Source organism: Thalassophryne amazonica, chromosome 6 (assembly GCF_902500255.1).
Source record: "Thalassophryne amazonica chromosome 6, fThaAma1.1, whole genome shotgun sequence".
NCBI lineage: Eukaryota > Metazoa > Chordata > Actinopteri > Batrachoidiformes > Batrachoididae > Thalassophryne > Thalassophryne amazonica.
This window is the reverse complement of record NC_047108.1, coordinates 101,570,985-102,095,531: the sequence shown is the minus strand read 5'-3', so window position 1 is coordinate 102,095,531 and position 524,547 is coordinate 101,570,985. Positions and strand designations below refer to the sequence as shown.

The 524,547-nt window shown below is 42.6% G+C and overlaps 7 protein-coding genes, 3 long non-coding RNA genes, 1 other non-coding gene and 1 pseudogene across 13 annotated transcripts; 7 read left to right on the top strand and 5 right to left on the bottom strand.

Moving 5' to 3' along the window:
- Window positions 1-6,771: 6,771 nt before the first annotated feature.
- On the bottom strand, window positions 6,772-51,554 carry sypb (synaptophysin b). Its single transcript, XM_034172991.1, has 7 exons — window positions 51,410-51,554; window positions 47,063-47,128; window positions 13,812-13,936; window positions 11,151-11,349; window positions 10,861-11,052; window positions 10,459-10,771; window positions 6,772-8,755 (listed from the first exon to the last, which is right to left on the bottom strand). The coding sequence occupies exons 1-6, from the start codon at window positions 51,425-51,427 to the stop codon at window positions 10,490-10,492; spliced, it is 882 nt and encodes a 293-aa protein (XP_034028882.1). The 5' UTR covers window positions 51,428-51,554; the 3' UTR covers window positions 6,772-8,755; window positions 10,459-10,489.
- Window positions 51,555-56,325: 4,771 nt separating this feature from the next.
- LOC117511696 lies at window positions 56,326-56,559 on the top strand. The gene is made up of 2 exons (XR_004561044.1): window positions 56,326-56,434; window positions 56,477-56,559. It is a non-coding gene; the product is annotated as an uncharacterized LOC117511696 (long non-coding RNA).
- Window positions 56,560-72,471: 15,912 nt separating this feature from the next.
- Window positions 72,472-131,424, bottom strand: cacna1fa (calcium channel, voltage-dependent, L type, alpha 1F subunit a). Its single transcript, XM_034172990.1, has 47 exons — window positions 131,198-131,424; window positions 124,469-124,658; window positions 124,260-124,365; window positions 109,254-109,393; window positions 108,995-109,140; window positions 108,762-108,914; window positions 107,926-108,122; window positions 107,721-107,824; window positions 107,488-107,630; window positions 105,521-105,586; window positions 105,383-105,449; window positions 105,266-105,292; window positions 103,237-103,397; window positions 102,904-103,129; window positions 101,986-102,193; window positions 101,775-101,895; window positions 101,610-101,682; window positions 101,460-101,520; window positions 97,882-97,939; window positions 97,695-97,791; window positions 97,419-97,548; window positions 97,182-97,241; window positions 96,991-97,097; window positions 95,595-95,682; window positions 94,792-94,899; window positions 94,651-94,703; window positions 94,415-94,561; window positions 94,127-94,328; window positions 93,878-94,036; window positions 93,529-93,639; window positions 93,353-93,436; window positions 93,064-93,084; window positions 86,439-86,573; window positions 86,277-86,342; window positions 86,096-86,187; window positions 84,990-85,149; window positions 82,111-82,238; window positions 81,933-82,029; window positions 77,259-77,361; window positions 77,055-77,156; window positions 76,772-76,896; window positions 76,340-76,686; window positions 75,226-75,378; window positions 74,063-74,457; window positions 73,686-73,798; window positions 73,265-73,594; window positions 72,472-72,677 (listed from the first exon to the last, which is right to left on the bottom strand). The coding sequence occupies exons 1-47, from the start codon at window positions 131,214-131,216 to the stop codon at window positions 72,480-72,482; spliced, it is 6,177 nt and encodes a 2,058-aa protein (XP_034028881.1). The 5' UTR covers window positions 131,217-131,424; the 3' UTR covers window positions 72,472-72,479.
- Window positions 131,425-132,925: 1,501 nt separating this feature from the next.
- Window positions 132,926-148,261, bottom strand: timm17b (translocase of inner mitochondrial membrane 17 homolog B (yeast)). Its single transcript, XM_034172989.1, has 6 exons — window positions 148,163-148,261; window positions 145,624-145,723; window positions 145,483-145,546; window positions 142,325-142,453; window positions 142,094-142,204; window positions 132,926-133,888 (listed from the first exon to the last, which is right to left on the bottom strand). Exons 1-6 carry the CDS (start codon window positions 148,186-148,188, stop codon window positions 133,806-133,808), a joined length of 513 nt encoding a protein of 170 aa, XP_034028880.1. The 5' UTR covers window positions 148,189-148,261; the 3' UTR covers window positions 132,926-133,805.
- A 1,190-nt stretch (window positions 148,262-149,451) lies between these two features.
- trnal-caa lies at window positions 149,452-149,561 on the top strand. Its single transcript has 2 exons — window positions 149,452-149,489; window positions 149,516-149,561. It is a non-coding gene; the product is annotated as a tRNA-Leu (tRNA).
- A 146-nt stretch (window positions 149,562-149,707) lies between these two features.
- Window positions 149,708-159,913, top strand: pqbp1 (polyglutamine binding protein 1). Its single transcript, XM_034172988.1, is given in 8 exon segments — window positions 149,708-149,780; window positions 157,007-157,076; window positions 157,175-157,210; window positions 157,213-157,285; window positions 158,728-158,828; window positions 159,006-159,209; window positions 159,321-159,378; window positions 159,489-159,913. Coding segments are annotated over 7 exon segments (690 nt in total). The 5' UTR covers window positions 149,708-149,780; window positions 157,007-157,009; the 3' UTR covers window positions 159,640-159,913.
- Window positions 159,914-160,094: 181 nt separating this feature from the next.
- On the bottom strand, window positions 160,095-182,759 carry gpkow (G patch domain and KOW motifs). Its single transcript, XM_034171521.1, has 12 exons — window positions 182,695-182,759; window positions 182,587-182,601; window positions 174,054-174,223; window positions 173,780-173,925; window positions 171,625-171,731; window positions 171,124-171,328; window positions 170,849-170,981; window positions 170,518-170,692; window positions 169,960-170,080; window positions 169,101-169,170; window positions 161,879-161,964; window positions 160,095-160,246 (listed from the first exon to the last, which is right to left on the bottom strand). Exons 1-12 carry the CDS (start codon window positions 182,757-182,759, stop codon window positions 160,118-160,120), a joined length of 1,422 nt encoding a protein of 473 aa, XP_034027412.1. The 3' UTR covers window positions 160,095-160,117.
- Window positions 182,760-187,666: 4,907 nt separating this feature from the next.
- On the top strand, window positions 187,667-310,115 carry LOC117512773 (membrane-associated guanylate kinase, WW and PDZ domain-containing protein 1). The gene is given in 21 exon segments (XM_034172987.1): window positions 187,667-187,847; window positions 226,189-226,475; window positions 232,121-232,240; window positions 247,343-247,462; window positions 252,661-252,701; window positions 252,704-252,769; window positions 252,772-252,813; window positions 254,078-254,088; window positions 260,494-260,703; window positions 260,850-260,920; window positions 266,527-266,688; window positions 272,926-273,448; window positions 273,671-274,229; window positions 274,364-274,427; window positions 274,515-274,928; window positions 292,374-292,574; window positions 292,654-292,730; window positions 292,799-292,945; window positions 303,980-304,118; window positions 304,472-304,579; window positions 304,909-310,115. Coding segments are annotated over 21 exon segments (3,645 nt in total). The 5' UTR covers window positions 187,667-187,764; the 3' UTR covers window positions 305,109-310,115.
- An 8,039-nt stretch (window positions 310,116-318,154) lies between these two features.
- LOC117512769 (IQ motif and SEC7 domain-containing protein 2-like) lies at window positions 318,155-461,617 on the top strand. 3 transcript variants are annotated; one of them, XM_034172984.1, is made up of 15 exons: window positions 318,155-319,590; window positions 409,977-410,150; window positions 443,345-443,636; window positions 445,616-445,933; window positions 447,253-448,307; window positions 451,129-451,290; window positions 451,772-451,894; window positions 452,028-452,194; window positions 454,011-454,150; window positions 455,102-455,227; window positions 455,337-455,436; window positions 455,536-455,697; window positions 458,503-458,697; window positions 458,922-458,971; window positions 459,270-461,617. In XM_034172984.1, exons 1-15 carry the CDS (start codon window positions 319,169-319,171, stop codon window positions 460,623-460,625), a joined length of 4,842 nt encoding a protein of 1,613 aa, XP_034028875.1. In that variant the 5' UTR covers window positions 318,155-319,168; the 3' UTR covers window positions 460,626-461,617. The 3 variants fall into 3 exon arrangements, with proteins under 3 accessions (XP_034028875.1, XP_034028876.1, XP_034028877.1); XM_034172985.1 differs by lacking the exon at window positions 409,977-410,150 and having other exon boundaries at window positions 318,157-319,590; XM_034172986.1 differs by lacking the exons at window positions 318,155-319,590; window positions 409,977-410,150 and adding an exon at window positions 442,949-443,199.
- LOC117512771 lies at window positions 337,709-365,152 on the top strand. The gene is made up of 3 exons (XR_004561379.1): window positions 337,709-337,826; window positions 356,111-356,117; window positions 365,140-365,152. It is a non-coding gene; the product is annotated as an uncharacterized LOC117512771 (long non-coding RNA).
- On the bottom strand, window positions 395,064-410,339 carry LOC117512772. The gene is made up of 3 exons (XR_004561380.1): window positions 410,212-410,339; window positions 395,503-395,510; window positions 395,064-395,073 (listed from the first exon to the last, which is right to left on the bottom strand). It is a non-coding gene; the product is annotated as an uncharacterized LOC117512772 (long non-coding RNA).
- Window positions 461,618-485,259: 23,642 nt separating the features above from the next.
- On the top strand, window positions 485,260-495,087 carry LOC117511503 (annotated as a pseudogene).
- Window positions 495,088-524,547: the final 29,460 nt, after the last annotated feature.

The window sequence follows — 524,547 nt, the reverse complement described above, 5'->3', positions numbered from 1 at the left end:
AGGGTTCAATAAAGAATTCCACAGGGGTTGGTCCCTTTTGCTTTTGTCATTGGCAGGCCAAGTGAACTTAATTAAAATGGCCATCCTTCCAAAATTCTTATATCTTTTTCAACATGTTCCTATACCTCTCTCTAAATCTTTCTTTGACAGGCTGGATAAACAGATATTCCAGTTCTTATGGAATGGAAAGCCAGCTAGAATACGTAAATCTATTATGTTTTTGCCCAAAGCTGAAGGTGGCCTTGCAGTTCCTGATTTCAGAAAATATTATTGGGCTGCTAACATTCAGGAAATGTTATATTGGATGTTAAAGGATGTAGATACACTGCCGATTTGGGTGCAAATAGAGAAAGCGTCTAGTCATTATTTACTGTCCTCTGTACTGTGTTCCCAGCTTCCCCTTTCACTAACTGTTGTCAAGGATAATCTCATTGTTAAACAGACCCTTGCCATTTGGAGACAATTCAGAAAGAACTTCGGTTTGAATTGTCCTTCTACTCTAACCCCTATATTTGGAAATTGTAACTTTATTCCTTCTGTTACAGATGTGGTCTTCAGAATTTGGTATAATAGGGACCTTTGTAAAGTTAAAGATCTTTATAGGGCCAATGTCTTTTCTTCTTTTGCCGATCTCTCAGTCAAATATCAACTGCCAAACTCTCACTTTTTTCGTTTTCTTCAAATAAGGGACTTCGTCAAAAAAGAATTCCCCCACTACCCAAACAGACCTCCTGAAACCTGTTTGGATAATATTTTAGGGGTAAATTCTCAACGGAAAGGCTGCATCTCAGTTTTATTTCATATGATTGACGAAATTATGCCAAGGTCATTCACTTCAACCAAAAGGGCATGGGAGGGGGAAATGAACCTGACTTTATCTGAACAACAATGGGAATCAGCTTTGAAATTGATACACTCATCCTCAATCTGTGCACGCCATTCATTGTTCCAATGTAAAGTTTTTATAGAGTACACTACACAAATACCAAATTGTCTCGGATTTATCAGTCGGTCATTGACAAATGTAATAGATGTGGGCAGTCACCAGCTAACCACACTCACATGTTTTGGGCTTGTCCCAAATTAACCATTTTTTGGACTAATATTTTCGACACACTCAGCCAGGCGTACGGTCACACTCTTTGTCCTAACCCGGTGTCTGCCATATTTGGTGTGTCACTTGATGCCAATATTCCGAGCCCCCTGAAACGGGCCCTGTCTTTCACTACCTTGTTGGCACAGAGATTGATCCTATTTAAATGGAAACTTTCTGACCCTCCTTCACACAACCACTGGTTGAGGGATGTACTTTTAAATTTAAAATTGGAAAAGATTAGATTCTCATTCAAGGGCTCCCTCAATAAATTCAAAAAAACTTGGTTTTCATTTATATCACTGGTGGATTCATTAATAATAACTCCAGAGGTGAATATTGTATAAAATTTTGATTGTTAGACTGGTGATACATAATTTTGTGTTTCACCTCCAATTCCTATTTTCAATTTTTTTAAATTCACAATAACTAATATAAATACTTTAACTGCACTGGTCACCCCCTTTATATGTGTATGTTGTGTGTATGTGTGTCTCTGTGTATCTTTATGTTGCACATGCAGGGACTGGTTCTCTGCTGTGTCTTTGTGTCTGGACCTGTTGGGCTTTGTGGGTGGATGGGTGGGTGGGTATGGGGTGTGGGTTTTGACATGCCTTTCATTATTGCAATTTGTTTCTTTTTACAATTGTCAGCATGGTATGTCATATTGTTGAAAGTTCAATAAAGAAAGTTGGATTAAAATTTAAAAAATGCTCCAGTCATGTTGAAAACTATACCACATTATTTGTCTGATCATAATGATTCCAAGAAGGTATAGTTTGGACTATCTATGACTGAATTCCATGGAGTTATTGGGTAAAAACAACAAAAATGGTGACAGGTGAGTTTCAGTTTGTACAGAGGTCAAAAGTTAAAGTTGCTCCAATTTTGGTAAAAAAAAATTATGCAAATTATTGGTGGAGGTAATAGCATTTTAAAAAGGAATAGTTTGCACCATCTGTCGTGCTTAGTTATGGGGTAACATATGTCGTACGTCATACCTCAATGGACGTCGACCTTGTTTGACCTTTATTTTGGAGACTAAGCATTCAACACAGTCAAAACTATTCCATTTATTAATCCTTTTATTTCAACCAATAATTTGCATCACCCTATGACTTCTGGGATAGACTCCAGCTGCCCACCCCCCAATCCTTAAATGGAGTAAGTGGTTGAAGGTCTGTGTGTGTATTTTATTTATACACTGCCAAGTCACAATAAAGCTGCCTCAGTGCACTTCACATGAGTAAGGTCTAGCCAACCCCCCATGAGCAAGCACACAGGCAACAGTGGTAAGGAAAACTCCCGCTGATGATGTTGAGGAAGAAACCTCAAGCAGACCAGACTCAGAGGGGTGACCCACTGCTTTGGCTATTATAACATTTGCAAGGTTTTACAAAGATATACCAATCTGAAGAAACAGGAAACAGAAAAAAACAAAATAGCAGCAAAAACAAAGTGCGTTATAGAGGTGCGCATACAGTCACTGGCACCACAGGCAAAGCATCATGAGATAAGTCCGGTGCCCTGAGGTGCCGGGCCAGTGTCCATCCATCGCTTCATCAGTTTCACTTAGTAAAGCTGTCTTCGTGGAATAGTACTTTCCAAAAGCAGACTGCAGTGGCTCAGAGGTCACCCTCAGCAAGGTAGTTCACAGGCCGTTGCATCAGCTTTAGCCAGGACATCTCTTGATCAGTCTAGCACCCTTGATGTCTCATTAGTGCCTCAGATAGAGAGAAAAAGAGCAGAACCAGAAGGCCGGAAATAACTGCACCTAAGATATGGGTTCCCCAACAGCAAATCAACAGGGAAGCAGCGAGAATACAAAGGTGATCACCGGCAGCTAGCCCTGAGCTTCACTAACAGAGCCAGAATTTAGATGAAGTGAGGCTGAGACCTGTTCCATTGCTCATAAGATTAATTAAAAGGAGAGTAAGCATCATTCTATACTACACTGGTATGCTAGCCCAACTTGGTTTCACAGCAAGTCATGATTCAGCAGCACGAAATATACATTAATCGCTTGGTTCGTGATATTGTGAGGAAAAGCGCCTCATTTTCGTTACAGCAGCACAAATTCATTCTAATTCATACCGTGATGGCTGCACGAAATTAAAAGTGAAGTGGGGGGGTCGAGGGTGGTTATGGTTAGGGTTGGGGGTGTTATGTGTCGACGCGGGTTGAGGAGCGGACCTGCGCCTGACAGAACCCAGCGCTAAAAATAATCAGAAAGCGGTTCCAAAACAAAACAATTTATTTTTTACCCTCTTTGGTGCATAACAATGTGTACAAATTAAACAGCGTCTTTCTGGTGGAGTGACTGTTGGCACGCTCTCCAGCGCCCGTAAGGATCTAAGCCCGGCGCTCCTGGACCCACTATCATCGCCAAACACCCCCCAGGTGGACACGACAAACTGACTCTCTGTGAAGCAAAGAAGAGGTGAGGTAAGTCAGCAGCTACAACAATATCTTTCAAAAGACACATGCTATCAGCAACACATTCAGGTCTGTATCTTTTTAACTTTATGCAAATGAGCAGCTTCTCACAACAGGTGGAGGATCACTTATCCGCACGCCACAGCAGTGAGAAGCAAGCTGCACAATTCTCATCTCAATTCAAGTATACTGTGTAACAAAACACCAAGTTACTATCAACAATTAGTCAAACACTTAATCACCTTTGATGTGTGCTGACAGCATGTGTCCTCACCCTTCCCTGCTTCACGGGCTCAATGTGTCAAACCCAGGCACGGTCCTCAGCGTCTCACAAACGAACATCACAAGGTCGAGTTCCCGGCAGTTCTGCTTGAATCACACATGACTTAAATGCAGAACGCCATCCAATTATCTGCTTCAGCTGAAAGTCTTTAAGGTTGCATGTGAGCACCGGTCACAGGTGCTACACATGATGTTGATGAGGGTGAGGACTCTTCAGCCAGCACCTTCTCCACAGACAAATCAGTTTCCATGCCACCTGAAGAGCAAAGAAAAGAAAAGAACACCAAAATATCCAGCCACACCCCCCAACACACAACAGGGGGTAGGAGTAGGGTTAGGTTATGGTTGAGATCAGGGTTGGGGGTGGGAGTAGGGTCAATAATGGTGAGTTAAAAAAGACCCCATCACGAAAATTTGACTCATTTCGTGACGGGAGCACGAAAAAAAAAAAAACGTGAGACTGGGCTGGCTAGCCATGCAAGAGGGAGAATAGATACATCTTTAGTCTGTACTTGAATGTTTCTACGGAATCTGTTTTATCTCTGCAGGGAGATCATTCCACAAAATAGGTGCATGATAAGAGAAGGCTCTTTGACCTGCAAACTTTTTATTCACCTTAGGGACACAAAGTAGTCTTGTGCCCTGAGAATGCACAGCCCAGGCCAGTACATAGGGTGTAATTAGGTCCGCTAAGTAGGGAAGCGCTAGTCTCTGAATAATTTTATAGGTAATAACAGAACCTTAAAATCAGACCTGAGAGAGAGAGGAAGCCAGGGAAGGGAGGCTAAAATCAGTGTAATGTGGTCAACCTTTCTTCTTCTTGTCAAAATTCTGGCAGCAGTATTTTGAACCAATTGGAGACCCCTAATGCTGGACTGTGGTAAGTCCAGTCTAGAAGAAACAAATGTGTGGATCAGAGTCTCTGCATCAGCCATAGACAGGATAGGATGTATCTTTGCTATGTTAAGAAGGTGGAAGAAAGCAGTCCTCGCAATATCTCTGTGTAGGTCAAAGGACAGTGTGGGATCAAAAATCACCCCAAGGTTTCTAACCTTGTCAGAGTGATGTATGACGCATGAACCTAGGTTAAATTGTAAATGAACTGCATTTATATAGCGCTTTTCCATCTGCATCAGACGCTCAAAGCGCTTTACAATTATGCCTCACATTCACCCCGATGTCAGGCTGCTGCCATACAAGGCACTCACTACACACCAGGAGCAATAGGGGATTAAAGACCTTGCGCAAGGGCCCTTATGTCGCACTTATGTCAATGTCTCGCTGGACCATGAACCGTCAATTCACCCTTGTTCCAATTTCAAAGTAAGAAATTGCTAGACATCCAGCTTTTCACTGAAGCAAGATAATCCTTTAAAGTCTTGTTGTATATGAGATTATCAGCACTTATCGGCATGTACAACTGAGTGTCATCAGCGTAGCAATGAAAAGTAATCCCATAGTGCCACAGTATATGCCAAAGGGGTGCTATATAAAGGGGGGAAAAGCAGGCAGACCCTGTGGAACCCCGTATTTCATGGCATCAAGGTTGGAGGTAATGTTATTGTACAAGATGCAGTGAGAGCAACTGGTTAGGTATAATGTCAGCCATGCAAAGACATTCCCAGTAATCCAAAAATGATTAATCTGCTGTGGCGACCTTTCCAACAGTGTAGAAGATCCATCCATCCATTTTCTTCTGCTTTATCCAGAGTCGGGTCGCGGGGGCAGCAGCTCAAGCAAAGCCGCCCAGACCTCCCGATCCACACACACCTCCCCCAGCTCTTCCGGGGGAACCCCGAGGCGTTCCCAAGCCAGCCGAGAGACGTAGTCCCTCCAACATTTCCTGGGTCTTCCCCCGGGCCTCCTCCCAATGGGACATGCCTGGAACACCTCTCCAGGGAAGCGTCCAGGGGGATCCGGAAAAGATGCCCGAGCCACTTCAGCTGGCTCCTTTCAACGTGGAGGAGCAGCGGCTTGACTCTGAGCTCCTACCGAGTGACAGAGCTCCTCACCCTATCTCTAAGGGAGCACCCAGCCACCCTGCGGAGGAAACATCTCGGCCGCTTGTACTCGCAATCTCGTTCTTTCGGTCATGAGCCAAATCTCATGACCATAGGTGAGGGTCGGAATGTAGATTGATCGGTAAATTTGTCCCCTTGCTCAGCTCTCTCTTCACCACGACGGTCCAATACAGCGACCGCATCACTGCAGATGCTGCACCGATCCGTCTGTCAATCTCATGGTCCATCCGTCCCTCACTTGTGAACAAGACCCAGAGATACTTAAACTCCTCCACTTGAGGCAAGGACACTCCACCGACCTGAAGAGGGCAAAGCACCTTTTTCCGGTCGATGTAGAAGATTGAAAGAAAAAGCAATGACAGAAATGTTGCAGATAAACAACCCTATATATTCCAGTCTTCACACTAATAGTCTACAACTCCAAGTCAGAAAAAGTTGGGATGGTATGGAGAATACAAAAAAAAAAAAAACCTGCAGCAATCTTTACACTTACTTTGACTTCTTCTTTGCAGGCACCACAAACCAAAGATAATATTTCATGTTTTCTGTTGTCATCTTCATTTAATTCCTGAATTTACTGCAGCACATTCTAACAAACAAAAAAAAAGTTGGGATGGGGCAGTATATGGCTAGAAATATGGTAAAATGAATGAATGAAAAATAATCTTATTTCAAACAGGTAGCACTAATGACACTTTATTGCATTTACAGGTGCTGTCAACAGATGATTGTAATGATAAACAACAATGAAGTGCAGATCAGAATGAGATACAGACTGCTTTAGCGAGCCAGTGATGGTCAGCACACGATCATTCACTGAAACAGAACCACACAAAGACTTTTCTACCATTTTCACTATATTAGTAAAGTACTCAAGCTCTTTAAAAATGCAATAGTGATTGGTGATGAATTTGCAAGACAAGAAGTACACAATTTAACTGTCAATAGAATAAGTTCAAGTTTATTTCATTTTGTTTCACATGGATTCCATATAATAAGAATACATCAGAATTCTGGAGATTTTTCGATTCTTTTTTTTTTAATCTGACTTATCATTATCATAAATACTAATATGAATACATCATACACAATAAACACAGCACTATCCAAAGGCGTAGAGAGTATCACAAGACATCATTCACCACTAACAACAGAGTATATTTCATTTCAGCATATTTATAAGAGCTACAGTGGAAGAGAGAAAAAAAACAAGGGCAGGGAGGGGAGCACTTTTACACTGCCTGAATGAAACAACCTTGATTGTTTTTTGTTTGTTTTTTATTTATTTTATTTGGATTTTTAAAAAAGTGAATCTGCAATTTGGTGACGGCCCAGTGTACAGCTGATGACCAATTACTAACACCGGCAGAGGCAGTTATCACGCATTCTGATATCCATGTGGAGGATGTGCAGGACCGTAGTTTTCCGGAAAGAAATGATTATTGCACCACTGTGCTTGTGCTTCGTGTAGAGTATAGCAGAGCTCCTGTACGTGCTGTGCAGCAACCACTCTAAGGAATCAAACGTATCACTGGGCAGTCAAGCACTTTTCCTGCAGCCTGTCAAATTTAAGGGTTGTGTTAGAATATAAGGAGTACGATGCATGCACTAAGTGTAATCGTCTTCAGAAAGAGAAGCAAAAAAAAAAGGATTTGAAGATGCAGGAGAATTATAAGTGGAGGCATAGTCACGACCTAGCCAAGGTCTTCAATACACTTTGTTCTTACGTACTTACAGTTCATATTAATGTGTATTTCACAGATTACAATGCAATAATAAACACCGGTTAAAAAACTATATGACTCTCTTACAACTGTCTGGACCACATAAAAGGCAATCAAAACGAGACGAGTATCACCCACAAAAATTAGTTTGATGCCATCACATAAATCCCAACAAATAAACAAACACATAGCTAAACTGTTGTTCACTGCTCCGAGTCACAATTGTCATACTGGTAGCACACTACAGCAGTTTGTGAAACAGCACAATAAGTATGAGATGGTATCATGCTCATTAATTATCTTAACGCTATGCAGTTTGGACCTTATACGTCAGGATTTAAAATATTCTTTGTATTACAAGAATTTCCAAACAGTGATGTGTATTGGCGGAAAATACGTAGACAAAACAAAAATCGAATTAGGAATCAGACCACACTGCTATCACCTATTCACTGCTACAACTAGAAATACTCTATACATGGAGAATTATTTTCCTTTCGACCTTCTCATGATCACAACTATTCACTCTTTCATATTCTTTATGTTGATTAAACAAAACAGCATGATGAGGGAATTAAAAAATAGATGTCTATAGATTTTGAGATAAATAAATAAAATCCTCAATTTAAGAGAAGGAAATCAAAGGGCAAGGGCTAAATTATGTGAGCTCCTAAACAGGACCACAGTAAATGCAACTGAATAATTCTGCACTTAGCATTTGTTGTATAACAATGAATATGGAGTGCACAATTATTCAACTGTGTATATATAATAATATATATCAGCATGTTGATATTTACACAGCACAGACAAATACATTCTCCCAAGTTAAATATTACTACAATTTTCTTTTTCCATAAATGTAAGTCTTTTCCGTTACAAGATTTCTCTTAAATGTTCGTCAATGAATGTTTTGGTTTTGTATTCAAGTTTTTCTCGTATCACCAAACAGACAATCCTCTGTTGTCTTCTACAGTTAAATACGTCACGAGAATAAACATCATGTTACACCAAGGATTCCCCCCCCCCCCCTTTTTTTTTTAACCCAAAGATGTTCCCTCCCCGGGCCTCAACAAGTGTCGGTCCTCCGTGCGTCCCTCCCTCCGTAGGTCGACTCACAGGTACACAAACAGACAAACAGAGGAGTGTGGAAATGCAGACGGCGGAGGAGAGCCACACCCCAAAATCACAAGGTCACCCTGGACACGGGAAATACAGAAGCAAGAATGTGAAATTACATAAATTACAAGTTAAATGGACAAACAACTAGCGCACAACATTAACTAGCTAGCTATATAGCTGTAGGTATCTGTCTTTATCATAGACTGTACAGTAATACTGGATAAACCCGCCGTGATGTCACACACTGGTTGAGGTGGCTCTAGATGTCGCATCATGGCAGTGTCTGAGTCACTATCCTTGACTCCTTGTGTCACGATTTGATCAGTACCCCCGTCTGATTGGTCTCCCTGCCTTCACTGCGCATGCGTCATTTCGGAGCCTCAGCCACGATTAACCGATTATCGCCTCGTTTCTGCTTAAAACTGCACTCCAGTCATCATTTATCTCAGCAAAAGATATTTGAAGCTTTTGTACAACAATCATTTCCACATAAATTCTGAATTAATTCATAATAAAAGACGGGGGGGAGCAGACTGTGACACCGGAGCGTCTGAGTCTGACTCTCTGCACCCAAACTGATCAAAAGGAATAATGTGATTATTAACCATCAGATGACAAAGTAAAACCTCTTAAATCATTCTGAACTGCAGTTTTAAGCAGAAACAAAGCGATAATCAGTTAATCGTTGCTGACACTCCGAAATGACTCATGCACAGTGAAGGCGGGGGGACCGATCAGATGGGGGACCGCTCAGACCGCGAAATCAGCAAACCCATACATAGGTAAAGCAGTGGAGCATGGGCAAGACCGGTGTGACCTGTGTGGAACAAATGCCCATAGCTAAGGCTAACAAGCTAAATAAGTTGGGTTTGTGTTTCTTTAATGCATATAATTGTAAACTGGAGTTAGCCTGCATGTGGATATTAAAAACTATGACCGGCATATTGCCAACATGACCGAGGTATTGATAATTACTGTCTTCCTGTCACTGACAAGGGTGCTAAGGGTGCTAGCATACAAATGATATAATACAAAAATTTAACTCAACATAAATACTGAAGCACCGACTTCTTAAAGGGCCCATTAGTACAATTAACTGTGCAGCAAGCCACATTATCTCACATATTGATAATAAAATACCCAGAAAGGAAAAACACAGTTGCGTCAGCAGCTAGCAGCCATTGTTAGTGGCTCTTGCTAGTGAATGGACTGAGCACACTAACTGTCATTCACTGTGACCACACCCTAATTATTCGTAACTTTATGGCTTCAAATAGCTTAGACTTCTTATATTAGTTGTGTATTCAGTTGAACATGTTGACATAGAGCTCATTAAGGACTGAGCTGGTTTTAGAGTTCAGAGGGTTCAGAAACAGCATTTGGCAGGGATGTTTATATTTTTTGGTCCACCACCTCTGCCCATAAGGTGCTGTAAGGTAAGGTTAAAAAATATAAAGCAGCAAATACAGGCACTTTTAAAAATCCAGACATGTTAAAACAATGAATTAAACAAAAATCCAGTTCAGAAAGTTCTGATTCTATCAGTGTAATGGGGGTGGGAAAAGATGCTCTGATTATATGAGGTCCAAATATAACAGATCATTAAACCTGAGATGACATGGAGGTACAGGAGGTTATGGATAACTTCAATGTTTGAGTATTTTTCTGATCTGATGTGCAACATCATTCAAGAAAACAAAAATGGGTCAGAGACAGAGCCATGCCGGGTTTGGTAAATATATATACTGATTAGCACTGTGACCCACGTGTTTGTACTCACCATCCTGCAGCTGTGGTTTGAATGAATAGGTTCACATTTGATTAGAGTAGGAGGTGGGCTGCTGGTTATAGCCCTGGCTGTATCCTCCATCCTCATTGTATCCGCCCTGCTGGCCGTATTCGGGCTGGTACCCTCCCTGGGAGGCGGCGTAGGGGTCCTGCTGGTCGTAACCTCCCTGACCAAAGGAATCAGGGGCCGGCTGCTTTTCCTGCGATGGGACGTACGTTCCGGCAAAGGCAGCCATCCACCCAGTCTCCTTGAATACAAACCACAGGTTTCCTATCCACAGGATCAGGTTGATGAAGCCAAAAGCCTGCAGATCAGAAGGGTGTGCGGACGTCAGCAGTGTGGCAGCAAGTCGTCTCCTTACAGTTAATTCAATACAAAGCATCCAAGACCTACCACAGAGGTGTTGAGGCCAGACACCTTGGGTTCATAGATCTCACGGCAGCGGTTCTCTGGCACATCACAGGCTGAGATGAGAGTGATCACCGTCTCTGGATCAGTGGCTGTTTTCACATCTGACAACCCCTTAGCCCAAGCGCACGAAGAAACCAGCCACATGAAGGCAAATACTGCCGTCACTACGAAGTCCTGCAGATCAGCAAAACAACACCATCATTTTCATGTTTACCAAATATTAACTGTAATTAAGTGCATTTAAAAAGGAAAAAAGATCTGCACAAACTCACAATCTGGGCTCCCTTATTGTTCTCACGGTACTTCTCCAGGATGAAGCAGTACACGGCGAGGGCTGCCATGGAGTAGAGAAATGAAAAGACACCGATAGTGACGAAGAACTCGGCTGAGGAGGAGTAGTCTCCAACCAGGAACAGACGCTCGGGGTTTCCTCCCTTACAGGTCGGTGCATCAAAGTAAATCTGATGGAGCCTGAGAAGATGTGCATGACCAAGTGGTCGCATTACTACTGGAAATACTGTGACATGCATGTCAATACACATTACAACAAATTAGTCCTGCAACATATTTGAATTGTGGCAAAAAAAAAAAAAAAAAATTTTATCATCTCTAAGAAACAAATGCAGAATGTTTTACCAACAGACCAAAATATCAGTGTTTTATTGCAAAGAGGATTCTTTATTAAACTGTTTACTATGTAAATTATTAAGTATATTTACTTCAAGATATATGATCCAACATGCAACAAAACAACTACAAAAAAATCCTACATAAAATTAAATGAATAGATAAAGTGATTAAAGGGGTTGTGTTGTGAATTTTTAACTACCATTTATAGTTCAATATAATCTGGCTTCATTGTAAACATCCTCAAAGTCCCACATTTCTGCACCTGTTTATGTAAAAACTACACTTTATAATACAAATTGAGGCTTGCAACAGCTCATTTTAGATTTCTGTGACATATGTTACAAAATTCCATATCTAAACTCCTGTTTGGTCTAAGACACAGAGCATGGTCAGCAGGAGGTGTTTTCCATTTAAAGCAAGAGGTACAGGAGCAAGTGTGTTCTTAGAGAACAAACAAATTGATTAATTGAAAACAAATAAACTGATGTTTTAAAATGCACGACCTCAGTGTCAGAGAGGTATTTTTATTATTCCACACCCACTGACCAATATTAGCTTTTAAAAAAGGTCTGTAACACAATACTTTAAGTTTAGCTTCAGTAAAGAGGTGTACTTAAATCAAATCAAATCAAATCAATTTTATTTATATAGCGCCAAAACACAACAAACAGTTGCCCCAAGGCGCTTTATATTGTAAGGCAAGGCCATACAATAATTACGGAAAAAACCCCAACGGTAAAAACGACCCCCTGTGAGCAAGCACTTGGCAACAGTGGGAAGGAAAAATTCCCTTCTAACAGGAAGAAACCTCCAGCAGAACCAGGCTCAGGGAGGGGCAGTCTTCTGCTGGGACTGGTTGGGGCTGAGGGAGAGAACCAGGAAAAAGACATGCTGTGGAGGGGACTTACTTCCAGGCCACAGACACAAAGCTTCACATTTTTGTAATAATATTAGTCATTTTTACCCAAGGCCATCAAATATGGCCATCAGGTATTGCAAAGGCTTTTCATCCGTCCATCTGTATGTGCTCAGTTATTACTGCCAGAGTTTTCAAATTCACAGGGAGCATTCTTGGGATACAGACCTTGGACAAGTTCAAAGATGGCTTACCTTGATATATATTAAGAAGTATTTTAAAAGGTTAAAAAGTCACATTCTGTTTCAATCTGTTCAGTTTTGTTTTTGAGTCGCAGGTGTGACAGCCAGTCAGAGTAGAGATGCACCGTAATGTCAGTAGTCTCTCCAAAATCGCTTTGTTTTGTGTGTTTATATACATGTTTCTCATATATTATCTAAAAGCTAGCGAGAAATAAACACTTATAAAACTGAAAGCACTGTTTTTTGGAACCTAATAACACCTCTGAACTTATTTACAAGAGATTTTGCGGCTGTTATGATGGTGAGAATCACAGGCTGGTAGCTAGCTGTAAAACTATGTTTCATTTGTGTGTAAATATATCCTCTTTGTCATATATTATGTAAAGGCTAGTGAGAAATAAACACTTCTAAAACTGAAAATGCTGTTTTTGTAACCTGATAACATCCCTAGAGTCATTTACAAGACATTTTGCAGAGGCTAGCGTGCATGCTAACTTTCGCTAACTCAAAGCTAACTTTCTATTGACTTAAATTTGTCTGATTAACACCTGCAAATGCACAGAGGGTGAGTTACAAATATTCTTTGATTTGCACAACTTCCGTCTTAAAACGTAAGTATATTGTTTATGATTGATTGATTGATTGATTGACAGAGGGGCTTTATTAAACATGTACAAACTGTACATAAGACAATAGGATCTTAATAATTAATTAGACAACCGCAAATTCTATAGAACATAATGCTCATACGGTCGAGGGTATTTTAGCATTGCGTTATTTTTAAAGGATTATTTGTTATTAAATATGTTACACATCCTGAAGGATCTGTAGGACACTACAGTTGCATGAACCAACCTTTAAAAAGCTCATTTTAAAACTGGATTTTTAATTTAATTATTTGCAGGTAGCTTCCTTGTGTTAACATTAACATTAACAGATAATATTTCAATCAGCCAGCTCACAGGAATGTCTGCCTCAGTCTGCGCATGTGATATCTTAAAATGTCCAGGATGTAGTTTTACTGAATTTTGTGGACAGATGGTCCTTGGATCAAGGAAGAGTTCATTAAATTTTGAAGGCTGTTGTTTTCAGGCTTCACCAACACCTTAGTGATTTAATCAGACACTATGGACTACAGCGGCGTGCTTTAGCCGTTCAGTCTACAGTAAACACAGGTGACATTAGTGACCAGAGTTAATACTGACCTGAACGGATATACAAACTCTACCTCTATGCCTAGGTCACTCTCCGACCGGTTTTTACACTCCACACTCATCTTGAACATGCCCGAGTAACTGCCACATGTCGAGAAGGCGAAGATTGCAAAGATCTACAGGAGAAACAGGAAAGAAAAGGCAGAGTGAAACAAAAGAGAAACTGTTCAAGACTCCTCCAGTGGCCTCTGGCTTCTCACATATCAACACGATTTAAAGTAAAATGGTAAATGGTAAATGGACTGCATTTATATAGCGCTTTTCCATCTGCATCAGACGCTCAAAGCACTTTACAATTATGCCTCACATTCACCCCGATGTCAGGGTGCTGCCGTACAAGGCGCTCACTACACACCGCGAGCAATAGGGGATTAAAGACCTTGCCCAAGGCCCCTTAGTGATTTTTCCAGTCAGGTGGGGATTTGAACCCAGGATCTTCTGGTCTCAAGCCCAACACCTTAACCACTAGACCATCACCTCCCAAAGTAAAAAAAAGTTTTGGTTTTTTTTTCCTTCATGCATGAGGACACACTGTGTAGTCAACAATTGACACACTAGTGTTACTTGCAGTTCACACAGACAGCGACAGTTTCTCCATCCGCATTGTCTCCAGTACCTCCTTCAATCTGGTGATCATCTGAAAATTTATTTTACAATTTAGTGATTTGGTTTCATGAAATCCCACAATGGCTTAAAACAGACAAACAAACAGAGTACAAGAAAATGTTTTCACCTAACTTTTTGAAACAATAATCCAAAGTATGAGGATATTCTGTTGGTTTAATGACTATTTAAAACCAGTTAAAGAGAGATAAAGTGGGTTGGCCTGCAAAATAATAATAATAATACATTTAAAAAAAATGCATTATGGTATTGTAATATTCTCCATGTTTGAAACTTTAAAATATAATTTGTGATGGTTTCCACTTCTTTTATACTTTTGCATTTTCAGATCTTTGGAGCTTCAGGTCTTCTGGCCTTCAAAGTTCAGAAATCAAAGGAAATGTTACAGGAAGTGACACATTTTAAATATGGGCAATTCCATGTCATGGCTGTTACCATAGACATTATAAACATTGACACGTTCATGGACTGCCGCTGCCTATTGAAGCTGACGTATCAGCGCGGCCGCCATCTTGGATGTGTCCCCCAGTGTATTTATTTGTACTGCGGAAGGTGTATCCCAAACTACAATAATCCATAACTCCCAGAATTTTTACCTGATTTTCCCATGGTTTAGTTTGTTAGAAACAGCAGAGTTTCAGTTACGATACAGGATGCTGTCACACATTAAAAATATGTACTTTCATGCAGAAAGGCTTTGTCTTATGCTCTTTAACAAAGACATATGCTATGGCATATAGATAAATGTATAAATGACTTAATTTTCATTTGAATTTATTTCTCTCTGTCTCTCTCTCTCTCACACAAACACACACAGAACATCACTTATTACTAATTTCCTCTGCTTCGCTCACCAGGTTTTGTTACAAAGGTGAACATTTTTTTCAAGGACAGGAAAAGCAAGCAATATAATCCCAGGTCATTCCAGGGTCTTAAACTACCTTGTTAGGCTTGCAACTGGGGCTGGAGAGCTAAAACCCTTGAAAAAGAACTGTTTTGCACAAAAGCGCGTAACAAGTGGATAGAAATGCGTACAAATGCACTCTTCCTTTTGCCACATTAACAAAAATTCGCTTAAGAGTTGCGATACTAGTTGGATGGAAACACAGCTAATGAGAGAGAGTACCAGTTCCTGCTGTAATAATGTTACACATAAGTACTATTTATTACCATGACATTATATTACAAATGGTAAAATAACCAAAATTATCATTCAATCTCATTTATGAAAGGTAATCCCATGCAATCTGCTTTCTATACTGCACCGGTTATTGCAAACATAAGCAGCACAAAATATCGGCATATTTGCTCACTCTCCATTGACTCTGGTTGACTCTGGTGCCAGCCTAGCACTGGTACCACAGTCTCTTATACAAAGAGACTGGTAGCGTGTTTTTGAAAACATGGTTGTCATTGGTCCATCTGATACGTCGGCCGCTATTGGCTATCACGCCACGCTCTGTGATTGGCAGTGGCGTAACAGCCAAAAATGTAAATTGGTTCTCCTCCAGAGACTGTGCTACGTTGTAAACAAAGGCTGCAGCCAATCAGAGAGCGGCGTGTCTCAGCCAATCAGCAAAATATCCGAATCCTGACTAAATGTCACATGCTCAAATAACCCGATACCAACTCCTTTGCATTGGCTGGAGGAGTGGAACCAACTTAGTGCCAGCCTATTGTGAAGAGACCCATCCAATATGGCGGCGATGCTGGATTACGTTGCAGCAAGTCATGAGACGTCTACGTATATAATGTCTATGGCTGTTACCACTTTCAAAGGTCCTGCTGTGTTCTAGTCAAATAATAAAATAATTACATAAAATAAAGACATATAGAACTATGAATGCTGGGAAACAATTTCTAACCTGGTTTCAATGTGTAATTCAAACAAATCAAATAAAGTGAGATTAGTATGTTTTGCCGCTGGTACTAACATGTTTAAAATGAGTGAATAAATAAGCTAGCATCTGGTTTAAACCAGTTTCAACACATCTGAAGCAGTTCAAACCAGCCTGTCTTTGGCATACAAGAATCGAAACATGGTTCATAGTCAGTATAACACAAAAGAATCAAAACTTGACAGACTTGAGAATCTTGAACAAGTAATATTTTTATCTTATTGTAGGGTTATTTCTGGCACCGTTATGTTGCAGCAGTGGATACAGCTCAGCGTTGTTCTTCATCTTCCAAATGGCAAACTCTCTCATACAGCAGATTAGATAAATCAGACTATTTATACCACACCCTCCCCGCACAGCAGACCAGATCCTATTGGAGGGAAAATCCAACTATTAATCTGACGTTCTACCATCTGTCACCAAATACTGACGTACAAGCTGTTGCAAAGCAAAAGAACAGACTTCACAGCCACGCCCTCACGTGTGACCTGTAGAATGCCCACTGACCACACAACGCCACCTTCTTATACACTCGTTTCACATTCACAACAACACATATGAGAGTCACGGGGTCTTTTACTGGATTTATCTTTCAAAGATATTTCACTCATCCATCTCCGTCTCTTTTAGGGTTTTTGTTGTTGTTGTTGTTTCTAATGTCCAACATCATCTCCACACTGCTGCTGTCTAAAATGAGGAATTCCTAGAAATTCCGTCCCTTCAGCTGCTCCCTTGTTTTCACTTGGCGTCACCACAGCAGATCCAAGGTGATTGATTTAGCACAAGTTTTACGCTGAATGCCCTTCCCGATGCTACTCCACATTATATGGAGAAATGTGGCTGGGGTGGGGTTTGATTTGAGAATCTTCTGGACTTAAACCAAGCCCACTAACCACTTGGCCACCACACCTAATTTATTTGCAAGAATCCCCCGCAAAGTCCCTCTATTAAATAAGAAACATGTGCAGAAGAGGTTACAATTTGCCAAAGAACACATCAACTGGCCTAAAGAGAAATGGAGGAATATTTTGTGGACTGATGAGATTAAAATTGTTGTTTGTGGGTCCAAAGGCCGCAGACAGTTTGTGAGAGGACCCCCAAACTCTGAATTCAAGCCACAGCTCACAGTGAAGACAGTGAAGCATGGTGGTGCAAGCATCATGATATGGGCATGTTTCTCCTACTACGGTGTTGGGCCTATATATCGCATACCAGGTATCATGGATCAGTTTGGATATGTCAACATACTTGAAGAGGTCATGTTGCCTTATGCTGAAGAGGACATGCCCTTGAAATGGGTGTTTCAACAAGACAATGACCCCAAGCACACTAGTAAATGAGCAAAATCTTGGTTCCAAACCAACAAAATTAATGCCTCGCAGATGTGAAGAAATCATGAAAAACTGTGGTTATACAACTAAATACTAGTTTAGTGATTCACAGGATTGCTAAAAAAAAGCAGTTTGAACATAACAGTTTTGAGTTTGTAGCGTCAACAGCAGATGCTACTATTATTGTGAACACCCCCTTTTCTACTTTTTTTTACTAATAGTCCAGTTTCATAGCCTTAAGAGTGTGCATATCATGAATGCTTGGTCTTGTTGGATTTGTGAGAATCTACTGAATCTACTGGTACCCTGTTTCCCATGTAACAATAAGAAATATACTCAAAACCTGGATTAATCTTTTTAGTCACATAGCACTACTATTATTCTGAAGACTACTGTATGAGGTAGTATTTAAAAGTATAGATTCTGCATTTACAATTATTACCCAAGGCCATCAAATATTCTCCTCAGGTATTGTGAAGACTTTACGTCCATCTGACCGTCTGTCTGTGCTCACTATAAGTCCAGTCCTATTCCTGCCAGTCTTCACATTCACAGGGAACATTCTTGGGACACACTCCTTGCACAAGTTCAAAGATGGCTAACCTTGATTTATTTTAAGACGTATTTTAAGAGGTTAAAATGTCACATTCTGTTTCAATCTGTTCCATTATTGTTTTATTGTTTTATATTTTATTTATTTACTTATCTGAGTGGCAGAATTGACAGCCAATCAAAGTGGAGTGGCACCGTGACATCAGTGGCAGGTCTCTCTAAAAACGCTTCATATATTATCAGTTATCAAGTTGTTCACCAATGAATATGGCTTTATACACACTGAAGAAAACCATACACCCTGAGGCCGAAGAAATAAGCACTTCTAAAACTGAAAATGCTGTTTTTGTAACCCGATAACACCTTTAGAGTGAAATTACATTTCGCGGACGTCAGCGTGCAGGCTAACTCAAAGCTAACTTCCGCTCTTCTCAAAAGCTCATAAAACGAAATATTGCTTGATTGATTGATAGAGGGGCTTTATTGAACATGTTCAAATTGTAAGTAAGACAATATTACATCATAATACAATATTAATGTAACTATATATATATATATATATATATACACACATACACACACACACACACACACAAATTAAACAACTGCAAATCATAAAGAAAAGAATGCTCCTATGGCCGAGGGTATTTTAGCATTGCATTGTATTTTACTAATTTAACCGATGGACATTTTAAGAGTGTTGCTATCCATCAGTGCTGTCAGCCACCTTAAATCTGATGTCAAAATTGAATAAAAACCAATAGTATACAAATAATGAATGTTTATGAGTTCAATGGTATGAATATTTCATGAGGTGAAAGCTGGAACATACCATTCAACGAGGCGAAGTATGTTCCAGCTTTCACAGAATTGAATATTTGTTCCATTGAAAGAATATAAAAACATTCATTCTTTGTTTTATATCACGGCTAAAATAGATCCTTGTCATTTGGTATTTTATTAATTTATAAACAACAGAAAAGAGACTTACCAGACTCACCAGTTCTCCTTTGCCTACAGAGGATGGAGTGGTTTCTTCTGAAAACAGCTCTCTTCTGTTTGCAGAGGGAAGTAGGAAACTTTTAACAGGTAGGTCTCAACTGCTTTTAAGTTTTAAAAATGTTTTTCACTGTTCAGCTTGGTTTACTACGTAATCGGTCTAAAAGCTATCGGTCGGCAATTCATCGGAAGATAATTAGTCCGATGATGGTTTTCAAAGTTATCTAAAAAGATAATCCGATAATGAAAACATTATCTTCGATAATTATCTGTTATCGGATTATCGGAAGTGTGCCCACCACTGTGTGTGTGTGTGTGTGTGTGTGTGTGTGTTACAAGAATTAGCAGCGTCAGTTAGCTCAATCAAATCATCATGTCGTTGTCCCGCGTCCACACACATCAACCGGGTCGGCGCTTGTGCACAAAAAAAGACTGTGTACATCTTCAGTGCAGCGAAAAAAAAATCACGTCAGAAATTAGTCCAGCTTTTCATTCTTTCTTCCTGCTAACAGCCTCCAGACAGTGCAGTGGAGTTGTTTTGTGTGTGCATGCACGCGTTGTGTGTGTGGGCGCTCTGTGCATGTGCATGCGTGTGTGTGTGTGTGCACGTGTGCAGAGTGCAATGGTACCAAACGTATGGAAACAAATTTGCACAAATTGCACTCTAAATGCAATGCAACACAAATGGGATGAATTAATCCATGTCATGTGACATACAAAGCACCAATCAAATGACAAGGATCTACTCAGTCATTATATAGTAGCCGATAATGAATTCAGATGGTGGGGGCCACCTTTAAGAGGTGCGTGGCGACAGATGAGTAGAAGGAGGAATGACTGAGGAGAAAAACCACAGCAGCCAGAAGGAGAACAGGAATGCTGGCACACTGAATGTCAGCTGCCATGGTAACACTGTTGCCAGTCTCACAGAGACGAAGCAGAGGATGGTACCCCACCCACCACCACCCCACCCCCTCCTGGTGTGCCCAATAGGTGTCAGCTTGTGTGAGTCTGAGGAGACACACACACACACACACACACACACACACACACACACACACACACACACACACACACACACACACACACACACACACACACACACACAGCCATGCAAACTATCCGTCTGCTGCATTTGTCACGCTGTGTCTCTTTATCTTTCTAACACCTAAAAACCAACCCACACACCTCATAGCACACAGCCGGCACCTTTAAATCTGACTACTTGTTATTACTGATGTACCTAGACAACACCATACTAACATTGTTTTTTTTTGGGGGGGGGGGGGGTTTGGGGGGGGTATTGTAATAGCTTAAATGAATGAATAAATAAACCAGATGAACTTACATGAAAAAAATCTACATTACCATGCACACGTCTTTTGGGTGGGTTAACAAAATCATAACAGCAATGAAAAACATCTGAACTTAACATAATTTATCATCAGAAATTCTACTGTAAGCATTAAAGACAAAAAACAAAAATATGCGATTACTTCCCTTTATTTTAAATCTGAATTCTTTTGAATAAAACTATCACGATGTTTTACATATAGGCGGCTTTAGGTTTTAACTTGATGGGGCTCCAGCACCCACCCCAAAGTATTTCAGCAGACCCAGCATATCCTCACCCAAAAATTAACAATAGCCTTTGAAAATTTTATGTGCAGAATCCACTTTGGTGACCCTTAACGGGGGGGGGGGGGGGGGGGGGGGGGGGGGTAGCCAAAAGATGAACAACAAGATGGAAAAGTAAGTAAATTCACACCACTCACAAAATGCAAGATGTATTTGTTTTTTGTTTGTTTGGGGTTTTTATTCACTTTGCCTTAGTTTCCAAGAATGATTAAAATACTAGGCTAAATAGTTTTTATTAAACAACTCCATTCAGGAACCAAAAAATGTTAATATATGAGCAACAGGAGGGTGATAGTCCAACACTTAGAAAGAGTGAATATCTTAAAGGTGAGCAGTGTCTATCTTCACTGTGTGGATTGTTGGTAGCTGTGGAGTTTTCTCTTCTTCTGCATGTATGTGTTTGCATATTTTTCTAAGTTAATTTCAATTCAATTTAATCAGCTTATAAAGCGCCAAATCACAACAAAAGCCGCCTCAAGGCGCCTCACACAGAACAGTTCAATATAAAATGTAAAATAAATAAGTAAATCTAATATATAAAATATAATAAATATAATAATTAAAAAATTCAAATACATAATTAAAAACAGAAGTAAAAGAATAAAACAGATAAAAAAGTAAAAGCTATTCAGAAGAAAGAGAATAAAAATAGGTTTTAAGTCTTGACTTAAAAATGTCCACGGACTCCGACTGCCTCACGGTTGCAGGAAGACTGTTCCACAGAGAGGGTGCACGATAAGAAAAAGCTCTTTGACCTGCTGAGTTCTTCTTCACCCTGGGAACACAGAGTAATCCCGCATCCTGAGACCACAAAACCCGGGAATTCGTAAGTTGCATTTGTGTCATGCGAAAAGAGTAGCTGCCATCATTTTTACATGACAGCTATTTTTCATTTTATCTGTTGTGTATTATGAGTAAGTGGTATAGAAAATAGATGGATGTTGTCTGTAATTATGTATAATGTTTATGGAAGTAGCAACATAAATGTAGTAGGTGCTTTAAATATGCTTTACAAGCAAGGTTGGGTAGGATTACAAGTAATCCAAATGTATGTACATACATACATGTAATCCACATGTATTCTTTCAAAGTAATCCTACCCAACCTTGTTTACAAGGAGTACTTGCATATTTACTAAAAAAATCGGGCTCCTCCACCCATCATTAAATAGTAACGCCCCATGTAGCCCCACAAAGAAAAAAACTCTACAGCCGCCACTGGTTTTACAAGAACACTGTGTTATTATGTAGTTTTTACTCTCTGTTCAGTGCCTTTGTGGAATCTTCCATTGGGCTCCAAACCTACAATGTAATCATGTTTTTATTTATCTGAAAACATCTGTTATTTATCATGTTTTTTAAGAATAAAATATTCTGAATTCTCATAAGACAGGTGGTGCCCAAGCGGTTCATGCACTTGTTTTCAGAGCAGATGGTTCAAGACCACTCCTGCCCATGGTCTGTGTAATGTGGAGCTGCATCAAGAAGGGCAACTGGCATAAAATAATGTGCCAAATCAACATGCATATCCATAATGGATCTGCTGTCACGACCCCAAGTGAAAAAGGGAGAAGCCGAAAGAATTTATTTTACACTGTGAAGTCTAACGTTGGGATTTACTTGAAAGAAGCTGGGAAACCACCTTACTTTATTCAAGCCAACTAGAAGTAAGATCTTCATTTAAAAGTTTACTTATTTGTGTAGGATTTAGTTGGTTTCTTAGTATAAATGGAGCATTTATAACCATCTGTTCATTACCTGTAAGAATGATTCTGCATGTTTTATGAGCTTAGAATGAACCCTGAACATCTACATGGGAGTGGGCCTCCTCATGGAGACCACCAAGTTGCACCATGAAGTTGATTCAAATGTCCAGAAGGAAAATACTTACTCAACCCTTCGCATTTTGCAGTGCAGCCAGAAGACTGGATAAAAGAAGATGAGTTAGGGGTTGCTCCCCTAAATACTGTTGACTGGTTACTCATGCATACATATCGTTTATCACAAGAAAAGGAAGCATGAAGCTTCCTTGTCAAAGAAGCAAAAATGTGAAGGGAAACAAAATAGTGACTAGTGACTGTATAATGCAATCTGCAACCTCGCCACTAGATGACACCAACTCCTACACACTGTAGCTTTGAAAAAAAGTGAGACAATCCATTGCCCAACTTTCATAAAGTACACAGGACGTTAGAATTGATAACATAGATAAAATTGTCTTTTAAAGTGTGTTTACACATAAGCAAGACGCGTTACGAATGTCATTTTTCTGTCATTCGTGACACATTCCTGACATTCTTAATGTGACTTAACGCATCTGAATATGTTTCTTAATAGTGCGTGTTGGTGCGTGATATTCTTGATATTTGTGGTTTTTGCCTGTCAAAAAATCTTCCACGAATGTCACACACCACCCTCATTTTGTCTCACGTCGTGGAGGTCGCAACTGAGCGTATTGATCCGTCTTGATGAGTATTGATCCTTAATAGAACGTGACAACGTTCGTAGTGGTTCCTGTGATGGTTCTTGGAGCCCAAACTGTCACGCATTATTACGAAGTGACACGGAAACTGTCGAGTTTTGACACGACTTGTAACGCGGTGTCACATTTCACTGTGCGCCACGGCGAATCAGTTTTCTGTCACGTGCGCTCCAAATGTCGTTCCACAGTTCCTGCTGAAGCTTCTCAGGACGCTCCTGCAGGTGTTCCACCTGCTGTTGTAACCGATGAGCGGGAGAACGAGTCTGAGCAACCAGAGGTGCGAGTGGAGACTCACGTTCTGCCAGACATCTCTGCACCTCCTCCAGTCTGGCGGAGGAAGAAGCGTGCGCACAATTAAACCCTGCTGCACCGCATTCAGTTTGATTGCTGACACCAAGTCGGCTAAAAGTCAAATTTCAGTGCTCTTCAGCGCGCTCCTGCAGGTGTTCCACCTGCTGCATGCGCCTGATGTTTGGGAAAATGCACGAGACGAGACCCGCATGAAGCCACACATCTGGCTCTGTCCTTCTCCTCCTCCTCCTCTCTGCGCCACTCCATGGCACAGAGCCCAACTACGCATGCAGTCACAAAGTTCTTCTGAAAAACTGGAGCGATCTGAATTCGGTTGGATGAATATGGGTGTGTGTGTGGAGCCAATTCACCTCGTTCACAACGTGACAGAACTTAACGATGCGCTGTTACGCGCAATAGCGCACGATAGCACGTAACAACACGGAACACTATTCTTGACCATGCGTAATGGTTCTTGATAGTTCTCCGGCAGCATGTGCCATTAATCGTAACGTGTGGTAACAGGTTGCAGCAGTTCCTGAGGACACCTGACGCCTCTGCCCCGAATAATCATATTCGTGATCAGCGGCCAAGAATGTGTACTTCGTGGCATTCGTGACTTGTCGTCGTTATGTGTAAACGCAGTATAACATTTGATTTATTGATTTTTTACACAAATCTTTCAAACTTCAACCTTTACTGACATGCTAATAAAAGCATCAAGAGATTCAGTTTTGTATAGTAAAACCTGCCCTCCAATGGTCTTATGTAACTGTAATTGTTTGTCAATGCAATTATCTGTCCATTTCCACAATTTGAGTCTTATTTCAGTCTTATTAAAGTATCACATAAAATAACAAGAGTAACAATTGGCTGCAGATAGTCACCCCCTAATTAGTTCCTCGTGCTTGATTATTGTAAAAACTGTGACATATGTATTTCTGCCCGCAACATCTTGATCTGATCAAAAGCAATTTCACGCAGATTAATAGGCATTAGTGAGATGATGTTCCACTTTTTTCTATTTTCATATTAGCACTGGGCCATTTTTAATCACTTTGTTTCTGTCAGTGGCAAATAATTGATTGAGAAATACCAGGATCCACCTGGATCTGACAGAGCCATGGTGACACACTTATGCAAATTATTTTTTAATATGTGCAAATGCGCACCACTCTATTCAAACCCCTCCCCTTTTCCTTCACAATGTGATCCAAAAATAAAAAATAAAAAATCACAATGACACAAAAACACACTTAAGCTCTATAAGCTTTCATACTCAGTGCCTGAACGGCAAAAAACCCAGAAGCTACAACAGAATCAACCACCTTTATTACACAGCTGGGAGTATAAGGACGAGAGCCAGGAGGGCCTTTCACCTCTGCAGAAACAAGCACTTGTGTGTGTTCGCATGCTATGAGTCAGGCAGCTGAAATTTTAATGCGGATGGAATTCACGCTCAACATGGCAGAGTTGTGCTGTCGGGGTCGAGGCATGAGGCTCGGCTCTGCATCAGCTTTATTTGGGAACGCAATGTCATCTAACATCTATCAAATCTAAGTTTTGTCAGCACTCTTCCCTAGAGAGAGAGAAAGAGAGAGAGGGAGGGGGGTGGTTGAGCTCTCATGCAAGATGCTGTTTATGGTATAAAATAAGGCGAGATGATTTGTTTCCACGGAACAATCTGGAAAAAAATAGAGGGGTGGCTCCTTCTAGAAACACTGTTGCTGGTTGTGCATGCCCATATTCATCCGCGAAGAGCAGCAGCTCCTCCTCTCCTCACGTAGAGGCTCATCTGATGGATGATTCATGGGCCCCGGCCTTCTAAGCTTGCCAGCTGATTGGATGTTGGCTTGCTGTAACCCAGGTAGACCATGAGGAGGAGCTGGGACACACACACAGCTCCAGGGAAGGACTTTGAAATCACGCCTCTGACCGCTCTGTGGCATATTTGCACAGCGTGTTCCACTGTTGGAGCTGCAGGTTTTCATCTGTTAAACCTAGGAGCAGAGGTGTAGCAAAGATTTATGCGGCCCAGGGACAGGTGGTGACAGCTGAAGACCACCAATGCCAAATGTTCTTTGGCAGGTTCTTTAAAAAATACGTAAAGTTGGATGTCTCTGACCTTTCTCACCCTGATTGTCAAGATCCTTTTTTTCCTCTTTGGATGACTTTGAAAAAACAATTCACGTGTTTATTTCCTGTCGGCTTGATTACTGTAATTCATTATTCACGAGTTTGATCGACATTAGTCATATATCTATAGCTTAGTTTTTAACAATCACACACGAAACTGAGACCAAGAGCCTGATCTTTTATCCAGCACAACACAAGTAGCAGTCCCAGTGTACAACCAACACAGTGGACATTTTCGCACTCAGTGCCCAAGTCTTGTAGATAGCTAGTAGAATTGTGCTCATCTTTTGTGCCCATGAGTGTGTTAGTTTTAAAATGATGAGGCAAAGGCCTGGTAGATTGCTCTTATGAGGATACAGAAAGCCTCTGCATCACTGATCACTAAAAACCTGGTCTAAAGCTGAGTATACACTCTAAAAAAGTGAAAGTGGGGCCATTTTTTTAATTACTGTAACTTGTTACACCTAAATGGATTATTCATTAATTCATTCATCTTCTACCGCTTAGTCCAATTAAGGGTCGCGGGGGGCTGGAGCCTATCCCAGCAGTCATAGGGCGCAAGGCGGAGTACACCCAGGATAGGACGCCAGTCTGTCGCAGGGCCACAAACAGACAAACAAACACAGGCATACCCACAAACACCTACGGAAAATTTTAAAGATTCCAATCCACCTAACCCGCATGTCTTTGGATGTGGGAGGAAACCGAAGCACCAGGAGGAAACCCACGCAAACACGGGGAGAACATGCAAACTCCACACAGAAAGGCCACGGGAATCGAATCCATGACCTTCTCGCTGTAAGGCAACAGTGCTATCCACTAATCCACCATGCTGCCCCCTAAATGGATTAGTTTCTCTTAAAATATATTCATGACTTAAGTATTCAACGATATTGTAAATATACTTTGATCTAAAGAAATATATTTAGATGTAACAAATTGCACTGTTGTTTTGAAAAGTTGATCCAAGTTTAATTTGTTTCAGTGTAGATCACAATATTCAGATGCATCTTACATAAGCAAGTTGATAACACACGTACACTGTGCTTATATACAGTTACACTGAATTGAAAAGAACCATTAAACAAAATCTAAGTAAACATACATCCATCTTCTGTACCCACTTACTCCAGGTAAGGGTCATGGGGAGCTGGAGCCTATCCAAGCAGACATAGGATGTGAGGCAGGGTGTACCCTGGAGATAATGCCAGTCTAATGCAGGGCCATATAAAAGTAAAAAAAAAAAAAAAAAAAAAAAAGGAAAAAGTCAAAGAAAACACAAAAAAAACCTTCAACTTTAGTGGTTTACTGCTTCACCTCAGGGAGCTTTGGTAGCCATTGCCCAACATCACACTCTGGCACACTGGTGAAGATTCATCAACTTAGAAGAAAACCTCTCATGTGAGCTGAAATACCAGTGCACCAGGTTCCTGGCACACTCTAGTTTTCAATGGAGATGAGAGATGACAGTCTGACTGGTTTATATCCAGTGGTGGGCACAGTTCCGCCTAATCCGCTAACCTCTAATTATCAAAGATAATGTTTTCATTATCAGATTAGCTTTTCAGATAACTTTGAAAACCATCATCGGACTAACTGTCTTCCAATAATTTTTAGACCACTAACGTATTTTTGCAGACGTGGCAAATGAAGCTGAATAGTTACAAACATCTGTGAAATCTGAAATTAGTTAAGTACCTACCTGTTAAATGTTTTATAGTAGATGCACAGTTCTATCCTCTGAGCTAGTTCTAGAAGAAACTGCTCTATCATCTGCAAGCAAAGGAGAACTGGTCACAAAAAAGAAAAAAGCTCATTTCTTTTGACCCCATAATGATACGCTGGCCATATCACCCAAGTCATCCAGAGGCATACAGTTTTACCTTATGGTTAAAATTTTAACCAAACTAATTTCGGACAAGTTATTTAAATTAACGTCACATCTGAAGTTATATATGATAAAGTAATGCACTAATTTTGAAGGTTTTAGTGTGGACATGCTGTGCCCAGGTGCAATATGGGTACCTCAGTACATTCACGACAGAAGAAATGCATTTGAGACGCTCTGATCAGGATCCACACGGACAACAGCATTAAACTCTTTGTATATTGTGCCTAAAACTCTCGTGAATATATTCTCTGGGTTTATGGATGTTGTTACTGTGTTTGTTTTATGTAAAAATGCCAGAAGAAGCTTAGCTTGCTCCTCCATTATTTTCAATTAGAATCATTGCAATCGATTCCTGTTTGCTATTAGAGTCCTGCTTATGTCAAACACTGTCTGCCATCTTTGTTCCAGAGTAATATATATACAAGATGTCTGAAATTCAGTTTGCGTCTATTAAATTCCACACATCTTAAATGTAGCAGACACGGATTATCTGGAATTTTGTTTTGGCACGTTTTCACAGTCTCTACTGCCATCTACTGGCCAATAGTGTTCATGACAGTCTATTTATTTTGACACCGGTTATATCAGACGGTTATCTAATTACAACTTGGCTTTTTGGGTTTTTGTTTTTTTTTGGAAAATGGCTTTTTTTTTACAAATAAAAAAATGGCATATTTTACAAAAGCACATTTATCTGTAAACACCAACACGACACACCTCACATTAACGTGTTGGTTTACATAGAATGAATGAGTCAACCAATCAGTGTTAGTGGAGGTACATTTTATCCATAATCCTTTGCCATCTGTCTGTGTTTGTTACAAAACTTCAGAATTAGTGCATTATTCAACATTAAAAGATATACATTTTAACTTTGTACAAATGACAGAATTGACATTAATGGAATTATTCTATCAGTATTAATTTTATTTATAAACCAAACCATAAGTCAGTACTACTTTATTTTCCAAGACCTCTGCCTCACGGCAATGCTGTTATTGAGTAGAGAGTTGAGCTTCACTGCTCCTCTCAACTATTTCACTGCTGTAAGTTATGTAGCAAACAGGAGCTTCCAGCAGTGGGCAGGGCTCTCAAAAGGCAGAAGTGCTGAATCATTGCTTGGGTCTGTAGTCGCCTTTGATGCTACCAGAAACAATTGTGGTTTTAAAACTCAAAATCAGCTTGTTAGTAGTTGCAAGTGTACCAGAGACAATACTGGAAGTTATCGGTTATCTGTAGCTTCCGATAAATTTTTGGTTGGTTTATCAGTTTAGCTGATTATCTATTATCAAAGCTAATTTTTTGGTTAGCTGTGGCCACCACTGTTTATATCATATCATGTAATATCAAGGATGTAAAACTGACACAGCTCTTTGATACAATAGTACTATAAGCTTATATACGTACCTTCATAACAGGTTGCATTTTATTCTCATTCTTTTTAATCTTTTTGATGTAATACTGAACACTGAGTGAGGCCTAAGGAGTAGAGTGATGACGAAAAAATAAACATAAATAAATCCTCCTAGGCCATCTAGAACCGAAGGGTGCCGCCATTTTGAATGAGGGCACTGCCATTTTGAATGGTGACATGTGCCATCCGCCTCATCTGCCATGAGGACCCGATCACGGCAACGTCACTTGTGGTTTGCTTCCGTGTTAGATCAGTCGCCGGCGTTGCTAAGCACATTGCTGAAACCTCACAGACGGAGTGCCCGGATGTGCAACTGAGTCCAAAGATCGAAAACGCATCTCGGATTTCAAAGTAAGATATTCCTTCTTTTGATACTTATAATATTCTTTTCTTTATGGATAATTTAAACCCCTCAATCTCAGACATGGTAAATATTATTTTACTTTTGTGTAAATACCATATCCACATTAGGAGCTGGAGAAATAGAAAACCATCCTTTGATTTATTTAGGGTCTGCTCTTTTCTCTGCCCTTGACCAAGGCAGGGTCTCTACATCTGCAGTTTATCCCTGGGCACCAGAATGTGGCTGCCCACTGCTCCTAGTGGTTGGATTGTATGTAACTGTAATTAGGATGGGTTAAATACAGAAGACAACTTTTGTTGTATGTATGTATATATGCATGTACAATGGCAATAAAGGCTCTATTCTATTTCATAAATTGTTGTGTGGGCCGCTGAAGAGGAGGTACTGCTGGCCCACTACCACCAGAGGGCGCCCTGCTTGGAGTGCGGGCTCCAAGCACGAGAGGGCGCCAGACCCAGAGGAAGTGACAGCTGTCACTCATTACTCCAGCTGTCACTCATCTACACCACCATATAAGCCGGACTGCAACTCCACCTCCCCGCCGAGAAATCGACTACCAGTACTAAGGTAATTACTCTGCTGAATTTAAACTGTGACTTACGTCTGATCTGTTTGCAGCCGTTGTCCTGTGGTGCCCTTTCAACTGGGTTGGCGGTCAGTGAGAGAAGCGACGTCTTCGCCTCTCACTCCATCCAGATAAGTGGTTACAGGAGCTGCTAGTGTGTTCCTAGGTTGGAGGTGGAGGTGCTTCCTCCCAACTGTGTTTGGACTGTTAATTACTGAGTGTGCGGACTCACACTCACACATCATCTTTCTGTTTTCTGCCAGCAGTACCAGGGTCGACAGCCGAAGACAGAGGCCACCTGGGGACTCGGGACTTGGCGGCTCCGGTGTTCTTCAGGCCATTGGTGGTGGAGGCCGTGTGGGACGCGGCTTCTCTCTCGTCGGGCGTCTTCTATCTTCGAGCCTGCCCACACGTCACCTGGTGTTTATTGACTGTGAACATTAAGACACGTTTCGTTGTGTAATATCACAACATTAAATTGTTACCTTTTGGCTTACTCATTGTCCGTTCATTTGCGCCCCCTGTTGTGGGTCCGTGTTACGACACCTTCCCAACATAAATAAGTTTAAAAATTTTTCTTACCTCTAAAAAAAATTAAAACCAGTAAGACTGCTAATAAAATCAGTGTTGATATTTCATTATTTTGATTTCTGGCCTGTGTTGTATATTTCTGTCCTTGCTCCAGTTTGCTGTCTGTTTACATTTGCATGATGTATACCTTTGGGAGGGGAAAAATCACTTCCCCCGGATCTTGATCTGGTTTTTTTTTTTGTTTGTTTGTTTGTTTGTTTGTTTGTTTGTTTGTTTGTTTTAAAGCTGTTCCTGAAATTGTTGTTTTTGCTGTGGTATGTTTATCTTCTGTAAGGTTTTTATGTAATTTTTTGTTTGTCTCAATAATAAAGAGTAGCAGTGCATAGTGCCAAAACTGGCCACTTAGCGCACCACTCAGATTTCTGTCGGCTGTCGTCTGCGACAACATCAAAACTGATTGTGAATCAGAAATATTCTTTAAATCAGAGGCAGAATATTCACATAAGTGTGAAAATAACATACAGAATTAAGATTATTTTATTCTAGGCCATGTTTCCTGCCAATTTATTTCTCTGAATCAAATTTATTTGACTCTTAAGGGCGGCAGATTTGGACAGGGGGGCGGCAGTAGTCTCCAATCTGACTTTCTCTCTTAATGGCGAGCGATTTCAATTAATAATAGATATAAGCCCTTTTCAAAGTACTCACTATCGGCCGAAATTTTGCCGATGGAACGCCGATAATTTCTCATAAACAGAACAGTTACTGAAATAATGTTTGTGTCGGCAATGTAAAATGTCCTTGCACCGTTTGTCCAGAGATGAAGCTCTGACTCCATTCAGCTGAGAGCTGCTTACACCCCTGCTTAAATGTCTTCATCACCGGCCCCATAGTTTGCCGTCACACTGCACTGATCGGCTGACAAAAGCATACAAGTAAGTTTATAAGGATCAATATCCTTATCCTGAACCTATATCTAAGTTGCAGCAACAAGAGGTACAAGATCAGATGTATTTCACAACTCTTTTTAAGGATATGTAATACTAATTTCACAAAAGTTTAATTCTTGATTGCATTTTTTGAACTTACTTGAAAATTCTTTTCTGTTATAAAGTTAATCAATATGAGGACAAAGCTTCAGCTTTTAGCTCATACCTTTTTTGCTAAGGGTCCAAAAAAGAACATTTTATTATTTAAAAAAAAATATCGGCTGATTTATCGGCTATCGGCAAATCAGCCAATTTATCAATTATCTGCATTTTTTTTCATCCAAGTATCGTTATCGACATCAGCCTCAAAAAATCCATATCGGTGGGGCTCTAATTAATAATACATTAATACAATGCAATGTTTGTATATGGTGCATCGTTTTTATTTTTTGCCTGATGTCAGGCAGTTTTCAGCATCTTTTACAGGACAGTGATAGTAGCTCACTTGGTAAAGTGTTGGGCTAACAATCAGTAAAGTGCAGGTATGCATCCTGTGGGTGGTGTGTTTCATTTTATTTATTTTTTTCTTCTTCTCCCCCACATAAGCAGCACAATGTGGTCCCACAGGTACTAGCTGGTGTTTATTTTTTATTTATTCCACATAAGCGGTGCAATGTGTTCCCACAGGTACCAGATGGTTTATTTTTTATTAATTCCACATAAGCAGCGCGATGTGCTGCACATGGCGCTGTGTTCCTGCACGAAAGACACCGGCGCGTGCACAATCTCTCGCACTGGGGTCGTGCATGCCTGCCAGTCAGCGCGATGTTTCGTAGTGCGTTAATTTCGAACTGTTTCGTGCTGATTCGCTGTAATCGACCAAACTTCGCACTATGTGTGCAGGGGGCCCTTAGAATGGGTTTAGTAATCACAGATAAATTTTCATCGTTGATAAGGACAGAATGTCTAATGGAACTACCCGACCACAGCTACTGTATTCTGCCACAGACTGGGAATGACAAAGACACTGGCATGAGTGAAGTCCACAACTATGTTGCAGCACAAGGAAGCCAGACAAGAGAGTCAGTTCATCGTCAGAATGGAATGAGGAAAGACCACAACTATGCAGAAGCACAAGGAACTCATACAAATCATTCCCACAGCAGCTTACTAAAAGCTAAGCATTCTAACAGAAATTCAAACCAACCAAGAATTGCAATTGTAGACATTCTGGGAGATTGAAACAGACTCGGTGCAAACAACACATTATGGAGGCACTGACCCAGAAGAGGTCCAGGAAAGCATAAGGAGAAGGAGGGTGGCGAAAAAGTTTTGGGATAGTCGGAGAGATGAAGAAAAAAAAGCAGACAGGAGTACAAGGAGATGCGGTGTAAGGCAAAAAGAGAAGTGGCAAAAGCGAAGGAAAGGGCATATTGTGAGCTGTACAAGAAGCTGAATAGTAAGGAAAGAGAAAAGGACTTGTATCGATTGGCCAGACAAAAGGACAGAGCTGGAAAGGATGTGCAGCAGGTTAGGGTGTTAAAAGATGCACATGGTAATGTGCTGACAAGTGAGGAGTGTGTGCTGAGGAGGTGGAGGGAATATTTTGAAGAGCTGATGAATGAAGAAAATGGGCGAGAGAAAAGGCTGGATGATATGGTGAGAGTAAATCAGGAAGTACAAGAGATTAGTAAGGAAGAAGTGAGGGCTGCTATGAAGAGGATGAAGAGTGGAAAAGCAGTTGGTCCAGATGACATTCCAGTGGAGGCATGGAAATGTCTAGGAGAGATGGCAGTAGAGTTTCTAACCAGATTGTTTAATAAAATCTTGGAAAGTGAGAGGATGCCTGAGGAGTGGAGACGAAGTGTGCTGGTTCCTATTTTCAAGAACAAGGGTGATGTGCAGAGCTGCAGTAACTACAGAGGCATAAAGTTGATCAGCCACAGCATGAAGTTATGGGAAAGAGTAGTAGAAGCTAGGCTTAGAAAACAGGTGATGATCTGTGAGCAGCAATATGGTTTCATGCTGAGAAAGAGCACTACAGATGCAATGTTTGTTTTGAGAATACTGTTGAAGTACAGAGAAGGCCAGAAAGAGTTACATTGTCTGTTTGTGGACTTAGAAAAAGCTTATGATAGGGTGCCAAGAGTAGAGCTGTGGTATTGTATGAGGAAGTCTGGAGTGGCAGAGAAGTACGTTAGGGTAGTGCAGGACATGTACAAGAATAGTGTGACAGCAGTGAGATGCGCAGTCGGAAAGATAGACTCATTCAAGGTGGAGGTAGGATTACACCAAGGATCAGCTCTGAGTCCTTTCTTGTTTGCAGTGGTGATGGACAGGTTGACGGATGAGCTCAGACAGGAGTCCCCATGGACTATGATGTTTGCAGATGACATTGTGATCTGTAGTGAGAGTAGAGGGCAAGTTGAGTCTAGTCTGGAGAGGTGGAGATATGCTTTGGAGAGAAGGGGGATGAAAGTCAGTAGAAGCAAGACTGAGTACATGTGTGTGAATGGGAGGGAGCCCAGTGGAATAGTGCAGTTACAAGGAGTAGAAGTGGTGAAAGTAGATGAGTTTAAATATTTGGGGACAACTGTTCAAAGTAATGTAGAGTGTGGTAGAGAGGTGAAGAAGAGAGTGCAGGCAGGGTGGAGTGTGTGGAGAAAGGTGGCAGGAGTGATTTGTGACCGAAGAATATCAGCAAGAGTGAAGGGGAAAGTTTACAAGACAGTAGTGAGACCAGCTATGTTGTACGGCTTAGAGACGATGGCAGTAACAAAAAAACAGGAGGCAGAGTTGGAGGTGGCAGAGCTGAAGATGTTGAGATTCTCTTTGGGAGTGACGAGAATGGACAAGATTAGGAATGAACAAATCAGAGGGACAGCTCAGGTGGGACGGTTTGGAGACAAAGTCAGAGAGGCGAAATTGAGATGGTTTGGACATGAGCAGAGGAGGAACCCAGGGTATATAGGGAAAAGGATGCTGAGAATGGAGCCACCAGGCAGGAGGAGAAGAGGGAGGCCAAAGAGGAGGTTTATAGATGTGCTGAGGGAGGACATGCAGGTGGTTGGTGTGACAGAGGAAGATACAGAAGACAGGGTGAGATGGAAACAATTGATCTGCTGTGGCAACACTTAACGGGAACAGCTGAAAGACAAAGAAGAAAGGTGTTGGATAAACAAACCAGTGATTAAAGAAAGGGAGTAGAAGTAAACAAAGAAAAAAGTCTACAGAAATGAGAGACATGAATGAACAGGTTGAAAAATATTGTTTTTAGAACAATTTGCAGAAAGCAAAGAGACTCCTAGTAGACACCTCCGATATAGAGAGTGAGGTAATCAGCAAGTTTAACTACCCAACAGGTGCCGATATACACGATATAAACATGTTTTGGCAGTGCTTATCAAGCAGTGCCAAAACAAGACAGGAAAAAAATTGCTTCTCACATTGGCTGAAAGAAGGTATAACATCCAGGCCAGTGATATCTGTTATACAGTGATGACTGGTGATGGAACAACTAAATACTGCAATGGCCTCAATCCAAGATATTGAGTTACTTCAGATATCATACGCATTTTCTTGTCACTTGTAATGAAAGACATCTATCAAGCAAACCATCTACACAAGATATCTGTCAATGATGCAAGAAAGATAAACACAGCATCAAGATGTTTTCCAAAGAAAACTTGATGGACCCTGGTACACTGGCAGAACTGCAAAACTTAATGATGACTAAGCAACAACTGATCCGTAGAATTGCTCCTACTTAAACATGGAGGCATTGGCGCTTTGAGCCACTGCATTACCTTTCCCCAAGAGGTAAACGAACCAGCCAAAATATTTCCAAAATTAGATTAGTGATCTTAGAGTGAGAAAGCTCGGGCGAGGCAATACAAGTAAAGAATTTACCATCTGAAGGCTGGCGAAAGCCTTGAGATGGCTTAAATTAAAGTGTCCTCCATACAATGATATTGAAATCAGTCAAGAGAGACTGAACAGTCTTCCCAAGAATGGAGAGGTACACAGTATCCATACCGTGGAAACAACTACTAATGAAAAGTCATCCAGTGAGAGACAAGAGAGGCCTGCCCATAGTCAAGTAGACCCGGGTGATGGAGAAACAACATCTGGTGTCCTTTTGCCTAAAGAGCACATAGATAGATATATGGGAACAGGTGGAGCATGTTGTTGAAAGTGTTGTCGGTGAAAAGCATGAGGAAGTTCCATGAAGCATGGGAAAGTTATAATTCCTTGGCCAATCAGAGGCAACATTCCGATCTCAGAATTTACTACAAACAATTTACCCTAGCTTTTCCATGCCTATTTCCTTATGGGACAATAGATTTTAGAATGAACTCTCCGAAGACCTGTGATTCTATGTCAGACTGGGCTGACCATTTGCTTTGGTATAAGGATGGCCAATTCGCCAAGCATAAATTGTTTAAATTTGTTGTACACAATATGCTAATGCATAAACGATGCATCGATCAAAGCTCTTTCATCATGAAGTAGCAACAACTTGAAGATCTCTAAGAGCTGATTCAAAGGGGTGACTCAAGCATTGCCAAAAAAGTGCTTTACTTTGGTGGCAATTTACGGTGAACCACCCAATATTTGTCAAGACGAGAGCAGGAACTGAAATCATTTGTGAAATAAATAAATGATGGAAATGGACTACTTGGCTTTTTCACAACTGGCAGCTGTGCAGAATACTATTTCAAACCATTGCATTGACTGTTTAGCAATGTATATCGAAGACTTCCAAGGTAGCCCACCAAACTTTGATAACAACAACCAACTTTTTATTGCATTGCAAGAGAACACACATATAGTAGGGTTAGGGTTAGGGTTATTGGGTAATTTGACATGAGAATTCAGTTATTTCAAAACTGTGATGGCGACTGTCTTCAATGATGTTGCCTATTGGTACTACTATGAGTTTGCTAAGAGCTGTGGAATGATATATTGGCATGGTCTATGCTGACGTAATGACAAAGATACACACAATCTATTGTACAAGGCTGTCAGACGTGAACTTGGCAAGACATATATGGCCAAAGAACTTGCTTCTTGGGCAGAACAAGCATTCAGGATGACAGTAATGCAACCAGCCAGCAAAGACAGAGACATAAAGTCAGGTAAAGACCTTTGGCCTCCCCCAGAAGGAACAGTAGAGTCTTGTGAAGATAACCCTCTATTAAAAGTGCAGCCGGATGTATCACACAGTCAAGAAAGTCTTAACGAGGACCATTTGCAATTGTGCAACAAAGTCTGTTTACATCGATGTTCTGCCTACTACTTACGGCAAAGGGGTGGAAGTAGGTTCAAACAGTACGGAATGGAGTTTGGCAATGAAGAATCTCCAGGAAAACAACTTAGAGAGGAATCAGCCCTAGTTCTTAATAAGAACAAATCATTAAGGCTAGAAATGCCTTTTGACCATTATGCACTTGTTCAACACTCAAAATTTCATTTACATGTCTGGTGTGCGAACGGGGACATCAGTCTTATCCTTAGTGGACCAGAAAACCCGTCTGTGCAAGAGATCATAGCAACAGAGAGCTATTTTTCTGGATACGCATGCAAGGGGAATGAATCCACAGGAGCTCTGGCAGACCTCTTCAAACATGTTGTAAATTCAGGAGATGACACCACTAGTGCAACTGCAAAACCTGTGGTTACAAGGCCTTTAATTAGGACAGTAAAACGCAATATATATCAGCAGTGGAAGCATCTTATGAGTTGTCAGCATCACCCTTGTATAGATGTAGCCATCAGTTTAAATCAGTCAGTTTAACTGTTCTTGAACGAACCGGCAAAACAGCCACCAAATCGACTCTTCTTGATCGTTATCTTACTCAGCCTCAGAACAATCAGTCCTCTTTTTACCAGTTTGCTCATCAGGCTATGTTCCTGTCATAGCCTGACATTTTTTCTAGAAATTAATGAGTGCCCAAAGTTTGTTAAAGCTGAACTTGAGCGCAGCAAGTGCAACAGTCTGGAATACCAGGTAAGACCACAATCCGAATACGACTGTCTTGAAGATGAGCAACGATCTTGCTGTGAACTTGTTCGACCAAATGCCATTTCTGATGACACTGCCAATGACTTCTGTTACGATGATGGGGGCCCTGATTTTGATTGGGCACAGCTCTCAATTAACTTTCCTAGCAATTATGGGAAAGCTTGGGCTGATAAAACCTTGCATGAAGCTACTGATGTTAATACACAAACCCTCGCTGTTCCTGATGTTGAAATTGAAAGAATCAAAGATTTGCTTTCACACTGGCCATGGACACACTAAAGAAGTTTAAAGCAAAAGAGTCATCATTCAAACCATTGAGGCTAATCATGAGTGGAGCCGGTGGCTCTGGAAAGTCATATCTAACCAACTGCCTTGTTTATTATTCATTTTTACAAATGAATACAGCTGTACAGGTTGTCTGTCTCACTGATAATAATGCAAAACTTATGTTTGGGATCACTATTCATCAGTTTCTAAAGCTCCCAACTGGACCTAGAGTCAAACGCGAATGATCTGTTTTGAGTGCTGAAAGCGGAGACCAATTGCCGCAAAACTGCAGAGATTTGTTGTGTATACTGCTCGATCAAAGGTCTATGGTTGGCTGTAATACTCTTGGATGGATGGAGTACAGATTAAGACAAGGAAAGAAAAATGAGGACACATGGGGTGGAATACCAGGAGTTTTCTCTGTGACGACATCCAATTACCTCCAGTTTGTGATTCGCCAGTATATGTCAGAAACTGTGCATCTTCAGCTGGTCTACATGGCACATTAATATGGAAGACTTTTGAACATGTAATTAAGCTTTTCCAGGTTGTTCAGCAAAGGGAAAACCAGCAGACTTTCAACACCGTGTTAAAATCCCTTTGCAGTTACTCAACCACAAGTGATCAAGCAAGATGGCTACAATATTACCAATGGCACAATCTTTGATAAAAGTATGGAGAAGGGCTACTAGCAAGGATCGACACTTTTGGCCTTTTCATATTCCCCACACATGATCTTGAATGGGGCCACAACAAACAATGAATACTGAAACAAAACCTGCAATATCCAATAGCCAAAGTAAAAGCCGAAAACCGAGGACTGTATGGTGCAACATCATGATCTGACAAAGCTGGTGGTCTTGCTAAAGGAGTATATTTATGCCGTGGAGCAAGGGTGTTGCTTACAGCAAATTTTGACTATAATATTAAATTCAAACTATACAATGGTGCTATTGGAGAAATAGTAAACATCATTTATGCCCCAGGGAAAACTCCAAAGGATTGCAAATATGATTGCCAATATGAGGTAGTCATGGTTAATTTCCCCAAGTGTTTTGGTCCAGCGTTCATCGTTGAATCACCAAATGTGATTCCTATCCATCCAGTTGACCATAGATTTGACTATGGGTGCAGTATACACTGACAAATATTTCTCTGATTGGGCTGAGTGTCACTATCTATAAATGCCAGCACCACACAATTGGTGAGGGAGAACTGAACAAATTCATCGCTATCAGTCCAGGCAGTAAGAGTTTTGAGTCAAAGTCCCCTGGAGCTTTGTATGTAGCCCTCTCAAGAGCTAAATCTGCAGGAGGCCAAAGGGAAGACCCTCAGTTCGCATTTCATGAAGATATGCTACATAATGAGGTTAGAATCTGCCACAGGGTGAACACACCCATGGTCCATGCTCGTGACAAAGAAACTGTGAGGCTGGCAACACTGGCTTATCAAATTAGATGTTGTGTGGGCCGCGGAAGAGGAGGTACTGCTGGCCCACAACCAAAGGGCGCCCTGCCTGAAGTGCGGGCTTCAGGCACGAGAGGGCGCTGCCGCCTCACAGGAACAGCCGGGGGTGACAGCTGTCACTCATCACTATGACAGCTGTCACCAATCACCAGGTCATCAACCACCCTACAAAAGCCGGACGACATCTCCACCGCATTGCTGAGATATCGTCTACCTTTAAGGTAATACCTCAGCTGTGATTGTGCCGTGCGCACATTACTTTTCTATTCTGTGATATTGTTTCAGGAGACTACTTACTGTTGTCATCTGGCGGAGTGTGGAGTGGTGACAAAGTGAAGGGCGTTCACTTGTCACACCGAACAGCAGAGACAACCGGAGTTGAACTGTGTTGTAGGTGGAGGTCTTGTTCCCACCTGGAAAGAAACACTTGCTGACTATTACTGGGTGTGTTTTCACACACTCATTACCTCTGTTCTTCTGCTTCCTGCCATCAGTACCAGATCCGACAGTCGGAGACGGTGACCACCTGGGGACTCAGGACTTGGCGGCTCCAGTATCCTTCGGGTTCGGTGGCAGCGGAAATCGTGTGGGATCCGGTTCTACTCGGGACGAACGTCTGCTATCCTCGAGCCTACCCACACATCACCTTGTATATTTTGATTGTGATCCAAATTCTATGTTTGTCTGTATTCTCGTTGTGCACATTTCACAACAGTAAAGTGTTGTATTTTTGGCTCATCTATTGTCCGTTCATTTACGCCCCCTGTTGTGGGTCCATGTCACTACACTTTCCCAACATGAGACAGAAGCACGCTCATCTATTAAGTGTTGATATCTTTGAATCTACAATAAACCTTATTCAGCAAATGCATGCTATCGAGGAATAAATGTTTCTGTGTTTTAAGGTGAATCAATGTAGCTCTTAACTAAATTCAAGAATAATTTCACTGTTAAAATCAGTATCTGATACCTGCACAATATCTATACTGAAATAAAAGTGAAATAAAAGTGGCTTTTAAATGTGTTTTGCTTTGTCTTATTGAATGATCAACCTACAGATACACTCAACAAAAATATAAATGCAACACTTTTGGTTTTGTTCCCATTTTGTATGAGATGAACTCAAAGATCTAAAACTTTTTCCACATACACAATATCACCATTTCCCTCAAATATTGTTCACAAACCAGTCTAAATATGTGATAGTGAGCACTTCTCCTTTGCTGCGCTAATCCATCCCACCTCACATGTGTGCCATATCAAGTTGCTGATTAGACACCATGATTAGTGCACAGGTGTGCCTTAGACTGCCCACAATAAAAGGCCACTCTGAAAGGTGCAGTTTTATCACACAGCACAATGCCACAGATGTCGCAAGATTTGAGGGAGCGTGCAATTGGCATGCTGACAGCAGGAATGTCAACCAGAGCTGTTGCTCGTGTATTGAATGTTCATTTCTCTACCATAAGCCGTCTCCAAAGGCATTTCAGAGAATTTGGCAGTACATCCAACCAGCCACACAACCGCAGACCACGTGTAACCACACCAGCCCAGGACCTCCACATCCAGCATGTTCACCTCCAAGATCGTCTGAGACCAGCCACTCGGACAGCTGCTGAAACAATCGGTTTGCATAACCAAAGAATTTCTGCACAAACTGTCAGAAACCGTCGCAGGGAAGCTCATCTGCATGCTTGTCGTCCTCATCGGGGTCTCGACCTGACTCCAGTTCGTCGTCGTAACCGACTTGAGTGGGCAAATGCTCACATTCGCTGGCGTTTGGCACGTTGGAGAGATGTTCTCTTCACGGATGAATCCCAGTTCACACTGTTCAGGGCAGATGGCAGACAGCGTGTGTGGCGTCGTGTGGGTGAGCGGTTTTCTGATGTCAATGTTGTGGATCGAGTGGCCCATGGTGGCGGTGGGTTTATGGTATGAGCAGGCGTCTGTTATGGACGAAAAACACAGGTGCATTTTATTGATGGCATTTTGAATGCACAGAGATACCGTGACGAGATCCTGAGGCCCATTGTTGTGCCATACATCCAAGAACATCACCTCATGTTGCAGCAGGATAATGCACAGCCCCATGTTGCAAGGATCTGTACACAATTCTTGGAAGCTGAAAATGTCCCAGTTCTTGCATGGCCGGCATACTCACCGGACATGTCACCCATTGAGCATGTTTGGGATGCTCTGGACCGGCGTATATGACAGCGTGTACCAGTTCCTGCCAATATCCAGCAACTTCGCACAGCCATTGAAGAGGAGTGGACCAACATTCCACAGGCCACAATTGACAACCTGATCAACTCTATGCGAAGGAGATGTGTTGCCCTGCATGAGGCAAATGGTGGTCACACCAGATACTGACTGGTATCTCCCCCAAATAAAACAAAACTGCACCTTTCAGAGTGGCCTTTTATTGTGGGCAGTCTAAGGCACACCTGTGCACTAATCATGGTGTCTAATCAGCATCTTGATATGGCACACCTGTGAGGTGGGATGGATTATCTCCGCAAAGGAGAAGTGCTCACTATCACAGATTTAGACTGGTTTATGAACAGTATTTGAGGGAAATGGTGATACTGTGTATGTGGAAAAAGTTTTAGATCTTTCAGTTCATCTCATACAAAATGGGAGCAAAACCAAAAGTGTTGCGTTTATATTTTTGTTGAGTGTAGTTTAATGCTGGATTTTGAATAACTTTCTCTTTTCTTTTTTAGGATGAGGGTCCTTGTGGTCACAGATTCTCAAGGGCGAGGTCTTAAGGAGGTAGTGAATACCTTCATCTCGAGACCTTCATACACCCAATCAATTTTGAACTATGTGTATCACATACAATCGACTCAACATATTTACATCAACCTATGTCGATGTTCGGTCCAAGGCTTTGCCTTAATTTTATTAGTCCCTCATTTGTAAATGTCTTAAGTCCTGATAAGTCAGATCATATGTATTTTTACTTGAAATGGAGTCCCGTGACTTGATCCTGGATCAGCGGTTGAAGATGAGTGTGAGTGGCAATGGAGTTTTTAACCAAATTGTTTAATAAAATCTTGGAAAGTGAGAGAATGTCTGAGGAATGTCTGATGTTCAGTACTGCAGTAGCTACAGAGGCATTGAGTTGATCAACCACAGTATGAAGTTATGGTAACAAGTAATGTAAAGGCTTAGAAAAAGGTGAAGATCTGCAAGGAGTAATATGGTTTAATGTTGAGAAGTAGCGCTGCAGATGTAATGCTTGCTCTGAGAATGCTGATGCAGAAGTACAGAGAAGGCCGGAAGGAGTTGCATTGTGTGTTTGTGAACCTAGAGGAAGTTTATGACAGGGTGCCAAGAGAAGAGCAGTGGTATTGCTGGAGGAAGTCTGGGGTGGCAAACAAGTATGTGAGGGTGATGCAGGATATGTACAAGGACAGTGTGATAGAAGTGAGATGTGCATTATGAATGACAAGTGGAGGTGGAATTGCCTTGAGCATTGTCTCTGCAGTGATGACGGACAGGTTCAAGGATGAGACCAGACAGGAGTCTCTATGGAATAGATGTTTGCAGATGACATTATGATCTGTTCTGAGAGCAGGGAGGTAGGTCTAGCCTAGAGAGGTGGAGATACACTCTGGAGAGAAAGGGAATGAAAATTAGAAGGAGTACATGTGTGTGAATGAGAAGGAGCATAGTCGAAAAGTGTGATTGCAAGGAGTAGAAGTGGTGAAAGTAGATTAGTTTAAATACCTGGAGTCAACTGTGCAAAGTAATGAGTGGAGAGTATGGTAAAAAGGTAAAGAGAGAGCGCAGCCAAGGTGTGGTAGGTGGAGAAAGGTGGAAGTAGTGGATTATAACAGAAGGATATCTGCCAGAATGAAAGGGAAAGTTTACTAGACTGTAGTGAGACAAGCTTTGTTATATAGCTTAGAGACTGTGGTGCAAACAAAAAGGCTGGAGGTGGCAGAGCTGAAAATGCTGCGATTTTTCTTGGGAGTGACGATGATGGACAGGATTAGGAATGAACATATCAGAGGGGCAGCGCAGGTAAAATGGTTTGGAGATTGAGATGGTTTGGACATGTGCAGTAACTAGGGTATATAGAGAGAAGGATGCTGAGGATGGAGGCCAAAGAGGTTTACGGATGTAGTGAGAGAGGATATGCAGGTGGCTCGTGTGACAGAGAAAGATGCAGAGGACAGAGTGAAACGGGAACAGATGATCAGCTGTTCCAACCCCTAACGGGAGCAGCCAAAAGAAGATGAACTGAGTTTTTGCAGTTGAAAGATGCAGAGGACAGAGTGAAACGGGAACAGATGATCAGCTGTTCCAACCGCTAACGGGAGCAGGTAAAAGAAGATGAAATTAGTTTTTGCATTAGTAGTAGGATTGTGACAATTATTCAACATTCTCTCTACTTGGAATTTTCTCTTTTTAATGCATTGATCACACAGCCCCAATAGGTGCCATCTGCAAAAATGACACAGCTGTGTTTCGGTCATTTTCTGAAAGTATGTCATTCAAGTGAATCATTTAATCTTGTTTAAACTATATAAACCTAATCCTTACAGATATGTTGCCGTGACAACTAATCCAGCAAGTGTTTCAAAGTAATGAGAATATGGGTTCATGCCAAATCATCAATAATTTAATCCACCTAACACTTCTCCATGACAAAAACAGAAAGGCTTTCTGAGACAACCAAAATGGGAGGTACAGTGCATCCGAAAAAGTATTTCCAGCACTTCACTTTTTCCACATTTTGTTATATTACAGGCTTATTCCATAATTGATTAAATTAGTTTTTTCCCTCAAAATTCTACACACAATTCCACATAATGACAATGTGGAAAAAGGTGGTTGTTTTTTGTTGTTTGTTTGTTTGTTTGTTTGTTTGTTTTTTCAAATTTATTAAAAATGAAAAAAGAAGAAATCACATGTACATAAATATTCACAGCCTTTGAAGTGAAGCTCAAAATTGATCTTAGGTGCATCCTGATCATCATCCTGATCATCCTTGAGATATTTCTGCAGCTTAACTGGAGTCCACCTGGGGTCATTTCAGTTGATTGGACACAAATTGGAAAGGCACACATCTGTCTACACCAGTGGTGTCCACATTCCAGAAAGTGCCAAGAGGGTGCAGGTTTTCTTTGCAACCAATGAATCCAGCAGGTGATTTCACTGATTAACATCACTTTGAACAGATGGAATGTCTTCATCAGTGAAACCACCTGGAGAAATCAGTGGTTGCAAAGGAAACCTGCAAACTCTTGGCTCTTTATGGAATGTCTTTGGACACCATTGGTCTATATATAAGGTCCCACAGTTGACAGTGCATGTCAGAGCAGAAACCAAGCATGAAGTCAAAGGAATTGTCTGTCTCAGACAGGATTGTCTCAAGGCACAAATCTGGGGAAGGGTACAGAAACATTTCTGCTGCTTTGAAGGTCCCAATGAGCACAGTGGCCTCCTTCATCTGTAAATTGAAGAGGTTTGTATCCACCAGGTCTCTTCTCACACAGTCAAGATATCAAATGAGTGGCTTCAGGACAACTCTGTGAATGTCCTTGAGTGGCCCAGCCAGAGCCCAGACCTGAATCTGACTGAACATCTCTGGAGAGATCTGAAAATGGCTGTGCAGCGACGCTCCCCATCCAACCTCTAATCATCATCTATCTCAGCAACAGATATCTGAAGCTTTTGTGCAACAATCATTTCCACATAAATTCAGCATTGTTTCATCATAAAAGACGGATGAAGCGATCACACGAGCTGCTAGCTGATGCATTCACTGAGCGTCAGTCATTTCAAAGTGTCACAGAGTTTTGCTGAGTTTCTGCTTAAAACGGCCTTGTTTCTGCTTAAATCTGACTTTAGAATGATTTAAGAGGTTCTACCTTGTCATCTTATGGTTAATAATCCCATTAATCCATTTGATCACTTTGGGTAAAGAGACTCAGATGTGCTGCTGTGGTCCAAAATGATGCATGCGCAGTGGAGGCAGGCGGACCAATTTTTAGGGGGGGACCGTTCGGTCTGTGACACCGGACTTAAATACATTATAACTATCATAACTATAACTTTGTAACTGTGGGGTTTACAAATTCGCAGCAGGGTAAAAAACAGAGACACAGAAGTCCAATTATCACTTAGCCAGGGACCCTGTAATTAGTAGCACTATTCCCGTCACCATGGAGCTGCAGCTGGACACACAACACCTGCATCCTCCACAGCGCTGAAGGAGGACAAACAGTGTGCACCATGACATCATTAATGCCTCACATTAGATTAATCAAATAGTTTACTTCATCAGATTCTGAAATCATAATGCTCTCTGGTGAGCCATTTGCTGCCACCATCTGTGCACAACAATCCGGACAAATAAACCATGCACAGGTTATGGCCGCTCGTTATTTCCTCTCACCTATCACAGTGCTACTACAGCAGAGACGCCACACGTCCTGCACAGACGTGACGGGACGGCAGCAAGAGGACACACAGGAATCACTGCCCCCACTGAAATGAATCATCCACTCAGGTCCATGAGGATTTGTATAGTGACACAAATTGTGCAGTTTTTCCTTTGTACACCATCAGAATGGAGATGAAAGGAAACAAATTACACTCAATCAAAAAACTATCACCCAAATTTCACAAAACTTCACTAAAAGGTTTATGAGAAAATCAGTGGATGGCAATTTTAAACCATGATGGGGGAGCATGGGGGCCTTTGTGTAAGTAGACATTTATTCAAGAAATCTATATGCAGAATTATAGAAAAAAGTACTATTTTTCAGCAATAAATTGAAAAAGCTGCAAATATCTATCTATCTATCTATCTATCTATCTATCTATAGATAGATAGATAGATAGATAGATAGATAGATAGATAGATAGATAGATAGATAGATAGATAGATAGATAGATAGATAGATAGATAGATAGATAGATAGATAGATAGATAGATAGATAGATAGATAGATAGATAGATAGATAGATAGATAGATAGATAGATAGATAGATAGATAGATAGATAGATAGATAGATAGATAGATAGATAGATAGATAGATAGATAGATAGATAGATAGATAGATAGATAGATAGATAGATAGATAGATAGATAGATAGATAGATAGATAGATATTTGGCCTTTTGTGGGCTTCTGGGAAGCCCTTAGAATGATTCAAGGACAGTGATTTTTTTTTTTTATTTGCCTTTAGTCAGCCTCCAAAAAAGTATATTTAAGTAAAATTACAGAAAAACTTATTGAGCAGTTTTCCTGCTATAAATCCAACATTGTGTTATTTATTTATTTATTATTTATTGCCCTTCTTTGGGGTCTTGGGGGCCCACAGGAATTGAATCAGAACGTCCAACCTATCAAGACCAGAACGTCCCCCAAGGACAGCCTGTACTGAATTTCACAAAAATTCATCACAGCGTTTTTGAGAAAATCATTGAATGGTGCACCGCACATTGACTGTGCTTTGCGCACCGCTTGAATTACAATGGCATTAGTCCAAGGTCCACAGGATTAATGCCAGTTCCAGTGAATCAATATTTCATTAATCATTTAAGAATTACAACCACTTTTACTCACAGTCCCTCCATAAGTAATTGGACAAATTATGTAATTATAATGATTATTATAAATACAAGCTATCACTATTATAGTCAGTTTAATTAAAACAAGTCAAGTGATAGACATGTGAACATTTCTAAGTCAGTGAATTCCCAAAGTGTGGGCCATGTCCCCCTGGTGGTCTGCCAAATCAAGAGGTAAGTGAGTTGTTTTCTATGTGCTGGATGAAGCTGCAATCAGTGTGAACAATGTTTAATGGAAGACTTACCCACTGTAGAACTTTTATAAATCCCAAAGGTTGTTTGACTACTGTGAACTGGCCTTGGGCCACCAACTGTCAAAAGAAAAATAAGACATCAGCACTGGACATTCTCAGTGCTGTCACCATGGAAACAAGTCACGATGATGAAGACGATGATGACAAATGTGTGTGTAGACCTGATGCATTCACTGCAGGCATCTACTATGAATCGTATCCATAATATGGCCTGAATTTATAGCTGATGTGTCCAATTGCACACATCAGCTATAATCCCCTCCATCACCTCATTTCAAAAAAGCCAAATTTTGATATTTTACAATTTCTTGCGTGTGATTTTTCTCCTATTTTATATTTGTTAAATTTTTGCAATTTTCATTTGGGGCTGATGTTAAACCATCATAAATGAACAGAATGGCTTAAATTAAGTTTAGTTTTTACTGATTTATACCAGGTATTATCTTATGTTAAGATGAACTGTTCTTAAACTTGTTAATGTTGGCTTTTATTTGGCTATACTGAATGTTAACTGAACTACAACAAATAGACTGGCTGCAAGTGTTTTTAATCCACTTTAAATATCATCAGTCACATTTTCATAGATTTTGCAGGGGTGGTGGCCAAGTGGTTAATGCGCTTGGTTTCAGTTCAGAAGGTTCCGGGTTCAAATCCCACCCCTGCCACATTTCTCCATGTAATGTGGAGTTGCGTCAGGAAGGGCATCCGGCGTAAAACTTGTGCCAATTCAAACATGCAGATCCACCTTGGATTTGCTGTGGCGACCCCAAGTGCAAACAAGGGAGCAGCCGAAGGGACTTACTTACATTTTCATAGATTTTAAAGTTATTTTAACCTGTTAAAGGCTAAACTGTTTTAAAGACTGTTTAAAGTGCTTTAAATTAGTTTACAACCAGTTTATAAAATAACTGTTTTTGAAGTGGGTTTTAAGCAGTTTGATTCTACATCAGGGAGTCTGAGCTTCTAAATGGATTTTAAACTATGAGATAAGTATATTCTTAATGGCTTTTAAGTAGTTATGAACACCACACTTAGACTGGCTAAACTTAATGATCTTTAAGTTTAAGTTTAATCTTTAAGTTTAAGTTAGTTTTAAACACTGTCATTGTTTTAACCCTCTGGGGTCCGAGGGCATTTTTTGGACAGTTCACTCGCCTGGCATAAATGTTTTATTATTGCTGTTAACAGCTCTCCCTGCATGCCACAATCAAGTTTTATGTCTCTTTTTTTCAGGACAACCTGTGCTTTCATAATATATATGCTTTTGTTGTGTTTTATAAGTGTAATAAAGGTTTACAATCAAAAATAAGGAAGTAAAAAGTAAAGCGGAAACATTTTTCCACACAAATTTATTCAAAACACAGCAAACTATAATAAACAACTGTTTTGACACTTTATAAAGGTAATTTGAAGTCTTGTGTGAAAGACTGTACAACAAAAAGATTCAAACAATAAACACAAATGCACATTTTGAACAATATATACAAAATGGTCTATGCATTTTTTTGTCTTCATGGTAAAAGCAACAGAGTTATCCAGTAACATTCACATGCAAACTAGTGGAGCAATCCTGATAGTTACACACTCTTTGTTTGAGCATGTGAGACTGTCATCAGAGGCTCTCTGTCTGCTCCGTGTACTTTCACTGATCGCTGTGCGTAATGGCGCAGGGCGCATTTGGAGCCCAATAGTATGTACTCATTGGAGCACCCAGGGGGTTATTCAAATGGGCCAACTACTAACATATCACTCCTGAAACGATCTTTGGCTTTTCACGTGAGGTGAATCTGCCTTACAATTGGACTTTGGAAAACCATGTGACGGTGAACCAATTCCGATTGGACACTCACATTGCGCACGACAGCTTCTATGAGGAGTACAAAGATGGCCGATGGCTGGCTCGAAAGTCTGTGGAGTTAACTTTTCAGCAAAACAAAAAGGAAGTTTCTATCTCATATCATTAAAAAGTTATTTATAATTTAGTAAAGCTTGGTTTAGCCGTCGTATACGACTGTGTCGGCCCCAGAGGGTTAACTCCAGAATAAACACGTTTAGCCGACATCAGCATCGCATAACCTCCCCTAGCAACCACTACTTCCAAACGCAACAACAATTTTTCGCTATGTAGTGAGGTCTGAAATTATTTTAAACAGGTTGTAAGCTCTTCTACACCAATATTTGACTTATATATATTAAGGTTATGGTTCTTTCAATGAATTTTGAGAACACTGAAACAGTTACTAGATTAATCTGATCTTTGCGAATGAAGTTACAAATGGGTTCTAAGCCAAATATCACCTGTTTTAAAACTGATTTTAGACCATTTTGATCAGGTTAAAATTGATATTTTTTAACTGGTTTTAAGCTACTCTTTGCCACTGCAATGCTTTTGACCTTTGAACTGTGTTTTAAAATCAAACTACCTATTTTTGAATTGTACCAAGTTACAGGTTTATAGTGCTATTAAGGTTCTTTTAAATAAGTTTCACAACAGTCTGAAATCAGTGTTTTTGAACTTGTTTTAAGATTGTTAAATATTTGGGATGCCTGAAATCCCAAATGCATTAGAATTGGTTTAAAAAATCTCTACAGTGTAAAAAAAAAAAAAAAGGATTTGCTGACTCAGTCAAATCATCTTGTTGCTTTGACTGAGTTCTGTTAATTTTGGTGTCCAGGGTTCATCAATGAAAAGTCGACACTCACACTGACACAAACAGTCGATGCAATGAGATGATGACTGACTCAAGCAAAATCAAAAAATCCTTTATTACAGTTCACTCTCACTCTAAGAAATGAAACACGGGGATTTAAAATGTAATTAATACTATTATTTTCAATATACTTGAAATTGTTCATTTTAGGGATTTAAGTAATAATGTTTCAATTGATTTAATTATTTTCAACTACAATATTGTTTTGCACTTAATTGACAATGTTATGTGGAAAAAGTTACCTTAACTTTATCAATTAAATTCAACGTTTTATTTCTTAGGGTGAAGGAAAACTGGTTTGAAATGGTTTTCCAATTTAAACTGGTGTTAACTGGTTTCCAAAAATCCCACTGAATGTGTATGAACTTTACACAGGTAATACAAAAATGTGTCTGAGGGATTTGGCCATGTGCTTTTTTATTGCATGTTTTTATTATAGATAAAGAATTAGCTTATTTAAATAATCACTTGATAAGAGAAAGATTGCTATATATTTGCAGTGTCAGCAAGTCTAGGTGTTGATTTCATACAATATGATGAATATTTATGGCCCTGCGACAGACTGGGGTCCTGTCCTCCTCACGCCCTATGACTGCTGGGATAGGCTCCAGCAACCCTCCCGCCCCCTTTCTCCGCCCCTGTGAGCCTTAATTGGAATAAGCAGTTGAACATGAGTGAGTGATGAATATTTAGAGAGAGAGAGAGAGAGAGAATAAGACAAAGCTGATTAACTCAGTGTCCTGCGCACCAGTATTTTGCATTGTTATTTGGAAGAAAATTCCGCAAATTCTCCCTAATTGTGAGACAAATGAAGGGAAAAAAATACAGTTGTGTGATTAAATATTTATTTATTCAGATGATTGTGTGGCCGCGGGCGGCCTGTCCGTCTGTGCGTAAATAAATATCAGCACAGCAATAATAACCAGCGCAGTTTTTCCAAAAAAAAAATCTACTTTAAGCAGATGACGCACACGCTGAACACATGCACATTTTAGAAATCCGTTTCCCTCTCAGGCTCCTTACTGATGAAGACCGTCTCGTGATCGGGGCCTAATGCGGGCGTCTGAAGGCACCAAAGGCCCCCCCCCAAAAAAACATCCGTTTGTTTATCTGTTTGTTTATTTGTTTGCGGATGCGGGCTGACTGGTATGTGCGCTGTCTCAATCTATTAGCGGGTGGCCCCGAGAGGAAAGCGTGCGCATCCTTGTGTCTGGATGCGGCTGCAGCGCGCGCGGACACCCCGCGCTGTTCTCGGCCGAGCAGCGCTCGGGCCGCGCTCCACCGCTTCCCACTGCAGCATCACCTCGGTGCAAAACTGCGCCAAACACACCAGCGCAATCTCCACACGCGTGCGTAAAATGACAATCCCTGTTCAACCAGATCGAAAACCAGCATAACAGACGCACATCTGCAGATGCGTGGGGGAGGGGGGGGAGGAGAAATCACTTACAAATCGTAATAATAATAATTAATAATCACCTTTCTTCCAGCGCGTGACTAAGAAAAACGAGTCAGACTAACCGAGCATCAGCTACCGAACACAACAGACGGTTTTTGTTTTTAGTTGTTTTTTTGTTTTTTGTTTTTTGTTTTGTTTTGTTTTGTTTTTTTGCGCTCGAAGCCTTACCTGGTTTACAACATTCATCTTGGCCGCTTATGCGCTGATAAGAGGATCACGGGGGCGGAGGGAGGGAGGCGACACATCCGGAACAGCCCGGAGGGAGGGAGACGAACAGGGGGAAGAGCCGGACTGCGTCACGACACCGGCCGAGCGTCGTGACGCGCCGAGCCGCGCGTCCAATCAGAGCGCAGCTTTTATTCTGGAGGAGCTGAGGCAGCCCCGGGTCAGAATCAGGAGAGCAGAGAGCTCGGCACACACACACATATATACACACAAAAAAAGGTCACGAACTGCTGCTGGTCTTAAATATACGATAAACGAGCTGATCTTTATTTTCCTGTTCTGCTTGTCTTAAAGCTGCAGTGTGTCAGGTTTACAGATGTTTATTAGCAGAGATGGAATATAAAATTTATGTCCACCTGTGTATTATTTCTTCTTCTTCTTCTTCTTCAGTTGAGTCAGAAGAAAAGATGCAGGTTGTCTAAATTAGTGAGTCGGGTAAAAAAGGAAAGAGAGGGGAAGGGGAGTTCTGAAGGGTTCTAATGGTTGGTGCACATTGGTGGTTAATCTTTGTATTATGTCTCTTCTTTCTTTTCTCTTTTTCTATGGACAGCCTTAGAATAGCCACACTCAACATTAATGGAGGCAGAGATCAGGAAAGACAGACAGCTGTAGTGGAGCTGATGAAACTTAAACATACTGATGTGCTCCTCCTACAGGAGACACGTAGTACTGCAGATAATGAGGCTGATTGGAGGGGGGCGTGGCCAGGCCCACTGTTCATGAGCCACAGCTCAAAGTCAAAGTCGGCTTTATTGTCAATTCTTCACATGTACTAGACATACAAGGAATCGAAATTTCGTTTCTCGCCTTCCCTCGGTGATGACAGGACAAGACATTTCGACAATAAGGACAAGTATTTAGTATTTACAGTGTAGTGTCTGAGGTAATAGTAAAAGTAAAAGTGGAGAGTGCAGTTTGCATACCATTCAGTATTTGTAGCAGCAGCAGATTTTTGTTAAGACACTGTGCAAGTGGTGTGATGGTGATGAAGTGAAAGTGCAGGACATTGTCATGGGCAACAGATATATATATATATATATATTAGCTTCTTGAAAGCCTGGGTGGAGCTGGGGGGGGGAGTTCAATAGTCTCACAACCTGGTGGATGAAGCTCTTTGTGAGTCTGGTGGTGCGGGACCGAAGGCTCCTGTACCTCTTCTCGGAGGACAGAGTGCTAAACAGGTTGTGTATGGGATGGCTTGCATCACCCACAATTGTGGTTGCTTTGCGGGTGAGGTGGGTGGTGTATACGAGGTCTGTCCAAAAAGTAACGGACCTTTTTATTTTTTCAAAAACTACACTCAACAAAAATATAAATGCAACACTTTTGGTTTTGCTCCCATTTTGTATGAGATGAACTCAAAGATCTAAAACTTTTTCCACATACACAATATCACCATTTCCCTCAAATATTGTTCACAAACCAGTCTAAATCTGTGATAGTGAGCACTTCTCCTTTGCTGAGATAATCCATCCCACCTCACAGGTGTGCCATATCAAGATGCTGATTAGACACCATGATTAGTGCACAGGTGTGCCTTAGACTGCCCACAATAAAAGGCCACTCTGAAAGGTGCAGTTTTATCACACAGCACAATGCCACAGATGTCGCAAGATTTGAGGGAGAGCGCAATTGGCATGCTGACAGCAGGAATGTCAACCAGAGCTGTTGCTCGTGTATTGAATGTTCATTTCTCTACAATAAGCTGTCTCCAAAGGCGTTTCAGAGAATTTGGCAGTACATCCAACCAGCCTCACAACCGCAGACCACGTGTAACCACACCAGCCCAGGACCTCCACATCCAGCATGTTCACCTCCAAGATCGTCTGAGACCAGCCACTCGGACAGCTGCTGAAACAATCGGTTTGCATAACCAAAGAATTTCTGCACAAACTGTCAGAAACCGTCTCAGGGAAGCTCATCTGCATGCTCGTCATCCTCATCGGGGTCTCGACCTGACTCCAGCTTGTCGTCGTTACCGACTTGAGTGGGCACATGCTCACATTCGCTGGCGTTTGGCATGTTGGAGAGGTGTTCTCTTCATGGATGAATCCCAGTTCACACTGTTCAGGGCAGATGGCAGACAGCGTGTGTGGCGTCGTGTGGGTGAGCGGCTTTCTGATGTCAATGTTGTGGATCGAGTGGCCCATGGTGGCGGTGGGGTTATGGTATGGGCAGGCGTCTGTTATGGACAAAGAACACAGGTGCATTTTATTGATTGCATTTTGAATGCACAGAGATACCGTGACGAGATCCTGAGGCCCATTGTTGTGCTAACATTGAAAGAACATCACCTCATGATGCAGCAGGATAATGCATGGCCCCATGTTGCAAGGATCTGTACACAATTCTTGGAAGCTGAAAATGTCCCAGTTCTTGCATGGCCGGCATACTCACCGGACATGTCACCCATTGAGCATGTTTGGGATGCTCTGGACTGGCGTATACGACAGCGTGTACCAGTTCCTGCCAATATCCAGCAACTTCGCACAGCCATTGAAGAGGAGTGGACCAACATTCCACAGGCCACAATTGACAACCTGATCAACTCTATGCGAAGGAGATGTGTTGCACTGCATGAGGCAAATGGTGGTCACACCAGATACTGACTGGTATCCCCCCAATGAAACAAAACTGCACCTTTCAGAGTGGCCTTTTATTGTGGGCAGTCTAAGGCACACCTGTGCACTAATCATGGTGTCTAATCAGCATCTTGGTATGGCACACCTGTGAGGTGGGATGGATTATCTCAGCAAAGGAGAAGTGCTCACTATTACAGATTTAGACTGGTTTGTGAACAATATTTGAGGGAAATGGTGATATTGTGTATGTGGAAAAAATTTTAGATCTTTGAGTTCATCTTATACAAAATGGGAGCAAAATCAAAAGTGTTGCGTTTATATTTTTGTTGAGTGTACATGGATTTGAATCACGTGTGATTGCATCAGCCAAGCTTGAACCTTCGTGCGCATGCGTGAGTTTTTTCACGCCTTTCGGTTGCATCATTTCCCTGTGGACAGGCTTTGAGTCAGCACTGGTCCACCCCCCTCGTCGGATTTTTATTGTCAGAGAAATGGCAGCGCGACTGCTGCTTTGCTCCATGAAATTTTTTTCAGAAACTGTTAGAGACAGCCAGTTGGAAACCATTTGAAAGATTCAGATGGCTTTCGGTGAAGATTCTGTCGGTGTCACACGGATTAAGGAGTGTTAAAACCTTTTTAAAGACGGCCCACAGCGGCGGAGGGCGCGCGGAGCACCGAGCGGCCATCGACAGGCTGGAACGACCAGATCATTTCCAAACTGAACGCTGTGTTGATCCAGGACATCGTGTGACTACCACAGAAATGGTTATGTTATGTTATGTTCTAAAAATAACCCGCGATAAGCGAAATCCGCAAAGTAGTCAGCCCTATTTTTTGCAATTATAGATGTTTTAAGGCTGTAAAACCCCTCACTACACACTTTATACACGTTTCTCAAACAGGCATTAACATTTTCTCACTTTTCTCTCCTGTGTAAACACTCTCTTTTTTCTTCTGGGCGAGAAGATTATAAACGGACACACGCAGAACTCTCCCTTCGCTCACTGCCTCCGGAGGTACAGATGCGGGACCCACAAAGAATCCAAGTCCTCTCTCGGTGGCCACGGAGCTCTGCGGCTGCGGTCAAAATCCACATCAAAACAGCGAGCGTAGTCTCTGGACCTGTTGCCAGATTTGATGCAGCTCTGCACAGCAGACAGGAGGGCGGTGTGAGTGGCCTGCTGCAGTGCTTACCGAGCCTGCAGACTCAGTAAGCGAATCGGAGGCAGTGAAAGCAATCGCGGTGATGCCGACCGGTGCCGAGACCGGCCCGCCTGATAAGGACGCAGAACACAATGTGCTGTTTTAAAAAAAGCATGCAAAATTTCACCAAAAAAAATCTGCGAAACTGCGAGGCCGCGAAAATGAACCGCATTATAGCAAGGGACCACTGTACTCACAAAAGTGAGAGGGAGTATGTGAAGCAGCTGGAGAGAGAGGTGGCAGCTCTGGAGGACGGAATGGTTAGAGGAACAGGGGGTAGCAGTGATTGGACACATAAGAAGGGGGCGTTGAGGCAGTTTATGAACGAAAGGGCAAAGAGGGCATTGGTGAGGACCAGGGTGACTAACATCACAAACATTGATGCACCAACAAAGTACTTCTTTAATTTAGAGAAAGGAACTCAAACACTGATTTTATGCACCTGAGACTTGCTAATGGGAGGTCACAGCCGACCCTTTATTTGAGACAGAGGGCATTAACTTCTACAATGATCTGTTTGGGGCCGGAGAGTGTGATGCAGATAGTCAGCGACAGATTCTGGATGGCCTTCCAGAGTTGGAGGAGTCTGAAACAGCCGCCCTGGATTTGCCCATTACTCTGGAGGCGATGACCACCGCCATACAGCAGCTCAGTGCTGGGCGGGCCCCGGGGATTGATGGGCTTCCACCAGATTTTTATAAGAATTTTTGGTCTTTGTTGGTATGCATAGGGTCTTCACTACAGCATTGCAGCTGGGACAGCTCCCTGGTAGCTGCTCTAGAGCAGTTTTGGCCCTTGTGCCAAAGAAAGGGGATTTAACAGATTTAAAGAACAGGAGGCCAGTTTCTTTGTTATGTGCCAATTACAAAATACTTGCTAAAGTACTTTCCAGTAGGTTGAAGAACTGTTTGGATTCAGTAAACCATTATACACAGACTTACTCTATTCCTGGTCGTTCAATCATGGACAATATTTTTCTAGTTTGGCATATTATTGGAGTAGGGTTAGGGTTAGGGTTAGGGTTGAAGGGCCTGGTGGTGGAACAGAATTTGGAGCCTATTCAGACATCAGTACATGCAGATGATATCACAGTGTGTACATCGTCACAGGAAGACCTGGACACTTTAGGACAAAAGTTGTCTTTGTACGAACGGGCCTCATCTGCACGTGTGAACTGGGTCAAGTGTGAGGGCTTCCTTCTCGGTCGGTGGGACCATCAGGCGAGGCCGACCCTTCCAGCAGGACTGCAATGGAGCACAGAGGGGCTTAAGTACCTGGGTGTGTACCTGGGGAGTGACCAATTCCAAATGAAAAACTGGGAGGGTCTTGCGGAAAAGGTGAGTGCCTGATTGTCTCATTTGACTTGGGTCCAGCCCCAGCTGTCCTACAGGGGGAGGACTCTGGTGGTTAACACCCTGGCTGCCTCCTGTCTGTGGCATCATTTCACCATTTTGCAGCCTCCGGACTCTGTGGTGGTGAATATACAGAGGAAGTTGGTGGATTTTTCCTGGGGTGGGTTTCACAGGCTAAAGGTGGCTGTGTTGCACTTGTCGGTGGACGAAGGTGGGCAGGCGCTGACAGACATCGCCAGTGGAGTGGTGGCTCTTCATTTACAGACTGTGCAGTGGCTGCTGTACGGCCCACAGCAGTTGTGGTCAGAGATGGCAGCCGTTCTGCTTCGCAGAGTTGGAGGACTTGGTTATTATAGACATTTGTTTCTGATGGACCTGACTGGTTTGGAGCTCGTGGGAACAACAAGCTTTTACCATTCTGTATTGAAAGCCTGGAGCTTGGTGTTGTCATTTTCACAAGAGGAGCCATATGGATGTGCAGGAGAAGAGCCACTTTTTCATAACCACGTAATTAGCATTGGCCTGTTGGAATCCCTCCAGCTGAAACAAGCTTTTGTAGCGGCAGGGCTGACCAGGCTGGCCGACCCGAGGGCAGAGGACAGTTGGAAAAGTGCTGCCCAGCTGTGTCAGGAGGCTAGGATTAGGTCTCAGTGAGTGATGGAATGGCTTTTGTGCAATGTTAGGAGCGGGCTCCCGCAACACTTCAGAGAAGCCTTGGAAATTTACAGACGCCATCTGTTGGTTCATCCTGTGCAATTTCCTTCACTGTCTGTGCAGGTTGCAGGACTGCAATCAGAGCCGACGGGAATACTGTCATCCTTCCCAATTTTGTCAGATATGGCTACAGTGGAAAAGAAAGACATATACATGATGGTCACGAAAGTCCACCACAGAGCCGAGTTGGCTGTCACTGTGGAGTCCGGGTGGTCGGGTGTGTTGGCCCCGGGGGCATCTCCTAAAGGCAGTTGGAGGTCCTTGTACTGCCCTCCTATTGAGAAATGCTGTGCTGATCTCCAGTGGAGGGTGGTGCATGGAGCCATGGCTACGAACAGACATGTGGCCCAGTTTGAGCCAGGCTCAAGCAGTCAGTACAACTTCTGCTCAGCAGAGGATACCCTGGAGCACCTGTGGCTGACCTGCCCTCGTCTGACATCCCTTTTTAATGCCCTGGGACTATGGTTTCAGAGACTTGGGTGAGACTTTACCGAAGACCTCTTTGTGCTTGGACTAAAATTTTCAGGAGCACAGCGTAGGAATATAGCAGTAACCAATTTCATCCTGGGACAGGCCAAGATGAGTATTTGGATAACAAGGAGGAACTGGAGAGCGGGCACAGGCTGCACAGACCCTGAACTCCTGTTGAAGAGATTGATAAGGGCACCTCAGGCTGGAGTTTGCATACAGCAAAATTTGTAGGGGAGCTGGAGGAGTTTGAGGCCGTGCGGACAATAGGGGGGGCACTCTGTGAACTGAGAGGGGGCAGCTGCTTATGGACTATTAGGATTTGTAGTTTTTAAAATGGTGTTTGTTGTGGTTGATTTTATATTATTGTCTTAACTAGTAATTGGTATAAAATAATTAATTAAATAAATGTATTTTTTTAAAAGTCTTCTTCTTCTTCCTCCTCCTCCTCCTCCTCCAGAGGACCTGCTGCAGCCTTCATCCACCTTCACATGGTTACAAGCCATCACCTCCTCCACCTGATCTGCTGTGGAGGAGTTCTTGTTTCACCAGTTAGGCCACAATGGAAACAAGCGTTTATGCTTTGTTGTGTTACCCAGTATATTTACTGTATGTACCCATGTTTATCTAATACTTTTTTATACTGTATTATTTTACACGTTTACATTTTATACGAATAAAAATCAATCAATCAATCAATGAGCAGAGCCCTGTTAACCATCAGGGTTCGGCCTTTGCAGCCGCAGGACATACAAGGTCCCCACTATATTTCACCCCAAAAAACAGTCCCCTATCCGTTACTCAGGTGTCACAACACAGATTTGGTGCATGCAGCAATAAATTGGTGTGTTTTCATGCAGGAAGCTGAAAATGAGCCCTTCATATCTACATGGGAGTGGGCCCCTTCATAGATGCTGCCATGTTGCAGCACCATGATGATACAGCAGCCCAAAAAGGATATCCTTACTCAGCCTTCCACATTTTGCAGTGAGCAGAAGACTGAAGAAAACAGAAGAGAAATCAGTGGATGCTCCCCTATACTCTATTTAACCGGTTGCTTTGCAGGCAGGCAAGTTTGATGAAGAAGTAAGTGCTATAGGCCCTTGAGTGGTGGTGCTTATCTCCAGACTTCTTAGTGCGAAGTAGATGAAAGTCTACAACATCTCCTGGATGGGACACCAGTCCGACACACAATACCTCTCCAGGCAAGGCAGATACCCATATACAGCTGGGTGGATTGAGACGCCTTGGAAACAGACAGAATCCAGGCCTACAGTGCATCTAGGAAGTATTCATAGTATTCAAAGTATTTGCAGCACCTCTCAAGCTCCATCGGGTTGGAAGTGAAGAACCTTCACAGAGTTGTCCTAAAGCCACTCCTTTGATATCTATGGCTGTGTGCTGAAATATGAACTGTCGCCCCAGTCTGAGGTCAAGAGCACTTTGAAGCAGGTTTTCATCCAGGATGTACATTGCTGCATTCATCTTTCCCTCAATCCTGACTAGTCTCTCAGCTCCTGCTGCTGAAAAACATCCCCACAGCATGATACTGCCACCACCATGCTTCACTGTAGGGATGGTGCCTGGTTTCCTCCAAACATGATGTTCACACCAAAGAGTTCAATATTTGTCTCATCAGAGAATTTTGTTTCTCATGGTCTGAGATTCCATCAGGTGTTTTCTAGTAAACTCCAGGTGGGTTGCCATGTGCCTTTTACTAAGGAGTGACTTCTGTCTGGTCACTACCATACAGGCCTGATTGGTGGATTGCTGCAGAGATGGTTGACTTCTGGAAGGTTCTCCTATCTTCACAGAGGAATGTTGGAGCTCTGACAGAATGACCATCAGGTTCTTGGTCACCTCCCAGACTAAAGCCCCAGTCACACGGAACTAACGAAGAACACCGAAGCCTAAACGAAACAAGAAATCTGGACTTACGTTGACTTTCAGACATCGTTTAACCATCGTCCAGCTTCGTTCCTGTAGCTGGCGCTTCATCAGAATCTTCAAACTGTTGAAAAATGTGAACAAATCACGACTTCACAATCAACAACTTTAATTCGTCCGTATTCTGTTTTGCTTTCTGTCTTGACGGTTCCTCATCATTTGCACAGTTCCCATACCGTCAGCATTCCGTTTGACTGACGTCCAACTTTGTCCAACCTCCCAAGTCCGACGTCTTTAGTAAAATCCAGTCCTCTAGTATTTTTAAACACTCAAAGAAATCCAGACTGTCTGCAACATTTGCATATTGCATCAGAAGATCTTAATACAATAAATATTTTATTCTTCTCTGTTCCACTCCACCATGAAGCTGTGTTAAGCCCCGTTTCTCACTGATGTGCCTCCCAGAAGCTCATGGTTTTGAAATTTTGGAATGGCTTTGGAAAACCTTAAATGGCACGGGAGTGTCTGTAATAAACCTGGGCACGTATGATTGTGCTGTGTCATTGTTTAAACTGGAAGATGGTCATCCTTCATCATGAGGGTAAGGATGACCCAGGTGCCACATTGCATGAGCCACCACAGGTTTAGACCTGGGCACCACTCTGCAGTGGATGACCCCTGACTGGACGCCCAAGTTTCACCTGGCTGTGGAACATGGATGGTTATTTTTGAATGATGGACATCGATCAGGTCTTTGGGAGGGTAGTTGCCATCCAGGACCAGGACCAGCGCATGCTCTCAGACTTGACTTGACTTGTTTTAAAGCTACAGAATTTACGATTTATTGGAATTTACTGGCAGAAATGGAATGTAGCATTCATAACCATCTATCTGTTCACTAGTGTGTGATCACCTGCAACAATGCAGCATTGTGTTATTCTAAGCTTAGAATAAGTCCTGTCAGTACCATATCAGTTCTGCATATGTTCGCATTGCAAACTATATGACGGCCATCCAGAACAGCTGAGTGTTTTATGACTATACAGTTTACAGCAAGTCTGTTTTCTTATTTTTTAAGAAATATTAAGACAAATTAGTACTAGCTATTGTTGATCCTGTCTGCAAATGGATAAAACAGATCTGGCAGGTGGTATGGACCTGGTTCTTAAAAGCCCTTCTATTTTAATTTTGATATTTACGGCCTACAGTTCCAAAAAAGAGGGGAAAAAAACTATCACAAAATATTACAATATTTCATGATTAATTTCAAAAATATTCCAGAAATGTCAAACTTTTTCAAAGCATGTTCTTTTATTCACTTAATATTTGATTTGGGCTCCTTTTGAAGGAATGACTGCATCAGTGCAGCATGGCATGGTGGTCATCAGCCTGTGGCACTGCTGAGGTGTGATGGAAGCCCGGGTTGTTTTGATAGCAGCCTTCAGCTCATCTGTATTGTTGGGTCCAGTGTCTCTTATCTGCCTCTTGACAGTAGTAGGCCTCCATCAGTCATGGTCGATTATGGTGTTGCGGCCTTGTTGTTGACTCCAGTGTGCTTAGTGCAGCTTCTGCTGTGGCTGGTCAGGCTGACATGAGACAGAAAAATTCTTCCGCACTTGACACATGAAAAGACCATTCCTGGGTGGATGGGTTCCTCATAGAACTCATCCTTTGCTTCAGGGGTTGCATACCGTGTGGGTGCATGACAAGGCAAGTTGGCTGGCTACTCAAGTGTAGTAATAGCATAGTCACCAAACCAGTTACTTGTAGTTTTGGCACTGTGTGCAGGTCCCAGGTCCTGCTGGAAAAGGAAATCAGCATGTGCATAAAGCTTGTTAGCAGCTGAAAGCATGAAGTGCTCTAAAATATCCTGGTAGATGACTGCGTTGACTCTGCAATTGATAGAGCACAGTGGACCAACACCAGCAGATCACATCACCCCAAATCTTCACTGAGTGTGGAAACTTCACACTGAACTTCAAGCATATTGGATTCTGTTCCTCTCCACCCTTCCTCCAGACTCTGGGGCCTTGATTTCCAAATGAACTGCAAAACTTACTTTCATCTGAAAAGAGGACTTTGGACCACTGAGCAATGGTCCAGTTATTTTTCTCTTGGGCCAGCTAAGACACTTGGGACTTTGGCTCTGATTTAGGAGTGGCTTGAGATGAGGAACACAACAATTGTAGCCCATTTCCTGGATGTGACTGTGTGTGGTGGCTCTTGATGCACTGAATCAGTCCACTCCTTGTGACACTCCCCAACTTCTTGAATTGGCATGCTTGCCAATCTTCTGAAGGCTGCAGCTATCCCTGTTGCTTGTGCATCTTTTCCTACCACACTTTTCCCTTCCAGTTAACTTTCCATAAATATGCTTTGATACAGAACTCTGCAAACAGCCAGCCCTTTCAGCTATGACCTTCTGTAGCTTACCCTCCTTGTGGAGGGTGTCCAGAAGTGGATGACTGTTAAGTCAGTACTCCTCCCCATGATTGTGGTTGTGTGTACTGAACCAGACAGAAAGATTCATGGTATTTATACTGCAGAAATAGTGATTTACTCAAAGTTAAAATAAATATTTTGATAAATTTTTTTCTTTTCTTTTTCGTTTGAGCTGGAGGCCGTAATTATCAAACAAAAAAATACTTAAACAGTTTTAGTTTCTATGTAATGAGTGAGTCTAATCTAAAATTTCATTTTCTGCTTGTTGGCCTCTACTGGTGGTTGGCTCTCACTGCAGTATTGTATCACTTCCTGTTCCGGAGCACAGTGGTGTTTTTCTGTATCAGTTAGCTGTTTAATCTGCGCAGTTAGATTGATCTAGTTATCTAGATTACGATTTGTTTCCCAGTATAATCTTTACGTGCCTTAACTAAAACACTCCTTCTGCTGAATCACCTCTAAATTATTTACACATTATTCACTTTGCGTGTTTTTAGGAATCCGCTAGCTTAGCGTAGCTACTAGCTCTTAGCCGATTTAGCATGGCGGCTTCTCCTGTCTCTCCCGCACTTTTCTGCTCTGGGTGTGAAATGTTTAGTTATTCCTCAGCCTCCTTTAGCAGTAACGGTACTTGTAATAAGTGTAGCTTATTCGTAGCTTTGGAGGCCAGGCTGGGCGAATTGGAGACTCGGCTCCGCACCGTGGAAAATTCTACAGCTAGCCAGGCCCCTGTAGTCGGTGCGGACCAAGGTAGCTTAGCCGCCGTTAGTTACCCCCTGGCAGATCCCGAGCAGCCGGGAAAGCAGGCCGACTGGGTGACTGTGAGGAGGAAGCGTAGCCCTAAACAGAAGCCCCGTGTACACCGCCAACCTGTTCACATCTCTAACCGTTTTTCCCCACTCGACGACACACCCGCCGAGGACCAAACTCTGGTTATTGCCGACTCTGTTTTGAGAAATGTGAAGTTAGCGACACCAGCAACCATAGTCAATTGTCTTCCGGGGGCCAGAGCAGGCGACATTGAAGGAAATTTGAAACTGCTGGCTAAGGCTAAGCGTAAATTTGGTAAGATTGTAATTCACGTCGGCAGTAATGACACTAAAGTTAACATTAAATCGGTGTGTAACTTTGCAAAAACAATGTCGGACTCTGTAGTTTTCTCTGGGCCCGGGAGTGACATGTTTAGCCGCATGTTCTCCTTGAATTGCTGGCTGTCTGAGTGGTGTCCAAAAAATGAGGTGGGCTTCATAGATAATTGGCAAAGCTTCTGGGGAAAACCTGGTCTTGTTAGGAGAGACGGCATCCATCCCACTTTGGATGGAGCAGCTCTCATTTCTAGAAATCTGGCCAATTTTCTTAAATCCTCCAAACCGTGACTATCCAGGGTTGGGACCAGGAAGCAGAGTTGTAGTCTTACACACCTCTCTGCAGCTTCTCTCCCCCTGCCATCCCCTCATTACCCCATCCCCGTAGAGACGGTGCCTGCTCCCAGACTACCAATAACCAGCAAAAATCTATTTAAGCATAAAAATTCAAAAAGAAAAAATAATATAGCACCTTCAACTGCACCACAGACTAAAACAGTTAAATGTGGTCTATTAAACATTAGGTCTCTCTCTTCTAAGTCCCTGTTGGTAAATGATATAATAATTGATCAACATATTGATTTATTCTGCCTTACAGAAACCTGGTTACAGCAGGATGAATATGTTAGTTTAAATGAGTCAACACCCCCGAGTCACACTAACTGTCAGAATGTTCGTAGCATGGGCCGGGGCGGAGGATTAGCAGCAATCTTCCATTCCAGCTTATTAATTAATCAAAAACCCAGACAGAGCTTTAATTCATTTGAAAGCTTGACTCTTAGTCTTGTCCATCCAAATTGGAAGTCCCAAAAACCAGTTTTATTTGTTATTATCTATCGTCCACCTGGTCGTTACTGTGAGTTTCTCTGTGAATTTTCAGACCTTTTGTCTGACTTGGTGCTTAGCTCAGATAAGATAATTATAGTGGGCGATTTTAACATCCACACAGATGCTGAGAATGACAGCCTCAACACTGCATTTAATCTATTATTAGACTCTATTGGCTTTGCTCAAAAAGTAAATGAGTCCACCCACCACTTTAATCATATCTTAGATCTTGTTCTGACTTATGGTATGGAAATAGAAGACTTAACAGTATTCCCTGAAAACTCCCTTCTGTCTGATCATTTCTTAATAACATTTACATTTACTCTGATGGACTACCCAGCAGTGGGGAATAAGTTTCACTACACTAGAAGTCTTTCAGAAAGCGCTGTAACTAGGTTTAAGGATATGATTCCTTCTTTATGTTCTCTAATGCCATATACCAACACAGTGCAGAGTAGCTACCTAAACTCTGTAAGTGAGATAGAGTATCTCGTCAATAGTTTTACATCCTCATTGAAGACAACTTTGGATGCTGTAGCTCCTCTAAAAAAGAGAGCTTTAAATCAGAAGTGCCTAACTCCGTGGTATAACTCACAAACTCGTAGCTTAAAGCAGATAACCCGTAAGTTGGAGAGGAAATGGCGTCTCACTAATTTAGAAGATCTTCACTTAGCCTGGAAAAAGAGTCTGTTGCTCTATAAAAAAGCCCTCCGTAAAGCTAGGACATCTTTCTACTCATCACTAATTGAAGAAAATAAGAACAACCCCAGGTTTCTTTTCAGCACTGTAGCCAGGCTGACAAAGAGTCAGAGCTCTATTGAGCTGAGTATTCCATTAACTTTAACTAGTAATGACTTCATGACTTTCTTTGCTAACAAAATTTTAACTATTAGAGAAAAAATTACTCATAACCATCCCAAAGACGTATCGTTATCTTTGGCTGCTTTCAGTGATGCCGGTATTTGGTTAGACTCTTTCTCTCCGATTGTTCTGTCTGAGTTATCTTCATTAGTTACTTCATCCAAACCATCAACATGTTTATTAGACCCCATTCCTACCAGGCTGCTCAAGGAAGCCCTACCATTATTTAATGCTTCAATCTTAAATATGATCAATCTATCTTTGTTAGTTGGCTATGTACCACAGGCCTTTAAGGTGGCAGTAATTAAACCATTACTTAAAAAGCCATCACTTGACCCAGCTATCTTAGCTAATTATAGGCCAATCTCCAACCTTCCTTTTCTCTCAAAAATTCTTGAAAGGGTAGTTGTAAAACAGCTAACTGATCATCTGCAGAGGAATGGTCTATTTGAAGAGTTTCAGTCAGGTTTTAGAATTCATCATAGTACAGAAACAGCATTAGTGAAGGTTACAAATGATCTTCTTATGGCCTCGGACAGTGGACTCATCTCTGTGCTTGTTCTGTTAGACCTCAGTGCTGCTTTTGATACTGTTGACCATAAAATTTTATTACAGAGATTAGAGCATGCCATAGGTATTAAAGGCACTGCACTGCGGTGGTTTGAATCATATTTGTCTAATAGATTACAATTTGTTCATGTAAATGGGGAATCTTCTTCACAGACTAAAGTTAATTATGGAGTTCCACAAGGTTCTGTGCTAGGACCAATTTTATTCACTTTATACATGCTTCCCTTAGGCAGTATTATTAGATGGTATTGCTTAAATTTTCATTGTTACGCAGATGATACCCAGCTTTATCTATCCATGAAGCCAGAGGACACACACCAATTAGCTAAACTGCAGGATTGTCTTACAGACATAAAGACATGGATGACCTCTAATTTCCTGCTTTTAAACTCAGATAAAACTGAAGTTATTGTACTTGGCCCCACAAATCTTAGAAACATGGTGTCTAACCAGATCCTTACTCTGGATGACATTACCCTGACCTCTAGTAATACTGTGAGAAATCTTGGAGTCATTTTTGATCAGGATATGTCATTCAAAGCGCATATTAAACAAATATGTAGGACTGCTTTTTTGCATTTACGCAATATCTCTAAAATCAGAAAGGTCTTGTCTCAGAGTGATGCTGAAAAACTAATTCATGCATTTATTTCCTCTAGGCTGGACTATTGTAATTCATTATTATCAGGTTGTCCTAAAAGTTCCCTAAAAAGCCTTCAGTTAATTCAAAATGCTGCAGCTAGAGTACTGACGGGGACTAGAAGGAGAGAGCATATCTCACCCATATTGGCCTCTCTTCATTGGCTTCCTGTTAATTCTAGAATAGAATTTAAAATTCTTCTTCTTACTTACAAGGTTTTGAATAATCAGGTCCCATCTCATCTTAGGGACCTCGTAGTACCATATCACCCCAATAGAGCGCTTCGCTCTCAGACTGCAGGCTTACTTGTAGTTCCTAGGGTTTGTAAGAGTAGAATGGGAGGCAGAGCCTTCAGCTTTCAGGCTCCTCTCCTGTGGAACCAGCTCCCAATTCAGATCAGGGAGACAGACACCCTCTCTACTTTTAAGATTAGGCTTAAAGCTTTCCTTTTTGCCAAAGCTTATAGTTAGGGCTGGATCAGGTGACCCTGAACCATCCCTTAGTTATGCTGCTATAGATGTAGACTGCCTGGGGGTTCCCATGATGCACTGTTTCTTTCTCTTTTTGCTCTGTATGCACCACTCTGCATTTAATCATTAGTGATCGATCTCTGCTCCCTCCACAGCATGTCTTTTTCCTGGTTCTCTCCCTCAGCCCCAACCAGTCCCAGCAGAAGACTGCCCCTCCCTGAGCCTGGTTCTGCTGGAGGTTTCTTCCTGTTAAAAGGGAGTTTTTCCTTCCCACTGTAGCCAAGTGCTTGCTCACAGGGGGTCGTTTTGACCGTTGGGGTTTTACATAATTATTGTATGGCCTTGCCTTACAATATAAAGCGCCTTGGGGCAACTGTTTGTTGTGATTTGGCGCTATATAAAAAAATTGATTGATTGATTGATTGAAATAACTGACAAAAATTTAACTTTTTCATGATATTCAGATTTTTGATATGTACCTGTAATTACTCAGTTTTTCTGCTTTTTGCATCACAGCAGGAAGGCTGAAGAAAAACGAAGTGTAATCAGTCGCTGTTCCAATATACACTGTCTACTGGTTGCTCGGAGAGGGGAACAAATCGAGAACCCTCATTTTTTTTTAAAATGAGAGATCATATATTTTGCTGATCACAAGAAGTGAAGGTAATCTGTCTGTGACCCCCACCACCCCCGACTGCATCGCCCTTAACGAAAATGAGGGGGTTTAGAAAATGGATGGATGGACAAGGGAAGGCAAATGAATCTTCATTCTCACCACTAGATGACACTAAATCCTTTATACTGAAGTTTTGACTGAGTCAGGATTTTCAGTGTTTAAAAATTTCCCACCTTCCCTCACTAGTCTCCTTCTTGTGCAGTCACAGTTTTTGAGAAATGTTGACAACAAACTGAAAAAACAAATGTCACTATCACAATACTTCAAGTATGAAGCTAACTGTAGGTATAGTTGCTTCTCAGTATAGTTCAGTGCTCTTTATGTGACCTCCAAGTAATGTGGAGTTACATCAGGAAGGGCATCCGGTGGAAAACTTGTGCCAAATCTGAGGTGGATCTGCTGTGGTGACCCCAAGTAAAACAAGGGAGCTTCCAAAGGGACTTAATATTCTTTATGTGACCTTTGACCTAGAAAAGCCTAGATTAGTGACAGCAACATGAGGTTAAGTTTCAATAGTGTTTGCAAGTATCAAAACACTCTTAATTGAGTCATTTGGAGAATTTTGGGGGGCTCAGTGGATGAATAAAAACAACCCAAATTCCAGTCAAGTTGGGACGTTGTGTAAAATGTAAATAAAAACAGAATACAATGATTTGTAATTCCTCTTCAACCTATATTCAATTGAATACACCACAAAGACAAGATATTTAATGTTCAAACTGATAAACTTTATTGTTTTTGTGCAAATATTTGCTCATTTTGAAATGGATGCCTGCAACACGTTTAAAAAAAGCTGGAACAGTGGTATGTTTACCACTGTGTTACATCACCTTTCCTTATAACACTCAGTAAGCGTTTGGGAACTGAGTGTTGTGTGCTGGGGTGTTTGGCTGGCTTGGTTTCTGTTTTTCCCACCAGGTGGTATGCAATCAGGACTGAGTGGCTGAGCATTAGGACCTCACCCTGAACACCTGAGGCTTGTTTTCACATGCAGGTCATCAGGACTCACAGCTGTGGTGTATTCTGTCTTAATCAGAGATTGCTGCACTTAAACCTTGAATGCACAGTGTGTGATTGCCAGAGACTCGACCTTGTGAGCAGACGTGTGAGATCGACGTCAGGAGAACAATCTCACCATTACGGACGCAGAGACCGCTCCAGGTTTGACGCCACAGTCTGTGAAGGAGGATTGGGTGAGGTCTCACGCTCTTCAGCACACTTCCTGAGGTAATTTGGTTTTGGTGACTTTTATGAAGTAATGACAGTGGATTTGGTGTCCCTCACACCTTGTGTTAGTGAGCTGTCACGTTATGCTAATTGTCTAATCAGCTTCTGCTGCAGTGGAGATTTGAACTGAGTTGTTCCGTGCCTGCAGGGTGAGAAGCTGATATATATTTAAGCCAGGAAGTGTTTGCTGATTGTGTGCACCCTTTTGAGCTGTGTCTCTCTGTGTGGAGTTGGACTCACCTCATGTTTTCTTTCTTCACAGACTCGGTTTGTCGCGGCCACCTGGGGGGTGTCGGCGGGGTCCCTGGGTCCGAACTGCTGTGGCTCCGGACCGTTTGCGCTGCTGAGAGCGCGCCGTGTTTTCACCTCACCAGACCGCGGACATTTTTGGTTGTTTATCACTGCACTCATTATGATTATTAAATTCTGTTATCTTTTGAACCGTGCTCTGCTTATTTCGTGCTGGGTCCTGTCAAACGCTGGGTCGGTGCTCCGACCGCGTCTGACACATAACACTGAGGACACTAATTGTTGAAGCTTTGTAGCTTTTGTAATTCTTTCCCATTCTTGCTTGACATATGACTTCCATTGTTCAACAGTCCGGGGTCTCCGTTGTCGTATTTTTGTTTCATAATGCACCACACATTTTCAATGGGCGACAGGTCTGGACTGCAGACAGGCCAGTCTAGTACCTGCACTCTTTTACTATAAAGCCACGCTGTTGTAACACGTGCAGAATGTGGCTTGACATTGTCTTGCTGAAATAAGCAGGGACGTCCCTGAAAAAGATGTTGCTTGGATGGCAGCATGTGTTGCTCCAAAACCTGGATGTACCATTCAGCATTGATGGTGCCATCACAGATGTGTAAGTTGCCCATGCCATGGGACTAACACACCCTCCATACCATCACAGATGCTGGCTTTTGAACTTTGCGCTGGTAACAATCTGGATGGTCTTTTTCCTCTTTTGTCCAGAGGACACGACGTCCATGATTTCCAAAAACAATTGGAAATGTGGACTCATCAGACCACAGCACACTTTTCCACTTTGCGTCTGTCCATATCAAATGAGCTTGGGCCCAGAGAAGGCGGCGGTGTTTCTGGATGTTGTTGATGTATGGCTTTTGCTTTGCATGGTAGAGTTTTAACTTGCACTTGTAGATGTAGCGATGAACTGTGTTAACTGACAGTGGTTTTCTGAAGTGTTCCTGAGCCAACGCGGTAAAATCCTTTACACACTGATGTTGGTTTTTAATGCAGTGCCGCCTGAGGGATCGAATGCCACGGGCATTCAGTGTTGGTTTTCTGCCTAGCTGCTTACGTGTAGAAAGTTCTCCAGATTCTCTGAATCTACGGATTATATTATGGACTATAGATGATGGAATCCCTGAATTCCTTGCAATTTAACTTTGAGAAACATTGTTCTTAAACTGTTGGACTTTTTTTTCATGCAGTTGTTCACAAAGTGGTGATCTCGCCCCATCTTTGCTTGTGAACGGCTGAGCCTTTTGGGGATGTTCCTTTTATACCCAATCATGACACTCACCTGTTTCCAATTAATCTGTTCACCTGTGGAATGTTCCAAACAGGTGTTCTTTAAGCATTCATCAACTTTTCCAGTTTTTTGTTGCCACTGTTGCAGCTTTTTTGAAATGTGTTGCAGGCATCTATTGCAAAATGAGCAAATATTTGCACAAAAACAAAAAAGTTTATCAGTTTGAACATTAAATATCTTGTCTTTGTGGTGTATTCAATTGAATATAGGTTGAAGAGGATTTGCAAATCATTGTATTCTGTTTTTATTTACATTTCAGACAACGTCCCAACTTCATTGGAATTGGGGTTGTATGACATTTCTCACTGACTTATGTCAGATGAGCTTGTTTTTGGCTGCTCGTGTGATGGCTGATTTGAGTCATTCACTCAGTCTATTCTTCTGTGGGCATTCAAAATCTATTCAGTCTTCTTTCTCTTCATCTCCCACGTCTACGTGGGGTTGACATTTCTGACACATTGTCTTTCAAGTCTTCCTTTGACACTATCCATCCACCTCAGCCGTCCTCTTGGCCTTCACTTTCATTGTCATCGCTCTGACTGATGTAACCATCCTCTCTTTACATCACGTCCAAACCACCTCATCCTACCCTCCTGCACTTCCTTACTTCTCCTACTCTATCCGTATCCCTGATTCTCCCATTTCTTTTTTTGTAAGTGGATTAGGGGGATAATAAGTTGGGCAACTATTAAGCCAGTTTCGAGTTTATCAGTGTGCATGCACACACACAGGTCACAGGTCAATGCATACAATCGAACTGCCGACGCTGGTAATAAGACCCTGTTTTTGAAGCAACACAATGGCTTAAAGAGCCAAAATAACTTACACTGTGGACAAAAACGGTATGTAAACAGTTCAAAAGTCAGTATTTTTATTCATTTATTTTTCGTGCATTTGTTTAACATTAATGGTTTATAAATACAATACAGCGATAAACTGTGGCTATTAATTCTGTGATTTACTGCTTTTAATAAAGATGATGACGGTGTTTGGGATTTTATTTTGCATTTATTTATTTTTTGTGCATTTGATTTGTGTTTGTGAACACAATACAAGTGAGCCGTAGCTCCATTAACAGTTTATAAATATAATATAGAGATAAACTGTGACTTCTAATACTGCAATTTACTGTTTTTGATAAAGATTATGACAGAGTATGGGGTTTTATTTTTATTAATTTATTTTTCTCATGTTTGCCTTGTTTTTGTGATCCTGGGAATGCACGGTTTGTATGACTTGACCTTTGAACTTACCCAGCAGCCCCTGACGCGTCAAAACGCGAAACTGGCTTATACAGTATATGTGGGGTTGATTCCCAGTCATGCCACCTGTCTGTGTCCTTGGACAAGACACTTCATCTGCATCATCTCAGTCCAACCAGCTGTAATTCGTACCAGCCTCAGCTGGGGAAGTGACCTTTGTTGGGCTGGCGTCCAGTCCAGTGGAAGTCATAGACTCTCATCTGCTTCAAGCTACAGTGGGATAAGCAGAAGCACGAATGGGTCACCCCTCTGAGCCTGGTCTGCTTGAGGTTTCTTCCTAAAAACACCAGGGGGAGTTTTTTCCTTACCACTGTCGCCTATGTGCTTGCTCAGGGGGATTGTGAGATTAGACCTTACCCATGTGAAGTGCTTTGGGGTGACTTTGTTGTGATTTGGGACTATATAAATCAGGGGTGGGCAACTTGTTCCAGAAAGGGCCAAGAGGGTGCAGGTTTTCTTTGCAGCCACTGACTCTCACCAGGAGCAGATGGAATCAGGTAATCAATGAAATCACCTGGTGGAGTCAGTGGCTGCAAAGAAAACCTGCACCCTCTTGGCTCTTTCTGGAACAAGTTGCCCACCCCTGATATAAATAAATTGAACTGAATTAATGGCCCACCTGTAAAACTCAACAATTCAACACCAAAACTCACATTAATTTCTCTTGTATCTTGACGGATATTCAATGTATTTAAATATTTCTCTGAACTGCTTAATGCTGTTTGACATTCATAAGTCAGTGGTTCTGCTCGGCGCTTTCAACAGGATCTGTGGGTATCACAGGTAGAAATGTTTCCTGTTACAGTTGTGATATCTGAGTACAGCATAAAATTAAATGTTATTAGCCTGTTATCATAGTGATAAAGCCAAAGTTTGCGCTCACAGTCGGTGAACTCTGCAGTCATTGCTAACATTCATGTGAATTTCTCCACTGTGAGATCAATAAAGTCTTATCTTAACACGTTACGTGTACCTGAGGTCAGGATGTTTTGGCATTCATTCATTCTTTTGTCATCTAATTGATAACATGATCATCATTTAAAAAAAAAAAACCTGATGCTTCATTCAGGTCCAGTCACAAATCTGCCTTGTTAAAAATGTTCTACTTAAAATCCAAGACAGAAAAAAAATGTGCATCCTGTAAAAGATGTTACTTTCTTTCTCCAACGCCAAAATGTTTGCATAAAGTCATCAGACACACTTTATTTCATCAGCCAGGTCCTCTTCAAAGAGCATGGCGGGCCGACTGGCACCCAGAGGGATAAGGTCAGTGGCAGCGCTTTCCATCTCATCCAGGCTCATGTTGCAGGCTTCGGCAATCTCCCGCTTGGCAAAGTTCACAAACTTTGGGTCCCGAGCGTAGACGCCGAGCCCCTCAGAGATCAAGATCTGACATGAACAAACACAAAGGAGAGGAACCCACATGGAATTATGCTTGGAGCCGTTCTTTTTCTGGCACTGTAATACAAGCAGCTGATGCTGCCTTTGGAAATGAATCCTTTCAACTACATGTAACGTCAAACTCACACTTTCCATGACAGCAGAGATGCCCGTGATTGGACACATGACCTTTGACATTTGGTGACCTCAAAAGGTCAAATTTATTTTGGCTGGCTAATGATACACCCATGGTTACTATTTAACACAAATAGAAAGTCATATAGCACCTTTCTAATGGGCACATGACCTTGAAAGGTCAAACTTAAGGTCATAACTGCTTTACTCAATCAATTTGTAGCAAATATGGAAAATCATGGTGGAAGGGTGTGTGTTAGTCAAGGATGAAGTGGTTCTGATTTGGACAGAACTGATCAGATATCAAGGACACTGGGTGTTGCCCTCTGAGTGCCCCTTCTTTTTCATTTGTGTTTTTATAATCAAAACAGCTTGTAAAATGCTGATGTCACCAGTTATCTTGCTGTAATCTGCACAGGGAGGTCTACTTTAAGGTTTTTTTATTTGACCTGTGGACTCACCGACTCCACCAGACTGTCTGCGCTACTTCTGTTTATGAAGCTGGGATGGACCGGAGGGATCCTCACACTAGAATAGGTCCTAGTCTGACCTGGGTACCAGCCGGATCGGCTTCCCATGGGGAGGCTGGCAGAACTGTTGCTCCATAGCGGCTGACTGGTGCCCGTGGCTTCGTCCACAAGGATCATAGGGGTGTAGATCAGTTTGCCTCTGCTCCCTGTGGGTGGGATTATTCCTGCAATAGGAGTGGTTCCGGGTGCTGCTGTGTTCGCCCAGGAGGAAGACGACATGGAGGACACGCTGCTGTGCCTGGAGTCCAAACTGTGCTGGATCTGTCACAGGAGAGTGACAGCATTTAAACACCAACTGAAACAAGATGTGGTTATAAAAAGCTAAATGTCGTGCGGGTGCACGCCGTCATACCTGTAGGCGGGATCTGGTTGGGGATGTGTTGCTGTAGTAATTCCCTGGGATGGGAAGGTTCTCAACAAGATTCTGGGACTTCAAAGAGTGGAAGTTAAAGGCTGGTTTTCGGCCTGAAACAGTGAGTAGGATGGTGCTGAGAAACTGGGCGTATAAAACAGCAACTTTATCAGAGGAGTTTTAACATTAGTAAGTTCCTGGCATCAACCCAGCCAACATCTTATCTGTGATTATTCTACAGCATATAGATAAGAGGCAAACAGCCTGTTGTGTCTCACTCAGGGAACTTCCACATCAATCCATCCCACTCTCATGATGCTACAATACGATCCCTTTAATACATACAAAAACATAAATAAACTTGCACAGTGTCTCACCTTTGGGTATTGCAGGGAGGAGGCGTCTCCTGACAAACTGCATGCCGCCGTTCTCGTTTCCATTGTAGCCATTCTCGGTGTAAGCGCTCACACTGCTTCCATTTTCATTGCATCCATTCAAGCTGTCAATCCCGTTGGTGTTGATGATACTGCCGTTTCCATTGTCAGCCGTGTCCGTGTATCCATTCTCACTGTATCCATTAGCGGTGTAGGCACAGGGGCTTGCAGCAGCGCTCCTGTCATTCGTGTCAGTCACACTGTAACCGTTGCTAATGAAGCCGCTGGTGTCCTGAGTGTCGTAGGGCACCTCCCCGATGCTGCTGCCTCTTTCCAGGTTCTGTCCGTTGTAGCCTGTCTCAGTCAGCACAGGAGAGACAGCTTCTGGATACACAAACCTGTAATAAAACAGATATATTAATTTGAAGTTAACATATTAGTTTGCTACCATGTGTGCAAAAATTAAAAAGTAAATTTGCTCCCCTAATGATTGATGATTCAATTTGACCTTGCTTGGGTAATTCTGGAACCTACCTTCATACCCACCTACATATGTGTGCCACATTTGGTGCAAACTGAAGTGAACTAAAATTTTGACCTTTGACCCTAATGACACAATGACCTTGTCCCCCATGAGTGACCTTTGACAAATATGACCTTGCACAACTGCAGAACCCACATCCATATGTGTGCTAAGTTTGGCTTAAATCAATGTCACACATTTAAATTTTGACCTTTGACCTCCATTACATTTAGCCTCATGATTGACTTTTCAAACACTTGACCTTACTTTAGCCATTTATGAAGCCACCTATATGTGTGCCAAATTTAGTGCAAATTGAAGTGTCAATCTTAAAGTTTGATTTTTGACCCCAATGACCTTGACCCCAATTAGTGGGCTTTTGGTAAATTTGGTGTCACTGGGGCATTTCTAGAAAACCTTCTCATGTGTTTATGCTAAGTTTAATGGAGAGCAAAATTGGGAGAGTGTCGTCAAAATTATGACCTTTGAACCCCAAGGACCTTGACTTTTGCCTAAACAAATACCTTGGTTGACCATCATCCACATATCAATCTTTGTGTAAACTGACTCAGGGAGGAGAAGAGGAAGAACCAGACTGACATATGTTGCTCAGATGATAATATTTGACTCGTTTGCTCCTCACCTGTCAACTGAAGCAACATTTGCAGCATCACCTTCACTGTTGGAAGTCTGCTTAGTCACAAGGGGTTCTTCAACAATGATCTCAATCTCACATGGTGCAGGAGGAGGAGGAGGAGGAGAAAGAGGAACAGGTACCTCGGTGACAGAGTCCGCCCTGTTTGTAGAGAAGGGTTGTACATAGGCAGGTTTAGGATTTATCTAATTATCAAAACAATAACCCTAAATAAATATTTTCTGCCCCCCCGGAAGCAAATTTTGATTTCTATTTCAAGTTTAGGACCAACAGCTTCATCAGGTAGTATCATAATCAGTTCATTAGTAAAACACTTCATCAAGCAATGTTCTCAGTGTGTGTGTGTGTGGGGGGGGGGGGGGGGTGTTCTGTGGATGTCCATCACGATGTAACAGCACACAGACCAGACCTAAAATTTTCACCAAGGTTTGTAAAAATTGGTTCAATAGAAAAGCGGCCTCTTCTCCAATTAACTTTTTAAATGGCCTGGTCAACTTAAAACTTAAACTTTGACCTTTGACTCCAAAAGATCTTGACCCCAGTGACTGATATTTGGTCAAGTTTGGTGGACATTGGAGTAGTGAGAGTGGTGGTGTTATCAATTTTGACCTTTGACCCTAATGACCTTGACCTTTACCCCCAAAAAACCCCTTTAAAGGAAATTCTGGGGATAACTATCATCCACGTGTCACATTTGGTGGAAACTGGCCAAACGACCTGGGAAGAACAGGGGAACAGACAGACAGACAGACGTACGGATAGATGGATGGACAGACAGACAGTCAGATGGACAGATGGATGGACAGGCAGACGGACTGACACACAGGCAGACAGACAGATGGATGGACAGACAGAACGACAGATAGACGTACGGATAGATGGATGGACAGACAGTCAGATGGACAGATGGATGGACGGACAGATGGATGTTCAGGCAGATGGACAGACACACAGACAGACGAATGGACAGACAGTCAGATGGACAGACAGACGGACGGACAGACAGACAGACAGACAGGTGGACAGACAGATGGACAGGCGGACAGACAGATGGACAGACAGACAGATGTATGATGCCAACATCATGTGAAATGGGACACACCTTGTGGGCAGCAGGTGGGACCTCACAGGCTGCTCTGTCACACTGGTGACTCTTGACAGCTGTGATCCTGGTCTCTGGTGCTCCAGCAGACCTGTCACCTGCTCTGTGACCACGCCCCCATTGGAGATCTTTGGCTCAGGTTCGATGAACACAGCAGTCTGCTGTATCAGTGTTTCTATACGTGGCATCGGCGTGCTGGAACGCGGGGTCGAGGCGGAGCTGCCATGCTGACTGTCACATAGCTCGTCCCCTGTCATCTCTCCATCCGCACCATCAACTTCCTCCAGGTCGCAAGCCATCGCCAGCCGCATCTCTGGAGCCAGATCCTGCAGCGTCCGGAGGCCTTGCTGAGAAAACAAACAGACAAATAAATATCATATGTGTTGTAAGTTGTTTTTAATAATAATAAATAACATTCATGTGGACACGCACCTGTAGAAAAGCTGCTTTGTCCTTTTTTTTAGATTTCCGCTCTCTCTCTTTTCTTTTGCGGAATTTTTTAAAATAGTCTTGAATCAAGAAGCTGGCGTAAAATTTCCCACAAGTCACCTCATCACCTGAGGGGGGAAAAAGGTCCAAAAATACAGTTTGACATGTGAGACGTATGTCAATCCAGAAAGTGGTTCTTTTCTGATACGGATACATCAGCACCTCAAGTAGCAAAAAAAGGTCACCCCCTTTTCTTCATTATGGCTAACAGGCCTATTTTGCCTACCTCTAGGGGGCGGTATGACTTCAGCGATAAGCTTGGGCTTTGTGCGCTTCCATAACTTCTTAATAATCAACTTCAGCTCTTCATTCTGCTGGTCGATTGGACCTGAGTGAGATGCATGTGACACATGAATTAAGATTCAAAAGTCCACTCAGTGAGATACAATCTACAAGAATTGTTGTGAAGTTGATGTGTGGAAGGTCCAACCTTCAGTTTTGATCTTGAGGGAGGTCCGCACAAGAGCAAACAGTGTAGCATTGAAGGTGACTGTCCCATCAGGGTGCAGGGGGACATTCATAGCAACCAGCCTCTGAGGACAACAGAATTAGGCAGGAGTGGCACGAGGCAGTAACAGCGTGTCTTTGTACTATGTACACTCAACAAAAATATAAACGCAACACTTTTGGTTTTGCTCCCATTTTGTATGAGATGAACTCAAAGATCTAAAACTTTTTCCACATACACAATATCACCATTTCCCTCAAATATTGTTCACAAACCAGTCTAAATCTGTGATAGTTAGCACTTTTCCTTTGCTGAGATAATCCAACCCACCTCACAGGTGTGCCATATCAAGATGCTGATTAGACACCATGATTAGTGCACAGGCGTGCCTTAGACTGCCCACAATAAAAGGCCACTGTAACTCTTTGAGCTTTATTAACTCCAGAATAGACACGTTTAGCCAAGACATCAGTATTGCATAACCTCCCCTAGCAACCACTACTTCCAAACGCAACACAGCAATCCCCTGTGAGTTTCTTTCCTGAGATTTGTAGATATAATTTTGTTGATAATGAATTTGGTGCTTGTGAGAAACATGCTGGGTAGCGTTGGTTTGTGTGTTTGTCTCATATGGTTTGAATCATATTTATCTAATAGATTACAATTTGTTCATGTAAATGGGGAATCTTCTTCACAGACTAAGGTTAATTATGGAGTTCCACAAGGTTCTGTGCTAGGACCAATTTTATTCACTTTATACATGCTTCCCTTAGGCAGTATTATTAGACAGCATTGCTTAAATTTTCATTGTTACGCAGATGATACCCAGCTTTATCTATCCATGAAGCCAGAGGACACACACCAATTAGCTAAACTGCAGGATTGTCTTACAGACAAAGACATGGATGACCTCTAATTTCCTGCTTTTAAACTCAGATAAAACTGAAGTTATTGTACTTGGCCCAACAAATCTTAGAAACATGGTGTCTAACCAGACCCTTACTCTGGACGGCATTACCCTGACCTCTAGTAATACTGTGAGAAATCTTGGAGTCATTTTTGATCAGGATATGTCATTCAATGCGCATATTAAACAAATATGTAGGACTGCTTTTTTGCATTTACGCAATATCTCTAAAATTAGAAAGGTCTTGTCTCAGAGTGATGCTGAAAAACTAATTCATGCATTTATTTCCTCTAGGCTGGACTATTGTAATTCATTATTATCAGGTTGTCCTAAAAGTTCCCTGAAAAGCCTTCAGTTAATTCAAAATGCTGCAGCTAGAGTACTAACGGGGACTAGAAGGAGAGAGCATATCTCACCCATATTGGCCTCTCTTCATTGGCTTCCTGTTAATTCTAGAATAGAATTTAAAATTCTTCTTCTTACTTATAAGGTTTTGAATAATCAGGTCCCATCTTATCTTAGGGACCTCATAGTACCATATCACCCCAATAGAGCGCTTCGCTCTCAGACTGCAGGCTTACTTGTAGTTCCTAGGGTTTGTAAGAGTAGAATGGGAGGCAGAGCCTTCAGCTTTCAGGCTCCTCTCCTGTGGAACCAGCTCCCAATTCGGATCAGGGAGACAGACACCCTCTCTACTTTTAAGATTAGGCTTAAAACTTTCCTTTTTGCTAAAGCTTATAGTTAGGGCTGGATCAGGTGACCCTGAACCATCCCTTAGTTATGCTGCTATAGACTTAGACTGCTGGGGGGTTCCCATGATGCACTGAGTGTTTCGTTCTCTTTTTGCTCTGTATGCACCACTCTGCATTTAATCATTAGTGATTGATCTCTGCTCCCCTCCACAGCATGTCTTTTTCCTGGTTCTCTCCCTCAGCCCCAACAAGTCCCAGCAGAAGACTGCCCCTCCCTGAGCCTGGTTCTGCTGGAGGTTTCTTCCTGTTAAAAGGGAGTTTTAACTTCCCACTGTCGCCAAGTGCTTGCTCGCAGGGGGTCGTTTTGACCGTTGGGGTTTTTCCGTAATTATTGTATGGCCTTGCCTTACAATATAAAGCGCCTTGGGGCAACTCTTTGTTGTGATTTGGCGCTATATAAATAAAATTGATTGATTGATTAGCCGACAGCAAGCAGAGACTGTATATACGAGACTCAAATACTGGATAAAACCTCTGTGACATCAGCCACAGGTTTTCTCAAGAGGACGGCAGCAGCCCCTGAGTATTTTACTGGGTGAAAAAAAAAACTCACTAAAAATGAGTAAAAATGGAATGACCTAGTTGCGTTTTCATGCATAGTCATGAAATTAATCCTATATATGTCCTGAGACCCAATGATGTCAGTGCTTATCACCATTTCTAATCCAATTACATTTTTTCCGAAAATCTGATTGGTTAATCGTGTGAGATTTCAGACCATAAAAATTCCCCCGTGGATGGTGGCAAAATATTAAAACTGTTTCATATTTGATGTGTTACTCTGCCCCCTGACCGCATTGGCGACAGAAACTAGTACTGCGACGAGGATGCCAAACTGCATGGATTTAATTGATTTAACTGGATTGATTGATGGATTTAATTCAATTAGGGATGGGTACCGAATTCTGTATTTTTTTTTTAGTACCGACCGAATTCCATCGGTACTACCGGGTATCTGTTCACAGAAAATCAAACGGTACCATGTTTCGGTACTTAAACGCACCATTAATGTTGAGAGAGTGGGAGAGTGGACAATTTTACATGCTGAACATGAACCAGCATGCACAGCGTAATGACATCAGAAGCGGCAGCCGCTAGTTCATAAACAAAGCAGCATGGCTGACTGAAAGCGCTCGAAAGTATGGCTGCACTTTTCTAAATGCAATTTATGGTCATTGCAATATTTGTGATGCAAAATGCATTCCAGTGGCGGAAATGCATCTAATCTGAGGAAGTACCTGGTTAAGCACAAGATATTTCTCAAAGCTGAAGAGAGCACAATTTTTGGCTGCCTGCGAGTCAGATCAGCTCCTGAATTCGGCACCGCTAGCGACTCGTCATCTGCAGGTAGCATCGCTGGAGAAGATACGCTTAGAACTGCTTCATCATCTTCTGCTGTAGATAAGAAATGCTAAAACGTAGTATTTAGATGGCATTAGCATGTGTGGAGCGGGCACGGCTCTTGCCCAAAAAAGTTGATATGCTTGTGTTCTTGAAAAAAAAACTGCACAAGGAATGACGAAACAGTACAGTAAATGTAGTTCATTGCAAAAAAGTTTGCTTCACTTTTATTTTTAGTTTGCTGCATTTTAATTTATAAAAAGTACACTTTTATTTATTTTAGTCCATCCCCTTTTGGTTTTAATTTGTGCATTTTAAAGAAAAACACTGCTTAGGTGTAGTTAAGAATTTCTATGTTCAAGAAATTTGTGGAACTATAGCCTTGTTACAAGACAAACAATTTCATGTTGTTTTGACATATTTGTTAAAGTTTATACTTTCAGAAATAAATCTGTTAAACTGTCATTTCTTTGATATTTTATTTCAAACACAACTCATAAAAGTACCGAAAATTGATACCATTACGTACTGGTATCGATTCCCAGGTACCGGGTATCGGTACCGCATCGGTTCAAATGTGAAAGGTACCCATCACTAAACACAATGCAGCTGATGAGATGAAGAAATCTGTGGGTCTGCTCACAGAATTTCCTGTTTTGCATGAAGACACGCTGCTGCAAAGGTAAGCTTTGATGAGCTGACCACACCCTTTCACAACGATTCGCCGACTGAATTACTTAAAGAAAAATAAACGGTGCAAACATTGGAACTGGATTAGAATGGGAATAACCCTGTTGTGTCTGATGATTTGTGGGCGTTAATGCTGGATTACAGTCGCAAATAGCTGTTTTACAGACTGAGCTAACGTGTCACCGGTTAAAGACAATTTGTGACTGTAAAATCCAGCATTAATGTCTGCAAATCATCAGACACAACAGGGTTATTCCCTAAATATACCACAATATGAAGTGGATGAGAGTGTTTGACTGTCCCTGGATGGGATACCAGAACATTGCAGGTAATTCATCCAGTCAAGGCTGCATCCTTTGAGCATGCTAAGTCAGATCTCAAAGCACACTGCACATTGCCACAAAACCACCACAAGTTCAACACTCTCCTTGTATACAGACACATTATTGATGGCTGAATCCAAGAAATTATTGAAAGCCTAGATTTTGGTCTTGATCAATGACAATAGTGAGCCTTGACATTGAACTCTTCAAATACCTTCTCAAGAGCTCTGACTTCCATCCATCCATGGTAAATGGACTGCATTTGTATATAGCGCTTTTTCATCAGGGTGCTGCCATGCAAGGTGGTCACTACACACTGGGAGCAACTTGGGGATTAAGGGCCCTTAGTGATTTTCTGGCCAGCCGGGGATTTGAACCGAGGTTTGAGCCACTGATCTCAAACCCACTGCTTAACCATTAGACTATCACCTCCTCCATCCATCCATCCATTCATCCATATTTGCGACCAAATCAAACTACAAAACCAGCTAATGTTAAAAAGTGAAGCCCCCCACCATGACCAGAATGAAGCATTTGACAGAAACAAACTAAACGGAGAACGATTTAAAATCACAACCCGGGTTTAAATGAGTGGTTAAGATGTACTGTAGACATCTTGAAGAGTGAAGTGAAAGAGCCTTACCTTACAAGCTACGCGATGTGGACAAAGCTTTCCAAACCCAAGAGGTGGCTGAATCCTGCGCAGCATTGTGACCACATCAATGTGCTTTATCCGACCTCTGCAACAAGCAAACATACATGGTCAAGAAAACAGTGAAAATGGAAAAAAGGGGCACAAACTGAAACAGAATGAGACTTACGTGGCTTCTGGATCATAGTCAGACCAAACTCTCTTAAACTCATCCAAGTGGTGAGTGCCAAGTACAGTCCAGTCTCGTGTCAGGTATTCAAAGTTGTCCATGATGACAGCAATGAACAAATTGATAATCTTAACAAAGAAACACAGCACATTTTGATTGTGTCTGCTGCATGATATTGATAACGGACTTAAAGGTGGAATACCTGGTGGAAGGGGGAATATTCTTTGGCAACACAACAGTCATATTCCACAGTATTCAAATAAATAAGGCACAGTTTAATATCACCAATATGAAAAAAGTCACCTTTTATGGGAAAAATAGACCACATAAGTAAAAACTGCAACAAGACAGTGTTTCCCAGCATGCAGTTTGATGCTAGTGGTGGCATCATGGAGTGGAATAAAAATGGAAGACCTTCAATTGTGACTAAAAGTACCAAAAATATGATGTAAAATGGAAACAGAAACAGAGCGACAGGCACAACGAATAAACCTCGGCCACCAGAGATTCCATTAAGAATAACTCCAGATAAAATGTGGACATAATTGACATCGAAATTTTGCTGGATATTTGCTGAACAGTCAAAATAAGTAAGTATGAATGTTAGTTGTAGTTACAACATTTTTACCCACAGAGCTAATGGGGAGACTGATGTTTTATCACAGATTTATTACCAGCATTTTTAAGATACAATGTTTACTAAACATTTATAAACATGTAATGAAAATTTAATAAAATGTTACTCTCCCCAATCATTAGTCAAGTGTGTAGACTAATGTTTTGTCATAATTTTATTAAAAATATTTTATGATTTATAAGCCAAGAATTCCAAGTTTCTACTTTCCGCCTAATGCAGCATGAACTTCGAACCTTGTGCATGAGCCTTCATGTCATCTGCAAAATATGATCTTTCTACTTACTTTAACTGCAATATTAGTAGGTGCAATTTTGTGATATGCCACAGAAATCAAGATCACTTGTAATTAGTAGATTTAAACATGAAGAAAGATTGATTTAAAATCCAATTCAAAATGAACAATTATTAGAAAGTTACACTCACAGAAATATTTAACCCTAACCTTTAAGATTTATGTAATTTTATTACATGACAAATTCTCATTTACTTTTTAGATAATTTTAATACAAACCTACCAAATAAACCTTACATGATGCATATTCATTACGGTAATAAATCCTATTTATTTGAAATGCATAATCCTCAGCTTTATGTATTTAGTATTAATAAAATATAATTACTCTAAATCAATAATAATGACAGTATTTATTTAAAATACATAAAGTATATTGTTGGAATTGCATAATAATTATGTTACCTATACAAGATAAATGGCATAGGTAACATAATTACTAAGTTTATTTGGTAGGTTTGTATTAAAATTATCTAAAAAAAGTAAATGGGAATTTGTCATGTAATAAAATTACATAAATCTTAAAAGTTAGTGTTAAATATTTCTGTGAGTGTAGGCTTAAAATGAACACTTCTTAAAATGTGCTTTTTCATGCTACTAAATTTTCATTAGTCATAACAAAATTATTAAAACTAAATATGCAATGTTAATTTATAATAAAAGTGACTCAAAAGTACGAAGACAAGCTTACATATTGAAAAATGTATTTAATTTTTTTCAGAATTTGAAAAGTACTGCATGACAAATGACTACATGCAGGCCAACCCACACATTTTTGAGAATGCAGGTGAAGCCCAGCGGCATACAAGGACGTGATCTATTTTAGCCTCGGGGGGGGGGGGGGGGGGGTCACAGTATGTTGATGCTAAAGGTCAAATCCCGCACACAAACGCAAATGTCAGTGGGGAAAAAACATTAGAGGAGCCCATGAGGAGACAGACCCAACACTGACACTGGAGCCTGTCATTGTAAATCTTACAAAATGTGTGAAGTACACATAAGTATTTTTGTGCCGTGTCACAATGGGCACATATCATACCTGTTCCCTCTAAGTCGTCTGCTGTTTTAAATAGGAGGGAATTTTCATAAACTTCTGTACTGTCCTGAGTGCAGCATTGTAAGTTGTGTGATTTAAAATTAGATACACCCTTGCATTCCTCAGAGTAACTTCTGAATATGTAATCTATGATTCTGAAAAACAAATTTAAATTTTGCCACGGAATTATGGTCCTATATGAGCCCTGAGGCCCACCGGAGGCCCATTGGATTCCATAACATGAAGTGGATGATATGACTCTCCCCGACTGGGAACCTTCCCCAGCCATGGCTGGTACCCATATAGAGCTAGTTGGAGGGTGGAATGGGACGATGTGGATGATGTGTCTTGTTCAAGGACACAGACAGGTAGCTTGAGCAGGAATCAAATCCAGGTGTATATATCAGGAGCCCAACTCCTTTTCCCACTTAGCCACCTGCTCTACAGAGTTATGTCAGGCCACTGAAATTCTTGAAGGAACACAAGGAGGAGGAGGAGAAGAAGAAGATTGCATAGCTGTAGTGGATGACTGGCATCCTGTCCGACATAGGTTATTTCCCCCAGCAAAGGCTGGTACCCATTTACAGCCAGATGGAGTGAGACAATGCAGATTTAGTGTCTTGAAATGTCACTTAAGGTAGGGTTTTTTTTTTAAATACCTTTACCTGATTTTTGACCATCCAAAGTAAAAGGTACGGTAGATTAACAGCCATCATGAATCTACATATAGATTGTCCAAGTTGCTGGGCTTTGCAGAATGTGGTCAACTTTTTACATTTCTGTTGCATTGCCATGTGCTTTCCTAATGCAACCTCATCCTACTTTCTTCTGACCTAAATCATATCTGACACACTATTTTCTGTGTTGTTACAATGAGATCAAAGAGGTCCAGAATACTCCAGTGTCTCACTCACCAGGTAAGCACAAAGCATGAAGAAGCTGATGAAGTAGATGTAGGACAAGTTGCTCCCACAGGTGAACTCTTCACCGTGCTCAGTGTCGGCTTCCGGGTCACAGCGTCTGCCAGGCAGCGCCGCCAACATGATCTCCTGCCACTGCTCTCCTGTAGCACACCTACACAGAGACAAGAGCAAAGCTGCACCTTTGTCTATTACCTGAACAGGTAATGATGAACTCGTTGGTCTTGTAGAAAAGCAGCTGCAGAAACTCGAGCAGGTGATGTGAAGCGTTACAGTGAACAGAATACTACAATGTTAGGGTTTAATTCAGAAATATGGCAGGAAATGAGAATGTTAAAACTTGAGGAACGACAAACATCAATGTTAAAAAAATGAGTTAAAAGTACCCCCGGGCAAGAATACAGGATGGGTTACAGCAATCTGACATTTGACCCCAATGACCTTGACCTTCACCCAAATGATTGACATCTGGATGACCTTCTTAGGACAATTCTGGAATCTCTCCAAATGTCTGTCACATTTTGTCTAAACAGGGTTGAAAATCAAATTCCTTGTACTTGATCTTTGCCAAAATTAAATCTTTAAGGGCAATTTTGGGGTCAGTTTTTATTGACATACCAAGTTTTTTTGAGAATCAGCAAAAGGACCTGGGAGGTGTCTGCCAAGAAACAGACAGACAGACATGACCTTGGAACCAGTGATTAACTTTTGGCAAAATTCAGCTTGGTAAACAATTTCAGAAAGTACCTCCATATGTGTGCCAAGTTTGGTGCAAATCAGAGAGAAAAATGCAACTTTTGACCTTGACCCTAATGACTGACCTCTAGCTGATTTGATCTTGCCTAGGCAATTCCAAAACCCACCTACATACTCGTATGTGTGGCGAGGACATCAGTGTGAAAAAATCAAAATGTTGATCTTTTATCCCAATGACAAAGGTCAATGTCAAATCCTTAAAGATCCCAATGACAAATCTTTAAAGATCAGTTCCGGGGCCACCCACCATCCATATATCAAATTTACTGGGAATACATCAATGGACCCAGGAGGAATAGGGGAACAGAGAGAAATGTTTCTCTATTTGTGGTATGATGTGTCACCTGAAGAGCACCAGAACGGCCATGAAGAAAGTCTGGAAGTTGCAGTTTCTGTTGATCTCTGTCATGTCATCTTTGGCTATTTTCCCAAAAGTCTAAATGGAGCAACCAGGTGGTCACTGGTGAGTACCTCTACTTAACAATGATTGAATTTTCCAAGAATGGATTATGTCCGCAGTCTTACCTGCATTCCAATGACGGCATAGATGAAGAAGATCATCGCAATGAGCAAACCAACATAAGGCAAAGCCTAAAAGTCAAGATTCCAGTCACCAAAAATCATAACTGATGTTGTATGTCTAATAACGGTATTATGTCAATTATTAAGACTTTTCACAGCACTAACCTGCAGGGACTTAACAAAGGTCCACAGGAGGGTTCGAATCCCCTCTCCTTTGCTGAGCAGTTTAACCAACCTCAAGACTCGGAATAAACGGAAGAATGTGATTGAAACTTTTCCACTTTCTCCTTTACCGCCGCCCTGCAGGGAGTAAATGTATATGATCACTAGACAAGTACAAATGAATTTGTCCAACACTAATTAATCATTCTGGACAAAATAATTAATATGTTAAATCACAGAGTCACACTGAATTTGAACATTATTAATTTCAGCAGTGATTAATATACACTCAACAAAAATGTAAATGCAACACTTTTGGTTTTGCTCCCATTTTGTATGAGATGAACTCAAAGATCTAAAACTTTTTCCACATACACAATATCACCATTTCCCTCAAATATTGTTCACAAACCAGTCTAAATCTGTGATAGTGAGCACTTCTCCTTTGCTGAGATAATCCATCCTACCTCACAGGTGTGCCATACCAAGATGCTGATTAGACACCATGATTAGTGCACAGGTGTGCCTTAGACTGTCCACAATAAAAAGGCCACTCTGAAAGCTGCAGTTTTATCACACAGCACAATGCCACAGATGTCGCAAGATTTGAGGGAGCGTGCAATTGGCATGCTGACAGCAGGAATGTCAACCAGAGCTGTTGCTCGTGTATTGAATGTTCATGTCTCTACCATAAGCCGTCTCCAAAGGCGTTTCAGAGAATTTGGTAGTACATCCAACCAGCCTCACAACCGCAGACCACGTGTAACCAGACCAGCCCAGGACCTCCACATCCAGCATGTTCACCTCCAAGATCGTCTGAGACCAGCCACTCGGACAGCTGCTGAAACAATCAGTTTGCATAACCAAAGAATTTCTGCACAAACTGTCAGAAACCGTCTCAGGGAAGCTCATCTGCATGCTCGTCGTCCTCATCGGGGTCTCGACCTGACTCCAGTTCGTCGTCGTAACCGACCTGAGTGGGCAAATGCTCACATTCGATGGCGTTTGGCACGTTGGAGAGGTGTTCTTCACGGATGATGCGAAGGAGATGTGTTGCACTGCATGAGGCAAATGGTGGTCACACCAGATACTGACTGGTATCCCCCCCAATAAAACAAAACTGCACCTTTCAGAGTGGCCTTTTATTGTGGACAGTCTAAGGCACACCTGTGCACTAATCATGGTGTCTAATCAGCATCTTGGTATGGCACACCTGTGAGGTGGGATGGATTATCTCAGCAAAGGAGAAGTGCTCACTATCACAGATTTCGACTGGTTTGTGAACAATATTTGAGGGAAATGGTGATATTGTGTATGTGGAAAAAGTTTTAGATCTTTGAGTTCATCTCATACAAAATGGGAGCAAAACCAAAAGTGTTGTGTTTATATTTTTGTTGAGTATACAACACATGGAAACGTGTGTCCTCTTGGTCTTTTCCAGCCACTGGAGTCCTTCAACATTGACACACCTGCACGCTGGATAACACACAACGAAGTACAAATACTTCGTTACTGTACTTAAGTACACTTTTTAGGTATCTATACTTTACTCCTTTACTTATTTTTCTGCCTACTTCTGACTTCTACTCATTACATTTTCACACAAGTATCTGTACTTTCTATTCCTTACATTTTTAAAACAAACAGCCTCGTTACTCTTGGCTTCAGTTTAATGTTTATATATATGTATATATTTCACGTCATGTGCGCCTGTAATCAAGTTTTCTGCAGCACGGCTTTGCTTTGAACCGTGAACCAGTCGAAGCAGTGGTTCGCAGATTGAATGCTTCGACCTATTGCTTCGTTTATTCTTTCTTTCTTTCGCTTAATTTTCCCCCGCTAAAATCCTAAAGAGCATACTTCTGTGAGTATTATTTACCTTTTCTACGTTAAACCGACCTGTTATGGTCTTCTGAAACAGTTGATAGATGTATTTTATAACTTAAAAACGGGAGCGACGCTAACGCGTTAGCATGTCTATGGCGTTTTCAATGTTAAAAGTTAGCATTAAGCAGTTGCAGCTCTCATCACGTTCGGGTGCATTTGTTTTCAAATTGTAATATTTCTTAAATTTATTTTTGTTTATATATCAATAATCTAATGATTATTATATATAATTTTAGAGAAAGAGGGAAAAAGAACCTGAATAGAAACACAACAGAAAATATAAAAGCAACTAACAATGAACATACATAAATAAATACATACATAAATAAGTGTTTCCTGTGAACACCTAGTGACTCTTACACCTCCACTTCATCCCTGTCTTATTTAATGATGGTCAAACCATATTTTCAATGTGTTAATTTCTTCAGTGATTTCCTCCAGAACTATCTGCCAAACTAGAAAACTGCTGCATCCTTGTAAGAGCAGAATACTACTGGAATGAATTTGAATAAGGAAAAGTTGTGTTGTTTTTTTTGTTGTTGTTGTTGTTGTTGTTTTTTTCCTTCACTAAATGGATGCTGCACTCACTCCAGTTTATTGTCTGGAATAGTCCCAGTTTGCATTTCAGAGCTTCTAGAATTGAAACATTTTTGTGCAGGTGGTGTTGGGGGGTAATTTTGGGTTTTGGGTCTTGGGCCACATGTAGAACGAATCAGATTTTAAATTAAGCTTTCAATTCATATAGTGGCATCTACCTTTTTTTTTTTTTTTTTTTTTTTAAAGGTTACTTTATACTTTTATACTTTAAGTAGGTTTTGGAGCACATACTTTTTCACTTTTACTTGAGTAAAGAGGTCAAGTTGATACTTCAACTTTTACCAGAGTGTTTTTAAACTGCAGTATCTATACTTCTACTTAAGTAACAAATGTGTGTACTTTTGACACCACTGTTCATCTAAGGCAAAGTCATTGCAGCAATAGCTAAGGGTAGTATCTCACTGGGCTGTGACAGCCTGTGAACAGCAACCGAAAGGAAATTTGCATAATTCAGCACGAGATTCATACCCAGTCACTGTCCCCTCGCCTCAGTTGCGGGACAGCGGTGCCCACATATCGCTTGATTTTAGAACAAACAAAAAAAATCACCTCAATGAACTCCTTCCCCAAATTGTCAGGCAGGCACCTCAAACCCTTCACTACGTCGTCTCTGCGGCTCAGAGCATGTGGAACTTGTGAGACAACTTGTGAGGGGTTGACACACACTTTTCCCTTTTATATGATTGGAGAGGAACAGCACTTCTGGAAGCGACTGAACATTCCAGCAGCCTCCAGCCACCCCGCTCTGCACACGGCTGGCTGGCACCCACATGACATGCACCGGCGTGAGCGAGCTGGATGCATCCAGACACAGACAAGCTGCACGGACCAGATTCATTGTATTTATTTATTGATATATTTATTTTTCCAAGGAAAGAAGTGGAAATTAAGTTTAATGCTCCTGCTCAGCGCACACCCACATGCATGCACGGGCTGGACGCGTCCTGTTCAGCCATGGACGACCTGCACAAACCATATTTATTGTTTATTTATTTATTATTCCGAGGACAGAAGTGGATTTAAGTTCAATGCTCCTGGTTGGTGCACACCTGCTGTGCACGGCGTGCTGGATGGACAATGTCAGCACTGTAACTTCATTTTTTTTAAGCAAAGACCGTGGAAGTGCTACTCGACTTTCGTGTGTGCACTCCGTGGCATGTCAGCGGCTCTCACACAGTATGTGTTGAGACTGCTCGAGACTTGCAGCTGTATGTTCACCGCCACTCCAGAAGGCATTCAGTGGCCAGATGGCTGCCATGCACTCACGTGTCAGGAGGACCAATTCAGTGAGATTCCACATGAGAAAGTCTTTTCGCACAATGTTTTGTGTCTCCAGTTCCTCTCCACCAGTCGTGTGTCAGAGAGATACAAGCCTAAGGATCCTCCAAACAGACCTAGTACCAAAGACATCCAGTTGTTGCCTTAGGTCACTGAGTAGCATCCAAGTCTCAAAACCATATAGGAAGCACCAGGACTGTAAAGACTTTTCCTGCAAAGATATCAGCACAACCAAACACTTGCGTCATGAGTCCATAAACTCTTCTCGCGTGTCTCTTGATCTCAAACGCCGAGGACCAGATACATGAACGTCACTGCTGAGATAACTGAATGTCTTTACAAGTTCAACACTTTCACCACAAACAGATACTGTTGTGTGGGCCGCTGAAGAGGAGGTACTGCTGGCCCACCACCACCAGAGGGCGCCCCGCCTGGAGTGCGGGCTCCAGGCACTGGAGGGCACTGCCGCTGAAGAGGAGCAGCCCAGGTGACAGCCGTCACCCATCACCTGAAACAGCTGACATCCATCAGCTGAGGGGTATATCAGCTGGACGGCATCTCCATCTCATTGCCGAGATATCGTTCTACCAGGAAGGTAACGCACTCAGCCAGTCATCATATTTCTGAGGACTAACCTGTTTTTGCTTGTGCTTAAGACAGCTGAAGACTGAACTTGATCCATATCGGATAAGTACCCTTCACTGCAATATTGTTTGTGACTAGAGGTGGAGGTGGTGTTTCCACCCTACGTGTTGCTGGGTGCAGCCGCACCCACATCTGACTGTTTCTGTTCCTCGCCAGCAGTACCGGATCCGACGAGCGGAGGCAGTGGCCACCTGGGAGTTCGGGACTTGGCGGCTCCAGTATTCCCGGGGTTCGGTGGCAGAGGAAATCGGGTGGTTCCGGTTCGACTCGGACGGACGTCTCCTATCGTCGAGCCTGCCCACACGTCACCAGTAGAATTGGTTTATTCTTACAATTGTGATCTGTTGTGTTTGTTGTGCGAATTCACAACAGTAAAACCTTGTTATTTGACTTCTTCATTGTCCGTTCATTTGCGCCCCCTGTTGTGGGTCCGTGTTCCTCACTTTCCCCAACAGATACACTTCTGATGTTCGAGTCCAGGAAGCCATTGAAAACCTGGATCTTGGTCTTTATCCAGGACAATCACAAACCCAGACAGTCCGATTCGCCACTAAGCTTCTCATCAGGGATTCGACAGAGGAGGACAATCTTTCATTAAGGCAATTAACTTGGTTCAAGTCCAGGCTTGACAGTATGATGTTAGTTCTCTATGTGGTTGGAGACCAGAGAGAGTCATAAAATATAAACTACTGCAAGCTATAGAAACTGGAGATAAATTCAGTCCCTTGTAGCCGGGAGAGGGTGTACTTACTTAACTGTCAGTTAATCAAAACACTGTCAGTGGGGTTTGTATTGGTGGGGGGATGGATCATTGTTACATTCCTAGATGGGTACAGCCTGTTACAGCCAAGGTCCTATTCCACTTGCACATAACCCCGTGCATTTGCTGTGGGTCCTAGGAGTGATAGTGAGGATGGTGTTATGTGCAGACGCAGGTTGAGGAGCGCAACCAGCGTCTGACTGAACACAGCGCTAAAATAACCAGAAAGCGGTTCCAAAAACAAAACAAATTTATTTTCCTTCTGTGCAATAACTGTGTACAACATAAATGTGCGGTTATCTGGTGAGGTGAAGGACGGCGCGCTCTCCAGCGCCCAAATGGATCGAAGCCCAACGCTTCTGGACCCAGACTCACCGCCGAACACCCCCCAGGTGGACACGACAAACTGACTCTGTGAAGGATGGAAAAGGTGAGGTAAGTCAACAGCTACAACAAATATCCTTCAAAGGCACACACTATCAGCAACACATTCAGGTCTGAATTTAAGTTTTATGTAAATGAGCAGCCTCTCACAACAGGTGGAGGATCATCATTCCGTACGCCACAGCAGTGAGAAGCGAGCTGCACAATTCTCATCAATGTTCAAATATACTACGTAACAAAATACCAAATTACTGTTAACACTTATTCAGACAATCATCACCTCTGATGTGTGCTGACAGCATGTGTCCCTCACCCGTCCTCCTTCACAGGCACGATGTGTCAAACCCAGGCGCGGTCCTCAGCGTCTCACAAACGAACGTCACAAGGTCGAGTTCCCGGCAATTCTGCTTGAACCACTCATGGCTTAAATGCAGAACGCCATCTCATTATCTGCTTCAGCTGAAAGTCTTTAAGTTTACACGTGAGCATCATCCACAGGTGCTGCGAGTCAGTAGGCCTGCATGTGAACATCCTCCACAGGTGCAGCTAATAATGCTGATGAGGGTGAAGGACTCTTCTGCCAGCACCTTCTCCACAGACAAAAACCAGTTTGCATACCACCTGGAGAGCAAAGAAAAGAAAACAACACAAAAACATCCAGCCAAACCCCCCAACACACAACAGATGGTGTGATAGAGGGAATGTTGTGACCTTGAATTTGACCTTTCAAAGTCATCCAAGGTCAAAGGACATGTGAGCAGAAGAATATTGCTGCGTGACTTCATATTAGTGTTTCACAATGGCCATGGGTGTACCTTTAACCGATTCCTAGGAATATCCATTATATAATATAAATATTATGACTTTGACATCTGACCTTGACTGATTTTTTTTTTCTTCCTCAAAATAAAATCCCTTTCTCTTTGGCTAACCCACAATCAGTCCACCACCTTATGGTCAAATTGGATGGATACATGACCAAAAACAACACCACCACATGTGCTACTGCTGCTCGTGGGTGAAATAAACATGAACTAGAGTCCACGTCTGGATTTGTGATATTTGTGGGTGTCTCACCTCACCATGGCTGCCTCCTCCCTGCAATGATTTTTTTTAATTGATCCATGACAGGAACAAACACCATGTAGGATGAAAGAGATTAAAAAGAATCAGTTCTATGGAATGTTACCGAATAATTAAAATAAACCACAAGCCAGTTAACGTCTCTGCACAGTTCATACTAAGAACAGGCATTGATTTGGCGTTTAAATTCTGATACCTTGAACTTTCAAGCCCATAAGAAATATCTTTTAAGAATGCCAAAAAAAATGCTATTGTTGATTTTATATAAAATAGAGTCACTTACACTGAACTCAGAGATGGCAATGTCTAAGACGCTCCCAACAACAATCAAAGCATCAAAGGAATTCCAGGGGTCAATGAAATAGTGCTGCAGAGGAAAGAATAAGAAATCAACATCTGTGAAAGTTGTCGCTCCCAGACAGCACAAAGTATCGATGTGTCACAAAGGTCAAAGCTCACATGTGCACGGAGAGCCAGCAACTTGATAATCATTTCTATAGTGAACACGATGGTGAAGATCAGGTTGAGGATATCCATGACCGACGTGAACAGTTTGGATTGTTCATAATGCTGAGGACAACAACAACAACAACGAAAGTTCACATCGCCACCTGCGTCCTGGGGTTCAACCTAGTTCCTAGCGGTTCAAACCGTAACCACAATGTGTAGACTGTGCTCTGCGTTTCTTATGCAACACAGTTCTGAGTTACTCTGCTAAGGTACTGCACTACTTGATAAGGGACGAGCGCTTCATATCGTGTACGGAGTGACTGGTTTTAGTATCGTGGAGAAGTTTGTGAAATGTTACCTGCACAGCCAGCGTGAGCGTGTTACCAAGAATCAGCACAAACATGATGTACTCAAACTGGCTGGAGTTGATAATCTTCCAGAATTTGAGCTGTGACGGGTTTTTGGGAATGTAAATCTTTATAGGCTGAGCTTTCAGTGCATAGTAAACACACTGGCGCTGAGAAAGACATGAAGAAGAGCAAGTGTTGTTGACATGTAAGCAACAGAACACATGCATTGACACTATCAACGCATATCAACAACTAACTTGATTTTTGTTGAGTTCACAGTTTTTGAATTCGGCCTCTCCCTGCTCTCGAAACGTGATGATGACAAAACCCACAAAAATGTTCATCATGAAGAAGGCGATGATGATGATGTAGATGATGAAAAAGATGGAGATTTCCACTCGGTAGTTGTAAATCGGCCCTCGGTTGATGGCGTTGGCATCCACAGCTCGATATAAAACCCTTTATGCACAAATGCACAAAGAACAGATTTCATGATCAAACACACAAATTCTCCAAATCACCCGCCTAAAAAAAGAGTGACTCACAGCGGCCAGCCTTCAAATGTTGACACGGTAAACAAAGTCAACATGCCCATCAGCACGTTGTCAAAATTAAAATCACTGTTTTGCCACACCCTCTCTTTCTGCACAGGGTGGCTTATGTCCCCGTCTTTATAGACCACAAAGGTTCCCCTAAAATCAAACAGACACACAAACAGCATGTTTCACACGTGAAATGATGAGGATTCTGCAGAAAACTGAATCTGAGGGGAATAACTGACTTGCACTCCTCTGGAGTATGTTTGGCTTCATCTGTGCAGCTGTAGAACCTGCCCTGTGAAGGGAAACATGGAAACCGATGAAACGCCGTGTTGCTCTTATTGCACCTGATTAAAGAGGAGGGAGAAAGCACAGGCACGTACCTTAAAGAGCTGCACTCCAATGCAGGCAAACATGAACTGAAGGAGCGTCGTGACGATCAAAATGTTGCCGATGGTGCGTATAGCCACAAACACACACTGCACCACATTCTGTGAACATAATCAACAATGAATACATTTAACAGCTGCGAAGCATGTTGGTCTTTGCACAAAATAAACAGCAAACACGTGCATTTAGTTACAGTGCACAAATCCCTACACTGAAACCCCAAACTACCCAAAGAGTCACATCAGGGCATGAATGACTCCAACCACCTTCACAAGCCGCAACCAAATCCATGAGTCACATCATGGAGCAAATGATCCCGACCAAGCCCACAAGTCACATCATGGAGCAAATTATCCCGACCAAGTCCACGAGTCACATCATAGAGCAAATTACCACAACCAAGTCCACAAGTCACATCATGGAGCACATGATCCCGACCAAGCCCACGAGTCACATCATTGAGCAAATGATCCCGACCAAGCCCATGAGTCACATCATGAAGCAAATGACCACAACCAAATCCACAAGTCACATCATGGAGCACATGGTCCTGACCAAGCCCACGAGTCACATCATTGAGCAAATGATCCCGACCAAGCCCACAAGTCACATCATGGAGCAAATGACCACAACCAAATCCACAAATTACATCATGGAGCACATGGTCCCGACCAAGTCCACGAGTCACATCATGGCATGACTGACCCTGAACTACTCCACACGCCACATCAATGGGGGGTAGAAAGAAAGAATGAAAGAAAGAAATAAAGAAAAAAGAAAGAAAGAAAACCTTTACCTTTAAGCCCTTGGCTCTGTTAATGGCTCTAAGAGGCCTGAGTACTCGAAGCACTCGAAGAATTTTCACCACAGATATCGCACTCGAGCTGCGAACAACAAGAAAATTTTACAGAAGTCAAAACTGATCATCAAATGAGAATGAAACACCACAGTACCACCAACAAACTTTCCCTCTTTTCATAGATCACAGCTACACACTGCTGGAATGTATAGTGAGGAAAATAAGTATTTGAACACCCTGACATAATCTAAAAAAAAAATCCGGAAATCACAATGTATGATTTTTTTAAATAATTTATTTGTATGTTATTGCTGCAAAGTATTTGAACACCTGTGAAAATCAATGTTAATATTTGGTATAGTAGCCTTTGTTTGCAATTACAGAGGTCAAACGCTTCCTGTAGTTTTTTACCAGGTTTTCACACACTGCAGCAGGGATTTTGGTCCACTCCTCCATACAGATCTTCTCCAAATCTTTCAGGTTTGGAGTTTCAGCTCCCTCCAAAGATTTTCTATTGAGTTCAGGTCTGGAGACTGGCCAGGCCACTCCAGGACCTTGAAATGCTTCTTACAGAGCCCCTCCTTAGTTGCCCTGGCTGTGTGTTTGGGGTCATTGTCATGCTGGAAGACCCAGCCATGACCCATCTTCAATGCTCTTACTGAGGGAAGGAGGTTGTTTGCCAAAATCTCGCAATACATGACCCCATCCAGCCTCCCTTCAATACAGTGCAGTCGTCCTGTCCCCTTTGTAGAGGAGTACCCCAGGAGTATGATGTTTCCACCCCCATGCTTCACGGTTGGGATGGTTTTCTTGGGGTTGTTCTCATCCTCTAAACATGGTAAGTGGAGTTGATTCCAAAAAGCTCTATTCTGGTCTCATCTGACCACATGACCTTCTCCCATGCCTCCTCTGGATCATCCAGATGGTCACTGTCCTTAGACAGCTCTTTGGTCTTGGCTATGGTGGACAGGATGGAGTGTGATTGATTGAGTGTGTGAACAGGTGTCTTTTATACAGGTAACAAGTTCAAACAGGTGCAATTAATACAGGTAAAGAGTGCAGAATAAGAGGGCTTCTTAAAGAAAAATTAACAGGTCTGTGTAAGCCAGAATTCTTGCTGGTTGGTAGGTGTTCAAATACTTATTTGCAGCAGTAACATACAAATAAATTATTTTAAAAAATCATACATTGTGATTTCCGGATTTTTTCTTTTTTTTTTTTTTTTTTTAGGTTATGTCTCACAGTGGACATGCACCTAAGATGAAAATTTCAGACCCCTCCATGATTTCTAAGTGGGAGAACTTGCAAAATCGCAGGGTGTTCAAATACTTATTTTCCTCAAGAAGCAAGCGGCAGCATGTGAGCGTGTGTGTGCGTGTGAGCATGTACTGACTGCAGAAAGAAGGACATGAGCGACACGCTGACAACCAGAAGGTCAAGAAGGTTGAAGGCATTCCTGCAAAAGGAGCCGGTGTGCAAGAAAGCTCCATAGACAGTCATCTAGAAATGTGAAAAAAATTAAAAATAAAAATAAAAGCTTTTTAAATAATAATGATCTTCAGCACATTCTTCAGCAGACATTACCTTCAGTATAATCTCCACTGTGAAAACTGAAGTAAATACATAATCAGCATAGCCAAGCACCTGGAAGAGCACAAATATGGGTGATATTTAGAATTAACATGAAATTTGGAAGAAAAAATGTGTTTGTTACCTCAGGAATGGATTTTTGTTGTTTTTTTAAATGGGGTTTTCTTTGTTTGTTTGTTTGTTTGTTTGTTTGTCTGCATCAGTTTGAGGTTTTAATGTGTTCGGGCTTACTATGTTCCTGAAGGAGTGGGATTTAATTGGATCCTCAGCAGCCAGAGAAATACTACTGAGGATGATGAAGATGAGGATGAAGTTGGTGAAGTAGTGGTGATGGATGAGGTTGTGGCAAGCGACTCGTAAACTGAAGATGGAGATGAAATCACACAGGAAACTGGATTACTTCAACATACACCAACGTATCGGCAGTGCTCACGATGTTTTTCTGAAATGATGGAGAGTGAAGAAGATTATTATAGATTAATTGGGCTAAGGATGCCCTGACATTACCAGTTCTTCTTTCCAAGAATGAAGAAGGAGCTTCCGTCTGGGATGGGGACGATCTTCTCTTTGGGTCCTGAGAATTCAGGCTTTAAAGGTGCAACTCCTACAGTAAACAAGAACCCAAGAGAGGGAAATTAAATCTGCACTATACGTCTGGTGGCATCCTGCTGGGGGCGCCGTGGATCACACTCACCCTCCAATCCCTCGATGGCCCTCAGCTCTTCGTTTTCCTGCCAGTCGTCTTCTTCGTTCTTCTCACAAAAAAAGTTGAAAATGAAGACAGATGCATATGATATTTTTTTTTCCTTTCGCACTCTCACATTCATAAAATAATCAACTGTTCTGTGCAAAAAGCTGCAGGATAAAAGTGTAACCTTTGCATTTTATTTTTCCATCAGTGGATCAACAGAAAATGAAATTTAAAATATCCAAATATTAAAACAACAATTTGATGTGATTTTAGTGTAAAAACCTGATAAAACACGGGCAGATTTCTATTTTTTTGTTTTTTTTGTTTTTTTTTGGTGAAAAGTGGCCACACATTGTACTGATATATATTTGTGGATAAATATTTGACATTTACCACCTTTTCTTTATTTTTATGTAATTGGCTATGAAGACAGTAATGGATATGGCCATCTGACATTTTACCCCAGTGATTTTGGCCTTTACACACATGACTGACCTCTGACTGAACTTTTGAACTTTCACCTCAATTGCCACCTACTGATCCTTGGAAAATTTGGCCTCGCCAATACTTCCAAGCCCCAAGTACATACAATACAGTGCAAATGTTTTAGGCACATTTCATGCATCATAAAAGCACAAAAAATTATGGAAGCCTGATAAATAGCACTATGTAACACAATTTTTGTTCCTGGCTTCTAAGTGTTATATTTCAACTGCTTATGTCTAAAGTCTATGGAAAAATGACTACATTCAGCACAAACTTTGATTTTATTTTATTTTTTTAACGTTCTAGAAAGTTCTAAAAGTTTCTTGAAATTTCTAGATAATTCTGGAAACTTCTAGAAAATTCTGGACAGTTCTAGCAGTTAAAGAATATTCTAGAAGACTACTCAGTAGTAGTGAAGGCGACTCGAGAATATTCTTGAAAACAGACAAATTTCAAAATATCATTGTCGTGATCACAGAAGCAAAGTTTCTGTGGAATAACAGCTATTTTCTATTTATTTAAGGCATAACAGGTTAGGAAAACACACTGTGTACCCAGGAACAAAACAAAAATAAAAATTTGTTACATAGTGTAGTCAGAAATAAATGAAATGTGTGATGAATTTCAACTTTAATGATAATCGATATGAAAATTGGGTTCCGTTTACTTGTGTTTTTTCGGTATATAAGTTGCACCAGAGTATAAGTTGCAGGACTTCAAAAGTGTTTTAAGGAAAACATGACTTAAAGTATGAGTAATTGTGTTTTACAACCATTTTAATATCGCATGATCATTTGCAACTGTGTTTGTGGAGTATTCTACTGATCAGTACACTTACAAAGAAATTATTATTATTATTAGCTTTATTATTATTATTGGCATTACTAGCCTTATTATTAGCATTATATTGTTATTATTATTATTATTATTATTATTAGCAGCAGCAGAGGTGGTGGCCAAGTAGTTAGTGCCCTTGGTTTCAGTGCAGAAGGTTCCTGGTTCAAAACTCACCCCTTTTTCAATTTAATGTGGAGTGGTGTCAGATATGGCATGTGGCGTAAAACGTGCCAATTCAACATGCAGATCCACCTTGGATTTGCTGTGGTGATCCCAAGTGCAAACAAGGGAGCGGCCGAAGAGATTTAACATTATTATTATTATGGAATAACAAATATAGCTCATACAACCCCTGGCAAAAATTATGGAATCACGGGCCTCGGAGGATGTTCATTCAGTTGTTTAATTTTGTAGAAAAAAAGCAGATCACACACATAACACAAAACTAAAGTCATTTCAAATGGCAACTTTCTGGCTTTAAGAAACACTATAAGAAATCAAGAAAAAAAGATTGTGGCAGTCAGTAACGGTTACTTTTTTAGACCAAGCAGAGGAAAAAAATATGGAATCACTGAATTCTGAGGAAACAATTATGGAATCACCCTGTAAATTTTCATTCCCAAAACTAACACCTGCATCATATCAGATCTGCTCATTAGTCTGCATCTAAAAAGGAGTGATCACACCTTGGAGAGCTGTTGCACCAAGTGGACTGACATGAATCATGGCTCCAACACAAGAGATGTCAGTTGAAACAAAGGAGAGGATTATCAAACTCTTAAAAGAGAGTAAATCATCATGCAATGTTGCAAAAGATGTTGGTTGTTCACAGTCAGCTGTGCCTAAACTCAGGACCAAATACAAAAAACATGGGAAGGTTGTTAAAGGCAAACATACTGGTAGACCAAGGAAGACATCAAAGCGTCAAGACAGAAAACTTAAAGCAATATGTCTCAAAAATCCAAAAATGCACAACAAAACAAATGAGGAACGAATGGGAGGAAACTGGAGTCAACATCTATGACTGAACTGTAAGAAACCGCCTAAAGGAAATGGGATTTACATACAGAAAAGCTAAACGAAAGCCATCATTAACACCTAAACAGAATAAACAAGGTTACAATGGGCTAAGGAAAAGCAATCATGGACTGTGGATGACTGGATGAAAGTGATATTCAGTGATGAATCTCAAATCTGCATTGGGCAAGGTGATGATGCTGGAACTTTTGTTTGGTGCTGTTCCAATGAGATTTATAAAGATGACTGCCTGAAGAGAACATCTAAATTTCCACAGTCATTGATGATATGGGGCTGCATGTCAGGTAAAGGCACTGGGGAGATGGCTGTCATTACATCATCAATAAATGCACAAGTTTACGTTGATATTTTGGACAATTGAAAGGATGTTTGGGGATGATGAAATCATTTTTCAAGATGATAATGCATCTTGCCAGCAAAAACTGTGAAAACGTTCCTTGCAAAAAGACACATAGGATCAATGTCATGGCATAGGGTCAATGTCAACGAGCAGATCTGATTTGATGCAGGTTTTAGTTTGGGGGATGGAAATTTACAGGGTGATTCCATAATTTATTCCTCAGAATTGAGTGATTCCATATTTTTTTCCTCTGCTTGGTCTAAAAAAGTAACCGTTACTGTCACAATCTTTTTTCTTGATTTCTTATAGTGTTTCTTAAAGCCAGAAAGTTGGCATTTGAAATGACTTTAGTTTTGTGTCATGTCTGTGATCTGCTTTTTTTCCACAAAATTAAACAACTGAATGAACATCCTCTGAGGCCGGTGATTCCATAATTTTTGCCAGGGGTTGTATATTCACTTTTGTTGGACTCTGAATTTGTGTTGAGATTTTTTTTTTTTTTTTTTTTTTTAAGGGAGGGGGGCATGAAACATTACTTTTATTATAACTCTGGATACCTAAACTTTTGCACAGCATTGTATATGTGTGGCATTTGGTGCAAATCAGGGTGGAAAAACTTCATTCTGACCTTTGACCTCAATGACCTTTGCCAAAACAAACCTCTTAGGGCAAATTTGGGGCCAACGTTCATGCACACAGAAGGTTTACTGGAAATTGGCCAAAATATGTTGGAGGAGCAGTGGAACACACACACACACACAAAGAAATTACACTCACGTTATAGTGTCACACTTTACAAACTTTACACATCCTTAAAGCTTGTGGACAGCACTGAAAATTTAATTTACATATGACGCCTGACAAGATAACAATCATCTACCGCGCCGTCCTCGTCTTCTTTCTCTTCATCATCATCCCACTCCTCCTCTTCCTTTTTCTCTCTGAAAAGAAAGGATTATAAAATAAGTGTAACAAATAAAAGGATGAGTCAGTTACTGCATGTGTCCCCTTTTTCTCTTTTCAAACATACTCGACTTTTTTCGTCGAGCCCCCGCCTGCCAAGTTGTCTACAGCGATAGCCAAGAAGACGTTCAGCAGGATGTCTTGTCACAAAGTGAAGGAAAGACATTTGTTTGTTGCATCATTAATGGTTAGACCTCAACCAAATACTGTTTCACATTCCAGAAGAGGATACAGTTACCGCAGACAAACAGAATGACAAAGTAAATGCACACAACCATGTTGGGGAATACCGGTCCTCCATAGGCCATAATGCCGTCGTACATCACAGCGTTCCAGTCCTCGCCCGTGAGGATCTGCACAGACCAACACAAGCAGACACCATGAATGACTCTGGCATGACCAGCCATCAATAACAGCGACCAGGACAGCGTTTTGTAAATCACCTGGAAACAAGTGAGCAGAGCCTGCGGAAAGGAGTCAAAAGTGCTTCTCTTCATCTGTGTGTCATCAAAGTTGAATTTGCCTCCAAACATTTGCATGCCCAGTAACGCGAAGATGATGAGGAAGAGGAAGAGCAGCAGCAGCAGGGAGCAGATGGCTTTCATGGAGTTCAGCAGCGAGTTCACCAGGTCCGACAAAGCGGCCCAGTGCCTGGACAAGATGAAATCAATCAGCAAAAGCACACACAGTCAAGAGCAATCACAGAATTCTGACATCTGCCAATCCGGATCCAGATCACCTCCAAATGCCCTGTGATGCAAATCTGGTGAGAATCTGTGAAGTCGTTTTGAAGTCATCCTTCAAAGCCTATATCAAGGGAAATCTTGCTTCAGAATGTGGATCGTCTCCAAAATTCAGTGGAGTCTTCCATGCCCTATGTTGAAATTTTCATCAAAATGCGTGCAATAGTTTTGACATAATCCTGCTAACAGTAATCCTTCAAAGCCTATATAAAGTGAAACCTGATACAGAATCTGGATCCGGATCACCTCCAAAATTTAATGGAGTCTTCTCTGCTCTAACAACTATCTGTGGTGAAAATTTCATCAAAATCCGTACAGTAGTTTTGATGTAATCTTGCTAAGAGACAGACAGACAAATAAATAAATGCAGATGATTTCATTATGTCCTTGGACGTAATAAGCTTTTAGGCCCAGGGGCGCCCCCTGATGGATGGTTGGTGGATGCTGGTTGGATGATGGAAATTAGGAGCAGGTGTGTTTGCCTCCTGCTGGACATGTCTGGAATTCATTCATTCATTTTCTACCATTCAAAAAAATAAATCAATGAATTTACTGGGAGGTACTAAACTGACTGATGGATGCGGCATGATATGTCTGTGAAGCACTGACACCACTGACCGAGTCATCTTGAAAATTCTGAGCAGTCGGATGCAGCGCAGCACAGAGATGCCGATGGGTGGGATGACGTCCAGCTCCACCAGCAGCGTCTCGAGGATGCCCCCGCACACCACAAAGCAATCGAAGCGGTTGAAGAGCGCCATGAAGTAGATCTGGAGGCCGAAGGCGTACATCTTCATCAACATCTCCAGAGTGAACAAAAGCAGCAGGATCTTATTGGCCCGCTCTGAGGGGAGCAAACGTAGAGAGAAACAGTGGTTGTTTCTTCTAGTGAGTGATGCACCTTCTAAATTATAACACACAGGAGGCGCTACAAAAGGGAACATTACTGACCTTGCATTTCGGTCAGCCACTTGGTTTGGCCGTAATGCTCAGAGGCACTGGCTGCTGTGTTGAGAAACACCAGCAGAAGCACCAGCCAGTAGAAGTTTGTGGTCTTCACGGCTACACGGCAGTTCTTCCTTAATGTGTGGTTGAGCTGGCACAACTGGTCACTGAAGAATGAATGCAAATAATATTTAGAATAAAGCTTACGAGGTGAAAGGAAATTCTGCAGGAGTTTGAGAGTGTGGTCTGAAATTTGAAACATCACTTCACTGATTTTTTTTTTTTATCTATATTTAATAACAGTGACAGCAGCAATAAAGCAGTTGTATACATTTCAAATGCATTTGATGTTTTTTTTTTAAATATATATAAAAAACAAAACAGACAACCCATTCAAGATGAAATAGTGGCTGGAGAACTAGAATACAATTTAATTATCGACAGGTCACCGGTGTGACCCCCCCAGGGCTCCCCAGATAAACCAGCAGGATCTAATAACTTTGTTTTGAAGAGGTTTGGAGAAACTGTGCATAGTGGAACTTGTCTCGGTTGAAGCACCGCTCACAGCTTCCTGGTAGAGGGACAGAAAGGGAATTTCAAACAAGAAAGTGAATAAAAGCGAAGTTCAAGTCTTCCATAAGCTGTAGCTGAAATTTCATGTTTTCTTTTTAAGAAAAATGCTTCTGTGTTCCACTCCGGCCATGAAGCTGTATGACTGGTGATGCAACAGACAAAAGATGCACGATGCCCAGTTGTTCCAATCACAGCAACAGACACCTATAAACCCTTTATAGTTGGTGGGTGTCTTGGTGGCTTCCCTCACTAGTCTACTTCTTGTAAAGTAACTGTGTGTTTGTTAAAAGACTACCTACTCCAGACTGATTTACCACTGATTGCCATTCTGTTTGTATTTATTCATGATTGATATAAATGAAGTCCAAGATGACTTCAGTGACTTGGAAATGATCATGTATTCATCCCCTGACTTGTCAAAAGAAAACTTGGCCATAAATGTGATAATTTAATCCTTACATTCAGAATTAGCAGTTTGTCCAATTACCTGTGGGTTTTCTAATGGAGGAAGGAATGTCCTATACAGGTTCTAAGCCCATTGTGGTTGATGCTTATCCTCTGATTTTGCATCCTGAAACGGATGTGTGTCTGTGACTTTGTGCCAGTCTGTCTCGGGTACCCATGTACAGTTGGAACAATGTAGATGAAGGCAGAGTGACTGGGAATTGAACCCAGGTCTCCATCAGTTCAAGTTAAAATACTTTAATTGGCCCCAAAACTCAAGGCAAGTAGGTATACAAATAAGTTGACAAAAACATCATCTACCCACACAAAGGCTGAGCTAAAATACTCACAATCAATCAAGTATGCAAGTGTGACACTTTAATAAGACTGAAAAAATATATATAATTAAGTTAAAATTGGAGTGAAGAGACTTCAATGAGGTAAACTGAAGATCTGTTGCACTGTTGTTCTCCAGACTGCTGGATTCTGGAATAAACCCAGAATTCCTCCTATGTGTTTTACAGGGTCCAAGCTGAATCCCATTTTTTATCGTGACAGCTGAAAAACATCACGGAGGACACGTGTGGGGTTATGAAAAATCCTACATGCCTTTTTAAGGACTTATAAAGGAATATAAGATATTAAAATTAATGCTGCATTAGAGATCTTTGTGTTTGCCCCAAAAAATTCAACCTGAGGTTATTGTTATTGAGCCCAACTCAGCTGAGCTACCTGCTCTGCAAACATGTTGATTTTGTCCTTATATTCAGAATGGCTCTACTGTGTCCAATTACTTTTGGAGGCTGATAACTGAGGGGCTGTGCATAAAAATACTTTTGTGATTAATGTAATGTTTTTTGTTAAACCCTTTGAGTTAAAGCAGAAAGTGTGGTGGTGTACAGAGAAACACAAAATAAAACCATCACTGTCCAAATACTTATGGACCTGATTGTAACAACACTGCTCCACAAGCAAAGGAATCACATGAAAGCTGCATCAAAATAAATGTAAATCTTACCAGAAGCTGTTGGCCATCATCTTGGTCCTGATAACACAAGGACACGAGACACAAAGAATCATGAAGCGATTTATATCACCGACTGGGCTAAATGGTGTTTTACGAATGCTGTCTTACATAAGAGATGCACAGAAGCCACTGTCATCATCGAGATACGCGATATCATCATCAGAATCTGACTCGGCTGAACACACCAACACTGCACGTTAGACAATATCAGACAAACGGAGCCACTAACGCTGAGCGTCGCCGTACCTCCATCCTCACTGTGTTTGTACCAGCCAAACTTCTTCATCATCTTCTTCTTGGCAATCGCAGCACCTTTGGAGAAGATGAGCAAATACAGTTCTATATAAAAAATATTAATGCAGAGGAGAGCTGTCTTGTCTGGAGCCTTCATACTCCTGGTAGGGTCTCCCTTGGCAAATTAGTCTCAGACAAGGGGTCAGACTAAGAATAGCTCACAAAAACTCCATGGAGGCAGAGGGAATGTGACCCGGCCCAGACGAAAGCAGGCCTGGGCGGAGAGCCCGTCAGTGAGTGCCCGGTGGCCGGGTTTGCCATGGAGCCCAGCCGTGCACAGCCTGAAGAGGCAACATGGACTCACCACCCACAGGGGAACTGCTGGGGTCGGATGTACTGTCCCATGGGTGGCAGTGAAAGTCAAGAGCCTCGACGGACCAGACCCGGGCAGCAGAAGCTAACTATGGGGGCATGGAATGTCTCCTCACTGTGAGGGAATGAGCCGGAGTTATGCGGGAGGTGGAGCGCTACCAGTTACATCTGGTGGGCTTCGCCTCCACGCACAGCCTTGGCTCCAGAACCACTCTCTTTCAAAGGGTTGGACCTTATTCTTCTCTGGAGTTGCCCAGGGTGTGAGGTGCTGGGCGGGTGGGGGATACTCACAAGCCCCCAGCTGAGTGCCGCTGCTAAGTGCTGTTCGGGTTTTTGGACTTCTGTGCCAGTCATGGACTGTCCATAGCAAACACCATGTTAGAACATAAGGATGCTCATAAGTGTATATGGTACCAGAGCACCCTAGGCCAAAGATCGATGATCGATTTTGTGATCATATCATCTGCTCTGAGGCCACATGTTCTGGAAGGGAGGGGCAGAGCTGACACCTGATCACTATCTGGTGGTGAGTTGGATCAGAGGGTGGGGGAGGTCTTTGGACAGAAATGATAAGCCCAAGCAGATAGCACAAGTGCTAAGGTGCTGCGGGTGTATGGGGTGGGGGGGTCCCTTCTCAGGGCCATCCAATTTCTGTACACACAAAGCCAGAGCTGTGTTCAGGTCCTCAAAAGTAAGTCAGACTCATTCCCGGTGGGGGTTGGTCTCTGCCAGCGCTGCGCCTTGTCACCGATCATGTTTGTGATATTCAAGGACAGGATATTGAGGCACAGTCAGAGGGAGGAGGGTCTTCAGTGAGGTGGGCTCAGGGTCTCATCACTGCTTTTTGCAGATCATGTGGTCCTGTTGGCATCATTGGCCTGTGACCTCCAATTCTCACTGGGTCGGGTCGCAGCCAAATGTGGAGCAGCTGGGATGAGGATTGGTACCTCTAAATCTAAAGCCATGGTGCTCAGCAGGAAACCGATGGACTGCCCACTCCGAGTAGGGAATGAGATCTTGCCACAAGTGAAGGAGTTCAAGTACCTTGGGGTCTTGTTCGGGAGTGAGGGGACAATGGAGCATGAGATTGGCCGGAGAATTTGCGCAGCAGGGGCGGTATTGCATTTACTTTACTGTACTGTTGTGACGAAAAGGGAGCTGAGCGAAAAGGTGAAGCTCTTGATCTACGACCAATCTTTGTTCCTACTCTCACCAATGGTCATGGGGGCTTGGTCATGACCAAAGAACTAGATTGCAGCCAAAATGGGTTTCCTCAGGAGGGTGACTGGTAGAGTCGCTGCTCCTTTGTGTTGAGAGGAGCCGGCTGAGGTGGTTCGGACATCTGGTAAGGATGCCCCCTGGGCGCCTCTCAAGGGAGGTATTCCAGGCATGTCCATCTGGGAGGGGCCCCACGTGGAGAGATTATATCTCCTCACTGGCCTGGGAACACCTCGGGATCCGTCAGTCAGTGGCGATAAATGTGGCCCAGGAAAGGGAAATTTTGGGTCCCTTATTGAAGCTGTTGACCCTGCGACTCGATCCCAGATAAGCAGTTGAAGATGAGATGTTTACATTTGATGGCCAATCAAAACGTGCAATCAACTAACGCTTGTTTCCTTCCTCGTCAACATCCTCGGCCTCGATGAGCCAGTCCATGTAGCCAATCATGTCCTCTTCCATCTGTTTGCTCTCCTGTGCCTTCTGCAGCTCTCCACGTGCCACAGCCTTTTCTCGCTCCTTGGAGAACTCTCTGTGCACAGACACATGCACGTGCACATGTGAGTAACACAGAAGGGTTAATTAGAAAGGCAAATGGAGACCACAAGCCAAGGGTACCCACCCGCTCAGCACACCCAACACGAGATTGATAATGAAAAAGGACCCAAAGATGACCAGAGACACAAAGTAAATCCAAGGAATCTCATAGCCAATGGCGTCATTCATCTGTGCGCAGGATTGGATAGAAAGAAAGAGCAGTTACTTCTTTTTTTATTAAGAATCAGAAATAAAGAAGATTGAGAATGATGTGAGGATGGTCTTAGTACCCAGTAGAGCACATCTGTCCAACCCTCCATGGTGATGCACTGGAAAACAGTCAGCATGGCAAAGAAAACATTGTCGAAGTTTGTGATGCCACCATTGGGGCCTTCCCACTTGCCCCTGCACTCTGTCCCGTTGCCAACACAGAAGCGTCCATTTCCAGCAAATGCACAAGGTGTTGGGTCATCCTCCATCATGAGACCTAAAGGAAGGAACAGTGGTTAGATTGCATTGTGTTTTATATGTCCCATGGACACTTGGGACCGTTTCCACTGTAGGAACTTGTAGGCCATTTTAAGGGCTCAGACACATTTGTACACGTCTCCACCAAAGGATCCGCCTCTGAAAGGTGCTTTCTGAACTTTGGCAGGCACAAAATAACTCACTGCTCCGGAGTAGATACTTCTTTTTGTTTTATTTGAAGATGGATGCTGCAGCGAACAGGATGTTGCAGTTGAAAGGTCCAGAGTCAGGTAAACAATTAATGGAATACAGACATTTTAAGTGTTTGCATTACCTAGAAATACATTATGTTTGCAATCTAGCGGGAAGCCAAATTTAGAAAGCATAAATTACTCCTGCTTTTAGTGCGCTATTTTTTGATGCTTATGATAGCTAAGAAAACTTTTGTATGTTGCCTTGCATCTAACGTTAAAGTTTACTTGCCAGCTATTAGATGCTTGCTGTCATTGCAAACCCAGTGTGTCGTCACCGCAGTAGAGACACAACGAGCGAGAAGGCCGATTACTGGGCCATTCCTGTAAAGTCTGGTGACATCTGGGATGTAGTTTGAGTTCCTGCAGTGGAAAGAGGGCTTTTGTAAAACATCCACTTTTGAGACCTGTGGCGGTGTAATAACACGTCTTGTGCATCCTGCCAATAAAAAGCTCCAGGCCGATGATCGCGTAGATAATGATGACAAACATGACCAGCATGCCGATGTGCAGGAGGGGGACCATAGCCTTCATGATGGAGTTCAACACAATCTGCAGACCTGACAGAGCAAACACACACTTATCAGCAATGCTCGTGGTGCAAAGTGAACGCAACAACAAACTGAAAGTAACAACGCACTCGGCACTCCAGACACGAGGCGAAGCGGTCTGAGCACCCTGAACGCTCTCAGAGCTTTGACATCCAATCCTCCAGGTTTTCCTGCAGCATGATGGGCCTCTCCTGGCTTATGGTCAGTCATCCCCTCTGCTATTACACTGAACAACCTGCATGCACACGGACACACACACACACACACACAGTCAGGAGCATCACTTTTTTCTACTTCTATTTGTGATTTCTCTATAGAAACATTGAGGATGCAAAGGACCCAGTATACCCAACAATGACGATAATGAAGTCAAGCAAGTTCCATCCGCTTCGTATGTAGGCGCTGGGGTGCATGACTAAACCGTAGGCCAAGATTTTAGTAAAGGTCTCAATGGTGAAGATGACAAGGAAGATGTATTCTACTTGTTCCTGTGAATGAGAAAAAGACGTACTGCATCACTCTTCAAATGCACCTCGCAGTGTTGTTTCTGAATGCCAGTGAGTGAGCCCGAGGGTTAAACAGTGAAAATCAAGCTTTTGCCAAAGTGAAACAAGAGTATTCAGACATCAAGGGGTACATGCATCATACATGAGTAACTGTTTTGGTTTGAAGCCCTTTTCAGAAACCTTCATTTTGTGGTTCATCACTGCTGCCACAAGGACGACGAGTCCAGGAGGAATGTGGGTTGATGAGAGCAGTCAGAAAAACAATCTAGCACTGACTGACATTAAGATACTCTGTGGGACTCAAAGCCATTATGCAAAAAATCATGTTGTGGTTAATCAGGGGTTTTTAAAGCAATCACTTTTTATTGTGCGATCATTCGCAATTGTTTTTGTGCTGCTTTTTTAGTTACCTCCAAAGGGGAAAGAGAATGTTGTCATGGCCATGTCTGCAAAATTGTCACAATGTAAAGAGCAATTAAAAAAAACAACTGGTGCATAAACTCAGTAGACTGTCATCTTGCAACACAGGTTATATCACAGTCACAGGTCAAAGATCTAGATCAAATCAGAGGTCATTGTTTGGAGCAGAGCTGCCCAAATCTTACCCTACATGTTTTCATGTCTATCTGATGATCTAATTCTGGTGTCTCTCACCTCGTCGTTGGCTGAGGACACCTGACAGAGTTAACTTGTTGTATGGCTGGGGGGCCTGGCTGCCTTTTTGTTTCTGTCTTTTGTTTTTCCTTCCAGGTGGTTTGCATTTGGAACTGAGTGGCTGTGTTGCTGAGTTTATCAGGACCTCACCCTGATCACCTGAGGCTGATCACCTGCGGCTCATCAGGACTCACAGCTGTGGTGCATCTGCATGGATTGGAACATGGTGGCATTTAAGACTGGAGTGCACAGTGTGTATTTGCCAGAGACTCGACCTTGTGACCAGACGGGTGAGATCGTCGTCTCGGAAGCCATCTCATCATCAGTGGATGCAGAGAACGTCCAGGCTTGATGCACGGTCTGTGAAAGAGGAGGGGGTGAGGTCTCACGCTCGTCAGCACACTTCCTGAGGTACGTTAGATTTTGTGACTAACATTTATACAGTCAGTAAATGTGGTGTCCCTCACACCTTTTTATATTGAGCTGTATGTTAGTCATGTATCGACTTCCACTGCAGTGGAGTTTTGTGAACTGGATGTTCCATGCCTGCAGGTTGGGAAGTTGATTAGTAATCAAGCCAGGAAGTGTTTGCTGTTTGTACACCTTTAAGTGTTCTCTCTGTGTGTAGAGTGTGGACTCACATAATGGTTCCTTCTTTCACAGACTCGGTTTGTTGCGGCCACCTGGGGGGTGTCGGCGGGGTCCTTGAGTCCGAACAGCTTCTGGCTCCGGACCGTTAGCGCTGCTGGGAGCGCACCACGCCAGACCGCACTTTGTTTTGTATTTTTATGTATTAAATTCAGTTAGCCTTTGTACCGTGCTCTGCTTATTTCATACTGGGTCCTTCAAACGCTGGTCGGTTCTCCGAGCTGCGTCCGACACATAACATAACTAGCTGTGAGTGGAGCAAAAAAAGTGAAAAAAAAAAAAACATGCATGGAAAGGTGTCCTCCGGGAGTAGATTTGGGCAGCCCTGGTCTACAGTCTGCAGCAATATCATTCAAACAGAAAAAGTAACTCAGTCAAACTTGGTGGATAAATATTGGAAAAACTGTTTGGTATTGACTTAAGAGGCCAGTACCAGAAGACCTGAGAGTCGTAAAGGGTCCAGAGGCCAAACACAAACACAGTAAATACATAGGATCAATCCCTTTGAGATTTACATGTTGTGAAAGTGTAGGAACATGGACCCACAACAGGGGGCGTAAAAGAACAGGCAATGGATAAGCCAAACAGTAACAATTTAATGTTGTAAATTGTGCACAACGGAATACAGACAGTTTGGGACTATAGTCAATTACACATTGGGTGACGTGTGGGCAGGCTTGAGGATAGGAGACGCCCGTCCAGAACCGAGCCAGATCCCACACGGCCCTCACCGCCAACGGATCTGAAGAACACCGGAGCAGCCAAGTCCTGGGTCCCCAGGTGGTCACCGTCTCCAGCTGTCAGACCTGGTACTGCTGGCAGAGAACAGATACAGCACAGGTGAGTGTGAGTACGCACACTCGGTAATCCCACAGTCTGTGATCTGTAAGGAGGGAGCACCTCCACCTCCAGTCACACACTCGTGCAGCTCCTGTCTAACCACTTATCTGGTTGGGGTGTGAAGCGAAGCCGTCGCTGATCACACCAAATGCCAATCCCACAGATAAGGCAACACCCACAGGAAAACGGCTGCAAAGAAGTTCAGACTATTAGTCAGTTTAAATTCAGCAGAGAAATTACCTCCAAGGTTGCTGATTTCTCGGCAGGGAGGTGGAGTTGCAGTCCGGCCTTTATGGTGGTGGTGATGTGGATGAGTGACAGCTGGTACTGATGACGAGTAACAGCTGTCACTCCCGGTTGCTATGACGCCCTCTCGTGCTTGAAGCCCGCACTTCAAGCAGGGCGCCATCTGGTGGTGGTGGGCCAGCAGTACCTCCTCTTCAGCGGCCCACACAACAGGACCCCCCCCTCAACGGGCGCCTCCTGGTGCCCGACCAGGCTTGTCCGAGTGCCGCCGGTAGAAGTCGGCCAGGAGGGCCGCGTCCAGGATGAAGCTCCTCTTCACCCAGGAGCGTTCTTCGGGTCCATACCCCTCCCAGTCCACCAAATACTGGAACCCCCGACCCTTCCGACGGACGTCCAGGAGCCGGCGCACGGTCCAAGCCGGCTCCCCGTCGATGATCCGGGCAGGAGGCGGCGCCGGTCCGGGGGTACAGAGGGGTGAAACGTGGTGAGGCTTGATACGTGACACATGGAAAACCGTATGTATCCGCAGTGAAGCTGGCAGACTGAGGATTTTGAGTATGGTGAAAGGTCCAATGTATCTGTCCTTTAACTTCGGGGATTCCACTTGCAGGGGAATGTCTTTTGTGGAAAGCCAAACCTCCTGCCCAGGCTGATACGTAGGGGCCGGGGCACGCCGGCGTTCTGCATGGTTCTTGGCCCTCGTCCGGGCTTTGAGCAGGGCAGAGAGGGTGGTACGCCACACCCGACAGCACCTCCTCAGATGGGCCTGGACCGAGGGCACCCCGACCTCTCTCTCCACTAGCGGGAACAATGGGGGCTGGTACCCCAAACACACCTCAAACGGGGAGAGGGCGGTAGCAGATGATACTTGGCTATTATGAGCGTACTCGATCCAGGCCAGATGGTCACTCCAGGCTGCCGGGTGCGCGGAGGTCACGCAGCGGAGGGCCTGCTCCAGTTCCTGATTCATCCGCTCTGCCTGCCCGTTCGTCTGGGGATGGTACCCCGGACGAGAGACTTACGGTGGCCCCCAGTTCCCTGCAGAAGCTCTTCCAGACCTGGGAGGAGAACTGAGGACCACGATCCGAGACAATGTCCGATGGAATCCCCATGCAGACGCACGACATGGTAGACCAGGAGGTCTGCAGTCTCCTGGTCCGTCGGGCGCTTCGGGAGGGCCACGAAGTGGGCCGCCTTGGAGAACCAGTCCACTATCGTGAGGATGGTAGTCATGCCCTGGGACGGCGGGAGGCCCGTGACAAAGTCCAGGCCGATGTGAGACCAGGGGCAATGAGGCACGGGCAGAGGCTGGAGGAGGCCTTGGGCCTTGTGGTAGTCGGCTTTGCCCCTGGCACAGGTGGTGCAGGCCTGGACATACTCCCGGACGTCGGCTTCCATAGACGCCCACCAGAAGCGCTGCCGGACCACTGCCACGGTCCTTCGCACCCCTGGATGACAGGAGAGCTTGGAACCGTGACAGAAGTCTAGGACCGCAGCCCTGGCCTCTGGTGGGATGTACAATTTGTCCTTCGGACCTGTCCCCGGGTCTGGGCTCCGTGTCAGGGCCTCCCGGACGGTCTTCTCCACGTCCCAGGTGAGGGTGGCCACAACAGTGGACTCGGGGATGATGGTTTCTGTCGGGTCTGACAGCTCGGTCTTGACCTCCTCTTCATGCACCCGGGACAGGGCGTCAGATCGTTGGTTTTTCGTCCCGGGGTGGTAGGTGATCCGAAAGTCAAAACGCCCGAAGAACAGTGACCAGCGGGCTTGCCTGGGCGGTCCGAATGTACTACAGGTTCCGATGGTCCGTGAAAACCGTAAATGGTACCGATGCTCCCTCCAACAGGTGTCTCCACTCCTCAAGAGCCTCCTTCACCGCAAGAAGTTCCCTGTTGCCGACGTCATAGTTCCTTTCGGCCGGGGTCAGCCTGTGGGAAAAGTAGGCACATGGATGGAGAACCTTGTCGGACTCCCCGCTCTGGGATAGCACGGCTCCTATCCCTGAGTCAGAGGCGTCCACTTCAACTACAAACTGGCGATTGGGATCGGGCTGCACCAGAACTGGTGCAGTCGAGAACCGGCGTTTCAACTCCCTAAACGCAGCTTCGCACCGATCCGACCAGGTGAAGGGGACTTTTGTGGAGGTCAGGGCTGTCAGGAGGCTAACTACCTGACTGTAGCCCTTGATGAACCTCCGATAGAAATTTGCAAAACCAAGGAACTGTTGCAGTTTCCTACGGTTTGTGGTTGGGGCCAATCTCTCACCGCCGCAACCTTGGCCGGATCAGGGGCGACGGAGTTGGAGGAGATTATGAACCCCAGGAAGGACAAAGAAGTGCGGTGGAACTCGCATTTCTCGCCCCTCACAAACAGCCGGTTCTCCAACAACCGCTGTAGGACCAGACGTACATGCTTGACATGGGTCTCAGGATCCGGAGAAAAAATGAGTATATCGTCTAGATATACGAAGACAAACCGAAGCAGGAAGTCCCGCAAGACGTCATTAACCAACGCTTGGAACGTCGCGGGCGCATTGGTGAGGCCGAACGGCATGACCAGGTACTCAAAGTGACCTAACGGGGTGTTAAATGCCGTCTTCCACTCGTCTCCCTCCCGGATCCAAACCAGGTGATAAGCATTCCTAAGATCCAATTTTGTGAAAATTTGGGCTCCATGCAAGGGCGTAAACACTGAATCCAACAGAGGTAACGGGTATCGGTTGCGAACCGTGATCTCGTTCAGCCCTCTGTAATCAATGCATGGATGGAGTCTGCCATCCTTCTTGCCCACAAAAAAGAAACCAGCACCCATCGGGGAGGTGGAGTTCCGGATCAACCCGGCAGCTAACGAGTCCCGGATGTAGGTCTCCATTGAGTCGCGTTCCGGACGTGAGAGGTTGTACAGCCTGCTGGACGGGTACTCAGCGCCCGGTATCAAATCAATGGCACAATCGTACGGACGGTGTGGGGGCAGCGTGAGTGCCAGATCCTTGCTGAAGACGTCAGCAAGGTCATGGTACTCGGCTGGCACCGCCGCCAGATTGGGGGGGGACTAAAACCTCCTCCTTAGCTGTCACACCGGGTGGAACCGAGGATCCTAAACACTCCCGGTGGCAGGTTTCGCTCCACTGAACCACAACCCCAGATGGCCAATCAATCCGGGGATTGTGTTTTAACACCCATGGAAAACCCAAAATCACTCGGGAGGTGTGTGCTCGGTTGAGCTGCAGAGAAAACACTCTCCACGGATCAGCCGCCTTTGTCTCTGATCTGATCGCTTTTTGGCCCTGCTCGTTTCCATAGCAACGTCAGCAGGGGGAGCTGTCGTCACGTGGAGAGCCCTGGCTGTGGAGCGTGGGGAAGTCGGCTCCCTTTTGGACCCGGGAGGAAGAGGGACGGCTTGTGCCTGACCACGCCCTTCGTCTCGCTCCCGTCAGTGTTCTGTTAATCGGTTGTCTAACCGTATAACCAGGTCAATAAGCCCGTCTAAATCCCGCGGCTCGTCCTTCGCCACCAGGTGCTCCTTAAGGACCAGAGACAGTCCGTTTACAAAGGCAGCACGGAGCGCAACAGCATTCCAGCCGGCTCACGCTGCCGCGATGCGGAAGTCGACTGCATACTTCGCTGCGCTCCGACACCCCTGTCTTATTGACAGCAGCACGCTTGAAGCGGTCTCGCCTCTATGAGGGTGGTCGAACACCTGTCGGAACTCCCTCACAAACTCAGTGTAAATCGTTAGGAGCCGTGAATTCTGCTCCCAGAGCGCCGTAGCCCAGGCGCGTGCCTCTCCTCGAAGCAAATTTATAACGTAAGCCACCCGGCTAGCGTCTGACGCGTACATGACGGGACGCTGTGAAAAGACGAGCGAGCACTGCATCAAGAAGTCCGCGCACGTCTCCACACAGCCTCCGTACGGCTCCGGGGGGCTTATGTATGCTTCAGGGGAAGGTGGGGGGGTCCGTTGAACGACCAGTGGAATGTCTGTCTCTGGCATTCGGTCAGCAGGAGGAGGTGCTGCAGCAGCGCCCTTAGCATGCACTTCCACCTGGGCGGTGAGAGCCTCCATCCTTCGATTGAGAACAATGCTCTGCTCGGTAACTAAGTCCAACCGAGCAGTAAAAGCGGTTAAGATGTGCTGCAGCTCACCTAACACGCCTCCTGCTGGCGCCTGTGCACCTCGCTCTTCCATTGGCCGTTCAAGCGATGGTTGACGCCCCTCGGGATCCATGACGCTGGCCGAGAAATCCTGTTGTGAAAGTGTAGGAACATGGACCCACAACAGGGGACGTAAAAGAACGGGCAATGGATAAGCCAAACAGTAACAATTTAATGTTGTAAATTGTGCACAACGGAATACAGACAATCAGTTTGGGACTATAGTCAATTACATGTTGGGTGACGTGTGGGCAGGCTTGAGGATAGGAGACGCCCGTCCAGAACCGAGCCGGATCCCACACGGCCCTCACCACCAACGGATCTGAAGAACACCGGAGCTGCCAAGTCCTGGGTCCCCAGGTGGTCACCGTCTCCAGCTGTCAGACCTGGTACTGCTGGCAGAGAACAGAAACAGCACAGGTGAGTGTGAGTACGCACACTTGGTAATCCCACAGTCTGTGTTCTGTAAGGAGGGAGCACCTCCACCTCCAGTCATACACTCGTGCAGCTCCTGTCTAACCACTTATCTGGTTGGGGTGTGAAGCGAAGCCGTCGCTGATCACACCAAACGCCAATCCCACAGATAAGGCAACACCCACAGCAAAACGGCTGCAAAGAAGTTCAGACTATTAGTCAGTTTAAATTCAGCAGAGAAATTACCTCCAAGGTTGCTGATTTCTCGGCGGGGAGGTGGAGTTGCAGTCCGGCCTTTATGGTGGTGGTGATGTGGATGAGTGACAGCTGGTGCTGATGACGAGTAACAGCTGTCACTCCAGGTTGCTATGACGCCCTCTCCTGCTTGAAGCCCGCACTTCAAGCAGGACGCCATCTGGTGGTGGTGGGCCAGCAGTACCTCCTCTTCAGCAGCCCACACAACATTACAAATCAATTAAAGGATCTTAAAAGCAATTGCAAAAGTAACAGGAAGCCAATGCAGAGACTTTAAACATGGTGTAATGTGAGCTCTCTTTCTGGTCCTCATCAACAGGCAGGCAGACGATATTTGTAATAACTGTAAATAAGCTCAATTTTTCTATGGGAGACCAGAAAGAAGAGCATTACAATAATCAATGCTGCAAGTAATACAACCATGAATTGATGTCTCTGGATTTGCCTGAAAGAGAAATGATGATATGACCTTGGCAATGTTCTTCAGAAATAAATAAAATGCTGCTTTAGTTAAATTTCAAATATGTGGTACAAAACAGATCTGTGTCAAAGATAATGCCTAGATTACTAACTTGTTAACATGGGCTTAATGCCAGCATTTTCAGTTTTGTAATGACTTTCTCTCCCTGAGTTTCAGGACCGAGAACATAGTCTTCAGTTTTGTCCTGTTTTGTCAGTTTTGTCAAAATCACAACACGGCTGCCTCAGTGCACTTCACACAAGTAAGGTCTAACCTTACTAACCCCTAGAGCAAGCACACAGGTGACAGTGGTAAGGACAGTGGCATTCACAAATGGCACTTAAAACTTTACTGTGCAAATAAAAGAAGCCTTATGTTAACCTTGTCTAGAAGTGACATGGGCTTCTGTGGGCTCAGAGGCACCTGGGTTGGAAATGCAGTGGAAATCTGTGTAGTGGTCAGACAAATTACACTGGTCAACACATTTTTTCTTGCATGGAGTTTTTAAAAATGGATTTTGGGTAATTTGGAGGCGCTGAATCTGAATCTGGTGTTAGCTTTTGCCAATCACATCATGTTTTTGAGATATGAAAACATATTTCTCATATCAAGCATTGAAGCAAAAGCTACAGTCTCACACCTCTTCAGTGCCATAACGATATTACAGCTGTTCCTCACATTTTGCGAACCTGGTTTAAAAACTATGCTTTTTGAATCCATCAATCAATCAGACCTTTTGAAGCTGCTTTTGTACATGATTAGTGGCATCAAACTCATGAGTGAATTAGCAATGTTTGCAGAATCCATCAAAACAGAACATGCAGATTGCAAAAAAACATGATGTGATACAGGAAATCTGAGCTCCGATTCGGTTTCAGCACCCCAAAATGACACCAAATCAGTTCTCAAAGTCCATGCAAGAAATTTTTGTTGTTGTTGTTGTTGTTGTTGACCAGTTCCAGATTTTTATTGGAAAAAATGGACGCAGAGTGCTCCATACCAAAGACAAAAAGGACCATCCAGACTGTTACCAGCAACAAGTCCAAAACCAAAACCCCTGGTCTGTCATGGTATGGGGCTGTGTCAGAGCCCTTGTCAAAGTTAATTCATACTTACATTAATGGAGAAAAGTATAGTGAGATTTTAGAGTAATATATGTTGGCTTCAAGATGACATAGTTTCGAAGGACGTCTATGCATTTTTGAACAAGGTAGTGCAAAACCACTTTTTGCAGACATTACAAAGGCATGTCTGCAGGAGAAGACGGTACGGATAATGGACTGGTCTTCCTGCATTCCTGACCTGTCCCCATTAGAGAATGTGGAGAATTTTGAAACAGAAAATGCAACGATAGAACAAAATAAAACCTGGTATCCTCAATGCCAAAACCTTTTTAAAGTGTTGTGAGAAGGAATCACAACATTACAAAGTGGTAAATGCTTTATTGTCCCAACTGTTTTTGGAAAGTCTTGAGGCCTTACGAGTATATGCAGGAATGGATGTATATTAACAAATGACAGGCTTTTTGTTTTTGCATTTCTATATCATCCCAACGTTTTCTGATTTGGTGTTGTAAATGTAGAGCTCAAGAAGGAATTAAAGTTAGAAAAATATTTGTTTTGGCAAACGTCATATGTGATTATAAAGTCTGTAATAACAGAATTGCAAAGATAACTAAGATGTGGAAGCAAACCAGAGTCTCTGTGATGGGAAATGTGTTGGTAATGAATCATTATTTATCATCTGCACTCATATTTCAAAATGATCATTTATCATCATTTTAGGAAACACCAACGTTTCAGGTTGTAGCTGTAAAAAGAAGAAGACGACTCAAGACAAAGACAGAGGCCGATAAGAAGGAACAAGACATGGTTGGAATTTTGTGTATCGTGATTATCCTTAAAAGATGGCATGAGGTCAAACCACAATGCCATTATGCCATTATTAATGCCATTACCATTTAACACAAAGCAGTTATCTGCTCAACATTTGTCACCTTCAGCAAATACGCATAATCGCTACATTTAAAGGTTTTCACATGAAAAGTGACATTTCTGACACTCACCATGTAAGTGTCAGGAACCTAAAATGACTCAAAGATCCAGCTGAAGAACTCTGACTCAGGAGATCCAGAAGTGAAGCTATAACAGTGCATTAAGAGTTAACTAATGTCTTTATTAATAATTTATTAATGGTGTTCATTTTAACTAAGACATACATTACCATTCATCAAGTCATTTGGCTGCTCCCATTTTTGCTTGATCGCCACAGCATATTAATTCATTGGTATTTAATGCTTATTACTGCATTAACTAATATAATCACCATCAATAAATCATTACTAAACACATTAGTTACCTCATAATTCACTATTAATTATTGTTTATTATTGCATTACCTAATGTGATCACCATTAGTAAATAATTGCTAAACACATTAGTTATCTCTTTATTCGTTGTTAGTTAATGCTTATTACTGCTTTAACTAATGTGATCACTTTCAATATATTATGAACACTATTAAGAAATCATCACTAAAGACAGTTGACTGTTAATTAACTATTATTTAATGTTGTGTGTTGGGGGGTTTGGCTGGATGTTTTTGTGTTGTTTTCTTTTCTTTGCTCTCGTGCAAACTGGTTTTTCTCTGTGGAGAAGGTGCTGGCAGAAGAGTCCTTCACCCTCATCAGTATGATTTGCAGCACCTGTGGATGATGCTCACGTGCAAACTTAAAGACTTTCAGCTGAAGCAGATAATGAGATGGCATTCTGCATTTAAGCCATGAGTGATTCAAGCAGAATTGCCGGGAACTCGACCTTGTGACGTTCGTTTGTGAGACGCTGAGGACCGCGCCAGGGTTTGACACATCGTGCCTGTGAAGGAGGACGGGTGAGGGACACATGCTGTCAGCACACATCAGAGGTGATTGATTGTCTGAATAACTGTTAATAGTAATTTGGCATTTTGTTACGCAGTATATTTGAACATTGATGAGAATTGTGCAGCTTGCTTCTCACGGCCGTGGCGTGCGGACTGATGATCCTCCACCTGTTGTGAGAGGCTGCTCATTTACATAAAGCTTAAATTCAGACCTGAATGTGTTGCTGATAGTGTGTGCCTTTGAAGGATATTAGTCGTAGCTGCTGACTTACCTCACCTTTTCTATCCTTCACAGAGTCAGTTTGTCGTGTCCACCTGGGGGGTGTTTGGCGGTGAACGTGAGTCCAGAAGCACCGGGCTTCGATCCCTTTGGGCGCTGGAGAGCGCGCCGTCCTTCACTCCACCAGACAAACGCGCTTTTATGTTTGTACACTGAGTATTGCACAAAAGGGGGAAAATAAACTTGTTTTGTTTTTTGGAACCGCTTTCTGGTTATTTAGCGCTGGGTTCAGTCAGACGCAGGTCCGCTCCTCAACCCGCGTCGGCACATAACAGTAGTTCCCGGCCATTCTAAAATGGACCCAGCGGCAGAAGCGGTTCCATTTGCCGAAGGAGTTCAAGAACACTTGCAGAAAATATGGGAGCAATTACAACATCTCGCAAACCAAATTAAACAAACAGATGCCCGCGTTATGGAGCTTGCAGCGCAAGCCGTTCTGCTTCCTGCTGGTCCAGCTGCGGCACCATCGATACCGGTGCAGATAACTCCGTCACCCAGAGATTCGGCTTCCGAACCGATTATTTGTCATCCGGAGCCTTATGCGGGAAACGTTGAAGCCTGTGCTCCGTTTTTGATGCAATGTTCTCTGGTTTTTGCTCATACCGTTGCCCAACGGTTGCTGAATCTCAGGCAGGGGAGGCGGAGTGCGGCGGATTATTCTGTGGATTTCCGAATTTTTTCTGCTCAGTCCGGTTGGAATGCCGCAGCTTTAAGAGGAGTGTTTGTGGATGGTTTAAACGATTCATTAAAAGACGAGCTAGCAGTCCGTGACGATCCAAAAGATTTAGATGAGCTAATATCTTTGGTTATTCGTCTAGATGATCGGATAAAGGAGCGTGGACGCGAGAGAGGGCGGACATCAGAGCGGGTCTTTTCGTTTCGGGGCTTTCCCCAACACAGATCTGGGCTGCCTCTTCTTCGCCCCACTGAGACTCCTCCGACAGGACCTCTGGCTCCTCTTGCGGATGAGTCCATGCAGCTCGGACGAGCTGAAGCAGCCATATTGCCCTGTCACATAAGCGTCAAGAAAAACAGCGATGACGTATCTCCAGGTGTTCTGGGACAGGCATACTAATGGACACAAAAAAAAAAAAAAATTATTTGGGCTGTTTTTGTTTTTTTGTAAGGGGTTATAAATTGTTTGGGGATTTGGAGGTGGTTCTGGTGGAGTGAACGACTGGCGGTTCGGAGCTCGGCTGGACTCAGCCAATCGTTAATTTTTATTATTTGAATTTAGGTATTTTCTGTTTGGGATTGGGTCATTTTGTTTTGTTGTTTTTTATTTCCCTGCTTCCCTAACCCCAACCTCACTCGCCCTAAGACCGTTCGTCTTGTGGGTTGTGGGGTGGTGCAGGTTGGTCACGCTGAGTGTTTCTCAGAAGACCTCTGCACCTAGGAGGGGGTTGTCAGGGGCGTTTCTTTGTGGGTTTGGTTAGGGCCCGGTTCCACTCCAGCCTCGGTGGGCCTTTGACCGTTCGTCATTGGTGTTACCGGGGTGTGGTGCAGCGGGAACATACCTCAGTTGGAGGGGTGGGCCGATCTGTTGCCGTTCGCCATTTCGGTAGTTCCGCCCCTCACGATAGGCTGGTGGTATGGTCGGGTAGGGGCACCGGACGTATTTCAGGTTTTCCGCTGTGCTTCGGGGTTGGGACCGGGTTAGTTTTTCCTGTTTCCTTCCCCGGCTTAGTAATTTTGTGCCGTTCACCAAAATTGAGCCGACGATGGGCTCTGGGAGTGATCTGGGGTCTTTCGGGGTGCTGGGGGAGGTAACAGGGTTTGTCGGTTGTTTTATTTGCCCCCGGGGTAGTTTAATGAAGTCCGCCGGGGGTTGGATTTTTGTGTTTTTTACTTTTCCTTCCAGGTTCCACCTCCAGGGTTGATGGGACGGTCCTCTGGGGGGGGGGGGGGGGGGGGATTGGCTTGTGGGGCCGACTAGCCAAGTGTGGCCGGGTCTGGGGTTCCTGGGTTGTGGGGAGGGTGCCTCCTGGGGTTGATGGTACGGTCCTCTGGGGGGGCGCTGTTGCTCCATGTGTACCTGGAGACCTCTGTGGGATTCCGGCTTTGGCTGTTTCTCCTGGAACTGGTGGTAAAGGTCTTCTGGGGGGTGTTGGGCTCTGCAAGTCGTTCTGGGGGGGTTGTTTCTTATTTTTCTTTGTGCATTTATGTTTGTATTGTGTTGTTGGGGCTGTGTTGGGTTTTTGCATTTGGGAGTTTTTCTTTTCTTCCCGGGGTTGGATGGGACGGTCCCCTGGGGAGGTTTTGGGTGGGTTTTGTGTTTTTCTTGTATGTTGGGTTGTATATGGGACTTTTTTGGGGTTTTGTTGATGCCAGCCGGCCTTCCAGCCGCGGTGCCCTGTCCTGCCGTCTGCTGTGGACCTTGGGAGCGTTACGCCGTCTGCTTGCTGTTATGGACCCCGGAGGGAGGTGCTGTTCTCGGTCCTGGTTTGTTCGGTCGCCGGGAGGCTTCCCGTTGATGGGGGGGTACTGTTGTGTGTTGGGGGGTTTGGCTGGATGTTTTTGTGTTGTTTTCTTTTCTTTGCTCTCCAGGTGGTATGCAAACTGGTTTTTGTCTGTGGAGAAGGTGCTGGCAGAAGAGTCCTTCACCCTCATCAGTATGATTTGCAGCACCTGTGGATGATGCTCACGTGCAAACTTAAAGACTTTCAGCTGAAGCAGATAATGAGATGGCATTCTGCATTTAAGCCATGAGTGATTCAAGCAGAATTGCCGGGAACTCGACCTTGTGACGTTCGTTTGTGAGACGCTGAGGACCGCGCCAGGGTTTGACACATCGTGCCTGTGAAGGAGGACGGGTGAGGGACACATGCTGTCAGCACACATCAGAGGTGATTGATTGTCTGAATAAGTGTTAATAGTAATTTGGTATTTTGTTACGCAGTATATTTGAACATTGATGAGAATTGTGCAGCTTGCTTCTCACGGCCGTGGCGTGCGGACTGATGATCCTCCACCTGTTGTGAGAAGCTGCTCATTTACATAAAGCTTAAATTCAGACCTGAATGTGTTGCTGATAGTGTGTGCCTTTGAAGGATATTAGTTGTAGCTGCTGACTTACCTCACCTTTTCTATCCTTCACAGAGTCGGTTTGTCGTGTCCACCTGGGGGGTGTTTGGCGGTGAACGTGAGTCCAGAAGCGCCGGGCTTCGATCCCTTTGGGAGCTGGAGAGTGCGCCGTCCTTCACTCCACCAGACAAACGCGCTTTTATGTTTGTACACTGAGTATTGCACAAAAGGGGGAAAATAAACTTGTTTTGTTTTTTGGAACTGCTTTCTGGTTATTTAGCGCAGGGTTCAGTCAGACGCAGGTCCGCTCCTCAACCCGCGTCGGCACATAACAATTTAATGCTTAATATTGCATTAATAAACATGATGACCATTAATAAATGATTACTAAATATAGTGATTCATTTTTATTAACTGTTAATTATTGTTACTGCATTCACTACCATGAACATCATTAATGAATGATTACTAAACATACTAGTTAAATCTTAATTAACTGTTAATGATTATTAATTCATGTATCTACTTTTACTGTAAAATGCTACCAGAAATGTACATATAAATATATAAATTGCTCATTTACATTTTTGCACTGTTTTTTTATTTAATTTTTTTAGTAGGCAATAGGTATTGGATTATAAATAACAAATTTACATGGTGATGTAATAAAGTTGTCATTTTAATTTAATAAATCACGAGAAGGGGTAGAAATGTACTTTCTGCTCCTTTTAAAGCATTGTTCCTTTGTTGACATTTTTTCTTTTTCGTTTTTGTTTTTTATTTGAAATTCATTCATTCATTCAATGTGCAGATATGATCAGTCCATTACTAACTAACATAGCCTCTCTCTCTCTCTCTCTCTCTCTCTCTCTCTCTCTCTCTCTCTCTCTCTCTCTCTCTCTCTCTGTCATGTGTGAGCGTAACTTTGCTAAATAAGAAAGCAACATTTTTACAGTTTTTAAGTAAAGCAGCAGCTTGCCGGTCCACACTCACGAGTTTGTGATTGGTGGCGTTGGAGTCATCATCTGGGTACGGTTTTGTGACTCCCATGGCCACACAGTTGGCAAAAATGGCAAGCAGAATGAAAATATCAAAGGGCTTGCAGGGTTACAGTTAAGGATGCTAATGGCCGTGTTGCAGACAGAAACAGTCTCATGGCATCTCGTATGCAGGTCTGATTTAAGGAAACGGTAAAAGGATATTTCCACTCCACGAGGGCCAGCGCTGCCATGCGGATGGGGTTGCTGAGGGTCAGGCAGCAGAGGGCTCGGGGGGCCCTGAGGGCAGACTTGTTTGCTTGCATGGCCTTCTTGGCCCCCCCTCCTCTTTTTCTGGAGGAACCCGTTGATCCGAGGGTGTCTGATTTTCCTCCATCGCCCCCGGGGGGAGCATCTGTCAGAAAACAGGACACACAGTCACGCCATTCTTTGAAACAGCATCCTGCATGTGAGCTTAATAAAGCATGTAAATACAGTTAGGCCCATAAATATTTGGACAGTGACACATTTATTTTATCCCTGTTCACCTTCACAATGGATTAGAAATGATGGAACATTCAAGATGTGCTTGTAGTGTTAACTTTGAAAAACTGTAGCTGTCCAAATACTTATGAACCTGACTGTATTACATGACCACTGTAATAATGGTCACTACTTTAACAATTATTACATTAGTGGATGGAACTGGCCTGTTTTTGCAAATGACTAATGAAATAAAGGTTACGATTGTAATAATTATTAATATAATGAAAATTCAGTAAGGTATGTCTTCTAGAATATATTCCTTTTCTAAGGTAGAACTCTACTAGTGTATACTAAGGTATATCTAAATATCTAAAAAAGGAAGAGTAGAATAGAGTAAAGTAGAGCCACTTAGGTGCCTGGTCTTTAGAACCAGGGATGGTAGGTTGAAAAGCTTTTTTATCCCATGGGAACTCTCCCTACCCACCCAAGCGGCTCAAGATTATGTATAATTGATTATGATTACGATTATGATTGATTATGTATAATTGATAATGATTATTATGAAATTTCATGATAATAGTGGTTGATGTCGCAGGTTGAAAACTTGTAGAATTTCAATCTACCAAAATGTAGGAACAGGCATTCTCAGAGAAACGTGCCGGTCATCTGGTCAGCTGAACGCATCGGTGCTCGGCGCCCACGTCATCAGAGCGCTGCAGCTTCTGGGAATTGTAGTCCTGATGTGATGACAGCGGTTCCTGACACTCTCCGGGCGCTGGATGGAAAACGTGGAGTGGATTTTAAGATACTCAGGCCTATTCAAAGATGTCAGTCTGTCAAACCGACAGAAGTCTCCAGTTTGGGTCTTATTAACATCAGATCTTTGTCCGCAAAATCCCTGTTGATTAACGATCTAATTATGGATCATCATTTGGACATGATTGGGTTATGTGAAACCTGGCTCAAACCCACAGCTGTTCTTCCTCTGAATGAGGCCTGCCCACCAGGGTACACATTCAGTCACATGTCTCGTTGTGTGAAGCAAGGCGGGGGTGTTGCTTTTATCTATAAATCCAAGTTTACCTTCTTGATTGTTGGGGGGCATAAATATAATTCGTTTGAGCATCTGACTCTCCGCTCTGCCCATGATGCTACATATTGTCAGGGTCAGAAGTATGGAAATCAGTCATGCCATGTTGTCACTGTTTATAGGCCTCCTGGCCCATATTCTGAATTTTTAGATGAATTTGGTGCATTCATCTCTAGCCTGTCAGCTAGTATGGACAACATTTTGATTATTGGTGATTTTAATATTCACATAAATAAGCCCTCTGATCCCCTTTGCAAGTCATTTATGGAACTTGTGGATGCGCTGGGATTCCAGCAATGTATTCAGGATTCAACACATACTAGTGGAAATACCCTTGATCTGGTACTCACACTTGGCCTTGCTGTCACAAACATTGACATTTTGCCTCTTGTCTCAGTGATCTCTGACCACTCATTTGTTAGGTGTGCATTTATGTTGCCGCACCTAGTGGATCGAAAGCCTTGTCTTTCTTTGCGGCGACGCATTACTCCTTCAATTATGATAGAACTCGAAGCCAGACTGCCTGAAATTTTGGCCTCGGGGTTAGAGAATATTCAATCAGTAGATAGTCTTGCGGATGGCTTGAACTCAGCGCTCAAGGCCACACTGGACAAGGCTGCGCCTCCTCTCTTGAGGACACGCCTTCCCAAGGCATACTCACCTTGGTTTAATGGTTACCTGCGTGACCTTAGGCAGAAGGCTCGAGGTTTTGAACGGAAATGGCGTAGTTCTAAGTTAGAGGTGTTCCATCTTGCATGGCGAGATGCTGTCTTGGATTATAAGCAGGCACTACTGGCTACAAAGCGTACCTATTATTCTGATTTGATTAATAAAAATAAGCATAATTCCAAGTTTTTGTTTGAAACTGTAGCACTTCTAATTCATGGACAGCCACCTGTTATTCACTCTCCTTTCTCAGCACAGGACTTCTTGGATTACTTCGAGAAGAAAATTGAGGATATTAGGTTGAGTATATCTCAGCAGGCTTTGGCCCAACCACTGCATATTGCTGTGGAGGTGGATGCGCCCACTGAGGTGGTATCCAGATTTACAGATTTTGATGGTATCTCGCTAGGCGCACTGCCGAAGCTCGTGACGTCTACTAAAAGCACAACCTGTTTAATTGATCCTATACCAACAAAACTGTTTAAGGACCTGTGGCCCATTCTTGGACCAACTGTGCTGGAAATTATAAATCTCTCATTAACTTCTGGATCTGTTCCTAAGTGTTTTAAGTCTGCAGTGATCAAACCATTACTTAAAAAATCTAATCTCGACCCTAGTGTATTGAAGAATTATAGACCGATATCAAATCTGTCATTTTCTTCTAAAATCCTGGAAAAAGTGGTCTTGCGACAGCTCGTGGACTACCTCACTGAGAATAATCTTTTTGAGCCACTGCAGTCTGCTTTTAGAAAATTTCACTCCACAGAGACAGCACTTACTAAAGTAGTGAATGACCTTTTGCGAGCAATGGACTCGGATATCACTACGGTCCTGGTGCTGCTGGATCTTAGTGCTGCATTTGACACTGTGGATTACCATATTCTACTCAATAGGCTGGAGAATCACTTTGGGATTACTGGAACTGCTCTTGCATGGTTGACGTCGTACCTGTCCAGTCGTTCCTACTGTGTATTGTGTAATGGAACCTCCTCCGATCATAGAGACATGAAGTTTGGGGTTCCTCAGGGATCCGTTTTGGGCCCATTGCTTTTTTCTCTTTATGTAGCACCCCTCGGGAATATACTGCGGCGTTTTGGGATTCCCTTTCATTGCTATGCTGATGACACTCAATTGTATATGCCAATAACTGCTGGTAATCTTACTCACATAAAATCCTTGGAAGATTGTCTTGCATCAGTAAGAAGTTGGATGTCTAGTAACTTCCTACTTTTAAATTCTGATAAGACTGAAGTTATGGTTTTTGGTCCAGCGAGATATCGGCATCAATTTGATCAGCTAGCATTTAGCTTAGGTCCGTGTGTTATACATCATACAGATAAAGTGAGGAACCTTGGAGTAATTTTTGATCCTGCGTTGTCCTTTGATCTCCACATTAGAGACATTACAAGGACTGCCTTCTTCCATTTGCAAAATATAGTGAGGATTCGTCCTATTCTGTCTATGGCTGATGCTGAGACTTTGATTCATGCGTTTGTCTCTTCTAGATTGGACTATTGTAATGCTCTATTCTCTGGCTTACTGCAGTCCAGGATCAGGGGTCTTCAATTGGTTCAGAATGCTGCTGCCAGACGTTTGACACGGAGCAGAAAGTTTGACCACATTACGCCAATCTTGGCGTCCCTGCACTGGCTTCCTGTTTCTGCAAGATCGGATTTTAAAGTACTGATTTTAGTTTATAAAATTGTTCATGGACTTGCACCTCCCTATCTGGCTGACTTGATAAGCCCCTATGTACCAGCTCGGGCCCTGCGTTCTCAGGGTGCAGGACTTCTGTGTGTTCCCAGGGTGAATAAAAAGTCTGCCAGTCACAGAGCTTTTTCCTATCATGCCCCAGCTCTGTGGAACGATCTGCCGGCACACATTCGGCAGTCGGACACTGTGGAGACCTTTAAATCACGTTTAAAGACTCATTTATTTTCCCTGTTTTATCATTAGTGTTATGATGTGTTTTTAATCTTGTATTCTTTTACTGCTGTCTTTCTTTTATGGTTGTTTTTATTGTGTTTTAAAATTTTAATTGTTTTTTATGTTGTGAAGCGCCTTGAGATGATTTTGTCATGAATTGGCGCTATATAAATTAATAAATTTGAATTTGAAACGTGCACCCCTGTAACCCCCCCACCCCTCCCAAAATCCTCGCTATCTATTTTATGTTAATTTCCCCAAATTTCCTGTATTGTCAGTTGTGTCAATAGCATGGCCCAAGCAGAGGGTCACCCCTTTGAGTCTGGTCTGCTTGAGGTTTCTTCCTCAAATCATCAGAAATGGTAAATAGTAAATGGACTGCATTTATAGAGCGCTTTTCCATCTGCATCAGACACGCAAAGGCCTTTACAATAATGCCTCACATTCACCCCGATGTCAGGGTGCTGCCATACAAGGTGCCCACTACACACCGGGAGCAACTAACAGGGGTGCCCAAGGTCGGTCCTCGAGCTCTACCTTCCTGACACTCTTAGTTGTCTCCCTGTTCCAACACACCTGAATCCAATGAAAGACTCATTAGCAGGCTTTTAATGAGCATTTCACTGGATTCAGGTGTGTTGGAACAGGGAGACAACTAAGAGTGTCAGGAAGGTAGAGCTCGAGAACCGAACTTGAGCACCCCTGAACTAGGGAATTAAGGACCTTGCCCAAGGGCCCTTAGTGATTTTCCAGTCAGGCTGGGATTTGAACCAAGGATCCTCTGGTCCAAAGCCCAATGTTTAACCACTAGACTCCTTGTAGATGGACCATCACCTCCACTAGAGGGAGGTGATGTACCAGAGGGAGTTTTTCCTTACCACTGTCAACTGTGTGCCTGCTCTTGGGGTTGGTAACGTTAGACCTTACTTGTGTGAAGCACCTTGAGGCAGCTTTGTTGTGATTTGGCACGATATAAATTAAATAAACTGAAATTGCAATTATGTGTTATAACATTAGTGTTAGTTATTCTAATAGTGACAACGTCAAGTAACCACTGTTGTAACAACAGACACTGTTGTAATAATTATCAACGGCCACTCATCTAACTACTTCACAAACAAAAGAATACACTGCTAAATCAAAGGTTTGACTGGTCGTGTACATACTCAACAGTCCATCCTAATTTCCAAGGTTTGCTTCATTTTTTTTTTTTATTGCATTAATGATGGGCATTACAATAGGGACTTCATCAAGAAACCACTGCTGTAATAACATGCACTTATGTAATAATTAGCAGGAGCCACTTGTCTCACTGTCTTTAAACCTTCATGTTCAAATTTCAATACTTAAGTTTTTTGTTCAAGTATTAAATATATGTTATTATTATTATTATTATTATTATTATTATTATTATTATCTGTGATAGACTGGCGTCCTATCCAGGGTGTACCCTGCCTCATGCCCTATGACTGCTGGGATGGCCTGCAACCCCCCACCCCACCCCCCACATCTTGTGACCCTTATTTGGAGTAAGTGGGTACAGAAAATGGATAGATTTTTAGATTTTTTTAAATGTTATTTTATTTATTGTTTTGCAATCCATCTTTACTTCATTACTTATATCAACAGTGACAGTTATTACAGTAGTATCACACTGAGCAACCACTATGGTCATAGCGTGCACTATTGTACTGCTATTCCAATAGTAACCTCATTGAGCAAACCACTATGGCAATAAACTGCACTATTCTAATAACTGTCACATTAGCGAGAGCTGGTACAACAGCTGGTTGATTGATGAGGTTACCCTCATCAATCAACCACATTGTAATAATTATTAGAGTGTAATTATTATATAGGGTGTTTTTAATTCAACAGTTGTATTCCTGTGGTCCACATCAATTCTAAGTCAGCTGTAAGACACCAAAATAACTGGATTATTGGATTATTGTAATTATTACAATATGTGTCTGTTACAACAAATGAAGTCACTATTGTTATAACTATGACTATTGTAATAAAAAATAAGCAACAATGGAATTAGAAGGGATTGCTAAATATTTTATTTAGAATAATAAGAATTCCTATTATATCTAACACATAACACAAAAATATAATTACTGCCATAATTATTGCTAAAGTAACTGTTGTTACAAGTGTGATTGGGAAAAACTAGCCTGTTTCAACACCAATGTAATAATTATGACAATACTGACCATTATTACAATTGACAGCTATTACAGTAGAGAGTTATTATAATAGCGGTTGCAACAATGCTGAGGTAACTTGCTGCTACTCTGTCAAACAAACATAAAACATATAATCCAAAGAAGAAAACTCTGGCCCTTGCAGCAGTTTTAGCTGCCCTCCCATCATGTGACAGTTCATGTTTTCATATCGAACACAGTTATGCGAGGATATGACATCTGGCTGTAGTAGCAGACAGGTACTCTATCCTGAAGGCCTCATAAGACCAGATGTGACCTACTTCTTTAGTGGCACTTAGCATAGCACTATAGGCTCCTGAACACCTGCTGATAAGCACTTTATCTCACTGAGGTAAAACGTACAAAGATGGAGCTCAAACATATATTATATAAGAAATAAACGGAATTATTATGGAAACAGGAACCATCAGCTGTCTGTTGTGCATTAATGATCATAAAAAAAACAGCAACAACAGCAATCACAAAAGGTTGACCCATTGATTCATGAGCACACGTTAGTTTTATATGACTCCTAAAAGAAATTCTAGTGTGAGCAGAAAAACCTGCAGCAGCTCCTACCTTTCTTAGCTCCATCCATGTCCACTTCAAGACCGAATCACTGCAGAAGAAACACCATCAACAATTCCTCAGCGGATCTGCAACACCTAATACATCACAGATATGAGTTTGGCCCAAAAAGAAAGCACAATCTAAGAGTGTTTTTAAAGGCCATCTGCAGCCTGGCAGCATTTCACATGCCAATGAGGCCGAGCTGCTGCAGACCTTCTCCTGCTCACCACCTGTATGTGCCCCAGAAATCTGATTACAGCCAACTTCTAGTAAATGATCATGATTAGAAAGCAAAAATGAATCAGTAAGTAAATGAAATTCAAAAAGTGCAAACGTCTTTGTCCATGCAGGCACATAGCGGTGAGGAACACAAAACAAAACCTGTCCTCAGTGATCATCCGTAAGGATTACAGGAGCTGAGCCGTTTAAAAGGATGACAGTGGAAATCTTTCAAGGAGGGGTGGAGATGAACTCGGGAGGAACCTGCTGCCCCTGGGGGACTTTGTTAAATTTACTTTGCAAAGTTAGAGCTAATAAGAAAGAATTTGGGGGGGTACAGATGGACTTTGATGAAGTACTTTACAGAACAAAGTGTGTAATTCAGCACCTTGGACAGAAGCCAGCAGGTGTAATAACAAGAAAGTGGCGACAGGGGGCGTGCGTGCATAGTGAATATAAAGAGTTTATTGCATAAATAATAAAGCAGGTGTCATGGAAGCACTTACTCATACTTGAACGACATGAATATAATCACACACTTTTTTTAATCTTTCAGAGATGTTCATCATTAAGATAAAAATGAAGGTTATTAATCCTGCAGGAGAAATTTCAATGTCGCAGCAGCTTAAAAACCAAAAGACAAATAACATCCAGGTAAAGGGATGAGTTCGGTCATGTGTAACACCTTGGGGTGACTTATGTTATGATTTGGCAATGTATAAATTAAATGAATTGAATGACTAAGTGTCATACAGAGTGCGGACAGAATCTCTGACTTCTCCCTTGTGAATTTGTTCTTCAGAGATGGGTTCTGGCTCCTGATCTGTTCCGTGCTTGCATGGACCGGATGTGCAGTAGATTTGTGAATGCGTCAACGTAGGTGCCTTTCTCAGTCAGGAAAACTTTGTGAATCTTGACCTCAACATGTGATGCTGTGATCTTTGTGGAACCGACAGATGCCCTGGTTCCAGCACTTGAGAAGCTGAGCGAGTAGTCTGAGCATCTGGACCTTGATGAAGACTTAAGATCTCAGCTTTCAGTGTGTACCTGCACTCAGCCATCAAACTCACATATCTCAGTAGTGACAAATCACATCTCTGTGACCACTGCCTTTGAGATCTACAGATACCTGGGAAGAACTTATGGAATTATGAGTCACTGGTCAAAGGTGTTTGGCGATGCTGTTAACTTTGTAGGTCAATGAGTCTTTCAGGTCACGGTGCTTCCTGTCTTACTTTATGACTGTAAGATAGTGACTGAAAAAGAAGTTCAAAAAGAAATGGATTAAGTTATTTCAAAAGTTCTCTTGATCAACCCTGCCCTTTTTATTTTAGGATCCTATCCCACAGGTCACACATATACACCAAATGAACGAATATTGAGATTTGTGATTTTAAATGCTAAAAAATTAACTGCATTATTTTGGAAAACAAAATAGTAGACCAAATGTTACCTGTTGGATTCAGCAGTTTACCTCTGGAAAAAATAACATGTATGCAGAGAGGGAAACCAAACTTGTTTGAGAAGATTTGGGGACCGTTTATTTGTGAAAGACCTGGATTTAACAGAAGCAGAAGACTGAGCACCAACTGTTGTAAACCTCTCACAGTGGCTTATATGACTCTATAACTGAGAGCTTTGTGATTGTTTTTTGTTTTGTGTGTTTGTTTGATTGTTGTTGTTTTTTTGAGTACAATTCTATTACATCTGATGTTCTGTCTATTTATGCATTTTCCAGATACTCCTGTAACTGATGCCATAGGGCGGAACTGGACTATTGCACCGCTATAATGTTCTTGTTCTTATGAAAAGGTGTTGAATTGTACTGGTGGTGTATCAGAGTAATATCTCTTAACAACAAAATCCAAAAACACTGTTCAAGAAAATAAAAACATGGAAAAACTGAAGTGCTGTGAATACTTTTTTTTTTCCAGTTCATTTTGTACAGTGTGAAATATGTCAACCCTTTCAGAACGCCACATTCCATTGCAAAACATTTCAGTGTAACTACATTTGTAACTTCCAACCATTAAAAAAAAAAAAAAATTCACAGTTTCTTCCATCTGGAGAGAATTATTTAATACTTTTTGTAGATTTCAATTGTATATATAATAATAAAATAAAAAGAGTCAGCAATTACACAACTGACAAAGATTATTATCAAGAATGGAGCAAACAGGTTTGTTCCCCGTTCACATACAAACACAAAGAAATAAATTACTAGAAGTGACAGCGATCGGCCCCTGAGGTATGAGCACATAGTGCAGCTACTTAACACCACTGTGGGGACCCAGAATTTCCACAGTCGTCCTGATAACTGCTGTGGTTTTGCTGATGTTCCACCTTCTCTGCAGTCTGACTCGCTGTGCCCGCAGCTGGGCTCAGTCCTGACCATCAGTTAGTGAAACTGTCCCCTCGCGTCCGACTGCTGAGCTCCGTTCTGTGGATGTAGCTGAGTGGGATCATCTGCAAAAGACATCGCTGGAGACGAGAAGAAGAGCGAGAGAAAGTGAAGTTCAAATCTCAGGTTTGTGTGTGTGTTATCTGATTCATAAATGTTAAAACAGCAAAGGAAGAAATATGTTTCTTTGTGGTTCTCACAGAACTTTATGTTATACTGCATATTGTCAATACAATGTCCAATTAAAGCTAACAGTGGGACTGTTAAGCATAAGAATTATGCACAAAATGAAAGAAGCATGAAACTTTCAGGATTTACTCTTGATGACATAAGCTTGATTTAAGATGTGGAGGCATTCACAGATTGACCCCTGAGGTCAGCTCGAGGTCATTGACCTCTAGGATATGAAATTTCTATGTATGAAATTAGAAATCGATGTGACTTGGGATCTAATTGTGGTGGAAATGGGAACAAAATGTGTATTTCCATGTTTCTGAGCATGACAAAATCGTTTCTGATGAGTCCAATTGCTACAGAGGTCAAACACTGTCACTCTTGGGGGTCAAAAGTCAAGGTTGCTTGAAAAGATCCCACATTTTGGTCAATCTAAATATATAATGTACAGCTTCTTTGTATTTTAGCAAACAATGCCATATTATGCATCACCCAAACTTAAAATATAATTTGTAAGAGAAAAATAACTGGTGCAACACAGAAATGCATACTGTAAGAAGAATGCTGCGCGCTGTAAGAAGAAGCCAAGATGTCAAGTTTTGAATCGATTAACGCAGGTACTACTACACGTTCACAAACTTTATCTTTTACTGATGAGCAAGGTGCTGAAATTGTTTTGCCTCACTCCTTATTTAAGGATACGTTTAAGTCTTCAGAGTCCAATATACTGTCCTTGTCTAAAGAATTAGAAGATCTGAAGAAGTCAGAATACAGATTTTTGTGGCATTCTATAACTCTTTGTCTGAATATTGGAGAGCCAAGCGCATTCCGCATGGTTTGCGCATCAACAAAACTTCGTCATTTGGTTTGAATGATGAACTCTTCATGTTGAAATGGGAGCAAATTTTAAATAAATGCTCTCTTGAACTGATGCTTATGATAATTGAAACTAAATCTGAACAAGAGAAACAGAAAATGGATGTGCTGCAGGTGGAAGAAGAAATGAAGAGTAAGGTGAATGCTGATGTGTTTGCTGAGGTTATAGAGAAATCCTCCATCTCCTTGTCGTCCTTTGTAAAAGATCTACAGGCATATAAGATAAGGAAGTATGAACAGGACACTAAAGACTATGTGGATGGATCAGTTTATGACTGGCATGGTAAAAAGAGAAAGTTTTTTATGAATAAACTCCCGCTCCTCCTCAAGACGTACAGGGACACGCCTCTTTCTATGGCGAGTGAGAGAGATTCTTCTGATGAGCTAAGCGACGTCGGAGGTCGTGGCGTTTCTCAATCCAGCTGTTCCTCTTTTTTGGATCAAGGTCCCACTTTGGAGGCACAGTCAGGCTTATTTTCCATACCATGCATCACATGCATCATACCATGCAGAGGTGAACATGCTCTACAAAAGTTCCCCACACACATTAGCTTGTCAGAAACCACTGTTGGCTATGTTGACGCTGTATTAATTGAAGGTGCTGCAGCTGCGCATATGCTCAAGCCAGGCACTGCTCAAACCTTTCAGGACTATGCTGACAGTGTTTTTATACCATACATAGTATCACAGTTGACAGGCACAAGACGCATTGACATTGTTTGGGATGTGTACTAAACAAATAGCCTAAAAGCCACGACAAGACAGGAGAGGAAAGGGAACTCGGAGAAGAGTGGAACCAGGCACTCTGATGCCAAAGAAGTGGAAAGATTTCTTGTCTGTGGAGGAAAACAAAACTGAGCTATTTCAATTTCTCTCTATTCAAGTGGTTAATACACCATTACATCTTGACAAAGAAGTGCATGCCACAAACAATAATACTGTCCTCTGTTCTCCTGGGGGTTGTGACGTGAGTCTGCTGTGTCCATGCACTCATGAGGAAGCTGATACTCGTCTCTTTCTTCATGTGGCGGATGCAGCCAACAAGGGAACCAAGAAAGTGACGGTGCGAACTGTTGATTCTGACATGGTCATCTTGGCAGTGGATGTCTTCAAGAAAGTCAGTCTGGAGGAAATGTGGATTGCCTTTGGAGTTGGTAGCAGTTTCTGTCATATAGGCGTTCACAAGGTGGTTGCTGCACTGGGTCCTTCCACTAATTCTACACTGCGAGCATTTCATTCTTTTACTGGCTGTGATACAACTTCTTCATTCTGTGGCCGTGGTAAAAAGACTGCCTGGGATACACAGCGTGTATATCCAGAGGTTACAGAAGCTTTCCATGAAATGTTGCAGATGCCTCAAGAGTTGAGTGATCTTTCCTTGTCTCAGCTTGCACGTTTTGTTGTACTGATTTATGACAGAACAAGTGCATGCTCAGAAGTCAATGAGGCAAGAAGGCATCTTTTCACCCAGAGGTCAAGATCACTCTAAAACATCCCCCCTACAAAAGATGCTTAAGACAACACATGTACCAAACTAACATATGGAACCTTGCCTTGGTTCCTCAACCACATTTGCCCAGTCCCTCAGACTGGGGATGGACTGACACCGATGTTGGTTGGCAGCCACTTTGGACAACCCTCCCTGAGGCTCCCAGGCTTGCCAAGTACTATGAACTTGTGCACTGTCGTTGCAAAAAGGGCTGTGGTGGGCACTGTAAATATAAAAAGGCAGCATTAAAATGCACAGCACTGTGCACATGTTCTGGTGACTGCAGTGACTAAACACTGTTCACTAGCTCTACCAGTTCGCCCTTATGACTGTTTGATGTGATGTAAGAGCGCGTCTTTGATTTGGTAGCTGGCCTTGGTCCTGGAATGATTGAAGCAGAGATCATAGAGACCGGTGTCCGCTTCCACCCCCTATGGATATAAAAGTAGAGCCACGAGTGAAATGGAGGAGTAGGGGGAGGGGAAGGGATAATTTGCAGCGCCAGGGCGCATGACATGAGGATGAGATGGCAGGTTTATATCTCCTGGAAGATGGGAGACAGGTGAGGTGATGGCTGTCAATCATCCTACGGGCTCCTCCCTAACTATGTTTAGAAAACAGTATTGATAATGGCACATGTTGTGGACACACCAAATTGTAAACCCTTCTTATGAGTTCAAGTCTGTTGTTTCTGACGTGTTGAGGTTACGCCTATATTTTTGTTGTATCCATGTTCATAGGTCTGTTCTTTCGCCTGGTTCATATAAATTCAGTAAGGTGTATCTTCTATTATAGATTCCAAATTTAAGGTACAACTCTACTAGTGTATACTATGGTACATCAAAATATCTAAAAATAAAAAATAAAAAAAAAAGAAGACAAAGAAGAGTAGAGCCACTTAGGTGCCCGGTCTTGAGAACCAGGGACGGTAGGTTTCAAACATGTATTAAACATGTAATTGTTTGATAAAACCCAAAGGAGCTGTACATTTTATATTGAGATAGACCAAAATGTGGTATCTTTTCAAGCGACCTTGACCTTTGACCCCTGAGAGTGACTGTTATTGACCTCTGTGGGTATTGGACATATCAGAAATTAGTTTTTCATGCCCAGAAACATGGAAATATACATTTAGTTTACATTTCCATCACTTTTAGATCCTAAGACACATCAATTTCTAATTTAATACATAGAAATTTTAGTGAGGGGACGATGGGGTGTGAGATTGGCAGGAGAATCGGCGCAGCAGGGGCGGTGTTGCATTCGCTCTACCGTACTGTTGTGACGAAAAGGGAGCTGAGCCAAAAGGCGAAGCTCTCGATTTACTGGTCAATCTTCATTCCAACTCTCACCTATGTTCATGAGTGTTGGGTCATGACTGAAAGAACTAGATCACGGGTACAAGCGGCCAAAATGGGCTTCCACAGGAGGGTGGATGGTGTCTTCCTTAGGGATAGGGTGAGAAGTTCGGTCATCCGTGGGGAGCTTGGAGTAGAGTCGCTGCTCCTTTGCTTTGAAATCTGGAAATTTGAAAGCTTTTGAAATCTTTCGGGCATCTGGTAAGGACACCTCCTGGCGCCTCCCACGGGAGGTGTTCCAGGCACGTCCATCTGGGAGGAGACCCCGGGGAAGACCCAGGACTTGGTGGAGAGATTATATCTCCACACTGGCCTGGGAACGCCTTCGGGATCCCCCAGTCAGAGGTGGTCAACGTGGCACGGGAAAGGGAAGTCTGGGGTCCCCTGCAGGAGCTGTTGCCCCAGCGACCCGAACATGGAAAAGCGGTTGAAGATGAGTGATGAGTGAGTGAGAAATTTCATATCCTACAGGTCAATGACCTCTAGCTGACCCCAGGGTTCAAACTGTGAACGCCCCTACACCTTAAATTAAAGCTTATGTCATCAAGAGCAAACCCTGAATGTTTCATACTTCTTTCCTTTTGTGCACAATTCTTATGATAATCAGAGCTTAACACCCCCACAATAATGTTGCTGCCTACTGGCTGCAAACTGTTCAATGGTTATGACCTCGAGTTTGAACTTGCAAATCACAAAAGGTTAAAGGTCACATAACCAATAGCAACATGACATAAGAATTGTTAATTAGTGTTTAACCAAAGGTGTATTTGGAACAAGTTGCTTAGACTACAAATTTTAAATATTCCCTATATACAGTCCATTTGGACAGCATTCACAGCGCTTCACTTTTTCTAAATTTGTTAGGTTAGTCTTATTCCAAAATGGAGTAAATTATTTTTTTCCCCTCAAAACTCTACTCACAACACTCCATAATGACAACATGAAAAAAGGTTATTTCAAATTTTTGCAAATTTAATAAAATAAAAAAAACTAAGAAATCACATGTACGTAAGTATTCACACCCTTTGCTCAATACTTTCTTTATTGGCAGCAATTACAGCCTCAAGTCTTCTTGAATATGATGCCACAAACTTGGTGCACCTATCTTGGGGCTGTTTAACCCATTCCTCTTTGCAGCACCTCTCAAGCTCCATCAGGTTGGATGTGGAGCGTCGGTGCACAGACATTTTCAGATCTCTCCCAACATGTTCAGTCGGAGTCAGGTCTGGACTCTGACTGAGCCACTCAAGCACATTCACAGAGTTGCCCTGAAGCCACTCCTTTGACATCTTGGCTGTGTGCTTAGGGTCAGTGTCCTGCTGAAAGATGAACAGACACCCAAGTCTGAGGTCAAGAATGCTCTAGAGCAGGTTTTCATCCAGGATGTCTGTACATTTCTGCATTCATCTTTCCCTCAATCCTGACTAGTCTCCCAGTTCCTGCTGCTGAAAAACATCCCCACAGCATGATGCTGCCACCACCATGCTTCACTGTAGGGATGGTGCCTGGTTCCCTCCAAACATGATGCCTGGCATTCACACCAAAGAGTTCAATCTCTGTCTCATCATGGTCTGAGAGTCCTTCAGGTGCCTTTTGGCAAACTCCAGGTGGGCTGCCATGTGCTTTTTACTAAGGAGTGGCTCCTGTCTGACCACTCTACCATAAAGGCCTGATTGGTGGATTGCTGCAGAGATGGCTGTCCTTCTGGAAGGTTCTTCTCTCTCCACAGAGGAATGCTGGAGCTCTGACAGAGTGACCATCAGGTTCTTGGTCACCGCCCTGAGTAAGGCCCTTCTCCCCGATCACTCAGTTTAAACGTGCGGCTAACTCCAGTAAGAGTCCTGGTGGATCCAAACTTCTTCCACTTACGAATGATGGAGGCTACTGTGCTCACCGAGACCTTCAAAGCAACAGAAATGTTTTTGTAGCCTTCCCCAAATTTGTACTTCGAGACAATTCCTTTGACTTCATGCTTGGTTTGTGCTCTAACATGCACTGTCAACTGTGGGACCTTACATGTAGACAGGTGTGTGTCTTTCCAAATCATGTCTAATCAACTGAATTTACAGCAGGTGGACTCCAATTAAGCTGTAGAAACATCTCAAGGATGATCAGTGGAAACATGATCAATCAATCAATCAATTTTTTTATATAGCGCCAAATCACAACAAACAGTTGCCCCAAGGCGCTTTATATTGTAAGGCAAGCCCATACAATAATTATGTAAAACCCCAACGGTCAAAACGACCCCCTGTGAGCAAGCACTTGGCTACAGTGGGAAGGAAAAACTCCCTTTTAACAGGAAGAAACCTCCAGCAGAACCAGGCTCAGGGAGGGGCAGTCTTCTGCTGGGACTGGTTGGGGCTGAGGGAGAGAACCAGGAAAAAGACATGCTGTGGAGGGGAGCAGAGATCGATCACTAATGATTAAATGCAGAGTGGTGCATACAGAGCAAAAAGAGAAAGAAACAGTGCATCATGGGAACCCCCCAGCAGTCTACGTCTATAGCAGCATAACTAAGGGATGGTTCAGGGTCACCTGATCCAGCCCTAACTATAAGCTTTAGCAAAAAGGAAAGTTTTAAGCCTAATCTTAAAGTAGAGAGGGTGTCTGTCTCCCTGATCTGAATTGGGAGCTGGTTCCACAGGAGAGGAGCCTGAAAGCTGAAGGCTCTGCCTCCCATTCTACTCTTACAAACCCTAGGAACTACAAGTAAGCCTGCAGTCTGAGAGCGAAGCGCTCTATTGGGGTGATATGGTACTATGAGGTCCCTAAGATAAGATGGGACCTGATTATTCAAAACCTTATAAGTAAGAAGAAGAATTTTAAATTCTATTCTAGAATTAACAGGAAGCCAATGAAGAGAGGCCAATATGGGTGAGATATGCTCTCTCCTTCTAGTCCCCGTCAGTACTCTAGCTGCAGCATTTTGAATTAACTGAAGGCTTTTTAGGGAACTTTTAGGACAACCTGATAATAATGAATTACAATAGTCCAGCCTAGAGGAAATAAATGCATGAATTAGTTTTTCAGCATCACTCTGAGACAAGACCTTTCTGATTTTAGAGATATTGCGTAAATGCAAAAAAGCAGTCCTACATATTTGTTTAATATGCGCTTTGAATGACATATCCTGATCAAAAATGACTCCAAGATTTCTCACAGTATTACTAGAGGTCAGGGTAATGCCATCCACAGTAAGGATCTGGTTAGACACCATGTTTCTAAGATTTGTGGGGCCAAGTACAATAACTTCAGTTTTATCTGAGTTTAAAAGCAGGAAATTAGAGGTCATCCATGTCTTTATGTCTGTAAGACAATCCTGCAGTTTACCTAATTGGTGTGTGTCCTCTGGCTTCATGGATAGATAAAGCTGGGTACCATCTGCGTAACAATGAAAATTTAAGCAATACCGTCTAATAATACTGCCTAAGGGAAGCATGTATAAAGTGAATAAAATTGGTCCTAGCACAGAACCTTGTGGAACTCCATAATTAACTTTAGTCTGTGAAGAAGATTCCCCATTTACATGAACAAATTGTAATCTATTAGACAAATATGATTCAAACCACCGCAGCGCAGTGCCTTTAATACCTATGGCACTGACCTCACTTCTAAGCTTCATGGCAAAGGCTTTGAATACTTATGTATGGGTGATTTCTCAGTTTTTTTTTAATATATAACTAAATTTGCAAACAAAAAAAAATCTCAAAAAACATTTTTCCACATTGTCATTATAGGGTATTATGTGTAGAATTTTGAGGGAAAAAAAAAAAAAGAATTTCATCCATTTTGGAATAAATTTTTACCATGACTGATTTTTCTCAAAATCCCTTTTTCCTTGACTGACCATCAAACATTGCAACTGTCTGGTCCAAATTGGATCAAAACTCTTCATATTATTTTGTGTACACATGGACAGACGGACACCCAAGACCAAAACCCAATACCCCGGCATACGCTACCACATGCATGCAGATATAACAAACTTAGTGTTAATTACTCAATAATTAAATAATTCCCAGAAAATTATGATCTTTGTTTTTGATTTATGTGTCTTTTAAGGCATTTAACAAGTGAAAATGTCATATATTCTTGGGCATATTATTCCAAGCATATAGTGTCGCCCCCTCCCCCTTTTTTTTATAGCTTTGTAAAATTTAAGTCTTTACTAGGAATTGTACTTGTGTTCTCCACAAAACTGAGATGGACATTTTTAAAATCATTTTGAATTTTAAATTTTAAATCATTGTGATGTGACATCAATGAGATTAGTTGAGGAAATGGTTGTGAAATGGTTTGATAATGAAACTATGAATTAATCTCCTCAATGAATGAATGAATGATCTAGTTGTACCTTTTTACATACAAAACTTGGATTCACTTACGGTTCTGGAACTGATGCGCTGTATATCTGGTTAACAGAATTCCAACACCTTCAATTAGAGCCAGTAAAATTCCCCCCATCATGGCAGAGCCCACCACAGTTAATGGCCCACCTGGGAACACACAACAATAAATCATTTATAAATTAATCATAATAGTCTGATGTGGAAGGTGACATCTTATGGTAAGACCATGTTTGAGGATATTTATTACCACATGGTATTTGTGCTTACTGCGTGCAGCCAGGATGGCTCCAGTCAATGCACCGCTTGTTATGGAGTTCCAAGGATCCTCTTTTCCTCTCAGACGAACTAAGCCACAGTCAATCATGGAAAAGAGTCCACCCCACACAGCAAAACTCCCTGCAAACCATCAAATACAAATGTGAGTTTTTACTGTTGACAGAGAAACTACAATCCTCCTCTTGTTGCGCACAATCATTCTGCCCCAGAAAAACAACAGTTTAATGGGAATCACTGTAGGCATAACATTGCCGTGACAGCCATACCCTTGATGAGTGTATGTAAACGTCCAACCTCACCTGTGCACAATAAATCATTACACAGTGTTTCCCCTCTAACATTCCGGGCCTGACAGCAGCCAGGCCAAAGACAAGCCGATCAGGTCAGAAATGTTTTTTAAATGATGCCAACAGAAAAATAACACCAAAGAAATAATGAAAAAAAATAAAGCCAAATATCCATTCATTTGGAAATAAATAATCATTTTGGTGCATCTGCAATGCTGAGGCTGTTCCAAAAGTGAGAGGAACAAGGAGTCACAGCAACGGTTTTTGTTTTTTGTTTTCCTGTTCTGCAGCACTGATTTTAGTTAGTCAAACTCCTGTTAATCCCTTTTCTCACAAATGTAACTTTGATGTTCCCTTGCAACGAAGGCCGCAAACTCAATGGGACTAACCTGGTTAAATAAAGGTTCAATAAATAAAAAAAGAATATGGTTAAAATATGATTGTGTTATGTGTTTGAGGATAAATGTTATACATCTCTAAAGTCCCATAATTCTCTGAGTGTTTTCACTGACATTCTCTTGCTGTAAACATAATTTTGGCCTGACACACCTTGATTGAGATCGCTGTGACATATGTCACAGATGTTTCTGTGAAGGCTCTCAGTTGACCAGGTGGTTTCCATAGTAGAGAAGCTTGAATCTTGGACTGAACTGGGTTGCTTGACGCGAGGATGTTTCGCTTCAAATCGCAGAAGCTTCCTCAGCTAAAATTCTTGCTCTGGTAGTCTGACTTCTGTCTTGACTCTTGTAGAGAAGAATAAACAGAAACCACAAAAGCTGGAGTTTTAAACCTAACCAGGAAGCTTCTGTGATTTGAAGAGAAACGTCCTCGCGTCAAGCAACCCAGTCCAGTCGAAGATTCAAGCTTCTCTACTATATGTCACAGATATTGATACATTTTATCTCACATTCTTAAAGGACCCCCCCTCCCCCAACCACCCCGCTCAATGGCCCATGACTGTATCTCTATTTCACAATTACAGGAAAAAGCTTACGCGCAAAGTGAAAATTGCTACATCACACAGCATTTCCACCATAAATAAAGTGATAAATATGTGAAAATATACACAAATAGTAGTGTTGCAATGAATCATGCTCTGTGTACATGATGTACCATTTTTGCAAATTTCATAGGGTACAGACTCTATTTTTATATAATAAAAGTGTGTAAACTGTTTTCAATAAAGGCAGCACAGTGGCTTTGTGGCACTGTTGCCTCACAGCAAGAAGGCTGTGGGTTAGAGTGCCTTAATTGAGAGAGTTCCGACATGACAAGTCGGAAAAAAAACAAAAAAAAAAAACAAAGTCACGTGACTCATGGTGCCATCTTGGGTTCAAAATAGCGATCGCTGTTAAGCTGTCTGCATGGAAATCCAGCTATTTTATTTATTTATTTATTCGCTGAAAATGACAGGTTGTGCGTTTGGATGCACAAATAGACACAGCAAGTGCTTCAAGATGTACATATTCCCTTCAGATCCGAACAGAAGAAAAAATGGGAAAATAAAGTCAGCCATGACTTTATTGGGGAGGTGATAATCTAGTAGGTTAAGTGATGGCCTTAGGCTTGAGACCAGAGAATCAGCGGTTCAAATCCCAGACTGACTGGGAAATCACTAAGTGCCCTTGGGCAAGGTCCTTAATCCCCTAGTTGGTCTCGCTGTGTAATGAGTACCTTGTATGGCAGCACCCTCACATCTGGGTGAATGTGAGGCATTATTGTAAAGTGCTTTGAGCGTCTGATGCAGATGGAAAAGCGCTATATAGATGCAGTCAATTCCATTTAGCCGTGTGGGATGGAAGCCGACATCATCGTCAAAGCTTTGCGAGGTAAATTTATTGTTCAGTCCCATGTACAGTAAAACTCACCTAAACTGTCATCGTATAAACCAGATATTCGCAGTCACTGGACAAAAAAAGTCCCAAAGTTTTTGTATTGTTTTCCATGTAATTAACACCGTATATAATGGATTTTGTACAATGGATTTTTCGCTCACATCAGATAAAATGTCCCGTTCGATTGGAATGTATTTCCTTTAAAACCCCCTCGCATGTGGGACCGGAGTCATTTCCGTGATTAAAAGACCGACCGTTTATTTTTTTCACACTGTGCTCAGACTCGGAGCCACAGCCTGACGTGCACATGTTAAATCAGATACAGCAGCTTTCACTCCTTCATCTCCCATCATATTTTAATAGTTTTTGCAGTGCGCATGCTGATTAAAAATGAATCAGAAAAGTCCACAACTGAAAAAGATGAACTTGCGCACCTTACCGTTGAATTGGAGGTGATGATTGTAGAAAGAAAAGCTTGTTGAAGGTCAAATTAGTCCATAATAAAGCATAATCCAGAGACGGAGATCTTTAAAACTGTCACGCACGTCAATGCATGACAGAGAGTTACAGAGCGCAGAAGCATAAATCAGGCTTTAAATTAATTTAATAAATCATCATAAATTGTAAATTTATGTAAATTTGATAGCTTAACTATTTTTCTATTTATTTTTGATAGCACCTATACCTGGATGTGTTGATGTATGTGGTTAAATGATTAAAACAAATGATGAAAACATAAAAGGTTCATTCAGTAGTTCAGCATAGCTGGAACCAAAATGGTGCCATGTTCTGCTTTGATGCCACTCTCTCAATTAAGGCACTCTACTGTGGGTCCCCCCCGTTCTCACCCCCAGGCTCTATACACCTCATGTTTTGAGGGTTTTTAATCAACAATTTCAACCAGGCCTGAAAAAAACAAAAAAATAAAAATTCTCAGGGAAACATTGTTATCTGCAATATGAACCCTTTAATTCCATGTGTCATAGCTACAGTAAAGGAAAGAAACAACAAAATAGTAACAGCTCACCTCCGATCTGCGGTGCTCTAATTCTTACAGCTTTCGCGCTCCCTTTCAGTCTGTGCCGGACACCCTGAAACATTGAAGAAATGCTGAATTCTAACTTTGAATTTGAAGGTCAGTGAGAGAACACTTGTGCAGTGAACATACTGCGGGGGCGTTACGAAAGCCTTTGACTGCCTGGAACACTCCTCCTCCAATTGCACCCATGGTAAAAGCACCACCACAGTCATCCACTATCCTCCAGGGACTGTAGTAGGTGAGTGTGAGAGCGGAATAAAGAAGAAGGGCAAGAAAATATAGAGATATAACAACAACAGAAGAGATGTAAATTCGGTTATAGGATACACCACTTCGGAACTCAAAAAGGACATACGCCTTGACCACAAATTAAAGATCCAACCTAAATGAATGAGTGGAGATACATGATTCCTCCAATCGCAGCCACAGAAACCTGTAGTATCATAGCTTCCCTCACTAGCCTCGTTCTTGCACAGTCACTCCATTTTGTCTAAAGAAACTTGCTGTGAACGTGATGATTTACTGTAAATTCAGCAGTGTGACAATAAATGTTAGGTGTACATTTTATGCCTGTGTTTTTATTTCACTATATGAAAGCACTTTTTTGTTGCTGTTCATTAATTTTGTACATTTTGATTAATGTTCAGATTATACAAAACTGGTTCATCACATTTACTCCTGAAAAACTAAATTCCATACTTATACTTCAGGGGTGCCAATAAATCTGACCAGGACTGCACATGTCCGTACTATTTTGTGTTTATATGAGCCATGTCCGTCCACACTGGTAACTGCCTACCTGTATCTGCCAGTTTTACAGTCAATATATTGGAAGCTAAGGTTAGGGTGAGTGTAGAGTTTGAGTCGACTTGATCGTATTAACAACCAATACCAGTTTATTGACTGCTCTCTGTCAGTCATAGCCAGAACAATAATCCTGTGCAATTTGCCTGGAAACTGGACGTGGTGAAAGAATAGCTAGAATGTAACAGAGGTTCTGAAGTGTACTGGACCCATTGAGCATATAGAACTGGATGAGCCAGAAGAACAGCAATCCAGGTAGGGATGTTTGACAAACTGAGCAGCTGTGGGAGAAGGCCTTGGTAAGAGAAGTGAGTGACCAAGAACTTGAGGTTCACACAAACTCTGGAAAAACTTCCTAAAGCAGTGGCACCAAAGACAGGTTTTCTTTGCAGCCACTGACTGCAGCAAGTGATTTCACTGATCAACATCACTTTGAGCAGATGGGACGAGTCAGTGAAATTACCTGCTGGAGTCAGTGGCTGCAAAGAAAACCTGTACCCTCTTGGTCCTTTCTGAAAAGTCTTTGTACATCACTGTCCTAAAGGATCAGGGTTTTATGTCAGAGTAGCCACAGAGAAAACTTTCCTCAGTCTAGTCAGGTCTGGTAGCATGTGTCGGTGCCTCACATCACTGATCCACCACAGTACGGAACTCCCTTGGGTCCTGGATGCCAACCGCCCACTCCAGCAGCCAACCCAGTCCATCCCCATCTTTAGAAAGTAGCCATCCATGTGCCACAGTCAGGTGAAAAATGGGCACTCCCTTTAGTTTTTCCAGTCACTGGGATCCTCAAAACACTCCATGTCTGCAGGATCATGGCCAGAAAAGCGTACCACATGACCACAGTGTCACAGCTGATGTTCTTGCACAAATGAAATTCATCATCTGAGTTTCCCAAATCACACCTCATTCTAGCAGTACCCAAGGATCTTCTGAAGAAACCTTGTACCAAAGACATCCATTAATCACCTTAGGTAACTGGTCAGCATCCTAGTCTCACAGCCATATGAATAATTGTTGTTATTATTTACTTTCCACTTATCCGGTGTCCAGTGGTTGTTTGGCAGAACATTTCTCTTCATTCTGTCAGTTGTTGCCATCATTTGGGGATGCATTTTGCCATTTCACACTGACTTTTATTACTATTTGTTTGAACATGGCATGGCCACTAATTGGATTTTTATCTCTGGAGCCAGAAGATCAATAAAGACACGACAAAAGCTCAAAGTAATGAATGCCGTCATTGTAATTGATCGTAATGGACTTTTGTTGTCTTGTAAAGACATCAGCATTGCCAAACACTTCTGTCCAACGTCGCCAAGTGTCAGTCGATTAAAAAGGTTGATGACCCAGAGATCTGGACGTGATCAGTGAACGTTTCTACAAGTTCAACACATTCAACAAATACACATGCACGTGACTTCTGATGGTCGAGTTCAGGAAGTCATTGAAAGCCTGGATCGTTGTCTTGTTCCAGAAAGTCTTTATGGAGATTTCAGAAAGAGTCTGGCCAACGTGATTAAAGTTTTGCGTCAATTTCTCTTTAATGTGATCTTAACATTCTAAAAACCAACAGATCTATTGGGTAAAAAGTTATATACGTGGAGCACAAGTATAAATTATAACCGATGATAACACAAAGTATAAAACATGTTCATTTTGAACGTGGTTTGCAGGCAAAGACGATTCGCTCAACTCACTGCCATTGAAAAAAATAGTGGATTTAAATAAAAAGCGGTTAAAGCCGCATGACAGCTTGTATTATTTTTCTTTCTCTGACCCTTCAGACGTGCTAACTCGAAGACTAACAACACACGGACAGGTTTGATACTATCTGAGACAAATATTTTAAAACAAATCTTACCAAGGTTCACGAACATATTCCTCCATGTTTGTTTTTGCAGAAGGAAGAAACAAGTGACGTCATCCTCTTCTTCTGTTTTGGTGGTAGTCAATATTCGCCTCGACGATGCCTTAGCGCCATCTACTGGATGCGTGTACCTTATGAGTGATGATTGATTACATCAAAAAGATGTCATGAAGTTATGTCATAATTGTCGGAGAAACATTACAAGGTATCTCTGAAACCAGCAGGGCTTCAATATCATTAATCATTAGTAAATAGTGGACTCATTACTCTACCTTGTGGAATTCTAACCTACCTACAGATTTATGCCTCCCCATTTTGCCTGGGCTCCTGTTCCCATTTTTCCTCGTTTCTAATAAATAACCTGTCCTTCCACATCAAATTGTAGACTTTCTTCACAGTATCATACTGTAATTTCAGCAACATTTTTCTGTCTGTTTCTTTCCTTGCTCCTCTCAGGTCCTTGGCCCAATTTCCACCAGACCTGGCATGTGGATGAAGGTCAACACCAGAATTGGCCTTAAATAACTGTTTTGCCAAAGGTCATGGTCATTTCAGTAAAGGGGTCAAAAAATTTATTTTTCACTCCAACAGCCACCCAACTTGGCATACATCTGTAGGCAGGTCCAAAATTGCCCAGACATGATCAAATTTATCAAAGACCCATTAATGAGGTTAAAGTCAGTGGGATCAATGGCCAAAATTTTTGTTTTCTCTCTGATTTGCATAAAAAATTGCCCACATTTTGGGTTCTGGAATTAGGCAGACAAAGGTCAGATTTGCTAAAGATCAATCACTGGGTTCAAGAACATCTGCCTGTGATTGTTGGCTGACTCCATCAGGCCCTTTTGTCGGATACAGAAGTCAGCTCGATGCAAACTCAGCACCATGTCTGAAGTGGGCCCAAGGCTAAGCCTACCCATACCCCTAGCCCAGCCCAAGTTCTACTGATACCCTTTAGCAGAGGTCTTCCAAATTTGGTATTTGATATGTCAGTAAAGTTAGGCCATGAAATTATCCAATTTGGACCATCAAACATGGTGCACATTTTCAGATTTGCCAAAGATCAGTCACTGGGTTCTATTCCTTCTGGGTACTTTTGCCAGATACAGAAGTTGGCCTGATGCAAACTCTGTACCAGGTTTGAACTGGACCCGGGGATAAACCTGCCCATACCCATAACCTGGGCCAAGTTCTGTTATTACTCTTTTGCCAATTTCTACCAAATTGCCTGTCTGATATAATATTGCATTTGAGATGTAATCTTTTCACGTTTTTGGTTGTCTGTCAGGATGGCCGAGTGGTCTAAGGCGCCAGACTCAAGGCAATACCTTCCATTCAAAATGGGTATTCTGGTCTCTGAATAGAGGCGTGGGTTCGAATCCCACTTCTGACAGTAATTTTGGACTACAGTTATACATAATATTAGCGTGGCTCGAGCGCAGACTCCAAATTTCGTTAATAGCGTTTAATGTTAAATGAAAACAACGACCAAAGGCTTCTCCGCTTTTTATTTCCCTTTGCCGTCGTTCAAACCGCGTGACGTCATCATTGCGCGCGACGTGTGATGTTTTGGGACGTGGTGTTGTTCTGCTAGCAGCGAACAAAAGGGTAAATATATTAAAATAGATAAATATTAAAGAATTTCCATTAGTTCACGTTTTAAGAACGTAACATTACTTAACATGCCGTACAGTTTGCCGGGTTTTGTTTGTTTTCCGAGGCGCACAGGAGCGGAGTTTGATTATTTCTCCCACGTACTTCTTTAATGTTTTCAGATATATATTTTCTACCTTCAGGAAGGTAACATGGACCATATTTTATACTGACTGGTGATAAAAAGCAAGCAAGTACTTGAATATTGCAAAAATATATATTTTTGGGGCATTACTTTTAAAGTTACAATTTAGGATAGAAGCATGTGCGTGTTTTCTTTACAGTATTTGAGCGATTGTGTAACGTTATTGTGTGTCATTATTTCAAATCCAAATTATATTTTATGACAAGCTGTTGCAATGTGAACAAAAGAAAATCTGGGGTATACCACCAGGCCAACGTCTTGTCCTCTTCATATTTTCTGACTATGGCCCTTGATGCTGCACCTCTCTTAATCATGAAACTCCAGGATACTACTCATAATCACAGCCATGCCAACATGACAAATTACCAATGTCTCATAAATTAGTTTATTGGTCTGGTTCAGTGCTGCAACATTTAAGCCTTGGTCCCACCGAATAATAATCCATGAATAATGAGCCACGCATGGGTGTGTCAGAGGTTATTTGAAGAATGGTCCACGTTTCAAGTTGTCACATATCCGCTACTAAGGCACCTCTGTGTACCTCACATGTGCCACGTATCAGCCTCTAGTGAGCCCCGTCCAGCCTTGAATGGCTCGTGTCCCTGCATATGATCCATGTAGCGCGACATTGGTGCACGTTTAGGCATGGGTTTGGTCCAAACCTCCAGCCCTTCCACAGTTGGTCCCTTTAAAGTGTGGGTTTTCAATTCACAGCATCCATTCAAGATGTCACATTTTTTTAAATGCACTCCAAAAAAGACGCTGCACTGAGTGAGTGTGCGCTCCCGCACCAGGAGATACAAATTCTAACAGGGATAACTACTGTGGCACAACACTGGCAGGTGTGTGTATCCATGCGCCAGGCTGCTGTTCATCAGTGTTCCAGAGACATTAAATGCAGCAGTTCTGTGTGTTCACCCAGCTCTCTGTGACCACAAAAAAGACACCAAAATGACGTGGCCGCTTTAATTATATAAACCCGCTGCCGCAACTGTGTGGATCGCTCCCCCCCCCCCCCCCCCCCCCCCCCCCCCCAAAATTACACATCCATAACCAGACCAGCTAGAGCTGAACCACGGGTTGCTGGATTCTTCTCGCTGGCTTTATTTCTTCCACGGCTTACGGTCATTTTGACACAGTGATCCAACTTTTAACTTTGTGTTTGTCTATTAATGTCTGCAAAATTGCTCTTTTGCAAACTGGCGTTTTGCTTAAATGCTCGTCTTGAGTGCCAGTCATTGCGTTTGTGCGTACACACAGTGGAGGTCATCTGATTTACTATGACAAGATGTTACTGTTACAGCTGTTTATAAAGGACTGAACATGCAACTGTTTTACCAAGCTATTAAAACATTACAAATACTTACCTTTTAAGCTGTTCCAAATACGTTCCTCATGGAGCAGGAGAGAGGAAAAAAAGGGTCCAGATGAAACAGTCCTCAGTGATTCCAGAAGTGATTAGAGGTGTTTTCAACTGCCAAGCTCTGACAGAAAATGATTAATCCGCTACAAAATAATTTTTTTTTATACAACATCCGGCACACAAAGCAGGTGGAATTGTAGTGTGCAGAGGACTGAGCCAAAATAGCCTGTCCGGCCCTCATAGCTGCCAGGTGCTCAGACAATGGGCTTTTAACAGCCTCGTCCTCACCACAAACATGCCTCAGAAATCCTTGTTTGTCCTCGTAGTAATCCGTACACAAACTGCCCCCATGCAACTCTGTTTTGAGAAATGTGAAGTTAGCGACACCAGCAACCATAGTCAATTGTCTTCCGGGGGCCAGAGCAGGCGACATTGAAGGAAATTTGAAACTGCTGGCTAAGGCTAAGCGTAAATTTGGTAAGATTGTAATTCACGTCGGCAGTAATGATACCCGGTTACGCCAATCGGAGGTCACTAAAATTAACATTAAATCGGTGTGTAACTTTGCAAAAACAATGTCGGACTCTGTAGTTTTCTCTGGGCCCCTCCCCAATCGGACCGGGAGTGACATGTTTAGCCGCATGTTCTCCTTGAATTGCTGGCTGTCTGAGTGGTGTCCAAAAAATGAGGTGGGCTTCATAGATAATTGGCAAAGCTTCTGGGGAAAACCTGGTCTTGTTAGGAGAGACGGCATCCATCCCACTTTGGATGGAGCAGCTCTCATTTCTAGAAATCTGGCCAATTTTCTTAAATCCTCCAAACCGTGACTATCCAGGGTTGGGACCAGGAAGCAGAGTTGTAGTCTTACACACCTCTCTGCAGCTTCTCTCCCCCTGCCATCCCCTCATTACCCCATCCCCGTAGAGACGGTGCCTGCTCCCAGACTACCAATAACCAGCAAAAATCTATTTAAGCATAAAAATTCAAAAAGAAAAAATAATATAGCACCTTCAACTGCACCACAGACTAAAACAGTTAAATGTGGTCTATTAAACATTAGGTCTCTCTCTTCTAAGTCCCTGTTGGTAAATGATATAATAATTGATCAACATATTGATTTATTCTGCCTAACAGAAACCTGGTTACAGCAGGATGAATATGTTAGTTTAAATGAGTCAACACCCCCGAGTCACACTTAACTGTCAGAATGCTCGTAGCACGGGCCGGGGCGGAGGATTAGCAGCAATCTTCCATTCCAGCTTATTAATTAATCAAAAACCCAGACAGAGCTTTAATTCATTTGAAAGCTTGTCTCTTAGTCTTGTCCATCCAAATTGGAAGTCCCAAAAACCAGTTTTATTTGTTATTATCTATCGTCCACCTGGTCGTTACTGTGAGTTTCTCTGTGAATTTTCAGACCTTTTGTCTGACTTAGTGCTTAGCTCAGATAAGATAATTATAGTGGGCGATTTTAACATCCACACAGATGCTGAGAATGACAGCCTCAACACTGCATTTAATCTATTATTAGACTCTATTGGCTTTGCTCAAAATGTAAATGAGTCCACCCACCACTTTAATCATATCTTAGATCTTGTTCTGACTTATGGTATGGAAATAGAAGACTTAACAGTATTCCCTGAAAACTCCCTTCTGTCTGATCATTTGTTAATAACATTTACATTTACTCTGATGGACTACCCAGCAGTGGGGAATACGTTTCATTACACTAGAAGTCTTTCAGAAAGCGCTGTAACTAGGTTTAAGGATATGATTCCTTCTTTATGTTCTCTAATGCCATATACCAACACAGTGCAGAGTAGCTACCTAACTCTGTAAGGGAGATAGAGTATCTCGTCAATAGTTTTACATCCTCATTGAAGACAACTTTGGATGCTGTAGCTCCTCTGAAAAAGAGAGCTTTAAATCAGAAGTGTCTGACTCCGTGGTATAACTCACAAACTCGTAGCTTAAAGCAGATAACCCGTAAGTTGGAGAGGAAATGGCGTCTCACTAATTTAGAAGATCTTCACTTAGCCTGGAAAAAGAGTCTGTTGCTCTATAAAAAAAGCCCTCCGTAAAGCTAGGACATCTTTCTACTCATCACTAATTGAAGAAAATAAGAACAACCCCAGGTTTCTTTTCAGCACTGTAGCCAGGCTGACAAAGAGTCAGAGCTCTATTGAGCTGAGTATTCCATTAACTTTAACTAGTAATGACTTCATGACTTTCTTTGCTAACAAATTTTAACTATTAGAGAAAAAATTACTCATAACCATCCCAAAGACGTATCGTTATCTTTGGCTGCTTTCAGTGATGCCGGTATTTGGTTAGACTCTTTCTCTCCGATTGTTCTGTCTGAGTTATTTTCATTAGTTACTTCATCCAAACCATCAACGTGTTTATTAGACCCCATTCCTACCAGGCTGCTCAAGGAAGCCCTACCATTATTTAATGCTTCGATCTTAAATATGATCAATCTATCTTTGTTAGTTGGCTATGTACCACAGGCTTTTAAGGTGGCAGTAATTAAACCATTACTTAAAAAGCCATCACTTGACCCAGCTATCTTAGCTAATTATAGGCCAATCTCCAACCTTCCTTTTCTCTCAAAAATTCTTGAAAGGGTAGTTGTAAAACAGCTAACTGATCATCTGCAGAGGAATGGTCTATTTGAAGAGTTTCAGTCAGGTTTTAGAATTCATCATAGTACAGAAACAGCATTAGTGAAGGTTACAAATGATCTTCTTATGGCCTCGGACAGTGGACTCATCTCTGTGCTTGTTCTGTTAGACCTCAGTGCTGCTTTTGATACTGTTGACCATAACATTTTATTACAGAGATTAGAGCATGCCATAGGTATTAAAGGCACTGCGCTGCGGTGGTTTGAATCATATTTGTCTAATAGATTACAATTTGTTCATGTAAATGGGGAATCTTTTTCACAGACTAAAGTTAATTATGGAGTTCCACAAGGTTCTGTGCTAGGACCAATTTTATTCACTTATACATGCTTCCCTTAGGCAGTATATTAGACGGTATTGCTTAAATTTTCATGTTACGCAGATGATACCCAGCTTTATCTATCCATGAAGCCAGAGGACACACACCAATTAGCTAAACTGCAGGATTGTCTTACAGACATAAAGACATGGATGACCTCTAATTTCCTGCTTTTAAACTCAGATAAAACTGAAGTTATTGTACTTGGCCCCACAAATCTTAGAAACATGGTGTCTAACCAGATCCTTACTCTGGATGGCATTACCCTGACCTCTAGTAATACTGTGAGAAATCTTGGAGTCATTTTTGATCAGGATATGTCATTCAAAGCGCATATTAAACAAATATGTAGGACCGCTTTTTTGCATTTACGCAATATCTCTAAAATCAGAAGGTCTTGTCTCAGAGTGATGCTGAAAAACTAATTCATGCATTATTTCCTCTAGGCTGGACTATTGTAATTCATTATTATCAGGTTGTCCTAAAAGTTCCCTAAAAGCCTTCAGTTAATTCAAAATGCTGCAGCTAGAGTACTGACGGGGACTAGAAGGAGAGAGCATATCTCACCCATATTGGCCTCTCTTCATTGGCTTCCTGTTAATTCTAGAATAGAATTTAAAATTCTTCTTCTTACTTATAAGGTTTTGAATAATCAGGTCCCATCTTATCTTAGGGACCTCGTAGTACCATATCACCCCAATAGAGCGCTTCGCTCTCAGACTGCAGGCTTACTTGTAGTTCCTAGGGTTTGTAAGAGTAGAATGGGAGGCAGAGCCTTCAGCTTTCAGGCTCCTCTCCTGTGGAACCAGCTCCCAATTCAGATCAGGGAGACAGACACCCTCTCTACTTTTAAGATTAGGCTTAAAACTTTCCTTTTTGCTAAAGCTTATAGTTAGGGCTGGATCAGGTGACCCTGAACCATCCCTTAGTTATGCTGCTATAGACGTAGACTGCTGGGGGGTTCCCATGATGCACTGTTTCTTTCTCTTTTTGCTCTGTATGCACCACTCTGCATTTAATCATTAGTGATCGATCTCTGCTCCCCTCCACAGCATGTCTTTTTCCTGGTTCTCTCCCTCAGCCCCAACCAGTCCCAGTAGAAGACTGCCCCTCCCTGAGCCTGGTTCTGCTGGAGGTTTCTTCCTGTTAAAAGGGAGTTTTTCCTTCCCACTGTAGCCAAGTGCTTGCTCACAGGGGGTCGTTTTGACCGTTGGGGTTTTACATAATTATTGTATGGCCTTGCCTTACAATATAAAGCGCCTTGGGGCAACTGTTTGTTGTGATTTGGCGCTATATAAAAAATTGATTGATTGATTGATTGATGTTGTTGCTAAATTTTGAACTTCTTGAAATTAGTGCCACGCTCAGAGATGAGCCTCGTTAGCCGAATATTCTGCCTCTAAGAGCCTCTTAGAGCCACTATTCGCCCACGATTGGTGAATACCTCCTCTCGTATCCCCCCCCAAAAAAATAAAACATGGTGCGTGGCTCATTATTCACTGTTCATTATTTAGTGGGACCAGAGCTTTAGGCTGCCTTCATGTTCTAGTTGGAAGGGTTCCGGGTCACCTCACCATTCTGCCAACTCACCTACTCCCAAGTCTTTTTTTTTTGTTGTTGTTTTAGCTCGTCCGATTTCTGCTCAAAAACACGACAACACGACATGCATAACCCAGGACAGTCAATGAATGAATAAAATGATGTTCACACAATGATAATTACATGATGTGTCATTTTTGGCGAGTAATTGAAGCGAGTGTTGCAACTTTGCGGTCGGCTGTAGTAACCAGTGAACTCGCCCAATCCTAGAGTATACAATGCATTTGATTACTCACATGAATTTCTTTCCCCATTACTTCTTTATGGCAAATGATCTAGCTTCTTGTGAGATTGCACAGAAAAATAGCATAGGACGAGATAAAAAAAAAAAAAGACAACTTGGGAGTGGGTAAGTTGTGAAAATGGTGAGTTCACTATGTACTGTTGGAAGATCCTACTTCCCCCTTGTGAAATCAGAGTTACGAGTATGTCATGTTCAAGTGCTTTGTGGTCAGTGAAAATACAGTGCAAGGGGAATTAGTGCAGCAGATAACAGAAAAAAAAATCCTTCAAATGTTGATGCAAGCACCAAATTTGGCACAAATACACTTTAGACATTACTCTTTTGAAAAGGCAAGGTGTCCACTTGAATTTTCAATAGGCAGCCAGGTAGGGGTCAATTGATGGATTACACAGGGGTCAAAATTTTACAATGCTCCAATCATATTAAAAACTATACCACATTATTTGCCTGAACATAAAGATTCCAAAAAGGTATAGTTTGGACCATCTATGACTGAATTCTATGGACTTATCGGGTAAAATAGTAAAAAATGGTAACAAGGTAAGTTTGTTTGTACAGGGGTCAAAGGTAAAGTTACTCCAATTTTGGTCAAAAGTGATGCAAATTATAATAATAGATTAATAAATGGAATAATTTTGACCATGTTGAATGTTTGGTGTGCACAATAAAGTCAGCCAATGTCAGCGTCTATTGGATTCAATGGCATGTAACATATGTTACCCTCTGGGACAATAGTGCATTTTTAAAGAAAGACTCAATAACTTTTAAAAGAATTCTGTGTATCTTGCTATAAACAAGTGCTATAAATAAGGTTTGTTAACACTGTGTTGCAGAATGCCTCTACCGCCAGCACTGCTGGCCCGATTGGCCAAGAGAGGAATTGTTAAACCATCAGAGCAAGGTCTTAAACCCTTTTTTCAGCAATATCCTGAAACTTATATATGTGTTCTGCAAATGTCTGTGATGTTTTTTTTTCTCCCTGTGGCAAATTATCTCTAGAAGCAGATGAGGAGATTATTGCTGAAGATTATGATGACAACCATGTGATTATGAAGCCACCAGAATTGAGGAATTTGCCCCAAACTGGTATAAAGTGTTTGACCCTGCTTGGTAAGTTTATTTAATTCATGCAAGTTGGTCGTTACACAAAAAACCTTTTTAAAAATACCATAAAGATATTTGTACTGGAATTATTTTAGGTAGGACTGCAACTAACCATTATTTTCTTTATTGATTAATCTAGTTTTTTGCTTCAAAATATTTTTCTAGAGGTACGGCAAATTTTAACCCAGATGTACACTTTTGGGCTGCCCTTTGTCACCGGTTCTGTTCATTATTTTTATGGACAGAATTTCTAGGCGCAGCCAGGGTGTAGAGGGGGTCTGGTTTGGGAACCACAGAATCTCGTCTCTGCTGTTTGCGAACGATGTGGTTCTGTTGGCTTCGTGAAATCAGGACCTTCAGCGTGCACTGGGGCAGTTTGCAGCCGAGTGTGAGGCGTCCGGGATGAAAATCAGCACCTCCAAATCCGAAGCCATGGTTCTCGACTGGAAAAAAGGTGCTTGCCCGCTTCAGGTCGGTGGAGTGTCCTTAGCCTCAAGTGGAGGAGTTTAAGTATCTCGGGGTCTTGTTCACGAGTGAGGGACGGATGAGCGTGAGACGATCGATAGACGGATCGGTGCAGCGTCTGCAATGATGCGGTCGCTGTATCGGACCGTCGTGGTGAAGAGAGAGCTGAGTAGGGGGCAAAGCTCTCGATTTACCGATCGATCTACGTTCCGATCCTCACCTATGGTCATGACCGAAAGAACGAGATCGCGGGTACAAGCGGCCGAGATGAGTTTCCTCCGCAGGGTGGCTGGGCACTCCCTTGGAGATAGGGTGAGGAGCTTGGTCACTCAGGAGGAGCTCGGAGTCGAGCCGCTGCTCCTCAACGTCGAAAGGAGTCAGTTGAGGTGGTTCGGGCATCTTTTCCGGATGCCCCCTGGACGCCTCGCTGGAGAGGTGTTCCGGGCACGTCCCATTGGGAGGAGGCCCCAGGGAAGACCCAGGACATGCTGGAAGGATTACATCTCTCGGCTGGCTTGGGAACGCCTTGGGGTTCCCCCGGAGGAGCTGGGGGAGGTGTATGTGGATCGGGAGGTCTGGGCGACCCGACTCCGGATAAAGCGGAAGAAAATGGATGGATGGATGTACACTTTTGAGTTAAGCTAGCTAAAAATGTCTTTCACAGTGTTAAATAAACTCGGGAGCACCAAAGTACCTGGTTTATCTTACAATATTTCTACTAAATTATATTTAAATAAGTTTATATTTTGCAAACAGAGGTAAAAAGATACATTTTATGCTGGAGACCATCACCTTAAATGTTTATTTGTAAAAGAAGTTGGTCTTTTGTGCATTTTATGTATCAACCCATATGGAAATAACGTGGGTTGGTATTCTGTAAATGCAGTTTATGCACGTGTGTGCATTGTTTTATTGTTTAAGAGTTTACAGATTATTACAAGAAAATTCCTGCAAGTTACACCTATATCCCCTTCTCATCGCAGTGGTCTTCCTTATTACTGGAATGTTGAGACTGATTTGGTGACCTGGCTCTCACCGAATGATCCGTCTGCAGTCATAACCAAAGCTGCCAAGAAGTTAAAGGGTAAGACAGTGGAAAACTTTGTATTTTTTTACATTACTAATTGTGGTCATGACTATCAAACATTTGTTATATACAATCAAACATGACTCAAATCTAATTCTAATGATTTATGTCATCTCAAAATTTAGCTTTTCAAAAATAACTGCAATGGTTTGTATTGACTTTATTATTTTTAAGCTGATGGAGAAGACAAAGGAGTGAGGCAATTTGAGAAGCCAGACAGAGAACGAGAACGGGACAGGGATCGGGAAAAAGAAAGGGATCGAGATCGGGATAGGGAGCGAGATAGAGACCGGGACAGGGAAAGAGACGAGGGAAGGGAAAGAGACAGACGAAAGCAGAGGAGAGAAGACAGCGCACCATACAGCAAGAGCAAAAGAGGTAATATTTACATGGAAAAACATTTTTCATTTCAAAGTGTAAACAAACTTGCACTGAATATGACCAACTGTGTGCTATGTCATGTCTGTTTTTTTTTTCCTCTCTCCCCAGGGAGAAAAGATGATGAAATGGACCCTATGGATCCAAGTGCTTATTCTGATGCTCCGAGGTATTAAAGTTCTGATTGCTAAAAGGGCCTGTCCCCCCCCCTCTCTTTTCAGGAACCAGAGTGTAAAATCAAAGCATGTTTTAAATTGTGACGTTCTTGGTAATTTTTAGGGGAAAATGGTCCAGTGGCTTGCCGAAGCGTAATGAAGCAAAGACGGGTGCAGATACCACGGCTGCAGGGCCTCTGTTTCAGCAGCGTCCGTACCCCAGTCCTGGAGCTGTGCTTCGAGCTAATGCAGCCAACCAACCACCCAAGGAGTGAGAGAAGTGCCCCCAGACAAACGCTCATTCAGCTGCATGTCTTCCTTTCACTCACTTCAAGTCTACACTTACAGACTGAAACCTACGGAGTTGTTGTTCTATAAATGTGTAGCTGTAAGAAGTGGAGGACTGAGTTTCTGTCACACCACTGCTTTGACATACATCGAAAAACATTTGGAACAGCTGTAAATATGTTTCTATGACTTAATCGAGATACTTGTAGTTACAATGACCATTCGACACAGTAACTAATAAATTTAAACAATACTGTGAAAGTCAATATTTGCATTTCTTTTAAGAAATGTTTGATCTTGTAATCACATCTGAACAAATTATTCATATGTCCTTGATTTTTATTACAAAAAAAAAATCAGAGTGCCATTAAACACTGGTCTAAAGAAGTACATTACAAAAAAAAAAAAAAAACAGCTAGACGGGATGGCAAGGGACACAATAGTGGGATAAATATCAGAGACCAATCAGTGGTCTCTGTCTCCAACATAGTGACAAATGGAGTCATAGTCCAGTGTGAAGACTTTCTTCTCATGCCGGCCTAGCTGGACCATTGCGCTGCACTGGTTCTTGTCCCGCTGGAGAATACGGCCCACCTTAACACACACATTTAAGTAATATTAGCAAGAAATACAGTGCATCTGAAAAATATTCACAGAACTTCACTTTTCCCACATTTTTATATTACAGCCTTATTTCAATTATTTTTTTCTCAAAAATTCTATGTGGAAAAAGTTGAGATTTTTGCAAATTTATTAAAAAACTAAGAAATAACACATACATAAATATTCACAGCCTTTGCCATGAAGCTCAAAATTGAGCTTCGGTGCATCCTGTTTCCACTGTTCATCCTTGAGATGTCTGTATAGCTTAATGCCCAATCAACTGAATTTACCCCAGGTGTCTTAATTGGACATGAACTGCAAAGGCACACACCTGTCTACATATAAGATCCCATAGCTAAAAGTGCACAACAGAGCACAAACAAAGCATGAAGTCAAAGGAACTGTCTGTAGAGACGGGATTGTCTTGAGGCACAAATCTGGGGAAGGGTACAGAAACATTTCTGCTGCTATGAAGGTCTCAGTGAGCACAGTGGCCTCCATCATCTGTAAATGGAAGAAGTTCGAATCCAGCGGAACTCTTCCTAGAGCTGGCTGCCCGTCTAAACAGAGATCATGGAGAAGGGCCTCAGTCAGGGAGGTGACCATGAACCTGATGGTCACTTTGTCCAGCTCCAACATTCCTCTGTGGAGAGAGGAGAACCTTCCAGAACAACAACCATCTCTGCAGCAATCCACCAATCAGGCCTATATGGTAGAGCAGCAAGATGGAAGCCACTCCTTAGTAAAAGACACATGGCAGCCCACCTGGAGTTTGCCAAAACACACACACCTGAAGGACTCTCAGACCATGAGAAACAAAATTCTCTTGTCTGATGAGACAAAGATTGAACTCCTTGGTGTGAATCCCAGGCATCATGTTTGGAGGAAACCAGGCTCCATCCCTACAGTGAAGCATGATGGTGGTAGCATCATGCTGTGGGGATGTTTTTCAGCAGCAGGAACTGGGAGAGTAGTCAGGATTGAGGGGAAGATGAATGCAGCAATGTACACAGACATCCTGAATGAAAACCTGCTCCAGAGTGCTCTTGACCTCAGACTGGAGTGACGGTTCATCTTTCAGCAGGACAATGACCCTAAGCTCACAGCCAAGATATCAAAGGAGTGGCTTCAGGATAACTCTGTGAATGTCCCTGAGTGTCCCAGCCAGAGCCCAGACCTAAATCTGACTGAACATCTCTGGAGAGATCTGAAAATGGCTGTGCAACGACACTCCCCATCCAACCTGATGGAGCTTGAGAGGTGTTACAAAGAGGAATGGGCAAAACTGCCCAAAGACTGGTGAGCTTGTGGCATCATATTCAAGAAGAGTTGAGGCTGTAATTGATATCAAAGGTGCATCAACAAAGTATTGGGCAAAGGCTGTGAATACTTATGTACATGTGATTAGTTTTTTTATTTTTAATAAATTTGCAAAAATAAAGAACTTTTTCCTGTTGTCATTATGGGGTGTTGTGAGCAGAATTTTGAGGGGAAAAATTAATTTACTCCATTTTGGAATAAGACAGTAACATAAAATGTGAAAAAAGTGAAGTGCTGTGAATACTTTCCGGATGCACCCTATCTATCCTATTCCTATCCTATGGTTCAAGCTGTTTTACTCACCTGTCCCCTGTGTTCACCCAGTACGACCATTATGACATCATATTCACTCTTTGGCACAATGGTTTCCAGCATATCCTGCTTCACATCTGAGAAAGCAGGAGCAAATTTTAAAAGAAATACTTGTGGCACATTTAGCTGAAGAAAAATTATTAGCAGCAAACACTTCACAGCCAATGTAGAGCAGAGTTCTGAGCCAAGCGCCAACAGCCTACTGATCCTCTGAAGTAAAGAGGCTCACTTCCCCTCGACTCCTCAACAAAAGGTCTCACAACAACAACAAATGTGTTGGGAATGAGACGCGTCTTCCTCACTCAAGTGCTTTGAATTTTCTTGTGCTAGTTATTGAGCAGACTCAAGCAATGAATGCATAGATAACGGGGAACAACTTTACATTCCGGAGATAGCGTGAATTGTCGGGTGTTGTATCATATTGCAGTGGGCACGTCTGACCAAGCAGTAAGTTTCAATAGTTCCAATTGAGGCACACCTGGAAGAAAAAAGCTGCAATTCCTTGAATGACCACTTGAGGCTTGCTTCAAAAGTGACCAGATTCTCACAGAAGCCCATGTTTAAATGTCCATTTTGCTCTCTATAGCTAGTTTCCCCCTCTGTTACAACTGTGCAGGGGTAATTATTTTATATATAACATCTTAGTTTAAGATGTTTCAAGCCATAATGTTATGTATAATTAGAGGTGTGTTCGCTTTGTGTATTATTGCTGAGCCCAGAACTGCGGTCACGCAGAAGCTGCTGGCTGTGGAGGACAGTCTTTATTGAACATTCATTCATTCATCTTCTACCGCTTAGTCCAATTAAGGGTCGCGGGGGGCTGGAGCCTATCCCAGCAGCCATAGAGTGCGAGGCGGGGTACACCCAGGACAGGACGCCAGTTTGTCGCAGGGCCACAAATAGACAAACAAACACACCCACACACACACCTACGGACAATTTAAAGATTCCAATCCACCTAACCCACGTCTTTGGATGTGGGAGGAAACCGGAACACCCGGAGGAAACCCACGCAAACACGGGGAGAACATGCAAACTCAACACAGAAAGGCCACGGGAATAGAACCCACGACCTTGTCGCTGTGAGGCAACAGTGCTAACCACTAAGTCACCTGTGCTGCCTTTATTGAACATTTTATTACAAATACCTGAAGTAATATGGCTTGTGTGGTTAATTTTCATGACGAATCATCTTAGGCCTTTGTGTGCCAGTATTTGTATCAAGTGAAATTACCATGATCTAATTTTGGATGCTTACAGTGTTAGCATTTTTAGCAGCTATCGGTAGCCTGATGACATTAGATCTAGTTAACCTTCAACTGCTGGGAAAAAAAGACTGTCATTTTTAATACCCACACCAAAGCGAGTAGTGACTCCTGTAAAGGCCCTAAGGTGCTGGTGCTCATCTCCAAATTCCATAGTCTCAAGCGGATGAGAGTCTGCAACTCCCCCCAGATGAGATGCCAGTCTGATGCAGTTTACTTCCTCAACCAAGGCCATTAACCATTTACAGTTGGTTGGACTGAGAATGTAGATTAAGTGTCTTGTCCAAAGACACTTAATCTACAGGTAGCATGAGCAGGATTTAAAGTCATACCTTTTATATATACACTGGCAGGCCAGCTCCTTATCCACTCAGCTACCTGCTCTACTAAAGCAAAGTTAGGAAAACAACTGGCAGTCCCCAAAAATATGATTTAATGAACACCTGAACAGAGGCTAGCCCATTAGCTTAGTGTGTCACTAATTCTTAAGATAATTATGTGTTCAGGCTTCACTGATTCCGCCCAAGTCATTCATGGTGTCGTTTACACTCCAACTCTTTATCTATGTTGGTTGTGATACAGGTACAGTAAATGCTACCAACATGGTGACACCCAGAGCAGCAATGTTTGGGCTTCAAAACAACTCCATAGAAAACCTATGGCTGACATCAGTCAGGGTTTGTACAGTATATATACAGTCTGTGTCTGACACAAATAATGTTGTTGCCCATTCAGCTGCTCCCATTTTGTTCGGGGTCGCCACAGCAGATACAACCAGAGCTGCACTGGCATTTGGCACGAGTTTTCAATCAGTCAATCAGCATTTATTTATAAGGGGCTTTACAGCACCAACTGGTGTCCAACGTGCTTAAAATTAAAAACACATTCATAAAAATAAAACACATATAGAATAAAATTTTAACAGCACATAAAAAAAATAAAAAAATGCCAGATGCCCTTCCTGATGCAACTCCAGTGTAACATGGAGAAACACACACAGCCTGGTGTTCCAAAGAGGTCTCCCATCCAAGTACTAACCAGGCCCTGCACTGCTGAGATCTGACGGGATCAGGCTGTGTGTCTGACACAAATAATAATTTTATATATATATATATATATATATATACATACACACACACACACACACATACATACACACAGTAGTGTGTGACAAAAAAGATTAATCCAGGTTTTGAGTATATTTCTTATTATTACATAGGAAACAAGGTACCAGTAGATTCAGTAGATTCTCACAAATCCAACAAGACCAAGCATTCATGATATGCACACACTTAAGACTATGAAATTGGGCTATTAGTAAAAAAAAAAAGTAGAAAAGGGGGTGTTCACAATAACAGTAGTGTGGCATTCAGTCAGTGAGTTCGTCAATTTTGTGGAACAAACAGGTGTGAATCAGGTGTCCCCTATTTAAGGATGAAGCAAGCACCTGTTGAACATGCTTTTCTCTTTGAAAGCCTGAGGAAAATGGGACGTTCAAGACATTGTTCAGAAGAACAGCGTAGTTTGATTAAAAAGTTGATTGGAGAGGGGAAAACTTATACGCAGGTGCAAAAAATTATAGGCTGTTCATCTACAATGATCTCCAATGCTTTAAAATGGACAAAAAACCAGAGACGCGTGGAAGAAAATGGAAAACAACCACTAAGAAGAATGACAAAGGCTCACAGATTGATCAGCTCCAGGATGATCAAAGACAGTCGGGAGTTACCTGTAAGTGCTGTGACAGTTAGAAGACACCTGTGTGAAGCTAATTTATTTGCAAGAATGCCACACAAAGTCCCTCTGTTAAATAAAAGACATGCAGAAGAGGTTACAATTTGCCAAAGAACACATCTACTGGCCTAAAGAGAAATGTAGGAATATTTTGTGGACTGATGAGAGTAAAATTGTTCTTTTTGGGTCCAAGGGCCGCAGACAGTTTGTGAGACGACCCCCAAACTCTGAATTCAAGCCACAGTTCACAGTGAAGACAGTGAAGCATGGTGGTGCAAGCATCATGATATGGGCATGTTTCTCCTACTATGGTGTTGGGTCTATATATCACATACCAGGTATTATGGATCAGTTTGGATATGTCAAAATACTTGAAGAGGTCATGTTGCCTTATGCTGAAGAGGACATGCCCTTGAAATGAGTGTTTCAACAAGACAATGACCCCAAGCACACTAGCAAACAAGCAAAATCTTGGTTCCAAACCAACAAAATTAATGCCTCGCAGATATGAAGAAATCATGAAAAACTGTGGTTATACAGTTGTACAAAAAAAACCTCATACAGTGTAGTGATTCACACGATTGCTAAAAAAGCAGTTTGAACATAATACTTTTGAGTTTGTAGCATCAACAGCAGATGCTACTATTATTGTGAACACCCCCTTTTCTACTTTTTTTTTTTACTAATAACCCAATTTCATAGCCTTAAGAGTGTGCATATCATGAATGCTTGGTCTTGTTGGATTTGTGAGAATCTACTGGTACCTTGTTTCCCATGTAACAATAAGAAATATACTCAAAAGCTGGATTAATCTTTCTAGTCACATAGCACTACTATTATTCTGAACACTACTGTGTGTGTATATATATATATATATATATATATATATATATATATATATATATATATATATATATACATACATACATACACACACACACAACCCCTGGCAATAATTATGGAATCACCGGCCTCAGAGGATGTTCATTCAGTTTAATTCTGTAGAAAAAAAGCAGATCAGAGACATGACACAAAACTAAAGTCATTTCAAATGGCAACTTTCTGGCTTTAAGTAACACTATAAGAAATCAGGAAAAAAAAATTGTGGCAGTCAGTAATGGTTACTTTTTTAGACCAAGCAGAGGGAAAAAAATATGGACTCACTCAATTCTGAGGAATAAATTATGGAATCACCCTGTAAATTTTCATCCCCAAAACTAACACCTGCATCAAATCAGATCTGCTCGTTAGTCTGCATCTAAAAAGGAGTGATCACACCTTGGAGAGCTGTTGCACCAAGTGGACTGACATGAATCATGGCTCCAACACGAGAGATGTTAATTGAAACAAAGGAGAGGATTATCAAACTCTTAAAAGAGGGTAAATCATCACGCAATGTTGCAAAAGATGTTGGTTGTTCACAGTCAGCTGTGTCTAAACTCTGGACCAAATACAAACAACATGGGAAGGTTGTTAAAGGCAAACATACTGGTAGACCAATGAAGACATCAAAGCGTCAAGACAGAAAACTTAAACCAATATGTCTCAAAAATCGAAAATGCACAACAAAACAAATGAGGAACGAATGGGAGGAAACTGGAGTCAACGTCTGTGACCGAACTGTAAGAAACCGCCTAAAGGAAATGAGATTTACATACAGAAAAGCTAAACGAAAGCCATCATTAACACCTAAACAGAAAAAACAAGGTTACAATGGGCTAAGGAAAAGCAATCGTGGACTGTGGATGACTGGATGAAAGTCATATTCAGTGATGAATCTCAAATCTGCATTGGGCAAGGTGATGATGCGGGAACTTTTGTTTGGTGCCGTTCCAATGAGATTTATAAAGATGACTGCCTGAAGAGAACATGTAAATTTCCACAGTCATTGATGATATGGGGCTGCATGTCAGGTAAAGGCACTGGGGAGATGGCTGTCATTACATCAATAAATGCACAAGTTTACGTTGATATTTTGGACACTTTTCTTATCCCATCAATTGAAAGGATGTTTGGGGATGATGAAATCATTTTTCAAGATAATAATGCATCTTGCCATAGAGCAAAAACTGTGAAAACATTCCTTGCAAAAAGACACATAGGGTCAATGTCATGGCCTGCAAACAGTCCGGATCTTAATCCAATTGAAAATCTTTGGTGGAAGTTGAAGAAAATGGTCCATGACAAGGCTCCAACCTGCAAAGCTGATCTGGCAACAGCAATCAGAGAAAGTTGGAGCCAGACTGATGAAGAGTACTATTTGTCACTCATTAAGTCCATGCCTCAGAGACTGCAAGCTGTTATAAAAGCCAGAGGTGGTTCAACAAAATACTAGTGATGTGTTGGAGCATTCTTTTGTTTTTCATGATTCCATAATTTTTTCCTCAGAATTGAGTGATTCCATATTTTTCCCCTCTGCTTGGTCTAAAAAAGTAACCGTTACTGACTGCCACAATTTTTTTTTCCTGATTTCTTATAGTGTTTCTTAAAGCCAGAAAGTTGCCATTTGAAATTACTTTACTTTTGTGTCATGTCTGTGATCTGCTTTTTTTCTACAAAATTAAACAACTGAATGAACATCCTCAGAGGCAGTGGAATTCTACAAAATCCTATAACCCAGATACTATGGGTCAGAGCTCAGTGGACATTTCATAAAAGAGCAGAAGGTGCCATCTTGTAACCTAACAATAGTTATGTGATTTTTTTTTTTCTCCCAATCACTGAAATGGTGTCAACAACAACAACAAAAAGACAGTATTTTGTCATTTCCACATCTGTGACTTCTTTCCCAGTCATAGAAAGCCCAGAAAGCAGGGATTAAAGTTCTCAGTCGTACAATGAATTTCCACCAATTGGGCTGCCAAAAGGCAGGTTTCACAGAGACACCGTTCTGACACAAAATGAAGGTTGGATACGAGATATGCGTGCCGCGTTAAGAACATTCAAAAATGTATTTTTAGAATAATATCTCCATTTTGTTTGTTTTTTCCTGCTCACAAGTCCCTGTTCTTCTGTGTGCTGTCTGCACTCTACAGGAGGGGGAGGAGGGCGGTCGGTCAGCCTGCTGTGTGTTTGACTGTCTCACAGTGCGATAACGACAGCTAGCAGAGCAGAGATTTACAAACATATTTTTAAATGTTTCTTTTCTTTGAAAGTCTGCTCTGAGTATCTCTGAGTGTCCTCGCTGTGGGTAAAATAAAAACACTCCAGACCCCCCCAATGCATTAACAAGAATTGTTCCTGCTCAGAGACTGCAAACCAAGGGTGAATCCAGATAGAAAGAGGGTGCTGTGGGGGGCAAAGTGCCCTCCACAACACTCCTTGATTAAAGGTCCACTTTTGAAGACATTTTTCATACTACTACTACTTATAATAATAATAATAATTTTAACAACTAAAATGTTTAAATCAGAATTTCTCTGAGCCTAGGTTTTACTACATTTTTGGACTAAGATTAATTGATGAGCCATATAAAAATAAGTTATATGCGTACATGCGCTCGATGACATGCTTATCAATATTTAAGTGCTCAGCATGCCAAACAAAAGGGTTCTGCTGGCGGCGGACTTAACCGTCCTGACCCGAAGCACTTGGTGGAAACTGGGCTGTCAGCATATGCTGGCTAAATCATCAAGATGTGACAGCTGCATAACTAATTCGACATATCCAACGTATTCTGCACATTTTTCATACTTTGGCATACGCTGGATAAATCGTCAAGGTGTGACAGGGCCTAAATCCTAGGGTGTGATTGCAAAAGGGTTTGTATAAAAAGGTACAGAAGGTCAACAGCTTCTGGTTAAGGCCGTGAAAAAAATTTCAGTCAGAATTATTTAACGTTGCTGGTATGCTGCCAAAATGACTGTCTACAGATCCTTTTTGTCTGATTGACTGCGTGCGGCAAGTGTGAATGAATTGAGACCCGCATAAATATTTGGCTGCTCAGATATTTTGTTGTAGCTTCTGTCTAAGTGAAAAGTAAAACACAATGCAGATCATTTTATTTTTGAAAACTGACCAGAGTGGTGCAGATAATCAGCTGAGTGGTCTGCAGTGGCTGTGGGCAGGCCAGCAGAATTTCTGCATTTGATTAATGATTGCGGTGCTTGAATCAACTCATATATGCTGAGACTGAGAAATTGCTCAAGCTTTGGCTCCCCCCCCCCCCCCCCCCCCAAAAAAAAAACCTCATACAGAGCATTAAGGTGACTCACCATCTAACAATCTTCCCTCCTCAGTTCGACACACACAGCTGTTTGCCGTCAGGATATCCTCTACACGCATCTGAAAGCAACCAATATTATACACAAACTAAAAATATTATTTAAACATTGTGTAGCCAAACGTGTGGCACAATATTTACATTGGCTTCTATTATAAACAGTTGTTTTTTGTCCATTCCCACGTCAGAAAAACATGATCAATTAAAAATAAAAATGATAACACCAATATCTACATTCTGAGGAAATGACTTGATGCTACCAAATGCAATCCGTATGTTTTGCTGCTTAGCAGTAAACTATTAATAAGCACAGGATGATGCTCAGGGAGCTTAAATAGGTAAGGGCGCAAAAAGGTGTTTTGAATAATCATGTAGTAACTTTATGGCATTTCGTCACTCAGCTGGGTGAGGGGAGAGATCCGTTTTCAAACGCGCTTCAATGAATTTCAAAAGTCGCTGTTAACCCTTACCAAAAAGTAGTATATGCAAGTATGTTTCAAGTATACTTCTAGTTTACTTTTTATATACTTATAAGTACTATTTTTTGGTAAGGGAAAACTGGGTGACATTCCCATTTATTTTTCTTTAATAATTGACAACATTTCTGGTTAAAATAGCAAGTGTCTATAACAAAAAAGTGAAAGCAGTAGCGGTAAAAATTGTGTGGCTTTCCCACACCCAAACTAATTAAAAGCCCGCATCACCTGTGCCTACTATTTAACCCACCTGGTGCACCTCTTTACCGCCACCTACTGTACTGTGCAAAATACAAAACAAAAATATAAAGTGACAAAGAAAAACCCCACAAATGGCTCCTACAAATCATATGACACTTAAAGAGACGTTAGTACCTTTGTGTTATAATATCTGCCTCCTTTGAAAGCTTTGTCAATGAAGCGTACTTTCAAATCTCTCTGAAGCCAGGAGGGGGCAGGAGGTACTCGTCTCGATTCTTTAAAATGAGGTTTTTCTCTGTACAGGAAACAAACATTTCTTAATCATTTATTGTGTGTACCAAATTATCTCAGCATGTTTCTATATTTTCACATTATTTGTCTTTTACAAATGCATAAGGTAATTCGAGCACAACAGGACAAGTGCTGGCGGGAACCAATCCAACAGTAGGTAGTGCCCCTCACTTTCTTAAAAAAAATCATCGTCATCAAGGCATGTCCATCAGTTTCTAATGTACTGACAAGTCATGAACATCCCTTCTCAAAAAAAAAAAACAAAACCCCTCACTAGGATCTGGATTTCTCCCTCTCATGACCACAATTTTGCACTGCCTTTTATAAAATTATAGTTTGACAAATTCAAACAAGCAAGACTGAATCAAAAACAACATCATTGTTGTAGATCATAAAATTTGAGCGATCCAGTCATTAATTAAACATGTACTGGAAAAGTACCTATCTTGCCTGGATTCTCTGTGTTTCCGCTTCCTGTCTTCTTTTCCTCCATCTCTTTCTGAAGACTTGTGTTTAGTCCTTTCATCACTGTTAGTCATCTCCTTGTCCCGTTTCTGTTGCTCCTTTTCTCGCTCTCTCTCCTTTTCCTTCTCTTTAAAAGCTTTACTGAGGCGACCTGGACAATGTAAAAAAATAAAATAAAATACATTACTTGTATGAAGAAGTCCCACACATACCCTAAACCCCAGATTCCACACTGTGAAGCAGATGAGTCTCCCTCCTAGAAATTTTCCCTGTGTGAAATTTTCTTTCCATTTCTACAGTTACTTACTGAGGTCTTTGCTGTTTTTCTCATATTCCTTGCGTGGGACCAGTTTAATAGCATACTGGCTGACCACCACAGTCTTTCCGCCAATAGCTAGCTTCACTATCACACGAGCATTGTCTGGATCAACACCTTCGATCTGCAGTACATGAATTAAAGTTAGAACAGGTTGTTACAAAGGTAAATAGTTATGGAATAGCTCTTCTGTGTCAGTAAATAATTGTAATTAAAAAAAAGTTTAACAGCCAAACATAAACACATGAGAATCCTTTGAAGCGTACCTTGCCATACAGATCTTTATGTGCTCCAGACTCAACCAGCACAAAGCCTCCAGGACCAAGCACTAGTTCCTCTTCCTTAACCTGCTCTTCGCCTGGTTTTGGGGGGCGTCGATGACGATTCGGTTCCAGGTCCTTGATTATCGAACGGTCAGCTCCAAGACCCAAACCTTTTGGACGAAGCTGACATTCAATTGGCTTCACATCCCTAAATCAAATTTGTAACAAAAACAACAATCAGTAAGCAAAAAGATGGATGAGTGTGGGGTCTAAGCGTGCTGAGGTTGATTTATTTTGTGCCAAATCTGCTTTTGTTTGAAAAACATTTATGTAATTTGTTCAGCTGCTCAAGAGTTACAATATGTTCTTTTTGGAAAAAGAAGAAATCCTGTTATTGCTCCTTATATTTTCTAGTTAATGCATAAAATTAAAATACCTGGAAAATATTAACAGTAGCAACATAAAAAGATGCTTTAAATTCCAACATCTCTGCGTGTTACTCACTGTTTCAAGGTGAGGCCAATGCCGTCCCCTGGCTTCCAGCCCATCCCCTTCAGCATGGCGAGCCCATAGGCCTCAACTGGAACATTTTCATAATCTGTCACTGTTGACTGACACACACACACATGCACACTGTTTGTTTCAGTATTCAGGGAGATGAAGATAATGTTGGAAAACCCCAAAACAAATAAAAACAAACTACAATACATATTTACAACATAAATGTGGACAAGCATTAATGACCTTGGTGGCCACCAGACTTGATGAAAAAACTGACAAGCTCATTGCAAGCTACATGGAACTCAATACTACCGCCTTTAAAAATGTACAGCATATAAAATTTATTCAGTACACACATTTCCATAAACAAGAGGCCAATGTCATTTCTGAATGACGAATACCACGCCTGTAGTACCACTACTTGTCAACAAACTTGGGACAAGGACTGCTAAACACTACATGTGGCTCTCAGTATAACAAGTGCAGTAAAACAGTACTACACATTACAAACTCCAGAAATACCTTAAAATAATTTAATACCTTTCTCAAACAAATTCAATAAAAACTGAGCATAGAATTCATTGCAGTCATGTACATGATACTGCATTAGGTTTATGTGGGTGTACCTAATGAATTGGCAAATTAGTGTGTGAATTTATGGAATTATATTGCTTCCCAACTTTTGCATACTTACTGGGTGTCATGTTGCTAGCATAACATGTTTGATTCACTAATGCTCACATGCAAGTCCTGGCAGGCAGAACACACTACCCTGCTCTTTTCAAGGTGTGTCCCCTCATTAATCAATTGTGGGTGGGGTTGTAATTTTGGACTGATTAAAGAATTGAAAAAAAAAAAAGTTAATACACTGCGTAACAGTGTGTGTGAAACCCTGGCGGTTTCCCACACTTATTCCACTTGACAGACATCCTTTTGTAGACTGAGATCTTAACAGCTATGTAGCAGCATTCAGCGGGCGGCAGACGAGCTACATGTAAGTTCATCTTTGGGATATTACCCATGAAAAACAAAGTTACCATCTGGGTTGATCTGGCTGCTCCCATTTTTGTGGTTGTCTTTTAATTTGGCGAGTCATAAATGATAGCATTTGTGCATGGTGGCACAACAGTAGTGCGCTTCACTTCTAACAAGGTCGTCTCAGGTTCAATGCCACCAATGAACCAATTTGCAAGTACAACTGGAGCTGCTTCAGGAAATGCATCTGGTATAAAATATGTGCCAAATCTTGAATCCCTGCAGGTTTTGCTGCAGAAATTCCAAACAAACAATGGCAGCAGCCAAAAGAGAAGATGATGATATAGCCTTTACAGAGTACATGCCTTTTCCAAAGCCTAGGATTATGGTGCTTATGCATTGCTTATATAGGATCCTTCCAACACGCACAAACTATCTGACAGAGAGAAGCAGTTTATGATGCTGGTGTTACTCAGCCTTTGGATCCGAGCTGATGGACTCAGCCACAGCAGCCATGATCACAGCAGAGGCCCTGCTCATCATCTCTGCTAAAGGCTGCCCTCTCTGGGAGCGTCCACTAACAGAATGCAACACATTAAATTGGGTACAGGGACACACTGAGCAATTTCTCCCTGACTCATACTGTGCCAGACACATCTACAGTGACTGAGTGCAGATGTGGAATGACAGAGATGACATATGTCAGGACACATGAAAAAACAACCAAAAAAGAAAAAGGAAAAGCAGAATAAGACTGGATTGGCTGTCTGCATGTCACTGGGGAGAAAGCTGATGCTTGTGTGCAACCTCAATCATTGGTGCACATGCCATAGACAGGAGTGCTGTTATAATCACCTTGCAATCAGCACTATCACACATACTCAAATTTCAATCCGAGTCAAAGCAAATTCTGTAGTGTCAGGTGTTTTCTTAAACTCAGACTAAACAGTGCCTGCAGTAGAAAGATCATTATCAGACACCACATGAATAAAAAAAGCACAAAAAAATGACCCAACACTACCAGAGCTGTTGCTAACACTTGGAAGCAATTCATAAAAGCTTCCACGAGAACAAATGAAAAGTTAAAAAAAAAAAATAATAAAATAAAAATTGAATAGCCCAGTGATATGCTTTTCTGTGGTGTAAATGCAGAATAGATTGTTTGTGACTGATCCAAACTTACAGATTCGGACCTTAAGTCCACTTTTATGCGGTCCCCATCCTCAAAGCCGTCAGGCACTTTATTTTGCATCAGTAGCGGGATGGTGAGGTTGAGATTGCTTTCTGATTGAGAGCCACTCTGCCACTGCTCAAGCTGTCTTCGAGAGTCTACGTACAGGAGATAGAAAAATTCAAGTGTCTGTGTGTGTGATCCAATGATGCGCTCCACATTCCTATCAAACATGGAGTACACTTACACAACTCCCACATACACACACACACACACACACACACACCTTCAATTAGCTCTTTGACAGCTTGAGACTCCACAGAGTCATCCTTTTGGGTGGACGGTGACGTTTTCGCTTCACTGCCCTCACTGTGGCTCGCTTGGTCTAATCTGCGCCAGCGATTCTTCTGAATCATTGGGATAATGAGCTCTTTTGACTTTTCAGATGGTTTTGCACTGCAGGGCAGAAACAAAATTAGTCAGTAAGCTACTGCAATGTAACCCATCTCAAATTATACTTTTTAACAGTGGCAAACAGAAGTGTGACAGTATATTAAACCTATATGAAAGCAGAGACTGAGGTTGCATAAAAACTCACAACTTCGATGCAAAAGAATAAAATAAAATAAAAAATGATTTCAACTCTGCCACTCAAATAAATAAATAAATAAAAAATAAAACAATAATGGAACAGATTGAAACAGAATGTGACATTTTAACCTCTTAAAATACCTCTTAAAATAAATCAAGGTTAGCCATCTTTGAACTTGTCCAAGGAGTGTGTTCCAAGAATGTTCAATGTGAATGTGAAGACTCTGGCACTAATAGGACTGGACTTATAGTGAGCACAGACAGATGGACGTAAAGTCTTCACAATACCTGAGGAGAATATTTTATGGCCTTGGGTAATAATTGTAAATGCAGAATCTATACTTTTAAATACTACCTCATACAGTAGTGTTCAGAATAATAGTAGTGCTATGTGACTAAAAAGATTAATCCAGGTTTTGAGTATATTTCTTATTGTTACATGGGAAACAAGGTACCAGTAGATTCAGTAGATTCTCACAAATCCAACAAGACCAAGCATTCACGATATGCACACTCTTAAGGCTATGAAATTGGGCTATTAGTAAAAAAAAAAAAAGTAGAAAAGGGGGTGTTCACAATAATAGTAGCATCTGCTGTTGACGCTACAAACTCAAAACTATTATGTTCAAACTGCTTTTTTAGCAATCCTGTGAATCACTAAACTAGTATTTCGGTGTATAACCACAGTTTTTCATGATTTCTTCACATCTGCGAGGCATTAATTTTGTTGGTTTGAAACCAAGATTTTGCTCGCTTACTAGTGTGCTTGGGGTCATTGTCTTGTTGAAACAGCCATTTCAAGGGCATGTCCTCTTCAGCATAAGGCAACATGACCTCTTCAAGTATTTTGACATATCCAAACTGATCCACGATGTCTGGTATGCGATATATAGGCCCAACACCATAGTAGGAGAAACATGCCCATATCATGATGCTTGCAACACCATGCTTCACTGACTTCACTGTGAACTGTAGCTTGAATTCAGAGTTTGGGGGTCGTCTCACAAACTGTCTGCGGCCCTTGGACCCAAAAACAACAATTTTACTCTCATCAGTCCACAAAATATTCCTCCATTTCTCTTTAGGCCAGTTGATGTGTTCTTTGGCAAATTGTAACCTCTTCTGCACGTCTTTTATTTAACAGAGGGACTTTGCGGGGGCCCGACCAGCGAGCGCCTGGTGGTCGGGCCTTAGCCCATGGGGCCCGGCCGGGCTCAGCCCGAAGGAGCAACGTGGGCCCGCCCTCCAGTGGGTTCACCACCTGCAGAGGGGGCCATGGGGGTCGGGTGCAGAGAGGATTGGGTGGCGGTCGAGGGCGGGTGGCCCGGCGGCCCGGTCCATGCTCACAGCCCCTGGCTGTTGGTACGTGGAATGTCACCTTGCTGGGGGGCAAGGAGCCTGAGCTTGTGCAGGAGGTTGAGAGATACTGACTAGAGATAGTCGGGCTCACCTCCACGCACAGCATGGGCTCTGGTACCCAACTCCTGGAGAGGGGCTGGACACTTCATTTTTCTGGCGTTGCCCACGGGGAGAGGCGGAGAGCTGGGGTTGCATTGCTTATTGCTCCCCAGCTCAGTCGCCATGTGTTGGAGTTCACTCCGGTGAACGAGAGGGTCGCGTCCCTACGCATTCGGGTTGGGGACAGGTCTCTCACCGTTGTCTCGGCCTACATGCCGAGCGGCAGTGCAGAGAACCCGACCCTCCTGGAGTCCCTGGGAGGGGTACTAGATAGCACTCCGATTGGGGACTCCACTGTTCTCCTGGGGGATTTCAACGCCCACATGGGCGGCGACAGTGAGACCTGGAGGGGGGTGATCGGGAAGCACGGCCTCCCCAATCTGAACCCGAGTGGTGTTCAGTTGTTGGACTTCTGTGCTAGTCACAGTTTGTCCATCACGAACACCATGTTCGAACACAAGGGTGTCCATAAGTGCACATGGCACCAGGACACCCTGAGCCGGAGGTCGATGATCGACTTTGTAGTCGTATCATCTGACCTTCGGCCACGTGTCTCGGACACTCGGGTAAAGAGAGGTGCAGAGCTGTCGACCGATCACCACCTGGTGGTGAGTTGGATCCGCTGGGAGGGGAGGAAGCCGGTCAGACCTGGCAGGCCCAAACGTATCGTAAGGGTCTGCTGGGAACGACTGGCGGAACCCTCTGTCAGAGAGGTCTTCAACTCCCACCTCCGAGAGAGCTTCTCCCAGATCCCGGGGGAGGTTGGAGACATGGAGTCCGAGTGGACCATGTTCTCCACCTCCATTGTTGATGCGGCTGCTCGTAGCTGTGGTCGCAAGGTCTCTGGTGCCTGTCGCGGTGGCAATCCCCGAACCCGGTGGTGGACACTGGAAGTAAGGGATGCCGTCAAGCTGAAGAAGGAGTCCTACTTATCTTTGTTGGTAGGTGGGACCCCAGAGGCAGCTGACAGGTACCGGCAGGCCAAGCGTGCCGCAGCCCGTGCGGTCGCAGAGGCAAAAACTTGGGTCTGGGAGGAGTTCGGGGAGGCTATGGAGGAGGACTATCGGTGGCCTCGAAGAGATTCTGACAAACCATCCGACGCCTCAGGAGGTGGAAGCAGCTCTCCACCGGCACTGTTTACGGTGCGGGTGGGGAGCTGTTGACCCTGACTGGGGATGTTGTTGGACGGTGGAAGGAGTACTTCGAGGATCTCCTCAATCCCATCGTCACATCTTCAATCAATCAATCAATCAATTTTTTTATATAGCGCCAAATCACAACAAACAGTTGCCCCAAGGCGCTTTATATTGTAAGGCAAGGCCATACAATAATTATGTAAAACCCCAACGGTCAAAACGACCCCCTGTGAGCAAGCACTTGGCTACAGTGGGAAGGAAAAACTCCCTTTTAACAGGAAGAAACCTCCAGCAGAACCAGGCTCAGGGAAGAGGAAGAGGAAGCAGAGACTGGGGACCCAGAGGCGGACTCATCCATTACCCAGGCAGAAGTCACCGAGGTGGTTAGAAAGCTCCTCGGTGGCAAGGCTCCTGGGGTGGATGAAATCTGTCCTGAGTACCTTAAGTCTCTGGATGTTGTGGAATTGTCTTGGCTGACACGCCTCTGCAACATCGTGTGGCGATCGGGGACAGTGTCTCTGAATTGGCAGACCGGGGTGGTGGTCCCTCTGTTTAAGAAGGGGGGGCCGGAGGGTGTGTTCCAACTATACGGGGATCACACTCCTCAGCCTCCCCGGTAGGTCTATTCCAGAGTCGAATGGAGAGGAGAATTCGACCGATGGTTGAACCTCGGATTCGGAGGAGCAGTGTGGTTTTCGTCCTGTTCGCAGCCACACTGGACCAGCTCTACAGCTCCATCGGGTGCTCGAGGGTTCATGGGAGTTCGCCCATCAAGTCCACATGTGTTTTGTGGATCTGGAGAAGGCGTTCGACCGTGTCCCTCGGGACACCCTGCGGGGAGTGCTCCAGGAGTGCGGGGTCCGGGGTCCTTTGCTAAGGGCTATCCGGTCCCTGTACGACCGCAGCAGGAGCTTGGTTTGCATTGCCGGTAGTAAGTCAAACCTGTTTCCAGTGCACGTTGGCCTCCGCCAGGGCTGCCCTTTGTCACCGGTTCTGTTCATTATTTTTATGGACAGAATTTCTAGGCGCAGCCAGGGTGTAGAGGGGGTCTGGTTTGGGAACCACAGAATCTCGTCTCTGCTGTTTGCGAACGATGTGGTTCTGTTGGCTTCGTGAAATCAGGACCTTCAGCGTGCACTGGGGCAGTTTGCAGCCGAGTGTGAGGCGTCCGGGATGAAAATCAGCACCTCCAATCCGAAGCCATGGTTCTCGACTGGAAAAAGGTGCTTTGCCCTCTTCAGGTCGGTGGAGTGTCCTTGCCTCAAGTGGAGGAGTTAGTATCTCGGGGTCTTGTTCACGAGTGAGGGACAGATGGAGCGTGAGATCGATAGACGGATCGGTGCAGCGTCTGCAGTGATGCGGTCGCTGTATCGGACGTCGTGGTGAAGAGAGAGCTGAGTAGGGGGGCAAAGCTCTCGATTTACCGATCGCTCTACCTTCCAATCCTCACCTATGGTCATGAGATTTGGCTCATGACCGAAAGAACGAGATGGGTACAAGCGGCCGAGATGAGTTTCCTCGCAGGGTGCTCCCTTAGAGATAGGGTGAGGAGTTCGGTCACTCGGGAGGAGCTCGGAGTCGAGCCGCTGCTCCTCCACATCGAAAGGAGTCAGTTGAGGTGGCTCGGGCATCTTTTCCGGATGCCCCCTGGACGCCTCGCTGGAGAGGTGTTCCGGGCACGTCCCATTGGGAGGAGGCCCCGGGGAAGACCCAGACATGCTGGAGGATTAATCTCTCGGCTGGCTTGGGAACGCCTTGGGGTTCCCCCGAAGGAGCTGGGGGAGGTGTGTGTGGATAGGGTCTGGGCTTTGCTTGAGCTGCTGCCCCCGCGACCCGACTCCGGATAAAGCGGAAGAAAATGGATGGATGGATGGACTTTGCGGGGATTCTTGCAAATAAATTAGGTTCACAGAGGCTTCTAACTGTCACAGCACTTACAGGTAACTCCAGACTGTCTTTGATCATCCTGGAGCTGATCAATGGTGAGCCTTTGCCATTCTGGTTATTCTTCTATCCATTTTGATGGTTGTTTTAAGTTTTCTTCCACGCGTCTGTTTTTTTTTTTTGTCCATTTTAAAGCATTGGAGATCATTGTAGATGAACAACCTATAATTTTTTGCACCTGCGTATAAGTTTCCCTCCCAATCAACTTTTTAATCAACTACGCTGTTCTTCTGAACAATGTCTTGAACGTCCCATTTTCCTCAGGCTTTCAAAGAGAAAAGCATGTTCAACAGGTGCTGCTTCATCCTTAAATAGGGGACACCTGATTCACACCTGTTTGTTCCACAAAATTGACGAACTCACTGACTGAATGCCACACTACTATTATTGTGAACACCCCTTTTCTACTTTTTTTTTTTACTAATAGCCCAATTTCATAGTCTTAAGGTGTGCATATCATGAATGCTTGATCTTGTTGGATTTGTGAGAATCTACTGGTACCTTGTTTCCCATGTAACAATAAGAAATATACTCAAACCTGGATTAATCTTTTTAGTCACATAGCACTACTATTATTCTGAACACTACTGTTATATATATATATATATATGGTGTCCCCAAAAAATATAAACATTTAAAACACTCAGTTTGACCCTTAAATGCTACAAACTTAATCACTTCTGTTTCTTTTTTACTTGCAGAAACCCTGAAGTTATGTTGATGCCAAGCATCGATGTATTGAAGGAAAACATCTGCCGAGAAATCCGAAACATTCCTCAGGACACTTTCCCCAAAGCGTTTGCAGGTCATAATTGGCCAACACGGGGCCTACATTGAACATGTTGTCTAAGAGACTGACAAAATGCAGAGCCAATATTGACATTGGTATGAAAAACTTCAACCTTTCAGCTTTCTATCCAGCCATAAATTTATTTCCGAGACATATGCTTTGACCATTTTCTTTGCTGATAAAATGTTGCATTTTTTTGGGGACACCCGAGACATATACAGTGAGGAAAATAAGTATTTGAACACCCTGCGATTTTGCTAGTTCTCCCAGTTAGAAATCATGGAGCGGTCTGAAATTTTCATCTTAGGTGCATGTCCACTGTGAGAGACATAATCTTAAAAAAATAAAAATAAAAAAATAAAAAAATCCGGAAATCACAATGTATGATTTTTTATAATTTATTTATATGTTACTGCTACAAATAAGTATTTATTCCCTACCAACCAGCAATAATTCTGGCTCAAACAGACCTGTTAATTTTTCTTTAAGAAGCCCTCTTATTCTGCACTCTTTACCTGTATTAATTGCACCTGTTTGAACTTGTTACCTGTATAAAAGACACCTGTTCACACACTCAATCATACTCCAACCTGTCCACCATAGCCAAGACCAAAGAGCTGTCTAAGGACCAGGGACAAAACTGTAGACCTGTACAAGGGTGGGATGGACTACAGGACAACAGGCAAGCAGCTTGGTAGAAGACAACAACTGTTATGATTATTTATTAGAAAGTGGAAGAAACACAAGACGACTGTCAATCTCCCTCGGATTCCATGCAAGATCTCACTCAATGACATGAAGAGAGCTGGGACCACAGTCACAAAGATTACATTAGTAACACATGATGCTGTCATGGTTTAAAATCCTGCAGGGCAGTAAGGTCCCCCTGCTCAAGCCAGCACATGTCCAGGCCCGTTTGAAGTTCACCAGTGACCATCTGGATGATCCAGAGGAGGCATGGGAGAAGATCATGTGGTCAGATGAGACCAGAATAGAGCTTTTTGGAATCAACTCCACTTACCATGTTTAGAGGATGAGAACAACCCCAAGAAAGCCATCCCAACCATGCAGCCTGGGGGTGGAAACATCATACTCTGGGGGTACTCTTCTGCAAAGGGGACAGGACGACTGCACCGTATTGAAGGGAGGATGGATGGGGTCATGTATCCTGTGATTTTGGCAATCAACCTCTTTCCCTCAGTAAGAGCATTGAAGATGGGTCGTGGCTGGGTCTTCCAGCATGACAATGACCCCAAACACACAGCCAGGGCAACTAAGGAGGGGCTCCTGGAGTGGCCTGGCCAGTGTCCAGACCTGAACTCAATAGAAAATCTTTGGAGGGAGCTGAAATTCCAAACCTGAAAGATTTGGAGAAGATCTGTATGGAGGAGTGGACCAAAATCCCTGCTGCAGTGTGTGCAAAGCTGGTGAAAAACTACAGGAAACGTTTGACCTCTGTAATTGCAAACAAAGGGTACTGTACCAAATATTAGCATTGATTTTCACAGGTGTTCAAATACTTATTTGCAGCAGTAACATACAAATAAATTATTAAAAAAAATCATACATTGTGACATTCCGGATTTTTTTTTTTAGATTATGTCTCTCACAGTGGACATGCACCTAAGATGAAAATTTTAGACCCCTCCATGATTTGTAAGTGGGGGAACGTGCAAGGTGTTCAAATACTTATTTTCCTCACTGTATGTATATATATATATTGGCTAGTCTTGTACCTTTAGTTATTGATTTTATTTATCCTTGTGCATATGTCAAAGTGGCTGTCCATATATGGACATATTGACAAAATTCTATCCATACCTAGCTGTGTAAATTATCCCATGGGTTTATGGGATATCCAGTGGCTTCACATTTCCATAAATACACCACAGTTTTCACTGCAGTTTTCTCACGATGCACAACGATTTTTGGCACACAACAGTTTCCAGTAAAGACGACAGCAATGGCAAGCACAGAGGGTGCCTGTTTGAGCGATTGGAGCGATTCTCCAAAAATAACTGGTCTGAAAAGAAGGAAAGTGGTTCATACAGGTATTTTGTGCTGCTCCATTGTGCAGCAACCAGGAACTGTTCTTCGCAGATCTCAGACGAAATCGATGCTCAGAATGTATCTGAGCTTATCTGGGCCTAAAGCAGCCCCCAGACCCCTTGCCTATGGGCTTCGGCCCTGTGGGCCTCGCACTTTGTCCTCCCCAATTTCTAGTTCTAAATTGTGCCCTTGTACAAGTGCAGGCTCATTCGTCCACTTTTTCCTCAACGATGTGTGACTTTTTCCCCTCTGTTCAGATATTGTAGTGTGCCGTGTGACCGGGCCTTAATGGGAGAGTTTGGATTATAGTTAGGGTATGAGTTTCATGCATGATACCTTCTATGACCTAGCATGTCTTTTTTTTTCTACTTCAAATATAAAATGCATATGACAATCAATATAACCATAGATAATCACAAATACTTTGAAATAAAAAAGGTTAAAATCATCAATTCAAAACATAATTTTGGACCGACGTAGGAAACAAAAATAAAAGGTACGTAGCCTCGTAATCATGTGACCTACATTGACCAGTTAAAAGTGCTAGGTACAAATAGAATTGCCACACTGCCCTCAGCTTCTGACTGACTGTGTTAGCAGTGGCGAGCAGTAGAGGATGTAGAATTGCTTATTATCAAAACAAAGCTTTATTGTGTTCATCAGTCTTTCATTGCTAAAATAAAAGTCAAGTCAAAGTAAATTTGCTCTTCTCGTTAATCATCAAAATACATTCATTAAGTAAGATTTTTATTTTCATTTTTTTGTAAGGAATACTGACTGTCCAGGGAAAGTTTCTATCTAACTAAACATTTAATCGCTACGCTAAGTATAGCATTAGCATGCTAACCAACCTTTTTAATTCCTCTCTTCGATTTCAGTCAAGTAGTCTTCGACATCTATCTTAGTCGCAGCGTCCTGTTAATGGTTTGAATTTTTTCACGGTTTTAACAAAACCGAACGACACAGAAGCCGTTTTGTTCTCTGCCTGCTGCTCAGCAGCTACAACTTCTCCCCACGACGCCATGACTGTTTGGAACCGGAGAGAATTCTGGGAATCGTAGTTTTAAGTTGACTGTCTTCGTCGCGAGTGCGCATGCTCATACCGGCCTTCATTTTTGTCTTTCCAAGTTAGTTTTTTTATGTTTAATTTCATTTCATTTTTTTTGCGTCTGTCACTTTATAATTCTTGTTCATCAGTTATCATGTGTATTTGTACATAGGGAGGCTTTAACAATAGTGTGTGTAGACCTCCGAACAGTGGAAAGCTCGCCTGTATGAATCAGAATCAGAATCAAATTTATTGCCAAGTAAATTCGCACATACAAGGAATTTGATCTGGTGTTATTGGTGCATAAAAACAAACAAGAAAAACACTTCTATAATAAGTCAAATTGAGTCTTAGTGTACAGGTGCAACTAAAAAAAATTACAACATAATGAAAAGTTCAATATTTTCAGTTATTTCTAAAAGTGAAAAACTTTACATATTCCAGACTGTTTAGATACAAACTAAAATGTTTCAATTACAACATATACCTCTGAAAATGAGAAAAAAAAGTGTCTGAAAATCTTTTTTTTTTTTTTTTTTGAAGGATTTATAATACAGAAATATTGAACTTCTGCAGAGTATGTTAATTTATACACTCAATATCTGTTTGAGGCTCTTTGTGTATGCTGCTGAAGGTAAAGGATTTAATGTGGGAAGTCAACTGAAAGCCCCCACCTGGTGGGGTTGGTAAGCTTATTTCTAGAAGGGCCCGCACTTCACATGCTTCTCCTTATGGTTTCCCCACCTCCCCAGTAACCCAGTTCAAAGGTCACACTACTGGAAACACTACAACAATCAGATCTTGAAGTGGAAGCCCAGGTTACTTGGATCGCGGCCTTCAGCTCCCCTGTACTGTTGGGTCTGGTGTCTGTTATCTTCCTCTTGACAAGATTCACATTTGTACTGACATGCTGTGGACCCCGTATGAGATCAGTCCACTGCATACGAGTTAAGGCAGGCAACACGACAAAGCTATTTGCAGAAGTTGGTGTTTTAGATGAATTAGTAAAATTTCACAGATAGGATGCTCACCAAATAGCGACACTGCATATGATGATTTGAAATCTGTACAGCTTGATGCTTTATAAGATGCTGTCATTTGCACTGAATAAAAAAAATCTTAATGTTGACAAAATATTAAAGGTGGTTTGACATGACGTTCAAAAACACTTAACAAATTGTAGACACAGTAACTTAATCTAATGAGAAAGAGATGAGACATGTTCTAATTAAAAAATGTTTAGTGAATAAAAAAAGCGAACATTTACACTTTGATCACATGGTAGAAACTGATGCAGTGCTTTGCCTCACTGTAAACTAGTCAAAGCTATGTTCCTACACAGCTTGTGGAGTTATGGCACATCTTTTTCCACATCATGTTGCATGCCAGGGTGGCTCCTCCATGTTAGATGTTGACCACAGAGTTACGTGGTGTTGATGTTGCTCTGTTGTCATAGCCTCAGAGAGTATTTTAGCCATTATCAAACAGAATACAAAGCTTTAGAATACTTTGTGAAGTGGATGTTTTATTAAGTCATAGTAGCAGACGGCACACCGGATTGTTTTCAGTGAAAGGACATATTTAATCCCCTGTTGGCTGAGAACACAGTAACGGCACAACGGCTGCGCTTTCCAACAAAAGTTAAAAGTCTTCAGATTTTACTGTGTGCCATAGTGACAAGATCAAACACTGTTTTATCTTTAACAATGAGGAAAAAACAGCAAGCAATGGCTTGCATTTATATAGCACTTTTCCATCTGAATCAGAAGCTCAAAGCGCTTTACAGTGATGCTTCACATTCACCCATATCAGGGGGCTGCTATGCAAGGCACTCTCTACACACCAGGAGCTACTTTGGGATTAAGGACTTTGCCCAAGGGTCCTTAGTGATTGTCTGGTCTGGCAAACGTTTGAACCACTGGTCTCTAACGCAATGCTTAACCACTACACCATCACCTCATTAAGAGGTGATGGTGTAGTGGTTAATCTTTTAATGAGGCAAATCTGACTTTTTAAAGCAACATCCAAACTAACGCTTCCGGTTTCAATATAACTGTGCAAAACACTGTTGTGCCTTTCAATTAAGTACATTGTTGTTGGTGACAGTTTTTGGGTATAATGAGCTCTATGATGGTTTTTGTACCATCAGCAGGTCTGGCGAGTTCTAGATGTGTGTTTCAAGGGAAAGAAATGGTGAGAATGCATCAACAACTGCAGAAAAGTTGGAACAGTTGATAGAGCCCTCATGTTCTAACAGACAAGCTTCAAGCTCAGAAACCAACAATTGCAAATGGGTACATTACCCGGTAATGCAACGCAGCGTGATGTCAACTCCACAAGCTCTATCTAAAAAAAAAAGATAAATATGACTTGTCCGTTAATAAGGTTTCTACATTAAATGATTATTAAACATACATTATTTACATTCATTAGTTGCTTATTTTTTCATGATGAGATAATTTACATCTTATTTTTGTAGAGATACATAATCAATCAATCAATCAATTTTTTTTATATAGCACCAAATCACAACAGTTGCCCCAAGGCGCCTTAGTTCATCATCGTTCTTCGTGGTAGCTTTCAGCCCCTTTTCCTTCAATAACTGTGAGTTCTAGAACTTTCCAGCACTTCTCAGACACCAAGCCACAAACTCTGTCCATCAGAAACAGACAATGTTTAATCTATTATCAATACAGCAGTCATTCCATTTGGACATTACTTACTTACACTGTACACTGTGTTAAAACGTGAATGAATCAAACATGTAGGGGAAAAAAACAGGAATTTTGTTTGTTAAAACCATACTTCCATGACGCCAGGTAAAACTGCTCTGTAGCAAATTACAATAAAGCAAGTAAGTCGTTGTAGTTAGTTACTTCCACCCCTGTTATTCACATACACACAAAATGTGCTGGGACTCTTCTTAGTCTTCTTACATTATTTCCTTTCCTAATTTCCTTAATCTTCTTATGTATTTTCCACTCATAGCTGCCATACCTCCTCTTAATTACCATAAATCACATTATTTATTTATTTATGTATTTATTACTAGTTTGGGAGATTCTGTGACATTCAGGCGTGACTTAAATACTGAAAAATCATGCATTTGTTGTGCATAGTGTATGTGCATGTACGTATGTATATGTATGTTGTATGTATGGATATAGTATAAATATATACATATGTGTGTATGTATAATATATTATATATATATATATATGTGTGTGTGTGTGGTGTGTGTGTGGTGTGTGTGTGTGTGTGTGTGTGTATGTATATATATATAAATATATATATATATATATATATAATATATATATATATATATATATATACATATTCTATTTCTACCCATTTCTTATGTCTTGTACTGTTACAAGTATTATTGCTTATCCTTGCACACGCTGTTTGATGAACATTTCCTCTTCTTGCACCCATCTTGTGGTTTTTTAAGAGCTGACATAACGTGAATTTCTCCTCTGTGAGATCAATAAAGTTTTATCTTATTTATTCATTATTAATTATAGTAACTATTTATATAGGTCTTTCCCAGAAATCAAACCACCAAACAAAATAAACCACCAGTAATGAAATAATAAATGCCAAAAACCAGAAGTGCAATACAACAATGCACAAACATCCCAAATTAATGAGCTAATCCCCCATCGATCAAAGATATGATTAAAATACAGGAAACGTCTTGCATTTAGGCTGCTGCATGCAGTTAGAAGATTTCCCGTGTTTAGCATCCCAGATTTAAAATGCAAGAAAAATGCTGTAGATGTTTAAAAATTTCCTGGGTGGGGGGATGTACCCAGACACTTAACCAAGTCACAAACCCCCCCCCCCCCACACACACAGACACACACACACACACACACACACACATACACACACACACACAGGGGTGCCAAAAAGGGGGAGAATAAGGAGAAGGATTCTATGGGCCTATGACTGACAGGGGTCCAGAGAGGACCCTAACAAAATTATAATACTGACAAAATAATATGGGGTGGCCCAGTGAGATTTCTTTTCATGAGGCCCAAAATCTCTGGCGGCGCCCCTGCACACACGTGAGGCTAGATCGACCCAAAGTGGCGCGCGTGAGAGTGTGGATCGACCCCTGCTGTCAGGCTGACTTACGAAATAAAACATTTTTCAACATTCCAAGCAGTAGAAGCCATAAAAGCAGTAGCTGTCATAACTGTGTGTAATGACGTAATTATACACAAGGTGGTGGAATTTTTTTTCTTCTTCAGATTTTAATGACGTCATCCCGCGCTGCTATCTGCTGATGCAGGTGAATACACGGAGAAGAAAAAAAAGGGGGGCGGGACTTTTAACTCTTTGTTCCCGCCCCTCCTTTCTCCTCAAGTTCTCGGGATAACCTTTTCACCTGGACTCTGTCTTCTTTACCGCTAAAGTGCCTTATTTTGCTCTGCTTCAGAACGCGAACCTCTGAGCAGTTTGTGCCGGACAGCATCTTCCTGTACGTCTAACCTAATCTAGGACAGTTACCGCGACCCTCGAAGGCACCGCGCCTGCGGTTCAATGACACCCGGACAAATCGCTGCTTTATCGCCGTTAGCCTTTAGCATAAAAGATGAGACGCTGTCGGTGAGTATTTCTGCTCCCCTGAGCTGTCGGACGAAGAAGGACGGATTTGTCTGAGGGAAACAACAGACATGAAGGTAAGTTTGTGCAAATTATTATCTAATTAAATGACTGTAAAAAGAGGCTTCATAAGTTCACAGAGCCCATTTTTGTGGCCTGAAGCGGTGCAGCAGCTGCTAAATTTAAAGAGCGACGGCGCTGTCCAATTGGCTTGATAATGTGCTTGTGCGCGTTCTCTCTCTCTCTCTCTCTCTCTCTCTCTCTCAAAGCATCCTCCACTAGTGCCCAAACATCCAGTCTGCCGTGCTCATCGTCTGTGACCGGCGCGTCCTGATTTCATACAGAATAAGTGCAGCTTCATTGAATAATTATGTACATAGACGCGTTCAAACGGATCCTCTTTGAGAGGCTGAACTGCTTGAAAAGAATGTGCGTGTGTCAGCGACAAGGCAGGTCAGTATTTTCTCTAAATATGAGAAGCGTGAGAATGTGTTGTGTGTATTGTGGGATGTTGCATGTGGGTTTGTGATGAGGGTGAACTTTACCTTCTGCACAGGGGCGTAACCAGAAGGAGTGTTGATGGGTGCCACATGCACCATCCAAGCTTGTACTCACAAAAATTTAATTGGGTTTCTCCTGGCTTTGGATTAAAAATGTAACTTTTGTGATATTTTCAAAGCAACTTTGGCTGGCCTCTCAGTATTGTGAACATTTGTTGGCACCTTTAGGGTTTTAAATCTTTAGGGTTTTGAATCTTACTTGAAACAAAACTCATATTTGAGAATTAATTATCAAGTTACAAACCATTTCATATATGTGTGTGTTTGTGTGTGTGTGTGTGTATATATATATATATATATATATATATATATATATATATATATATATATATATATAAATGAGGTGGGCTTCATAGATAATTGGCAAAGCTTCTGGGGAAAACCTGGTCTTGTTAGGAGAGACGGCATCCATCCCACTTTGGATGGAGCAGCTCTCATTTCTAGAAATCTGGCCAATTTTCTTAAATCCTCCAAACCGTGACTATCCAGGGTTGGGACCAGGAAGCAGAGTTGTAGTCTTACACACCTCTCTGCAGCTTCTCTCCCCCTGCCATCCCCTCATTACCCCATCCCCGTAGAGACGGGTGCTCCCAGACTACCAATAACCAGCAAAAATCTATTTAAGCATAAAAATTCAAAAGAAAAAAATAATATAGCACCTTCAACTGCACCACAGACTAAAACAGTTAAATGTGGTCTATTAAACATTAGGTCTCTCTCTTCTAAGTCCCTGTTGGTAAATGATATAATAATTGATCAACATATTGATTTATTCTGCCTAACAGAAACCTGGTTACAGCAGGATGAATATGTTAGTTTAAATGAGTCAACACCCCCGAGTCACACTAACTGTCAGAATGCTCGTAGCACGGGCCGGGGCGGAGGATTAGCAGCAATCTTCCATTCCAGCTTATTAATTAATCAAAAACCCAGACAGAGCTTTAATTCATTTGAAAGCCTGTCTCTTAGTCTTGTCCATCCAAATTGGAAGTCCCAAAAAACAGTTTTATTTGTTATTATCTATAATAACAAATGGTCGTTACTGTGAGTTTCTCTGTGAATTTTCAGACCTTTTGTCTGACTTAGTGCTTAGCTCAGATAAGATAATTATAGTGGGCGATTTTAACATCCACACAGATGCTGAGAATGACAGCCTCAACACTGCATTTAATCTATTATTAGACTCTATTGGCTTTGCTCAAAAAGTAAATGAGTCCACCCACCACTTTAATCATATCTTAGATCTTGTTCTGACTTATGGTATGGAAATAGAAGACTTAACAGTATTCCCTGAAAACTCCCTTCTGTCTGATCATTTCTTAATACTTACTCTGATGGACTACCCAGCAGTAGGGAATAAGTTTCATTACACTAGAAGTCTTTCAGAAAGCGCTGTAACTAGGTTTAAGGATATGATTCCTTCTTTATGTTCTCTAATGCCATATACCAACACAGTGCAGAGTAGTTACCTAAACTCTGTAAGGGAGATAGAGTATCTCGTCAATAGTTTTACATCCTCATTGAAGACAACTTTGGATGCTGTAGCTCCTCTGAAAAAGAGAGCTTTAAATCAGAAGTGTCTGACTCCGTGGTATAACTCACAAACTCGTAGCTTAAAGCAGATAACCCGTAAGTTGGAGAGGAAATGGCGTCTCACTAATTTAGAAGATCTTCACTTAGCCTGGAAAAAGAGTCTGTTGCTCTATAAAAAAGCCCTCCGTAAAGCTAGGACATCTTTCTACTCATCACTAATTGAAGAAATAAGAACAACCCCAGGTTTCTTTTCAGCACTGTAGCCAGGCTGACAAAGAGTCAGAGCTCTATTGAGCTGAGTATTCCATTAACTTTAACTAGTAATGACTTCATGACTTTCTTTGCTAACAAAATTTTAACTATTAGAGAAAAAATTACTCATAACCATCCCAAAGACGTATCGTTATCTTTGGCTGCTTTCAGTGATGCAGGTATTGGTTAGACTCTTTCCTCTCCGATTGTTCTGTCTGAGTTATTTGCATTAGTTACTTCATCCAAACCATCAACATGTTTATTAGAACCCCATTCCTACCAGGCTGCTCAAGGAAGCCCTACATTATTAATGCTTCGATCTTAAATATGATCAATCTATCTTTGTTAGTTGGCTATGTACCACAGGCTTTTAAGGTGGCATATTAAACCATTACTTAAAAAAGCCATCACTTGACCCAGCTATCGTAGCTAATTATAGGCCAATCTCCAACCTTCCTTTTCCTCTCAAAATTCTTGAAAGGGTAGTTGTAAAACAGCTAACTGATCATCTGCAGAGGAATGGTCTATTTGAAGAGTTTCAGTCAGGTTTTAGAATTCATCATAGTACAGAAACAGCATTAGTGAAGGTTACAAATCTTCTTATGGCCTCGGACAAGTGAACTCATCTCTGTGCTTGTTCTGTTAGACCTCAGTGCTGCTTTTGATACTGTTGACCATAAAATTTTATTACAGAGATTAGAGCATGCCATAGGTATTAAAGGCACTGCGCTGCGGTGGTTTGAATCATATTTGTCTAATAGATTACAATTTGTTCATGTAAATGGGGAATCTTCTTCACAGACTAAAGTTAATTATGGAGTTCCACAAGGTTCTGTGCTAGGACCAATTTATTCACTTTATACATGCTTCCCTTAGGCAGTATTATTAGACGGTATTGCTTAAATTTTCATTGTTACGCAGATGATACCCAGCTTTATCTATCCATGAAGCCAGAGGACACACACCAATTAGCTAAACTGCAGGATTGTCTTACAGACATAAAGACATGGATGACCTCTAATTTCCTGCTTTTAAACTCAGATAAACTGAAGTTATTGTACTTGGCCCCACAAATCTTAGAAACATGGTGTCTAACCAGATCCTTACTCTGGATGGCATTACCACTGACCTCTAGTAATACTGTGAGAAATCTTGGAGTCATTTTTGATCAGGATATGTCATTTAAAGCGCATATTAAACAATATGTAGGACTGCTTTTTTGCATTTACGCACTATCTTTAAATCAGAAAGGTCCTTGTCTCAGAGTGATGCTGAAAAACTAATTCATGCATTTATTTCCTCTAGGCTGGACTATTGTAATTCATTATTATCAGGTTGTCCTAAAAGTTCCCTAAAAAGCCTCAGTTAATTCAAAATGCTGCAGCTAGAGTACTGACGGGGACTAGAAGGAGAGAGCATATCTCACCCATATTGGCCTCTCTTCATTGCTTCCTGTTAATTCTAGAATAGAATTTAAAATTCTTCTTCTTACTTATAAGGTTTTGATAATCAGGTCCATCTTATCTTAGGGACCTCGTAGTAACCATATCACCCCAATAGAGCGCTTCGCTCTCAGACTGCAGGCTTACTTGTAGTTCCTAGGGTTTGTAAGAGTAGAATGGGAGGCAGAGCCTTCAGCTTTCAGGCTCCTCTCCTGTGGAACCAGCTCCCAATTCAGATCAGGGAGACAGACACCCTCTCTACTTTTAAGATTAGGCTTAAAAAACTTCCTTTTTGCTAAAGCTTATAGTTAGGGCTGGATCAGGTGACCCTGAACCATCCCTTAGTTATGCTGCTATAGACGTAGACTGCTGGGGGGTTCCTCATGATGCACTGTTTCTTTCTCTTTTTGCTCTGTATGCACCACTCTGCATTTAATCATTAGTGATCGATCTCTGCTCCCCTCCACAGCATGTCTTTTTCCTGGTTCTCTCCCTCAGCCCAACCAATCCCAGCAGAAGACTGCCCCTCCCTGAGCCTGGTTCTGCTGGAGGTTTCTTCCTGTTAAAAGGGAGTTTTTTCCTTCCCACTGTAGCCAAGTGCTTGCTCACAGGGGGTCGTTTTGACCGTTGGGGTTTTACATAATTATTGTATGGCCTTGCCTTACAATATAAAGCGCCTTGGGGCAACTGTTTGTTGTGATTTGGCGCTATATAAAAAATTGATTGATTGATATATATATATATATATATATATATATATATACGAGGTCTGTCAATAAAGTATAGGTCCTTTTTTATTTTTTTCAAAAATTATATGGATTTCATTCATATGTTTTTACGTCAGACTTGCTTGAACCCTCGTGCGCATGCGTGAGTTTTTCCACGCCTGTCGGTGACGTCATTCGCCTGTGAGCACTCCTTGTGGGAGGAGTCGTCCAGCCCCTCGCCGGGATTCCTTTGTCTGAGAAGTTGCTGAGAGACTGGCGCTCTGTTTGATCAAAATTTTTTCTAAACCTGTGAGGCACATCGAAGTGGACACGGTTCGAAAAATTAAGCTGGTTTTCGGTGAAACTTTTAACGGGTGATGAGAGATTTTGAGGTGATACTGTTGCTTTAAGGACTTACCACGGTGCGGGACGTCGTGCAGCGCTCCCAGGCGCCGTCGTCAGCCTGTTTCAAGCTGAAAACCTCCACATTTCAGGCTCTATTGATCCAGGACGTCGTGAGAGAACAGAGAAGTTTCAGAAGAAGTCGGTTTCAGCATTTTATCCGGATATTCCACTGTTAAAGGAGATTTTTTTAATGAAAGACGTGCGGGCGGATTGCAGCGTCTGTTCGCAGCCGCCGCGACGCTCTGCCACAGGAAAAACACTTCCGTTGGAAGCCTTAAGGACAAGTTGGAACATGTCCAGCTGTTAAACAATTTCTCATATACTCACTCCACTGAAAGCCATCAAAAGCCACCTGGATTTTGCAAATGGTTATCAACACGGAGGTGTTTTTCCTGTGCCGCCACACCGCGTCAGCTGCGTCCCGATGTGCGGACCCATCCGCACGTCTTTCATTAAAAAAATCTCCTTTAACAGTGGAATATCCAGATAAAATGCCGAAACTGACTTCTGCTGAAACTTCTCTGTTCTGTTCTGTGCCAACTTTCTCCAGTCACATCCACAGAAACCTGTAACACCTTCAGAGTTGTCATTCGTGTCCTGGTGGCTTCCCTCACTAGTTTCTGTCCTGCACTTTCAGTTGGTTTTTGGGAACTGCCTTCTCCAGACAGATTTAACATTGTGTACTGTTCAAGTTGTTGTTCTTAGTCATATTGATGCAAATTAAGTCTAAAACATATTCAGGGACTTGGAAATGTTCATGTATCCATCCCCTAGCTGTAAAAGTGATTATTTGTATTTTTAACCACCTATTTAGTTTGTCCAATTACATATGGTCTCCAAAAATGTGTATTAAAATGTCTAACTCCTAAATGGTTTATGCAATAGTTTTGTAAAACACTTTGAATTAAAGCTGAAAGTTGACACATAAACACACCTTGACTGTTCGTTTTAACTCCATTGTGATTTTGAGTCAAAGTTACAATAATTATGCAATTGTGCAAATACTTACGGACCTGACTGCTTGTACATGAAGTTGCAGGAAACATCATCCATAGTTTGAAAACCAAAACGTTTCATTTTGGTGGAGATCACCTGTAAGGTTTTTGAGAACTCAAGAAAAATAAGCACTCAGTAAAGCACATCCCTCTGCCAACGCTGGACAGTTAGGAACCTGTATAACTTATGGACAAAATAATGAATAAAGTCCTCACAAAATTCTGTCACACGTTTATCACATGGTGTGATATGTTTGATTTTTTTTTTTTCTTTTTACTCATTCTTTCATTGTCAGTTTGAAATTTTCTCAGTGTTTACAGTTAGCAATACAGTAACTGGAAAATCTGCTTCACAGAAAAGAGTCTGTCTGTCTCAAGATGTTGTCCCCCCCCCCCTTTTTTTTTTCCCCAGGTGTGTCCTTGCTCAATGTAGTGATCCTGTTTTAAAGTGATGGATGTGTGACCCTGAGTTAATACAGTGCATTGCTGTGGGATTGGAGAGTAGTCAAGGTTATGTGTTATTTAATTCGATGAGGAGAACCAGACTGTCTGTGCATGTTCTCGTGCACCGTCTTCATATGGTCTGTTTTTCATTTATGAGCCCAGGACTCATTTTGCACAAAGCAAAGCCTTTGGGCTTTATATTCTGTTTGTCCTCCTTTGGTTCCAATTTCCAGCCCAAGTTTGAGCTAAGTGGAAATGCATGTTGACATACAAGCGTGACTCTGCTTTCACCGGTAACGAGATGGGAGCATGAAGTGTGGAGCTTTTCTATCCTGTCATAGTAAAGCATGTCATCTGGGAGTTGTTGATTGGCTAATTATGTTTCTCCTGTGTCCTTTCCTATCATGAATATTCATGCTGCTGTTTTAATGTGCAGACAAAAGTGTGTGTGTGTGTGTGTGTGGTGTGTGTGTGTGTGGTGTGTGTGTGTGGTGTGTGTGTGTGTGGGTGTGTGTGTGTGTGTGCGCGCACATGCACATACTTTACCCTTCATAGGGCAGGCCTACTCTGGCTCATTCTCCCATCTGTGGTCCAAACCTTTGCTCCCAGCTACTGCATTTGGATTCTGCAGTTGTAGCCTGCTCTATTCTTAGATTTCTCCTCAACCGTAAGCGTGGCGTCTGATATGAAATTTCAACGACGACAACATCCTTTCCACTGTAACTAATGCTCATGTCTGTGCCAATGTTGCCTATTCATTTAGGCTAAGATTAGCTCAGGTTATGTTAAGTTGCTGCGTTCTGACTGATAAAGCCAATCGGTAAGCAGTCACTGCTCCTGTGTGGTGTTAGTTTCCACAGTGTCATATCTGAAATGTCAAGAAGTCAGTGAATCCTTGTATCTTTGAGTGAAGACCGAATTGGACAAGTGGGATCAATATCAGGTGGTGAGAGAGGCAGCAGTAGCAGGCGAGGGTCACCTTCATCCATCCCTACTGAATCAGCAGAATCTCTTTTAACTTCCCATGCACACACTCGACGGCCTGCTTAGGTTACCAAACTGCGACTCACAAAAACGCTCATTATAGTGAGCTGAGTCTCACTTCCACCTTCTTATGAATTATTTGTTGTTAGGATTCTTATGTGTTGATTCTGCTGGTTTGTCGTCTTTTCCTTGAAGCATCCGCTGCAGTTTATATCGCGTCATCTTTTCATTTGCTCCATATATGTATTTTTTTTTTCCTGCTTCTTTTCCTTGTCTCTCTTAGACATCATAATTGCACAGGAGCTGATCTGCTCTGGTTAATTAAACTGTTCTCACTTGCTGATGAGAGCCATCTCTTATCGGACTGAGGAGCGTAATTGCCATGGCAGATTTAGGAAGTGGACCTGTTGTCACGTTGTTAGTATTCAGTACTTATTATGCATTTGTGTGTGTTTTATTATATCACGTGACCTGGAATGCTGGTCGGCAAGAAAGATTTGCTCTGGTTCACACAGTGAGCAAATCAATAATTTCATTCTTTTTTTTTTTTTTTTTTTTTTTTTTTTTTCATGTTGAACCTTCCGCTTTGAAGGACACATGCTGGTTTCATGTTCAGTATATAGCTCCATGAATCAACATGGACAAACTGAGGGTATTTGGTTCTATAGATATCAGTCAAAGAAAGATGAGCTAAATGGTTAGCAGCAATGTCCTTACTTATAAAGGTAGGATGTTTAGACATTTCCACAGTAGTTCTCGTCTTACTTGTGCTTGCTTAGCATAAGTTAATGTAACTGAAACTGGAAGGGGGTGCATATTTCTCATGTTTTCACCTCAGGTGAGCCTACAGGATTTGGCTGTGTAGCTCCTGTGTGAACAGGGAAGGGACAGAGAGAACAGCCTATAGATACATGAATAACTTCTTCATATGCAATAATTTGTTCTTTCTCTACAGTATGTGTTACAGGTGACTGCTGCTTATTAATGAGTGACACATTATCATCAGCCTGTGTTTCTGTTTTGGTTCTCGGAATTTAGAATTTGATGCACTTGTCAGATTTCATTACTCCTGGCTTGCTTTTCAGCAGGATCTCTGTTTTTAGAAATTTAGATTTTTAAGTCTGGTTTGGGAATAGGGGATGTACGGGTCAATTTAGGTTCAGTTCCAAACTTAGATATGTGTTATTTGGTTGTCAGTTATGATATATTGACAAGTTCAGCCAGTTTTAAATAGTTTTGTAGTTTGTGGAAAAACAGGAATGTGTAAATTATCCAGGCAGTTTATATGGATCTTGCAGTGTAGTAAATGTTTTGCATCTTTAACTTTGCCATCTAAAATGTTCAGTGTATCTTTAAAATTTCAGTTCAATTTAATTAATTTATACAGAGCCAAAATCACAACATGTCACTCCAAGATGCTACAAATGAGTAAGGTCTAATATTTTCATGGGCTGAGCAAGCACATTGGAAACAATGGCAAGGATAAAGTCTTGTGGGTATTTTTGATGATTTTGATGAAATGGATGGAAATGCTTAAATTTTGGATGCTTAAATTAAGCGGGAAGGAGTTTCATAAAGAAGGCCATATTTATAACACATAAAGTAGATATCAATACCTTCAAAATGGATTTCAAAATAATTTATTTCGGGATAAATAAAGTTGATCTTATCTTAAATGCAGAGGACAAATTTAATTGTATGTATGTATGTACAATGGCAACAAAGGCCCTTCTTCTTCTTGAACTAATCGCCAAATTGCCAAAGTGATCGCTAATGTGATCGCCAGCATAAAAGTCCCATAGAATTTGATTGTGATGAATTACTTGGGTTGTTACTGACATTTGGTGAAAACCTCATGTCAATAGCACCTTTAGAAATATATTTACTGAACAAAAAATGGTGATGTGGTGATGTGTTCAATACTTTATCTACTGTAAAAATGGGATTAAACAGCTCCCCAAGTTGTCAGAAGTGGTCAACACTGAAGAAGTTGTGTGCTGGATCATGCCCAGAGTTGCAAAACGTTGCACCAAAAAAAAAAAAAAAAAAAATTCCAGGTAATGCTTTTTTTTTTTTTTTTTTTTTTTTAGGGAATATACTGTATGTTATGATCTGTTGTAGCTTAGCACCACGTTGTGTACAGTTACTATGGAAAATATTTCATCATGGCACTGGAATCAGAACTTTCTAATTTGGTCATTTCCTGATATAATGAAGAGAAAACCACTTTTATATATAATGCATGTATATTACTATACATGCTGTAAAATAAAAGCAGTATTATTTAAGATAAAATTGTACTTAATGATTACATTGTGTATGCACCTTACAGTTTAGATGCAAACCAGAGTCCTTTTTTAAGTGAGGAATTTAAAGGAAAATGCACTAAACAATGTACATCAACAGATGAGAATGTTACGTTCAAATTCTTGAATATGTATTTTTGCACACTGAAAGCTACCGAAGCAGCCTGTGTGAACAGTGCATGATGGCCTCAACTACAAATTTGTGGCTTTTGACTTTGGAGGGTTTTACATCTGAACTCTATTTTCAGCAGCTGTACATTGTCACTGTGTATATCAGAGATATAGTTTAGAGTTTTCGACTTAGAACCATTTAATCTTTTATTTCCAAATCTGCCCCTGCTGTCTGTTTTGTGCCGAGCACTTCCGTGGCCTAGATTTGAAAGAGAGTGAGAATCAGGGAGCTTTAGTACACCCCATGTTGGTCGCACAGTTTGGTACCAGTGTTTGGAGGGAGGGGTCAGGCCACAGATGCCATATAAGACTGAAAAGAGACGGCTGAGAGTGCTCTGTTTATTATACATCTTCTTTATGACTGTCTGCCGCTCTGTCAGTCGATTAGTTCAGCTAAATTTAAGATGACTGATTATTTAAGATGCTTTACCAAGCAGACATCTTAAAATACCCATGAGAGAAAGCTGCAAGATTAGCAGCATGTTTCAGTATCACTTAGAGTGAGGAGATGCCAAGAATGGAGCCACCAAGCAGGAGGCCACCAAGCAACCACAAATTTATTGTGGTTTACCAACATGAACTACAATAACATCATTTACAACCTCAAAATCTTGAACTCCCATGGTGCATTGCAGCACAATGTCCATTGTTTACTGGTTAGCTAAAATTTCTCAAAAAATATGTCTTATCAACTTTCTGTTTTCACAGCGTTCATTCTTGACCCAAAATACATAAGCATACCAAATGGTAAATGTCAGCTCTCCTCGGTTTTTGCGTGGTTGAAGCCGCACACAGAAGCCACACGCTGTTATAATATAGATATTAATCAGTAAATGAGGCATTCAAGTGGGTTATTAAGCATTTACCATTAGTTAATATGATGTGGTTTGATGATTATTTTAGCTTTGGATGTGCTGCATTATCCTTATTTCATCAGTGTCATCACTTATGCTGACTTTAATGTGAACTGTGCTAACCTTTAAAGAATCACAAATGTTTTTAGTCAATTATTCACTGCAAGGGACAATCAGATGAGATGGTTAGGCATGCCAGTCACATTCTAGCTGACAAAACACACAACCAGTCCATTAATGGTTTAGGGAGGTGATGGTCTAGTGGTTAAAGCCCCGTTTACACATAGACGGTAAGAGTTCCTGGAAGCGTCCCGGAAGAGTTTTTGGCCGTCTTAAGGATCAAACGCCGTTGTCAACGCCGGCACTAGGGGGCGTGGCTTAGTTCCGGCTTTACCGGGAATCGTCGGAAAAATTATTCAACATGTCAAATAATTCCGGGAGCGCTCCCGGAGAATTCGCATGACGATGGAGACACAACGGCGTTTGATACTTTTTAATCGCCGTGTCATCCTGCTCCTTCCTGTAGTGCCCCAGTTTACACCGCCGTAATTGGTGGCCGGCATTGTATCCCTAACCAACGGCATGTAAAACGGCGATAGAGCCCACATCAGCGTCCTCAAAGGCGTTTTAACCGGCGACAGAGGCAGACAAAACGGCGGCGTTAGCGGACAGTACGTCGTTCTAAACGCCACTTCCCGGTTAACGGCGTTCCAAACGGCCGATAGGCGGCGGTCAATATAAAAACGCTAGCGCGCTGCATGCAGGCCTCTCACTTGCAGTCAGCTCCAGATATTTTTGCAGAGAAGCTCCAGTATGCCTCCTAAAAGAAAATTGGCAGCGGCAAGGACTTACCAAGAGGTCTGGTTCAGAAGCAGAGGAGAGCCCTGTAGTGGAGACGAGCAACACGTTGAGGAGGGGAAAAGGAAAGGAGAATAAAAGGCTGAGAGATGAGCTCCCTCCCCCTGCAGTGACAGCTGCTTCAGCCTATTATACTCTGGGGGCGGTGCCTATATGCATAAGTTCCTGGAGTAACGCAGGATTTGCCTGGATAAATCCAGCGGTACACAGGGCATTATCGGCGGCAGCAGAACACCGCCGTTCTCACGCGTCTTAACCTGCGATTGTAAAGGATAGAACTGGGTATTAACCCCCGTTGCCTGACGTGCACCGGATGCTACGGCGTCAAAACGCTGCTTTATTCGGCGGATTTAGCGGCGTTTTATCCACGTATTTGCGGCTAGTACGGCGCTCAAATCACAGGAGAAATGCTCCGCCCCTTTCCACCGCAAAAACAGCCGGAACTACCGCGAACTTCAGTCTACGTACTGCCTGCCGACAAAACCGTCTATGTGTAACCTGGGCTTAAGCGTTGGGCTTAAGACCAGAGGAGTCTCTGTTCAAATCCCAGCCTGACCGAAAAATCACTAAGGGCTCTTGGGCAAGGTCCTTAATCCCCTAGTTGCTTCCGGTGTGTCGTATCTTGTATGGCAGCATCCTCACATCGGGGTGAATGTGAGGCATTATTTGTAAAGCGCTTTGAGCGTCTGCAGATGGAAAAGCGCAATATAAATGCAGTCCATTTATCAGTATTAATTCAAATTCACATTTGTGAAAGTCAACAATTCACTGCCATGAGTTCTCAGTAAGCATGCACAAAATACTAGAGAAGGTTACATAAATTCATAGAGCATTCTAGCTGAGTTAATTGAACAGGCTAATTTCATTATGGCGTGCCTCATTTAGAGTGGAAAGAGAATGTGGATGACACTGATGCACCCCACATGTTCATTTATTACTACATGTGGTCTCTAAAGTTTTGCCTGTTTTGAATTTATACCAGTCTTTGATTATGGAGTAATCATTAGATTTTATAGCAAGAATGCAAAATCGATGGATGGAAATGGCCTTTATTTTACATTTAACATCTAGCAATCTGTGACTATTTAGAGTCATTATGATATCCTGCTGTACGGCTGCTGCATGGACTCACACTGAGGGGATTCTTAATCCGATGAATATATTGGACGTGAAATGCTGCAGGGTACATGGGGTTAGGTAATAAGACAAACTTATTTTTATTTTTTCTTTACATGTTAGATGAAAACACAAGAAATACTTTGGTCATGTCGTGAGGCACCAAGCAGACCGACTACCGCCTGACTCCGAGAGGCACCAAAGAGTCCCTGGAGGTCGTATTAGAGACAGACCCTGACTAAACTGGTCCAAGGACATTTCCCAGTGGACAAGGATTACAGTCGGTCAGGCAGACAGCCTCAGGATCTGGATGCATTGTGTTCAGTTTGCCATAATTAGTTGGAGGTGGCTATGGACCGTTCCAATCTGTGATAAAGAAGTAAAGAAGCAGCATTTCACAATGCAACTTATTAAATAAGCACATCTGATCTCGGACGAATGGCACGCTGAGATCTCACACCTAAAATGAAGCTTGATTTGCAGCACAGACCATTGGACCATTTCATATTATGTTCACTGAATGGAATATGACATGTCTTTTTTCTTCTTCTTCTTCTTCAATTTGATGTTTTTGGACCTTGCTCAAGGCCACTAGCGCATGGGATGAGATTTAATAGTAATTCAAATCAGTCTCAGATCTGACATGCTAGCTACAGTACCCCCCCCCCCTTAGAGTAACTACATAACTTTCAAAGAGAAAGCTAATTTTGTCATCATGTAGTTTCAAATAATTTACTATGGTGTTGAATCCTTCAGTGCACTCTGGGATTACGTTAATTGTGCATATTGTCATCAGCAATCCCTTCTGTTGTGCACCGCATGTCTACTCAGCCACATCCCAGTAGTAATAATAATAATAAAATTTATATACACTTACATTAAGCAATCTTAAAGTGCTACAGTGCGGACTTAATTAAAAAAGAAACACAAAGCAAATGAATAAAAACAGTAGAAGGTGATGAGGTTTTTGTAACGCATTCCACCTCCCGTGTGATTTTGGGTTTTCCATGGATGGTAAAGCACATCCCCGGATAGATTGGCCGTCTGGGGTTGTGACGCAGTGGAGCGAAACCTGCCACCGGGAATGTTTAGGATCCTCGGTTCCACCCGGTGTGACAGCTAATGGGGAGGTCAAAGTTCCCCCCAATCTGACGGCGGTGCCTGAGGAGTACCACGATCTTGCTGACGTCTTCAGCAAAGATCTGGCACTCACTCTTCCCCCGCACCGACCGTACGATTGCGCCATCGATTTGATCCCGGGCGTTGAGTACCCGTCCAGCAGGCTGTACAACCTCTCTCGTCCAGAGCGCGAATCAATGGAGACCTACATCCGGGACTCTTTAGCTGCCGGGTTGATCCAGAACTCCACCTCCCCGATGGGTGCGGGTTTCTTTTTTGTGGGTAAGAAAGACGGCGGACTCCGTCCATGCATCGATTACAGAGGGCTGAACGAAATAACGGTTCGCAACCGATAACCGTTACCTCTGTTGGATTCGGTGTTCACGCCCCTGCATGGAGCCCAAATATTCACCAAATTGGATCTTAGGAATGCGTACCACCTGGTTCGGATCTGGAAGGGAGACGAGTGGAAGACGGCATTTAACACCCCGTTAGGTCACTTTGAGTACCTGGTCATGCCGTTCGGCCTCACCAATCCGCCCACGACGTTCCGGGCCTTGGTTAATGATGTTTTGCGGGACTTCCTGCATCGGTTTGTCTTTGTATATCTAGACGATATACTCATCTTTTCTCTGGATCCTGAGACCCATGTCAAGCATGTACGTCAGGTCCTACAGCGGTGTTGGAGAACCGGTTGTTTGTGAAGGGCGAGAAGTGCGAGTTCCACCGCTCTTCTTTGTCCTTCCTGGGGTTCATAATCTCCTCCAACTCCGTCGCCCCTGATCCGGCCAAGGTTGCGGCGGTGAGAGATTGGCCCAACCAACAAGCCGTAGGAACTGCAAACAGTTCCTCGGCTTGCAAATTTCTATCGGAGGTTCATCAAAGGCTACAGTCAGGTAGTTAGCCCCCTGACAGCCCTAACCTCCACTAAAGTCCCCTTCACCTGGTCGGATCGGTGCGAAGCCGCGTTTAGGGAGTTGAAACGCCGGTTCTCGACTGCACCAGTCCTGGTGCAGCCCGATCCAAATCGCCAGTTCATAGTCGAAGTGGATGCCTCTGACTCAGGGATAGGAGCCATGCTATCCCAGAGCGGGGAGTCCGACAAGGTTCTCCATCCTTGTGCCTATTTTTCCCGCAGGTGACCCCGGCTGAAAGGAACTATGACGTCGGCAATCGGGAACTTCTGGCGGTGAAAGAGGCTCTTGAGGAGTGGAGACACCTGTTGGGGGGAGCATCGGTACTGTTTACGGTTTTCACGGACCATCGGAACCTGGAGTACATCCGGACCGCCAAGCGTCTGAACCCCAGGCAAGCCCTCTGGTCACTGTTCTTCAGGCGTTTTGACTTCCAGATCACATACCGCCCCGGGACTAAGAATCAACGATCTGACGCCCTGTCCCGGGTGCACGAGGAGGAAGTCAAGGCTGAGTTGTCGGGCCCAATGGAAACCATCATCCCCAAGTCCCTGTCGTGGCCACCCTCACATGGGACGTGGAGAAGATCGTCCGGGAGGCCCTGGCGCGGAACCTGGACCCGGGGACCGGCCCGAAGGATAAACTGTACATCCCACCAGAGGCCAGAGCTGCGGTCTTGGACTTCTGTCACGGTTCCAAGCTCTCTTGCCACCCGGGGGTGCGAAGAACCGTGGCAGTGGTCCGGCAGCGCTTCTGGTGGGCGTCTATGGAAGCCGACGTCGGGACTACGTCCAGGCCTGTACCACCTGCGCCAGGGGCAAGGCGCACCATCATAAGACCCAAGGTCTCCTCCAGCCTTTACCCGTGCCTCATCGGCCCTGGTCCCACATCGGCGTGGACTTCGTCACGGGCCTCCCGCCATCCCAGGGCATGACCACCATCTTCACGATAGTGGACGGTTCTCCAAGGCGGCCTACTTTGTGGCCCCTCCCGAAGCTCCCGACGGCCAGGAGACTGCAGACCTCCTGGTCCACCACGTCATGCGTCTGCATGGGATTCCATCAGAATCATCTCGGATCGTGGTCCTCAGTTCTCCTCTCAAGTCTGGAGAAGTTTCTGCAGGGAACTGGGGGCCACCATGAGTCTCTCGTCTGGGTACCATCCCCAGACGAACAGACAGGCAGAGCGGGTGAACAGGATTTGGAGCAGGCCCTCCGCTGCGTGACCTCCGCGCACCCGACGGCCTAGAGCACCATCTGGCCTGGATCGAGTATGCCCACAATAGCCAAGTGTCATCGGCCACCGGCCTCTCCCCGTTTGAAGTGTGTTTGGGGTACCAGCCCCCATTGTTCCGCTCGTGGAGGGAGAGGTCGGGGTGCCCTCGGTCCAGGCCCACCTAAGGAAGTGCCGTCAGGTGTGGCGGTACCGCCCGTTCTGCCCTGCTCAAATCCCGGACGAGGGCCAAGACCCATGCAGACCGCTGGCGTTCCCCGGCCCCTGCATACGAGCCCGGGCAGGAGCTTTGGCTATCGACCAAGGACATCCCTCTTCAAGTGGAATCCCAAAAACTCAAGGACAGATTTATTGGACCATTCCCATCCTAAAAGTCCTCAGTCCGGCCGCAGTGAAGCTGAAGCTGCCAGCTTCACTGCGGATTCATCCTGTTTTCCATGTGTCACGTCTCAAGCCCTACCACACTTCACCACTCTGCACCCCGGACCTGCGCCACCTCCTGCCCGGATCATCGACGGGGAGCCGGCATGGACCGTGCGTCAGCTCCTGGATGTCTGTCGGAAGAGGGTTCCAGTACCTGGTGGACTGGGAGGGGTATGGACCTGAAGAATACTCCTGGGTTGAAGAGGAGCTTCATCCTGGATCCGGCCCTCCGACCGACTTCTACCGGCAGCATTCCGGACAAGCCTGGTCGGGCGCCAGGAGGCGCCCGTTGAGGGCGGGTGCTGTTGTGTGGGCCGCTGAAGAGGAGGGTACTGCTGGCCTACCACCACCAGAGGGCGCCCTGCTTGAAGTGCGGGCTTCAAGCACGAGAGGGCGTCGGAGCAACAGAGAGTGACAGCTGTCACTCATCAACAGCTAACACTCAGGTAACCTTCTGTGCTGTGCCTTACCGTGACTAAATATTGTTCTGTGTGCAGCCGTTGTTCCTGTGGATACAGTCTTCTGCTGGATTGGCGCATAGTGTGGGTTTGCAACGTCTTCGCCTCTCACTCCATCCAGAGAAGTGACTGACAGGAGCTGCACGGGTGTTCCTATTTTGGAGGTGGAGGTTCTCCCTCCCGGAGGAACTGAGTACTGAGAGATTACTGGGTGTGTATTCACACACCCACCATTAACTGTTTCTGTTTCTGCCAGCAGTACCAGGTCTGACAGCTGGAGATGGTGGCCACCTGGGGACGCAGGACTTGGCAGCTCCGGTGTTCTTCAGATCCGTTGGCGGTGGAAGCCGTGTGGGATCCGGCTCTTCTCTGGATAGACGTCTTCTATCCTCGAGCCTGCCCACACGTCACCTTTTGTACGATTGACCGTACTTCTCAACTGCAGTTGTCTGTATTCCGTTGTGCAATTCACAACATTAAATTGTTATTTTTGGCTTATCCATTGTCCGTTCATTTACGCCCCCTGTTGTGGGTCCGTGTCACTACACTTTCCCAACAGTCGGTTTCTTTTCTAATAGACCATGTGTGTGTGTGTATATATATATATATATATATATATATATTCTACCTCATTTTCTTATTTTATTGTATTGTTACAAGTATTATTATTATTGCTTATCTTTGCACACGCTGTTTGATGCACATTTTCTTCTACTCGCACTCATGTGTTATTGAGAGCTGAGTTGACGTAACATGTGAATTTCTCCACTGTGAGATCAGTAAAGTCTTGTCTTATCTTTAACAGTTAAGCCCTCGTCACACATAGCAAGAATGTGGAGGAACCATTCCAACACGGCAAATATTGCTATAATCCGACGCAGTCGGCAGGAAAAGAGGCGTGGTCAGCTGTGGTCCGAACGCATCTGGACTGCCTCGTGCACACCTGCAGGATGCAGCCCAAACATATTTTGGACAACAGTCAGATGACAGACTGCTGTCAGACGGCACCGACATTGGAGCTGTCACTCACCAACTCACTCACCCACGCAATCAAATCTCCGCTTATCCTCCACATTCCCAGTGCTGAACTGATCTCTCATCAGTGGTGGGCACAGATAATCAGATAACTGAAAAGTTATCTTTGATAAAGATAAACCAATAAACCACCCAAAAATATATCGGAAGTTACAGATAACCGATAAATTCCAGTATTGTCTCTGTATTTACAACCACTAATAAACTGAATTTAAGTTTTAACACCACGATTGCTTCTAGTAACATCAAAAGTGACAACAGACCCAAACAATGAGCCCGCACTTCTGTCTTTGAACATCCTGTCCCTTGCTAGAAGCTCTTGTTTACTACATGGCTTCCAGCACAGAAGCAAGCTGAGAGCAGCCACAAAGCCCAGCTCTCTACGAATCACAACGCTCCGGTCATCCGTAGGTCTTGGAAAATAAAGCCATGCTGACTTATGGTTTTGATTTATAAATACATTAATACAAATAGAATAACTCCATTAATGTGAATTCTGTCATTTGTACAGAGTTAAAATATAACATATATCTTTTAATGTTGAATAATGCACTAATTCTGAGGTTTTGTAACAAACGCAGACAGATCGCAAAGGATTCTGGTAAAATGTGCCTCTGCTAAACACTGATTGGTTCAGTCATTCATTATGTAAACTGACACGTTAATGTGACGCGTGTCGTGTGTTGTTATTTACAGATAAATGTGCTTTTGTAAAATATTCCATTTTTTTTTTTATTTGTAAAAACAGGCATTTTTACGGAGCCTTGGAAGTGTCATCGCAAAATGTTTTGCATATGGAGAGAATGTGTGCACATTTTATGATATTGTAAAACGTGCACACAATATTGTCTTGATACATAAATGTTGGCTATTCGCCCTATTGACGTTACAAATCCCACAAAACCTCAGAGAGTTCGCCTCACTACGAGATCTCAGTAACGTTGAGAACTACATTGACACGCTCTGATCGGGCTGCACTTTAACCGTCCACTGCACACAGACAACACCATTAACATCGCAACATAAAACTATTTTTATATTGTGCCTAAAACTCTTGTGAATATATTCTCTGGGTTTATAGACATTGTTATTGTGTTTATTTAATGTAAACATGGGAGAATCACAATCTCCATTATTTTCAGTGGGAGCTGCTGTGAGCTACAATCGCTTCCTGATCATGTCGTTCTGGAGGAAAGTGAAGTTTGCTCTTTAACGTCTTGATTATTGTTCTTTACAACACTGTTTGTCCTCTTTGTTTGAGACTAATATATATAATATGTCTGAAATTCGGTTTGCGTTTATTAAATTCCACCTAGATTAAATGTAACAGACACGGATTATTTGTTATAATTGTTTTAGCAAGTTTTCAGGGTATTAACTTGACGAAAAGCATAAAAAAATTACATTTTTGTAGTATAATATTAATTTACAACTATCATCGTGTTGATTCTGTATATGTTGTTGACTCCAGCGACTCTCTGGCACGCAAGGGATTATGGGATACGTCAATAGGGTGAATGAACACTACTGGCCAGTAGATGGCAGTAGAGATCTTGAAAACTTGCCAAAACAAAATTCCAGATAATCCGTGTCTGCTACATTTAAGATGCGTGTAATTTAATAAACGTAGACACAATAACAACGTCTATAAACCCAGAGAATATATTCACGAGAGTTTTAGGCACTAGAGTTTAATGCTGTTGTCTGTGGAGCCTGATCAGAGTGTCTGAAATGCATTTCTCATGTCGTGAACATACTGAGATTACCCTATCCTACCCATGATGCACTGCTGGGTACAGCATATATCCACACTAAAACCTTAAAAATTAGCACATTATTTTAAAACTAAAACATATATCTAATATTTTCACTTTTAAAACTTCAGACATGACATTAATTTAAATAACTTGTCCAACATTAGTTTGGTTAAAAGTTGAACCATAAGTTAAAAATGTATGCCTCTGGATGACTTGGGTGATATTGTCCGCGTATCAGTATGGGGTTAAGAGAAATTAGGTTTTTTGGGGGGGGGACCAGTTCTCCTTTGTCTACAGAGGATGGAGTGGTTTCTTTTTAAAGCAGCTTTTCTCTGTTATGCAGAGGGTAGAACTGCACATCAGCTATGAAACATTTAGCAGGTAGGCGCTCAACTGATTTTAAGTTTTATAAATATTTGTAGCTGTTCAGCTTTATTTACCACGTTATCGGTCTAACAATTATCGGACAAAAATTTATCGCAAGATAATTAGTCCGATAATGGTTTTTAAAGTTATCTAAAAAGATAATCTGATAATGAAAACATTATCTTCGATAATTATCGATTATCGGAACTGTGCCCACCACTGCCTGTCATCAGTGTGTGTCTCACATGACGGAGTATGGGCATGTATGTGCGTAGAACAGGTGATCTGAGTGATGAGTGTGTGTCCACTCAGCTGTGTGCATGTGTTCACAATGGCTGAGTGAGCCATGTGTGCCTGCGTGTGTAGAATAGGTGATCAAAGCAGTGTGCGAGTGTGTGTCCGAAATGTTTGCTCAGCCTGTGTGTATATGTGTTGATAAACGCTGTACTAGTCACTCCACATGCACACGTGGGGCACATATGCGCACAGGAGGTGTCCATCCAGAGAGCGCACAAACAGCCTGTCTCGATCGCCTGCTGTTAGTCCAGTGAAAAATCCCTTTAGGTGTTTGATCAGTATATACTTGCATTGCTAGATTGCTGGACTCTGTAACTGCTGTTGAACTGTGCTGGCAGTGCGCCAACTTCCCACATGTGCGCAACTTTCAGGTGCAGCCAGTGGACTTTCTCTTTTCTCTTTTTTTTAAACTCTTTTTTGTTGTCATTTTACTTAATACGTATCTTAACACAACTATAGTTGGATTATCATTGTGGGATGGCACTTCACATGGGATTTATTCATACCAACAGATGGATTATGTATTTGTCATCTGATTGACGTTGCCAGCACACAGCACACCTGGGTGAAAGGGACTTGACCAGCTGTCTGTGCTGCGCTGTGGAGCACGAGGTACCAGAGGTGAGTTACATGTTTATTTATGTCGTCATGGGCTGGGCAAACATTTCCACATCATACCTGCTACAGACTTAGGTGGTGGATGTGTAATAATACTTGCGTTACAACAGCGACATGCCATTCAGCTGCATTGCGTGGGGCTGCACCGAGCCTCTGACGCACACAGTCACTGCCACATACATTTTATTACATAACATTTCCTTCACCCTCCTTGGCCGGGGTCCAGTGATGGTGAACAAATGTGGCACAACATGTCGGCAGGCTTTGCTGTGACCGATCGATCTCAGAGCTCAATCAACCGCGATCAGATCATTTCAGATGCTGTTTTGACACTATCAGAATATGTAAATTGCGGTCAGATGGTTGTCAGATTACACATGGACCGCTGTCGGATAGGTGTCCCATCTCGACGGCACCTGGAGAGTTTTGAACATGTGCATCACACTCGGGGCTGCCAGCCGATTTTGACCAACTGTGTCGACTTCCACAGATGGCTGTCAGAAGGTTTAGAACTGAAATCCAACACTTCTTGGACGTGCGCCAATTCATAAATTCGACACCGCTCTGCCTGATTCTGGCTTTGTATGACGGGGGTATGGACTGTGATCTTGCAGAATTAATTTTTTTGAAACTGGGCAGGTTTCCTTTACCCTCCATATTCCGCAATTTGACGTAGTGAATTAGGGAATAACCCTGTTGTGTCTGATGATTTGCGGATCTTAATGCTGGATTTTATGGTCGCAAATTGAGTTTTTTCCGGCGATGTGTCCTCAAGGGGGTTATTCCATTCTAATCCAATTTCATCTTAGCACGGTTTGTTTTTCTGTAAGTAATTCGTTCGGCGAAGCTTACTGTAGCAAAAGCATCTTTTCTCTCGCTCTCAGCTAATAGCGCCATTACTGACATCTGTGTAACAACGCGGTCAGGGCGCAGAGTAATACATCAAATGTTAAGCAATCGAATATTTGGCCACCGTCAGTGCGATACTTTATGGTCTGAAATCCCACAAAATAAACCAATCAGATTTGTGGAACACATGTAATTGATTAGAATTACAAATATGCTTAATGAAAATGCACATATTTTGAAAAAACTCTCAAAGTTTTTACTTTCACATGAGGTGACTTTTAGATGATTCTAAAAGGCCTTTTTTCATAAAGAAGCCATGGAAACACTTTTATCGTAATTACAGGTTAAATGGTAAATAGACTGCATTTATGTAGCGCTTTTCCATCTGCATCAGATGCTCAAAGCGCTTTACAATTATGCCTCACATTCACCCCAATATCAGGGTGCTGCCATACAAGGCGCTCACTACACACTGGGAGCAATAGGGGATTAAAGACCTTGCCCAAGGGCCTTTAGTGATTTTCCAGTCAGGTGGGGATTTGAACCGAGGAGCTGCTAGTCTCAAGCCCAACACCTTAACCACTAGACCATCACCATCAGGTTGCACAATGTTGTCAAGCTTATAGGCACAAAGTGACTGGGCACAAATGCAGGACTCAAGGACACAGGTGTTGGAGTTTAAAAGGCTTTATCCAAAACTCAAAGGCTAAAGTACGGTACGTGGGCAGGTAGGCAGCGAGGCAGAGGTACAGGTGATCGACGGACAGAGGCAAGGTCATACAACAAGTGAAGGTCAAAATCCACAGCCTAATGGAGTACAGAGGCTGAGACAAAGGCACGGTCCAGAAAACGAGGCAGGGTCAAACACGGGCAGGCAATCAGGCAAAGACAAAATCAAGACTTGAATGAAGACAAGAAAGTACGACGAACTGGCGGAGACATGAGGGACACAGAGGACTTAATACATGGCAGATAATCACTGAGTAATGTCACAGAGGTATATGAGACAAAGATGGGAAATGACTGGTGAGAGAGTGCAGTGATGAATGGGCGAGACAAAGACACAACCAAAACAGGGCGTGGACGAACTAGATCAAAGATGAGGAAAGACGAGAGTGCAGTGACAAATGGGGGGTGACCTAAAACCTACAATGCACAAAATAACATACCTAAACAGAGATAGCAAAACCAAAGGTTAAATAAAACAGCCATACGAAAAGAACAAAGGAAACACTGAAAAGTGAACAACAAGATAACAAAGGCTGAACGGAAACTATAACGGCACTCAACACATGGCTAAAGAATGACTAAAAGAAAATAAATAATAAACAGAAAATAAAACTAGTGACTAAAGTATAACACACAGAAAAGAGATAATCAGAACGAAACTAAGACAAAACTTAACAAGTGACTAAATCAAACAACTGTTAAACAAAGGTCGGGACAGACAGTGGATCAAAGAAAGGGGACATAACCATAACAGGAACCATAACTGGGCAGAACCATGACAGATGTACACAAAGGGTCACATGACATTCTAAAAACATGATTATGGTATGTGTGGATGAAATAAGAGATGGAGAAGTTGTTAAACATTATAAGAGGTGATATGATGGCAGTATTGGATTTAAAGAAAATTTAGGGGGATTAACATATCTATCACCATGACTTTCGGAATAACAGGGCTCGCAAGAGCCGCGATAGAATGAGGGCGATCGTGAGATGACAAAACAGTGGCATTGAATCACTCAATGGAAATGCTGTCATTTCGCAGTTGTTTTTGTCGCAAGTATGAAAGTATCGCTAACAAATTTTTAATGGAAACCTCAGCCAGTGAAAATGGTGCTGAAATGGCACTGAAAGAGAATCCATGAGTCTTATTACATCTATTGCAGATTGTGATTAACTTGTTCTTCTGTCTGTGTGTTTGGAATGCTTTCATTTCTGATCACAGATTGCTACGTGTTATAGGACAACCCTGCCTGTGACCTCCCTTACAGTTTGCAACTCCTGTTCAGAGCAACGTGACAACGCAGAAGTTATTGTCCTTAAAATGTAGTCAGTTTTCCAATAGCTTAACAACATTTACAGCAGTCAACGTCGAACAGGTCAGAAAACAATCTATGAGCAGGTTTGACAAGGATGAGGACCGTCATCTCTGGAGACATCAGGAATATGATGAGTCACTGGACATGACGAGCACTGCTTTGACTAAATTTCTTGTTTTGTATGTTGTTACAAGGAACCTTAGAGGAGGCATGTGGGCAGCATAAATGTGAATGCATTTTGTTCCAGCGATGGGTAAAGAAATCATGTTTAATTTTAAGTGCTGTTTCTTATGGAGGCTGTTGCACTCTGGACTTCACAGTGATTGATAAATCTGTCAAGACAAATTGGTTTCGTGGCCTCATTGTTTTTTGTGAGCCCTTCTATTATTCACTTGTCTTAATTGATGTGTTTAGTTTACATCCTTTTTCCTGAAGGTCTTTCATGATGCTCACCGCCCAGTGTCGCATGCTATTCCCTGAAGTCCTCGATTTGTTGCTTGAAGTTGACTTAGAATTATTGAGCTACATTCCAGTGCTCATCTGAAACTCCGTGTGTGACTGTAATCAATTAACACCCTGAAGGTCCAACAACTGATTACTTATTTAAACATATTTCACTGATGAGCTGCCATGGTATCATGTCGTCACCTTTTTGCTCATTTCAGTAAACTATAACTTGACCTGTCTACAAGCTTTGCTGTATTTGTTTCAATCAGGAATTACTGTAGGTTCATTTAAATAAAGTTTAGGATTGTTGTGGTTAATAAAGAAAACAGTAAACACTCCTGGAATAATCCACAATGTTTATGTCTCCAAGGTATTTTTTCCCAAAGCTACTCTTTGTGGCGTAACTTTGAATACTGTACATAATAGTCTGGAGTATATGTTTTCTAAATGAAGGCATGTGATCAGGAATAAAAATAGCTGTGAAGACAAGGATGTGTATTTTCTCTCAACCAATTACTTAGGCTTAAATTTACGCTGAAGGTCTGTGGTTGCCAGACGGTGAGCTTGAGCATGTCGCCAGTGGGAAAGTTGGGGAAACAAGATCTGTACAGTCAGTGCTTTACTGACCTAAAGGTCAGCAATCTCAATAGGCCATTCTTTATGTAGGGTTGGATATCCTGTAATCTATATGTACTTCCTCTGTCATCTGGAGTTTTGTCATTTAAATAATTGTGAAGATAAAATTATTTTCTTAATTGGATAATACAGCTAGAAGAATTTTAGTCAAGAATGTTTTGCCAAGGGTCAAGATTGAAGATGGTCTGTTTCATTACACGTTTTCATCTTAAACACTAAAAATGTGCAGTAATTAATTTTTGAAGTACAATAAGATAATAGGAAACATGATGCTTATTTATTGGTTGTAATAATATTGATTGTAACACCAACTAGTATTGCCTGCTGGGCTGGATATTGTTCAGGCGTCCTTATGATGTTCACAATGGATTAAATTAAAATTTCTGGAAAAATATAGATGTTATCTGGTGTGTGATACTTTCAAATGGGTAAACTATTCATGAACTAATCTTTTGATAAGGATCCATTTTCAGTGTGACTGAGCTCTCTGTTTCGTGACACAAAAGTCATTTATGGTTTGTTGCATTTTCCATGTGATCCTTTACCATAGGATGTCACCTATGGATGGTTTAAATATCCACATGGACAGTTGTCACTATCTAAAATACTACAATTAGGGTAAGTTGTTGCCTAGCAACAGGCCATGTGTAAATAATAATATTGTCAGACCATGTATCATGTTCATAATTCACGTTATGTTCACTTTAAAAAAAAATGTAATTTATTAGTTGACAAGAAAACATTTCAATTATAAATACAGTGATATTTAGTACTTTGACTGTCATTGTCAATAAGCTGGAAATTTCTGTCAAAAGATGGCGTGCACAGAAAAATACATTGATACCGGCCATGCAGTCAAGAGGCTTCAAACATATGGATGAGAATTGCTGAGGTTAATAATCTGTATATCGTAAGTGTAATTACTGTGATTATAAATGTTATGAATAAATGTACTGAAGAGAAACAAATGGCATCTACGCAACAAGTATCATTGTTACCTTTTTATATTTTGAAATAAAAATCAAACTGCACAGATTGTTCTCAGCAGAGTACAATCATAAGACTAATAAACAAGAGCAATCAGAGATTTCTGACGTCCGCCAATCCGGCTCACCTCCAAAATGCAGTGGAATCTTCTATGCCCTAATATCTATCTGTGGTCCAAATGTGGTGAGAATCTGTGAAGTAATTTTGACGTAATCCATCAAAGCCTACATAAAGAGAAATCTTGATCCAGAATCCAGATTTGGATCCGGATCACCTCCAAAATTCAGTGCAGTCTTCCATTCCCTAATATCTATCTGTGGTGCAAATTTGGTGAGAATCCGTGAAGTAATTTTGAAGTAATTCTTCCAAACCTTTATAAAGAAAATCTTGATCCAGATTCTGGATCCAGATCACCTCCAAAATGTAATGGAGTCTTCCATTGCCTAATACATATCCATGATGAAGATTTGGCAACAATCCATAAAGTAGATTGACGTAATCTTTCAAAGCCTATATAAAGTGAAACTTGATCCAGAATCTGGATCAGGATTGCCTCCAAAAGTCTTTCCTGACCTGATATCTATCTGTGTTGAAAATTTTGTCAGAATCCATGCAGTAGTTTTGACATAATCCTGCTAAAAGTAATCCTTCAAACCCTAAATAAAGTGAAATTTGATCCAGAATCGGGATCCAGATCACCTCTAAAATTTAACATATGCTTCCATGACCTAATATGTATCTGTGCTGAAAAGTTTGTCAAAATGTGTGCAGTGGTTTTCACGTAATCCTGCTAACAGACAAATAAATAAACACCAATGATTTTATTACATCCTTGGTGGACATAATAATAAATAATATATGTCTATAACAGATGCAAAAAAAATCCAAAGGAGTGCCCTAGCTGGCTAACAACAGATACCGCTTACTTTCTCTTCAGAAGGAAACAAACAACCCCAAAAACTACAGGTCAATCACATGCCTCACTACAATGTACAAAATCCTAACATCAATCACAACAGTTAAAATCTACAAGCACATACTGAGGAAAATGATGCAATAAAGGGAGTGATGGTTACAAAGACCAAAGCTAAGAAAAAGATTCTCACAACTTTATGGGTCGACTACAAGAAATCATTTGACTCTGTGCCCTGCAGTTGGATAATAAAATGCCTAGAAATCTACAACACCTCACTCAACATGACAGCCTTTATTGGAACAGACATGATGAAATGGAAAGCAACCCTCAAAATCCATCACAATGAGGGAACTGTTAACATCCAGACAGATCAATATCAACAGCAGACTCTTCAAGGGAGACTCTCTGTCACCTCTTCTGCATTGCTCTTGCTCCACCAGCCTCTCTTCTGAACAACAGTGGCTATGGTTACAAGACAGGCAGTACAGTTATCAACCATCTGTTCCGCATGGATGACCTGAAAACCTTTGCCAGTGAGCAGAAAGGCCTACTCACCAACGTTTAAAGCCTTTAGGGATGACATCAAAAGGGAATTTGGCTTCTACAAATGTGCCAAAACTACTTTCAAAAGAGGCAGACTAACAAAGACTGAAAATATAGAGATTGATATAGATACCCCCGCTCAAGGACACATACAAATACCTTGTTGTGTATGATAATACAACATGTAACAGGTAATACAACATGTAAAGTTGAAAGAAATTTTTAAAAATGTACTACAGACAATATGAGTGGTGCTTAAATCAGAACTGAATGAAACCAACAGAATAGGTGCAGTTAGCATTGAAGTCCCAGATGTCACTTATACCTTCAGCTTCATCAACTGGAAAATAGAAAAACTAAAGAAACTAGGCCACAAAACAAGAAACTGCTGACAGCAGGAAAAAAATGCACCAAAGGAGCCTCTACATTGGCAGTATCTCAAAAGACTCAATAACAAAGATGTGGCTCAAGTCCAAACAAACCCATGACTAAAAACATCTGAAACTGAGGTGTTGATGATTGCTGCTCAAGACCAGTAGCTTTAAGACCAATTATTACCAGAACAAGATCTTGGAAAAACAGCACCAACCCAGTGTGCAATAATAAACAACAATGTCAAATACATCTTCTCTCTGGCTGCTCAGAACTGGCCAAACCACAACAAAACATCAGCATACTTCCACTTGGCACTATAACATCAAAGATAAATATCATGAACATGAGCAGCCAACTGTAACGGAAAACAATGATGCTGCTAGCTTTTGTCTAGTGCAGAGGTCAACTTCAATCAATCAACTTTTTTCTTATATAGCGCCAAATCACAACAAACAGTTGCCCCAAGGCGCTCCATATTGCAAGGCAAGGCCATACAATAATTATGAAAAACCCCAACGGTCAAAACGACCCCCTATGAGCAAGCACTTGGCAACAGTGGGAAGGAAAAACTCCCTTTTAACAGGAAGAAACCTCCAGCAGAACCAGGCTCAGGGAGGGGCAGTCTTCTGCTGAGACTGGTTGGGGCTGAGGGAAAAAACCAGGAAAAAGACATGCCGTGAAGGGGGGCAGAGATCGATCACTAATGATTAAATGCAGAGTGATGCATACGGAGCAAAAAGAGAAAGAAACAGTGCATCATGGGAACCCCCCCACAATCTACGTCTAAAGCAGCATAACCAAGGGATGGTCCAGGGTCACCCGATCCAGCCCTAACTATAAGCCTTAGCGAAAAGGAAAGTTTTAAGCCTAATCTTAAAGTAGAGAGGGTATCTGTCTCCCTGATCTGAATTGGGAGCTGGTTCCACAGGAGAGGAGCCTGAAAGCTGAAGGCTCTGCCTCCCATTCTACTCTTACAAACCCTAGGAACTACAAGTAAGCCTGCAGTCTGAGAAAGGTGCCCAACCTTTTTTGAACCAAGATCTACTTTTAAAGTTGAAAGTGAACCAAGGTCTACCAAGCCAGATTGAAAGCCATTAATGCCAGGTGTAGCTCTGGATTTGAGCTCAATGTCATTTTTCAGTATGATGATCTCATTCTCAGTAGCACAGCTATGCAGGTTGAAGAGTGCTGCCACTTTGGACGTCACACAAGCCACATATTTTCCCCAAATGGAAAACAAAGAAAACTGACAACAGCCTCAATGGAAGTAAAGTCAGTAAAGCACCTGTCAAATATTTACATACTGTTGCACTGCTAGCCAACTTTTCAATTCCTGGACTTTTGGGGCACGCAGAGAGGATTTAGCCGGGAACTTACCATTGTAGCTCTTTTTTCATTTTGAAATGCCGCTCAAAATTCCCTTTGTTCGGTAAAGCCACATTTGCATTGCAGATAAGACAGATGGATTTGTCATTCAAATAAATGAAAAAAATAATCCTCCTCCCACTCTGAATGAAATTAAGTTTTTGTTTTTTCTCCTCTGCATCCTCCACCATTCAGTGTTTCGTTGTTTCCCATAATGCCCCTGTCAGCCGCCTACACTTCCCAGAATACACCGCGGTGCCAACAGAGTTCCGCTGTGTCACAGTGCATGTAAACAATGGAAAAGCGACGATGTGGATGGCGACGATTCAGCGAGTTCATGGAGATGCGAGTTATGATGATGACACATTCTCAAGTTGAGAGGGTTATCTAGAGGAGATGTAGCACCTGTGATAAACTTCTGCTGTGCGTCGATGTTGTCTTGTTGTCCACGTTTCACGAGGTGTGTTTCCATTGTGGCCTAAACCGGAACTCTGCTGAAACGATCTCAAGCGTGAGTCACAGACCACCAGACGGTGCGAGATTTCACAACTGCGAAACACTGAATAGAAGAAGAAGAAAAACAGCCCTCTTCTTCTTCTTTGGTGTTTAACGGCTGCCAGCGTCGTTATTGGTGCATTGCTGCCACCTTCTGCATCAGTTCATTATAGCAGCACTGTCCATTACAGCACCAGTGTTATGCGATCGACTGGAACTCAGCCCGTGATTGACAGGTTGGGCACGCCAGGTCTAGTGGTTAAGTGTTGGGCTTCAAAGCAGAAGATCCTCAGTTCAAAACCCAGCCATACCAGAAAATCATTAAAGACCCTTGGGCAAGGTCTTTTAATCCCCTAATTGCTCCCAGTGTGCAGTGAGCACCTTGCATGGCAGCACCCTGACACTGGTTTGAGAGTGTCTGTGTGGATGGGTGAATCTAAGGGCATAATTGTAAAGAGCTTTGAACTTCTGATGCTGATGGAAAAGCGCTATATAAATGCAGTCCATTTACCATTTACTATAGTCTGGGACATGCCAGTCCAAACTGATAAAGAAATCAAGGACAATAGATCTGATATAAGTAGTGAAGGACAGGAATGAAAGAACTTTTCTATTCATCGATGGCTGCCCATACCAAAAGTAACACCTCCCTGAAAACTAAAGAAAAATTATCCAATAGAAGTTGAAAGACTGTGGAGTAAGAGGACTGTACACTGGAAAAGTGCTATGTAAATGCAGCCCATTTATAACAATACCACTCCAAATAAGTGCTCTGGAATAATACACCAACAAAAACCTTGTTAACATCGAGATACAAGAAGTCCAGGAGATTGTTCTCCTTGGAACTACTCACCGATTAAGGAGAACTCTATCCATCAAGTAGATTCATCATACCCTCGTAATAGTCCTAAATCCAAGGGATGAATGAGTGCACAGAGACAGATTAGGGCATTAAGGGAAAAAAACAATTAAAAAATAATACTAACAATAATGATGATATTGTGTGGGCCCTCAAACCACTGTCTCAAAGTGCATCAAAGTAAAGAAAAAACCTAGAAAATTATAAAGCTTATGTATTATACCAAATAAAAGATATATACCACTAACATATGTAAGTTCAAATTTACACCTGACAAATATGCTCCAGAGATAACATTGTTAAATGCAGAAAACCAAAAGCACAGATCATCAAAAACAACTTCATAATAACATGTCATCGTTCATAATCAAATAATGCTGGAAACACAAAACTGTTAGGAATCACACCAACAAAACACCACCGGCTAAATTATTGCAAATAATTCAGAATAGTTGTGTTTGAGGTTGTGCTTGGAAAGACACAAGTTTGGTTGTTTAATTGTGCTAATTAATTTTGAACAAAAGATGAAATAAAATCCATCTTTTTGATTTAGACACATGCCCATTAATATAGAACTTAAAATGACTGGCAGTGCTAATATTAGGCTATTACTAACACAGCTGTCAATGCAATGACGACGCTTTTACCTTGTCACATACACTGAAAAAAGTGAAACACAGTGCACTTCATTCAAAGTACTTATTTACATTGGTCTAGTGGAAAATTGTAGAAACTAAAAAAATTAGCTGTAACAAATTACATCAATTTTTTTAAATTGATCCAAAGTAGCATTTTTTTTCAGTGTAGAGTCCTCTTAATGTTGATGCAAAATGTGCTTTGTTTTAAGTGAACACAGTAAGATGACTGTGCAGTGCCGGTTTGCTGAAACAACAGCAGTGGAACAACAGCAAAACGGTGTTGGGTGGAGCGTTTGACGAGTCCAAGCTTCAGTCGACCTAACATGTTGGGCCTCATTAAACCCCTGTCTCATGCAGGAGGTCAAGATGTAACGCACATCTGCCTCTGAGAGGACAGCAACACATTCCAGATCTATCAGTGCTTTTTATTTTTAGCCTTTTAATCATTGGTACCATAATGCTGAGACGTTTGTGCGGAATCTAAAGATTTTTACAAAGAGATGATGGCTGATAGTGTTATTACTGGAGCTTGAAGCACATGGGGAAATACGTACCGTATAGGATGAGATGATGCTTTTGTTTTTCTTTTGTCTCGCATGCCCACATTTAATTCTTGCTGTATTATTGCGTTCTGCCAGTGAGAGGACGGCTGAGTGGCTCTTGGGAAGCAGGTCAACAATGTTGCCGCAGAAGGTTTCACAGCGGGGCATGGTGACACAAACATGCACTAGTTGTTTGATCTACTTTCTTCAAATCTGCATGACACCGCACAGCTTTAAATCAGCACAAATGTAAGCTGCCTAGTTTAGGAATGTCTGCACCGTTTTCCAACGACTGAGTCATGTTGCCTGAGCTGAAAAGTTCTGCAAGGTCAAATATGTTTGTTGTGTACCCAACCTCTGGCTGTGTTGTGCCTCTCGATCTCTGTCTGACCCCCATACTAACCCCTGTTCTGTCTTTTAAAAAATTAAAAACCAGATTATGAATCATGATGTCCAATTCTTTAACTTGTCCAAGTCCTGATGTAGTTGATAAAATTAAAATTAGCCACACATCTGGAAAAATGCACATTGATTCAGAGCTATTTTTAGCCGCCAAATCATTGTAGAGAAGCTTGAATCTTCGACTGGACTGGGTTGCTTGACACGAGGATGTTTCGCTTCTAATCGCAGAAGCTTCCTCAGCTAAAATTCTTGCTCTGGTAGTCTGACTTCTGTCTTGACTCTTGTAGAGAAGACTTCTTCTCTACAAGAAGAAGAAGAATTCTCTACTTCTGTCTTGACTGTTGCACCAAGCTTGTGGCATTATTCAGGAAGACTTTAGGCTGTAATTGCTGCCAAAGGTGCATCAAGAGTATTAAGCAAAGGGTGTGAATATTGCTTTTTTCATATTGTCATTATGAGGTGTTGTGAGTACAATTTTGAGGGGAAAAATGAATTTACTCCATTTTGGAATAAGGCTGTAACCAGTGATGCCGGTAACGTGTTACTCTAATCTGACCACTTTTTTTAGTAACGAGTAATCTAACGCGTTAATCTTTCCAAATCAGTAATCAGATTAAAGTTACTTCTCCATGTCACTGTGCTTTACTATTATTTTTCATTGTGGGTCGATAGCAGCATTAAACTTGGTCCGTGGGCAGGAGGTCGGGGTTCGACTGAACGTCCCACTTTAAGTGAGCTGTGACCTTTTCATCCGCGTTTTTTTGCAGCTGCTCGACTCGTCCTCACCTCTTAAAGCGCGGTGATCAGCACACCTGCACTGAGCTTTACAAAGACTTTTAGACTTTTTTCCCTCCTTTATTTAGAATTCTGAGCTGAGCCGCTTCGTATCGTCTCATTAAAAACAGCTGATCCTCCGCGACTCGTCAACAACTAACACTATTTTCCACTCAAATGCACCTAAACTCTCTTTCTGAGGACCACATGATGTGAAAACGCAATAAAACTTTCTTACCTGTAAATCTGGTCCTGTTTTCTGCATAAATAAATGTTATCCATTCTTTGTGCTCAAACGCCAAAGCAGGGGCGAATCCAGATGGAATGGGGGCGTGGGGCAAGGATGAGCCCCCCTCCCCCACAACACCCCTAGATTAAAGGTCCAGTTTTGAAGCCGTTTTTTACTACAACTACTAATACTGCTTAAAATAATAATAATTTCGACAAGTAAAATGTTTAGAGAATTTAAATGTTAGAAAAATGTTAGAATTTAATAGTTACATTTATAAACAATGTAGGTTTGAAATTGCAAGTTTTACTGTTACAGTGCTGTCAACAGTTAAATATGAGGTCAAGAAAGAGGTCTTTATTTTACTTTTTATAAAACAAGTATTTGTTTTCATTGAAGTCAAGAAAGGGTGACTATAAAGTGAGTTTTGGCAAAACAGGTATCATTGTCATGTTGACGTGGGTTGTTGTCGGCAGCTGGGGAAAGTAACTAAAAAAGTAACTAGTAATCTAACTTAGTTACTTTTACAATTGAGTAATCAGTAAAGTAACTAAGTTACTTTTTCAAGGAGTAATCAGTAATCAGTAATTGGATTACTTTTTCAAAGTAACTGTGGCAACACTGGCTGTAACATAACAAAATGTGAAAAAAGTGAAGCACCGTGAATACTTTCTGGATGCACTGTAATCCTGGTTGTTTAGCTTATCACGCTGAACAGCAGTCTCATTTGGACCCTGCGTGATATCGCGGGATTTAGACCACTTATGGGAATCAGCGCTCCCATTGTGCAATATATACACAGCATAACTTCACATGGAAAAATGGTGTACTGTTTTGTTTTCGGCTGCAATCATTGAAGCTGTCGTGAAACTTTTTTTTTTTCGGTTCCCAGTGGAGAAGGGAAGACAAGGCAGATGGGAGACGTGGTGTCGGTAAGTGTTAGCCTACACAGGTAACCACAGTAGCTCCGTTCTTTCGCCTGCAAAACCGTCTCAACATGTTTGTGCTCCTAGTCAAAAAACCGCAGCACATGCCCACTTTCCCACCGCATCATCACTTCTTCTTTGCATTTTCACTTTGTTTGCGTGTAACTTGCCCAAAAATCCAGAGAAAATGTGTTTTTTTCCCCCCGGAAGTAGAGAAATTAGGTCATATTTATCTATCTATCTATTTATCTATCTATCTATCAATCTATTTGTCTAATAGATTACAATTTGTTCATGTAAATGGGGAATCTTCTTCACAGACTAAAGTTAATTATGGAGTTCCACAAGGTTCTGTGCTAGGACCAATTTTATTCACTTTATACATGCTTCCCTTAGGCAGTATTATTAGACGGTATTGCTTAAATTTTCATTGTTATGCAGATGATACCCAGCTTTATCTATCCATGAAGCCAGAGGACACACACCAATTAGCTAAACTGCAGGATTGTCTTACAGACATAAAGACATGGATGACCTCTAATTTCCTGCTTTTAAACTCAGATAAAACTGAAGTTATTGTACTTGGCCCCACAAATCGTAGAAACATGGTGTCTAACCAGATCCTTACTGTGGATGGCATTACCCTGACCTCTAGTAATACTGTGAGAAATCTTGGAGTCATTTTTGATCAGGATATGTCATTCAAAGCGCATATTAAACAAATATGTAGGACTGCTTTTTTTGCATTTACGCAATATCTCTAAAATCAGAAAGGTCTTGTCTCAGAGTGATGCTGAAAAACTAATTCATGCATTTATTTCCTCTAGGCTGGACTATTGTAATTCATTATTATCAGGTTGTCCTAAAAGTTCCCTAAAAAGCCTTCCGTTAATTCAAAATGCTGCAGCTAGAGTACTGACGGGGACTAGAAGGAGAGAGCATATCTCACCCGTATTGGCCTCTCTTCATTGGCTTCCTGTTAATTCTAGAATAGAATTTAAAATTCTTCTTCTTACTTATAAGGTTTTGAATAATCAGGTCCCATCTTATCTTAGGGACCTCGTAGTACCATATCACCCCAATAGAGCGCTTCGCTCTCAGACTGCAGGCTTACTTGTAGTTCCTAGGGTTTGTAAGAGTAGAATGGGAGGCAGAGCCTTCAGCTTTCAGGCTCCTCTCCTGTGGAACCAGCTCCCAATTCAGATCAGGGAGACAGACACCCTCTCTACTTTTAAGATTAGGCTTAAAACTTTCCTTTTTGCTAAAGCTTATAGTTAGGGCTGGATCAGGTGACCCTGAACCATCCCTTAGTTATGCTGCTATAGACGTAGACTGCTGGGGGGTTCCCATGATGCACTGTTTCTTTCTCTTTTTGCTCTGTATGCACCACTCTGCATTTAATCATTAGTGATCGATCTCTGCTCCCCTCCACAGCATGTCTTTTCCTGGTTCTCTCCCTCAGCCCCAACCAGTCCCAGCAGAAGACTGCCCCTCCCTGAGCCTGGTTCTGCTGGAGGTTTCTTCCTGTTAAAAGGGAGTTTTCCTTCCCACTGTAGCCAAGTGCTTGCTCACAGGGGGTCGTTTTGACCGTTGGGGTTACATAATTATTGTATGGCCTTGCCTTACAATATAAAGCGCCTTGGGGCAACTGTTTGTTGTGATTTGGCGCTATATAAAAAACTTGATTGATTGATTGATTTGATATTTTACCCCTTTAGCGCCCACCCTCAGACTAGACTGCGGTGCCCAATTAAGCTGATGCCATTTGATTCTCGATGTGAAGTCATCCACTGCTTCTACTCACAAAAATGTACCCCATAGTATCAAGAGTATAATGACTCTGGCAAATATTTACCAAGCATTCTTTATTTTGAACAAATCAGAAAGAACAGAATGAAATATTAATGCAGCACAGTCACACTTAAAGTTTTTCTGTCCCCACTGTAAAGACAGAGCACTTAGATGATCAATGTTCTGTCAAGATAATTGATTCACACAGACTTCAGCTTGAGACAGAGGAGGGAGTCCAAACACTCATCATTACACAATCACAAAGATAAGTCTGTGTTTACAGTTTTCATCAGACCTCTGCATTAAAAGCATGCACAGGCATGTGAGGCATGTACATGTGATTTCTTAGGGCCTTTCAGACATAACACGATTGCAGCCGACTAGCACTGGCCACTTAGAAAATGTGGTGCCGTTCATGCTGTCAGCACAAAAATGGTGAGCAGATGATCACTTTCGAGCTGGTAGTGAAATTTGTCTGAGTGTGGCATTGCAAAAGCAACACACGTGGTGTGTGCATATGCCCCCCCCCACACACACACACACGTGGCGTGCAGGGGGAAAGCACATTTGAATGACATGGTGATTGTATTTACAGACATGATCACATGGGGGCCGGACAGCCACATCTGAGCGCACACAGCCGGGGTGCAGCGGCTTCACACAGTGCACGTCGACAGGCTGCTCCCTGTGCAACGGACCGTCAGATCATGCAGCAGGCGATCTGAATGTTACACGTGTCCGGCAGATCACGCGCGCCAAAGGACTATGACAATATGACAAGCCAACAGTGCCACAAATACGCCACTTTCACTCACGTATCACCAAAAATACGTTGTAACAAACGCCATTTTGTCAGTTATTACGGCACTTTTTTCTCTTTAAAAAAAAACAACAAACATTTATCTCGTTGTTGATTTTAGCCATTTTACACTCCTGTTATAAGACAATGATTGTAGCGCAGTGGTAAAGTTGCTGTCTGTTAATCTGAGCTTTTGTAAATTGCAGGTTCGAATCCTGTGTGTGGCATTTATTTTTTATTTAACCAGGGTTATTTAACCACAGGATTCTGTATTGTGTCCCCTTTTATTTATTATTTTTATCAGCCGAGTGATATTCACTAATTATACATCTGGTTTTTGTTTGATTTTTCTCCACATCAGCGGTGCAATGTGGTGCAACACGTTCCAGCTACTCGCACTGTGTTTGTGCACGCACACGATGGTTTGTGATTCTCCATTTCCTGTTTGGTTCACGGATTTTCTTCACGTTTCTGCGGCTTTCGTGTTATGTGTGAAGGGGCCCTTAGTTTTATTATTTTTAATAAATTTGCAAAAATAAAAAAAGACTTTTTCATGTTGTCATGGGGTGTTGTGAGTAGAATTTTGAGGGAAAATTAATTTACTCCATTTTGGAATAAGGCTATAGCTGACACTCTCTCATCATGCAGGTGATATTCCCCATTATAGTCTTCCTAAGTAATTGTTTTGTTTGATGCAAAGTTATTGCAGCAATACCAAGGATCCTCCAAAGACACCTAGTACCAAATAGAATTAGGGCAGACTTCCATTGCCGATTTTTATAAGCGATTATCTACAAAATCTGATGCCCATTTGGGGCCAGAAATTGGGTATAGTTGGTGGTAAAGTTAAAATGTAGAACACTGTGAGCAGTCGGGAAAGCTTTAAACATATTTTAAATAATTGTAATGTACGGAAACCCGTGATTAAACTGATTTAATTTATACAGATTGGGGGTACTCTCGAGAAAAGTAGGTGAAAGTGGACAATTGGGTACAGTGTCCGGTAATTGGGACCTACCGTTCTCTGAGCAGAAGCCTCCTTCTGATACAACCGGTTACATTTAGATGTAAGCAGAAACAAAATGGTGGGTAATTTGAATTGCCTACTTATTAAAAAAAACAATTAGGCAATGGGAGATTATTGATTACTGGTTAGCTTCAAAGCCATGTACTCATATATTAACATCTGTGGACAGGGTGCACTGACTTCAACCTTTTTTTTTTTCTGCAAAGTGTGTTGTAGAATTAAGCAGTTTGGGCCTCAGACACACCTCAACTTTGTGTTAACCAGTTCATGGTTAGGGAACACTCACTCCTTCTCTACGGTACAGTATATTTTCTCATAAATGTGCAACAATCAGCTTTTGGTCTCATCTTCACTTTTTTCGGTGACAGTTTTGTGTGTCAAGGTGCTGCTCTGATGCTGTTCGGACACATTGACTGCTCTCTCTGCATATCACAGCCTTGCAGAAAACTCAAACAAATCTGCAGATCACACACAGCAGCTGGATAGAAACATGTTTATACCTGGCTTTGGTTTAATTCTGCTCATGTTAGTGTGACCTTGAAGTCAGTTGCCCTGGCTTGGTAGTAGTGTTTTTGCGATCAATTTCAAGGTAAAATTTCAGGAAAATTTCTTGAAGGGTTTTTTTTTTTTGTCCTCAAACCTTGGCTCCAAAACAGACCTTACAAAAAAACCAAAACAATAATAACAAAAGCCTTGCTCGTGAACTGGTGTGATAGACAAATTAGAGGCACTTTTGGACCCTTTCCAATCTTTGGCTTATGTTTGGCCTGATCAACCAAATGTTTGGGATTTTCAATTCCTAAAATGACTCATGATTAATGGGGTTGTCAGTGTGTGATTGTAGTATGTAAGCAACAAGGCATTATATAAGTTTCTTTCTGTAAAAGCTGTTTGGTACACATCACTGTTAGATTCAGTGTTTCACTGTAGCTGCAGTTTGATTCTCTGCTCACACGTGTGCTGTCAGCAACTCGTGCATTTATCAAAGTAGACTTTTCCATGTGAGTAAGATGTGCTGCAACGTGCACCAGCTGCTAAGACCCGTGTTTACATGAAAACATAATGGCAGCATGGCGGAATATGTGGTTTTGGTAAACGGGGGGGGCAAGTCTGTCGTGCATAACACAGAGGCACTTCTATTTATTTTTTTATTGTTTTATTAAATATGCACTCATGTTGTGGTTGTTATTTTTAATAGACTACCAACAACTGGCATCTAAATTACAGGCTCTTACCGGAATTAGCTGTGGAACTGCCTCAAACCTCATGGACACTTTTATTTGTTTTTTCTCTCTCTAGCTCCTTTGCCATGTCTAAGGCGGCAGTGAAGAAGCTGCACTGGCATTCCAAGGTGCAGGACGGCTTTGTGCCCTCCCTAGGCTCCTCGGGGGAGCTAGGAATTGCGATCGGTGGAGGAGCAGATTATGGAGAATTTCCTTTTGTCACTTCGGCTCCTGGAGGTGGACTCACAGTGGGTGATATCATCTTAGAGATCGGGGAAACACCTGTCTTAGGAATGACATTAGGAGATGTCCAAGGGATCCTCACCTCCTGCCCCCACCCTGTCCGCATTAAAACTGTTTCACAGGTAAGACAATCGTGCTACATCACCATCTATCACAGCGTAATGGTGCAAAAGAATCAGTGCAAAGTCAAGGCAAAATGTGAATATGATGGATTGTTGAGCCTCTTTGTGCTAATGACATTTCAGTATTACACATTATCCATGATGAATTCAGTGTTTGATTCTCTCCATAGTGCTGAAGACAACTGAAATTGTTGCTCTTCATTTTGCATACCGGCTCCATCAGGAACACGATCTGTTACACCTATCTTCTGCTCTGATCTCGCTAATTAATGTTCCTCTGACTGTCAGCAGCAAAATTTTCACCATGCCACTATATATATATATATATATATATACCTTGCATGCCAGCACGCTGGCGTTTGTGTGTGTGGATGTGAGACATCTTTGTAAGCTCATTGAGTTTCTGATTCAGATGGAACCATTATAAAATGCAGTCCATTATTTATGTACATCTTGATCATCTGATTGTGGCATGATAAACCTTTTTGGGAACCTCTGTGTTTACATTTCAATATAAAAGTTTCAGCTCTTTATGTCTGTTTTTCAGTGTTTTTGAGCTAACCTCAAATCAAAGTTAGTTAATCAATATACATGGAATAAACCATAGCAGGATACATTTTGGGTCATTTGGTTCCAACAACCCATATGGACAGAGCCAGTGAAGATATCGGGTTCAAAAATCGCCAAAAATATTGACAAAAATGTCATAGCTTGAGAACCGCTGCACCTAGAGACTTGAAATTTGGCTCCAAATGTTGCTTGACCCCAAGTTTATATTCAACTTCTATAGTAACAATAAGCCTAGCTTGTGTTTTTTAAGAGTAATTGACAAAAAACCTAATTTCAGTACATATGTTAGGATCAATTGTAACAAACAAATCTATGTAGTTTTTATTTCAGGAACATCAGTTGAGTATAATCATCACATGTAAGAATGACATGGCCACAATGAACTAATTATAAGCAACAGAGTGGTTTTCTACGTCAACAGCACATATACAACACACGTGTTACTTGAAATTTTCAAACGCTCCGTCCATATGGGTTTTTGGAACCAAATGACCCAAAAATTATACTGTTATGGTTTTATTCCATGTATATTTCCATATTCAATGCAAAAATTTATAGATTTCAAAAATTTTTGAAATAACACCCCCTGCCTAATACAGACAAACACATTTACACACCTACGGCCAATTTAAAGATTCTAATTCACACTGATCTGCATGTCTTTGGAAATGGAGGAAGCTGGAGCACTTGGAAGGAAACCCATGTGAACACAGGGAGGACATGCAAACCAACAAAGAAACGCCAGGTGGGATGCGATTCCATGGCCTTTTTTCCGTGAGGCAGCAGTGCTAACCGTGCCGTCTGCAGTAGTGGTTACTACAGCTAAGTGTTTTGGCATCTCTTCAGTCTAGTGTTGTCACAGTTAACTTTTCAGTTAACATTTTAGCTGTATCACAGTTACCCTTTAGGTTATCAGCCTTCCCCACCGCTATAATTAACTGCCATGAAACTAGTTTGAATATGTCAATTAAATGGTCAATATGTGGATAGGAGAACAAAATTGCCTATGGAACTGACAAGAACGTGGCTGTAATTGACCAGGGGCCTTGACATTTAGAACAGGGGATTGAGATAACTGATGTCTTTACTGGCTAAGCACTATATAAATGCAGTCCATTTATCATCTGTCCAAGAAGTGCTATGCAAAGGGCGAATAGGACAGGGCCTAATACAGAACCCTGCATTAATCCATATTTTACCAGAGCAAGTTTCAAAATTTTGTTGTTATACAGGGCGCTTTGCGAATGGCCAGATAAATACGAGGTCTGTCCAAAAAGTAACGGACCTTTTTATTTTTTTCAAAAATTACATGGATTTGAATCACGTGTGATTGCGGACATCGACAGATCATCAGACCAGATCATTTCCAAACTGAACGCTGTGTTGATCCGGGACATTGTGTGACTACCACAGAAATGGCAAGAGAGCTGGACATAGCACTTTTGCGGCACATTCCACTGTTACAGGAGATTTTGTAATGAAAGACGTGCAGAGGATTTCGCGCGTCGGCACAGAGCCGCTCATGGCGTGCAACAAAAGAAACACCTCCGTGTTGGAAGTCTCACAGGACATGTTGTGGCATGTCCAGCTGTTACACAGTTTCTCGGATACTCACTCGACTGAAAAGCCATCCTAAAGCCATCTGAATCTCTCCGAATGGTTTCCAACCGGCCCACTACAGACACTTGACCTGACCTCCCACCTCATGAAGACCATGGAGTGGCTCGTCCTGTCCTATCTCTGCACCGTGGTGAGCGACATCCTGGACCCACTGCAGTTCGTCTACAGGCTCAACATCGGGGTAGACGACACTGTCATCTACCTGCTGCAGCGGGCGCTCACCCACCTGGAGACCGGCGGAAGCGCTGTGAGAGTCATGTTCTTTGATTTCTCCAGCGCTTTCAACAACATCAGACCAACACTGCTGTGGGGGAAGCTGGAGGACGCAGGAGTGGATGGACATCTCGCCGCCTGGACCATCGACTACCTCACTGACCACCCGCAGTACGTGCGGCTGCGCAGCTGTAAGTCTGAGGTGGTAAGGTGCAGCACCGGGGCCCCCCAGGGCACCGTCCTTTCGCCTTTCCTCTTCACCCTTTACACCTTGGACTTCACCTACAATATGGACAGCTGCCATCTCCAGAAGTTCTCTGATGACTCTGCCATTGTGGGTCGTGTGTCTGAGGGGAATGAGCTGGAGTACCGGTCAGTCGTCATGGACTTTGTGGACTGGTGTAAGCGCAACCACTTGTGTCTCAACACCAGTAAGGAAGGAGGAAACCATCACCTCACTCACCGGTGAACAGGGGGAGGACATAGAGACTGTGGACAGTTTTAAATATCTGTGTGTTCACCTCAACAACAAACTGGACTGGACTCATCATACTGACGCCCTGTACAAGAAAGGCCAGAGTCGCCTCCACCTCCTGAAGAGACTGAGATTCTTTGGAGTGAGGAGGCCTCTGCTTAAGACTTTCTATGTCTCTGTTGTAGCCTCTGCTCTCCTCTATGCTGTCGTCTGTTGGGCCCCGGGCAGCACAGAGCGGGAGAGAAAGAGACTGAACAAGCTGGTCAGGAAGTCCAGTTCTGTCCTGGGCTGTCCTCTGGACTCTTTGGAGAAGGTGGCTGAGAGGAGGGTGTTAGCCAAGTTCATATCCATCATGGACAACTCCTCTCACCCTCTGCACCGGACTGTAGTGAACCTGAGCAGCTCCTTCAGTGACAGACTGAGGCACCCTCAGTGCAAGAAGGAACGATACCGCAGGTCGTTCCTCCCTGCTGCTGTCAGACTGTACAATAACACTGTGAAATAACCACATGCAATAATCTGTCTACAAATCATGTGCTATTAACAACTGTTTATAAATTCCAGCACTAGTGTTCACCTTATCACATCTAAACCTTACTTCACATATTGTAATAAGATGCTCCTATTTTTAATTCCAATCACGTGTGTGTGTATATATATATATATATATATATATATATATATATATATATATACGAGGTCTGTCAATAAAGCAACGGTCCTTTTTATTTTTTTCAAAAACTATATGGATTTCATTCATATGTTTTTATGTCAGACATGCTTGAACCCTCGTGCGCATGCGTGAGTTTTTCCACGCCTGTCGGTGACGTATTCGCCTGTGAGCACTCCTTGTGGGAGGAGTCGTCCAGCCCCTCGTCGGAATTCCTTGTCTGAGAAGTTGCTGAGAGACTGGCGCGTTGTTTGATCAAAATTTTTTCTAAACCTGTGAGCACACATCGAAGTGGACCACGGTTCGAAAAATTAAGCTGGTTTTCAGTGAAAATTTTAACGGCTGATGAGAGATTTTGAGGTGATTCTGTCGCTTTAAGGACTTCCCACGGTGCGAGACGTCGCTCAGCGCTCTCAGCCGCCGTCGTCAGCCTGTTTCAAGCTGAAAACCTCCACATTTCAGGCTCTATTGATCCAGGACATCGTGAGAGAACAGAGAAGTTTCAGAAGAAGTCGGTTTCAGCATTTTATCCGGATATTCCACTGTTAAAGGAGATTTTTTTAATGAAAGACGTGCGGACGGGTCCGCGCGTCGGGACGCAGCCGACGCGGTGCGGCGGCACAGGAAAAACACCTCCGTGTTGATAACCATTTGTAAAATCCAGGCGGCTTTTGATGGCTTTCAGTGGAGTGAGTATATGAGAAATTGTTTAACAGCAGGACATGTTCCAACTTGTCCTTAAGGCTTCCAACAGAGATGTTTTTCCTGTGGCGGAGCATCGCGTCGGCTGCGTCCCGACGCGCGGACCCGTCCACACGTCTTTCATTATAAAAATCTCCTTTAACAGTGGAATATCCGGATAAAATGCTGAAACCGACTTCTTCTGAAACTTCTCTGTTCTCTCACGACGTCCTGGATCAATAGAGCCTGAAATATAGAGGTTTTCAGCTTGAACAGGCTGACGACAGCGGCTGAGAGCGCTGCACGACGTCTCGCACTATGGGAAGTCCTTAAAGCGACAGAATCACCTCAAAATCTCTCATCAGCCGTTAAAATTTTCACTGAAAACCAGCTTAATTTTTCGAACCGTGTCCACTTCGATGTGTCTCACAGGTTTAGAAAAAATTTTTATCAAACAACGCGCCAGTCTCTCAGCAACTTCTCAGACAAAGGAATTCCAACGAGGGGCTGGACGACTCCTCCCACAAGGAGTGCTCACAGGCGAATGACGTCACCGACAGGCGTGGAAAAACTCACGCATGCGCACGAGGGTTCAAGCATGTCTGACGTAAAAACATATGAATGAAATCCATATAGTTTTTGAAAAAAATAAAAAGGACCGTTACTTTATTGACAGCCCTCGTATATATATATATATATATATATATATATATATATATATACTCCTATTCCTTTAAAGCAGTAGCCATATGTGGTAGTCATATGCCTGTCTTAAATAAAATTATACCGCTGTGGATTTTTTCTTTTTTTTTTAAGCACAGCGAATTTGAGTTGCTGCTAGGCATAACCACTGTAGCAGACGGTGGAGGTGGGGGTGGGATTGGGGGGGGGGGGGGAGTTTCAGGGGCGTGGATGACTGGGCGTTATCCTGGAGGGTTAGTGCCGACAGAGTGGTCGTCTGTCAGAGTGACAGGATGGAGACGAGCTCAGCCCATCTATAACAGCAAGTGACCTGACATCAGAGACTGTAAAGCACTGGAGATGATATGAAGCAATTGGTGAGAGGTGCCAGAGTGCCAGCGACTGTCTCTGCCTCTCCTGGTGACACACTCTGGTGTTGTGTCTAGGACAGTTAACCTCAGTACGATTTTATTTATGCATGAGAGCTTTGGAATAACTCATTTAGTCCAGATGTATGTAATTAAGCATATCAAAACATACTGTATCTGTGAATGTCCTGCAAAATCAAACCTCTCAATAAGATTCTGTTAATGCAAGACACTGACGGTGTTTTTGATGGGTTTGATGGGTCAGTAATAAATCAAACAATACCACAAAGACTGGTTTTACATGGGGAGCTAATTTCTCCCTCCCTCTCCTCTCAACACCATCCTTGTTTTCTCTGACCTTCCCTCAGGCTCTACGTTGTGCAAAGATCTCAGGTTGTATCTGAGCAAGTGCTTCACACCAGATTCGGTCGACAGCCAGCTTCAGCAAGTTATCAGAGAGAACCTCTACCTCCGTGCCATACCTTGTGAGTTCTATATTTTGTGCCCTCATTGTATTGCTTTACATATTCAGTTATCCACAACCTGTTTCACACCTGTTAATCTTTTGCCCTGTCATTCTGAAAAAATTGGAAAATATTTACAACACTTCACTTTTTCCACATTTTATGTTGCAGCCGTATCCCAAAATGGATGAAATTCATTTTTTCCCCTCAAAATTCTACACAATACCCCATAACGACAATGTGAAAATATTTTTTTTGTTTGTTTCTTTTAAATTTTTGCAAATTTATGAATAATTAAAAAACAACAACACAACAACTAAGTCACCTGTACATAAGTATTCACAGCCATGAAGCTCAAAATTGAGTTCAGGTGCCTCCTGTATTCACTGAGCATTTGAGAGAGGTTTCTACAGCTTAACTGGAGTCCACCTGGGGTAAATTCAGTTGATTGGACATGATTTGGAAAGGCACACACCTGTCTACACACAAGGTCCCACAGTTGACAGTGCATGTCAGAGCACAAACCAAGCTTGAAGTCAAAGGAATTGTCTGTAGACATCCGAGACAGGATGGTCTCGAGGCTCAAATCTGAGGAAGGGTACACAAACATTTCTGCTGCTTTGAAGGTCCCAATGAGCACAATGGTCTCCATCATCCATGAATGGAAGAAGTTCAGATCCACCAGGACTCTTCCTAGAGCTGGCTGTCCATCTAAACCGAGTAATCAGGAGAGAAGAGAGTCAGAGAAGTTACTAATAGCCTGATGGTCACTCTGTCAGAGCTCCAGTATTCCTCTGTGGAGAGAGGAGAACCTTCCAGAAGGGCAACCATCTCCACAGCAATCCACCAATCAGACCTGTATGCTAGTGTGCCCAGACGGAAGCCACTCCTTTATAAAAGGCACATGGCAGCCCACCTGGAGTTTGCCAAATGGCACCTGAAGGACTCTCAGACCATTCGCTGTTTTAATGTTTCCCTAATTTTAACTATTAGAGAAAAAATTACTCATAACCATCCCAAAGACGTATCGTTATCTTTGGCTGCTTTCAGTGATGCCGGTATTTGGTTAGACTCTTTCTCTCCGATTGTTCTGTCTGTCTTTTTATGTTCTCTAATGCCATATACCAACACAGTGCAGAGTAGCTACCTAAACTCTGTAAGTGAGATAGAGTATCTCGTCAATAGTTTTACATCCTTATTGAAGACAACTTTGGATGCTGTAGCTCCTCTGAAAAAGAGAGCTTTAAATCAGAAGTGCCTGACTCCGTGGTATAACTCACAAACTCGCAGCTTAAAGCAGATAACCCGTAAGTTGGAGAGGAAATGGCGTCTCACTAATTTAGAAGATCTTCACTTAGCCTGGAAAAAGAGTCTGTTGCTCTATAAAAAAGCCCTCCGTAAAGCTAGGACATCTTACTACTCATCACTAATTGAAGAAAATAAGAACAACCCCAGGTTTCTTTTCAGCACTGTAGCCAGGCTGACAAAGAGTCAGAGCTCTATTGAGCCGAGTATTCCTTTAACTTTAACTAGTAATGACTTCATGACTTTCTTTGCTAATAAATTTTTAACTATTAGAGAAAAAATTACTCATAACCATCCCAATGACGTATCGTTATCTTTGGCTGCTTTCAGTGATGCCGGTATTTGGTTAGACTCTTTCTCTCAGATTGTTCTGTCTGAGTTATTTTCATTAGTTACTTCATCTAAACCATCAACATGTCCATTAGACCCCATTCCTACCAGGCTACTCAAGGAAGCCCTACCATTATTTAATGCTTCGATCTTAAATATGATCAATCTATCTTTATTAGTTGGCTATGTACCACAGGCTTTTAAGGTGGCAGTAATTAAACCATTACTTAAAAAGCCATCACTTGACCCAGCTATCTTAGCTAATTATAGGCCAATCTCCAACCTTCCTTTTCTCTCAAAAATTCTTGAAAGGGTAGTTGTAAAACAGCTAACTGATCATCTGCAGAGGAATGGTCTATTTGAAGAGTTTCAGTCAGGTTTTAGAATTCATCATAGTACAGAAACAGCATTAGTGAAGGTTACAAATGATCTTCTTATGGCCTCAGACAGTGGACTCATCTCTGTGCTTGTTCTGTTAGACCTCAGTGCTGTGTTGGGAAAGTGTAGGTACACAGACCCACAACAGGGGGCGCAAATGAACGGACAATGGAGGAAGTCAAATACAACACTTTACTGTTATGAAAGGGCACAACAAACACAACAGATTACAATAATAGACAAAAGGTCAAATCGCAACAGGTGTCGTGTGGGCAGGCTCGAAGATAGGAGACGTCTGTCCAAAGTAGAACCGGAACCACACGATTTCCTCCGCCACCAGACCCCGGGAATACTGGAGCCGCCAAGTCCCGAACTCCCAGGTGGCCACTGCCTCCGCGTGTCGGATCTGGTACTCTTGTTGGAAAAAGAGTCTGTTACACGATACACAAAAAGTCACAAAAGGTTACTGTCGAATAAATCTCACAGCCAGCTGAGAACGTTACCTTCCTGGTAAAGCGATATCTCGGCAAAGAGGTGGAGATGACGTCTTGCTGATATACTGATGCTGATCAGATGAGTGGTGACAGCTGTCATAGGTGATGAGTGTCAGCTGTCACCCCAGCTACTCCTGTTAGGCGGCAGCGCCCTCTGGTGCCTGGAGCCCGCACTCCAGGCAGGGTGCCCTCTGGTGGTGGTGGGCCAGCAGTACCTCCTCTTCAGCGGCCCACACAACATGCTGCTTTTGATACTGTTGACCATAAAATTTTATTACAGAGATTAGAGCATGCCATAGGTATTAAAGGCACTGCGCTGCGGTGGTTTGAATCATATTTATCTAATAGATTACAATTTGTTCATGTAAATGGGGAATCTTCTTCACAGACTAAGGTTAATCATGGAGTTCCACAAGGTTCTGTGCTAGGACCAATTTTATTCACTTTATACATGTTTCCCTTAGGCAGTATTATTAGACAGCATTGCTTAAATTTTCATTGTTACGCAGATGATACCCAGCTTTATCTATCCACGAAGCCATAGGACACACACCAATTAGCTAAACTGCAGGATTGTCTTACAGACATAAAGACATGGATGACCTCTAATTTCCTGCTTTTAAACTCAGATAAAACTGAAGTTATTGTACTTGGCCCCACAAATCTTAGAAACATGGTGTCTAACCAGATCCTTACTCTGGATGGCATTACCCTGATCTCTAGTAATACTGTGAGAAATCTTGGAGTCATTTTTGATCAGGATATGTCATTCAATGCGCATATTAAACAAATATGTAGGACTGCTTTTTTGCATTTGCGCAATATCTCTAAAATTAGAAAGGTCTTGTCTCAGAGTGATGCTGAAAAACTAATTCATGCATTTATTTCCTCTAGGCTGGACTACTGTAATTCATTATTATCAGGTTGTCCTAAAAGTTCCCTGAAAAGCCTTGAGTTAATTCAAAATGCTGCAGCTAGAGTACTGACAGGGACTGGAAGGAGAGAGCATATCTCACCCATATTGGCCTCTCTTCATTGGCTTCCTGTTAATTCTAGAATAGAATTTAAAATTCTTCTTCTTACTTATAAGGTTTTGAATAATCAGGTCCCATCTTATCTTAGGGACCTCATAGTACCATATCACCCCAATAGAGTGCTTCGCTCTCAGACTGCAGGCTTACTTGTAGTTCCTAGGGTTTGTAAGAGTAGAATGGGAGGCAGAGCCTTCAGCTTTCAGGCTCCTCTCCTGTGGAACCAGCTCCCAATTCAGATCAGGAAGACAGACACCCTCTCTACTTTTAAGATTAGGCTTAAAACTTTCCTTTTTGCTAAAGCTTGTAGTTAGGGCTGGATCAGGTGACCCTGAACCATCCCTTAGTAATGCTGCTATAGACGTAGACTGCTGGGGGGTTCCCATGATGCACTGAGTGTTTCTTTCTCTTTTTGCTCTGTATTCACCACTCTGCATTTAGTCATTAGTGATTGATCTCTGCTCCCCTCCACAGCATGTCTTTTTCCTGGTTCTCTCCCTCAGCCCCAACCAGTCCCTGCAGAAGACTGCCCCTCCCTGAGCCTGGTTCTGCTGGAGGTTTCTTCCTGTTAAAAGGGAGTTTTTCCTTCCCACTGTTGCCAAGTGCTTGCTCACGGGGGGTCATTTTGACCGTTGGGGTTTTTCCGTAATTATTGTATGGCCTTGTCTTACAATATAAAGCGCCTTGGGGCAACTGTTTGTTGTGATTTGGCGCTATATAAATAAAATTGATTTGATTTGATTTGATAATCCCCTGGTGGCCCCCTGTACTTCCCAGAATGCACCGCGGTGCCAGCAGAGTTCCCACATTTCAAAGCCGTGTAAACAATGGCTCATGAGGATGTGGATGGTGTTGATTCAGCAAGTTCCCAAACGACTATGATAATGACACGTTCTCTCAAGTTGAGAGGGTTATCTAGAAGAGGTGTAGCCCTGTAATGAACTTCTGCTGTGCCCTAATCTTGTCTTGTTGTCCATACTTCACGAGGTGTGTTTACATTGTGCTCTAAACTGGAACTCTGCTAAAACCAACCTCTTGCGTAAGTCATGGACTGCGAGACAGCGTGAGATTCACAACAGCGCAGAGAATTTTGTCTCTGGGCTGATGAGACAAAGAGGAAACCAGGCACCATCCGTACTGTGAAGCATGGTGGTGGCTGCATCATACTGTGGGGATGTTCTTCAGTGGCAGAAACTGGGAGACTAGTCAAGCTTGAGGGAAAGTTGAATGCAGCAATGTACCGTTAGGAATCATGAACTTGTGGTACAGAAGGTGGAGGACACAAATGCAGACCCGCAGGCAGAGTTGATGGAATAATCAAAAACACTTTATCTGGAGGCAAAGCAGTGGTTCGGTACACAAGTTGGCAGGCAGCAAAAGCGGAGGTACAAACAGGCGTGAGACAAAAGGCATGGTCAAAAAACGAGCAGGGTTCAGTAACATGGAGAGACTAAGTACTTGGGCTGAGGCAAAAGCAGATCCAAAAGACAAAGCAAGGTCAGGACACGACAAGGCAAAAACAGGACTAGACAAAAAGGCTGGGACGTAGATACAAATGATCTCAACGAACTGGCGAAGTGATGCTGAACTCAAAAGACTTAAATAAGGTAGATGGTAAATTAGAGGACGAGACACAGGTGTGCAGAAGGTACTAGAAGGGGGCGTGATCTGGGAAGACAAAGGCAAGTGCAAGAGAGTGGAGTAAGACAAAAGCAAAGTGAACTGGGACAAGATAATTAAGAGACAGAAAACCCAACGGTGTAAAATGTGACATGCTTGACAAACCATAATAAATGCGAACAAAACAAAGGGGAAAAACTAAGAACTAAGGTGGTGAGTCAAAGAGTGGAAAACCAGAAAACTAATGATAACTAAAACTAGAGAGGACCCGATACAGAAAAGTGAATACAGTAAACATGACAAAACAAACTATTGACTGAATAGGAAATAAATGATGAACAAAAACAAAATCAGAGACTACAGAATACAGGTAATGCAATGAATGACTAAACCACAAATAAATGATAAACAGAGAATTCAATTGGTAACAAAAGCATTACACAAAGTGAAGAAACGAACAGAACCAAACCAAGACTTAAATGACAACATATAATGATATGAAAATAAAACCGTAAAATCCTCAGCGGAAGCCTAGACCCAAATAGGGGGAAAACCCAGACATGAACCCCGGGCAGGGGCAGATCCTGACATGTACGCAGACATCCTGGATGAAAACCTGATCCAGAGCGCTTTTGGCCTCAGACTGAGGCGATGGTTCATCTTTAAGCAGGACAATGACCCTAAGCACACAGCCAAGATATCAGAGGAGTGGCTTCAGGACAACTCTGTGAATGTCCTTGAGTGGCCCAGCCAGAGCCCAGACCTGAATCTGATTGAACATCTTTGGAGAGATCTGAAAATGGCTGTGCACCAACGCCCACCATCCAACCTGATGGAGCTTGAGAGGTGCTGTAAAGAGGAATGGGCAAATCTGCCCAAAGATAGGTGCACCAAGCTTGTGACATTATATTCAAGATGATGTGAGGCTGTAATTGCTGCCAAAGGTGCATCAACAAAGTATTGAGCAAAGGCTGTGAATACTTACATACCTGTGATTTCTTAGTTTTTTTTATTTATAATAAATTTAAAAGAAAAAATTTTTTTCTTGTCATTATGGGATGTTGTGAGCAGAATTTTGAGGGGCAAAAAATGAATTTCATTCATTTTGGAATAACGCTGTAACATAACAAATGTGGAAAAAGTGAAGTGCTGTGAATACTCTTCGGATCCAGTGTAAATCAAATCAACACTAATATAGTGCTTCCCAAACATTTTAGGCACCTTTTCAGCAATGGATCATCTACATCAGTGGACGAATAAAAACTGCACATAAAATGATGAGGCTCTTAAAAAGGACCAATAAATAACAAATAAAAATGACACATAAGAAGACAATTAAAATTTTCAAATATTTTTAAAAGGTTTAGGTATGTTAATTGTGGCAGTGTGGTAACAGGGTCCTGGCTTCCAGGTGCATCAATGCCCAGTTTGTTAATGTGTGGAGTTTGCATGTTCTCCTGGTGAGCTTCTTCCCACCATCAAAAATGTGTACATTAGAATGATTCTCCTTGTTCGGAAAGGCTTCTGTTGTAAAATATGAGTCCCATACTGCAGAGATAGATGATCTGCCATGGCAACACTGAATGAAAGGGAGCAGCTGAAAGAAAAACAGGTATGTTCAGTGTGCCTTTCATTTTGGCACAGTGCTGTGTGTGTTAACCAGAAATTTACACCCATGCTGTTAACTTGGGTGTTCCTAGTGAAAGGTGTGTGATCACAATCTGAAGTTTATCTTTGCTGTTAGTCTTCCCTTCCAGTCCTCACCTTGTCCTCTGTGCTATAGAGCTCAGCAGTGCAATTCCCAAAGTAAAAATCCCATTTATATTATCCATAGGGATTTAGATTGCGGGATCAAAAGTTGTAACCATTCTAAATAGACTGTGTAATGATGATATGTGCTCTTGTAGAACACACAAATCTGTATAATTTGTTTGAACAAAAACAGGTTTTAATCACGATGTCCTCGAAATGAACTACAGTACCCACAATCCTAAATTGAAATGGCGACATCTACTGTACGTATGATTGGTGGACGTCATTGTTACCAGGTAAATATTTTTTAAATTGCACAAACCACAAGGTAACCAGCTATTTTGCTGCTTTGTACACTCAGTTAATATAACATGAGAAATGTTGCTGACGTGATCAGCTCAGTGGCTCTCCCTACAGAGCAGCACACTGAGTTCAAATCCAGCTCAGCAAGAGTTTGCAGAATTTTTTGGAATTTACCACCCCCCTGTGGGTGGCTGCAATTTACTGCTCACTAAACAATCATATTCACCACAGGAGACTTGGTGTGCGACTTGTGACCAGAAATACATTTGTGAGTGCATGATGAATCAGGTGACAGATGTTGCTGCTGTGAGGTAAACACAAACTGTGAGGGCAGTCAAGAACAAAGCACTGTACGAGAACTTTGCTATATTTTGCTATATTTTCGAGAAATTAAGCTGGTTTTCGGTGAAAAGAGCGGGATGTCACGCAGCGCTTCCAGGCACTGTCGTCGGCCTGTTTTGACCTGAAAACATCCTAATTTAAGGCTTAATTCACCCAGGACGTGGTGAGAGAACAGAGAAGATTCAGAACAGGCCGGCATGAGGACTTTATGCGGACATTCCACTGTTTAAGGACATTTTGTAATGAAAGACGTGCGCGCAAATTCGCGTGTGCGCCGCGACAGGAAAAACACCTCCGTGTTGAAAACCATTTGTAAAATTCAGGTGGCTTTTGATGGCTTTCAACAAGTGAGCAACTGAGAAATTGTTTAACAGCTTGGGCATGTTCCAACTTGCCCGTTAAGGTTTCCAACGGAGGTGTTTTTCCTGTCGCGACCCCCCGCAGTCGGGTCCGGCCCGACATGCGACTCTGCCCGCACGTTCTTTCATTACAAAATGTCCGTTAACAATGGAATGTCCGAATAAACTCCTCATGCCGACTTCTTCTGAAAGTTCTCTGTTCTCTGACGACTTACTGGGTCAACAGAGCCTGAAATGTGAAAGTTTTCAACTTGAAACAGCGAGACGCTGCCGCCTCGAAGCGCAGATCGCCGTCAGGCGCCATGGGCCGTCCTTACGGCGACACTACCAGACCAAAATCTCTCATCAGCCGTTAAAATTTTTACCGAAAATAAGGTAGGTGCCTTACAGTTTTTGAAAAAATTTTTATCAAACAAAGCAGCAGTCTCTGAGCCATTCCTAAACAATGAAAAAACGACGAGAGGGTGGGCCACTCCTCACTCAAAGACTGCCCACAGGCGAATGACGTAACCGACAGGCGTGAAAAAACTCTTGCATGCCCACGAGGGTTCAAGCATGTCTGATGTAATCACACGTGATTCAAATCCATATGGTTTTTGAAAAAAATAATAAGGTCCGTTACTTTTATCACAGACCTCGTATCTGCGTCCACATGAAAGCGCTGAAAACACTGTAGTACATATGCCAGGCCTGTATTTTGCGCTGTATCTTGTGTGCATGCACACGCCTGCATTTTTCTGTCATTCACTGGACTTTGTATGGCTGAAAAACAGATGACAGCCATGAAAAATACAAACAGATTTAATGGCGTTTAGTTGATGCTACAGGTCATCATCGTAACAGTAATCGGGGAGCAGATTACCACAGCCATCCTTTGTCTCTTCAGCTTTCTGCTCGTGAGGAAAAATCCCATTAATAATCCTCCACCAAGACACAAAAAAGTAAGGTACACTATTAACAGCAACAAAAGCTGTGGTTAGACTGGTGTGTTTACATAATTGTTTCAGAAACGTTCTGTATTGCTTGTGCACATGGAGATGCGAATCCAGTGTTTTCAGATTTACCCACTCTGGAACCCGTTTTCAAACAGTATCGGTTTTGGCCACCAGAAATGGTGGGGTCTGTGTGGAGAAAATGCCAATATGAATCCAAACATATGTGCATACGCCTAAACTCATTTCCGTGTGGATGAGGCCTAAGAGCTACAACAAAGGATAAAGTAATTATGTCCACAATCTTGTACCTTTTGTGTGTTTTTTCTTTCTTTAAAAAAAAATCCAAATGTTTTCATGGTCATCACTCATCCCATAGTTCTTTGGCTTGGTTCAAGACTTAAAATGCCTTATATAAGTACCTTTTTTAAAAGGTCAGCAGAGAAAATTGATTAAAATTTTTCTTCTGGGAAAAAAGTGGGTGGTCACTGTTGAGCTCTATTACTGTGTTTGGATTGTGGTAAAATTATGATGGTCAGTATGAATTATAGGGTTCTATTATCTGCTTTAGCTTACATGTACACAGATTGTTTAATGCCTTTGAATAAAATCATGCACAGCTAATGGCAGCAACTTGTGGTGCATGTGTTGCTGTCTTAATCCCCTGTGGGTTGACGTCACCGGATAAGGCTGGAGGCCCGTGGGCACACTTTTGGCAGACATGGCAGTTGAACAGGCTTTTCTGAGAGGATTGCTGTAGACCCGTAATTTTGTAGCCGACTTTGTTTTGTAGAGAATAGACAAAGTACTTTTTGTGTCTGTGGTCTTAAACTCAATGTGGCAGTGTGGAGTTGCAGCTAATCTCTTCTTTAGTCAAAGAAATAGGTCATGTGGGACAGTCTGTCACCATACCACACAAAATACTCACTGAGAGAAGAAGGCATGGGTCAAAACTCTGGATGGTGCAATAAAGATGCATCATACAGTGTAATCACATTATGGTAAAACTGTAGTAGTGTTCTCATTACAAGCAGCAGCACAGAAGGTGGTTAACTGTATAACTATCAGGGCTTTTATCCATTTTCTAACAATAATATTGTGGGACAGGTGGGCACAGAGCAAATCAGACTATTTGAAGGGTTGACACTTTGATATTCTATATAAATAAATCCCTGTTTTTTTATGGATTGGTTGTTAAACTTTGGAAACATCTTTCCATCCCTGAGAGTTTTCTTTGAGCAAAAGTGACATCAAAGCAGGCGGAGCCTTTGCCGTTTAATCCTCTGATCTGCTGGAGATGACACACTAAGGTGCTGCTGTTCCTCTGCACAAACAGACGCCAGCCTGATCCCACGACTGCTCAGCCACCATCGCACCCCATTTAAGACCACTTGTAACCATGGAGGGAATTTTTTCACCCCTTTTGTCTTTTTTTCCCCCTCGATGCAGCTGTGCTCTCCATAACAGGAACTTAAGCTGAAGAGTTTTCATCAGTGGCTCATTGTGGCCCCCTTCAGGACCAAACGTACGTTCCTTACTGCTTTTCGAGAATTTGCTTAGTTTGCTGTCATTTAGCCAGAGGAGCACAATTATTATTATTATTATTTTTTTTTTTTATATATTGTGAGTTTTAGGCTTCACTTTGTGCTTTTTTCCCTTCTTCTGAAACTGGCATTACAGCTTTGTGGTATTTAGAGAGCATCTCAGTCCTTGAATGCTTCTGATGAGATGGCGTCCTCTGATGTCAGAGCTGGCACTGATGCAAGAAATATCATTACAAAGGCTCAGGCAAAAGGGCAGTGAATAAAAATGGAAATGAATATCAGCATTAAGTAAATGCAGGCTAGTGTATCACTAATCTAGCAGGGGAATTAAATTAAAAGCAAAGGTCAGGTCTGTGTGTGGCATGGAGGACGGGCTGCCTGTGTGCACATCATGTGGCTGGCAGGACCCGTTCTGTTAAGGGGGGCAGATAAATGAGTTAACAAAGAATATGTTCACACCGTTTAAGAGTGCTATTTTATTTAACAGAGCCTGAAAACAGTCCGTTTCTGTCTCTTCATTATACCATTTAATTGTGTGTGCAGAGGAATTTACAAGTCACCTCAATTCTCTTGTTTGAATAATCTCAGTAGCCATTTGTACACGCGCCCTTGGATGATTCAAAGTCAATGTCATGGTTTCGAGGCTGCCTGCATCGCCGCCTCTTCCACAAAAGATTTTCTAATTGTCTTTGGAATGAGTCGCAGATAAGAAACATCATTATTCGGTCATTCTAATACGTGCCGCCACTCCGACTGTCTTTGGCCTTTTCAGCTGTTGTAAGAATGCATTGTGAGCACATTACATGCACAGATGTTGACAGGCTGCTCTCTGCGCTTTGATACAGAGTTTTGTGTAATTACCTCTTCAATCCTTATCTTCCATCTCCCCTGGGGATCAGTGTGTGGCACCTGCAGGGGCAGGCGGGAAGAAGAAGATGTCAATAATCCATCCTGTCCTCCTGCTGACATATCACATATATCTCCAAGGAGGGTGCATAGATAATGAATGCTGAATTCACACCACATCAGCTGTAGACATATTGACTATCCTCAGGGAAGGAGAAGAATTACACACGTCAGATGTCATCAAGAGATCTTTTAATTGGACAGCTTCTATTTTTTATTTTTTTGAAGTGCGAGAGTGTGAACGCTGAGTGCATGCACAAGCCTGCTGGGTATGGTCTGTAATAAGTTTTGCTTTGCACCTGCTTATTATTCTTTAAAGATTTAATGACAGCCAATCAGACGCCGGATGGTGTCTGCACTACAGTGCATCAACGCTTCATTTGTTCTTCAGACCAAAGATCACAGTATCAGCAAGTCTAAACATTGGAATGAGTGTTGTTGACAGATGGGGTTGTTTGCAGATCTCACAAACCGCTGATCCTCGCAGTACTCCAGAGTTTACAGAAAATTATGCCAAAAGCAAAGAGAACTCATGTGAGCAACAGGGTTGTGCATGAAAAGACGTCCTGTTAACCACAGGGGCCAGATGAAGTGAACAGAGCAGCAGAAATAACACAAACAACTCTGAGTGAAAACTGCTGTCACATTTCAGTGTGTGTGACTAAACTAACGTGGTCAGTGGAATGAACTTAATCAGAGGGACAGCACAGGTAGGATGGTTTGGAGACAAAGTCAGAGAGGTCATACTGAGATGGTTTGGACATGTGCAGAGGAGGGACCCAGGGTATATAGGGAGAAGGACTCTGAGGATGGAGCCACCAGGCAGGAGGAGAAGAAGGAGGCCAAAGAGGAGGTTTATGGATGTGCTGAGGGAGGACATGCAGGTGGTTGGCACAACAGAGGAAGATTCAGAGAGCAAGGTGAGATGGAAACTGATGACCTGCTGTGGCGCCCCCTAATGGGAGCAACCAAAAGAAGTAGTAGAAGAAGCAGCAGCTGTATTTGACACAGTTTGGTTTTGAATATTTTTGTAAATAAAATTTTCTTTCACGTTAGTGCAAACCTTTTCATCATGTTTTATGACTCCTGTCTAATAGACAAAAAAAAAAAAAAAAATGCATATTATTATTATGCTAGAACAGGCCACGACCACTGTAAAATTAATTCTGAGAGGCCTGTGTATGTGTGTCCACATGATGTATGCTCTGTTGTCCCGCATGTGTCATTGTGGCTGGCAGAGCTGCTTTGGGACAGCCGTGCATTAATCACTGGTTTTATGGGTATCTGGGTGTGACTCCCTCCAGCCAACGCCACACTGAGATCACATGTGCTCCTTTAGTAGCACACAGGCATTTGTCCTTAGTCTGGGCTCAGTGCAAGTTTTCCTCAGATGACTGTTGCTTTATCTCAAGGTCAGAATGAGTGTAAAATGTGCAAATTAAAATTGTTCCTCTCACTGTGCCCTAATGAGTATTTTATCTATAAAAAGTGAGTGTGCAATGGGATGTTTTTCGCTTCACATACAGAGGTCTGACGATCTTATCTTTGCGATTGTGTAATGAGTGTTTGGACTCCCTCCTCTGTCACAAGCTGAGGTCTGTGTGAATCAATTATCTTGACAGAACATTGATTATCTGAGTGCTCTGTCTTTACAGTGGGGACAGAAAAACTTTTAAATCTGACTGTGCCGTATTAATGTTTCATTTGCCAGTCATTATACTCTTGATACTATGGGGTACAGTTTTATGATTAGAAGTGGATGACTTCACATCAAGAAACAAATGGCATCAGCTTAAGTGGGCACCGCAGTCTCATTTGAGGGCGGGCGCTAAAGGGGTAAAATATAACGCATCTGATGTAATTTCTCTGCTTCCGGGGGAAAAAAAATTTTGGAGTTTTTGGGCAAATTACACGCAAACAAAGTGAAAATGCAAAGAAAAAGTGATGATGCGGTGGGAAAGTGGACGTGTTGCAGTTTGTTTATGACCAGGAGCACAAACATGTTGAGGCGGTTTTGCAGGCGAAAGAACGGAGCTACTCTGGTTAGCTGCGTGGGCTAACACTTACCGACACATCGTCTCCCATCTGCCTTGTCTTCCTTTCTCTACTGGGACCCGGAAAAAAAAAAAACCTTTTCGTGACTGTGTCAGTGATTGCAGCCGAAAACAAAACAGTACACCATTTTTCCATGTGAAGTTATGCTCGGTATATATTGCACAATTGGACCAAGTGGCCAAAATCTTGCGATATCACACAGGGCTCACACGAGACTGTGGTGACCTATTGTTCAGCGTGATTAGCTATTCAACCAGGATTACAGTGCATCCAGAAAGTATTCACAGCGCTTGACTTTTTCCACATTTTGTTATGTTACAGCCTTATTCCAAATTGGAGTAAATTCATTTTTCCCCTCAAAATTCTACTCACAACACCTCATAATGACAACATGAAAAATGTTTGAAATTTTTGCAAATTTATTAAAAATAAAAAACTAAGAAATCTAAGGTCAGTATTCACACTCTTTGGTCAATACTTTGTTGATGCACCTTTGGCAGCAAGTACAGCCACATGCCTTTTTGAATATGATGCCACAAGCTTGCTGCACATATCTCTGGTCAGTTTTGCCCATTCCTCTTTGCAGCACATCTTAAACTCCATCAAGCTGGATGGGGAGCATCGGTACACAGCCATTTTTAGATCTATCCACAGATGTTCAATCAGATTCAGGTCTGGGCTGACTGGGCCACTCAAGTACATTCACAGAGTTGTCCTGAAGCCACTCCTATGAGATCTTGGCTGTGTGTTGATGCCTGATATTCATGTAAAAGACTTCAATCTTTGTCTCATCACACCAGAAAATATTGTTTCTCATGGTCTGAGAGTCCTTCAGGTCCCTTTTTGTGAACTCCAGGTGGGCTGCCATGTGCATGGGCCGCTCTACCATACGGGCCTGACTGGTGGATTGATGCAGAGATGGTTGTCCTTCTGGAAGGGTTTCTTCTCTCCACAGAGGAATGCTGGAGCTCTGACAGAGTGACCATCAGGTTCTTCATCACCCTCCTCAGGCCCTTCACCCTGATCGTTCAGTTTAGACTGGTGGCCATCTCTAGGAAGAGTCCTGGTGGATCTGAACTTCTTCCATTTATGGATGATGGAGGCCACTGTGCTCATTGGGACCTTCAAAGGAGCAGTAATGTTTCTGTACCCTTCCCCAGATTTGTGCCTCAAGACAATCCTGTCTGAGGTCTGCAGGCAATTCCTTTGACTTCATGCTTGGTTTGTGCTCTGACTTGCACTGTCAACTGTGGCACCTTTTATGTAGACAGGCGTGTGTCTTTCCAAATCATGTCCAATCAACTGCATTTACTCCAGGTGGACTCCAGTTAAGTTGTAGAAGCATCTCAAGGGTGATCAGTGGAAACAAGATGCACCTGAGCTCAATTTTGAGCTTCATGGCAAAGGCTGTGAATACTTACGTACATGTGATTTCTTAGTTTTTTTGTTTGCTTGTTTGTTTTGTTTTTTATTTTAAAAAATTTGCAACAATCTTAAAAAAAAACCTTTTTCACATTGTCATTATGGGGTATTGTGTGTAGAATTTTGATGAGGAAAAAAATTAATTTCATCTATTCTGGAATAAGGCTGTAACAAAAAAAAGCTATGGAAAAAGTGTGAATACTTTCTGGATACACCGTACGCCTTCTGTTTGTTAGTTGTCCAGCCATTATATACTTGTGAAGCAAAGACCTTAACTGGTGACACAAAGGTATTTGTAGCACTTGTTGCCCTTTTATATAAGGGTGATGCTTTCTGTTGTCTTTTGTCAGGTACAACCCGACAGCCCAGACACGGAGAAATCTCAGGGGTTGATTATAAATTTGTCTCCAGTGAAGAATTCTTCTCCTTGGAAGAGTCAGGAGTGCTGCTTGAAAGCGGGAAATTCAAAGGTGAGGTTTGATTCGTTGTGCTGCCATGTAAATGCAGGCTGGTCCTGTACAACTCTGCACAATACTTCAGAATACTTTATTATTTTATTTATTTGCTTTAATTTTATCCTGCTTTCTTTCTCTGTAACTAAACACTTGATGCTTATTCCCATATCTGGTACAGAGGTGAAATTATGCATTATTTCAAACAAAGACATTGTATTATTTTTCGTTTATAAGGAGTTAAAACATTAATCTACTTTTTCATGATGAATGTTTAATTAAAAGGATGCATTTTTCCACCAAGGCCCAAAACAGTACATTGTACAATTGTGTTTTTAAGTTGTAAAATATTGTGGCTCAAAATGTAACAGTTTTGAAACCAGATATTATCCAGTTAATTCACCAGCTACTATGAAAATTGCATGACCTGCATACAGAAAAAAAGTGGGGGGTGGGGACAGGAATCACACATTGTGCACAATATTCCCTCTGCCCATCTATGTGCTGCTGTGGTCATTTTGCTGTTTGGACTCAAATTATTTGGAAAATAAAAATCTATATAGACTCCAATGGAGCACTTGATTACAAACTGAAGTGTTATCATGGTAGCTGTGAAAAAACAGTTCAGATTACTGTACTTGATCTTAGTAACACTGAGGTTGGAGAAAACATTTGTTTAAATTTCTCAGAAATTACATTTCTGTTTAATCCGATTTAACGTATTTCTGAAAAGACTTGAAATTCCTGTTTTGACCTTTGACTCTGAAGTATCACCTCGCTATATTTGTTCATTGTATTTTTGCATATATAAGATAAACATTAGAGAATATATAAAATCCAGTTGAATGGCTATGTTTTACCCAATACTGTACTTGTATCTTAGTAACCACTGAGGCTGGAGAAAACATTTAGGTTTAAATTTCTCAGAAATGACATTTCTATTTAATCCAGTTTAACATATTTCCGAAAAGACTCAAATTCCTGTTTGACCTTGACTCTGAAGTATCACCTTGCTGTACAGTGAGGAAAATAAGTATTTGAACACCCTGCGGTTTTGCAAGTTCTCCCACTTAGAAATCATGGAGGGGTCTGAAATTTTCATCTTAGGCACATGTCCACTGTGAGAGACATAATCTAAAAAAAAAAAAAAAAAATCCGTAAATCACAATGTATGATTTTTTTATTTATTTATTTGTATGCTACTGCGCAAATAAGTATTTGAACCCCTACCAACCAGCAAGAATTCTGGCTCACACAGACCTGTTAATTTTTCTTTAAGAAGCCCTCTTATTCTGCACTCTTTACCTGTATTAATTGCACCTGTTTGAACTTGTTACCTGTATAAAAGACACCTGTCACACACTCAATCAATCACAATCCAACCTGTCCCCTATAGCCAAGACCAAAGAGCTGTCTAAGGACACCAGGGACAAAACTGTAGACCTGCACAAGGCTGGGATGGACTACAGGACAACAGGCAAGCAGCTTGGTAGAAGACAACAACTGTTATGATTATTTATTAGAAAGTGGAAGAAACACAAGAAGACTGTCAATCTGTCTTGGTCTGGGATTCCATGCAAGATCTCACTTTGTGGGGTAAGGATGATTCTGAGAAAGCTCAGAACTACACAGGAGGACCTGGTCAATGACCTGAAGAGAGTTGGGACCACAGTCACAAATATTACATTAGAACACATGATGCTGTCATGGCTGAAAATCCTGCAATGGCAGCAAGGTTCCCCCTGCTCAAGCCGCACATGTCCAGGCCCATTTGAAGTTCACCAGTGACCATCTAGATGATCCAGAGGAGGCCATGGCAGAAGGTCATGTGGTCAGATGAGACCAGATAGAGCTTTTTGGAATCAACTCCACTTACCATGTTTAGAGGATGAGAAAACCCCAAGAAAACCATCCCAACCATGAAGCTGGGGTGGAACATCAATACCTCCGGGGGTGCTCTTCTGCAAATTGGACAGACGACCTGCACCGTATTGAAGGGAGGATAGATGGGGTCATGTATTGTGAGATTTGGCAACACAACCTCCTTCCCTCCGTAAGAGCATTGAAGATGGGTCATGGCTGGGTCTTCCAGCATGACAATGACCCCAAACACACAGCCAGGGCAACTAAGGAGGGGCTCCGTAAGAAGCATTCAAGGTCCCGGAGTGGCCTGGCTAGTCTCCAGACTGAACTGAATACAAAATCTTTGGAGGGAGCTGAAACTCCAAACCTGAAAGATCTAGAGAAGATCGTATGGAGGAATGGATCAAAATCCGTGCTGCAGTGTGTGAAAACCTTTTTTTAATTATGTCTCTCACAGTGGACATGCACCTAAGATGAAAATTTCAGATCCCTCCATGATTTCTAAGTGGGAGAACTTGCAAAATCACAGGGTGTTCAAATACTTATTTTCTTCACTGTATTTGCAGTTCATTGTATTTTTGCATATATAAGATAAACAGAGAATGTATAAAATCCAGTTGAATAACACTGTTTTAACCCACAGTGATGTAATACAGAAGGAAACTGGTTTTGCATGTTGGTTGTATTTGACACCAAAATAAAGACTTTAAAATCAGTCCAAAAATCTTCGAACATAGCAGGTGCTAGCTGCAGAACAACAAAACCCTGAAAATAAGGGTTAGATGCCTGGTCTGCCTGTTTAAAAATAAATAATTAATTGCTTATTCTGGCCCTTTATTTGGATCAAACCAGAAATATTCTTTTGTAGTCCAGGACAGGGGTGATCTTTCATATTCATAGCCTGTTTGTCAGGCCTATCTTGCAACAGTACAAAGTTCTTGTCACCACCCCTTTACTGGATTCAGTTGCATCTATTCCACCTTATCACTAAGTTTCATGAAAATCAAATAATTAGTTTTTGTGTAGTCCTGCTAACGAATAATAAATTAACAGATTTACGAGATTTACCTAGCAAAATACAAAATGTTTCTGGCTTTCTTTCAACAAACAAGTTCATGGTCTTGCCTTTGAGCCATCGGTCATTGTGACAACTAGATTCTACATGCTGGACTCTCCACTTCCATCTTTGCATGTGTGGCAATCTGTTTGTATGGCCTAAGCAGAATGTCACATCACTGAGTCTTGCCTGCATAAGGATTCTTCCTGTAATCAAGAAACACCTGAGAGTTTTTCCTGACCACTGTTGTCAGTATGCTTTCTCAGGGAGTGGGTAAGGTCAGGACTTACTATTGTGAAGATCTTGGGGCGACTTATGTTGTGATTTGGCACTGTATATTCATTCATTCATTCATCTTTGCCAGCTTGCACTCGGCTGAGACGGACGCATTTTTCTCTTCTCCCTCCCTCCTTATCTTTCCTGCTTCTGTGGCGTGTTGTCTGTGAGGCTGCAGCTTTGCTCTTCTGGAAAATGACAAAAATGGATCTGTTAAAGTGGTCTCTGAATGCAGTTGACACTATTTTTTCCACAAGACATTCGGGGGCAGAGGACCCGACCTGTCCTGCTGGGATGCATGTGATGGGTTACGTGATGGACTCATGGAGGAGATGGCAGGTCATGTGCCTTTACGCGCTTTCTGTGGAGGACGTCGAAGATGTGTATATATTTGGCTTGGTGGTGACCGGCTTTCTGCTGTGTGGAGCGGGCATGGCGCTGGTTTACCGGAAAATTAAGAAAGTGGAAGCAGCATTAATTGGGCCATCCAGGCTGCCCTACATGATTGATTCGATTGGGAAGGCAGTGGCTGCGCAGTCAGCGGGTGTTAACCGCACGCTGGAAAACATCTCGGGCAGGATTGCAGCTCTGGAAACCCGCTTTGACCGTCAGTAAAGACCACATCCTACGTTCAGATGTATTGAGAGCCACTCTGTTCTCAGAACTGTGGAATCTTTCAGACGTCTGCAAATCTGGATATTCATTTGGCTTCCCCAAACACAGCTGCACTTCAAGGCCGCTGTGATAAAAAAACCTCCTCAAGAAGATCAACACTTCAGCCTCGCTCCCTGGTCATCCCCCTCCCCTCAGCTTCTCCAGCTCAGACGTTGACTGTGGACAGTGGACTGCTCAGGGCTGAGCCCCTCCCCCTTCCAGGATTGTCGGACAAGGCCATTGACGGCGCCTAATAGGCTGCCTCCGGAGTGTTCTGATAAACTGGACCTTCAAATCTCGGTTGTCGTCCTGCGTCTTTGTTTGTCTGTGTGATTATTGTTTTTCTATGCTGATGGGGGTTTTTTTCCCTCATTGCTGCTGTGTAACGCAGCAGCTATGAGGGTTTTTTCTCTTTCTTCCCTCGTGTGTGCTTTTTATATGTGTTTATGTACTGGGCCGGCCTATGTGTGTTGTGTTATGTGTGTGTCGTTTGTTATGGGTTCGGTTTTGGTTTGCTCAGCCCTGCTGTTGACCAAGGCAGGGATGTACATCTGGAGCTGGTCCCCGGGCGCCTAATGGCGACTTCTGCTCCTAACTGGCAATTAGGATGGGTTAAATGCAGTAGACACATTTCATTGTGCAGGGAACATGTTCTTTCGTGCATATGACAATAAAATTCTTTTGAATCCTTGAATCCTTTGAATCTTCTACCACTTAGTCCAATTAAGGGTCACGGGGGGCTGGAGCCTATCCCAGCAGCCATAGAGCACGAGGCGGGGTACACCCAGGACAGGACGCCAATCTGTCGCACGGCCACAAACAGACAAACAAACACAGACACACCCACACACATACACCTACGGACAATTTAAAGATTCCAATCCACCTAACCCGCATGTCTTTGGATGTGGGAGGAAACCTGTGCACCCGGAGGAAACCCACGCAAACACGGGGAGAACATGCAAATTCCACACAGAACGGCCACGGGAATTGAACCCACGACCTTGTCGCTGTGAAGCAACAATGCTAATCACTAAGCCACCGTGCTGCCCACTGTATAAATAAATTCAATTGAATTAAATTTAATTTCTTCTCATGCAGCCTTAGCAGATAGAAGCTAGAATATAAAGTAGAACATATACCGTAGGTCACCTCAGGGCATATATCATGTTCATTCTTTGGTGATGCTGTATTGTGGAGAAAGTAAACCTGCCCTCTTGCCGAAGCATGTGTACTAATGGACTCAGTAACAGATATTTATGTGTTACTTACATTTACAAACCCTGGTAAACTCTTACGAAGACATTAATATAATTTACAGTTTGTTCAGCACATCTGACAGTGTACTCATGTTATCATCACTCAGGAATTACTAACGGCACACCACGGCCCATTCACAATCAGTGCGAGAGAGCCCCCCCATGACCTACCAGGAGCACCGCAACCTGCTCAGAAACTTCCGTGCACGCAGCAAAATCGCTCAGGCAACCTAGAGAAAGCAGCAGAAGAAGGCAGAACAGTGAGGACAGCTTAGGTTTGTCAGCAGTTATTTGTAATGCTGTGCTATTGTACAATCCCATTCAGAAAAAGTTGGACGTATTGAAAATGCCAATGTCACCACCCACCCCACCCCCCAGCAAGGATTCTTTTGATTTAATTTGACTTCTATTTCATTACAGACAGTATTCAACCAAGATATTTAATGTTTTGTGTGGTCAACCTCATTTCAATGTACAACCCCTGGCAAAAATTATGGAATCACCGGCCTCGGAGGATGTTCATTCAGTTGTTTAATTTTGTAGAAAAAAAGCAGATCACAGACATGACACAAAACTAAAGTCATGTTCAAAATGGCAGCTTTCTGGCTTTAAGAAACACTATAAGAAATCAGGAAAAAAATTGTGGCAGTCAGTAACGGTTACTTTTTATACAAGCAGAGGGAAAAATATGGAATCACTCTCAATTCTGAGGAAAAAATTATGAAATCATGAAAAACAAAAGAACGCACCAACACATCACTAGTATTTTGTTGCACCACCTCTGGCTTTTATAACAGCTTGCAGTCTCTGAGGCATGGACTTATTGAGTGACAAATCAATCAATTTCAATCAATTTTTTTATATAGCGCCAAATCACAACAAAACAGTTGCCCCAAGGCGCTTTATATTGTAAAGGCAAGGCCATACAATAATTATGTAAAACCCCAACGGTCAAAACGACCCCCTGTGAGCAAGCACTTGGCTACAGTGGGAAGGAAAAACTCCCTTTAACAGGAAGAAACCTCCAGCAGAACCAGGCTCAGGGAGGGGCAGTCTTCTGCTGGGACTGGTTGGGGCTGAGGGAGAGAACCAGGAAAAAGACATGCTGTGGAGGGGAGCAGAGATCGATCACTAATGATTAAATGCAGAGTGGTGCATACAGAGCAAAAAGAGAAAGAAACAGTGCATCATGGGAACCCCCCAGCAGTCTACGTCTATAGCAGCATAACTAAGGGATGGTTCAGGGTCACCTGATCCAGCCCTAACTATAAGCTTTAGCAAAAAGGAAAGTTTTAAGCCTAATCTTAAAAGTAGAGAGGGTGTCTGTCTCCCTGATCTGAATTGGGAGCTGGTTCCACAGGAGAGGAGCCTGAAAGCTGAAGGCTCTGCCTCCCATTCTACTCTTACAAACTCTAGGAACTACAAGTAAGCCTGCAGTCTGAGAGCGAAGCGCTCTATTGGGGTGATATGGTACTACGAGGTCCCTAAGATAAGATGGGACCTGATTATTCAAAACCTTATAAGTAAGAAGAAGAATTTTAAATTCTATTCTAGAATTAACAGGAAGCCAATGAAGAGAGGCCAATATGGGTGAGATATGCTCTCTCCTTCTAGTCCCCGTCAGTACTCTAGCTGCAGCATTTTGAATTAACTGAAGGCTTTTTAGGGAACTTTTAGGACAACCTGATAATAATGAATTACAATAGTCCAGCCTAGAGGAAATAAATGCATGAATTAGTTTTTCAGCATCACTCTGAGACAAGACCTTTCTGATTTTAGAGATATTGCGTAAATGCAAAAAAGCAGTCCTACATATTTGTTTAATATGCGCTTTGAATGACATATCCTGATCAAAAATGACTCCAAGATTTCTCACAGTATTACTAGAGGTCAGGGTAATGCCATCCACAGTAAGGATCTGGTTAGACACCATGTTTCTAAGATTTGTGGGACCAAGTACAATAACTTCAGTTTTATCTGAGTTTAAAAGCAGGAAATTAGAGGTCATCCATGTCTTTATGTCTGTAAGACAATCCTGCAGTTTAGCTAATTGGTGTGTGTCCTCTGGCTTCATGGATAGATAAAGCTGGGTATCATCTGCGTAACAATGAAAATTTAAGCAATACCGTTTAATAATACTGCCTAAGGGAAGCATGTATAAAGTGAATAAAATTGGTCCTAGCACAGAACCTTGTGGAACTCCATAATTAACTTTAGTCTGTGAAGAAGATTCCCCATTTACATCAACAAATTGTAATCTATTAGACAAATATGATTGAAACCACCGCAGCGCAGTGCCTTTAATACCTATGGCATGCTCTAATCTCTGTAATAAAATTTCAAAAGCAGCACTGAGGTCTAACAGAACAAGCACAGAGATGAGTCCACTGTCCGAGGCCATAAGAAGATAATTTGTAACCTTCACTAATGCTGTTTCTGTACTATGATGAATTCTAAAACCTGACTGAAACTCTTCAAATAGACCATTCCTCTGCAGATGATCAGTTAGCTGTTTTACAACTACCCTTTCAAGAATTTTTGAGAGAAAAGGAAGGTTGGAGATTGGCCTATAATTAGCTAAGATAGCTGGGTCAAGTGATGGCTTTTTAAGTAATGGTTTAATTACTGCCACCTTAAAAGCCTGTGGTACATAGCCAACTAACAAAGATAGATTGATCAAATTTAAGATCGAAGCATTAAATAATGGTAGGGCTTCCTTGAGCAGCCTGGTAGGAATGGGGTCTAATAAACATGTTGATGGTTTGGATGAAGTAACTAATGAAAATAACTCAGACAGAACAATCGGAGAGAAAGAGTCTAACCAAATACCGGCATCACTGAAAGCAGCCAAAGATAACGATACGTCTTTGGGATGGTTATGAGTAATTTTTTCTCTAATAGTTAAAATTTTGTTAGCAAAGAAAGTCATGAAGTCATTACTAGTTAAAGTTAATGGAATACTCAGCTCAATAGAGCTCTGACTCTTTGTCAGCCTGGCTACAGTGCTGAAAAGAAACCTGGGGTTGTTCTTATTTTCTTCAATTAGTGATGAGTAGTAAGATGTCCTAGCTTTACGGAGGGCTTTTTTATAGAGCAACAGACTCTTTTTCCAGGCTAAGTGAAGATCTTCTAAATTAGTGAGACGCCATTTCCTCTCCAACTTACGGGTTATCTGCTTTAAGCTACGAGTTTGTGAGTTATACCACGGAGTCAGACACTTCTGATTTAAAGCTCTCTTTTTCAGAGGAGCTACAGCATCCAAAGTTGTCTTCAATGAGGATGTAAAACTATTGACGAGATACTCTATCTCCCTTACAGAGTTTAGGTAGCTACTCTGCACTGTGTTGGTATATGGCATTAGAGAACATAAAGAAGGAATCATATCCTTAAACCTAGTTACAGCGCTTTCTGAAAGACTTCTAGTGTAATGAAACTTATTCCCCACTGCTGGGTAGTCCATCAGAGTAAATGTAAATGTTATTAAGAAATGATCAGACAGAAGGGAGTTTTCAGGGAATACTGTTAAGTCTTCTATTTCCATACCATAAGTCAGAACAAGATCTAAGATATGATTAAAGTGGTGGGTGGACTCATTTACTTTTTGAGCAAAGCCAATAGAGTCTAATAATAGATTAAATGCAGTGTTGAGGCTGTCATTCTCAGCATCTGTGTGGATGTTAAAATCGCCCACTATAATTATCTTATCTGAGCTAAGCACTAAGTCAGACAAAAGGTCTGAAAATTCACAGAGAAACTCACAGTAACGACCAGGTGGACGATAGATAATAACAAATAAAACTGGTTTTTGGGACTTCCAATTTGGATGGACAAGACTAAGAGACAAGCTTTCAAATGAATTAAAGCTCTGTCTGGGTTTTGATTAATTAATAAGCTGGAATGGAAGATTGCTGCTAATCCTCCGCCCCAGCCCGTGCTACGAGCATTCTGACAGTTAGTGTGACTCGGGGGTGTTGGCTCATTTAAACTAACATATTCATCCTGCTGTAACCAGGTTTCTGTAAGGCAGAATAAATCAATATGTTGATCAATTATTATATCATTTACTAACAGGGACTTAGGAGAGAGAGACCTAATGTTTAACAGACCACATTTAACTGTTTTAGTCTGTGGTGCAGTTGAAGGTGCTATATTATTTTTTCTTTTTGAATTTTTATGCTTAAATAGATTTTTGCTGGTTATTGGTAGTCTGGGAGCAGGCACCGTCTCTACGGGGATGGGGTAATGAGGGGATGGCAGGGGGAGAGAAGCTGCAGAGAGGTGTGTAAGACTACAACTCTGCTTCCTGGTCCCAACCCTGGATAGTCACGGTTTGGAGGATTTAAGAAAATTGGCCAGATTTCTAGAAATGAGAGCTGCTCCATCCAAAGTGGGATGGATGCCGTCTCTCCTAACAAGACCAGGTTTTCCCCAGAAGCTTTGCCAATTATCTATGAAGCCCACCTCATTTTTTGGACACCACTCAGACAGCCAGCAATTCAAGGAGAACATGCGGCTAAACATGTCACTCCCGGTCCGATTGGGGAGGGGCCCAGAGAAAACTACAGAGTCCGACATTGTTTTTGCAAAGTTACACACCGATTTAATGTTAATTTTAGTGACCTCCGATTGGCGTAACCGGGTGTCATTACTGCCGACGTGAATTACAATCTTACCAAATTTACGCTTAGCCTTAGCCAGCAGTTTCAAATTTCCTTCAATGTCGCCTGCTCTGGCCCCCGGAAGACAATTGACTATGGTTGCTGGTGTCGCTAACTTCACATTTCTCAAAACAGAGTCGCCAATAACCAGAGTTTGATCCTCGGCGGGTGTGTCGTCGAGTGGGGAAAAACGGTTAGAAATGTGAACGGGTTGGCGGTGTACACGGGGCTTCTGTTTAGGGCTACGCTTCCTCCTCACAGTCACCCAGTCGGCCTGCTTTCCCGGCTGCTCGGGATCTGCCAGGGGGTAACTAACGGCGGCTAAGCTACCTTGGTCCGCACCGACTACAGGGGCCTGGCTAGCTGTAGAATTTTCCACGGTGCGGAGCCGAGTCTCCAATTTGCCCAGCCTGGCCTCCAAAGCTACGAATAAGCTACACTTATTACAAGTACCATTACTGCTAAAGGAGGCCGAGGAATAACTAACATTTCACACCCAGAGCAGAAAAGTGCGGGAGAGACAGGAGAAGCCGCCATGCTAAATCGGCTAAGAGCTAGTAGCTACGCTAAGCTAGCGGATTCCTAAAAACACGCAAAGTGATAATGTGTAAATAATTTAGAGGTGATTCAGCAGAAGGAGTGCTTTAGTTAAGGCACGTAAAGATTACACTGGGAAACAAATCGTAATCTAGATAACTAGATCAATCTACTGCACAGATTAAACAGCTAACAGATACAGAAAAACACCGCTGTGCTCCGGAACAGGAAGTGATACAATACCGCAGTGAGAGCCAACCACCAGTAGAGCAAACAGTACTCTTCATCAATCTGGCTCCAACTTTCTCTGATTGCTGTTGCCAGATCAGCTTTGCAGATTGGAGCTTTGTCATGGACCATTTTCTTCAACTTCCACCAAAGATTTTCAATTGGATTAAGATCCAGACTATTTGCAGGCCATGACATTGACCCTATGTGTCTTTTTGCAAGGAATGTTTTCACAGTTTTTGCTCTGTGGCAAGATGCATTATCATCTTGAAAATGATTTCATCATCCCCAAACATCCTTTCAATTGATGGGATAAGAAAAGTGTCCAAAATATCAATGTAAACTTGTGCATTTATTGATGATGTAATGACAGCCATCTCCACAGTGCCTTTACCTGACATGTAGCCCCATATCATCAATGACTGTGGAAATTTACATGTTCTCTTCAGGCAGTCATCTTTATAAATCTCATTGGAACGGCACCAAACAAAAGTTCCAGCGTCATCACCTTGCCCAATGCAGATTCAAGATTCATCACTGAATATGACATTCATCCAGTCATCCACAGTCCACGATTGCTTTTCCTTAGCCCATTATAACCTTGTTTTTTTTCTCTTTAGGTGTTAATGATGGCTTTCGTTTAGCTTTTCTGTATGTAAATCCCATTTCCTTTAGGCGGTTTCTTACAGTTCGATCACAGACGTTGACTCCAGTTTCCTCCCATTCGTTCCTCATGTGTTTTGTTGTGCATTTTTGATTTTTGAGACATATTGCTTTAAGTTTTCTGTCTTGAACGCTTTGATGTCTTCCTTGGTCTACCAGTATGTTTGCCTTTAACAACCTTCCCATGTTGTTTTGTATTTAGTCCAGAGTTTAGACACAGCTGACTGTGAACAACCAACATCTTTTGCAACAGTGTGTGATGATTTACCCTCTTTAAGAGTTTGATAATCCTTTCCTTTGTTTCAATTGACATCTCTTGTGTTGGAGCAGGATTCATGTCAGTCCACTTGGTGCAACAGCTCTCCAAGGTGTGATCACTCCTTTTTAGATGCAGATTAACGAGCAGATCTGATTTGATGCAGGTGTTAGTTTTGGGGATGAAAATTTACAGGGTGATTCCATAATTTATTCCCTCTGCTTGGTCTAAAAAAGTAACCGTTACTGACTGCCACAATTTTTTTTCTTGATTTCTTATAGTGTTTCTTAAAGCCAGAAAGTTGCCATTTGAAATGACTTTAGTTTTGTGTCATGTCTGTGATCTGTTATTTTTTTTTATACAAAATTAAACAACTGAATGAACATCCTCTGAGGTCGGTGATTCCATAATTTTTGCTAGGGGTTGTATATACATCCATGCCTTCATTTCAGGCCTGCAACAACATTCCATACAAAAACAAGGGATGAGCCAATTCATTTTATGGATTAAATAATCACTTTCCCATCCAGTTTTCTTGAGACAAGTCAGGAGATGGAAATGTGAACATTTCTAAGTCACTGAATATGTCCTTTAACTTCATTTACATCAATCATTAACAAATAAAAATGGTATGCTTCTGTTATGTATGATAAATCTGTGTCAAGTAGGTTGTTCTAAAAAATTGAGTGACCATGCTGGAAGGAGACAGGTGAGGGAAGCCACCCAGATGATCTCTGAAAGAATTACAGGTTTATCCACATCTGGTAGGCAGAATTATGTTTCCGCAGGTATCACACTAAATGACCTATTGTGGCATTTCAAAGGAATGTGATTGGCAGATGATGTGACAGATGATTTATTGCAGCAGAAACCCAAAATCAGTTCATTCCATATTTTCATTTTCAGTGTATTAAAATAGACTGTATGAATTTTAAAACTGAAGAGCAAAGCTGTAAGTGAGGCTAGGATGTAGTCAGGTGGCTCATGTAGGAGGCAGGTAGTGTGTTAGGGTGAGTGTAGGCAGGAAGCCAGTATGGTGTAAGAGATGAGAGAGAGGTGAGCAGAGGAGGGTGTGAAACATATAAAACAGGCAGGGATCCAAACGGAGAGGTGCTCTTAAGTCATAGGTAGTACAAGCAGAAAGGATGGGCTGGATGGAGCGGGATGCAGGGTGAACGTGAGTAGACGTTTTGGAGTGCCGTCCAACACCCTGACCTCTGCTGACTCATCCTGTGAAGTGGTACTGTGGGGGCAGCTGACTTTTGCAGCTCTTCCTGTGTCCAGCAGGACTCAGGATGCCTGATGTCACGTCCAGCATCTTTCGTATTTATGCTGAAGCTCACACACGATGAACAGCTACAAGGACAGCTGGTGGGGGGGGGGGGGGGGTGGTGGTAAAAAAATGCTTATTGTCCTTTTTCTGGTGACACAGAATGCATGGTTACACACTCTGCCTCCTTAGAGGGCCACAATTGAGGCTGAGGTTGCTAACCTCATGCCACAACTTGCAACCTGTTACAGCTGCAGGACAAATTTTATCTCATGCAAATATATAACTTGTCCTTAATCATATTTCAATTTAATTTGTAGCTTCTCACTGCTGATATTACAGGAGGCTCAGCAGGTGTCAGCAGCAGGGTGTCACCTGGCTACCTGGTCACCGATCGGCCCCGGGCATCCAGTGGAGGGAATGGCACTGTGGTAGAGAACGGCGTCATAGGTGGCAGAAGTGGTGCCAGACTGCGAGGTGTGATGCCTGATCACTGGGAGCCGGTCTTCAGTGACACAGGAGAGACTTTGTATATTGAGTGAGTGTCTTCACCAAACCAATAGAAATCTGTTAAACACTAAGTCCATTAGAGCCGCTTTTAAAAAGATGCCATCACAACTGAAAGCAAAATAGCATCTATACATCACAAGTTCATTTTGCTTTTTTCTCTCGTGTCTCTTCAAGTCACAGCCCAAAAAGAACCAGCTGGCAGAGTCCAAGATTTTCAAGTAGGGAAACTATCTACAAAAATGAATGTAAGCCTCCCCCATTATCAAATTTATTATCTTCTTTCTTTTTGTTGCTGTTTCTTTTGTTGTTGATTTTTCTCTTTCTGTCACTTTTTCTCTTTCCCTCTCTAGCTTGCTTTCTTTAGCTTCATCCCTTCTTTGGCTTTCTTTGTCTCATTTTCTGTATCTCTTTCTCACTCTTTATTTCACTTTGTTGTTCTCTTTCCTTCATTTTCCCTGTGGTTCTCTTTTCATGTCTTTCTCAGTTCTCTATCTTTCGCTGGGTTTGGGTATGAACGGCATCACTGATACTACATATCTGATCATAAGCGACACAGCCAGCTTGTTGACAACCAGTGAGATGGAATGAGCTTTTAGTTGAACACAGACGTGTAAGCAATTAAGCCCTAAAGCTGCTGGCGAACAACCAGACTTACTGCCATCACATGGGCCACACGTGACTATGTGACAGCATATCTCCATCATTTTGGTTGTAGGATTCATGAGTAAAAGAGTAAAAGCACAAAGTCCTGGTCAGAATTATTGACTCCCTGATTTTCATACATGTAATTAAGAAAATCTTCAGGAATAAATGCAGATGAATAATTGAAAATGTCCAATGTTATTGAAGAAAAAACATGAATTTTCTGCACACTTAACTCGAAATAGATATTTAAAATATATTTTTAAAACCAAGCTTTGGTTTGAAGACCTTTATCAGGGCATTGCACATAAAGAAAAAACAGCTTGTTTTATATAATGTAGAAGTCTTTCTATGTAATCACCTAAAGAGGGTTACATTTGTATGAGGTCACCAGTGTCTACTTGGGAGTTGTAGTTCTCTAGGTACGCCAATTTGTATATCTCTAGGTACACAATTTTTGGTGATGCTGATATCTTTACAGCAGAACAAAGGTCAAAGTGTTTAGGATTCTGGTACGTCCTGTCTTACTGTATGGTTGTGAGACTTAGATGTGAAGGTTAGTATCTCACTTAGCTGCGACAGCATGTAATTGATATCCGCAAGGAAATTCGCACAGTTTCTTAGTTTGAGGCTCAGATCCTTCATGCATGCATGGACAGCGTGCTTGACATCACCGGTGTGGAAGATGAGGACAGCTCCAGCATTCCGGCTTTATTTTATTTGACTTAATTTTTTTTCGGAGCACTTCCAAAGGATCACTGAGCCCACACTCGCATCAAGCAGCACTTCAAGTGCTTCATGGTGCTTGGCCGGAGGGGGAGTGTGTAGTAATTTGTGGAGGAGAGGACAGTCACCAGCCAGGAGAATAATATTGACATGTAGCAGCTCCTGGACATCATTCTGCAAGTCTGTGAGTGGCTGCCTACCCTTTTCTTCTTCTTTAAAAAAAAAAAATTATATTAATTTTTATTTATTTATTTTATTACTACAGTATTTACAGTGCATTTTCTGGCTAAAGTTGGGTGAATTTTCACAGCCTCTTTCACATAACAATGTCATAGCCCATTCTGGGCACTGTATGCGCAAACGTGTCATAATTTTAACCATGCCAGTGGTGTTCAACATCCATGAGAGTGCCGCGTGGCATTTACGCACAAATCTTTGCACTTGCAAAGGCCACGCTCTTGGCTCCCGCACTAAATGTGTGCAGACTGCTTCAGATCTGTGGCTGTATTTTTGCCGCCTCTCCAGACAGCATTCAGCGGACAGTCAGCCGCCATGTGTGCATGTGTCGGGATGGTCAATTCAGTGAGATTCGCATGAAAATGTTGTTGCATTTTTGTCTGTTTTGGCGTGATTTTATGTCTCTACCTCCTCTCCACAAGTTGCGCCCCAGTGAGATACTGCCCTAACTAGCGACCAATGGTCACAATTGGATGTCTTTGATACAATGTCACGTTGGCGTATCCTTGGGTACTGCTGGAATGTCTTTATGTCAAAGAATCCCTTATTCAGGGAACTCAGATAAGTAGTATCACTTGCATTATGAGGGAACATCACCATACAGCACTGTGGCATGTTTCTCTGGGTGTGATCCAACACATTGGTCCTTTTTTTTTAAATAATACCATTTCTAATGCTCCCAGACAGCCCTTTTGTCTTTATTTTTGTGAAGACGAACCTGCAAGCAATCAGCCTCTTGTTATGCAGTAAAACTATATTTATTACTCTTTCAGAGCTTCACCAGGACTGGGTCGCAGGGATTTTGTACATTTTGAGTCTATTTTTAATTTTACTTTATAAAAGCATTTTTTGTTGTTTTTATGTTCTCTAATGCCACATACCAACACAGTGCAGAGTAGCTACCTAAACTCTGTAAGGGAGATAGAGTATCTCGTCAATAGTTTTACATCCTTATTGAAGACAACTTTGGATGCTGTAGCTCCTCTGAAAAAGAGAGCTTTAAATCAGAAGTGCCTGACTCCGTGGTATAACTCACAAACTCGCAGCTTAAAGCAGATAACCCGTAAGTTGGAGAGGAAATGGCGTCTCACTAATTTAGAAGATCTTCACTTAGCCTGGAAAAAGAGTCTGTTGCTCTATAAAAAAGCCCTCCGTAAAGCTAGGACATCTTACTACTCATCACTAATTGAAGAAAATAAGAACAACCCCAGGTTTCTTTTCAGCACTGTAGCCAGGCTGACAAAGAGTCAGAGCTCTATTGAGCCGAGTATTCCTTTAACTTTAACTAGTAATGACTTCATGACTTTCTTTGCTAATAAAATTTTAACTATTAGAGAAAAAATTACTCATAACCATCCCAAAGACGTATCGTTATCTTTGGCTGCTTTCAGTGATGCCGGTATTTGGTTAGACTCTTTCTCTCAGATTGTTCTGTCTGAGTTATTTTCATTAGTTACTTCATCCAAACCATCAACATGTCTATTAGACCCCATTCCTACCAGGCTGCTCAAGGAAGCCCTACCATTATTTAATGCTTCAATCTTAAATATGATCAATCTATCTTTATTAGTTGGCTATGTACCACAGGCTTTTAAGGTGGCAGTAATTAAACCATTATTTAAAAAGCCATCACTTGACCCAGCTATCTTAGCTAATTATAGGCCAATCTCCAACCTTCCTTTTCTCTCAAAAATTCTTGAAAGGGTAGTTGTAAAACAGCTAACTGATCATCTGCAGAGGAATGGTCTATTTGAAGAGTTTCAGTCAGGTTTTAGAATTCATCATAATACAGAAACAGCATTAGTGAAGGTTACAAATGATCTTCTTATGGCCTCAGACAGTGGACTCATCTCTGTGCTTGTTCTGTTAGACCTCAGTGCTGCTTTTGATACTGTTGACCATAAAATTTTATTACAGAGATTAGAGCATGCCATAGGTATTAAAGGCACTGCGCTGCGGTGGTTTGAATCATATTTATCTAATAGATTACAATTTGTTCATGTAAATGGGGAATCTTCTTCACAGACTAAGGTTAATTATGGAGTTCCACAAGGTTCTGTGCTAGGATCAATTTTATTCACTTTATACATGCTTCCCCTTAGGCAGTATTATTAGACGGCATTGCTTAAATTTTCATTGTTACGCAGATGATACCCAGCTTTATCTATCCATGAAGCCAGAGGACACACACCAATTAGCTAAACTGCAGGATTGTCTTACAGACATAAAGACATGGATGACCTCTAATTTCCTGCTTTTAAACTCAGATAAAACTGAAGTTATTGTACTTGGCCCCACAAATCTTAGAAACATGGTGTCTAACCAGATCCTTACTCTGGATGGCATTACCCTGACCTCTAGTAATACTGTGAGAAATCTTGGAGTCATTTTTGATCAGGATATGTCATTCAAAGCGCATATTAAACAAATATGTAGGACTGCTTTTTTGCATTTACGCAATATCTCTAAAATTAGAAAGGTCTTGTCTCAGAGTGATGCTGAAAAACTAATTCATGCATTTATTTCCTCTAGGCTGGACTATTGTAATTCATTTTTATCAGGTTGTCCTAAAAGTTCCCTGAAAAGCCTTGAGTTAATTCAAAATGCTGCACCTAGAGTACTAACGGGGACTAGAAGGAGAGAGCATATCTCACCCATATTGGCCTCTCTTCATTGGCTTCCTGTTAATTCTAGAATAGAATTTAAAATTCTTCTTCTTACTTATAAGGTTTTGAATAATCAGGTCCCATCTTATCTTAGGGACCTCATAGTACCATATCACCCCAATAGAGCGCTTCGCTCTCAGACTGCAGGCTTACTTGTAGTTCCTAGGGTTTGTAAGAGTAGAATGGGAGGCAGAGCCTTCAGCTTTCAGGCTCCTCTCCTGTGGAACCAGCTCCCACTTCGGATCAGGGAGACAGACACCCTCTCTACTTTTAAGATTAGGCTTAAAACTTTCCTTTTTGCTAAAGCTTATAGTTAGGGCTGGATCAGGTGACCCTGAACCATCCCTTAGTTATGCTGCTATAGACTTAGACTGCTGGGGGGTTCCCATGATGCACTGAGTGTTTCTTTCTCTTTTTGCTCTGTATGCACCACTCTGCATTTAATCATTAGTGATTGATCTCTGCTCCCCTCCACAGTATGTCTTTTTCCTGGTTCTCTCCCTCAGCCCCAACCAGTCCCAGCAGAAGACTGCCCCTCCCTGAGCCTGGTTCTGCTGGAGGTTTCTTCCTGTTAAAAGGGAGTTTTTCCTTCCCACTGTTGCCAAGTGCTTGCTCACAGGGGGTCGTTTTGACCATTGGGGTTTTTACGTAATTATTGTATGGCCTTGCCTTACAATATAAAGCACCTTGGGGCAACTGTTTGTTGTGATTTGGCGCTATATAAATAAAATTGATTGATTGATTGGTTAAATAACTCTGGACATTTGTAATCTAACCATCCAAAAATGGTTATTTTGCATTTATTTAGAAGGTATTTTTAATTATGTACTTGAAACTCAGGGGTGGCAATAATGTTGATCAGCACTGTTAAATCCATTTGTTGTTTATATAATATGGATGATTACAAACTGTATCCGGCCCATCTGTTATAAATCTGATTCCAATTTACCTTGGTAGGATGCAGTACACGCTTCTCACCAGTAGAAGGTGCTCTAATCATTATACATTTTAGAAGAATAAAATAAATTCAGGAAGGATCTGTCTGTGATTTTTTTTTTTTTTTCTTTTTTTTTACATTTATGCAGTTTGATGAATTTGAGGTTTTTGTAATAATTCCACAATGATTGCCATAAAAAAAAATCTAGCATCTGAAAAAAATGCTCATATTTAATCTGTGTAGTAACATTTAACACAGATTATTATTATTAATTTATTTATTTTAGTTATTTATTTATTTATTTATTTAGGGAAGTTTAAATAATACCTAGGTTCTACTTTTGAGTTTGGGCAAACTCATGGATTAGTCATCTTTATTGGATTCTAGTGTTAATATATTTCCAGAGCATTTTAAATGTCTGAATATTGAGTATTTTTCAGTAAGTATGATCAAGTGTTTAGTTTTCAGTCTTCAGATTTTCTGTCCCCTAAATCCTGAAATCCATAGATTTTGAACCGGCTTCATACAAAGACACAGAACTCACACTCGCTTTTTCATGGGCACGTTTGTGGTTTTCTTCGCTGACTTGAAACCTTTTTTGCCATCTCATCATCTTGTCCTGCTTTGTTTCTGTGGACATCAGGGTTCACTGAGGATCCAAGGGAGCTCAGAGGGTTTCCTGTCCACACCCACTTGACCAAGGGCTCCAGAGGGTTTGGGTTCAATATTGTTGGGGGCAGCAGGCCTCGAGAGTTCCTTCAGGTCTACAGTGTGACTTCAGACGGACCCTCGGGTCTGAAGACAGGTAATAATTGAGGGATTATAGCTGGTTGTTATTGTTGTTGTTATTATTATTATTATTATTATTATTATTATTATTATTATTGCTGAAGTACTTTTAAATTGTGACTTACTACTTCCAAGGCACATTGAGTGTGGCAGTAGCTGTTGAGGTAGTAATAGGTTAGCAGTTTCATGAAGGGAGTGTGTTTGAACAAGCGCACATTGTCTTACAACTAACAAGCATTATAGTTTGATTTGCAAGGGCAGCATTTTGCTGCCTCTGTAATAACCACCACCATTTTGAACATGTTTGTTACTTCCAACTTGCTGATGCATTTCCATTTTTGCTCTTTGACCTATGGGAAAGGAATATGATTAATTGTAAGTTTGATATTGTATCTTCTTGCAGTGTGTTTTTATGGCTGTTGATGCTGTTTTGATTACTCATAAGTACATATTTCCATGACCTTTTGTGGCCTGGAATAAAAACCATAAAACTGTGGGATGGATCCAGACAAAGTGATGAAGCCAGTCATTTTTCTGAGATTTTTAAATGTAACATGGCAGGTTTGAGGCAGGTTTTGCACAGGTGTGCACTGTTCTAATAGCTGATAGCATAAATGCTGCATACTGGCAACATGACAGATGAGTGGTGAAACCTTACAAAATCACAAACTGAATGTATTTAAACCTGCAGTAACTTTTAATAGCCTGTCTGTCAAGCTCTTATTCTGTCTTCAGCATTTGCTGTTATATATCTATCTGGCTTTATCTAATTTCCCGAAGGAAGACTGTATTATACTTGGGGCCCTATCTTGAAGGGATGCTGTCAGAGGATTTGGGCATGCCAATCAGATTGTCACCAGTTATTTCCTTTAATATGCATGGGAACCTGGTGCATTGCTGTTTATTGTGCAAATGCAAAAGTGAGTGATGAGAACACAAATTTGTGTTCACAGCAAACTAGTGCAGAATCAGCAGGCAGAAAAGACAAAGCTGGAAGTTATAGAGACAGCTATGGCCATTGGAATAACATCACTGGCATTCACTGCTATGTATGAAGATTATTTAATGTCTAAGGTGCAGCTGTTTCAGCTCACCTTTGAGATGGACCTTGCATGCAAATTTCTGAATGAATGGAATTACAAAGTCCACATGTCCACCCCATGATCCGCCATGCGTGTCCCTTTTTAAGGAAAGATAAAAACTGTTCATTTTGTCTCCATTTGTAAATTTGCAGTCATGTTGGTTTTGGCACTGATATTGGGAAATATTTATTCTTGTGTGTTAATGTTGGAATGTGTGAGTTTGTGTTTCGTAATGTGTTCTTATGTCAATGCAGGGGTTATGTCAAATCTAAGGGCCCCTTCACACATAACACGAAAGATGCAGAAACCGGAAGAAAATCTGTGAACCAAACACGAGATGGGGAACCACGACACATTCCACCTGCTGTCGTAAGGGACACACCAGCGACAGTTTCGTGCACGAACACAGTGCGAGTAGCTGGGATGCGTTGCACCACATCTCGCCCCTGTTGTGGGAAAAAATAAAAAAACAGCTGGAATGTGTTGCACCACATCACACCGCTGATGTGGAGAAAAAGAAGAAAAAAAATGCATGCCACCCGCGGAATTTGAGCCTGCAAAAGCTCTGATTAACAGACGGATGCTTTACCACTGCGCTACCATTGCTGGCCTATAGCAGGAGCATAAAATACCTAAAATCAACAAGGAGATAAACGTATTTAAAAAAGACAAATTAGACGAAGAGGAAGTCTTTAATTTTTGCCGTAATAACTGACAAATGGTGTTTGTTACGGTGTATTTTTGGTGATACGTGACTGAAAGTGACGTATTTGTCGCAGTGTTGGCTTGTAGTCATGCGGCACGTTGGCTGTGGGTCTGTGTTTTTAATGTGACACGTCATGTGCACTGAGCAGTCATTTCCAGCTGTCAGTGAGTCTCTGGCCAGCTGAAAGGCTGATCACTGTGCTGTGTGCGCTCTGACTGGCCGCTGCCCAGCTGTACATATCAACATGTCATGCAAGTGTGCTCCCCCCCCCCCGGGGGCGGCACTTGCATGATTGAATGGGCTCTTACAGGGCACTCTCTGTCTTTCGGCCGCTGGTGTGCGCAAATAGTTGTAGCGACAGGTGTACGAGGCGTTAGAGGCAGCTCCGATTTTTCACAACTGGCATGCAATTCCTCCTTTGTGCACTAGTCGGCTTCAGTTGTGTTATGTGTGAAGGGGACCTTAATGATGTGTTATGAACCGTTTTTGTTTCAAATCATGTTAAAAGTTGGGCCCCCTATGAAAACTGACCCCCCCCCCCCCCCCCCAAAATCCAGATGATACAAAATCTCAGGAAAACACTAGAAAACTGCACCTAACCACACCTTTTTTAATTTATATCAACATGCCCACATGCAAGTGCTCTTGCAGTTGTGGCTTTTTTTTAAACAAGTTTGGAGAATTAGTAACCGAGGTAGCTGTGCCTTATATTGCAAAGCAAATTGTCTATGAAAGATACTGCATTGAAGATGGCACTGACTAATGCGTGACAAGCTGCTCCTGTATACTGGATGAGATACTGAGATTCACACTCCGGAGCAGACAGTGGTGATTTGTACTATAAAGCTAGATGCAAACTTTAGCAAAACAAGAAGATCTGGATGAGAGAGACATTCTTGTGACCTACCTATATGGCATATGCACAGATGACATTGATCAGTTTCTATCTTATCTGTCTTTCTAACACTCATCACTTTGTCAGACACTCATTTAACCTCCAACACACTCTTAGTGTATAGGTCAAGGGCTGGATACAACCCACGTTCATGCTTCCTTTAGAATGACTCCCACAACGATGCTCCTCTGGCCTTATGTCCCTTCCACTTAGTTTATTGTGCATACATTGGGCCTCATTCACTGATAAGTCTCGAGAAATTTTCTTATTTTTTATGCAACATACAAGCATGCGCAAAATCACCATCAGATTCATGACGCGCATATCAACCAATTATGTTCTCACCACTGTGCGTATGTTTGTGAATCAGAATGATTTTAAACTGACAGGTGCCTGCACGAGCACTGCAATCTACATAGTGTCATGCCACCATTTCTCTTTACAATGACGTGTTTGGTGTTTAATGAACAGAGTGCTGTACAAAACAAAGGTGACAGACATTGGTTATGAAATGAGATGTTACTAAAAACAGAAGAATTACATAACGAATCACAGACCAAAATAACTGTAAACAGGAGGAGGGGAAGATAACATCATCATTGCATAGCAGTCATTGGAGGAGTGACTCAGAAAGCGATGATCTACCAAGAGCCTTCACACAGAGTTAATTTATTTCTATTTATTAAAATGATATTTGCTGTTCCTTGTGTATTCTGTAATAATGAGTGCAGTAAATCAGAACATATGCTATAAATGAAAATAGCATTGCTGCTTGCAAAAGTAAATTAATTAGGATAATCAGTATAATGGCCTTTAATATGCCCTCAGTTAATAAATTAAAGTCAACTACAGGTGTGCAGTGTAATGGCAGTATAAATGGTGGGAGTGACTGATCAGTTATAGGTCAGTAAAGAACCACTGTAAACTAAGTCAACGAACTCAACTGGTATAGTTGAAGATTTTAATGACAATAAATGATGAGGAAGAAAGGGCATCAGGTTCACGGTTATGTAACACATTAGGTCAATGCATTAGTGTATTCAATTATTTAATAATATTACGTTGCTAAATTAATGATTTAATTAATTACACTCAACAAAAATATAAACGCAACACTTTTGGTTTTGCTCCCATTTTGTATGAGATGAACTCAAAGATCTAAAACTTTTTCCACATACGCAATATCACCATTTCCCTCAAATACTGTTCACAAACCAGTCTAAATCTGTGATAGTGAGCACTTCTCCTTTGCTGAGATAATCCATCCTACCTCACAGGTGTGCCTTAGACTGTCCACAATAAAAGGCCACTCTGAAAGGTGCAGTTTTGATTTATTGGGGGGGATACCAGTCAGTATCTGGTGTGACCACCATTTGCCTCATGCAGTGCAACACATCTCCTTCGCATAGAGTTGATCAGGTTGTCAATTGTGGCCTGTGGAATGTTGGTCCACTCCTCTTCAGTGGCTGTGCGAAGTTGCTGGATATTGGCAGGAACTGGTACACACTGTCATATACGCCGGTCCAGAGCATCCCAAACATGCTCAATGGGTGACATGTCCGGTGAGTATGCCAGCCATGCAAGAACTGGGACATTTTCAGCTTCCAAGAATTGTGTACAGATCCTTGCAACATGGTGCCGTGCATTATCCTGCTGCAACATGAGGTGATGTTCTTGGATGTATGGCACAACAATGGGCCTCAGGATCTCGTCACGGTATCTCTGTGCATTCAAAATGCCATCAATAAAATGCACCTGTGTTCTTCGTCCATAACAGACGCCTGCCCATACCATAAACCCACCGCCACCATGGGCCACTCGATCCACAACATTGACATCAGAAAACCGCTCACCCACACGACGCCACACACACTGTCTGCCATCTGCCCTGAACAGTGTGAACCGGGATTAATCCGTGAAGAGAACACCTCTCCAACGTGCCAAACGCCAGCGAATGTGAGCATTTGCCCACTCAAGTCGGTTACGACGACGAACTGGAGTCAGGTCGAGACCCCGATGAGGACGACGAGCATGCAGATGAGCTTCCCTGAGACGGTTTCTGACAGTTTGTGCAGAAATTCTTTGGTTATGCAAACCGATTGTTTCAGCAGCTGTCCGAGTGGCTGGTCTCAGACGATCTTGGAGGTGAACATGCTGGAAAAGAGGTCCTGGGCTGGTGTGGTTACACGTGGTCTGCGGTTGTGTGGCTGGTTGGATGTACTGCCAAATTCTCTGAAATGCCTTTGGAGACGGCTTATGGTAGAGAAATGAACATTCAATACACGAGCAACAGCTCTGGTTGACATTCCTGCTGTCAGCATGCCAATTGCACGCTCCCTCAAATCTTGCGACATCTGTGGCATTGTGCTGTGTGATAAAACTGCACCTTTCAGAGTGGCCTTTTATTGTGGGCAGTCTAAGGCACACCTGTGCACTAATCATGGTGTCTAATCAGCATCTTGATATGGCACACCTGTGAGGTGGGATGGATTATCTCAGCAAAGGAGAAGTGCTCACTATCACAGATTTAGACTGGTTGGTGAACAATATTTGAGGGAAATGGTGATATTGTGTATGTGGAAAAAGTTTTAGATCTTTGAGTTCATCTCATACAAAATGGGAGCAAAACCAAAAGTGTTGCGTTTATATTTTTGTTGAGTGTAAATTCCTAATATTATTAATAAAGCCTTTCTGTGACATAAATCGAGTTTATTAACATAACGTATTTTGTGATAAAAGATGTCTTTTACCTATTTTCTAGGACAGCTGGGCTTTCATCATTTATGCACATGCATGGTTTGTGGAAGTTCTAAATTTGTTTAAAACTACCATCAAATTTAAGTAAGAACATATTGATTAATCTGAGATTTGTGTGTCAAATGTGCACAAGCTCAGTTTAAGCACAGGTTTGTGTGTGAATGAGGCCCAGTATGTCTACAGCCTGTCCATCCTGTCAGCCAACTCTCTCCCTTGACCAGTCATACTGCCAGCATTCAAAGCACTGAGTCTCACTTCTACTCTTCTAGCTTTCCTCCTCTCCTGCTACTTCTTGACATGTTCTCAACCTCTTCTTCTTCTTCTTCTTTGCTCAACAGTAGCCCAATTTCTGCCCGCACTCTGTTAGACAGAAGCATTGGTGGCTGTCATTGTTCACCCCAGCCTTGACTGATCTGGTCTGGAAATTGGATTTGTGATCTGCATGACTGATTTGACAAAATTTATGCTGGATGCCCTTCCTGGAGCAATTTTACTCATTTATCTGGGCTTGGGACTGACATGCCAAATGCACCGGCTGTACACCCCATGTGGCTGAGTTATATCTAGTTAATATGTGTTCTTTTTGTTTTTGAGGGATACGTTGGTTGGATTATTGCACACCCACACACAAAGCAATGTTTTATCTGCTGACTACACTTATCTGCAGACTTGATTCTGTAAATTTCCTCAGTAGTTAAGACTGCACAGACCAACACAACATTGCACAGTGTACAAAGGTTGACCTGCAGATGAGTTAAAATACCAAGTGTCATACAATGATGTCTGTATTTTCTTCCATTTGTATTTTTCTAGCGGACATTTTGGTGTACATCAATGACGTTTGTGTACTGGGAATGTCTCACAAAGAGGTTGTAGAGATGCTGCAGTCGGTGCCTGTGGGCCACGGTGTGGATGTTGAGGTTAGAAGGGGTTATCCCATGCTTTACGATCCCGACGGTTCTGCCAAACAGCCACAGCCAAACCTGGAGAGCAGGGACCACATCCTACTGCCAACTACCACCCAGCCTCAGTCTGTTCTCCATCTATCTCAGCTGCAAACACTCACTCCACAGAGCCAGCACTTTAACCTGAACGGGGTCCACAGTGATCAAAGCTACATGGAACCAGGAGTGATACTTGATGCAAACGGAAATGAAACGTCTTTGACTGCCAGACAGCCACCTGCATACAGACATTCTAGTACAAGTACAGCTGCGTCCTACTCTCCTGCTCGACCTGCTCGCACCCTGAGGAGTTTGGCCAGACTGCATTCACTTGATCCAACGCCGGCCAGTCAGAGCGACAGTGAAGTTGTTTCTGCCATTGGTTCACACAGGTAACAATGAGTGCCTTTAACATTGTATTACAGTTTCATTAGAAATTAAATAATTTAACATGGAACCAAAGTGGCTGCATTCATTACAATTAATTTGGGATTCCAGTGTAAGAGGCATTCAGATTCAAGCATTTCACATATGTTCTATACTTGAATTATCCTCTTTAGATAATAATTGTATCACAGATCTGATTTAAATGTCTGCATATTCTTTCTCATCAGGGCATCAATGGTCCGGAATCACAACAATAACTCCCTCTCTACGCCTCCTCATCTATTACGCTATGGGGCCTTCAAGTCCTCTGAGAGTGACCTGTCCACCTGCACTCTGCCCGGGTCCCGAATGCCCGTGCCTCAGTCCCCAAGGAGGCCTTTTTCCTCCCCCGGAGGCCCACATAGTGCACACTCCCGCCTCTTCAAACCACCTCAGACCTCCCACCTCAGACCTCCTCCCACTCCTGACAGCCCTCACCACCACATCGTCAGTAGTTTCCATGGTAACACCAGCCCCACTGCTCGCCCAAGTAGTGTATCCTCTCCTGGGGCACTGAGTGTGGGCAGTGGAGTTGGTGGTTTGAGTGGAGGGGAGCTGGTGCCCGTGGTCTTGGCCCAGAATGGAGGTGATGGAAGCCTTGGTTTCAGTGTGATGGCCGGTGGTCCAGGAGGCAGGATGACCATCATAAAACGAGTCTGGGACAGGAAGAAGTGCAACTCTTTGCAGCCAGGGGATGCTATTGTCAAAATCAATGGCGCTGATGTCCAGAGTCTTAGCTTTGCACAGGTACTGGAGGGAAGTGGGAAGGGAAATATGAAGGAGTAACCATAGTCAAACAAAAAAAAAACTAAAACATTTCACGTGACAATTGTCGATAAAACTTAATAACCTCTAATGACTCGTTCTGGGTGTGTTCTCAGATACAAACAGTAATCCAGCAACACACCAAACTGGGAGAAGTCATCTTATTGGTGTATAGGGGAGGTAAATTAATTTAACTCATCCTGACAACCAAAACAATACACTGCTGGATAAAATTAATCTTGCAATAATTTTGTTACCTGTTATCAGGCGTCTACCACTCAGCGGTCTCTCCTGGTGCAGTTCGGAGGCTTCCTCCACCTCTGATTCGACCCCCTCCTCCACCTGGTACCTCAGACATCTACTCTGCACACCCAGAAACACTGCCTGTGCCCTGTGCGTCAATCACTACGCCTCCTTCCCCAGCAACAACTCTATCCTCACTGATCCAGAGCACCAGTTTCTTGGAATCAGTACCAGTGACCCTAACCATGGAGCCCAAAGACTGGATGAACACAGGGCTGGAGGATGAGGTGAGCAATGGCATGGCTCTTGAGTCAGCTCAGGACAGGCGAAGTGGAGAGCAAACATGGCCGCTCAGAGGGTTTGACGTGGATCTGAGAAGAAAGCCAGGAGAGGGCTTTGGGTTCGTCATTGCGTCTCAAGATGTGGAGAATGGCAAAGGTGAGATCTGAAATCCTGTTGATATTTAGCATTTGAACATCATCATCATCATGTTAGATAGCAGCATTTGTTCTTCTGAGGCTCTCAGGAAGGACCAGTAGAACTTGACTGGTGTTAGAAAGCAATACTCAAGAATGTTTCTGGCTCAGTATGTTATACACTTGGTTACCTGCCCAAAAAAACCAGTTTCATTTGGAAGCTCTTGTGAACAGATGCACCATTAAGTAATTACAGATTAAAGAGTGGTCACCATGGCCACGTGCCAGAGAATGAGTCATGTTATATCATCTTCTAAAGTGTTTTTCCATTCCAAGTTGGCTTCAGGAAATAAGTTCTGGCATATGCAATTGGAGTTCTTTTTTTTAGGTGGGGGTGGGGGGGTGTCTGTGCACTCCCACTTGCCTTTACATTCTGTGTTCAGTGAATATTTTCTGTGTGCACTCATCCAAATTAAAGGTAAACTACAGAGTGCTCCGAGAGCACATACCATCAACATCTCACACATATCTCTTTAATTATTAGAGATTAATCTTAGAAGGATTATGCACAATCTACTAAACCGATTTTCTTGAAACTTGGTGAAAGGGTGGGGTATGGATCAAGGAAGAAACCATTAGCATTTGGCTCAGATCTGATTAAGAGGGCTGTTCAAGGATTTTTTTCACCGCTCTGATTAACATTGTGAGATAAGACATTTTTGTGAATTTCTGAAGCGATAGTTTGGATATTAGCGCTTGACAGGGGAGGTGGCCAAGGGGTTAGTGCACTTGGTCTCAGTGCGGAAAGTTCCCGGTTGAAATCCCACCCCTGCCACATTTTCTCCATGTAATGTGGAATTGTGTCAGGATGGACATCCGGTGTAAAACTTGTGCCAGATCAACATGCAGATCTACCTTGAATCTGCTGTGGTCACCCCGAGTGAAAACGAGGGAGCAGCCAAAGGGACTTACTTACTTTAGTTTTGATATTGGCACTCTGCATATGCCTGTTTTTTCCTCATAAAGATCTGTGTAGTTTTTACATATAGCCAATATAAATGCACCCCCTTAAAATTAATATATTGCTCCATAAAATAGGAATCTTTATGGAGATCTGCATCCAAATTAAACATTGTTGAAATCTTTTATAAAGTGAATACCTGATTTTATTTTATTTTTTTAATGAGGCTGTATGTATTCACTGTATTTCTGAACTATAAATTACACCTGTAATAAGTTGCATCTGTCAAAAAATGCATCATGAAGTGGGGAAAAAAATGTATAAATCCTACCAGAGAATAAGTTGCATTTATTTTTGCAACATATTTCACAAGAATGTCCGAGGATAGGGAAGTGTGGAATCAATGATGGAGCTAGACCTTTATCCTTGGGGTGGCCAGAGGGTGACCAAGGCTATTTCAGGGGGTCCACAGATTATGATTGTTAATTTGCTTCTCGAACAGTCAGTTGCAATCAGAGTCTCTCAATGTTGAAATATATTAAAGTAGCTAAATATTATGTGGATAGAAGATGAGATTTTTGTATGTAATGTGCAGTTTATTAGGGCCTCTTCACACATAGTACGAATAATTACAAATCAGGGTGAATCACGTGGAACAGCTCGTATGAGCGAACCATGGAAACTTCGAGCTGACGGGCAGGCGTGATTGATCCTGCTGCGGCGGTTTCGTGCATGCGACTCTGTTCTGCACGAGCGTGCACGAAACCGTCGCAGCGGGAACACAGTACAAGCAGCTGGGATGTGTTGCACCACATCGCATCACTGATGTGGAGAAAAATAAAATAAAAACCTGCTGTATAATCAGTGGCGGTCCTGGAGGCGGGCAGACCGGGCAGCCGCCTGGGGCGGCATCGCGGGGGGGAGTGGCACGATTGTGCGGAAAAAAAAAACGGGGTGGGGGTTGTCCTGACGGGGGGGTTCGTGGTTACATTACGCAGAGCGGCGCCCCATCGCCCCCCCACCCCCCACCCCCCCCGTCCCAAGGTGGGAAGCGCGCATCTGGCACCTGTGCAGAGTTAACAAAGAGGAACTACGCGGCTTTCACAGTGCGCACAAACACCTTTTGTTATCGTTTTTTTGTCGCCTGTTTGCGGCTCGGAGGTGCGCAGTACGCGCGCCATGCAGAGGTTTGGTGTTGGTAAAGTGAGATAAAAGAGAAGGAAGAGAGAAAAGGGGCGCAGCGTGATGCTCCGTGGCACGAGGAGGGACGAACGGACGCATCAAGAGGAGCGTGGATCCGGTGGGATGACCGATGAAGAGATGCCGACCGGGAGAGGAGCGCAGCGCGCTCCGTCTGAGCGCTCCTCGAACCTTCACACCTTCACACACACACACACACACACACACACACACACACACACACACACACACACACACACACACACACACACACACACACACACACACACACACAACCTTTCTCTCTCTCTCTCTCTCTCACACACACACACACACACACACACACACACACACACACACACACACACACACATTACCTTTCTCTCTCTCTCACACACACACACACACACACACACACACACACACACACACACATTACCTTTCTCTCACACACACACACACACACACACACACACACACACACACACACACACACACACACACACACACACACACACACATTACCTTTCTCTCACACACACACACACACACACACACACACACACACACACACACACACATTACCTTTCTCTCACACACACACACACACACACACACACACACACACACACACACACACACACACACATTACCCTTCTCTCTCTCTCTCACACACACACACACACATTACCTTTCTCTCTCTCTCACACACACACATTACCTTTCTCTCTCACACACACACACACACACACACACTTTGGAGACACAAAAGCTTTTTTCCGCTTGTGTGCTTTTGCTTCCGTTTTGTACTATGATCAAGGTGAAATGACAGTGAAAGTGTGTGTTTAGGTGTGTGTTCATGGTGTTTAGGTGTATAGTATTTGTTCATTGGGGGTTCGGTATGGACGGGTGGGTGTGCGTGTTTGGGGGTGGATTCGTCCGGCCAATAGTGGGCTGGCCAGAGGAAAAATGCCAGGGCCGAAATTTGTTCCCAGTCCGACCCTGAGGTGGATTCAGTTTAATTAGGGTGGTGCTGTAGTGCAGTTGTGCTTTCTTAAATACCTGTACTGGACATAGTTGTAATGTGAAGTCACTGAGTCTTTTGTTTTTTTATGTTCAAAAAACTTTATTGAAGTAATTATTGTTTATCTTTGTGTTTGTTATTGCAGTAGTCGTTTGTTTTGTTCTTGAAAATACACTGCATGCACAATTATTAGGCAAGTTGTATTTTTGAGGATTAATTTTATTATTGTACAACTGCAGTGCTCTTGGTCAGTCCAAAATGTTAACAAAACCTCAAGCCTGAACATTTAAGTAGTATAAGTAAAGTTTTGGCTTTTTTAAGAGAATATCTCTATGTGCACCATTATCAGGCAACTAAATGACAAACGAAGATTTTTCCATCTCACTTGTTTATTTTCACCTGTTAAAGTGAGAATAATAAACAAACTCAAAATTTACAAACAAACATATCTGAAATTTCAAAAAAAAAAAGAAAAAACCCTCAGTGACCAATATAGCCACCCTTCTGTTCAATAATAGTCACAAGCCTTCCATTCATGGAGTCTTTCAGTTTCTTGATCCTGTCCGAATCAGCTTTTTGTGCAGCCGCAACCACAGCCTCCCAGACACTGTTCAGAGAGGTGTACTGTTACCTTCACTGTAAATTTCCTTCTTCAGAAGGGCCCAAAAGTTCTCAATCGGGTGTAAGTCGGGTGGCGTACTGTAGTTGGACCCTTTCGGGTTGAAAATGGGCTCAAAATCAACTCTGACCTACTGCCAATTTTTAGAAGCAGTGGTGCAGAAGAAAGTCTGCATCTTTCAATAAGACTTTCATTTTCATGCAAGACAACGCTCCATCACATGCATCAAAGTACACCACTGCGTAGCTGGCCAGTAAAGGCCTTAAAGATGAAAAAATTATGACATGGCCCCCTTCTTCACCCGGTGCACGGGTGAATGGTGCACATAGAGATATTCTCTTAAAAAAGCCAAAACTTCACTTTTACTACTTAAATGTTCAGGCTTGAGGTTTTGTTAACATTTTGGACTGACCAAGAGCACTGCAGTTGTACAATAATAAAATTAATCCTCAAAAATACAACTTGCCTAATAATTGTACACGCAGTGTAGCTGTTGTGAGTTAATTTGTGGGATTGTGGGTGTTCTGGACGACATTAGTGTTTTTATGGGTGGTGGGGCGGAGGTGATGGCCATGTTAGTGTGTGCGGGGGGGGGGGGGGGGCACGCAGGGGGTTTCGCCCGGGGAGTAAATCACTCTAGGACCGCCACTGTGTATAATTAGTGAATGTCACTGGGTTGATATACAGTGGGGTACAAAAAATATTTAGTCAGCTCCTGATTGTGCAAGTTCTCCTACTTAGAAAGATGAGAGAGGTCTGTAATTTTCAACATAGGTACACTTCAATTATGAGAGACAAAATGAGAAAAAAATTCCAGGAAATCACATTGTAGAATTTTTAAAGAATTTATTTGTAAATTATGGTGGAAAATAAGCATTTGGTCACCCACAAACAAGCAAGATTTCTTGCTTTCACAGACCTGCAACTTCTTCTTTAAGAAGCTCTTCTTGTTGTGAAAGTGTTGGAACACGGACCCACAACAGGGGGCGCAAATGAACGGACAATGGAGGAGTCAAATAACACTGTTTTTACTGTTGTGAAACAGGCACAACAAACACAGCCGATTACAATATTGAAATTGAGTCCAATTACAACGGTGTTGTGTGGGCAGGCTCGACGATAGGAGACGTCTGTCCAAGTCGAACCGGAACCAACCCGATTTCCTCTGCCACCGAACCCCGGGAATACTGGAGCCGCCAAGTCCCGAACTCCCAGGTGGCCACTGCCTCCGCTCGTCGGATCCGGTACTGCTGGCAAGGAACAGAAACAGTCAGGTGTGGGTGCGGCTGCACCCAGCAACACGGAGGGTGGAGATTCCACCTCCACCTCTCGTCAACAACAATAAAGAAATGTAGGAAGGTGAGTACTTATCCAAGAGTTGTCCAGTAGTCAGCTATCCTACAAACAATCAACAAGAATTACAACTGTAATTAATAGCACGTTTGGGCGGAGATTGTTACCTCTTTGATAGGGCGATATCTCGGCAATGAGGTGGAGATGCCGTCCTGCTGATATACCTCCCTGTTGATTGGAATCAGCTGTCTCAGGTGATGGGTGACAGCTGTCACCCTGGCTGCTTCTGTGAGGCGGCAGCGCCCTCCGGTGCCTGGAGCCCGCACTCCAGGCAGGGCGCCCTCTGGTGGTGGTGGGCCAGCAGTACCTCCTCTTCAGCGGCCCACACAACACTTCTGTTCTCCACCTGTTACCTGTATTAATGGCATCTGTTGGAACTCGTTATCTGTATAAAAGACACCTATCCACAGCCTCAAACAGTCAGACTCCAAACTCAACCATGGCCAAAATCAAAGAGCTGTCAAAGAACACCAGGAAGAAAATTGTAGATGTGCACCAGGCTGGGAAGAGTGAATCTACAATAGTCAAGCAGGTTGGTGTGAATAAATCAACTGTGGCAGCAATTGTAAGAGAATGGAAGACATACAAGACCATTGATAATCTCCCTCAATCTGGGGCTCAACGCAAGATCTCATCCCATGGGGTCAAAATGATCATGAATGGTGACCAAAAATCCCAGAACTACACGGAGGGACCTGATGAATGACCTGCAGAGAGCTGGGGCCAAAGTAACAAAGGCTACACACTACACAGAGAGGGACTCAAATCCTGCAGTGTCAGGCGTGTCCCCCTGCTTAAGCCAGTACATGTCCAGGTCCGTCTGAAGTTTGCCAGAGAGCATGTGGATGATCCAGAAGAGGATTGGGAGAATATCATGTGGTCAGATGAAACCAAAATAGAACATTTTGGTAAAAACTCAACTCATCGTATTTGTAGGAAGAAGAATGCTGAGTTGCATTCCAAGAACACCATAGCTACTGTGAAGCATGGGGGTGGAAACATCATGCTTTGGGTCTGTTTTTCTGCAAAGGGGACAGGACGACTGATCCGTGTTAAGGGAAGAATGAACGGGGCCATGTATCAATAGATTTTAAGCCAAAACTTCCTTCCATCAGTGAGAGCATTGAAGAGGCAATGTGGCTGGGTCTTCCAGCATGACAGTGATCCCAAACACACCGCTCGGGCAACAAAAAAAAAGCATTTCAAGGTCCTGGAGAGGCCAAGCCAGTCTCCAGACCTCAACCCCATAGAAAATTTGTTGAGGGAGTTGAAAGTCCATGTTGCCCAGCGACAGCCCCAAAACATCACTGCTCTAGAGGAGATCTGCATGGAGGAATGGACCAAAAAACCAGCGACAGTGTGTGCAAACCTGGTGAAGACTTACAGGAAACATTTGACCTCTGTCATTGCCAACAAAGATTATATTACAAAGTATTGAGTTGAACTTTTGCCACCATAATTTACAAATAAATTCTTTAAAAATTCTACAGTGTGATTTCCTGTAGTTTTTTTTTTTCTCATTTTGTCTCTCATAGTTGAAGCGTACCTATGATGAAAATTACAGACCTCTCTCATCTTTCTAAGTAGCAGAACTTGCACAATCAGGGACTGACTAAATACTTTTTTACCCCACTGTAAATAATAAATAAAAGGGGACGCAATACAGAACCCCGTGGTTCAATAACCCTGGTTACTTAAAAAATAAATGCCACTCATGGGATTTTGAACCTGCAGTTTACAAAAGCTCTGATTACCAGGCGGAAACTTTACCACTGCACTACAATTACTGTCTTATAACAGGAGCGTAAAATGGCTAAAATCAACAAGGAGATAAACTTATTAAGACAAAAAAAAGAGCAAAAAGCACCGCGATAACTGACCAAACATCATTTGTTACGGCGTATTTCTGCTGATATGTGACTGAATGTGGTGTATTTGTTGCATTGTTGTCATGTCATATAATTTGCGGGACGCCACTCACAGGTCATGCGTATCAGGCCTGGCCGCGTGTGTGTTTGGCCCGACACACATGTCCTGTCAGACAGACATGACTTTCAGATTGCCTGCTGCGTGCCCACATGATCTGACGGTCCGTCTCAGCTGGAACAGCCTGTCAATGTGCACGCTCTCCAGCCTGTCACAAAAGCAATATGTTGTTATGCATTTCCATGTGAGGACAGCAAGCACAAACGCTCATGTCTGTCAAAACACAGTACATGTTCTGCAGCTGTGACGTCCAGGACCAAAGATGTCAACCACACCCCCGTCCATTCAGCCCACAGACCAAGGTGTCACTCTGTGATCAGATGAGAGGCACCTCGCCTGCGGTGGGTGGGGGGGCAAACCACACGCACCCCATGTATTGGGGAGAGCGGGGGGGATGCACGACACACAAAACATACACACACATGTTGTGGGGGTAGCCAACACTCTAGCATGCCACATGTGTAGTCGTGGAGGCACTTAGACAAATTTCACATCCAGCTCGAAAGTGATTGTCTGCTGACTGTTTTCATGCCAACAGCGCGACTGGCCACACATTTTCTAAGTGCCAAGCGAGCAGTGTTAGATGTTCATGTGTGTCACCTGAAATGTGGCCGACACCTGTCGTGAGAGGAATCGAATGGGCTCTCACAGGGCACACTCTGCCTTTCAGCCACTGGTGTGCGCAAATAGTTGTAGCAACAAGTGTACGAGGCGTTGGAAACAGCTCCGATTTTGCACGACTTGCATACATTTCCTGCTTCGTGCGCAGTTTGACCACATTCGTATTATGTCTGAAGGGGCCCTTAATAACAATGTACAAAATGTAAAACACAACAATTTTCAACAGCACTACCACCATGACACCATTTTGGCATGAATGAAAATGCGCACACACACACAAACACTCACGTAGCTACTCAGTCACAGTTACTCAGACACACATTCAGGCTGGTGGGCTGGGTTGTGCCTGACACTGACTCTCCTGACTGGTCCCAGGATGGGAGCTGCCAGGACTGCTCATGCCAGAGCTGAGTTCTGCCTGATTTGCTTGTCTTTCCAAAGAAGTCATATATCTTGTCCCACTGTGTTTTCATTCTCAACTGAGCCTGTAAAAAATTACACTAGTCTTGTTACTCCTAGAAACACTTACATTTATACAATGTTATTAAATCCCCACTTCCAACCTAAAAAATGTCAGGACAAATAGACCCCTGTAGATGTAAATTAATATTCAGACTTTTCACCTAATTGACAGTAGGGCTGCACGATATGGCCAAATTATCGTATCGCAATATTGAAGCCAAATATTATATCTCTATCAATACAATATGACAGTGATTTTACACAAAGTGCAGCAACAGTGAAAATTAAACATTCTTAAACAGAACAGTAATAATATCACACTAATTTTGCACTCATTATAAGGTTAGGATACAGTACCCTCCAAAAGTATTGGAACACTTGGTATTTCACACATTTTAATTAATTTACACCATTTCAGATACAACACATACATTAAAAAAATTCTAAATTATCTCAAACTGAAAGCAAATCTCTACAATTTTATATAAATTAATTAAAAATGTAAAAGCCAAGATGATGGGTTGCATAAGTAATTGAACGCTTTGGTATAATACCTGTAAATAATCGGTTTTATTGCCAGTTTTCTTCAGACAACTCAAGGAATGGATATATGAACATTTCCAAGTCACTGAATATGACTTTATTTACATCAGTTATGAAGAAATACAACATTTTCTTTCACCAAAACATCAGATCTAGGCTGACATCTCAGATGTACTTTCTGGCAAATTGTAGCTGAACTTTCAGTTCTTCTTTTTAAGAAAATCCTCCTCTACCCCGCTTCATCATGAAGCTGTATTTTATATTTTTAATTCATTTATGTCAACTTGTAGAGATTTGCTTTCAGTTTGAGTTTAAGGAAGATAATTTTAGTGAAAATGTGGCAAACTGACTTTTTGTGTAGCATTACACCACTATTTTTTGACATATAAGTTGCTTTGGAATATAAATTTGATAAAAATATGGTAATTTCTGAGAAACTGACAAAAACTTGCTAATTTGTTCTATCTTGCAAAAAAAAAAAAAAAAATAGAGAACCACACAAAGCGCAAACCTCTGCCACCACTAGTTTCCAGTTTCACTAAATTTTACATTAGCAAAATTTTAAAGGTCAAGCTCCTCTTAGAAATGGCTTTTCACAAGATAAATTATATGTGATCCAATGTCAAGAGTATGTATTTAGTTCAGGCACTTGAATCAGAGTTTTTTTCTTTTGTGGCGCTGTCAAGTTTTTATCTTTTTCAGATAATTTTCACAGAACATTGGTTATCTCTGCTATGCACAATTGTCATTGCTTTTTGGCACTTGGTTTCCAAGCGATAACCAAAAGATAGACAAAAAGGCATAAAATTGTAACCTCCATCCAATTTTGGTGGTGTAGGTAAAATACACAACAGAAAAATGAGAATGATTGAGACACTTTTGATTGAGATATAATGCAAAAGGAACATGAAAAACGGCTTTTAAATATTAATTTCAAATGTCCAAAAGATCCACAGTCCGAATCAGGTCCAGATCAGACTTTGTCAGGAGATAGTGAGTGCTAGTCTGCACCTCACTTTCAAATCTGAGAGTGATTGGAGCACGTTAGATTAAGATATAATGTAAAACATACATTACATGGGGTTTCAATGTTAAATTTAAATGGCCACAAAATCTGTAATCTGGTTCAGATCCAGATCAAACTTTGTCAGTTGATAAAGGATACCATCCTACATAATGCTCTCAAATATGAAAGACATTTGATCTTTTTTGACAGCGTTGTGAATTTTAGAATATACATGCAATGTTAAAGATAGGGATTTTTCCAATTTTCCATGATTTTTCCTGAATTTGACCTTTAACCTATGACCTTGAAAATTGAATCATTTCTTGCCTATCGGGATATGAATCTTCAGTAAACATTTCATAGCTATATATGAAAAATTGTAGGCTCCAGGATGAGGTGTTTGTGGGTTCACAAACAGACAAACAACAGGGGCGATAACATAACCTCCTCCAACTTTGTTGGCAGAGGTAAAAAAAAAAAAAACGGGATATGCTTGCTTAATTGGATCCATTGTAAACATTAATGGTTTCCCAAACCCCTCCTTTTCACTACGTTTCAAGAAAATCAGTTTTATAGTTTTTACATAATCTTGATAACACTCGAACACTGAAAACATTCCCTCCTGGCTGGAGGTAATGAACACCACAATTGACCACCTGGGAACATTTTTGTTATTTTAGTGGCCACGGTGAAGAATTCCGATTTTGTTTTTTGAAAAACTGTAAATTAAGAAGCCAGCACCACAAAGTCACCTCGGTCACAACACCATGCAGAGGTGGTTGTTTGAGTGCGGGTGCACACGCAGTGAGGGCAAATACTGCAGTGCTTCCACTATCGGTTTCACTTTAACTTGCGCTGATTTTATTATGACATATAACCCTATGTGTGTGCATGAATACGTGTGTGCACGCCCTGTGCATTGTGTGAGTGACTTGTCTGTGCGTGTTCCTTATATTCAGATTCTCATGCATGATGCCTGATAGCTTATTACAGTCTTGATGTCTTTGTGCCAGCTCGTGTCTCCAACAGAGAGTTTTTGTTCTGCACAGTCACAGCGTCTCGCTCGGGTTCTTTATCAGCTCAGACCTCCTGACAGGGCAGTTATTTTATGCTTTGTCTGAGGAGGGAGAACATCCTGCTTTGGTACCTTGTAGTGCGGCGCAGCGTCATTAAACTCTTCTTCCCTTAAAGTATCTCATGTTGGCTGGTCTGTTCTCCATTATGCCGAGGTAACGCATTTCCATGCACCTGTTTTTGCTGTAGAGAACCCCCCTCCACACACACACACCACACTATCAGATTGTCACTTCATTCACCTTTCCATTTTGCTTCTGTCCGCTCTCTTTTTGTTCATCTCGTCTCTCCTCTCAGTCACCCTCCCAAGAAGCACCCGCCCACTTCATCCCCCTTTTTCCTCCCCTCTCTCTCTTTTTCTTACCCTTTTGCTCTGCAGTAAGCATCCACTCTGCTTTTTTCAGAAGATTAAAACTCCCTCGCTCCCTCCGTCCCTCTGCCTCCCTGTCGCTCTCTCCCTTGCTGTCTGAATGCTGAAGAGAAATGCTCCACTAAACGATTACCTCACAGAGGAACTGCAGAGGGACAGCAAACCTGTGGGAGCTGCTGTGAAACTCAGCACCCCTAAGCTGCCCCGGACTCAATTTAGGAACTACTTTTCTTCTTCTTCTTCTTCTTTTTTATGCTAACAAAGAGCCATGCTGGAGAGACTGCAGTCTGCCCTGAAAACTATGAAGGAGTCCAAACGTAATTATTTGTCCAGTTTTTATTCCTCGGATGAGTTTGATGCAGCATCTCATGTTGAACCTGCTTTTAAATTATGTGTTCTGCTCTAAAGTTTGCTGTGTCCAATGTGTTTGGGTCTCCAGTTCGTTTTGACTTTGGAAAAAGAAGATTTAGATCTTCCTGACAATATGGGCAGTTAAAGTCACTGATGATTGCAGCTTCTGCAGAAGACATGATGTGAAGGTTTTGGAGTTTGAGAGTGATTATTAATCTGCACTACCAGTAAATTACTTAAGCTGTGTTTGCTTTGAATAAATGCTGCTGACGTGACCGTATCAACAGTGTGTCTGCTCTCCAGGCTCCGGTGTGTGCAGTAGGCACCTGCAGGCTGAATGCAGGGACGTCTGCACCAGCCGATGCAACTGGGCTTCAGGGTTGGGGGGGGCTGCTTCCCCTTCCCAAGCTGCGATCAGTGCAGCACGTCAGAGTCTGACTGACTGCTGGGTATAGCGCAGTGGGATTACCCCAGAGAGGGAACATGCAGAGCTGGAGGAAAAGCCACTCCAAAATAAAGTAGTCCATTTGGCCGCATTTGTGCGCTTTGTGCATGTGTGGTTGCAGCTGGGTACATCTGTCTTTATCCCTCTGTGTGTGTGTGTGTGTGTGTGTGTGTGTGTGTGTGTGTGTGTGTGTGTGTGTGTGTGTGTGTGTGTGTACACACGTGTTAGGCGATTGCTGCTGTACGACTGCTGTATTATGCTTGATAAGAAGACTAAATGTAAAGCTGCCTTAGCTTTGATTTGACCTGATTATGGTTTCTGCCTGGGTCACCCAGATTAGTCCCAGAGTGCAGATGTAACATTTTGTGACACGTTACTATTCCTAACGATATCTGTCTGTTAAACAAGCATTTCAGTGCATGCTGGGAAACTTTGCAAGTGATGGTTTTATTATTTTGACTAAAGTTGGGCTTTTGTGTCTCAGCTGAATGAGGTTTTGAAGGTGTTTGTGCGATCTGATGGGTTGCACAGAGACACTGACGGGACTCTGAAGGGGCCAGATGTCAACAAAGCACTATTTACTCAAGATTCAAGATTCATTTATTAATGACCACACAACAAGTTGGTGGAATTTGTTTCCAGTACAGCATGAAATGCTCACATCTCTGTGTCAACACACAACAAACAAACAATAAATAGACAGATACACATAGAAACATCAGTTAATGACTTGGTTTAGTGTCCGTACAGCTGTTGGAAAAAAGCTGTTTTTGAATCTGACTGATTTTGTTGGCAGGGACCTGTAACGTCTTCCAGAAGGCAACAGTGTGAACAGGTGATATGCAGGGTGTGAGGGGTCAGAGGTGATTTTTACTGCCCGTTGTGTGATGCATCTGTGGTACAGTGTGTCAATGGAAGGGAAGGTGAGGCCTGTGATTTTAGATGATTTGTCTATTATACGTTGTAGTTTTTTGCATGAATAGGAGTCCAGATTTCCACACCAGACGATTATGGATGAGGTGAGAATACTTTGAATGATGACGGTGTAAAACTGAAGCAGGATGTTGTGCCTGACTCTGAATTTTTTGAGTTGTCTGAGAAAAAAAAAAATCTTTTATTAGCTTTTTTGTACATTTGGTCCGAATGCAGTTTCCATTTGAGTGTGTTACTAATGTGTGTACCTAGGAATTTGAATGACTCAGTGAACGAGATGGGCTGAGTAGAAATGGAAATGGGGATTTTGTGAGAGGGTGAGCATGAGAAGTCGACTATGAGTTCCTGGGTTTTTGATGTGTTAAGCTGTAGGTTACTGTTTTGGCACAAAGTGACTGCTTGGGTGAACTGTTCATGGTAGTAATGTTTGTTATTGTTAGTGATGAGTCCAATTATTGTAGTGTCGTCTGCATATTTAAGAATGGAAACTGAACTATGGGTGGATGTGAGGGAGTTTGTGTAAATGGAGAAAAGCCAAAGGGAAAGTGATCCTGAACTGATCCCGAAAGAGGAAGTTCCAGCAGAGAGAGGCAAAACCTGCAAGAGCTTTTTTATTACTATTATTTAGTGCAGGAGATTAATGGAAGTGCATTTATCTTGAGGCTGCACAGGATTTTTCTCATCAGCCTTTGAAACTAATTTCACTTTTGATTCAATGAGAACAAGCGACATATGCAGAAAACAAACCGAATCAAGTTGATGATGTGTAAGACAAATTGTCTGTCCTCACATGGTGCTGAGCATTCATGTGGAGCTCTTTACGTTATCTGACATCAACAAGAATACACACACACAGCGCTAATTCATATGAGGTGCACATCTCACTGTGTGAAGACTAGATAGAGTTCATATATTTTTTTTTTCTGAGCGTTAAGATTTAATACTATGATTGGAATTCTGTCAGGTTGGGGATAGATGATATCGACTAGAGCTCTAGTGAGGCCCAACACTTCATTTGTCCTTAAATATGTCGACATGCCAGTGGTGGTGCTGTTTTACCAAACCACAGTATCATAGAAATGTATGGAAGACACCAATAATTTAAAAAAAGCTTATGTCTGCATGTGGACACAGAGGGGAGCACATTAGCGAACGTGTACAACCATAAAGGTTAAGAATTCTGTATATTCACAATTTCCATTAATTATTACCCCGTGCCCCCATCCTCTTACATTCAGTAGCTTTATTGGTATGAACACAGCAAATACAGCATGGCCTCACTTTCATAACTTGTTTAATTTTCATCAACCATAATATTTAAGATGAAAAAAGAATGTCAGTTTATTGAAGAGTAACATGTTCTGCATATTTCTTTTCATTTTTGTGCAAGTTAATGTGGAACAAATGAATAATTTATGCTACCGGTTTCCTCGTAATGTTTTCACATGTCTGTACACATGGAAAAAGGTAAAAACTGTGGTGCATGACTTTTTTTTGGCAAAATGACTAAAATTTTATAATGTTAAACAAATGAAGCGAAAATTTCTGATGTTGATGTGGATCTGTTTCATTGCATTGCTGGGACAAACATCATTGTTTAAGGTCATGGCTTTAAGTGGGATTAGTGAGGTTAACAGCAGTGGTGGGCACAGTTCCGCTAATCCGCTAACCACTAATTATCGAAGCTAATGTTTTCATTATCAGATTAGCTTTTTACATAACTTTGAAAAGCGTCATCGTACCAATTATTTTCTGATAAATTTTGGTCCAGTAATTTTAAGATCGCTAATATGTTTTTGCAGGTGAAGTGATTAAAGCATAAACAGTTAAAAACCATTGTTAAGTCTGATATCAAAGATTTTAGTGCTTACCTGTTAAAGGTTTTGTAGCAAAAAAAAACGCCTATCCTCTGTAAACAGAGGACAGCTGGTTTTAGGAGAAACCGCTCTGTCCTCTGCAGTCAGAGGAGAACTGGTCACAAAATAATTGCTCTTGACACCATACTAACTCACCAGCAATATCACCCAAGTCATCCAGAGGCATACAGTTTTAACTTATGGTTAAAAATTTTAACCAAACTAATTTTGGAGATGTTATTTAAATTAATGTCACTTCTGAAGTTTTATAAAGCAAAAATATCAGCTATATGTTTTAGTTTTAAAGTACTGCACTAATTTTGAAGGTTTTAGTGTGGACATGCTGTGTCCAGGTGCATTATGAGTAATCTCAATGCAGTCACGACAGGAGAAATGCATTTGCGACGCTCTGATCAGGCTACACACGGACAACAGCATTAAACTTTTTGTATATTGTGCCTAAAACTCTCATGAATATATTCTCTTTGTTTATAGACGTTGTTACTTGTTATTGTGTTTGTTTTAAATGTCAGAAGAAGCTCAGGTTGCTTCTCCAAAATTTTCCTGTTTGCTCTACGGTCTCTACTGCCATCTACTGGCCAGTAGTGTTCATGGCAGTATTGGCCCTAAGTATTGAGATATCCCATAAATTATAATTCTTTGCGCGCCTGAGAGTTGTTGCAGCCTCTTGCTGCAGCTAAAGAAAGAAAAATATACATTTTGGTTGTATAATGTTCATTTACAATTGTCATGGTTTCTGTTGTTTAAACCACAGAACTCTCTGGTGCAAATAATAAAAAAAAAAAAAACCCTGTACACAAAGGATTATGGGTAAGGGTCTGAGCGTCTGGGCACCAGTAGATGGCAGTGTTCTATGCATTTTGACCCCGATTACATCAGACGGTTCTCAAATCACCACTTAGTTTTGGCTTTTGCAAATGGCTTTTTTTTTTACATATAAATAAAATGGCATATTTTACAAAAGTACATTTAAACACCAACACACGTCACGTCACATTAACGTGTTGGTTTTTACATAGAATGAATGAGTCAACCAATTAGTGTTAGTGGAGGCTCATTTACCCATAATCCCTTTGGCATCTGTCTGTGTTTGTTACAAAACTTCAGAATTAGTGCATTATTTAAAATAAAAATTTGTTATATTTTAACTTTGTACAACTGACAGAATTAACATTAATGGAGTTATTCTATCCATATTAATTTTGTTCATAAAACAAAACCATAAATCAGCACTGCTTTATTTTCCAAGACCTCCACCTCACAGCAACACTGCTATTAAGTAGAGAGTTGAGCTTCACTATTCTTCCTCTTAACTGTGTCACTGCTACAAGCTGTGTAGTAAACAGGAACTTCCAGCAGAGGGCAGGGCACACAGAGACAGAAGTGCTGACTCATGGTTTGGGTCTGTAGTTGCCTTTAATGCTACCAGAAGCGATCGTGGTGTTAAAACTCAAAATCAGCTTGTTAGTAGTTGTAAATGTACCAGAGACAATACTGAAAGTTATCGGTTAGCTGTAGCTTCTGATAAATTTTTGGGTGGTTTATCGGTTTAGCTTTATAAAAGATAACTTTTCAGTTAGCTGATTATGTTATCGAAGCAAACTTTTTGGTTAGCTGTACCCACATGATTAAGGTCATGTGTTCAGTTCTTGGAAGGCCCGAGCATGAACATGCTGGTGTATAAGAATGTCAAGACCATTTTTTTGTGCAGTTTGACACAATGAGGATACAAATATATTGCAGGAAGTCTTCTGTTACAGTTTGTTCTTGAGGTGAAAGACAAATCTTTGGACAGGGAAGACGGAGGAGAAGAGGACGATGTTTCAAGGAGGCACTGGGGGGGGGGGGAGCACTTCCCTCAGATGTAATTTACACTGGAAATGCTGCCAAAAAGGACCCAAAGCTTAATTATAGCTTCTTTTAGACATTCTGGCACACACCCTAGTCAAATAAATCTTCCTGCTTTTAAATTAGACATTTGTCCTCATTTACTTCTCTCTGCCTTCAGGTAAACAGGAAGTGTTTATTTATTGTTATTATGTCCTCCAAGGACGTAATAAAATCATCAGAGGTTATTTATTTATTTGTCTGTCTCTCTGTTAGCAGGATTACATCAAAACTACTGCATGGATTTTGATGACATTTTCACCACAGATACATATTAGACTGTGAAGACTCCATTAAATTTTGGAGGTGATCCGGATCCAGATCTGGATTTTGGATCAAGATTTACTCTATATAGGCTTTGAAGGATAACGTCAAAACTATTTCACAGATTTGCACCAATTATCACCATGGAGACATATCACACCACGGACGGCTCCATTAAATTTTGGAGGTGATCTGGATCCGGATTCTGAATCAAGTTTCATTTTATAGGGTTTTAAAGGACTACGTCAAAACTACTTCATGTATTCTCACCAAATTTGCACCACATATACATATTAGCCAATGGAAGACTCCACTGAATTTTGGAAGTGATCTGGATCTGGATTGGTGGACATCAGAAATCTTTGATTGCTCTTGTTATTGTTATTATATTTATTTATTTTGGACAGATGTACTTCTCTCCTAAAGCTAAAGTAGTTTTCTACTAAAGTTTGGTCTTTTTCACTACTCAAGTAATTTTGGGATTTTATTTTTTATTTTTTTCTTCTCTTCAGCTGCATCTCTTCTTCCTCATCGGTTCGTGACCGTCCGTCGTGGCAGCCCAGCAGCCAAGAGTGGTCAGATCCGCCCCGGAGATCGATTAGAGGCAGTAGAGGGACGCTCGGTGACATCTCTGCCTCATCGCGAGCTTGCTCAGATACTCCGTCGAGCAGGAAATACTCTCCGCCTTACCATTGTTCCACGCCCGAGCACCTGTACGCATAAGTATCTAAACAACCACGTACACAAATGTGTGCCTGAAGATCATAATGTAACTTTAGTCATCTCTTCCAGATTCTTCAAGCCTTTCTGAATCCACTGATCATGACCTCGGGCACAGGAGCAGAAAAGGTCAGAGGTCACGCCCAAAGGTGAGTGCATCTGACGAACAGCTTGTGCATGCTGTTTTCCTCCACTTTAACCCACTTTCTTCTCTCAGCGTGATTCCAGGTATTACAGTGTAGACTTGGATCGTGGCCCTTCAGGGTTCGGATTTAGCCTACGAGGAGGAAGTGAATACAACATGGGCCTCTACGTCCTGGCGTTGATGGAGGGAGGTCCGGCCTCACGAAGCCAAAAAGTGCAGGTATGTTGGTGTTTTGATTTCACCATGACTGAGGTCTGCTGCAGTTTTCTAAATGGTCTACAAACCTGTTATATCGTTCTCCTTTCTGTGAGGCTCAGGCAGAGGTTAATGGGAGGGAAATAGTTTTTTCCCCACAAAATCTTGGCTTCTAAGCCTCTAAAAAGCCTGGTGATCTGTGTGTGGGATTTGTGTTAGCTAGTAGATGCCATTGCTGGTCAAGAATTTGTTCCCTTTAGGTTTTCACTTTTTTGTAGGTAGAGATTCATGCTCCTTTGCCATCTCTTGTCCTAAGTAATTATGTATGATCACAAAAATGAGGATTCTCATACTTGTTTGCCTGCGCTAGCAACCAGTAGACAGGGTATAAAGAAGCAGCAACAGGTGCCTCTTGGGTTTTTTTTTTTTTTTCATTCATTCGTCAGCCGATCTGTAATATGAAAGCCAGAGTGTGTATGTCCCATTTGGCTCCTGCTTCAGCATGGCGGTGTAACATGGCGGCCTCCAAGAGGAGTCAACTCCCACGGAGATATGAATGGATCCTTATCGTTCTAAACTCATGAAAACCCATAGACTGTGCTCACATACACCCCTAAATCCTGCACACTGTAGCTATAAAAATGTACCCTGGCCATGAATTACTGAACTTAGAATTTATAGAGGGTTGCAGAGCTCTTCCTGTCTGGTACATGTGCACATTGTCTATATAATATTTAAAACATGACCCATACAGATGTAGATAACACCGATTCACAAGAAAAAATTCCAAAGTATTGATATTAACTTTTAAATATAAAATGACATGCAACTGTTCTGTTGCATAATGTGAAAATATGGAGTAGTTTTTAAAAAATAGCAGACTTTGATGAAATCAAAAGCAAAGGACACAACAGTGAGCAAGCTGACAAAATACCCCCCCCCCCCCCCCCCCACACACACACACACGCACTGCCATACTAAGTATTGTATGGTTTTAAACCTCAGTGAATATTCTTTAATTAATTATTGAATTAACAAACTGTTCAGCCACATGTACATAAAATAGACAGATATCATGTATTTAAAGAAACGTGTCCACGTATCTCCCCTTGAAGACATAGGACTGGAAATACAACCCCTGGCAAAAATTATGGAATCACAGGCCTCGGAGGATGTTCATTCAGTTGTTTAATTTTGTAGAAAAAAAGCAGATCACAGACATGACACAAAACTAAAGTCATTTCAAATGGCAACTTTCTGGCTTTAAGAAACACTATAAGAAATAAAGAAAAAAATTGTGGCAGTCAGTAACGGTTACTTTTTGAGACCAAGCAGAGGGGAAAAAAATATGGAATCACTCAATTCTGAGGAAAAAATTATGGAATCACCCTGTAAATTTCATCCCCAAAACTAACACCTGCATCAAATCAGATCTGCTTGTTAGTCTGCATCTAAAAAAGGAGTGATCACACCTTGGAGAGCTGTTGCACCAAGTGGACTGACATGAATCATGGCTCCAACACGAGAGATGTCAATTGAAACAAAGGAGAGGATTATCAAACTTTTAAAAGAGGGTAAATCATTACGCAGTGTTGCAAGATGTTGGTTGTTCACAGTCAGCTGTGTCTAAACTCTGGACCAAATACAAACAACATGGGAAGGTTGTTAAAGGCAAACATACTGGTAGACCAAGGAAGACATCAAAGCGTCAAGACAGAAAACTTAAAGCAGTATGTCTCAAAAATCGAAAATGTACAACAAAACAAATGAGGAATGAATGGGAGGAAACTGGAGTCAACGTCTGTGACCGAACTGTAAGAAACCACCTAAAGGAAAAGGGATTTATATACAGAAAAGTTAAATGAAAGCCATCATTAACACCTAAACAGAAAAAAACAAGGTTACAATGGGCTAAGGAAAAGCAGTCGTGGACTGTGGATGACTGGATGAAAGTCATATTCAGTGATGAATCTCGAATCTGCGTTGGGAAAGGTGATGATGCTGGAACTTTTGTTTGGTGCCGTTCCAATGAGATTTATAAAGATGCCTGCCTGAAGAGAACATGTAAATTTCCACGGTCATTGATGATATGGGGCTGCATGTCAGGTAAAGGCACTGGGGAGATGGCTGTCATTACATCATCAATAAATGCACAAGTTTATGTTGATATTTTGGACACTTTTCTTATCCCATCAATTGAAAGGATGTTTGGGGATGATGAAATCATTTTTCAAGATGATAATGCATCTTGCCATAGAGCAAAAACTGTGAAAACATTCCTTGCAAAAAGACACATAGGGTCAATGTCATGGCCTGCAAATAGTCCGGATCTTAATCCAATGAAAATCTTTGGTGGAAGTTGAAGAAAAATGGTCCATGACAAAGCTCCAACTGTTGTGTGTTGGGGGGGGGGTTGGCTGGACAAGGTTGGGTTGTTTTGTGTTTATTTTCCTTCCCAGGTGATTTGGGGCTGTTCTCTGAGGAAATGTGCTGCAAGAAGAGTCTCTCTCCTCTGTTACGATGATTGGCTACACCGTGTTGCATTCTCGTGCGGCTCTCTATCAGGACAATCCACGACACCTGTGATGTTCACGTGCAGATCTGAGGACTTCCAGCTGGTACCAATGTAGTGATGAAGAACTACATTTAAACCAGCAGTGAGTTGGATAAGATTGCTGGAGAATACGACCTTGTGACGACCGTGTGGGGACGCTGAGGGCCATTTCAGAGTCTGACATCGCGCCTGTGAAGGAGGCGTTGTCAAACGTTGTCAGCACACGACAGAGGTGAATATTCTGAAAAGTTTATCCGTGAATGTAAATTGGCGTTTATACGCAGTCTATAAGTAATTATTGGTGGAAATTGTTTGGCGTGGCTCCGCACGGCAGTGGCGGTGCGATTAATGATCCTCCACTAGCTGTGAGCAGCAGCCTCTTGAACTAATGTTTGAAACCAGACCTAACAGTTGTAGCTGATAAGTTGCCTCTAAACAATATTTCGTAGTAATAAGTGTTGAATAATCTCATCTCTGTTCCTCCTTCGCAGAGTACAGTCTGGGAAAAAGGTACACCTGGGGGGGGGTTGTTGGCAGAACATCACTGAGTCCTGAACGGTCGGACTCCGACTGTTGAGACGCTGAGAGAGCGCGCCGCCTTTTCATCACCTCACCAGAACTCTAATTATTTAGTATTCATGTATAGCACAAAGGGAGAAAATAAGTGTTTCTTTTTGGAACTGCTTCTGATTATTTCACGCTGGGTTCAGTCAGATACTGGACCGCTCCTCAATCCGCGTCATATCCTTAACAGAATTCTCCGGCCAAACCAATATGGACCCAGTGGCAGAAGCAGTTCCATTTCAGGAGAAAGTCCAGAAGCACCTGGAGATGATTTGGGAGCAAGTGCAGCACCTTTCGATTCAAATTAAACAGACAGACGCCCGTGTTATGGAGCTTGTAGCTCAGGCTGTTCCGCTTCCTGTGGTTGCAGCTCCAGTTCCATCGAGCCTGATGCAGATAAATTCGCCGTCCGGAGATTCGGCTCCTGAACCGGTTATATGTCATCCGGAGCCCTATTCGGGAAATATGGAGGCTTGTGCGCCGTTTTTGATGCAGTGTTCTTTGGTTTTTGCTCAGCGACCGGCGTCTTTCTCCTCTGAGAGTAGCCGAGTCGCATATGTTGTTAATCTGTTGCGAGGTGACGCCCTGGCGTGGGTCACGGCGTTGTGGAGCAATAAATCATCACTGCTAGAATCCTTTGACGAATTTTCCCGTGAACTTCGTTTGGTTTTTGATCATCCGGTGAAAACAAATACTGTGGTTCAACGATTGCTGAACCTCCGACAGGGGCGACGAAGCGCAGCTGATTATTCTGTGGATTTTCTAATCTTTTCCGCTCAGTCTGGTTGGAATGCTGCTGCTTTGAGGGGGGTGTTTGTAGACGGGTTGAATGACTCCCTGAAAGATGAGCTAGCCGTCCTTGATGAACTGAAGGATTTAGATGAGTTAATATCCTTGGTTATTCGTCTAGACGATCGGATTAAGGAGCGTGGACGAGAGAGAGGGCGAGCGTCCGAGCGGGGTGTTTTGTCTCGGGGTTTTCCCCGACATAAGTCCGGACCGCCTCTTCTTCGTTCCTCTGAGACTCCTCCGACAGGACCTCTAGCTCCTCTAGTGGACGAGCCAATGCAACTTGGAAGGGTCAGAAGCCATATTGCCCCGGTCAAACGAGCGTCAGGAGACCGCATCATAATATGGCTCCAGGTGTTTTATGGACATTTTTGTGGGATATAAATGGGAGTTTTTGTAAACCAGGTTTTGTGTATAGCACTTGAAGTAGTTCTGGTGGGGTGAACAGGCTGGCTGGTCGGAGTTCGTTTGGACTCAGGTAAGCGTGTTTTTTTTATTGTTTATAGTTATTTAATTTTTGTTGGCGGAATGGGTCGTTTGTTGTTGGTTTTTATTTCCCTGTCCCCTAACCCCAGCCTCACACATCCTGGCCGTTCGTCTTTGGTGTTGTGGGGTGGTGCAGGTTGGTTGCTGGGCATTCCCATGAGGACCTCTGCACCTGGGGGGGTCCAGGGCTCTTTTCTTAGATTTAGTTGTTTCCCGGTTCCTCTCCAGCCTCAGCCAGCCTCTGACCTTTCGCCATTGGCATTGCTGAGGTGTCGGGCAGTGAGCGGTGGGGCCGATCAGTGCCGTACGCCTTTTCCGCTGCCCACCCCTCCCGGTAGGCTGGAGTATAGTCGGGGGGTCGACACCGGCCGTCTTGCCGGTTTTCCTCCGCCCTTGGGGGTGGAGCCGGGTTGCGTTTTTCCTATTGGCTTCTCCGGCTTAGTAGTCCTGTGCCGATTGCCACGATGTGTTTCCCGACGGACCTGGAGGGTCTTTCGGGGTGCTGGGGAGGTCAATGGGGCTTTCTGTAGTTTTTGTTTGCTCCTGGGGTGGTTTTTGGAAATCCCTGGGGGTTTGGGGTTTTTGTTTCCTCCTGTTTCCCCCCGGGGTTTGATGGGACGGTCCCTCTGGGGGGAGGTTGACTGTGGGGCCGAACGGCCGTGTTGGGCTGGGGTGGGGTTCCTTGGTTGTGGGGGTGTCTCCTGGGTTTGATGGACGGTCCTCTGGGGGACTTTAAGGCTCCCGTGTATGCCTGGGGATTCCTGGATGGCTCCTGCCGTGGTCGTTGCTCCTGGGGTTGACAACGATGTCCCCTGGGGGTAAGGTCGGGCTCCGCATGTTGGGGGAGGGCGTGTGTTTGTTTTTTTCCTTTGACCTGTGTTCTACTGTGTTGGGGGGGTTTTGTTGGGGTTTTTGGGTTTGTGTGTTTTTTGTTCCTCCCCAGGGTTTGATGGGACGGTCCTCTGGGGGGGGTGTTGGGTTGGGTATTGTGTTTTTCTTTTGTGTTTACCCCGATGTGCTTTCCTGGGTATGTTTGTGGTACTCTCTGGGGGGGATGCTGGGGTCTTTTTTTTTTGTTGTGTTTTGTTTTGTGTTTGGGGTTGTTTCGGGATGTTTTTTTTTGTTTTGATGCCGGCCAGCCTTTCTGCCGCATCTCCCGGCTTTGCTGCACTGCTGTGATCCTCTGCCCTCCTCCTGCTTTGGCCTTTGGTGTGTGGGGTGGTTTTTAGGTCTGGTTTTGTGCGGTCGCCGGGAGGCTCTCCCGTTGACGGGGGGGTACTGTTGTGTGTTGGAGGGGTTTGGCTGGACAGGTTGGGTTGTTTTGTGTTTATTTTCCTTCCAGGTGATTTGGGGCTGTTCTCTGAGGAAAATGTGCTGCAGAAGAGTCTCTCTCCTCTGTTACGATGATTGGCTGCACCTGTTGCATTCTCGTGCGGCTCTCTATCAGGACAATCCACGACACCTGTGATGTTCACGTGCAGATCTGAGGACTTCCAGCTGGTACCAATGTAGTGATGAAGAACTACATTTAAACCAGCAGTGAGTTGGTTGCCGGAGAATACGACCTTGTGATGACCGTGTGGGGACGCTGAGGGCCATTTCAGAGTCTGACATCGCGCCTGTGAAGGAGGACGAGGGTGAAGGCAAAACGTTGTCAGCACACGACAGAGGTGAATATTCTGAAAAGGTTTATCCGTGAATGTAAATTGGCATTTATACGCAGCTATAAGTAAGTATTGGTGGAAATTGTTTGGCGTGCTCCTCGCGGCAGTGGCGTGTGGATTAATGATCCTCCACTAGCGGTGAGCAGCAGCCTCTTTGAAACTAAGTTTGAAACCAGACCTAAACGGGTACTGATAAGTTTGCCTCTAAACAATATTTCGTAGTAATAAGTTTGAATATATCTCATCTCTGTTCCTCCTTCGCAGAGTACAGTCTGGGAAAAAAGTCACCTGGGTGGGGGGTTTGTTGGCGGAACTCCTGAGTCCTGAACGTTCGGACTCCGACTGTTGAGACGCTGAGAGAGCGCGCCGCCTTTTCACCTCACCAGAACTCTAATTATTTAGTATTTCATGTATAGCACAAAGGGAGAAAAAATAAATGTGTTTCTTTTTGGAACTGCTTCTGATTATTTCATGCTGGGTTCAGTCAGATACTGGACCGCTCCTCAATCCGCGTCTTATTCTTAACACCAACCTGCAAAGCTGATCTGGCAACAGCAATCAGAGAAAGTTGGAGCCAGATTGATGAAGAGTACTGTTTGTCACTCATTAAGTCCATGCCTCAGAGACTGCAAGCTGTTATAAAAGCCAGAGGTGGTGCAACAAAATACTAGTGATGTGTTGGTGCGTTCTTTTGTTTTTCATGATTCCATAATTTTTTTCCCCTCTGCTTGGTCTAAAAAAGTAACCGTTACTGACTGCCACAATTTTTTTTCCCTGATTTCTTATAGTGTTTCTTAAAGCCAGAAAATTGCCATTGAAATGACTTTAGTTTAGTGTCATGTCTGTGATCTGCTTTTTTTCTACAAAATTAAACAACTGAATGAACATCCTCTGAGGCCGGTGATTCCATAATTTTTGCCAGGGGTTGTACTTTTCCTTTGAGGAGTTGTGCTTCTAAATTCAAAAGAGTGTGTGTGTGTGTCTGTGTGTGTCTATATACGAGGTCTGTGAGAAAAGTAACAGACCTTATTATTTTTTTCAAAAACTATATGGATTTTGAATCACGTGTGATTACATCAGACATGCTTGAACCCTCGTGGGCATGCTAGAGTGTTTTTCATGCCTGTCGGTTACATCATTCGCCTGTGGGACGGTCTTTGAGTGAGGAGTGGCCCACCCTCTCGTCGATTTTTCATTGTTTAGGAATGGCTCAGAGACTGCTGCTTTGTTTGATAAAAATTTTTCAAAACCTGTAAGGCACAACTGAGTGGACACCATTCGATAAATTCAGCTGGTTTTGGTGAAAATTTTAACGGCTGATGAGAGATTTTGGAGTTTTACTGTCGCCGTAAGGACAGCCCACGGCGCCTGATGGCGATCTGCGCTTCGAGGCGGCGGCGTCTCGCTGTTTCAAGCTGAAAACTTCCTAATTTCAGCTCTGGGACCAAGACGTCGTGAGATAACAGAGAACTTTTAGAAGAATTCGGGATCAGGAGTTTATCCAGACATTCCACTGTTAAGGAGATTTTGTAATGAAAGAACGTGCGGGCGGATTCGCATGGTCGGGCCGGACCCGACCGCGGTGGGGTTGCCACAGGAAAAACACCTCCGTTGGAAACCTTAACGGACAAGTTGGAACATGCCCAAGCTGTTAAACAATTTCTCAGATACTCACTTGTTGAAAGCCATCAAAAGCCGCCTGAATTTTAACAAATGGTTTTCACACACGGAGGTGTTTTTCATGTCGCAGGCGCAGACGGATTTGCCACGTTGTCACGGATCCGACTTGGCAAATTCGTCCGCACGTTCTTTCATTACAAAATCTCCTTTAACAGAGGAATGTCCGGGTAAACTCCTGATGCCGTCTTCTTCTGAAACTTCTCTGTTCTCTGACGACGTCCTGGGTGAACAGAGCTTTAAATTAGGATGTTTTCAGCTTGAAACAGCCAGACGGACGCCACCTCCGACCGCGCCGATCCGCTTTGTGGGCTGTGCTTAAAGCGAAAGAAACTCCACACCGAAAGCCAGCTGAATTTCTCAAATAGTGTCCACACGGATATCCCTCACCGGTCCTGAAAAAATTTGATAAAGCAACGCGCGCCGTCTCCCTGCAGCTTCTCAGACAAAGAGATTCCGATGGGAGGGGAGTCCACACATCACTCAAAGCCTGCCCATAGGCGAATGACGTCACCGACAGGCATAACAAAACTCACGCATGCACACGAGGGTTCAAGTTTGTCTGACGTAAAAACATATGATTCAAATCCATTTATTTTTGGAAAAAAATAAAAAGGACCGCTTTTTTTTTTATCACAGACCTCGTATATATATATATATATATATATATATATATATATATATATATATATATATATATATATATATATAGTGCATGTAGTGATGAAAGGTTTCTAGGAATTTCCGGCTTGATGGATGTTGAGTGTACTGCTATTCAGTGGTGGGCACAGATAACCAAAAAATTGACTTCGATAACAGATAATCAATAACTTAAAATTTATCTTTGATAAAGATAAACCGATAAACCACACAAAATGTATCGGAAGTTACAGATAACCGATAAATTCCAATATTGTCTCTGGTACACTTGCAACTACTAACAAGCTGATTTTAAGTTTTAACACCACAATCACTTTTGGAAGCATCAAAAGCAACAACAGGCCCAAAAAAGAGTCAGTACTTCTGTCTTTGAGCGTCCTGCCCCCTGCTGGAAGCTCCTGTTTTTACTACATGGCTTCCAGCACAGATGCAAGCTGAGAGGAGCTATGAAGCTCAACTCTCTACTCAGTCATAATGCTTCCGTCAGGCAGAGGTCTTGGAAAATAAACCAGTGCTGAGTTATGGTTTGGTGTATAAATAAAATGAATACTGATAGAATATCTGTCAATTCTGTCATTTGTACAAAGTTAAAATATATATCTTTTAATGTCGAATGCACTAATTCTGAAGTTTTGTAACAAACAGACAGATCACAAAGGATTCTGGGTAAAATGTGCCTCGGCTAACACTGATTGGTTTACTCATACATTATGTAAACCAACATGTTAATGTGAGGTGTGTCGTGTGTTGGTGTTTACGGATAAATGTGCTTTTTTAAAATTTTTTTTTTTTTGTAAAAAAAAAAAAAAAGGCATTTTCAAAAAAAAAAGCCAACTTGTAATTAGATAACCATCTGATATAACCGGTGTCAAAAATAAATAATAGAACACTGCCATGATCTGCTGGTGCCAGACATTCAGTACTTAAATTGGGCATACACTGTACGAGTTTTGGCCCTTTTTCAGCTGATTTTTCATTCGTGCGAGAATGTTTTGGATTGCATTGAGTTTCAGGTTAATCGCGCATCCTGCATCGTTTATTATACATGGAGTAACAAGCTGTGTTTAACATCTTACGACCACCTCCTGATCGACGATCATATGGTCGAATGAAAATCAAGCCTGTTTGATATTCTGGTCGGCCGTCGTGACGCTACAAGCATCCCAGAGTTTTTGTAAATTAAGTTTGGGAAAAAAAGCTTCTGTTTATGTTTTGCTTCTGGAAACACAAGTCCGAAGTGTGGTTTTTGAACATACAATGTGTGTGAGAACATAAATCGGGCGCGCTGAACTTTTACACCGTATGGTTCTGTGGTACAGTTTGAGCTGGAACCAAGTACAGTGATTGAAAATATCAGCCCAGCTTCAGTTTGAATACTGCCATGAACACTACTGGCCAATAGATGGCAGTAGAGACCGTGAAAACTTGCCAAAACAAAATTCCAGATAATCTGTGTCTGCTGCATTTAAGATGCGTGGAATTTAACAAACGCAAACACAATAACAACGTCTATACACCCAGAGAATATATTCACAAGAGTTTTAGACACTAGATTTTAATGCTGTTGTCCGTGGAGCCTGATCAGTGTGTCTGAAATACATTTGTCCTGTCGTGAACGTACTGAGATTACCCTGTCCTACCCATAATGCACTGCTGGGCACAGCATGTCCACACTAAAACCTTAAAAATTAGCGCATTACTTACTAAAACATATATCTGATATTTTCACTTTAATAAAACTTCAGACGTGACAGGAATTTTAAATAACTTGTCCAAAATTATTTTGGTTAAAATTTGAACCATAAGTTAAAAATTTATGCCTCTGGATGACTTGGGTGATATTGCCTGTATCAGTATGGGGTTAAAAGAAATGAATTATTTTGTGTGTGTGACCAGTTTTCCTTTGCCTGCAGAGGATAGAGCGGTTTCTCCTAGAAGCAGCTCTCTTCTGTTTGCAGAGGGTAGAGCTACACATCTGCTATGAAACATATAATAGGTAGGTGCTCAACTGATTTTAAATTTTAAGAATGTTTGTAGCTGTTCAGCTTTGTTTACTATGTTAACGGTCTAAAAATGACCGGATGAAAATTCATTGGAAGATAATTTGTCCGATAATAGTTTTTAAAGTTATCTGAAAAGATAATCCAATAAGGAAAACATTATCTTCGATAATTATCAGTTATCGGGTTATCAGAACTGTGCCCACCACTGCTGCTATTTATACTGTACATTGCTAGCATGAAAGCATTTACTGATTCCACGTGCTAACTGTGGTTAAGTCATGCTGACTTAATGTCCACTATAAATGGCAGAACACTCCACATTTGGAAACACAGAAATTTGCAGCAGAAGACTTTGATTGCTGTATATAAGAGAAGTAGAAGAAAGCCTTTATTGGCAGCTTCTAAGCCTCTTGTGGCTGGATTGTAACACTCGGGGGCCAAGTCCAGGTGGACAGACACTGTGTGTGGGTTCCAGCAGTTGAAGGACCTTCTTAAGATTAAAGCAACTAACATCACAGCACACTGGAGCCTTCTGAAAACCAAGACAGAACCTGACCTGTAGCCATTTAATAATTAGTTTGAGTCCAGTATTGACTCGAGCTGAACACGGGTGTTGTGTTTGTGGATTATTTTGTGTTTGGGGCATGTTGTGCGGCTGCAGGTGAGCGATCAGCTGGTGGAGATTAACAGTGACAGCACAGCAGGGATGACCCACAGCCAAGCTGTGGAGCAGATCCGCCGCGGAGGTCACCGCATCCACCTGGTGCTCAAGAGAGGCAACGGCTACGTGCCTGACTACGGTAAGTCGAGGCAGGCGGCTGCAGAAAACATGCGTGCTCACAGTACAAATTAAAGTAAAAGATTGGGGGATGTCTTTTGCATATGATGTCTTGGTGTTTCCTTTCTGCTTTTTCTGCCGGATTGATTCTAACTTATTCTACTTTTTACTCTTTACCTTTCTTTTGGAGTGTTCCCCCCTTTTCCCCTGATCACATCTCTGTTTCTTCTTTTTTCCCCCTCATACCCAAATATACCCAAACCACATTTTCCCTGTGCCCACTTTAAACTCTTCTTCTTATGTTGTCTGCAACACTATCTGCTCTCCTCCTCATATTGTCTCCTTCCACCTCCTTCACATTTTTCTCTCTCTCAGTGGAGCTGTCCAGTTTGTCTCTCTGTATGACCAACTCGAAGCTAGGCGAGCCTTGCTTCTATGTGATTGGACGGACAGAAAATACGCGGTTGGTAATGGTTCCTGTTAGTTCTCCCATTTTCTGTCTCTCTACACTCTCATGCTCACTGTTGTCTTCACTTGTAGTGAAAAACACTTGTGGACTTCATCACTGTGACGATCAACAAGTTATTCCATAAAATTTGCAGCAGTCTGCTGAATTGTGAAGCATGTGGATGTCTAAAGGTTGCACTGAAATTAAACAAGCAGCTCTTGTTACACTGTCTGGCCTGTTGCACCTTCTTCACCTAATTACAGATTGCATAATGCTCCCTGCCTCTTCCTCCCTCTACCTGCATTTTCACTCTTTTCTCCTGCTCTCTCCATCCCCTCCCAACATCTGTGTCCAGGGCCGTGAGCACAGAATCCACATCCCCCTCCCTGCTGCGCCACCCCAAGGAGCAGGGTGTGGCTGCAGTTAGATTCCTACCAAGCAGAGGAGAAGAGCCAGGTCAGCAGACGAAAGGTAGGAAACAGGAGAGGAGCTGAAAGGAGGAGGAGGGCGAGAGCCGGCCACACACTGGGGAGAACGTTCGGAATTGCAAACCCCGGACTCTGAGTTCTGCGGGAGACAGAAGCAGGCGAGGAGAGGGGTCTCAGGTAGCCCGTTGAGAGGAGGAAAAAGAGAAAATCTCAGCAGTTTACCCAGAGACATCATCAGAAAGGATGTTGACGAACATCACGCAGACAGACGACAGAGCGAGAGGGAGGACGAGGGAGAAGGAGAAGAAAACAAACAAAGAGAGAAGGAGCAAAAGTGAGGAGAAGAGGAGGAGTACAAAGCCCGAGAAGGAGGAGGATGAACAGGCGGTGCAAGCTGTGGAGGAAGAAGTGTGAAGAAGTGGCAAAGGATGGCGGTGGAGGACGTGAGATAGAGGGAGAAGAAAAGAGAGAAGAGGAGGGAGAAGAAAAGAGAGAAAGGCGGGAGAAGAAGAGAGAGAAAGAAGAGGAAGCAGAAATGATCTTACCCATCCAATTCCCAACCCAAAGACTACCAAGACCAAAACAAGACTGGAGGAAGAGTATGCTGGAAATGGTGGGCATGGCAAGCAAAGTACAGGGAGTTACAGGAAGTGGAAGAGCCCAGAGAGTAAGGGAGTGTGGAGGAGGAGAGGACGTGGAATGAGGAGATAGGAGTAAAATGAGAGAGCTGGACAGAGAGGAGCGGGGATGAGGAGGAGGATAGACGACATGCGGGATATGACTGTCCCAGGAGACCTTTACCCAGCTTTGCTGCGACAGATTTGGCGGCTGATGCAGAGCGCTTCCACCTTCCTCACTTCCTACACCATCTTGTACCGCGGCTGGCCAATGACGAGTCTGACTCAGAAGAAAGCCAATCAGACGGAAGAATGTCTGCAGTCAGTATCTTCAGGCCTTTCTCTGGCCGATGGGCACGGGGCCGTGATGCTGCCGGGCCTTGGTGGAAACCCAACTGGCACCGGGTTGACTCAGGTTATAGATGAGCAGACTGCCCAGGAGGGGGGCGGGACCGGGGGAAGGAAGAAGGCTGTCTCTTGATTTGAAAGAAGAGCCGAATGGTTACTTATTGTGTTTCACACTGTTAGAGTTCAGCTATAACACTTTATTCTGGTCTGAAATCATATTCTTTGTGCCTTTTCACAGCTGACCTCAAGATGATGGTAGATGTTGATCTTACATTCATTCTCCTTTTTTTTTCTTTTTCCTCCCCGGATACATCTTTGCGCTTCCGTCTTTATTTTTGCAGCAGACTATTTTGGTCCTACTCACATTTCCCCACAAACACTGTACTGACCATTCACGTATACCTCAAGAAGATACCAAGCAATAATAATAAGAATAAGAAGAATGCAGCTGTCCCAGAACCAGGAGTTGGTCTGAGAGGAAACACGGGCGTATATTTGTACAGTAACCCTCGTTGTTCTTTTAAACGTGGACACTTGCCTTGACCTTTAGTGTTGTCCTTATACTGTATCTTATTAATTATGATGCAAATTCCTTTTTGACAAAGGTGTTAAAATCTATATTCTGTACATACTTGTGGAGAAATATATTGTAAATAAGACACCAACTGGAGCCAAGCCCTGAATTGTATTACTGTATTGTAATACGTAATTAAATCTATATATGCAGTATATCTATGTTACTTAAATCCTGTTCATCATGTGTGCTGAGGATCAAGTGGAAATTGGTATATAGCTTTGGATAAAATGTTAACACATATTGTAACTGAATGTTTTATGATACGCTGCTTGACTGTGGATTATGATGCTCTGTGTTGTACCCTTTTAACGAAGTTAGCATAAGATGCTATATTATAGTTGTGGGCAGATGTTTACCTACCTTGGGTGTTCTGGAATCAATACAGGGTCAAAAAATATGCACACAGCAGTTTCTTCCAGAATTCTGGTTGTCTGTTTGAGGAGTTCAGTTAATTATGTTGGCTTTTTCCCAGAACGGATCAAGCGCTAACCCTGCTAGTACGTTTTGCACCATTGGCACTCGCGGCTACACGTGGGGGTCCCACGTTGGTAAATTCCAATGTTGGCAGGTATGACACTCCAGTATGATAGTCAGGACTTTGGGAAGGCTATTCCAAAAACATATCCCTTCCACAACCAGCTTTGATGTGCGTTTGGGGTCACTGATATTGAGATATTTCAGGGGTCTCCTGTGACCTCACCTCCCCCTGCCTCTTATCCCACGCGTGTCCGTTGATTTGAAAAGGTATTAACCAGTCATTTAAATTTGAACACAATTAACGCCGAGGGCTAGTCCACCACTCAGATATTTACTGAACAGGATTTAAATGTCACAAATTTGACAGAATTTAAGTTTTACAAAATGAGTGAGATAAACAAAACATACCCAGAAGTTCTGAGGGTCCCAGGAGCTGCGAGTTTCCAACCAGCAATCTGGTGTCCCAGCAAGGAGGAACCCCCAACATTGGGCTGTCTTTGTATTTATACACCCTATGCTACTACAACGTTTTTCTGCTAATCTTGGGTGGTGTCTTTCATCTGGGTGGTCTTGATCCCTCCATTTCGTGGCATGCTAACTGAAAAGTCCTGCCCAACACTGCGAACTGAAAACTGTCAGCATATTTTCAGGGCCTCACCGAAACAGGGTCACATCACATTTACAAGACTTTTGAAAATGATTATATAAGTAACATATCTTCATGCCAGCTTGCTAAGAAACTAAACTATTTGAGCAAAAGCAAATCTTAGAACAAAAGCAAATGTAATCATAAACATAACATACCTTTAATTTGGCTAGACACAGTACACAATTCAACAGCATTCGAACATATAACCCCAGAGCATTTGAATATATAGATATCATGTAATTAACCTTAGCTATTGTTTAATAAGCATTGATAAATATTGATCACTATGACCATATGAGTAATATATTCTTCAGCACAAGCTCTAGTAATAAATGACGACTTCTAACATTAAGACTCACTCATGTAACAATATATTGTTAGCTCAATAAAAGATAAATAATATGATAATACTGAATGGGGAAAAAGCACAAAAGGTTAATGCTAGTTTGAGCACATTTAGGATATGTTCCTTCACTGACCTGTTGGAAAACCAGTTGTGTACAAATTTGGCTTTCTGAGGTCACCTCCTTCATTATTTCTGTCTATCTTGGGCAATGCACCAGTCCCACTGGTAGCAAAACCGCTCTAGACTGACATACTACCACTGCCATGATTATGTGATCGATTGACAAATTTAGTCGTACTTGCTGGTGTTGGTTTTTTTGCTTGGACAGACGATGACACTGGTGTCTCAGCAACTTCCAGTTCATGACATTCCTATTCTAAGTGGCTACACCTTCCAACAGGGGCGTATCTTGCTATCTTATTTATTATTTTATGTCTTTGTACAGCGCTTTGGTCAACTTTGTTGTTTTTAAATGTGCTCTATAAATAAATTGGATTGGATTAGGTGAAGGTGGGGGTGGTTTGATGTGGTTGGGGGGACCAATGTCATGCCCCCTTCCCACCAGGACAAATTTTTAAAATCCATAGCCTTTTCTGCATTCTAAGGCATTCTGGGGATCTAAATACAGACTCTCTCTGCAAGACTGTTACCATATTTTATCATGCCCTTGGTCAGCAGCAAGCTGATGTAGGGGGTGACAACCCCCCCCATGTCAGCCACTGCTCAGTAACTGTTTGAATCAATGATCTTGGAACATTATTGTTTAGAAATGGCTCCAAGAGACATTCCTGACTCGTAAATGTACAGTCCTCTTTCTCAGATCTGCACTGACCTTCTGGACTTTCCCATTGTGCTGTGTTGGTCTGTCCAATCAGGGCCGTCAAAAATGTTTATGCTGCCACAGAGATGCTACCACCTGTCATCGGTCTTGGTCAGAATCAGAATCAGAAGAAGTTTATTGCCATTGCCAGTGAACAGGATTCACAGACTAGGAATTTGCTTCGGTACAATGGTGCAACATTAAGAAGAGGAAGTGAAGAGGCCTTGGAATGGTCACTGTGTGGACCTCTCAGCACCACTGAAATGATAATCTAACTAGTTGTGGCTATAATTTTGACCCTGCGCTGATTTTGGAAAATCCAAATAATCAAGGCTTATGTACCAGGTTTCTTTCTTTAAAGATTGATGTGGTTGAGTCATTCTGCCCCCAAAGAAAAACACTTCAAAGGAATCATTGAAAGCCCATACTGTTGTGACCTTCATGTGCATAATGAGTGTATGTAAACTTCTGATCACAACCATATGCATTCAGTGTGCACTTTTTTAAAGTACTGTTAATATTGTGCATCTGGGCTCAGAACAAAACCAACTATTTAGATTCTAGAGAGTGCCGTGCCCATTGTGCTGCATCCAGTTGCCTTGGTAACACAACCACTTTATCTTAACCACTGATTTTTCTTACTGTGAAAATCCTTTCGCTTTGAGATCTTTACTACGAGATGTACGCAGGACCATTTGGTCTTCTCACTTAGGCCAGATAAAAGGCTTTTAATGTAAATCAATACAAAATAAATTAACTTGACAACAGAGATCAATGTTGCATCGAGGGGGGTGAGGTGTGTCTCCCCCCCCCCCCCCCATTTTTTTTAACACTGTTGTGGGAAAACTACCAACTGAGCTATCTGAAAGAATACTGTGAGATACGTATTATTTTTCTATGAAACTGTCTTTTTTGGAATAACTCAAATTTTCATATATTTTGCTTTTAATAAATCACACCACAGAATAATTTCCACATGATTTAAATGTTGAAGTTGTTTCTTGTTGCTTTATGACATAATTAAGAGACTGTTCTGGTCCACCAGCCCATAATTATCTAAAGGTTAATGCTCCAGGAGAAGACATTTGTTTGTGCTCTAATAATCAGAGGATTCAAATGAATTACTCGCCGTGCCCATTTATTCAGAATGCTACGTGATAGCGCAAGTGATCAAACATAAATATTCCACAGCAATGCCCATGACAGACTACATGTGGGACTTATTTCTAACATTTGATTTCATTTATAAATGAGATTATATGACTGAACTGTAATAACTTCTAATAAACTGCAAAATAAACTGTTAAAACATAAAGTCTTGGATATTGCTTTCTGATCAACAGTTTTCCTTCACTAATGGACAGTAGATGGCAGCATAATTATACAGTATTGAGTGCAGATTTAATTATTACTCTGCTGGAGACAGTAATCTGCACTGGTTCATTACAGGGAAGAATAAGGGGTAATATTTGCTTTTGTTTAGGATTATAAATTGGTTATAGAATATGCAGCGCCATATTTCACAGCTCAATCATTTGCAATGCGCTGTGCACTCTCTGTCTCACTCACTCATTCTCTCTCTCACACATATGCACGCCTAAAGTCTGTATAGCCACCAGATACTTTCAGAACCATCATGTTGTGTTTGTCTGTAGGAGCACTTAAGTTCCACTAAAAATATCATGTCTCTGAGGCTTGTCTCATTTCTTCCAAAGCCTCTTCCTTCTGTTCAGGCACAAAAACTGCACAGGATGTAGAGTCAGGAGGAGACAGACTTCAAATCAAGCTGGTAAACTCCATCTGTACATAACTATTCAACAAAGTGATCTGAAATTAATTCATTAGGTATTTATACCATAATGTTACTTAAGTGTTCTCTGTCATCTCTGTACAGGCACCAGCACACACACCATAAACCCTTCAAAGTAATAGCTTAATGGTCATGAAAGTGTGACAGAAAAATATGGAATAATTAGTGAAATATTTGATTGTATATTAAGGTGTATCAGGTCTGAACCCGATACACCTTTGCAGCTCTGTCTTGTTGACCAAGTTGAGATGTTAGGAAATGAATTCAAGAAAAAAAAAAAAAAACCCTAAGAAATCACATGTACATAAGTATTTACAGCCTTTGCCATGAAGCTCATAATTGAGCTCGGGCACATCTTGTTTCCACTGATAATTCTTAAGATGTTTCTACAGCTTAACTGGAGTCCACCTGGGGTAAATTCAGTTGATTGGACATGATTTGGAAAGACACACACCTGTCTGCATATAAGGTCCCACAGTTGACCGTGCATGTCAGAGCACAAACCAAGCATGAAGTCAGGAATTGTCTGTAGACCTCAGACAGGATCGTCTTGAGGCACAAATCTGGGGAAGGGTACAGAAACATTTCTGCTGCTTTGAAGGTCCCAATGAGCACAGTGGCCTCCGTGCCAGGCGTCATGTTGGAGGAAACCAGGCACCATCCCTGCAGTGAAGCGTGGTGCAGCATCATGCTGTTTTTTTTTTTTTTTTTTTTTTCAGCGGCAGGAACTGGGAGATTGAGGGCAAGATGAATGCAGCAATGTACAGAGACATCCCGGATGAAAATCTGCTCCAGAGCACACTTGACCTCAGAGTCAGCAGGACAATGACCCTAAGCACACAGTCATTCAGGCAAAACTGCCCAAAGATAGGTGTGCCAAGCTTTTGGCATCATATTCAAGAAGACTTGAGGCTCTAATTGCTGCCAAAGGTACATCGAAGTATTGAGCATAGGGTGTGAATACTTACTACTTGTACATGTGATTTCTTATTTTTTTGTTTTTAATAAATTTGCAAAAACAAAAGAAAAAACCTTTGTCATGTTATCATTATGGGGTGTTGTGAGTAGCATTTTGAAGGTAAAATGCATTTACTCCATTTTGGAATAAGGCTGTAACATAAAATGTGGAAAAAGTGAAGTGCTGTGAATACTTTCCTGATGGACCATATATGTGGCTCTGTAATAAACTGGTGTCCTGTCCAGGGTATGTGTGTGTGTGTATATATATATATATATATATATATATATATATATGTATATATATATATATATGTATATGTGTGTGTGGATCGGGAGGTCTGGCGGCTTTGCTTGAGCTGCTGCCCCCGCGACCCGACTCCGGATAAAGCGTAAGAAAATGGATATATATATATATATATATATATATCAATCAATTTTATTTATATAGCGCCAAATCACAACAAACAGTTGCCCCAAGGCGCTTTATATTGTAAGGCAAAAGCCATACAATAATTACAGAAAAACCCCAACAATTAAAACGACCCCCTATGAGCAAGCACTTGGCGACAGTGGGAAGGAAAAACTCCCTTTTAACAGGAAGAAACCTCCAGCAGAACCAGGCTCAGGGAGGAGCAGTCTTCTATTGTACTGCTCTTTTAAGACAACTGAGCCACAGAAACTCTGCTCTCTCACAAACTGTTTGGCCAAAATTACAGAATGGCTCACTGAGAACAGTCTGCAGTTAAATTCCAATAAGACTGAGACTCTGATTGTAGCACCAGATAGTGCTGTACCTGGAATTAAGCAGCATCTCGGTAGCCTAAGCTGCACGGTCAAAAGCAGCCTGCGTAACCTGGGTGTCATTTTGGATGGAGGGATGTCTCTGGAGCAGCACACAAATTATCTGGTTAAGAACTGTTTTTTCCAAATTCGAACATCTCTAAGCTCCGTAAGATGGTGACTTTAAAGAGCTTGAGATGATTGTTCATGCGTTCGTCTCATCGCGTTTGGATTATTGTAACAGTCTTTTCACCTGTCTGAATAAGAAGGAGTGGCCCGCCTGCAGGTTGTGCAAAATTCTGCGCGCCTGCTTACCCGCAACCCGAGGAGGGACCATATTACTCCTATCCTTAATACTTTGCATTGGTTGCCTGTCTCCTACAGGATTCATTACAGAATCCTGGTATTGACTTTTAGAGCTCTGCATGGACAGGCACCGGAGTACATCAGGGACCTGATCCGGCCTTATGCTTCCTCCAGGAGGCTCAAGTCGTTCAATCAGAACCTGTTGATGGTTCCTCGGACTCGTTTTAAAACTCGCGGGGACAGATCTTTTAAAGCGGTGGCGCCTAGCCTCTGGAATGAGCTTCCCTGTGCCCTTCGTTCTCTGGACGGTATAGATACTTTTAGAAGGCAACTAAAGACGCATTTTTTTAAGTTAGCTTTTTAGCCTAATATTGTATTTTATTGTTTTTATATGTTATTTTAGATTATTTTGTATGCCATGTGCAGCGCTTTGTGCCCCTGGTCTGTGAAAGGCGCTTTATAAATAAAGCTTACTTACTTACTTACTTCTGCTGGGACTGGTTGGGGCTGAGGGGAGACAATCAGGAAAAAGACATGCTGTGGAAGAGAGCAGAGATCAATCACTAATGATTAAAAGCAGAGTGGTGCATACAGAGCAAAAAGAGGTGAATAAAAGAAACACTGGGTGCATCATGGGAACCCCCCAGCAGTCTAAGTCTATAGCAGCATAACTAAGGGATGGTTCAGTGTCACCTGATCCAGCCCTAACTATAAGCTTTAGCAAAAAGGAAAGTTTTTAAGGCCTAATCTTAAAAGTAGAGAGGGTTGTCTGTCTCCCTGATCTGAATTGGGAGCTGGTTCCACAGGAGAGGAGCCTGAAAGCTGAAGGCTCTGCCTCCCATTCTACTCTTACAAACCCTAGGAACTACAAGTAAGCCTGCAGTCTGAGAGCGAAGTGCTCTATTGGGGTGATATGGTACTATGAGGTCCCTAAGATAAGATCAATCAATCAATCAATTTTTTTATATAGCGCCAAATCACAACAAACAGTTGCCCCAAGGCGCTTTATATTGTAAGGCAAGGCCATACAACAATTATGTAAAACCCCAATGGTCAAACGACCCCTGTGAGCAAGCACTTGGCTACAGTGGGAAGGAAAAACTCCCTTTTAACAGGAAGAAACCTCCAGCAGAACCAGGCTCAGGGAGGGGCAGTCTTCTGCTGGGACTGGTTGGGGCTGAGGGAGAGAACCAGGAAAAAGACATGCTGTGGAGGGGAGCAGAGATCGATCACTAATGATTAAATGCAGAGTGGTGCATACAGAGCAAAAGAGAAAGAAACAGTGCATCATGGGAACCCCCCAGCAGTCTGTCCTATAGCAGCATAACTAAGGGATGGTTTCAGGGTCACCTGATCCAGCCCTAACTATAAGCTTTAGCAAAAAGGAAAGTTTTAAGCCTAATCTTAAAAGTAGAGAGGGTGTCTGTCTCCCTGATCTGAATTGGGAGCTGGTTTCCACAGGAGAGGAGCCTGAAAGCTGAAGGCTCTGCCTCCCATTCTACTCTTACAAACCCTAGGAACTACAAAGTAAGCCTGCAGTCTGAGAGCGAAGCGCTCTATTGGGGTGATATGGTTACTACGAGGTCCCTAAGATAAGATGGGACCTGATTATTCAAACCTTATAAGTAAGAAGAAGAATTTTAAATTCTATTCTAGAATTACCAGGAAGCCAATGAAGAGAGGCCAATATGGGTGAGATATGCTCTCTCCTTCTAGTCCCCGTCAGTATTCTAGCTGCAGCATTTTGAATTAACTGAAGGCTTTTTAGGGAACTTTTAGGACAACCTGATAATAATGAATTACAATAGTCCAGCCTAGAGGAAATAAATGCATGAATTAGTTTTTCAGCATCACTCTGAGACAAGACCTTTCTGATTTAGAGATATTGCGTAAATGCAAAAAGCAGTCCTACATATTTGTTTAATATGCGCTTTGAATGACATATCCTGATCAAAAATGACTCCAAGATTTCTCACAGTATTACTAGAGGTCAGGGTAATGCCATCCAGAGTAAGGATCTGGTTAGACACCATGTTTCTAAGATTTGTGGGGCCAAGTACAATAACTTCAGTTTTATCTGAGTTTAAAAGCAGGAAATTAGAGGTCATCCATGTCTTTATGTCTGTAAGACAATCCTGCAGTTTAGCTAATTGGTGTGTGTCCTCTGGCTTCATGGATAGATAAAGCTGGGTATCATCTGCGTAACAATGAAAATTTAAGCAATACCGTCTAATAATACTGCCTAAGGGAAGCATGTATAAAGTGAATAAAACTGGTCCTAGCACAGAACCTTGTGGAACTCCATAATTAACTTTAGTCTGTGAAGAAGATTCCCCATTTACATGAACAAATTGTAATCTATTAGACAAATATGATTCAAACCACCGCAGCGCAGTGCCTTTAATACCTATGGCATGCTCTAATCTCTGTAATAAAATTTTATGGTCAACAGTATCAAAAGCAGCACTGAGGTCTAACAGAACAAGCACAGAGATGAGTCCACTGTCCGAGGCCATAAGAAGATCATTTGTAACCTTCACTAATGCTGTTTCTGTACTATGATGAATTCTAAAACCTGACTGAAACTCTTCAAATAGACCATTCCTCTGCAGATGATCAGTTAGCTGTTTTACAACTAACCTTTCAAGAATTTTTGAGAGAAAAGGAAGGTTGGAGATTGGCCTATAATTAGCTAAGATAGCTGGGTCAAGTGATGGCTTTTAAGTAATGGTTTAATTACTGCCACCTTAAAAGCCTGTGGTACATAGCCAACTAACAAAGATAGATTGATCATATTTAAGATCGAAGCATTAAATAATGGTAGGGCTTCCTTGAGCAGCCTGGTAGGAATGGGGTCTAATAACATGTTGATGGTTTGGATGAAGTAACTAATGAAAATAACTCAGACAGAACAATCGGAGAGAAAGAGTCTAACCAAATACCGGTATCACTGAAAGCAGCCAAAGATAACGATACGTCTTTGGGATGGTTATGAGTAATTTTTCTCTAATAGTTAAAATTTTGTTAGCAAAGAAAGTCATGAAGTCATTACTAGTTAAAGTTAATGGAATACTCAGCTCAATAGAGCTCTGACTCTTTGTCAGCCTGGCTACAGTGCTGAAAAGAAACCTGGGGTTGTTCTTATTTTCTTCAATTAGTGATGAGTAGAAAGATGTCCTAGCTTTACGGAGGGCTTTTTATAGAGCAACAGACTCTTTTTCCAGGCTAAGTGAAGATCTTCTAAATTAGTGAGACGCCATTTCCTCTCCAACTTACGGGTTATCTGCTTTAAGCTACGAGTTTGTGAGTTATACCACGGAGTCAGACACTTCTGATTTAAAGCTCTCTTTTTCAGAGGAGCTACAGCATCCAAAGTTGTCTTCAATGAGGATGTAAAACTATTGACGAGATACTCTATCTCCCTTACAGAGTTTAGGTAGCTACTCTGCACTGTGTTGGTATATGGCATTAGAGAACATAAAGAAGGAATCATATCCTTAAACCTAGTTACAGCGCTTTCTGAAAGACTTCTAGTGTAATGAAACTTATTCCCCACTGCTGGGTAGTCCATCAGAGTAAATGTAAATGTTATTAAGAAATGATCAGACAGAAGGGAGTTTTCAGGGAATACTGTTAAGTCTTCTATTTCCATACCATAAGTCAGAACAAGATCTAAGATATGATTAAAGTGGTGGGTGGACTCATTTACTTTTTGAGCAAAGCCAATAGAGTCTAATAATAGATTAAATGCAGTGTTGAGGCTGTCATTCTCAGCATCTGTGTGGATGTTAAAATCGCCCACTATAATTATCTTATCTGAGCTAAGCACTAAGTCAGATGGGACCTGATTATTCAAAACCTTATAAGTAAGAAGAAGAATTTTAAATTCTATTCTGGAATTAACAGGGAGCCAATGAAGAGAGGCCAATATGGCAATAAGCCTATACACACACACACACACACACACACACACACACACACACACCACACACACACACACACACACACACACACCCACACACACACACACACACACACACACACACCACACACACACACACACACACACACACACACACACACACACAGTGTGCATCTGGAGAGCATTCATCACAATACTCCACTTATTCCACATTTTATGTTACAACCTTATTCCAAAATGGAGAAAATACATTTTTTTTCCTCAAAATTCTACTCACAACACCCCATAATGACAATATGAAAAAGGTTTTTTTTCTAAGTCTTTCGAAATGATGCCACTGTGCTCATTGGGACCTTCAGGATGCACCTGAAATAAATTTTGAGCTTCATGGCAAATGCTAATACTTATGTACACAAGGTTTCCTGGTTTGTTTGTTTGTTTGTTTGTTTTTTGTAATAAATTTTCAAAAATTTCAACAACAAAAAACTTTTTTCACATTGTCATGTCTAGAATTTTGAGGTAAAAAATGAATTTCATCCTTTTTGGAATAAGGCTGTAACATAAAATGTGGAAAAGTGAAGCACTGTGAATACTTTCTGGATGCAGTGCATACATATATATATATATATATATATATAAACAATTATTAATATTAGTAAAATACAAAAGTAATTTGAAACTATATTTGTCCTTTTTGTTTTATTGATAGTGATTTTATTTTTAAAATTTTGCATTACAAACATTCTTTTTATTGTTATTAGTTTAAAAAAATATTGCATTTCAGACAGTTTATTATTGGAAGGAACTGCTGTAAGAAATAAAATTAAAACTAGTGTTTCAAACTTCACAGTTGTTACGGCAGTGAGCTCAGGGTTTGATCTTAATACAACTGATGAAAAGTATTTGAAAGTGAAGTGTTTTAATAGTAGCTGTGTGATAATATTTTGCGTTGCTGTATTATATTTGTTTGTTTTTTTATGTTATAGTCAGCTAAAATACCACATCAAACTAAATATTTTAACAGAAATATTTTGTTGAAAAAAATGTATTTTGTAAAAAAAAAAAAAAAATTACATTTTGCCATTCATATTAGACAAATTTAGTGTCATAAAACATTCAGACACTTTTTAATTGAAATTAGAAAAGGTGCTTTGTTTATAAATAAAACTATAAATAACACTTGCAGTATGTGATTATATAGGCAGAATTTTAGCTATATATTTTATCTTTCATTCTATGTAAATCTGGTGCAATCAACAGATGGTGCACAAGCTTAAATAATTAAGGTATAGTTTATACAATAATCACAACTGTCAGCAAATTAGCGGTGGTATTTGCTTCTTGTACAAAGTGATTTATTTATTCTATTTTTAAACCCTCGCGGAGACATCGTGGTGCTTTTTGCTAACGTTTTATTTTGAAAATCTCTTGCGGAAGATTGTGTAACATTAGTTTTACTTGACGCTGATGCGCTCGGGAGAACAAACCGGCATTTGTTGCAGCTGTGACGCGCAAACGGCGGAACGTCGTTTTGCGTGTGTTTGTGCGCCGCCGCAGAGACGCAGCGTTGCGTGCGTTCACACGCGGATTTACGGACGTCCTCAACACGATTCTGTAGCACGGGAACGGACCAAAACCGCTTCTATCAGACCACCCGGACCCGCGGCGAAAACGATGCCAAAGTAGTCCAGATCCTGCGTAAGATGTTGAGACTTTCCCACAGTCAATAATAGAGTTTTTTTTTTTTAAAGGTGTGAAGTTTTGGTTCCGGAGGATCTTTACGCACGGTGGACTTGGATTTATTGGAAGGAAAAAGACAGAAGCAGACTTTTGGGGTATAGGATGTAGGTCTGCGGGGGATTTTGCATCTGAAGAATGAGTTAGTAAAACAGCCCCGCTTACTTTTTGTGCGCTGAGGACGCATGAGGCCATTGGTTGAAGACACCATGACGGACTGTGGGGACGTTCTACGTGGGAGGGAGCACACTTTTCTTTCTGCGTTATGTAATGACTGACAGTGCCCGAAAATTGGAGGTAGACCGCAACCGACATCGCTCCCCCCGCCGCCCCCTTCTCTCCCCCCCCAACACCCCCACCTTCCCCCCTTTCTATGTCATTGTGTTTAAGTGTGATCCAAAAACTGATACCCTCCAGAAATGTATCAAAGGTCAACGTATTCGTTCCCCACCGAAACAGCTCGATAGAAGATTTGTGAAATCTCAAAGATTCATCACGATGTCTCGAATTGTGACACGTTCAGACAAAATGATGCCCACACCAGCAAATCACACAGTCAGCTGTGTTCTTATTACCTTCTCGGGCTTTAAGTCATTTGTGATCTTCTTGAATGGTTGCTAAGATGCTGAGCAGCTCGTTTTTGCCCTAACATTTGGGGACATGTAGTCGTTCTCTAACTCTAATCTTCTCTATAGCTTTCTGATCATCTGAAGTCCATAGTTAATCTTCAGCAGAGCCTTTGTTAGTCCTATCCTCCCCCCCACTCATCAGGGCTGGTGGGGGGGGTGGATCTTGGCCCCTCGGGGTCATAATCGTGGTGGTCTCTGCTGGTGGCAGGCCTCCCACAATGGAGACCAGCCCAGAAAGCCCAAACCGGGCGGTGGAGTACCTCCTTGAGCTCAACAACATCATCGAAAGTCAGGCCAAGCTCCTGGAGACGCAGCGCCGGCGCATCGAGGAGCTGGAGGGCCAGCTGGATCGGGTGAACCAGGAGAATCAGGACCTGAGGCAGGAACGCAGTCCGCGGACTGCTGGTTCAGACACTCCAGTGCAGAATCACAACCACAGCCACGGCGGCGATGGCAGCGGGAATGGAAGCACCCCGGCGGCTCAGGCGGGAGCCGCTCCAGCTCCAGGGCCCAGCAGGGAGAGGAGGACCCACACCAGGCTGACCCGAGGTCTCTCCTGCGGCTCCTCTACCACCGAGCGAGACCGGCTGGAACGCACCGACAGCACAGACACCAATGCCAGTTCCACCATACGGCGGAAGTAAGTTGTGTAACAGAGGCCTCCTGAGGGGGTCTGACCTTCAGGGGCCACCATGTGTCCATGCAGCTGCTTAAAAAGTGATGCTGGAATTTTTAAACACCTTAAGCCCACAGACAGACAGACAGGCTGTGTTGCCTTGCAGCCTTTCTAGTCGTCAAAGATAGTTCTCCCAGGAGATGGTCTAAGCCAAAGAAGAGATATTTAATGACTGCAGGAGGATTATGGGTAAATCTGCATGTTGGCAAACATTGGTTTTGCTTGTGGAGAGTTTGTGGAATAATTCCATTTTATGTGAAGTGGTTTTGAAATGCAGGCTGGAGACTTCAGGTGTTTTTAGGGCCAATGTGAAGCTTTTAGATGAAAGACGTCAGAGTGAACAATAACACTTTGTCGAAAGTGTTATTGTTCACTCTGAGCTGCAGGCTGCTCGGTCTCAAGGCCGACCTGAAGCCAGTGCTGCGAACGCGGCTTTGGCAGAGAAAGTGCATCTGTCCTTGCTTAATCACACGTGCACACAGGCACATGCACACACACACACACACATGCACACAGAGTTCTGGGAGCATTAAGCCATGTGAGTAGGCAGCAATTTAAGCGAAAAAGCACAGAGTGAACCATCGTGCTGCATTCTGCTCAGTGGGAAGCAGTGTTGCCAGATAGGAAATATGCAACTATCGTACCAAAACCTAAAAATTATCGTATTTTGGGAGAAATTATCGTACACAAACAAAACGCATACAACATAGCTATTTTAGCTCTTTTTTTTTTTTTTTAATTTCCAAAGAATTTTACGTCACATTTTTAAACAGTAATTCACAATATCCCTATAGTAATGAGGAACCTATGGCACAAAAAGAACGCAAATGCACAAGCAAATGCACTACCAGACTAGAAAGATTTTTTTTTTCTGTGAAGGGACACAAACGTGTTAATTACCAGACTAGCTGCTAGGCTCAAAAGTTGTGTGTGTGTGTAGTGATGGTGATGGGGTGGGCTAAGCTACGTATGTGCGCATGTGCAGCCAAAACAGTCTACATTACAGGTCAGTTGTCTCAGGCCCAGGGAGGGAGGTGCAGGGCTCAGAATTGGGAACTCATTACTTTGTATGGAGAGGGGGTGGGCTTTCAAATGACTTTGTTCCAGGCCGGCCAAAGCTAGCAGCAGCCCTGTGTGTGTTGTGGCTTTGATGCCGCCTGAGTGCAACGCCTGCGAAATGATTCTTGGGTGTCAGAGAGAGATGCGTGTTTGGGCAACCAACTGAAATTATCGTACATTTTGGATTTTTTTCCCATTATTGATCGTACATCGTACAGAGGGCAAAACTATCTTACAAATACGATAATTATTGTACATCTGGCAACACTGGTGGACATTTCTCTGCCCTCAACATGATGGTGCTCATTATTGGACACCATCTTCAAACACCCCCACTCTGATTATCAGTTATTGATTCAGTGATGAAACAAACTGCTTTTATTTTGAAAGCACCAAACACTTTGTATTTGGCTGTAACGGATTTTCTTCAAACCATTGCAAAAGTCCTCTGTGTGTAATGTTGATGGAGGTCACCAAATGTTGCACTCAAAACGGCCAAAATGTAAATCTTTGTCAGCTTGACATTTTAACTGCACTCATGACTACATTTTTTCAGTAATCTGATGAAAATTTATCATTTGAGGAGTATAAGATGCTGAAAGTCGGCCGTTGTATCCGTTTTTGTTGTTTTTCGAGGACTTTGTATCCAAAGAGCACTTAGTATTTAAAGTCCTGTTAAATGACAGCATTTTTAATATCGTTAGATGCTGTTTTTTTTTTTTCACTGATTTTAAACCAATTGGAAATTGTCTTAAATTGTCCTTAATTTGTTTTTGGATTATTTCATTGTATGCCAAACAAACAAAAAAAAAGGCTTAAATCTAGTTTACACGGTTTAAATATTTAGACAAAACACAGTAAATAGTTTGATGCTGGAGTTGCGTCAAAAAGGGCATCTGGCATGAACTTGTGCCAAATTCCAATGTGGATCTGACTGTATCCACTGTGGCGACCCCAAACAAAATGGGAGCAGGCGACAGGACAACAACGGTAAATGGTTTGGTTATAGGTCAGTAGGTCCTTAGAAATTGTGATGAGCATTTGTTTAAATGATGCTACAACACTATTAAATAAGTCCTGAATAGATTAATCATAAAACTAATGTTATGCAGTGTACATTCAGTGCATTCAGAGTGCCATCCCCAAACCTGGGTAAATAAAGAGTGAAGAAGCAGGAAGGGTGAGTGCTGTAGATTTTACACTGGGTGTGACATTTGGACAGAGGAAGGAAGACTAGGAGACTTGGTGGTGGAATGAAGATGTTCAGGAAAGTATAAGGAGAACAAGATTGTCAAAAAAGAATTGGGATAGTCTTAAGAGATGATGGAAGCAGACAGGAGTTCATGGAGATCCTGTGTAAGGTGAAAAGAGATGTAGCAAAGGCTAAGGAAAGGACATATAGTGAGTTTTAAATGAAAATAAGGAAGGAAGAAAAGGCCTTGTACTGATTGGGCAGACAGAGAGACTGAGCTAGAAAGGATGTGCAACAGGTTATGGGTGACGAACGATGCAAATGTAAATGTGCTGACAAGCAAGGAGGGTGTATTGTGAAGGTGGAGGGAGTATTTTGAGGAGCTGATGAATGCAGAAAATGAGAGAAGACTGCATAATGCGGAGAGGGTAAATCAGGAAGTGCAAAGGATTAGGAAGGATGTCGTGAGGACAGCTATGAAGAGGATTTAGTGTGGAAAGGCAGTTGGTCTAGATCAGTAGTGCTTAATCTTTTTACAATGAGGACCACCTTAGAAAATATTTGGTTTTCCAAGTACCATCATTACAACCATAATTAAAATAATTCAACTCAATTTGTTTATATAGTCCCATATCACACCATAGTTGCTACAAGGCACTTCACAAGGCTAAGGTCTAACTTTACCCACCCTCTGAGCAAGCACATTGGCAACAGTGGTGAGGAAAAAGTCCCCTGGAAGAATTAAAGTAAATGAAGAAACTTGGCTAGCATAGAGCGATTTGCACAGCTTGACTTGCCAACTGCATTGTGGGATCTTGGTTACAACACTGCAGCTCAAAATAGGTGAAAGCAGTATGGATTACTGTGATTTAGACCAGATTAAAATAAAGTTGACGGTTTCAAGCGTTTTTACATTTGTGACATCCAGGACTGTGTCCGGCAGTCAAGAAGAACTGATGTCTCTCATAAACATCGGTCCAGAATCTGCAGTGTGTTTTTACACAGGAGGAGGGCAGAGAAGTTGTCAAAATGACCGCATGTCTTTTCAAACAAGAGCGTGGATACCCGATCCAGGCATTGCTTCATTTTCTTTACTTAAGGCACCTTGACACTTTTGTTGTGCTAATGTGTCCTGTTTTGTCCTACTTGACGCCACGTTATATAAATTAATCATTTCGTAGCCGATGACGCATTTGCTCTCAGAATTTGGCTGATGAAACCATTCTCTCACCACTCCCAGAATCACAACGAAATTATCTACAGCTGCAGGTTGTCCCGTGTGCATCATGTGGTGGTGAACGCATTTGGAATCTGGTGTCAAAGGTAATTCATAATACCTACATCAGGGGTGGGCAATTTGTTCTAGAAAGGGCCAAGAGGGTGCAGGTTTTCTTTGCAGCCACTGACTTCACCAGTTGATTTCACTGATTAATATCACTTTGAGCAGATGGAATCAGTTAATCAGTGAAATCACCTGGTGGAGTCAGTGGCTGCAAAGAAAACCTGCACCCTCTTGGCCCTTTCTGGAACAAGTTGCCCACCCCTGATCTGCACTGTAATGGATTGGTAAAACCACTGTATTTTTATTCCTTCTTATGAGTTAGATAATGTATCTATAAAGTTATGTTTATTATAGATGTAACATCTCGTCATAATCTCTATTTCAAATTCAGATGCGCTACGCACAATGACACGCAGTGTTTTCAAATAGGTTGCACAATGTTCACAACTAGTTTGCGAAATTGTGTGCCAAAAGCTTTGAACATTTCAAAATTTTCTTTGTGCACTGGCATGCAACCGCACACAGTTTACCACAGCTTTACTCACTGGCACGCCAGATTGTGTGCCAGTTCGGAGATCAAATATGTGCAATTGTCAAGGGGCCTTTAAAGTAGCCAAGTCTGACTCCAATAAAACAATGCTTCATTTCACTTTGCTTATAGAGCCGAACCCAATTCTATTGAAGCATTACTTCATTTTGCTTCGCTTTCAGTAGAGAGCGGTGTCAGATCAGTTTTGTTTAAGCGTTGAATCCTTCATTATGAATAGTCTGCTCTGTTTTGTTGTATTGATTCAATGAAACTTTGTTGAGTTAGCCTTAACCTTATTTGAAATAAAGCAGGTGACTTAATTACACCATAAAAATGAGTTTGTTCGGTTGACTCAGCATATAGGGAGCTTGTGTACCACAGTTTGAGAACTACAGGTATAGATGTCATAACAGAAGAAGCTTGGAAATAATTATGAGAGATGGCAATGGAGTTTTTAACCAGATTGTTTGATTAAAATCTTGATCATGAAGTTATGGGAAAGAGTAGTGGAAGCTAGATTTAGAAAAAAGGTGAAGATCTGGCTGCAGTAATATGGTTTCATGCTGAGAAAGAGCACTGCAGATCCAACGTTTGCATTGAGAGTGCTGATGGAGAAGTATACACTGAAAAAAGAGAATGTTTGAACCAACTTAAAAAAGTGTTACAATTTGAAAAAACCTGAATGAATTAAGTTGTTTTAACTTGGGTTTGTAAGTTAGAGTTGATTTAACTTAAAAACTTAAGTTCAAAAAACTTAATTCATTCAGGTTTTTTACAAATTGTAACACTTTTAAAGTTGGTCCAAACATTCTCTTTTTTCAGTGTAGAGAAGGCCAGAAGGAGTTGCATTGTGTGTTTGTGGATTTAGAGAAAATTCATGACAGGATACCAAAATAATTGTGGTGGTATTGTATGAGGAAGTCTGGAGTGGCAGAGAACTATGTGAGGGTAGTGCAGGGTATGTACAAGGATAGTGTAATAACAGTGAGATGCACAGTCAGCATGACAAATGTTTGGAAGGCAGAGGTGGGATTACATCAAAGATCAAAGCGAGGCTCAGACAAGCGTAGCATATAAAGTGCCACATTTGATAAAGTGACACCCGCACAGCAGAACCATACCGTCCTCGTCTGGCTGTGACTCCGTTTGACCCTGAACTGGCCCATTAGCTCGGGTCAGGCACAGAACCTCTTATCTAATCACGGATCATCTACCAACCCTCATGTCTTCACCATCAGAACCCGTGACGGTCTAAATATGTTTGTGATCAGAGCGAGACAGAAGGAACATGTGAGAGAGGGGAAAGATGTAAAGCGGGAGGAAAGTGAGGGCTCAACCTTAATCAGCGTGCCTCAGTCTGAAAGAGAAAGGGTGGAACACTCACACTGATTTGCCATTTGTTAACAGGGTGTGAGAGAGAGAGAGAGAGAGAGAGAGAGAGAAGCAGTCATGTCTGACCTCTCTGTGCTACCTCCAAATTTTTATTTCAACTCACGTTTAGTCAGGGACACCAGCATGGGTACAGCTACGCGTGAGGGGTGTTGCCACAATGTGGCGGTGCACCTCTTATTACGCCAGAATAGCCCATAGCTACTCATAGGAGGATGGAGGGAAAGCGTTTTTAAGCTCGCTAGTTAGCGGCAATCTTTTGTTGCAACCCTGTGAGCACAAACACCTGCTCATATTTGTTAATTAAATCTGGCTCCACCCCCCTGATGTGTGCCTCTGCTTTTGGACAGCTGGCTGGCGACGCTCCAGCATTTATGGGAGGGGCTAAGCAACAATACATTTACATACAGCTACACGCCCATCGGCAGGAGGTGTTACACTATTGGTCGAGCTCGAAGTGTCTGAGCATGTGAGCAGGTACACTTGTAGTACTGTCAAGGATTTTAGGAGCACATCCAGAAACATCAAATGCATTTGACATGTATCTTATATGTAAAAGGACCAGTGTGTATGTATATATGTATGTATGTGTGTTCGTGAAAAACCTTAACATCGTCACAAGTCCAACAACAGGGGCATTGTAATACAGTGTTTATTTTATTGACTGCAATATGTGGAATACCTTGATTATGTACATTATTTGAGAATAACGTCACAAAAAACACTGAAATCACATACTTTAATAGGTGATGGTTTCTACTTTTGCATGACATGAATATGACACACTAATTCACTAATTCACGTAATTACGACCATTTAGCATTTCAAGGATGAAGATATACATCACTCTACCCGTAGGGTTTTGCTCTGCATGTGGTTGCATAATGTTTTGCAAAATCTTTGTGTATCATTTTTAGGTCTACGCTTCAGTGTCAAGTAGCTCCTTAGGTCATCAGCTACCTGTAGATCATTGAGTCATCTGCTACCTGTAGATCATTGAGTCATCTGCTACCTGTAGATCATTGAGTCATCTGCTACCTGTAGATCCTTAGATCATCTGCTACCTGTAGATCATTGAGTCATCTGCTACCTGTAGATCCTTAGATCATCTGCTACCTGTAGATCATTGAGTCATCTGCTACCTGTAGATCCTTAGATCATCTGCTACCTGTAGATCACTGTGTCATCAGCTACCTGTAGATCCTTAGATCATCTGCTACCTGTAGATCACTGTGTCATCTGCTACCTGTACTTCCTTAGATCATCTGCTACCTGTAGATCACTGTGTCATCTGCTACCTGTACTTCCTTAGATCATCTGCTACCTGTAGATCACTGTGTCATCTGCTACCTGTACTTCCTTAGATCATCTGCTACCTGTAGATCACTGTGTCATCTGCTACCTGGAAGATGTGAATCCTGCACTTAAGCTATATAGATAACATATACATTAACTTAAATTCACCATTTAAAAAATAATTTAGTAATTCAAGCAATCGACACCAGGGGCCTTGTTGTGCAAAAGTAAAGGCCATCATGCATGTAAGTACATCACTAAACAAGTTGGGCACCTTGGGCTGTGCGGTGCATTGTGGGATTGGGTAAAACGTAGTCTACCATGCAGTTAAGATGACTTCAGAAGGTGGAAAATTGATGTATTTAAACTTTTTGGTGAGAACCAATTTCTCCGTGTTCATCGGAAATACAAAGACAACTTATTGCATTATTGCATTAGGGGAGGTGATGGTCTAGTGGTTAAGGTGTTGGGCCTGAGTCCAGAAGATCATGGGTTCAAATCCCCGCCTGACTGGAAAATCACTAAGGGCCCTTGGGCAAGGCCTTTAATCCCCTATTGCTCCCGGTGTGTAGTATGGCAGCACCCTGACATCGGGGTGAATGTGAGGCATAATTGTAAAGCGCTTTGAGCATCTGATGCAGATGGAAAAATGCAGTCCATTTACTATTTACCATTAGCATACAGTGCGGATTTGATGGAATTGTTACAGCTGACACATTGAAACTGACGGATGGATGGACTGGAAAAAAATACCAGTGTAGAAATTTGCATGTATGCCGATGTCGCTGAATATTTGATGGAAATGACGAGAGAGCACTCTTAATGTGACTCCACAAGGACTACAAGGAAGGTACAGTTGCACTCAAAAGTTTACATACCCTGGCAGATTTTTTTTTTTTTTGGCCATTTTTCAGAGAATATGAATGATAAGCCATTTATTGTCACACAGCTGTGTTTACTCTTTTTAATTCATAATGACATCAGAAATGACCTAAATCACCCTGATCAAAAGTTTACATACCCCTGTTCTTAATATCGTGTGCTGCCCCCTTTAACATCAGTGACAGCTTGGAGTCTTTTGTGGTCGTTGAGGACGAGGCTCTCTGATGGTGAAGCTGCCAATGAATATGTCTTGGACTTTATTTACATCAATTACGAAGAATCATAAACAGTATGACACTTTATGGTAAATCTGCATGGAGTTGACAGTTTTCAAAAACTGAGTGACTGTGCAAGAAGGAGAAGAGTGAGGAAAGCCACCAAGACACCCAGAGAACTCAGAAGAAATGATAGGCTTATGTGGCTGTGATTGGAGAAATTATGCACAGTGCAAGCTTTGTATTTTATATCACGTTATACAGCTTCATGATGAAGTGGTATAGAAGAGGATTTTCTTAAAAAGAGGACCTGAAAGTTTAGCTACAAATGTCCAGAAAGTACATCTGAGGTACCAGCCTAGATTTGATGTGTTTTGGTGAACGAATATCCTTCTCTGTTCTACTTCACGATGAAGCTAAGAGTGGTGGTGCAAAATGCAAAATTTGCACTGTGCACAATTTCTCCACCACCATCTTTGTTTGTGGGTGTGTAAAAATATAAGCACCTGCTTGTGGACAAACGCAGAAAAGACAAAAAGCTCTACGTGCGTGTGTATAACTTCGATCACGGACAAAGTGGAGAGAGCTGACATTTGCTGTTTGGTATGTTTATGTACACTCAACAAAAATATAAACGCAACACTTTTGGTTTTGCTCCCATTTTGTATGAGATGAACTCAAAGATCTAAAACTTTTTCCACATACACAATATCACCATTTCCCTCAAATATTGTTCACAAACCAGTCTAAATCTGTGATAGTGAGCACTTCTCCTTTGCTGAGATAATCCATCCCACCTCACAGGTGTGCCATACCAAGATGCTGATTAAACACCATGATTAGTGCACAGGTGTGCCTTAGACTGCCCACAATAAAAGGCCACTCTGAAAGGTGCAGTTTTATCACACAGCACAATGCCACAGATGTCGCAAGATTTGAGGGAGCGTGCAATTGGCATGCTGACAGCAGGAATGTCAACCAGAGCTGTTGCTCGTGTATTGAATGTTCATTTCTCTACCATAAGCCGTCTCCAAAGGCGTTTCAGAGAATTTGGCAGTACATCCAACCAGCCTCACAACCGTAGACCACGTGTAACCACACCAGCCCAGGACCTCCACATCCAGCATGTTCACCTCCAAGATCGTCTGAGACCAGCCAGTCGGACAGCTGCTGAAACAATCAGTTTGCATAACCAAAGAATTTCTGCACAAACTGTCAGAAACTGTCTCAGGGAAGCTCATCTGCATGCTCGTCGTCCTCATCGGGGTCTCGACCTGACTCCAGTTCGTCGTCGTAACCGAATTGAGTGCGCAAATGCTCACATTCGCTGGTGTTCTCTTCATGGATCAATCAATCAATCAATTTTTTTATATAGCGCCAAATCACAACAAACAGTTGCCCCAAGGCGCTTTATATTGTAAGGCAAGGCCATACAATAATTATGTAAAACCCCAACGGTCAAAACGACCCCCTGTGAGCAAGCACTTGGCTACAGTGGGAAGGAAAAACTCCCTTTTAACAGGAAGAAACCTCCAGCAGAACCAGGCTCAGGGAGGGGCAGTCTTCTGCTGGGACTGGTTTGGGCTGAGGGAGAGAACCAGGAAAAAGACATGCTGTGGAGGGGAGCAGAGATCGATCACTAATGATTAAATGCAGAGTGGTGCATACAGAGCAAAAAGAGAAAGAAACAGTGCATCATGGGAACCCCCCAGCAGTCTACGTCTATAGCAGCATAACTAAGGGATGGTTCAGGGTCACCTGATCCAGCCGTAACTATAAGCTTTAGCAAAAAGGAAAGTTTTAAGCCTAATCTTAAAAGTAGAGAGGGTGTCTGTCTCCCTGATCTGAATTGGGAGCTGGTTCCACAGGAGAGGAGCCTGAAAGCTGAAGGCTCTGCCTCCCATTCTACTCTTACAAACCCTAGGAACTACAAGTAAGCCTGCAGTCTGAGAGCGAAGCGCTCTATTGGGGTGATATGGTACTACGAGGTCCCTAAGATAAGATGGGACCTGATTATTCAAAACCTTATAAGTAAGAAGAAGAATTTTAAATTCTATTCTAGAATTAACAGGAAGCCAATGAAGAGAGGCCAATATGGGTGAGATATGCTCTCTCCTTCTAGTCCCCGTCAGTACTCTAGCTGCAGCATTTTGAATTAACTGAAGGCTTTTTAGGGAACTTTTAGGACAACCTGATAATAATGAATTACAATAGTCCAGCCTAGAGGAAATAAATGCATGAATTAGTTTTTCAGCATCACTCTGAGACAAGACCTTTCTGATTTTAGAGATATTGTGTAAATGCAAAAAAGCAGTCCTACATATTTGTTTAATATGCGCTTTGAATGACATATCCTGATCAAAAATGACTCCAAGATTTCTCTGCCATCCAGAGTAAGGATCTGGTTAGACACCATGTTTCTAAGATTTGTGGGGCCAAGTACAATAACTTCAGTTTTATCTGAGTTTAAAAGCAGGAAATTAGAGGTAATCCATGTCTTTATGTCTGTAAGACAATCCTGCAGTTTAGCTAATTGGTGTGTGTCCTCTGGCTTCATGGATAGATAAAGCTAGGTATCATCTGCGTAACAATGAAAATTTAAGCAATACCGTCTAATAATACTACCATGTATAAAGTGAATAAAATTGGTCCTAGCCACAGAACCTTGTGGAACTCCATAATTAACTTTAGTCTGTGAAGAAGATTCCCCATTTACATGAACAAATTGTAATTTATTAGACAAATATGATTCAAACCACCGCAGCGCAGTGCCTTTAATACCTATGGCATGCTCTAATCTCTGTAATAAAATTTTATGGTCAACAGTATCAAAAGCAGCACTGAGGTCTAACAGAACAAGCACAGAGATGAGTCCACTGTTCGAGGCCATAAGAAGATCATTTGTAACCTTCACTAATGCTGTTTCTGTACTATGATGAATTCTAAACCCTGACTGAAACTCTTCAAATAGACCATTCCTCTGCAGATGATCAGTTAGCTGTCAGTGAGCCCGCAGACTCAGTAAGCGAATCAGAGGCAGTGAGAGCAATTGCCCGCCTGATAAGGATGCAGAACACAATGTGCTGTTAAAAAAAAAAGAAGCAGCAGCTTGCAAAATTGCACTAAAAAAAATCTGCAAAACTGCGAGGCCGTGAAAGGGAGTTATGTTCTAAAAATAACCCGCAATAGGCGAAATCCGCGAAGTAGTCAGCGTTATGTTCTAAAAATAACCCGCAATAGGCGAAATCCGCGAAGTAGTCAGCGTTATTTTTTACAATTATTATAGATGTTTTAAGGCTGTAAAACCCCTCACTACACAGTTTATACAGTTTTATAAAACAGGCATTAACATTTTCTCACTTTTCTCTCCTGTGCAAACACTCAAATTTCAAACCTTAGTAGAAAAAAAAAACATTTTCCTATAAATAATTATGATGGCTTTTAGAACTAACAAATTTAATTTTAACATTCAACCTATGAGGTTGGACACATAAGAAATTATTAATAGTGACTCACCAGTATTTTACAGTTCCTCTGACCGCGCCTCTTCGTCATGGCGCCACTCCGCTGTCCGGATTGGCTGATTACTCGGGTGGTATGAAAAATATTACCCGTCCACGAAAAGGGTGTATTGCTATTTATTCTTTAGTGTTTTATCCAATCATATTGGCATATCATTTATAGGTATATGATAATGATCGATATGAGCTTTTGACCAAAATCCCAGTATCAGAGCTATTTTTACTGATATGAAAACTTTTATTTTGCAAAATAATCAATGCAAAAAACTGCTGGAAATAGTGTCATTAATAGTTTGTCCACCAGACCAACATTGTTTACAGTGTTGTCATGTATGGCTAGGACCCCATCACCCCTTGGTCCCATTAGTTACAAGAGAAGTGACCAGCTGCCATTCATTTTCAGAATTTGTGTTTACACAGATGAGAAACAAGTGGTTGCTATGTCACCAGTTAGGTGGATCTAAAACGGATTAGAAGTCTTATACTGAGCGATGCAACAGGGTGACTGTCAGTCCGAATGAAGGCATAATAATGACAGCATGACATACTTTGGTTGGTTATAGTTATTTGTAATAAGATGTATGTATAAATGGTAAAACATCAAACCTCAATTCAGTTTCTTTCTCACAAGGATTTTATAAGGAAATGTTAGGAATCATTGACATTTTTTATGTGTATATCGGCAGATATACAGTGAGGAAAATAAGTATTTGAACACCATGCGATTTTGCAAGTTCTCCCATCATGGAGGGGTCTGAAATTTTCATCTTAGGTGCATGTCCACTGTGAGAGACATAATCTAAAAAAAAAAAAAAATCTGGAAATCACAATGTATGATTTTTTTTAAAAATAATTTATTTGTATGTTACTGCTGCAAATAAGTATTTGAACACCTGTGAAAATCAGTGTTAATATTTGGTACAGTGTAGCCTTTGTCAATTACAGAGGTAAAACGTTTCCTGTAGTTTTTCACCAGGTTTGCACACACTGCAGCAGGGATTTTGGTCCACTTCTCCATACAGATCTTCTCCAAATCTTTCAGGTTTGGAGTTTCAGCTCCCTCCAAAGATTTTCCATTGAGTTCAGGTCTGGAGACTGGCCAGGCCACTCCAGGACTTTGAAATGCTTCTTACGGAGCCCCTCCTTAGTTGCCCTGGCTGTGTTTGGGGTATTGTCATGCTGGAAGACCCAGCCATGACCCATCTTAAATGCTCTTACTGAGGGAAGGAGGTTGTTTTCCAAAATCTCACAATACCTGACCCCATCCATCCTCCCTTCAATACGGTGCAGTCGTCCTGTCCCCTTTGCAGAAGAGCACCCCCGGAGTATGATGTTTCCACCCCCATGCTTCACGGTTGGGATGGTTTTCTTGGGGTTGTTCTCATCCTCTAAACATGATAAGTGGAGTTGATTCCAAAAAGCTCTATTCTGGTCACATCTGACCACATGACCTTCTCCCATGCCTCCTCTGGATCATCCAGATGGTCACTGATGAACTTCAAACGGGCCTGGACATGTGCTGGCTTGAGCAGGGGGACCTTGCTGCCCTGCAGGATTTTAAACCATGACAGCATCATGTGTTACTAATGTAATCTTTGTGACTGTGGTCCCAGCTCTCTTCAGGTCATTGACCAGGTCCTCCTGTGTAGTTCTGAGCTTTCTCAGAATCATCCTTACCCCACAAAGTGAGATCTTGCATAGAATCCCAGACCGAGGGAGATTGACAGTCATCTTGTGTTTCTTCCACTTTCTAATAAATAATCATAACAGTTGTTGTCTTCTACCAAGCTGCTTGCCTGTAGTCCATCCCAGCCTTGTGCAGGTCTACAGTTTTGTCCCTGGTGTCCTTAGACAGCTCTTTGGTCTTGGCTGTGATGGACAGGTTGGAGTGTGATTGACTGAGTGTGTGAACAGGTGTCTTTTATACAGGTAACAAGTTCAAACAGGTGCAATAAGAGGGCTTCTTAAAGAAAATTAACAGGTCTGTGTGAGCCAGAATTCTTGCTGGTTGGTTGGTGTTCAAATACTTTTTTGCAGCAGTAACATACAAATAAATTATTAAAAAATCATACATTGTGATTTCCGGATTTTTTTTTTTTTTTAGATTATGTCTCTCACAGTGGACATGCACCTAAGATGAAAATTTCAGACCCCTCCATGATTTCTAAGTGGGAGAACTTGTAAAATCGCAGGGCGTTCCAATACTTATTTTCCTCACCGCAATATTGTAATTGCATCTGCCCCCAAAAATCCATTATGTAATCTCTAAATGTTTATATAATTTTGTATATGTATGTCGGTCAGTTTTTTTTTTTTTTTTAGTGAGTGAGAAGACGAGATAGATGATGCTCCTGGTAACTCAAATCCCAAGAGTTTATATTTGTCGTCATTAGTGGCATCATGATCTGAGAATGATAATCCACACCAGGTTGTTTAGGTGAGGATTTCATAAATACATGTTGACATCACAGCAGATGCTTTTTTTTTTATTTAAAATTTCCAAAGTGTGCAAAAGTGTAACTTTGGCAAATTCATGCTAATATGTGAAACAAGTAGAGAGACACAAATGAGCTTCATGAGACATTAATTAGTGTGACCAGAGTATAATTACTACTGGCCCAGGGGTGATCATTACTGCTGTGCATGTTTGGTGTCGTCTTCTTCTTCTTATTCTTCTTCTTCTTCTTTTTAAGGTTGTGTAGCCTTGTAGGCCATCTCCCGGGACGTCCATGATTAGACGTCTAATGTGACCCTGCCGTCTGTCACGTTTGGATGATGTGGCGGTTTGTCGCTGCAAGTGAGAGATGGCACCCTCCGTTGTGTGACACATGCAGACGGTGCAGCTGTGCTCACTGGATGCGAAAACGGGGGCAGCAGGAGGTCTCAGTGATGCACTAAGCAGAATTATATAATGTCAGAAAAACCCGGACCTGAGCTGTATTTCTCTGCCGCCGACCGTGTGAGCGTTCAGGAGCTCTAAAGAGCCCGCTGAAGCGGCTTTCATTCCCTTTTTCCTGCTCTTATCTCACACTATATGCCATCCACTCATCCATCTCCCTCTCCATGCAGGGCATTATGGGTATGTGCACGATACTCGTCAAATTGACATGAATTCAGTTTGGGAAATATGGAGAGCGTTAATGAGCTTTTGTTTCACATGAAGCTTAATTTGCTAATTTTGTGCAGCTTGACTAAATGACCCCCCCTCTAACCCCCTCTCTCTGTCTCTCTCTCTCACATACCCACGTTCTCTCCCCCTCACAGCTTCTGTTTCCCACTGCTGCAGATATGACTCAGACAAGCTGCAGAAATTACTTTTGTGCCATTCTCTTTTCCTTCCCCTATCAGTTTCTCCTTTCGCTGTCACCAATTGGCTCCACTGATGTTTCGTTCTTTGCACCAACACCGAGATGATCACGTGGCCGTTGTGACTTGTGTTGCTGAGCCTGACCAGCTCTAAACACACTTTGTGGATGAAACTCTGCAAAGCTGCAGCGGCTGCTTTCGGAACACTGCAGCTTTTTCTTCTTTCTGTTTCAGTACATCTCCTTCAATGCAGCGTTTTCTGCGCTGCTAATGATTTCTGATGATGCAGCCTTGCTTGACGCACGTTTTAAATGATGGATGTGTGTAGGAGGTAACTACGTGGGTGGTGTTTCTACCTCCCACTCTCTGTTACTGTGGCTTGGTACTGTATCTGCACGTACTGTATCATCTCGCTCTCTTTTTTTTGGTATCAGCCACGGCTTGAGCTCGGACACTTGTTACTCAGAATTTGTGAGGTCATACGCTCTCACATATAAAAAGAAAAGCGCTCAAATCCTCCATGGGACGCTACTCAGTGAGCTCGGCTTTCTCTGTAGTCATATTTATTGCAAACACCCAGAATTCCCAACGTTGTGTACAAACTCCACAAATGATCAATTTAAATGATAACACATTTAATCAGCTGAAGGATAAAGGCACCTTTTTTGACAGCCTCACTAATATTAAAGTATTGTTAGCAGTCAAGACCCTGAGTGCTTTATTCATCATTTACAATTGGTATCTATGAAAGAATGTGGAAAAAAAAATCTGTGGTGCCAGAAGTAGACCTCAAAATGAACTCGAGGAGTTTTTCCAAACCTGAAAATTGTATGGTGTTGTTATTAATGTGTTCTTGTATTTTATGATTACCTACAACGTACCTTTTGGCAGGGGTGCCGCCAGGGATTTTGGGCCCCATGAAGAGAAATCTTACTGGGCCACTACCCCCATATTATTTTGTCAGTATTATAATTGTGTTAGGGGCCTCTCTGGGCCCCTTTCAAGCAAGAGCCCCTAGAATCCTTCTTCTTATTCTCCCTTTTTGGCACCCCTGCCTTTCGGTGCTGCATCTGAAGTCCTGTGGACTCTGTACCGGACCCCTGTGGTGAAGAAAGAGCTGAGGCAGAAGGTGAGGCTCTCGAGTTACCAGCCCATTTACACTCCTATCCTCACCTGTGTGATATTTGAGTAGTGACTGAAAAGAATAAGATTTTAGATACAAGAGGTGGAAGTGAGGTTCCTTTATTGGGTGTCTGAGCTTAGCCTCAAGGAAAGTGTGAGAAGTTATAATATCCAAAGCCACTGAGGTGGGTCAGGCATCTGATGAGACCCCCTGGTCATGTCCATCTGGAGGTCTTCCAGGCTCATCCAAGGACAAACTGGAGGGATTATAATTCACAGATGGCCTGGTAACACCTTAGGATCCCCCAGGAAGTGTTTGAGGGCTAGGCAGGCATAGGAAAGTGTGGGAATGGCTGCTTAGTTTGAGGCCATCATGACCTGGACCCAGATAAGCGGCAGAAAATAAATAAATGAATGAATATCTTTCTGGTGATATTAAAATAGGAACTCTTTCCTGTGCCCTACATATGTGCTAAACAAAATGACAGGAGCTGACTTCCAAGATTGGTGCAAGGTTGATATAAACCAGTATATTGAAAAAACAAGTAAGTTTTGTATCGCTAACATAGACTAGGTCTGTGAGCATGCACTGGTGTTGTGCATTGCCGCATTCATTACACCATGTAACCACCCTCTAGGTCCTGGATAGCACCCACCCAGTACATCCCTACGTCTAGAATGTAAGCATCTATCTACTGCAGCCAGGTGAAACATGGGCATCTCCTTGACCTTATCCATCCACTGGCGTTTTCAACTCTGAGGCACTATACGTGCTGGATAGAAACCCATCACTTGGTCAAAATGCCATAGCTGATGTTCCCTCACAAAGAAAATGATGGTCCTCATCTCAGTCTCCCAAAGTATCTGTTTGTTTGACACAATGTCACTCCAGTGGTACCCAAGGATCTTCTGAAGAGACCTAACATTCCACTGGCACACCAGTGATTACTGGTACTGATGCTATATACACCACAGAAACGCCTTTGGTCCTGAATGGCCCCCGCCCAGGCAGACAACACATTCAGATCATAGATTGTTGGCATTATTTTGTTATTGTGAGCCTACAGTCAATGCAACTCCTGCTTGCAAAAATTGACCCAGAATGCAGTTCTTCATCAACATCCCATTTTTTTTCTCTGTCCCATTATTTACAATGTTTGATGTCACTGTTTCATTTTTACATGTCTGGGAGCAAGTTTATCTGATTTTGAGTGTGTGTCCATGAAGGCTTGGAGAAGAAGCTGTATTGGGTTAGTGAGCCAGCTGTGGTATGGACATGGGACTTTGAAACAGTTAGCACTGCTTACTATCTGACTGTGGCTGGACAAATGAAGGAATCAAAAGACACAAAGGTGATGATGGTAATCGGAGGTTTCATGGTTTCATGACCGTGATGTGGAATTTTGAAATATCGAAGCATATGTAGCCCTGTGAAGTCAGAGTTTCAAAGCTACAACCATATCCCGCTAATTTTACACCTCCTGAAATGGCACACAGCCGCCACGTAGAATGTTGTCCTGCTGTCCGACACCAGTCTGGCTTCATACGGCTTTGTATGTTTCAATGAACTTGCACGACTTTCTTTTAGGCACATGTAAAAATAAAACATAATTCCCAGGTGTTGCAAAAGAAAACTATCCACTGTGCAAGAGTGACTAGAAGGTCAGCTGTCTGACAAACTACACTGAATGTTGTGGCACAATGCATTCTGGGTCAATTTTGCCAATAGGGAGACTTTTATACCTTTTTGACCAATAAGTGAAGTCGCTATCTCAGCATGCACAATGAATCATGGGTACTCCCAAAGGTCATTCGTGATAAATTTGACCCGGAAGTGATAAGTCACCAATGTTTGATGGTAACGTAGAAAAGGTCAATGCAAAAAGCAGTGAAAAAGTTGATTTAGGACACGATTTTGGACAGGACAGATGAAATTCAGGGAAATGGATGGTACAGGGATGAGTTTGGAGGATTTTCAAAGATAGGGAGTGGGGAATTTAAAAGCATTTTTGAAAAAATGAGGATAAGAAAAAAGGAATTGGTGGCACAAGCGTTCATGAAATGAACATGGCAATCTGGATTCGGAACAAGTCGTCCATCAAAACGAGGCAGATTATGAATCACTACTTAGGACTAATGAAGGGGAAATGATACCAGACCCCATGAAGAATAACATCAAAAAGTAGACGGAGAAGGACGAGTGTGCCAATAAATGTTAGCATGTTTGTTCTAAAATCTGTTGTTACGATGTGTATAAAGAAACGTGGGCATTCATGTTACCTTTAAACAGCGGTATTTATGTCCATCAACAATAACAACTCCAAGAAAACAGTTCTAATATGCTACTATAACATATTACCAGTTCATTTCATGGGACAATACATGAAATTCATCAAAAAACAATGATGTAGGTTATGACTAACTGTCATTACAATTTATAGAATCATATACCTTGACACCAAAATTAAGTTTGTTCAACCAGTGATTCTTGAGATATGGGGTCATGTTTCTCAGAATAATGTGAACATGTTACAATACACTACACAGTTTGTTTAATAATGAATTACTTGTTTTATAATTTGTCCAGTTATTTGGTTAAGGGTCCTATCCCACTGGGCTGTGACCGCTTTCGAACAGCAAGTGCAAGATAATGCACTTGATTTTGCGGGACATTCACTCGGTGTCTCAGTTCCCTCACTTGAGTCTCAGGGCATCACACACATTGTGTCTGTATTTTGAACAGTTCAAAGTTGGCGAGTTGACAAAGGTCCTCACCACACAGTCCCACACATTCCCAGAAGCTTCTTGAGCACCAGGAAGTGCTCTGAATGTGGTCCCCGCAACTCGGAATGCACGAGAATCATTAGAGAATTCTGCAAGGGGTTGACAATAGGTAAAACAACATTGTGAGAGATTGGACACAAAAATGAGGATCTGACATTCCCTGTGGGAGACATTCACAAGCTGCCCTGGTAGCATGCCAAAATAGTGGAGATAATCAGAGAGAGACAGCACCTCTGGAAGAGGCTGAGGGAGTACAGCAGCTGCGGCTCAACTGCTTACCCGTGTGCACTCATGTTCAGCCGGCTGGACACACCTGTCCGTGACAGCTGGGATTATCTTTAATTTTTATATAGAGAACCACAGCAGGAGAATGCATGCACAGAGGTGGGCTTCAGCACAGTGGTGGATGAATACTGGTCATTCCTGAGAACCATTCCTGAGAAGCATGTGATCCATGCTCTTCCCAGCTCTTCCTGCTGGACATTACATATTTCATCCTGCGAGAAATCCTTCTATAAGTGGGTGAGTGCCCTGTTCAGTTTTCATTCTCTTTTATTTTTTCTCCTTTGTGGAGCCATGCTACGCTGTTATTATTTACATATTTATTATTATTTTATTATTAATTTAATTTTATTATTATTTACAGGGCTGTGCCTTACTGGGTACAGTCGGGAGAATTTCCACAGCCTCTATTCACGTAATAGCAGGATAACACCAACTGAGCACTTTGTGTTATCATTTCAATTGCAAGTGCCGTTAGACATCTGTGAGAGTGCCACATGGCATTCATGTGAAAATCAGCAGATCCTTACATCTGCGAAAGCCATGTTGCTTGGCATTCGAGCAGTACTCACGTCATATGTATGCAGACGTCTTGGTTGCGAGTCCATGCAGTATTCGGCTGACATTTGGCCGACATTCTGGCCACATGTGCTAACGTGTCGTTAGCACCAATTCAGTGAAAATTTGACTGCAATTTGTCACTCATTCGCATGTTTGGTCGCAAAGTTGCGTCTCCAACTGCTCTCCGACAGTCGCAGTCCAGTGGGATAGGAACCTAAGTGCATTAGTTTCGTCAGCTTGGTGAGTGGGTTGCACACACAGTACATGGTTTAAAGATATTTATCAAGAAACACTCTTGACATGAAATGTTGATGACACGCTTGTGTTATTCTGTACAACAAAGCGCACTCTTCCAGTCACATGTCCTTGCTTTGGTCATTCCAGCCTTCTGGCTGTACCTCTGCACTTAATTCGTCATCACCTTTGGTACGTGATGAGCGAACATCAGTTCAGTTTTTCTCTATTTCTGAAACATCAGTGCTGTGAAATATGTAGTTGCTGTGGAAACTGTAAAGATGTCCTCAAGGCACTTCTGATATTTCATTTCCATCTTCTTCCATCCAGCCCTACCTCCCTGCACCTTGCCAGCGCTGTGCATGTGTGGAGGAACGTCACGTAACCTCCTCCCATTTTCCTCTTGCTCCCCATCAACCCACAGTTTGGAGCAGCTTCATCTGATCTAAGTGGCAGCTGCGTGCAGATAACAGTGGTGTCCAAAGATCCGGAGTAAAGATTAGCACTGTAAAGTTGTTATTAGCCAGCAGTGCAGAGGATCAAGTGTGCAATAAGCCTGACGTCCAGTCATCAGCAGGTTAAATGTCCCTACATAGTCATCCTGGCAGTGTCCAACTCTGACAGGGAGGAAATTTAGACACAAGCGATTTGGATGTTTGGCATTTATCTCCACAGAGTATAAGATGATCATTTCCAGGTTTTCATCCTCCACTTGGATCTGGATCAAAATCCAGATTTTACCGTTTTACCTCCTTCAATGAGGTTATGTTTTTGCCCCAATCTGTTCTTTCTCATTTTTATATTTTTATTTCTGATTTGTTAAACATTGATTTTTCTAGCAGAGCTAAAACAAGCAATTTTAAACTTTTTTTTAATCCTGACAGACCATTTTAATAGAACTCACAATAATTAAGCTTAAATAAATTGACATTTAATTCATTTAAAAATACAATTTTAAAAATAAACCTGGAAGATAATGTAGGGGTAGGGTTTGTAAAAGGGGTGGAGCCACAACTTTTTTTTTTTAACATAGTAAAATAGAACATTTTAATCACCGCATCTCTGCAAAACTTTGGGCTTATTCTACAACATTTTACATTTTGAGGTGCATCTGTATAAAGGAGCATGGCCAGGAGAGATGAAATCTGCATTAAGTAAATTTTGGAGCTGGGAAGTTAAAACTTTAATTTTTATTTATTTATTACCTCTGTGCGTTCAGTACACAAAGTAATTAAAAACTGATGGCTGCCTCCAGGTTTGCCCTGTTACTTTGCTATTAATAGCAAACACTTGTCAGGTCACATGCCGTTCAAGTAGCAAACTGAAGAAAGAAAGAAGCGCAAAAAAAAGACAAAGATTTTATTTTCTCAGTGATTTTCTAACACATAGCGTAACATTACAAATTAATGTAAAAAAGTAAGTCCCTTCAGCTTCTCCCTTGTTTTTCACTCGGGGTCGCCACAGGAAAGCCGAAGTGGATCTGCATGTTTTATGTCGGATACCCTTCTTGACACAACTCCACATTACATGGAGATATGTGGCAGGGGTGGGATTTGAACCGGGAACCTTCCTCACTGAAACCAAGCACACTAACCACTTGGCCACTATCCCTGCACATTACAAAAATAATGTGCTTTCTTTAAAATAATCTTTAAAAATATTAATTTTAATCAAACATAATGTGGAGAATGTCAGATGTGTAAATCCAGGTTGAGAAATCTTTCCCGAGTTACAGAGTAAGAACTTTGACTTCTGGTGGCGTGTTCTTTGATCTCCTCCCCAAGTTGAAGATTGGCATTTCCATGTTCTTAGTTTCCTCAAGGTGCTTCATACACGTAAGGTCTAACCTTACCAACCCCCAGAGCAAACACACAGGTAATAGTGGTAAGGAAAAACTCCCTTTGATGATTTGAGGAAGAAACCTCAAGCAGACCAGACTCAAAGGGGTGACTCTCTGGTTGGGCCATGCTACAGACACAATTTACAAAACAAATATACAGGGAGTTCTTGCTGGTGCACAGGATGGGAGGCTTGCAGAAGAAGACAGTAGTTTTCATTAAATGCAGCGTATCATTGCAAGACATGTCAATTTATCAATGGAAATGTTCTCATCAAAGTTGCCAAAAAAGGTTGGTTCTGCACTGGAATAGGTTCTATTTTCATGTGGAGACACAAAAAAGAATAAATTTGAAAAATGTGTTTGAGGAAACTATCACAAGAACCTATTTTCACATATCTTTGTGAAGATTCTCACCTAGAATAGACGAAAAGCCAATGGACGTTTGGCAAGACTTTATTTTTTAAGTTGAGGTACGCAATTGTAGTCCACCAGGGGTAAACTGAGTTGATTGGACATGATTTAGAAAGGGACACAGCTGTCTACATGTAAGGTCCCATTCTTGGCACAAATCTGTGGAAGGGTACAGAAACATTTCTGCTGCTTTGAAAGGCTCCAATGAGCACAGTGGCCTCCATCATCCATAAAATGAAGAAGTTTGGATCCACCAGGACTCTTCCTAGAGCTGACTGCCCATCTAAACTGAGAGATCTGGCAGAAGGGCCTTAGTCAAGGAGGTGAAGAAGAATCCAGAGCTCCAGCATTCCTCTGTGGAGAGAGGAGAACCTTCCAGAAGGACATCCATCTCTGCAGCAATCTACCAGTCAGGCCTGTATGGTAGAGTGGCCAGACGGAAGCCACTCCTTAGTAAAAGGCACATGACAGCCCACCTGGAGTTTGGAAGGAAGAACAAAAAAAAAAAAAGAAGAGGAATCAGCCAGTGAGTTGACTGATGACATGAGTTGTCTATTGACAGGAGCCCCAATTTATGCTCCATTCACAGCCTTATAGGGAGAAACGATCAACAGTTATGATAAATCTGACTTCAGAAATCCAATCTACGTATCTGAATTGACCTAAGCACAAGTTTTCACATCTTAAATGTAAATAATGGCGAAGCAGTCAGCCAGAGAATTGACAGTGATTAGAAGCACAGAATATGCATTTTCCATTGACAGCGCAAGACAGCTGTAGCGCATCAACCTTCCAAGACACCGGGGCCGCGATCCGCTAGGGACAGACCTTTTGTACAGCTTGACCCTATCTAGTAAATCTGTGGTACATACAGATTAGTTCCAAAAATTGAGATTGGCATCTGACCCAAACCAAGTGAATACTGATATTTTGACCAATGAAATAACATTTTCAAATCAGTTTGAAATAAGGTGTGTATGTACTCACAGCCTCTTCATAAATGCTCGCTACTCAGCTAGATTGTTGATGTTAGCCAAATATGTTAGCTAGCTAGCTTGCTTAATAATGAGGATTAATAAACATAGTGCTCATATAAATGCATTTAATTAAAAACTTTCACATGTTCATTATTATTTTAGTATTATTTGAGTATTGAGAAAAAAACTGCTCATAAATTTCTTGCAGCAATCAAATCTACGCCAACAAGTCTTACTGCAGAGAATAGTGGATGACCAAACGCTGCTGCAGGTCACACTATTTTTAGAGCTCCCTCTACTGGATAATTCTTGTAAATAGCAATTAATAAAACATTGAGAAGTGGGTTACTGTGTTTTACTCTCATTAGTTACAGTTCGAAAACATGTATAATATAACCAATATTACATGTTTTAATGGTTTTACAAATATTTAATGACCTGGATGCTAGTCATATGTTATTATGTAGGTGCTAGCATGTTGTAAATAGTACTACTGCATTCCTCATCCTTGAATATGTAGGATTAGCCACCGAAATTAAGAGCCTTGATGGTCTAGAGCTTGAGCAACTGATAAAACAACAACCCATGGCAGCCATCTTGGAAAATGGCTGCTTCTGCGAGGCCCCTATAGCCAAAGATTATCTGGTTGGTATGGTCTGTGAGCCAAATTTCATGCTTTTATCGTCAAAGTCACAATTTCCTCAAATATTGCGCATATCTGCTCCACTATAAATGGATCCTTTTCATTTGATTGGTGAATTGTATGTCACGTGACAGTTGTTATTTGTTCTATTGAATGAGCGATGTCCTGTACCATGCAGTTTGGTTCTATTGACTGTGCATTTGTGACCTATACATTTTGTTGGGAAAGTGTAAGTACACGGACCCACAACAGGGGGCGCAAATGAACGGACAATGGAATAGGTCAAATAACAACACTTTACTGTTGCGAACGTGCACAACAAACACAACAGATTACACAATAGATCAAAGGTCAAATTACAAGGTGTCGTGTGGGCAGGCTCGAAGATAGGAGACGCCTGTCCAAAGCAGAACCGGAACCACACGATTTCCTCCGCCACCAGACCCCGGGAATACTGGAGCCGCCAAGTCCCGAACTCCCAGGTGACCGCTGCCTCCGCGTGTCGGACCTGGTACTGCTGGCGAGGAACAAAAACACAATTAAACGTGGGTGCGTCTGCACCCAGCAATCTGCACGGCAGGGAAGCTACCTCCACCTCTCGTTGGAGAAAAAGTCTGTTATCACTCACAAAAATCACAACAAAAAGGCTTTCTATCAAGCAGTCAGGCTGAGGATATTACCTTTCAGGTAGAACGATATCTCGGCAAAGAGGTGGAGATGACGTCTTGCTGATATACCGATGCAGATCAATCAATCAATCAACTTTTTTCTTCTATAGCGCCAATCACAACAAACAGTTGCCCCAAGGCGCTCCATATTGTAAGGCAAGGCCATACAATAATTATGAAAAACCCCAACGGTCAAAACGACCCCCTATGAGCAAGCACTTGGCAACAGTGGGAAGGAAAAACTCCCTTTTAACAGGAAGAAACCTCCAGCAGAACCAGGCTCAGGGAGGGGCAGTCTTCTGCTGAGACTGGTTGGGGCTGAGGGAAAAAAACAGGAAAAAGACATGCCGTGAAGGGGGGCAGAGATCGATCACTAATGATTAAATGCAGAGTGATGCATACGGAGCAAAAAGAGAAAGAAACAGTGCATCATGGGAACCCCCCCACAATCTACGTCTAAAGCAGCATAACCAAGGGATGGTCCAGGATCACCCGATCCAGCCCTAACTATAAGCCTTAGCGAAAAGGAAAGTTTTAAGCCTAATCTTAAAAGTAGAGAGGGTATCTGTCTCCCTGATCTGAATTGGGAGCTGGTTCCACAGGAGAGGAGCCTGAAAGCTGAAGGCTCTGCCTCCCATTCTACTCTTACAAACCCTAGGAACTACAAGTAAGCCCGCAGTCTGAGAGCGAAGCGCTCTAATGGGGTAATATGGTACTACGAGGTCCCTAAGATAAGATGGGACCTGATTATTCAAAACCTTATAAGTAAGAAGAAGAATTTTAAATTCTATTCTAGAATTAACAGGAAGCCAATGAAGAGAGGCCAACACGGGTGAGATATGCTCTCTCCTGCTAGTCCCCGTCAGTACTCTAGCTGCAGAATTCTGAACCAACTGAAGGCTTTTTAGGGAACTTTTAGGACAACCTGATAATAATGAATTACAATAGTCCAGCCTAGAGGAAATAAATGCATGAATTAGTTTTTCAGCATCACTCTGAGACAAGACCTTTCTGATTTTAGAGATATTGCGTAAATGCATGGATGAGTGGTGACAGCTGTCACAGGTGATGAGTGTCAGCTGTCACCCCGGCTGCTCCTGTGAGGCGGCAGCGCCCTCTGGTGCCTGGAGCCCGCACTCCAGGCAGGGTGCCCTCTGGTGGTGGTGGGCCAGCAGTACCTCCTCTTCAGCAGCCCACACAACAGGACCCCCCCCTCAACGGGCGCCTCCTGGCGCCCGACCAGGCTTGTCCGGGTGGCGGCGGTAGAAATCGGCCAGGAGGGCCGGGTCCAGAATGAAGCTCCTCTTCACCCAGGAGCGTTCTTCAGGTCCGTACCCCTCCCAGTCCACCAAATACTGGAAGCCCCGGCCCATCCTACGGACATCCAAAAGCCGGCGCACAGTCCAAGCCGGCTCGCCATCGATGATCCGGGCAGGAGGCGGTGCCGGACCCGGAGTACAGAGGGGTGAGGTGTGATGTGGTTTGATTCGGGACACGTGAAATACAGGATGGATCCGCAGTGACGCCGGCAGCTGAAGCCTCACTGCGGCTGGACTGATGACCTTCTGGATTTTGAAGGGACCGATGTAACGGTCCTGTAACTTGGGGGAGTCCACTTTGAGGGGGATGTCCTTTGTCGACAACCACACCTCCTGCCCTGGCCGATACGCAGGGGCCGGGGTCCGCCGACGGTCTGCATGGGCCTTTGACCTCATCCGGGCCCTCAGCAAGGCAGAACGGGCGGCACGCCACACCCGACGGCACTTCCGTAGGTGGGCCTGGACCGAGGGCACACCGACCTCTCCCTCAACCACTGGAAACAAAGGCGGTTGGTACCCCAGACATACCTCGAAAGGGGAGAGGCCGGTGGCTGACGACACCTGGCTGTTATGGGCATACTCGATCCAGGCCAGATGGGTACTCCAGGCCGCCGGGTGCGCGGCTGTCATGCAACGCAGGGCCTGCTCCATCTCCTGGTTGGCCCGTTCTGCTTGCCCATTGGTCTGGGGATGGTACCCGGATGAGAGACTCACCGTGGCCCCCAGTTCCCGGCAGAAGCTCCTCCAGACGTGCGAGGAGAACTGGGGACCGCGATCTGAGACAATGTCTGTTGGGATCCCATGCAGCCGGACGACGTGGTGAACCAGGAGGTCCGCTGTCTCCTGGGCCGTCGGGAGCTTCGGGAGGGCCACGAAGTGGGCCGCCTTGGAGAATCGGTCCACTATCGTGAGGATGGTGGTGTTGCCCTGGGACGGCGGGAGACCCGTGACAAAATCCAGGCCGATGTGGGACCAGGGGCGATGGGGCACGGGCAGCGGCTGGAGCAGACCCTAAGCCCTACGATGGTCAGCCTTGCCCCTGGCGCAGGTGGTGCAGGCCTGGATATAATCCCGGACGTCGGCCTCTAGGGACGCCCACCAGAAGCGCTGCCGGACAACTGCCACGGTTCTTCGCACCCCTGGATGACAGGAGAGCTTAGAGCCGTGACAGAAGTCCAGGACTGCAGCCCTAGCTTCTGGTGGGACGTAAAGTCTGTTCTTCGGCCCAGTTCCGGGGTCCGGGCTTCGTGCCAGGGCCTCCCGGACGGTTCTCTCTACGTCCCAGGTGAGGGTGGCCACGATAGTGGACTCCGGGATGATGGGTTCCGGTGGATCCGACAACTCCGTTTTGACTTCATCTTCATGTACCCGGGACAAGGCATCCGATCTCTGGTTCTTGGTCCCAGGACGGTAGGTGATCCGGAAGTCAAAACGGCCCGAAGAACAGTGACCAGCGGGCTTGCCTGGGATTCAGCCGCTTGGCGGTCCTGATATACTCCAGGTTCCGGTGGTCAGTGAAAACCGTGAATGGCACGGACGTTCCCTCCAACAGATGTCTCCACTCTTCAAGAGCCTCTTTCACCGCAAGGAGTTCTCGATTGCCGACGTCATAGTTCCGTTCGGCCGGGGTCAACCTGCGGGAAAAATAGGCACTTGGGTGAAGGACCTTATCGGTCTTCCCGCTCTGGGAAAGCACAGCTCCTATCCCTGAGTCCGAGGCGTCCACTTCAACCACTAACTGGCGACTAGGATCGGGCTGCACCAGAACGGGTGCAGACGAGAAGCGCCGTTTCAACTCCTTGAACGCGGCATCGCAACGATCCGACCAGGAGAAGGGAACTTTTGGTGAGGTCAGGGCTGTCAGGGGGCTAACTACCTGACTGTAGCCCTTAATGAACCTCCTGTAGAAATTAGCAAAGCCGAGGAACTGTTGCAGCTTCCTACGGCTAGTGGGTTGGGGCCAGTCTCTCACCGCCGCAACCTTGGCCGGATCAGGAGCGACGGAGTTGGGGGAGATGATAAACCCCAAGAAGGACAAATAGGTGCGGTGGAACTCACACTTCTCGCCCTTCACAAACAGCCGGTTCTCCAACAACCGCTGCAGGACCTGACGTACATGCCGGACATGAGTCTCAGGATCCGAAGAAAAGATGAGTATATCGTCTAGATATACGAAGACGAATCGGTGCAGGAAATCCCGCAAGACATCATTAACTAATGCTTGGAACGTCGCGGGGGCGTTGGTGAGGCCGAACGGCATGACCAGGTACTCAAAGTGACCTAATGGGGTGTTGAATGCCGTCTTCCATTCGTCTCCCTTCCGGATCCGAACCAGGTGATACGCATTTCTAAGATCCAGTTTAGTAAAGATTTTGGCTCCATGCAGGGGGGTGAACACGGAATCTAATAATGGCAACGGGTATCGGTTGCGAACCGTAATCTCATTCAGCCCCCTGTAATCAATACATGGACGAAGTCCGCCATCTTTCTTGCCCACAAAACAGAAGCCTACCCCCATCGGGGAGGTGGAGTTCCGGATCAGCCCGGCAGCTAATGAGTCTCGGATGTAGGTCTCCATTGATTCGCGCTCAGGTCGTGAGAGGTTGTACAGCCTGCTGGACGGGAACTCAGCGCCCGGAACCAAATCAATGGCACAATCGTACGGACGGTGCGGGGGAAGGGTGAGTGCCAGGTCCTTGCTGAAGACGTCAGCAAGATCGTGGTACTCAACCGGCACCGCCGTCAGATTGGGCGGGACTTTGACCTCCTCCTTAGCCTGGGAACCGGGAGGAACCGAGGATCCTAAACACACCCGATGGCAGGTTTCGCTCCACTGAACCACCACCCCAGACGGCCAATCGATCCGGGGATTGTGCTTTAACATCCATGGGATGCCCAAAATCACGCGGGAGGTGGCAGGAGTTACAAAAAACTCAATCTCCTCCCGGTGGTTTCCAGACACCACCAGAGTTACTGGTGGTGTCTTGTGTGTGAGAAAAGGGAGGAGGGTGCCATCTAGTGCCCGCACCTGCAATGGCGTAGGAAGCGCCACCAGAGGGAGCCCTACCTCCTTTGCCCATCTGCTGTCTAGCAGATTCCCTTCTGACCCCGTGTCCAGCAGTGCTCGGGCTTGAAGGGTTAAATCCCCGCTCAGGATTGTGACTGGGAGTCGTGTGGCAATTTGTGTGTGTCTCACTTGAATGTCTTGACCCCCCCTTAGCCCAGTCTCTAAGGGCGAGTGTTGACGTTTTGGCCGTTTGGGGCAGTCTCTCTGTGTGTGCTCGGTTGAGCTGCAGAGAAAACACTCTCCACGGATCAGCCTCCCCATTTTGGCCCTGTGCGTTTCCCTAACAACGTCAGCAGGGGGAGCTGTTGCCCCACAAAGCACTGCGGCTGTGGAGCGTGGGGAGGGTGGCCCCTTTTCAAACCCGGAAGGGAGAGGGGCGGCGCGTATCCGGTCACGTCCTTCGCCTCGCTCCCGACGGCGTTCCTCTAACGATTGTCTAATCGTATAACGAGATTAATAAGCCCGTCTAAATCCCGCGGTTCGGCCTTCGCCACAGGAGCTCCTTCAGGACCACCGACAGTCCGTTTACGAAGGCGGCGCGGAGGGCAGTGTTATTCCAGCCGGACCTCGCAGCCGCGATGCGGAAGTCGACTGCATAAGCAGCTGCGCTCCGGCGCCCCTGTCTCATTGACAGCAGCACGGCTGAAGCGGTCTCTCCTCTATTTGGGTGATCGAACACTGTTCTGAACTCCCTCACAAACCCATCATATGTCAGAAGGAGCCGTGAATTTTGCTCCCAAAGCGCTGTAGCCCAAGCGCGTGCCTTGCCGCGAAGCAGATTAATTACATAAGCTATCTTACTAGCATCAGTCGCGTACATGACGGGACGTTGTGCGAAGACGAGCGAACACTGCATAAGGAAGTCCGCGCACGTCTCCACCAACCTCCGTACGGCTCTGGAGGGCTTATGTATGCTTCAGGGGAAGGTGGGAGGGGTCGTTGAACGACCAGTGGAACGTCACTGTTACGCACGGGTCGACAGGAGGGAGAGCCGCAGCAGCGCCCTGAGGGCGCGCCTCCACCTGCACGGCGAGAGCCTCCACCCTGCGGTTAAGGAGGACGTTCTGCTCGGTCATTAAATCCAAACCGAGCCGTAAAAACGGTTGAGGATCCGCTGCAACTCACCGATCATTCCTCCTGCGGGCGCCTGTGCGCCCTGTTCTTCCATTGGCCGTTCAACAGCCGGTTGACGCCCATCGGGATCCATGACGTTGGCCGAGATATCCTGTTGGGAAAGTGTAAGTACACGGGACCCACAACAGGGGGCGCAAAATGAACGGACAATGGAATAGGTCAAATAACAACACTTTACTGTTGCGAACGTGCACAACAAACACAACAGATTACACAATAGATCAAAGGTCAATTACAAGGTGTCGTGTGGCAGGCTCGAAGATAGGGGAAGCCTGTCCAAGCAGAACCGGAACCACACGATTTCCTCCGCCCCCCGACCCCGGGAATACTGGAGCCGCCCAGTCCCGAACTCCCAGGTGGCCACTGCCTCCGCGTGTCGGACCTGGTACTGCTGGCGAGGAACAAAAACACAATTAAACGTGGGTGCGTCTGCACCCAGCAATCTGCACGGCAGGGAAGCTACCTCCACCTCTCGTTGGAGAAAAAGTCTGTTATCACTCACAAAAATCACAACAAAAAGGCTTTCTATCAAGCAGTCAGGCTGAGGATATTACCTTTCAGGTAGAACGATATCTCGGCAAAGAGGTGGAGATGACGTCTTGCTGATATACCGATGCAGATCAGATGAGTGGTGACAGCTGTCACAGGTGATGAGTGTCAGCTGTCACCCCGGCTGCTCCTGTGAGGCGGCAGCGCCCTCTGGTGCCTGGAGCCCGCACTCCAGGCAGGGTGCCCTCTGGTGGTGGTGGGCCAGCAGTACCTCCTCTTCAGCAGCCCACACAACACATTTTGCTCTACTGAATGACTCCATACCGCGGTGTTTGCAGGGACATCTTTAGTTACTATAGAAGCGCTGACAGATGAAGAATTAATGAAGTTGATGGATTCAAGAAAGCAGAATTATGTTTACACACATTGTTGAGCTGCACAGTTGCTCGCTGAGGTCAGCGGTGTGTCACTGGGTGGCCTGTGAGGCGGAGTCAACTGCTGGCTGAGGACAGTCCTCTCTGTGTCCCATTGCTTTTTTCATCTAATTCCAAACAGAAACACCTGTTTAATTTCAAGTAAAATATCAATGTGGATCTGTTTAGGTGTCACACAAAACAAATAATGAATGTTTGATTGATTAGAAATTCATGTACTTAAAAATGCAAAATGTAAAAGCACAATACTTTTAACAGTACATGTAAAATTCTGAGGATAATGCAACAAGTCGAAGACTTGCTCCCATTGTGGTACTCAAAAAAAACAACAAATAAAACAAGAATAAACCAAAACTTTGCATTCAATATTCTTTCATATTGTCCTTCACCAAAATATAGAATGGAGTGTTCCATTCAACTTGGTGAAAGAAAGATGGAATGTTCCATTGCACTTGTAACCATACATTATTTATATGCTAATGGACCATCTAAGATGTCTGTGCTCCAGTATTTCTGTTGAGTGAAATTTTTATTTTGATTTAATTTGTATGTTAGCCCCAAGTTAACACTAATTACCAGGTAGATCGACTGATTGTGGTTACTCAGCCAATGTGACAATCACAGTTTTAATACCCACACCAAAGATCCCCATTATGGAAACCACACCTAGTCCACAAAAAATGTGTTAATTAAACACCTGAACCAAAGTTAGGCTGTTAGCTTTGTTTCACTTGTTTTGGTAGCTGCAAGATGTGAGGTGTGTTCAGGCTCCATTCTTCCCACCCAGGTCTTGCCCACACTCGGAGTCCTTTTTGAGCTTCAAAACCACTCTTTTAAAAAGCGATGATGTCACAGCAGGTTTGTCCTCTGTGTGTGTGTGTGTGTGTGTGTGTGTGTGTGTGTGTGTGTGTGTGTGTGTGTGTGTGTGTGTGTGTGTATATATGTATGTGTGTGTGTATGTATATGTATGTATATGTATATATGTATATGTATGTATATGTATACTCAACAAAAATATAAATGCAACACTTTTGGTTTTGCTCCCATTTTGTATGAGATGAACTCAAAGATCTAAAACTTTTTCCACATACACAATATCACCATTTCCCTCAAATATTGTTCACAAACCAGTCAAAATCTGTGGTAGTGAGCACTTCTCCTTTGCTGAGATAATCCATCCCACCTCACAGGTGTGCCATATCAGGATGCTGATTAGACACCATGATTAGTGCACAGGTGTGCCTTAGACTACCCACAATAAAAGGCCACTCTGAAAGGTGCAGTTTTGTTTTATTGGGGGGGGATACCAGTCAGTATCTGGTGTGACCACCATTTGCCTCATGCAGTGCAACACATCTCCTTCGCATCATCCGTGAAGAGAACACCTCTCCAACGTGCCAAATGCCAGCGAATGTGAGCATTTGCCCACTCAAGTCGGTTACGACGACGAACTGGAGTCAGGTTGGGACCCCGATGAGGACGACGAGCATGCAGATGAGCTTCCCTGAGACGGTTTCTGACAGTTTGTGCAGAAATTCTTTGGTTATGCAAACCGATTGTTTCAGCAGCTGTCCGAGTGGCTGGTCTCAGACGATCTTGGAGGTGAACATACTGGATGTGGAGGTCCTGGGCTGGTGTGGTTACACGTGGTCTGCGGTTGTGAGGCTGGTTGGATGTACTGCCAAATTCTCTGAAATGACTTTGGAGACGGCTTATGGTAGAGACATGAACATTCAATACACAAGCAACAGCTCTGGTTGACATTCCTGCTGTCAGCATGCCAATTGCACGCTCCCTCAGATCTTGCGACATCTGTGGCATTGTGCTGTGTGATAAAACTGCACCTTTTAGAGTGGCCTTTTATGTGGGCAGTCTAAGGCACACCTGTGCACTAATCATGGTGTCTAATCAGCATCTTGATATGACACACCTGTGAGGTGGGATGGATTATCTCAGCAAAGGAGAAGTGCTCACTATCACAGATTTAGACTGGTTTGTGAACAATATTTGAGAGAAATGGTGATATTGTGCATGTGGAAAAAGTTTTAGATCTTTGAGTTCATCTCATACAAAATGGGAGCAAAATCAAAGTGTTGCGTTTATATTTTGTTGAGTGTATATATATGTAGTGTATGATATATAATGTTATATATGTATGTATGTATGTATGTATGTATATGTATGTGTGTATGTATATGTATGTATATATGTGTATGTATATGTGTGTATGTATATGTGTATATGTATGTGTATGTATTGCCCACAAAAAGGCCACTCTGAAAGACTCTAGGTGCAGTTTTATCACACAGCACAATGCCACAGATGTCGCAAGATTTGAGGGAGCGTGCAATTGGCATGCTGACAGCAGGAATGTCAACCAGAGCTGTTGCTCGTGTATTGAATGTTCATTTCTCTACCATAAGCCGTCTCCAAAGGCGTTTCAGAGAATTTGGCAGTACATCCAACCAGCCTCACAACCGTAGACCACGTGTAACCACACCAGCCCAGGACCTCCACATCCAGCATGTTCACCTCCAAGATCGTCTGAGACCAGCCATCGGACAGCTGCTGAAACAATCAGTTTGCATAACCAAAGAATTTCTGCACAAACTGTCAGAAACGTCTCAGGGAAGCTCATCTGCATGCTCGTCGTCCTCATCGGGGTCTCGACCTGACTCCAGTTCGTCGTCGTAACCGATTGAGTGGCAAATGCTCACATTCGCTGGTGTTCTCTTCATGGATCAATCAATCAATCAATTTTTTTATATAGCGCCAAATCACAACAAACAGTTGCCCCAAGGCGCTTTATATTGTAAGGCAAGGCCATACAATAATTATGTAAAACCCCAACGGTCAAAACGACCCCCTGTGAGCAAGCACTTGGCTACAGTGGGAAGGAAAAACTCCCTTTTAACAGGAAGAAACCTCCAGCAGAACCAGGCTCAGGGAGGGGCAGTCTTCTGCTGGGACTGGTTGGGGCTGAGGGAGAGAACCAGGAAAAAGACATGCTGTGGAGGGGAGCAGAGATCGATCACTAATGATTAAATGCAGAGTGGTGCATACAGAGCAAAAAGAGAAAGAAACAGTGCATCATGGGAACCCCCCAGCAGTCTACGTCTATAGCAGCATAACTAAGGGATGGTTCAGGGTCACCTGATCAGCCAGACGTAACTATAAGCTTTAGCAAAAAGGAAAGTTTTAAGCCTAATCTTAAAAGTAGAGAGGGTGTCTGTCTCCCTGATCTGAATTGGGAGCTGGTTCCACAGGAGAGGAGCCTGAAAGCTGAAGGCTCTGCCTCCCATTCTACTCTTACAAACCCTAGGAACTACAAGTAAGCCTGCAGTCTGAGAGCGAAGCGCTCTATTGGGGTGATATGGTACGAGGTCCCTAAGATAAGATGGGACCTGATTATTCAAAACCTTATAAGTAGAAGAAGAATTTTAAATTCTATTCTAGAATTAACAGGAAGCCAATGAAGAGAGGCCAATATGGGTGAGATATGCTCTCTCCTTCTAGTCCCCGTCAGTACTCTAGCTGCAGCATTTTGAATTAACTGAAGGCTTTTTAGGGAACTTTTAGGACAACCTGATAATAATGAATTACAATAGTCCAGCCTAGAGGAAATAAATGCATGAATTAGTTTTTCAGCATCACTCTGAGACAAGACCTTTCTGATTTTAGAGATATTGTGTAAATGCAAAAAAGCAGTCCTACATATTGTTTAATATGCGCTTTGAATGACATATCCTGATCAAAAATGACTCCAAGATTTCTCTGCCATCCAGAGTAAGGATCTGGTTAGACACCATGTTTCTAAGATTTGTGGGGCCAAGTACAATAACTTCAGTTTTATCTGAGTTTAAAAGCAGGAAATTAGAGGTAATCCATGTCTTTATGTCTGTAAGACAATCCTGCAGTTTAGCTAATTGGTGTGTGTCCTCTGGCTTCATGGATAGATAAAGCTAGGTATCATCTGCGTAACAATGAAAATTTAAGCAATACCGTCTAATAATACTACCATGTATAAAGTGAATAAAATTGGTCCTAGCACAGAACCTTGTGGAACTCCATAATTAACTTTAGTCTGTGAAGAAGATTCCCCATTTACATGAACAAATTGTAATTTATTAGACAAATATGATTCAAACCACCGCAGCGCAGTGCCTTTAATACCTATGGCATGCTCTAATCTCTGTAATAAAATTTTATGGTCAACAGTATCAAAAGCAGCACTGAGGTCTAACAGAACAAGCACAGAGATGAGTCCACTGTTCGAGGCCATAAGAAGATCATTTGTAACCTTCACTAATGCTGTTTCTGTACTATGATGAATTCTAAACCCTGACTGAAACTCTTCAAATAGACCATTCCTCTGCAGATGATCAGTTAGCTGTCAGTGAGCCCGCAGACTCAGTAAGCGAATCAGAGGCAGTGAGAGCAATTGCCCGCCTGATAAGGATGCAGAACACAATGTGCTGTTAAAAAAAAAGAAGCAGCAGCTTGCAAAATTGCACTAAAAAAATCTGCAAAACTGCGAGGCCGTGAAAGGGAGTTATGTTCTAAAAATAACCCGCAATAGGCGAAATCCGCGAAGTAGTCAGCGTTATGTTCTAAAAATAACCCGCAATAGGCGAAATCCGCGAAGTAGTCAGCGTTATTTTTTACAATTATTATAGATGTTTAAGGCTGTAAAACCCCTCACTACACAGTTTATACAGTTTTATAAAACAGGCATTAACATTTTCTCACTTTTCTCTCCTGTGCAAACACTCAAATTTCAAACCTTAGTAGAAAAAAAAAACATTTTCCTATAAATAATTATGATGGCTTTTAGAACTAACAAATTTAATTTTAACATTCAACCTATGAGGTTGGACACATAAGAAATTATTAATAGTGACTCACCAGTATTTACAGTTCCTCTGACCGCGCCTCTTCGTCATGGCGCCACTCCGCTGTCCGGATTGGCTGATTACTCGGGTGGTATGAAAAATATACCCGTCCACGAAAAGGGTGTATTGCTATTTATTCTTTAGTGTTTTATCCAATCATATTGGCATATCATTTATAGGTATATGATAATGATCGATATGAGCTTTTGACCAAAATCCCAGTATCAGAGCTATTTTTACTGATATGAAAATTTATTTTGCAAAATAATCAATGCAAAAAACTGCTGGAAATAGTGTCATTAATAGTTTGTCCACCAGACCAACATTGTTTACAGTGTTGTCATGTATGGCTAGGACCCCATCACCCCTTGGTCCCATTAGTTACAAGAGAAGTGACCAGCTGCCATTCATTTCAGAATTTGTGTTTACACAGATGAGAAACAAGTGGTTGCTATGTCACCAGTTAGGTGGATCTAAAACGGATTAGAAGTCTTATACTGAGCGATGCAACAGGGTGACTGTCAGTCCGAATGAAGGCATAATAATGACAGCATGACATACTTTGGTTGGTTATAGTTATTGTAATAAGATGTATGTATAAATGGTAAAACATCAAACCCCAATTCAGTTTCTTTCTCATAAGGATTTTATAAGGAAATGTTAGGAATCATTGACATTTTTTATGTGTATATCGGCAGATATACAGTGAGGAAAATAAGTATTTGAACACCATGCGATTTTGCAAGTTCTCCCATCATGGAGGGGTCTGAAATTTTCATCTTAGGTGCATGTCCACTGTGAGAGACATAATCTAAAAAAAAAAAAAAATCTGGAAATCACAATGTATGATTTTTTTTAAAAATTTATTTGTATGTTACTGCTGCAAATAAGTATTTGAACACCTGTGAAAATCAGTGTTAATATTTGGTACAGTGTAGCCTTTGTCAATTACAGAGGTAAAACGTTTCCTGTAGTTTTCACCAGGTTTGCACACACTGCAGCAGGGATTTTGGTCCACTTCTCCATACAGATCTTCTCCAAATCTTTCAGGTTTGGAGTTTCAGCTCCCTCCAAAGATTTTCCATTGAGTTCAGGTCTGGAGACTGGCCAGGCCACTCCAGGACTTTGAAATGCTTCTTACGGAGCCCCTCCTTAGTTGCCCTGGCTGTGTTTGGGGTATTGTCATGCTGGAAGACCCAGCCATGACCCATCTTAAATGCTCTTACTGAGGGAAGGAGGTTGTTTTCCAAAATCTCACAATACCTGACCCCATCCATCCTCCCTTCAATACGGTGCAGTCGTCCTGTCCCCTTTGCAGAAGAGCACCCCCGGAGTATGATGTTTCCACCCCCATGCTTCACGGTTGGGATGGTTTTCTTGGGGTTGTTCTCATCCTCTAAACATGATAAGTGGAGTTGATTCCAAAAAGCTCTATTCTGGTCTCATCTGACCACATGACCTTCTCCCATGCCTCCTCTGGATCATCCAGATGGTCACTGATGAACTTCAAACGGGCCTGGACATGTGCTGGCTTGAGCAGGGGGACCTTGCTGCCCTGCAGGATTTTAAACCATGACAGCATCATGTGTTACTAATGTAATCTTTGTGACTGTGGTCCCAGCTCTCTTCAGGTCATTGACCAGGTCCTCCTGTGTAGTTCTGAGCTTTCTCAGAATCATCCTTACCCCACAAAGTGAGATCTTGCATAGAATCCCAGACCGAGGGAGATTGACAGTCATCTTGTTTCTTCCACTTTCTAATAAATAATCATAACAGTTGTTGTCTTCTACCAAGCTGCTTGCCTGTAGTCCATCCCAGCCTTGTGCAGGTCTACAGTTTTGTCCCTGGTGTCCTTAGACAGCTCTTTGGTCTTGGCTGTGATGGACAGGTTGGAGTGTGATTGACTGAGTGTGTGAACAGGTGTCTTTATACAGGTAACAAGTTCAAACAGGTGCAATAAGAGGGCTTCTTAAAGAAAATTAACAGGTCTGTGTGAGCCAGAATTCTTGCTGGTTGGTTGGTGTTCAAATACTTTTTGCAGCAGTAACATACAAATAAATTATTAAAAAATCATACATTGTGATTTCCGGATTTTTTTTTTTTTTTAGATTATGTCTCTCACAGTGGACATGCACCTAAGATGAAAATTTCAGACCCCTCCATGATTTCTAAGTGGGAGAACTTGTAAAATCGCAGGGCGTTCCAATACTTATTTTCCTCACCGCAATATTGTAATTGCATCTGCCCCCAAAAATCCATTATGTAATCTCTAAATGTTTATATAATTTTGTATATGTATGTCGGTCAGTTTTTTTTTTTTTTTAGTGAGTGAGAAGACGAGATAGATGATGCTCCTGGTAACTCAAATCCCAAGAGTTTATATTTGTCGTCATTAGTGGCATCATGATCTGAGAATGATAATCCACACCAGGTTGTTTAGGTGAGGATTTCATAAATACATGTTGACATCACAGCAGATGCTTTTTTTTTTTATTTAAAATTTCCAAAGTGTGCAAAAGTGTAACTTTGGCAAATTCATGCTAATATGTGAAACAAGTAGAGAGACAAATGAGCTTCATGAGACATTAATTAGTGTGACCAGAGTATAATTACTACTGGCCCAGGGGTGATCATTACTGCTGTGCATGTTTGGTGTCGTCTTCTTCTTCTTATTCTCTTCTTCTTCTTTTTAAGGTTGTGTAGCCTTGTAGGCCATCTCCCGGGACGTCCATGATTAGACGTCTAATGTGACCCTGCCGTCTGTCACGTTTGGATGATGTGGCGGTTTGTCGCTGCAAGTGAGAGATGGCACCCTCCGTTGTGGACACATGCAGACGGTGCAGCTGTGCTCACTGGATGCGAAAACGGGGGCAGCAGGAGGTCTCAGTGATGCACTAAGCAGAATTATATAATGTCAGAAAAACCCGGACCTGAGCTGTATTTCTCTGCCGCCGACCGTGTGAGCGTTCAGGAGCTCTAAAGAGCCCGCTGAAGCGGCTTTCATTCCCTTTTTCCTGCTCTTATCTCACACTATATGCCATCCACTCATCCATCTCCCTCTCCATGCAGGGCATTATGGGTATGTGCACGATACTCGTCAAATTGACATGAATTCAGTTTGGGAAATATGGAGAGCGTTAATGAGCTTTTGTTTCACATGAAGCTTAATTTGCTAATTTTGTGCAGCTTGACTAAATGACCCCCCCTCTAACCCCCTCTCTCTGTCTCTCTCTCTCACATACCCACGTTCTCTCCCCTCACAGCTTCTGTTTCCCACTGCTGCAGATATGACTCAGACAAGCTGCAGAAATTACTTTTGTGCCATTCTTTTTCCTTCCCCTATCAGTTTCTCCTTTCGCTGTCACCAATTGGCTCCACTGATGTTTCGTTCTTTGCACCAACACCGAGATGATCACGTGGCCGTTGTGACTTGTGTTGCTGAGCCTGACCAGCTCTAAACACACTTTGTGGATGAAACTCTGCAAAGCTGCAGCGGCTGCTTTCGGAACACTGCAGCTTTTTTCTTTCTGTTTCAGTACATCTCCTTCAATGCAGCGTTTTCTGCGCTGCTAATGATTTCTGATGATGCAGCCTTGCTTGACGCACGTTTTAAATGATGGATGTGTGTAGGAGGTAACTACGTGGGTGGTGTTTCTACCTCCCACTCTCTGTTACTGTGGCTTGGTACTGTATCTGCACGTACTGTATCATCTCGCTCTCTTTTTTTTGGTATCAGCCACGGCTTGAGCTCGGACACTTGTTACTCAGAATTTGTGAGGTCATACGCTCTCACATATAAAAGAAAAGCGCTCAAATCCTCCATGGGACGCTACTCAGTGAGCTCGGCTTTCTCTGTAGTCATATTTATTGCAAACACCCAGAATTCCCAACGTTGTGTACAAACTCCACAAATGATCAATTTAAATGATAACACATTTAATCAGCTGAAGGATAAAGGCACCTTTTTTGACAGCCTCACTAATATTAAAGTATTGTTAGCAGTCAAGACCCTGAGTGCTTTATTCATCATTTACAATTGGTATCTATGAAAGAATGTGGAAAAAAAAATCTGTGGTGCCAGAAGTAGACCTCAAAATGAACTCGAGGAGTTTTTCCAAACCTGAAAATTGTATGGTGTTGTTATTAATGTGTTCTTGTATTTTATGATTACCTACAACGTACCTTTTGGCAGGGGTGCCGCCAGGGATTTTGGGCCCCATGAAGAGAAATCTTACTGGGCCACTACCCCCATATTATTTTGTCAGTATTATAATTGTGTTAGGGGCCTCTCTGGGCCCCTTTCAAGCAAGAGCCCCTCGAATCCTTCTTCTTATTCTCCTTTTTGGCACCCCTGCCTTTCGGTGCTGCATCTGAAGTCCTGTGGACTCTGTACCGGACCCCTGTGGTGAAGAAAGAGCTGAGGCAGAAGGTGAGGCTCTCGAGTTACCAGCCCATTTACACTCCTATCCTCACCTGTGTGATATTTGAGTAGTGACTGAAAAGAATAAGATTTTAGATACAAGAGGTGGAAGTGAGGTTCCTTTATTGGGTGTCTGAGCTTAGCCTCAAGGAAAGTGTGAGAAGTTATAATATCCAAAGCCACTGAGGTGGGTCAGGCATCTGATGAGACCCCCTGGTCATGTCCATCTGGAGGTCTTCCAGGCTCATCCAAGGACAAACTGGAGGGATTATAATTCACAGATGGCCTGGTAACACCTTAGGATCCCCCAGGAAGTGTTTGAGGGCTAGGCAGGCATAGGAAAGTGTGGGAATGGCTGCTTAGTTTGAGGCCATCATGACCTGGACCCAGATAAGCGGCGGCAGAAAATAATAAATGAATGAATATCTTTCTGGTGATATTAAAATAGGAACTCTTTCCTGTGCCCTACATATGTGCTAAACAAAATGACAGGAGCTGACTTCCAAGATTGGTGCAAGGTTGATATAAACCAGTATATTGAAAAAACAAGTAAGTTTTGTATCGCTAACATAGACTAGGTCTGTGAGCATGCACTGGTGTTGTGCATTGCCGCATTCATTACACCATGTAACCACCCTCTAGGTCCTGGATAGCACCCACCCAGTACATCCCTACGTCTAGAATGTAAGCATCTATCTACTGCAGCCAGGTGAAACATGGGCATCTCCTTGACCTTATCCATCCACTGGCGTTTTCAACTCTGAGGCACTATACGTGCTGGATAGAAACCCATCACTTGGTCAAAATGCCATAGCTGATGCCCTCACAAAGAAAATGATGGTCCTCATCTCAGTCTCCCAAAGTATCTGTTTGTTTGACACAAGTGTCACTCCAGTGGTACCAAGGATCTTCTGAAGAGACCTAACATTCCACTGGCACACCAGTGATTACTGTACTGATGCTATATACACCACAGAAACGCCTTGGGCATGAATGGCCCCCGCCCAGGCAGACAACACATTCAGATCATAGATTGTTGGCATTATTTTGTTATTGTGAGCCTACAGTCAATGCAACTCCTGCTTGCAAAATTGACCCAGAATGCAGTTCTTCATCAACATCCCATTTTTTTTCTCTGTCCCATTATTTACAATGTTTGATGTCACTGTTTCATTTTACATGTCTGGGAGCAAGTTTATCTGATTTTGAGTGTGTGTGCCATGAAGGCTTGGAGAAGAAGCTGTATTGGTTAGTGAGCCAGCTGTGGTATGGACATGGGACTTTGAAACAGTTAGCACTGCTTACTATCTGACTGTGGCTGGGACAAATGAAGGAATCAAAGACACAAAGGTGATGATGGTAATCGGAGGTTTTCATGGTTTCATGACCGGTGAGTGGAATTTTTGAATATCGAAGCATATGTAGCCCCTGTGAAGTCAGAGTTTCAAGCTAGCTACAACCATATCCCGCTAATTTTACACCTCCTGAAATGGCACACACAGCCGCCACGTAGAATGTTGTCCTGCTGTCCGACACAGTCTGGCTTCATACGGCTTTGTATGTTTCAATGAACTTGCACGACTTTCTTTTAGGCACATGTAAAAATAAAAACATAATTCCCAGGTGTTGCAAAAGAAAACTATCCACTGTGCAAGAGTGACTAGAAGGTCAGCTGTCTGACAAACTACACGAATGTTGTGGCACAATGCATTCTGGGTCAATTTTGCCAATAGGGAGACCCTTTTATACCTTTTGACCAATAAGTGAAGTCGCTCCTCAGCATGCACAATGAATCATGGGTACTCCAAAGGTCATCGTGATAAATTTGACCCGGAAGTGATAAGTCACCAATGTTTGATGGTAACGTAAAAGGTCAATGCAAAAAGCAGTGAAAAAGTTGATTTAGGACACGATTTTGGACAGGACAGATGAATTCAGGGAAATGGATGGTACAGGGATGAGTTTGGAGGATTTTCAAAGATAGGGAGTGGGGAATTATAAAAGCATTTTTGAAAAAATGAGGATAAGAAAAAAGGAATTGGTGGCACAAGCGTCATGAAATGACATGGCAATCTGGATTCGGAACAAGTCGTCCATCAAAACGAGGCAGATTATGAATCACTACTTAGGACTAATGAGGGGAAATGATACCAGACCCCATGAAGAATAACATCAAAAAGTAGACGGAGAAGGACGAGTGTGCCAATAAATGTTAGCATGTTTGTTCTAAAATCTGTTGTTACGATGTGTATAAAGAAACGTGGGCATTCATGTTACCTTTAAACAGCGGTATTTATGTCCATCAACAATAACAACTCCAAGAAAACAGTTCTAATATGCTACTATACATATTACCAGTTCATTTTCATGGGACAATACATGAAATTCATCAAAAACCAATGATGTAGGTTATGACTAAACTGTCAATTACAATTTATAGAATCATATACCTTGACACCAAAATTAAGTTTGTTCAACCAGTGATTCTTGAGATATGGGGTCATGTTTCTCAGAATAATGTGAACATGTTACAATACACTACACAGTTGTTTAATAATGAAATTACTTGTTTTATAATTTGTCCAGTTATTTGGTTAAGGGTCCTATCCCACTGGGCTGTGACCGCTTTCGAACAGCAAGTGCAAGATAATGCACTTGATTTTTGCGGGACATTCACTCGGTGTCTCAGTTCCCTCACTTGAGTCTCAGGGCATCACACACATTGTGTCTGTATTTTGAACAGTTCAAAGTTGGCGAGTTGACAAAGGTCCTCACCACACAGTCCCACACATTCCCAGAAGCTTCTTGAGCACCAGGAAGTGCTCTGAATGTGGTCCCCGCAACTCGGAATGCACGAGAATCATTAGAGAATTCTGCAAGGGGTTGACAATAGGTAAAACACATTGTGAGAGATTGGACACAAAAAATGAGGATCTGACATTCCCTGTGGGAGACATTCACAAGCTGCCCTGGTAGCATGCCAAATAGTGGAGATAATCATGAGAGAGACGCACCTCTGGAAGAGGCTGAGGGAGTACAGCAGCTGCGGCTCAACTGCTTACCCGTGTGCACTCATGTTCAGCCGGCTGGACACACCTGTCCGTGACAGCTGGGATATCTTTAATTTTTATATAGAGAACCACAGCAGGAGAATGCATGCACAGAGGTGGGCTTCAGCACAGTGGTGGATGAATACTGGTCATTCCTGAGAACCATTCCCTGAGAAGCATGTGATCCATGCTCTTCCCAGCTCTTCCTGCTGGACATTACATATTTCATCCTGCGAGAAATCCTCTATAAGTGGGTGAGTGCCCTGTTCAGTTTCATCTCTTTATTTTTTTCTCCTTTGTGGAGCCATGCTACGCTGTTATTATTTACATATTTATTATTATTTTATTATTATTTAATTTATTATTATTTACAGGGCTGTGCCTTACTGGGTACAGTCGGGAGAATTTCCACAGCCTCTATTCACGTAATAGCAGGATAACACCAACTGAGCACTTTGTGTTATCATTTCAATTGCAAGTGCCGTTAGACATCTGTGAGAGTGCCACATGGCATTCATGTGAAAATCAGCAGATCCTTACATCTGCGAAAGCCATGTTGCTTGGCATTCGAGCAGTACTCACGTCATATGTATGCAGACGTCTTGGTTGCGAGTCCATGCAGTATTCGGCTGACATTTGGCCGACATTCTGGCCACATGTGCTAACGTGTCGTTAGCACCAATTCAGTGAAAATTTGACTGCAATTTGTCACTCATTCGCCTGTTTGGTCGCAAAGTTGCGTCTCCAACTGCTCTCCGACAGTCGCAGTCCAGTGGGATAGGAACCTAAGTGCATTAGTTTCGTCAGCTTGGTGAGTGGGTTGCACACACAGTACATGGTTTAAAGATATTTATCAAGAAACACTCTTGACATGAAATGTTGATGACACGCTTGTGTTATTCTGTACAACAAAGCGCACTCTTCCAGTCACATGTCCTTGCTTTGGTCATTCCAGCCTTCTGGCTGTACCTCTGCACTTAATTCGTCATCACCTTTGGTACGTGATGAGCGAACATCAGTTCAGTTTTTCTCTATTTCTGAAACATCAGTGCTGTGAAATATGTAGTTGCTGTGGAACTGTTAAAGATGTCCTCAAGGCACTTCTGATATTTCATTTCCATCTTCTTCCATCCAGCCCTACCTCCCTGCACCTTGCCAGCGCTGTGCATGTGTGGAGGAACGTCACGTAACCTCCTCCCATTTTCCTCTTGCTCCCATCAACCCACAGTTTGGAGCAGCTTCATCTGATCTAAGTGGCAGCTGCGTGCAGATAACAGTGGTGTCCAAAGATCCGGAGTAAAGATTAGCACTGTAAAGTTGTTATTAGCCAGCAGTGCAGAGGATCAAGTGTGCAATAAGCCTGACGTCCAGTCATCAGCAGGTTTAATGTCCCTACATAGTCATCCTGGCAGTGTCCAACTCTGACAGGGAGGAAATTTAGACACAAGCGATTTGGATGTTTGGCATTTATCTCCACAGAGTATAAGATGATCATTTCCAGGTTTTCATCCTCCACTTGGATCTGGATCAAAATCCAGATTTTACCGTTTACCTCCTTCAATGAGGTTATGTTTTTGCCCCAATCTGTTCTTTCTCATTTTTATATTTTTATTTCTGATTTGTTAAACATTGATTTTTCTAGCAGAGCTAAAACAAGCAATTTTAAACTTTTTTTTAATCCTGACAGACCATTTTAATAGAACTCACAATAATTAAGCTTAAATAAATTGACATTTAATTCATTTAAAAATACAATTTTAAAAATAAACCTGGAAGATAATGTAGGGGTAGGGTTTGTAAAGGGGTGGAGCCACAACTTTTTTTTTTTAACATAGTAAAATAGAACATTTTAATCACCGCATCTCTGCAAAACTTGGGCTTATTCTACAACATTTACATTTTGAGGTGCAATCTGTATAAAGGAGCATGGCCAGGAGAGATGAAATCTGCATTAAGTAAATTTTGGCGCTGGGAAGTTAAAACTTTAATTTTTATTTATTTATTACCTCTGTGCGTTCAGTACACAAAGTAATTAAAAACTGATGGCTGCCTCCAGGTTTGCCCTGTTACTTTGCTATTAATAGCAAACACTTGTCAGGTCACATGCCGTTCAAGTAGCAAACTGAAGAAAGAAAGAAGCGCAAAAAAAGACAAAGATTTTATTTTCTCAGTGATTTTCTAACACATAGCGTAAACATTACAAATTAATGTAAAAAAGTAAGTCCCTTCAGCTTCTCCCTTGTTTTTCACTCGGGGTCGCCACAGGAAAGCCGAAGTGGATCTGCATGTTTTATGTCGGATACCCTTCTTGACACAACTCCACATTACATGGGGATATGTGGCAGGGGTGGGATTTGAACCGGGAACCTTCCTCACTGAAACCAAGCACACTACCACTTGGCCACTATCCCTGCACATTACAAAAATAATGTGCTTTCTTTAAAATAATCTTTAAAAATATTAATTTTAATCAAACATAATGTGGAGAATGTCAGATGTGTAAATCCAGGTTGAGAAATCTTTCCCGAGTTACAGAGTAAGAACTTTGACTTCTGGTGGCGTGTTCTTTGATCTCCTCCCCAAGTTGAAGATTGGCATTTCCATGTTCTTAGTTTCCTCAAGGTGCTTCATACACGTAAGGTCTAACCTTACCAACCCCCAGAGCAAACACACAGGTAATAGTGGTAAGGAAAAACTCCCTTTGATGATTTGAGGAAGAAACCTCAAGCAGACCAGACTCAAAGGGGTGACTCTCTGGTTGGGCCATGCTACAGACACAATTTACAAACAAATATACAGGGAGTTCTTGCTGGTGCACAGGATGGGAGGCTTGCAGAAGAAGACAGTAGTTTTCATTAAATGCAGCGTATCATTGCAAGACATGTCAATTTATCAATGGAAATGTTCTCATCAAAGTTGCCAAAAAAGGTTGGTTCTGCACTGGAATAGGTTCTATTTTCATGTGGAGACACAAAAAAGAATAAATTTGAAAAATGTGTTTGAGGAAACTATCACAAGAACCTATTTTCACATATCTTTGTGAAGATTCTCACCTAGAATAGACGAAAAGCCAATGGACGTTTGGCAAGACTTTATTTTTTAAGTTGAGGTACGCAATTGTAGTCCACCAGGGTAAACTGAGTTGATTGGACATGATTTAGAAAGGGACACAGCTGTCTACATGTAAGGTCCCATTCTTGGCACAAATCTGTGGAAGGGTACAGAAACATTTCTGCTGCTTTGAAAGGCTCCAATGAGCACAGTGGCCTCCATCATCCATAAAATGAAGAAGTTTGGATCCACCAGGACTCTTCCTAGAGCTGACTGCCCATCTAAACTGAGAGATCTGGCAGAAGGGCCTTAGTCAAGGAGGTGAAGAAGAATCCAGAGCTCCAGCATTCCTCTGTGGAGAGAGGAGAACCTTCCAGAAGGACATCCATCTCTGCAGCAATCTACCAGTCAGGCCTGTATGGTAGAGTGGCCAGACGGAAGCCACTCCTTAGTAAAAGGCACATGACAGCCCACCTGGAGTTTGGAAGGAAGAACAAAAAAAAAAAAAGAAGAGGAATCAGCCAGTGAGTTGACTGATGACATGAGTTGTCTATTGACAGGAGCCCCAATTTATGCTCCATTCACAGCCTTATAGGGAGAAACGATCAACAGTTATGATAAATCTGACTTCAGAATCCAATCTACGTATCTGAATTGACCTAAGCACAAGTTTTCACATCTTAAATGTAAATAATGGCGAAGCAGTCAGCCAGAGAATTGACAGTGATTAGAAGCACAGAATATGCATTTTCCATTGACAGCGCAAGACAGCTGTAGCGCATCAACCTTCCAAGACACCGGGGCCGCGATCCGCTAGGGACAGACCTTTTGTACAGCTTGACCCTATCTAGTAAATCTGTGGTACATACAGATTAGTTCCAAAAATTGAGATTGGCATCTGACCCAAACCAAGTGAATACTGATATTTTGACCAATGAAATAACATTTTCAAATCAGTTTGAAATAAGGTGTGTATGTACTCACAGCCTCTTCATAAATGCTCGCTACTCAGCTAGATTGTTGATGTTAGCCAAATATGTTAGCTAGCTAGCTTGCTTAATAATGAGGATTAATAAACATAGTGCTCATATAAATGCATTTAATTAAAAACTTTCACATGTTCATTATTATTTTAGTATTATTTGAGTATTGAGAAAAAAACTGCTCATAAATTTCTTGCAGCAATCAATCTACGCCAACAAGTCTTACTGCAGAGAATAGTGGATGACCAAACGCTGCTGCAGGTCACACTATTTTTAGAGCTCCCTCTACTGGATAATTCTTGTAAATAGCAATTAATAAAACATTGAGAAGTGGGTTACTGTGTTTTACTCTCATTAGTTACAGTTCGAAAACATGTATAATATAACCAATATTACATGTTTTAATGGTTTTACAAATATTTAATGACCTGGATGCTAGTCATATGTTATTATGTAGGTGCTAGCATGTTGTAAATAGTACTACTGCATTCCTCATCCTTGAATATGTAGGATTAGCCACCGAAATAAGAGCCTTGATGGTCTAGAGCTTGAGCAACTGATAAAACAACAACCCATGGCAGCCATCTTGGAAAATGGCTGCTTCTGCGAGGCCCCTATAGCCAAAGATTATCTGGTTGGTATGGTCTGTGAGCCAAATTTCATGCTTTTATCGTCAAAGTCACAATTTCCTCAAATATTGCGCATATCTGCTCCACTATAAATGGATCCTTTTCATTTGATTGGTGAATTGTATGTCACGTGACAGTTGTTATTTGTTCTATTGAATGAGCGATGTCCTGTACCATGCAGTTTGGTTCTATTGACTGTGCATTTGTGACCTATACATTTTGTTGGGAAAGTGTAAGTACACGGACCCACAACAGGGGGCGCAAATGAACGGACAATGGAATAGGTCAAATAACAACACTTTACTGTTGCGAACGTGCACAACAAACACAACAGATTACACAATAGATCAAAGGTCAAATTACAAGGTGTCGTGTGGGCAGGCTCGAAGATAGGAGACGCCTGTCCAAAGCAGAACCGGAACCACACGATTTCCTCCGCCACCAGACCCCGGGAATACTGGAGCCGCCAAGTCCCGAACTCCCAGGTGACCGCTGCCTCCGCGTGTCGGACCTGGTACTGCTGGCGAGGAACAAAAACACAATTAAACGTGGGTGCGTCTGCACCCAGCAATCTGCACGGCAGGGAAGCTACCTCCACCTCTCGTTGGAGAAAAAGTCTGTTATCACTCACAAAAATCACAACAAAAAGGCTTTCTATCAAGCAGTCAGGCTGAGGATATTACCTTTCAGGTAGAACGATATCTCGGCAAAGAGGTGGAGATGACGTCTTGCTGATATACCGATGCAGATCAATCAATCAATCAACTTTTTTCTTCTATAGCGCCAAATCACAACAAACAGTTGCCCCAAGGCGCTCCATATTGTAAGGCAAGGCCATACAATAATTATGAAAAACCCCAACGGTCAAAACGACCCCCTATGAGCAAGCACTTGGCAACAGTGGGAAGGAAAAACTCCCTTTTAACAGGAAGAAACCTCCAGCAGAACCAGGCTCAGGGAGGGGCAGTCTTCTGCTGAGACTGGTTGGGGCTGAGGGAAAAAAACAGGAAAAAGACATGCCGTGAAGGGGGGCAGAGATCGATCACTAATGATTAAATGCAGAGTGATGCATACGGAGCAAAAAGAGAAAGAAACAGTGCATCATGGGAACCCCCCCACAATCTACGTCTAAAGCAGCATAACCAAGGGATGGTCCAGGATCACCCGATCCAGCCCTAACTATAAGCCTTAGCGAAAAGGAAAGTTTTAAGCCTAATCTTAAAAGTAGAGAGGGTATCTGTCTCCCTGATCTGAATTGGGAGCTGGTTCCACAGGAGAGGAGCCTGAAAGCTGAAGGCTCTGCCTCCCATTCTACTCTTACAAACCCTAGGAACTACAAGTAAGCCCGCAGTCTGAGAGCGAAGCGCTCTAATGGGGTAATATGGTACTACGAGGTCCCTAAGATAAGATGGGACCTGATTATTCAAAACCTTATAAGTAAGAAGAAGAATTTTAAATTCTATTCTAGAATTAACAGGAAGCCAATGAAGAGAGGCCAACACGGGTGAGATATGCTCTCTCCTGCTAGTCCCCGTCAGTACTCTAGCTGCAGAATTCTGAACCAACTGAAGGCTTTTTAGGGAACTTTTAGGACAACCTGATAATAATGAATTACAATAGTCCAGCCTAGAGGAAATAAATGCATGAATTAGTTTTTCAGCATCACTCTGAGACAAGACCTTTCTGATTTTAGAGATATTGCGTAAATGCATGGATGAGTGGTGACAGCTGTCACAGGTGATGAGTGTCAGCTGTCACCCCGGCTGCTCCTGTGAGGCGGCAGCGCCCTCTGGTGCCTGGAGCCCGCACTCCAGGCAGGGTGCCCTCTGGTGGTGGTGGGCCAGCAGTACCTCCTCTTCAGCAGCCCACACAACAGGACCCCCCCCTCAACGGGCGCCTCCTGGCGCCCGACCAGGCTTGTCCGGGTGGCGGCGGTAGAAATCGGCCAGGAGGGCCGGGTCCAGAATGAAGCTCCTCTTCACCCAGGAGCGTTCTTCAGGTCCGTACCCCTCCCAGTCCACCAAATACTGGAAGCCCCGGCCCATCCTACGGACATCCAAAAGCCGGCGCACAGTCCAAGCCGGCTCGCCATCGATGATCCGGGCAGGAGGCGGTGCCGGACCCGGAGTACAGAGGGGTGAGGTGTGATGTGGTTTGATTCGGGACACGTGAAATACAGGATGGATCCGCAGTGACGCCGGCAGCTGAAGCCTCACTGCGGCTGGACTGATGACCTTCTGGATTTTGAAGGGACCGATGTAACGGTCCTGTAACTTGGGGGAGTCCACTTTGAGGGGGATGTCCTTTGTCGACAACCACACCTCCTGCCCTGGCCGATACGCAGGGGCCGGGGTCCGCCGACGGTCTGCATGGGCCTTTGACCTCATCCGGGCCCTCAGCAAGGCAGAACGGGCGGCACGCCACACCCGACGGCACTTCCGTAGGTGGGCCTGGACCGAGGGCACACCGACCTCTCCCTCAACCACTGGAAACAAAGGCGGTTGGTACCCCAGACATACCTCGAAAGGGGAGAGGCCGGTGGCTGACGACACCTGGCTGTTATGGGCATACTCGATCCAGGCCAGATGGGTACTCCAGGCCGCCGGGTGCGCGGCTGTCATGCAACGCAGGGCCTGCTCCATCTCCTGGTTGGCCCGTTCTGCTTGCCCATTGGTCTGGGGATGGTACCCGGATGAGAGACTCACCGTGGCCCCCAGTTCCCGGCAGAAGCTCCTCCAGACGTGCGAGGAGAACTGGGGACCGCGATCTGAGACAATGTCTGTTGGGATCCCATGCAGCCGGACGACGTGGTGAACCAGGAGGTCCGCTGTCTCCTGGGCCGTCGGGAGCTTCGGGAGGGCCACGAAGTGGGCCGCCTTGGAGAATCGGTCCACTATCGTGAGGATGGTGGTGTTGCCCTGGGACGGCGGGAGACCCGTGACAAAATCCAGGCCGATGTGGGACCAGGGGCGATGGGGCACGGGCAGCGGCTGGAGCAGACCCTAAGCCCTACGATGGTCAGCCTTGCCCCTGGCGCAGGTGGTGCAGGCCTGGATATAATCCCGGACGTCGGCCTCTAGGGACGCCCACCAGAAGCGCTGCCGGACAACTGCCACGGTTCTTCGCACCCCTGGATGACAGGAGAGCTTAGAGCCGTGACAGAAGTCCAGGACTGCAGCCCTAGCTTCTGGTGGGACGTAAAGTCTGTTCTTCGGCCCAGTTCCGGGGTCCGGGCTTCGTGCCAGGGCCTCCCGGACGGTTCTCTCTACGTCCCAGGTGAGGGTGGCCACGATAGTGGACTCCGGGATGATGGGTTCCGGTGGATCCGACAACTCCGTTTTGACTTCATCTTCATGTACCCGGGACAAGGCATCCGATCTCTGGTTCTTGGTCCCAGGACGGTAGGTGATCCGGAAGTCAAAACGGCCGAAGAACAGTGACCAGCGGGCTTGCCTGGGATTCAGCCGCTTGGCGGTCCTGATATACTCCAGGTTCCGGTGGTCAGTGAAAACCGTGAATGGCACGGACGTTCCCTCCAACAGATGTCTCCACTCTTCAAGAGCCTCTTTCACCGCAAGGAGTTCTCGATTGCCGACGTCATAGTTCCGTTCGGCCGGGGTCAACCTGCGGGAAAAATAGGCACTTGGGTGAAGGACCTTATCGGTCTTCCCGCTCTGGGAAAGCACAGCTCCTATCCCTGAGTCCGAGGCGTCCACTTCAACCACTAACTGGCGACTAGGATCGGGCTGCACCAGAACGGGTGCAGACGAGAAGCGCCGTTTCAACTCCTTGAACGCGGCATCGCAACGATCCGACCAGGAGAAGGGAACTTTTGGTGAGGTCAGGGCTGTCAGGGGGCTAACTACCTGACTGTAGCCCTTAATGAACCTCCTGTAGAAATTAGCAAAGCCGAGGAACTGTTGCAGCTTCCTACGGCTAGTGGGTTGGGGCCAGTCTCTCACCGCCGCAACCTTGGCCGGATCAGGAGCGACGGAGTTGGGGGAGATGATAAACCCCAAGAAGGACAAATAGGTGCGGTGGAACTCACACTTCTCGCCCTTCACAAACAGCCGGTTCTCCAACAACCGCTGCAGGACCTGACGTACATGCCGGACATGAGTCTCAGGATCCGAAGAAAAGATGAGTATATCGTCTAGATATACGAAGACGAATCGGTGCAGGAAATCCCGCAAGACATCATTAACTAATGCTTGGAACGTCGCGGGGGCGTTGGTGAGGCCGAACGGCATGACCAGGTACTCAAAGTGACCTAATGGGGTGTTGAATGCCGTCTTCCATTCGTCTCCCTTCCGGATCCGAACCAGGTGATACGCATTTCTAAGATCCAGTTTAGTAAAGATTTTGGCTCCATGCAGGGGGGTGAACACGGAATCTAATAATGGCAACGGGTATCGGTTGCGAACCGTAATCTCATTCAGCCCCCTGTAATCAATACATGGACGAAGTCCGCCATCTTTCTTGCCCACAAAACAGAAGCCTACCCCCATCGGGGAGGTGGAGTTCCGGATCAGCCCGGCAGCTAATGAGTCTCGGATGTAGGTCTCCATTGATTCGCGCTCAGGTCGTGAGAGGTTGTACAGCCTGCTGGACGGGAACTCAGCGCCCGGAACCAAATCAATGGCACAATCGTACGGACGGTGCGGGGGAAGGGTGAGTGCCAGGTCCTTGCTGAAGACGTCAGCAAGATCGTGGTACTCAACCGGCACCGCCGTCAGATTGGGCGGGACTTTGACCTCCTCCTTAGCCTGGGAACCGGGAGGAACCGAGGATCCTAAACACACCCGATGGCAGGTTTCGCTCCACTGAACCACCACCCCAGACGGCCAATCGATCCGGGGATTGTGCTTTAACATCCATGGGATGCCCAAAATCACGCGGGAGGTGGCAGGAGTTACAAAAAACTCAATCTCCTCCCGGTGGTTTCCAGACACCACCAGAGTTACTGGTGGTGTCTTGTGTGTGAGAAAAGGGAGGAGGGTGCCATCTAGTGCCCGCACCTGCAATGGCGTAGGAAGCGCCACCAGAGGGAGCCCTACCTCCTTTGCCCATCTGCTGTCTAGCAGATTCCCTTCTGACCCCGTGTCCAGCAGTGCTCGGGCTTGAAGGGTTAAATCCCCGCTCAGGATTGTGACTGGGAGTCGTGTGGCAATTTGTGTGTGTCTCACTTGAATGTCTTGACCCCCCCTTAGCCCAGTCTCTAAGGGCGAGTGTTGACGTTTTGGCCGTTTGGGGCAGTCTCTCTGTGTGTGCTCGGTTGAGCTGCAGAGAAAACACTCTCCACGGATCAGCCTCCCCATTTTGGCCCTGTGCGTTTCCCTAACAACGTCAGCAGGGGGAGCTGTTGCCCCACAAAGCACTGCGGCTGTGGAGCGTGGGGAGGGTGGCCCCTTTTCAAACCCGGAAGGGAGAGGGGCGGCGCGTATCCGGTCACGTCCTTCGCCTCGCTCCCGACGGCGTTCCTCTAACCGATTGTCTAATCGTATAACGAGATTAATAAGCCCGTCTAAATCCCGCGGTTCGTCCTTAGCCACCAGGAGCTCCTTCAGGACCAACGACAGTCCGTTTACGAAGGCGGCGCGGAGGGCAGTGTTATTCCAGCCGGACCTCGCAGCCGCGATGCGGAAGTCGACTGCATAAGCAGCTGCGCTCCGGCGCCCCTGTCTCATTGACAGCAGCACGGCTGAAGCGGTCTCTCCTCTATTTGGGTGATCGAACACTGTTCTGAACTCCCTCACAAACCCATCATATGTCAGAAGGAGCCGTGAATTTTGCTCCCAAAGCGCTGTAGCCCAAGCGCGTGCCTTGCCGCGAAGCAGATTAATTACATAAGCTATCTTACTAGCATCAGTCGCGTACATGACGGGACGTTGTGCGAAGACGAGCGAACACTGCATAAGGAAGTCCGCGCACGTCTCCACACAACCTCCGTACGGCTCTGGAGGGCTTATGTATGCTTCAGGGGAAGGTGGGAGGGGTCGTTGAACGACCAGTGGAACGTCACTGTTACGCACAGGGTCGACAGGAGGGAGAGCCGCAGCAGCGCCCTGAGGGCGCGCCTCCACCTGCACGGCGAGAGCCTCCACCCTGCGGTTAAGGAGGACGTTCTGCTCGGTCATTAAATCCAACCGAGCCGTAAAAACGGTGAGGATCCGCTGCAACTCACCGATCATTCCTCCTGCGGGCGCCTGTGCGCCCTGTTCTTCCATTGGCCGTTCAACAGCCGGTTGACGCCCCTCGGGATCCATGACGTTGGCCGAGATATCCTGTTGGGAAAGTGTAAGTACACGGACCCACAACAGGGGGCGCAAATGAACGGACAATGGAATAGGTCAAATAACAACACTTTACTGTTGCGAACGTGCACAACAAACACAACAGATTACACAATAGATCAAAGGTCAAATTACAAGGTGTCGTGTGGGCAGGCTCGAAGATAGGGGACGCCTGTCCAAAGCAGAACCGGAACCACACGATTTCCTCCGCCACCAGACCCCGGGAATACTGGAGCCGCCAAGTCCCGAACTCCCAGGTGGCCACTGCCTCCGCGTGTCGGACCTGGTACTGCTGGCGAGGAACAAAAACACAATTAAACGTGGGTGCGTCTGCACCCAGCAATCTGCACGGCAGGGAAGCTACCTCCACCTCTCGTTGGAGAAAAAGTCTGTTATCACTCACAAAAATCACAACAAAAAGGCTTTCTATCAAGCAGTCAGGCTGAGGATATTACCTTTCAGGTAGAACGATATCTCGGCAAAGAGGTGGAGATGACGTCTTGCTGATATACCGATGCAGATCAGATGAGTGGTGACAGCTGTCACAGGTGATGAGTGTCAGCTGTCACCCCGGCTGCTCCTGTGAGGCGGCAGCGCCCTCTGGTGCCTGGAGCCCGCACTCCAGGCAGGGTGCCCTCTGGTGGTGGTGGGCCAGCAGTACCTCCTCTTCAGCAGCCCACACAACACATTTTGCTCTACTGAATGACTCCATACCGCGGTGTTTGCAGGGACATCTTTAGTTACTATAGAAGCGCTGACAGATGAAGAATTAATGAAGTTGATGGATTCAAGAAAGCAGAATTATGTTTACACACATTGTTGAGCTGCACAGTTGCTCGCTGAGGTCAGCGGTGTGTCACTGGGTGGCCTGTGAGGCGGAGTCAACTGCTGGCTGAGGACAGTCCTCTCTGTGTCCCATTGCTTTTTTCATCTAATTCCAAACAGAAACACCTGTTTAATTTCAAGTAAAATATCAATGTGGATCTGTTTAGGTGTCACACAAAACAAATAATGAATGTTTGATTGATTAGAAATTCATGTACTTAAAAATGCAAAATGTAAAAGCACAATACTTTTAACAGTACATGTAAAATTCTGAGGATAATGCAACAAGTCGAAGACTTGCTCCCATTGTGGTACTCAAAAAAAACAACAAATAAAACAAGAATAAACCAAAACTTTGCATTCAATATTCTTTCATATTGTCCTTCACCAAAATATAGAATGGAGTGTTCCATTCAACTTGGTGAAAGAAAGATGGAATGTTCCATTGCACTTGTAACCATACATTATTTATATGCTAATGGACCATCTAAGATGTCTGTGCTCCAGTATTTCTGTTGAGTGAAATTTTTATTTTGATTTAATTTGTATGTTAGCCCCAAGTTAACACTAATTACCAGGTAGATCGACTGATTGTGGTTACTCAGCCAATGTGACAATCACAGTTTTAATACCCACACCAAAGATCCCCATTATGGAAACCAACACCTAGTCCACAAAAAATGTGTTAATTAAACACCTGAACCAAAGTTAGGCTGTTAGCTTTGTTTCACTTGTTTTGGTAGCTGCAAGATGTGAGGTGTGTTCAGGCTCCATTCTTCCCACCCAGGTCTTGCCCACACTCGGAGTCCTTTTTGAGCTTCAAAACCACTCTTTTAAAAAGCGATGATGTCACAGCAGGTTTGTCCTCTGTGTGTGTGTGTGTGTGTGTGTGTGTGTGTGTGTGTGTGTGTGTGTGTGTGTGTGTGTGTGTGTGTGTGTGTGTATATATGTATGTGTGTGTGTATGTATATGTATGTATATGTATATATATGTATATGTATGTATATGTATACTCAACAAAAATATAAATGCAACACTTTTGGTTTTGCTCCCATTTTGTATGAGATGAACTCAAAGATCTAAAACTTTTTCCACATACACAATATCACCATTTCCCTCAAATATTGTTCACAAACCAGTCAAAATCTGTGGTAGTGAGCACTTCTCCTTTGCTGAGATAATCCATCCCACCTCACAGGTGTGCCATATCAGGATGCTGATTAGACACCATGATTAGTGCACAGGTGTGCCTTAGACTACCCACAATAAAAGGCCACTCTGAAAGGTGCAGTTTTGTTTTATTGGGGGGGGATACCAGTCAGTATCTGGTGTGACCACCATTTGCCTCATGCAGTGCAACACATCTCCTTCGCATCATCCGTGAAGAGAACACCTCTCCAACGTGCCAAATGCCAGCGAATGTGAGCATTTGCCCACTCAAGTCGGTTACGACGACGAACTGGAGTCAGGTTGGGACCCCGATGAGGACGACGAGCATGCAGATGAGCTTCCCTGAGACGGTTTCTGACAGTTTGTGCAGAAATTCTTTGGTTATGCAAACCGATTGTTTCAGCAGCTGTCCGAGTGGCTGGTCTCAGACGATCTTGGAGGTGAACATACTGGATGTGGAGGTCCTGGGCTGGTGTGGTTACACGTGGTCTGCGGTTGTGAGGCTGGTTGGATGTACTGCCAAATTCTCTGAAATGACTTTGGAGACGGCTTATGGTAGAGACATGAACATTCAATACACAAGCAACAGCTCTGGTTGACATTCCTGCTGTCAGCATGCCAATTGCACGCTCCCTCAGATCTTGCGACATCTGTGGCATTGTGCTGTGTGATAAAACTGCACCTTTTAGAGTGGCCTTTTATTGTGGGCAGTCTAAGGCACACCTGTGCACTAATCATGGTGTCTAATCAGCATCTTGATATGACACACCTGTGAGGTGGGATGGATTATCTCAGCAAAGGAGAAGTGCTCACTATCACAGATTTAGACTGGTTTGTGAACAATATTTGAGAGAAATGGTGATATTGTGCATGTGGAAAAAGTTTTAGATCTTTGAGTTCATCTCATACAAAATGGGAGCAAAATCAAAAGTGTTGCGTTTATATTTTTGTTGAGTGTATATATATGTATGTGTATGTATATATATGTATATGTATATATATGTATATGTATGTATGTATGTGTATGTATATGTATGTATATATATGTGTATGTATATGTATGTATATATATGTGTATGTATATGTATGTATATATATGTGTATGTATATATGTGTATATATGTGTATGTGTATGTATGTGTATGTATATATGTGTATATATGTGTATGTGTATATATGTGTATGTATATATATATATATACACGCAGAAAAGTGCCACTTCTGAGACAGGATGTCTATCAAACACTGATGTTCACGTTCTGCAGAGCAGAATAGGGAGACTGGTTACCGTGGGAACGCTGCGAGCTCTTCTGTGAAGAACTCTGTGGGCGAGAGACACAGAATAGAGAGGGAGAGAGCTGAAAAGAAGAGAGGGTAGGAGTAGGAGCAGAATCAGGGTGAAAGGAGATCAGGGTGGAATGATGCTGTGTGATGCACCATGTGCGCTGCATCACCAATCCCAGGTTCCCTTTCATTGAAAAGTTGGCTTCGCTTTGTGACTGCGATCGGTTCTGACTTCAGAGATAATGTCTCTTTAGAGATCCGCGAGGGCATCGTTTCTGAGTCTCTCACATCTAAATGAAGCCTAATTGTTTTGCATGGCATGAATCACATCCAGTTGAAAGAAGATGCGCGCAAACACGAGTTTACAGCGGGTGCCTGGTGTGCGTAGTTGAGCCTTAACTGTAACTGCGCCCCTCTTTGCCAGTGCATTCGCCTGGCACTCAACGCCAAACGCCCACACAGGCAGTCCGCACTGTTGCCAAGCAGCAGGAGACTCGAGCTCTCTGTGGAAAGCGGTGGCGACGGCGGTGATGAGGGGGGTAATTGTGGAATGGCTGGTGGAAGGAAGGGTAAAAAGCATACTTAACTTTAGGCTACGGCGCAGTGTGTGTGGTTATCAAACAGCTCTGTTTGTCAGCAGAGTCGGTGGGGGGGGTCACGCACCGGTAGGTGGGATGACGCAGTGCCCTCCCACACTCATTTCATACACAATGGCAAAAAAGCTAAAAGCACAAACTGAAGTGGCTTGTACCGTAGTGGAATCGGTCAAACTAATTATACCCGCCATCCTCCCCACTGCCCAGCCACCTCCACCATTGAGCCTTGTGGATGCAAATGGTGGTGCACTCTGACCATGAGGCTGCTATTTTTTATTTTTTTAAACACTTGGTGGCGTGCAAGAAAAGAGAAAACAGTAATAATCCTGTCAGTGTCGGCCTGTGATCAGCTGCGTGTTGGTCTTCCTCCCTCTCTCCTCTGTACATACACTCACCCACTCATCCACACCCCCGGGTTCAAGGAAATTATGCAGCTGATTCCAGGATCAGGAGTCACGCCACATCCTGAGTCCACCTCCCGTCTCCACTATCCTTCCTTCCTTTCCTTCTCTCTTGATCATTTTCACCCTTGCCCTCCTCCGGGTTCAACCTCTCCCACTCTTGTGTTGTTCTTTCTCCTCCCACTCTTCTCCTTGCCTCCAGCTTCTGTCAGCTTCCAGCTTTAAATACGTACCATAATGCACATTTTTGCTACCTGTTTTGTTTGAGCCTGTGCGCTCTCTGTGCACTTCACTAGCATCCTTTGGCCCGTGGTGCATTCAGTCGATGTTATCTCTGCGATATAATACGAGAAGGTCTCATAATGGCGAAGGAAGAAAGAGATACTCTTTTGTCCACACCAACACCGGTGAAAATTTTACTGTTGCAAAGTGCACACGATGCAGTAAGAGAGAATTTTCCTCCTCATGTTTGGTGATACTTTTTTGTATATCTCTCATATTCGGTTGTTTCAGATATTCAAACTCAGTTTAGCATACGTAGGGAGTCTGGGTAAATACAAAATACAGTTTGTCTCAGCATGTACCCTGTAAAATATAGTGACTAGAGCTAGATAAATAATTAAATGACTCCATCCCCTCCAGATTGCACAGCAGGTGGCTCAGTGGGACAGGAGTTGGACTAAAGGGAGTTCTATTCCAGGTTTGTGCTAAATTCTACTCGTCTGTGTTCTTGGACAAAACAATTCAGCTGTGTTGTCCCAGTCCACCAAACTGTAAATGGGTACCAGTTTTGGCTGAGGTAGTAGTTTGTGATATACGGCATCCACTCCAGGGACACTTGCAGACTCTTATCTGTTTCACTCTATGGTATCCGTGGATAAGCAACGGGCCTCAGGACCTCTATGGAATGTAATTCCTCTACTTCCCCCAGATTTTTAACACGATAAGTCAAATATGATAACTGCTGTTGTCTTGTATATGAGGGAGTGCAAAATGTGAGACATATATGCCAATATGTACATACATACATACACCAATGACTCCTAACATTTTGTTATCAAACACTTATGACAAAGAACTGTAACTGGGCTTGATATTTTACAATTTAAATATCAACTGTATTATAAACAAGTATAAACATAACCTATAGCCAACCAACGTACTTCACACTGCAGTCACTCAGACTGGTCGTTGCCATGTCACATCACCCAGCATTTGCATAAAATGCAAATTTTTCCATTTTGGGATCACCTAGCTGGTCACATAATGACCTCTTGTCTTTTGTTGCAGTAAAACTCCCACTGTAATTGAAAATGAATGCCAGCTCATCACTTCGCCTCGGTCTCTTGTAGCTAATGTGAATACAGGGTAATGGGGTGCTAGTGATGCTTGACAGCATTCTAAACAATGCATAGGAACACCCCCTGCTGGACAAGCTATGTAATGACACTATTTCTAACAGCCAAAGTGTTCTTCTGCATTGTTTCGTCAGTAAAATAAAAGCTTTTATATTGGCAAAAATAACCCCAATACTGATATGTTAGTCAGGCTCATACTGGATGATATTATCAGCCAATCGTATATTGGTTGGGTTCTACTTGTAACTTGCCAAATTAAAAATGGCATATAAGGAGGATAAATATCAGAATCTGATGAACTTTGATGCACCACATCAATCAAAACGGGACCTGTATGGTTGGCGGATGATGATGATGGATTAGGGGCAGGTTTGGTTGTCTATTTTGCAGTAGAATGAATATCCAAATCTTGAGGGTCCTGGTGCTTCCTGTCTGACCATATGGTTGTGGGACCTGAATATTAACCAGTGATCAAAGGCAATGATTCGATGAATTTGGTACCTCAAACTAGGCAGAATAAAACAGAGCAAGCATGACACAAATCCAGATCATGACATGTACAGCCTTTCAAATTTCACAAAACTGAGAAAATTTTGTTTCTACTGAAAACCAAGCATTATAATGGCTGTTTATTTTTTAAATGTGTTGCAAAATTACAGCTGATTTTAATGAACCTTTGACCTTGTGTGATGCACACAAACATCCATAAAATGTCTTGTAAATCACTTCAGTGTTTTTAGATTTAGAAGTATTTGTTTCTCGCTAACTTGTACAAAATATGTGAGAAATACATTACATTTATACAGAAATAAGCTGTTTCAGAGCATTTTACAACATCTTGGTTTATTTTTGTCAGCCACCAGCTGACGTCACTGTGCTTTTCTCTACTCTCATAGGCTGTAACCATGTGCTTCCCAGCATCCCTTGCGCAAGTCGGGGGGAGCACCCACATGATCTATGATGTCAGTATGGTCCATACATTGTATGGGGCGCTACTGATAGTAGTTCAAGGATGTGTGTTTGTTTGAAATTTTCTCCTTCAGGGGAAATAATTGTTAATTTTTTCCAGACAGCATAAATTATGATCATATTGGCAATGTTATATTATGAAGCCTTTATTTAAAGCCTAAGCAATAAAATCATAGTGGTGCCAATGAAGATTCTTTTTATGACTTAAATCAAACTAAATCTTAGTGCTGCGTTTGATACGTGGATCATCATATTTTACTTGATAGCCTGGAGAGTCATTTTGGGATTACTGGAAGTGCCCTTGCCTGGTTGACGTCATACCTGTCCAGTCATTCTCATTGTGTTTCTTATAATAACACTAACTCTAACCTTAATGACATGAAGTTTGCGGTTCCACAGGGATCAGTTTTAGGCCCCCTGCTTTTCTGCCTTTATGTAGCACCCTTTGGGAATATACTGCAGTGTTTTGGGATTGCCTTTTATTGCTATGCTGATTATACTCAGTTGTACATGCCGATAACTGCTGGTAATGTCATTCACTTAAAATCTTTGGAAGATTGCCTTGCATCAGTGAGAAGTTGGATGTCTAGTAACTTAGTACTTTTAAACTCCGATAAGACTGAAATGATGGTTCTTGGTCCAGCTAGGCATCGGCATCAGTTTGACCAGCTAGTGCTGATCTTATGGTTGTGTGTTATCCATCGTATGGACAAAGTGAGGAATGTTGGGGTAATTTTTGATCCCACATTATCCTTTGGCCTCCACATTAGGGATATTATGAGGAGTGCCTTTTTCCATCTGCGAAATATAGCGAGGATTCGACCCATCCTGTCTATGGCTGATGCAGAGACCCTGATCCATGCTTTTGTTTCTTCCAGATTGAATTATTGCAATGTCCTATTTTCAGGGTTACTGCAGTCTAGCATTAGGGGCCTCCAATTGGTTCAGAATGCTCCTGTCAGACTTTTGACACAAAACAGAAAGTTTGACCACATTACACCTATTCTGGCATCTTTTCATTGGCTACCTGTCTCTGTGAGATCAGATTTTAAGGTTCTGCTATTAGCCTGTACAATTGTTCACGGACTGGCACCAATCTACCTAGTTGATTTGGTTGAACCCTATGTACCGTCCCGGGCTGTACGCTCACAGGATGCAGACTACTTCATGTTCCAAGGGTGAAGAAAAGTCTGCAGGCCAAAGAGCCTTCTTTTATCGTGCCCCTGTTTTGTGGAATGGTTTCCCAGTGTCAATAAGACAGTGGGATTCCATGGAGACATTCAGGACCAGACTTAAGACACATTTATTTACTCTCTTATGGTTAGAATATTGTGTTAGCATCCTTTTTAATTCTTTTTTTTTTTACTCTTTTGTTGTGATTGTTTTATTTTTTTAACTGTGATTGTTTTATTTTAATTCATTTTAAATAGTTTTTGAATTGTTTGGTGTGAAGCACCTTGAGGCCACGTTGTCATGAGTTGGCACTTTATAAACTGAATAAATTGAAATTGATGACTTAAATCAACTTTTAAAAAAAATAACAAAATGTTACTTGCAGCAATGATGAAAAAAGTGTCAACAGTCTCTGGAAATACTCAGGCTTAGCAAATTAAAACAGTCACTAGTGTACTCTTCAACAAAAAGGCTGGTTAAGGAAAACACGTTAAACCTCAGCGATTTTGGCCAGTTGGCAACTGTCTCTGTCGTACCTCCCTCACGGATACAGTGGCAGACTTTGCTGGAAAAATGAAAGTTGCAGTCAGCTATGTGTGTAAGACTCTTTTGCTAAAGGCACTAATGCACACATATGCACAATGGTGGCAACACGGTTGTGTTGTGGAGTGCATGTGGCATAAGTTTATAAGACTCTTCCTTCTTGCCGTCACTCCCATAGGAGCTTTCTGTGGTGCTGAACCATGTTTCTTTTTCTCAAAGAGCAAGGAGGACATGCCTGTCACAAGACATGTACCTGTAGAACATGTGCATGCTACAGCCATGCCTATAGGAGGACACAGTATGCAACATACCCTGGTACAATTTGTCCATGTTGTGCACCCCAACATATTTGTCTCATTGACGTGTCTCAGTCCAGACCATGTGACCAAGACCAAGTGCATTGCGCTTGCAAAGTCTGGTTTGTCTGTCTACAGTGAGTGCTCTGAGCAGTGGCCAGAGTGGGTCTGGCCTGATTTGCAGAGATGATCCCACTTTGACTGCGCTGCAGACCAAGCTTGGAAATAATAAAGCATATAAGCCCAGTTTTCCATGGAGTAAAAGGCTAATTTGTTGTTGATTAAAAAAATGTTTTATATTAAGCTTCCTAACTGATTTCCAAAAGAAGCGTGTTTATGTGCAGAGATGCACAGAGGCGTGCAGATGAACAGCCACATTCAGTCTGAGCACAAACAACACCACTGACCAAATGTCACTGATACAACTGTTTAGTGTAATATTGTTATTACTATTTGGACAATACAGTTTTAATTTTATTCGGCAGCATTTGGGTTAAAACTAATCTGATTTCTCACCTTATTAAAAAATATGAATTGTGGTCACTAACACACCAAAGGTGCAAAATATTTAAATAAATAAATAAATATCCATCCATCCGTCCATTTTCTTCCTCTTTATCCGGAGTCAGGTAGCGGGGGCAGCAGCTCAAGCAAAGCCACCCAGACCTCCCGATCCACACACACCTCCCCCAGCTCCTCCGGGGGAACCCCAAGGCGTTCCCAAGCCAGCCGAGAGATGTAGTCCCTCCAGCGTGTCCTGGGTCTTCCCCAGGGCCTCATCCCAATGGGACGTGCCCAGAACACCTCTCCAGCAAGGCATCCAGGGGGCATCCGGAAAAGATGCCCAAGCCACCTCAACTGACTCCTTTTGACGTGGAGGAGCAACGGCTCGACTCCGAGCTCCTCCCAAGTGACCGAGCTCCTCACCCTATCTCTAAGGGAGCGCCCAGCCACCCTGCTGAGGAAACTCATCTCGGCAGCTAGTACTCGCGATCTTGTTCTTTCGGTCATGAGCCAAAGCTATCTGTCTGTCTGTCTGTCTATCTATATATACACTCAACAAAAATATAAACGCAACACTTTTGGTTTTGCTCCCATTTTGTATGAGATGAACTAAAAGATCTAAAACTTTTTCCACATACACAATATCACCATTTCCCTCAAATATTGTTCACAAACCAGTCTAAATCTGTGATAGTGAGCACTTCTCCTTTGCTGAGATAATCCATCCCACCTCACAGGTGTGCCATATCAAGATGCTGATTAGACACCATGATTAGTGCACAGGTGTGTCTTAGACTGCTGGGATGGATTATCTCAGCAAAGGAGAAGTGCTCACTATCACAGATTTAGACTGGTTTGTGAACAATATTTGAGGGAAATGGTGATATTGTGTATGTGGAAAAAGTTTTAGATCTTTGAGTTCATCTCATACAAAATGGGAGCAAAACCAAAAATGTTGCGTTTATATTTTTGTTGAGTGTATATATATATATATATATATATGAGGTCTGTCCATAAAGTATAGGTCCTTTTAATTTTTTTCAAAAACTATATAGATTTCATTCATATGTTTTTACGTCAGACATGCATGAACCCTCGTGCGCATGCGTGAGTTTTTCCACGCCTGTCGGTGACGTCATTCGCCTGTGAGCACTCCTTGTGGGAGGAGTCGTCCGGCCCCTCGTCGGAATTCCTTTGTCTGAGAAGTTGCTGAGAGACTGGCGCTTTGTTTGATCAAAATTTTTTCTAAACCTGTGAGACACATCGAAGTGGACATGGTTCGAAAAATTAAGCTGGTTTTCAGTGAAACGTTTAACGGCTGATGAGAGATTTTGAGGTGACACTGTCGCTTTAAGGACTTCCCACGGTGCGAGACGTCGCGCTGCGCTCTCAGGCGGCGTCATCAGCCTGTTTCAAGCTGAAAACCTCCACATTTCAGGCTCTATTGATCCAGGACGTCGTGAGAGAACAGAGAAGTTTCAGAAGAAGTTGGTTTCAGCATTTTATCCGGATATTCCACTGTTAAAGGAGATTTTTTTAATGAAAGACGTGCGGACGGGTCCGCGCGTCGGGACGCAGCCATCGCGGAGCGGCGGCACAGGAAAAACACCTCCGTGTTGATAACCATTTGTAAAATCCAGGCGGCTTTTGATGGCTTTCAGTGGAGTGAGTATATGAGAAATTGTTTAACAGCTGGACATGTTCCAACTTGTCCTTAAGGCTTCCAACGGAGGTGTTTTTGAGTCAACACCCCCGAGTCACACTAACTGTCAGAATGCTCGTAGCACGGGCCGGGGCGGAGGATTAGCAGCAATCTTCCATTCCAGCTTATTAATTAATCAAAAACCCAGACAGAGCTTTAATTCATTTGAAAGCTTGACTCTTAGTCTTGTCCATCCAAATTGGAAGTCCCAAAAACCAGTTTTATTTGTTATTATCTATCGTCCACCTGGTCGTTACTGTGAGTTTCTCTATGAATTTTCAGACCTTTTGTCTGACTTAGTGCTTAGCTCAGATAAGATAATTATAGTGGGCGATTTTAACATCCACACAGATGCTGAGAATGACAGCCTCAACACTGCATTTAATCTATTATTAGACTCTATTGGCTTTGCTCAAAAAGTAAATGAGTCCACCCACCACTTTAATCATATCTTAGATCTTGTTCTGACTTATGGTATGGAAATAGAAGACTTAACAGTATTCCCTGAAAACTCCCTTCTGTCTGATCATTTCTTAATAACATTTACATTTACTCTGATGGACTACCCAGCAGTGGGGAATAAGTTTCATTACACTAGAAGTCTTTCAGAAAGCGCTGTAACTAGGTTTAAGGATATGATTCCTTCTTTATGTTCTCTAATGCCATAAACCAACACAGTGCAGAGTAGCTACCTAAACTCTGTAAGTGAGATGGAGTATCTCGTCAGTAGTTTTACATCCTCATTGAAGACAACTTTGGATGCTGTAGCTCCTCTAAAAAAGAGAGCTTTAAATCAGAAGTGCCTGACTCCGTGGTATAACTCACAAACTCATAGCTTAAAGCAGATAACCCGTAAGTTGGAGAGGAAATGGCGTCTCGCTAATTTAGAAGATCTTCACTTAGCCTGGAAAAAGAGTCTGTTGCTCTATAAAAAAGCCCTCCGTAAAGCTAGGACATCTTACTACTCATCACTAATTGAAGAAAATAAGAACAACCCCAGGTTTCTTTTCAGCACTGTAGCCAGGCTGACAGAGTCAGAGCTCTATTGAGCTGAGTATTCCATTAACTTTAACTAGTAATGACTTCATGACTTTCTTTGCTAACAAAATTTTAACTATTAGAGAAAAAATTACTCATAACCATCCCAAAGACGTATCGTTATCTTTGGCTGCTTTCAGTGATGCCGGTATTTGGTTAGACTCTTTCTCTCCGATTGTTCTGTCTGAGTTATTTTCATTAGTTACTTCATCCAAACCATCAACATGTTTATTAGACCCCATTCCTACCAGGCTGCTCAAGGAAGCCCTACCATTATTTAATGCTTCGATCTTAAATATGATCAATCTATCTTTGTTAGTTGGCTATGTACCACAGGCTTTTAAGGTGGCAGTAATTAAACCATTACTTAAAAAGCCATCACTTGACCCAGCTATCTTAGCTAATTATAGGCCAATCTCCAACCTTCCTTTTCTCTCAAAAATTCTTGAAAGGGTAGTTGTAAAACAGCTAACTGATCATCTGCAGAGGAATGGTCTATTTGAAGAGTTTCAGTCAGGTTTTAGAATTCATCATAGTACAGAAACAGCATTAGTGAAGGTTACAAATGATCTTCTTATGGCCTCGGACAGTGGACTCATCTCTGTGCTTGTTCTGTTGGACCTCAGTGCTGCTTTTGATACTGTTGACCATAAAATTTTATTACAGAGATTAGAGCATGCCATAGGTATTAAAGGCACTGCGCTGCGGTGGTTTGAATCATATTTGTCTAATAGATTACAATTTGTTCATGTAAATGGGGAATCTACTTGACAGACTAAAGTTAATTATGGAGTTCCACAAGGTTCTGTGCTAGGACCAATTTTATTCACTTTATACATGCTTCCCTTAGGCAGTATTATTAGACGGTATTGCTTAAATTTTCATTGTTACGCAGATGATACCCAGCTTTATCTATCCATGAAGCCAGAGGACACACACCAATTAGCTAAACTGCAGGATTGTCTTACAGACATAAAGACATGGATGACCTCTAATTTCCTGCTTTTAAACTCAGATAAAACTGAAGTTATTGTACTTGGCCCCACAAATCTTAGAAACATGGTGTCTAACCAGATCCTTACTGTGGATGGCATTACCCTGACCTCTAGTAATACTGTGAGAAATCTTGGAGTCATTTTTGATCAGGATATGTCATTCAAAGCGCATATTAAACAAATATGTAGGACTGCTTTTTTGCATTTACGCAATATCTCTAAAATCAGAAAGGTCTTGTCTCAGAGTGATGCTGAAAAACTAATTCATGCATTTATTTCCTCTAGGCTGGACTATTGTAATTCATTATTATCAGGTTGTCCTAAAAGTTCCCTAAAAAGCCTTCAGTTAATTCAAAATGCTGCAGCTAGAGTACTGACGAGGACTAGAAGGAGAGAGCATATCTCACCCATATTGGCCTCTCTTCATTGGCTTCCTGTTAATTCTAGAATAGAATTTAAAATTCTTCTTCTTACTTATAAGGTTTTGAATAATCAGGTCCCATCTTATCTTAGGGACCTCGTAGTACCATATCACCCCAATAGAGCGCTTCGCTCTCAGACTGCAGGCTTACTTGTAGTTCCTAGGGTTTGTAAGAGTAGAATGGGAGGCAGAGCCTTCAGCTTTCAGGCTCCTCTCCTGTGGAACCAGCTCCCAATTCAGATCAGGGAGACAGACACCCTCTCTACTTTTAAGATTAGGCTTAAAACTTTCCTTTTTGCTAAAGCTTATAGTTAGGGCTGGATCAGGTGACCCTGAACCATCCCTTAGTTATGCTGCTATAGACGTAGACTGCTGGGGGGTTCCTATGATGCACTGTTTCTTTCTCTTTTTGCTCTGTATGCACCACTCTGCATTTAATCATTAGTGATCGATCTCTGCTCCCCTCCACAGCATGTCTTTTTCCTGGTTCTCTCCCTCAGCCCCAACCAGTCCCAGCAGAAGACTGCCCCTCCCTGAGCCTGGTTCTGCTGGAGGTTTCTTCCTGTTAAAAGGGAGTTTTTCCTTCCCACTGTAGCCAAGTGCTTGCTCACAGGGGGTCGTTTTGACCGTTGGGGTTTTACATAATTATTGTATGGCCTTGCCTTACAATATAAAGCGCCTTGGGGCAACTGTTTGTTGTGATTTGGCGCTATATAAAAAAAATTGATTGATTGATTGAATTGATTGATTTGTCTACACTGTTTAATTTCTTTGTTGTATGAAGTGAGTTTAACACAGGTCACATCTCATTGGAATACAAGTTCAACTGAAAACTTGTTCTATTAAGATGCTACCTTGTTATCCCACCACATCTTTAGAAATAGGAGTCAACGAGAAGCTCTTGTTCCATGTGGCATTATGCTAAAATTGCCTGTGACAGCTTATTTTCATTTAATTGGACCTTTTTATCATCTTGCACTAAGCAAACGAGCACTCCGCCTACATGATTATAACTTTAAACACTCTTGTTCTCCTCCAGTTAAAACTTACTAAACCTGTGTTAACAGCCCTGTATTATACCAGTCTTATCTTTGTCTCTGAAAACCTTCATGAGGCAGAAGGAGGAAGAAAAAAAGTCCTATACAGGCCCTGAGGCCCATTGGTGCCGGTGCTTATTGCCAGATCCCCCCCCCCCGGACGTGACACTGGTCCACCACAGGTTGCTTTGCCAGGCAAGTGTTTTGTCCAAGGACATAGATGGGTAGCACGAGTGGGACTCAAACCCAGATCTACATATTAGTCGCCCAACTCTTTATCCCACTAAGCGACCCAAGAGGAAAGTCCCATTTCATGATTTGTATTTTGCATTTGGACCAAAATGATGCAAAGAACATCATTCCTAGGTTCTGATTAAATGATTTGCCTCTGTGACTTTTTTTTTTTTTTTTTAGTAAGGACATTCAGTTTTATATAACGGCTGATTGGATCCTTGTCATTTGATTGGTGGCTTGTATGTCACGTGACATGGATTATTCATACCATTTGCCGTTGTTTCATTCACCGTGCAATAGTTCCTTTTTTAGCGTGCAATTTTGGTGCTATATATGAAATGTGCTATTGCACGCCCCTACCACCGCGCACGCTCACACTACCGGGGACGGTATTTAGCTAAACATAGCAGAGTTTGTTTTGCTGGCAGATGACGATTTGAAGGAGCTAATTGACGCTGCTAATTCTTCTAACACACACACACAAAACATCCACCAAGCCGTAAGCCATCTAGAGGCATGAAGAGCTGTTAGGATGAAAAGCTGGACAAATTTCTGATGTGATTTTTCGCTGGAGTGAGGAAAGCAGATGGAAGTCTATACACGAAGTCAGTGGAAGGCATCACGGACTACTGAGAACAATTTTGGACTCCTGTTTAAAGTTTGTGTTGGACTGTTAAGTACCAGTGATGTGCACCAAAATGTAAGTCCCTTTTCTGTTGTTTATAAATTAATAAAATATCAAATGACAAGGATCTATTTTCAGTGTTATATAAAACAAATAATGAATGTTTTTTTTTTAGGGTTGGGCAACGTTAACGTGCTAACGTTGCGTTAATTATTGAGGTCATTATTGCCGACAATTTTGTTCCTCCCCTTAACGCTGCGTTTTTTTGTTGTTTTTTTTTAAGCCTTTTATGACTGTTGTACGTTGCCTTTTATTTTGAAAGCGTCAGTCGGGGGCGAGCTTATGCTGCTGCTTCCTGCTGATAGCTGAGTTCACACAGAAAACGACACGAGGATCGAGAAAAGTACAGGCTATGCAATGCACAACAAAACAAAATGCAGAAAGATGCCGAACTTTTGAACGGACATTTTCGTTACAAAGTTCTACAGGATCAGGCCCGGATCCAGACCGGATTGGACCGATGCAGCTGCATCGGTCAAATTTTTTTTTTTCGCATCGTTCGTCATCTGTAAAAAAAAAAAATCTTGAATAATCTCGAATAGCTGAACGTGTCCCCGCGGTGAACACAGCTTTTCAGCGGTTTTCATGTCAACCTGTAGTCCGTAAATGATACGGATTTTTCCAAGTTTCAGAGTCATACGGACGTACAAATAAAGTCGGATATTCAGGGTTTGGTCTGTAATAAACTATTTCTGCAGTGCGGCTCCACTTTGAAACCACGAACCATTGAAGCAATGCTTCGATCCAGTAGCTCGTTGGTTTTTTGATTCACTGCTCTTCAGAAACGGCAAGCCGCTTCTTAACCCCTCGCAAAGCCATTAAAATATCGTCAGTCACTTTTGTGTGGATTAAAGTCACTAACTGGGACTCTTGTCTTGTTGCTGTCAAGAAATGAGAATCGTCCTCCGTTCCGTTCACACAGCTCGAAACGCTGCGCGGCTGAGACAGAGTCCGGTCGGAATTAATAACTTCAAAATGAATCGCCGCTTTAAATAAAATGACACCTCTTTCCAAATGTAATACAGACAAGAAACTACAATTGACTAAAACGTTTTTTTTTTCCTCCCAAAATGAAACGTGCTGTGTTTTCTTTTCAAATTACTTCCTGAAGTGAAGCACAGCAGCTGTAAGCTCAGCTCAGATATATGGAAAGACATTAATGCCAATGTCTGAAAGGAAATGCTTTTGACAAAAACTACAGATTTTGTTTATTCCTATTTATGTCCAGATATCAAGGATTCACCATGTAGAGTAAATGTTCAATTTCAATTCAATTTAATCGGCTTATAAAGTGCCAAATCACAACAAAATCTAAATATACTAAAACAAATACATCACAATTGTACACATATCAAATTGTGGTATGTGTACAATTGTGGCGTATTTGTTTTAGTACATTTAGTCATGGACATGAATATTGTTATTTTGATATGAAACAGGATAACAAATGACCTGCCAGTGGTTTTATATTTGATTTCATTAGTGTGTTTCAGTTGAAATTTACATTTTCAAATTTATGCAATGTTCATTTACATTTTCAAATAAAACTGTGCTTTTAAGCGGCTTTTGAATTCATTTTTGGGTTTCACATATACCATGCGATTAATCATGATTAATCACAGAAAGTCATTGAGTTAATGCGATTAAGATTTTTTATGTTTGCCCACCCCTAGTTTTTTTTCCATTCTTTCAATGGTACAAGTATTTCATGAGGTGAAAGATGGAACATACATATGTTCCATCGTTGAATGGTATGTTCCATCTTTCACCTCATCAAATATTCATATCATTGAACTCATAAACATTCATAATTTGTATATTAGCGTTTTAACTATAAAGAACTACAGAGGTACTGCAGAATTGTTTCTCGAGTTGCCTTTTGCTCACCTTCATCTTATTCCTGTGTGTTTTATGCTCAAATAGTAGGAACTCTGTGTCCTTGACAGCAGCTGGCCCCAGCAAGAAACCAGCCATTTACATAATAATCTCAGTTACTGCTCGCTCTTCAACTGCACGCTCAGTGTGCACGTGGAACATCTCTATGAATCCTGCCAGAAATGGATGGGCAGCCGAGTTGTGTTCTGTGTACTTATGCATTAATTGCAATGAGTGGCTTCATGTTTTATACAGTGTTATCAGCAGAAGAATGATACAGAACAATATAGAGTGTTGTATAATCTGTTTGAATACCTAGTTGAAATTTCTCCTGACTTAAACCATTCTATTTTGGCCTCTCCCGAACTGAAGTTGTCAACTGTGAGAGAAATGTGATGTAACCATTGGTCATGAATCCAAAATGACTAGATCGCACTGCAATACATACTCAGTGATGGCATATTTAGTGTCTGGAACAAGATTTTGACAGTTTGCTGTGAGATAGAGAACATCTACTCCAACATACAGCATGTACATAAACAGACCAACATGAGGCGTCTTGATACTGTTGACGTTTGTGACGGTCAGAAAAAAAAAAGTCCCAAAATGGAGGTCTTTATATGGAAGTAAATCTGTGCCATCAGAGTTTGAATTTGAATTTTTAAGGTTGAATTTGTTTAGCATCAAAATATTCAGCCTCAAAAATGTCAGCCTAAAAAAATTCAACCTAAAAAAACCCAACCTCAAAAAAATTCAACCTAAAACAAAAAATTCAACCTCAAAAAATTCTAAACGTTGGATGATTGCTGTTGGGGAAAGTGAGGAACACGGACCCACAACAGGGGGCGCAAATGAACGGACAATGAAGAAGTCAAATAACAAGGTTTTACTGTTGTGAATTCGCACAATAAACACAACAGATCACAATTGTAAGAATAAACCAATTCCACTGGTGACGTGTGGGCAGGCTCGACGATAGGAGACGTCCGTCCGAGTTGAACCGGAACCACCCGATTTCCTCTGCCACTGAACCCCGGGAATACTGGAGCCACCAAGTCCCGAACTCCCAGGTGGCCACTGCCTCCGCTCGTCGGATCCGGTACTGCTGGCGAGGAACAGAAACAGTCAGATGTGGGTGCGGCTGCACCCAGCAACACGTAGGGTGGAAACACCACCTCCACCTCTAGTCACAAACAATATTGCAGTGAAGGGTACTTATCCGATATGGATCAAGTTCAGTCTTCAGCTGTCTTAAGCACAAGCAAAAACAGGTTAGTCCTCAGAAATATGATGACTGGCTGAGTGCGTTACCTTCCTGGTAGAACGATATCTCGGCAATGAGATGGAGATGCCGTCCAGCTGATATACCCCTCAGCTGATGGATGTCAGCTGTTTCAGGTGATGGGTGACGGCTGTCACCTGGGCTGCTCCTCTTCAGCGGCAGCACCCTCCGGTGCCTGGAGCCCGCACTCCAGGCGGGGCGCCCTCTGGTGGTGGTGGGCCAGCAGTACCTCCTCTTCAGCGGCCCACACAACAGGACCCCCCCCCTCAACCGGGCTTATCCGGGTGGCGGCGGTAGAAGTCGGCCAGGAGGGCCGGGTCCAGGATGAAGCTCCTTTTCACCCAGGAGCGTTCCTCGGGGCCGTACCCCTCCCAGTCCACCAGGTATTGAAAACCCCGGCCCATCCGTCGGACATCCAGAAGCCGGCGCACGGTCCAAGCCGGCTCGCCGTCGATGATCCGGGCAGGAGGTGGCGCCGGACCGGGAGTACAGAGGGGTGAAGTGTGATGTGGCTTGATTCTGGACACATGGAATACAGGATGGATCCGCAGTGAGGCCGGAAGCTGAAGCCTCACTGCAGCGGGATTGACGATCTGGAGGATTTTATATGGTCCTATGTATCGGTCTTTGAGTTTCGGGGAGGCTACTTGCAGTGGTATGTCCTTGGTGGATAGCCACACTTCCTGCCCGGGGCGATACGTAGGGGCCGGGGTCCGCCGCCGGTCTGCATGGGCCTTAGCCCTCGCCCGGGCCCTCAACAAAGCAGAACGGGCGGCACGCCACACCTGATGGCACTTCCGCAGGTGGGCCTGGACCGAGGGCACACCGACCTCTCCCTCAACCACCGGGAACAATGGGGGCTGATACCCCAAACACACCTCAAAAGGAGAGAGGCCGGTGGCTGACAACACTTGACTGTTGTGGGCGTACTCGATCCAGGCCAGATGAGTACTCCAGGCCGCCGGGTGCGCGGCTGTCACACAACGTAGTGTCTGCTCCATCTCCTGGTTGGCCCGTTCTGCTTGCCCATTGGTTTGGGGGTGATACCCGGACGAGAGACTGACCGTGGCCCCCAGTTCCCGGCAGAAACTTCTCCAGACGTGCGAGGAGAACTGGGGACCGCGATCGGAGACGATGTCTGATGGTATCCCATGCAGCCGGACGACGTGGTGGACCAGGAGGTCCGCTGTCTCCTGGGCCGTTGGGAGCTTCGGGAGGGCCACGAAGTGGGCCGCCTTGGAGAAGCGGTCCACTATCGTGAGGATGACGGTGTTTCCCTGGGACGGCGGGAGGCCCGTGACAAAATCCAGGCCGATGTGAGACCAGGGGCGATGAGGTACGGGCAGCGGCTGTAGCAAACCCGAGGACATGCGGTGGTCGGCTTTGCCCCTGGCGCAGGTGGTACAGGCCTGGATATAGTCCCGGACGTCGGTCTCCAGGGATGCCCACCAGAAGCGCTGCCACGGTTCTACGCACCCCAGGATGACAGGAGAGCTTCGAACCGTGGCAGAAGTCCAGGACCGCAGCCCTAGCTTCTGGTGGGACGTAGAGCCTGTTCTTCGGCCCGGTTCCGGGGTCCGGGCTTCGTGCCAGGGCCTTCCGGACGGTCTTCTCCACGTCCCAGGTGAGGGTGGCCACGATAGTGGACTCCGGGATGATGGGATCCGGGGGATCCGACGGCCCCGTTTTGACCTCATCTTCATGTACCCGGGACAAGGCATCCGATCTCTGGTTCTTGGTCCCGGGACGGTAGGTGATCCGGAAGTCAAAACGGCCGAAGAACAGTGACCAGCGGGCTTGCCTGGGATTCAGCCGCTTGGCGGTCCTGATATACTCCAGGTTCCGGTGGTCAGTGAAAACCGTGAATGGCACGGACGTTCCCTCCAACAGATGTCTCCACTCCTCAAGAGCCTCTTTCACCGCAAGGAGTTCTCGATTGCCGACGTCATAGTTCCGTTCGGCCGGGGTCAACCTGCGGGAAAAATAGGCACACGGGTGAAGAACCTTATCGGTCTTCCCGCTCTGGGACAGCACGGTTCCTATCCCTGAGTCCGAGGCGTCCACTTCAACCACCAACTGGCGACTAGGATTGGGCTGCACCAGAACGGGTGCAGACGAGAACCCACGTTTCAACTCCTTGAACGCGGCATCGCAACGATCCGACCAGGTGAAGGGGACTTTTGGAGAGGTCAGGGCTGTCAGGGGGCTAACTACCTGACTGTAGCCCTTAATGAACCTCCTATAGAAATTAGCAAAGCCGAGGAACTGTTGCAGCTTCCTACGGCTTGTGGGTTGGGGCCAGTCTCTCACCGCCGCAACCTTGGCCGGATCAGGAGCGACGGAGTTGGAGGAGATGATGAACCCCAGGAAGGACAAAGACGTGCGGTGGAACTCACACTTCTCGCCCTTCACAAACAGTCGGTTCTCCAACAACCGCTGTAGGACCTGACGTACATGCCTAACATGGGTCTCAGGGTCCGGAGAAAAGATGAGTATATCGTCTAGGTATACGAAGACGAACCGGTGCAGGAAATCCCGCAAGACATCATTAACCAACGCTTGGAAAGTCGCGGGAGCGTTGGTGAGACCGAACGGCATGACCAGGTACTCAAAGTGACCTAACGGGGTGTTAAATGCCGTCTTCCACTCGTCTCCCTTCCGGATCCGAACCAGGTGATACGCATTTCTAAGATCGAGCTTCGTGAATATTCGGGCTCCATGCAGGGGCGTGAACACTGAATCCAACAGGGGCAACGGGTATCGATTGCGAACCGTGATCTCGTTCAGCCCCCTATAATCAATGCATGGGCGAAGTCCGCCGTCTTTTTTACCCACAAAAAAGAAACCTGCACCCATCGGGGAGGTGGAATTCCGGATCAACCCGGCGGCTAACGAGTCCCGGATGTAGGTCTCCATTGATTCGCGCTCAGGCAGTGAGAGGTTGTACAGCCTGCTGGACGGGAACTCACTGCCCGGAACCAAATCAATGGCACAATCATAAGGACGGTGGGGGGGAAGGGTGAGCGCCAGATCCTTGCTGAACACGTCAACCAGGTCATGGTACTCCACCGGCACCGCCCCCAGATTGGGCGGGACTCTGACCTCCTCCTTAGCCTGGGAGCCGGGAGGAACCGAGGAAACTAAACATACCCGATGGCAGGTCTCGCTCCACTGCACCACTACCCCGGACGGCCAATCGATCCGGGGATTGTGTTTTACCATCCAGGGGAACCCCAAAATCACACGGGAGGTAGCAGGAGTCACAAAAAACTTGATCTCCTCCCGGTGATTTCCTGACACCACCAGAGTTACAGGTGGTGTCTTATGCGTGATCGGAGGGAGTAGGGAGCCATCTAGCGCCCGCACCTGCACAGGCGAGGTGAGCGCCACCAGAGGGAGCCCTGCCTCCCTAGCCCATCTGCTGTCCAACAGATTCCCCTCCGAGCCCGTGTCCACCAGTGCTGGGGCCTTCAGGGTTGAGTCCTCATAAAGGATCGTAACTGGGAGTTGTGTGGCGATGTGGGTGTGTCCCACGTGAATGTCTTGGCCCACCCCTAGCCCAGTCTCTAGGGGCGGGCGTTGGTGTTTAACCGCTCGGGGCAGTCTCTTACGTGGTGCTCTATCGAGCCACAAACAAAACAAGCTCCGTGGGCCTGCCTCCTCTGTGCACCTGGTGCCCTAAATGTTGCCCTACTCGTGTCCATTGCTTCGTCAGCAGGGGGAGCTGTGGCCCCGCGGAGCGCAGGGGCCGTGGAGCGTGGGGAAGGCGGAGCGCGGTCGGAACCGGAAGGGAGAGGGACGGCGCGTGCCCGGCCACGCCCTTCGTCTCGTTCCCGCCGACGTTCTTCTAACCGGTTGTCTAATCGTATGACAAGATCGATGAGCCCATCTAAATCCCGCGGTTCGTCCTTAGCCACCAGGTGCTCCTTAAGAACCAATGACAGTCCGTTTACAAAGGCGGCGCGGAGGGCAGTGCTATTCCAGCCGGACCTCGCAGCCGCGATGCGGAAGTCGACTGCATAGGCAGCTGCGCTCCGACGCCCCTGTCTCATCGACAGTATCACAGCTGAAGCGGTTTCTCCTCTATTAGGGTGATCGAACACGGTTCTGAACTCCCTCACAAACCCATCATATGTCTGAAGGAGCCGTGAATTCTGCTCCCAGAGCGCTGTAGCCCAAGCGCGTGCCTCGCCGCGAAGCAGGTTTATTACATAAGCTACTTTGCTAGCATCGGTCGCGTACATAACTGGACGCTGTGCGAAGACGAGCGTACACTGCATGAGGAAATCCACGCACGTCTCCACACAGCCTCCGTACGGCTCTGGGGGGCTTATGTATGCTTCCGGGGAAGGTGGGAGGGGTCGTTGAACGACCAGTGGAACGTCAATGTTACGCACAGGGTCTACAGGAGGGAGAGCCGCAGCGGCGCCCAGAGGGCGCGCTTCCACCTGCGCAGCGAGAGCCTCCACCCTGCGGTTAAGGAGGACGTTCTGCTTGGTCATCAAATCTAACCGAGTCGTGAAAGCGGTGAGGATCCGCTGCAACTCACCGATTACCCCTCCTGCGGACGCCTGCGCGTCCTGTTCTTCCATTGGCCGTTCAACAGCCGGTTGACGCCCCTCGGGATCCATGACGTTGGCCGAGATATCCTGTTGGGGAAAGTGAGGAACACGGACCCACAACAGGGGGCGCAAATGAACGGACAATGAAGAAGTCAAATAACAAGGTTTTAGTGTTGTGAATTCGCACAACAAACACAACAGATCACAATTGTAAGAATAAACCAATTCCACTGGTGACGTGTGGGCAGGCTCGACGATAGGAGACGTCCGTCCGAGTCGAACCGGAACCACCCGATTTCCTCTGCCACTGAACCCCGGGAATACTGGAGCCGCCAAGTCCCGAACTCCCAGGTGGCCACTGCCTCCGCTCGTCGGATCCGGTACTGCTGGCGAGGAACAGAAACAGTCAGATGTGGGTGCGGCTGCATCCAGCAACACGTAGGGTGGAAACACCACCTCCACCTCTAGTCACAAACAATATTGCAGTGAAGGGTACTTATCCGATATGGATCAAGTTCAGTCTTCAGCTGTCTTAAGCACAAGCAAAAACAGGTTAGTCCTCAGAAATATGATGACTGGCTGAGTGCGTTACCTTCCTGGTAGAACGATATCTCGGCAATGAGATGGAGATGCCGTCCAGCTGATATACCCCTCAGCTGATGGATGTCAGCTGTTTCAGGTGATGGGTGACGGCTGTCACCTGGGCTGCTCCTCTTCAGCGGCAGCGCCCTCCGGTGCCTGGAGCCCGCACTCCAGGCGGGGCGCCCTCTGGTGGTGGTGGGCCAGCAGTACCTCCTCTTCAGCGGCCCACACAATTGCGACAGGAATCGATTGCTTCTCCCTGCTTTTCCATTTTGTTTTGAGGTTGAATTTTTTTTTTTTTAGAATGAATTTTTAGTTTGATTTTAGGTTGAATTTTTCGAGGTTGATTTTATTTATTTATTTATTTTGGTTGAATTTTTTTTTTTTTTAGGTTGAAGTTTTGAGGCTGAATAGTTTGATGCTTAACAAATTCAACCTTAGAAATTCAACTTCAAATTATGATTTTGATGCTCCAAACATTCAATCTTAAAAATTCAAATTCAAACTCTGATGGCACAGATTTACTTCCATACCTTTATCATATCAGGTTGTTAAATCTTTCATTTGTGTATGTGTGACATAGTGGGGCAGATATGTGTACAATTGTGTGTTTTTTGATAAAAGCACAGGATTTTGCACAGATATTGTTTGAAATATATTTTAAAAAATGAATAAAATGGAGGTATCATGCCATGCTTAATTTGTTTTCCCCCTGAAAATAAGAAATATCAAAATCAAAGCTGGCTATTCGGCGTGTTCGGTTTGTTTGTTTGTTTTGTTTTGTGCATGTTCAGAATTGGCTGGAGGTTTGTTAAAGTGATGCAGTGTGCACTGGCGTCTTCCTGGTGTTGCCGCTGTGGCTGCTTCACTTCTTTCAACTCTGGGTGATGACGTGCTAAATCGGCTCGAGCATTTGTTGTGTTTCCAAAATGCTTGACTTTCATTTTGCACAACTTGCATATGGTGTTGGTCAAATCGAACGCCACCTCGCCCGCCACATTGTAGAATCCAAAGTGCAACCAAACGCTTACTTTTAATGTTGGCAGAGGAGGTTGAACTTCTTGTATTCGCTGCACCTCCATGCTAATGACGAGCCATGCTAATACGCGAACATAGTGCAAACTCTTGTGTGGAAGCCAAGAGGGATACGCGACAGCAACTCCACATTTATAGCAATGAGGAGAAACTGACTGAAATGAAGATGTTACTTTAAAAATCTATTTTTGAAAGTTTTGAGTCAGTTTTGAATTGTAGCATCAGTGGTGCTCCAGCTCCCTCTGGTTGTATGCTGAGTCACTGAGATTTTTTTTAAGATAAAAAATATAGTCCCCCCCAACAAACACACACCAGAAAACATTTACTACAACATTATTTAAAGATAAAAATGTGTGTGTGTATGTGTGGGGGGGTGCCTTATATGGTTTGAATGCACAACGCGGAACGGAGTGGTGTGACTCCGCGAAGTGCATTCAAACCGTATAATGCACGGCTTTGAGTTATTTAATCCATTTATACCGTGGTCCCACACAGTGAGCTAACACACAAATATTTATTAAAGTTAACAGAACTTGATAAAAATGTGTAAGTATTTGGGACTATTTTATGTCAGTCTCAAGATATTTTCCTCCTTGGCAACCGTTCTCTTCTTCTTTCCCGTCTTCAATCTTGTCCAGTTCGTCCGATGTTAAATCTTTATGCCGTTGCTTTTGCTGTTCTTCTCATTTGCTCTCCTCCTCTTCCCATTCCTCAAACATTTTATTTTGGCCAAAAATATTAAAATTCACTTGGAAATCCATGTTTTATCACGTTTCTGTCATTTACCTGTCAAAACACAGCTGATCTGCACCAACTGATCTGCGCGTTGCTATGGTGACAACCAGAGCGGAGTGATTAAAAAAAGTGACTTAACTCGCCGAACTACGTGTGCATACACAAAAATAATGCACGCCAGTTAGACATAGAATTCTCACTGACCATGGTATAAATACATATATAGTCCCTGTGACTCTGACTCAGCATGGCAACAGTGGTACACCATATCACTGAGATTTTTAATTTTTTTTATAAAGATAAAAAACACAGTCTCCCCCTTCCCTACATACACACACATAAAAAAAAAAAATATGAACCACAACATTTTTAAGCACTGAAATTACAACCCCAATTCCAATGAAGTTGGGACGTTGTGTAAAATGTAAATAAAAACAGAATACAATGATTTGCAAATCCTCTTCAACCTATATTCAATTGAATACACCACAAAGACAAGATATTTAATGTTCAAACTGATAAACTTTATTGTTTTGTTGCAAATATTTGCTCATTTTGAAATGGATGCCTGCAACACATTTCAAAAAAGATGGGACAGTGGTATGTTTACCACTGTGTTACATCACCTTTCCTTCTAACAACAATAAGCATTTGGGAACTGAAGACACTAATTGTGAGTGTCATGATTGGGTATAAATGTTCAATTGCAAGGAATTTAGGGATTCCATCATCTACAGTCTATAATATAATCAGAAGATTCAGAGAATCTGGAGAACTTTCTACACGTAAGCAGCAAGGCTGAAAACCAACATTGAATGCCCGTGACCTTCGATCCCTCAGGCGGCACTACATTAAAAATCAACATCATTGAGTAAAGGATCTTATTGCGTGGGCTCAGGAACACTTCAGAAAACCATTGTCAGTTAACACAGTTCGTCGCTACATCTACAAGTGCAAGTTAAAACTCTACCATGCAAAGCGAAAGCCATATCACAACAACATCCAGAAATGCCACGGCCTTCTCTGGGCCCACGCTCATTTGAAATGGACAGATGCAAAGTGGAAAAGTGTGCTGTGGTCTGATGAGTCCACATTTCATCTTGTTTTTGGAAATCATGGACGTCGTGTCCTCCGGACAAAAGAGGTAAAAGACCATCCAAATTGTTGCCAGTGCAAAGTTCAAAAGCCAGCGTCTGTGATGGTATGGGGGTGTGTTAGTGCCCATGGCATGGGTAACTTACACATCTGTGATGGCACCATCAATGCTGAAAGGTGCATCCAGGTTCTTGAGCAACACATGCTGCCATCCAAGCAACGTCTTTTTCAGGAACATCCCTGCTTATTTCAGCAAGACAATGTCAAGCCACATTCTGCACGTGTTACAGCGTGGCTTCGTAGTAAAAGAATGCAGGTACTAGACTGGCCTGCCTGCAGTCCAGACCTGTTACCCATTGAAAATGTGTGGCGCATTATGAAGCACAAAATACGACAACAGAGACCCCGGACTGTTGAACAAATGAAGTCATACATCAAGCAAGAATGGGAAAGAATTCCACCTACAAAGCTTCAGCAATTAGTGTCCTCAGTTCCCAAACGCCTATTGAGTGTTGTTCGAAGGAAAGATGATGTAACACAGTGGTAAACATACCACTGTCCCAGCTTTTTTGAAATGTGTTGCAGGCATCCATTTCAAATTGAGCAAATATTTGCACAAAACAATAAAGTTTATCAGTTTTAACATTAAATATCTTGTCTTTGTGGTTGTATATTTAAACTACGTTTTAATCTTTAAAAACAAAAAGTTATATTCATTTTTAAGTGACATGCACAGCACATCTGTGAACCACTTGGCCTCCCATTCAAACCACCATTGCAATTTTGTTCAGACAGTAGACTGTGAACTTTAAAGCATTTTTGGTGTTTAAAGGCGTCAAGCGATGCATTACAATGACTGGTGCGGCCTGTGTTTTGGCAACTGTAAGCTAAAACACATGATTTGTCAGGGGACATGTGGATTAAACCTCTTTGTTGTGATTTCATTTCCTACTGAGAAGCTGCAGATGGACATAAAACAAGGATCAATCAATCAATCAATCAACTTTTTTTTTATATAGCGCCAAATCACAACAAACAGTTGCCCCAAGGCGCTTTATATTGTAAGGCAAGGCCATACAATAATTATGAAAAACCCCAACGGTCAAAACGACCCCCTGTGAGCAAGCAATTGGCAACAGTGGGAAGGAAAAACTCCCTCTTAACAGGAAGAAACCTCCAGCAGAACCAGGCTCAGGGAGGGGCAGTCTTCTGCTGAGACTGGTTGGGGCTGAGGGAAAGAACCAGGAAAAAGACATGCTGTGGAGGGGGGCAGAGATCGATCACTAATGATTAAATGCGGAGTGATGCATACAGAGCAAAAGAGAAAGAAACAGTGCATCATGGGAACCCCCCCACAGTCTACGTCTAAAGCAGCATAACCAAGGGATAGTCCAGGGTCACCCGATCCAGCCCTAACTATAAGCCTTAGCGAAAAGGAAAGTTTTAAGCCTAATCTTAAAAGTAGAGAGGGTATCTGTCTCCCTGATCTGAATTGGGAGCTGGTTCCACAGGAGAGGAGCCTGAAAGCTGAAGGCTCTGCCTCCCATTCTACTCTTACAAACCCTAGGAACTACAAGTAAGCCTGCAGTCTGAGAGCGAAGCGCTCTATTAGGGTGATATGGTACTACGAGGTCCCTAAGATAAGATGGGACCTGATTATTCAAAACCTTATAAGTAAGAAGAAGAATTTTAAATTCTATTCTAGAATTAACAGGAAGCCAATGAAGAGAGGCCAACACGGGTGAGATATGCTCTCTCCTGCTAGTCCCCGTCAGTACTCTAGCTGCAGCATTTTGAATTAACTGAAGGCTTTTTAGGGAACTTTTAGGACAACCTGATAATAAAGAATTACAATAGTCCAGCCTAGAGGAAATAAATGCATGAATTAGTTTTTCAGCATCACTCTGAGACAAGACCTTTCTGATTTTAGAGATATTGCGTAAATGCAAAAAGGCAGTCCTACATATTTGTTTAATATGCGCTTTGAATGACATATCCTGATCAAAAATGACTCCAAGATTTCTCACAGTATTACTAGAGGTCAGGGAAATGCCATCCAGAGTAAAGATCTGGTTAGACACCATGCTTCTAAGATTTGTGGGGCCAAGTACAATAACTTCAGTTTTATCTGAGTTTAAAAGCAGGAAATTAGAGGTCATCCATGTCTTTATGTCTGTAAGACAATCCTGCAGTTTAGCTAATTGGTGTGTGTCCTCTGGCTTCATGGATAGATAAAGCTGGGTATCATCTGCGTAACAATGAAAATTTAAGCAATACCGTCTAATAATACTGCCTAAGGGAAGCATGTATAAAGTGAATAAAATTGGTCCTAGCACAGAACCTTGTGGAACTCCATAATTAACTTTAGTCTGTGAAGAAGATTCCCCATTTACATGAACAAACTGTAATCTATTAGACAAATATGATTCAAACCACCGCAGCGCAGTGCCTTTAATACCTATGACATGCTCTAATCTCTGTAATAAAATTTTATGGTCAACAGTATCAAAAGCAGCACTGAGGTCCAACAGAACAAGCACAGAGATAAGTCCACTGTCCGAGGCCATAAGAAGATCATTTGTAACCTTCACTAATGCTGTTTCTGTACTATGATGAATTCTAAAACCTGACTGAACCTCTTCAAATAGACCATTCCTCTGCAGGTGATCAGTTAGCTGTTTTACAACTACCCTCTCAAGAATCTTTGAGAGAAAAGGAAGGTTGGAGATTGGCCTATAATTAGCTAAAATAGCTGGGTCAAGTGATGGCTTTTTAAGTAATGGTTTAATTACTGCCACCTTAAAAGCCTGTGGTACATAGCCAACTAACAAAGATAAGTTGATCATATTTAAGATTGAAGCATTAAATAATGGTAGGACTTCCTTAAGCAGCCTGGTAGGAATGGGGTCTAATAAACATGTTGATGGTTTGGATGAAGTAACTAATGAAAATAACTCAGACAGAACAATCGGAGAGAAAGAGTCTAACCAAATACCGGCATCACTGAAAGCAGCCAAAGATAACGATACATCTTTGGGATGGTTATGAGTAAATTTTCTCTAATAGTCAAAATTTTGTTAGCAAAGAAAGTCATGAAGTCATTACTAGTTAAAGTTAATGGAATACTCAGCTCAATAGAGCTCTGACTCTTTGTCAGCCTGGCTACAGTGCTGAAAAGAAACCTGAGGTTGTTCTTATTTTCTTCAGTTAGTGATGAGTAGAAAGATGTCCTAGTTTTACGGAGGGCTTTTTTATAGAGCAACAAACTCTTTTTCCAGGCTAAGTGAAGATCTTCTAAATTAGTGAGACGCCATTTCCTCTCCAACTTACGGGTTATCTGCTTTAAGCTACGAGTTTGTGAGTTATACCACGGAGTCAGACACTTCTGATTTAAAGCTCTCTTTTTCAGAGGAGCTACAGCATCCAAAGTTGTCTTCAATGAGGATGTAAAACTATTGACGAGATACTCTAACTCTCTTACAGAGTTTAGGTAGCTACTCTGCTCTGTGTTGGTATATGACAATAGAGAACATAAAGAAGGAATCATATCCTTAAACCTAGTTACAGCGCTTTCTGAAAGACTTCTAGTGTAATGAAACTTATTCCCCACTGCAGGGTAGTCCATCAGGGTAAATGTAAATGTTATTAAAAAATGATCAGACAGAAGGGAGTTTTCAGGGAATACTGTTAAGTCTTCTATTTCCATACCATAAGTCAAAACAAGATCTAAGATATGATTAAAGTGGTGGGTGGACTCATTTACTTTTTGAGCAAAGCCAATAGAGTCTAATAATAGATTAAATGCAGTGTTGAGGCTGTCATTCTCAGCATCTGAGTGGATGTTAAAATCGCCCACTATAATTATCTTATCTGAGCTAAGCACTAAGTCAGACAGAAGGTCTGAAAATTCACAGAGAAACTCACAGTAACGACCAGGTGGACGATAGATAATAACAAATAAAACTGGTTTTTGGGACTTCCAATTTGGATGGAAAAGACTAAGAGACAAGCTTTCAAATGAATTAAAGCTCTGTCTAGGTTTTTGATTAATTAATAAGCTGGAATGGAAGATTGCTGCTAATCCTCCGCCCCGGCCCGTACTACGAGCATTCTGACAGTTAGTGTGACTCGGGGGTGTTGACTCATTTAAACTAACATATTCATCCTGCTGTAACCAGGTTTCTGTTAGGCAGAATAAATCAATACGTTGATCAATTATTATATCATTTACCAACAGGGACTTAGAAGAGAGAGACCTAATGTTTAATAGACCACATTTAACTGTTTTAGTCTGTGGTGCAGTTGAAGGTGCTATATTATTTTTTCTTTTTGAATTTTTTTGCTTAAATAGATTTTTGCTGGTTATTGGTGGTCTGGAAGCAGGCACCGTCTCTACGGGGATGGGGTAATGAGGGGATGGCAGGGGGAGAGAAGCTGCAGAAAGGTGTATAAGACCACAGCTCTGCCTCCTGGTCCCAACGCTAGACAGTCACAGTTTGGAGGATCCAAGAAAATTGGCCAGATTTCTAGAAATGAGAGCTGCTCCATCTAAAGTGGGATGGATGCCGTCTCTCCTAACAAGACCAGGTTTTCCCCAGAAGCTTTGCCAATTATCAATGAAGCCCACCTCATTTTTTGGACACCACTCAGACAGCCAGCAATTCAAGGAGAACATGCGGCTAATCATGTCACTCCCGGTCTGATTGGGGAGGGGCCCAGAGAAAACAACAGAGTCCGACATTGTTTTTGCAAAGTTACACACCGATTTAATGTTAATTTTAGTGACCTCCGATTGGCGTAACCGAGTGTCATTACTGCCGACGTGAATTACAATCTTACCAAATTTACGCTTAGCCTTAGCCAGCAATTTCAAATTTCCTTCAATGTCGCCTGCTCTGGCCCCCGGAAGACAATTGACAATGGTTGCTGGTGTCGCTAACTTCACATTTGTCAAAACAGAGTCGCCAATAACCAGAGTTTGATCCTCGGCGAGTGTGTCGTCGAGTGGGGAAAAAACGGTTAGAGATGTGCACGGGTTGACGGTGTACACGGGGCTTCTGTTTAGGGCTACGCTTCCTCCTCACAGTCACCCAGTCAGCCTGCTTTCCCGACTGCACGGGATCCGCCAGGGGGGAACTAACGGTGGCTAAGCCACCTTGGTCCGCACCGACTACAGGGGCCTGGCTAGCTGTAGAATTTTCCACGGTGCGGAGCCGAGTCTCCAATTCGCCCAGCCTGGCCTCCAAAGCTACGAATAAGCTGCACTTATTACAAGTACCGTTACTGCTAAAGGAAGCCGAGGAACAACTAAACATTTCACAACCAGAGCAGAAAAGTGCGGGAGAGACAGGAGAAGCCGCCATGCTAAATCGGCTAAAAGCTAGTAGCTACGCAACCTAGTGGATTCCTAAAAACACGCAAAGTGAATAATGTGTAAATAATTTAGAGGTGATTCAGCAGAAGGAGTGCTTTAGTTAAGGCACCAGACAGGCCATGAAGCAGCACAAGTAACGCACGGCAACAGCGAATGCACGACAACGGTGCAAAAATAAAATAAAAATCCACTAGACAGGCTGTGGAGCAGCACAGGTAACGCACGACAACAGTGGTAGAAAATAAAATAAAAATCCACTAGACAGGCTGTGGAGCAGCACAGGTAACACACGACAACAGTGCTAAAATAAAATAAAAATCCACTAGACAGGCTGTGGAGCAGCACAGGTAACGCACGACAACGGCGGCAAAAAATAAAATAAAAATCCACTAGACAGGCTGTGGAGCAGCACAGGCAACGCACGACAACGGTGGCAAAAAACAAAATAAAAATCCACTAGACAGGCTGTGGAGCAGCACAGGCAACGCACGACAACGGTGGCAAAAAACAAAATAAAAATCCACTAGACAGGCTGTGGAGCAGCACAGGTAACGCACGACAACAGTGGTAAAAAATAAAATAAAAATCCACTAGACAGGCTGTGGAGCAGCACAGGTAACGCACGACAACAGTGGTAAAAAATTAAATAAAAATCCACTAGACAGACTGCGGAGCAGCACAGGTAACGCACGACAACAGTGCTAAAAAATAAAATAAAAATCCACAGAACAGGCTGTGGAGCAGCACAGGTAACGCACGACAACAGTGCTAAAAAATAAAATAAAAATCCACTGGACAGGCTGTGGAGCAGCACAGGTAACGCACGACAACAGTGCTAAAAAATAAATAAAAATCCACTGAACAGGCTGTGGAGCAGCACAGGTAACGCACGACAACAGTGCTAAAAAATAAAATAAAAATCCACTGGACAGGCTGTGGAGCAGCACAGGTAACGCACGACAACAGTGCTAAAAAATAAAATAAAAATCCACTGGACAGGCTGTGGAGCAGCACAGGTAACGCACGACAACAGTGCTAAAAAATAAAATAAAAATCCACAGAACAGGCTGTGGAGCAGCACAGGTAACGCACGACAACAGTGCTAAAAAATAAAATAAAAATCCACAGAACAGGCTGTGGAGCAGCACAGGTAACGCACGACAACAGTGCTAAAAAATAAAATAAAAATCCACTGGACAGGCTGTGGAGCAGCACAGGTAACGCACGACAACAGTGCTAAAAAATAAAATAAAAATCCACTGAACAGGCTGTGGAGCAGCACAGGTAACGCACGACAACAGTGCTAAAAAATAAAATAAAAATCCACTGGGCAGGCTGTGGAGCAGCACAGGTAACGCACGACAACAGTGCTAAAAAATAAAATAAAAATCCACTGGGCAGGCTGTGGAGCAGCACAGGTAACACACGACAACAGTGCTAAAAAATAAAATAAAAATCCACTGGACAGGCTGTGGAGCAGCACAGGTAACACACGACAACAGTGCTAAAATAAAATAAAAATCCACTGGACAGGCTGTGGAGCAGCACAGGTAACACACGACAACAGTGCTAAAAAATAAAATAAAAATCCACTGGACAGGCTGTGGAGCAGCACAGGTAACGCACGACAACAGTGCTAAAAAATAAAATAAAAATCCACTGAACAGGCTGTGGAGCAGCACAGGTAACGCACGACAACAGTGCTAAAAAATAAAATAAAATCCACTGGACAGGCTGTGGAGCAGCACAGGTAACGCACGACAACAGCGCTAAAATAAAATAAAAATCCACTAGACAGGCTGTGGAGCAGCACGACAACAGTGCTAAAAAAATAAAATAAAAATAAAAACGAAAGCGTTAGCAAGCTAGTTAGCTTGCCAACGCTGATGAAAGTTAGCTGATAAAAGTGCTCCGTCGCGATGTTTCGACCGTTAGAGGTCTTCTTCAGGCGTTGGAGCACGGTGAAAAAGTAAAAAAAAAAAAAAAAAGTAAAAAGTAAAAAAGTCTTGAAAAAGACTGTTAATTCAAAGAACTCAAACAGCTCAGTTCAAACAGCTAACAGATACAGCAGAACACCGCTGTGCTCCGGAACAGGAAGTCACAGGTAGTCAGGAATATCTCTCTACTCTGATTGACTCAGAAAAGCAACCCAACCCAAGGATAAAATGTTTGTGAGAGCAGTCAGTTCATTTTTACTGCCAGACAGTCCTGAGTGTCACAGGCGGTCCACCACGAATGCAAAAACACTTTAAGCCGTCAACTTTAGTATTAACTGATCTAAATCATAGTAATCCATACTGCTTTCTGCTATTTTGAACTGTGTTTTGGAGTGACTATGTTATGATTTGGTGCTATATAAATAAATGGAGTTTAATTGAATTCTGGTTGTAACAGTGGTACTTGGAAACCAAATATTTTCTAAGTAGTGCAGCAGATAACAGAATATTTACAGAGGAATCCTTCAAATGGTGATTCAAGCACCAAATTTGGCAAAAGTGCACCTTAGATATTACTCTTGAAAAAACTGACGGGCCACTTGAATTTTCAATAGGCAGCAGGGGTCAGTTGTAGAATTACATAGGGGTCAAAATATAAAAATGCTCCTGTCATATTGAAAATTATACCACATTATTTAATTGTAAAGATTCCAAAAATGTATAGTTTGGACTATCTATGACTGAATTCTGTAGAGTTACGGGGTAAAAACAACAAGAATGGTGACAAAGTTTAGCTTCAGTTTGTACAGGGGACAAAAGTTAGAGTTGCTCCAATTTTGTTCAGAGGTGATGCAAATTATTGGCTGAGTTAATTGGGTTTCAAAAAGGTATAGTTTGCACCATGTATCATGCTTAGTTATCACGTTATGCGGTAACATATGTCACATGTCATAGAATTCAATGGACGTCAACATTATTTGACCTTTACTTTAGAGACCAAGCATTCAACACATCAAAACTATTCCATTTATTAATCCAAGTAGCTCAATCAACAATTTGCACCATTTTTTACTAAAATTGGAGCAACTTTAACTTTTGACCCCTGTACAAACTGAAATTGACCTTTGTCACCATTCTTAAGGTTTTTACCCCATAACTCCATAACATTCAGTCATAGATAGTCCAAACTATACCTTTTTGGAATCTTTCTGATCAGACAAATAATGTGGTATAGTTTTCAATATGATTGGAGCATTTTTATATTTTAACCCCTGTGTAATTCTTCAATAGACCCCTACGTGACCGCCTATTGAAAATTCAAGTGGCCCATCATTTTTATTTTTTTATTTTTATTTTTCAAAAGAGCAATGTCTAAGGAGAATTTGTGCTGGATTTAGTGCTTGTATCACCATGTGAAGTATTGTTTCAGTTATTTGCTGCAATAAAGGTGGTACTCAGTGTAAAAAGATTGAGAAGCATTGCTCTGTGTCTTACAGACACAAATGAAGTATCATTTTGTTTTCTTACCAGCACAGTCTTACTTTTGTGTGTGTGTGTGTGTGTGTGTGTGTGTGTGTGTGTGTGTGTGTGTGTGTGTGTGTGTGTGTGTGTGTGTGTGTGTGTGTGTGTGTGTGTCATGAAATGCATCACATTTTTGTCAATACGTTTGTTACTGTTTTTAATCGTAACCATGGTGCCCCCACCCACCCCACTCTGGTGTCACCCCAGATTTCATGATATGTCATGAAAATATTTTGTATCGGTATCACAAACTAATAGATTAAATCACTTTTTGTTACTCCATCACAAACCTGGCCTGACTTAATTTCTTATATGCTGAATCCACTACAACCACAGTAACTTTGATTTAAAAAAAAAAAAAAAAAAAAAAAAGATATGAATTGGCATGATGTCTAAATTTATTTATTATCAAACTGTATGTGCAATATTTGGTGCTTTTACCATAAAACACACAGTTGTTTCACACATCCGCCCGCTACGTTAGCTAGTTTCTGACTTTTGCGTTCAGTTACACTTGAACTAACAAACATTAGCAAGCTAAAGTTTGCCTTGTCTAATGTGAGCTAGCTATGATTCGGTTAGGAACCCCCTCATTGTATATTTCCCACTCTGGCTCCACTCCCAACAAAATAGTCTCACAAATGAGACCTTTGTTGTATTTGTCTTAAAACTGATATGGTAAAATGCATTGTTGCTATCAACTATGGCTAACTATAAACCGGTCTTAGGTCCTTTAGCGTCCCGCTAACCTCCCATAATGTCTGGATTACTAAAGTTAGGACTGGCATGCCCTCTATTTCTGGCCATCTCTCCTAAACCATCAAGCTACTTTTAGCCTTAATATGTTGAGTGAATGCAGCTGGTAGTGCCTACGCGCCAGGGGGTGGCTGACTTCAACAAAACCTGTGTTGTTTTCTCGGGGCCTTATCTGCAGAAGATATTCGTCACATTGGTGCAGTCAGAGTCTGTGCAAACTGTCACACCTCTTCAATGTGTCATTCCATGTAGCGCCATTGCCGCTTTATGATTTGTCACTATCAGCATGCTGCTTCAAATATCAATGCTGTCTGTGTATTCGTTTGTGTCTTTCTGCTTTGGCGCTGACCGTTTTGTGTGTCTGTTCTCTGCTTTCCCCCCATGTCTTTGTGTGTCGTCCGTCTCTATCAGTGTCCGGCTGCCGTCTGTCTCAGGGCAGCCCGTCTCGGCTCCCAGCACTCCCACTGCAACGGGCAGCGCTGCCTTTGCTACTCTTTTCTCCACCAGTCTGTCTATTCACAGCTTCGTCAGTCTCCATCAGTACTGCTGCCCCTCTACTGACCAAAGCTCACAGCAGGAGGACAGGTAAGGGGCCTGAAGTACAGTGAGTACCAAAAATATAGTACCAAAAACAAACCCCTCTGACCCCTGCAAGTCAACCCCAAAGCATCAGATTATACCCTTGAACCATTTCATCTGTCATGTCACCTTATTTATATTTCATCCTAATGTGCCTGTCATAGCTTATTTACTGCCCCTCCAAACTCCAACCCCCCAGCATCAAGCCTGTGCTTCAGTCTCTTGCCACTTCCAGCTGTGACTAATAGATGGAGTTAGTGCCTTCAATCAGCTTTAAAATGACAGAGCTCCACACAGTGCGAGAGGCAGCAGTGCTCTTCAATAAGCTCTGGGACTGAGTCACAAGTGAACCCGGTGAAGTCTCACTGTCTCTTTTCACCAAGGCTCGTTTATCCTCCAAGGACGTCAAGTCACACCAGTGTGCCAACACTGCCATCTAATGGTCCTAAAAGTCCATGTTGGCCATTTTGATGTTTGAGCCCAATAATATACATTTAGCACGCAGGCTACACTACTGGAAACCATTGAGAACACTGAGTTTTTGTACATTTTTGTATGCTTGCAAAATCTACTTGTTGATAGCAAGTCATGTGTTTTTTTTAATTAATTTATTTATTTACTATTATTATCAATAGTAGTAGTAGTAGTAGCAGTAAGTGGAATTAAAAGTATTGAAATGGCTATCCTGCTAATCCCTACAAATACAGTTGTGAAGAAGAGAGTTTCACATTATTTTTCAGTTTGGTTGGTGAAGGAGAATTGATATGATTAGCCTGATGATGAAAGTAGACAGGAGTACAAGAAGTTGTGGCCTAAGGCTAAGATAGAAGTCGAAGTCTAAGGAAAAGGTGTATGTAAAGATGAAAGAAGGAGAAAAGGATTTGTTGGCCATACAGATGGATTGAACTGGAAAGGGGTTGCAGCAAGTCAGGGTGATAAAGGATTAATATAAAAAAAATGCTGAAAGTGAATGCAGGATGTTAAGAAGGTGGAGGGGGTACTTTGAGGGGAAGATAAATGAAGAAAAATAGAGTTAGAGATGTGGAGTCGCAAGAAGTGTGGGGGATGAATAAGGACAATGGTAGAAGTAATAGAAGGGTAGTTTTTCCAGATGACATACCAGTGGAGCCATAGAGAAAGTTGAAGATGTGTGAGCAAAAATATAATTTCATGATAAGAAAGAACACTACCAATGTGATTTTTGGTTTAAGAATGCTGAGAATGCCACAAGGAGTTTCATTATGCGTGCTTGTGGATTTAGAGAAAGCTTATGATAAGGTGCTGAGAGAGGATTTGTGGGATTGTATGAAGAAGTCAAAAGTGGTAGAGACGTTTTTGAAGGTGGTGCAGGATTTAACTGAGGAGATCATGACAGTGGTGAAGCAGAATGGTGGATGGGTTCAAGGTGTTGGTGGGATTGCATCAGAGATTGTCTCTGATCTTTTTCTAGTTTGCAGTAGTAGTAGTCAGGTTGACTGACAAGATCAGAAAGGAGTCTCCATAGACTACGATGTTTGCAGATGATATTGTGATCTGTAGGGCGAATGGGGAGCTGGGTTAGGTTGATCTGGAAAGGTGGAGATATGCTCTGGAGAGAATAGGAATGAAGTCAGGAGAAGCAAAACAGATTATACATGAATGAGAGGGGTGGAATGGTGTAGTTACAAGGAGTAAAGGTGATGAAAGTGGATGCATTTGAATACTTTGAGTCAGCTGTTTAAAGCAATTGAGAGTAGCAGAGAGGTGAAGAACAGAATGCAGGCACGGCAGAGTGGGTGGAGAAGAGTGGCAGGAGTGATTTGTGGTAAAAGTGTATCTGCAAGAATGAAATGGAGAGGTTTATGGGTGGAGGGACGACGTGCAGTTGCTTAGAGTAACTGAGGAAGATGCAGGGACATGGTGAGATGGAGACTGATGATCCGCTTCACGGGTGACACCTAACGAGCAGCTGAAAGAAGAAAAAAGGATTGAGTAATATGGAAAAAAACAAATGTCGTGAATGCGTACATGACACCTTTGATATTGTTTTTTTTTACACTACATCTGAGTTGCCTCATTTTTCTTAAATTTCCCAGCATTATTAAAATTCAGTCAACTAAACTGGAACCTGTTTTTCAAACACACACAAGGACTTTTAATCATGATATTCACTACTAGAGCTCTTGGTGAAATTCTGTTCTGAAATTCTGTACCTGGAAAATGGCAATGGCCCCAAATTTCCTGTATGCCCAAAATTTCCTGCATATTTGTTTCGTCAATTGTGTCGGTAGCATGGCCCAAGCAGAGGGTCACCCCTTTGAGTATGGTCTGATTGAGGTTTCTTCCTCAAATCATCAGAGGGAGTTTTTCCTTACCACTGTTGCCTGTGTGCTTGCTCTGGGGGTTGGTAAGGTTAGTCCTTACTTGTGTGAAGCGCCATGAGGCAACTTTGTTGTGATTTGGTGCTATGTAAATGAAATAAATAAAATAAATATAAAAATAAAAATAAATTGAATAATGGTAAATATCTACCAGGTGGAGATATTGCTCCATTTCAAGGATTTTGTGCAATGACGACGACCAACCTGTTGCTTATAGTAGTACACTGAAAAAAGAACCAACTTAAATTAAATTAAATTGTTTGAACTTAAGTTAGTAAGCTCTAGTAAACTCTAACTTACAAACTTAAGTTCAAACAACTTAATTTATTTACATGTTACCAATTGAAACAATTCATTTAAGTTGGTTGAACTATTTTCTTTTTTCAGTGTAGATAATGGATTACCTTCTCCAAGGTTTCACATATCAGGTTGATTTTAATGGTATATCAGACACAAGTGAAGCCAGTGGCTCTTTGGGAAGATAAAAATAAAGTCATTTTTTAACCGCCCTCTTCTTTTTGCATATGCTTTAAAAAATTGTTGCCAGTGATATAATACTTTATGCAAATGGCACATATTGAGCTCAAACATCAAGTTGTCATTATGGACCTTTAAAAGGCTGTGATTTCCATACCCAAACTGAAACCTGTTATCAATTCATATGCATGAAAATCCTTGCTTCAACTTAAAAATACATCTCTGTGTGGCACGTTACTGCTTTCTCTGCTTTTTTATGCTATTTTTCACTCTCTATCCTCCTTTTTCTTTTTGTCCCCCCCTCCCCCCCTCTCTCTTTCTCTCTGTCTTACTGTGTATGTGCCTGTGTTGTTGTTGTTGTTGTTTTAACTTGTTACTTTCCAAGCGAGGAGGGTGAGGATGAGGGTGTTCATCAGTTCTGTTGCTCCGCCTCAGGCTGCAGTAGCCCCTCCTCTCGATGAGATGTGACTGACTGCACAACTCACTCGCTCATTTACCTGTGAAAAGACGATCACAGTTTTTGCTGCCAGTAAACGGAGACCTCACTGTGCTAAAACAAAAAAACTAAACAAAACTCAAACCTTCTGGATTTTAGCTGGAAAACAAACATGCATGCAACCAGATGTCTTTGTGACAGTTTTACGTGATGCCATTGGTTTATTCTTGCATATGGTTTGTGTATTAAATCACATTTCAGGCCGTCATGAAGCTCTCCGTCATTTCTTTGCTGTTTATTCTTCACCAGCGGCCATGTCAAGCTGTCAGAACGCATCACCGTTGTCCGCTCATTCCTCTCACACTCATGCTTATCTTGGATGTGTGAGCTGAGTCGTGTCATTTCAGGTGTGCTCAGTTGTCAATGTTTATGTGTGCACATTATGACACTTATGTCTTGTCACCAGACATTATGAGACATCAGTCAAGCTAACCTCACATTTGATGTACAGAGATTATGTATTATTTTTTACTGTTCCTATACGTCCCTGTTTATGATCTCATTTGATATCTTGTTGGTTTAATCCTGTGCACAATAAAGATCTCTAGTTCCTTACGGCATTTATTTATTTATTTAAGGTGAAATGTGTGAAAGTTTTGTATTTGGTCTGTGTTTGTCTATTGTGTCCACCTCAAACATTGTGGTCCCTCCCTTGACAACCTACAGTGCATAGTGCAAGTTTATTTGGGGCGTGTCCAAGTCCACTTTGCTCCTTACACATTGCGTAATCTGAGCACAAAGCAATGCACAGGTTGCAAAGGGGTTGTATGTAGTCTCTTAATGAAAACAGTTCAGTTGTCACCTGTCGTTGCATTTAAACGCCTTGTTTGCTTCAGCTTGGAGCATTGCTATTTCAATGGCAGAAGATAGAAATTCTCTGGCAAGGAAATAGGTCTACATGGAAAGCATCAAATCACACGTGCAGAAGGAACCACCACAGCTCCCTTAGGTGAAGCATTTGGTCACTTCACTCCTGCACCTTGTTCCACCCGTTCTCCTCTATGTCATATCCATCGTTTTGACCGTTGGAGTTTTTACGTAATTATTGTATGGCCTTGCCTTACAATATAAAGCGCCTTGGGGCAACTGTTTGTTGTGATTTGGCGCTATATAAATAAAATTGATGATGAATTGATGATATCCACTGCTTATGGACTGTCCCTTAGCCAGCTTTTACTTACTGCACCTGCAAACCTGGGGAGTAAGAAACTCTATTTTAAAAAATATGGTACAATCAGAGTTATGAAAGTTTTGTACTTGTTCATAACTTAGTAGTTTTATTTTTAATTTTTCCTCATCAATTCAGTTCTGTTGTAGTTTGATAAGTGAGGAGCAGGAACATGACTACTAACGCACACACCGACGTGTGTACAAGCAGAGTATATGTACATCTGTGTAATGCAGATCTGCGTATTGTGTGCTATAGACAATAGAAAAACAGCGCACTCAACTTTAGACCAGATTTTTGTTTCTTCGGTGGAAGATAGGAAATAAATTAGAGAAAATTCAGTGTTTTTTATTTTATTTTATAGTGTACATTACACTTATTTTGAGGATGTTAATCAATTATTCTTTGCAATAGGCATAGCAACCACTGGATTTATCACACATTTTATATATATATATATATATATATATATATATATATATATATATATATAAAGAACGTTCGCAAAACTTTGAGTCTGACCTAGAAAGTAAGTCTTTATATTTTGGAGGGGGCGTTGGTCTAAAAAGTGCAGCTGTCATTCTAAATTGTTATTCCTCTTCATCTGTTTTAATTACACTTACTATGCCTCAATTTGCATAGTATAGACTTTCTCCATCTCAGCTCCTTCAGAATAATTATACTTTGTTTAACCAGAAATTACATCAGTAAAATGACGAATCTCGTTTCCAGGAATGTCCAAATCATCATCAAGGAAACAAAACAAAAGTGTCTTTGTTTTCCACTGAAGCTAAACTCGCAAAAGAAATAAAAAGAATTTTTTAAAAAGTACATCTGTTTTCTGCAGCACAGATATTCCATGTAGTTATTTGTGTTTAAATATTCTTTCCACAAACAGAAATTTCAAAAACGAGCACTTTGCTTTTAATTTATAAATGTCAAATGGAAGATTTACAGACAAAACGGCAGCTCAAACTGTTATTTTTTTATTTTTATTTTTACTTGACCTGCACAGGTCAGTTTTCAATATTTTTTTGTCTGACATAAACAAACACAAACTGATAGTTGCTCCTTCACTGTGTGACTGGGGCTTGTACAAAGCTAGCCACCTTATCACAGAACAGTTCCTGTTTCTTGCACGTCTTTCACAATAAGAGCACAAGTCAAATGCTGAAGAGACGAGGAAAAACATCATGAAATTCCATTAATTTTTTGTTTTTTTACAATGTGTTGGGGGTCACAGACTTAATTTATTTTTGGTTGGCGTTTAATACACTTTAATTTAAAAAAACAATAATTTAATTCTGGGTGGGTGCTCAGCCCTGGGCCCTCAGATGTGCGAATACAGTTGTAATAACTTGAAAATCATTTCTTGTTTTTTGATTGAGAGAAACATTTTACATTTTTCGTATGTTTTAATTGTTTGTGACATTTAAAACATTTTAAGACATGGGTCAACCATTAGTTTAAGCCTGCAGGAAAAATCTAATTTGCCCATAGGTGTGAGTGAGAGGGTGAATGTAGTATCTGCCCTGTGACAGACTGGCGTTCTGTCCAGATTGTACCCACCTCTTGCCCAGTGACTGCTGGGATAGATTCTATCAAAATTTGAATGAAGGCTATTGTTAGTGTTTTTATGAATGTAATGTGGACATTCAGAAACTTTAAATTGTCCATAGGTGTGCATGCGGGTGTGAATGTTTGTTTGTCTATATGTGGCCCTGTAATAGACTGGCGTCCTGTCCAGGGTGTACCCCACCTCACGCCCTATGACTGCTGGGATAGACTCCAGCCCCCTCGTGACCCTTAACTGGAGTAAGCAGGTATTGAAAATGGATGGATGGATCTGAACATTCATTCATTCATTCATTCTTTTTCTATGTCTGCTTATTGCAATTAAGCGTCATGGGGGAGGTGGAGTCTATCTCAGCGGTCACTGGTTGAAAGACGGGTATGCACAGGGGTACTGCCAGTCTGTCGCAAGGCCACAGACAGACAAACACATTCACACTCTCACTTGTGCCTCCACTCAATTTAAAATTTCCAGTTCTCCAAACCTGCGTGTCTTTGGGAGGAAACCGGCGCACCCAGGGTGAAAAATGTGAATAAAAATTGATCACAAAATCCTTGCATTTTGTCCTGTTGCTATATGTAGGACCAGTGTAACAGCCAAGGTATACCCCCTGTCCAGACCTAAAGTTATCTAACCTGTTTGATACCCAGCCCCGGGTACACACTTTTCTGGAATAGTCCCGTTTTTACACTGGGCCATTATTGATTTGACAAGGGTGCAGCCAGAAATCAAATTGCAAATGCACCAAAAACGGTCCATGTCACAATACTGTACATGACCTAAACTGATGTGTGGTGTTATTAATGTTGATCTTCTATGTTGAAAAAGATTTACTGAAATACAGACCTATTTATGGGAAAACACAAATGGGCATAATGTCAGGCCCCGATCCAGACCGGTTTGGCCCGATGCAGTTGCATCGGTCAAATTTTTTACGCATCGTTCGTCATCGGTTAAAAAAAAAAAATCTTGAATAATCCTGAATAGTGCCGAATGTGTCCCCACGGTGAACACAGCTTTGGTTTTCATGTCAACCTATAGTTATACGGATTTTTCCGAGTTTCAGAGTCATACGGACGTACAAATAAAGTTGGATATTCAGGGTTTGGTCTGCAGCGGCTCTGTAATCAACCGTTTCTGCAGCGCGACTCCACTTTGAAGCCGTGAACCATTGATGCAATGCTTCGATTCAATGGATCGTGACTCTTTGATTCGCTGCTCTTCAGAAGCGGTAAGTCTGCTTCTTAACCCCTCTCAAAGTCATTAAAATATCATGAGTCACTTTTGTGTGTATTAAAGTCACTAACTGGGACTCTTGTCTTGTTGAACTCAACAAACGAGAAACGTCCTCGGTTCCGTTCACACAGCTCGAAACACTGCGTGGCTCTCTGCTGAGACAGAGTCCGGTTGGAATTAATAACTTCAAAATGAATTGCCGCTTTAAATAAAATGACACCTCTTTCCAAACGTTGTAATACAGACAAGAAACTACAATCGACTAAAATGTTTTTTCCTCCCAAAATGAAACGTGCTGTATTTATTTACAAATTACATCCTGAAGTGAAGCAAGAACTCAGCTCAGTTATATGGAAAGACATTCATGCCAATAATGTCTGAAAGGAAATGCTTTTGACAAAAACTACAGATTTTGTTTATTCCAATTCATGTCTGGAGATCAAGGATCCACCATGTAGAGTTTATTATGTCCAAAGTTTAAGGGTCCAGTGACCAATTTCATATTTACTTACTTTAAGACTCAATAAAATGTTCAATTTCAATTTAATCGGCTTATAAAGTGCCAAATCACAACAAAATCTAAATATACTAAAACAAATACATCACAATTGTACACATATAACATATAACACTGTGATATGTGTACAATTGTGATGTATTTGTTTTAGTATATTTAGTCATGGACATGATGAATATTGTTACCTGCTGGACTGTTTCTAATTTTGATTGGTATCAATGGAAAATGTCTTCTGTGAACTGTCTGTATCTCAATATATTATTATTAACAATATATGCAGTCATATTTTTATTGATTTTATCAACTGAAAAAAAAAAGTCATATATAGATTCAGGTATAATTGAAAGATTTTGCAATAAATTTGATCCTGTTTACAGTCAATTTTTGTTATAGTGTTTTTTAGGACATCATATTTATACAAATAAATGTTCACTATGGTCCACGAAGTATAATAAATATATTAAAAAAGTGTGACAGTGTATGTTGCACACGAATAAAAGAATGACGATTATTGAATAACAAGACGCGTACGATTTTTATTTTATCATTGGGCAAAAATGCATCTGTCAGATTTTCACTCTGGATCCAGCCCTGAATGTGGCACAGCCCAAAATATACCCAGTGATATAAACCAGCCTGGAATATTTTACATATACCGGGGTAAATTTTGGCTCTGTCTCAATATGCCAGTCTAATTTGGTGGTGGTGGTTTTGCAAATCCTTGATTTGCAAAACAAAAATGAACTCTATTTCCAGATTGAAAGTTGACATTTAAAAAAATAAAAACATTTATATTATTATTATTATTATTAAAATGTATTAATACAACTCAAACATTTGCCTCTTTTGCATTTGTCTTCCACTGTGTGCACTTCAGTCTGTGTCTTTTTCCTTTACCTGGGGGGGGGGGGGGGGGGGTTTGCTGATGTCTTTGTGTCTTTCTTGGTGTTATATAATAAAAGTGACTCGTGCATGATGTGTCAGAGGGAGAGATGTGCAGGGTGAGGGAGGTTCACAGCTGTCAAAATGCTGTCAGGAATGCAGCCTGTGCAGCTCTGCAGGGTGAACACACAGTGCATGTGTGCGTGCACATGTGGGAACAAAAGCATGAGAGATTCAGAGGGAGAGAGAGAGAGAGTGTGTTTGTTGTTATGCTGCTCAAGTCAGGAGGACGTGTTCGTATCAGTATGGTAAGACTGAAACTTTAAAAAAAAAAAAAAGTCCTCTTTCATTTGTTATCTTTTGGTGACTGGAATGCGTGACATGATTTGTGTGTTTTTTTTAAGGTGGTTTGCATTACAGTGTTATTTAATTATCACCGTGCCAAAGGCCCACTTACATCTGTATTAATGTTGTTTTTTTTTCTTTACCAAAAAGGCCAAATTAGAAAATTCTGTATCTATTTTGTTAAAGAGTTTAGTATTATCACAGAAAGTAAGAACCTTTTCAAATGAAAATCTACTGCTTAGTTCATTACATTAGATTAGATAGAACTTTATTGATCCTTTGGGAAGACTCCCTCAGGGAAATTGAGGTTCCAGCAGCATTGTATAGCAGCGCACAGGGTATTATTTTTTTCAAAAACCATATGGATTTGAATCACGTGTGATTACATCAGACATGCTTGAACCCTTGTGGGCATGCAAGAGTTTTTTCACTCCTGTCGGTTACGTCATTCGCCTGTGGGCAGTCTTTGAGTGAGGAGTGGCCCACCCTCGTCAATTTTTTTTCATTGTTTAGGAATGGCTCAGAGACTGCTGCTTTGTTTGATCAAAATCTTTTCAAAACCTGTAAGGCACAACTGAGTGGACACCATTCGATAAATTCAGCTGGTTTTCGGTGAAAATTTTAACGGCTGATGAGAGATTTTGGAGTTTTACTGTCGCCGTAAGGACGGCCCACGGCGCCTGACGGCGATCTGCGCTCCGAGGCAGCGTCGTCTCGCTGTTTCAAGCTGAAAACTTCCTAATTTCAGGTTCTGTGGACCCAAGACGTCGTGAGATAACAGAGAACTTTCAGAAGAATTCGGGATCAGGAGTTTATCCAGACATTCCACTGTTAAAGGAGATTTTGTAATGAAAGAACGTGCGGGCGGATTCGCATGTCGGGCCGGACCTGACCGCGGGGGGTCGCCACTGGAAAAACACCTCCGTTGGAAACCTTAACGGACAAGTTGGAACATGCCCAAGCTGTTAATTTCTCAGATACTCACTTGTTGAAAGCCATCAAAAGCCGCCTGAATTTTACAAATGGTTTTCAACACGGAGGTGTTTTTCATGTTGCAGCGCAGACGGATTTGCCACGTCGTCACGGATCCGACTCGGCAAATTCGTCTGGGTAAATTCCTGATGCCGGCTTCTTCTGAAACTTCTGTTCTCTGACGACGTCCTGGGTGAACAGAGCTTTAAGTTAGGATGTTTTCAGCTCGAAACAGCCAGACGGACGCCACCTCCGACCGCGCCGCGCCGATCCGCTTTGTGGGCTGTGCTTAAAGCGAAAGAAACTCCACAATCTCTCATCAGCCGTTAAACTTTACACCGAAAACCAGTTGAATTTCTCGAATAGTGTCCACACGGATATCCCTCACCGGTCCTGAAAAAATCTGATAAAGTAACGCGTGCCGTCTCCCTGCAGCTTCTCAGACAAAGAGATTCCGACGGGAGAGGGAGTCCACACCTCACTCAAAGCCTGCCCACAGGCGAATGATGTCACCGACAGGCATGACAAAACTCACGCATGTGCACGAGGGTTCAAGCTTGTCTGACGTTAAAACATATTAATCAAATCCATTTATTTTTTGAAAAAAATAAAAAGGACCGCTTTTTTATCACAGACCTCGTACTAATACAATAACATGCTTTTGGAGGGTGGTATGCATTTTCTGAGTCCCTCCGTCCATGCCCAGTCACCCAAAATGACAAATATTTGCCCAAGTTAGACGAGGGCAAATATTTGTCACATTTGTCAATCAGGTTTTTCTGTACACTCCTGCCACATGTTGAGTTTTCATCTAGTTTAGATCCAACCTTTAATTTTCTGTTCTGTTTCTTCCTTTTCATTTGTTTATTCTGTTTCTCACATTTGGATTCTAGGTATCGTTATTTCCTAATTGTTTAACATTTGTTCTGTCACTGTCACATTCCTCTTTTTGCTGCTTTTGTCTGACACGCCCACCTCTCACTCCACTGTTGTCTCACTCAGTCACACCTTCTTTCCTGCACCTGCATCTCATCACGCCCTGATTATCCTCTGCTTTTAAACCTCTTATCTTCCACTACTCACTGCTAGTTCGTTGTGCATTCAGCCTCGTTCCAAGCCATCTGTATCCTGTCTTAGTCTGTGTTTTTGCCGTTCTCGACCTCTGCTTGTCCTTAACTACGTTTTTGTCTGAGCCTGTCAACCTGCTTCTCTGTGCCTGAACCCTGCTTGTTTTTGACTCCGTTTTTTGCCTCCTCTGAAACATCTGTTTGCCCGTGCTGGAACTCTGCTTGTTACTGACCATGCCGCCGCCTCACGACTGTCTGTGCCTCCGCCTGTCTGCTTGTCATCCAGTGAACCGACCTCGGCCTGTTTTTGATTAAACCTTTTTCTAAATCCCACCTTTAATTTAATTTAATTAGCTTATAATGCACCAAATCACAGCAAAAGCCATCTCAAGGTGCCTTACATAAAACAAGTCAACATAAAATTGAATAAATAATTAAAAATGAATTAAAAAATTCAAATACATAAATAAAAACAGAAGTAAAAGACTAAAACAAATAAAAATAAAAACTATCCATAAGAAAGAGAATAAAAATAGGTTTTGAGTCTTGACTTAAAAATGTCCACAGACTCAGACTGCCTCACGCTTGCAGGAAGACTGTTCCACAGGGTGGGTGACTTCTTCACCCTGGGAACACAGAGAAGTCCCGTATCCTGCGACCACAAAGCCCGGGCCGGCACGTAGAGTTCCACCAGATCAGCCAGATAAGATGGCGCCAGTCCATGAACAACCTTATAAGTCAATAGCAAAACCTTAAAATCTGCTCTCACAGAGACAGGGAGCCAGTGCAAAGATGCCAAAATGGGTGAGATATGTTCAGACCTTCTGCTACGTGTCAGAAGTCTGGCCTCCTGGCCACCTCTGAGCAATGAGTCTGCATTTGCGTCCACCTGCCTGTCGTGCCATGTCCTCACAGTTCCTGACAGTGTGTGTGTGTGTATATATATATATATATATATATATATATATATATATATATATATATATATATATATATATATATAGTACTTCTACCTCATTTCTTATGTCTTGTACTGTTACAAGTATTATTATTATTGCTTATCCTTGCACATGCTGTTTGATGAACATTTTCCTCTACTTGCACCCATCTTGTGTGTTTTTTAAGAGCTGACGTAACATGTGAATTTCTCCTCTGTGAGATCAATAAAGTTTATCTTTATCTTTATCTTTAGTGTCATTTCAAAATGCACGACACCCAGCAAACACATACATAAAAAGTTGGCTTACTTTAACTTCTGTCGTGTTGGCTGGTACCGCGCTGCTCTCCAAATTTGCCAGGGCGTCCTCATCAAGCTGGCTGCTTTGGCTCCTGTTCATTGTCAGACTGTCCATGAGAAAATCATCCGGAATATCCATATTGGGACCAACACACACTTCTCGCCTTTTCATGTTATCGTCTGCGGACAGTTCTTGGGTTGGCATGATATGACGTCATCATTTTATGCACAGCGGGCAGGTATTAGGATATCTGATCTGAACTCTTGCAGCTGGCTGTGCTGCACGTCAGGATGTAATTCATAAAGAATGCAGGATATCTCATGTTGGGAGGAAAAAACATTTTAGTCGATTGTAGTTTGTCTGTATTACAGTGTTTGGAAAGAAGTGTCATTTTATTTAAAGCGGCAATTCATTTTAAAGTTATTAATTTGACAGGACTGTGTCTCGGCAGAGAGCCACGCAGCGTTTGTACCTGTGCCAACAGAACAGAGGACGATTCTAGTTTCTTGACTGCAACAAGACATGAGTCCAAGTTAGTGACTTTAATCCACACAAAAGTAACTCATGATTGACATATTTTAATGGCTTTGAGAGGGGTTAAGAAGCAGACTTGCTGCTTCTGAAGAGTTATTATTACTATTATTGCTGTTGTTGTTGCTATTATTATTATTAATATATAAATAAAAAAATTTAAAAATTTAAATTTTTTAATACATTTGTCTTTTTTACTACAAGTGCTGAGCCATTAATTATTATACAGAAAACAAATGCACACAAATGTGCTGAGATGTGAACAGCTAATGCTAACTTTAACATTGAAAACACCATAGACATGCTAATGCATTAGCATCTGTCCCGTTTTTAAGTTATAAAATACATCTATCAACTGTTTCAGAAGACCATAACAAGGTCGGGTTAACATAAAAGCATATGTATTACTCACAGACATATGCTCTTTAGGGTTTTAGTGGGGAAAAATAAAGATAAAGCAAAATAAAACAAAGAACCAACGAGCCAGTGGATCGAAGCATTGCTTCGATCCTTCACGCTTCAAAGTGGAGTCGCACTGCAGAAGCAGTTGATTACAGAGCCGCTGCAGGGTCTGTAATCAACGTAGAGACATGATCATTTTCCTGACAAACACCCTCAAAAACAACAGCCGCTCTGAAGGACCGATAAGGGAATCGTTAAGCAAAAAGACTATTGATATCGGTGGATCAAATCATTTCTTAACGATACCCGAAAAGAACCGGTTGTCGATACCCAACCCTAGTTAGAACCCTGATTTTAGTGGAATGGAGGCTCAAACATGTTGCTTATCGCAAGAGAAGTCGAGGGAACATGAATTTCCATCGACAAAGAAATGAAAACATGAAGAAAAACCGCATCATGCAATCTGTAACCGTACCACTAGGTGACACTAAATCCTACACACCGTAGCTTTAAATATAAATAGTAGTGACACAAGATGTTTATTTTGCCTTTGCTACTTAGACTTCAGTGTACATTATTTTTGCAGTATATTTGCTTTAATCTTTTTTGTGGTTTTGTAAATGTTATTAATCTTTCCTAAACAAAAGAGAAGTCTCTTCTGTCGAGTGCACAGTGTTAATAATGAATGTATTTCTGTCAAATGCCTCCAAAGACAAAATTTATTTGCAGGAGTAAATGAAATTAAAAGACAGCATGACAATACGTTGCGTAATAACCTGTGTGACAGTGTGTAACATGCCGTTCAGATGACACTTCATATTTAAAGCCTGAATAATCAGCCATGGGTGTTACACTTCTCAGAAACACAGACACGGTTCAGAAAATCTTATTAACTCTGATGTGCAAATGCGGTCGCGGAGCCTTGTTACAGACAGAATGGCTAAACCACAGGGCCTTTTTGAGGGTTGACCCAGACCCTCTGAGTGAAAAGCCTGATAGGAACAACTTGAGCCAGTAAAGTGGCTGGAGCGTTGGCAGCGGAGGAATGTTCCGATCTGACCCTTGAATGATTTGATTGTTTCTTTTATACGTCAGCAGCACCGGAACACGTAGGCTATTTCAATTTTAGAACTCTTTTGGTATTTATTTCCTGCCTTTTTCTGGTTCACTGCAATGTAGGCGCAACTGAATTTTCCAAATTAATTTTCCTCAACTTTTCCAAAGTATCCTGTAAATTGCAGTGAGTGAATGAATAGACATGTGGATAAATGAATGAGCACATCCTCTCTGATTTTTAACACAATAATGCCCTTCACGTCTCCAAATTAAAAGCCCACATAAGGAGGATAAACTGATGTGCATGAGTTTGTTTAACGTGGGAGTGACGTTGGACGCTGACAAATATACAGACGGTCCGTGACAGATCCAGGTGGTTCGATGGCTGGGAAATTTGGGTTTGAGGACCTGCTGCAGCCTTCATCCACCTTTGCAGCAGTTGGGCTACAAGCCATCACCTCCTCCGTCTGATCCACCGTTGAGGACTTCTTGTTTCACTCAAGTCCCGTTAGCTGTCTTGTGTTCAGCGTTCCTGATGGGCCTTCATGGTCGCCGTAGTGGCCACAGGGCACACAAGGTCACCCCGCTGTATTTCATCCCAGCAAGCAATCCCCTACTTGATTCGTTACCCAGGTGTCACAACATGGACGAAGGGTTGGATTTTGACACCCAAAAATAATAAGTATAAGATAACTTACTTTTTTTTGCTGAGATGATCTGCCATCTTGTCAGTCACATCATTGCAACCTTTCCGGCGGAAAATACGCAGGGTGCTGTATGCACGAATTAAAAAATCAGTAGATATGTGTGGATTTTTTTGCATTTTTCCCCCACACTTTTTACTACAAATGTTTCATGAGAACAGGCTCAACGAGGAACGACTGAAATCATTTTGGTACTGAATAAAAAGTAGAATACAAAAACATCAAAAAATTGGGTCAGACTACTAAAACAGGATTCACTAAGACTGTTTTCCCAGTGAGAAGTGACTTTGCATCCCGTCTCAGCAAATCATGCCCATGGGGTTGTGATGGGGATTGGGGGTGTGTGTTGTTGCACAATAAATTAAATAATCAATAGATTAACTGTTTATGAAGTTAGTCCTAAATTGCAGCTGCAATGGCAACAAAACATTGAAATAGCTGTTAAAAATTATGCAAAACTGTAAGATAGAGAAACTCTAAAGCGTGTGAGATCACTAACAGGCTGTTGTTCAAGTAGAAATGAGTTAAGAGGCGCATCGATGCAAATATTGGCATTTCCGCAGCAGGTGGCAGAGAGGTTAATCTCCCAGCCTCCATATCCTGCTGTGGACTTGATGACACCGTCCAACCTGCTGCAGACCCACACACACACACACACACAATGAGAGCGCATCAATAATCTATGAGCGAGGGACTGCTGGGGCTTTATACTCTACTTCACCATTCACATCTCTGTCCATCTCTGTCCATTTCATCTTTTCTGTTAACAGCAGTGATCACTGTCAGGTTTGTCAGATTGCACTGATTTTGGAATCGGAGGTATGTGGAGGGAGTAAAAGTCGGAACTGGCCTTCCTGAGTGGCACCGAAGCAGGAATCCAAGGTTATTTTCCAAAGTAATGAGGCACAGATGGCAGCTGTGCTGTGGCCACACTCATGTTTTATACAACAATCCTTTTACTCACATATCTTCCTCACCTCTCGCCACATATTTCTGCCTGACTCGAGCTGTGAGGGGAAAAGTCTGTTTTTAAGTCAGCTGCAGGCAGACTTATTGGGCTCTGCAGAGGAAAAACTATCTGCTGATAGACAAGCTGCAAATTGTATTCCACATGTTTTTCACCAATTGTTTGCACAACTGTTCCTACATATTTACAGCAGTATGTGTGAAATTCAACATGTAGCATGCCACATGGTTTCTGGCTTGATATCTATAGGACTCTGTCTGTACATCTGCAGGAATATAGGAATATCAGGGATGTTAGGAAGCCAATCCAAAAACAAGATTAACAAATAGAGTTATGATGAAGTCTGAATTTGGGTATTTATTGAATTATTAGGGTTAAGAGGACATGATGTGAGCAGTGTACAGGTCTCCCCTCCACAGAGTACAGGTAATATTCAGTTTCCAGCATAGTTTGAGAGTATAGGGGACTGATCAGGTCCTGAATGAGATCCATGTAGAGGTTTTCTTACAGACAGGTGCAGAGGGTGAATCTGAAAATCCAGCTAAATAAGTTTACTCCCATTCACTGACGAAAGTTTAAACAGATGAAATCATGTCCCTCCTCTTTGCCATAGAGAATGAACCAGATTAGACAAGTAATGCGAATTCCTGTCAGTTACCATGCTGGAATGTATCAGCCAAAGACTTAGAGTCACTTATAGTCCTCTTTACTGGGAACAGACTTTAAGAATGTTAAATGAGACAGACCCGGATCCAGACCGATTTTTTTACGCATCGTTCGTCATCGGGGAACAAAAAAAATCTCTAATAATCCCGAGTAGTGCTGAACGTGTCCCCGCGGTGAACACAGCTTTTGATTTGATCCCACAATGCACCACACAGGTGTACACAGGAAAATTCAAACCGGATCAAACAAACATAGTGTCAATCCAGTCGGGTTGATGATCATGGCATCCAGGAAAAACGTTGTGCAAGGAAAATTGGGCGCTTATTTCAGCAAGAAACGGTGAGTGGTTTATAAATAGTTTTCAGACAATAGTGTGTTTGAAAGGCATTCTGTGATGACTGAAATTACATTTTCGGTGGTTTTCCAACCATACATGTCAACCTATACGGATTGTCCGTAAATTATACAGATTTTTTCCGAGTTTCAGAGTCATACGGACGTACAAATAAAGTCGGATATTCAGGGTTTGGTCTGCAGCGGGTCTGTAATCAACAGTTTCTACAGCGCGACTCCACTTTGAAGCGTGAACCATTGAAGCAATGCTTCGATCCACTAGCTCATTGGTTCTTTGATTCGCTGCTCTTCAGAAACGGTAAGTCTGCTTCTTAACCCCTCTCAAAGCCATTAAAATACCGTGAGTCACTTTAGTGTGGATTAAAGTCACTAACTGGGACTCTTGTCTTGTTGCAGTCAAGAAACGAGAATCGTCCTCTGTTCCGTTGTCACAGCTCCAAACGCTGCGCGGCTCTCTGCCGAGACAGAGTCCGGTCGGTATTAATAACTTCAGAACGAATTGCCGTTTTAAATAAAATGACACCTCTTACAAACGTAATACAGACAAGAAACTACAATTGACTAAAACTTTTTTTTTCCTCCCAAAATGAGACGTCCTGTATTTCTTTATAAATTACATCCTGACGTGCAGCGCAGCAGCTGCATGAGCTCAACTCAGATATATGGAAAGACATTCATGCCAGTAATGTCTGAAAGGAAATGCTTTTGATAAAAACTACAGATTTTGTTTATTCCTATTTATGTCCAGAGATCAAGGATCCACCATGTCAATTTTTGTTATAGTGTTGTTTTTTAGGACATCATGGTCCATGAAGTATAATAAATATATTAAAAGAAGTGTGACAGTGTATGTTGCACACGAATAAAAGAATGAAGATTATTGAATAACAAGACGCATACGATTTTTATTTTATCATTGGGCAAAAATGCATCTGTCAGATTTTCACTCTGGATCCAGCCCTGAATGAGACATAATGTTTCTCTTCTTTACTGTCTCCAGAACCGAATGACCCTTCTCAGAAACTCCGATATGAAACCTGCGATATTCCTGTAGGCACCCAACAGGAAAACTGCTAAAATGTGAAAAGAATTCCGTCGGAATATTGTAAGACCTCTTTCCAATAGGAATCTTATAGAAATTCCTATATTCTTATAGGATTTCTGATTGGAATCCTACGGGAATTCTATAGGCTTCCAGTTGGACCCATACAGCACTGCATTTTTGTTTGTTTTTAATGTTACAGCCTTATTCCAAAGTGGATGTAATTCATTTGTTTCCTCAAAATTCTACACACAATACCCCATAATAATGACAAGGGGGGGGGAAAAAATGAGATTTTTGCAAATTTATAAAAAAAAAAGAAGAAATCACATGTACATAATTATTCACACCCTTTGCCATGAAGCTCAAAATTGAGTTCAGGTGCATCCTGTTTCCACTGATCATCCTTGAGATGTTTCTACAGCTTCATTCTACAGCCAACCTGGAGTTTGCCAAAAGGCACCTGAAGGACTCTCAGACCATAAGAAACAAAATTCTCTGGTCTGCTTTGGCGTGAATGCCAGGCGTCATGTGTACGGGAAACCAGGCACCATGTGGGGATGTTTTTCAGCGGCAGGAACTGGGAGACTAGTCAGGATTGAGGGAAAGATGAATGCAGCAATGTATAGAGACATCCTGGATGTAAACCTGCTCCAGAGCGCTCTTGACCTCAGATTGGGGCGACAGTTCATCTTTCAGCAGGACAATGACCCTAAGCACATAGCCAAGATATCAAAGGAGTGGCTTCAAGACAACTCTGTGAATGTGCTTGAGTGGCCCAGCCAGAGCCCAGACCTGAATCCAATTTTCAGATCTCTGCAGAGATCTGAAAATGACTGCGCATGGACACTCCCCATTCAACCTGATGGAGCTTGAGAGGTGCTGCAAAGAGGAATGAGCAAAATTGCCCGAAGATAGGTGCACCAAGATTGTGGCATCATATTCAAGAAGACCTGAGGCTGTAATTTACTCACAAAGGTGCATCAGCAAAGTACTGAGCACAGGCTGTGAATACTTATGTATGTGTGATTTCCAGAGGTGTCAAGTAACGAAGTACAAATACTTCGTTACTGTACTTAAGTACACTTTTTAGGTATCTATACTTTACTCCATTACTTATTTTTCTGCCTACTTCTGACTTCTACTCATTACATTTTCACACAAGTATCTGTACTTTCTATTCCTTACATTTTTAAAACAGCCTTGTTACTCTTGGCTTCAGCGCCGGTGGATGTGCGCTGAGGCACCAGCGCACATCCACCGGCGCAGCTTCACCGAGGCCCGAGGAATCAGCGCAGTTCCACCGGCGCGGCTTTACCGAGGTGCCAGCGCGGAGTTATCTGACCATGGGTCCGAAGAAGGCACTGACGGCGGAGGAGGGAGATGATATCAAGAAGTCCCTGGACTTTTTGTCTGAGGAAATCTCTGTTAAAATGCAGCAGAAATCCATTATGGAGCTGGTGGAAGAAGTGAAGGCTCTCCGGATCCAGAATGCTGAGAAAGACCGGCGTCTGGTGTACCTGGAGAACCGTGTTGCAGAGTTGGAACAGTACACAAGGATGAACAACGTTATTATTACAGGAATTCATATTAAACCTCGATCCTACGCACGGGCGGTGTCAGAAGACAGCGGAGGGGAGGCCAGTGAGCAGGAGGCCAGCTCAGTGGAACAACAGGTGGCTGACTTCCTGCAATCTAAAGGTATTCAAATGGACTGTAATAACATTGAAGCGTGCCACCCCCTGCCCAGGAGAGAGGATGGAGACAAGCGAGCAGTTATAATGAGGTTTGTCAACAGAAAACATAAAATGGCATTGTTAAAACAGGGACGGAAACTCAAAGGAACAAACGTATTCATCAATGAACATCTGACCAAAAGAAACGCAGACATCGCCAGGAAAGCTCGTCTCTTAAAAAAGCAGGGAAAAATTCAACAGACATGGACATCCAACTGCAAAACATTTATCAAACTGAACGGAACACCAGAACAAGCAAAGGTTATGGTAATCAGGAACATCGAGGAACTGGACAAATACGACCAATAAGGTATGAGGACACAAACACATCACAACACCATGACACAGACCAGAGGAACCTATTCATCTACTACATCATCTACATCTGGAGACAAGAAGGATATAACTCAAAGGATTGCTGATCATGGAGAAGTAGAACTGAGAACATTTAAATACACAGACCACAATGTACTGGACTTGGAGCACGATATAGACCCGGACAATAATTTCTTCTCAAATATCAATGACAGTTGTTGCTATTATACAGATGAACAGTTTAATCGGATCATTAAAACGGATAACAAATTATCAATAATCCATTTCAACAGCAGAAGTCTGTATGCAAACTTTAACAACATTAAAGAATATTTAAGTCAGTTTAAAAAAATATTTAACATAATTGCTATATCAGAAACATGGATCAATGAAGATAAAGGAATGGATTTTGAACCAATCGAAGCAGTGGTTCGCAGATTGAAGCAATGCTTCGACCTATTGTTTCTTTTTTTCTTTCTTTCTTTCGCTTAATTTTCCCCCGCTAAAACCCTAAAGAGCATACTTCTGTATTATTTACCTTTTCTATGTTAAACCGACCTGTTATGGTCTTCTGAAACAGTTGATAGATGTATTTTTTAACTTAAAAACGGGAGCGACGCTAACGCGTTAGCATGTCTATGGCATTTTCAATGTTAAAAGTTAGCATGAAGCAGTTGCAGCTGTCTTCACGTTCGGGTGCATTTGTTTTCAAATTGTAATATTTCTTAAATTTATTTTTGTTTATATATTAATAATCTAATGATTATTATATACAATTTCAGAGAAAGAGACAAAAAGAACCTGAATAGAAACACAACAGAAAATAAAATATAAAAGCAACTAACAATGAACATGAATAAATAAATACATAAATAAATAAGTGTTTCCTGTGAACACCTAGTGACTCTTCCACCTCCATTTCATCCCTGTCTTATTTAAGTTTAAGGACAGTTTGTTTCGGTCAAACCATATTTTCAATGTGTTAATTTCTTCAGTGATTTCCTCCAGAACTATCTGCCAAACTAGAAAACTGCTGCATCCCAGTAAGAGCAGAATACTACTGGAATGAATTTGAACAAGGAAAGTTGTTTGTTTGTTTTTTCTCACTAAATGGATGCTGCACTCACTGCAGTTTATTGTCTGGAATAGTCCCAGTTTGCATTTCACAGCTTCTAGAATTGAAACATTTTCGTACAGGTGGTGTTGGGGGGTAATTTTGGGTTTTGGGTCTTGGGCCACATGTAGAACAAATCAGTTTTTAAATTAAGCTTTCAAGTCATATAGTGGCATCTACCTTTTTTTTTTTTAAAGGTTACTTTATACTTTTATACTTTAAGTAGGTTTTGGAGCACATACTTTTTCACTTTTACTTGAGTTAAAGAGGTCAAGTTGATACTTCAACTTTTACCAGAGTGTTTTTAAACTGCAGTATCTATACTTCTACTTAATTAACAAATGTGTGTACTTTTGACACCACTGGTGATTTCTTATTTTTTATATCTGTATTATAGTAGCCAAGTGGCAGGGTTGGTGGACAAGTGGTTAGTCCACTTGGTTTCAGTGCAGAAGGTTCCCGGTTCAAATCCCACTCCTGCCACGTTTCTCCATGTACTGTGGAGTTGCGTCAGGAAGGGCATCCAGCGTAAAACTTGTGCCAAATCAACATGCAGTTCCACCTTGGATTTGCTGTGGCGACCCCGAGTGAAAACAAGGGAGCAGCCAAAGGGACTTACTTATTACTATTATAGTAGCCAAGTGGCCTCTGTGTACGTGTGAATGGCTTAGATCACGCAAAAACCAGGAAGAGCTGACATTTGCTGTTTGACATGCTTATGTATTTTGGGTCAAGGATGAATGGAGCAAAAATTGAAAGTTGATAGGTCAAATATTTTTGGAGAAATTAGCAATTTTATCTAACCAGTAAAAAATGGATGCTGTGCTGCAATGCACTGTGGGAGTATGGGGTTTTGAGGTTGTAAATGTTATTGTGGTTTATGTTAGTTGAAGTGTTGTTAGTGTTATTGATTTATTGTGTTTTTGTAGTTCAACTGGTTTCATCAGTTTAAGTGTTATGTTGCCCTTACCATGAGTGACTTAAGTTTCATGTTGAAACATGAGTGAAATGTTTAGTAGTTTTAATGTCTTCAGCCACTGTCTTTGTCAAATTAAAACCACCTGCTTACAGCAGTTGTCCATGCGTACATGCGACTTTAGTCAGGGACAAACAGAGCACAGCTGACATTTGCTGTTTGGTATGCTTATGTATTTTGGGTCAAGGATGAACGGCGCCAAAACGGAACACTGGTAGGACTAATAATTTCAGTTAGGAGAAGCTCTGAATATTAGCTACTGTTGCTAATTACATTTTGGACTCACACACGTTTCCAGCAGGTGGTAAATCATCTTTATATTAAAAGAGTGAGTGGAAGTGCATATAAATGTAAATATGTTAAAAATACATGGATGACACAAGAAAGTGAAAACATTTATTTCCATTGTGGTCCATTTAAAAATTAAATGACAAAATAGAAGTAATAATAAAATAAAAATAATAATAACAATAATAAAAACAGTGTGTATATGATAACAACCTAAACAGTTTGTAAATACATTAAGACAGTAAATTAACATTAACAATTACATAATTAACAGAAAATAAAAGGATTAAGTTCCTCTTGTTGATGTCTAAGGTTCTAAAAACATTCTGGACTCACACCATTCCAACTCATTGCTTAATTTATTACCAACCTTTAAATATATCAGCTACCTATTTTATAAACACTACACCGTGGACCTCCATGGGCAACGCACTAGTACATATATAAATTTGCAAAAAAAAAAAAAAAAACTTTTTTCATGTTGTCATTGTATTAATTTTCAGTAAAAAAAAAAAAAAAAAAAAAAAAAAAAAAGATTTACTCCATTTTGGAATAAGGCTGTAACATAAAATGTGGAAAAAGTGAAGCGATGTGAATACTTTCTGGATGCACCGTGCCACATGGTTCCTATACAATCCCTATATGATTTTATTTTTCAACAAGAATCCTATAGGATTTTTCTCCTACAGATATTCCTATAGGAATCCTATCAGATTTTCTATTCCTGTGGGATTTTAAATCCTGTTGAATTCCTATGTTCTTCCCCATTCATTTCAATAGAACATCTTGATAGGTGTGTCACCAAAGTTCATATTCCTCACAGCTTGAGGTTTTTCAGTGTTTACCAGAGGTGAAATCATGCTCATTTCCCCATGTTTATGACTTCATTTCTCTGGGCATATAGCACCAAAAACAAAATGAAATACATTTTCATAATTCTTTATTTATTTATAATAGTCATCTCATTTGATATTTTATTTACTAGTGATATGCACTACAAGAATTTGATGTTTATATGTTTTGCCTAGTTTTTGTAGCATCTCTGCTTTATGATTATTCTATATTCTAATCCAATTACATTTTTTCCACAAATCTGATTGGTTAATCATGTAAGATTTCAGACTAGAGCTGAAACAACTAATCGAGTTAATCAATTAAAATGGATTATTAAAATAGTTGTCAACTAATTTAGTCATCCATTAGCTGCTTTGTTACTGCAAATGTTTCATTTCTTCCATATAATCAACCGAGCTTTGCTTTGAATCTTGAACCAATGAAGGACTGCTTCAAGCTGCTGCTTCGTTGGTTTCATTTGTTTTATTTCGCTTTATCTTAATTTTTCCCCACTAAAACCCTAAAGAGCATATGTCTGTGAGGAATATTTACCTTTTTTATGTTAAACTGACCTGTTATAGTCTTCTGAAACAGTTGATAGATGTATTTTATGCTAACCCCCGATGCTAACGCGATAGCATGTCTATGGCATTTTCAATGTTAAAGTTAGCATTAAGCATTAATTATGCAGCAATATCTGTGCTAAACAAAAATCAGCGCCACTAAGAACAGTTGACTCTGAACACTTTAAGTCCTGGTTTGTTTTTACTGTTTATTTATTCATGTTGTATTGTATTAATGAGTGCATGGTTTTGGGGATGCCCTCTCTTCTGAACTGCAAACCTAATTTACCTACGGGTACGAATAAAGGAACCTGACCTGACCTGACCTGAAGCTGCTGGCATTTCAGCATGTTTGTGCATTTGTTTTCTGTATAATAATTAATGGCTCAGCATTTGTTGTCATAAAAGAGTCAAATGTATTACAAATTATAATATTTTTTAATTTATATTTATTTATATATTAATAATAATAGCAACAGTAATAATAGTAATAATAACTAATAATGCTACAATACAATTTTAGAGAAAGAGACATGAGTCACATGTGTCATTGTGAAATGACAACATAGTTTACAAGTTATACAGAGAGTGTTACACATATAATATGAGTCAGGCTACAGTTTTTGATTTAGGTTTTATGGTTAACTGGTTATGCTAATTGCTCATTTGCAGCAACAAAAATACCTCTTTTCACCATATATTTTATAAAATTTATATGTTTCAATGTTGTTTTATGGCAATTCAGCACTTTGATAAAGCAATACCATTTAAAATAATTATTTTTGTTCTTTATTATAAACTGTTTTATTCTTTGTTTTATATTTCAACAGCCAAAGGACATTTTACGAATTGTTGATTTTCGAGTATCTGAAGTTTTCAAATAATGTTCTGTTGTTAAATAAAGTGATGGAAGGAGAGAAAAATTGTTTCCCTGGCACACTTTTTTAAAAATTCCCAGCTAATCCGATTAATCGATTAATCGTGTCGAAACCCCATCAGATTCATCGATGATGCAAATAATCGTTTGTTGCAGCCCTATTTCAGACTGTATAATATCAGGGTGATGGTTGCAAAATATTCGACTGGTTCACATTTAGATGTATTACTCTGTGCCCTGACCGGTGTTCTGACGAGATGTCATTCCTGTCAACAGGCCAGCCCTCCACCCAGACAGTGGAATATGCATGGTCGCCGCTCCGACAGTACTGTTGAGACACACAATTCGACAGAACACCGGCTGGGCGTGCTGCTATGCAGATGTCATAATGGCGCTGTTAGCTAAGAGTGAGAGAAAGTTGCATACTGACCCAGAAATGGGTGAATTTAAGCTCCCATATTAAAATATTGATGTGGATTCCGACACAGAATTACCGTTTCACATTTGATGGATTTTCACATTTGATGGATTACTCCGCGCCCTGACCTCTGCTGAAGCGACGCTGCCTCAGGTTAAGCCTTGCCGACCGAATTACCTACAGAAAAATAAACCGTGCAAATAATGGAATTGGATTAGAATGGTAATAACTAGGGATGTCCCGATCAGCTTTTTTTGGCCCCGATCCGATTCCGAGTCATCTGATTTTGAGTATCTGCCGATACCGAGTCCCGATCCGATACTTTAAAAAACTGAATGAACAATGAACAATTGCTAAATATATAATATTTTCATTTTAATCACCTTATTTTATTATTTATCACTTAAACAGTGCAATTCTCCTTGAGGTAGCTTGAACAATCAAGTGATAATCTACCAGACTTAAAAAATGTATTAATTTCCATGTTATTTTATTTGTCTAAAAATAAATGTCCAGGATTCCTTATGTTAAACATGGAATTATCTAATAACAGGTGGTTTTAATTTATAGATGAAAGGTTTTTAAAGAACCCTTTATTGATTTAGCTATTTTAATTACAAGTGTTCTAAACTTTTTTAAACAGTAATCAGAAATTTTGAGGTAACAAACAACAACAACAAAAGACATTCCCAATGATTTTTCTTCAGACACGTGGTTTCTTCACTGATCTGTGGTTCAAATCCCTGCCTGACTGGAAAATCACTAAGGGCCCTTGGTCAAGGTCTTTAATCCCCTGTTGTTCCTGGTGTGTAGTGAGCACCTTGTATGGCAGCACCCTGACATCGGGGTGAATGTGAGGCATTATTGTAAAGCGCTTTGAGCTTCTGATGCAGATGGAAAAGCGCTATATAAATGCAGTCCATTTATCATTTGTACAGATCAGTGGTTTCTGCCACTAGTCTTCCGTGTTTTGGCCCGACGCGTCGTTCCTATTGGACAGGGCAAAGCTACGTCACAGCTCAGAGTGTCGAAAGTTCAAAAGTCGACTTGAAAAGTACAAGGAAAAAAAAAACAACTTACATTTGCATCCTGACAGTCTTCAGTGTACCCCTCTGATGCTTTATCAGTGTTCAGCAAGTTCAGAGCAGCGCAGTGAACGTGAATGAAGATGGAAGCTCTGTAAGATGCGCTCCTACATGTGATGAGTGTGCACGTCGCTCTCTCGCTCCGTTTTGTAGACAAACGATCACAGGACAATTTGTTTTTTCTTTTTGTTAATCAGATGACAGATCATCGTCCTGACGACTTGGTCAGCACCGGGTCCTGCTGCGCACGGAAGGATGACTGAGCAAGAGTTTCGGTGGGAAAGTGTTCATCATCCTCTTGTTATTCCATCGAGGCGTCAGGCTGAGCGCGTAAACACACAAACAGCAGTTCTGCGAAAGAAACTTTGCGCGCGTAACTCCCCCCACCTGTGTCCGGTTGAACTTATATTTTTTCTTTAGTTCAATAAAAAAAAAAAAAAAAGATTGGGTTGAACTTTGACCGCATCAACCTGCCGACAAGCGCAATGCGCGCTCCCGTCAGAAGCGTCACGTCAAAAGCCGAGCTAAAGCGATGCTTCTGACGCCTCTAAAAAACAACGCATCTCATGCCTCTGATGCTTCCGATGCGTGAAAGGCCCGTTAGTCTGCAATAATGAGCCTGAAATAGGGCTGATCAAAATAATGAGGATAAAATCTATATCGGATTCCTGATCGGGATGCTGCGTCCGATTTTGATCAAGTCTGAAACCACGTGATCGGGCCCGATTTCCGATCACGTGATCGGATCGGGACATCCCTAGTAATAACCCACTTGTGTCTGATGATTTGCAGACGGTCATGCTGTTATATGGTCCCAAATATCCATTTTATCAGCTCCACTAACGCATCGCCGGTAAAGGTTAATTGCAACCGTATAACCAGCATGAACTTCCGCAAATCATCAGGCACAACAGGGTTATTCCCTAAATGATAAGATTTTTGTACAGTAGTGTTGGTAACATCCAAAGGCCACGGGGTCACATTCAGGCCTCAACAACTTTACGACAGCCTCAACCACATGATTAAATTAAATTAATGAATGTATGCTTGTTTGTTATAATGTTACTATATTTGATACATACTGATATGTAGCTGCGTGGATTAGTGCACGTTTTGTCAGCAGCTACTCGGTGAATATCCTCTCCATACTATAATAAGGGGTTGAGCTTTTTGTATTTTGTTCATGGAGATACATTAAATGACTGCCATTTGGTGTGGACAAATTCAGTTGAACGACTGGGTGAAGCGTCATATCTTTTTTATATTTTACATCTTTCACAGGCGTTGCAGGCTGGTGCCTGTCGATGCGTCGCATGCATTTTCATTTCAACACATTATGCGACTCAGTTGAATGAAAACACCATCTGTTCCTCCTGATGTGCAGCGGAGAACGTTACAGCGATGCTGCGTCCACCTGTTGGCACTGCACAGCACCAACAGGCGAGTTTTCATTTTGTGTCTGTAGAACCTCGAGCGTTTGTCAGAAAGGATGAATTTTCTCTTCATATTATTTATATGACACAACATGCAAATGGTTACCGTGCATGTTTAATTTGACTTTTTTTTATTCTCACAAAACAAGCAGTGTAGACAGATCTGTCGACACGGTTCATTCTGTGCAAATAGTGTGATATTTTAACCGTTTTCCTAACAAATATTATGTCAACCGCCATTCACAACCTGTGGTGCATCTTCAACACCCACTTAAAACAATGATAACAGTCAATACATTGTCATGGCAACTACGCTTCTCATCCTAACAACTGCTTCACCGCCCACGAAGGTCCCACAGCAACCGTCACCAGGCAACCCCCTCCTTCTTCTCAGTTTCTCTATTTAAGGAGCAGAGGAGGAGGAATGATAAATGATGCTGCACAGTGGGGAAAAAAAAAGGTTAAAGAGAATGTGGAGTTGTGCACGGTAGCTTGCAAGTAAATGGTTGGTTTGTCCAGATAAATGTAAAGAATGAATTTATAATAACGATGTGATGAGTTGCACAGTAAAATCTAAAAATGACTTTGATTCTTTGCAGAGGTGTAGTCCGGGGCTGTTTACGGGTGCCTCAGCATCCAATCTACTAAAATGCAAACTTCTTCTACTGGATGTATAAAGTTCTGCGTAATACTGTCTGAACCCTTTCAAACACCTCTTAAGGCTGATCCATGCTTCTGCGTCAATCGCTGCAGGTGCTTATGCAGATCATGCAGCTATGTGCTGCCTGATTGCAGCAGATTATGGAGACAGTAGCAGCAGTATTTAGAAGGTTAAGAAATGACTTTCTCACGTGACAAGAGTTCATCCCCTAACTGGAAGGCAAATGCAGTGCTGCTAAATTCGGAATGAGAGATGCTTAAAAATGTTGGTTTGAAAGGCATCAAATGTGTGCGCACATGAAAAAGCCTGCAGTACATGTTTGTGTGCATAAAAAGGAAGACGTACTCCAGAAATTACTCTTGTGCTTTATTAAATTAATAATTTATGAAGTGCACTCATGCTAAGATACATAAATCCAGGATTTGTAAAGGGTCATTTGTGTCATTGGTTCTTTTGTGTTTGATAACAATCTTCTCCTGTGATGTCTTATCCTTTTATGTCTTATTTATATTATATATACCTTTTTCTTGAGCTGTTTGGGTGGGTAGGGGGAGTTCCCATGGGATAAAAAAGCTTTTTAACCTACCATCCCTGGTTCTCAAGACCAGGCACCTAAGTGGCTGTACTCTACTCTTTTCTACTCTTCTATTTTACTCTTCCTTTTTAGATGTTTCGATATACCTTTGTATACTGGCATAGTTCCACCTTAGAAATGGAATATAATGTATAAGATATACCTTACTGAATTTTAACGCGGTGCGCAGTGCGCAACACGATGATTTGCTGAAAACCTTTTCATAAACTTTTTTTTAGAAATTTGATAAAAACAATCCTTGGGGGACTGTCTGGTCATGCAAGGTGGATGTTCTGAATGAATTCTTGTGGGGCCCCCCAGGGCCTCCAAGAACAGTACAAAATGCCATTCTTCCACACTGTTCCATTTATTGCAGAACATCTGTTGAATAACTTTTTCTCAGATTTTATATAAAACTCCTTTGGTGGCTGTCGAAAAGCAAGAAAAATGTCATTGTCCTTGAATCATTCTAAGGGCCTTCCAAGTTCCCCCAATAGGGCCAAAATGAGATTTTGCACACTTGTCAATTTTTTTGCTGAAAAACTGCTCAGTAAATTTTACTATTCTGCATATATAATACTTGAATCAATGTCTTCCTACACAAAGATTTTCATGCCCCCCCGAATGGTAAAATGTTAAAATAAATAAATAATAATGATAAGCAATTTTCTCAAAAACTGCTCAATGAGTTTTTCTGAAATTGTGTACAGACATTCTTTAGGGGTCTGTCTGGTTCATGGTATGTTGGACTTTCTGATTGAATCCCCGCGCCCCACCCAGGCCACCCCCCAATGGGTAAACAATTTGTGGCAAATACGTACAAATGACTTGCTTAATGCCACTTTCCACACATTTGGTCAAAATTACTCTTCCTTTGTCCAAAGGACTTCGGGATCTTTTCACCCTTATTTTTATAACACTAATCATATTAACCCTTAGGGGTCCAGAAACATATAGAAAAATTGATGTGAATGTGCTGGAAAAGCGCATGGAACAGTGTTAGCAATCAAGCTCCTACGTGCTTGACTCACATTTTACAATCACTTCATTTGCCTCGTGGGAGCCGTACACGTACACTCATAGTAGCAACAAAATAAGTCGAGTAACCTACTGTGTAATCACTGGCACATTACTAGTACAACACCACCCAAACAAATATGGTTAATTAGGAGTAATTTATCTAATATACCGATTTATATCAATATTTGTCCAATCACAGCCGCAGTGTTTGAAAACTGCCTATTCCAGACAGATTGAACAAACAGGACCAGACTGTTTGTATTCCATTTGTATTTCATAATGATTGATGTAAATGAAATTACTGACTTGGAAATATTCATGAATTTATATCCTGACTTGATGAAAGAAAATATGCTGTAAGAGTGACGATTTGTATTAAAAATATTGATTATATTTATCTGTAATTGAACTTGCCGAGATAATTGAACTTATCTCGGCAGTGACATTCATGTCTCTGGTTCCTTGGCCTTTCAGATCAATACATGTCCTGGGAAGTGTTTATGGAGTCATGAGGTCACTGGACGGAGGTGTTTGATGATACATGCTGATACATTTGCAGAAGAATGAAGGTCCAAATCTTTATGGTACTGGTGCTTCCTGTCTCACTGTATGGTTGTAAGACTTGGACGCTAACCAGTGATCTACAACGACTGAATGTCTTTGGTACTACATCAGCGGATCCTTGCGTACCACTGGAATGGCATTGTGTCGAACAAGCAGTTACTTAGGGAGACTTGGATGAGAATCACTTCCTTTGTGAGGGAATGTCACCTACGACATTTTGGCCATGTAGCACATTTCTCTGAGTATCATCCAACACATGGGTGCGTTATTGTTGAGAACATCAGAAGCCCAAGGGGATGTCCACATTTCACCTGGTCGCAGTCGGTAGATATTTACTTAGGGTGGTTGTCTGCCTCGGGGGTTGCCAGCTAAGCCCCAAGGCGGTTCTGTGATGTGTGGAACCAGCACAGGGTCCCAGAATTGATTCATATTTCATTTTCCCAGTTATTTATGACCTATGAAAATGGAGGGACTTTGTAGAAAAAAGTCTATCATTTGGAAATGAATGCAATATGTTTTGGTAAACCCCTTGAATTAAAGCTGAAAGTCAACACTACAAGTACGTCTTCACTGGTTTCACTTCAACTCTATTGTGATGGAGCACAGAGGCAAAAGTACAAAAGTTATATTACATTATACGTATTACAGTCCAAATGCTTATGGGCCTGATTGTATATTGTAAGTGATCATAAATTGCAAGAACACACTGATATCAGTACTTTGTCATTTCAAACGTGATTCATGTTCATTTGAGCTTGATGACATGTGTCCCATTGATATCCATGTTTCCCTTTCAGCAGTAAATTTGTGATAAAAGGGATTTCTCTCACACGACACAACTGTCAAATATGAGTAGAGCGCCCAACTGTTTCAATATCATTCAGGAAGTGATATTAAGTGGTATTTGTACTGTCAGTTGTGTCGGTATCATGGCCCAAGCAGAGGGTCACCCCTTGGAGTCTGGTCTGCTTGAGATTTCTTCCTAAAATCATCAGAGGGAGTTTTTCCTTACCACTGTCGCCGGTGTGCTTGCTCTAAGGGTTGGTAAGTTTAGACCTTACTTGTGTGAAGCGCCTTGAGGCAACTTTGCTGTGATTTGGCGCTATATAAATGAAATAAATTGAAGGACGTGTTAAAAAGTTGTCCTTTAATACTCTAAAGTCACTATTTTGTACATTTCTATGTAGCTGGGGCTGAGGCAGTTTATTGTAGATTCCCCTTTGTCATAAAATCCTGGCCACGCCCCTTTTTAGCTGCAGTGACATGTGCTTTCCTGTAGAGGTCGGAGTTGTGCCTCTATTTATGATTGTTATGCAACATAATGCCATTTTCCTCATTGTTTTTAAGCTGTGTGTGTGTGTGTGTGTGTGTGTGTGTGTGTGTGTGTGTGTGTGTGTGTGTGTGTGTGTGTGTGTGTGTGTGTGTGTGTGTGTGTGTGTGTGTGTGTGTTTCATGCAGGCACAGGATGTCCTGCACAATGACTCAAGACACATTGTACATTTTCCCCTCTGTGCACAATTGGACCTGTCATACTGTTTATATTTCAGCATCACATAAAAACTGACAAATTAACATTCCTACAAGTACTTTTCCTGTTCCTTCTGAAGTGTTTTGCATGTTTTGTTTTGTTTTTTGTTTTTATTAACAGAATCAGCACAAACACGGGAAGTTCCTGTGATCCAGTGGAAATGGAGGGAGGGCATTATTCCAAACAAGTCCGGGACACTCGTATTGTCTGATACAGTCTAAATTATGCAAACCTTTAAATCCACACTCCCAACATTTTACAACTGGATTTCTTTTGCAGATGCTAAATACAGTAAAAATGTCTCTCCAAATTAATCCTGGCTCCCAAACAGCCCTGATCCTAGATTTCTGCCTTGTTGTGGGATAGGACACAGCTGACAGAAGGGGCGTGGCTTAAAAAAAAAGGGAGGAATTGTTGGCAGTTGTTCTCCCAAACACAGACTGACAACTGGGTGGATTTTGTCTGGGTAAAAGTACACGGCAGGACACCAGAGGATTTCTGGATTTACTTCAATCCTGATACATTTTGTGATTACTTTGACAACAGGATTAGTCACAGTTGGAATGCTGCTAAACGTGTATTGGTGATTTAGTTGTAAATCTCAGCTGGCTGCCTTTTTAATTTTTAAGTGTACCGCTCCATGTTGAGTGACTGTGGTTTTTGATCTGCCTCTTTTTCCCGGCTTGTCTTTCCCATCAGTATGCTGCGGTTCGTAAAGGAGTCAGCGGCTTTAGAGCCTCCAAATGTGATGCCATTGGTGTGTTTTTTGTGCCTGAGAGCAAACGGGACAGCGAGAAAAGGCAGTGCGTAAACTCAGTAGTATATTAACTCACCTCTGTGACTCAGTAAAAGGAAGGCATATATCTTGGAACGTCAGTTCACTGTGTGAAGAAGGAATGTCAGATCTGTGCTGCTTTGATGCTGGTTTGCAGGAGTAGACTTTTCTGCTGGCGATATACTTTAACCATGCATTCCCCAAAGAGATGGTTAGCTTCTCGCCGCACTAAACTCTACATGTGAGTCCTTTGAATGTAAACTTCCAATCCTGCATATCAGTAATAATAATGTTAAACATTTGTCCCATCTGTAGTTTCAACATTTCAAAGTGTTTAATGCAGTAATTTCGTGTGCCTGATGCCTTCTCTTGCTTTTCTCCTGTAGTGTGGAAGGCGAGTCTCAGTGTCCAGACACCAGCACCCACAAAGACGGCTCATTTATCCAGAATCCTTTCCTGCGTAGCTCAGAGCGTTACGGCGACAGTGGCAACACACCCTCTGGTATCAGAGGCCCTTCATGTGTTGCTGCCTCCAGTTCCGCCAGCTTGGCCTGGGCATTACGCACACGCCACCAGCCTGCCAGCGTAGCCCTCCGCAAGCAAGAGGAAGAGGAAAACAAGAGATGCAAGGCCCTTTCTGACAGCTATGAACTTTCAACTGATCTGCAAGACAAAAAGGTAAGAGGATACTGTCGGTTAGACAAGCATTTCTATTTATGTTTTTTTTACTTCATGATTAGTAACTATTGGTAGCTTAACTCCTAACCCAATGAGCTAGGTTCAAGGAACTTTATTGTCATACCAACTCACATTTCCATGTTAGCGGTACGAAATTTGTACTCAGGTCCCAGTTATTTAAAAACATTACATATAACCTATTAAAATGAATCAAAATAGTAACCAATATTACAACATTTAATACCAAATATAGATGCATAACTATGATATTGCACTAGGAATTAATAAAACCAATATTGCACATATATTGCACACAGGAAGGTTTTGCATATGGACAATTAAAATGGTTTAGTGCAGTCTATATATGATGATGTCAATTCTTATGGAGCACAGCTCGAGTTCAACAGCCTTACAGCCTCAGGGAAGAAGCTGAGCCTAGTAGTTCTGCTCTGAATGCTCCTGAACCGCCTGCCTGAGGGAAGGAGCTGAAACAGACTGTGTGCAGGATGGGAGGAGTCCCTCAGAATGCGGAGAGCCCTTCCCCTGCACCGTAATAAGTGGAGATCCGAGGTGGTGGGAAGGCTGCCCCCTACAATCCTCTGTGCAGCCTTTACCACTAGATATGTGCACACCCAGGTACCTAAAGCTGGAGACCACTTCCACAGCTGCTCCTCCAATATACAAGGGAGAAGGTTTCCTTGGTTTTCTTCACATTGATGCAGAGATTATCTCTGCACCACTGCACCAGATGTTCCACCTCCTCTCTGTATATGGACTCATCATCGTCCTTGATGCGTCCCACTACTGCTGTGTCGTCCGCAAACTTCACTATATGACAGCTAGGATGTCTTGCTGAGCAATCATATGTTAGCAGAGTGAACAGAAGAGGACTCAGCACACAGCCCTGAGGTGAGCCAGTGCTGAGGGTGATGGAAGAGGAGATGATATTGTAGATCCTTACAGTCTGTGGACGGTTGGTCAGGAAGTCCAAAACCCAGTTCCCCATTGTGGAGCTCAGACCAAGGGATCAGAGCTTCTGCACCAAGGTCTGTGGGATTATGGTGTTAAAAGCGGAGTAAAAGTCCAAAAAGAGCAGGCGGACATATGAATTCCTGTTCTCTAAATGGGTGAGAGCTGAATGAATCAACGATGAAATGGCATCATCAGTGGAGCGGTTCCTCTTGTAGGCATACTGGTGAGGATCTACAGTGACACCAGTGGAGTCTTTGATATGGGTCATGACCAACCTCTCGAAGCACTTCATAACTACCGGAGTTAAAGCTATAGGTCGGTAGTCATTCAGGCTTCTCACTGTGGAACACTTGGGGACAGGGACAATTGTGGCAGTCTTTAAGCAGATGGGGACAGCTGCCAAAGTCAGTGATGTGTTAAAAATGTCTGTCAGCACCTCAGACAGCTGGTATGCACAGTCCCTCAATACCCGCCCCGGAATATTGTCAGGACCTGCAGCTTTCCGGGGATTAATCCTCTGGAGGGTCTTCCTTACATCTGCTGTGGTCACACTGAGGGGTGTCTCATCAGGAAGTGGTGTGAGTCTGGTGCTGGGGGACATGTCCAAGTCCTCAAAGCGGACGAAGAACCTGTTAAGTGCGTCTGGCAGAGAGGGGTCCAATGGGCACTGTGCATCCCTAATATTAGCTAGTTGCTCTAACACAGTATTGGTCATGCTATCTGTCTGTGTCCTTGGTCAAGACACTTTTTTTTTGCATTGTCCCAGTCCACCTAACTGTAAAATGGGTACCTACTTCAACTGGGAAATTAACCCGTGATGAAACGGTGTCTTGTCAAGGTGGAATTGTAGACTCTCATCTACTTTATGTTACAGTGTCTAGGGGTAAACATTGGCACCAAAGGCCCTCAGGGCAGATATTGGACTTTCTTCTACTTCTTTATGAGCATTAGAATGTGATCCACATAGGATTTTCATTTTTGTGTCCCCTCTTCCATCTTTTTACCAGGTGGAAATGCTGGAGAGAAAATACGGTGGCTCTTTTGTAAGTCGCAGAGCAGCAAGGACCATTCAGACTGCCTTCAGGCAGTACCGTATGAACAAGAACTTCGAGCGCCTCCGAAGCTCTGCTTCCGAAAGCCGCATGACACGCCGCATCATTTTGTCCAACATGAGACTGCAGTATTCGTTTGATGAGCGACAACCTCAGCAGCAGGCTCAGACGCAAACTAACTTCACCCACAGCGTGGCCATAGGGCCTCCTCATTCCTCAGACACAGATCGCCCAGAAGACTACACCCACCTGGAAGACACCTTCTCAAAACAGGTTATATGATCGTGTGTTTTCTTTGTCTGGTTTCACTTAAGTCATCAGGTTTTTTTATGGCCTGAATGTATCAAAGGTCTATTCAACTAGAGAGAGACAACAAGCAAGGGAGGATGGAATAGAAAGCAAAGAAAAACCCTAACAAGACATCAAACAGGCAGTAAAGGTAGATTTGTCTAATCGTGTCAGGGTTGCTTACACCACCAGCTGTAAGCCCCCTTCTCACTTTCATGAATATGCATCCCAGAAGGCTACAGATTGAATCCTTGTCATTACCTTGGAAACCTAAGAGGTTGTCTGTGGTGAACCATATATTCCATCATCCTGCTATGGTTTTGTTTTAACTGTGGATAAATTTTCAAGATTTTTTTTTTTTTATTCCATCACAAACTTTGACTTATTTTGGTAATCTTTTGCAATTTCTTTGAAGCCCATAATGTTGTTGTTGTACATGCCATGACATCATTGAGAATTTTTCCGAAAGTGCCACAGTTGTGCCAAAGTTATACTACTGGGGTGCTCCAATTGTTTTTGAAGACATTGCTTGGTACAAGCCTGGGAGCGTTATTATGTCATCACTCCGTGCTCTAGATCAACATATTATGTCATCAGATTGCCCGCAAGCTCGGCATGTTACGACCTCCATCTATGCACCAGATCACATTTAGATTCTCCGGTCTGAGCACGTGAAATCACTGGACAATGAGCTTGTCCACTTGTGATGAACTATGGGTCATGATGCCTGCTGGATTTTTATTATATGGATGCCTACTTCTGTTCTCTCATATCAGTTCTTTGTGGGGGGTTTTTATTTGATCTTTGTTATTGTTAGCTTAGCCAAAGCAATTGGTCACCCCTCTAAGTCTGGTCTGCTTCAGGTGTCTTCCTAAAAAAAAAAAAAAAAAAATGCCCAAGGGAGTTTTTTTCTGAACACTGTTACCTGCATGCTTGCTTAGGTGGTTGGAAAGGTTTGGCCTTACCCTTGTGTAGTACCTTGGGTGACTTATGTTGTGTCACTACATAAATAAATTGAATTCAGTTCAGTTCAATTCATGGGCAATCATGATCTCCATCGTTTGTCACTGTTACAGACTGTGATCTTCCAGAAAGCATAGCTGTGATATTAAGATCAGGGCTTTTGGCCATCAAAACACATTGGCACATAATTTTTGTAGACAGACTATCCATCAGTTTAATGAAGTCCAGCCGAGGCACCGTAATAATGTTAGTTGTACTTCATGACATTTGAGAAGCAGCAGGAGAGTCACCTGTGTATTCAGACTAACTAACTCAACCCCCCTCTTTGCGCTTCCCTGCAGGTTAAGTCTCTAGCTGACTCCATAGATGACGCCCTCACCTGCCGCGCCGGCCGTGATGATTCCCAGGAGGGAAGCAGAGAGGGTAGAGGAATCAGTGAAGACTTTGGGGAGTGTGTGTGGAGCAGCAGTAGCAACCCCTCTTCCCAGAGAGGTTTGGGGGAAAGAGCCAGGGGTCCTGGAGGAGGACTCAGTATGCATGGAGACAGTACGGCCACCTCCTACAGCGATGTCACCCTTTATATGGATGATGGCATACCCTCTTCTCCTCTGTCCCTTGACCGTGCACCCAGCAGCACGGATACAGAATACTGGGGCCCAAGCGGAGGTGTCGGAGGACGTGAGGACAGCAGGGACACTGAGGGAGGGGGTAGCAGTAACAGTAGGCGAAGTACCCCTTGTACAGAGTGTCGGGACTATCGTCTGAGGGGCTCACACCTGCCTCTCCTCACTATTGAGCCACCCAGTGACAGCTCAGTAGACATGAGTGATCGATCGGACCGTGGCTCTCTGAGCAGACAGCTGGTCTATGAGCAAGAGCCTGGGGTAGGAGCTGGCTCCCCTCAGGGAACACTCAAACATTCTCCCAACAACAGCACACGTCCCTCGTCCACGGCAGCTGCCCAGGGTCAAACACGGGCTCCTGGGAGACCCATACCCACACATATCCCGCACCAGGTGACAACACATCATCACCATCACCACCACCCTATCCACCACCATCAGTATCCTGACACGCCATCATCATCTTCCTCCCCCCAGCAGCTCCCCACCACTCCTCTGTCCTCCTCTTCCTCCACTGCTTTGCCCCCTGGTGGCTTGGAACAGCCGTGCTGCTCCGATGGAGACAATGATTCCCTCAACTCTACGACCAACTCCAATGAGACAGTCAACTGCAGCTCAGGCTCCTCTTCTCAGGACAGTCTGCGGGAGCCTCTGCCTCCTCTGGGCAAGCAGACTTACCAGAGGGAGTGCCGCCATAGCTGGGACTCCCCGCCTTTCAACAGCGATGTGGTGCAGAGACGGCAATACCGCATAGGCCTGAACCTCTTCAATAAGTAAGACCAGCATGATCCTTGTAGTATGCATAGTTTTTACTGATGCCATTGCATCTTGTCCATCATGAGCATGTTTAACCTGTAATGGTGAATTCTGGAAAAAGTTACATGGCTGGTTTTTCAGGTTTTTATTTTTCTCAAATGGCAGATACATCCACAAACTACATTTAGGTTGCTTACATACAGTACATGAAGGATTAGCCTTTGAGTACTGCAGCAGTCCTCGGTGTCTTTAACTTTTACAGGCGTTTCAAATCAGCTCTTTGAAGATTCTCCAGTTTCACCACATGAACAGTTGTTGAGCACAGATACAACTCCAGTTTACAAGTACTGCACAACATTCTTGCTGCAATGCAAAAACTGCTAAAACTGTGATGCTGGTGATGTTGTCTGAACACACCAGAAACATGAACCAATTAGCAGAATCTGCCAGAGGCTTCATACTGTACTTTGTGTCATGGATAAACATCATACACACGTGTGCTTCAGTTCTAATCCTGACCACCAGAGGGCCAATTCTGCCAAACAGTGGATTTGCGCGAATTTGAAAAAAGACTTTGTGTGCCAAGACAAAACTAGACACAGGGTCACCTCACTAAAAATCTTAATGTTGATGTTAGGTGCACTGCAGCTCTGATTTTGTCCACCGGGAGGCAGAGTGTTCCAAATCCCTAGTGCATGCAAGTTTGACAAGGTCTTAGTGGATCACACTGTGATCCCACTTGCAACTGTAGATGATTAGGCCTTGGGCCAAACCCCTGAAAGTGAGCCTGTCACCACCATCTAGGGTGGCAACACATACTACCCATGAATTACTATGTATGTATCCCTAGATAATATTTATGCATGCCTACCCATCCCAGAGTGGTAGCTATAGCCAGGTAGGAGTCAATGAAAGATTCCACATTATTTCTCAGCATTAAGATTCCAAAGATATATAGTTTAGATTATCTATGACTGAATGTTATGGGGTAAAAACAGCAAAAATGGTTACAAAGTTCAATTTCAGTTAGCACAGGGGTCAAAAATTAAAGTTCCTCAGATTGTGGTGATTCAAATTATTGTTGAATTAACATGGTTCTTAGTTATCACGATGCAGTGTAGTGTCATATAGTTCCCTCCAAAAGCATTGGAACACTTGGTATTTCACACATTTTAATTAGTTTTTGCCATTTCAAATACAAAAAAACAAAAATTTCTAAAATTATCTTCCTTAAACTCAAAACTGAAAGCAAATATCTACAACTTGATATAAATTAATTAAACTATAAAAGCCAAGATGATGGGTTGCATAAGTAATGGAAGGCTTTGGTATTATACCTGTAAATAATCAGTTTTATTGCCATTTTTCTTCAGACAAGTCAGGGGATGGATACATGAACATCTCCAAGTCACTGAATATGACTTGGACTTTATGTACATCAGTTATGAAGAAAAACGAACAGTATGTCACTCTATGGTAAATCTCTGTGGAGAAGACAGTTCTCAAAAACTGAGTGACTGTGCAAGAAGAAGAAGAGTGAGGAAAGCCACCAGCACACCCAGACAACCCAGAAGAAGTTATAGGCTTCTGTTACTGTGATTGGAGAAATTGTCCATAGTGTATGTTTTGTATTTTGTATCACCAGTTATACAGCTTCATGATGAAGTGGTATAGAGGAGGATTTTCTTTCACCAAAACATCAAATCTGGGCTTACATTTCAGATTTACCTTCTAGCATATTGTAGCTGAACCTTCAGGTCTTTATAAGAAAATCCTCCTCTATACTGTGCACAGTGCCAAACATGCACTGTGCACAATTTTTCTAATCACAGCCACAGAGGCGTATAACTTCTCCTGGGTTGTCTGGGTGTCTTTGTGGTTTTCCTCACTCTTCTCCTTCCTGCACAGTCACTCAGTTTCTGAGAACTGTCTACTCCACACAGATTTACCATAGAGTGCCATACTGTTTGTATTTCTTCATAACTGATGTAAATAAAGTTCAGTGACTTGGAAATGTTCATGTAGCCATCCCCTGACTTGTCTGAAGAAAATTGGCAATAAAACTGATTATTTTCAGGTATTAAAGCATTCCATTATTCATGCAACCCATCACCTCGGCTTTTATATTTTTAATGAATTTATATCAAGTTGTAGAGATTTGCTTTCAGTTTGACTTTAATGAAGATCATTTTAGATTTTTTTGTCCAATTTTTGTATTTGAAATGGCATAAACAAATTAAATTGTGTGAAATGCCAAGTGTTCCAGTACTTTTGGAGGGCAGTGTACGTCATAGAATCCGGTAGATGTTGACCTTGTTAACCATTACTTTGGAGACAAGCATTCAACACATTCAAAACTGGGATGACTACCATATACATTATTCAAGTCCCTATAGATAGGTGACCAAAATGCCATATCAAACATTTTATCACCCTGGGTGGTCGTAACCAATCTATCTGGCTCACAGACTATATACCTTGGCAAGACCTTGCACAAACTTGAGGTTTGGCTCAGAGATTCAGGTTACTTTAAGTGTTGTCCTTTTTTAAACACTTGTATCAGTTTAATTATTTTGACAATCCAACCAGTTCCATCAGTTAAGTAGCCCTTTCAGTGTTCCTAGTTATTTGCTAGCACTGGGTAAACCTTGACTCCCTAAAATGGCAGCCAGACAAGAGATCATGATTTCAATTGAAAGGTTTAAATAAACTTGAATGCTAGGATGTGTTACTTGAAGTAACACATCCTAGCATATTAGCTCAGTAATTATTTTAACTGTAATTATATCACAAATCTGCTGAAGATAAAGTTCTTGTCTGTTTTTCGACAACTTACAGGAAGCCAGAAAAGGGGATCCAGTACCTGATAGAGAGAGGCTTTGTATCGGATACTCCCGTTGGAATTGCACGCTTCATTTTGGAGAGGAAAGGACTAAGCAGGCAGATGATTGGAGAGTTCCTGGGAAACCGACAGAAACAATTCAACAAGGATATTTTAGAGTGCGTACAGGATGCATGCATGTGATCTTATGCAGGATCTTTTTAGGGTGATTGTCTCACCGTATGAAATGGGAATAGTTAAGGCAAAAGGCATGACAAAGTTCTCTAGTATACAAATAATGAATGTTTGAGTTCAGTGGTATGAATATTTAATGAGGTGAAAGTTGGAATGTTCCATTCAACAAGGTGAAGCCGAGCTCAATGGAAGATTCCATTTTTCACCGCAGTATGCAGTGGTACAAAAGGTATGGAACCAAATTTGCACGCTAAATGCAACGCAACACAAATGGGATGAATACCCATGTCATGTGACATACAAAGCACCAATCAAATGACATGGATCCACTCAGCCTTTATATAATACCACATAAAAAAATGGTTTGCAACGCCATGTGTTGCGGCTTGTTTGACTTGTCTGTTGAATGTTACTGAGTCTCCAGAGAACAGAATTGATGGCATTGACCTCTGCTCTATGTTTCAGCTGTGTGGTGGATGAGATGGATTTCTCGGGTATGGACCTGGACGATGCTCTGAGAAAGTTTCAAGCTCAGATTAAAGTTCAAGGTGAAGCGCAAAAGGTGGAGAGGCTAATTGAGGCTTTCAGGTTTGTTTGTACGGAACACTGCTGTTTACTGTCAAAAGACAATAAAGCAATCATTTTTGTCAGCGGTCAGGACATTCAAATGTACTTGATTTGCAAAATCATAAAACATAATACTGCTCTGTTTCTCCTGCAGTCAGAGGTACTGTGTGTGTAATCCAACACTGGTTCGTCAGTTCCAGAACCCAGATACCATCTTCATCTTGGCCTTTGCCATAATCCTTCTTAACACAGATATGTACAGTCCCAACGTCAAAGCAGAAAGAAAGATGAAACTGGACGACTTCATCAAGAATTTGAGAGGTGCAGAACACACACACACACACAAGGCACTTTATATATAGGATAAACTCACAGAATACAAAATACTCACTCACTCACCTTCAACTGCTTGCTCCAATTAAGGGTCACAGGGAGCTGGAGCCTATCCCAGCTGTCATAGGACATGAGGTGGGCTACACCCTGGACATGACTCCAGTTTGTTGCAGGGCCAAGAAAGCATAATATAAAAGGCAGTATGCTGTGATCACATTCCGAGTTGAAGTGACCTAATATGACTAATGTCTCTGCATTACATGGATCAGGAGTCACTGACCCTGCTCTTATATCTGCCCTGCATGTTTTCCATGTCTCCCTGCTGCAGCCACAGCTGATTAGACTAGTCTCTTGTTTCCTTAGTTGTTTCCCTACTTCCTTAGATTTAGTTAATTATCAGTAAGTGGAGCAGGAGGGGTTGGAGTTCATTGTAGAGCCCTTCTGCTACCTGGGGATGTGAGTGGCTCTCATCAAGAGAGCACAACAGAGGATGTACTTTCTGCAGCAGCTGAGGAAGTTCAACCTGCCAAAAACAATGATGGTGAACTTCTACACTGCCATCACTGAGTCCATTATCTCCTCTTCCATTGCTGTATGGTATGCTGCTGCTACTGTTAAGGACAGGAGCAGACTGCAGTGTATCATCCCTGCAGCAGAGAAGGTAATCGACTGCAGCTTGCCATCCCTACAGGACCTGTACACCTCCAGGGCACTGAGGTGAGCAAGGAGGTTGTGACTGATCCCTCTCACCCAGGACACAAACTTTTTGTCACTCTCACTTCTGGCACAAGGCTGAGGTCCATCAGGACCAAAACCTCAAGACACAAAAACAGCTCTTTTCCATCCACAGTTGGACTCATAAACAATGCCAGAGACCCCCACTTACTCTGCCTCCCTCCCCCACTATCATAAAACACAGATTGGTCATCCCTGTACTGAAAGGTACTGTACATCTGTGCTCCAGTCACCTGTTTTTGGACTCTTCCCATTCCATTCCATTTTTATTGACGTTTTATTTATTTAACAGTGAATATAGTTTTGTCTATTTGACTCCTTTTACTTCTTATATAAGTGTTTTTCTTTTCCTGTTGTTTATGCACCAATAACACCAGATCAAATTCCTTGTATGTGTGAACTTACTTGGCACTAAATTCGATTCTGATTCTGAAAATGTAAGGCAGGTGATCTCTAGGAACAGAGATGATGACTCATGACATGGAACTTTCCTGTTTGTGTCGAGATAAACATTCCAAATCAGATTTTTTTCATGCCAAACAGAATTTGATTTAAAGTGATACCACTGCTGTGAGGGGTTATGTAAACAAAACATTCCACATCACTTTTTTCCATATGAGACTTAGTTCACTTGCATTTGTCGTGAATCAGATCATAATCTTTGTCAGTGAGTCTGCTGCAGGAATGTGAAAATCTGACAAATATGTGATTCAAGTCACTTCACCCAATAATGGGTACAGGCAATAGAAAACAGGTTCAAAATAATCAAAGATTTTAACACACATTTATGTAAAGGTCACATGTGTATCCATTTCTTGCTTTATTTTACAGTGCATATTCACACTTTTAATCAATATGTCTGGTCAATAATGTGACTGAAATATGTCAGAATTGTAAGGACAGTTTGTATGGTAATTTCATAGCTTTCTAACACGTCGTGCTCCCTCTTTTGTGTACAATCTTGAGAGGTAATCATTATTATTATTATTATTATTTTATTTCACATTACTGTATTCACCAATGTGATTTAATAACTGTAATTTTCTTCTTTTCCGTGTCATAATCCAAGGTGTAGACAATGGTCAGGATATACCTAGAGACCTGCTGGTTGGAATCTACCAGCGCATACAAAAATGGGAGCTTCGGACCAATGACGATCACGTGTCCCAAGTGCAGGCGGTGGAGAGAGTGATTGTGGGAAAGAAGCCTGTGAGTTTTCTGAATCAAACAGTGACCATGTAACATTTCCTACATGTAGGGTTGGGTATCGAGAACCGTTTTTTTCGTGTATCATTAAGAAATTATTCGATCCACCGACATCAATAGCCTTTTTGCTTAACAATTCCCTAATCGTCCTTCAGAGCGGCCGTTGTTTTTGAGGGTGTCGGGAAAATGATCATTTCTCTGCGTTGATTGCAGACTCTGCAGTAGGTCTGTAATCAACTGCTTCTGCAGCGCAACTCCACTTTGATTCGCTGCTCTTCAGAAGCAGCAAGTCCATTTCTTAACCCCTCATTAAAATATGTCAATCGTGAGTCACTTTTGTGTGGATTAAAGTCACCAACTGGGACTCTTGTCTTGTTGCAGTCACGAAACGAGAATCATCCTCCGTTGCATTCACACAGCTCCAAACGCTGTCTGGTTGGAATTAATAACTTCAAAGCGAATTGCCGCTTTAAATAAAACGACACCTCTTTCCAAACGCTGTAATACAGACAATAAACTACAATTGACTAAAACATTTTTTTCCTCCCAAAATGAGACGTCCTGGATTCTTTATCATTTACATCCTGATGTGAAGCACAGCTAGCTGCAAGAGTTCAGCTCAGACATATGGAAAGACATTCATGGATCCAACAAGTAGAGTTTATTATGTCCAGAGTTTAAGGATCCAGTGTCCAATTTCATATTTATTTACTTTAAGATTCAATAAAATGTTGTTGGCATAGAAAACCTGTAGAGCATACTTTTAGTACACAGAAAATTCAAAGAGGTATCAATAAGGGAATCGATAAGGAATCGGATTGATAATCGCAATCGATAATATCAATAAAATCTTATCAATACCCATCCCTACCTACATGCTTTACTTTGTCACCAAACAAACAACATTCCAGTACCTATTAGGTGTTGATGCTTGTGTTGTATATGTCTGCGTAGGTGCTGTCTCTTCCCCATCGTAGGCTGGTGTGTTGTTGCCAGCTTTACGAGGTGCCTGATCCTAACAGACCTCAGAGAACCGGAGTGCACCAGCGAGAGGTGTTCCTCTTTAATGATCTTCTCGTGGTGAGACTTGTATTCAACACTTTTTAAAGACATGGCAGATACATCCTCTTAATAAATCTACTTCAGTGAACAAATCCTGCAAACATGCACCATTTGTGTTGTGTATTAGGTGACCAAAATTTTCCAGAAGAAGAAAACTTCAGTAACCTATAGTTTCAGACAGTCTTTTCCTTTGGTTGAGATGCAAGTTCACATGTTCCAAAACTCATGTAAGAGATAATTTTCTCTTTGCACAGTTTCAGTAATTGTCTCAGTTCCCGTCTCTGGATAAGCCATGTGTTTTTTTTCTCTCTCTTGTCATTCCTTAGACTACGCTCATGGTATCCGTCTGACCTCAGCCGTCCTGGGTGGAGAGAGGAAGGTTCTTATTGTCTTCATGGCTCCCAGTCAACAGGACCGCACCCGTTTTGTTAGCGACCTCAGGGAGAGCATTGCTGAAGTGCAAGAGATGGAGAAATACAGAGTTGAATGTAAGTGCTCCATCTACTGGTGGTTAACATGGCTTACAGTTTAGCTTTTCAGCTCACTATATGTGTTCTATGAGAAAACATCAAGCCAGGAAAAAGTTATTTCTGTCACAAAACTGTCAAATGGAGCCAGAAATGTCTGTCTCTGTTCTAATGTCATGCCTTACATTTTCTCTGCGTTGGTGATATGTAGCTCTGTAAAAACTCATGTTGAGTGTGGTGACGACAACAACATTTTCCTGGCTTGGTGTTCCAAAACAGTAGCTGTGTTTAAGATAAATAACATCTAGATCACCTGCTTGTTTACACATCACTGGTTCCTCTGTTCATTGTTTGCATGGACTGGGTGTTGGGTAAAGTTGTGGAGTCCTGCAACTTAAGTGCCTTTGTCGAGGAAAGGTTCACTGACCTTGACTTTGCAGGTGATGATGTGGTCTTTGTTGAGTCATTGCCCTGATTGCAGCACTTCAGAAACTAAGTGAAGAGTCTGAGTGTCCGGGTCGGCAATTTTCCTGAATCAAGACTAAGATCCAGGCTTTCACAAATTTCTTAGACTTTGTGGTGAAGGTGTCAATCTTATTGAAAGGTTTGTTTATTATTTATTATTTCTAAGACCACAGTCATTGAAATCAAGATAACTAGGGGGAGTTTCTGGAGTTGTGACATCATTGGACAGAGGTGTTTGGTGATGCATTTGCAAGAGAGCAAAGGTCCAACTCTTGAGAGTCTTGGTGTGTCCACTGCTACTTTATACACTCAACAAAAATATAAACGCAACACTTTTGGTTTTGCTCCCATTTTGTATGAGATGAACTCAAAGATCTAAAACTTTTTCCACATACACAATATCACCATTTCCGTCAAATATTGTTCACAAACCAGTCTAAATCTGTGATAGTGAGCACTTCTCCTTTGCTGAGGTAATCCATCCCACCTCACAGGTGTGCCATACCAAGATGCTGATTAGACACCATGATTAGTGCACAGATGTGCCTTAGACTGTCCACAATAAAAGGCCACTCTGAAAGGTGCAGTTTTGTTTTATTGGGGGGGATACCAGTCAGTATCTGGTGTGACCACCATTTGCCTCATGCAGTGCAACACATCTCCTTCGCATAGAGTTGATCAGGTTGTCAATTGTGGCCTGTGGAATGTTGGTCCACTCCTCTTCAATGGCTGTGCGAAGTTGCTGGATATTGGCAGGAACTGGTACACGCTGTCGTATACGCCGGTCCAGAGCATCCCAAACATGCTCAATGGGTGACATGTCCGGTGAGTATGCCGGCCATGCAAGAACTGGGACATTTTCAGCTTCCAAGAATTGTGTACAGATCCTTGCAACATGGGGCCGTGCATTATCCTGCTGCAACATGAGGTGATGTTCTTGGATGTATGGCACAACAATGGGCCTCAGGATCTCGTCACGGTATCTCTGTGCATTCAAAATGCCATCAATAAAATGCACCTGTGTTCTTCGTCCATAACAGACGCCTGCCCATACCATAACCCCACCGCCACCATGGGCCACTCGATCCACAACATTGACATCAGAAAACCGCTCACCCACACGACACCACACACGCTGTCTGCCATCTGCCCTGGACAGTGTGAAACGGGATTCATCCGTGAAGAGAACACCTCTCCAACGTGCCAAACACCAGCGAATGTGAGCATTTGCCCACTCAAGTTGGTTACGACGACGAACTGGAGTCAGGTCGAGACCCCGATGAGGACGACGAGCATGCAGATGAGCTTCCCTGAGACGGTTTCTGACAGTTTGTGCAGAAATTCTTTGGTTATGCAAACCGATTGTTTCAGCAGCTGTCCGAGTGGCTGGTCTCACACGATCTTGGAGGTGAACATGCTGGATGTGGAGGTCCTGGGCTGGTTTGGTTACACGTGGTCTGCGGTTGTGAGGCTGGTTGGATGTACTGCCAAATTCTCTGAAACGCCTTTGGAGACGGCTTATGGTAGAGACATGAACATTCAATACACGAGCAACAGCTGTGGTTGACATTCCTGCTGTCAGCATGCCAATTGCACGCTCCCTCAAATCTTGCGACATCTGTGGCATTGTGCTGTGTGATAAAACTGCACCTTTCAGAGTGGCCTTTTATTGTGGGCAGTCTAAGGCACACCTCTGCACTAATCATGGTGTCTAATCAGCATCTTGATATGGCACACCTGTGAGGTGGGATGGATTATCTCAGCAAAGGAGAAGTGCTCACTATCACAGATTTAGACTGGTTTGTGAACAATATTTGAGGGAAATGGTGATATTGTGTATGTGGAAAAAGTTTTAGATCTCTGAGTTCATCTCATACAAAATGGGAGCAAAACCAAAAGTGTTGCGTTTATATTTTTGTTGAGTGTAGTTGTGAGATCAAGACGTTAAGCAGTGACATATGGTGATGACCGGGTGTCTTTGGTAACAGGTCTCTTCAGATGATCTTTGGTTACTGCTGGAATGACCTTGTGATAAGTGAACAGTTGCTTATGGAGACAAAAGATTCATACTATTTGCATCAGACATTATAGCCATGTGGCACATTTCTCTGTGCATGACCCGGTGCCTGAGTGCAGAAGACCTCAGCAATGAGAAAAGGCCAAGGAGATGCTGACATGTCACCTGACTGCAGGTGATAGATGGCTCCTGTCAGGAGTTGAGGATGTACTAGTTGTCTGCTTAGGTGCTTGCCAACCAAGACCCAGGGCAGTTCATGCAGTGTGGTGGATGCAGTGACCCACAGCATCTGACCTGTTCTTCTCCCACTCATTTTAACTTGTGACTTCTGTGTTTGTTTGCAGCGGAGTTGGAGAAACAGAAAGGTGTGATGAGGCCCAGTTTGCTAACTGGAGGCGTGGTTGGAGGAGGCATCACCATGAAGAGTGACGTTGTCAATGGTACTCTGGGAAGGACAAGTTTTGATGACAACTGCTCAATGGGTGAGGGTCTCAAACGCACAGCTCTCAGCTCATCTCTCAGGGACCTTTCAGAGACAGGTGAGACCTCAGACACACGGTCAGTTCAGCACTTTTGCTTGTCGGCGGGTTTGAATCGGGTAGTAGGATGTCTACTATGATTTACTTCTTTGCTACGCTATATTCTGTTCTTTTTTCCTCTCATTTTCTCTCACTGATGTTACTTATATGGATCATAGCCATTAAAAAAAATAAGTACTACAATTTCCACTCTTTGTTAACATTACTCTTCCTGGTGGGTGCAGGGAAACGTGGTCGCAGGAACAGTGTTGGTTCCCTGGACAGTACTATGGAAGTAAGTCTGAAAGAATAGATGTTGACCTGCAGTGTTTGTTGGACTACTGTACATTTCCCTTCACTTGTGTTATATCACTGACAGCATGCTGTATATGTACAGTCTACCTCCGTACGTACACGTGCCCGTGTCCTTACGTGAGCGCACTGACCATCTTTGCATGTCTGTATTTTCATATTTTTCAAAGCATGTCCTTCACCTCTGCATATTGTGCAGATTGTTGTAGTCTGTGATGGTAAGTAGACAAATGGGGCATGTTGGATCCATCTAAAAGTGTGCTGACACTTTATCTTCCCAGGGCTCCATCATTAGCAGCCCCCAGCCTCACCAGCGCTATCCAGTGCCAGGTGTTGTCCCCGGCTGCTATGGATCTGAAGAATTCCGGCCTCATCGCCCCATCCTGAGCCCCGGAACAGGGGTGGGGGGTGGGCCGGGGCAGCAACATACCACTGCTGGGACAGGAGTTGGGGGAGTCTCCAGCAGTGTAGAGAGAGCAGGAGCGGGGAGTGGCTCTGGGGGGAGCAACAACAACAGCAGCTCCTTCCTGGGTTCCCTGTTCGGCAGCAAACGCACCAAGCCACCAGGGCCCCTCATTCCACCGGGGCCACCCTACCCCGCGCCTGTCCCCCCGCCGACTACTGGAGGGCCCCCTCCTCACTCCCCTTCATCTCTGTGTCAGCTGGACGGGGGGCCTTCCAAGATTCAGGCACTGCACGCACAGTACTGTCACGCAGCCACCGTGCAGCCCCCACCACCTTACTATCATCACCATCGCTACCACGTCCAAACCTGTCCTCCAACTTTGCAAGGCGTACCCAGTCTTACCATACAGAGAGGCCCACTACCTTGTCGTCCACCGCTTGGCCCCCCGCTCAGTCAGCACCCTCAGCTGGCCCATCTCTCCCAGCTTTCCCAGCATGGTCTTCCGGGTCGCTACGCCAACATGGTAGTGGGCTGTCCCCCCCCACTTTCTCCTCACTCCCAACACTCCCAGAACCCACAGTTCGCCCTGTACCACGCGCAGCCCACACACTCTGTCAGAGGGGGCGGCGGCCCTGGTACCAAACCTCCTTTAACGTTGTCTCATTCTCACCCACACCCCCACGCACACTCCCAAACCCACCCTGGACACGTACACACACCGCACCCAGCCAGCCACTCCACCCACCAAACACACTTCATATTCGGCACACTGCCCCACAATCTACCATCCGCTACCGTCAATGCGCATCACGCAGCGCCCGCCGCCCCGTATCTGCCCCAGTACCCTCCTCTCTCCTCCATCCCCCCTCCCCCACCACACTCCCCTTTACCCCCCCCTTCGTCCCCCCTTACCCCTCTTACACCTCTCTCCCCTCTCCCCCCCCCAGCACCCAGGGCAGCCTCAGCAGGGGCCGCAGGTGACAGGGGCTGGAGCGACAGGTACAGGGGGCAGCTCCAAATCCAAGCCTATCAACCGGATAAGTACCGTAGTGTGAGCAGGACATGCAGCTCTAGGGGTCAAAGGTTAGATGATAGAGTGGAAGAAGTGGGCGGAGCCAGGGCTCGGACCAACGCTATCAGGACGGAAAGTAACAGCATCAACCCAAGTGACAAGAGGAAGCGCAGCTTACTTCGTCTGTGTTACTTCCACCTCCGTTTCCCACATATGTAGGTGGAGCCAGCAGGCACATCTGGAGCTGATGAGCACGCTCACACATGCTACAAACATGCACACATTTGCACTTACACGTTTGTGCACACAATGAGAAAAAAGTATATCTATAGCCATATAATTTAAGATGAAACTAAATCGATAGCTATATAGCCTAAGTATTGTTTGTTTGAAGTCTAGTTGAGTCTGTATGAGACTATTTACATGTACAGTGCCAACATGTGATAATGTGACACTGGAACAGCACAGAGCATATATGTAGATGCTTAAATGGGGGTGTAAATAATGACTAAACTACCAAATGAATTCTAGCTGAGTTTGGCATTATTAGAAGTTACAGCATATATATATAGGAGAAAAAAAGGTTCTTGACTTTGCAATAACTAACTTGGCTTCACAATGTCTCTGCCCATTCTTGCAGATTGCGCTTAGCTGACGGGCATCTTTATTTATTTATTATTTTCTTTTCTGAAAGCACACTTCAGATATGTTGCTTCATGTGAAATTTTTAAAATCTGTGCACGGTTTTCTGACAGTCTTTTTGCTCAACAGTCTTCTACTCGTCAGCAGGAGCCACCTGGCTTCATAATACATTCCTCGTGGGTTATAGGAATTAATGACACAATCAATAATATATTTTGAAATTCTGAATGTTGCTGAAGCTTCTTGCTGTTTTTGTTGATATTATACCTGCTATGATTATGAATATTGTCCGACAATTGTTTTGACCAGTGATTTTATCAGCAGATGTTTGTACATGGTTATAGAGAGTGTAAGCACATAGAAATCCCCTCACTTGGCCATAGCCACGTGAGTGTGATATGGCTTGTGAAATGTGCCATAGTTTCCCATGGTACCTTCGTCCCGCGATTTCCACTGAGCTCATATTAAATGATTGGTGTTAGTGAGTTTTGATAATAACGAATGAGTTTTTATTTATGTTCAGTTTTATTTAAATACCAACACTATTGATCATTTTCTGTTTAGTTTCATGGAAGTAAATGGGGAGAGTTAAAGAAGAACTCTGGCATTTTTTTTTTTAACCTGAGTTCTACTTTTGGATGTTTTTTGGGATTATCTTTTCAGGCAACACAAAAACGGTTTTAATCAGTGCAGTACTGATTTCTAAACTGTAATGAACTAAGCAGCTATATTATGTAACTATATGGGGCGAGCGACATACACTTAGCATAAACCGCTTATTGTCACTGCTGAGCAGGTGAAAATGTCATTAGAAGTGTTTAGTACCTCCTACAGCGATAAATGTATGCATATTTACCTTGCTAAATGTAAAGAAACTTTTTAAAATGACGAATTACGCAGTTAGCCACTTATCTTAGCCTCCTGTGCATTCTACGGCAGTGTTCCCCACTGAGTCATTACAAGTCGATTGCCTATGAGAGGCTTAAGGCACCTAGACACTTGCACGGATTTGATCCCCGCGTTGCCACGCAATTCATTGTGTCAATGCATCCCACTCTTTCCCGCTTGACGCCACGCTGTATAAAATAATCATTTTGTAGCTGATGAAGCATTTGCTCTCAGAACTTGACTGATGAAACAATTCTGTCATCGCGTCCAGAATCACAGAGAAATTATCTACAGCTGCAGGCTGTTGTGTGCGTGTTGTGTGGTGGAGAACACATTTGGAATCTTGTCTCAAATGGAATTATTTATAATATATACACTAGACAGATAGATAGATAGTAATGGATTGGTAAAACAGTTGCATTTTCATGCCTTATTATGAGTTAGATAATGTATATGTAAAATTCTGTTTATTATAGCTGTAACATCTCGTCTTCAAGTTCAGATGCTGTGCGCAATGACACACGGAGACAAGCGGTGTTTTCAAATAGGTTGGGCAGTGTTCACGAATGCAAGAGGCATGAAATTAATGTGCACCCGCGCACAGTTCACGCCCAGAGTACAACAGTTTAATATGACGAGTTTACAAATTGGCATGTAAAATTGCGTGCCAGTCCAGGGATCAAATTTGTGTGAGTGTCAAGGTCCCTTTATTCTTCTGCTTACAGAAGGAATGATGCCCTGATTGTCAGTTGACTTGTAATGTCTGAGTGGGGAACACCGCCACAAAGGAGGAGGCTAGCTATACTAGTAGAGTTCTACTTTAGAATTGGAATGTATTATAGAAGACATAACTTACTGAATTTTCATGAAATTTTTGTATAAGATTGGTATAATTTTTTTAAATTTAGTGAGATAAACATGCCCATGTTTACGTCTTTAGAGACCCCCTCCATGTTACCAAACATTTCTAATGACATTTTCACCTGTTCGGTGACGATACCAAGTGGTTTACTGTGAGTTTTAGCTTGCACCAAACAATAACATTATGTAGCTTGTTAGCCCATTCAAATCAATACTGCACCAACTAAAGCAGTTTTTGACTTGAGTGAAAAGATCATCATCATCATCAGTTTTATTTATATAGCGCCAAATCACAACAAACAGTTGCCCCAAGGCCCTTTATATTGTAAGGCAAGGCCATACAATAATTACGTAAAAACCCCAACGGTCAAACGACCCCCTGTGAGCAAGCACTTGGCGACAGTGGGAAGAAAAAACTCCCTTTTTACAGGAAGAAACCTCCAGCAGAACCAGGCTCAGGGAGGGGCAGTCTTCTGCTGGGACTGGTTGGGGCTGAGGGAGAGAACCAAGAAAAAGACATGCTGTGGAGGGGAGCAGAGATCAATCACTAATGATTAAATGCAGAGTGGTGCATACAGAGCAAAAAGAGAAAGAAACACTCAGTGCATCATGGGAACCCCCCAGCAGTCTAAGTCTATAGCAGCATAACTAAGGGATGGTTCAGGGTCACCTGATCCAGCCCTAACTATAAGCTTTAGCAAAAAGGAAAGTTTTAAGCCTAATCTTAAAAGTAGAGAGTGTGTCTGTCTCCCTGATCCGAATTGGGAGCTGGTTCCACAGGAGAGGAGCCTGAAAGCTGAAGGCTCTGCCTCCCATTCTACTCTTACAAACCCTAGGAACTACAAGTAAGCCTGCAGTCTGAGAGCGAAGCGCTCTATTGGGGTGATATGGTACTATGAGGTCCCTAAGATAAGATGGGACCTGATTATTCAAAACCTTATAAGTAAGAAGAAGAATTTTAAATTCTATTCTAGAATTAACAGGAAGCCAATGAAGAGAGGCCAATATGGGTGAGATATGCTCTCTCCTTCTAGTCCCTGTCAGTACTCTAGCTGCAGCATTTTGAATTAACTGAAGGCTTTTCAGGGAGCTTTTAGGACAACCTGATAATAATGAATTACAATAGTCAAGCCTAGAGGAAATAAATGCATGAATTAGTTTTTCAGCATCACTCTGAGACAAGACCTTTCTAATTTTAGAGATATTGCGTAAATGCAAAAAAGCAGTCCTACATATTTGTTTAATATGCGCTTTGAATGACATATCCTGATCAAAAATGACTCCAAGATTTCTCACAGTATTACTAGAGGTCAGGGTAATGCCATCCAGAGTAAGGATCTGGTTAGACACCATGTTTCTAAGATTTGTGGGGCCAAGTACAATAACTTCAGTTTTATCTGAGTTTAAAAGCAGGAAATTAGAGGTCATCCATGTCTTTATGTCTGTAAAACAATCCTGCAGTTTAGCTAATTGATTTAGCTAATTAAAAGATGAACCCTAAAACATCAAAACAAAAAAGTGCCTAGGTTGAAAAATGAGTAACTCTTTAAAGTTGTAAAATTTGAACTTGCAGAATTCCATTTCAAATTTATGTAAATTTCTAAGTGTTGCAAAAAAAAAAAAAAAAAAATAGACAGGGGGACAAAAAACAAAAAAACAAAAACACACACACACACTTTAAATATGGCCAGTGAAGATCTTCCCTTACAAGGTATCACTGCTAACTTCCTGGCAGAAACTTTTATACATTTTTTTTTCTGTTTTGAAGAAAAACATGTTTATCTGCACTTTCGTTGGTTGTGCACGAGTCAGACACAACCTTCTTCGATTCCCCCTCTCTTACCAGTTTTCAAACAAAAAAAAATTATTAGATTTTCTGATGTCTGAGGACTTCATGTTTTAAAAACATGAGTCCTGAATGTAAGAGGGCTTTCATTTACCCCTTTTTTCTGTGGGCCTTGTGTAAGTGTTATCCCTTTTTGCTACTGCAGTTTTTATGAGATGTTAACTTAGCACTGATGTTATTTACCTTCAGTGCCATTGATTACAAAGGGAAAAACCATATTTTAATAAATGAGAGGATATTTGGGTGAGGAAGAAGTGGAACAGAGTTGGAAAACAAGAACAGAATTCTTATTGATTTTAAAGGTGGTTGAAAGAAATTCAAGAATGTCAGATGTGAAAAGATTTTACAAATATATGTTGGCTGTCCTATTCCTTTTATTGTGCCATTTTGACTCTTATTGCATGAATATATCTGCACTTATTTAATAGATTGTACTGTATAAACCTGAATGTACATATTATATTATACATAGGCTTCTATCATTGCCATGGGATGAATTCCTCCCATTCTGTATTCAGGTGCGTGCATGTGAGTGCCACTAAGTGTGTACATAGAAAAGCAAGAAACAGACGGCAAATGTTGGTCAAAGGTAATTATTTTGCTTTTCTTATTATTTTAGACTGAAGGCGAGAGAATGATTTACCAGGATAGAAAAGCCAAAAAGGCTTATTGATATTATTTCAAACAAAGGACTTCATTTTTATTTTATTTTGTGTGTGTGTGTATTATGTGTACTGAAAGAATAGAGAATAGAGATGTGAATATTTATTGCTTCTGATAAATTAAAGTGTCCTTGCAGTGAAAAGCCTGCGTGCGTACATTTTTTTCCCTCATATTTTAACTTGGTAGTGTGATTCCAGCAATATTTGCTTAAAATATTATGCTCATTGATGATCAATAATCAAGAATACAAATGATCTGTGATACTTATAATATGAAGATCATAATGCATGCAATATCTACCATACTTTTGCTGCTTATGTCCTGATAGAGGAAGATAAATACTGTGTTTAGATGTTAGTACTGTATAATATATGATGAAACAGTTTGATGAAACAATTTCCTTCGGGATTAATAAAGTTATATTGCAATGTCGGGAAAACATCGCACACATACATACATAACCACAAACGCACATATATGTGGATGTGTGCATGTGTTGTGTTGTGTGTATATGTATGTTGTATATACACACACGCACACACATATATATAAAATAAAAAATTTGGCAATTATTTCAGTATTTCGACCTCTGGCTTGGAGAAAAAGACCTTGAACGCTATGTCGGGCCACACTTTTTGCTTGGAAACTTGTGACGAAATTGAGCAAAAATGTCTGACAATTTCATTTATCCCAAAGAAAATGTTAGTCTGGCTGTATTGTGATATAGGCTAAGTCGTCGATGACTCAAATTACAGAGGTAATCTCATGAACGCACTTTCTGGGAATAGAGGTTTTTGTGTTTGGTCTTTTCCAATGTCCAAGGTTTCTAAACGCAGCATTACTACTTTAGACATTCAATTTATTTAATTCATATAGCACCAAATCACAACAAAGCTGCCTCAAGGCGCTTCACACCTTACCAATCCCTAGAGCAAGCACACAGGTGACAGTAGTAAGGAAAAACTCCCTCTCAAGCAGACCAGACTCAGAGGGGTGATGGCTTAGGCCATTTCTAACCATTACAAGGTTTTTGTTGTTGTTGTTGTTGGTGGTGGGTTTTTTATTATTATTATTATTATTATTTTACATAAATTTCTTAACAAACAGAAAAAAACAGAAGAGCAACAAAAACAGAGTCCTTAATTGCAATTAAAAATGTTGTGTGGGCCGCCAGAAGAGGAGGTACTGCTGGCCCACCACCAGAGGGCGCCCTGTCTGGAGTGCGGGCTCCAGGCACCAGAGGGCGCAGCCGCCTCACAGGAGCAGCCAGGGTGACAGCTGTCACGCATCACCTGCAACAGCTGTTACCAATCACCTGATCAGCAGGGGTACATCAGCAGGACGACGTCTCCACCTCTTTGCCTAGATATCGTTCTACCTGGAAGGTAACGTTCTCAGCTGACCGTGAGATCTTTTCAGTAACCTTTTGTGACTTTTGTGCATTATATAGCAGACTCTTTCCAACGAGAGGTGGAGGTAGTTTTCCTGCCGTGTGGATTGCTGGGTGTAAACGCGCCCACATTTAATTGTTTTTTTTTTGTTCCTCGCCAGCAGTACCAGGTCCGACACGCGGAGGCAGTGGCCACCTGGGAGTTCGGGACTTGGCGGCTCCAGTATTCCCGGGGTCTGGTGGCGGAGGAAATCGTGTGGTTCCGGTTCTGCTTTGGACAGACGTCTTCTATCTTCGAGCCTGCCCACACGACACCTTCTGTGATTTGACTTGTTGTCTATTGTTATCTGTTGTGTTTGTTGTGCCCATTCACAACAGTAAAGTGTTGTTATTTGACTTCCTCCATTGTCTGTTCATTTGCGCCCCCTGTTGTGGGTCCGTGTACTTACACTTTCCCAACAGGATATCTCGGCCAACGTCATGGACCCCGAGGGGCGTCAACCGGCCGTTGAACGGCCAATGGAAGAGCAGGGCGCACAGGCGTCTGCAGGAGAAATGATCGGTGAGTTGCAGCGAATCCTCACCGCTTTTACGGCTCGGCTGGATCTGATGACTGAGCAGAACGTCCTCCTTAACCACAGGGTGGAGGCTCTCGCCGCGCAGGTGGAAGCGCGCCCTCAGGGCGCTGCTGCGGCTCCCCCTCCTGTCGATCCTGTGCGCAATAGTGACGTTCCACAGGTCGTTCAACGACCCCTCCCACCTTCCCCTGAAGCATACATAAGCCCTCCAGAGCCGTACGGGGGTTGTGTGGAGACATGCGCGGACTTTCTTATGCAGTGTTCGCTCGTCTTCGCACAACATCCCGTCATGTACGTGACTGATGCTAGTAAGATAGCTTATGTGATTAATCTGCTTCGCGGCAAGGCACGCGCTTGGGCTACAGCGCTCTGGGAGCAAAATTCACGGCTCCTTCTGACATATGATGGGTTTGTGAGGGAGTTCAGAACAGTGTTCGATCACCCAAATAGAGGAGAGACCGCTTCAGCCGTCAATGAGACAGGGGCGCCGGAGCGCAGCTGCTTATGCAGTCGACTTCCGCATCGCGGCTGCGAGGTCCGGCTGGAATAACACTGCCCTCCGCGCCGCCTTCGTAAACGGACTATCGTTGGTCCTGAAGGAGCACCTGGTGGCTAAGGACGAACCGCGGGATTTGGACGGGCTTATTGATCTCGTTATACGATTAGACAATCGTTTAGAGGAACGCCGTCGGGAGCGAGGCGAAGGACGTGACCGGATACGCGCCGCCCCTCTCCCTTCCAGGTTCGAAAAGGGGCCGCCCTCCCCACGCTCCACAGCCGCAGCGCTTTGTGGGGCAACAGCTCCCCCTGTTGACGTTGTTAGGGAAACGCACAGGGCCAAAATGAGGAGGCTGATCCGTGGAGAGTGTTTTCTCTGCAGCTCAACAGAGCACACACATAGAGACTGCCCCAAACGGCCAAAACGACAACACTCGCCCTTAGAGACTGGGCTAAGGGGGGGTCAAGACATTCAAGTGAGACACACACAAATTGCCACACGACTCCCAGTCACAATCCTGAGCGGGGATTTAACCCTTCAAGCCCGAGCACTGGTGGACACGGGGTCAGAAGGGAATCTGCTAGACAGCGGATGGGCAAAGGAGGTAGGGCTCCCTCTGGTGGCGCTTCCTTCGCCATTGCAGGTGTGGGCACTAGATGGCACCCTCCTCCCTTTACTCACACACAAGACACAACCAGTAACTCTGGTGGTGTCTGGAAACCACCGGGAGGAGATTGAGTTTTTTGTAACTCCTTCTACCTCCCGCGTGATTTTGGGCATCCCATGGATGTTAAAGCACAATCCCGGATCGATTGGCCGTCTGGGGTGGTGGTTCAGTGGAGCGAACCTGCCATCGGGTGTGTTTAGGATCCTCGGTTCCTCCCGGTTCCCGGGCTAGGAGGAGGTCAAAGTCCCTCCCAATCTGACGGCAGTGCCGGTTGAGTACCACGATCTTGCTGACGTCTTCAGCAAGGATCTGGCACTCACCCTTCCCCCGCACCGTCCGTACGATTGTGCCATTGATTTGGTTCCAGGCGCTGAGTTCCCGTCCAGCAGGCTGTACAACCTCTCACGACCTGAGCGCGATCAATGGAGACCTACATCCGGGACTCATTAGCTGCCGGTCTGATCCGGAACTCCACCTCCCCGATGGGGCAGGTTTCTTTTTTGTGGGCAAGAAAGATGGCGGACTTCGTCCATGTATTGATTACAGGGGGCTGAATGAGATTACGGTTCGCAACCGATACCCGTTGCCATTATTAGATTCCGTGTTCACCCCCCTGCATGGAGCCAAAATCTTTACTAAGCTGGATCTTAGAAATGCGTATCACCTGGTTTGGATCCGGAAGGGAGACGAATGGAAGACGGCATTCAACACCCCATTAGGTCACTTTGAGTACCTGGTCATGCCGTTCGGCCTCACAAACGCCCCCGCGACGTTCCAAGCATTAGTTAATGATGTCTTGCGGGATTTCCTGCACCGATTCGTCTTCGTATATCTAGACGATATACTCATCTTTTCTCCGGATCCTGAGACTCATGTCTGGCATGTACATCAGGTCCTGCAGCGGTTGTTGGAGAACCTGCTGTTGTGAAGGGCGAGAAGTGTGAGTTTCACCGCACATCTTTGTCCTTCCTGGGGTTTATCATCTCCCCCAACTCCGTCGCTCCTGATCCGGCCAAGGTTGCGGCGGTGAGAGACTGGCCCCAACCCACTAGCCGTAGAAAGCTGCAACAGTTCCTCGGCTTTGCAAATTTCTACAGGAGGTTCATTAAGGGCTACAGTCAGGTAGTTAGCCCCCTGACAGCCCTGACCTCACCAAAAGTCCCCTTCACCTGGTCAGATCGTTGCGATGCCGCGTTCAAGGAGTTGAAACGGCGCTTCTCGTCTGCACCCGTTCTGGTGCAGCCCGATCCTAGTCGCCAGTTAGTGGTTGAAGTGGACGCCTCGGACTCAGGGATAGGAGCTGTGCTTTCCCAGAGCGGGAAGACCGATAAGGTCCTTCACCCGTGTGCCTATTTTTCCCGCAGGTTGACCCCGGCCGAACGGAACTATGACGTCGGCAATCGAGAACTCCTTGCAGTGAAAGAGGCTCTTGAAGAGTGGAGACATCTGTTGGAGGGAACGTCCGTGCCATTCACGGTTTTCACTGACCACCGGAACCTGGAGTATATCAGGACCGCCAAGCGGCTGAACCCCAGGCAAGCCCGCTTGTCACTGTTCTTCGGCCGTTTTGACTTCCGGATCACCTACCGTCCCGGGACCAAAAACCAGAGATCGGATGCCTTGTCCCGGGTACATGAAGATGAAGTCAAAGCGGAGTTGTCGGATCCACCGGAACCCATCATCCCGGAGTCCACTATCGTGGCCACCCTCACCTGGGACTTAGAGAGAACCGTCCGGGAGGCCCTGGTACGAAGCCCGGACCCCGGAACTGGGCCGAAGAACAAACTATACGTCCCACCAGAAGCTAGGGCTGCAGTCCTGGACTTCTGTCACGGCTCCAAGCTCTCCTGTCATCCAGGGGTGCGAAGAACCGTGGCAGTTGTCCGGCAGCGCTTCTGGTGGGCGTCCCTAGAGGCCGACGTCCGGGATTATATCCAGGCCTGCACCACCTGCGCCAGGGGCAAGGCTGACCATCGCAGGGCATCAGGACTACTCCAGCTGCTGCCTGTGCCTCATCGCCCCTGGTCCCACATCGGCCTGGATTTTGTCACGGGCCTCCCGCCGTCCCAGGGTAACACCACCATCCTCATGATAGTGGACCGATTCTCCAAGGCGGCCCATTTCGTGGCCCTCCCGAAGCTCCCAACAGCCCAGGAGACAGCGGACCTCCTGGTCCACCACGTCATCCGGCTGCATGGGATTCCAACAGACATCGTCTCCGATCGCGGTCCCCAGTTCTCCTCGCAAGTCTGGAGGAGCTTCTGCCAGGAACTGGGGGCCACGGTGAGTCTCTCATCCGGGTACCACCCTCAGACCAATGGGCAAGCAGAACGGGTAACCAGGAGGTGGAACAGGCCTTGCGCTGCGTGACTGCCGCGCACCCGGCGGCCTGGAGTACCCATTTGGCCTGGATCGAGTTATGCCCATAACAGCCAGGTGTCTTCAGCCACCGGCCTCTCCCCTTTTGAGGTGTGTCTGGGTATCAGCCCCCGTTGTTCCGGTGGTTGAGGGAGAGGTTGGTGTGCCCTCGGTCCAGGCCCACCTACGGAAGTGCCGTCGGGTGTGGCGTGCCGCCCGTTCTGCTTGCTAAAGGCCCGGACGAGGGCAAAAGCCCATGCAGACCGTCGGCGGACCCACGGCCCCTGCGTATCGGCCAGGGCAGGAGGTGTGGTTATCCACAAAGGACATTCCCTCAAAGTGGACTCACCCCAAGCTACAGGACCGTTATATCGGCCCTTTCAAGATCCTAAGGTCATCAGTCCAGCCGCAGTGAGGCTTCAGCTTCCGGCCTCACTGCGGATCCATCCTGTGTTTCATGTATCCCGTGTCAAACCGCATCACACCTCATCCCTCTGTACTCTGGGTCCGGCACCGCCTCCTGCCCGGATCATTGATGGCGAGCCGGCTTGGACTGTACGCCGGCTCTTGGATGTCCGTAGGATGGGCCGGGGCTTCCAGTATTTGGTGGACTGGGAGGGGTACGGTCCTGAAGAACGCTCCTGGGTGAAGAGGAGCTTCATCCTGGACCCGGCCCTCCTGGCCGATTTCTACCGCCGCCACCCGGACAAGCCTGGTCGGGAGGCGCCCGTTGAGGGGGGGGGGTCCTGTTGTGTGGGCCGCCAGACGAGGCAGGTACTGCTGGCCCCCCACCAGAGGGCGCCCTGTTGGAGTGCGGGCTCCAGGCAACCAGAGGGCGCAGCCGGCCTCACCGGAGCAGCCAGGGTGACAGCTTGTCACCGATCACCTGCAACAAGCTGTTACCAATCCACCTGATCAGGCAGGGGGTACATCAGCAGGACGACGTCTCAACTCTTTGACGAGATATCGTTCCTACTGGAAGGTAACGTTCTCAGGCTGACCGTGAGATCTTTTCAGTAACCTTTTGTGCATTATATAGCAGAATCTTTCCAACGAGAGGTGGAGGTAGTTTTCCTGCCGTGTGGATTTGCTGGGTGTAACGCACCCACATTTAATTGTTTTTTTTTTTGTTCCTCGCCAGCAGTACCAGGTCCGACACGCGGAGGCAGTGGCCACCTGGGAGTTCGGGACTTGGCGGCTCCAGTATTCCCGGGGTCTGGTGGCGGAGGAAATCGTGTGGTTCCGGTTCTGCTTTGGACAGACGTCTTCTATCTTCGAGCCTGCCCACACGACACCTTCTGTGATTTGACTTGTTGTCTATTGTTGTAATCTGTTGTGTTGTTGTGCCCATTCACAAACAGTAAAGTGTTGTTATTTGACTTCCTCCATTGTCCGTTCATTTGCGCCCCCTGTTGTGGGTCCGTGTACCTACACTTTCCCAACATAAAAAGCAGTCTATTTTGGGTCTTTAGTCTGTGCGTCAATTCCAGAACAGGTAGGTCCCAAACAGGTATGACTTCGTCATTGGTGCAACAGGCAGGGCATCCTGAGGTTAGTACGGCACCCTTGGGTGTCGGTTCAGCATCCATTAAAGTTGCTCATCATTGCCTCAGGCAGAGAGAAAAAGATCAGAATTAGTTGGCTGGAAATAACTGCACCTGAGGCATTAGTTCACCAGCAGTAAATCAACAGGGAAGCAAAGAGATTGCTAAGGTGGTTACCGGGAACTAGCCCTGTGCTTAACTAACAGATGCAGAATTTAGATGTAGTGAGGCAGAGGCCTCACTACAGGGGCAGGGGCATGTGTAATGTTTAAACCAAGCGACATACAAGTTATGCATGGATTTTTCATATTTTTAACTGTTTTGCAAGAATTAGTGAGCAAGGTTGAGTGGATGTGGCTTATTTAAGTAAATCTGCTGCAGCTCACGAATGAATACTCTTTTGAAATCAAACTTGATGGACAAAATCACAATGAAATTCTGTAAAATTCTGGAATCAATTTGCACTGCGCAGAGTGCACTGCAAATCTTGCATTCTGTATCACCACTCTTAGCTTCATAGTGAAGTACAGCAGAGAAGGATTTCTTTCACCAAAACAGGCTGGCATCTCAAATGTACCTTCTGGCAATTTGTAGCCAAATGTTCAGGTCTTGTTTTGAAGAAAATCTCCTCTATACCATTTCATCATGAAGCTGTATAGCGTGATACAAATACAAAGCTTGCACTGTGCAGAATTTTCCAATCACACTCACATAAGCCTAACTTGTTCTGTTGTCTTGGTGTCTTCATCACTCTTCTTGCACAGTCACTCAGTTGAGAACTGTCTACTCCATGCAGTGTCATATTGTTTGTATTTTTTCGTAACTGATGTAAATAAAGACCAAGACATATTCAGTGGCAGCTTTACCATCAGAGAGCCTCGTCCACAACGACCACAAAGACTCCAAGCTGTCATTGATGTTAAAGGGGGCAACACACGATATTAAGAACGGGTATGTAAACTTTTGATCAGGATCATTTGGGTAGTTTCTGTTGTCATTATGGTTTAAAAAGAGTAAACACAGTTGTTGACAATAAATTACTTCACCCAACAACTAACCATGAGTGGAAAAAAAAAGTTTTGTGTTATCATTCATATTCTCTGAAAAAATGGCCAAGAAAGAAAGAAAGAAAAAAAAACTCTGCCATGGTATAACTTTCGAGCACAACTGTAAGTCCTTCCTCTCTTGGTGTTTGCAACTGTTCATGTTTATCTGATTGACAAAGACAGCACAGTTCCCAATTGACATTATCCATTGTTGACACAGTATGAATCGGGCACACATTATCTTCAGGTTCACTATTTATTACCACCAACCGTCCATATAATTCACTATCAGTATTCTTCCTCACCATTCCAGCCAAGTACATCTGAAAAATATAGACTATTTATTAGTAGGTATAACCACATAAACATAAATTACCAGAATAAAAATGACAGAACAAGTAGTCATATCAGCAACCGTTGCATCCCTGAAAAGACGGAAATAATGTGATTTTGTAATTATGTCAAACTGGAAGCACTCAGAGAGTGCAAGCCTCCGCCAAGGCCATAGGGTCACTGACGTCACATGGAATACCCTTTGGCAAAGAGACTTATCCCACGTCGTTTCACGCATCTACTGTCATGTTTCAGATTCAGTGGTTAAACCCTTAGATCTTCAGCAATGATTTATAAAGAGAAACTGCATGAACTACACGTTTTTTTTTATTTTCTAATAAGTTATTCAATGAGGAGAAGCAAATGCTAAATTATTGTGTTGTAACTTAAGTTTTGTTAAGCCTTTGTGATCCGTCTTCATGAAGTTGGATGATGAAATTGGCATTATCCTGCAATGATAAAGAATCCTTAAAAAAATTACTGGATCCGGATCTGTTCCGGATCATTACCAAATTTAATGACTTCTAAGTTAGGCCAAGATACACCCCGGGTAAAAATTCATTGAAATCTGTTTAGGATTTTTGGAGTAATCCTGCTAACAAACAAACCAACCAACCAACCAACAAACAGACACGGCCGAAGACATAACCTCCTTGGTGAAGGTAAACAGACTTTTAACCATCCAAACAGTGCAATATACAAATTCTCAGACCTGAAAAACAACATTATATAGATTGTTGTCATAGATGCCCAAATTTGACACCTAAAGCTGTAAACATTACTCTATATATGCCCTTTTGGTGGTGGTGGGGGGCATCCTGACCATGAATGTCAAAACAAATGGCAGATTTGGAATCTTTGAGGACAAAATCCAATATAAAGTGCCTTCATTCATAATTCTATGACTTTCGGTTATGAAGTTATGATATAATTTGGTGGTTGGCTCTCACTGCGGTATTGTATCACTTCCTGTTCCGGAGCACAGCGGTGTTTTTCTGTATCTGTTAGCTGTTTAATCTGCGCAGTTAGATTGATCTAGTTATCTAGATTACGATTTGTTTCCCAGTGTAATCTTTACGTGCCTTAACTAAAGCACTCCTTCTGCTGAATCACCTCTAAATTATTTACACATTATTCACTTTGCGTGTTTTTAGGAATCCGCTAGGTTGCGTAGCTACTAGCTCTTAGCCGGTTTAGCATGGCGGCTTCTCCTGTCTCTCCCGCACTTTTCTGCTCTGGGTGGAAATGTTTAGTTATTCCTTGGCCTCCTTTTGCAGTAATGGTACTTGTAATAAGTGTAGCTTATTCGTAGCTTTGGAGGCCAGGCTGGGCGAATTGGAGACTCGGCTTCGCACCGTGGAAAATTCTACAGCTAGCCAGGCCCCTGTAGTCGGTGCGGACCAAGGTAGCTTAGCCGCCGTTAGTTACCCCCTGGCGGATCCCGAGCAGTCGGGAAAGCAGGCCGACTGGGTGACTGTGAGGAGGAAGCGTAGCCCTAAACAGAAGCCCTGTGTACACCGCCAACCCGTTCACATCTCTAACCGTTTTTCCCCACTCGACGACACACCCGCCGAGGATCAAACTGGTTATTGGCGACGCTGTTTTGAGAAATGTGAAGTTAGCGACAGCAACCATAGTCAATTGTCTTCCGGGGCCAGAGCAGGCGACATTGAAGGAAATTTGAAACTGCTGGCTAAGGCTAAGCGTAAATTTGGTAAGATTGTAATTCACGTCGGCAGTAATGACACCCGGTTACGCCAATCGGAGGTCACTAAAATTAACATTAAATCGGTGTGTAACTTTGCAAAAACAATGTCAGACTCTGTAGTTTTCTCTGGGCCCCTCCCCAATCAGACCGGGAGTGACATGTTTAGCCGCTGTTCTCCTTGAATTGCTGGCTGTCTGAGTGGTGTCCAAAAAATGAGGTGGGCTTCATAGATAATTGGCAAAGCTTCTGGGGAAAACCTGGTCTTGTTAGGAGAGATGGCATCCATCCCACTTTGGATGGAGCAGCTCTCATTTCTAGAAATCTGGCCAATTTTCTTAAATCCTCCAAACCGTGACTATCCAGGGTTGGGACCAGGAAGCAGAGTTGTAGTCTTACACCTCTCTGCAGCTTCTCTCCCCCTGCCATCCCCTCATTACCCCATCCCCGTAGAGACGGTGCCTGCTCCCAGACCACCAATAACCAGTAAAAATCTATTTAAGCATAAAAATTCAAAAGAAAAATAATATAGCACCTTCAACTGCACCACAGACAAAACAGTTAATGTGGTCTATTAAACATTAGGTCTCTCTCTTCTAAGTCCCTGTTGGTAAATTATATAATAATTGATCAACATATTGATTTATTCTGCCTAACAGAAACCTGGTTACAGCAGGATGAATGTTAGTTTAAATGAGTCAACACCCCCGAGTCACACTAACTGTCAGAATGCTCGTAGCACGGGCCGAGGCGGAGGATTAGCAGCCATCTTCCATTCCAGCTTATTAATTAATCAAAAAACCCAGACAGAGCTTTAATTCATTTGAAAGCTTGTCTCTTAGTCTTGTCCATCCAAATTGGAAGTCCCAAAAACCAGTTTTATTTGTTATTATCTATCGTCCACCTGGTCATTACTGTGAGTTTCTCTGTGAATTTTCAGACCTTTTGTCTGACTTAGTGCTTAGCTCAGATAAGATATTATAGGGCGATTTTAACATCCACACAGATGCTGAGAATGACAGCCTCAACACTGCATTTAATCTATTATTAGACTCTATTGACTTTGCTCAAAAAGTAAATGAGTCCACCCACCACTTTAATCATATCTTAGATCTTGTTCTGACTTATGGTATGGAAATAGAAGACTTAACAGTATTCCCTGAAAACTCCCTTCTGTCTGATCATTTCTTAATAACATTTACATTTACTCTGATGGACTACCCAGCAGTGGGGAATAAGTTTCATTACACTAGAAGTCTTTCAGAAAGCGCTGTAACTAGGTTTAAGGATATGATTCCTTCTTTATGTTCTCTAATGCCATATACCAACACAGTGCAGAGTAGCTACCTAAACTCTGTAAGGGAGATAGAGTATCTCGTCAATAGTTTTACATCCTCATTGAAGACAACTTTGGATGCTGTAGCTCCTCTGAAAAAGAGAGCTTTAAATCAGAAGTGTCTGACTCCGTGGTATAACTCACAAACTCGTAGCTTAAAGCAGATAACCCGTAAGTTGGAGAGGAAATGGCATCTCACTAATTTAGAAGATCTTCACTTAGCCTGGAAAAAGAGTCTGTTGCTCTATAAAAAGCCCTCCGTAAAGCTAGGACATCTTTCTACTCATCACTAATTGAAGAAAATAAGAACAACCCCAGGTTTCTTTTCAGCACTGTAGCCAGGCTGACAAAGAGTCAGAGCTCTATTGAGCTGAGTATTCCATTAACTTTAACTAGTAATGACTTCATGACTTTCTTTGCTAACAAAATTTTAACTATTAGAGAAAAAATTACTCATAACCATCCCAAAGACGTATCGTTATCTTTGGCTGCTTTCAGTGATGCCGGTATTTGGTTAGACTCTTTCTCTCCGATTGTTCTGTCTGAGTTATTTTCATTAGTTACTTCATCCAAACCATCAACATGTTTATTAGACCCCATTCCTACCAGGCTGCTCAAGGAAGCCCTACCATTATTTAATGCTTCGATCTTAAATATGATCAATCTATCTTTGTTAGTTGGCTATGTACCACAGGCTTTTAAGGTGGCAGTAATTAAACCATTACTTAAAAAGCCATCACTTGACCCAGCTATCTTAGCTAATTATAGGCCAATCTCCAACCTTCCTTTTCTCTCAAAAATTCTTGAAAGGGTAGTTGTAAAACAGCTAACTGATCATCTGCAGAGGAATGGTCTATTTGAAGAGTTTCAGTCAGGTTTTAGAATTCATCATAGTACAGAAACAGCATTAGTGAAGGTTACAAATTATCTTCTTATGGCCTCGGACAGTGGACTCATCTCTGTGCTTGTTCTGTTAGACCTCAGTGCTGCTTTTGATACTGTTGACCATAAAATTTTATTACAGAGATTAGAGCATGCCATAGGTATTAAAGGCACTGCGCTGCGGTGGTTTGAATATTTGTCTAATAGATTACAATTTGTTCATGTAAATGGGGAATCTTCTTCACAGACTAAAGTTAATTATGGAGTTCCACAAGGTTCTGTGCTAGGACCAATTTTATTCACTTTATACATGCTTCCCTTAGGCAGTATTATTAGACGGTATTGCTTAAATTTTCATTGTTACGCAGATGATACCCAGCTTTATCTATCCATGAAGCCAGAGGACACACACCAATTAGCTAAACTGCAGGATTGTCTTACAGACATAAAGACATGGATGACCTCTAATTTCCTGCTTTTAAATTCAGATAAAACTGAAGTTATTGTACTTGGCCCCACAAATCTTAGAAACATGGTGTCTAACCAGATCCTTACTCTGGATGGCATTACCCTGACCTCTAGTAATACTGTGAGAAATCTTGGAGTCATTTTTGATCAGGATATGTCATTCAAAGCGCATATTAAACAAATATGTAGGACTGCTTTTTTGCATTTACGCAATATCTCTAAAATTAGAAAGGTCTTGTCTCAGAGTGATGCTGAAAAACTAATTCATGCATTTATTTCCTCTAGGCTGGACTATTGTAATTCATTATTATCAGGTTGTCCTAAAAGTTCCCTAAAAAGCCTTCAGTTAATTCAAAATGCTGCAGCTAGAGTACTGACGGGGACTAGAAGGAGAGAGCATATCTCACCCATATTGGCCTCTCTTCATTGGCTTCCTGTTAATTCTAGAATAGAATTTAAAATTCTTCTTCTTACTTATAAGGTTTTGAATAAGCAGGTCCCATCTTATCTTAGGGACCTCGTAGTACCATATCACCCCAATAGAGCGCTTCACTCTCAGACTGCAGGCTTACTTGTAGTTCCTAGGGTTTGTAAGAGTAGAATGGGAGGCAGAGCCTTCAGCTTTCAGGCTCCTCTCCTGTGGAACCAGCTCCCAATTCAGATCAGGGACAGACACCCTCTCTACTTTTAAGATTAGGCTTAAAACTTTCCTTTTTGCTAAAGCTTATAGTTAGGGCTGGATCAGGTGACCCTGAACCATCCCTTAGTTATGCTGCTATAGACGTAGACTGCTGGGGGTTCCCATGATGCACTGTTTCTTTTTGCTCTGTATGCACCACTCTGCATTTAATCATTAGTGATCGATCTCTGCCCCTCCACAGCATGTCTTTTTCCTGGTCTCTCCCTCAGCCCCAACCAGTCCCAGCAGAAGACTGCCCCTCCCTGAGCCTGGTTCTGCTGGAGGTTTCTTCCTGTTAAAAGGGAGTTTTTCCTTCCCACTGTAGCCAAGTGCTTGCTCACAGGGGGTCGTTTTGACCGTTGGGGTTTTACATCATTATTGTATGGCCTTGCCTTACAATATAAAGCGCCTTGGGGCAACTGTTTGTTGTGATTTGGCGCTATATAAAAAATTGATTGATTGATTGATATAATCGCAGGTCAGCTGGTGGCCATCTTGGATTTAGCCAATATGGCGACCCCCAGTGAGTGTCAGGCTTGGCGCTCTCTGAAAATGAAAATACAAGTAGTATGTTCTGGTCTACACCTGGACCAAATTTCATGTTTATAGACAAATCTGCACAATTTAGTCCCTAAGAAGAAAATAAAAATAGGGAAGGTTGCTGGCCCTGACACTATATGTGGGCACACACTGTGCTTTTGCGCTGACCAGCTTGGTGTTATCGTCACAATTATTTTTCAAAGTGTGTAGATAGTTGGCAGATACCTACTGCAATACCTATCCCCAAGTTAAAAAAAATTGAAGGATGAAATTTTGTCATTAACTTTAGACAAATTGGATCCATTTGTCTATCAAGCAGGTAAAGATGTGGAGGATGTTAAGCTCCTCATTCTAGATACAGTGTATCATATCTCGAACAGCCCAAATCACATGCAAGACTTTTATTTGATGATTTTTAGCTCTGCCTTTGATAAGATGCAGCCCCATATTTGAATTGATACGCCAGCTTCCTATTTTATGATACCTGATCAGATTTTGTTGATTATTTAAACATTTTTAACGAACACACTGCAGCAGGTTTGTGTGAATGGACACATGTCCTCTGTTATATCATCTAACACAGGTGCTCCTCAGGGCTGCATCCTTTCTCCCCTGCTTTTTTATCCTTTATATGGACTGCTGTAGATCCTCTTAATAAAATACCCATCTTGTCAAGTTCTCAGATGACCCAGTCTTATTGTCTCTCCTTCAAGGCCACTAACTCCATCACGGCTGTGCCCTCCCTGAATTTGTCAGATGGTGTCAGATAGTTTCCTCAATTTAAATGTGTTAAAAAGTAAGGAAATTATTATAGATTTTATAGATTTTGCATATTGCTCTGCTGTGCCGTCACTGGTTGTGATTATTGTTGTGATGATTATATAAAGAAGAACATGACTGTGCTGCTGCAGTACAGGATGTCTGTACTCCCTGCCCAGAATGCCCAGAACAACTAACTGAGTGGATCCTTGTCATTTGATTTGTGCTTGTATGTCACGTGACATGGATTATTCGTCCCATTTGTGTTGCGTTGCATTTAGCGGGCAAATATGGTTCCATTTAGCATGCAAATTTGGTTCCATACATTTTGTACCATTGCACGCTGTGAACCCTGCCCACACGCTATGGGGGCAGCTTTTAGATAAACATGCCCAAGTTTGTTTTGCTGACGGACAATGATTTGAACAAGCTAACTGACGGGGCTAATTCATCTAACACACACCACACACACACACGCACAACACACACACACACACACACACACACACACACACCACACACACACACACACACAAATCCACTACACTATAAGCTATCTGGAGGCATGAAGAGCTGTTAGGATGAAAACCTGGACAAATTTCTGACACAAATTTTCACTGGACCACTGAACTCATAAACATTCATTATTTGTATATTAGCAACCCCAATTCTTATTCTCTATGTAGACGCCTCCACCCACTGTGACCTTGTCACTGGGGTCAACCATGTGGGCTTTGCTGTTGTTTCCGATAATGATGAGCTTGTTGTCCTGACTGGAGCCTGCAAACTAGTGAAAGACAAGTCTGTTAGCATTTACACTGACTCTCAGTGTGCTTTTTAGTGTTGTGTATGACTTTGTTGCTTTGTGCAAGAAAAGGCCTTTTCTCCATACAGATGTTACGCCTGTTTTAAATCACAAGCTGCTATTAGCTGCTATTCTTGTACTCGGGTCCATCGCCGTTTGTTAGTGTCGGGCACATACTGGTGCCTGTGATGTTGTGTCAGGACAGCAGGTAATGCTCGTGATGACACATGCCTTCCAATGAGCACATTTGCTCAGGTACAGTATGATGTTCAGTCATTTTCCACACCTGATGAAGGATGTCTGATGATGGACTTCACTGGACTAACGCCAAGCAAAGGTAAGAAATTAAAGCCTGATTTAAAGAGGTGGTACCACGCTGGGGTATTCCTCGCCATGTCAGCTGTGACGTTGGTGCTCTGTTTTTCAACAAAGCCATGGAACAGGTGAGTGACCACTTCCAATTTGACGTCAAGCAACACTGTGCCTATCTTCTAGCAAGTGGTGGAGCTGTGGAAATGGACAACAGTACACTCAAACAAGAATTGGCTAAATGCTGTGAAGTAACAGGTTTACCCTGGACTGAAGGTATATCACAGTGTTAACATACACACGCATGCGTAAAGGCTTCCACACTAACCTAAAGCCCCTTTGTGATTTTGCTTGGATAACCACCGGACGTGGGGCGGGGCCCACTAACAGCTCCTCCACCCCCAACCAGGCTCTGTGAACATGACATTTTGGTTTATTGCATCTCTTTTTCTTTTTTTTTTTCTTTTTTTTGATATCCAGTGTATGAACACAAATGGTTGCTGCACTGCACAAGACAGTATCTGAACCTCTGCCTGGAGACTTTGTAATGGTGAAAGATCTGCACAGAAAGCACTGGAAAGCAAAAGGGACCTTCCAGGTACTAAATCTCACACACACACACACACACACACGACTGTGAAAGTGCCCTCAAGGGCAACCTGGATCCACCTGGGTTCAGCCAATGGATCTGCTCCTCAAGGAAAGCAGATCCAACCCCTGATTCCCCACAACAATCTGACGCAGCTCAATGCAGGACGTGTGTACGGTAATCACTGCCCCCGAGTGGTACACCAAGAAAGTCCAGCAAGATGGCACTGACTCCTACGCTGTGGAAGAAACTCTAGCACTTTTGTATTACAGTATTACTGTTTCCTGTGACTTGCTTGTGAGTTGGAGACCTTTGATTTCTGTCTTACTTTAGCTATGCATGTGTGTTTGAGATGTCGAGGAATTTTTAAATGTCCTCCTTATATACAGTTGTCTCAGAAAGGATTTCAATCATGCATACATACAGATTGCTGATGAGCACACAGCAGATGTATTAAACATTGGGGGAAAAGGCCTCCTTTGTTTCTTCATTGACTCCTGTCTTATCTACTCTGTCCTGTGATAAACACCAATGAGTAAAAAGCCAGAAGTATATTTCAGTATCTGTTGACTTAGCACTTTATATTTGGCATGTGTGTCACAAACACAGCTTGCCTCATTTTTGTGTCATGCTTATGATGGTACAGTTTAATCTCATTTATCTGGGATTAACGTGCCTGATGCTTCACTGACTGTTTGCATGTATCTTGTTCATTTTGTTAATTGTCTCTCCTCCCGGGTTCATTCTATTTGTTTTTGAGACTGTGTACAGTTTTTTTCCCCATCATATTAAGTTTACCCGTGGGTGTTTTTTTTTTTTTTTTTTTTTTTATCCAGCCAGTATGATTATTGTGTGAAATGCAACAATTTGTTTCTGGTCTATTATTGAGTTATCTAAATAATAATAGGGAGGATTGTGTGATGGAATTTTCCGAGGACATGCTACAATGCACCACTTGGTGGAGTGTGTTTCTTGGGTGCTTTAGCAGCTTTTGATAACTCGATTGTGGATCTGTCCTGCTAAACCATAAAACCACATGTAACGTGTTCCAGTCTGAGAATTTACACTCAGAACAATGTCTCATTCACTGTTCTGATCTGTATTATCCCCCTTGCAAGTACCAATAAAATCCACAAAGGCATTTTCAGCATGTTTGGCTTCATTCTAATGCACTCACAGGTTTGGTCAACAGTTTTTCCACCCACCCCACAGAGGGCCAATTCTGCCAAACAGTGGATTTGCGCGAATTTGAAAAAAGACTTTGTGTGCCAAGACAAAACTAGACACAGGGTCACCTCACTAAAAATCTTAATGTTGATGTTAGGTGCACTGCAGCTCTGATTTTGTCCACCGGGAGGCAGAGTGTTCCAAATCCCTAGTGCATGCAAGTTTGACAAGGTCTTAGTGGATCACACTGTGATCCCACTTGCAACTGTAGATGATTAGGCCTTGGGCCAAACCCCTGAAAGTGAGCCTGTCACCACCATCTAGGGTGGCAACACATACTACCCATGAATTACTATGTATGTATCCCTAGATAATATTTATGCATGCCTACCCATCCCAGAGTGGTAGCTATAGCCAGGTAGGAGTCAATGAAAGATTCCACATTATTTCTCAGCATTAAGATTCCAAAGATATATAGTTTAGATTATCTATGACTGAATGTTATGGGGTAAAAACAGCAAAAATGGTTACAAAGTTCAATTTCAGTTAGCACAGGGGTCAAAAATTAAAGTTCCTCAGATTGTGGTGATTCAAATTATTGTTGAATTAACATGGTTCTTAGTTATCACGATGCAGTGTAGTGTCATATAGTTCCCTCCAAAAGCATTGGAACACTTGGTATTTCACACATTTTAATTAGTTTTTGCCATTTCAAATACAAAAAAACAAAAATTTCTAAAATTATCTTCCTTAAACTCAAAACTGAAAGCAAATATCTACAACTTGATAAATTAATTAAACTATAAAAGCCAAGATGATGGGTTGCATAAGTAATGGAAGGCTTTGGTATTATACCTGTAAATAATCAGTTTTATTGCCATTTTTCTTCAGACAAGTCAGGGGATGGATACATGAACATTTCCAAGTCACTGATATGACTTGGACTTTATGTACATCAGTTATGAAGAAAAACGAACAGTATGTCACTCTATGGTAAATCTCTGTGGAGAAGACAGTTCTCAAAAACTGAGTGACTGTGCAAGAAGAAGAAGAGTGAGGAAAGCCACCAGCACACCCAGACAACCCAGAAGAAGTTATAGGCTTCTGTTACTGTGATTGGAGAAATTGTCCATAGTGTATGTTTTGTATTTTGTATCACCAGTTATACAGCTTCATGATGAAGTGGTATAGAGGAGGATTTTCTTTCACCAAAACATCAAATCTGGGCTTACATTTCAGATTTACCTTCTAGCATATTGTAGCTGAACCTTCAGGTCTTTATAAGAAAATCCTCCTCTATACTGTGCACAGTGCCAAACATGCACTGTGCACAATTTTTCTAATCACAGCCACAGAGGCGTATAACTTCTCCTGGGTGTCTGGGTGTCTTTGTGGTTTTCCTCACTCTTCTCCTTCCTGCACAGTCACTCAGTTTCTGAGAACTGTCTACTCCACACAGATTTACCATAGAGTGCCATACTGTTTGTATTTCTTCATAACTGATGTAAATAAAGTTCAGTGACTTGGAAATGTTCATGTAGCCATCCCCTGACTTGTCTGAAGAAAATTGGCAATAAAACTGATTATTTTCAGGTATTAAAGCATTCCATTATTCATGCAACCCATCACCTCGGCTTTTATATTTTTAATGAATTTATATCAAGTTGTAGAGATTTGCTTTCAGTTTGACTTTAATGAAGATCATTTTAGATTTTTTTGTCCAATTTTTGTATTTGAAATGGCATAAACAAATTAAATTGTGTGAAATGCCAAGTGTTCCAGTACTTTTGGAGGGCAGTGTACGTCATAGAATCCGGTAGATGTTGACCTTGTTAACCATTACTTTGGAGACAAGCATTCAACACATTCAAAACTGGGATGACTACCATATACTATTCAAGTCCCTATAGATAGGTGACCAAAATGCCATATCAAACATTTTATCACCCTGGGTGGTCGTAACCAATCTATCTGGCTCACAGACTATATACCTTGGCAAGACCTTGCACAAACTTGAGGTTTGGCTCAGAGATTCAGGTTACTTTAAGTGTTGTCCTTTTTTAAACACTTGTATCAGTTTAATTATTTTGACAATCCAACCAGTTCCATCAGTTAAGTAGCCCTTTCAGTGTTCCTAGTTATTTGCTAGCACTGGGTAAACCTTGACTCCCTAAAATGGCAGCCAGACAAGAGATCATGATTTCAATTGAAAGGTTTAAATAAACTTGAATGCTAGGATGTGTTACTTGAAGTAACACATCCTAGCATATTAGCTCAGTAATTATTTTAACTGTAATTATATCACAAATCTGCTGAAGATAAAGTTCTTGTCTGTTTTTCGACAACTTACAGGAAGCCAGAAAAGGGGATCCAGTACCTGATAGAGAGAGGCTTTGTATCGGATACTCCCGTTGGAATTGCACGCTTCATTTTGGAGAGGAAAGGACTAAGCAGGCAGATGATTGGAGAGTTCCTGGGAAACCGACAGAAACAATTCAACAAGGATATTTTAGAGTGCGTACAGGATGCATGCATGTGATCTTATGCAGGATCTTTTTAGGGTGATTGTCTCACCGTATGAAATGGGAATAGTTAAGGCAAAAGGCATGACAAAGTTCTCTAGTATACAAATAATGAATGTTTGAGTTCAGTGGTATGAATATTTAATGAGGTGAAAGTTGGAATGTTCCATTCAACAAGGTGAAGCCGAGCTCAATGGAAGATTCCATTTTTCACCGCAGTATGCAGTGGTACAAAAGGTATGGAACCAAATTTGCACGCTAAATGCAACGCAACACAAATGGGATGAATACCCATGTCATGTGACATACAAAGCACCAATCAAATGACATGGATCCACTCAGCCTTATATAATACCACATAAAAAAATGGTTTGCAACGCCATGTGTTGCGGCTTGTTTGACTTGTCTGTTGAATGTTACTGAGTCTCCAGAGAACAGAATTGATGGCATTGACCTCTGCTCTATGTTTCAGCTGTGTGGTGGATGAGATGGATTTCTCGGGTATGGACCTGGACGATGCTCTGAGAAAGTTTCAAGCTCAGATTAAAGTTCAAGGTGAAGCGCAAAAGGTGGAGAGGCTAATTGAGGCTTTCAGGTTTGTTTGTACGGAACACTGCTGTTTACTGTCAAAAGACAATAAAGCAATCATTTTTGTCAGCGGTCAGGACATTCAAATGTACTTGATTTGCAAAATAAAACATAATACTGCTCTGTTTCTCCTGCAGTCAGAGGTACTGTGTGTGTAATCCAACACTGGTTCGTCAGTTCCAGAACCCAGATACCATCTTCATCTTGGCCTTTGCCATAATCCTTCTTAACACAGATATGTACAGTCCCAACGTCAAAGCAGAAAGAAAGATGAAACTGGACGACTTCATCAAGAATTTGAGAGGTGCAGAACACACACACACACACAAGGCACTTTATATATAGGATAAACTCACAGAATACAAAATACTCACTCACTCACCTTCAACTGCTTGCTCCAATTAAGGGTCACAGGGAGCTGGAGCCTATCCCAGCTGTCATAGGACATGAGGTGGGCTACACCCTGGACATGACTCCAGTTTGTTGCAGGGCCAAGAAAGCATAATATAAAAGGCAGTATGCTGTGATCACATTCCGAGTTGAAGTGACCTAATATGACTAATGTCTCTGCATTACATGGATCAGGAGTCACTGACCCTGCTCTTATATCTGCCCTGCATGTTTTCCATGTCTCCCTGCTGCAGCCACAGCTGATTAGACTAGTCTCTTGTTTCCTTAGTTGTTTCCCTACTTCCTTAGATTTAGTTAATTATCAGTAAGTGGAGCAGGAGGGGTTGGAGTTCATTGTAGAGCCCTTCTGCTACCTGGGGATGTGAGTGGCTCTCATCAAGAGAGCACAACAGAGGATGTACTTTCTGCAGCAGCTGAGGAAGTTCAACCTGCCAAAAACAATGATGGTGAACTTCTACACTGCCATCACTGAGTCCATTATCTCCTCTTCCATTGCTGTATGGTATGCTGCTGCTACTGTTAAGGACAGGAGCAGACTGCAGTGTATCATCCCTGCAGCAGAGAAGGTAATCGACTGCAGCTTGCCATCCCTACAGGACCTGTACACCTCCAGGGCACTGAGGTGAGCAAGGAGGTTGTGACTGATCCCTCTCACCCAGGACACAAACTTTTTGTCACTCTCACTTCTGGCACAAGGCTGAGGTCCATCAGGACCAAAACCTCAAGACACAAAAACAGCTCTTTTCCATCCACAGTTGGACTCATAAACAATGCCAGAGACCCCCACTTACTCTGCCTCCCTCCCCCACTATCATAAAACACAGATTGGTCATCCCTGTACTGAAAGGTACTGTACATCTGTGCTCCAGTCACCTTTTTTGGACTCTTCCCATTCCATTCCATTTTTATTGACGTTTTATTTATTTAACAGTGAATATAGTTTTGTCTATTTGACTCCTTTTACTTCTTATATAAGTGTTTTTCTTTTCCTGTTGTTTATGCACCAATAACACCAGATCAAATTCCTTGTATGTGTGAACTTACTTGGCACTAAATTCGATTCTGATTCTGAAAATGTAAGGCAGGTGATCTCTAGGAACAGAGATGATGACTCATGACATGGAACTTTCCTGTTTGTGTCGAGATAAACATTCCAAATCAGATTTTTTTCATGCCAAACAGAATTTGATTTAAAGTGATACCACTGCTGTGAGGGGTTATGTAAACAAAACATTCCACATCACTTTTTTCCATATGAGACTTAGTTCACTTGCATTTGTCGTGAATCAGATCATAATCTTTGTCAGTGAGTCTGCTGCAGGAATGTGAAAATCTGACAAATATGTGATTCAAGTCACTTCACCCAATAATGGGTACAGGCAATAGAAAACAGGTTCAAAATAATCAAAGATTTTAACACATTTATGTAAAGGTCACATGTGTATCCATTTCTTGCTTTATTTTACAGTGCATATTCACACTTTTAATCAATATGTCTGGTCAATAATGTGACTGAAATATGTCAGAATTGTAAGGACAGTTTGTATGGTAATTTCATAGCTTTCTAACACGTCGTGCTCCCTCTTTTGTGTACAATCTTGAGAGGTAATCATTATTATTATTATTATTATTTTATTTCACATTACTGTATTCACCAATGTGATTTAATAACTGTAATTTTCTTCTTTTCCGTGTCATAATCCAAGGTGTAGACAATGGTCAGGATATACCTAGAGACCTGCTGGTTGGAATCTACCAGCGCATACAAAAATGGGAGCTTCGGACCAATGACGATCACGTGTCCCAAGTGCAGGCGGTGGAGAGAGTGATTGTGGGAAAGAAGCCTGTGAGTTTTCTGAATCAAACAGTGACCATGTAACATTTCCTACATGTAGGGTTGGGTATCGAGAACCGTTTTTTTCGTGTATCATTAAGAAATTATTCGATCCACCGACATCAATAGCCTTTTTGCTTAACAATTCCCTAATCGTCCTTCAGAGCGGCCGTTGTTTTTGAGGGTGTCGGGAAAATGATCATTTCTCTGCGTTGATTGCAGACTCTGCAGTAGGTCTGTAATCAACTGCTTCTGCAGCGCAACTCCACTTTGATTCGCTGCTCTTCAGAAGCAGCAAGTCCATTTCTTAACCCCTCATTAAAATATGTCAATCGTGAGTCACTTTTGTGTGGATTAAAGTCACCAACTGGGACTCTTGTCTTGTTGCAGTCACGAAACGAGAATCATCCTCCGTTGCATTCACACAGCTCCAAACGCTGTCTGGTTGGAATTAATAACTTCAAAGCGAATTGCCGCTTTAAATAAAACGACACCTCTTTCCAAACGCTGTAATACAGACAATAAACTACAATTGACTAAAACATTTTTTCCTCCCAAAATGAGACGTCCTGGATTCTTTATCATTTACATCCTGATGTGAAGCACAGCTAGCTGCAAGAGTTCAGCTCAGACATATGGAAAGACATTCATGGATCCAACAAGTAGAGTTTATTATGTCCAGAGTTTAAGGATCCAGTGTCCAATTTCATATTTATTTACTTTAAGATTCAATAAAATGTTGTTGGCATAGAAAACCTGTAGAGCATACTTTTAGTACACAGAAAATTCAAAGAGGTATCAATAAGGGAATCGATAAGGAATCGGATTGATAATCGCAATCGATAATATCAAAAAATCTTATCAATACCCATCCCTACCTACATGCTTTACTTTGTCACCAAACAAACAACATTCCAGTACCTATTAGGTGTTGATGCTTGTGTTGTATATGTCTGCGTAGGTGCTGTCTCTTCCCCATCGTAGGCTGGTGTGTTGTTGCCAGCTTTACGAGGTGCCTGATCCTAACAGACCTCAGAGAACCGGAGTGCACCAGCGAGAGGTGTTCCTCTTTAATGATCTTCTCGTGGTGAGACTTGTATTCAACACTTTTTAAAGACATGGCAGATACATCCTCTTAATAAATCTACTTCAGTGAACAAATCCTGCAAACATGCACCATTTGTGTTGTGTATTAGGTGACCAAAATTTTCCAGAAGAGAAAACTTCAGTAACCTATAGTTTCAGACAGTCTTTTCCTTTGGTTGAGATGCAAGTTCACATGTTCCAAAACTCATGTAAGAGATAATTTTCTCTTTGCACAGTTTCAGTAATTGTCTCAGTTCCCGTCTCTGGATAAGCCATGTGTTTTTTTTCTCTCTCTTGTCATTCCTTAGACTACGCTCATGGTATCCGTCTGACCTCAGCCGTCCTGGGTGGAGAGAGGAAGGTTCTTATTGTCTTCATGGCTCCCAGTCAACAGGACCGCACCCGTTTTGTTAGCGACCTCAGGGAGAGCATTGCTGAAGTGCAAGAGATGGAGAAATACAGAGTTGAATGTAAGTGCTCCATCTACTGGTGGTTAACATGGCTTACAGTTTAGCTTTTCAGCTCACTATATGTGTTCTATGAGAAAACATCAAGCCAGGAAAAAGTTATTTCTGTCACAAAACTGTCAAATGGAGCCAGAAATGTCTGTCTCTGTTCTAATGTCATGCCTTACATTTTCTCTGCGTTGGTGATATGTAGCTCTGTAAAAACTCATGTTGAGTGTGGTGACGACAACAACATTTTCCTGGCTTGGTGTTCCAAAACAGTAGCTGTGTTTAAGATAAATAACATCTAGATCACCTGCTTGTTTACACATCACTGGTTCCTCTGTTCATTGTTTGCATGGACTGGGTGTTGGGTAAAGTTGTGGAGTCCTGCAACTTAAGTGCCTTTGTCGAGGAAAGGTTCACTGACCTTGACTTTGCAGGTGATGATGTGGTCTTTGTTGAGTCATTGCCCTGATTGCAGCACTTCAGAAACTAAGTGAAGAGTCTGAGTGTCCGGGTCGGCAATTTTCCTGAATCAAGACTAAGATCCAGGCTTTCACAAATTTCTTAGACTTTGTGGTGAAGGTGTCAATCTTATTGAAAGGTTTGTTTATTATTTATTATTTCTAAGACCACAGTCATTGAAATCAAGATAACTAGGGGGAGTTTCTGGAGTTGTGACATCATTGGACAGAGGTGTTTGGTGATGCATTTGCAAGAGAGCAAAGGTCCAACTCTTGAGAGTCTTGGTGTGTCCACTGCTACTTTATACACTCAACAAAAATATAAACGCAACACTTTTGGTTTTGCTCCCATTTTGTATGAGATGAACTCAAAGATCTAAAACTTTTTCCACATACACAATATCACCATTTCCGTCAAATATTGTTCACAAACCAGTCTAAATCTGTGATAGTGAGCACTTCTCCTTTGCTGAGGTAATCCATCCCACCTCACAGGTGTGCCATACCAAGATGCTGATTAGACACCATGATTAGTGCACAGATGTGCCTTAGACTGTCCACAAAAAGGCCACTCTGAAAGGTGCAGTTTTGTTTTATTGGGGGGGATACCAGTCAGTATCTGGTGTGACCACCATTTGCCTCATGCAGTGCAACACATCTCCTTCGCATAGAGTTGATCAGGTTGTCAATTGTGGCCTGTGGAATGTTGGTCCACTCCTCTTCAATGGCTGTGCGAAGTTGCTGGATATTGGCAGGAACTGGTACACGCTGTCGTATACGCCGGTCCAGAGCATCCCAAACATGCTCAATGGGTGACATGTCCGGTGAGTATGCCGGCCATGCAAGAACTGGGACATTTTCAGCTTCCAAGAATTGTGTACAGATCCTTGCAACATGGGGCCGTGCATTATCCTGCTGCAACATGAGGTGATGTTCTTGGATGTATGGCACAACAATGGGCCTCAGGATCTCGTCACGGTATCTCTGTGCATTCAAAATGCCATCAATAAAATGCACCTGTGTTCTTCGTCCATAACAGACGCCTGCCCATACCATAACCCCACCCCGCCACCATGGGCCATCGATCCACAACATTGACATCAGAAAACCGCTCACCACACGACACCACACACGCTGTCTGCCATCTGCCCTGGACAGTGTGAAACGGGATTCATCCGTGAAGAGAACACCTCTCCAACGTGCCAAACACCAGCGAATGTGAGCATTTGCCCACTCAAGTTGGTTACGACGACGAACTGGAGTCAGGTCGAGACCCCGATGAGGACGACGAGCATGCAGATGAGCTTCCCTGAGACGGTTTCTGACAGTTTGTGCAGAAATTCTTTGGTTATGCAAACCGATTGTTTCAGCAGCTGTCCGAGTGGCTGGTCTCACACGATCTTGGAGGTGAACATGCTGGATGTGGAGGTCCTGGGCTGGTTTGGTTACACGTGGTCTGCGGTTGTGAGGCTGGTTGGATGTACTGCCAAATTCTCTGAAACGCCTTTGGAGACGGCTTAGGTAGAGACATGAACATTCAATACACGAGCAACAGCTGTGGTTGACATTCCTGCTGTCAGCATGCCAATTGCACGCTCCCTCAAATCTTGCGACATCTGTGGCATTGTGCTGTGTGATAAAACTGCACCTTTCAGAGTGGCCTTTTATTGTGGGCAGTCTAAGGCACACCTCTGCACTAATCATGGTGTCTAATCAGCATCTTGATATGGCACACCTGTGAGGGGGATGGATTATCTCAGCAAAGGAGAAGTGCTCACTATCACAGATTTAGACTGGTTTGTGAACAATATTTGAGGGAAATGGTGATATTGTGTATGTGGAAAAAGTTTTAGATCTCTGAGTTCATCTCATACAAAATGGGAGCAAAACCAAAAGTGTTGCGTTTATATTTTTGTTGAGTGTAGTTGTGAGATCAAGACGTTAAGCAGTGACATATGGTGATGACCGGGTGTCTTTGGTAACAGGTCTCTTCAGATGATCTTTGGTTACTGCTGGAATGACCTTGTGATAAGTGAACAGTTGCTTATGGAGACAAAAGATTCATACTTTGCATCAGACATTATAGCCATGTGGCACATTTCTCTGTGCATGACCCGGTGCCTGAGTGCAGAAGACCTCAGCAATGAGAAAAGGCCAAGGAGATGCTGACATGTCACCTGACTGCAGGTGATAGATGGCTCCTGTCAGGAGTTGAGGATGTACTAGTTGTCTGCTTAGGTGCTTGCCAACCAAGACCCAGGGCAGTTCATGCAGTGTGGTGGATGCAGTGACCCACAGCATCTGACCTGTTCTTCTCCCACTCATTTAACTTGTGACTTCTGTGTTTGTTTGCAGCGGAGTTGGAGAAACAGAAAGGTGTGATGAGGCCCAGTTTGCTAACTGGAGGCGTGGTTGGAGGAGGCATCACCATGAAGAGTGACGTTGTCAATGGTACTCTGGGAAGGACAAGTTTTGATGACAACTGCTCAATGGGTGAGGGTCTCAAACGCACAGCTCTCAGCTCATCTCTCAGGGACCTTTCAGAGACAGGTGAGACCTCAGACACACGGTCAGTTCAGCACTTTTGCTTGTCGGCGGGTTTGAATCGGGTAGTAGGATGTCTACTATGATTTACTTCTTTGCTACGCTATATTCTGTTCTTTTTTCCTCTCATTTTCTCTCACTGATGTTACTTATATGGATCATAGCCATTAAAAAAAATAAGTACTACAATTTTCCACTCTTTGTTAACATTACTCTTCCTGGTGGGGTGCAGGGAAACGTGGTCGCAGGAACAGTGTTGGTTCCCTGGACAGTACTATGGAAGTAAGTCTGAAAGAATAGATGTTGACCTGCAGTGTTTGTTGGACTACTGTACATTTCCCTTCACTTGTGTTATATCACTGACAGCATGCTGTATATGTACAGTCTACCTCCGTACGTACACGTGCCCGTGTCCTTACGTGAGCGCACTGACCATCTTTGCATGTCTGTATTTTCATATTTTTCAAAGCATGTCCTTCACCTCTGCATATTGTGCAGATTGTTGTAGTCTGTGATGGTAAGTAGACAAATGGGGCATGTTGGATCCATCTAAAAGTGTGCTGACACTTTATCTTCCCAGGGCTCCATCATTAGCAGCCCCCAGCCTCACCAGCGCTATCCAGTGCCAGGTGTTGTCCCCGGCTGCTATGGATCTGAAGAATTCCGGCCTCATCGCCCCATCCTGAGCCCCGGAACAGGGGTGGGGGGTGGGCCGGGGCAGCAACATACCACTGCTGGGACAGGAGTTGGGGGAGTCTCCAGCAGTGTAGAGAGAGCAGGAGCGGGGAGTGGCTCTGGGGGGAGCAACAACAACAGCAGCTCCTTCCTGGGTTCCCTGTTCGGCAGCAAACGCACCAAGCCACCAGGGCCCCTCATTCCACCGGGGCCACCCTACCCCGCGCCTGTCCCCCCGCCGACTACTGGAGGGCCCCCCTCACTCCCCTTCATCTCTGTGTCAGCTGGACGGGGGGCCTTCCAAGATTCAGGCACTGCACGCACAGTACTGTCACGCAGCCACCGTGCAGCCCCCACCACCTTACTATCATCACCATCGCTACCACGTCCAAACCTGTCCTCCAACTTTGCAAGGCGTACCCAGTCTTACCATACAGAGAGGCCCACTACCTTGTCGTCCACCGCTTGGCCCCCCGCTCAGTCAGCACCCTCAGCTGGCCCATCTCTCCCAGCTTTCCCAGCATGGTCTTCCGGGTCGCTACGCCAACATGGTAGTGGGCTGTCCCCCCCCACTTTCTCCTCACTCCCAACACTCCCAGAACCCACAGTTCGCCCTGTACCACGCGCAGCCACACACTCTGTCAGAGGGGGCGGCGGCCTGGTACCAAACCTCCTTTAACGTTGTCTCATTCTCACCCACACCCCCACGCACACTCCCAAACCCACCTGGACACGTACACACACCGCACCCAGCCAGCCACTCCACCCACCAAACACACTTCATATTCGGCACACTGCCCCACAATCTACCATCCGCTACCGTCAATGCGCATCACGCAGCGCCCGCCGCCCCGTATCTGCCCCAGTACCCTCCTCTCTCCTCCATCCCCCCCCCCCCACCACACTCCCCTTTACCCCCCCCTTCGTCCCCCCTTACCCCTCTTACACCTCTCTCCCCTCTCCCCCCCCAGCACCCAGGGCAGCCTCAGCAGGGGCCGCAGGTGACAGGGGCTGGAGCGACAGGTACAGGGGGCAGCTCCAAATCCAAGCCTATCAACCGGATAAGTACCGTAGTGTGAGCAGGACATGCAGCTCTAGGGGTCAAAGGTTAGATGATAGAGTGGAAGAAGTGGGCGGAGCCAGGGCTCGGACCAACGCTATCAGGACGGAAAGTAACAGCATCAACCCAAGTGACAAGAGGAAGCGCAGCTTACTTCGTCTGTGTTACTTCCACCTCCGTTTCCCACATATGTAGGTGGAGCCAGCAGGCACATCTGGAGCTGATGAGCACGCTCACACATGCTACAAACATGCACACATTTGCACTTACACGTTTGTGCACAATGAGAAAAAAGTATATCTATAGCCATATAATTAAGATGAAACTAAATCGATAGCTATATAGCCTAAGTATTGTTTGTTTGAAGTCTAGTTGAGTCTGTATGAGACTATTTACATGTACAGTGCCAACATGTGATAATGTGACACTGGAACAGCACAGAGCATATATGTAGATGCTTAAATGGGGGTGTAAATAATGACTAAACTACCAAATGAATTCTAGCTGAGTTTGGCATTATTAGAAGTTACAGCATATATATAGGAGAAAAAAGGTTCTTGACTTTGCAATAACTAACTTGGCTTCACAATGTCTCTGCCCATTCTTGCAGATTGCGCTTAGCTGACGGGCATCTTTATTTATTTATTATTTTCTTTTCTGAAAGCACACTTCAGATATGTTGCTTCATGTGAAATTTTTAAAATCTGTGCACGGTTTTCTGACAGTCTTTTTGCTCAACAGTCTTCTACTCGTCAGCAGGAGCCACCTGGCTTCATAATACATTCCTCGTGGGTTATAGGAATTATGACACAATCAATAATTATTTTGAAATTCTGAATGTTGCTGAAGCTTCTTGCTGTTTTTGTTGATATTATACCTGCTATGATTATGAATATTGTCCGACAATTGTTTTGACCAGTGATTTTATCAGCAGATGTTTGTACATGGTTATAGAGAGTGTAAGCACATAGAAATCCCCTCACTTGGCCATAGCCACGTGAGTGTGATATGGCTTGTGAAATGTGCCATAGTTTCCCATGGTACCTTCGTCCCGCGATTTCCACTGAGCTCATATTAAATGATTGGTGTTAGTGAGTTTTGATAATAACGAATGAGTTTTTATTTATGTTCAGTTTTATTTAAATACCAACACTATTGATCATTTTCTGTTTAGTTTCATGGAAGTAAATGGGGAGAGTTAAAGAAGAACTCTGGCATTTTTTTTTTTAACCTGAGTTTACTTTTGGATGTTTTTTGGGATTATCTTTTCAGGCAACACAAAAAACGGTTTTAATCAGTGCAGTACTGATTTCTAAACTGTAATGAACTAAGCAGCTATATTATGTAACTATATGGGGCGAGCGACATACACTTAGCATAAACCGCTTATTGTCACTGCTGAGCAGGTGAAAATGTCATTAGAAGTGTTTAGTACCTCCTACAGCGATAAATGTATGCATATTTACCTTGCTAAATGTAAAGAAACTTTTTAAATGACGAATTAACGCAGTTAGCCACTTATCTAGCCTCCTGTGCATTCTACGGCAGTGTTCCCCACTGAGTCATTACAAGTCGATTGCCTATGAGAGGCTTAAGGCACCTAGACACTTGCACGGATTTGATCCCCGCGTTGCCAACGCAATTCATTGTGTCAATGCATCCCACTCTTTCCCGCTTGACGCCACGCTGTATAAAATAATCATTTTGTAGCTGATGAAGCATTTGCTCTCAGAACTTGACTGATGAAACAATTCTGTCATCGCGTCCAGAATCACAGAGAAATTATCTACAGCTGCAGGCTGTTGTGTGCGTGTTGTGTGGTGGAGAACACATTTGGAATCTTGTCTCAAATGGAATTATTTATAATATATACACTAGACAGATAGATAGATAGTAATGGATTGGTAAAACAGTTGCATTTTCATGCCTTATTATGAGTTAGATAATGTATATGTAAAATTCTGTTTATTATAGCTGTAACATCTCGTCTTCAAGTTCAGATGCTGTGCGCAATGACACACGGAGACAAGCGGTGTTTTCAATAGGTTGGGCAGTGTTCACGAATGCAAGAGGCATGAAATTAATGTGCACCCGCGCACAGTTCACGCCCAGAGTACAACAGTTTAATATGACGAGTTTACAAATTGGCATGTAAAATTGCGTGCCAGTCCAGGGATCAAATTTGTGTGAGTGTCAAGGTCCCTTTATTCTTCTGCTTACAGAAGGAATGATGCCCTGATTGTCAGTTGACTTGTAATGTCTGAGTGGGGAACACCGCCACAAAGGAGGAGGCTAGCTATACTAGTAGAGTTCTACTTTAGAATTGGAATGTATTATAGAAGACATAACTTACTGAATTTTCATGAAATTTTTGTATAAGATTGGTATAATTTTTTTAAATTTAGTGAGATAAACATGCCCATGTTTACGTCTTTAGAGACCCCCTCCATGTTACCAAACATTTCTAATGACATTTTCCACCTGTTCGGTGACGATACCAAGTGGTTTACTGTGAGTTTTAGCTTGCACCAAACAATAACATTATGTAGCTTGTTAGCCCATTCAAACAATACTGCACCAACTAAAGCAGTTTTGACTTGAGTGAAAAGATCATCATCATCATCAGTTTTATTTATATAGCGCCAAATCACACAAACAGTTGCCCCAAGGCCCTTTATATTGTAAGGCAAGGCCATACAATAATTACGTAAAAACCCCAACGGTCAAACGACCCCCTGTGAGCAAGCACTTGGCGACAGTGGAAGAAAAAACTACTCCCTTTTTACAGGAGAAACCTCCAGCAGAACCAGGCTCAGGGAGGGGCAGGTCTTCTGCTGGGACGGGTTGGGGCTGAGGAGAGAACCAAGAAAAAGACATGCTGTGGAGGGGAGCAGAGATCAACACTAATGATTAAATGCAGAGTGGTGCATACAGAGCAAAAAGAGAAAGAAACACTCAGTGCATCATGGGAACCCCCCAGCAGTCTAAGTCTATAGCAGCATAACTAAGGGATGGTTCAGGGTCACCTGATCCAGCCCTAACTATAAGCTTTAGCAAAAAGGAAAGTTTTAAGCCTAATCTTAAAAGTAGAGAGTGTGTCTGTCTCCCTGATCCGAATTGGGAGCTGGTTCCACAGGAGAGGAGCCTGAAAGCTGAAGGCTCTGCCTCCCATTCTACTCTTACAAACCCTAGGAACTACAAGTAAGCCTGCAGTCCTGAGAGCGAAGCGCTCTATTGGGGTGATATGGTACTATGAGGTCCCTAAGATAAGATGGGACCTGATTATTCAAAACCTTATAAGTAAGAGAAGAATTTTAAATTCTATTCTAGAATTAACAGGAAGCCAATGAAGAGAGGCCAATATGGGTGAGATATGCTCTCTCCTTCTAGTCCCTGTCAGTACTCTAGCTGCAGCATTTTGAATTAACTGAAGGCTTTTCAGGGAGCTTTTAGGACAACCTGATAATAATGAATTACAATAGTCAATCCTAGAGGAAATAATGCATGAATTAGTTTTTCAGCATCACTCTGAGACAAGACCTTTCTAATTTTAGAGATATTGCGTAAATGCAAAAAGCAGTCCTACATATTGTTTAATATGCGCTTTGAATGACATATCCTGATCAAAAATGACTCCAGATTTCTCACAGTATTACTAGAGGTCAGGGTAATGCCATCCAGAGTAAGGATCTGGTTAGACACCATGTTTCTAAGATTTGGTGGGGCCAAGTACAATAACTTCAGTTTTATCTGAGTTTAAAAGCAGGAAATTAGAGGTCATCCATGTCTTTATGTCTGTAAAACAATCCTGCAGTTTAGCTAATTGATTTAGCTAATTAAAAGATGAACCCTAAAACATCAAAACAAAAAAGTGCCTAGGTTGAAAAATGAGTAACTCTTAAAGTTGTAAAATTTGAACTTGCAGAATTCCATTTCAAATTTATGTAAATTTCTAAGTGTTGCAAAAAAAAAAAAAAAAAAATAGACAGGGGGACAAAAAACAAAAAAAACAAAACACACACACACACTTTAAATATGGCCAGTGAAGATCTTCCCTTACAAGGTATCACTGCTAACTTCCTGGCAGAAACTTTTATACATTTTTTTTTCTGTTTTGAAGAAAAACATGTTTATCTGCACTTTCGTTGGTTGTGCACGAGTCAGACACAACCTTCTTCGATTCCCCCTCTCTTACCAGTTTTCAAACAAAAAAAAATTATTAGATTTTCTGATGTCTGAGGACTTCATGTTTTAAAAACATGAGTCCTGAATGTAAGAGGGCTTTCATTTACCCCTTTTTTCTGTGGGCCTTGTGTAAGTGTTATCCCTTTTTGCTACTGCAGTTTTTATGAGATGTTAACTTAGCACTGATGTTATTTACCTTCAGTGCCATTGATTACAAAGGGAAAAACCATATTTTAATAAATGAGAGGATATTGGGTGAGGAAGAAGTGGAACAGAGTTGGAAAACAAGAACAGAATTCTTATTGATTTTAAAGGTGGTTGAAAGAAATTCAAGAATGTCAGATGTGAAAAGATTTTACAAATATATGTTGGCTGTCCTATTCCTTTTATTGTGCCATTTTGACTCTTATTGCATGAATATATCTGCACTTATTTAATAGATTGTACTGTATAAACCTGAATGTACATATTATATTATACATAGGCTTCTATCATTGCCATGGGATGAATTCCTCCCATTCTGTATTCAGGTGCGTGCATGTGAGATGCCACTAAGTGTGTACATAGAAAAGCAAGAAAACAGACGCAAATGTTGGTCAAAGGTAATTATTTTGCTTTTCTTATTATTTTAGACTGAAGGCTGAGAGAATGATTTACCAGGATAGAAAAGCCAAAAAGGCTTATGATATTATTTCAAACAAAGGGACTTCATTTTTATTTTATTTTGTGTGTGTGTGTATTATGTGTACTGAAAGAATAGAGAATAGAGATGTGAATATTTATTGCTTCTGATAAATTAAAGTGTCCTTGCAGTGAAAAGCCTGCGTGCGTACATTTTTTTCCCTCATATTTTAACTTGGTAGTGTGATTCCAGCAATATTTGCTTAAAATATTATGCTCAATTGATGATCAATAATCAAGAATACAAATGATCTGTGATACTTATAATATGAAGATCATAATGCATGCAATATCTACCATACTTTGCTGCTTATGTCCTGATAGAGGAAGATAAATACTGTGTTTAGATGTTAGTACTGGATAATATATGATGAAACAGTTTGATGAAACAATTTCCTTCGGGATTAATAAAGTTATATTGCAATGTCGGGAAAACATCGCACACATACATACATAACCACAAAACGCACATATATGTGGATGTGTGCATGTGTTGGTTGTGTGTATATGTATGTTGTATATACACACACGCACACACATATATATAAAATAAAAAATTTGGCAATTATTTCAGTATTTCGACCTCTGGCTTGGAGAAAAGACCTTGAACGCTATGTCGGGCCACACTTTTTGCTTGGAAACTTGTGACGAAATTGAGCAAAAATGTCTGACAATTTCATTTATCCCAAAGAAAATGTTAGTCTGGCTGTATTGTGATATAGGCTAAGTCGTCGATGACTCAAATTACAGAGGTAATCTCATGAACGCACTTTCTGGGAATAGAGGTTTTTGTGTTTGGTCTTTTCCAATGTCCAAGGTTTCTAAACGCAGCATTACTACTTTAGACATTCAATTTATTTAATTCATATAGCACCAAATCACAACAAAGCTGCCTCAAGGCGCTTCACACCTTACCAATCCCTAGAGCAAGCACACAGGTGACAGTAGTAAGGAAAAACTCCCTCTCAAGCAGACCAGACTCAGAGGGGTGATGGCTTAGGCCATTTCTAACCATTACAAGGTTTTGTTGTTGTTGTTGTTTGGTGGTGGGTTTTTTATTATTATTATTATTATTATTTTACATAAATTTCTTAACAAACAGAAAAAAACAGAAGAGCAACAAAAACAGAGTCCTTAATTGCAATTAAAAATGTTGTGTGGGCCGCCAGAAGAGGAGGTACTGCTGGCCCACCACCAGAGGGCGCCCTGTCTGGAGTGCGGGCTCCAGGCACCAGAGGGCGCAGCCGCCTCACAGGAGCAGCCAGGGTGACAGCTGTCACGCATCACCTGCAACAGCTGTTACCAATCACCTGATCAGCAGGGGTAATCAGCAGGACGACGTCTCCACCTCTTTGCCTAGATATCGTTCTACCTGGAAGGTAACGTTCTCAGCTGACCGTGAGATCTTTTCAGTAACCTTTTGTGACTTTTGTGCATTATATAGCAGACTCTTTCCAACGAGAGGTGGAGGTAGTTTTCCTGCCGTGTGGATTGCTGGGTGTAAACGCGCCACATTTAATTGTTTTTTTTTTGTTCCTCGCCAGCAGTACCAGGTCCGACCGCGGAGGCAGTGGCCACCTGGGAGTTCGGGACTTGCGGCTCCAGGATTCCCGGGGTCTGGTGGCGGAGGAAATCGTGTGGTTTCCGGTTCTGCTTTGGACAGACGTCTTCTATCTTCGAGGCCTGCCCACACGACACCTTCTGTGATTTGACTTGTTGTCTATTGTTATCTGTTGTGTTTGTTGTGCCCATTCACAACAGTAAAGTGTTGTTATGTGACTTCCTCCAGTGTCTGTTCATTTGCGCCCCTGTTGTGGGTCCGTGTACTTACACTTTCCCACAGGATATCTCGGCCAACGTCATGGACCCCGAGGGGCGTCAACCGGCCGTTGAACGGCCCATGGAAGAGCAGGGCGCACAGGCGTCTGCAGGAGAAATGATCGGTGAGTTGCAGCGAATCCTCACCCGCTTTTACGGCTCGGCTGGATCTGATGACTGAGCAGAACGTCCTCCTTAACCACAGGGTGGAGGCTCTCGCCGCGCAGGTGGAAGCGCGCCCTCAGGGCGCTGCTGCGGCTCCCCCTCCTGTCGATCCTGTGCGCAATAGTGACGTTCCACAGGTCGTTCAACGACCCCTCCCACCTTCCCCTGAAGCATACATAAGCCCTCCAGAGCGTACGGGGTTGTGGAGACATGCGCGGACTTTCTTATGCAGTGTTCGCATCGGTCTTCGCACAACAATCCCGTCATGTACGTGACTGATGCTAGTAAGATAGCTTATGTGATTAATCTGCTTCGCGGCAAGGCACGCGCTTGGGCTACAGCGCTCTGGGAGCAAAATTCACGGCTCCTTCTGACATATGATGGGTTTGTGAGGGAGTTCAGAACAGTGTTCGATCACCCAAATAGAGGAGAGACCGCTTCAGCCGTCAATGAGACAGGGGCGCCGGAGCGCAGCTGCTTATGCAGTCGACTTCCGCATCGCGGCTGCAGGTCCGGCTGGAATAACACTGCCCTCCGCGCCGCCTTCGTAAACGGACTATCGTTGGTCCCTGAAGGAGCACCTGGTGGCTAAGGACGAACCGCGGGATTTGGACGGGCTTATTGATCTCGGTATACGATTAGACAATCGTTAGAGGAACGCCGTCGGGAGCGGGCGAAGGACGTGACCGATACGCGCCGCCCCTCTCCCTTCCAGGTTCGAAAAGGGGCCGCCCTCCCACAGCTCCACAGCCGCAGCGCTTTGTGGGGCAACAGCTCCCCCTGTTGACGTTGTTAGGAAACGCACAGGGCCAAAATGAGGAGGCTGATCCGTGGAGAGTGTTTTCTCTGCAGCTCAACAGAGCACACCCAGAGAGACTGCCCCAAACGGCCAAAACGCCAACACTCGCCCTTAGAGACTGGGCTAAGGGGGGGTCAAGACATTCAAGTGAGACACACACAAATTGCCACACGACTCCCAGTCACAATCCTGAGCGTGGATTTAACCCTTCAAGCCCGAGCACTGGTGGACACGGGGTCAGAAGGGAATCTGCTAGACAGCGGATGGGCAAAGGAGGTAGGGCTCCCTCTGGTGGCGCTTCCTTCGCCATTGCAGGTGTGGGCACTAGATGGCACCCTCCTCCCTTTACTCACACACAAGACACAACCAGTAACTCTGGTGGTGTCTGGAAACCACCGGGAGGAGATTGAGTTTTTTGTAACTCCTTCTACCTCCCGCGTGATTTTGGGCATCCCATGGATGTTAAAGCACAATCCCCGGATCGATTGGCCGTCTGGGGTGGTGGTTCAGTGGAGCGAAACCTGCCATCGGGTGTGTTTAGGATCCTCGGTTCCTCCCGGTTCCCGGGCTAAGGAGGAGGTCAAAGTCCCTCCCAATCTGACGGCAGTGCCGGTTGAGTACCACGATCTTGCTGACGTCTTCAGCAAGGATCTGGCACTCACCCTTCCCCCGCACCGTCCGTACGATTGTGCCATTGATTTGGTTCCAGGCGCTGAGTTCCCGTCCAGCAGGCTGTACAACCTCTCACGACCTGAGCGCGAATCAATGGAGACCTACATCCGGGACTCATTAGCTGCCGGTCTGATCCGGAACTCCACCTCCCCGATGGGGGCAGGTTTCTTTTTTGTGGGCAAGAAAGATGGCGGACTTCGTCCATGTATTGATTACAGGGGGCTGAATGAGATTACGGTTCGCAACCGATACCCGTTGCCATTATTAGATTCCGTGTTCACCCCCCTGCATGGAGCCAAAATCTTTACTAAGCTGGATCTTAGAAATGCGTATCACCTGGTTTGGATCCGGAAGGGAGACGAATGGAAGACGGCATTCAACACCCCATTAGGTCACTTTGAGTACCTGGTCATGCCGTTCGGCCTCACAAACGCCCCCGCGACGTTCCAAGCATTAGTTAATGATGTCTTGCGGGATTTCCTGCACCGATTCGTCTTCGTATATCTAGACGATATACTCATCTTTTCTCCGGATCCTGAGACTCATGTCTGGCATGTACATCAGGTCCTGCAGCGGTTGTTGGAGAACCGGCTGTTTGTGAAGGGCGAGAAGTGTGAGTTTCACCGCACATCTTTGTCCTTCCTGGGGTTTATCATCTCCCCCAACTCCGTCGCTCCTGATCCGGCCAAGGTTGCGGCGGTGAGAGACTGGCCCCACCCCACTAGCCGTAGAAAGCTGCAACAGTTCCTCGGCTTTGCAAATTTCTACAGGAGGTTCATTAAGGGCTACAGTCAGGTAGTTAGCCCCCTGACAGCCCTGACCTCACCAAAAGTCCCCTTCACCTGGTCAGATCGTTGCGATGCCGCGTTCAAGGAGTGAAACGGCGCTTCTCGTCTGCACCCGTTCTGGTGCAGCCCGATCCTAGTCGCCAGTTAGTGGTTGAAGTGGACGCCTCGGACTCAGGGATAGGAGCTGTGCTTTCCCAGAGCGGGAAGACCGATAAGGTCCTTCACCCGTGTGCCTATTTTTCCCGCAGGTTGACCCCGGCCGAACGGAACTATGACGTCGGCAATCGAGAACTCCTTGCAGTGAAAGAGGCTCTTGAAGAGTGGAGACATCTGTTGGAGGGAACGTTCCGTGCCATTCACGGTTTTCACTGACCACCGGAACCTGGAGTATATCAGGACCCGCCAAGCGGCTGAACCCCAGGCCAGCCCGCTTGTCACTGTTCTTCGGCCGTTTGACTTCCGGATCACCTACCGTCCCGGGACCAAAAACCAGAGATCGGATGCCTTGTCCCGGGTACATGAAGATGAAGTCAAAGCGGAGTTGTCGGATCCACCGGAACCCATCATCCCGGAGGTCCACTATCGTGGCCACCCTCACCTGGGACTTAGAGGAGACCGTCCGGGAGGCCCTGGTACGAAGCCCGGACCCCGGAACTTGGGCCGAAGAACAAACTATACGTCCCACCAGAAGCTAGGGCTGCAGTCCTGGACTTCTGTCACGGCTCCAAGCTCTCCTGTCATCCAGGGGTGCGAAGAACAGTGGCAGTTGTCCGGCAGCGCTTCTGGTGGGCGTCCCTAGAGGCCGACGTCCGGGATTATATCCAGGCCTGCACCACCTGCGCCAGGGGCAAGGCTGACCATCGCAGGGCATCAGGACTACTCCAGCTGCTGCCTGTGCCTCATCGCCCCTGGTCCCACATCGGCCTGGATTTTGTCACGGGCCTCCCGCCGTCCCAGGGTAACACCACCATCCTCATGATAGTGGACCGATTCTCCAAGGCGGCCCATTTCGTGGCCCTCCCGAAGCTCCCAACAGCCCAGGAGACAGCGGACCTCCTGGTCCACCACGTCATCCGGCTGCATGGGATTCCAACAGACATCGTCTCCGATCGCGGTCCCCAGTTCTCCTCGCAAGTCTGGAGGAGCTTCTGCCAGGAACTGGGGGCCACGGTGAGTCTCTCATCCGGGTACCACCCTCAGACCAATGGGCAAGCAGAACGGGTAAACCAGGAGGTGGAACAGGCCTTGCGCTGCGTGACTGCCGCGCACCCGGCGGCCTGGAGTACCCATTTGGCCTGGATCGAGTATGCCCATAACAGCCAGGTGTCTTCAGCCACCGGCCTCTCCCCTTTTGAGGTGTGTCTGGGTATCAGCCCCCGTTGTTTCCGGTGGTTGAGGGAGAGGTTGGTGTGCCCTCGGTCCAGGCCCACCTACGGAAGTGCCGTCGGGTGTGGCGTGCCGCCCGTTCTGCTTTGCTAAAGGCCCGGACGAGGGCAAAAGCCCATGCAGACCGTCGGCGGACCCCGGCCCCTGCGTATCGGCCAGGGCAGGAGGTGTGGTTATCCACAAAGGACATTCCCCTCAAAGTGGACTCCCCCAAGCTACAGGACCGTTATATCGGCCCTTTCAAGATCCTTAAGGTCATCAGTCCAGCCGCAGTGAGGCTTCAGCTTCCGGCCTCACTGCGGATCCATCCTGTGTTTCATGTATCCCGTGTCAAACCGCATCACACCTCATCCCTCTGTACTCTGGGTCCGGCACCGCCTCCTGCCCGGATCATTGATGGCGAGCCGGCTTGGACTGTACGCCGGCTCTTGGATGTCCGTAGGATGGGCCGGGGCTTCCAGTATTTGGTGGACTGGGAGGGGTACGGTCCTGAAGAACGCTCCTGGGTGAAGAGGAGCTTCATCCTGGACCCGGCCCTCCTGGCCGATTTCTACCGCCGCCACCCGGACAAGCCTGGTCGGGAGGCGCCCGTTGAGGGGGGGGGTCCTGTTGTGTGGGCCGCCAGAAGAGGAGGTACTGCTGGCCCACCACCAGAGGGCGCCCTGTCTGGAGTGCGGGCTCCAGGCACCAGAGGGCGCAGCCGCCTCACAGGAGCAGCCAGGGTGACAGCTGTCACGCATCACCTGCAACAGCTGTTACCAATCACCTGATCAGCAGGGGTACATCAGCAGGACGACGTCTCCACCTCTTTGCCGAGATATCGTTCTACCTGGAAGGTAACGTTCTCAGCTGACCGTGAGATCTTTTCAGTAACCTTTTGTGCATTATATAGCAGACTCTTTCCAACGAGAGGTGGAGGTAGTTTTCCTGCCGTGTGGATTGCTGGGTGTAAACGCACCCACATTTAATTGTTTTTTTTTTTGTTCCTCGCCAGCAGTACCAGGTCCGACACGCGGAGGCAGTGGCCACCTGGGAGTTCGGGACTTGGCGGCTCCAGTATTCCCGGGGTCTGGTGGCGGAGGAAATCGTGTGGTTCCGGTTCTGCTTTGGACAGACGTCTTCTATCTTCGAGCCTGCCCACACGACACCTTCTGTGATTTGACTTGTTGTCTATTGTTGTAATCTGTTGTGTTTGTTGTGCCCATTCACAACAGTAAAGTGTTGTTATTTGACTTCCTCCATTGTCCGTTCATTTGCGCCCCCTGTTGTGGGTCCGTGTACCTACACTTTCCCAACATAAAAAGCAGTCTATTTGGGTCTTTAGTCTGTGCGTCCAATTCCAGAACAGGTAGGTCCCAAACAGGTATGACTTCGTCATTGGTGCAACAGGCAGGGCATCCTGAGGTTAGTACGGCACCCTTGGGTGTCGGTTCAGCATCCATTAAAGTGCTCATCATTGCCTCAGGCAGAGAGAAAAAGATCAGAATTAGTTGGCTGGAAATAACTGCACCTGAGGCATTAGTTCACCAGCAGTAAATCAACAGGGAAGCAAAGAGATTGCTAAGGTGGTTACCGGGAACTAGCCCTGTGCTTAACTAACAGATGCAGAATTTAGATGTAGTGAGGCAGAGGCCTCACTACAGGGGCAGGGGCATGTGTAATGTTTAAACCAAGCGACATACAAGTTATTGCATGGATTTTTCATATTTTTAACTGTTTTGCAAGAATTAGTGAGCAAGGTTGAGTGGATGTGGCTTATTTAAGTAAATCTGCTGCAGCTCACGAATGAATTACTCTTTTGAAATCAAACTTGATGGACAAAATCACAATGAAATTCTGTAAAATTCTGGAATCAATTTGCACTGCGCAGAGTGCACTGCAAATCTTGCATTCTGTATCACCACTCTTAGCTTCATAGTGAAGTACAGCAGAGAAGGATTTTCTTTCACCAAAACAGGCTGGCATCTCAAATGTACCTTCTGGCAATTTGTAGCCAAATGTTCAGGTCTTGTTTTGAAGAAAATCTCCTCTATACCATTTCATCATGAAGCTGTATAGCGTGATACAAAATACAAAGCTTGCACTGTGCAGAATTTCTCCAATCACACTCACATAAGCCTATAACTTGTTCTGTGTTGTCTTGGTGTCTTTCATCACTCTTCTTGCACAGTCACTCAGTTGAGAACTGTCTACTCCATGCAGTGTCATATTGTTTGTATTTTTTCGTAACTGATGTAAATAAAGACCAAGACATATTCAGTGGCAGCTTTACCATCAGAGAGCCTCGTCCACAACGACCACAAAAGACTCCAAGCTGTCATTGATGTTAAAGGGGGGCAACACACGATATTAAGAACGGGTATGTAAACTTTTGATCAGGATCATTTGGGTAGTTTCTGTTGTCATTATGGTTTAAAAAGAGTAAACACAGTTGTTTGACAATAAATTACTTCACCCAACAACTAACCATGAGTGGAAAAAAAAAGTTTTGTGTTATCATTCATATTCTCTGAAAAAATGGCCAAAGAAAGAAAGAAAGAAAAAAAAACTCTGCCAGGGTATAACTTTCGAGCACAACTGTAAGTCCTTCCTCTCTTGGTGTTTGCAACTGTTCATGTTTATCTGATTGACAAAGACAGCACAGTTCCCAATTGACATTATCCATTGTTGACACAGTATGAATCGGGCACACATTATCTTCAGCAGGTTCACTATTTATTACCACCAACCGTCCATATAATTCACTATCAGTATTCTTCCTCACCATTCCAGCCAAGTACATCTGAAAAATATAGACTATTTATTAGTAGGTATAACCACATAAACATAAATTACCAGAATAAAAATGACAGAACAAGTAGTCATATCAGCAACCCGTTGCATCCCTGAAAAGACGGAAATAAATGTGATTTTGTAATTATGTCAAACTGGAAGCACTCAGAGAGTGCAAGCCTCCGCCAAGGCCATAGGGTCACTGACGTCACATGGAATACCCTTTGGCAAAGAGACTTATCCCACGTCGTTTCACGCATCTACTGTCATGTTTCAGATTCAGTGGTTAAACCCTTAGATCTTCAGCAAATGTATTTATAAAGAGAAACTGCATGAACTACACGTTTTTTTTTATTTTCTAATAAGTTTATTCAATGAGGAGAAGCAAATGCTAAATTATTGTGTTGTAACTTAAGTTTTGTTAAGCCTTTGTGATCCGTCTTCATGAAGTTGGATGATGAAATTGGCATTATCCTGCAATGATAAAGAATCCTTAAAAAAAATTACTGGATCCGGATCATGTTCCGGATCATTACCAAAATTTAATGACTTCTAAGTTAGGCCAAGATACACCCCGGGTAAAAAATTCATTGAAATCTGTTTAGGATTTTTGGAGTAATCCTGCTAACAAACAAACCAACCAACCAACCAACAAACAGACACGGCCGAAGACATAACCTCCTTGGTGAAGGTAAACAGACTTTTAACCATCCAAACAGTGCAATATACAAATTCTCAGACCTGAAAAACAAACATTATATAGATTGTTGTCATAGATGCCCAAATTTGACACCTAAAGCTGTAAACATTACTCTATATATGCCCTTTTGGTGGTGGTGGGGGGCATCCTGACCATGAATGTCAAAACAAATGGCAGATTTGGAATCTTTGAGGACAAAATCCAATATAAAGTGCCTTCATTCATAATTCTATGACTTTCGGTTATGAAGTTATGATATAATTTGGTGGTTGGCTCTCACTGCGGTATTGTATCACTTCCTGTTCCGGAGCACAGCGGTGTTTTTCTGTATCTGTTAGCTGTTTAATCTGCGCAGTTAGATTGATCTAGTTATCTAGATTACGATTTGTTTCCCAGTGTAATCTTTACGTGCCTTAACTAAAGCACTCCTTCTGCTGAATCACCTCTAAATTATTTACACATTATTCACTTTGCGTGTTTTTAGGAATCCGCTAGGTTGCGTAGCTACTAGCTCTTAGCCGGTTTAGCATGGCGGCTTCTCCTGTCTCTCCCGCACTTTTCTGCTCTGGGTGTGAAATGTTTAGTTATTCCTTGGCCTCCTTTTGCAGTAATGGTACTTGTAATAAGTGTAGCTTATTCGTAGCTTTGGAGGCCAGGCTGGGCGAATTGGAGACTCGGCTTCGCACCGTGGAAAATTCTACAGCTAGCCAGGCCCCTGTAGTCGGTGCGGACCAAGGTAGCTTAGCCGCCGTTAGTTACCCCCTGGCGGATCCCGAGCAGTCGGGAAAGCAGGCCGACTGGGTGACTGTGAGGAGGAAGCGTAGCCCTAAACAGAAGCCCTGTGTACACCGCCAACCCGTTCACATCTCTAACCGTTTTTCCCCACTCGACGACACACCCGCCGAGGATCAAACTGGTTATTGGCGACGCTGTTTTGAGAAATGTGAAGTTAGCGACACCAGCAACCATAGTCAATTGTCTTCCGGGGGCCAGAGCAGGCGACATTGAAGGAAATTTGAAACTGCTGGCTAAGGCTAAGCGTAAATTTGGTAAGATTGTAATTCACGTCGGCAGTAATGACACCCGGTTACGCCAATCGGAGGTCACTAAAATTAACATTAAATCGGTGTGTAACTTTGCAAAAACAATGTCAGACTCTGTAGTTTTCTCTGGGCCCCTCCCCAATCAGACCGGGAGTGACATGTTTAGCCGCATGTTCTCCTTGAATTGCTGGCTGTCTGAGTGGTGTCCAAAAAATGAGGTGGGCTTCATAGATAATTGGCAAAGCTTCTGGGGAAAACCTGGTCTTGTTAGGAGAGATGGCATCCATCCCACTTTGGATGGAGCAGCTCTCATTTCTAGAAATCTGGCCAATTTTCTTAAATCCTCCAAACCGTGACTATCCAGGGTTGGGACCAGGAAGCAGAGTTGTAGTCTTACACACCTCTCTGCAGCTTCTCTCTCCCCCTGCCATCCCCTCATTACCCCATCCCCGTAGAGACGGTGCCTGCTCCCAGACCACCAATAACCAGTAAAAATCTATTTAAGCATAAAAATTCAAAAAGAAAAAATAATATAGCACCTTCAACTGCACCACAGACTAAAACAGTTAAATGTGGTCTATTAAACATTAGGTCTCTCTCTTCTAAGTCCCTGTTGGTAAATTATATAATAATTGATCAACATATTGATTTATTCTGCCTAACAGAAACCTGGTTACAGCAGGATGAATGTTAGTTTAAATGAGTCAACACCCCCGAGTCACACTAACTGTCAGAATGCTCGTAGCACGGGCCGAGGCGGAGGATTAGCAGCCATCTTCCATTCCAGCTTATTAATTAATCAAAAACCCAGACAGAGCTTTAATTCATTTGAAAGCTTGTCTCTTAGTCTTGTCCATCCAAATTGGAAGTCCCAAAAACCAGTTTTATTTGTTATTATCTATCGTCCACCTGGTCATTACTGTGAGTTTCTCTGTGAATTTTCAGACCTTTTGTCTGACTTAGTGCTTAGCTCAGATAAGATAATTATAGTGGGCGATTTTAACATCCACACAGATGCTGAGAATGACAGCCTCAACACTGCATTTAATCTATTATTAGACTCTATTGACTTTGCTCAAAAAGTAAATGAGTCCACCCACCACTTTAATCATATCTTAGATCTTGTTCTGACTTATGGTATGGAAATAGAAGACTTAACAGTATTCCCTGAAAACTCCCTTCTGTCTGATCATTTCTTAATAACATTTACATTTACTCTGATGGACTACCCAGCAGTGGGGAATAAGTTTCATTACACTAGAAGTCTTTCAGAAAGCGCTGTAACTAGGTTTAAGGATATGATTCCTTCTTTATGTTCTCTAATGCCATATACCAACACAGTGCAGAGTAGCTACCTAAACTCTGTAAGGGAGATAGAGTATCTCGTCAATAGTTTTACATCCTCATTGAAGACAACTTTGGATGCTGTAGCTCCTCTGAAAAAGAGAGCTTTAAATCAGAAGTGTCTGACTCCGTGGTATAACTCACAAACTCGTAGCTTAAAGCAGATAACCCGTAAGTTGGAGAGGAAATGGCATCTCACTAATTTAGAAGATCTTCACTTAGCCTGGAAAAAGAGTCTGTTGCTCTATAAAAAAGCCCTCCGTAAAGCTAGGACATCTTTCTACTCATCACTAATTGAAGAAAATAAGAACAACCCCAGGTTTCTTTTCAGCACTGTAGCCAGGCTGACAAAGAGTCAGAGCTCTATTGAGCTGAGTATTCCATTAACTTTAACTAGTAATGACTTCATGACTTTCTTTGCTAACAAAATTTTAACTATTAGAGAAAAAATTACTCATAACCATCCCAAAGACGTATCGTTATCTTTGGCTGCTTTCAGTGATGCCGGTATTTGGTTAGACTCTTTCTCTCCGATTGTTCTGTCTGAGTTATTTTCATTAGTTACTTCATCCAAACCATCAACATGTTTATTAGACCCCATTCCTACCAGGCTGCTCAAGGAAGCCCTACCATTATTTAATGCTTCGATCTTAAATATGATCAATCTATCTTTGTTAGTTGGCTATGTACCACAGGCTTTTAAGGTGGCAGTAATTAAACCATTACTTAAAAAGCCATCACTTGACCCAGCTATCTTAGCTAATTATAGGCCAATCTCCAACCTTCCTTTTCTCTCAAAAATTCTTGAAAGGGTAGTTGTAAAACAGCTAACTGATCATCTGCAGAGGAATGGTCTATTTGAAGAGTTTCAGTCAGGTTTTAGAATTCATCATAGTACAGAAACAGCATTAGTGAAGGTTACAAATTATCTTCTTATGGCCTCGGACAGTGGACTCATCTCTGTGCTTGTTCTGTTAGACCTCAGTGCTGCTTTTGATACTGTTGACCATAAAATTTTATTACAGAGATTAGAGCATGCCATAGGTATTAAAGGCACTGCGCTGCGGTGGTTTGAATCATATTTGTCTAATAGATTACAATTTGTTCATGTAAATGGGGAATCTTCTTCACAGACTAAAGTTAATTATGGAGTTCCACAAGGTTCTGTGCTAGGACCAATTTTATTCACTTTATACATGCTTCCCTTAGGCAGTATTATTAGACGGTATTGCTTAAATTTTCATTGTTACGCAGATGATACCCAGCTTTATCTATCCATGAAGCCAGAGGACACACACCAATTAGCTAAACTGCAGGATTGTCTTACAGACATAAAGACATGGATGACCTCTAATTTCCTGCTTTTAAATTCAGATAAAACTGAAGTTATTGTACTTGGCCCCACAAATCTTAGAAACATGGTGTCTAACCAGATCCTTACTCTGGATGGCATTACCCTGACCTCTAGTAATACTGTGAGAAATCTTGGAGTCATTTTTGATCAGGATATGTCATTCAAAGCGCATATTAAACAAATATGTAGGACTGCTTTTTTGCATTTACGCAATATCTCTAAAATTAGAAAGGTCTTGTCTCAGAGTGATGCTGAAAAACTAATTCATGCATTTATTTCCTCTAGGCTGGACTATTGTAATTCATTATTATCAGGTTGTCCTAAAAGTTCCCTAAAAAGCCTTCAGTTAATTCAAAATGCTGCAGCTAGAGTACTGACGGGGACTAGAAGGAGAGAGCATATCTCACCCATATTGGCCTCTCTTCATTGGCTTCCTGTTAATTCTAGAATAGAATTTAAAATTCTTCTTCTTACTTATAAGGTTTTGAATAAGCAGGTCCCATCTTATCTTAGGGACCTCGTAGTACCATATCACCCCAATAGAGCGCTTCACTCTCAGACTGCAGGCTTACTTGTAGTTCCTAGGGTTTGTAAGAGTAGAATGGGAGGCAGAGCCTTCAGCTTTCAGGCTCCTCTCCTGTGGAACCAGCTCCCAATTCAGATCAGGGAGACAGACACCCTCTCTACTTTTAAGATTAGGCTTAAAACTTTCCTTTTTGCTAAAGCTTATAGTTAGGGCTGGATCAGGTGACCCTGAACCATCCCTTAGTTATGCTGCTATAGACGTAGACTGCTGGGGGGTTCCCATGATGCACTGTTTCTTTTTGCTCTGTATGCACCACTCTGCATTTAATCATTAGTGATCGATCTCTGCTCCCCTCCACAGCATGTCTTTTTCCTGGTTCTCTCCCTCAGCCCCAACCAGTCCCAGCAGAAGACTGCCCCTCCCTGAGCCTGGTTCTGCTGGAGGTTTCTTCCTGTTAAAAGGGAGTTTTTCCTTCCCACTGTAGCCAAGTGCTTGCTCACAGGGGGTCGTTTTGACCGTTGGGGTTTTACATCATTATTGTATGGCCTTGCCTTACAATATAAAGCGCCTTGGGGCAACTGTTTGTTGTGATTTGGCGCTATATAAAAAAATTGATTGATTGATTGATATAATCGCAGGTCAGCTGGTGGCCATCTTGGATTTAGCCAATATGGCGACCCCCAGTGAGTGTCAGGCTTGGCGCTCTCTGAAAATGAAAATACAAGTAGTATGTTCTGGTCTACACCTGGACCAAATTTCATGTTTATAGACAAATCTGCACAATTTAGTCCCTAAGAAGAAAATAAAAATAGGGAAGGTTGCTGGCCCTGACACTATATGTGGGCACACACTGTGCTTTTGCGCTGACCAGCTTGGTGTTATCGTCACAATTATTTTTCAAAGTGTGTAGATAGTTGGCAGATACCTACTGCAATACCTATCCCCAAGTTAAAAAAAATTGAAGGATGAAATTTTGTCATTAACTTTAGACAAATTGGATCCATTTGTCTATCAAGCAGGTAAAGATGTGGAGGATGTTAAGCTCCTCATTCTAGATACAGTGTATCATATCTCGAACAGCCCAAATCACATGCAAGACTTTTATTTGATGATTTTTAGCTCTGCCTTTGATAAGATGCAGCCCCATATTTGAATTGATACGCCAGCTTCCTATTTTATGATACCTGATCAGATTTTGTTGATTATTTAAACATTTTTAACGAACACACTGCAGCAGGTTTGTGTGAATGGACACATGTCCTCTGTTATATCATCTAACACAGGTGCTCCTCAGGGCTGCATCCTTTCTCCCCTGCTTTTTTATCCTTTATATGGACTGCTGTAGATCCTCTTAATAAAATACCCATCTTGTCAAGTTCTCAGATGACCCAGTCTTATTGTCTCTCCTTCAAGGCCACTAACTCCATCACGGCTGTGCCCTCCCTGAATTTGTCAGATGGTGTCAGATAGTTTCCTCAATTTAAATGTGTTAAAAAGTAAGGAAATTATTATAGATTTTATAGATTTTGCATATTGCTCTGCTGTGCCGTCACTGGTTGTGATTATTGTTGTGATGATATTATATAAAGAAGAACATGACTGTGCTGCTGCAGTACAGGATGTCTGTACTCCCTGCCCAGAATGCCCAGAACAACTAACTGAGTGGATCCTTGTCATTTGATTTGTGCTTGTATGTCACGTGACATGGATTATTCGTCCCATTTGTGTTGCGTTGCATTTAGCGGGCAAATATGGTTCCATTTAGCATGCAAATTTGGTTCCATACATTTTGTACCATTGCACGCTGTGAACCCTGCCCACACGCTATGGGGGCAGCTTTTAGATAAACATGCCCAAGTTTGTTTTGCTGACGGACAATGATTTGAACAAGCTAACTGACGGGGCTAATTCATCTAACACACACACACACACACACACACACACACACACACACACACACACACACACACACACACACACACACACACACACACACACACACACACACAAATCCACTACACTATAAGCTATCTGGAGGCATGAAGAGCTGTTAGGATGAAAACCTGGACAAATTTCTGACACAAATTTTCACTGGACCACTGAACTCATAAACATTCATTATTTGTATATTAGCAACCCCAATTCTTATTCTCTATGTAGACGCCTCCACCCACTGTGACCTTGTCACTGGGGTCAACCATGTGGGCTTTGCTGTTGTTTCCGATAATGATGAGCTTGTTGTCCTGACTGGAGCCTGCAAACTAGTGAAAGACAAGTCTGTTAGCATTTACACTGACTCTCAGTGTGCTTTTTAGTGTTGTGTATGACTTTGTTGCTTTGTGCAAGAAAAGGCCTTTTCTCCATACAGATGTTACGCCTGTTTTAAATCACAAGCTGCTATTAGCTGCTATTCTTGTACTCGGGTCCATCGCCGTTTGTTAGTGTCGGGCACATACTGGTGCCTGTGATGTTGTGTCAGGACAGCAGGTAATGCTCGTGATGACACATGCCTTCCAATGAGCACATTTGCTCAGGTACAGTATGATGTTCAGTCATTTTCCACACCTGATGAAGGATGTCTGATGATGGACTTCACTGGACTAACGCCAAGCAAAGGTAAGAAATTAAAGCCTGATTTAAAGAGGTGGTACCACGCTGGGGTATTCCTCGCCATGTCAGCTGTGACGTTGGTGCTCTGTTTTTCAACAAAGCCATGGAACAGGTGAGTGACCACTTCCAATTTGACGTCAAGCAACACTGTGCCTATCTTCTAGCAAGTGGTGGAGCTGTGGAAATGGACAACAGTACACTCAAACAAGAATTGGCTAAATGCTGTGAAGTAACAGGTTTACCCTGGACTGAAGGTATATCACAGTGTTAACATACACACGCATGCGTAAAGGCTTCCACACTAACCTAAAGCCCCTTTGTGATTTTGCTTGGATAACCACCGGACGTGGGGCGGGGCCCACTAACAGCTCCTCCACCCCCAACCAGGCTCTGTGAACATGACATTTTGGTTTATTGCATCTCTTTTTCTTTTTTTTTTCTTTTTTTTGATATCCAGTGTATGAACACAAATGGTTGCTGCACTGCACAAGACAGTATCTGAACCTCTGCCTGGAGACTTTGTAATGGTGAAAGATCTGCACAGAAAGCACTGGAAAGCAAAAGGGACCTTCCAGGTACTAAATCTCACACACACACACACACACACACACGACTGTGAAAGTGCCCTCAAGGGCAACCTGGATCCACCTGGGTTCAGCCAATGGATCTGCTCCTCAAGGAAAGCAGATCCAACCCCTGATTCCCCACAACAATCTGACGCAGCTCAATGCAGGACGTGTGTACGGTAATCACTGCCCCCGAGTGGTACACCAAGAAAGTCCAGCAAGATGGCACTGACTCCTACGCTGTGGAAGAAACTCTAGCACTTTTGTATTACAGTATTACTGTTTCCTGTGACTTGCTTGTGAGTTGGAGACCTTTGATTTCTGTCTTACTTTAGCTATGCATGTGTGTTTGAGATGTCGAGGAATTTTTAAATGTCCTCCTTATATACAGTTGTCTCAGAAAGGATTTCAATCATGCATACATACAGATTGCTGATGAGCACACAGCAGATGTATTAAACATTGGGGGAAAAGGCCTCCTTTGTTTCTTCATTGACTCCTGTCTTATCTACTCTGTCCTGTGATAAACACCAATGAGTAAAAAGCCAGAAGTATATTTCAGTATCTGTTGACTTAGCACTTTATATTTGGCATGTGTGTCACAAACACAGCTTGCCTCATTTTTGTGTCATGCTTATGATGGTACAGTTTAATCTCATTTATCTGGGATTAACGTGCCTGATGCTTCACTGACTGTTTGCATGTATCTTGTTCATTTTGTTAATTGTCTCTCCTCCCGGGTTCATTCTCTTATTTGTTTTTGAGACTGTGTACAGTTTTTTCCCCATCATATTAAGTTTACCCGTGGGTGTTTTTTTTTTTTTTTTTTTTTTTTATCCAGCCAGTATGATTATTGTGTGAAATGCAACAATTTGTTTCTGGTCTATTATTGAGTTATCTAAATAATAAATAGGGAGGATTGTGTGATGGAATTTTCCGAGGACATGCTACAATGCACCACTTGGTAGGAGTGTGTTTCTTGGGTGCTTTAGCAGCTTTTGATAACTCGATTGTGGATCTGTCCTGCTAAACCATAAAAACCACATGTAACGTGTTCCAGTCTGAGAATTTACACTCAGAACAATGTCTCATTCACTGTTCTGATCTGTATTATCCCCCTTGCAAGTACCAATAAAATCCACAAAGGCATTTTCAGCATGTTTTGGCTTCTTATTCTAATGCACTCACAGGTTTGGTCAACAGTTTTTCCACCACCCCACAGTTGCTATAATTATAACCACTACAGTATACTTTTTGGTAAGAATGTCTGAACCCTGATAGTCTATGAGCCAGTCATCAATTTTGACCTAATTGGAACCATATAAGGTGATGAAACGACACTCAGAATCCAGCCTCAGTGTACCATGGCCTATACAAAAATGTATGATAACCATCATATCGATTGGTTGAAATGAAAGGATTCATAAATGAAATCACTTTGACTGTGTTGAATGTTTGGTCTCCAAAGTAAAGATCAAACAAGGTCGACGCCCACTGGGTTCTATGACTTGTGACATATGTTACCCTGTAACATGATAACTAAGCATGACAGATGGTGCAAATTATTCCTTCTTAGAACCCAATTAACCCAAACAATAATTTGCGTCATTTTTCACTGAAACTGGAGCAACTTTAACTTTTGACCCCTGTACAAATTGAAACTGACCTTTGTCAGTTATTACAATGTTTCACTTCAAGTTTGAGTAACTCACTATTTCTGCAGTATAACCACAATCATAATGAAGACCACTGAGTTGACAGTTGTCCAGAAGACACCAGCTGACACCATCCACAAGGAGGGTAAACCACAGAAGGTCATTGCTGAAAGGGCTGGCTATTCACAGAGTGCTGTATCAAAGCATATTCATGGAAAGTTGACTGAAAGGGAAAAGTGTGGTAGGAAAAGATATGAAATCAACAGGGATGGCTGCAGCCTTGAGAAGACTGTCAAGCAAAGGTGATTCAAGAACTTGGGGAGCTTCCCAAGGAGTGGACTGAGGCGAGAGTCAGTGCATCAAGAGCCACCACACACGGATGTGTCCAGGAAATGGGCTACAACTATCACATTCCTAGTAGCAAACCACTCCTGAGAATGTCAGAACTGTCTTACCTGGGCTAAGGAGAAAAAGAACTAGACCATTGCTCAGTAGCCCAAAGTCCTCTTTTCAGACTAAATTTTGCAGTTCATTGGGAAATCATGGTCCCAGAGTCTGAGTCTAGAGGAAGAGTGGCGAGCCACAGAATCCAAGATGCCTCAAGTAAACTGTGAAGTTTCCACAGTCTGTGATTATTTGGGAGCCATATCATCTGCTGGCAGTGGCGGTTTTTAGTACGGGCGATGGATGTGGCTTGGTAGATCTCGATACACTGTCAACTTTAAAAGTAGATCTCGGTTCAAAAAAGGTTGGGCACCCCTGCTCTAATGGAAGGGGGGGGGGGGGGGGGCAGGGGATGTAATCAGTGCACTGAAGTCGTCTTGGTGGTAGTTTGTTAGCCTTGTTGTTATGATGCTTGCTAAGTTGGTTTGCTTATATTACAGTAATTCAGTCTTAACAAACACAACATCTAATTTCACCATAAAATTGTACTCAAAATAGTCAGAGTAATTGTCAGGCTTTTTAAAATTATTATTTTACACACTGCTAAATGACATAAACTGGACTTTGTCAAAGGGATGCACTACTACTACTACTACTACTACAACAACTAATAATAACAATAATAGTAATAGTAAATTATTTATGAGACATTGTAAATTGGCTGAAGTTGAGTTACAGGGAAATAAAATAATTATTTAACTAGTGCAAACATAAGCTTCTGTTATTTTTTTGGGGTGGATATTTTAGGGGAGAAATCTCAAATATTAAAGCAGTAATGTTATGTGTCAGACGCAGCCCGGAGAACCAACCAGCGTTTGAAGGACCCAGTATGAAATAAGCAGAGCACGGTACAAAGGATAACTGAGTTTAATAAACATAACAGTGATGTGAAAAATATAAAAGTGCGCGGTCTGGCGTGGTGGATTGCGGTGCGCTCCCAGCAGCGCTAACGGTCCGGAGCCAGAACCAGTTCGGACCCAAGGACCCCGCCGACACCCCCCAGGTGGCCGCGACAAACCGAGTCTGTGAAAGAAGAAATCATTATGTGAGTCCACACTCAACACACAGAGAGACCGCTCAAAGGTGTACAAACAGCAAACACTTCCTGGCTTAATTGCAAATCAGCTTCCCACCCTGCAGGCATAGAACACCCTGTTCACAAAACTCCACTGCAGTGGAAGCTGATTTAAACGACCAACATACAGCTCAATATAATAAGGTGTGAGGGACACCACATTTACTGACTGTATAAATGTTAGTCACAAAATCTAACGTACCTCAGGAAGTGTGCTGACGAGCGTGAGACCTCACCCCCTCCTCTTTCACAGACCATGCATCAAACCTGGACGTTCTCTGCATCCACTGATGATGAGATGGCTCTTGAGACGACGATCTCACCCGTCTGGTCACAAGGTCGAGTCTCTGGCAAACACACACTGTGTACTCCAGACTTAAATGCTACCATGTTCCAATCCATGTAGATGCCCCACAGCTGTGAGTCCTGACGAGCTGCACATGATCAGCCTCAGGTGATCAGGGTGAGGTCCTGATAAACTCAGCTACACAGCCACTCAGTCCCAAATGCGCACCACCTGGGAGGAAAACCAAAAGACAGAAACAAAAGACACACAAAAGCCAGCAAGGCACGCCAGCCACAACAAGTAATGTGTGTTTAGCACATGCTTCAGCAGAAGAATGACTCATGCTTGTAGCAAAACTGTTCCAAGTTCAGTTATTATTTATATCCATTATTTGGGTTAACGTTGAGGCCTGTAATTAGCCCTGTATTTTCATACATATGTATGTTTGCTACAATTCTATCTTGTGACAAAGCATAGTTTAACCAGTCATAACTCAAAGTGTGCCAAGCATCAAATTCGAGGCAGTAACCAAGGAGCTAACTGTACCTCCCTGAAATACAGATTAATAAAGCATCTAATGACATATATTTAGCATGTAAGGGAGTGTTTATTCACATTTACAATTCATGGATGTTTTGTATAAGGATTAATAGTGTAGCCTGCGGTCTTTTGATGTTAATTTCAATGGCAATTTCAGGGGCACTCAAAAATATAAAAATTAATAATAACATAATATTAATAATAACATAAATCTGTTTGTGCAAAAATTATTTTTTTTTGGGGGGGGGGGGGCATTCAGAGGGGATCTCAACCAGGGAGTAATTCAGTGTTGGTCCACTGTGTTTTATCAAGTTCAAAGTCAGCACAGGCATCTACCAGGAGATTTTAGAGCACTTTGTAGTGCAGCGGATAACTGGGAAAAATGCTTCAAATGGTGATGCAAGCACCAAATTTGCCACACACACTCCTTAGACATTACTCTTTTCAAAATGCCAAGTGGCCACATGAACTTTCAATAGGTGGCCAAGAAGGGGTCAATCGAAGAATTACACAGGGGTCAAAATTTAAAAATGCTCCAATCATATTGAAAGGTATTCCATATTATTTGTCTGATCACAAAGATCCCAAAAATGTATAGTTTGGACTATCTGTGAATGAATGTTCTGGAGTTATGGGGTAAAAACAGCAAGAATGGTCAATTTCAATTTGTACAGGGGTCAAAACTTAAAGTTGCTCCAGTTGAGTGAATATGGTTTTAAAAATGAATAGTTTGCATCATGTATCATGCTGTTATCATGTTACAGGGTAGCATATGTCACATGTCATAGAATCCAATGGACGCTGACATTGTTTAACCTTTACTTTGCAAACCATGCAGGCAACACAGTCGACTATTCCATTTATTAATCCTATTAGCCCCCCCCCCCCATGACTCTTAATTGGAGTAAGCAGGTATAGAATATAATGCAATGCTAAAACACCCTAGACTGTATGAGCATAAAAATAGCAAACACAATGTAACTTTGTGACCTCTTAAAATAGGTCAAGGTTAGCCATCTCTGAACCTGTCCAAGGTCTGTGTCCCGAGAATGTTCCCTGTGAATTTGAAAACCCTGGCAGTAATAGGACTGGACATATGCTAAACACAGACAGACAGACGGATGGAAGTGAGGCCTTCGCAATACCAGACGGCCATATTTTGACCTCGAGTAAAAAGGGACGGATGGATGGTCTCTATTAATGTGAGACATTTTGGCAGCACATTGGCTTAGTGGTTAGTGTAACAGAAGCCAGCAGGTGTTGCTGTGTTCGTAGTTAGTAAACCTCACACCCAATAGCTCAAAAGGATTCTCTCGTCACAATGCCAGAGCCCTGGGCTTTAGCCTTCTGGTTAGAGAGTCCAACTTCCATGCCAAGGATGGTGAATTCGCGTCCCGAAGGGGCGGAGTCATACCAACACAACACAGAGTGCAGCCGCTACATTAGCACTGGTGCCTCACAGCAAGAAGGATCACTTCCCGCCCTTTCTGTGTGGAGTTTGCATATTCTCCTTGTGTGTGGGGAGGTTTCCTCCCACAATCAAAACGTTCTTTTTTAGGGTGTACCGAATATCCCGTTTCTTTTATTACTGTTACTACCGGTCTAATACTTCTGTGAACTGTAGCTCATTATTTTGATCCTGTATGAATCTTAGGAATGGTTAGCATTTTCGTTAGCGGTTATCTCGTGCTAGGTTGGCTATACTCTTGAATTTTCTGGTGCACAAAGTACACTACTTTACACTTTACATAAATCCCGCATGATGCTGGCAGATAGAGTGACTCTTTGAGAGAAGCGTGTCTGTAAGCTAGAACATTATTTTAAATAACAGTGTTTTCAGAGTGCTTTTTTATGGAGTGATACCATAGTTTAAAGTTATTACCTCCGCCAAGGAGGTTATGTTTTCGGTTGCGTTTGTTTGTTTGTCTGTCTGTTTGTCAGCAGGATAACTCAAAAAGTATTGAACGGATTTTGATGAAATTTTGTGGAGTGGATGGAAACGACAAGAGGAAGAAGTGATTAAATTTTAGTGGTGATCCAGATCACGATCCGGATCCCGATGCTAATGCGTTAGCATGTCTATGGCATTTTCAATGTTAAAAGTTAGCATTAAGCAGTTGCAGCTGTCATCACGTTCGGGTGCATTTGTTTACAAATTGTAATATTTCTTAAATTTATTTTTGTTTATATATTAATAATCTAATGATTATTATATACAGTTTTAGAGAAAGAGACAAAAAGAAATAGATCACTGTGCAAAGGAGGGAATCTCTTTAGGGTCAGTGACCCTATGGCCTTGTTTAGAGAACTGTTTCATAAATGTTAAAAAAAATTCATATATTTGCAGTTTAGTTGAATAATAAATTGAATTTTGTCTCTTATTTGTTTTTGTCTATAAGCACATGCAATATCAATATCAGTGCTCAGATGACAGTAGCTTCTGGGAAAGGTGCAAGTTGCAATAAACTGTGATGCCAAGCGCTAAGGATACATGCTACTTAGTCACAGCAGATGAAACTTTTTTTTACTACTGAGCAAACATCATTGTTAGACTTTTTTAGGTTCAATGATTCCACGGCGTGTACATGTTATGGCGTCAGTGACCCCATGGCCTTGGCGGAGGTTTGCACTCTCTGAGTGCTTCTAGTTTAAACTAAGGTATCACTCCATAAGTATGTTAGCAAGTAAGATTTTTTTTAGACTTCTCTAACTCTCTCTTTGCATAGCTTTGCATGAATTTATATGTTCAGTTAGCTGTTTTTCAGTTAGCTTTATATACATTTAACTGTTTTCATAGTGATAAATACATTTTTAGATTCAGATAGTGTTATTTTAAGTCAATCAATCAATCAATCAATCAATTTTTTTTTATATAGCGCCAAATCACAACAAACAGTTGCCCCAAGGCGCTTTATATTGTAAGGCAAGGCCATACAATAATTATGTAAAACCCCAACGGTCAAAACGACCCCCTATGAGCAAGCACTTGGCTACAGTGGGAAGGAAAAACTCCCTTTTAACAGGAAGAAACCTCCAGCAGAACCAGGCTCAGGGAGGGGCAGTCTTCTGCTGGGACTGGTTGGGGCTGAGGGAGAGAACCAGGAAAAAGACATGCTGTGGAGGGGAGCAGAGATCGATCACTAATGATTAAATGCAGAGTGGTGCATACAAAGGAGAGAGGGTGTCTGTCTCCCTGATCCGAATTGGGAGCTGGTTCCACAGGAGAGGAGCCTGAAAGCTGAAGGCTCTGCCTCCCATTCTACTCTTACAAACCCTAGGAACTACAAGTAAGTAAATTTTAGATTGCTATCTTTATATTCATTTAGCTATTTGCATAGCTTTGCATGAATTTATATGTTCAGTTAGCTGTTTTTCAGTTACCTTTATATACATTTAACTGTTTTCATAGTGATAAATACATTTTTAGATTCATATAGTGTTATTAAAGTAAATTTTAGATTGCTAGCTTTATATTCATTTAGCTAGTCACATAGCTTTGCATGAATTTATGTTCAGTTAGCTGTTTTTCAGTTAGCTTTATATACACTTAACTGTTTTCATAGTAATAAATACATTTTTAGATTCAGATAGTGTTATTTTATGTCAATTTTACAATTTTACTTTGTTACCTTTATATCCATTTAGCTATTGCTTTGCATGAAATTACGTATGTTCATAGTGATAAATACATTTTTAGATTCAGATAGTGTGATTTTAAGTACATTTTAGATTGCTAGCTTTATATTCATTTAACAATTTACATATCTTTGTTCACTTACCTGTTTTCAGTTACTTTCAGATTCAGTTAGCTTTATACACACTTATCTGTTTTCATAGTGATAAAGGTTTCGACTGTGATTGCTTTAAATGCATTTAGATTTGGTTAGCTTTATATTCCCTCAGCCCCAACCAGTCCCAGCAGAAGACTGCCCCTCCCTGAGCCTGGTTCTGCTGGAGGTTTCTTCCTGTTAAAAGGGAGTTTTTCCTTCCCACTGTCGCCAAGTGCTTGCTCACAGGGGGGTCATTTTGACCGTTGGGGTTTTTCTGTAATTGTTGTATGGCCCTTGCCTTACAATATAAAGCGCCTTGGGGCGACTGTTTGTTGTGACTTGGCGCTATATAAATAAATAAATAAATTTGATTTGATTTGATATTCTGTTTGTTAGCTTACAAGCTATAGTTACATTGCGCTAGCTGAATTGTTTTCGGTTTAGATTGAGTCAGATTTATTTTCAGTCAGTTTTAGATTGTTTCAGGTAGATTTTCCTGGAGCTGCACTCACTTTGGTTTTGATTAGGTTGGCTTTGTGTTTTTGTTGTTGTTGTTTTACAACACAGATATTGTTTATTCAAGTATGGCAGTGGTAGGTCCATGACCTATACGGGATCTAGGCGCTCCCGCCATCACGAGCCTCCCAGCTGACTGGGTTATAGCAGTGGGTAGATGGGACTCATTAGCCCTGTTAAGGCGGTCCACCTAGGGGAAGGAAAACCCTGATGTTAAACCCCCAGCCTGTGTTACTGCCCCCATGCCTCCGAGCAAGGT

Excerpts from the sequence above, each read along its gene's own strand:
- sypb (XM_034172991.1), bottom strand. Across the intron at positions 11,053-11,150 it reads ACAATAAGGGAGCCCAGATT|GACTTCGTAGTGACGGCAGT; the intron begins GTGAGTTTGTGC and ends GCTGATCTGCAG. Across the intron at positions 10,772-10,860 it reads CTGGCCTCAACACCTCTGTG|GCTTTTGGCTTCATCAACCT; the intron begins GTAGGTCTTGGA and ends TCTGATCTGCAG.
- cacna1fa (XM_034172990.1), bottom strand. Across the intron at positions 86,188-86,276 it reads ATGCCGTCATTGGAATGCAG|ACTTTTGGGAAAATAGCCAA; the intron begins GTAAGACTGCGG and ends TGCTCCATTTAG. Across the intron at positions 74,458-75,225 it reads AATGTTGCTTCAGTTGACAG|GTTTGTGTATCCAGAAGCTG; the intron begins GTGAGGAGCAAA and ends GTTTTATTACAG.
- timm17b (XM_034172989.1), bottom strand. The coding sequence starts at position 148,188 with ATGGAGGAATATGTTCGTGAACCTTG. Across the intron at positions 142,454-145,482 it reads TAGAGCACCGCAGATCGGAG|GGAGTTTTGCTGTGTGGGGT; the intron begins GTGAGCTGTTAC and ends GATGGTTTGCAG. Across the intron at positions 142,205-142,324 it reads AGCCATCCTGGCTGCACGCA|GTGGGCCATTAACTGTGGTG; the intron begins GTAAGCACAAAT and ends GTGTGTTCCCAG.
- gpkow (XM_034171521.1), bottom strand. The coding sequence starts at position 182,759 with ATGGCGTCGTGGGGAGAAGTTGTAGCTGCTGAGCAGCAGGCAGAGAAC. Across the intron at positions 171,732-173,779 it reads TGGACTTAAGGTCCGAATCT|TCAACAGTGACAGATTATGA; the intron begins GTAAGTTTGGAT and ends TGTGTGTGTCAG. Across the intron at positions 171,329-171,624 it reads ATTGGCCTCACCTTGAAACA|GGATGTGAAGCCAATTGAAT; the intron begins GTGAGTAACACG and ends AATTTGATTTAG.
- LOC117512769 (XM_034172984.1), top strand. The coding sequence starts at position 319,169 with ATGGAGACCAGCCCAGAAAGCCCAAACCGGGCGGTGGAGTACCTCCTT. Across the intron at positions 319,591-409,976 it reads AGTTCCACCATACGGCGGAA|TGTCCGGCTGCCGTCTGTCT; the intron begins GTAAGTTGTGTA and ends CGTCTCTATCAG. Across the intron at positions 452,195-454,010 it reads CTTCATCAAGAATTTGAGAG|GTGTAGACAATGGTCAGGAT; the intron begins GTGCAGAACACA and ends TCATAATCCAAG.